Raw genomic sequence first — 527012 nt, forward strand, 5'->3', positions numbered from 1 at the left:
GTGATGGGGCTGCTTCTGTTAGAATGGTGAACAAGTTGCCCGACTGCTCCGCCAGTTCCTCCACTTCCAAGCCCAAGTTCGAAGCCACCCTTCTAAGCAGGGCTTTGTGCTCTTTAAAGTCCTCGCGGGGACTGACATGCAAGGGCCATGCTACTGCCTCATCTGACGATGACTGCACCACTGAGGGAGGGCCTGGGGCATTATCCCCTGTAGGGGACGGCTCCCTTGGAGTGGGCACCTGCTTCTCTACCCCAGCATTGGAGTCCGCACCGCACACGGAGTCTGGTACAGTTGTTGCAGGGGGTTGCTTCTCTGAAGCAGCAAGGGAGGAATGGTACGAGAAGGACATCAGCATCACCAGTATGCCCCACGCATTCCAATAGGACTGGCCACTGACCCTGCCACCATGCCGGCACTGTGGGAGCAGAGATGGACTCCGGTGCCCACAAGATTTGCTGCTGCCACGGCGAGGGGCTAAAGTCCCACTCTGACCTAGACGAGTCCCCTTCCAGTGACCAAGGCGGGACTGTAGATGCTTGCGTCTGGTGGCTGACCATAGGCGCCAGGGAATGGTGCCTCAAGTAAGGTGATCGGTCCCTCTCAGAGGACTGGTGGCGGGGGCATGAAGACCAGTGCCAGGAAGGTGAGATGTCCCATACCAGCAGAGACCTGCACCGGGACATCGGCTGGTGAAAGGACGATCGGTGCTGGGTGTACGGCGACCGATGCCTCACTGCAGGTCTACTGATTGATGCTCTTCAGCTCTCCCTGCACCTGGTGCAGAGAATTCAGCTCTGGCCCCCACAGTGAGATGAGCAGGTTAGCATCAGTGCTGCTGCACAGTGGCAGGGGAGACACTGACGCTCTAGACTAGGATGCCACCCCCAGACTGGTTTTTGAGGTAGAAAGAAGGCAATAGCAAATAGTGACAAATTCCCTACCCCTTGTGTCCAAATGCTGTCAGCGGGAGGGGGAAAATTATGTAGCTTCAGCATTGCAGTTCCCATCAGCTAGCTCTTGGGCCATGTTACTATAGCAACCTGGGCTGACCCAAATTCTGTTGCACCCCATAATATGGTCATGTCCTGGCTCTGACCAGCTCTGCTGCTGTTGGGAAGAACAAACAAGGGGAGAAAGGGGAACACTGGGAAGTAGCTATATTTTTTACTCTCACATGTTGGAAGACTCATCAAGTGTGCATGTGAGAATCGAGGCTCTCAATGCTACACATCGACATGCTCAGTGCCACATATCACTCAAAGGCTTTTCTACTTGACCAGGGGATCCCTTGTGTCACTGCTGGTCCCTTCCAGTGTTGTTGCTTCTACAGATTATTGTATTGTTCCTTTAAAAGCAGTTTCTAATCTTTAGACTTTTAGCTCACTCCCCACATCCACTATCACTGTTAGATGGATTTTTGGCAGTTCAAAGGAAAAGCTGATTGCACTCTACAATAGTAAGGTAAGGTCCAGGATAAACACAAAGGAAAAAGGGCAAACGTTTTGGCTTTTAGAAAGTCAAGGAAATTTATTTCCTGAGGTCATGAGACAGGAAGTTGATTCCTAGCCACAGTAAAGGAGGTCTCCTAATGAAGGCTGGAGTGCCTAGCAAGACATGCTCAAGGTATCTGATCACTGTCACCACTTCGGTAGTTGTGAAGCTTAGCAGATGAAAGTCACTTATGACGTTTCACACAAAAAGCTGTGTCTGAATCAGAGTGGAAAGCTTGGGGGGGGGGGGGGGGGGAAGGAAGAGAACTATCCATTTATAGTAGGTCCTAAGCCCAGTAACAACAGACAAGTAGAATGGGTTCTAGCACTCCACACAGCATTAGGAGACCTCGCAGGGCAATTTACTGGTGGTCCAGCCGCTGGGTCAGAATTCAAACAGGAAGTATTTGTGGCAGGTTAGTGTCAGGTCAGCTAGCTGGAGGAGATGTTTCTGCTTCCAGGTCATTATCGTTTGGGGCCCCAGGGAAGAGTCTTGGGGGCCACTTGAGCCCCAAAGCTGGGGAAATCTTCAGAACTGCTCATATCAGGGGCCTAGAGCAAAGAAGAGAGAATGGTCCAAGTTATATAGGCTGGCTGCAGTTCTATACAACACTCAAGAAGCTCAGAGACAACTGTAGCATTCAAGAAATATCACATGTGCAAACACGTAATGAGTGAGGAGGGGGAAGAGGACAACTGTTGCAAGGCCACATATGGAAGAGTGTGTTCTAGGATATCAAAGTTCTTGAAAGGTGCAGAGGTCAAGGACAGTACAGCAACAGGGTTTTAGTAGGACCCATGAAAACAGCAGGCAAGTCACTAAGATGGGTCACAAAAGGATCATGATCTGAATTAACCCAATCAGTTTAGAATATCAGGGAAGCAGATTCTGCAGGAAGGTCAGAAGGACATCTACTTCTTGGGGAGATTGACACCAAGTATAGTTTGTCCACTGTTTCCTCAATGGTGCCAGGTCTACCCTAATACTCAAATGCTATCCTCTATGTTCTACTCCTCATCGCTGTAGTACGCAGTAGTATTGAAGTATTCCTGCTAACAGGCAAGGCTTTTCTGCACAGTGGCAGGGGAGACACTAGCTGGGTCAGAGGTTCTTGACACCCCTTAATTTCTATGGTTCAGGCTAGCTTTAGAACAGAGACCTGCCAGGTCTTCAATGCACCTCGTGAGGACCAAGTGGCCAACAAGAAGGTATTTGGTTTAGACCTTTCAGAGAATGGTCAGAAGTCCCTAACCGAGTTCCACAGTAACCAAGTGCCAGCCACAGCGGCTTTGGAAGGCAATCTCAGCTCCAGGGGCTGTGGAGCGGAGATTTGCCAGGCTAGCTACTCCTTTCAGAGTCTCTACAGGAGGATTCTGTTGTTCTTAGAGGGGAGAGGTGACAGCAGTGGAGGAAAGCTGGGCAATTTAGAAACCCAACATACTAACTTCTAGGGGCCTAGCACATAGTGTGGGCAAGCTCTCCAGGTGATGAAACAGACTGATCATGACACTCCCCAATTGTCAGGAAAGGCCTACACATCCACTAAAAAGAGGGAAGAACATGATTCTGAAACAAAAACAGTTACCTACCTTTCATAACTGTTGTTCTTCGAGAGGTGTTGCTCATGTCCATTCCATTCTAGGTGTGTGTGCACCCACGTGCATAGTTGTCAAAAAATTTTGCCTTAGCGGTATTCGCAGGGTCAGCCGTGGTGCCCTCTGGAGTGCCACACTCATGCGGCAGTATATCAGGTGCTGCTGGCCCTGCGCCCTCTCAGTTCCTTCTTGCTGGGCAACTCTGACAGAAGGGTAGGCAGGCGGGTAGTGGAATGGACATAAGCAACACATCTCAAAGAACAGTTACGAAAGGCAGGTAATTTTTTCTTCAAATGCTTGCTCAGGTCAATTCCATTCTAGGTGACTCTCAAGCAGTACCCCTGGAGGTTGGCTTGGAGTTCACGGTTGTGTGGCTTGCAACACTGCTCTACCAAAGCCAGCATTGTCCCAGGCCTGCTGGGTAAGCACGTAATGGGATGTGAACATGTGGCTAGACGACCAGGTAGCAACCCTACAGATATTTTGGATCAGAACCTGGCCTAGGAAGGCTGAGGCTTGTGCCCTGGTTGAATGGGTGATCACAATTGCCAGCAGTGGCCCTTTCACCTGTTCATAGCAAAAATGAATATACAGGTGGTGATCCATGATGAAACTCTGGGTGGCCACAGGAAGGCCCTTGATCCTGTCTGCCACCATGACGAATAGCTGCATGGACTTACGGAATGGCTTAGTCATAGAATCAGACTTTAAGGTCAGAAGGGACCATTATGATCATCTAGTCTGACCTCCTGCACAACGCAGGCCACAGAATCTCACCCACCCACTCCTGTATCAAACCTGAGCCATTGAAGTCCTCAAATCATGGTTTAAAGACTTCAAGATGCAGAGAATCTTCCAGTAAGTGACCCATGCCCCACGCTGCAGAGGAAGGCGAAAAAACCCCAGGGCCTCTGCCAATCTGCCCTGGAGGAAAATTCCTTCCCAACCCCAAATATGGGCAAGACTCACCAGCCAGACACCCAGGAAAGAATTCTCTGTAGTAACTCAGATCCCACCCCATCTAACATCCCATCACAAGCCATTGGGCATATTTACCGCTAATAGTCAAAGAGCCTAATTTTGGCAATTAATTGATATCCCATCGTATCCCTTCCATAAACTTATCAAGCTTAGTCTTGAAGCCAGATATATCTTTTGCCCCCACTACTACCCCCTGGAAGGCTGTTCCAGAACTTCACTCCTCTGATGGTTAGAAACCTTCATCTAATTTCAAGTCTAAACTTCCTGATGGCCAGTTTATATCCATTTGTTCTTGTGTCCACATTGGTACTGAGCTTAAATAATTCCTCTCCCTCCTTGGTATTTATTCCTCTGATATATTTGTAGAGAGCAATCATATCTCCCCTCAGCCTTCTGTTGGTTAGGCTAAACAAGCCAAGCTCTTTGAGTCTCCTTTCATAAGACAGGTTTTCCATTCCTCGGATCATCCTAGTAGCCCTTCTCTGTACCTGTTCCAGTTTGAATTCATCCTTCTTAAACATGGGAGACCAGAACTGCACACAGTATTCCAGGTGAGGTCTCACCAGTGCCTTGTATAACGGTACTAACACCTCCTTATCTCTACTGGAAATACCTCGCCTGATGCATCCCAAGACCGCATTAGCTTTTTTCACGGCCATATCACATTGGCGGCTCAGTCACCCTGTGATCAACCAATACTCCAAGGTCCTTCTCCTCCTCTGTTACTTCCAACTGATGTGTCCCCAGCTTATAACAGTAATTCTTGTTATTAATCCCTAAATGCATAACCTTGCACTTTTCAGTATTAAATTTCATCCTATTACTATTAGTCCAGTTTACAAGGTCATCCAGATCTTCCTGTATGATATCCCGGTTCTTCTCTGTATTGGCAATACCTCCCAGCTTTGTGTCATCCGCAAACTTTATTAGCACATTCCCACTTTTTGTGCCAAGGTCAGTAATAAAAAGATTAAATAAGATTGGTCCCAAAACCAATCCCTGAGGAACTCCACTAGTAAACTCCCTCCAGCCTGATAGTTCACCTTTCAGTATAACCCATTGTAGTCTCCCCTTTAAGCAGTTCCTTATCCACCTTTCAATTTTCATATTGATCCCCATCTTTTCCAATTTAGCTAATAACTCCCCACGTGGAACTGTATCAAATGCCTTACTGAAATAGAGGTAAATTAGGTCCACTGCGTTTCCTTTGTCTAAAAAAATCTGTTACCTTCTCAAAGAAGGAGATCAAGTTGGTTTGGCACAATCTACCCTTTGTAAAACCATGTTATAATTTGTCCCAATTACCATCAACCTCAATGTCCTTAACTACTTTCTCCTTCAATTTTTTCCCCAAGACCTTGCATACTACAGATGTCAAACTAACAGGCCTGTAGTTGCCCGGATCACTTTCCCCCCCCTTTCTTAAAGATAGGAACTATGTTAGCAATTCTCCAGTCATACGGTACAACCCCTGAGTTTACAGATTCATTAAAAATTCTTGCTAATGGGCTTGCAATTTCATGTGCCAGCTCCTTTAATATTCTTGGATGAAGATTATCTGGGCCCCCGATTTAATCCCATTAAACTGTTCGAGTTTGGCTTCTACCTCGGATGTGGTAATATCTATTTGCATATCCTCATTCCCATTTGTCATCCTACCATTACCCCTAAGCTCCTCATTAAAGACTGAGGCAAAGTATGTGTTTAGATATTGGGCCATGCCTAGATTATCCTTAACCTCCACTCCATCCTCAGTGTTTAGCGGTCCCACTTCTTTCTTTGTTTTCTTCTTAATTATATGGCTATAAAACTTTTACTATTGGTTTTAATTCCCTTTGCAAGGTCCAACTCTATATGGCTTTTGGCCTTCTCACTTTATCCCTACATGTTCTGACCTCAATAAGGTAGCTTTCCTTGCTGATCACTCCCATCTTCCACTTCTTGTAGGCTGCTTTTCCTTAATCACCTCTCTGAGATGCTTGCTCATCCAGCTTGGTCTACAACTCCTGCCTACGAATTTTTTCCCCTTTCTTTAGATGCAGGCTTCTGATAGTTTCTGCAACTTTGATTTGAAGTAATTCTAGGCCTCCTCATCCCCAAGTTCTTCAGTCCAATCCACTTCCCTACCTAATTTCCTTAATTTTTTAAAGTTAGCCCTTTTGAAATCAAAAACCCTAGTCACAGATCTATTTTTGTTTATCCTTCCATTTAGTTTAAACTGAATTAGCTCATGATCACTCGAACCAAGGTTGTCCTCTACAACCATTTCTTCTAGGAGGTCCTCACTACTCACCAAAACCAAATCTAAAATGGCATCCCCTCTTGTTGGTTCAGCAACTACTTGGTGAAGGAATCCATGAGCTATCGCATCTAAGAAAATCTGAGCCCTATTATTACTAGCACTTGTTCTCCAGTCTATATCTGGGAAGTTAAAGTCTCCCATAATCACACAACTCCCATTAGTATTTACTTCATTAAAAACATTTAAAAGGTTTCTATCCATATCCAAATCAGATCCCGTTGGTCTATAGCACACCCCAAGCACTATCTCAGGGGAGGCTCTAGTAGCTTTCTTCCCCAATGTGATTTTTGCCCAGACAGACTGTCTTATCCATTCCATTCCTTATTTCTTTACATTCTACCTCATCATTGATAGAAATAAAGGCAAAGGTGGTGGAGTAGCATTGTATGTCTTTCCTAAACAGCACATACCCTTCAATACCTGTGCTCCAGTCATGACTACTATTCCACCATGTTTCTGTTATCCCTATAATATCCGGTTTCACTTCCTGCACCAGTAACTCTAGTTGCTCCATTTTGTTACCTAGGCTCCTCGCATTGGTGTACAAACATCTTAATTCTTGCTGTTTGGCTTTGCTCACATTCTTTACCTGATTAGGCCCAGACATTCTACCCCCAGTATCACCTATTAGAATGGTATCTACACTACCCTTCCTCCGTATGTCCATTCTCCTACCCACGGCTGTATCCTTTCTTACTTCGTTTTCTTCCCTCTCAATGTTAAAATCCGGCGTGGAGATTACCTGGACATCTCCTAACCATCTCCCCCCAATTTCTAGAAGTCTATTTCCCTCCCTACTCAGGTGAAGTCCATCCCAAGAGAACAGTCCTCTGTCCATGAATGCCTCCCAGTGGCCATACATCCCAAAGCCCTCCTTATAGCACCACTGCCTGAGCCATCTGTTGATCATCATAATCTTGTCACACCTTTGTTGCCCCTCTCTAGGAAGAGGCAGAATCCCACTGAAGATCACCTGAGCCTCGATTTCCTTAAGCATCTTCCCCAGCCTGGCATAGTCTCCCTTGATACGTTCCAGCGAGAATCTAGCCGTATCATTCGTTCCCACATGAAGGACAATCAGTGGATTCTTTCCCGCTCCTGTTAGGATCCTCTTCAGCCTCAGGTCATAGAATCATAGAATATCAGGGTTGGAAGGGACCTCAGGAGGTCATCTAGTCCAACCACCTCACCCTCCCTGATTGAACTAACCTCGTTATCTCCATACTGATTTATACCTGCCTCTGGAAATTTCCATTACTTGCGTCTGATGAAGTGGGCATTCACCCACAGAAGCTTATGCTCCAACACTTCTGTTAGTCTTAAAGGTGCCACAGGACCCTCTGTTGATCATTAATAAAGATATTAAACAAAACCAGCCCCAGGACCGACCCTTGGGGCACTCCGCTTGAAACCGGCTGCCAACTAGACATGGAGCCATTGATCACTACCGGTTGAGCCCGACGATCTAGCCAGCTTTCTATCCACCTTCCAGTCCATTCATCCAGCCCATACTTCAACTTGCCGGCAAGAATACTGTGGGAGACCGTATCAAAAGCTTTGCTAAAGTCAAGACTTATCACATCCACCGCTTTCCCCATATCCACAGAGCCAATTATCTCATCATAGAAGGCAATTAGGTTGGTCAGGCAAGACTTCCCCTTGGTGAATCCATGCTGACGGTTCCTAATCACTTTCCTCTCCTCTAAGTGCTTTAAAATGGTTTCCTTGAGGACCTGCTCCACGATTTTTCCATGGACTGAGGTGAGGCTGACTGGCCTGTAGTTCCCCGGATCCTCCTCCTTCCCTTTTTTAAAGATGGGCACTACATTAGCCTTTTTCCAGTCATCCGGGACCTTCCCCGATTGCCATAAGTTTTCAAAGAGTCCACATCCCGTATCTTAGCACCCGGCAGACAGCACACCCTTCTGTTCTCTGGATCAGCTCTGGTAACAGGCCTGTCTATTCTTCTCAGTAAGGAGTCTCCAATCACGTAGACCTGCCTTTTCCTGGTGACGGTGCGATTCTCTGGTCTATCCTCTGTTCCCTCTGGCTGCAAGTCCTCTCGATTCCTAGTCACCCTTGCAATCCTCTGCAACCCATCCCGTATCCTTTCCTTTCCCTTTCTATGTAAAAGGCTAGCGCCCTCCTGATGTCCAGAGAATGTAATCTATGGTCCTCATCTGATTTATGAGGTTTTGGAAAGAAGACTGGTAAGTATATGTCTTGGTTGGTATGAAATTGTAAAACTACTTTGGGCAGGATAGCTTGGTGCTGCCACAGCTGGACCTTGTAGAATACCATATAGGGTGGTTCTGAGATAAGCACCCTAATCTCAGAGACCCTACAGGCTGACTTTATTGCCACCAGGAGAATTGCAGGGTGTAGCCCAGAGATATACTGAGCACCTAATGGTCTGAAGTTACTTCCAGTCAGCATGGTTGCAAGTAACACAGGCGGTTGAGGAAGGAGTAGGAAAGTGGATCCTGAGAAGTAACTGCAGTGTCATCCTTGGGTGAACCCTCAAAATGAGTGCTTATGACCCCCCCCCCCAGTGTTTTGCTGGGCCAGGCTGAGTGGGCGAATGGGAGGTGGAGGGGAGACTATGACTGAACCCTCTGTCTCTCTTCTCCTAAAAGAGCCTTGCCGGGGAGGCCAAGGCGTAGGAGGTGGCTGGAATTGCTTTCTCGCCGTTTGCTCGCTAGGCCTGCATACGCCACAGAGAGTGGCTCGAGAATCCTCGAGTCCATGCAGCCTCACATCAGTTTGCTCTGAAAAGAGCCCATTGCCTTTGAAGGGAAGGTCCTGGATGGAGGACTGCATCTCCTAGGACAGACCCAAGGATTGAAGCCAGGAATTGGCCGCATCCCAGGCCATCTGGAGAGAGCCCCTCGCCACTGCGGTACCTTCCTCCAGGATGGTAGCAAACTCCTGAGGCAGGGAGTCAGAACTTCTTGAGGCAATCCCACAAGTTACAATTGTATCTCCCCAACAAAGTGGTGGTTTGATACTCTGAACTGAAAGCTGGCCATAGAATAAAAACTTTTCTTCTGGAAAGGTCCAGCCTCCAGGCATCTTTGTTTTTCTATGTGGAACTCACTTGCCCTTGCCTGTCCCTTTCATTGGCCGCAGATATGATTATGTCCCTGGGGGTGGATGGGTATACAAATATTTGAACGTATTAGCGGGGACACAATATTTCTTTTCTGCCCACTTGGAGGTGGGCAGGATAAAAGACGGGATTTGCCACAGGGCCTTGGCTATCTTCAAAATCCTCTCATGTACCAGCAGTGTGATCCGTGATGGGGCTGCTTCTGTTAGAATGGTGAACAAGTTGCCCGACTGCTCCGCCAGTTCCTCCACTTCCAAGCCCAAGTTCGAAGCCACCCTTCTAAGCAGGGCTTTGTGCTCTTTAAAGTCCTCGCGGGGACTGACATGCAAGGGCCATGCTACTGCCTCATCTGACGATGACTGCACCACTGAGGGAGGGCCTGGGGCATTATCCCCTGTAGGGGACGGCTCCCTTGGAGTGGGCACCTGCTTCTCTACCCCAGCATTGGAGTCCGCACCGCACACGGAGTCTGGTACAGTTGTTGCAGGGGGTTGCTTCTCTGAAGCAGCAAGGGAGGAATGGTACGAGAAGGACATCAGCATCACCAGTATGCCCCACGCATTCCAATAGGACTGGCCACTGACCCTGCCACCATGCCGGCACTGTGGGAGCAGAGATGGACTCCGGTGCCCACAAGATTTGCTGCTGCCACGGCGAGGGGCTAAAGTCCCACTCTGACCTAGACGAGTCCCCTTCCAGTGACCAAGGCGGGACTGTAGATGCTTGCGTCTGGTGGCTGACCATAGGCGCCAGGGAATGGTGCCTCAAGTAAGGTGATCGGTCCCTCTCAGAGGACTGGTGGCGGGGGCATGAAGACCAGTGCCAGGAAGGTGAGATGTCCCATACCAGCAGAGACCTGCACCGGGACATCGGCTGGTGAAAGGACGATCGGTGCTGGGTGTACGGCGACCGATGCCTCACTGCAGGTCTTCTGCGCCGGTGGAGACCAGGACCGCGGTGATGGCGACCTGGGCCATCTGACCGGAGATCTAGGTTGCCGAGTCAGGGGCCTCAGTAGTGGAACTTCGCCTCTGCTCCGGGGAGGGACGGTGTGCAACTGCCCTCTGAGGTGGTCTCATAGCTGGCTTGCCCTTAGCCACCTCCAATACGCCAGAAGGGCTCTCTGGTCCCTAGCTGCCTGGAGGGCCTCAAACGTTTAAGGTACAACCAGGTGCCAGGGTCCCTACTGCTCCCAGGAGTGGGATCCCTGGGTGGGGGGTTCCTGGGGGCTACAGCCTGAGAGATACCGCCTTGAGGCTCCGGAGTGGGCAGACAGCCCTGTCTCTCCTTGCTTGATGCCGGGGAGCCTCGCTTTTTCAGGTGATTCTTGGACACCGGCAAAGGGGAGCGGGGCCGGGCAGAACGCTCTTCACCGATGCCAAGGTGCTAGGCGTAGAGTTGGAGCAGGAAGGCTCTAACGCCGGACGAAGTGCAGCCTCCATAACTTCTTATGGAGTTATGGCCCTTAGACGAATTTCCCCACTTCTTTTGAGTTCTGGGTCAAAAGTTCTTGCAAATTTGATACTTGTCCTTTACGTGCGACTCTCCCAAGCACTTCAGGCAGCGGCTATGAGGGTCGCTAACACAGGCCTATTGCAGGCTGAACAAGGCTTGAAACCCTGGGACAGAACAAGGAGTAATGGTCTCAAGTTGCAGTGGGGGAGGTTTAGGTTGGATATTAGGAAAAACTTTTTCACTAGGAGGGTGGTGAAGCACTGGAATGGGTTACCTAGGGAGGTGGTGGAATCTCCTTCCTTAAAGGTTTTAAGGTCAGGCTTGACAAAGCCCTGGCTGGGATGATTTAGTTGGGGATTGGTCCTGCTTTGAGCAGGGGGCTGGACTAGATGACCTCCTGAGGTCCCTTCCAACCCTGATATTCTATGATTCTATGACCGGCCAGGGCAAAATCCCTGCTGAGACTAATTTACTAAAACTAACCCTTACAACTTAACACTTAATTACTAACTACTATAAACAACTATATACAAAGAAAACAGACAATAGGTGCTGGGAAAAACCCATTATCCACTTGCAAGGCAAAGGGAAGTTGCTCCGACCAACTGTCAGGGGCAGTAAGAAGGAACTGAGGTCGTAAGGCGGCGACTCCTCATATACCAGCACATGAGTGTGGCACTCCAGAGGGCACCACAGCCGGCCCTACAGATACAACTAAGGCAAAAAATTCCAATATCTGTGCACATGGACGCGCACACACCTAGCATGGAATCGACATGAGCAAGCACTCAAAGAAGAACAGGCATTGCTCCCTCAAAGGTCCCACAATGAACAGTGAGATGACCCTCCTGTTCACATCCTGGCCATGCAGAGTGCATGGCACAGGAACAGTCTCTAGGAAGAGGAACCTCTGGAGGTGCAATAGCAGAAGCAGCACTCACCTTCTCATTGTTGCCAGCTGCCCAGGGGGCATCTCTCACCACAAATCCCTTGGATGGGGCCTTGGACTCCTCATGCGCGGAGGGTTTCATGTACACCTGCATCGCCTCATTGTCCACCACATCAGCCAGCTGCAGACAGAGGGCAGCACAGGGAGAGAGGTTCTCTTTGTATGGTCATGTTCCTTGTTCCCTACTTGGTCAATGGAGTCTCCCCTCCCCCACAGTGTCAAACAGCAATTGCTGCCAATAGCAGCTGCCTAAGGGCTGGTCCACACTGGGGCGGGGGATCGATATAGGAAACAACTTCAGCTACGAGAATAGCGTAGCTGAAGTCGACGTTTCCTATATCGAACTAAAAGTACTTACTTCGGGTCCACGCGGCGCAGGCAGGCTCCCCCGTCGACAGCGCTTCCTCCTCTCGACGAGCAGGAGTTCCGCAGTCGACGGGGGAGCGCTTCTGGGATCGATCTATCGCGTCCAGATGAGACGCGATAAATCGATCCCAGAAGATCGATCTCTACCCGCCGAATTAGGCGGGTAGTGTGGACCAGCCCTAAGACTAGCTTGTTGCACCCCTTAGATAGGCAGATGACATCCATCTGACCGGCTGCTCTATTCACTCATTTAACCCCCCTCCCCTCACTTCAGTGGCACGGGGCAGTGGCCACATAGGCTGCCTTGACACTGCTTCACGAGCCAACACCTCCTCGGGGCTCTAACTTCTAGGGTCAGTTGCACAGAACAGCTGAAACTGCCATGAGCACAGTGCGAGAGAGACGGATGGGAGGAGGAAAACGCTAGCTTCCTCTGCCCACAAGCGGCAGGAGCCAGACAGAGCTGGACATTCAGTGATCATTATCATGCAGCAGTATGCCCGTATTAGAGATGTCCCATAAGTTTCCACAGCTGCTCGCTGAGCTCCCTGCGCACACACAGCAGGGACTTGTAGTTTTTAGGTCTATACTCTCCACTAACAAGGAAGTTAACTGGGCTGTTTATGCTTACAGACCAGAGCCATTCTTCTGGCCTTCACGTCCCTGCCTCCTCCACTACTCACATATTCCTCCTCCAAGTTCAGGATATGATCTATTGCTTCCTCCACGTTATCAGGGAGCCCGGTCACAGTCACACAGTTGGGGTCAGACGCGCCGCTCTGGGGGAAGCGGATATCCACCTGGAATGCAAGGCACAGCAGAGGGTTTTAGATGTGCACTGGCCCCTCTCAGCTGGCTCATCATTCTGGAGGTCCATGGCTAGGCTGCAGTGATGACCCCACAGGCGCTCACAGTCAAAGGGCTCCTTTGCACTGGACCATACCAAGCCCCGGTGGGGAGTGTTTGGTTTCCAATACGAGGGAGCGCTGAGCTGGAGCCCATACACAGCAGGAAGCCTCATTCCCAGCAGAATGGAGTCTGTTCAGCTTGGGAGCAGGGGGATCTGACCCTTCTCCAGCCACTGCTGCCATTCACTCAGCACCCCACAGCTTTGTAGTGTTGTGCAGCCCGGAGCCCAGCAGGGCTGAGCTGCCCTACCACCAGCACCTGCCCCGGGCAGAGTACCCACTTCTGCAGAGCGCTTAGATCGCTGGTAGCCAGAATGCTGGCGATTGCTCCCACTGCCTTTACAACCTGCCATGCTTTACCAGTCGCTATAATGGTGGGAGTTCTAACCACTACATCCTCAGCTATCGCCTCCTCTGTCAAACCACCGCTAGTGCCGCCTCGCGACACTGGACTGCTGGCAAAAAACAGAGGGTTCTAGTGAGCTTCCAGGAGTCGCCAGCAGCTCTCAGCTTGTTTTAGACACACTAAAGCCCCAGGGACAGAGTGGTGCTCAAGATGCCACAATTTCCTCTTCAAAGAGCTTTCCAGCCTTCCCAATTTCTGAGAGACAGAAGGGAAGTGCAGGTCTGCAGCCTGGCACAGACTCAGAGGTCTGAGCTCCCCCCAGGGCTATCAGTGGGTTGTTCATGGCAAAGCTAAAAGACAAATGCAGTGTCAATGATGTTCATTATTTCACTGCTGATCATTTCAAGAGACAGACACCACTAAGGCCTTTCTTCCAAGAGCCCAAACAATCCTAATCCAGCCTGAGACAGGTGTGTGGCCTGTTGCTTTGGGCACTGCTGGAAGGTAATCCAATATTACAGTGAAGCTGGCTAGAACAGAAGTGTCTCCCACGCACTGCGAGTGACCCAAAAACCCAAGCTGCCCCCTACTCAGCTCCCCCGGTCACAAACAGCTTCCATAAAGCAGCTGTGTTTTCAATAGGAAAATCTGAACCCACTGAAAGTGTTAAAGATGTCAGGGCACCACAAACACTGAATCCAACAGCAAATTCAATACAGAGCGTATGGGACTTTGGATTTTTGTTTATCAAAAGCTGCCAGATTCCCTAGTAGTCTCGCAGAGCTGAGTACCCAGGGCTCTGGGAATGTCAAACGCCCCTCAGAGAGGTGCCTAAATTATAGTACAGGTTCTTCATGGGCTCCAAGCAGGGGTACCAGGAGGCCATGGCCCCATCAATTTTAAAAGCCATAAGGGTGAGCGTGGTGGGGGAGAAAGAGGAGTGAGAGCAGGGGGTGAGGCCTCAGGGGAAGAGACAGTGTGAGATCAAGGCCTCGGGGATAGAGGTAGGCCTCAGTTCGGGCACCATTGGGCCCCCCTGACACTTTTAGGAAGCTTCTGCCACCCCGGCTCCATAATCAGTGACAGGGCAGCAGATAAAGCCGTTCCCTCTTACTGGGAGGAGCCATTCAGCTCAGGTCTGAAAGTGTGAAATGATCAGACCATTGTGATTGTGATGGACAGGTGCCACTGGCAGAGGCACCTGACGAACAGTTGTGGCTTAGCCCTGGGAACAGCACAGAGGGATCACACAGAAGCAGGTCTGCCAGATTAAATCCACCCAGGCCACAGACACTCAAGGATACATCTACACTGCAACTGACCACCTGCAGCTGGCCCACGTCAGCCGACCGGGGTTCAGGCTGCAGGGCTATACAATTGCAATGTAGCTGTTTGGGCTCAGGCTGGAGCCAGGGCCCACAAACCTGAGCATCTACCCTGCAGTTAAACAGCTCTGTAGCCCCAGCCAGCTGACGGGCCAGCCGCTGGTGTTCGACTGCAGTGCAGACACAGCCTAAGGGCTCAATGGAGTTCTCTCTCAGCCGGTGTATGGAACACTGAAGTCATGTGTCCCACCCTGGGAAGAGCTCCAGAAACCAACTGGGACTCAGAAACCCTGGGTCACCATTTCCAGAGATCCCATTTTGCTCAAGGTGGGGGGAGGGCACGGAAGGGAGAAGAGCAGGCTGCTTCAACCCATTCCCAGTTGTGGTGTCCAATCAACTCTGCTGCCTGGAGTCTATGAAGGAGCCACAGATCCATCTACACCCTGGCATGCAGCCCGGGCTCAGACTAGAGTAAGCACAGGAAGAGAGCAAGGCCTGTGCAGCTAGACAGACTGGGGCCTTGGCTCCCATCACCTGACTCCTGTGTGCAGCCATCTCCGTCCCAGTCAAGCCCACAGAGAGATTCCCTGTAACACATCAGCACTATCATCCCAGGTCAGGATTTGTGCAGAGGGCAGAAAGCATGGGCATTAAGAGCCCCAAAGTCCTGGGTTTGTAATAGTTCAAGTTACCCCAACCATTGTACAGCAGCCCCTGCAATGGATCCAGCATACTCTGTGCCCACCTTGAACTCATCCATGATTTTGCGGATGGCTTTGCCCCGTGCTCCAATGATGCGGGCATGAACACGATGGTCCAGCATCACATCCTCAGAGACCATCTGCTCCAGCTCGCCCACAATCTTCATGATGGCGTCTCGGGCTGCCTCGGTGTTCTTTTCATAGCCAGTTATGGTGATCTGATCCTGGGACTAGGAAAGCAGATTGGGGAGGAAGTTAGAATGGACCTCCTGGACAATGGACCAAACCCATCCTGGACCTCTTAGGGAGAAGTCTGACTGGAAGGCAATACTACAGGAGACTCTGGACTGGAAACCAAGTGTAGTGTCAGACTGGCCTGCCTGGGACAGGCTTGGGATGTTTTTTTATTTTGATCAGCATTTTGCAGTGAGCAGCTGCTGGAAATGTCATGTGTGCTCTACTCAGAGCCCAGAGCCTCTATTGTGCCCCAGAAGGCTTTATCCCCCTCCAGTCCTCACCTGGTTTTCATCATCCTTATCCGGAAACTGGATGTTGACCTCATGCTCCGTGCGGATCTGGGTGATCACTGCCCCCTTCCTTCCAATAATTTTAGGGTGGTATTTGGGGTCCACAGTGACAGTCAGCTTGAAGCTTCGCAAGGCCTGTAATGAGAAGGGAGACCCTCTCGAGCGCTATAGCAGAGTATACACCAAGGTTTGACCAATTAAATCCATTCCTGTCTACGTCAAACTTTTACCTCCATCTCTCAAGTATCCAGTCTGTAAGGGGACACCACACATTTAGGCAGATTCTGGGGGTGTTTTTGCTTTCCTGTGACATGCCCCAGGTTGTCCCACAGTGGCTGCTCTGGGTGGCACTACCTGAACATATTTGCATGATTGCAGAGCCAAAGTAGCTGTGTGCACGTCTGCCACTGGCCTGTGCTTCTGCTGAGCCTCTGCTCATTTACCCATAGCTCCCTGCTCATGACAGCTCCTCGTTGTTCTGTCCTGGGGACTGTAGAGAGGGAACACTACAGAGCAGAGGAGCCAAGGAGGATGACCAAACTACCACACTTCACGTGAAGGTAGAGAATGGGACTCAGAAGCATTCCTCACAGAGCGATGATTAAAAGCTATTGGGTCAAATCCTGGTTCCACTGAAGCCGATAGCAAAACTCCCCAGATTACTTCAACTGGCCAAGATTTCACCCGTTGTCTACACAGCAGATTGCACTTCCAGGTCAGATGGAGGAGTGCTGAGACAAGCCACTGGCCAAACCAGTTACTGTATGCCTGGTTTCACTGCAGAAAGATTGCCCCATTCCAAATGCCACGCCTATTTGTTTAAACTAGGATAAAAAACTGGACAGCCCGATCACTACCTTTTCATCAGCTCACACTGCACAGCTGGGCTATTTAGAATCCACTTGATCTTTTTAATTAAAGTTACATTTGAGTAACACACAAAGTGGAGTGGCCTCTTACCATCAGGTTAGTAGCTAACGGGGCTGTAACTGCCGTGGTTACAGTGCAACAACTTGGGTTACAGGAGCTTGTAACTCAGCCTTCAAGTTCACTTGAGGCAGAAGTAAACAAGCCTTTGTAACTCTAAATTCCTCATCCTAGGCCAAGGAAGCTGCCTTCAATAGTGCTGCAGAGCCCAATCCGTACGAGCTTCCACTTCTCTGCCAGCTAGGTGAATGTTGTTCTGGAGGCCACAGATCATTTTCACCTTACTGCCCAGGTTCAGAGGGCGGCGCCCAGCTGTCAGCAGCAGCAGAGGAGGGTCTGAAAGGCTGATCTCATGTGCCTACCCTAAAAGCTCAGATGTCAGGCCAAATACACACTATTTACAAGGGTGCATTCTGCCTCTATACATCCTCTGATATCCACTGGTCTACAATTTGAGAAGTCGTCTGCTTCAGAGATAAAATGTGCTATTTATTATGTATTTTGATGTGCTGAATTCAAATATGACCATTAAAACAACTGATTGGCTACTGTTTCTAAGATATTTAAGTTTTTACATTTTATGTCTATGTATATTTTTTGTAGATAGTAGAGTTTTAATCATAAATTGTAAACCTAGGTCTTTTCATGTGTTTATGGTTGCTTTACAGGATAATATTTCACCTGTCCTGTTTATGCAACACTTTAAAAATCAGCAAAAGGGTTATATAAATAAAATTTATTATGAAACAAAAGGCAAAAAACTATTACGTACATAGTTTAGTCCTATTCAGTGTCTACTCGGCGCTTCTTGGCTTGTCTCTTGTATTCATTAAATGGGGCATCTCTTGTCACTGTCCAGCAATAGTCTGCAAGCATTGATGGGCTCCATTTGCACTGATAGCGTTTCTCCATTGTTGCAATGTCCTGGTGAAATCGCTCGCCGTGCTCGTCGCTCACTGCTCCGCAGTTCGGTGGAAAAAAATCTAGATGAGAGTGCAAAAAATGCATCTTTAGTGACATGTTGCAACCAAGGCTTTTGTATGCCTTGAGGAGGTTTTCCACCAACAACCTGTAGTTGTCTGCCTTGTTGTTTCCGAGAAAATTTATTGCCACTAACTGGAAGGCTTTCCATGCCGTCTTTTCCTTGCCACGCAGTGCATGGTCAAATGCATCATCTCGAAGAAGTTCACGAATCTGCGGACCAACAAAGACACCTTCCTTTATCTTAGCTTCACTTAACCTTGGAAATTTTCCATGGAGGTACTTGAAAGCTGCTTGTGTTTTGTCAATGGCCTTGACAAAGTTCTTCATCAGACCCAGCTTGATGTGTAAGGGTGGTAACAAAATCTTCCTTGATTCAACAAGTGGTGGATGCTGAACACTTTTCCTCCCAGGCTCCAATCACTGTCGGAGTGGCCAATCTTTCTTGATGTAGTGGGAATCTCTTGCACGACTATCCCATTCGCAGACAAAACAGCAGTACTTTGTGTATCCAGTCTGCAGACCAAGCAAGAGAGCAACCACCTTCAAATCGCCACAAAGCTGCCACTGATGTTGGTCATAGTTCATGCACCTCAAAAGTTGTTTCATGTTGTCATAGGTTTCCTTCATATGGACTGCATGACCAACTGGAATTGATGGCAAAACATTGCCATTATGCAGTAAAACAGCTTTAAGACTCGTCTTTGATGAATCAATGAACAGTCTCCACTCATCTGGATCGTGAACGATGTTGAGGGCTGCCATCACACCATCGATGTTGTTGCAGGCTACAAGATCACCTTCCATGAAGAAGAATGGGACAAGATCCTTTTGACGGTCACGGAACATGGAAACCCTAACATCACCTGCCAGGAGATTCCACTGCTGTAGTCTGGAGCCCAACAGCTCTGCCTTACTCTTGGGTAGTTCCAAATCCCTGACAAGGTCATTCAGTTCACCTTGTGTTATGAGGTGTGGTTCAGAGGAGGAGGATGGGAGAAAATGTGGGTCCTGTGACATTGATGGTTCAGGACCAGAAGTTTCATCCTCTTCCTCTTCCTCGTCTGACTCAAGTGAGAATGATTCTGGTGCATCAGGAACCGGCAGTCCTTCTCTGTGGGGTACTGGGCGTATAGCTATGAAATGTTTGGATAATGCACAGTCCACTTTTTCTTCTTTGACACGCCTTTCCCAACTGGAGGCACCATGCAGAAGTAACAAGTGCTGGTATGATCTGTTGGCTCTCTCCAAATCATTGGCACTGCAAAAGGCATAGATTTCCTTTTCCTGTTCAACCACTGGCGAAGATTTGTTGCACAAGTGTTGCAGCATATGTGTGGGGCCCACCTCTTGTCCTGATCTCCAATTTTGCAGCCAAAATAAAGGTGATAGGCTTTCTTAACCATAGTGATTATACTGCGCTTTTGTGATGCAAAAGTCACTTCACCACAAACATAGCAGAAGTTATCTGCACTTTCCACACAAGTACGAGGCATCTCTGCTCACAATGGCTAAACAGAAATGTGTCCCTTTGCAAAATCAAACACTGACAAATAAGAGAGCACGACACTGTATGATTTCTAGAGCTGATATAGGGCAATCTGTTCAGCAGAGTGATGTAAGCTTCGTTATGATTGCATCATCCATGACTTCTAGGAATAACATGATGCAATTCATATCATGTATGACGCAATACCAGCTTCAGATTGCATTATTCATTGTTTTGCCTAAAAAGCAAGTACTGTCCAAACCCAGTCATAGATTTATTCATAGATCCAGTCAAAGATGTATTTTAGTCATTTCTGGTTTAAATTGAGATCCCTTCCCTTTATAACTCACTTATCCTGCGCCATTCCCAAGTCAAGGGTCGTATATACTGACCCATTAGCATATCTTGAAAACTAGAGCCAATCAACAATTTTAAGCATCATTTTCATTCTCAGTGACCCAGAATTAGTAAAGTTTGACTACAGTTATTTCAGAAGCATTTTGGCTGTAGAGCAGTGTATCACTGACTCCTTTACACAAAGCTAGAGAACACTTGGGGTAGGAGTTGGGGGGGGCTGGTTCTCCTAGGAGCAAGAGGGACAAGGGAGCAGGCTGTGGCACTAGGGCTTACCCGATCTTCTTGCTCAGCCTGCAGTTCCTTCACTCGCTCCAGCAGCCCGGCCTTCGCGCGGTCCAAGTTTGCAGCAAGCCCAGTGATACTGATGACATCAGACCGAAGCTCAGGGGCAGGGACTTGTATGTTCACCTAAATGACAAACACCTGTGGTTACTTTGGGCCAATAGACCCACACTTCAGCCAGTCCACACGCCACCGCTTCACTGCTGGGGGAAGAACCTGAGGTTGCAGCATCACTGCCACGGCCACCACCACCAAAGCAAACTTAATTCATCACTGTGTGACTAGTTCTTGACTGTGCAACTGGTATGTGGTAGCTCTTGCACCAAACTAGGGAGGTTTGGGAAAGGGAAAGGTTTGAGCAGCACAGCCCTGTAGCTACCAGTACACATAGGAATGGCCAGTCTGGGTCAAGACGCAAGTCCACCTAGTCCAGTATCCTGTCTGACAGTGGCTAGTACCAGTTACTTCAGAAGAGCCCTGCAATAGGCAGATGTGGAATAACCTGCCTCCAGGGCATCAGCCAGGAGGCTGCAGAAATCAAACACTGGTGCCAGTTTATTCCAGGTGAATTCTAACTGCATCTCATGGACTTTAATGCCAGAAGGGACCATCATGATCATCTAGTCTGACCTCCTGCACATTGCAGGCCACAGAACCTCACCCACCCACTCCTGTAATCAGGGTGGATTTGATTTAAAATCAAATTGATTTAAATCACGGTTTAAGTCACTAGTGAGGAAGACTCTTTAATCATGGATTTCTACATAAAAGTGCATTCTTGTTGGTTGTTATAACCTTAATACATATTCTTCACAACTCAGAGATAGATGTAGGTTTCATTTTTAGAAGGTACACACTATACATTTAAGTGATTTATTTTTAAAAACTTTTCAGATTAGTTTTACAGCTATATCAGAAAATGAATGATTGTTTGGTTATTCCAGTTACCAAAGGTAACTGAAGCAGATATTTATGAAGTCATTGGGAGGTGAACTATCGACAATTCAACAGGTTAATTATTAATATTTGAAGGATTTTCTTGCCATGCTGTATTAGGAGGAGAAAATCACCAGACATTTAAATTGTTTTATTTAATTAAAACAACGTTATGTATTCTGGATCTTTTTCTTCAACAGCAAACATATTTTAACAAAACAAGCATATGCATTTTTGAATTTAGTTAAACATTCAAGTTTTTTAAAATCAGGTCTGTTTTTGTTAAAATTGTTTTTAACTAAAATAGTTAAATTAAATGTTTTTTTTTTAAAAAGAAAACAAAAAAGTTAAATCGACTATGTCAGCCAGCTCAACATGAGAAACTTAAAATATTGGCTTCTGCAGCTAACTCAGTCATCTTCACCTTCATTTTCCTGTTTGTTCATAATCTGGAAAAGAAAAACAAGCTTTCCTGCTTTTTCAGGTCCCAAACGATTTCTCAATTTGGAATGAATTAGTCCAAAGGAAGAAAATATTCTTTCTACACCGGCAGAAGAAGCTACTGCTGTTAAAAGTGAGATCACTTCAGTCTCTGAATCCAAGTGCTTAAGTCACTGGTGTCTCTCTTTAAATCATCAGCAAACATATTTCTTGAATGGTTCACCCTTAGCTCTGAAGTTTATTACAGTTGGCATTATGGAGGGATGATTGCTGGATGTCCATGTTATAGCCAACTCCTCTTCTCCAGCAGTTAAGGTTTGACCCAGGTACCGAGTATTGAGAATATTTGCAAGAAAATGAGCTGGAGATAGTGCTTGTCCCATTCGTGTTTTTAATGCTTGTAATTTAACTCTACCATTGCAGATTTCTCTTTTTAAGATCTCACTCAGTTCCTTCCACATTTCAACAGCGTCAGCAATAAAACAGCTATTTCCCTGAATTTTGTTCAAGGCTACAGAAATAGGCTTCAGGGTACTCAGCATGTGTTCCAACATTTCTCTTAAGCCCAATGTTGAGAACTTTAGCTGGGACAGTGCCATCTATTTTTTCACGATTTTGTTCACAAACAAACAGTCATCAGATTAGGCCAGTTCTTGATATAGTGCTCAAAACAGTCCACTACTGTGTCCCATCGTACGTCTTGTGGAAGAGGTAGCTTGGTTCCTCCCACTTTCAGAGTAGCTGCTGCAAAGTGGTTATTACAGAAGTATTTTGCGATTTCAACAACAACATTAGCCTTTATTTCTGGAACACTGAAGTCTTTGGCTAGGAAGTGCATCAAATGAGTACTGCAACTGTATGTTTATTAGTTTGGGACTCTCCACTCTTAAATTTCTTCTCATCTTGAATACATTTGCAGCATTATCTGTGACCAAGCTGCATACTAGACATTTGAATTTTTTCCCCTAGTTTGTTACAGTTTTCACTGCTACTTTTTGTAAGTATTCTGCTGTCTGTGCATTTCCTGATGTATCAATTGTTTCTGAAAGGAAGACATTCCCTTCTTCTGTTGTCCCACAAGCACATACAACAGGATTATTGTGGACATTGCTCCATCCATCAAGCCTCCGGTTAATAATTTCACCCTCTAGACCTTTTGCACACTGCTCAATTTCTCTTTCATACTCTTTATCCAGCAATTTGTCTGCGACGTCTGCTCTGTTGGATGGACTGTATCCGGTCCTAATGACTGAACCATGTTAATGAAGTGTGGGTTCTCAATCATATGGAAAGGAGAGTTTGTTGCATAAACAAACCGGGCAATTTTCTCATCTATTACCTCTTTTTGTAATCTGCTGGTTCTTAACACAAACTTATCTATGGTTGTTTCTGGACGATGGAGATTCCCCCCCCTTTTTGCTACAGGTGATATACTGTGGCTATGTGACATACATGATGTGACTGAAACACTATCATTGGCAGATAACTCTGAAACTATAGAAAATGATGGTGATCTTGAAGGTGGATAGTCTTCAGAATCCTGTATGTTGAGGATGGATTCTCCTAAACAAAATAAGTCAATGAAGTTATTTAATTATTAATTATTATTACCACCATACTGCTCATTTAGTATTACTCATTGCATTCACCATTCACTCAGTGCTACTTTATAAGGTGAAATTGTAAAAGGAAGATCTGCCTATTTCAGTTATTTTTTAATCACAACTGCATCTAAAATGATAGTACCATAAAGTAACAACTATATTTTTTGCTCAAACATGAGAATTCAAGAATAGTCCAGAAGGAAGACAGGCAGTCCTAAAGAAAGAAGTATGAAATAAAAGAAGTTGACCAACCTGAAGATCCTGCATGTTCAGACATGTTTCTTTCATCATCTTCAATGCAGCTTCCTCCTGAGAAGGAGTACTTCTCATGATGTTGTTTCATTCAGGCAACCAGGCCTTGCATTTCTTTGTTGCACTGTCTGCATTTTGCACACATGCCTGTCTTACCCACAGGTAGAGGAACTTCATTAAAATATTCCCAAACTGGGTCTCTTTTACGGCCTGCTGCCATTATAGGTTTTCCCTTCTAGTGAGAGAATGGTATGGTAGATCTCAAACCAATGAAGGCTACACTCAGAAAGACCTCAAGACTTCTGGAATATGCTGCTCAAACAGTTTCACTTGTGTTTCTACTGCCCGTCCCTCCCTTCTCACATTTATCTCCAGACTTCTTCTCCTTTTGTCCAGATCTATTCTGCCCCCAACCATCTTCTATCCATTGAACTTTTTGAAACTTTGCACTTTTAGAGAGGTAAGGGATTGACTGTGTACACAAATTTGCAGAGGGACAATAGGGTTGTGGTCTGTTCTCACCTCTATATTATTTATTTATTTAAAAAACATTTTTTTGCTGTTAACAAGCATGTTATCTCTGGAGAGACAAATCCACAGTTTGAGAAGTGCAAAACTAAGCATCTCTCATGGTAACTTCTAGACTGAGCCCCATTGGGTAGATAGAAAAAGATTAAACCTAAATAATCTATACAGAAGCCTCTGGAACCCCATAAGATTGGGTCCCTAATCTGTGAACAATTGGAACTCATTTACAAAACTTTTATTATACATTACATGAATATATTGTCATACTACAGAATTAGAATTTATAATCCCTATTCCATGATGAGATCTCTTTGAACTATAATGTATCAGGTTTTTTCCTCAAAAAGCATTTTATCAAAAAAAAATCCGATTTAAATAAAAAACAAAAAACAAAAACACCAGATTTTTTATTTAAAAAACAAAAACAAAATCATTGATTTTTATCCACCCTGCCTCTGGCTGAGTTACTGAAGTCCTCAAATCATGGAAAGCAGGGGTGGGCAAACTTTTTGGCCCGAGGGCCACATGGGGGTTGCAAAACTGTATGGAGGGCCAGGGAGGGAAGGCTGTGCCTCCTCAAACAGCCTGGCCCCCACCCCCTTCCACTTCCCACCCCCTGACTAACCCCCTCAGAACCCCCGACCCATCCAACCCCCCCCCCTCCTTGTCCCCTAACCACCCTCTCCCGGGACCCCACACCCCACATCCAACCCCCCTGCTCCCAGTCCCCTGACTGCCCTGACACCTGACCGGCCCCCCGGACTCCCACGCTTATGCAACCCCCCTGTTCCCCGTCCCAACTGCCCCCCCAAACCTCCACCCCATCCAACCGCCCCCTGCTCCCCGACTGCCCTCTGGGACCCCCCCAGCCCCCTTACCATGCCGCTCAGAGCAGCATGTCTGGCAGCTGCGCCGCCTGGCCAAAACTAGACATGCTGCCGCGCCGCAGTGCTGCCCATGCGGCGGCATGGCTGCAGGGGAAGAGGGAACAGCAAGGGAGGGACCGGGGGCTAGCCTCCCTGGCCGGGAGCTCAAGGGACAGGCAGGGCAGGACCGTCCTGGAGGACAGATGTGGCCTGCTTGCCGTAGTTTGCCCACCTCTAGTTTAAAGACTTCAAGTTACAGAGAATCCACCATTTACACTAGTTTAAATCTGCAAGTGACCCATGCCCCAAGGCTGCAGAGAAAGGCGCCAAAAAAAAAAAAAACACAACAACAACAAAACAAAAAACCAACTAGAACACAAACAGGGTCTCTGCCAATCTGACCTGGGGGAAAATTCCATCTGGACCCCAAATATAGCAATCAGTTAGACTCTGAGCATGTGGGAAAGACCCACCAGGCAGATACTTGAGAAAGAATTCTCTGTAGTAACTCAGAGCCCTCCCCATCTAATGTCCTGTTTCTGGCCACTGGAGATTTTTGCTACTAGCAGTCTCTGATAGGCCATATGCCATTGTATGAAATCTCATCACTAGGGTCCTACTAAATTCATGGTCCATTTTGGTCAATTTCAGTGTCACTGGATTTGAAATAAATCATAAATTTCATTATTCCAGCTATTTAACATTTCACAGTGGTGTAATTATAGGGTCCTGACCTAAAAAGGAGTTGGGAGGGCACCCCACAAGGTTATTGTGTGGGGGTTGCGATACTGCTACCGTTACTTCTGCACTGCTTCTGGCGGCGGCACTGCCTTCAGAGCTCGGCAGCTAGAGAGCAGCGGTTGCTGGCCGGGAGCCCAGCTCTGAAGGCAGTGCCGCCACCAGCAGCTGCGCAGAAAGATGGCATAGTATGGCCAGGTTGGTCTGGCATGATCTACCTTTTGTAAATCCATGTTATATTTTATCCCAATCACCGTTCACCTGTATGTCCTAAACTACTTTCTCTTTCAAAATTTGTCACAGAAAGATGGTGACATTTCGGAGTGATTCTGTTCAGAACTTCAGTGCATAGCCCATTCCTCCCACTCCTGGGGGAAGGGGAGGACGGATCAAATACTAGACTCGTGTTCTTATTGCCGCTTCCTAGTGGCTGAATCAAACAAACACTACTTGTCCAGTACCTGCCATACCAGTGGCACACTAGTGACTGCTGGGGCCATGGATTTGGCCATATTCCTGGCACTCCCAAAAGGCCGCATTCACAGCAACAGGATCTCTGGGATCCAGGGAAGGGAGGGAGACAAAACCCAGCTTACTTCAAACTCGTCCATCATTTTGCGGATTCCACTTCCTTTCTGACCAATGATGTAACGGTGAAGGTCAAAGGGCACTTCCACCTCAGTGGTGACAGGAACCAGAGCCTACATGGGGGGAGGAAGAGCACAGAGTTTACCCAGCAGAAACACTCTGCAGAGTCAAGGGCCAGCTTTCATAGAATCACAGAATATCAGGGTTGGAAGGGACCTCGGGAGGTCATCTAGTCCAAACCCCTGCTCAGAGTAGGACCAATCCCCAACGAAATCATCCCAGCCAGGGCTTTGTCAAGCCTGACCGTAACAACCTCTAAGGAAGGAGATTCCACCACCTCCCTAGGTAACCCATTCTAGTGCTTCACCACCCTCCTATTGAAAAAGTTTTTCCTAATATCCAAGGTCAGTTTCTCCCAAAGCCTTTTGAATGACAGCCCTGCTGTGCTTTAGATTAGTCACACCTGTCCTGAAAGGAAGAAAGATCTGGCACTTCCTGAATCCTGCAAAGTTTAATACATTTGATCAAAAGATCATTAAGCCATTGATTAGGAAAGAGACCAGGGAGTCTTCATGGGTAGGTCAAGAAGAAAGCCTAACAGCAGCAGTGAAAGCTAGGAGAATGCACTGGATACTAAAGAACATACTCAGAGAATTAACAATGGTGCCTCCTCTGGAGTACAGTGTCTCATTTTCATAGCCTCACCTTAAAATATAGTGGAGTCTGAAAAGGCCCAGAAAGTCATTAGATTAAGGATGGAAACACTTAGGTCTGGTCTCCATTAGAGTTAGGATAACTCAAAGCAGCTTATGTCGACCTAACTGTGGAAGGAATACTTAAATTTTGCTCTCACCAATGTAATTGCCCCGCTATGCCAACTTAGCTCCAGCTCCATGAGTGTCAGAGTCAATATAGTTAGGTCAACGCATTGTCAGTGTAGACCCTGTAGTGCTTTTGTCAACAGTTACTGGCTTTCAGGAGCAGTCCCACAATGCCCCACACTGACAGTACAATTGATACAAGCACTGCTAGTGAGGACACACCGCTGACACAAGAAGCAAAGTGTAGACATGTAATTACTGTGGCAGCTGTATGCCAACCTAAGTTAGGTCGACTTAATTTTGCCGTCGAGACATGGCCTTAGCGATGATGAGAACTTGCCAAGGCTGGAACTAGTCAGCCTGGAAAAGGTTTGAAGTGACTTTATTGAGGAACGATACAGAAAACACGGATTGCTCTTGTATTATGGGGGAGGGTTGAAAGGACAAGTCTTATGCATAAGCAACTCCCACTACTGCTTGGAGCCTTTAACACCTATGGGGCTAGGTCAATTCACACCCACCCTGCAAGTCATTAAATGGCAGGAAGTTTAGATGCAATAAAGGGAACCCCTTTCCTTTAGGCTACATAATCTACCTATGCCCCAGGAGGACACCAACTTGAGCAGGGCCACCTGGTACCAGAGCCCAGAGAATTCAAAAGAGCCTCCTGCTGCAGGGCACAAGCAGATTACAAGAGCCTGGAGAGTCCTGCTGAGACCCAGCAGCACCACATACCTGCAGCGCCTCTTTGGCTGCCTCACATTTTTCTCTGCGGCCAGAAATGATGATAATGTCGCACTTCTTTGGGGAAGTGGGATCAGTTTCCTTAGCTTCTTTTCCTTCCCCACTCTCCTCTCCATTCTCTTGCATGGCTGGTTCTGTGGCAGGGGCTGAGATCATGGAAACAAACAGAATAAGAATCTTCTCAGCGAGTACAGAATTGAGTTTCTGTAAGTGGTATTACTCCCACAGAGATCGTACCAACCCTCCACCTTGCCCAGCAGGACCCCAAGGCACACAGGGAGGGCGACAGACATTCACCATAAAGAAAGTGAGATTTTAATAGCATTTCATTAGTACTAGAGGTTACCTACCATCAGTGCTAACTCTGCCTTGGCTCCATCCTGGATTGTAGAGAGTCCACTATTATGCCCTGCTCTGTACATAGGAGAACAGCCTCTCTCCAGCCCAAGAAAGAATTCCTCTTATTGCCCCTTCTGCATGGCACCCTCTGCTTACCCAGCAGCAGCAGATTATTGTAATAAGCATTATACATAGTCCAGCATTGCTGTCTGAGAACCCACATTCCCAGTTGCTTTTCTTTCAGTGCACAGACTCAGAATATTTCATATTAAAAGCAGCATATTCTACATCCGTCAGGACTGTTGTCTAGTTTCATGCTCTGTTCACCACCTCCAAGTGATCTCCCCCTCTCTCAGCCCTCCCCCACACCTTATTTAACATGTGCAGTTAAACTTAAGGCAGCCAGGAATCAATGAGCCTTGCTGTGTGTGGGGTATACATTAGAGACCAAACTTGGCAATATGTAGTGGAGCAAACAAGCCATTCTCCTTTCACTTGGGGGAGTGGGAGAGGGGTAAGGAGAGGTGGTTTGTTTAAAAGTTCTCCATTTCCAGAAGAGTTTAAAAAGGTAAAAGACTAAGTTTATAGAACCTCTACTGCTGTTTGTTGTACACCAAACAATAGCTCTCTCCTGCCATTGCAGTTAGGCTCCTTTAAGAACCAGGCCAAAGGAGACAGAAGCAAAAAGGACAGCAGTTCTAGTCCATATTGAGAACGAGATGCTGTCACGGTTGCCTGTTTTAGTATTAGGCTTGGAGGAAGGCTAAGGACTGCACAGCTCAAAGCAGCAGTGTCCACTGGCAAGGCTCCCTCCTGCCCACATCGCCCCTCTGCAGGGAGGGACTTAAACTGCATGACTTGGGTTCCCTCTGAAGCAGCAGCACAACCCCCAGCCATCTGGGTAGCTCAGAGCACCCCCGCAACACTGAAGTAGGGAACGGCCACTCTTACAGCCTCAGCTTCCAGTGAAGTAGAGTTCTCAAAGCATCATACCTGGGTTCTCCTCCCTGTCGGGGAATTTGATCTGAACACCATAGTCACGGGTGATCTGCTGAATTCGGGAACCTTTGGGGCCCATGATGGAGCGGTGAAACTTCTGGGGGATGGTGCACTCTATTGTCACCTGAGCTTCCTGCATGGTTGACAGAGAATGCAGGTGAATTAGTCAGGTGACACCTGTTGTCACGCACTCCCTCCCACTTGATCAAAATGCGATTCTCAAAGATTTGTCATCATAGCAAGTTCATAGTCACGTGTGTCATAGGCAGGAAGGGAGCAGGGTGGAGGCAAAAGGTTGGGACTAGGGCTGTCAAGCACACTTAATAGAATACCTTTTATTTAAATATTTTTGGATGTTTTCTAGATTTTCAAATATATTGATTACAGTTACAACACAGAATACAAAGTGTACAGTGCTCACTTTAGATTTATTTTTGTTTACAAGTGTTTGCACTGTAAAAAGACAAGAAATAGTATTTCAATTCACCTAATACAAGTACTGTAATGCAATCTCTAGTATGAAAGTTGAACTTACAAATATAGATGTATGTACAAAAATACTGCATTAAAAAAAAGTAAAATTTTAGAGCTTGCAAGTCCACTCAGTCCTACTTCTTGTTCAGCCAATCATTCAGACAAACAAGTTTGTTTACATTTACAGGAGATATTGCTGCCTGCTTCTTGTTTACAATGTTACCTGAAAGTGAGGACAGGTATTCTCATGGCCCTGTTGTAACCGGACTCGCAAGGTATTTATGTGCCAGATGCGCATGCATCAACTACCATTCCAGGGGGCATGCATCCATGTTGATGACGGGGTTTGCTTGAAAACCATCCAAAGCCGTGCGGACAGACGCATGTTCATTATCCGAATCAGATGCCACCAGCAGAAGATTGATTCTTTTTTGGTGGTTCAGGTTCTGTAGTTTCTGCATCGGAGCGTTGCTCTTTTAAGACTTCTGAAAGCATGCTCCATACCTAGTCCTGCTCAGATTTTGGAAGGCACTTCAGATTCTTAAATCTTGGGTCGAGTGCTGTAGCTATCTTTACAAATCTCACATTGGTACCTTCTTTGCAAATTTGGCAAATCTGCAGTGAAAGTGTCCTTAAAATGAAAATATGTGCAGGGTCATCATCCGAGACTGCTAGAACATGAAATATATGGCAGAATGAGGGTAAACAGATCAGGGGACATACAATTCTTCCCCAAGGAGTTCAGTCACAAATTTAATTAACTTTTTTTTTTTTTTTTTAAACAAGTGTCATCAGCATGGAAGCATGTCCGCTTAAATGGTGGCCGAAGCATGAAGGGGCATACAAACGTTTAGCATATCTGCCATGCAAATGGCTGTTCTTATTTACAATGTCACCAGAAACTGAGAAGAGGGCAGCATTATCTCCTGAAAATGTAAACAAACTTGTTTGTCTGAATGATTGGCTGAACAAGAATTCGGACTGAGTGGACTCATAGCTTCTGAAGTTTTACATTGTTTTGTTTTTGAGTGCAATTATGCAACAACAAAAAAAATAAAAAAAAATCACATTTGTAAGTTGCACTTTCAGGACAAAGATTGCACTACAGTACTTGTATGAGGTGAACTGAAAAATACTATTTCTTCTGTTTATCATTTTTACAGTGCAAATATTTGTAATCAATATACATACTTTGATTTCAATTACAACACAGAATACAAGATATATATGAAAAATGCAGAAAAACATCCAAAATATTTAATAAATTTCAGTTGGTAATCTTGTTTAACAGTGTGATTAAAACTGCAATTAGTCATGATTTTTTTTAGTTAATCGTGTGAGTTAACTGCGATTAATCGACAGCCCTAGTTGGGACAGAGCAACAATTATTCTGTCCAATACATTTCCAGAATCCCTTGTACCTCCGCATCCAAGAAACAAAAGACAGCCTGTCCTCCAAAAGCTACCCCACACCTGACTAAGGGCCACAGACCAGAACTCCATTCCCATGTGCATACCTCTCCTTCACGAGGCTCTTCAGGGGGAGGGAGGCTGGGGAACAGCTTGTTTTGAAGGCAAGGACAAGAGCACAGATACTTAACTGCTGGTGAGTTGTAAGAGCCAGCCTTGGGAGGATTGGCTCCAATTCTTGAGCCAGGAACCCCAAAGTTAGCACCCATTGCCTGAAGTGCTTTGTGCAACATCTCCCAGATCGGTATGTGTCAGAGTCGGGAGCAAGTGAAAGCTACTCTTTAATAAGACAGTGTTGAAAGTACAGCTCACTTCCCCCAGAAGACACAAAAGGGCTGAACAGAGCAAGCCAGAAAGATACCTAGAAGAGAATTAGGGACCCCTAACCACCACCCTTCTGCTCCTACAATGAGAGGGGAGGCAGGGACCTTGAGCGGAGAAGGACTCATAGGCATTAAGGAATTGAAGTGCACAGGAAACACAGCAGAGTCTTGGCCGAGAAGAAACTGCCAACCCAAACAGCTGGCTAAGGGAAGGCCAAAAGGGGATGTATATCTCCTCCCAGCCAGGCTGCTGGGGAGGCCAGGTACCTTTCCTAGGCTAGGATCTAATTAGGGGGTTACCCTGGAGATTCCTAGGTTTTGACCCAGGCTCAGAGTGTCAGATACACTATGGCAGGTCACATGGGCCCCAGGTTCCTCAGGTCAGAGACTGGGTCAAAACAGGACCCTCCACATTACATGGAGCAGGGGATTTTTTGGGGGAGGAGGGGTGGTACAGAAAAGGGACTTGTGATACATGCAAGAAATAGAGTGGCTGCTTCTTAATAAAACAAGCCTGCTGGGACACACACCAGGTCCTCAATGATCTCCAGGATGCGTTTCTTGGCTGCCTCCACACAGTCCTTTGCTCCCTTGAGGGTGACCTTGTCACTCTGGGTGCCAGAGCGGGGGAAACTGACCATCACACCACCGTATTCATCAGCAATCTCACGGAGAACCTGCCCTCTCCGGATTACAAAGTGTCGGTGGTGCTTGGGGTCCACCACCATGAAGTCCTCAACCACATTATCCTGCGGAGAGGAGACATTACACAGTGGTGTTTATTCATTGCACTCTACTTCTGGATTAAAAAAATGCCTTCCATAGCTCACAACATGGGACACTCCTCTACACTGCACACAACCCACTTCTCTAATGATAGACATGCATATCTTAATTCTTGAGCTCCTACCAGGGCCTCTCAAATAGACATGTCATCCATATCCAGGGCCAAGCAGTTCCTCCCAACTGACAGGTTAGCACCTGCTACCACCTATGCTGCAGAGAAACACACATGGGAAGTGTGGCTAGAAAGACGGAAGTGAATGGAGGAAGCCTCCCTCACCAGGTTCTTGATGAGTGCCTCCAACTCCTTCTGAGCCTCCTTGACAGCCCCCTCGGTCCCCATGATGGTAATCAGCTCCTGGTCTTTGTCTTCAGAGGTTGGGAAGATGATGCGGGCCCCCGTGTTATCACGCACCTTGCGGATATTGCCACCACCTTTGCCAATCAGGAATTTGTGATACTCTGGCTTGGCACGAAGGTCCACTGTGTAACTTTTAGTTTGCTAATAGAGGTCAGCCCCCCCCAGAGAACAAAGCACAAATGAGTACTCAAGAGTACATGCAAACACAATTATTTCACCACCAGAATATATGGAGAAACTTCTGGAATAAATTTGTGTACATGCACATTTGGCTAAGCATGACTAGTGTCACAGCCTAGAAATCCAATCTTTCAAAGTAAAAGCAAACTAGAAGCATTCTGGTATCTGCAAGATCAGAGATGTTACTTCATGTTCTCCAGGCATCAGAATGTTTGCACCCTGAGAACTTGCATTTGGGAGGATGTCACCTTACTGGATTGCGTTGTGGCATATCGGAAGTAAGAATGCAGCAGGATTAAAATAGTACTGAAAGCAGACGGGAGCAGGACCAAGTGAGCCAGAGAACTGCTCATTCACAAGATGGGCCAAACCCATAGCAGGATAAACCAGCGTCACGCCACTGGCCAGCTACGCAGGCTTACCGCAGCTGTGAGAGTCTGGCCCATAACATGCCATTTCCAGGAAAGTTTTGTTAATAAATAAAGTGGCCAGTCATGCATCTTAGAGTAACGTCCTGTCACTTGAGACCCTAATTACATCTGTAATTATATCAAGGGATGTGAAAAAAATAATGCCACTCATTTGGAATCTGCAGGCATGGGCTAAGGCCAGATAGGAGGGAGGAGTGAAGGAAAGCTGCCTCTCTCTGAGTTTAACTAACTCCAGTCACACACCAGTGTGTTTCAATTCCAAGTGGGGTGAGGGTGTGGGGGGTGGAAGAGGACAACATTTCTGCTCCTTCATCCTGACCCAAAGAGGCATTTGAGCAAAGGGCAAATCAAACAAAGGGGTTAAGCCACTTTGCTGGCAAAGCAGCTAGTTCTTTTACTAACTGGAAAACCACTAGGATTAGGGCCTCTTGTCCTAGGAGTGGTGGTACCAGTGTTCCGACTGCGTTTACAGTACGAGTATAGTGACCCAAAAGACAGGGCCCCCCTTATACGGTCCACCCCACCCAGCACCAATTTGTGGTAAGGCAAACAGAGGGGGATTGATCACACATTAAGAGGGAAGAGACTGGTTGGATCTGATCCTTCTACCTATTCGCAGGGCTCACCTTCTCCTCTGCCAGGTGCAGCAGCTGTTTCTTGGCCTTCTCCACATCCTGAGCAGGGCCTCTGATGGTGACGGTATCACTGCCAGAGCCCTCTGTGGGAAAGTGGATGTGGACCCCACCACACTCCTCCATGATTGAGCGAATGAAGCGACCTTTGGCACCGATGAGGGAGTTGTGGAGCTTTGAGGGGATGGAGACCTCAACCTCTGTGATGTCAGCCTAGGAGAAGAAGCCAGGGCATTAAGGTTGGATTGTATGGCAAGCTGTTGGGAGGAGACTGTTGAGGTAAGGGGGAAGCAGACCCAGGCAGTCTGTTCCTCTTCTGCGGATATCAGAATACTGAGATTATTGGGGATTTCAGTACTGGGAGATGACCACACAACCGCTTATTAAAAAGCAAATCTGAGCAGAGGATTTGGGATATCTGCCAAGCAGCAGCTGGATGTGCCAGCACATGCCAGTCTCCCAGCACAATAATGGGCACTGGGAAAAGTATTACCCCCCTCTCCCCCATGGCATGGTTACCATTAGGGCACAAAGAAGAGTTTTAGTAGATGATGCTTCTTTCAGAAGAGAAATGAATAATGTATATTCAAAAAGATTCTGGTCAGAAGTACTGGCTGGATTCATGAAAACCTCCACATGGAGACAAGTGGCTGCAATACATACCACTGGAAATTGTATCCTGGACTTGTCTTTCCTAGATGTTCTCAGGATTAGGCAGGTAGATTTTTTTGCCTACTTTGGTGACCTGACAAAGCTTGCTATGTTTTGAGGACTCCGTTCAATTTGGTGGTCCTCAATTATCTGGGGAGATTGGTCTCAAATTAAAGCAACCTCTGTATTAAACATTTTATTAAGCAGTTCAGTTGCTAGCACTGTTAACAGTCAGAATTTGAACAATGAAAGATTTTTTTTTTTTTTTTTTTTAAGTTTCCTTGAGTTCAGCTGTCTTTAATATAGGATTTTTAGCATCAGCTCTCAGGATTTGCAACCTAACAAGTTGGATACGGAGGCCTGACTAAAGAAACTGCCAAGACAATTAGGCATAAGACAAGAACCTCTTGGGAAAGGATCGTAAGTATCTTTTGCTGAGAAGCCGGGCTCTTTGATCTTAAGCATGCTAACATTCAAGTCATGAACTCAACACATAAGAGACTGGATTCTTTAAGTTTAACTACCTCCTGTATAATTAGTTTGCATCGTTTTTGTGTATTTAAGGTGATGTCATGTCACCTATGTTTTGTCAGGCCTCTGTGCTCCATTTATAACACCTTAAATTAACCAGTTCCTGTTACCAGCTCTTTTTGGATGGCGAGAATTCGGTGGCGAGCGGCTTCACAGTTTGCTCTCTTGCCAGTGATGATGATTGTCTCTGAGTTGCTGTTCTCTGCTGGGAGATCGATCTTGGTGTTGCTTTCCTCACGGATCTGCAATAAGAAACAAATACATGTTTGAGGTTGAGCATGGAGGAGGAAGCTCTGGAAGGTTAAGTTTTACTTCACCACCAAGCAGGTGGGATTGATGAGTGGAAGGTAGCTGAAGGCAGAGAGAACTAAGGAACTTTGTAGAACATTTGAGGGCCAGTAGCAACGTCACCTTTTTGATGTTGGCACCTCCTTTCCCAATGATGTTCTTGTGGAATTGTTTGAAGATGGGAACAGAAATAGAAAAGCTGTTTTCAACCTTACAAAAAGAGAAAGAATAGAATTAGTTAGCTGAGGAGATGAAGTCACACCAACAAACTTGGTCATGCCTCACCCTTTCTATTTCTGTTAGGATTCCTTAAAACATCTGGAAAAGAGCCTCTGTTTACCATTCTGCCTAGAAGTTGCCTGACTGCTGATGAGAGAAGGTCAGAAAAGTAAATTCACTCAAAACAGACTGAAGCTATGGGTTTGGGAGGTGATCCCCTTCTCACTCAGTTATCCTGGAGGCACTGGAAGAAGAGCTGTCCCTTCATTACTAAACATCAGCACAATGCAGGGGTCTCACCCATCTGCTGTACATTCTAAGGTTTCAGACAAAGCTCAAGTGTGATGTCAGCACAGAGTTATCCTCTGTCCCAAAACTAAAGACTGGGAGGTGGGGAAGACAACACAGGAAGCTCTCATACCAGGTCTGCCACCATCTTCTGCATGTACTTTGTGCATTTTTCCACCTCGTTCTTGGGTCCTCTAAGTTGGACAATGTCGCTCTTGTGTGCTGGGTCTGGGAAGTTGATGATAACCTGCAAGAGGTGGTCACTTAACGGCAGAATCACGTAACATGCAAAGGTGTGATTGGCATAGCACAGCACAATTCCTCTGTCCCAAGAATCAGTAACCCTTCAGTAGAAAGGGTCTTTGTGTTAAAGAACATTCTTGCTAAGGAGGGACAGAGTGACACACAGATTGCAAATTGCAGCTTGCTAGGAGAAGCCTTACCTCTGGGAATTTATCTCGGATTTCCCGGATCCGCTCACCCTTCTGCCCAATAATGGTTCGATGGAATCTCTGCTCAATAATTAGGTCCTTGGTACGTTCGTTTTCCTGAGAACATATAGATGACAATTATGTTTTCATCAGGATGAGTTCCATGCCCTTTATTTATTTCATTTTGCGGGATGGCAATTGATCAGGCAGTCACGTCTTTCAGATAACTCATCTTCTATGCCAGACTAGAGCTACTTTTCCCTAAAACTGAAAAGTGGACTCAAACACCCATAGACAAACAGTAAATTTACTCTGCTTCCAGCAAGAGTACAGTATGGTACACAAGTGCTGGTTGTGGGGAAAGGCCACCTTTGCTCTAATTCCAGAAGTAGTCATAAGAAATGGTATAGACACATTGCCAATGGGGTCTCTGTTAGTCAAAGTCAATTATGTGGTGCTTTCTTGCTCACCATACGTGAAGCAAGTTCCAGCAGCTCTTTCTTGGCCTGGTGGACACCTTGAGGGTCTCCTTCAATTCTGATCAGGTTGCTCTTCTCATTGTCTGGAGGAATACGCACAGACACCTTGTACTGATCTTTGATCCTGTTAACTGCAAGAGAAAGATTTTGCTGAAACACTCGTCCATTCTGTCACACCTACCAGTGCAGGACTGGAAGCTAGGAGGTGTCATTACAACAGTTCTCTTATATAGGGATTACCTGAACCCTAGGCCAGCCTCTCCAAGGGGGGGGGGGGGGGGAGGGAAGGAGAAGAGGGGGATTTTTAAAAAGAGGTGGTGAGGTAAAGCTTTTCCACCTGGGAGCTCAGCAAAAAGCAGGATTGTCTATTGCACAGTAGAAAAAACTCTCAGCAAGAACCTACAAGAACAGACAGCACAGCGTCTACAGATACAAGGAATGCAGTATCTGCCACTTTTATTCCTGGAACAACAACAACTTGAATCAGATGTTCCTTCTGCAGGCACAAATAGACATGAACTTAGAGTCTACTCTCCAGGACCATCTTCCCAGATAATTTTTTCTATTAGTTAAACCTTTCCTCTTAAGTTAACTCTCCACCCTGATCTGGAGGGAGGCCTCTCATCTTGGATGAAGAGGTTTCACACCCATCTAATCCTCCAGGACAACTTCAAGAGTTAAAATAAGTCTTGTAGCTTGCGCCTCATCTAATGTTCCTTGAGTGAACAGCCCTTTTGAGAAGCTGCTGATCAGTGTAAGGACAACATGTGATATTAATACGACCCGTGGAATTTCAGCCACTGTCTAATGAAGATTAAGGAGATGGATAAAATACAGCTGTAAGAGCATATTACATTGCCCATAAAAAGGCATCTCACTCACTATTGGCTCCATTCTTTCCAATGAGGTGTCGGTGGAACTTGTGGTCAACATTGATCTCCACATAATCCATCCGGTTTATCTGCAAAGAGCAGTGCAGGGTTAGGTAGACTGCAGAGCACTAGTTCTTGCATCTGTTGTCCATAATAATTGAATATCAATGCTAGCCCTTTGACAACTAACCACGAACACTCCTACTGCTGCTGAGTTGAACAGCATCATTAAGTTACTCTGGTCTGTACTAGTAGTGCCCAGTGTGTGAAACACTAAGCCCCCATGCAATCTCACCAGTCCTAAAGTGAAAGCCTTCTCTTGGGCAGCTACCACCACCTGGAAGAGTCTTCTTGTATTGCATCAACACCACTCCATCTCTTAGTAAGTAAGTCTTAAGGCAAATTACTGAGAGTCAGAGGATGCTTCATGATGAATGCTTTAATTTCAACTCATTGTATATGTCTAGACTGCCTGCTTTTTGTCACATCTGTCCCCCATCTGGGGGTATAATGTTTATAAAAGAGGATTTGCAAGCTGGCCCTTGTTTCTTCTTACTTTTACAATAGCTCAGAGCCTTACCCCACTGAAGCTACAACATGCCAACTCACCAGATCCTTGACCATGACCTCAATCTGTTCCTGAGCCACATTCACATCCTCTGTGGGTCCCTCAAGGGTGATTTTATCCTCCCCTTCAGTGAACTCGATATGAACCTTTAAACAAGACAAGGAATGCTGTAGAAGCTTCAAGACGCGCAACACAGATCAATGCTGCTGGCCATGACAAAGCCATCCATCTCTGCTGCTGAGGGCTGATTTGTTTCCCTCCCACTTGGGGAGCACCCAAGTTGCATGTTATCCTTTGCCTATTTTTATGAAGGGATGACCACCTATATCAAAGGCCACATGGTTAAGTGTCTAGAGCAGGTGCCCTGGGTTCTACTCCTGACTCCCAGAGTGACTTTGGGCACCTCACTCCACCTATGATCTCCATTTTACAGATTGGGGGTGGGGGTGGGGAAAATCAGCTTACTGACCCTTTGAAGCCCGTGAATGACAGCACCATACAGAGATGCAATTACTACATCTTGAGGTTGTTTAATAAGAATTGCACAAACTTTCATATGGAGAGTTCAGCCTGTCTTACTGATTATTTGAACCTATATAAAAAAGGAGATATTCTGAAGGGAAAAGTGGTATTACTGATCCCAACTGCAAGAGCATCTTGTAAAGAAGGATGCTCTCTTCTCCATTCCCGTCCATTTCTAGCGACAAGCCTATAGTATTTACCAGAAATCTAGACACCTTTAGAGAGGTTCGGAGAGAAAGGGCAGAGACCGTTTCTCTAAGGAAAGGCAGAGGAGTTGAGTGGAGTGGGTGAGGCTGCCATGAACTGTCTATACCTTTGGCATCTGCTGAGTGATTTTGGCCAGATTTTGTCCCTTCTTTCCAATGATGAAACGGTGAAGCCAAGAGGGGGCAGAGACTGAGGAGACGGTGAAGCTGTTAGCCTAGGGGAGAGGAAAGACTATGAACACGAATGACTATGAAGGCCCATCACAACATACCCACCATACAAGGGCTATTGCAGCTTGCATCTCAGCACCAGCCTTGTTAGTACAGAGTTCAAGTTAGCTATCCATATACAAGAGCACAATGGAGATGCTCATGGCCTCCAGATGCTTGGGGATCCATTCAAATCTATGCCTTTTAGCCAGAGTAGTGCAGAAAGTTGCTTATGGGGGCCCCCCCCAATCTAAAAGACATGGCTTGGCAACTTAAGCGGACATGTACTATTTATGCATTACCTTGGCATAGACTTCAGTCAATGCCTGCCCAAGTTTTTCAGGCTCGCCACGCAGTATCACCGTCTCAGAGCTGCTGTCAGTGGGTGGGATCTCGACTGAGACTCCAGTTTTCTCCAAGATCTCCTGCAGGGAATTCCCCTTGGGGCCAATGACATATTTGTGCTGGGACTTTTTCACCTCCACTGCAATGGTGGTAGTCTTTTTTTTCTGTGTGGGGAAGAGGTGTGAGGGCATCAATCACAAGTGGCAGGGAAAGAAAAGGGGGGAAGCCACCAGATACAGTAAAACTCTTTGCCCAGAAAGGAGCAGGATAAGGAAGAATGAACGAACCAGTTGTAGGGTAATCCAGGACAATTTTTTTTTTTTTTTTTTTTAAAGTTGGGCTCTTGCTGGGATCTATGATCAAATCTGGTGCTTATAAGGATTTTCAAATAAAGCATGCCATCTGCTATTAGATTGTAAACTCCCTGGGGCAAGGACAGCCATATGTGCATGCACACATGTATATCGTACCTACCTTGATTCCCAATTGTGTTCTCAAGGTGATACCCAGACTGCAATAAGTACGAGTTATATGATAGGGATTTCAGCAAAGGTAAAGTATTCAGACTCCGCCATGGGGGAGCAGTCCTGCGATTCATAGCTGGAATGTCAATAGCAGCTAATGGAAAGTTAACAGGAGAGACATGTACTCTGCAGCTATCATAACAAGCCAGCTAGTCTCCAAGCCCCATTTGTCCTGAAATTCCTCCTTCCCTCAGTTTTGGGTTTTGTTTTTTTAAAATTTAAATCAGATGCAATTCCTTGTGGCAGGCTGACCACATAAGAAATGTTAGAAGCTGAACATTCAATACCTCACCACACCACAAGACCCACTTTTCTCCAACAGCAGATGGGCAACACAGCTGACCAGATCCAACAGACATAAAACTTATGGGAAGGGTAACAAAAAGGGGTCAACAAGAGGAGTATATGGTGGGTAACATAACATAGGGAGGAAGAGGCAGTTATGAATGCGAGAGATTCTCTCTAGAGCACCCATACCTTCTCCTCGTAGATCTTCTTAATACGAGCTACAGCTTGGGCCAGCTGCTCCTTTTCACCTGTGAAGACTATCTCGGTCTTGTTGACGCTGGGTGGTGGAATGTTGATGCGTGTCCCTGTCTCCTGCATGATCTCACTCACCAGCTTGTTGAAAGGGCCAGCAATGAAGGGGTGGTACACTTTATCCACATCCAGTCTCTCCACTGCACGCTTATCCTTCACAAAGGCAAAACAAGACAGATTATTCACAGAGCTCCATGGGTATGTTCTAGGTAAAGTGTGCTGGAAAGTCCCCACTCTGGAGAGCAGAGTTCTCAAGTATGACTTCTTACCTCTCTACAAGAGTGCCCTATACCCCTGGATACAAGTATCCCTTGTGTTCATAATCCTTTTAAAATTCACCCCTTAAATCTTCAGCTCCTGTAAGAGCCTTACTACCTATATCATGACAACAGTCCCATCCATGAAACCCCTCCTCCTTTCACCTGGCACCTATAGCCTTTTTCACCCCAAGGATCTCATAACATTTTAAAATGGTAATACTCCCTATCCGTCTTTGTAGAAACGGAAAGGTGGAGGAACAGAGCCAGTGGCATGCAGGGCTTGAGGCCAGGGCTCCTGACTCCTAGAGCTGCACTTTGACCACTAAACACAACACTGTCTCTCCACTGAACTACAGTCCTTTTGTACAATGAGGCTGCACCATCTTGTGCGACAGCATGCATCTACCTGTTCCCAGGAGGCAGGGAAGATGAAGGTGCCACTCAGATACCTGCTCAGCGGAGATCAGCAGGATCTCGTGTCGGGCCTTCTCTATCCCTTCCTTGGTGCCGGTGATCTTGATCTGGTTGCTGGGGTCATCCGGGCGGGGGATCTGGATTTTGGTTGCAGTTTTGAGCTCCAGGTCCTGCAGCTTCTCGCCATTCTTGCCAATGACAAAGCGATGATGCTCCTTGGGAATGGCAACTGTCGCTGAAGCCTGCAACACAGGAACCAAACACTGGAATGAGTACTCATCTGTCATGGTCAGAAACAGAAGACCCAAGTTAGCTGCCTCTCAGGATGGCGTTACAGAACAAGACAAGTCCCCTTAGCCAGGGGCTATGTTCTGTCTCAGGAATAAGATACTGATTATTTCCCTCTATGGAGCCTGTATTACCAACAAAAATGAAAGATTAATTGCTTTCCTCACCCAAATAGCAGTATTTTGAGTTAATTTAGATCTTGTAAGAGATATGAGAAAGAAGCTCTGGACACTGAAGTCCCCTAGTCTCTGATGGCAAGGTCCCCTAGATACACCATGGGCAGGAGCAGCGCAAGCAACTTTGTACTGCAGCTACAGTTTAGAGAGCCTGCCTTGAGGGTGTGTGTTGATTCAGACTTTTGGCCTCTGTTGCTAAGGTTGCCAAGACCTTAGCATGTGGGCACTTGTTCACTAGGGACTCGATCAAGACCACTTATTTCACAGAGAGCAGACAGCTATTAGATGGTAACCTTTGCTCACTACTGAAGTGGTACGTTTGAACATGTGCTCTACTAGCAAAAGGTACTGTTCCTGGAGTCATCCCAGGACCGTAGAGGCTACTTTTTCAGAACCTACTCTCTGAATCTGCCATTAAGGGTTAGGTATGTGCTTGGGAATATTTCCTTTTCTTGTATATCCCATCACTTCAGTTTTAACCTTTTTGCTATCTTGGTGACTTATGATCCTATGGGATCTCTTGATGCCAGTTCATGTATATAGAGACTTTAAGAAGTTACACACACACACACACACACACACACACACGAAAAAGTCAAGGCAAACACAAAAATCCTTAGCGGTGTAGCCTATAGATACAACTTGGGCTTCAACTCTACTGCCTGCTACTTTTTTTTTTGGGGGGGGGGGGGGAAGCTGTTTAAAACAAGAATACAGGGATGAGGAAGGGGTGGAAAAAGACTCTGGGCAAGTGCAATGGGAAACCTTAGCCCAATGTCCCCAAATGTGCTATATTTGAGCAAAAAGTGCTCTCCTACAGCACTCCCAGATGTGCCCCCTTCTAGAGCTTGTATCATTGTTTACCATCTGATTGGGTGCGATGTGTGGGTGGAAAGGTACTGTTGTGGTGTGTACATTAGTGTTATCAATGGCAACTGCCTCTACTGGAAATGCACTTGAGAAACCTTAACGGCAAGTCAAAAGTGAGCTGAGAGATGTTAAAAAACATAGAAAGAAAGCCTTGATAATACTCTCTTGTCCTCAGACAGATTATAAAAATATGCAGCAGTGAGAGGAGAAAACAATTGCATCTATGGGGTTCTGGTACTCAAGTCCCACTTGTAAACTAGGTCATCAGAAACCCCTGATTGTATTACTATCTAGTAACTCCTCTCCTTCACCTCCCCCATTTATCTGTATGTATATACCACACTAACAGTTAACCATCTCCCAGGCAATACCAGCTTCTTGTGAGGGGTCTGCAGTCTCTCCAGGTACAATGTCTTGTTTGTATAGCAGATGTTGCAGGGATCTAGCTGGGGAGGAGTTTACACCATGGCCTGTAATTAGCTTTGAACCCTATTTCAAGCCTGGTCTCCATCCCAATTCATCATTTGTGCATTTTGAAAGAGGCAAGGCAAAACTAGATTAATCATCTAATTACAACCCTTCAGTTTATGAGCACCCACGCCCAAAGGCCTCCAAGCAGCAGGGCATCTTGTTGGAGGAGCAAAGACAAGTAGAAGAGAACAGTTAGATACACTCACCTGTGTCTGAAGCCGAGCGACAATCTCCTTCCGAGCTTTCATGACTGCTTCCAGCTTGCCAGAGACCATGATCGAAAGACCCTGGTCCTTTGCGAGAGAGAGCTCCAGGTGAGCGCCAGTCTTCTGCATGATGTCCAGGCAGATCTTGGCCTGCTCTCCTTCTCCAAACTGGTTCATGTCCTTGTATTTCCTTTCCTCCAGCGGTACATGAAACACCTGATCAACCCATATAACAGGTGAAGCGAGGGCAGATTATTCAGCGTGACACAGGCTGTTGAGTTATATGGACAAGCCCTACTGCTTAGGCTACGAGTTGGGTTTACTACACTGGATCTTCACCCTTCACTAAATTAAGATACTCATGCAGTAGGCTGAGCCATCAATTCTTGGCAGTTTTAATAAGCTGCTTTATTTATGCCACAGGAATCTGCTGCATGCCAGCATTACATGCTTTCAGAGGAAGATGCAAGAACCCCACAGCAAGCAGAAGTGGGATAGTCTGTTCCCAGAAAGGTCTCATTTTAACTCCCCGACCCCAGTTAGAGATGAATTTAAGCCCTGAAGCATGAGCTTTTATATCCTTTCAAAGTTTTAGTATTAGGTATTAGAACTCAGGATATTCTTGTCCATTCTCAGGATTACCAATACTATTTATCAAATGAGGGTGTACGGACAAGAATAAGACTCTTTTAGCTAACTCCTCTTCCACTGAACTCTCTATCACAGCAATGCTGGGCATACTCCTCTCTGCAAGTAGCGCCCTTCTGTTTAACCCTCTTGGCATATCACTTTCACCTGCAGTACTTCCTCTCCCTGTACCCTGGGTCACTGGAGAGGAGGAAACCACTCTCCACCCTCCCTCAGCATACTACCTAATGAGTTCTTAAGGGATGCTCATCTGTATTATTTTTGGAATGGGGAGGAGACAGACTGTTGCGGGGGGGGATGAGAAGTTTGGCTTCCACCAACCTGAGTGATGACAGAAGCCTTGATCGGTCGAATTTTGCTCCAGGCACCAGCCGGTTCCTGGGCAGGTTCCAAACATGCTGCTTTCTCAGGGAGTGGAGGAAAGGCATCCTTATAAGTTGGAGGGTCATTTTCCTCTTCAGAGTTTAAAGCTGCAACTGCAGTGAGGCAAACAATACAAAGTTTTAATTGCCAGCAATTCTCCCATTCATGCCCATTGCAGAGGTCTATTTAAGTAGGGTTGAGGGAAGCAGGTTGTGCACTATTGGGAATGATCATTAATAATTAGGTTTATTATGGCAGTGCCCAAGGACCAACCCAGAACAGGGCTCCATTGTGGTAGGTACTGTACAAAGAGAGAAGTAGACAAGTCCCTGCCCCAAAGAGATTACAATCTAAATAGACATGACAAACACAGGGTGGGGGAAAGAGCAAAACACACCAGCAGAGTGAATAAAGTGATGGCAACAAACTGCACATTAGTGCCACAATATGCATTTATTTAGGGTGGGTTCAGTTAAGAGGGGGATCAGCTATATGCAAAGAAAAGTAAAGAGGATGAGGCAGACAGGGCAAGGGATAGGAAGGTAGGAGGGGCAGGTGTGGAATCAAGCTGAAGTGAAGAGACTGAGGGATATGGAGGGTTGGAGCAAACAGAGCAGAGAAAGTCCAGCAAAATCCTGGATATTGGGCAAGGGGGAGCTCAGGTATGATCCACTAGGGAACTAGCAAGAGCTCTAAGTACACTGGACCAAGTTAAGATCTGTTGTGAAGTAGGGCAACTCTTCTCAAGTTAGAGTTGGCCCACTATGTTGGAAGGATGGGAGACAGAGTCCACCAGTAGCTTCTCCCACATAGCTGCAGCTATGAAAGAGAGAGTGTGGCAGGAAACAGCCCATGGTGCCTGACCCTGCTACTAAAAGAGCAAGTACTCTCACATCACAGTGTGTTGCTCTCCCAGATACACCCTATTCTACCACTGTTGTCACAATCTGTTTAAAAGGAGGATTCCTTATAGAGGCTGAGGGCCTGATTCTCTCAGGTCATTTACACCTGGGCAAAATAGATATGAAATACTACCATTCTACTCTAGGTGGGTAACCATAATCTGATGGCCCAACCATACTATGAATAAGGAGACCTCTTCTTTGGCTGCCCACAAGTACCCTGCAATTCTGAAGCACTTGTAGGTAGCAGGAGGGACCCCATCTGTGCAGCGAATATCAAGGGGGATTTCATAGGAACTTTGTGACCATCTTACCTTTCACCTGCTGCTGAGCCAGGCCACTGCGGTGTTCAGCGAAGCTCTCCTGGGTCAAAACTGCCACAGAGCTCATTGTCGATTTCCCACCTACACACAATCCGGGTATGCCACTGGGAGAGAGCAGGGTGCACTTCTTATCACCAGCATCACCATAACCAAGAACAGGGAGAGGTGGACTTCCCCATGGGCAGAATTTAAGAGACTAGTTTAAAACTTAATTTGGAGTGAAGGAGCCACTGTGTTTACCTGAGAGCTTCCATAAAAGTGAAAACACCTCCCCCATACCATGCCCAGGAAGGAAGCAGTGACTAAGATTCGTGTCAGTATCAAGGGGAAACCATTTCTCATTTGTACATATGTCATCTAGGGACAAATTGATGGTAAATCACACACACACACACACACACCTCATTAGTAGAGCCCTGCATGGATACAAAATTTGTATCCACATCCAATCTGCAAACATGGTCCGCGGATATAAAGCGAAGATCTGCAGATTTGCAGGGCTCTATTAATTAGCGACCACACTTCTGAATGGCAGGGAAATGCAAAATCCACTTCTAATAATTTTTTCTTATTTACCAATGGATTTGATTCTGCAGTGATCACAAAGGACAGTACAGATACTGAGGAAGCTTCAGTATCTTGCCTAGCCCCTGCCTCTAGAGTTTCTACTATGTGGACTCTTGTCCTCTTCCCACTGCTTTCTATGCTTGGAGTACTATCATTAGGAACAAACATTAGCAACAAATCTAGATTAAGCAATTAGCTAGGTTTTCTCTCAGATTCATCCTTGGCACTCCGAGTCCTCATCCCCTTTCATGATCAACTACAGCTCCACCTCACCTCTAGCTTGAGAAGCCAGAATTACTATGACCAACACTCATACAAGCTGTGTGAAACTTGCTTCATGAGCAAGATTGGAGTTAAGTCCCTCTCCCGACAAAGAGCCCTGAAAAACAGTTGCTTTAAAAGAGCAAAGCGGTCTATGGCAGCTCCCACTCTCAAGCTTTTCAGTCAATCCAGTAACAGAACGTATTGACCTTAACACAGACCAACATTCCACATTCTAAACTCAGTGCTCAGAGTTCAGAAGGGTGGGATGTCCACAGCCTATGCCTACAGAAGAGGGGAACACAAGTAGACTAGCACCCTCTAATCATCCTATCTACATTTATCATTAAGGTGCGGTTTTGTTGTTGTTTTTAAATTCAATGACCATACATTGACTCTGGATGGGATAAAACTGCAGAAAGGTGCTCTCTAAAGTACAGGTCCATCATGCAAGAAAGGTCCATAATGAGAAAAGATAGCTGTGGGCAGATGGTCACTGCAGAACACTGGTAATTTCTCTTTGCTGAGCAAGTGGCCCAGAAACAGGAAAGTCTGATCTATACAAACAGTAACTTACCAGCTAAATGGTCAGTAGCCAGAAAGTCCGTCCTGTTAGCTGCCTGTTTGTCAGCCTGCCAGCTTTTGCTTTATAGAAGGAAAAAATAGTTATTAACTGTGCTCCAAGACAAAAGAAAATATGACCCCCCCCCCCAATCCTGTAGAATTTCAAAAGTGTTGCCTTTACTGTATTTTTTGTTTCAAACTAAGTAAGCCTCTGTGCCATCTCAAACTTGCCCATCATCAAGGAAACTCCAACACTAATTCACAGATTGCTGCATCACCTCCATATTATTTAACCACAACCATAGGGAATCACCAGCACAAAGCTAAATCCCACAGGAAACTTTGTTCGGTTACCCTGCCTACAAAAGCCTATATAGTGTAAGGCTGGAATACAGCAGATTAGTAACAGATGTAGGATATGAATTCGAAGTTTCAGGGTTGAAAACCACAGTATCAACGGCAATCCATCTAGTTGGAGGAAACAACCTGAAAAACTGCCAATAAAATTGACAGTCAGAAGTTAGGAATGTAACTTGGTGAATCAATGCAGACTCTTCCTCAGAACCCAAGACAGAGAGACACAGCTGCATGCAGACAGGTGCTGGTTATAACACACACTAGACACTAAACACTAAACTTGAGTCTTTAAACATATTCTAAATCCCCCTGCCAGGTATACCCACCTTGTCAAGAGAGCTTCCCCAAGAACTTCAGAGATTTTGAAGTTAGCATATAAGCAACCCCAAAAGCTAACATCTAATCATCAGCTGGAGGCACAAGGCCTTTTACTCCAAGTATTGCAGTTTAGCTTTGAAGAGGCTTTCATTAAGTGTTCCACAAATGATGCTCATCTCCTAAATCCGTTCCCCACCTTCTCAATAAGCCAGTACCTCTCTCATTTCTTTGACTGCCCCAAAGCATGCTAGAAGTGTCACAAAAGTCAAGCCTCAGTCTTTGCTGCTAAGAGGTCACAATCTAAACGAGACATGACACAATAAGTGATGGTGATTGACTAAGGGGGGGCAGGGGAAGAGGAGGAAAGGATAAGAGTAGCAAGATCACCACAATGTAAGGGCCTGATCCAAAACTTGAAGATCTTTGGGAGTCTTTCCACTGTCTTCAGTTGGCCTTGGGATCAGGCTTAGACACATGATGGTTCCCTTAGTTTTTGGTTTTACAAAGAACGTTTACTCACCTTCTCATAACTGTTGTTCTTCGAGATGTGTTGTTCATGTCCATTCCAATCAGGTGTGTGCGCACGCACGTGTACAGTAGCCGGAAGATTTTTCCCCTAGCAGCATCCGTAGGGTCGGCCTGGGCGCCCTCTGGAGTCATGCCTTCCTGGCGCCCAATAAAGGGCCCTGCCGACCCGCCACCCCCTCAGGTTCCTTCTTGCCAGCTACTCCAACAGCAGGGTAGGAGGATGGGTATTGGAATGGACATGAACACCACATCTCGAAGAACAAGGGTTACGAGAAGGCGAAGAAAAAATGTTACACAAGTGCTTGTTCATGTCAATTCCAATTAGGTGACTCACAAGCCCAAGTTCAGGAAGCAGGGTCAGAGTTGTCCACTGATTGGAGCACTGCTCGTCCGAAGGCCGCATCGTCTCTGACCTGCTGGGTAATTGCATAGTGCGTGGCAAAAGTATGGATGGAGGACCACGTCACCGCTCTGCAGATATCCTGAGTGGGAACATGAGCCAGGAATGCTGTTGATGAAGCCTGCGTCCTGGTGGAGGGTGCAGTGATTGGAGGTGCAGGAACCCTGCCAGGTTGTAGAACTCACGAATACAGGACGCTATCCATGACAAGATGTGTTGTGACAATATCGGCGGACCTTTCATTCTGTCCGCCACTGCCACGAATAACTGGATCGACTTTCTGAATGACTTCGTTCTCTCCATGTAGAAGGTTAGTGCCCTGCGGACATCCAGTGAGTGAAGTCTGCTCCCTGCTACTGGAATGCGGCTTAGGGTAGAACACCGGGAGAAAGATGTACTGGAAGCGGGATCTCCAGCGCCTGGGTCCAACTGAGGTCGGAGAGCTGCCTCCATGAGAAGGCTTTTAAGCCACTGCTCCCTCTGTTTAAGAGTTCTTGGTCGGAATTCCCAACAGCTCTTGCAGCGATCTTTTTGGTGACCCTCGCCCAGACACCATAAACAGGAGGCGTGGGGGTCACTTTTAGGCAGTCGTGGCAAGTCTTGAAGCCCGGGAATTGCGGCATGTCCCAGTGACAAATAAGGGGGAGGAGAGGGGAAACTAACTATTAACAGCGAAAACCGAAATTACTGCTAAGCCGCTTGCCGAAGCAAGAGCAAGGGGAAGTTCCAGCTACCATCACTGGTGGTAAGAAGGAACGGAGTGGGTGGCAGGTCGGCAGGGCCCTTTATTGGGTCCCATGAAGGCGTGACTCCAGGGGGCGCCCAGGCCGACCCGATGGATGCTGCTAGGGGGAAAAAAAATCTTCCGGCTACTATACACATGCACGTGCACACACCTGATTGGAACGGAGATGAACAAGCATTCAAAGAACAAACATTAAAGTTACTTATATTATAGTTAGTTATTGTAGCCAGCAGGGAATAAACGGGGAAAAGGTTGAGGGAAGGTGAAGCTACCCATTCTGTTAAATTAGAGCACTGCCAGTAACATGTTCTGGAAGGAATATGCCAATATATTTGTATGTATGGCTAATACTCTAACCTAAGAGAGGAACTTTAATCTAGTTAATGGTAAGAATGGAGTCTTCATCCTTAGACGTTTTTAAGGCCCAGCTTGACAAAGCCCTGGCTGGGATGATTTAATTGGTGTTGGTCCTGCTTTGAACAGGGGGTTGGACTAGATGATCCCCTGAGGTCTCTTCCAACCCTAATATTCTAGGATTCTAATGACAGAGTCAGTGTGATAACATCAAGGTTTACAGCCCTAAGCAGGTTAAGCCATGATGGTACAGTCAAAGAAAGTGTGTTAACTAAGTCACACCCTTCCCAACCTATTTGTGCCAAGGACCAGAGTTTCAGCCAGAGGTATTGACATGATGGACATGAGTATGGCTGAAGAGGTCTTCACCCAACCATGACCTGCGAATAGCAGTAAGGATACAGAAGGAATTTTACTATCCTGGCCATAACCAGTCACGATCTACACAGAAGTTGCAGATTTCTGTACTGCCTAGAACCTGAATCCATTCATGTTGAAGACTGCAGTGCATTGGTGTCTGGCAGTGATTCAGATTTCCCAGAAGAACACAATTTCCTGCTAACCAGGAGTGGGCTTACTTTGCACATGCTCTGCTCCTCAATGGTTATGGTTAAGGACAAGGTGTTGGTGCACTGTGACCTAATTTAGTGCCCATCTGACAGGGACTTCGGAGCACAGCTGCTGGTTTCACTGAGTCCACACCAGCTGCAGTGATTCTCCTTGCAGTCAACACCAGAGCAATGTATTTAGGAACAGGAATCCCTGAGGTTTAGCAGTGTGAATTACTGCTCTATTATTGGTAGAGCAGACTGAGTGGACATTGTTAGTCTCCACAATTACCCAAGCTGTGAGATACATTGCAGTCCTCAGAGGGTCATGCCAGGCCAGAACTGAAGTGGCCATCAAGTCAGTACATTCAGATAATGGGCCACTTATTAAACCAAAGGGATGCCCCACTTTTTGGGGAAGTATGGCCATACTTTCTTTTCACCCAACAAGCCATGTGCTCATGTTTTAAATGGCTTTGTGCCACTGGAAATTTCAGAAGCCCACTGGATGAACTGCAGTTCCTAGGCAAAGGGGATCAACACTACTCTCAGAAGTTTTTATTAAAATTTTGTTCTGAAAAAGGATTTATAAACAAGAGGCAGACTCTTCTCTACATGGGAAATGTGTGTATGCAAGAACAAATACATACGAGACAACATGGCAAGCCACAATTTAGATTTTCAACAGGATCAGCATTTTTGGACAGCACTAGCAAATCATGTGCCATTTTAATCTATTTTTAATTAAAATGGTTCTCATTTGGGTAATCAAGTTAAATTACATCACATATATAATCAAATGCACAGAAAACAGAAAGGGTGGCTGGGGTCAGCTCCCTTCGACCCTGCAAAGCTCTGGTGTCCTGTCATTTGCCCCAAGGTGTGATTCCCTTCATGGACCTGCTTACCCATCTTCGGAATAGGGACTTCATCTGTATTTATTGCACGTACTCTACAAAACATGCTGAATAAAGTGCTTTCAGCTAGATGCACTCCTAAATATAACCAGCCTAGAGACTGATTAGTTAAGAACATTATGGCATATTTCTACTCCCTGGCCACTCCCATTTTATAACTACAGCCACCTTTTCCGCCTTAAAACTCAATTCTTGTCCATGGTCAATGGTTGTTTCCTGTACACCTGTCAGACCACAGCCCTGACAGCAACACCCACTAGAGAGTGGAGTCCCTAGTTCTGCATCCTTCTGACGTAGGGTGTCTACAAAGCAATTAAATACTTGCAGCTCATCAGGCTCAGGCTGCAGGGCTGTAAAACTGTGGTGCAGACATCCAGACTTGTGCTGGAGCCTGAGATCTGGGACCCTGCGAGGCTGTCCCAAACCCAGGCTCCAGCCCAAGTATCTACACCACAATTTTACAGCCCCGTAGCCCAAGCCCCACAAGCCTGAGTCAGCTGTCAGGATCAGCCATCAGGACCAGCCTTGGGTGTTTAATTGCTGTGTAGACATACCCTGATAGCCCCAACAGAGCAGTGTAGGCTCCACACTCTTCCTCCTGAGGTTGAAAATTAATTCACCTTTCCAGGATGGTCTATGAAAGTTCCCCTAAGACAATCTGAGATCCAACCAGTCTAATTAAAAACAAGCTATACTGACAAGAGGAGATTAAAATACAACAGTTTGGTCTTGCAGAGTGACATGGTAGACTGGTTATGCGGTCCAGACAGGTTAGTTAGTGAATGCAAGCTGCCCTTCTATTTTTGGAAGTGCACCTTCTCTCCCCATGCCCTCACCCTTGCCCTCCCAATTTCAGCCTCTGAGTGCCCACTTGGTCAGGCAGCCTCTCAAGACAGTCTCTGATTTCAGGTGTTTTATGCTGCCTCACAGATCCCATATAGCCTGTGCCCTTTTTGATGTTAAAGGTGGGACAGAATATACTGTCCCATCAGCATTTCGTAAATGCAATATCTGATCTGGCGGAAATTTCAGTCTGTTCTTCATGCGACAGAGTATCCTTGATCTCACCCCCCTCCCCCCCCATCTAGCTTTGGAATTATTTCAATTTCTTCTCACGAAACCTTACATTTCAAATACACCTTTGATCTTGCCTGCACCGTAGTCAGTTTAAGACAAGGTAGTCAATAGGTGGACGGTGGGCCAAATCTGGACAGCCAGATGCTTTGGAATGGACCCTGAAATTTTTTTAATTTACTAATCATTATTTTCTCTGGAGTCTGGACCTGGATTATACCTTGACCAAGAAATTTGGACCCTTGACAAAAAATAATTGACTACCCCTGGATGATTGGATACTGGTAACTGGTTTACATGTCACTTCCGTTAAGGCTGAAGCTGTTAAACTGACTCAAGCTTCGGCTGCCTTCAAAGTGACAAGATTTACTTTTTTTGTAGTTTCCTCTTACCAACATTTCTAGTAAATTGTTACTTGACAGATGAAAAGCAATCTATCCCGATCACACACAGATGGAGAGTAATTCAGACAAATTGTTATAATGCAAGCATATTCTAACAAAGGCATTCATAGCAGATTCTAAATAGGACTGGACATTTTGCTTAAGTGAAGCCTTATGCCTAAAGTAAAGTGAGAAGAAAGGCTAATTACCTATTAAAAAAAAAAAACTTCTTATCTGAAATCTGTACATGTGCACACCTGTGAGGGGGTGCAGGCTGTCTTCCAAACCATTCTGAAGTTTAGAAAGACTTTGGGAGTGCCCTGCAGAGCAAGCAGTGTCAGTGTAGAGCAGAACGTAATTTTCGCAAATGCCACCTCAGCACTGCCTGTACCAGTGACCATTCATAGCTTCAGAGAGGGGGAGGGGAAAGAGATGAGGGGGAGGTGCAACCTTAAAGGGCCAGTAAACCTATCAAATCCCTCCCTAGTTAACTGCATCTACAAGACTACTTTAGTCACAAAAGCTTGAGTTTTATACAGGCCACCCAGAAAGATTAAGAGTTGTTAAACACCAGATAATGCCCCTTACAATAACCTTGTCCTCTTCAATATGGTCAATTATAAGTTGATTAACAAACTTCATTTGTGTGTTAGTCTAACCAGTGTTTAAGTGCTCTGAAAAGCTACTGTACTAGTCCCAACTCCAATGAAGTTTAATCCATTTCTCCTTAATCACCAAACAAGTTTATAGATACATACATCCAAGATGCCTAGTCCTAAGGACAGTTATTTATACTTTTCTAGGCCTTGTGATATATGGCACAATAATAATGAGACTAAAGATTGGAGGTGGGGTGTGTGTGTGAGAAAGTGAATTGGGGGGTGGGTGGGGGAGAAGACTAGACAAACAGATATTCACTGGTTGTAGAGGAACCAGGGACATGGTAATACTGAAAAAGATCTAGAGTTGATAGCAGAGATCGAATTATATGACTTTGCAATGTGATACATCAACAAAGAAAAAAAGGCTAGGTCAGTTTTGAACTGCAGATGGAGAGGAAAAAAGTAACAATCCCTCTCTATATGAGAGCACCACACCAAGAATATTGTGTTCAGTTCTGTGTACCTAGATTACTAGGAAGATACTGACAAACTGGAGTCTCACTTTTAGCCTCACTACAGAAGAGCAACCCAAATGATTAGAAGGCGATAGGGATTAATTTGTGAGACATGTAACATTTACAGTATGGTTAAGAGATTACATCCATCTTCTACAAGTATTTGACACACACACCAAGGAAGGACAGGAATTCTTTAGGGAAGGTAACTAGGAGTAACAGGATAATATTAAGGGGAAAAGCTAGTAAGTTACTCTGATATTCATTCTAACAGTGATACCTACATGGAAATAACCTCTTAAAGGAAGTGGTTGCAATGAGTCACCTGAAACTCTAAAACTAAAGTCACTTGGGAGAGGGGGCAAGGAAAAAGACAAATACCAGAACCCCGCACTTGCAGTTATATGGACCAAATTACTGAAAGCCTAGTCACACATTAATATCTATTATTTAAATCAGCCTTGCAAAATTGTCACAGAGAAATCACTAGCTAAAGCACAAAAGCACCTCACTGCTCTTCACCATGAAACTAATGAAAAAGCTTATTTTATTTACTCTTTTTCCTTTCCCCTTAAAAAAAAAAAAAAAAAAAGTTACACCGTTCAGATAGCATTTTGCAAGGCTGATCTGGCATTGGACAAGATCCCAAGGCAGGCCATTTTGTTACAATTAAAGATTTCAGTTCACCAGGTCTAACCGGGTGTAAAGCCCCTCTAGTCAGCTTCTGGTGGTAGGTATTTGAACCACTGCCCTCCACCCTTTTTTCTTCACTAAAAGAGAGTCATCCAGAAAACCTTCTCATTAATAAAACCTAACCAGAATCTCTCTGCCATGCCTGACCGCTACTCAGTCTCACCTACACATTGCCATTCAGGGGAACCCTCCCCTTTCATATAGATCCCATCCAGGAACTCTGGCTCTTGTCTAGGCTAGGATAAGAGGCATAAGTGGTGGCTGATATCCTAGGAGTCCAATGCAGACAAGACACTGTATACTTTAACATTTGTTATACTACTATAAAGTGCAAGTTAGGCTCCCTCCTAGCGTTCAACACAGAGGGAACACATTAAAAGCAGTGTGCTTTCTCTACACTAGATTACAGGACATGTTAGCAGTACACCTTTAAATCCTAGTCTAGGCAAAGCCTAAATCTTCCCTCCTGCTAGACAGCCCCATCCCAGAAACCACAACATTTTATCCCACCTCCCTAAATTTCTGTAAAGCCATCCTCACCCAGTCCCGCCCAAACACTCCAGATAAAGTAATTTCAAATGATAAGATTGGGTCTATGAGTCAGCCACCCTCATTCTCAAGTAATTAAAAGCAGAACATTGATTTTGTAACCAGCCTCCCCCAATTCCTTACGCCGTGCTTTTATTTACGGTCATTATTTCATCCTCTCCAAATACATATAGAGAAATAAGATCAAGGCAGGTAATTAAACACAGCCCTACCCAAATATACCTACCCAGAAACCCACTAACCCACCTGATGGGACTTTCTTGGTGCACACTAAAACCTCCGATGTGCTGTGCAGATTAACAAACTATGGAGTGGTTTCTAGCAAAGAGGTCTAAAAGACCAAAGTAAGTCTGCAAAGATCCTGATGGTGGGGACAACTGAACTTTGTACGATTCTTACAAATATCAGCTATGAACAATGTCAGAAATGTCACAATCCCAGCTCCAAAAATGACTAGCTTGCAACAATCTTAAAAAGTAAAACAGTCAAAGGGACACAAAAAGTTAGCAGCGACACCACAATGAAGTTACACTTCGTCCTTCTTATTAAATGTTTGTTGAGCTGTTTTGGGGGTGGAATGGATGTTGGCTGGGCTGATTTAAGAAGGGAATTATCACGCAGCCCTGAAACCGAGGTGGAGGGGAGGGTGCTTGGCTGCTCTCTTGTGGCCACTGCCAGCGTCATCATCAAAATCCCACGTTAATTCAGCAATGTACCCCTCCCCCCCCCCGAGCAAAAGAGAAGAAAAAAAGAGACAAACGGTGAAAATGGAGCCAGGCGCCGCGAGCAGCAGGTCTGGGAACAGCCCCACGTGCAAGGCGCAGACCCAGCAAACGCACGAACAGCAGGTGGGCGCCCAGCTAACAACCCCGGCGGCAGGGGCCCAGCCAGGAGATACCCCCGCGGGCAGGCAGCGAGCCCGCTCTGTGCCAGGGCACAGCGTCCTGCCCTGCACGGGACGCAGGCAGCTGCAGCACAGAGCCCCCCCCCCCCCGGGGGTCACCAGCCCCCACCCCGCTCGGGACAAGGCCGGACAGAAAGTTCGTGCAAAGTTCGGCGGCGGCGCCGGCGCCGGGCGAGCCCGGGCCCATGCGCAGTAGTGACACGTAGGTCTCGCCCCCTCCCCCTCCCAGCGGCGGCACCCGGGGGCTACGGCAGCGAAGCTCTAAGCGGCGGCGCTGCGGGCAGGGAGGGGGCGCGGGGCTGCGGCGGGGGGAGCGGGGCAGGCAGCTCCCTCCTCTGCCGCCGCACCTCAGCCTCCACGTCGGCAAATTGGCTCCGCTGCCCGCGCCGCCCTCTCCAGCCAACTTGGTGCCGCGGGCTCGGCCCGGCACCTCGGCTGCAGCGGGCAAGGGGCGACGGGAGCCCCGAGCCCCGGCCCCCGCCCGGCATGCAACTTACTCCGGCCGGTGCCCTGCTAGCTCTCTCTGCTGGAGAAGCCCCGAAACGCTCCTGGGAAAGCTGCGAGGCACCTTCCCCAGTTGCTATATAGGGCGGGCGGCTGCCAATCCCAGCCACGCACGTCAGAGCCATGCCCCTTCCCTTCCAGGCCCGGCCTGGCCCCGCCACCGCAGCGCCGCCGGCAGGGCGCTGCCCCGGTCCGGTCCACAGGGGCAGCTGGGCCTCAGGGGGAAGGAGGAGCTGGGCCCCGCTGCGCGACCTTGGCTCCCAGCGCCTCCCGCTCTCGACGGAGGCGGTAGGTCCTCAGCTGCCCTGAAGTTCAGCATGATAACCTTCCTCTGCCTCCCTCCCCGTCTGCAGAGTAGGGGGAGGTGAGCTCAGCGGGAGTGACCTCCAATTAGCTGGGAGCCAGGAGCGTCCCCCCCTCAGAATTCCACTTCCCCACATTCTGACAGTCCAGTCAAGCGTCAGGGTTGACCTGTCCCTTTGGAAAGTACAGGTACATCAGCTACAGGATAAAAGTCATTTTGATTTCTGGACCAATGTCCACGTGGGGAGTTAAAGAGCTGTGCTGGTAAATTATACCACTATAGTTCATAGAGTATCAGGGTTGGAAGGGACCTCAGGAGGTCATCTAGTCCAACCCCCTGCTCAAAGCAGGACCAATCCCCAGATAGATTTTTGCCCCAAATCCCTAAATGGCCCCTCTCAAGGATTGAACTCACAACCCTGGGTTTAGTAAACCAATGCTCAAACCACTGAGCTATGCTTTCCCTGTGTAGACATGCCCTTAGTGTTAATTCACTAATGTTAGTAGAGTGTGCTGAAAAGCAAAGACATAAGGTCTAAGTACTATTTTAGCACCTATGTTTCCTATGGCTCACCTTTTACATACAGCGCTTTACACAATGTCATCTTTTGTTGCTTTGAACTCTCTCACCCTAAATAGCTAGCCTCTACTCAGTCACACATGTCTTTAAAGCATACTTCTGTAAAACTTCTCAACATTAATATAAACAAGGATATAAAAATACATTTGCTTGGTACAGAGATTAGACCTTCATCTGGGTGATGTTAGATTTTTTTCTATCTTGGGGTTTTGTCCTGCTGCCCATCATAGTAATATCTGAAGGTTTTCCATGTAAAATAGATTGCTATTGCCAAAGTCCCCACTCTAGGACTAGGTGTAATGGTTGAGGTGCTCTACTACAGTTTTGGAAGTTGTGGATTTGAGTCTTGCCTCATCTTACACTGAAAGGTCACTTCCAGTTCATCTAGCTACAAAATGGGTACCTGATCCTATTGGGTTAGGGCAGTCAAAGGTAGCCAGCTGTAATGCTAGCTTGTGTGTGGGTGGCTATGAAACTAAGGTGCCTTAACTGGGAGAGACAAGGGGTGTGTGTGGAATGTGAGATAATATCTTTTACTGGACCAACTTCTGTTGGTGAAAGAGACAAACTTTCAACCTACACGAAGCTCTTCTTCAGGTCTGCCTAAACCATGGCAGCGGTTGAGCCCTTGGCACAGAGGGACGTTGAAGTTCCTAGCAGACTTCATGGAGTTATTGGCTCTTCTCCTTTATCAGGTATAGAAAGCGCTATGGGGTAGAGGGTTTTTTGGAGTGGGGATGGGGGTAATCTGAAACATTATGTCTGAAATGTATAGTCTGTTTAATTTAGGCTGTAAAATCCTCAGAGAAAGAACTCAGTTGGTTCCCTACTTTTATAGAGTGACATGTATACAGACAGTATTTAATTAAATAGATTGAAAAGACCCATTAGGGAATCTAGTCCATCCCCTGGAAGCTAAAAGCAATAAACTTTAATATGCTTCAGCACCCAGTATATTGTATATCCACTGGTCCTCCCACGAACACATTTTCACTTCTGCTGTTGTATGTGGTAGAGGCAAGGTCCATGCAGCTGGCCTGACACAGCACAAGTCCCAGGCAAAACAGAGAAACCCCCCTCGCCATTTCAGATTCCCTTATAGTTTAAGGTGCAACCAAAAATCAAACATATGTAAAGTCTCTGACCCTATTCCTTTCATGCAACTAAACAGCATCTAAACACCACACCAATATTAAACAAGGCATTTCTAGTGTCTCCCTGGCCTGATTTCCAGGAAGCTGGACCCACATCCTTAACTTTTTAGACTCCTAGCTTCCACTGATTTAAATGGGAGTTACGAGCCTAAATGCCTTTGAGCATCAGAGCCTTATTTCCATCCATTTTCTCTGTGAAGTGATAAGTCCTTTTTAAGGCTCTGAGTGCAACTAGCTTCAGCTACACCCAATTAGCTCTTGTGCAGGTAGGTAGCCTAGCGTTGCCCAGGTTACCCTCAGCGCAGGGAGGCAATGCCAGATGAAATCCAAGTCTGGAAACCCCTACTGGGATTTATCTTCCTTTCCCCAAATCTCCATCTCATTGTCTGGGCTCACTAGGGCATTCCTTAGGGACATACTGTATCATATCAGTGATAGGGGTCCACATACATCTATCACATTGTAGTTATCCACATGAAGTTCTAGTCTCAGACATTACAGATTTGTGGATCTCCTGAACTGTATCCTTTGGAGGGAATCCTCGGGTGGCTTGGCTTTTTTAACCATATGGCTCCAACTACAGAACAGCAACACCCAGCATGAGATGGAGTGTGCCACCAGGCTTTGTGGCAGAGGAGGTTCTAGAAGGGCCCATCACTGCCTCTACTTCTAGAGTGGAGATTTCTGTTGTGGGGAAAACCTGTCACAGGCTATTCTCCTCAGAAGTATAAAAACTTCCATAGAGGGAAACAGCCTGTCGTCACCTGTTCCTCATATACACACACACACACACACACCCCCACCAAGTGGTGTGGAGATTTCCTGTGGGAGGATAAAGTGAAAAAGCTTCAGAGATGCTCTGAGGCCTGTCGTGACCTGCTTCCCTGTCCTCCCACTGCACCACCACCAGTGGGAGCAACCTGCCGTGGTCACTTCCCTTCCCTCCACAGAATTCTTGAAGGGTTGTTTAGGTCCTGCTCTTCTTACCATTCTTTGTCAGGGTGACCACATATTGAAAACAAGAAAACAGGCCATCTGTCATGGAGGCATGTATACGGTGGGTTTGGTAGGGCCCAGCCAGGAGAGCTTAGGCATCAGGGGAGAAGAGGGTGCCCGCTCATTATGACATGCAATGCCCCACCTCTCCCTTCCCTGATACCCTGTGGATTTGGCTGTGTAAAGATAGGGAGACTGGCTTGAGGACGAGTGAGAAGAAGAGCCAACAACTAGACATCATGGGAAAGATGTTAACATGTGACAAGTGGGGCAGTCCTTGATGAGTACATATGCTCCAGCAACCTATCGTCAGTTTCCCTGGCTCAGCTGCAGGCAGCGCCTGCATATGTCCAGTCTGAAGGAATGCACAGAAACTGGCACAAAACAATGATTTGAAACCCTCAGGGACACTGGGTCAGGCCCTAAAAACAGGACATGTCACGACATTCTGAGAATGGAGAAATGGGGAGAAAGAAGCCTCTCCGAGCCCTGTTCTCCTTAGGAACAGAGATTTCTAGGAAGGGAAAAACTTGGCTCCTCAACTTCTGGTGCAAAGATGCTGGTCTTTCAAGCCACATTCACCCTCGGACAACCTGGGATCTTTCCAAGGGCTTTTCAAGCGTTTTCTGGTATTGCAAGGGATGCATACTTTGTTTTGCAGCCAAGGACTGAATTCAACCCAAATGTGCTAAAAAAAGTGGTGAATATGAATGTATGATTCATTATATCTTAAGATTTCTAAAATGTAACTAGTAAGCACCCATCTTGTGCTCTGGGTGCTTATCCCAAACACTGAAATCACAAAATAATGCAAGAGAACTGGCCAGAAATATATCTACCTCAGTTGCATTAGAGAACAGAAAAAAAGATGGGCTTCACAGCTCGCTCAAAAGGTTAACAAATCTAGGCTCTACAGCACAGATTCTCAAAGGTATTTAGGCTCCTAACTTCCACTGATTTCAGTGGATGTTAGGATCTTAAATACCTTTGAGGATCTGGGCCCAGCAGACCAAGGAGGGAAGTGAGTTCCAAAACAGAGGACTAGTCATAAAGAACACCTTGCAAGTTCCCTCTCGTTTATATTGAGGGAGTTCCAGCTTTACCAGCTCTGCTGATCTCGATTTTGGCAGTACTAAGGCTGCGTTAGAAAGTACTTGTTTATTTCTTTTAGGCAGACTACTGTTTTAAAAGAAGGTGGAAGGAGATCTCAGAATGAAGGCCTTACACAAGTCAGAGAATACTGAAACTCTCCCACAAGCAAAGCAAGTTACTCTATGGAGCCAATAATTTGTTTTCATGGTATACACTCAGATACATTGTTTATCACTGGAAGAAAACCTTTGATAAGGTTGTGATAATATAGATCACCATGTGGGGGGAAAGAGAGAGAAAAAAGTAGTTTGCTGTAAAAAGTGACTCAGAGTGGCATAACAACATTCTATGCTTCCTATATCAATGACTTCCAGACCAAATTTGCATCATTTACAACTGGATAGGAAAAAAGTTCTCAACGGAGATCTGGAAGTGAAGCTGTGTTCCTTCCGATTCATGCATCATCACCAGTAATAAAGATTCCATTGGCCAAATTCTGCCGTAGGTTACACCTACGCAACCCTACGGTCTTCAGTTGTCCACTGTCTACACTTGAGTGTGGGGGCAGGTTTGAATCCCTAAATGGTGCTCCTGTTGAATGGAAAAGCACCCATACCTGAGCCTAATGTGAATAAATAGCCTGATCCTAACCAAGTAGTTTTATAAAGAAGTTCCCTTGCCATAGTAAGAAAGCTGACCAAAGAGACTGAGATCACGGTGAATTTGTGAGACTGTTTAACCTGACTGGGCTTCTCTATCAGCCTATAAGCAATGCAGTGTCCTTATAGTATCACTGAATGCTCCACAAAAAAGGCCAAGCAAAATAGGTTTGAAAAATGAAAGTAACTTATTGGTTTGGAAAGCGTTCTAAAGTGAGCAGGATAGATAAGAGCAATCCCCATCTGAAGAAAGAGGAACTGCAGCAAGTTGGGGAGTAGGTGGCCATGATTTACCTATGGTAAAGTGAGAGGAAGCATTGTGTAGTGGTGTGACTAAGTGGGGGATTTACTTAGTGTTTTGCATTAATATGGTGTGTGCCTCTTTGTGCGTGTTTAACGAGAGGGTGGGAGAAGGTGTTCATTGTTGCAGAGGGCCAGGTGTGACTACGCATAGCAGCCTAGACCCTGGACAACAGCCAGGACACTGTAGAATTTAGCAACCAGTGACCTGGAGTCCCACCCCATCTTGGGAGCAAGCCAGTTCTGGCCAGTGGGAGGACAAAGGGCTGAGGAGAAAGGGCCCCCATGATCTGACTAGCTGATTCTGGCCAGTGGGAACAAAGGACGGAAGAGAGGGCCCAGGTGATCTGTTTGCCCAGGACCGAAGACAAAGGATGGAGGAGAGGCTGTTGGGAAGGTGATATATATAGGATGGTCGGCTGGAAGGACATGGCTTCTGGACTGGGGACAACGGGCAGCCTGAGCCACCTGAACGCTGGACAGACCCAGATGGACAGGCTTGAGGGCCCTGAGAACTTTTTGTGCTATGTCCAGACGTACAGTAAACCCTTCTGTTTTATGTTGGCTGAGAGTCACTGCAATCTAGAGATCAGGGCTGCATTTCTCCCTCTGAGTGTGGAGGTCCTGGGGGTCCAAAGCGAATAGACTTCCTGAGGGGACTCATGGAGACAGACAGGTGTGCTGAAGGCTCAGAGAGGTGGGGTTCCAGGAGGCGGTGGAGCTCCGGGCTTAACCCCCAAGAGAGAAAGTGACTCCCGACAAGTGCTGTCACACACTGAAGGGGGTTCCTCCCAGGGAACGTACAGAACCGAGAGTGCACAGGTCCCGTGAGACCATGACAAGTGGTTAATGCAGAAGGCAGAGTCAGGAGACATGAACTCCATTTCCAACTCTGCTGCGACTTTCTGTGTTGGCTTGGGAAAGGCTCAACTTGTGTCTCAGTTTCACCAGCTATAAAAAGGAGAAGATAATCCTTATCTACCTCACAGATTGTGATTTAATAACAGGTTGTACAGCACTCTGTTCTTTGGATGGAAGATACCATAGAAGAACAAAGTTATTATATGTGGCTAGAGAGAGAAAGAGGAAAGTCAGCGGAGAGCCCATTCTAAATGGATTTACAAAGCAAGAGAAAGCAGCAGATGCTGTGTGTGAGATAGTCCTGCCATTTAACGCAAGAGAGCAATCTGGCTGCTGTTTTATATTAATTTGGATTTTAGACACTAAGGATTTGGGAACACCAAAGCAGAAACTACTATAGTTAAAATGGGGTGTAATTAAATACAAGTAAGGATTTCAGCACAGGGATGACTCTCTAGTAGCATTTTCTAGCAATATTCCAGAGGTGTTAATAGGCAGACTTATGAATCAAGGAGATATGGAAAAAGATTGCCATGCCTAAGGAAAACTCCAGGATTCTGGTCTGTATTAAGGGGAAATGCTTGTCAAACAGAAGGGACAAAGAAAGGAAGCATTCGTTTGTGGAAAGTTATATTGCTTCACTATAAGTTAAGAGCTGATTGAGTCAAGAATGGGAGAAGAAGCTTTCAGAAAATGAGTCACATGAAATCTAGATTTAAGTTTTATCTGGGTAGAAGTAATGGCATAGGGTAGCAGGAGGGGGGAAAAAGTCACAGGAATTCAAGAAAATTGAGGTTTATGCTATTCAAAACTTCCCACAATTTTTGCTGTTTTCTGCAGATTACATTTTCCCCTTTAATAAATAATGTTTTAGCTGTTCATCTTGCAAAGAGACCCTTCGTAATGGAGCTGCGGTATTGTTCTTCTTTATGTTAAGCCAACACTGCAGAAAAACCGTCTCCAGCCAATAATTAGCAGAAAGGTGTCTTTCAAAGCGAAGTTGGCAGCTTGCATTTTTAAGCAACAGTTCCCCAAGAAATGAGTATTGGGCTGATGTCACAGAGCAAAACATGGTCTTTCTGCTCAACATCCACCACTTATTTCTATTTCCTCAGTTTCTGGGATTGTTTATTCATTAAGAATATAAGAGCAGCCATACTGGGTCTGACCAAAGGTCCATCTAGCCTAGTATCCTGTCTCCTGACAGTGGGTGATGCCAGGTGCCATAGTGGGAATGAACAGAACAGGCAATCATCAAGTGATACTTTCAAATGGGATTTGTATCCCATCCTGCATTGGCTGGTAGACTGATGTTCTTGTCCATTCATCCTTGCAGTGTTTCTCGAATTCCCCTCTAGCAATTGTAATTTAGAATGAACATGTGGTACTTTTTGTATGCTGTTGCAAGAAGGTGCAGTAAATATCATGTAGCATGAGACTACTAGGGTCTCACAGCCTGTACTTTTTCTTCTGGAGGCTAAGTGTGATCTCTCTGCTATCTCCTGGCACAGATTGGGGAGTGAAAAACAGGATCCATATCTTAGCTTGGGGTCTCCCAATGTGCTGCCTGATACACATACTGTACAAGCACCCCTTGCTGATGCTTTACAGAGCAGATTTATCTAAGAGGACCAGTTTACAGCATTTTTAAAAGACCATAACCCACCCTCCCCTCACTGACTTGATTTAGGTAAGTAAGTATGAGCAACCACCGCAACAAACTGTGAAAGAGCAAAGAAAAATGCCAAGAGATTACAGAAAGACAACTCAGATGGACAAGGAGAAGGGAGCAAGGACAAAGAGTTAACTCCACAGTGGAAGGAACAATAGAAAGCTTCCCCTACAAAGGAGTGATTAGAGAGGTATTGAGGATTTAAATATGGAAATAGTGGAGAGAGAGAGAGAGATTTTTAATCTAGTTTAGAGACTAAGGCCTTGGCTACACTGGCACTGTACAGCGCTGCAACTTGCTGCGCTCAGGGGTATGAAAACGCCCCCCCCCCCCCGAGCGCAGCGCTGTAAAGCGCCAGTGTGATCAGAGCCTGCAGCGCTGCATGCTCACTCACAGCGCTGCAAGCTACTCCCCTCGGAGAGGTGGAGAGAGCTCTCGCAGCGCTGGCGGCGCGACTACACTCGCGCTTCACAGCGCTGCCGCGGCAGCGCTGTGAATTCCCAAGTGTAGCCAAGGCCTATGATGCCGGGTACTATAGAAAAATCTAATATGGTTCCTTTTAGCTCCTTAAAACACTAATAATATTTAGGGCTGTCAAGCGATTAAAAAAATTAATTGCGATTAATTGCGCAATTAAACTAATCGCGATTAATCACGCTGTTAATAACAGAATACCATTTATTTAAAATATTTTTTGGATGTTTACTACATTTTCAAATATTAATTTCAATTACAACACAGAATACAAAGTGTACAGTGCCCACTTTATAGTTATTTTTATTACAAATATTTGCACTGTAAAAAACAAAAAAATTGTATTTTCCAATTCATCTCATACAAGTACTGTAGTGCAATCTTTTTATCATGAAAGTTGAACTTACAAATGTAGAATTATGTACAAAAAACCTGCATTCAAAAATAAAACAATGTAAAATTTTAGAGCCTACAAGTCCACTCAGTCCTACTTCTTGGTCAGCCAATTACTCAGACAAACAAGGCTGGTTACAATTTGCAGCAGATAATGTTGCCTGCTTCTTGTTTACGTCACCTGAAAGTGAGAACAGGCGTTCACATGGCATTGTTGTAGCTGGCGTTGCAAGATATTTACGTGCCAAATGCGCTACAGATTCATATGTCCCTTCATGTTCAACCACCATTCCAGAGGACATGCTTACATGCTGATGATGGGTTCTGCTTGATAATGATCCAAAGCAGTGCAGACTGACACATGTTCATTTTCATCATTTGAGTCAGGTGCCACCAGCAGAAGGTTGATTTTCTTTTTTTGTGTTTCAGGTTCTGAGATTTCCGCATCAGAGTGTTGCTCTTTTAAGAATGGTAGCCGTATTAGTCTGTATCAGCAAAAACAACGAGGAGTCCTTGTCAAGTCCTTGCTCTTTTAAGACTTCTAAAAGCATGCTCCACACCTTGTCCCTCTCAGATTTTGGACGGCACTTCAGATTCTTAAATCGTGGGTCGAGTGCTCTAGCTATTTTTAGAAATCTCACATCAGTACCTTCTTTGTGTTTTTAAAACGAACATGTGCTGGGTCATCATCCGAGACTGCTATAACATGAAATATATGCAGAATGCGGGTAAAACAGAGCAGGAGACACACAATTCTCCCCTCATGGAGTATAGTCACAAATTTAATTGACACATAATTTTTTTAACGAGCATCATCAGCATGGAAGCATCTCGTCTGGAATGGTGGCCAAAGCATGAAAGGGGCACACGAATGTTTAGCATATCTGGCACATAAATACCTTGCAACGCCGGCTACAAAAGTGCCATGTGAACACCTGTTCTCACTTTCAGGTGACATTGTAAATAAGAAGCAGGCAGCAGTATCTCCCGTCAATGAAAACAAACTTGTTTGTCTTAGCAATTGGCAGAATAAGACATAGGACTGAGTGGACTTGTAGGCTCTAAAGTTTTACACTGTTTTGGTTTTGAGTGCAGTTATGTAACCAATAAATACATCAATAAATCTGCATTTGTAAGTTATACTTTCACGATAAAGAGATTGCACTTCAGTACTTGTATGAGGTGAATTGAAAAATACTATTTCTTTTGTTTATCAGTTTTACAGTGCATATATTTTTAATCAAAAATAATAATATAAAGTGAGCACTGTGCACTTTGTATTCTGTGTTGTAATTGAAATCAATATTGAAAATGTAGAAAAACATCCAAAAATATTTAATAAATTTCAACTGGTATTCTATTGTTATAAGTGCGATTAATCACGATTGATTTTTTTTAATCACAATTAATTTTTTTGAGTTAATTGCGTGAGTTAACTGCAATTAAGTGACAGCCCTAATAATATTGTATCCAGTGTTGCAACAAAATCTGAAGAGGTGGCAAGTCTCAAAAATATCTGATGTTTTTCTTAAAGCCCCAGCTCCTGGAGTCATGTGATTACATGAGAATCTCAGCTGCTTTTGTTGTTAAGTTTCTGGCTGTCTTGGTTATAGAGAAAAGCTTGAAAGTGTGAACTGTAAAAGCTCAAAAACCAGAAGGCAAATATAAGCACAATGTTGTCCTGCTCCATAAATAGGGCTCCTTGGTGCGATAGTAATACAAATAATAATAAATAACAAAAGAAGTCCCAATTTTTTTAATCATTATTTTTATGCCAATCATTATTTTGGGGGGCTCATGACTTTTGACCACTTGGGATTGGCAATATTGGGTCTGAAAAGACTAGAACAAGTGTCTAGTTACAATGCCAACTTTTTAAAGTAATGATGGGACCGTAGCTATTTAAGCATAGCCTTCCCTTCATCCTAACCATTGCTATCCATGGTGCATGTGTAATCCACACACCTCCTGGATGTGGTGTGGTGTTCTGTCCCATCTAGTGGCACCGAGACAGAGAGAGAGACAGAGAAAGAGAAAAATGAGTTTGCTTTACAGCCTTAACTAACAACCAGTTGGCTTTTAGCTCATGCAGTAGAGGCTCATGAAATAAGCTCCCAGAGATCCCAGGTTTGATCCCGCCCACTGACGACTGGGGTCTGTCGACGTTACACATGCACAAGGGGCTCACTATGTCCACATACAAGCACTAATTCCTAATCTCTACTAATACAAAAAAGGGTTTCTCCATGTGTTAGATGCAGTTATAGTATGGCAATCTAAACTGGCAGTAAAGAAACCAGACTGACTCTCTCTCCCAAAGTTGCAAGGCCCCTCTAAGCTAGCTGTGGTAGAAGAGAGAAAGCTTTGAGTACAGCTAGTCACACTATTTGTTACCAATAATATTTGTTATGGATTGAGGTTAGTGAATCATTCCTGATAGTCTTCAAATGTATGTATTCACCAAAGAATTTGGAATTTATGAATAATTTTTCAGCCTGTGTTACTAAATGTTCACTTTGACTAGTCATTATTTGTGGTCACACACGCAGCACTCTGTATAGTTTCTGCTCCTTGGTGGATAACTGAAACGTTTACTACACTATCCATTGTGGGTTTTCACACAACAGTAGAGTTCAAATTTTGTGAATCCTGGAAGTTTCACAACTTTTTTTAAAAATTAAATACTTGGTAGCTATTCCCATCCTTGTGACACAGCCCAATCAATGACACTCGACACTTTAATCATAAGAAAATATTTATGAATCAGGGTGGGTTTTTTTTGTTTTTTTACTATTTGGCCAGCTCTACTTTTAAGCAATGCACCAGTCCCTCCTCAGACTCAGAGATCCCCTGAAACACATGCCTCTCATTCTACATAGTAACTGCTGAACTCTTAGTTGTGAACCTATAAGCATATGTAACAATAGGCCTACCGTAATTTGTACTTTAAATTTAAACATGGTATTTTCACTCTGCCTGGCCAGTGATATCCCCTTTCTCTGTGGCTTTCCGTTCAATAGCTGTTAAACAGGTTTAAGTCCAACTTTATCTCTTACAAACAGAGATAAATACAAATCGGTACATACATGAGCAACTGATACAATTAGGGCCTGATCTGAATAGGTACAGAGCACCCCCAGTTCCCTTTGAGACTAGCAGGGCTGGCTCAAAAAGGGTGCCCAGCCTGCAATGCCCCCAGGGAGATGGTGAGCGAGAGAGACACACACAAAGAAAGTTCTCCTTTGCGCTCCATACAGGACTGCCACTGGGGCAAAGAGGAACACTGACAAATGCAGTTAAGTAGTTCCTGGCACCTTCCTCTGTCCAGGGGTGCTTTGCTGTCCCCAGTTAGGGCTTTCTCTGATCCCACCTCTGCAGCTGCTGCCTCTCTTAGACCATTTCCTTCATCTGACTCCATCCCTTCCCTGCTGTATTCTTTCACCTTCCTCTCCTCATGCCCCCACAGCCTGTCCTTGCCCTGCTGCTGCATCCTTCCCACATAGCCTCTCTTCTACCTAGAGCCTAAAATCAGGCTTGTCTTTGACTCCTTTTAGAAGATGCATAGAATATACAGGTTTAATTCTAAGCACATGGGAGTGCATGGATGGTTATGGAGGAGGGGCCTCAATTGTGAGGAATTGCAGGTGGCCTGGAAGTGCTTGAACCAGCTTGAGCTAGTGGATGTTGTGAATGCTCAGCACCTCTCAGACACAGGCTTTTAATCAGAAGTTTCATACAAACCACCACAAATTCTGTTGGAAAAGATGTGGAGAGACTGATATTAGCATAGGCCTCGCTCATGCAAGCTATTTACTCACACGCCAAACCTACTCTGCCATTTGCTGAAAGCTATGTGTTTGATGAAATCATGCCACTAGTCACATTAGTTCTATAAAAATAAGCTATTTCTACTTCACAAATGTTGTTTACTATGTGAATATTCAAGATGGAGCCAAGCATCATCTTTCCTTTAAGTGTTTGATTACTGTCATGTGTTTGAGATACCTGCGTTAATTTTGAGTGTGAAAGTACTATTACTGGGTAAAAAGAGAATTGCAGACAAACAATTATAAGTCTACTACTTCAAGAAGAATCTAAGGTTGGTTTACAGCAAGTCTCCCTCTAAGACAATAATGGCCAAAGAACTGACACAATTTCAACTCTTTCTTGTTAAGGTGTAGTGTTTAGTTACTGAGGAAATACCTTGCTAGATACATAGCTACCATGTAATATCAGAATTTAGCTCTTGTGCAAACAAGCCTAATTTCTGTTATTTTTGCATTCACTGATATTAAGTGCCGAAAGATGTGGATATGTGGTATACATATTGCTTCAGTATATGTATGCTTCATTCTGACAACCACCTGCAACACTTATAACATTCTTCCCTCTAAGGGAGAGCAGAGCATCACTGGAAAACAAGTCCAGACACTGGAATTCTTGCAATTGAGAGGACAAAAATCTGGTCCTATTTCCACTTTTCATGCATAGATAACATCTGTTTTACTTTACAGTAATTCAGCAGCACTCCATCAAGAGAGGTCCCTTCCACAATATGAAACAATCAAGTAGGTGGATTTACAGAAGTTTTATTTCTTGATTTCTTTCAGCTACCGAAGTGGTAGCCAAAATTCACCCAAGTACAATCTCTCCCCTGAAATTAACCCATAAACATCTTTCCCTCTCTCTCTTCCTCCCCTTGGATTTCTTCCAGCATTTCCTTTTTTTGGAGATCTCCCAGCATCTCTCTCTCTACATTCAGTAACCCTCTAAGCTGGACGTGGCTCCTTTCATCAGCCTTTGCTGTTGAATAAAGAGTGACAAATGACATGCTTCCACCAGGGGCAGAGCACACTGCCTCAGCAATGTAATCAGTGTCTATGTATACAGAGAGAGAGAGAACAAGGTCAGCCCTACATGCTGCTGCTATTAGAACACAAGACCTAGTCCAATGTTTCTCAAATGCGACCACAATGGCTGCATGTGGCCACCAGAGGCTTTTCTTGTAGCCACAGCCTCCTGGGTGGTGATTGGGGGGGGGGGGGAGGGAAGAGGGAGAAGAACAGTGGCCCCTCTCCCAGGGCCACCAGAAGTGATTGGGTCCTATCCCCATCTGGAGCCAGAAACACAGGAGGAGCAGGCAGCCGGTGTGAGTTCCCCACCTTCCTGGGGGCAGTGGGGCTCGGGCTTTCGGCTTCAGACCTGGGGTGGTGGGTGGCAAGCTCCAGCAATGGGGCTTTGGGCTCCAGCTGTGTGGTGGTGGGCTCTGTTCCCTAGCCCTAGGCTCACAACTCCCTCACCCACCCCCCCAAATCACCCTGGGCCTTGCTGCCTCCTCCAGCTCCCATCCAGCGCCCCTGGCCCCCGCTGCCTCCCTATCCACCTCCCCATCCGCGGCTTAATTTGTCCCCCAGCTTGCCAGGGCTGAGTAAATCTGCTGTGAAAAGTGATATTTGTATGTTTATTAATATCTCTTTTCACTGCCTCCCAGTTAGCTAGCAAGTCTGATTCTGTGAAAAATGCTATTAACAAACATATAAATATCACTTTTCACAGCAGCAGGCTTACTAGCGAGCAAGTCTTAAAAAAAGAAAAAGAAAAACACCACAAGACAAGAACATGCAAAGCATTTTATTTTTTGTTTCTATTCTGTTTATGTCCAGTAAAGAATAGAAACAACTGTATGTTATTGTTATTGAGTTTGCAAAAAAAAAACAAAAAAAAAACCCCACCAACCCTACATAAATAAATTACAATGATAGAGACATGTATATTTGCATATTTATTTGTTTTTCCTAAAGTTAGTAAAGTATTTTAGGAAAAATTGTCAGAGTGGCCACCAGCAAGAGTTGGTGGCCATGCTCTGAAGCCACCAAAAAAATTTGTTGTGAGAATTCCTGACCTAGTCCCTCCATCCCTGTTTGTGTGCCTTTCTGACATGCCTGTGCTGCTACCCCTGCAGAGTACAGCGCATTAACAACAGTCCTAGACTCTGTTTAAATAAATAAAATAAATAAATTAATGGAGATATCCCATCTCCTAGAACTGGAAGGGACCTTGAAAGGTCATCGAGTCCAGCCCCCTGCCTTCACTAGCAGGATCAAGTACTGATCTTGCCCCAGATCCCTAAGTGGCCCCCTCAAGGATTGAACTCACAACCCTAGGTTTAGCAGGCCAATGCTCAAACCACTGAGCTATCCCCCCCCCCTGTGTTTCTGCACAGGGTCTTCTTCCCTAATCCAACAGTTGCTGGAAGGCCAATTACATGAGCTCAGTTAAGTATCTCTTTGGTAAGAGCATTGCTAGGAAAATGATAATTACAACAGTAATTAGACAAGAGGAAAGGGAGAGACTAAAGATTAGGGCCATTTTGTTTTTTAAGAAGTTGAAGTTTTTAAGAAGAGACACGTTGATCTTCCTCTTACCTCATGTATCTCGTAGCAGGAACTAACTACTTATATTTCCCAATAATCAGATGAGCACACAATAAATTGTGATATATTTAAACCAAAAGTTTACCTGTGAACTCATTGCTGCAAGGCATTACTACATCTAATACTATTTTGAACTTCCACAGTAATTTTGATCAAAGGATGAACAATAGCTCTCTTCACATCTTGAAAATTTACCTGACATTTACTACAAGTCAGAAGACTGAATTTACTAGCCAAAGACAAGGGGGTTGCCACCAGCAATGTCCAGAGATGACCATCTGATAAGATACCCAACATCCTGCTACCTTCAGATACGCAGAATGATGTTGGCATTTCTATTATGCTGCTTAAGGCAATACCAGAATCTGTATAGCTGGAAAGAAACTTCACAGAAGGCCTGGGTTAAGTAAAAAGAGCAGCCTCTTCAGGTTTAATGTAGAGCACAAATTCTTGTTGTAGAAAAAACAAAACAAAACCCATCACAGACTGGCCACATTGTCTTCATGCAAATTAAATCCCTAAACACACAAAAAATCCTCCAACAACCCAGAACTTTCCAAAAGCATAGAAATTATCTAAGAAGGGAAGATTCTCTCTCTCTGGTACCATAGCAATAAATTTCTTTCACTGAAACAAAGCTCTTTAAATGCTGTCTCACTAGAGTCACAACATGTGAGCTGTGGGGCACTGACTCATAAGTGCAGTGAAGGGAAACAGGAAAAAAAAAATAGAGTAAGGGAGTTTTAATTTAAGATCCTTTGGGAAACATGTTAGTTTAACTTACAAAAGCAGCTTCAGAAGAAATAAACAAGCCTTCCTTTAAGGCAAAGAGGCTGCTAAATCAAACCTTTAACTCAAGTCTTCCCACTGTAGGTCCCAGTCCAGGATGAATTCCTAACCCACACTAAGCTTCTAAAACTAGGATAGAGAGCTGAACTGGAGAGAGCTCTGTAAAGCTAGAGCAAGCATAGAAGCTACGCTAAATTCCCAGGGTAGAGAAAGTTTTTAGGCTATACTTGTAAGCAAAAATAAACCTCTGAGCTATGAACCTCTAAAGTTTAATCAGACAAAGTTCCCAAGCCAAAATGCATTGCTCCTCAACCCTAGAGATCAATTTGATAAATCTCTTAACGCCGCCCTTTATAAATTCTGGCCAGTCAGTCCTCCCTATCTGACTCAAAATGGAGTCTCACAGCCAGTAATAAACAGTCTCTCCCAACATTAAAGAAAGTTTCACTAACATTGTACCTTAAAATACCTACTCTATTATTTCAAGGTAAGAACAGTTAGGAGGAGGAACAGAGATGCTACCTCTACAGCATACAACCTGCAATTGAATTCTACTTTCCCATCTCTTCTTGGGACTTGGTAAGGTATTTTAATATAAATAACACCCATCTAACTATTTCACAGCTCTAGTCCTGGGTCTATATGCGGTCTGTGACAGACTATTGGATAAATAGTTCTTAGCCAAACTAGGCTCACTACTTCCTGGCTAGATGCGTCTTCCTCAGCGGACTAAAAACTTTGCTGGGATTTAAGTTAATGACCCAGGCCACTGTTAAGATTGCTGGGGCTTTCTTATAGGGTTGCTACTAGGTGGGGTGTATCATGGCCATGGAGTCCTCTCCAGGGGGCCCTAAAAGGCCTATACTTCTTGACATGGTGCTTTCCCTGGACTTCAGTATCCATATTCACAGCTTGCATATGGATAAACTGAGGCCTGATCTAAGCAGTTTTTGTACCAGTATAACTGTTTTTGTTAGTGGTGTGACTTTTTTCTTCCAAAATAACTACTGGTATAAAGATGCCTTATACCAGTTTACCACATTCACATACCATAAGGGAAATAAGCTATACTGGTACAATTACATCCACACTGGGTGGAGGGTGGGTTACCACTTTTGTACTGTACCAGCATAACTACTTTAGATCACAGTATACATCGGTAGCAGAATGAGAGCTAGAACCCAAGTTCACAGACTTCCTGTTCTAACCCCTACCATAGTCTATTAAATAGTGTAATGAGTATCTCACTAGATACATGACTAAGAAGAATATCTGCAGTTCTGCTAGCTGAATTACTACTACTGCAATTACCATTCCTCATGCTTTGAGCATATACTTATCAGAAGTTGGGATCAAGGAGGAATTCCCTCTCCCTCTCATGATTAATATTACAATGGGGGCTAGAAGCCTCACCTATGATTAGGGTTGCCAACTTTCTAATCCCACAAAACTGAACACCCTAGACCTGCCCCTTCCCCCGAGGTCCTGCCTCCCACTCACTACATTTCCCCTCCCTCCGTGGCTTGCTGTCTCCCACCCTCACTCACTTTCACTGGGTTGCGGCAGGGGGTTGGGGTGCAGGAGGGGATGCAGGCTCTAACTGGGGATGCGGGCTCCGGGGTGGGGCCAGAAATGAGGGTGCAGGAGGGGGCTCCGGGCTGGGGTAGTGGTGTGGGAGGCGGTGCGGGTTCTGGCTGGGGGTGCAGGCTCTGGGGTGGGGCTGAGGATGAGGGGTTCAGGGTGCAGGAGGGGGCTGGGATACTGGGGGGGTGCGGGCTCCATCTGGGGGGTGCAGGCTCTGGGGTGGGGCCTGGGATGAGGGACTTGGGGTGCAGGAGGGGGCTCCAGGCTGGGGGGGTAGGGCAGAGGGGTTCTGCATGTGCGAGGGGGCTCTGAGCTGGGGTACGGGGGGGTGAGGGCTCCGGGATGCAGGAGGGGGCTCTGGGCTGGGGCAGCATGCAGAGCCCCATGGCCCCCCCACCTAGGAGCCGGACCTTCTGGCCGCTTCCGGGGGACAGCACGGTGCCAGGACAGGTAGGGTCTAACCGGCCTTAGCTCCACAGCACCACCGACCTGACTTTAATGGCCTGGTCGACAGTGCTGACTGGAGCCACCAGGGTCCCTTTTCAACCGGGTGTTCTGGTCGAAAACCAGACACCTGGTCATCCCAGCTATGATCTTGAGCTCTATTGTGTTAGAGACTATTTATATGCAGTTACAGACAGTCTCTCTTCCAAAGAGCTTACAATCTAGACAACGCAGACAGAGTGGGAGGAGATAGGAAACCTGCTGAGCAGTTTCGGTTACAGTCTACAGCTTTGGGGGCAAGTCACCTATCTCCAGCACCCAATGGGATCCAAACCCCAAATAATTCCATTTTACTCTGTATAAAGCTTATACAGGATAAACTCATAAATTATCCAGCCTCTATAACAGTGATAGAGAGATATGCACAGCTGTTTGCTCCCCTAGGTATTAATCACTTACTCTGGGTTAATAAAATCACTTTTGTTTAGGAATTAAGTATACAAAGTAGGATTTAAGTGGTTTCAAGTAATAACAGACAGAAGTAAGTTATCAACCAAAACAAAACACACAAGTCTAAGCCTAATACATTAAAGAAACTGAATACAGGTAAATTTCACCCGCAGAGATGTTCCAATAAGCTTCTTTCACAGGCTGGACTCCTTCTTAGTCTGGGCCCAATCTTTTCACCTGGTACAGTCCTTGTTAGTTCCAGCTCAAGTGGTAACTAGGGGATTTCTCATGACTCGAGCCCCCTTTGTTCTGTTCCACCCCTTTTTATGGCTTTGGCACAAGGCGGGAATCTTTTTTCTCTCTGGGTTCCCACCCCTCCTTCTAAATGGAAAAGCACCAGGTTTAAGATGGATTCCAGTAGCAGGTGACATGGTCACATTTCCTGTGAGACCGGAAGCCTCCATTCTTTCCAGCCTTACTCGCATGAGCACAGGAAGGCTTACAAGTAAACAGAGCCATTTACAATCAATTGTCCTGGTTAATGGGAGCCATCAAGATTCTAAACCACCATTAATGGCCCACACTTTGCGTAGTTACAATAGAACTTCAGAGTAATACTTCATATTTCTAGCTTCAGATACAAGAATGATACATTCATACAAATAGGATGAACACTCAGTAGATTATAAGCTTTGTAGTGATACCTTACAAGAGATTGCATAAAGCATATTCCAGTTACATTATATTCGCACTCATTAGCATATTTCCATAAGTCATATGGAGTGTAACGTCACAGTCACACTGCAGCTCAGTGACATAGCCAAGAATAGGGCCCATAACTTGACTCCCAGTCCAATATCCTGTTCATTAGACCACCTGCTTCTGCAAGGATAGTCTTACACACTTAGTTGTGCAATAGGGTTTTACTCCTACCTCTGAAAGGTCGCTCACAAGCCATGTTTTAAACTTAGTTCATAGACTTTAAGGACAGAAGGGACCATCATGATCATCTAGTCTGGCCTGCAGGCCACAGAACCTCGCTCACCCACTCCTAGATCCCTAACCTCTGGATGAGTTACTGAAGTCTTAAAATCATGATTTAAAGACTTCAAGTTACAGAGAATCCACCATTTACACTATTTTAAACCTGCAAGTTACTGGTGCCCCTCACTGCAGAGGAAGGCAAAAAAACCTCAGGGTCTCTGCCAATCTGACCTGGGGAGAAATTCCTTCCTGACCCCAAATATGGTGGTCAGTTGGACCCTGAGCATTTTGGCAAGGCCCATCAGACAGACATCAGGGAAAGAATTCTCTGTAGTAAGTCAGAGCCCTCATATTCTAGAGTCCCATCAGTGGCCACTGGAGAGGTTTGCTACTAGCAGTCACAGATTAGCTACATGCCATTGTAGGCAATCTCATCATATCATTCTCCCCCCCTGTAAATTTATCAAAATCAGTTTTGAAGCCAGTTAGGTTTTTACTCCCACCACTCCCCTTGAAAGGCTGTTCCAGCTCCTCTGATGGTTAAAAACTTTTGTCTAATTTCAAGCCTAAACTTGTTAATGGTCATTTTATAACCCTTTGTTCTTGTGTCCACATTAGTGCTTAACTTAACTCCTCTCCCTCCCTGGTATTTATCCCTCTGATGTGTTTATAGAGAGCAATCATATCACCTCCAGCCTTCATTTGGTTAGGCTAAATAAGTCAAGTTCCTTGAGTCTCCTCTCATAAGGTAGAACAGGAGAACGGCCATACTGGATCAGACCAAAGGTCCATCCAGCCCAGTATCCGGTCTACCGACAGTGGCCAATGCCAGGAGCCTCAGAGGGAGCGAACCTAACAGGTAATGATCAAGTGATCTCTCTCCTGCCATCCATCTCCACCCTCTGACAGACAGAGGCTAGGGACACCATTCCTTACCCATCCTGGCTAATAGCCATTAATGGACTTAACCTCCATGAATTTATCTAGTTCTCTTTTAAACCCTGTTATAGTCCTAGCCTTCACAACCTCCTCAGGCAAGGAGTTCCACAGGTTGACTGTGCACTGTGTGAAGAAGAACTTCCTTTTATTTCTTTTAAACCTGCTACCCGTTAATTTCATTTGGTGGCACCTAGTTCTTATATTATGGGAATAAGTAAGTGAATAAAGAAAAGTTATTTTCTCCACACCACTCATGATTTTATATACCTCTATCATATCCCCCCTTAGTCTCCTCTTTTCCAAGCTGAAAAGTCCTAGCCTCTTTAATCTCTCCTCATATGGGCCCCGTTCCAAACCCCTAATCATTTTAGTTGCCCTTTTCTGAACTTTTTCTAATGCCAGTATATCTTTTTTGAGATGAGGAGACCACATCTGTACACAGTATTCAAGATGTGGGCATACCATGGATTTATATAAGGGGAATAAGATATTCTCCGTCTTATTCTCTATCCCTTTTTTAAGGATTCCTAACATCCTGTTTGCTTTTTTGACTGCTGCTGCACACTGCGTGGACGTCTTCAGAGAACTATCCACGATGACTCCGAGATCGCTTTCCTGATTAGCTGTAGCTAAATTAGCCCCCCATCATACTGTATGTATAGTTGGGGTTATTTTTTCCAATGTACATTACTTTACATTTATCCACATTAAATTTCATTTGCCATTTTGTTGCCCAATCACTTAGTTTTGTGAGATCTGTTTGAAGTTCTTCACAGTCTGCTTTGATCTTAACTATCTTAAGCAGTTTAGTATCATCTGCAAACTTTGCCACCTCACTGTTTACCCTTTTCTCCAGATCATTTATGAATAAGTTGAATAGGATTGGTCCTAGGACTGACCCTTGGGGAACACCACTAGTTATCCCTCTCCATTCTGAAAATTTACCATTTCTTCCTACCCTTTGTTCCCTGTCTTTTAACCAGTTCTCAATCCTTGAAAGGATCTTCCCTCTTATCCCATGACAACTTAATTTACGTAAGAGTCTTTGGTGAGGGACCTTGTAAAAGGCTTTCTGGAAATCTAAGTACACTATGTCCACTGGATTCCCCTTGTCCACATGTTTGTTGACCCTTTCAAAGAACTCGAATAGATTAGTAAGACATGATTTCCCTTTACAGAAACCATGTTGACTTTTGCCCAACAATTTATGTTCTTCTGTGTCTGACAATTTTATTCTTTACTATTGTTTCAACTAATTTTGTAGGTTGTCCATTCCTCTGATCATCCTAGTAGCACTTCTCTGCACCTATTCCAGTTGAATTCATCTTTCTTAAGCATGGGAGACCAGAATTGCACACGGTATTCTAGATACGTCTCACGAGTGCCTTGTATAATGGTAATAATACTTCCCTATGTGACTGGAAGATAGCTAATGTAATGCCAATATTTAAAAAGGGCTCTAGAGGTGATCCCGGCAATTACAGAACAGTAAGTCTAACATCAGTACCCGGCAAATTAGTTGAAACAATAGTAAAGAATAAAAAATTGTCAGACACATAGAAGAACATAACATATTGGGCAAAAGTGTGACACTTCCCTTTAAGCAGTTCCTTATCCACCTTTAAGTTCTCATATTAATCCCCATCTTCTCCAATTTAACTAATAATTTCCTCATATGGAACTATGTCAAATACCTTACTGAAATCCAGGTAGATTAGATTTACTGCATTTCCTTTGTCTAAAAATAATAAATAAATAAATAAATAAATAGATAACTGATTTTTTTTAATCTATCTTCTCAAAGGAGATGATCAGGTTGGTATGGCATGATCTACTTTTTATGAAACTATGTTGTATTTTTATCCCAATAACTGTCTACCTCTATGTCCTTAAGTACTTTCTATTTCAAAATTTGTTCTTAAGACTTTATGTAAGGCCCCCGGTCATCGGCAGCCAGGATTGAACCTGGGACTTCTGAAGCTTAGTGTATGAGCCTCTACTGCATGAGCTAAAAGCCACATGCCTCTTAACCAAGACTGTAGCAGACACATCAATCTCTAGGTGGTCTAGGTGTCACTAGAGGTGGATAAAGTGCCACACCAAACAGGCCTGGGTTACACTTACAGGCCTATTAGTTTAATCTCAATTGTATGTAATTTCCCTGAACACTTTTTTCCCCTCTCTTAAAAATAGGTACTAGATAAACAATCCTCTAATCACAGGGTACAACCTGAGTTTAAAGTTTTGTTAAAAATCCTTGCTATTGGGCTTGCAATTTCATGTACCAGTTCCTTTAATATTCTTGAGTGGAGATTAACTGGGACTCCTGATTTAGTCCCATTCATCTGTTTTAAATCTGACTTCCATCTTGGATGTGATAATTTCTACTTCCATATCCTCATTTCCACTAGCCAGCCTGCCAGTACCCCAAAGCTCCTTGTTACTTTGCCTCCATTTTTAATAAAGGTATTCGTTTAGGTGTTGGGCCATCCCTAAATTATCCTCAATGCTTAGCGGTCCCCACTTCCTTTCTTAATTTTCTTTTTATTTATATGGTATATAACCTTTTACTATTGGTTTTAATTTCCCTTGCAAGGTCCAGCTCTGTTGCGCTTTTGAATGTTCACTTTTCCCCTTCACTTTCTGACCTCCAAGAGATATGGATCAGCAAGGAAACCTCCCATCTTCCATTCTTTGTAGGCTCTCTCTTAATCATTGATTTGAGATGCTTGCTCTTCCAGCTTGGTCTGCAACATTTACCTACACATTTTTTCCCCTTGTGTGGGATGCAGGCTTCGGATAGGCTTTGCAACTTTGACTTAAAAGTAATTCCAAGCCTCCTTCACATTCAGATCCTTGAGTTCTTCAGCCCAGTCTACTTTCCTAATTAATTCCCTGAATTTTTTTAAGTTTGCCCTTTTGAAATCAAGGACCCTAGTTGCAGATCTATTTTTGTTTATCTTTCCATTTAGTTTAAACTGAATTAGCTCATGATCACTTTAACCATGGTTGTCCCCTACAATCAATTCTTCTATGACATCCTCACTACTCACCAATACTGAATCTAAAATGGCATCACCGCTTGTAGATTCAGTGACTATTTGGTGAAGAAATCTATCAGTTATCACCTCAATAGGCGCCGACTCCATGGGTGCTCCAGCCCTGGAGCACCCATGGAAAAAAATTAGCAAGTGCTTAGCACACCCTGGCAGCCAGCTCCTCCCTTCCCCCAGCACCTCCCGCCCACCGGTGGCTCCACCAATCAACTCCCCCTCCCTCCCAGCGCCTACCAGCTGTTTCGTGGTGTGCAGGAGGCTCTGGGAGGAAGGGGGAGGAGTGGGGACAAGGTGCGCCCAGGGGAGGGGGCAGAACTGGACGGGAAGAGGCAGCGTGGGGGCAGGGACATGGGAGAAGGGATGAGGTGGTGTCAGGAAAAGGAGGAATGAGGCAGGTGTGGGCGGGATCTGGGGCAGAGTGGGGGGTTGAACACCCCCAGGCCCAGAGGAAGCCAGCATCTATGATCACATCCAGGAAAATGTAGGCTTTACTATTATTAGTAGCATTTGTCCTCCAATCTATATCTGGGAAGTTAAAGCCTCCCATAATCACACAATTCCCAGTAGGTTTTTATTGTATTAAATATATTAAAGAGGTCTCTATCCATATCTAGATTGGATCATGGGGGTCTGTAGCATACCTCAAGCACTATCACAGGGGAGCCTCTGGTAGCATTCTTCCCAAAGTAATTTTGTCCCAACACACAGTTATCCATTCCCATCACTTCTAAATTTCTTTACAGTCTACCTCATCATTAACATACAATGCTACTCCATCACCTTTACTTCCGTTTTTCCTGAACAGCACATACCCTTCAATGCCTATACTCCAGTCATGGCTACTATTCCACCATGTTTCTGTTATCCCTATAATATCTGGTTTCACCTTCCTGCACCAGTAGTTCTCGTTCCTCCATTTTGTTACCCAGGCTCCTTGCATTGATGTACAGACACCTTAGTTGTTTCTGCTTGGCTTCAGCCAGATTCCTCACCTGCTTAGGTATAGTCATTCTACTGCCAGTATTGCAGTCTGGCTTGATTGGTATTGGCACCATCTTTCCTCTTAAAGTCCATTCTCCTACCCACTGCTGTTCCTTTCTCCATTGCAATATTCTCTTTCTTGATTTTTTTCCTCCTGGTCAATATTCAAATTAGGCATGGAGATTACATGAGTATATCTCCCAACCGTCTCCCAAATTCCTAGTTTAAAGCTCTTTTAATCAGCTGTGCCAACCTCCATCACAAAGTCTATTTCCCTCACTACTCAGGTAGAGTCAATCCGATGAGAACAGTCCTCTGTCAGTGAATCCTCCCAGTAGTTGAACATCCCGAAGTCCTCCATTGCCCGAGCCATCTGTTGATCATCATAATCTTGTCTCACCTTTGTTCTCCTCCTCTAGGGACAGGTAGAATCCCATGGAAGATCATTTAAGCCTTCACTTCTTTAAGCATCTTCCCCAGCCTCGCACTGTCTCCACTGATGCGTTCTAGTGAGAATCTAGCGTATCATTTGTTCTCATGCAAAGGTCAATGAGTGAATTATTTCCTGCTCCCATTAGAATATTCTTCAGTCTCAGGTCCATATCCCACATTTTAGCTCCTTGCAGACAGCACACCCTTCTGTTCTCTGGATCAGCTCTGGTGCCAGGCCTGTCCTTCTTAGTAGGGTCACCAATCACATAGACCCACTTCGTCCGGGTATTGGTGTGATTTTCTGGCCCTCCTCCTGTTCTTTCTGGCTGCAAGTCCTCTGGTCTTTTGTTCTCTCTTGCAATCTTCTGAGAGTCAGTCTCTATCCTCCAGTGGCTCCCAACTCCGCCTAACTTCATTGACTATTCCCTTCTTCTTGTAGACTAGTTGCCCTTCTCTTCTTCCTTGCCCTCCCACTTTCTGTTACTGCCTGCTGTGCCCCTTCTTCATTTTCCAACTCAGAAAACCTGTTCCTGAGCTCTATTTCTCCTTCACTAGCCTTCTTTTAACAAAGATGTAAAACGGTTTTAAAATTGTTTTATGTGAATAGCTTCTGGATTAGATAAGCACATGGCGGAAGGTGCTAAATGATCTGTGTTGGTCACAGGGCTTTTGTCTGAGGGTGGGAGATTGTGGAGCAGATGGCAGATGTGCCTCAAGACAATAGTAATGGAAATGACAACTCTAATCCCAAATCAGAAGTTTAGCAACATAAGATCTTCACTCAACTTACTAAAACATAAGTAAGAAAACCCACAAGAAGCAACCTAACATGTACAGCATCAATCAAGCATGTTGAGTCGCTCATAGTATAAACCCCTGGGGACTTAGAATGTGTCTTTAACCTCTGGCTACAGTGCTATGTATCGCAAGTATTGACTCTGGTTGCATAAGAGAAAATGAAGATTTCCTGGACAGATGTCATGATATGCTTCTACAGGCACAACATTCTGAAGAATCAGAGCAGGCTGTGCAGCGGGGACAGAGGGACGGTGAAGAAATTTGGCAGCATGTGACCTCCAGAAGAAGAAAGAGGAGCGTCCATGTACCAGCAATAGAGATACAGGTGAGCAACCGTTTTCATGTTCACGATCCACATTAGTACCTGTGGAGAGGACTAGATGATACACCTGAGGGAAGGGAGCAGGAGAGTCCACCGATTGCAAGGCATGAGATGCACTGTCCTAGGGATGGGGGTTCCACGACCACCGCTCCCAAGAGAAGGAGGAGGGTGGTGGTGGTCGGGGACTCCCTCCTCAGGGGGACTAAGTCATCTATCTGTCGCCCTGACCGGGAAAACTGAGAGGTCTGCTGCTTGCCAGGAGCTAGAATTCACAATGTGACGGAGAGAATGCCGAGACTCATCAAGCCCTCGGAGCGCTACCCCTTCCTGCTTCTCCATGTGGGAACCAATGATACTGCCAAGAATGACCTTGAGCGGATCACTGCAGACTACGTGGCTCTGGGAAGAAGGATAAAAGAGTTTGAGGCGCAAGTGGTGTTCCTGTCCATCCTCCCCGTGCAAGGAAAAGGCCTGGGTAGAGACCATCAAATCGTGGAAATCAACGAATGGCTACGCAGGTGGTGTCGGAAAGAAGGCTTTGGATTCTTTGACCATGGGATGGTGTTCCAAGAAGGAGGAGTGCTAGGCAGAGACGGGCGCCACCTAACAAAGAGAGGGAAGAGCATCTTTGCAAGCAGGCTGGCTAACCTAGTGAGGAGGGCTTTAAACTAGGTTCACCGGGGAAGGAGACCAAAGCCCTGAGGTAAGTGGGGAAATGGGATACCGGGAGGAAGCACGAGCAGGAGAGCGCAAGAGGAGAGGACTCCTGTCTCATACTGAGAAAGCGGGACGATCAGCGAGTTATCTTAAGTGCCTGTACACAAATGCAAGAAGCCTGGGAAACAAGCAGGGAGAACTGGAAGTCCTGGCACAGTCAAAGAACTATGATGTGATTGGAATAACAGAGACTTGGTGGGATAACTCACGTGACTGGAGTACTGTCATGGATGGATATAAACTGTGCAGGAAGGACAGGCAGGGCAGAAAAGGTGGGGGAGTTGCACTGTATGTAAGAGAGCAGTATGACTGCTCAGAGCTCCGGTATGAAACTGCAGAAAAACCTGAGAGTCTCTGGATAAAGTTGAGAAGTGTGAGCAACAAGGGTGATGTCATGGTTGGAGTCTGCTATAGACCACCAGACCAGGGGGATGAGCTGGACGAAGCTTTCATCCGGCAACTAACAGAAGTTACTAGATCACAGGCCCTGATTCTCATGGGAGACTTCAATCACACTGATATCTGCTGGGAGAGCAATACAGCAGTGTACAGACAATCCAGGAAGTTTTTGGAAAGTGTAGGGGACAATTTCCTGGGGCAAGTGCTGGAGGAACCAACTAGGGGCAGAGCTCTTCTTGACCTGCTGCTCACGAACAGGGAAGAATTAGTAGGGGAAGCAAAAGTGGATGGGAACCTGGGAGGCAGTGACCATGAGATGGTCAAGTTCAGGATCCTGACACGAGGAAGAAAGGCGAGCAGCAGAATACGGACTCTGGACTTCAGAAAAGCAGACTTTGACTCCCTTAGGGAACTGATGGGTGGGATCCCCTGAGAGAATAACATGAGGGGCAAAGGAGTCCAGGAGAGCTGGCTGTATTTTAAAGAATCCCTATTGAGGTTGCAGAAACAAGCCATCCCAATGTGTAGAAAGAATAGTAAATATGGCAGGCGACCAGCTTGGCTTAACAATGAAATCCTTGCTGATCTTAAACACAAAAAAGAAGCTTACAAGAAGTGGAAGATTGGACAAATGAGCAGGGAAGAGTATAAAAATATTGCTCAGGCATGCAGGAGTGAAATCAGGAAGGCCAAATCACACTTGGAGATGCAGCTAGCAAGAGATGTTAAGAGTAACAAGAAGGGTTTCTTCAGGTATGTTAGCAACAAGAAGAAAGTCAAGGAAAGTGTGGGCCCCTTACTGAATGAGGGAGGCAACCTAGTGACCGAGGATGTGGAAAAAGCTAATGTACTCAATGCTTTTTTTGCCTCTGTCTTCACAAACAAGATCAGCTCCCAGACTGCTGTACTGGGCAGCACAGCATGGGGAGGAGGTGACCAGCCCTCTGTGGAGAAAGAAGTTGTTTGGGACTATTTAGAAAAGCTGGATGAGCACAAATCCATGGGGCCGGATGCACTGCAGCCGAGGGTGCTAAAGGAGTTGGCGGATGTGGTTGCAGAGCCATTGGCCATTATCTTTGAAAACTCATGGCAATTGGGGGAGGTCCCGGATGACTGGAAAAAGGCTAATGTAGTGCCCATCTTTTAAAAAGGGAAGGAGGAGGATCCGGGGAACTACAGGCCAGTCAGTCTCACCTCAGTCCCTGGAAAAATCATGGAGCAGGTCCTCAAGGAATCAATTTTGAAGCACTGAGAGGAGAGGAAAGTGATCAGGAACAGTGAGCATAGATTCACCAAGGGCAAGTCATGCCTGACTAACCTAATTGCCTTCTATGAGGAGATAACTGGCTCTGTGGATGAGGGGAAAGCAGTGGACGTGTTATTCCTTGACTTTAGCAAAGCTTTTGATACGGTCTCCCACAGTATTCTTGCCAGCAAGTTAAAGAAGTATGGGCTGGATGAATGGACTATAAGGTGGATAGAAAGCTGGCTAGATCATCAGGCTCAACGGGTAGTGATCAACGGCTCCATGTCTAGTTCGCAGCCGGTATCAAGCGGAATGCCCCAAGGGTCAGTCCTGGGGCCGGTTTTGTTCAATATCTTCATTAATGATCTGGAGGATGGCGTGGACTGCACTCACAGCAAGTTTGCAGATGACACTAAACTGGGAGGAGTGGTAGATACGCTGGAGGGTAGGGATAGGATACAGAAGGACCTAGACACATTAGAGGATTGGGCCAAAAGAAATCTGATGAGGTTCAACAAGGACAAGTGCAGAGTCCTGCACTTAGGACGGAAGAATCCCATGCACTGCTACAGACTAGGGACCAAATGGCTAAGCAGCAGTTCTGCAGAAAAGGACCTAGAGGTTACAGTGGACGAGAAGCTGGATATGAGTTGACAGTGTGCCCTTGTTACCAAGAAGGCTAACGGCATTTTGGGCTGTATAAGTAGGGGCATTGCCAGCAGATCGAGGGACGTGATCATTCCCCTCTATTCAGCATTGGTGAGGCCTCATCTGGAGTACTGTGTCCAGTTTTGGGCCCCAAACTACAAGAAGGATGTGGAACAATGGGAAAGAGTCCAGTGGAGGGCAACGAAAATGATTAGCGGGCTGGAACACATGACTTATGAGGAGAGGCTAAGGGAACTGGGATTGTTTAGTCTGCAGAAGAGAAGAATGTGGGGGGATTTAATAGCTGCTTTCAACTACCTGAAAGGGGGTTCCAAAGAGGATGGATCTAGACTGTTCTCAGTGGTACCAGATGACAGAACAAGGAGTAATGATCTCAAGTTGCAGTGGGGGAGGTTTAGGTTGGATATTAGGGAAAACTTTTTCACTAGGAGGGTGGTGAAGCACTGGAATGAGTTACCTAGGGAGATGGTGGAATCTCCTTCCTTAGAGGTTTTTAAGGTCAGGCTTGACAAAGCCCTGGCTGGTATGATTTAGTTGGGAATTGGTCCTGCTTTGAGCAGGGGGTTGGACCAGATGTCCCGATTTTATAGGGACAGTCCTGATTTTTGGGTCTTTTTCTTATATAGGCCCCTGTTACCCCCCACCCCCGTCCCGATTTTTCACACTTGTTGTCTGGTCACCCTAGTTGGACTAGATGACCTCCTGAGGTCCCTTCCAACCCTGATATTCTATGATTCTATACCCAAGCACTAAATAATAAATGCAGTGAGTTGGAGCGTCTGGCCCCTGTTCCCAAGGGACAGGTGTTGATATTACTAAAGCCACTAGCAGAAGTTTCCTTGTTGCTGTTTCAGCAGAAAGGAGATTGAACTACCCTTGCCATGTCTGATTCCCTCAAGGCTAGAGAGGGACAGGGGCAGGACATCTTGGGGGAAGTTTATGCTGCAGCTAGGTGCTGGGGGCTAGCAAACTTAGAGAATCTCTAAGGCTGCCATTGCTGCAGGGGATGGAAGAAGTTAAACTCCAAACCCCAGTGCAATAATTTTTCCAAGGGAATGCAAAGGCAGGCCCAATGGAGCTGGGAGCAAAGCCACCACCAAGTTAAATGAGGGAACACTGTCTCCTCACCCCAATTAGTGCCTAATCTCCCTTTGCAGATATAGCCTTAAACCCCAAGTATGGGAATACATCAGAATATCAGCTTTTTAAAATTTCATTTTAGCTCATGGTTTTTGAGAGCAGCAACAAAATCTGCCTCCAATGCTGCACAAACCCAATGGCAAATAAAAATCACCCCATATACATTTACAATTTCATGAATTTGGTGGTGTGGGGGAACCAGGCCATGACTCATATATTTTAAATACCTGGAGATAGCAACACTCCCCCTGCCACTGATCTACGGGGGGAGGATGAAGCTGCCACCCGGTTAAAAGTGGGTGGCAGGGGTGAGACTGCATCCACTCTGCACCCACAACTGGGTGGGAGGCTGGACGGTTGCACCCCGCAGCTGTAGCTGCATACGCCCCTCTCTTGAGCAGTGCACATAGTCCCGCCCCCAGCCCCCACCGGAAGGCGGCTGCCTCTCCCTCCGCCGCGCTCTATGGTAACGGGGGGCGAGGGGGAGTACCACTAGCACGTGGCCCACCAGCACCAATAGAAAAGGAACAAACCATAGAGCGAAGATGAGTGCTGGCTAGATATTGCGGGCTCCAAGCCCGTCTCTCTGCTGCCGTCAGCTTGTTGGAGGCAGCAGAGTCCTCCCAGCCCCCCCGGGTGGGGAGTCGGGTTCAGCTGTCCGGCCCCTCTTACCTGATGCGTCCCTGACCCCCCATTTTATCGCGCTGCCATAGCGAGTGTGAGCGGAGATCGGCATTACCTCTAATAGGCCTACAGCGAAGCCTATGCTGGGTACGAGGCCGAGGGGCCGGCCGCCATCTTGGTAAAGGAGAGGGATGTGCGTGACCTGCCAGCATAAGGGTGGCCCCTCCCCCACGCACCCTTGTCCTGTCAAATCGCCACAGGAACGGCGCGTGCGTCCGCGCAGTCAGTTAAGCGCATGCGCTTTTAGGGCTCCTGAGGCGCGCAGGCGCACATTTATCCTAAATCTGCCGCTCGTGCTTGCGTCCCTTCGCGTTGTTAGTCCCCGGCTCCGCCCTTGGGGTGGGGTCTGCAAAGGCGCGCGCGACTGTAACTAGAGAGCTTGAGTAGCGAGACTCGTAGCGAGTGCGCGAGCCTGAGGGACGGTTCGAAGAGCTTGGTTCCGCAATCGCCCTGTACAGCCCAGGCTGCCAGGTGAGGGGCGCGGCGGCGGCCCCCAGTCTCCAGGGGAGGAGAACTCCAGGGCGAGGAGTCTGGGCTCCGGAGCCAAACAGGGGCGCGTTTCTTCGCCCTTCCCCCATCCCCGGCTCCCAGCTTCCGCGGGGCTGGGCCCCACGGTGTCTAGTGGTGCTGCTTCTGCGCCCTGCTTTCGGGCCGTTGCCTGGCGATGCTGGGGGGAGAATCCCCGTGGCTGGGGGCGGGCGCCGCACTCCCTAGCTGTCGGGTATCCCCGGCCCGATGTCTCTCAGGGCTCCAGAGATGCAGTGCTGGGGATCGCCGGAGGGCTCCCTCGTCCCTTCTGCGTTGATAAGGTAGCCGGCAGGCCGAGTTCGCCTTTGCTTGGCACCACCCTCTCTGGTGTGCGAGCGGGAGGAGAGATGGCTGTACGGTAGGGGCAGATGTGGGTTTTTTCCCCCCTAGCGTTTCAAAATCGAAGGTTAACGCGCTTTTCAAATACTATGCACTTAACGCCCCCCCCCACACACACACACCTCCCCCCAGCTTTGGAGAAGCCTTGTGGCTTTCTGGCCGTAGCTGTAGCTACCGAAACGTACTCCTGCGAAAGGTAGTTCGGAAGAAGAATGTGTTTCAATTACACCACTGTGAATTTTCACTGTTTGAATGGATCACTGTCTGCAAAGTTACAGTGTACAGCTTTACACACACACAAGTTTACGCATTAACAATTAAATGTAACCATTAACAGCTTAGCCTTTAAAATTTAAATTACTTTAGTTCTTATTGTATTGTGGAACTAACAGACCTGCTCAAACTCTAGCTGAAGGGGGAAGTTCAGGTCCAGTGGCAATTCTGGGCAGGTTCACAGGCTGTTAGGGGTGGAATTTACTGGGCTGTGGAAGTGAGGGTTGTGAACCGGGTGGGACTAGGACTTAGTGTCAGGGATGGCGCAAAGGAAAGAAGATAGGGAGCTACAGCTGGAGACTGATGACTATAGGGGTGGAAATTAGAGTTGTGTAGAGAGCAGGGTTAAGGAGGTAGCAAAGAGCCTTGCAGCCTAAAATGCTCATTACACCAAGTAGAAGAAGATGGAGCAACTGTAAGGTTAGAGCTTTCTATGCCATGTGTGAAATTTTTATAGACCGAATCTAAAGTGTAAGAAAAGCAAGTTACTTACCTTCATCTCCATTTGAAATGAGATCTAACAGTGGCTTTGCTATTAAATCTATCATTGTTAACCTAGTTCAAACTGTGCTCAAACCTCCTCTTTGATCATTCAAGACAAATGTATACTGTCTTCCATAGGGTTTTAGAACAGCTGTAAGGGAAGATCTAGGATGCTCTCAAATTGGAAACTGCTTATGAATTCATGTGTTGCTGCATGCATGAGAGAACTTAATCACAGTATTAAAACATCTTTCATGCAGTATTCCCTGTTGTGAAAGATTTCTATGTTGTTTGCCTACAGCAGTGGCTCTCAACCTTTCCAGACTACTGTACCCCTTTCAGAAGTCTGATATGTCTTGCGTACCCCTGAGTGTCTTCTCACTTAAAAACTACTTGCTTATAAAATCAGACATAAAAAAAAGTGTCTCCGCACACTATTACTGAAAAATTGTTTACTTTCTCATATTTACCATACGATTATAAAATAAATCAATTGGAATATAAATATTGTACTTATATTTCAGTGTATAGTATATAGAACAGTATAAACAAATCATTGTAGGAAATTTTAGTTTGTACTGACTTCACTAGTGCTTTTTATGTAGTCTGTTGTAAAACTAAGCAAACATCTAGATGAGTTGATGTACTCCTTGGAAGATCTCTGCGTACTCCCAGGGGTACGCGTACCCCTGGTTGAGAACCACTGGCCAACAGGAAGCCTAAGTGGATAGATGGTTACACCAGAGAAGCATCGATTGGACCAGACAGTACAGTGTGTCTGATACAAAATAGTGTGATCTTATAACTATAACAGAAAATTCAAGGTGCTTTTGTTTCAAATCCCACCTCTGACATGGACTTGCAGTGTGATCCTGGGCGAATTACACAGTCCTCTTTCTGCCTCAGTTTCCTCCTCTGTACAGTGGAGGTAATGAAACCACTCACAAGGGTGTTGAGATTTGATCAGTTAATACTTGAAGTTCTTGAAGATCCGTATGGAAGGTAATTAATTGTCATAAGTAATTCAGTACCCTTGGACCTACTTGTACAGTATTTAAAGAGAAAGTTACTACTAGGGAGAGGTCTTTTAATTTACCTTTTGTGCAGTTGATATAATGGTAATTCTCCACATTTTTTGTTTAGATTTATAAAATAAGCACCTGTTTGCAATCTAAATTTCACAATGAATATCTCCAGGACTCTTTATCTTTAGCAATAAATATACAAATATGCATCAGCAAACATAAATACCCCATTCCACCAACCAGCCATAATAAAATTCCTCCAACCCACAGCCTGCCCTCCCAAACTGCACGGGTGGAAAGATGGACCTTTCAGTGTGCCTGGAAAGCCAATATGGTCCCTGGACCAACAGGGAAAAGATTTTCTAAAGTTGAGAACACCCTGCTAGTAACTCCCTCTCTCTTACTGAGAGTTTGTCAGTTGAGCACTGCCTCTGATCCTAGCTGCAGCAGTGTAGCTTGAGGAGTAGAAGTCTCTTGACTAACATCTCAAACAATATAGGACTTTAAACCAGCTCCTTGAATTCCACTTGGAAACTGATCGTTGACCATTGATCATTGACCATAGATTGCGAAGCACTGGTGTTATGTAATTCTAGCATGGAACTCCACCTAATAAACACAGTCATATTTTGCACTAGCTTTTGTTTCTTAGGCTTTGTCTACCCTGCACTTTCACTGTTAAAACTTTTGTTGCTCAGGGGTGTGGAAACCCTCCATCCCTCCTGAACAACAGAAGTTTTAATGACAAAAAGTGCCGGTGTGCACCATAGGCGGACGGTGACCTGGCCGTTGTGGAAGCCTAGACCTCGGCCCCTCCCCTTGGGCCTGAGGCTCCGCCCCTCACCCTCCCCGTCTGCACCTCCACTGCGGCCCCCAGCCCCAGTGTGCTGGGTGGCACAGCAACAGCGCCCCCAGCCCTGGTGCGCCGCGGCAGCAGCGGCCCCCAGCCCCGGGGCAACACAGCAGCCAGGGCAGAGGGCTGGGGGGAACTGCAGGAGGGGACCTGGCCTGGAGGCAGAGTGTGGGCTAGGCTGTTTGGGGAGGCACAGCTTCCCACAGCCTACGATTTCCATTGCACGTGGTGTGGACAGCGCTTCATCTGCGGGAGCCACTCTCCTGTTGATTAAGATACCACCCCTCGTTGTGTTTTATTTTATCGTCGGGCGAGCTCTCTCTTCCAGCGACAAATAGCGACTACGCTGTGTGCCTTACAACGGCACAGCTGTGGCGGCACAGCCGCGCCGTTATAAGGTGCGCGGTGTAGACCTACACTAAGCCCCTCAGGCTATTTCATTCACACATGCGCACACACACACAATGTGTAACAGTAATTCAGTCCTGAAGGCAGAGCTAACTGTGGCAGGTAAATTTGCACTCTTCTTGCTAGGCAGATAGCAAATTTGGATACATCTGCTTCCTGAAATCCCTGGTAATTACCAAAATAGAATATTTGCTAAGGAGTTGTAGTTGACACCTCTTGTTCTTGTGAAAATTACTATTGAACGTTTAGTAACCACAAGGGGTCAAGGCCTCTGGTTTTTATCTTGGTTAAGATGATATATTGTAGGCAGTCAGTAGTTCTCTACCTGTATAGCTGTTATTATGATGTACATTATGGAAGAGATGAGTTTTGAGGGACTTGAAGGAGGATTAGGTGGTGGTTTACGTTTTTTCTTTTTTTTTTCTTTTTCTTTTTCTTTTAAAGAGTGGCATAGGGGAAGGAATGCAAGTGGTTGGAGAACAAGCAGAGAATTGGGTGACCAAGGTTGGCATCAGTGATAGTGAAGGTGGGAGTCAGCCTGGTAGGGTGGGACTATAAATTATGCAGACCTTTCCTGAGTAAGGACAAGAAGTTAGTTTTTGGTGTGGTGGATAAAGGGGAGCTAAAGAAGAAACTGGGGGCAGAGCTGTGAGGCAAAAAGATTATTTTAGCAGCATTTTAAATGGTAGAATTAGGTTGTAGACATTGCGATTAGAGAGGTGGAAGTAATAGTTTCTCTAATTTTTCTACCCGGCACATTTCAAAGTTGTTGAATCTCTTCCTTTAATGATTATTTACAGGATACTTAGAAGTGTGGGGGAGGAGAGAAAGCTGTATGCTTTTTGTTTGAATTCTGAAAAGACAATTTCCTGTAAATTCTAATTTGGGCATGTATTTTTATTAATAGTTTCTTTTAGAGAAACAAGGTAGGTGAGGTAATATCTTTTACTAGTCTAACTTCTGTTGGTGTACGATAAAAGCTTTTGAGCTACACAGAACTCTTCTTTAGGTTTTGCTTCAGTTGGTTTTTGTAAAAGGTGTAGACTTTACAATTTTTCCAGATTTAAAAGCTTTTTTTTTTTTTTTTTTTTTTTCCATTTCATATAGTTTGAGTGGAATTTTCAGAAGCACGCACTGTTGGCTTAACTTTTCCTCCAATGAAGTAAATAGAATTGGAGTTAGGCATTCAGTGTTGGTCTTTGAATATGGAGTGAGATTTTAATAACAAAGGTAAAGATAAAAATATTGGTATTTGGCAGGAAATCATTTGGGGTGGTTCAGAAGCTGGGTGATACATACAAGTAGTTTAGAACGTTCTCTGTCTTGTTCACTGTCAAGACAATTGAAATTTGATTGCACAGTGGTGGTTGTAGTAGGTGTTTGGTCTTCATATTATCCTGTTTGTAATAAACTAAAAAACATTTTGTTCACAGAGTGGCTGACCTTCCATAAGGATGGCCAAGGTAAGAACAGCATTTGTATCTTCATTAATTACAAGATAAAAGCATAGTTTTTTATTAAGGTTTTTAGTTAGTGCAACCTTTCCTTCATGTGCAACGAATATAAAGTTTTAGAGTGAGGTCCACAGTCAAGTGTATGGAATATTTCAAATTTAGAAATGAATGAAAATAAACTTTGAACCATTTGGTAACAGGTGAAATTATGCAAAACACTGTATTTATGCAAGTTGTTTCCCTGTGGAGGTTATAAAGGGAAACCATGTAGTTTTTTTCCACTGAAGTAATGTCCCTCACTTGAGCAAACCCTTCACCCCAATTGTACTGTTTTGTATTTGAACTTCTCTTCTGCCACTGTGTGCCTAGTTTTGCAGTCAGCAACATTCAGGAAAAGGATGAGCACCAGTTTAGTTGGCTTTTGCCCCTAAAGCAAGGTGGGCGATTGACAGATCCTTTAAGCAAGATTATAAAAGCAACAATAGAGAATTTAAACCAAAAGATCATATTAATGTAACAATCACCATATAAGATTCAGATAATTTCTTGTTCCACACATTTTATGTCACAAGTAGAAATCAGAATGGCCCATATTAATCTATTGGCAATGACATAAATAGTGTAAAGTATATGAGTAATATGTTTGGAGAGGGTAACCAATATGTCTGAAAACTTTTTCTGCTATTCTTTAATGTTGGATGTGTTTATACATTTGTAAATTGAAAATGAAAGTTGAGTCCTTTCCAGAGCACCCTCTAGTTTTCCTTCTGATTTTAATGAACTGATCACAGATTAATTTGGGCTAGAAGGACACCTGTATTAAGTCAATTCCCTTGCTTTATTATAAGATCTCTAATATACTACCTCAAATAGATTATCATCAGGCCACGGGTAGTTTTTAATTTTTTTTAGTTGTATGTGTCAGAACTGACTAGAAATGTAGAGTTGCAATTTGACTTAGCATGTGTATAAGTCCCATCCACACAACCACTTTTAAAATGGTGTTAAACACCACACATTTTAAAAAGTAGTTAGCATGATTGTTACAGAAATCATAGTCTGCTGAGGATAATCTTGAATATAATTTACTGTAATTCCTGGAAGGATAGTTGGAATAAACTACACTAGTTGTGAAAACTTTCACTTAGCACAGTTAATCTATTCTGTGTTGTAAAATTGTCTTCAAAATTGTTTAACCATTATGGTAGCATGAACATAGCTGTAGTGCGTTTCTGCACATTATGTAGTAGTATTAGTGAGAGAAACACATCCCATGAATTTTCAGTTTCATTTAAACTCTTGGAGGAAAAACTTGCCATTTATTTTAATCTGGAAATGAAATAGATATAATAAAGTTGTTGCTATCTAATTTGTCAGTGAAAACTTTGATATGTAAGTGTTTTTTAGGTTTACATTGTGGAAGAGCAGCCAGTCATTTATGTATCTACATTTATAAAAATATAGTATACAAAAGGATTCCTATATTTTACTGCAGGCACCTTTGACAGTTAGTTAGAAAAACAATGCAAATAAAATCAGCAGTGAAGTCACAACCAAAAACAAATCATGAATCCCTTCCATTCCCTAAAGCCTGAGTGGAAAAAGCAGGCCTTGCAATGTGTGATGCAGACCAACAGGTTTGGGTTCTTTCAGACCAAAGGTTGGGGAGTACATTCCAAAGCTGAGGGCCTTTTACAGAGAACACTCCTGCCAGCTCCCTCTATTTTAAATCAAGGTGACTCAAACTTGAGTGCCTCTTCTGTAGAGAACAGTGTGAGCAACAAAGACTGAAGACTTCAAAGATTTTCCAGCTCTGTCTCTAATTTGTAATTACAAGCTTCAGAACTGTCCTCAGTTATTTCAACCTATAGCATATATAATCTTCTGATTATTTTATTTAGCAACCGCCTGCCCAATTTACCAATCCAGAAACTCCTGGCTATGTTGGATTTGCAAACCTTCCCAACCAGGTTCATCGGAAGTCTGTGAAAAAGGGCTTTGAGTTCACTCTCATGGTGGTTGGTAAGAGAATATATTTTATAGTCTCTTGTAATTAGAATTTAGAAAACGGGGGATTAGACTGAATGCAATGTAACTTCTCATATGAAGGAAGTCTTCATATCCTTTATATAACATCCAGCAGTTCTGTCCTGTATAGTTGTGTAGTTTGAAGTATACTTTAATTTAATTATCATCTTTAATGTGTTAATGAGCTAGCTGTTCCACATAAGTAGTAATACATCCAAACATTAATGTGTATGTGGTAGCTAATGCTGTAGATAAGATTGAGAAGGTCTTCTCACACCTTTTGTACTCATTACTTCCTCCTGTTTTGTCCTTTGGGACTTAAGCTTTCTGTGCTTAAGTGGATTTAAAAAAATTTTTGAGAAAAGTCTTATTTGCTGTTTTTTGAGTTGGGAAAACATTTTTTTCACATACACCTCTACCTCGATATAACGCTGTCCTCGGGAGTAAAAAAATCTTACCACGTTATAGGTGAACCCCGTTCTATCGAACTTGCTTTGATCCGCCTGAGTGCGCAGCCCCCCCTCCCCCCCGAGCACTGCTTTACCACGTTATATCAGAATTTGTGTTATATCGGGTCGTGTTATATTGGGGGTAGAGGTGTATCCCTATTTGAACCATTTATTGTGCTCAGATAATGCAAAAATGGGTGGAGTATGAAACTCAGCATGTGGCCAGTCAGTGAGTAGTAGTGACTACACCAATTTTCTTCAAGCATAGTGAGTTCAAGTTTTAAATGTTTAAAATTCCATCTTTGCACATTTAGTTTTCCATTATTTGTTGTAATTGTATTGTGCATGCCCAGCAGTGTATGGGAGCTGATACAATTTCACTTGGAAAAAATGTCTGTAGGCATAAAATGATTAACTGTAAAATTTATTATTTTTTTTAAAGTACATTTAAATGGGAACTTGACAGGCCATTAAATTGAGATAGATCACTTTAGTGGTACAAGCAGAAGAGGTCAAAAGAAACCCTAGAAACCCTTTCATACCAAACTGACCACCTCATGTGGCTGTGCAATTCAGCAGTCCTCAGACTGTCTCTTCACTCCCCACCAGGCTCCCAAGTCAAGGTTAACTCAGACACATTACGCTTATGTATCCCTGTTACTGTGGAAACCATAACTTCTGAATTTCCAGATTTTGAGCATACTAGTTCTCAACCATAAAATATGTTTTTACTGAAAAGTGACATTTCAGGATTCTATCCATCTATTCCAGACTACCAGTAAAATTGTGGTAAAAAACCTACCAGCCCAACAGCCTAATCCCAGATCTGAAAACAAAGCTGGGTTACATCTTTCACACATAGTTACTAGTAATAAAAACTCCCTTTTGTTAATTTCGTCTGCAGGAGTTGGCTTGTGAGTCATGCAACTATTTGATGGTAGAACCATTAGTGGTTGTTTATGTACCACCTGAGATGTAATCATTCTAGAGCTCAAGACTTATAAAAGACCTTCTTCTCGAACCCATAATTATTTCCTTGTTTTCTACCAGCAGAGCATCCACAGCATTACTTCTGTCCTGTTTTTGTAGCTTACAGTTGAATGCTAGGCAAGCTTTGCTTTTCACATTTTATTAGAATAATTCATGAGAGCCTGCTTGCATTACCAAGGGTGAGAATTTAAAAAAACTTTAAATCAGTTATACTGTCTATTGAAAGTCTGTTCCTTGCTAGTTAGGGTTTTCATCAGCTCTGTTGGCTTTGTTTTGGATAAAATCTTTACAGGATACATTTAAACAGCTTTTATATAAAATGTCAGTTTACTTTCTAAAACTTTATCTGCTAAGAAACCATCTAATTCTCAAATTATGGTTTTATTTTTAACTTTTTTGAAGTCTACTATTAACTGTTTAAATTTTTTGGATTACTGAAGAGAACTATAAACACATTTTCTCTGCTGCAGCTAAACTTAATTCCCAGAACTCTGTAACATCAGCTGAAAATACAACTATGTAAAATGGCTTTGGCATAGAGTCATGTATAAATTATTAAACAAAACAACCCAGTGTCTGCTCCATTCAAAAACAAATTCATGTATGCCAAATGGAAAAAAGACAACATTAGAAGTAGAGGAGAAAACACTTATTTGAAAGTTTCTGTGTGGTATAGCATTGCTAACTGTGTTACCTATCTGCCAATAGTTTTAAGGTATAAATAAAGATATTTGAGGAGAAAAATTAGAGAAATCAACAAAACTTCATTGAAATGCATTGTATTAGGAGAGTTTGGATGATACTTTGCGAAACTACAGGGGCAGTAGATGAGTTAAAAAGAAATTACCATATATACTCGTTCATTAGCCCGTTCATTTATAAACCGACCCTTCCAAGATGGTTAGGTAAAAATAGCAAAAACTGTGTGACCCTTTCATAAGCCGACCCTATATTTCAGGGGTTGGCAAACTTTGACTCCCAGCCCGTCAGGTTAAGCCGCTTCCCGCAGCTCCCATTGGCTGGGAACGGCAAACCGCGGACACTGGGAGCTGAGGGGCTCCGTGCCTTCAGACGCTCCAAGTAAACAAAACATCCCAACCTGCCAGTGGCTTACCCTGACGGGCCGGGAGCTATATTTTAAAAGCTGGCATCACAAGAAACACTCAAAAGTTTTGCTAGAATTATTTTAATGCAATCTAACAAAAAACCTCCTGTTATAATAACCTAACAAATATGTATTCACCTTCAAAATTACAGTCAATATTTATAATCAGTAAATGAATATTTAAAACAAGTAACTTAGAACAATACGAGACTTTAAAAAGTCTTAAAATCCTTCGAAGTCTGAATCAGTCTCCGATTCACCAAACAGTTCATTAAACTCGGCTTCAGTCACAGCTGCACCTGCATTGTAGATGTTGGCAGTGTTGTCTTCAGACTCAGATTCCTTCTCATCATCAGCCTCTGTTGTCATCATCAAATATGGCATCATCTTCTGACCCGTCGAGTGCATTGCTGATACAGCATTTCCTAAATGATTTTTCTACCATTTCCAAGGGAATGGACACCCACGCGTCCTTGATCCACTGGGCGACCAGATTGATTTCGGGCTTCATAAGATTCCCGCCTTTTGTCAACTTCACCATGCCTGAGCACATCCATTCAGACCACATTTTGCGTAGCCTGTCTTTAAAGGGTTTGTTCAGGCAGACATCAAGCGGTTGTAGAACTGAAGTTAAGCCTCCAGGTATTACACCAAAGTAGTTTTCATATTTTTGGCCACATTTTTCATCTCATCCGTCTTGTGTGCCCTGAACATGTCCCAAACGAGCATAGCAGGTTTCTTGAATAGTGTTCCTGGTCTCTTATTCCACACTTTTTCCAGCCAATCAATAGTCCCACTTTCATCCATCCATCCCTTTTCGTGTGCACATACGTTGACACCAGCAGGAAATTTCATGTTTTTAGGCAAGAGTTTTCTTTTAAAAATAACAGGAGGGAGCTTTGATCCATTTGCCAAACATGATAAAACCTCCGTAAAATGGATTTTTTTCATGGCTTTAATTAAAACTGTTTTTTCACCAACACTGGTTACTGTTCTGTTGCTCGGGAGATCGAATGTCATTGGTGTTTCATCCATATTTCCTATTTGTGACAATTCAAATGCATATTCCTTTTGATATTTCATAATAAACCTTTGGAAAGATTAGATTTTTTTCTTCCAGATCTCTAGGCAGCTTTTGCACTATCTTTGTTCGCTGACGAAGACAGAGACCATGACGGTTCATGAAGCGAGTACACCAACCAACCCGCTGATGTGACAAACATTGACGGCTTTACTGACTTGTATTTGTCATCTTTCGACATTTGCAGAGCACGCAGACGAATTCCAGTTCTAGTGACAATGTACCCATTTTGTCGACATTCAACAGCAGCCCAATTATTGAGATCTTTCTCTAGCTCAGGAAATGAAGCGCACCTCATTGGACATTTTTTCTTGCTTCTTGGCATGTCTTTTAGTGTGTTATTTTTTCGCCAGTCTCTTACTTGCTTCTCATTGATACAGAATTCACAAGCAGCGGTGCAATTATTGTTTGAATCTGCATATTCAACAACTTTAAGTTTGAACGCTGCATGATAAGACCTTTCTCTTTTGATTTCACCGTTGTTCATTTTAAATACTAGTATGAAAATAGATTATTATTATTGTAGTTATAGATTTTGTAGGACTTTATATAGGAATGCCACCTGCTTTTTCACTGTCAAATTATTATTGTTCACTGTTTATTTCAAAGCAGTCCTGGAGATTGGCATGTCTGTAGGGATAACAGGCTATTTCAATTTTATTAGAGATTCCTTCGATTCTGCACGTTATATTTTCATATTGGCTCGAGACTTATGAGGTCCATTGGTAGAAATGCATGAAGAGATCAAATTACACAGTAGCGGACTGACACCAGTGCTATAGTACTATCATTCATTGTATTTTTCTGATTGGCTTGTAAGGCATAGCATTTTGTGAAATGCACAGGTCAAATGTCATGCAGATCTGCGGCACTGCTCTTTTAGTATTCCTTTCAAGCCAATCTAGTCCACTAAACAAAGGCTTTGCAACTTTAAAAGGCTGCAGTATTGACATCAATAAATGGGTCAGCAAACTTTGGCTCCCGGCCTGTCAGGGTAAGCCACTGGCGGGACGTTTTGTTTACTTGGAGCATCTGCAGGCATGGAGCCCCTCAGCTCCCTGTGGCCACGGTTTGCCGTTCCCAGCCAATGGGAGCTGCAGGAAGTGGCACTTCCCACAGCTCCCATTGGCTGGGAACAGCGAACCGCGGCCAACCTCAGGGAGCTGAGGGGGGCTCCATGCCTGCAGACGCTCCAGGTAAACAAAACTACAATGTATTAGATATTCAATTCAATGATTCCATAGAGTTTAAAATCATCAAATTTTGGTGTAGACCTGTTTATAAGCTGACCCCCACTCTTCGATGCGTCTTTTTTTCACCAAAAATATTCGGCTTATGAACGAGTATATATGGTACTCAAAATTCTGATTATTTCAGCAATTTGGCCTGAATGTGGCTTTCTTCTGTTCAGATATGTATAGGTAAACAAGGATAGTCATTTAACTTTTTCTTCTGTTGTGGATCATATTGAATGTCTTTATTATTTTGACCTATAATCTTATTTTTTAAAGTCAAATTCCTTCATTTTCAGGAAACTGGGATGGGATAAATTTTCTTAAAAGCTGTGTATGCTGATATGGTTCTGAACCTAATTCTCCCTATTTCAATGACAGCTTCCATTATTGCTTGTCCAAATTATCCAGGTGTAGACAAATTGGCTGATTCATGAAAATGCAAGCTGACATTTATATTGTCATGGCTGCTTGGCCATGTTAAACCAAAAGGAAGCTTGTGTTAATTGACCAATTTAAGGTTTCCAACACTAAACTACGGCCTTGTCTAGGCTTGGGATTAGCCCCAAATTCATTAATTGGTGGTCAGTAGCCAATGTAGCTGCACTTACTCAAACTTTTAAAGTAGATAAGGAAAACTGTGGTTTGTTTTAGTGTGGAGCCTAGCCCAGTTTCAAGCAGTGGTAAACTCCATCAATAAAAATCATGGCTTTCCTGTTGCAGTGAAACTGTTCAGCCAGCAAGCTCCATTCCTGAATCAGTTGACTATAGGAACTGATTGTAATTTTTCAGTTTGAAAAATGGCCATTCTTCTAAAACATTTGACCAACTATTTAGCTGGTTGGGTTTTTAATTTTGTTATAGTTTTTAATTTTCATTTTGGTCTTCTTATTCAGTCATCACATCTGTGTTTGATCAGTGTCATTGGTCATATAGCCCGGGGGATTGACTGGCCCATCTTTCACTCATTTTTCATTTTTATTTATTGATTGATCAGTTCTGTTGACCAGTTTAATGAAGAACAGGTTCTTTGACAAATCAGTCGGATACATTGTCAAAGATCCTCCCCACCACTTCCCCCTTTGAAACAGTTTGGCTACATCAGAAGCTGAGCAGTTTGATAGAGGTCTGGGTCTTCATCAAAGCAAATGGCTATAGTGTCAAAGATCTTGGTCTTCAAATATGTAGCCATTCCTTTGTTGAAGATCTTTTTTTCTGATGCAACATAAATGCTCTGAACTAGCAAACCTATTAATCACACATTGTGTTAGCCTTCAATTACAGGAAACATTACTCAGTGCATATGCCAAAAGGTAGTGTTGTACGCCTCTCTGTAACAGTTTGAAAAGGCTTCTGCATACCATATCAGACAACATAAGTAGCAGGTATAATTGCATTCTCCATTGGCTAATCATGGCACAAAGATTCGATCGTGACGAATACCAGTAACTTTTTCTGGTCAGTGACACTTATTACATAATCCCAGATGTAAGAGTTTGGAGTACTATATACAAAATTTTCACTACAACTTTTAGCTTAAAAGCTACAGGAGACTGAAAAATCATAAGACTCAGACTATGAACTTAAGGTCAGTTAAAAATTAGAGCTCTAACAGATTTACATGTAAATCTTCAAATATCAAGCTTTACTTAGAGCTTATGTGCTAAAAATTTGGAATATATAAAATGAACTCCTGCTTTAAGTGCGTAATAGCGGCTTGACTATGTCATTAACACTCCATGTCAGTTTAATCCACTATTTGAAAGACTTGGTTACATTTAAGGGAAGAAAAATATCTATAATCAGATGTTGTATATCAGTTCTGAAATGTTAATTATTTAGAACATATTTATGATCAGCATATTTTCAAAATGAATCATAGGTGAATCTGGATTGGGAAAATCTACACTAATAAACAGCCTGTTCTTGACAGATCTCTACCCAGAAAGGATAATCCCAGGAGCAGCCGGTAAACATTTTTATTTCCTAATGTCTTTTCAGTGTGAATGAACATAACATAAGAACAGCCCTATACTGGGTCAGACCAAAGGTCCATCTAGCCTAGTATCCTGTTTTCCAACAGTGGCCAATGACAGGTGTCCCAGAGGTAATCATCAAGTGATCCATTCCCTATCGCCCATTCCCAGCTTCTGGCAAACAGAGGCTAGGGACACCATCCCTGCCCATTCTGGCTCATAGCCATTGATGGACCTATCCTCCATGAATTTATCTAGTTCTTTTTTTGAACCCTGTTATAGTCTTGGCCTTCACAATATCCTCTGGCAGAGTTCCACAGCGTGACTGTGTGTTGTGTGAAGAAATACTTCCTTTTGTTTGTTTTAAACCTGCTACCTATTTTCATTTGGTGACCCCTAGTTCTTGTGTTCTGAGAAGGAGTAAATAACACTTCCTTATTTACTTTCCACACCAGTCATGATTTTATAGACCTCAATCATATCCCCTCTTAGTCGTCTCTTTTCCAAATATGGTTGAATATTTCTGCTGTTGTAGCTGTGATAGGAATTTGTGACTGGAATACTCCAAACAGTATTCAAACTGTCTTGGCAGGAGAGCCCCAGTTGCTGCTTATTCACATTATGAGTGCTAGGGAGGCAGTACGCTTCACCCCAGGGAACGTGAGCCCCTTGCATCTGTTAATGAGCCCATATGGTCAAGTGAGGAATGATGCTGAATGGTGCCAAAGAGTCTGGCCAGTTCTCTTTGGAAAAAATGTCACCATGGCACAGGAAGAAGGGAGGACAGAAGTCTTGTTGAAAATAAAGTCAACTTGAACAAAGATGCAGAAAATTCTCATAAAACCTCCCTTGGAGAAATTCTAAGTATGGGCATCACTTGGCCTCTTGCCTTGATAGACATACTACTAATTTTATTTATTTTTTTCTGCACATGCTTCCACTGGGTATGCAGACTTTATCTGTCCTATATTCTTATTTGTCATAGACCTGCCACATTTCTGCCAAAGGAATTTGAAGCTATTAATGGATATTTTTTGTTTCCCTCTTCTGGGAATCTTGGTCCTATTTGCATTGCTGTTCCACTGCTTTCTTGTTGAGTGACTCATTTTCATTAGCTCAGCATGTCATATGGCATGTCTGTCACTTTCTTCCAACAATGGAAAAGGACCTTCCCTATAAAAATAAAAGTACTCCTAAAGCTACTGTGTCTGTTTCTTGTTCTATCTAAACTCATCCCCAGCCTCTCCTGCCTGGCTTTCTGCTACAGATTTAAAGAAACAGTATACATCCTCAGATGTCTTGAGAAAACACATCTATGGAAAATGTTGTCTGCTTCTGATGTCATGTGACCCCAAGAATAAGGTTATTAGTAGACTAAAGCCTCTTAAATAGTTCCACTTGCTGGTTATTCTTGATCTAGCCTCAGAATTAACTGTTTATGAGATTTCTTTTTAAGATCAAATTTGCTGTTTTATAGAAAAAATTGAAAGGACTGTGCAGATCGAAGCTTCAACAGTTGAAATCGAGGAAAGGGGTGTTAAGCTCCGTTTGACAGTTGTAGATACACCAGGATATGGTGATGCCATCAATTGTCGGGACTGGTATGTATGTAAAGGGTTTATTGACCTATAGAAAAGAGGATTTAAGTTTCTCTTTGGATTCTTTAAAGTTCATTCTCATATTCTTTTCTTGGAACTAAATCGCTGAAGTACAGGTACATTGCGCACATAGCATAATCACAGAAATGTAGGGCTGGAAGAGACCTTTGGAGGTCATCCAAGCCCATCCCCCTGTGTTGGGGCAGGACCAAGTATACCTAGACTATCTCTGACAAGTGTTTGTCTAACTTAAAAACCTCCGTTGTTGGGGATTCCACAATTTTCCCTGGGTAACCGATTCCAGTACTTAACTATATTTAGTGTTAAAGTTTTCCTTAATATCTAATCTAAATCTCCCGTGCTTCAGGTTAAGCCCATTACTACTTGTCCTAGCTTCAGTGAACATGGACAGCAATTGATCCGTGTCCTTTTTATAACACCCCTTAATATATTTGAAGATTATCAGCTCCCCCTTGTTTTTTCCCCCCCCAGCCTCCCCTCCAAGGCTAAACCTGCCCAGGTTTTTAACCTTTCCTCCTAGGTTTTCTAAACCTTTTCATTTTTGTTGCTCTCCTCTGCTCTCTCTCCAATTTGTCCATATCTGCCTTAAAGTGTGATGCCCAGAACTGAACACAGTACTCCAACTGAGGCCTCACCAGTGCCGAGTAGAATAGGACAATTACCTCCCGTGTCTGACATACTGCATTCCTGTTAACACGCACCCCTGAATAGTAGCGCTTTTTTGCAACTGCGTCACCTTGTTGGCTTATATGCAATTTGTGATCCACTCTCACCCCCATATTATTTTCAACAGAACTATTGTCTAGTTGGTTATTCCCTGTTTTGTATTTGTGTATTTGATTTTTCCTTTAAGTATAGTACTTTGCACTTGTCTTTATTGAATTTTAACTTGTTGATTTCAGACCAGTTCTCCAGTTTGTCACGGTTGTTCTGAATTCTAATCCTGTCCTCCAAAGGGTTTGTACCCCTCCCAGCTTGGTGTCATCTGCAAATTTTAAAAGCATGCTCTCCATTCCATTACCCAAGTCATTAATGAAAATATTGAATAGTACTGGACCTGGGGGTGACCCCTACAGGACCCCACTAGATACATCCTCCCAGTTTGGCAATGAATCGTTGGTACTGAGAGTGTTTTTTCAACCAGTTGTGCACCCCTTCCCTTTAGTAGTTCTATCTAAACCACATGGCAGTTAACATACCAGTAATGGCACTTTTAGGTACTATATTACAACATAAAACGCAGTTTGTTGTAACATACAATAACTGAATTATAGAAGTATTTATCTTTTTATTAATTTATGTATTTGAAGTGTTGAATCTGAAACGTGACTTCAGAAAGACAGGCTTGCTTTATTGCTTTGAAAGGGTCTCATTTAGGGGTGGGTTTTTAAAAATCCTTCTTTTTACAAATTGATTGTGTATGTTCCAGACTAACAGGATAAAGAGTATTTTAGCACTCTGATAAAATTACTGTTCTGTAGTGCCCAGTGTTTTGCACAGTCCTTGATAATCATAAACTAAATCAGCACTACTTTTTATTGTGTGTGGGTTTTATAGCTCTTTATAAAATTAACATACATGATGAGATTAAAGCAAGAATATTGAAGTTTTTATAAAACTACAATACTGGAAGAAAATCTTGTCGCCTTTAGGAGAAATCTGCATTTTACAGAGTAACTTAAATAACTTAATTACAAAATAAAAGCCGGTGAGTGACTAGGGTTTGGCTGCTGGTGACTTTCAAGGACCTGTTAAAGGAATTAACTTATTCAGATTTACTAAACGATAGTAAAAGTGCCCATCCATGATCTCTGCATGCCCGTGACAGACTTAAAGATACACTAATAAATAGATCTGTCACTTACTTTAGATCAAATAACCCAGTAACAAAATAAATATAGAAATTAATCAACCTTCCCTACACAATCCTTCATAAATAGGGTGAAATTCCTTTTATTCTATGTTCTGAGCTTTGTCACCTAATTCCAATTTTATTTTCATGCTTTTTAAGACGAATAAGGAATTTGCAAGGCTTTAAGTGAGCTATAGTGCAGCCCATTATGTACTCTTTCTAATTGAAAATGACTAAGATGGGAAGTGGGACTTGGATCATAAGATAGCAGCAAGCAGTTCAGCAGAACTTCATTAGAAAATGGTTCATACCATCTTTTTTTGGTACAAAATGTTCAAATTCCCCACTCTTACAGAAAGAGATGAACTACCATGCCTGCAGAGGTGCTGGAAATACAAAAGAAAAAGCCCACATCTTGATTTATCCTAACTCAGGCCTTGTCTACACTAAAGGGAAAAGTTGATCTAAGCTACACAATTTGAGTTACCCTAAGTTACGTCAATCTGAGTTATGTTACTTATGTATGTCTACACTACGAGAGTAGTTCGATTTTACTTAAATCGAATATGTGGAATCGATATTACAAAGTCGAACGTGTGTGTCCACACTAAGGACAGTAATTCGACTTTGTGAGTCCACACTAACGGGGCAAGCGTCGACATTGGAAGCGGTGCACTGTGGGCAGCTATCCCACAGTTCCCGCAGTCCCCGCTGCCTATTGGAATTCTGGGTCGAGCCCCCAATGCCTTCTGGGGAAAAAAATGTGTCGAGGGTGGTTTTGGGTAACTGTCGTCATACAACCGTCACTCCCGCCCTGCCTCCCTGAAAGCGCCGGCGGGAAATCAGTTTGCGCACTTTTCTGGTCAGTGACAGCGCGGACGCCACAGCACTGCGAGCATGGAGCCCGCTGCGACCATCGCTGCAGTTATGGCCGTTGTCAACACCTTGCAGCTTATCGTCCACCTTTCCCAGAGGCAGATGCTGAGAAATCAGGCGAGGAGGCTACGGCAGCGCGGTGAGGACCTGAAGTCTGAGAGTGGCACAGACCTGTCACAAAGCACGGGACCCCGCGCCGAGGACATCATGGTGGCAATGGGTCATGTTGATGTTGTGGAACGGCGATTCTGGGCCCGGGAAACAAGCACGGACTGGTGGGACCGCATAGTGCTGCAGGTCTGGGATGAATCACAGTGGCTGCAAAACTTTCAGATGCGTAAGGGAACTTTCCTGGAACTTTGTGAGTTGCTGTCCCCTGCCCTGAAGCGCAAGGACACCCGGATGCGCGCAGCCCTGACTGTCCAGAAGCGAGTGGCCATAGCCCTCTGGAAGCTTGCAACGCCGGACAGCTACCGGTCAATCGCGAACCACTTTGGCGTGGGCAAATCTACCGTGGGGGTTGTTGTGATGCAAGTAGCCAACGCAATCGTTGAGCTACTGCTTTCAAAGTTAGTGACCCTGGGAAACGTGGAGGTCATCATAGATGGCTTCGCCGCGATGGGATTCCCAAACTGCGGTGGAGCTATAGATGGAACTCACATCCCTATCCTGGGACCGGACCACCAGGCCAGCCAGTACATTAACCGAAAGGGCTACTTTTCAATGGTGCTGCAAGCACTGGTGGACCATAGGGGACGTTTTACAAACATCAACGTCGGATGGCCGGGCAAGGTTCATGACGCTCGTGTTTTCAGGAACTCTGGTCTGTTTAGACGGCTGCAGGAAGGTATTTACTTCCCGGACCACAAAATAACTGTTGGGGATGTGGAGATGCCTATAGTCATCCTCGGGGACCCAGCCTACCTGCTAATGCCCTGGCTCATGAAGCCCTATACAGGCGCCCTGGACAGTGAAAAAGAACTCTTCAACTACCAGCTGAGCAAGTGCAGAATGGTGGTGGAGTGTGCTTTTGGACGTCTCAAGGGGAGATGGAGAACCTTACTGACTCGCTCTGATCTCAGCGAAACCAATATCCCCATTGTTATTGCAGCTTGCTGTGTGCTCCACAATCTGTGAGAGCAAGGGGGAGACCTTTATGGCGGGGTGGGAGGTTGAGGCAAATAGCCTGGCTGCTGATTACGCCCAGCCAGACAGCCGTGCGATTAGAAGAGCCCAGCGGGACGCGCTGTGCATCCGGGAGGCTTTGAAAGCTAGGTTCCTGAGTGAGCAGGGTAACCTGTGACTATTAAGTTTGTTTACAGAGAAGCTGAACCTGCCCCCGTTTCTTTACCCAGTAAATGTTCACTATCTTTTCCAGTTACATACCCCGTTCCCCCCCCTTCCAACACACGTTTAAAAATAAAATCACTTGAAATTTGTTAATGAACACCGTTTTCTTTATTACTCTTTTCGCGGGAAAGTGTTGAACCTGGGACGCAGACTGTGGTGGGGAGCGGGTGTAGTGTAGTGATGCAAAGGACGCTTCTAAACTCCAGGAATGACAGGCTCCGCACTGGTGGACTGGTTGTTTCAACGGAGCCTGCCACCCCTCCTGTTCGGGACTCTGTGTGTGGGGGCTATGCGACTTTGTGGCAGGGGGAGCACGGTTACAGATCCCCTGCTGCGTGGCTCTGTGATCCAGGATAAGGACCGCTGCATAAGATCTCTAACTGCCCTCCCCCGCCACAAAGTCACATAGCCCCCCACCCACACACAGAACACGAAAACCACCTCCCAGACTGACCAGGGTAACTAGTGACTGCAATGTGTGTGTGCCCTGCTGCTGAACCTGCCCCCGCGTCTGTACCCTGGTAAAGGTGACTGTCCTGTCCAATTACCAACCCCCTTCCCTCCCTTCAAACAGACTCTACTCTAAAAGAACATGATGGAAACAGTAATTAACAGAAACGTATTTTTTATTAGCAACTACACATGAAACTGGGGGATGAAACTGGGACGGGGGCTTGGGTGAGGCGGGAAGGAAAGGACTTATCAAATTTTGGGGAATGAGAGCCTTCTGGTACTTGAGCAGTCTGCAGGGGTGGAGTGAGAGTTTTCACGGACTCTGCCGCCCCTCCTTCTTGGGACTTTGGGTGAGGGGGGTATGGGACTTTGTGGCGGGGGAGGGCGGTTAGAGAGAGACTGCAGCGGGGCTCTGTCCTCCTGCCTCCGATCCTGCAGAACATCCACAAGGCGCCGGAGCGTGTCCGTTTGCTCCCTCATTAGTCCAAGCAGCGTTTGAGTCGCCTGCTGGTCTTCCTGCCGCCACCTCTCCTCCCGTTCCATGTGTGATCGGTGCATTTGGGACAAGTTCTCCCTCCACTGGGTCTGCTGGACTGCCTGGGCTCGGGAGCATCCCATAAGTTCCGAGAACATGTCCTCCCGTGTCCTCTTCTTCCTACGCCTAATCTGCGCTAGCCTCTGGGAGTGTGATGCCAGGGTAGTTCGGGAGACAGTCGCAGCTGTGGGATGGGAAAAAGGGAGTGAATTCCTCGGAAAGATAAATTTTGTTGTGAACAAAGAACATAGTCTTTCTCTGTGAACAAGACCATGCACAGCACCTATCACATGCACACTCAGGACAAGGTCGAATTTTCGGCCTTCGCATTCCGTGCCTGGGGTCTTGCAGTGCAGATGAGACAAGCGGGACATGACAGCGGAATTTGGGTAACAGGCTGACATGGTAAGCCGTAGACTTGTGGCTGCTTAAAACTTTAATAATAGCACTGGCCTCCTTTCACGTTCAAAGCAATGCCAGTCCCTGCTGCCAGCAATCCGGCAAGCATGAACTCTGCCCCTGTCCCACCCCCTCGCGGCTGTCCGAGGGAAAGATCCCTGTATGCTGCTCCTCTCCCGCCTCCACCGCTTGGCTCTAAACCGCCGGTTACAGTTCTGTAAAGGAACAGGCAAGCAGTCCCAATACTAACATTCCCCTACCTAATTCAAAGCAGGTCACCATGAGCGACATCACTCTGATGAGGATTTCAGAGACGGAGAAAGAACGGATGCTTCGGGAAAGCCTGCAAAGAGCAGGGCCGTATGCTGCCATGCTCTGCAAGGCAATGATCCCCGAGTACTTGCTTGTCCTCTGGCGCGGAAACGTTTCCTACCACGGAGGACCCAATAAGGCCGCTCTCCCCAGGAACCTGATGCAAAGGCTTTCCAATTACCTCCAGGAGAGCTTTGTGGAGATGTCCCAGGAGGATTTCTGCTCTATTCCCGGACATATAGACCGGATTTTACTGTAGCTGCACTGGCAGGGACTAAACAGTAGAGCGCCTAGGGCAAAACAATCATGCTAAACCGGACATTGTTAGATTTTTTTTTTTCAGTAGTTGCACTGGCAAGGACTGAAACGTTAAGCGCCTAGGGCAAAGTAATCATGAAAAACCCATTGTTAATATTGTTAATATTCCTGTTCTGTTAAAAATAAATGTTTACATGTTTAAAACACTTACTGACTGATCCTTCCCCTGATTCTGTGTCCGGGTTAACGCCTGGGGACGGTTGGTAGGGGATCTCTGTAAGGGTGATGAAGAGATCCTGGCTGTCGGGGAAATCAGCGTTGTAAGCGCTGTCGACTGCCTCGTCCTCCTCATCTCCTTCCTCATCTTCCCCGTCCGCTAACATCTCCGAGGAAGCGGCCGTCGACAATATCCCATCCTCAGAGTCCACGGTCAGTGGTGGGGTAGTGGTGGCGGCCGCACCTAGGATGGAATGCAGTGCCTCGTAGAAACGGCATGTCTGGGGCTGGGATCCGGAGCGTCCGTTTGCCTCTTTGGTCTTCTGGTAGCCTTGTCTCAGCTCCTTGATTTTCACGCGGCACTGCGTTGCATCCCGGCTGTATCCTCTCTCTGCCATGGCTTTAGAGATCTTCTCGTAGATGTTTGCATTCCGTCTTTTCGATCGCAGCTCGGAAAGCACGGACTCATCGCCCCACACAGCGATGAGATCCAAGACTTCCCGATCAGTCCATGCTGGGGCCCTCTTTCTATTCTGAGATTTCACGGCCATCTCTGCTGGAGAGCTCTGCATCGTTGCCAGTGCTGCTGAGCTCGCCACGATGTCCAAACAGGAAATGAGATTCAAACTGCCCAGACAGGAAAAGGAATTCAAATTTTCCCGGGGCTTTTCCTGTGTGGCTGGTCAGAGCATCCGAGCTCGGACTGCTGTCCAGAGCGTCAACAGAGTGGTGCACTGTGGGATAGCTCCCGGAGCTATTACCGTCGATTTCCATCCACACCTAGCCTAATTCGACATGACCATGTCGAATTTAGCGCTACTCCCCTCGTTGGGGAGGAGTACAGAAGTCGAATTTAAGAGACCTCTATGTTGAACTAAATAGCTTCGTGGTGTGGACGGGTGCAGAGTTAATTCGATGTAACGGTGCTAAATCGACAAACTCCTAATGTAGACCAGGCCTTAGATCTACTTACCGCGGGGTCCACACTACGCGATGTCGATGGGAGACGCTCTCCCGTCGACTCCCCCTACTCTTCTCGATCCAGTGGAGTACAGGAGTCGACGGGAGAGCGATCTGTGGTCGACCGCCGATGCATCGATGGCCACTCGTGGATCCCCCGGTAAGTGTACACAAGCCCTCAGTCAAGCCTCATGCCTCCCAAGTTTCATATGCTAAGTGTAATCGTCTCCTATTCAGATTTTCAAAAATAAACAAAAAATCATCTCTAAAATTGTACTGGAGAGAAATGATAAGTAATTCCCTGGCAAACATTTTTAAGATACGGTTAAAGGCAAAGATAAACATTAAATACAAATATTTATTTTTGAGTTTTAAATATTTTTAAATTAAATAGTGTCAGATTTCTACATACAACTTTAACTGACCTATTGCTGGTCAAATATCTTATGGGTGAACTCAAGAAGGTTCAAATATAGTTTACTGCAGCCAATACATATTCTGGAGTGTGGCTGAGGTAGATTGGGGTTCTTTGACTTACAGTGGAGAGATGACCATAAGACACTATCTGGACTGTATGTAGAGGTAAGACTTGCGGACGTGTTGTTTCTTGCTGTTGATAGGTGAATGAAGTGAACAAAGGCTGATGTAGCTAGTCCATCCCTCAGCCACCGATATGGAATTAGAAGGAAGTTTGGTTGGGCGTATCCGTTCTCTTGCAAGAGCAGAGACAGTTTGGATAGGCAATATAAGCTATATGCAAGGGGGCAGACAATAATAGCAGCTGCAGTACTGCTTTCTTACCTCGGAGCATATATCATATCCATGTTAAAAGCAGGCATAACTGCTAGTGCAAATCTGTTGTGGGAATAAATGTAGTCTTAAATCTTGTATAAGTGACTTAAAGCTGAGCTTTATTTCTTACTATTACAAAAATTTAAGTAAATGTAAAAAAAGCTTTGGAAATAAATGTCAGTCCATAAATATAACTGGAATTTCTCAAAGCTCCTTCATAGGCACTAGCAATTACTCTCCATATGAACTTATGTTTATAGTTATATATGCCAACATTTTAGAATGTATAGCCACCGTATGGTTTTAGTATTTCTTCCATCTGTCTGCCTAGCTATAAACCAATAATACCAGATCTGTTCAGTGTGTGATATTTACAATTGATGAACATGTAACAGAGGAATTAAATCCTTCCCTTCCATAGTGAACAGAATCTGATATTTATGATCAAATGAACTGATTCATTATGACATAGATGTGATAAGCAATTGGATGCATTTTCTCAGCTCTGTTGCATGGCACTGCACCACCAAGGCTGACTTATTTTTTCCCCCCCAAACTGAGTTGGAACGTTTAAGTCAAGAGTATCTTGAACATCTGTTTAATATTAACACAAGAGGAAATCTCAGTAGAAAGTCACTAGAGGAATAAAATATAGTACTGATTTTTTTTTTACTACCCTTGTGCATTTTATTTTTATTTATATATATTTATATATATATATATATATTTATATATAAAATCATTAACACAGGAGTTTGACTTGCCTAACATCCAAGAGTATATACTGCTGTGGTCTCCAATCTTGTATCTTATTTTCACTGCCCCAGTACTTGCTTGATATTGAGGGGTAGTAGGTTGGTTGGTTAAAGGGTAACTTGGTGTGTTAGTTTTTCTTTGAAAAATTACTACAAAACCCCTCTTCAGAATATAGAGCGTGAGCATCCAAATGGTCAGCATAACTATATTAATCCACATGTTTCTTACAGTTTTAAGACCATCATTTCTTATATTGATGAGCAATTTGAGCGGTATCTGCATGATGAGAGTGGCTTGAACAGGCGGCATATTGTAGATAACCGGGTACACTGTTGTTTCTACTTCATTTCACCATTTGGTCATGGGTAGGTATCTATGCAATTTTTTTTTTTCTTTTTGGACAACTTTTGCTTTGTAAGCATTTGTGCTCACTAAGTTTTGAAAAACAAGACCGGTAGATCATATCGAAAGCGTTACATAGCACTATTAGAGGTGGTGAATTTACCCTTTTGGGGAGAAGTGGGGGATGTTTGGGATGACAATCTAGAATTGTTGAAAATGGAAACTTTAAGAATTGTGTTTGAAAAAAACCCCTCATCTTTGTGAGATTGTGTATATGTTCATCTTGGTGTAAAAATAAATTAGGCATTTAAATACCTGACACTCTTTAAAATTTCAACATTATTTTTAGTCTTAAACCTTTGGATGTTGAGTTTATGAAGGCCATACACAACAAAGTGAATATTGTACCTGTAATTGCAAAAGCTGATACACTTACTCTGAAGGAACGGGAAAGGCTGAAGAAAAGGGTAAGTTCTAATTTTGTTTGCATTAAAGTATATTAATGTTGGCTACTAAATAACACTAGTGTAGGCAAGCAGGGAGACTTCAGCCAAGAAAAGTGCTGTTCTCCCACATGATGCTGTACAGGCATGGTGTACCGTGGTTTAAAATTTGCCAGAAAACACCCACAGTCTTTGGCATCCTGAGGATTCTGATCCTTGTTTTGACTGGGGTATTATCCTTAAAAAAAAATTTCAGCAATGCTCTGATTGGCTATGCACACTAGTGTTAAATTATAAAATGAATTTTAAAATTTTGGGGCTGGCTGACTGAAGCAATGGATTAACATAAGAACATAAGTTTGTTTGCTAGTGCTAATGCTTATTTAAAGTAGGTGACTCCATTATCATTTAAACACTTAAACACATTTAAACGGTTAAAAATCACACACTTAACATATGTTATCACTTTCTTTATGTATTGACACTCTCTACCCCCACTGCTTGGTACCAGTTTATTCCACCCCTTCTTAGGCCTGGTCCACACTAACCCCCCACTTTGAACTAAGGTACGCAAATTCAGCTACGTTAATAACGTAGCTGAATTCGAAGTACCTTAGTTCGAACTTACCGCGGGTCCAGACACGGCAGGCAGGCTCCCCCGTCGATGCCGCGTACTCCTCTCGCCGAGCTGGAGTACAGGCGTCGACGGCGAGCACTTCCGGGATCGATTTATTGCGTCTAGACAAGACACAATAAATCGATCCCAGAAGATCGATTGCTTACGGCCGGACCAGGAAGTAAGTGTAGACCTGCCCTTAGACACAGTGTCAGATCCTTATAGCCAGTGATGAGCTCCCAAAATCCTAAGAACTGGTTCCCTACTGGGTCCTCGGTGGCACTTCGGCGGCGGGGGGGGTCTTCACTCGCTCTGGGTTTTCGGCGGCAGGTCCTTCACCCGGAGCAAGTGAAGGACCCACCACCGAAGACCCGGTAGGGAATCGCGCGGTGAGTACAGTACAAGCCCCACTTACCTGTCTCCCCCTCATCCCCCCCCCCCATCCGACCCCAACCCACGTCCTGCCCCCGACTGCCCCCCTCAGAACCCGCAAGTTTCTCCTCTTTTCCCCCCCCTCCCCCACCGGGGTAGCAGCAGCAGCTGTAGAAGCAGGGGAGCCCCGGCCCTTTAAATAGCCCCCGGAGCCCCGAGCTGCTGCTACCCTGGAGCCCTGGGGAAGCGGTGGGGCTCTGGCAGCTATTTAAAGGACCGGGGTGCAGAGGCAGCTGGAGTCAAGGGCCCTTTAAAGAGCCCCTGGAGCCCCCCGCTACCCCAGGGCTCTGGGGGCTATTTAAAAAGTCCGGGGCTCCCGCTGCTTCTACCGCCCTGGCCCTTTAAATAGCTGCCAGAGCCCCACTACTACTCCAGGGGGGAGGGGCCGGGGGAGCCTCCCCAGCTGGGAGCTCAGGCAGGCAGGGCAGGATGGTCCCGCGGGCCAGAGTTTGCCCACCTGCCTGCCCCTTTCTACACCGGCTTCTAAATTTAACAACCGGTTCTTGCGAACCGGCTCCAGCTCACCACTGCTTATAGCTTTAAAGAGCTTTTAAGTTTTACTCTTTAATTTTTAAATCAAGCAAGAGCTGATTATATCTGTTTGAGTTTTACAATGCGAAGTGTAATTAACTTGTTAAAGAGGCCCTGGTGACCCAACCACCACTCTTAAATTTAAAACTTCAACTCATTCTGTAAATCCTTTCAAAATTTAAGTAATATGTGTTGAGCAAAGAAGGTAACACTTAGGATATGCTGGCTACAACTAGCCTAAGGCTATATCTACACTACACAGCTTTTAGCAACATGGCTGTGTCAACACAGCCATGCTGCTAAAAGTCGCGCAATGTAGCTGCTGTTTGTTGGCTCTCCTGCCAACAAAAAACTTCTCTCTTCTCCTCACCCCCCCCACCCCCCCAGGTGGTGGTCACGTTGTTGGCCGGAGAGCGCTTCTGCTGACAACACGTTGTTCACACTGGCACTTGCCATGGCAAAAATTTTGTCCTTTGGGGGGGAATGAAGAGGGGTTTAAACACCTTTGAAAAACAAAAATTTTGTTGTTCAATTGCCAGTGTAGACATAGCCTTAGAGAGGGATATTAAATGGGGAAGGGGATATTGCACTTGCAGTAGTTTTAAACAAATTTTATGAACAAACGTTAGAGATTACTATTTTTATACTTACTTCATAATCTCAAAATGCTATTGTAGCAATGATAAACACACTAGTGAATTAATTGCAAAGGCTTATGCCTCACTATGCACAATTGCTACATTAATCAGTGATATCGTTTTTGGGGTAAATTTATGTGTATCTCTCTACAATGTAAACCTGAATTCTCCAAGAAAGAGACAGGAATTTTCCAAAACGCTAACATGGTGGAATTGGAAGGAACAGAATTGTCATTTGTCTCAAATTTGAGGGCAAGATTTATATATTGGTATGATAGGATTAAGTAATTTTTAGGGGAGTTTAGAACAACTCAGGATAGTTCAGTCAGTTTACAATCATTCTCTCCAACTATGGCCTTTATTTTAAAACAAAAATAAAAAAAATTAGGCAAGTAATTAGGATTTTTAAAAATCTAGATTTTCTTTGGACATGGTTCTTGTGCAATTAGTTTACCTTGCAAGTTAAAGGATTGATTTGTCATGTATATTACCTTCATTCCTGATATACTCTTTCAGATTCTGGATGAAATTGAACAACATGGCATCAAGATTTATCACCTGCCTGATGCAGAATCAGATGAGGATGAAGATTTTAAAGAACAGACCAAGCTCCTGAAGGTAAGAATAGTTTTTTAGATTAGAAGTAGTTGTGATGGATACAGTTCTTGAGCTAGAAGTGGTGTATCATGTTTTACCAGACTTTCCAAGGTGAATATATAATTTTAAAACAAGACCTGGATTCTGTTCCAGGCTCTGCCACTGACCTGCTGTCTGACCTCAGGTAAGTCACCGTAACTCTGTGCCCAAGTTTCCCCTTCTGAAAAAATGGGGATTATGATTCTTGCCATTCATTGTAAATTATTTTGAGAACTACAGATGAAAAGTACTACATAAAGCTTATTGCTTTTTTATGCAAAGTCTAGTGAAACTGAATTTATTATTGGTTATATTTTGTTTCTAGTTCATTCTTGGTGACTCTTGATTTTCAGGTCAGTATCCCATTTTGTGTAGTGGGATCCAATCAGTTGATTGAAGCCAAAGGTAAAAAAGTTAGAGGTCGTCTCTACCCATGGGGTGTAGTTGAAGTGGAGAACCCAGAACACAATGACTTCCTGAAGCTGAGAACCATGCTAATGTAAGACTATTACACTTCTATCAAAACTTAATCATGTGTTCAAACCTCTTGCTTAGGATACAAGAGGTAGTACTGTCGTCGAGGTTGAGCAGTACTCCCTGCATATTAGAAGTGTAATCAAAATATCTGCACAGAACTAAAACCTATAAAAAGTTAATAATGTTTTCTTGTGCTTTGTTGCTCAGCAGTCCTATTTGGGGGAGGGGGAGTTACCCCCATCAAAGGCTGAGCCTGGTTTAAGGTTTGCATTTCAGAGTCTAGGGCCTGTTATATATGGGAAGATTGCCCTGGCCTAGCTATATCTGTTAAAAAGACAATTTAAGTTAAACTGGTTCAGACCCCTGCGTGGACACTTATTTTGATATAAGTGTTTTTTGTTGAGCTTTAAACCTGTTCCCAGTCACCTAGAGTTGATACTGAAAAAAGTGTCCACACAGGAGTTTATACCACTTTAAATTCACACTTTAGGTCATACCACTGTCATTTCCCCATGTAGACAAGACATAATAAAGCTAATGTGGTAGCCCATTATGTTGCCATACACTTGACCATGTAAGTGAGTTTTTAGTTTGGCCTATCTATCCCATCATACAAGGAAACTAGAGAGAGAGAGAGAGAAGGTGGGTGAGGTAATAACTTTTATTGGACCAATTATTACCTCACCTATCTTGTCTCTCTAATGTCCTGGGACCAACATGGCTACAACAACACTGCATACATACAAAGAAACTTCAAGGCAGCAACTGGGCCTTCAGTACATACATTCTCAAAACCCTACAAAATAGACTTCTTGTTCTCTGTAGATATACAGCCCTTTGGTAGGAAAGGTCTCTAATAAACTTTTAACACGCTAATATGTAGTTATCCCTCCCTCAAAAGCAGTGATTCTCAAACTTTTGTACTGGTGACCCCGTTCACATAGCAAGTCTCTGAGTGCGACTCCCCCCCTCCCCCGCTTTATAAATTAAAAACACTTTTTATATATATTTAAATCATTATAAATGCTGGAGGCAAAGCAGGGTTTAGGGTGGAGGCTGACTGCTCGCGACCCCCCCACATAATAACCTCACGACCCCCTAAGGTCCCGACCCCCAGTTTGAGAATCCCCGCTCAAAAGGATATTCATAACTAAGAGCCCTTAACTATACAGACTTCTGGCCGTGCAAAGGAAATTCCCAGGTGAGAATGAAATTTTCTTTTCTCAGACCTTTCATGTCCAGCAGTCTGGTCTAACCATCATGGGTTAAATTAGTTGCTAAAGTCTCTCAGCTTTGGTGAAAGACTTCCTTGCAAACGTTTTAAATTTGAAGGGAATAAACAGTATTACTGAAGTACACGTCAGTGTACTAAAGCTTTGGAAGCTATCCGCTTGGGTTAGGGCTTCTGTGAGGGATAGATCTTAAGGTCAGCCCATGATCAAATTCCAACCCGGGTCTTTGGGACTGAAATGTTGGCATGCTGCATTCCCTGCAGCCAAGCAAATGGAGCCACATACTGAACTATTCTGGTAGCAGTAAGCCATCCTGCTCTGAAGAGAGAGCAACCAAAATCCTGATGGTATCACTAAACCTCATTTCCAGAAGGTGGAATTAGAAATGGAAAAAGTATCAATATCTATGTGTATAACTAAAAAACAACAACGTTCATTTAAATGTCACCTGACAGTTTCACAGAAGGGGAGCGTACAGCTGTCTTCACTAGAAACGCTGCAGTACTGCAGCTGTGCTGCTGTAGTGCTTCAGAGTAGACAGTCACTATACCACCAGGAGGGGTTCGCCCCTCAGTGTGGGTAACCCACCTCCCCGAGAAGTGGTAGCTAGGTTGAAGGAAGAATTACTCCATTGACTTAGCACTGTCTTCATGGGGGTTAGGTCAGTATAACTACATCGCTCAAGGCTGTGGATTTTTCACACCCCTGATAGATGTAGCATTGTCAACCTAACTTTTTAGTGTAGACCTGGCCTTCCTTCAGGAGAGGGAGAACATCCATAGTGGATTGCATAAGACAAGAAATGCTCACCGTTATCTTTCTCTCCGGAGGAGCTAAGGGGGGAAAGAGCAGTGGGGATGTGACCTGGTGTGCCTGGGGTAGCCCTCACTGAAAATGCCAAGGACATGGCAGGCTGCAAAAGGGAGAGCAGATATTCCCAAAACTGTGGTTAACGCTGAAGTTAAACTCACCAACCAGTCACAAAGTGTGCTTCTCCTGGCTCCTTTTAATGGGTTCATTGTACAGCTGATGACACTTGATGGGCCATCAAGCAGGCTTAGTGCTGAGGCCATTCTGTCTGGGGGTATCACTCAGAAACACTGCACAAGTTTTGAAATACAGATATACCATGCATATCTACAGCTCACAATACAAGGGTGATACAAACATATAAACAAGATTATCATACTTGGTAAATGATAACATTTTCGCAGCTATCTTACATGGCATATCTGGTCAGATTGATTGCAATTTTATAATATTGGTATCAATAATATCAGTGTTCCACGTATTCCATACAGCGTCACTGGGGCCTGGGAGACTTAACCTGTCTAATATTCAGGGCAGTAGTATCCCTTTCACAGGGCCCTGCATGGACCTTGCCAACTGATCTTTCCCCAGGAAGAGGAAGTAATTGTTTGAGGAAAGACAGTTCCCAATTCTTCCACACTGAAGTGTAGCTGTTGTACCTCTTTACCCCCATGTCTAGGGGGAGAAGGCAACGCTTGCTGCTGTTGCTCCACTCTCTACAAATGGCAAGGAACCTTCATGTTCTCTATACTAGTGTACTCGCATACCTTACTTTCAGTACTTGGACTGCTGGTTGTTGTGACCTACTACTGTTCAAGAAAAATAAACATTGTAAAAAATGAATGTAAATGTCATGGGGAGAGGAGGGGATATGTGGAGGTTCAGTGACGTGAGGGTTGTAAAAGAATGCGCTTGTATTTTTGCATTTTGGGTTCAAATGACCAGACTATCCCTATTCATACTATGTTTGAGTCACGCATCAAGAAAGTGCCTCAACAAGTTATGATTCGGCACAGGGCATGGTTTCACTATCAATTCCTTTTTTTCTTCTTCCAGTACCCATATGCAGGATCTTCAGGAGGTGACCCAGGACCTTCACTATGAAAACTTCCGCTCTGAGAGACTTAAAAGAGGCGGCAGGTTGTCAGTTCATGGTTACAATCTACCTCTGTCTTCTCTGAGTCCACCTTTCTGTCTGTCCTTCCCCTTCTCATGCTGACCTTTCAGTAGTAGGATCTGATGTACCATAGGATGTTCAGGAGCTGTAACCAAAAACTGGAAGCTGATGGATCAGTCTCTTCTAACACCTAAGATTTAAACATGAATAGAGGAAATGAATTGTTAGTAAATCTGGACAGACAATTGAGTTGATGAAATGAAAAGGATGTATCGAGTTCTACTTTTGCTTCTGGTTTCATTGGGATTTGTTGCCATCTCCCCCATCTTCTCCCCCCCCCCCCCCGCCCCCCGTACTCGGTATGAAACACACTCTGTCCATCCCCTACCATTGTCCTGTCACCAGCTATTTGACATAGCTAGCTGCCTCTTACATTTTTTTCTTCCAGGAAAAGTGATGGCAGAAACAGCCCCTTACTTACTAGATCTGCTTCCTGTGTATTCAGAATCCTATTTGCTGACTTCATTGACTAAAATAATTTTGTGCAGGTTTTATGTCTATTAATGCTGCATAGCCAACAAACTTCTGAGAGATTCTACTCTCTTAGAGTTTGCCTGCTGATATAGTATCTAAGAACCAGATAGCATCCTTGTGCATCAGTAGAGTTGAGAACCAGATAGCATCTTTGTGCATCAGTAGAGTTGATTAGTAACATCTAACTAAAAACTGGACAGTCTTGTTTGTGCAACTCTTTTGAAGGCATTGGTGTGCAGGTGTCACTAGTTTGGCCTGCAGAACTTTCTATGGTGATGGTCTATCAAGGCTGGTTCCCACTCTGGCACTTTGAGTGCAGAAGGTGGGGGCCCCGCAAGGATTTTAAAAATTAATACTTGCCACTCCAGGCTTGTTTTAAACTCCCAAGTTTACAACTTTTCTCTGACCGTGGCTTGGTAAACAGTGCCACCACCCCAATGCAAAACCCTTTTTGGAACCCTGGAAGACACACTTGGGAATTCCTTCCTGTGGGGTACCCTGAAACAAACACACACACACACACACACACACACACACACACACACACACCTGAGAAAGCAAACAAAGGAAAGTAGCTGTTGCCACTAGCTAATTAAACAATTCACCAACCTCTTCTGTTCTTAAAAATCCAATCCTGTTCTTAAAAAAAAAAAAAAAAAGGGTAAATTTTATTAAAACCAAAAAAGAAAGAAAATACATTTGGAACTTAGGCTTTTGCTACATTTTAAAAGAGCAATTCCAAAAATTAAGCATTCGAAATAGCTTTCTTGGGGGTTCAGCTTAAAGGTTACAAGCAAACAACAGCATCTGGGGTTAACACAGAGGAGTCCATTAGCCATAAGAAATAAACCTAATCGCGTTTTTCTAAACATTTCTGATCTACTTACACATTTGGGAGTTCCAAATAAGTAGTTCTAGGTATGATCTGATGATTTATGATCATACCTGGCTTAAAGCTTCTCATAGCATAACTGCTCCCTGTTCCCCTCTTTCCCGGAGAAAAAACAACAGACAGGGGAAGTTCTTTTCCCCATTTTAAAAAGTTCTAGCCTTCCCATTGGCTCTTTTGGTCAGGTGCCCACTCCCTTTCCTTTACCTGGGGGACTTTGTTAACCTTTTACAGGTAAAGCAAGCAGAGGACAGCCACCAAGAGGGACTTTATAGCTAACTGGCTGGCTGGGTGTCCATAAAAGGGAGCTCTTCTCCCCCCCCCCCCCTTTCATTTATCACATGGTCTTTGAGAAGGAAAGAACTGAATTTGTCTCTGAGGCAAGAGTAAAGGCTAGCATTCAGTGCGATGGGGAAAGAGGGATTCTTGTAAACTGAAAATAGTTGATCCAGGAGTCATTGTAAAGATACCTATGGAATGCCGTGGTCCTATTTTGTACAAAATCCCTTTTCAGAGTAGCACTTTACTACTCTGAAGGATCAGAAACAGCTGCAGTTGATATAAAGCTTGATATTCTATCCATTGTTCTCTGTTCAGAATGCATGTTACGCTGGGTATATGTAAACCACACTTCCCATTACTAAAAATTGAATTGTAGCTGGTTTACTGTCCTTGGGACTCAGTTGGGTACCAGTAGAGCCAGTGGATGTGAAATGAAGCTGTGGCAGCAGCCACTAATAAACTCTTAGGCTTCCTCACAAGCACCCCTTGCCCACTTGCAGGTAGGCTCTGCAACTCCCTCAGAACCTTGCTGGATTAAGCCTTTAATAAGGAATGATTGCCTTTAGTATGCTATCTTGCTAATCAAGAACTTGTAACACCTTATCTATGAGGAATTCCCAATAGTCTTTAGCACCACAGCTTTCTTTTTCCTCCAACAGCTGTTTGGCTCTCCATCCTGAAAGGGTTTCCATGTTCATTTCCTGAGAGGGGGGAATGGAAAAATGAGAATGAGTTCTGTTCTCTCCCTCTTTCCCTTATGTTCTTTTAAATTCTCCCGACCCATTCTCAAAGAAAGGGGATGGGGTGGTAGTAGTGAAAGAAAAACGGGATGGCAGATACTGTGAGATTGAGGCAAAAGATATTACATTGTTCTTGGAACTGTCTCCAGGGTTAGAAATCCATCTTGGCAGTCTACTTTTGAAAAGGAATTTAATGTTCTCACCAGATTCTACTATATGGACAGGTGGTTGGATTTGTTTGTTTTTTTTAAATCACAGGGTAAACCTGAGGTTCCACTACAAGCACTTTATCTTACCTCCTGCAAACTGCAGAGTTTTCCTGTATTGCAGAGTAGTTGACAGATGATGCCTACTTTAAATATGCTAGTTCCCTTTTCTCTGAGAGACTGGAGGGTGGGAGAAACAGAGCTAGATCCTTCACAGCAGGAGTGAAGGAGACAGGTAAAACTTCATTTTGATTAAAATTAATGTGTTTGTTTTGAGTTGGGGGAGGTCTGAGTTTCAAGTAGAAATTAATCAGGTATGCCTTGGCTTAAAAAAGTTGAAAACTGCTTTTGTACGTTTCAGCCACTAGAGGGTTACATGATCACACACCAGTAGGGCTGACATTCTTTCACAACCAGCAGTGGATTTTCCCTGGTGTTAAGACTGGAGAGAGAACCAGATGGATCAGGATAGAAATGGGTTTCAACCCCTCTATGGTAGCCTGGTAGTTCAGTTCTCCCTCCAGGCAAACCAGCAAGCTATTAGTCTCTGTTTTCAGCCACCTTGTTTTTTTGAAATTGTAACCCCTCTCTAGTCTTTAAAGGGATTATTTGTTGAACTGGATTCCTGTTATCTAGCAAGTGTGTTTCAACGGCTTGGTGTGTGTATATATAGCTTTAATATAGAACTGGTCTATCTGTGATTGTGTGCTGCTCAGAATCTCATGGAGATTGAAAGTGGAGTTAAAACTGCTGAGCTTTCTGCCTCGTAATCTTGAAAGAACAGGAAATAGGCAGTGTACACCAAGATTCTCTGATAGATTGATGAGGATAGTCAATATGTTTTGTGGTATCTTTCTAGATTACACTAAAGATGTTTTTGTCTCCTATCTAGCTATAAATTTAGGGACTGTATCTTACTTTGTATCAAGTATCAGGGGGTAGCCATGTTAGTCTGTATCTACAAAAACAGCAAGGAGTCTGGTGGCACCTTAAAGACTAACAGATTTATTTGGGCATAAGCTTTTGTGGGTAAAAACCTCACTTCTTCAGATGTTGCATCTGAAGAAGTGAGGTTTTTACCCACAAAAGCTTATGCCCAAATAAATCTGTTAGTCTTTAAGGTGCCACCAGACTCCTTGTTATCTTACTTTGAGTATTATGAAATGGTGGGTGTCAAATTACCATCTTCTTAGTAAACATCAGTTTGTTTACTTTATGCATGTGACAACACTTAATGTATGGTTAGATATGCATGCTTCGCTCTAGACTCATGCCCGCAACGCTATGCAATGATTGGAGAAGTGTATCGGCTGCCGCTGGATGTGGTGCGAAGAATGCCAGGAGCTGGGAGTCCTGGTGCCACAGGTGAAGAATACAGATCACACTATCATCACTCCGAGAGCTAGAACCATGCTGGAGAGGACCCTGAAGGATGCCATCCGCTGGCAATACGTGGAAAACCTGAAACGGAAGCCGGACCAGGGCAAGGCATTCCAGGTGACATGCAAGTGGGAGGCCAGCAAGCACTTCCTCCCCGCGGGCAGCTTCATGCAATTTGCCAACTGGAGGTTCATCCACAGGGCCCGGCTCAACTGCATCCCACTGAACGGAGCCATCCGCCATGGGAATCAGGACAAGCAATGCAGGAAGTGCCGCTATGCCAATGAGATGCTACCCCACGTCCTGTATAGTTACAAGCCCCATTCCAGAGCCTGGCAGCTGCAACACACTACACTAGCCAACTACATTTTAGGCTGTATAAGTAGGGGCATTGCCAGCAGATCGAGGGACGTGATCATTCCCCTCTATTCGGCATTGGTGAGGCCTCATCTGGAGTACTGTGTCCAGTTTTGGGCCCCACACCACAAGAAGGATGTGGAAAAATTGGAATGAGTCCAGCAGAGGGCAACAAAAATGATTAGGGAGCTGGAGCACATGACTTATGAGGAGAGGCTGAGGGAACTGGGATTGTTTAGTCTGCAGAAGAGAAGAATGAGGGGGGATTTGATAGCTGCTTTCAACTACCTGAAGGGGGGTTCCAAAGAGGATGGATCTAGACTGTTCTCAGTGGTACCAGATGACAGAAGAAGGAGTAATGATCTCAAGTTGCAGTGGGGAGGTTTAGGTTGGATATTAGGAAAAACTGTTTCACTAGGAGGGTGGTGAAGCACTGGAATGGGTTACCTAGGGAGGTGGTGGAATCTCCTTCCTTAGAGGTTTTTACGGTCAGGCTTGACGAAGCCCTGGCTGGGATGATTTAGTTGGGGATTGGTCCTGCTTTTGAGCAGGGGGTTGGACTAGATGACCTCCCTTCCAACCCTGATATTCTATGACACAACACCATATAAGATCGCCTGGTCAGAGCCATCCCACCACCCGTAGGGAAGGTTGCCATGAACTCCACCATCCCCAGAACCAACAGCCAACTGTGACCAGACATCGTCATCACCAATGAGGACCGGAAGAAGATCATCATGGTGGATGTCACAGTGCCCTTCGAGAACAGGACCCCGGCCTTCCGCAATGCCAGAGCTCAAAAGGTGGAGAAATACACCCCTCTGGCCAACACCGTGAGAGCTAAGACTTACCAGGTTCAGACAGATGCGCTGATCATCGGAGCCCTGGGCACATGGGACACCAGTAATGAGCGAGTGTGGAGAGAATGCAGAATCGGTCAGCGGTACGCTCTGCTGATGCGGCAACTCAGGTGTTGGACACCATCGGGTGATCGAGGGACATCTACATAGAACACATCACCAGACATCGGCAATACCAGGAGGGATGAGCTGGAGTGTTGATGAGAAGTGCAGTGGGGAAAGTATCAGAGGGGTAGCCGTGTTAGTCTGGATCTGTAAAAAGCAACAGAGTCCTGTGGCACCTTTAACACTAACAGATGTATTGGAGCATAAGCTTTCGTGGATGAATACCCACTTCTTAAAGGTGCCACAGGACTCTCTGTTGCTTTTTGCAGTGGGGAAAGTAACTGAAATACTTTCCTCATGGGATTGTATTTTCCAAATGGACAATCTACCCTAAATGCTCAATTACTGAGGGACAACCTACACTCATTCCTATATTTGCTTTCTGCAACCAACTCTCTGTATAACTTTTCATGAGTGATATACCCGAGTATTCAGATTCTAAATCTAAACTGAATTGTTAAATTTATTCACCTTAATTTGGTGATTATTATTGCTGATTATGCACTATATGTATCTTGGGACTTTTTAAAACAAACTATGTATTGTGGATAATCTAAGCACTATACCCAGATATACAGACACTCTTTTCTTAATCTGTGTACTATTAAAAAAATTAACATTTTTATTAATATTTTAATATTTAATATTAATAAAAAAATTTAAATTTGTATGGGTCTTTGACGCTGCAGTGGGGAGAGGAGAAAAAAGTGGCAGGGAAACCCTAACCCTAACAAAAACAACGAGGAGTCCTTGTGGCACCTTAGAGACTAACAAATTTATTTGGGCATAAGCTTTCATGTCACTTCTGAACTCATGCTCATAGTTTGCCCATCATCTTAAACTTCTGCTTTGCTTCAGTCACATAGATATATGAACCTTAGCACTTCTTCTGAAATGGGTCTACCTGTGCTACTCTGACATGGTTTTGGAAAATAAGGTGGTTGAACTTGTGAAGGACAGAGGAGAACACTGGAGCACTTGTAGCATCTCTAGTAAATTGTATTTAGGTGATGGTGAACAAATTTTGTTTGATATTAGTATACCTCTGTTGTGGTAATCAAATACGTGCATGGACACAACTTTATCTTTACTGCATCAATTACTGCACTTAGTACTATTTTTGAACAGTGTTTAAGTCCTGCATATAGAACAAGGATGACAGGTGTCTTAATTCACAGCAAGGAACTTTCTCCTGCATTCCTCACTTGTTCCTGTCTTAAGCTTCTTTGTTCATTTTTCTTTTTCTTGGAGGTGGATTGGGGGAATTGGTGTACTTGCTCTGAAAAAGGTTCATTCTTATGAAAAATGTTTTTCAGTTGATGTGGGGAAAGTGCCTAAATAAATCCTATGTGTATTTAAAGAAACTACATGTGAGAGATAAGAATGCAAGTCTGGTTCAGAATGAGAATCTTAGTTGCTTATTCATAAGATTAAGATTTTGTCACGGTTATTTTTAGTAAAAGTCAGGGACAGGTCACAGGCAATAAACAAAAATTCACGGAAGTCCTTGACTTTAGTAAAAAAAAAAAAAAACTGACAAAATGGAACTGATGCACGATGAGAGCCCAAGTCCTGCTGGGTGAGAAGGGAAGGCTCCCCCCGGTGGCGTGGGGCTGAAGCAGAAAATGTCACAGCGGTCTCTGGAAGTCATGGAATCTATGACTTCTGTGACCTTAGTGACATAATCTTAGCCTTACCTATGAACAGATATAAAGCTGCCACTTTGAGTAAATGAACCAGAAGGCACGCATGTTGTTGATGAATGTTTATGCCTCTCTTTTTTTTTAATCTTAGGAAAATTGAAGATGAGGAAGTGAATAAAGATCAGATTTTGCAGGAAAAAGAAGCTGAAGTAAGACTGCTTTCCTTATAGACAAGTTCTGTATTGTAAAAATGCCCACTTTTCATTCCTTAATTATTTTCTTTGGGGCTAAATATTTCATTGTGGTCTCAGTGCAGAAGCTTGGGGGGTTTTTTTTGTTTGTTTGTTTGTTTTTTTACAGTTATAACAAAATTTCAGTAGTGTGAGTGACAAGAGAATGAAAACTTTCTCTCAAGAATTGTCACAACTGCGTGCATGCGTGCTTGCTTGCTCACTCTGGTAAATCCAAAACTGATTTTTTTCAAAATTCCATCTTGGAGGGGACTGGATGGCTCAAGGTAGTGACTGTATATGGAACATTTAATCTCCTGGCTGCCGGCTCATATCTGTTTTGGATCAGAAAGTAGTTGCCATCTGCTGGTTGTTTAAGCCCTTTGTGAAATGAGCTTGGGCTCACTCCAATTCATAGTGAGCAGATGTGACCATATTACAAAATCCCTGCTACAACTGGCATCAGTCTGCACCTTCGGAGCATTCTGAGGCACCAAGTTATTGAATGGACAGTTGACAATTATTTTCTTGCCTCTAGATACGGTTCTGCTAAGCCAGGATTATCCACGTAGCAGGGCAGTGGGGAGAAGCTTGTGTTGTAATTATAGAATTTCAGCACTTTAATAGGGCACTTTTTGTGAACTTTAAATTCACATTGAAAAATTAAATTTCACACTTAGCATATGGTTGTTACTCAGTGAGGACCAGTGCTTTGACAAGTGTGAACAGCATTAAAAGCCAAACGGAGATTGCATACTGCAATTAAAATTTGCATTTGAACATGCAATCTGATAATCAGTCAAGTAACTTCCTTCCATTACTAGGGTGACCAGACGTCCCGATATTATCGGGACAGTCCCGATTTTTAACACATTTATCCTGCGTCCTGACCGCACATCGGTCGGGACGGCCTTTGTCCTGATATCGGGAGACCGCTCACCATCACCGCCAAAGTCCTGGGGCTGGCATGGCGGCGCTTCCTGGGGCAGCTCCTGGCGGCGTGCCTGCCCGCTGGCAGGAGCCTGCAGTGTTGGTGGCCCCAGGCACAGAGACGGAGGGGGTCTCCGCATGCTACACCAGCTCCCTCCTGCCCAATCAGAGCTGTGGGGGTGGGGCTTGCAGGCGCTGGCAGCGGGCAGAGAGCCCTCCACCACCCCACCCCATCCACCCGACCCGACCCTAGGAGCCAGAGGGACCTGTCGGATGCTTCCCGGGACCCGCCCCAGGTAAGCACCGCCGGGACTCTCCACCTCGTCCCCCAGCAGGTCCCTCTGGCTCTTAGGGTCGGGGCCCCGTGCATGGCACAGAGCGCCAGAGAGCGCCGCCCCAGGCTCCCACCATCCCAGGAAGCGCAGCAAGCCGGCACGGCTGCGGGCTGGGGGAGAAGCCCGCCCCGAAGCGGCAGCGCAGCGCCACTCAGGGAGCTGCCGCCACCTGGCTCCGGGCGGCTGGAGGGGGCCCCGGCACCACCCCGCAGACTGCGTAGCTCTGCTCCCCACTCACCGCACGGACAGCTCCCTGCAGCACGCGGGCTCTATTCAGTGCTGGGCGCCATGCACGCCAGCGGGGTAAATAGCTCCCCAGCCCCTGCCATGCTGCCCCCACGCAGCTGCGCCACCCGGGCCGCTGCCTGCCAGCAGCTGTGACCCAACAAGGACGTTTGTCTGGGGATTGCAGCCTGCAGCAGCCGGAGGCGGGGAGGGCACCGAGGGGTCTGTGGCAGACAGCAGGGACGGGTGGTGCCTCGATGTGGGGCAGTTTCCCATGTGCCCTTCCCAACTATCTCCCTCAGCGGGGGTGGGGGTGGTTATAAAGCCAGGCAGGAGAGTCAGTGGTCACTTTGGGTGAGTCTGCACCACAGTTTAAATGCAGGGTTAGTGGAACTTGAGTCAGCTGAGCTGTGTTAGGGAGCCCTGGGCTTAGGGTGACCAAAGGTCCCAATATTAGAGGCTTTGTCTTATAGAGGCAATTTATTCCCCTCTCCGACCCCCCGCCCCGGAAAAAAAAAAAGTGTCCCGATTTTTTACACTTGCTATCTGGTCCCCCTATCCATTACTAAACTTTCCCCCACCATCTCTAGAGATGAGCTTGTAGTCCTTCACAGCAGTAAAACATCTCGCTCCCCATAATTGCAGAAACCTTTCACTGTGTCCCTTTTAACGAGGACGAGACATCTTCTGAACCTCTTGCCTTCCACTGGTGCTCTTATCACTGGAGTAGGGATGATCTCTTGAGGAGGACTGTAGTTAACATGGGGGTGGCAGGCTTGTCAATGTGCGGAGTGGCTGGGATGGAGTAAGGTTGTTGGGGTCATTATGCTAACTTCATTTTTAAAAAATAAATTAAATTGCAGAAATCTGTTAATGCAGCATTAAGGGTGAAAACTTAAATGCACAAAAGCCAGGGCATTAAAAAAACAAAGTTCCTAGAGCAGTGTTGGCTCCATTACTTTAAATCTATCAAGACCATCATTCAGTAGCCTAAATAGAACTTAAGAAGACTACATACAGTAACTCCTCACTTAAAATTGTCCCAGTTAATTTTGTTTCGTTGTTACGTTGCTGATCAATTAGAGAACATGCTTGTTTAAAGTTGCGCAATGCTCCCTTAGAACTTTGTTTGGCAGCCACCTGCTTTGTTCACAGCTTGCAGAAAGAGCAGCCCGTTGGAGCTATCTGGTGGGGGCTAGGAACCAGGGTGGACTGGCAGCCCCCCTATCAGCTCCCCGCTCCTCTTAAGTTCCCTGTGCGCGGCACTTGCCCAGCAGAATATCAATTGCTGGGCAGTTCAGCTCTCCCTCCCCGCACTGCTGTGTGCTGCTCCTGACATTTGCCTTGGAGCTGCTTCTGGAGCCTCCTGCTTGCTGTGCAGGGGATGGGGGGGAAGAGGAGTGCTAATGTCAGTGTCCCCTTCCCCCTTGCTCCTGCCCACCGCTCCTTCCTTTACCCCATCTCCATTGGGCGGCGGGGGGGCGGAGGACATGACAGGACTCAGGACTGAGGGAGCTTGCTGGCAGCAGCTGCTGTCTGAACTTGCTGATCTACTTAAAAGGGCAGTGTACTTAGAGTGGGGTCAGCATACTTAAAGGGGCAATGCATTTTTCTCACACACACGGTGTATGTCTTTGTCTCTCTCTGCCATGCTGTCTCCCCTCCCTCCATTCGTGCTACCTTGTAGAGTGTAAGGCTACATTAACAACAATGTGTTAACCCTTGAGGGCTCAGCTGAGTGCTAGTTCATCATTTAGCAGTAAGGCATTCCCTGGGAAATATCCCACCCTCTGACTTCATCACCTCAACCAAGCTTCAGAATCATCATTGCTGTGTACAGTATTAAATTGTTTGTTTAAAACTTATACTCTGTGTGTGTGTGTGTGTATTTTATTTATATATACACCTCTACCTCGATATAACGCGACCCGATATAACACGAATTCGGATATAACGCGGTAAAGCAGCGCTCCGGGGGGGCGGGGCTATGCGCTCCGGTGGATCAAAGCAAGTTTGATATAACGCGGTTTCACCTATAACACGGTAAGATTTTTTTGGCTCCCGAGGACAGCGTTATATCGGGGTAGAGGTGTGTGTGTGTGTGTGTGTGTATGTATATATATATATATATATATATATATATATATATATATATATATATATATATATATATATATAAATAAAATGTGTGTGTCTTGTCTGACGGAAAAGTTTCCCTGGAACCTAACCCCCCCTTCCCCCCCCATTTACGTTAATTCTTATGGGGAAATTGGATTTGCTTATAGTCGCATTTTTCAGGAACATAACCACAACGTTAAGCGAGGAGTTACTGTATATACAATATGGTTGGGTTAATCTCAACAGTTGTTTCCTGACTTGTGCATTTAAAGAGACAATTCTATAATTCTAAATTGTTTGAATTTGTAGAACCCCAATCTAAGTTTTCTTAGTTTTAATATCCTATATGTTTGGATGGATGCATGCATTACCAGCACAACTGGGTTCCTGGCAGCAATCCCTATCTGCCACAGAAGAGGTTGTCTGAATTATTTTACTATAGCTGGAATGCTTCAAGTATTGCCTCTTTCTGTCAAGGATCAAGGGATGGGTGGAGGGGACATAAAAGTCAGCTTGCAGACTAGGGCTTTACTAATAACTTCAGTGACTGTAAATAGTTTAATTCAGCTCTCCAACACCACCACACACAATCCATTTTAATGTATTGCTGTAACTAAGAAAATAACACCAACAGGAAATAGAGGAAGTAGAAGCTTCTGCTGAGACACACTTGGGAAACTGGTGCCAAATTTCAAAAGCGATGCCTCTTACTTTAAGCAGTAAATTACTTACATATTTTTGTGAGTGAAGAAAAGCAATATATATATTTTTTTAATGTTTAACATCTGACATCAAAAAAGTATTAGTGAAGACCAAAATTAGTTGTCATTGAATAGGAAACAATCCGTTGTGGCAGTGAAGAGCCACTTGCTTAGGAGAGAGGGCTAAAAGGCTTTTTCTATACTATTTGTCTTTTCCAGCTTCGTCGCATGCAAGAGATGATTGCGAGAATGCAGGCTCAGATGCAAATACAGATGCAAGGTGGTGAGGGAGACAGCAGTGCAGTTCATGGACACCATGTATAAATTGGTAAGACCTTCAAATGATTATAATAATTGCAATAAGAAAAATAAATTGTCCTTAGTAGGTGTTTCAAGGCATTGGAAAACAATAACAGGTCAACTGATTGATTTAAGAGGCTGAGTCCATTTCATGTTACATTTTTTAATGTTCACACAGGTGTTTTTTAAAGTGAAGTAAATCAGTACCTTGAGGACAGAATAAGCATACTTAAACTTAACTTAATTGAATACTGATGCTCTGAATGAAAAAGGTATTATGAAAACTTGATTACATTTTTTAAAATGTAACTTTCGATTTCCAGAAAAATGTAGAGAACTATATTCAGTTCTTAATTTCTGTTGTTTGAGCTTTGTCTTGAGAACACTGTCATGTGCTACTGTTCTAATCGTGGAGATAGCTTCCATCTGGCAAACTGTTTTGACACTTAGACAATTAAAGAATGTTGACCATGAACTTAAAGGCTTTCTAGTATGTATTTTAAACAGCTATCTGAAAAGTTAGATTCAGACTTTGTCTACCATCCAAGTCCATTCTTCTGCGCTCTTAGGACAAAGTAAGAATTTTCATGGATAAATAGTTATTTGTTGTTGCAATGCTTTGATCAACTGGTGATTTAAGATGACTACAGGCTGCCCTCTCTGGACTTAAAATGACCAAATGATTTTATTGGCTTCAGTAAATTGATTTTACATCTATGCACAACCAGGAGACAGTATGCTGTCCTGTGATTTGGACTGTGCCATGGTGATCTGTGCATTTATGACCTTTAGACTAGGTTAATGTAATACACATCTACTCCTACTCCTCCCTGACTATGTAGACCATGGAAGTCCTTGGCCAGTCTGTTTGCCCCCACATCTTTCTGTCAAGTGCATATTTTTTCCCCATTGATGGTAATTCACATTAAGAGCTCTTAGATTTTGCTTAAATTTTTCCCTCCATCTTCTCTTTGGTCAGACACCACAACTATGTCCTTACAAGAGATGTTTAGCTGGTCTGTCTTCTGGCATCCTAATTACATGCCCTGCCCATTGGAGTCATCAGGATTTCACTACTACTATACTTGGTTCATCATAGACCTCCTGTAGTTCCCTATTAGATCTTCTTCTTTTGGCCTTACTAACCAAAAACTTCATCTCAACCCTGTATTTTTGAAGGTATTTATAAGCTGTCTTTCTTCCTTCTTAGTAAGTGCCTGCTTCTCACATATATATATAAAACAATAGCCCTTACAATGGCCTCAGATCTGACGCTTGGTCTTTCTCAGTTGTTGCGAGCTGAAAATTCCATGCAGAGAAATGTAACAGGCATTTCCTCTCTCTAATCATGCCTTCTATTTCCTCCCTCACCTAACTGTTGTTGGTAATTAATGCTCCTAGGCATTTAAACTATCAAACTTGTTTATCAATTGCCAAGTAAGCTTGTCCAAGATCCTCATTTTACAACCATATATTCGGTCTAAAGTCCCATTTTTCTTGCCACATCCTTCAAGTCTCCAATCCTCCTTTGTACCTTCTGTCTCTTGGATAGCTCAGGTCATCAGTGTATCCAAAAAGTTGGTCAGGCCATTTAAATTCACCCCCATTCTGAGAATTTCACAGTGATTGCACCACTATTTCAATAGCCACGTTAAAGAGTCCTGGGGATAGCGCATCTCCCCACCTTAGTCCAGTGTTGATGTCAAATGGGGAAGAGATTTCACTTGCTTTTCACAGTCTACTTTTTGAATTGCAAACTCAGTTGTACCATCCTAATAATTTTGTCAGGCATTCCAATTTCCTTCATTGCCGCTCAGAGTCTATTGGATGGATGAATGAGTATATATAAAACTTTTTAAAATGCTTTCTTAAAGTCTATTAACAGCTGGGCAGATTCCAATCTTTTCTCAAATTGTTGAGGAATAAATACGCTCCTACCGTTTTAAAAATCTCGCTGGTCCCAATATAGCAGCCCATTTGACAAGCGTCACGAGCTGCTGAGAGTACAATTGCCCTTATGCTCCTCTCACTATGCTTGCTCCTCATCAAATCCAAAGTTTTTTGTCCTTGTCTTCAAAGCCTTCCATGGATTTGGCTCAAATTAGCAGAGGGACCACTTTATCTCAGATAAGTGTGATCCTCCAGATCTTCTTTCTACTGAAACGTTGAATTACCAACCTCAGGATTGAGACTCATGAGTGCAGGAGACAACACTTTCTTGGCAAGTGGCCCATGGCTATGTAACTTGCTGCCAGCATAGGTTGGAGGAAAATGTTACAGCTCACTTAGATGTATCCATTCTACAATAACATTAAAAACAATTATTTGACTGAGAAATGGAGATGGAGGGAACAAAACTTCATGTCCTTGCTTTAATGCAGTCTCAGTGATGGGGGTAGTATGAATATCTGGATTCATGAATATTGAAATAGATGTAGTCAATTCTAGTAGTTGATTCAGGACACCATCTGGTTTTGACAATTCATGATACTTTCTTGCACAGGTCTATTGCTAATTAGCATCTGAAAGTTGAATGGGGATTGTTTGGAGGCTGTCCACCTGCGGTACGGGGCCCTCTCAATCACATGGACATCAGCTTTTATCTTCATGATGCTGATGAGGGTGGTAGCTGCTCCCTTGAGAAAGGGAGGCATGGTGGGTGATATGTTGTGTCACAGAAGTTTGGCTGCCTCAGGGCTCTTTTATCCTGAAATCCCAGTTGTCTGTATCTAGAACAGATATAGAGCTCTTGAATCTGGGACTTGAAGTGATCAAAACTATCATCTCTCTCCCTTAAAATTTATTTAATCTAGAGATGCACCAGAATACAGGTTTTTGTCACCTTCAGAAAGGGTATTAAAACGCTGAGGCAATGTCCTGGTTCCCATTCTGCTCGGTTATTTGGTTGACTATCATGGGTGTATTCTTCTCTTGTTTAAAAAAAAATAAAAAATGATGCTCTGTTCTCTGAAGTGGTCTGCATGATCATGAATGGAAGGGAAGGTAATATCTCAGGGTATGGGCCTCACTTCAAATGTTTGGGAATCCTCTAGAGAACATTCATAGTAGGGATGTAAAATGTTACACGGTAAGCATTAGTCTTACCGGTTGTCCCACCCTAACCATTAACTCCCAACCCCACGCCAGTCGGAGTGGCACAGGGCCCTTTCCCTTTAATCAGTTAACCAATTAAATGATATAATTTTAATCGTTTAAACAGTTAACTTTTTAAATATTTACATCCCTAATTCATAGTATGTTTAATTATGTTTTACTGTGCACTTCTTGCACTTTTTGCATGTATTCTGTTAAATGTACACAAACTGGGAAATACTAATAGGGCCAGTAGAAATGTTTAACTGCACACATCCTATATAAATACTAAGCATATTTTTATAGGGAATTATCCTTATAAATGATGATCTTTCACAGTGGAGGAAACTTAAGTACAATCACTGTAAGTTTTTGTAGAAATAATGGCATTTCAGAAATAATATCACTTGATTAGGCTTAAGCAAGGTTAAGATTATACATTCAGTTTTAAATTTCACATTTCCTTAGTTATGGGTTCTTAGGTATGCAACCTTAGCTTTGTGTTAACACTTTTTTATTTATGTTCTATTATTTTCAGTGTATCTTCTTCTGAAATTGGGAGCCACTACTCTATCTATCAATATGTTACATATGCTAATTTTGTGTCTTGTGTTGGTGTGTAACAATTTGTATAGTGTTCCAGAATGCCATAGAAAAGGGGTCTTCAGACTTTCATAGTGTAGACCATGCATCCCATGGACTGCCTCCCCTTCCAATCATATGGTCTACCTCCCCTCCCAGTGGTGATTAAATAAGAGCCCTGTGGTGACCACAGCAAGTGCTTACTTGGGAAATATTTAGTATGCTTTGAATTCAGTTTAGCACCTGGAAATAGATCCAGCACCATGTGACTAACCTGCTCTCTGCGTACACCCAGAAAATTCTCCCTGGACCACAGTTTGAGACACTGCTTTAGGAACTGTAGGGATTTGGGGGAGTAGGGAAGAAAAAGTTATGTCCTCAGTTTTGAGGTAGAAAGTCTGTCATATTAGCAAACTTCCCCCATGGGATGTCACACAATGCATTTAAGTAGTGATGTCATGACATTGTTAGGCATAAAGGAAATCCATTTTTTCAACATTGCCTGGATCTAAGGTTTTAAATCTTAATGTTAGTCTTTGTTGTGTTTATGAACCATTAGAAAAACAAACTTGCCTTATCCCCACAGGCAGTCTCCTGCTCCAGAATTCAGAAAAGGCGGGGGGGTTGGTGTGTCTGGCAAAGTGTGTTCTGATGAGGCTGATGGAAGGAATCTTAGACATCATGTAGACTGCACCTAATAGACCCACATGTGGAATACCGAAGAGGATCTTTGACTGTTAGCACTGAGTAATTGATACACAAACTACAGTTCAGTTTCTAAAATACAAGGTATAGTTACAAAACAGCTAACTGTTAAATATTCATATTTCTGCCTTCTTTGCAGATGACTTCATATGCAGATTAAGAGGAAACATTCCAGTGTTGGGATGCAATAGTCTCTCTCACTGGGAAGGATATCTTTTACCTCGCTTGTGACTTGGAAGTCACGTTAGTATGTTATGTGCAAATGCATGGTAATTTTTGTAATATGTACTTTGTAACAGATTGTATTCAGTCAATATTTTATACCTTATATAGAGAATGTGATCAGTTTTAGTTTCGTAATTTAGTATTATTTTATTGAGCTCATTTTCTGTAACCCAGTATATTAGGAATGCAAAATGGATGATACTGAGCCTTTCCTAACCTGACTTAGCAGTAGTCCAGTCTATTTGCATAGCTCACTAGCACCATTAGTCATACTACTTGTTACACCTAGAAATACGTGACTGTTGCTATAGGTTGTCCAGTGGTGTGATAGTTGACTAATTAGGGAGTCCAATGCCAAGTTAAGTTATTCTGTTTCCTATTTCTTGCATTGTTTAACTGTGTGCCTGTGAGACTCTTGGCCATTCCTCAGTTCTTGTCCAGTGCTGAATAGCCATTGCCTTGGCATCACAAGTGTCTAATTACAAAAGAGGTATGCTTTGTCTTAACTAGGAAAGAGGAGATAAGAGAGAATTCCTTGTTAAAGGGGGCACTTGCTGAATGACTTATCTTGTCTACTTCCCCCTCCAAAGCCAACAGTCAGATTTCATAACATGATGTGCTACTGCAAAATTAGTTACCAGTGCTGTTTACAACCTACCAGTGCTGTTTACAACCTACCAGTGCCAAAGAGATAATACAAAGGGCACCATCACAAAATGCTGAGATCTTTCTGGTCTCCTGCACAGCAGTGGCCTTGTTCATCTTCTTCTACATTTATATCAGAGATGAGGAATAACATAACTTAATCCTGCAGTTAAATTCCACAAATTGTAGCTTTAATGGTCACTAAATTACTAATTTAAAGGAGTCCTGCTACTGAGCAAATCAGATTTTGACCTACCTTAAAACTGCTGCAGTTTATAAATTGCTTTATATTCTGAGTATCTTTTTAATATCCAAAGTAAAACCCACCACAATAGTCTCTGTGTTGAACTCCTGTGCTGCCTCTAAAGCAGCTATCATTTCATAGAGCTGCTAGTCTTTCTACTCATCTCTTCTGATCTTCGTCCACAATTAAGGAAGCAAAAGCAGCAGCCTTACTGACATCTGCTATGTCAGAAACACAGTTGTAATGAGTCCTTTCTTGCTAAATGGATGAATACAAAATTAGTAGGGAAAGAAATGTAAATGTTTAAATTTTGCCTTTTCCATAGAGAAAAGATAGTAATAAGGCATTTCAGTATTGCCAGAGAAAAATGTCAAGCCATGTTCCTTAAATCTTTCAATATATTGAGCAGACTGGTTTACTGAAGAAGTGACCATAAATGGACCAGAAATAGTAATATAAGCTTCAGTGAAGGCATTAGAACGAATACTTTAAAATACCTTACTATCCCTTTTTTTTTTTTTCCCCAGCCCCAGTGTTTTTTGTTCGTATAGTGCAGCTAAGCACCTCTGTGCACTTTTAGGGTTCTCAAATGGTCTCAGTTACAATAGAATTCTTGGACATTGGACATAACACATTTTGAAGTGCTGCCAGGAAAAACTGTTGCATAACATTTCAGTGAATTTCATCTGAGGTCAGTACTGTGATCTAAACTTCAATAGTATTTATAACCAGTATTAGGAAAAAACTGTGAAAGCTTATATATATTGCAAGTGACAAATACATACTTAACCCTGGGTATACCTTTGTTGAGGGACTGCTCCCTTCCTGTAGTCCTTACTTAAGCCAACTTCTGTTTGGAATAAAAAGATACTATGCAGTTAGTGCAGATAGCATAGGTTGCGCTCTACCTGTGGAATTGACTTATGAGTAAAGCTACAATTTAGTCATGGAGGTTATGGTAGTCACGGATTCTGTGACTTAACCGGACCTCTGTTACTTCATCCGCTTCAGCTGAAGCCAGGGCTGGAGGCAGGACTGTACCCCTGCCCTGCAACTGGGGCTGGATGGCTGGAACCAGTACCCTGCAGCCCCTGCCCTGCGGCTTGGAGGGGGGGCTGGAGCCAGGCTGTGAGCCTCTGTCCAGGATCTGCGGCAGGCTCTGGAGCAGGAGATGTGCACTCCCCATGGCTGCGCCCCCTGCTGCGTCCCAGCCCTGCGGCTGCAGCGGGGACCATGCTGCAGAGGGGGCTGTGCACCCCCCTCGCAGCGTCCCAGGGCCGTGTGCCATCCCCCTCCCCCCTCTGCGGCTGTGGGTTGGCAGGGGCTGCAGCTGCGCACCCCTGTCCCATAGCTGTGGCCAGCTCCGGAGTGGGGGCTGCGTGCCCCCCATGACTGCACCCCCCTGTTGCACCACAGCCTCATGGCTTCTGCTGGGGCTGCAGTGGGGGACCATACTGCAGCCGGGGCTATGCGCCCCTGCCCGGCAGCTGCAGTGGGGGCCATGTGCCCCCCTCGCAGCTTCCCAGGGCTACAGCCGGGGCTTGGCGGGGGCTGCAGCCGGGGCTACACACCTCTGTCTCACAGCTGTGGCCAGCTTTGGAGCGGGGGCTGCATACCCCCTGTGCCTGTGCCCCTGTTGCAGCCACTGGAACCGGGGCTGTTCCCCCTGCAATGGCGGGAGGTCTCCCCCCTCCTTCATTCCTCCCCCCCAACTTAACCCTGACCCCAGTTATTTTTAGTGAAGTCACAGGCAGGTCATGGGCGCTGTGAATTTTTGTTTATTGCCCGTGACTTGTCTGTGATTTTTACTAAAAATAACCGTAACACAATCTTAGCCTTACTTATGAGAAATCTTGGGTTTTGGGGGTAATATGTATTCATTGAACAGCTAGCTTTTTCCAATAGAGCATTATGGCTAGCTATTGAGAAAGTTGTTTTAAATTATTGATTCTAGTGAGTTCCCACTTTTTTTCAACGGAAGTGTAAATTCTTGGGATTTGCTATCTTAATTAATGGAATGTATATGGTTGCTAATTGCTTCCACACATACATTCCTTGGGGGGAAAAGTCCTGTGTGCCTGACAGCTCTGAGGATCTCTTCTCTTCTCCACTTGGCTTTTGATGCTCCTGATTGCAACTGACATTCATTTATACAATGACTTGATGGGAAACATCAAAAATAAGCCATTCTTTCTCAAACCTCTTTTTTTACCTGAAGCTAACCCAGACTGGAGGAAGAGAGACTTGGAGTCAAAGGTAGATGTCATACTCTGGAGTCAAGCATTAACACTGGCCCACTGAGCTGGCCACAATGGTTTTATTTTCTTTATTAGAAGTAATTTTACAATTATTTTAGGAGTACTGGTACACTTGCAGTGCTTTATATTTGGCTACTAAAGGGGCTATTTCTTTGTATACAAACATCTTAAATTGCTGTATTTCAGATTCTGTATTGTCATTAGGCAAGACTATATTAATAAAAATATTAAAATATACAGTGGGTCTTTATTGAATTCCTTCTGTAGTCTAACCAGGAATCATTAAATAGCATGACGGGGTTGGTGTTCTAATTTCTCCTTCACAGTCCAGTTTGTTGGACTCATGTAAGTGAAGGGGGATATATTGATGGAACTGCACACAAATATGGGAATTAAATAAAACCTGCACAGCACTGAATTACAATCTATACAGTACACTTTTCATGCAGGTAATCCTGAGCTTGCAGAACTGTATGTATTACGTGATGCTCTTGCCCTTACAGCAACCACTTACAACTTCCCGTGGTCCCTATTGATAACTTAGTGCAGAATGCAGCAGCCCACTTACATTCAGGCAGAGTGAGTTACTGCAGGGTGCCCTGGGGCTGTTGACTCTCACCTAGGAATGTGTGTATTATTTTGGGACCTGGCTACCAATAGACTGCTTCTCTCTGTATGCAGTGATTGTGCAAATCAAAAGCACTAAAGCGAACTACACGATTGAAAAGTTATTGAGTTAGTGGCAGAGCATTTCATGTGAGTGATTCTTGATTTTTGGAACTGAAGAACATTCTCACTCACAGCTTGGTTTGAAAGAGCCCAAATTTCCACTTAGAAGGGGAGGCACTGTGTGCAGCTAAATGTCTACTGCACAATGGGAAAGGGGGGTGAGGTAATATCTTCTGTTGGTGAGGGGGACAAGCTTTTGAGCTACGCAGATCTCTTCTTCAGGTCTGGGAAAGATACTCACGTGTCACAGCTAAATAGAAGGTGAAACAGATTGCTTAGCATAAGTAGTAAACACATTTTAAGAGAAGAGCTCTGTGTAGCTGAAAAGCTTGTCTCTTTTACCAATAAAAGATATCTTACCCGCCTTTTCTCTAATATCCTGAGATCAACATAGCTACACCACTGCAAACAAAGAAAGATATGTAATTTTGTTGTGTGAAATGGAAACTCCACAGCATGAAGAAAGAGGATGTAACACTGACATGTATTTCCTGAGCAAATGCAAGAAACCTCATCCTCCAGCCACTGTGCCCCTCCCCCCCCCCCCCCCGCAGCAGCAGGATTTTGGGTATGGGAGGGGGTTCAAGGCTGAGGCAGGGGCTCCCTGGAAGCCGCCAGCATGTCCGGCTCCTAGCTGCGGAGCGGGCAGGGGCAGTGCGCGGAGTCTCCCTTGGCGAGGCACCTAGGGGCTGCAGGGGCAGGCCAGCCACTTCCAGGAGCAGCGTAGGGAGCCCGCCAGCCCCCCTCCTCCGCCCAACACCAGCAGGAGTCCTGGGCCACACACCGCCACCCATCCCCCCACCAGCAGCAGCAGTGCCCCCAGGCTGCACCTCCCCTCCCCCAGAGCACCCACGGTACTCCTGGGCTGCTGCCCCGCCCCCCAGAGCAACCAAGTTTCAGTCAGGGGTATATAGTAAAAGTCATGGACAGGTAACTAGGGTGACCAGATGTCCCGATTTTATAGGGACAGTCCCGATTTTTGGGTCTTTTTCTTATATAGGCTCCTATTACCCCCCACCCCCTGTCCCGATTTTTCACACTTCCTGTCTGGTCACCCTACAGGTAACGGGCCATGAATTTTTCTTTACTGCCTGTGACCTGTCCATGACTTTTTACTAAAAATACCTGTGACTAAAACACAGGGCCGGCTCTAGGTTTTTTGCTGCCCCAAGCAAAAAATGTTTTGGCTGCCCCCCAGCCCAGCCCTGGGCTCCCCCCCGCACCCTCCTGCCGCCCCAGTGCTGGGCTCTCCCCCCCCACCTGCACCCCCTGCTGCCCCAACCCTGGACTCTCCACCCCACCTGCCGCCCCAGCCCTGGGCTCCTCCCCACTAGTGCTGACTCCGCCCGCTCCCCCATCACCTCCAGCCGGTCTGGTGCTGGCAGGGTTGGGGTAAGCAGCAGGGCTCCCAGGCTGCGCCTCAGCCCAGGGTCCCTCCAGCCGGGGCTCCCACCTCCAGGACCAGCCGGGACCCGGGAAGGCAGAGCTGGGGGGACTGCCCGGCTGAGGAGCTGGGGCAGGGCAGCCCCAGAGGGAGCAGACCCCAGAGAGCGGGATGTGGGCCCCGCACGGCAGTGCCCCAGGCACCAGTCCCCTCTATGGCCCCGCTGCTGCTCCTGGTGGCCCTGCCGCAGTCCCTGAGTGGCTCGGGCCACTTTGCCCAGCCCCAGCTGTGGCGCTGGGGAGCAGCCGCCCTGCGGCACCTGCAGGCAGCTCCGTGCGCCCCCCGGGGCGGCCCCCAGCCCAAGTGTCCCGCTCGGAGCCCGCCCGGCCATAAGGTGCAGGTGCTGCTCCCTGACGCAAACCGCAGCGGCCCCAGGATGCCTCCCGTGTAGGACGCGCTGCTGCCATGGCCGGATCTAGGCTTTTGCCACCCCAAGCAAAAAAAAAAAAAGATGGCTGGAATGCTTCCCCTGAAAATGTGCCGCCCCAAGCACATGCTTGGTTTGCTGGTGCCTGGAGCCAGCTCTGCTAACACGTAACCTTAGCTATGACAGGGTACTTTTCCCAGACCAGAATATGATCTGTGTAGCTCAAAAACTTCCCTTTCACCAACAGAAGAATAAGATATTATCTTACGCACTTTGTCTCTATCATCCTGGGACCAACACAGCTACAACAGTACTGCACAGTGGAGCAGATTTCTGCTGCACTCTAGCTCTGCCCCTTTTTAGCTGCTGGTGCTGCTGGCTAACCAGGGATGGGAAGTGTTCTAGGGTGCACATGTTTTCTCTATTTCTTTATTTGCAGTGAAAGCAATTTGATCATTAGAAACATAGATAGCTGGGTTTGCGATGACCGGGAGAACAGCATGGTGACTTGCCTGTGTGGTGTGAAGGTTGTGGATCTCTCGAGACATCTAGGTATGCTTATGTGTAGTGCTGGGGAGGAGCCACTGATCGTGCTTCATGTAGGTACCAATGACATAGGGAAGGATAGGAGAGAGGTCCTGGAGGCCAAATTTAGGCTGCTAGGTAAGAGATTGAAGTCCAGGACCTCCATGGTAGCATTCTCTGAAATGCTTCCAGTTCCATGCACAGGACCAGTTAGATCAGCGGAACTGCAGAGTCTCAATGCGTGGATGAGATGACGGTGTAGGGAGGAGGAGTTTAGATTTATTAGGAACTGGGGAACCTTGGGAAAGGGGGAGCTAATACAGGAACAATGGGCTCCACCTAAACCAAAATGGAACCCAATTGCTGGCACTTAAAATTAAAAAGGTCGTAGAGCAGTTTTTAAACTAAGGGCTGGGGGTAAAGCCAACAGGTGCGGAGGAGCACATGGTTTGGACATCCCTTAGGGGAGGATCTATTAATAGAGATTCTCTATGTCCTAGTGAGGAGCAGAGGATGGAAAATGATAAATTACAGGCACAGTCTGATCAGAAATAGTCAAATAAAAAAGAGTTCTATTCAATTACATTGTGTAATGGCAGACAGCTAACAGGAGACCAGTTTTTAAAGTGCTTATATACCAATGCTAGAAGTATAAATAATAAAATGGGTGAACTAGAGTGCCTCGTATTAAATGAGGATATTGATATAATAGGCATCACAGAAACTTGGTGGAATGAGAATAAGCAGTGGGATACAGTAATACCAGGGTACAAAACATAGCAGAAGGACAGAACAGGTCGTGCTGGTGGAGAAGTGGCATTATATGTGATAGAAAGCGTAGAATCAAATGAAGCAAAAATCATAAATGAATCAAACTGTATCATAGAATCTCTATGGATAGTAATTCCATGCTCTAATAATAAGAATATAGCAGTAAGGATATATTACCGACCACCTGACCAGGATGGTGATAGTGACGGTGGCCTGGGCTACACTAGCGGGGGGGTTCGAACTAAGATACGCAACTTCAGCTATGCTATTCGTGTAGCTGAAGTCAAAGTATCTTAGTTCGACTTACCTGGCCTCCCCCGTCGACTCCGCTTACTCCTCCTGCCGAGGTGTACAGGCGTCAATTAAGACGCGATAAATCGATCCCCGATACATTGAACACTTCCCGCTGATCCAGCGGGTAGTATAGACGTACCCTGTGAAACCCTCAGGGAGATTAGAGGGGCTATTAAAATAAACTCATTAATGGGGGATTTCAATTATCTCCATATTGACTGGGTACATGTCACCTCAGGATGGGATGCAGAGATAAAGTTTCTTGACACCTTAAATGACTGCTTCTTGGAGCAGCTGGTCCTGGAACCCACCAGAGCAGAGGCAATTCTTGATTTAGTCCTAAGTGGAGCACAGGATCTGGTCCAAGAGGTGAATATAGCTGGACCGCTTGGTAATAGTGACCATAATATAATTAAATTTAATACCCCTGTGGCAGGAAAAACACCACAGTGGCCCAACACTGGCATTTAATTTCAGAAAGGGGAACTACCCAAAAATGAGGCGGTTAGTTAAACAGAAATTAAAGGGTACAGTGCCAAAAGTGAAATCTCTGCAAGCTGCATGGAAACTTTTTAAAGACACCATAATAGACAACTTAAATGTATACCCCAAATTAAAAAACATAGTAATAGAACCAGAAAAGAGCCACCTTAGCTAAACAGCAAAGTAAAAGAAGCAGTGAGAGGCAAAAAGGCATCCTTTAAAAAGTGGAAGTTAAATCCTAGTGAGGAAAATAGAAAGGAGCATAAACACTGGCAAATGAAGTGTAAAAATACAATTAGGAAGGCCAAAAAAGAATTTGAGGAACAGTTAGCCAAAGACTCAAAAAGTAATAGCAAATTTTTTAAGTACATCAGAAGCAGGAAGCCTGCTAAACAACCAGTGGGGCCACTGGACAATCGAGGTGCTAAAGAAGCACTCAAGGATGATAAGGCCATTGCGGAGAAACTAAATGAATTCTTTGCATCGGTCTTCACAGCTGAGGATGTGAGGGAGATTCCCAAACCTGAGCCATTCTTTTTAGGTGACAGATTTGAGGAACTGTCCCAGATTGAGGTATCATTAGAGGAGGTTTTGGAACAAATTGCTAAATTAAACAGCAATAAGTCACCAGGACCAGATGGTATTCACCCAAGAGTTCTGAAGGAACTCAAATGTCAAATTGCAGAACTACTAACTAGTCTGTAACCTATCATTTAAATCAGCTTCTGTACCAGATGACTGGAGGATAGCTAATGTGACGCCAATTTTTAAAAAGGGCTCCAGAGGTGATCCCGGCAATTACAGGCCTGTAAGTCTGACTTCAGTACCGCGCAAGCTGGTTGAAACTATAATAAAGAACAATATTTTCAGCCATATAGATGAACATAATTTGTTGAGGAAGAGTCAATATGGTTTTAGTAAAGGGAAATCATAGCTCACCAATCTACTAGAATTCTTTGAGGGGGTCAACAAGCACGTGGACCAAGGGATCCAGTGGATATAGTGTACTTAGATTTTCAGAAAGCGTTTGACAAGGTCCCTCACCAAAGGCTCTTACGCAAAGTAAGCTGCCACGGGATAAGAGAGAAGGTGCTCTCGTGGATTGGTAACTGGTTAAAAGATAGGAAACAAAGGATAGGTATAAATGGTCAGTTTTCAGAATGGAGAGAGGTAAATAGTGGTGTCCCCCAGGGGTCTATTCTGGGACCAGTTCTATTCAACATATTCATAAATGATCTGGACAAAGGGGTAAACAGTGAGGTGGAAAATTTGCAGATGATACAAAATTACTCAAGATAGTTAAGACCCAGGCAGACTGCGAAGAGCTACAAAAGGATCTCTCAAAACTGGATGACTGGGCAACAAAATGGCAGATGAAATTTAATGTTGATAAATGCAAAGTAATGCACATTGGAAAGCATAATCCCAACTATACATATAAAATGATGGGGTCTAAATTAGCTGTTACCACTCAAGAAAGAGATCTTGGAGTCATTGTGGATAGTTCTCTGAAAACATCCACTCAGTGTGCAGCGGCAGTCAAAAAAGCAAACAAAATGCTGGGAATAATTAAGAAAGGGATAGATAATAGGACAGAAAATATCATGTTGCCTCTATATAAATCCATGGTATGCCCACATCTTGAATACTGTGTGCAGATGTGGTCACCCCATCTCAAAAAAGATATATTGGAATTGGAAAAAGTTCAGAAAAGGGCAACAAAAATTATTAGAGGTATGGAACGGCTTCCATATGAGGAGAGATTAATAAGACTGGGACTTTTCAGCTTGGAAAAGAGATGGCTAAGGGGAGATATGATGGAGGTCTATAAAATCATGACTGGTGTAGAGAAAGTAGATAAGGAAGTGTTGTTTACTACTTCTCATAACACAAGAACTAGGGGTTACCAAATGAAATTAATAGGCAGCAGGTTTAAAACAAATAAAAGGAAGTATTTCTTCACACAACGCACAGTCAACCTGTGGAACTCCTTGCCAGAGGATGTTGTGTAGGCCAAGACCATAACAGGGTTCAAAAAAGAACTAGATAAATTCATGGAGGATAGGTCCATCAATGGCTATTAGCCAGGATGGGCGGGAATGGTGTCCCTAGCCTCTTGTTTGCTAGAAGCTGGGAATGAGCGACAGGGGATGGATCACTTGATAATCATCTGTTCTGTTCATTTCCTCTGGGGCACCTGGCACTGGCCACTGTCGGAAGACAGAATACTGGGCTAGATGGACCTTTGGTCTGACCCAGTATGGCCATTCTTATGTAAAATTAGCAGAAAAGATGGGTGATGGGAAAGAGGCAAAATACTTTGGAGCATGAAATCCATTTTAGAATATGCCTTTTCAGATGTCACTTTTCTTCTTGGAGGGCGCCAGAGAATAGAATGCTTTTAAAAAAAAAAGTATTAAGAGTTACAGAATGAAACTCATTTTGGTAGTTGCTGATCCCATAGACATCATCTGGGGGAGGTACTGTAATTTGTGGAACTGTTGGGGTCCACTAGGCATAGCTACCAGGTAACTCGGGAGAGCGGAAGACCAAAGTGTCGATGAAACTCTCTTGCTCTGGGTCTATCTGAACCCCCAAAACCCCATCTTGTGAACTCTCACCTACTTCTGTGTTCACTGCTTACAGGCTGAAGTAAAAATGTATTGGTCAGCTTTTCTAGCAGGCAGCTGCTGTAAACAGGCCTTGCAAGGCCAAAAGATAAGCAGACGAATGGGAACTATTCTAATTGTAACGGCTAGAGAAGGGAGGGGTGGGAGGTGTAAGAGGGAGTAACAGACAAAGGCTTACACAGAAACTGCTTGAAGTATAAAAGGTAAAAGTTATTTGTATTTGTTGCACTGGATTTGAGACATGCTGGTCTCCTAGTGCCATTTCAGAGCTCTGAAATAAACTTGGCTTGCTTTCTCCCCTCGGTGTCTTTATTGGTGCCAAGCACACCGGGCGACGGACCATTTGAAGTCCGCCTCGAGACCCTCAGGCGGTAACAGAACTAATAACTAAAATGTGCAGGGGTTTCAGGACAAACTTTTTGATGGCCTCAATGCGGCCACCAACTCTTGCTGGTGGCTGCTCTCACACTTTTTCCTAAAATACTTAACTAGCTTCAGGAAAAACAAATAAATATGCACATATACGTGTCCAAATCATTGTAATTTATTTATTGCTAGCTAGTAAGTCTGTTGTGAAAAGTGATATTAACAGGCATAGAAGTATTACTATATATAGTAATACTTAGTAATAGAAGTATAGTAATAGAAGTATTACTTCTATGCCTGTTAATATCACTTTTCACAACAGACTTACTAGCTAGCAATAAATAAATTACAATGATTTGGACACGTATATGTGCATATTTATTGGAATATCACTTCTGAAGTATCACTTTTCACAGCAGATTTACTAAGCCCTGTCAAGCCTGGGGACAAATTAAGCCCTGAATCGGGGGGTCGAGGGAGGCAGCGGGGGGCCAGGGGCAATAGAGTGGGGGGGAAGCAGTGGGGGACTGGAGCCTGAAGCCCTGTGGCCAGAGCCTGCTACCTCTCTGCCCAAAGTCTGAACCCCACCGCCCCTGGGAAGGTGGGGAACTCACCGACTGCCTGGTCCTCCAGCATTGTGCCCCAGGTGTCTCCACCGAGGGAGCAGGACCCAACCACTGCTGGCGGCCCCAGCAACCAACACCAAGACGGTGCATCCAGGAGCAACAGGGAGGGGCCGCTACTCCCCCCTTCCCCCCCAATAACAGCCCAGGAGGCTGTGGCTGCAAGAAAAGCCTGTGGTGAGAAATGCTGACTTAAAAATCCATTTCCAGTATATAGGAAGATGAGGTGAGAAAGCAATGAAGGACAGGTCAGATTTTCTTGTCTGGTGAGTGGATATGTCTTCCCTTTTCATAGCTTTTAATGGAAAGAGTATGAAAGAGTCTAAATGTCCTGATTTTCCAGTATAACATCCTTTGCATCAAGATGAAGCATGGAAGACGGACTGTATTTCACTCACTACAAGCCAGGTCCTGGAGGAGTGTGAAAGGAGAGCTGTTCCAGGCCCCAAGGTAACACATTTTTAATTTACTGTTAACAATGTAGCTGCAACAACCCTTTCTCCATTGCTATGGAGGTGGATTTGCCAGTACTGAGTGCTACTTAACATACTTTGTGCCTTTGTAGCATATTTCACTATGAGCAGATAATGCACTCTAGCCTTAACTTCGAGGCCATTTTATGTAGTTGCCCAAAGAGTGACACTGTGCAGGACCGGTTCACAAAGTGACCCCCCCCTCAGTTATCTTACTAAAATTGCTTGTTTCAAGTGTTCCCACGTGGTATGGCTAATGCAGTGGGTCACAACCTTTTCTGAGCAATGATTGCTTTTTCCAGTTGGGCCCTAATGAAAGGAGGAATGTTGCAGTGAGACCACTAGTGAGATGACAGCCAGCTCAAGTATCATTGGTGAATACTAGTACATGTCCCAGTGTCTGGGAACCGCTGATACAGCTGTTAGAGAAGTGCCATGGTCTATTAAGTCGGACACTGGACTGGAAGTCAGGACACCTGAGTTCTGTTTCTCCTGTCACTTGCCTTTGTGATCTTGGCAAGTTTCTACATCTTTGTGCCTCTTTCCTCTCCCACTCTTTGTCTTGTCTGAGCTCTTTGGGGCAGGGGCTTGTCTCATTGTTTATACAGGGCCTAGCACAGAGGGGGGCTGGAAGTTGGTAGTATCTAAAAGCTCCAACTGTAATAACGGAGGTTGCTTGCAGATATTTCTGGTCACTGAGACTTGTTAGCTCTCAGTGGAACAACAGCCATGAGCAAGAAGGGTGGCAATGAAGTTGCTGAGAACTGAAAGTAATTGGGCAAAGCTGACTTATTCAGAGCCAGTTTCTAAAAGTAGGCAAAGACCTTATAAACAGAGGTGGTCTAGGGACACAGGTCTCAAAATATTTTTTATACAGCTCCGTGGTGGAGCAGCAACTCTAATGAATTACAGAATTTTAGACACTAACATGCATTCAGGTCATATTTTATAATTCCAAATAACCCAAATATAACCCCAAAATAACCCAGATAATATATATAATTATTATAATAACCCAAATAATATATATAATTCCAAATAACCCAAATATAATTCCTATAAATAACTAGCTCCTAGACACAGTTCATGATAACACCATGAGGAATTTTACACTAATGCATTTCTGTGGGCAGCAGATCAAACTTCTCATCCACCTGTCAGAGCAAGATGGTTACTTTTTGCTCTTCAAATATGCTTAACCCATGAGAAGCTGTGTAAAGTGCTGGCTGAATCGCACCCCTCATCCCAGATGTACTAGATGCTGGTTCTATATGTAATTACATAATGTAGATGAATGTTTGGCTGTGCCTTTCTTTGCACTGTAACTGCTCCCCTTTTTCTTTCTATTTTTAACTCCATCTTCTCCTAGCTTCTTACCTTCTGTCTCTGTCTTCCCCTCTTCTAATATCTTTCCTCCAGTTAATTCTTTGGCCATTTCCCCTCTAAACTTTTTCCCTCTGTTCCCATTCAATCTTTTTTCTTTGTTCTCTTGGTGACCCATTTCCTGCTGTCCTTTGGGCCTCTTCCTTCCCCTCTTTAGTTTCTTCTCTACTCTGTTTTTAGATCTTTGCTCTTTCTTTGTGCCCTCCCTTTGCCCTACCCCCACTTCCAACAGTCATCTTCCACTCGTGCCTTGGCTTCATCCCCCATCTCTTGGCAGTATCCCATAGACTGTGACCACCCTGTGAGCAGCACTAGTGGGAGCTGCTTACTGTAGTGACTCCTTTTGTCTGACTAGCTCTTTGGCAAGAAGTCGCATCTGCTCACTGATCAGCAGGAAGTGAGCAAAGACATGCATAGAGTCTTTCTCCAGGTGTTTGGAGCACTGGGATGGAATGGGGAATTCAAACTCCAAGTCTGCATTATCTGTTCCTAAGCTACCAGCTCAGTCTAGGATAATCATGTTGGCCCAGTGGTGTTGGAGAAAGGCAACTCCTAACTGACCTGCAGGACAGCTGTGTGCAGGGCCGGCTCCAGGCACCAGCTTACCAAGCAGGTGCTTGGGGCGGCCACTTCGGAGAGGGGCGGCACGTCCAGCTGTTCGGCAGCAATTCGGCGGACGGTCCCTCACTCCTGCTCGGAGCGAAGGACCTCCCGCCGAATTGCCGCCACAGATCGCGATCACAATTGCGATCGTTTTGTTTGTTTGTTTGTTTGTTTTTGTTTGGCTGCTTGGGGCGGCCAAAACCCTGGAGACGGCCCTGGCTGTGTGTTGTGAAGTGAGGATAATGGAATGTCCTTTGGAGTTCCATTAAGTTAGGAGTAAGGAATTAAGTTATTGGATCCAGTCCCTGTAGTCTGCCTCTGCATTAACAAACCACACAATTCTGCACCTGTGGCACCAATCCTGGAAGTTGTGGTATAGACGAGGCTCCAATATTTTACCACCAGATTTTCCACAAAGGTTAGGAAACACTGGTGACATCTGAGTCCTGTCTACATTATTTTCCACCACTTCCTCCACTGGCGATGAAGCTTGCTAGTGTACACAAGGCCAGGCAGCACATCTACTCTAGAGAGCTACTGCATTGCTAACTGAACCAGTGGGATTGCCCTAGTGCCAATGGCAAGGGTGCAGTTCTATCCCACACAACACAGCTCTCTAGTCAAGTATTGTAGGTGTCTTCTCTTCTGGATACCTAGCCCATAGCTGTCCAGAGGGGCATATTGTGCCTCTTGTCTTTGGCTCTGCAGATACCCTCTGTGGAGCTGTTGCTTCTGAAGCCTTGTTTCCATGCTATGGCGGCACTCCATGGCTTTTCTGGGCTCTTCTCTGCACTTGTCTTGGTGCTCAAAAGCAGAGTGACTGTGTCCTCAAATTCTTGTTTCTTGAACTCCATCTCATAAATCCCTTTCAGTGTCACTCTGAAGGCCAAGATTCTCTCATTCTCTGCAAGCAGATTAGGCCAGTGCTCTGCCCCTAAGGGGGGTTGGAGGCTAGGCCGATCTATTCTGTGGTGGGCCATCTTTCTAGAATCTAGACTGTGTCCTTGGTGATGGTGGTGGTCTGAAAGGAGGAGAAAGAGGTAAAGAGGCCTACTGATACACTATCCACCAGCACATATCCAACAATATGACCCAAGCAACTTTTTTAGTTTTTTCCAATTACAAAGTCTTTATGGAAGTCATTTCATCTTGAGATTCAACATGGTAATGACCATGGACTCCCTTACATTTGATTTACTGTTGTCCCCTTGATAGAGGCGTGTGGGTGGGGGGCGGGGGCGAAACCGTGTAGAGAAGTACAAAGGGACTGACATTGGGTTACTTACTGCAGGAGCCTGGACAGAACCTCTCTGCTGAGGGTTTTCACGAGGGAAAGAAAGGCTCTATTAGAGTGAATGGCTGATGATCTCATGCAGATGACACAGGATCCACTCTGGAACTGCTTAGGCCTAGGGAGTTTCTGCAGTGGTATGGGGAAATGAACATTCCCTCTTAAATTAAGTGCCACGCTAGATCTTGGGCTTTAATGGAGATTTTCTCAGATTACCCCTGTGAACTGTGGGAGAGTAAAAGCTAAAATCAACTGTCCTGTTAGTTTGTTGCCCCAGACCTGCTGGCTGGCAGTAGGAGTCTCAGAAATAGCTGTATTTCAACCAGCACCACCCCCTTGCCTGTGATTGCTTTCAAGCAAATGGCAGGATGACTTAATATTGTCTGAAACTAACTCAGGGTTCTCAGATGGCTGAAGTGCTGGAATGTTGTTTGGTTCAATACCAATGGGGCAGGTTTTTCTCCCAGTTCTGGAGCAGCTGATGGCATCCTATCTTTCTTGGATTGCACCTTCTTTTTCTTGCACGATGTCCTGAAATGATACTCTGCTGAGCAGAACCGTTAGGCCTGCAGTCGTAAACCAAGGTATTCCAAACCATACAGCTCAGTAGGGGCCATAATCTCTTAATCACCCCAAATATGAACAAGTGCCCTGTCACCTGCCTTGTGCTAGCTTACAGCTTAGTTGTATGAAGGCTTCTTCTGAGACATGCCCCAAAATTGGCTGTCACACTGATCTAAAAGGAGTGGTTACTGGTGACAGGTGCATGCAAATGTGAGCTAAAGTTTGTGCAGCCCAATAACAGGTGACCTTGGGTCAGCAGAGTCCAGAAATTTTCAGGAGGGATACATAAGAGTTAGTTGGTGCAGTGTGGTGGAAAAGCTAATTGCACCAGTAGAGCTATTATGCCAGTATTTGATGTCTACCCTGGCACAGCACCAGTGTAAATTGACACAGGGGGAAGGAGAGGGAGACGGCAAGACTGGAGACAACACCGTGTTGTTAGCCTTGTTCAGAGCAAGTGCAGTCCAGTTGTGGTATGATTGCCTGCATCTGGTTCATAGCAATTTTGGATATCTAATGTGATGGGCATGCTGGGAAGTTCATACTTAGCATGCCAAAATTCTCTCATGCAGACAGTTTGCCAGCTGAGTTTCATTGCTTGAAGCATGCCAAACACTAAATTAATTTCTCCAACATGAAGGTGATTGCTGTACATCTGGCAAGTCAAGTGAGGTGTCACCTGTCTATTATGGGGAGAACACTATGCGTTTCACCAACTCCCTCTAGGCTAACAGAGGTGGTCCTACAGACACTTCATCTTGACAGCCTGCTCAGCTTTAAGGAACAGGTTCCATAAACCAGGAAGTATTGGGCATTGATCATTGTGAGAAAGATTATGGACCCCCTGGCAGGCAAGGAATGTAGGGAGTTGCTAGCTCAGCAGAACCTGTGGCTAACTCCAGAGTTGTCTGGAACTCAATATAGCTTCACAGAATAGACACAACCTACGTCTTTATGCTAAAGGAAACCCTACAGTCTCGCTGTCCTTCCGTGACAAGCCCAGCTCTGTGCACATCAACTGCAGTGATGCAAAACAGGTATGTAGGCTGAAGTATGGCCACACCCTAATAAAGACCAACCTGCCAGATACAAAGTTGTTCTCAACCACAGTGGTCACATTGAGGAAATTGATGGCAGAAGAAAAGGGCTCTGGAAGTATCTGACATGTGCAGCAAAAATATCTTGCTGGTAGTGGTACACAGTCCTTCTTGCCTCACCTTTTGCTAAAAAACCTGCTAGATCACCAGTGGAAAAATTACCTAATTTTGTAAGCTATAGCCAAAAATTCCTGGGAAAACTCCCACAGCAGTACGAGCAAGCAACTCAATCTTTCACAATGAGCTAATCTCTGTATCTGAGATATGAGTGAGTAGACACACCCTGAGAGCTAATGCAAAACACCCATTAAAACCTAGAATGGGAATATTCCTCACTGTCCCTTTGCCTTTATTAAAATACACTAGGGGAAGTGCAGGCAGTAAAATGCTGTGTCCAGTACATATTACTGTTGCTGATCAGAATTAGGATCTCCTCTGTCATCTTCAGTTAAATGTCTCCACTTTTAAGATGTGCTATCAGTTGCATAGGATCAAGCTTGTATAACTGGGTCAAAATCTGCCCTTAGTGATAAGTTCTGTACATCCAGATCTACACAAGTTTTACAGAGAGCTGAGTTTGGTTTGCTGACTACTACGCAGTTTGGTAAGTCTTCAGTTAGAAACAGGTAAGCTGGTAAAAAGCAACTTTTATAAATAAAAAAATAAAACTAGCTCACAGCAACTAATTTACCTGCTTCTGAATATAAAAACTGTATTGCAAGAGTTGATACCACAACTCTATAAAGACTACTGGATACATTCCATTTCCTTGATTTACACATCTGAAGGAAGTTATGTTCTCCAGCCCAAATAATTGGAATCATTCCTCTGGAATCCAACAATTAAAATTCTCATTTTAAAAGTATCTTGCATATACTGAATAACATTGATCCTTTCCCTCTTTTTCTCAAGTTCTTTTCGCATATTGCACATTATGGCAGAGTCCTTATAGATCTTTGTGTATATTTGTGCATACTTATCATGTATAATGACAATTTCAATCAGAAAAAAATTATGTAATCCCACTATCCATTCCAAAGTAACTAATACATACAATTAGAGAAGGTCAAAACAGAAAACATTGGTGACTATTCTTGAGAAAATGTGTCCTTTTTCTTATGTACAATTTTAAAATTAGTTATTTTCACCACCTATATGTACAATGTTCTTTACATGTTCAAAGTAAACCATGCAACCTCCCCTTTGAGGGAACTAAGTATTAGACCCACTTTACAGATGGGAAATTGAAGCAAGTCTTTGTCAGAACCAGGATTAAAACTCAGGACTTCCCGACTCCCAAATGTGTGTTTATTTCTCTAGTGCAGGCCATGATCAGTGGATAATCTCAGTATTTGACAGTTCTTCTTCAAGTGCTGTTCCTGTGGGTGCTCCACTCCAGATGATGTTGCGTCCTGGCGCCGTTGATCAGAGATCTTTGGTAGCAGTGCCTGGTTGGGCCGCGTGTGCGCAGCTGCTGTCTTGCAGTGTCGTTTGAGTCTGTGCAGTGCACGCACGGCCCGACCCCCTCAGTTCCTTCTCAACCGTCCTCAGCTGAAGACGGAGCTCGGGGCAGTGCTGTAGCCCTCTATTGACAGAAAAAAATAGATAAGATTAACTCAGTTTTACCTTCCCTTTAGATAAGTTAGTTAATAGTTAATAGTTTAAAAAAAAAATCTTTTTTTCCCGTTTTTCTTCAAGCTCGCTGCTCCCCGCAGAGCAAAAACCTTGATACGTATTTTTGGTCCACTGCAACCTCTCACTCTTTTACTTTAACATGCCAGGCTCTCCTGGTTTTAAAAAATGCAGCTCCTGCAATGAGACAATGCTGCACTCCGACGGACACTCACTCTGAGTGCGGTGCCTCGGAGAGACGCACATTCCAGCCAAGTGCGCCCACTTAAAAAATGTAAAGGCAAGGGCCCGACGTGTTTAATGATCCGTATGGAGAAATCTCTCCAGCCCGGATCAGAGAAGGACGTATCTAAACCTTCTCCCAAGTGCTCTCCCTCCCAATCAGAATCGACCAAGAGCATGGCTCCACCCTCTTAGGAGAAGAGGAAGCGAGCCTTGACCTCCCTACACAGGGAACTGACTAAAAAGAAGTGGTCCCCTGCGAGGTCACTATCAGCAGTGCCGATGGCCTCGACAGCCAGCACCTACAACTCTCCCGGCACCTCAGGCACCAGGCGCACCGCCCATAAGACGAAGGAGGCGAGACATGAAACTACTCATGTCTCCTCCTCAGCGCTGACGGCACTGACACCCTCGTTGGAACCGGCACTGGACACACAGCCACCTCCGGTGCTGACACGACCCTCGGTACTGGCACCAGCAAACCTCCCGGCTCCGGCAGACGGAACCTTAATGGGGCCACTGGCACCTACTAAAGTGAAATACAAGATGCCTAAACCATTGGAATCCAATCACAACCCACCGGCACCGCAACAATTCTTAACGCAGAGAGACATTTCTGTAGCACTGGTGCCAGAATCACCTTTACTCGGCACCAAGGGTTCTATTTTAACCCAACCAACTTCATCCATGGCATATTCAGTGTTCACCGATAGTGATAATGATGACCAAAACCAAGAGGAGCAAGTGTTCTCACCGCCAGATTCTCCTACACCCCCACATAAACACACCACTGGGGCTTTACTATACAAAGAACAAGCACAATGGCCATGGTATGACCCTCCATGGATGGGCCCCCACAAGCCATATCCAATGCAATGGCCACCATGGGACGCATGGGCAGCTTATAAGGCTCACCATGCCTGCACTTCCTCACACCCAGGGCACAACTTTGGTCCCAACCGGTATTCCCTGTGCAGCCTACATCCATGGACACAGAGGACCCATCAGAGGACCTGAGGAAGAGGCCGTATCTGAGACAGTGTTCCCAGAACACAACTCCTCCTAGTCTCCAGATCATAGAATATCAGGATTGGAAGGGACCTCAGGAGGTCATCTAGTCCAACCCCCTGCTCAAAGCAGGACCAATCCCCAACTAAATCATCCCAGCCAGGGCTTTGTCAAGCCTAACCTTAAAAACCTCTAAGGAAGGAGATTCCACCACCTCCCTAGGTAACCCATTCCAGTGCTTCACCACCCTCCTAGTGAAAAAGTTTTTCCTAATATAAAACCTAAACCTCCCCCACTGCAACTTGAGACCATTACTCCTTGTTCTGTCATCTGCTACCACTGAGAACAGTCTAGATCCATCCTCTTTGGAACTCCCTTTCAGGTAGTTGAAAGCAGCTAGCAAATCCCCCCTCATTCTTCTCTTCTGCAGACTAAACAATCCCAGTTCCCTCAGCCTCTCCTCATAAGTCATGTGCTCCAGCCCCCTAATCATTTTTGTTGCCCTCCGCAGGACTCTTTCCAATTTTTCCACATCCTTCTTGTAGTGTGGGGCCCAAAACTGGACACAGTACTCTAGATGAGGCCTCACCAATGTCGAATAGAGGGGAATGATCACGTCCCTCGATCGGCTGGCAATGCCCCTATTTATACAGCCCAAAATGCTGTTAGCCTTCTTGGTAACAAGGGCACACTGTTGACTCATATCCAGCTTCTCATCCACTCTAACCCCTAGGTCCTTTTCTGCAGAACTGCTTCCCAGCCATTTGGTCCCTAGTCTGTAACAGTGCATGGGATTCTTCCGTCCTAAGTGCAGGACTCTGCACTTGTCCTTGTTGAACCTCATCAGATTTCTTTTGGCCCAATCCTCTAATTTGTCTAGGTCCCTCTGTAGAATCATAGAATCATAGAATCATAGAATATCAGGGTTGGAAGGGACCTCAGGAGGTCATCTAGTCCAACCCCCTGCTCAAAGCAGGACCAATTCCCAACTAAATCATCCCAGCCAGGGCTTTGTCAAGCCGGGCCTTAAAAACCTCCAAGGAAGGAGACTCCACCACCTCCCTAGGTAACGCATTCCAGTGCTTCACCACCCTCCTAGTGAAATAGTGTTGCCTAATATCCAACCTAGACCTCCCCCACTGCAACTTGAGACCATTGCTCCTTGTTCTGTCATCTGCCACCATTGAGAACAGCCGAGTTCCATCCTCTTTGGAACCCCCCTTCAGGTAGTTGAAGGCTGCTATCAAATCCCCCCTCATTCTTCTCTTCTGGAGACTAAACAATCCCAGTTCCCTCAGCCTCTCCTCATAAGTCATGCGCTCCAGACCCCTAATCATTTTTGTTGCCCTCCGCTGGACTCTTTCCAATTTTTCCACATCCTTCTTGTAGTGTGGGGCCCAAAACTGGACACAGTACTCCAGATGAGGCCTCACCAATGTCGAATAAAGGGGAATGATCACATCCCTCGATCTGCTGGCAATGCCCCTACTTACACAGCCCAAAATGCCGTTAGCCTTCTTGGCAACAAGAGCACACTGTTGACTCATATCCAGCTTCTCGTCCACTGTGACCCCTAGGTCCTTTTCTGCAGAACTGCTACCCAGCCATTCGGTCCCTAGTCTGTAGCTGTGCATGGGATTCTTCCGTCCTAAGTGCAGGACTCTGCACTTGTCCTTGTTGAACCTCATCAGGTTACTTTTGGCCCAATCCTCTAATTTGTCTAGGTCCCTCTGTATCCGATCCCTACCCTCTAGTGTATCTACCACGCCTCCTAGTTTAGTGTCATCGGCAAACTTGCTGAGAGTGCAGTCCACACCATCCTCCAGATCATTAATAAAGATATTAAAGAAAACCGGCCCCAGGACCGACCCTTGGGGCACTCCACTTGAAACTGGCTGCCAACTAGACATGGAGCCATTGATCACTACCCATTCAGCCCGATGATCTAGCCAGCTTTCTATCCACCTTACAGTCCATTCATCCAGCCCATACTTCTTTAACTTGGCAGCAAGAATACTGTGGGAGACCGTATCAAAAGCTTTGCTAAAGTCAAGGAATAACACATCCACTGCTTTCCCCTCATCCACAGAGCCAGTTATCTCATCATAGAAGGCAATTAGGTTAGTCAGGCACGACTTCCCCTTGGTGAATCCATGCTGACTGTTCCTGATCACTTTCCTCTCCTCTAAGTGTTTCATAATTGATTCCTTGAGGACCTGCTCCATGATTTTTCCAGGGACTGAGGTGAGGCTGACTGGCCTGTAGTTCCCCGGATCCTCCTTCTTCCCTTTTTTAAAGATGGGCACTACATTAGCCTTTTTTCAGTCATCCGGGACCTCCCCCGATCGCCATGAGTTTTCAAAAATAATGGCTAATGGCTCTGCAATCTCATCCGCCAACTCCTTTAGCACCCTCGGATGCAGCGCATCCGGCCCCATGGACTTGTGCACGTCCAGTTTTTCTAAATAGTCCCGAACCACTTCTTTCTCCACAGAGGGCTGGTCACCTTCTCCCCATATTGTGCTGCCCAGTGCAGCAGTCTGGGAGCTGACCTTGTTTGTGAAGACAGAGGCAAAAAAATCATTGAGTACATTAGCTTTTTCCACATCCTCGGTCACTAGGTTGCCTCCCTCATTCAGTAAGGGGCCCACACTTTCCTTGACTTTCTTCTTGTTGCTAACATACCTGAAGAAACCCTTCTTGTTACTCTTAACATCTCTTGCTAGCTGCAACTCCAAGTGTGATTTGGCCTTCCTGATTTCACTCCTGCATGCCTGAGCAATATTTTTATACTCCTCCCTGGTCATTTGTCCAATCTTCCACTTCTTGTAAGCTTCTTTTTTGCGTTTAAGATCAGCAAGGATTTCACTGTTTAGCCAAGCTGGACGCCTGCTATATTTACTATTTTTTCTACACATCGGGATGGTTTGTTCCTGCAACCTCAATAAGGATTCTTTAAAATACAGCCAGCTCTCCTGGACCCCTTTGCCCTTCATGTTATTCTCCCAGGGGATCCTGCCCATCTGTTCCCTGAGGGAGTCAAAGTCTCCCTTTTCTGAAGTCCAGGGTCCGTATTCTGCTGCTCTCCTTTCTTCCTTGTGTCAGGATCCTGAACTCGACCATCTCATGGTCACTGCCTCCCAGGTTCCCATCCACTTTTGCTTCCCCTACTAATTCTTCCCTGTTTGTGAGCAGCAGGTCAAGAAAAGCTCTGCCCCTAGATGGTTCCTCCAGCACTTGCACCAGGAAATTGTCCCCTACACTTTCCAAAAACTTCCTGGATTGTCTGTGCACCGCTGTATTGCTCTCCCAGCAGATATCAGGGTGATTAAAGTCTCCCATGAGAACCAGGGCCTGCGATCTAGCAACTTCTGCTAGTTGCCAGAAGAAAGCCTCGTCCACCTCATCCCCCTGGTCTGGTGGTCTATAGCAGACTCCGACCACGACATCACCCTTGTTGCTCACACCTCTCAACTTTATCCAGAGACTATCAGGTTTTTCTGCAGTTTTATACCGGAGCTCTGAGCAGTCATACTCCTCTCTTACATACAACGCAACTCCCCCACCTTTTCTGCCCTGCCTGTCCTTCCTGAACAGTTTATATCCATCCATGATAGTACTCCAGTCATGTGAGTTATCCCACCAAGTCTCTGTTATTCCAATTGCATCATAGTTCCCTGACTGTGCCAGGACTTCCAGTTCTCCCTGCTTGTTTCCCAGGCTTCTTGCATTTGTGTATAGGCACTTAAGATAACTCATTGATCATCCCTCTTTCTCAGTATGAGACAGGAGTCCTCCCCTCTTGCGCTCTCCTGCTTGTGCGTCCTCCCAGGATCCCATTTCCCCACTTACCTCAGGGCTTTGGTCTCCTTCCCCCGGTGAACCTAGTTTAAAGCCCTCCTCACTAGGTTAGCCAGCCTGCTGGCGAAGATGCTCTTCCCTCTCTTCGTTAGGTGGAGCCCGTCCCTGCCCAGCACTCCTCCTTCTTGGAACACCATCCCATGGTCGAAGAATCCAAAGCCTTCTCTCCGACACCACCTGCGTAACCATTCATTGACTTCCACGATTCGACGGTCGCTACCCAGGCCTTTTCCTTGCACAGGGAGGATGGACGAGAACACCACTTGCGCCTCAAACTCCTTTATCCTTCTTCCCAGAGCCACGTAGTCTGCAGTGATCCGCTCAAGGTCATTCTTGGCAGTATCATTGGTGCCCACGTGGAGAAGCAGGAAGGGGTAGCGATCCGAGGGCTTGATGAGTCTCGGCAGTCTCTCCGTCACATCGTGTATCCTAGCTCCTGGCAAGCAGCAGACCTCTCGGTTTTCCCGGTCGGGGCGGCAGATAGATGACTCAGTCCCCCTGAGGAGGGAGTCCCCGACCACCACCACCCTCCTCCTCCTCTTGGGAGTGGTGGTCGTGGAACCCCCATCCCTAGGACAGTGCATCTTTTGCCTTCCAATCGGTGGAGTCTCCTTCTGCTCCCTTCCCTCAGATGGGTCATCTACTCCACTCTCCGCATTAGTACCTGTAGAGAGAACATGGAAACGATTACTCACCTGTATCTCCATTGCTGGTACATGGACGCTCCTCTTTCTCCTTCTGGAGGTCACATGCTGCCAAACTTCTTCATCATCCGTCTGTCCCTGCTGCGCCTGCTCTGAATCTTCAGAACATTGTGGCCGTAGAAGCATCTCCTGACGTCTGTCCAGGAAATCTTCATTTTCCCTTATGCAACGCAGAGTCGATACTCGTTTCTCCAGACCTCGAACCTTCTCTTCCAATATGGAGACCAGCTTGCACTTTGTACAGACAAAGTTGCTTCTGTCCTGTGGAAGAAAGACAAACATGGCACAACCTGTGCAGGTTACAACAGCTGATCGCTCACCTTCCATATCACCTTCCTCTTAAGAGCTTCCTCAGCTGTTGCAAGAACTACTCAGAGAAACCTGCAGATGAAAGCCTCAGTGAGCTCTCCCCAGGCGAACTCCCAGGCAAACTCCCTCTGTTAGCCTCTGCTGTTCGCCGCTCAGCTGGTTCGCTGCTGACTACCCTTATATACCAGTCAGGCCCACTCAAGGCCCACCAACACAGCCCCCCTAATGCAGCACTTAGCGTACCTCCTCTCAGACAGCTCCCAGGCAAACTCCCTCTGTTAGCCTCTGCTGTTCGCCGCTCAGCTGGTTCGCTGCTGACTGCCCTTATATACCAGTCAGGCCCACTCAAGGCCCACCAACACAGCCCCCCTAATGCAGCACTTAGTGTACTTCCTCTCGGACAGCTCCCAGGCAAACTCCCTCTGTTAGCCTCTGCTGTTCGCCGCTCAGCTGGTTCGCTGCTGACTGCCCTTATATACCAGTCAGGCCCACTCAAGGCCCACCAACACAGCCCCTCTATCCCTACCCTCCAGCATATCTACCATTCCTCCCAGTTTAGTGTCATCTGCAAACTTGCTGAGAGTGCAGTCCACGCCATCCTCCAGATCATTAATGAAGATATTGAACAAAACTGGCCCCAGGACCGACCCTTGGGGCACTCCGCTTGAAACCGGCTGACAACTAGACATGGAGCCATTGATCACTACCTGTTGAGCCCGACAATCTAGCCAGCTTTCTATCCACCTTACAGTCCATTCATCCAGCCCATACTTCTTTAACTTGCTGGCAACAATACCATAGGAGACAGTGTCAAAAGCTTTGCTAAAGTCAAGGAATAACACATCCACTGCTTTCCCCTCATCCACAGACCCAGTTATCTCCTCATAGAAGGCAATTAGGTTAGTCAGGCATGACTTGCCCTTGGTGAATCCATGCTGACTGTTCCTGATCACTTTCTTCTCCTCTAAGTGCTTCATAATTGATTCCTTGAGGACCTGCTCCATGATTTTTCCAGGGACTGAGGTGAGGCTGACTGGCCTGTAGTTCCCCGGATCCTCCTTCTTCCCTTTTTTAAAGGTGGGCACTACATTAGCCTTTTTCCAGTCATCCGGGACCTCCCCCGATCGCCATGAGTTTTCAAAGATAATGGCCAATGGCTCTGCAATCACATCCACCAACTCCTTTAGCACCCTCGGATGCAGCGCATCCGGCCCCATGGACTTGCGCTCGTCCAGTTTTTCTAAATAGTCCCGAACCACTTCTTTCTCCACAGAGGGCTGGTCACCTCCTCCCCATACTGTGCTGCCCAGTGCAGCAGTCTGGGAGCTGACCTTGTTCGTGAAGACAGAGGCAAAAAAAGCATTGAGTACATTAGCTTTTTCCACATCCTCTGTCACTAGGTTGCCTCCCTCATTCAGTAAGGGGCCCACACTTTCCTTGACTTTCTTCTTGTTGCTAACATACCTGAAGAAACTTTCTTGTTACTCTTAACATCCCTTGCTAGCTGCAACTCCAAGTGTGATTTGGCCTTCCTGATTTCACTCCTGCATGCCTGAGCAATATTTTTATACTTCTCCCTGGTCATTTGTCCAATCTTCCACTTCTTGTAAGCTTCTTTTCTGTGTTTAAGATCAGCAAGGATTTCACTGTTAAGCCAAGCTGGTCGCCTGCCATATTTGCTATTCTTTCTACACATCGGGATGGTTTGTTCCTGCAACCTCAATAAGGATTCTTTAAAATACAGCCAGCTGTCCTGGACTCCTTTCCCCGTCATGTTATTCTCCCAGGGGATCCTGCCCATCAGTTCCCTGAGGGAGTCAAAGTCTGCTTTTCTGAAGTCCAGGGTCTGTATTCTGCTGCTCTCCTTTCTTCCTTGTGTCAGGATCCTGAACTCGACCATCTCATGGTCACTGCCTCCCAGGTTCCCATCCACTTTTGCTTCCCCTACTAATTCTTCCCGGTTTGTGAGCAGCAGGTCTAGAAGAGCTCTGCCCCTAGTTGGTTCCTCCAGCACTTGGGATGTATTCATGGCCAGTAAAGCTACTGGAATGTAGTCAAGCAACATCCGTTCTTTATCTCTCTGTGTTATCCTCTGGAGAGTGATATCATTCATGGTCACCTGGTTGAAATAGGGGAATTTTATTAAGGAGACATTCAGAGGTGGCCATTCCTGCTGGGCTGTGTGCCTGTGGCTGAAAAGAAATCATCCCCACTGTTAGCCACGTGGTGGAGGGAGCGGTGAAGCGATCATCCCAGAGAATGGAGGGGGGGTTAGTTGGGTTTGTGCTGCATGTTAACCCGAAAACCACAGCCCCTCCTTTTAAATGGCCAACCCATTTTAAATGGTCAACCCAACTCTCCCTTTTTTTCCTCCTGCAGCTGCAAATGTTTCAACACTCCCCCTATCATCTCCATCCCAGAGGCTAGCACAGTTAAGAAAGTGAAAAAAACGCACTCGCGATGAAATGTTCTTTGAGCTCATGCAGTCCTCCCACACTGAAAGAGCCCAGCAGAATGCGTGGAGGCAGACAATGTCAGAGTCCAGGAAAGCACAAAATGAACGCGAGGATAGGAGGGATGCACGAGAGGATAGATGTCTGGAGCAAGAGGAGCAGTGGCGGCAGCGTGATGAGAGGAGGCGGGATGCAATGCTGAAGCTACTGGAGGATCAAACTGATATGCGCTGGCGTATGGTTGAGGTGCAGGAAAGGCAGCAGGAGCACAGACCGCCGCTGCAGCCATGTGTAACCAACCGCCCTCCTCCCCAAGTTCCATAGCCTCCTCACCCAGATGCCCAAGAACACGGGGGGGGGGGCGGGGGCGGCCTCCGGGCACCCAACCACTCCACCCCAGAGGACTGCCCAAGCAACAGAAGGCTGGCATTCAATAAGTTTTGAAGTGCAGTGTGGCCTTGTCCTTCCCTCCTCCCCTCCTCCATCACCCCACCCAGTACTTCCCTCCTCCACCACCCTTCCCGGGCTACCTTGGCAGTTATCCCCCTATTTGTGTGATGAATTAATAACGAATGCATGAATTTGAAACAACAATGACTTTATTCCCTCTGCAAGCGGTGATTGAGGGGGGAGGGGAGGGCGGTTGGCTTACAGGGAAGTAGAGTGAACCAAGGGGCAGGTTTTCATCAAGGAGAAACACACAGAACTTTCACACCGTAGCCTGGCCAGTCATGAAACTGGTTTTCAAAGCTTCTCTGATGCGCAGCGCGCCCTGCTGTGCTCTTCTAACCGCCCTGGTGTCGGGCTGTGCATAATCAGCGGCCAGACGATTTGCCTCAACCTCCCACCCCGCCATAAACGTCTCCCCCTTACTCTCACAGATATTGTGGAGCACACAGCAAGCAGTAATAACGATGGGAATATTGGTTTTGCTGAGGTCTAACTGAGTCAGTAAACTGCGCCAGCGCGCTTTTAAACGTCCAAATGCACATTCTACCACCATGCTGCACTTGCTCAGCCTATAGTTGAACAGCTCCTGACTACTGTCCAGGGTGCCTGTGTATGGCTTCATGAGCCATGGCATTAAGGGGTAGGCTGGGTCCCCAAAGATAACTATAGGCCAGGGGTTCTCAAACTGGGAGTGGGGACCCCTCAGGGGGACGCGAGGTTATTACGTGGGGGGGTCGCGAGCTGTCAGCCTCCACCCCAAACCCCGCTTTGCCTCCAGCATTTATAATGGTGTTAATTATATAAAAAGTGTTTTTAACTTATAAGGGGGGGGTCGCATTCAGAGGTTTGCTATGTGAAAGGGGTCACTGGTACAAAGTTTGAGAACTACTGCTATAGGCATTTCAACATCCCCAACGGTTATTTTCTGGTCTGGAAAGTAAGTCCCTTGCTGCAGCCGTTCAGACAGACCAGAGTTCCTGAAGATGCGAGCATCATGTATCTTTCCCGGCCATCCCATGTTGATGTTGGTGAAACGTCCCTTGTGATCCACCAGTGCTTGCAGCACCATTGAAAAGTATCCCTTTTGGTTTATGTACTGGCTGCCTTGGTGCTCCGGTCCCAAGATAGGGATATGTGTTCTGTCTATCGCCCCACCACAGTTAGGGAATCCCATTGCAGCAAAGCCATCCACTATGACCTGCACATTTCCCAGAGTCACTACCCTTGATAGCAGCAGCTCAGTGATTGCGTTGGCTACTTGGATCACAGCAGCCCCCACAGTAGATTTGCCTGCTCTAAATTGATTCCCAACTGACAATGCTGTCTGGCATTGCAAGCTTCCAGAGGGCTATCGCCACTCGCATGTGAACTGTGAGGGCTGCTCTCATCTTGGTATTCTTGCTCTTCAGGGCAGGGGAAAGCAAGTCACAAAGTTCCATGAAAGTGCTCTTACACATGTGAAAGTTTCGCAGCTACTGGGAATCATCCCAGACCTGCAACACTATGCGGTCCCACCAGTCTGTGCTTGTTTCCCGGGCCCAGAATCGGTGTTCCATGGCATGAACCTGCCCCATTACCACCATGATGTCCAAATTGCCAGGGCCCGTGCTTTGAGAGAAGTCTGTGTCCATGTCCTCATCACTCTCGTCACCGTGCCGCCGTCGCCTCCTCTCCTGCTTTTGCAGGTTCTGGTGCTGCATATATTGCAGGATAATGCGCAAGGTGTTTATAGTGCTCATAACTGCTGCGGTGATCTGAGCAGGCTCCATGCTTGCCGTGGTATGGCGTCTGAAGGAGAGCAGAGTGGCAGCGGAAGTGTGACAATGGTTTGCAGCCCTATTGCACCGTCTGCTGCCAGAGCAGGAGAGCAGAGTGGCAGCGGAAGCGGTCGTTTGATGACGATGGTTTGCAGCCCTATTGCACCGTTTGCTGCCAAAGCAGGAGAGCAGAGTGGAAACGGAAGTGTGACGATGGTTTGCAGCCCTACTGCACCGTCTGCTGCCAGCAGCACCCAGGACACAACAGCGGCGGCTGAGCTGAGTGGGCTGCACGCTTGCCATGGTATGGCGTTTGTACGGAAAAAAGGCGCGAAATGATTGTCTGCCATTGCTCTCACGGAGGGAGGGGCGACTGACAACATGTACCCAAAACCACCCATGACAATGTTTTTGCCCCATCAGGCAGTGGGAGCTCAACCCAGAATTCCAATGGGTGGCGGAGACTGCGGGAACTGTGGGATAGCTACCCACAGTGCAACGCTCCGAAAGTCGACGCTAGCCTCGGTACTGTGGATGCACTCCGCTGACTTAATGCGCTTAGTGGGGACACACACAATCGACTGTATAAAATTGCTTCCTAAAAAATCGACTTCTATAATTTTGACCTAATTTCGTAGTGTAGACATACCCCTAGTCTATACATAGTTACATAGTTTCATTAGTTCCTCTTAGAGGTTTTTCTTCAAAAAAAAAAAAAAAAAAAAGGGAAAAGAGAAGAAAGACTTTTTCTCTCCTTAACGCCCCCTTTGGGAACAGTTTCTACAGTTTACCATTACAATTAACTCCCACCCTTATCTCTCGAGAGGCAGGAGAGGCTTAACTGCAGTCATGCCGGGCTCAACAGGATTTAAAAAGTGTGACTCCTGCCGTGAACCGATGCAGGTCTCTGTCGGCCACACATCCTGCATTCGCTGTCTGGGAGAAACTCATATCTCCCAGAAATGCATACATTGTACCAACTTAACGACAAGGGCAAGACATGACAGGGATCTCCGCTTGAAAATGCTTCTGCTGGAGAAATCCCTCTAACCTCCGCAAGAGACGTCCTCCGGGGAGTCTCATAAACTGAGATCCCTGAGCAATGATAAGGCTCCGACTTCCAAAACTGTCAGGAAGCGAGCCTTGACCTCTCCAGCAAGGGTCTCTCAGAAAAAGAGAGCTTCCCCAGCGAGGTCTTTACCCTCAGTGCTCCACTCATCCAGAGTGAGCACTTACGAGGCACCGGGCTCCTCCAGCACCATCCCTCAGCGGACCCCTGCTGAGCCCCAACGCGCGGCACCGGAGTTGAGACGTCAAGTCTCCTCCACAGCACCGACTACCCCGGTGCAGAGCGCAGCACAGGCAGCGGCACCGCGATCAATGCTGTCACCACTGGCACCGACCCAAGACTTGCTGCCACCTAACAAGCCAAATCCAGCACCGGTCAGCGCTCCAACAGTCAACCGCAGCCCCAAGGTGGGACCAGCGCAACTCCTGCGTCCTGCTGACATAGCAGTTTCTTCGGCACTGCAATCACCACTGCTTGGCACTGAACACTCCCCGAGCTACATAGCACGGTACCATCCTTCATCTCCTGCACACTCTCCATGCATAGTAGTGAGAAAGGAGACGTGCAGGACAACTGCTTCCCCTTTCAACTTTCATCCCCATCACAGATGAGACCTACATGGAACGCTGTGAAGCCTAAGCCTCATCCCTCCGAGCATTCACAGCCCTGGTATGCACAGCACTGGCCTTACCCATTACCACCTTACCCCATGCAATGGCCACAATGGGGTCCTTGGTCCACATACCGGAACCCCTATTCTGGTCCCCCTTCCCCAGCAACAAGAGGTTCCAGAGTACACCCATCATTACCACACAGAGAAACCTCTGACCCCCCTAAGACAGAGATAGAAGAGGAAGAGATACTATCTCAGGCAGACCTGGATGATTCACCACCTGCCCCACACTCATCTTCTGCACCAGATGAAGCAGTGACACAGTCTACCCCTACGACACCAGATGACCTGAAACGGTTCCAAGAACTCTTCAAAAGAGTAGCAAACATCCAAGAAATTGCCTTACATGAGGTGCAGGAGAAACAATATAAGTTTTAAAAAATCTTACAACTGGCATCATTGACCAAGATTGCTCTCCCCATGGATGAGGCTATAATGGAGCCTGTGGAGGTAATGTGGCAAACATCGGCATCAGCACCACCCACCAACAAAAGGGCTGACAGAAAATACTTCGTTCCAGCCAAAGGCATGGAATTTTTGTTTTCACACACTCAAGCCTGTTCTCTGGTAGTAGAGGCTGCTAATCAGCACAGTAAAGAGCCTCATTTCCAGCCTCACTGCAAGATAAAGAACACAAGAGACTGGATCTCTTTGGGTGGAAAGTTTACTCGACAGCCAGCCTTCTGCTCAGAGTTGCCAACTATTCTGCTCTACTAGCAAATTACGACTACTCTAACTATAGTAAAATACAAGAGCTCGTGGAGGACCTCCCCGAGCATAAATGTCCTCAACTCAATGCCATTATCAACAAGGGTCAGTTAATAGCCCGCACAGCGCTGCAAGCCTCAATGGATGTAGCGGACACAGCTGCCCGAACAACCGCAACAGCTGTGGTTATGAGAAGAACATCATGGTTGCAGGCTTCAGGAATTCCAAAAGAACTACAGCTAAAAGTGGAGGACCTCCCCTTCAATAGGGATAAACTAGTCTTGTCTCAAACAGATGACGTCCTCCATACCATGAAGGCCTCCCGAGCGACGCTGCGTACACTAGGCATACACCCACCTCCTGACAAACCCTCGTTTTACACCATACCAGAGGTCACGAGACACCTCGTTTAACCGTCAACAACCATGATACTTCACTCAGAACAGACCCAACGGGCTCAGAGATGACGAGCTCCACAGAACCAGGCCTTGTCCACCCGTCCATCTACATCTAAGCCACAATTTTGAAGTCTTGGTCGAGGGTGTGCACGACCTCCCCACACCTCTAGCGCCAACAGATACCCCATCCCACAATTTTGATCACCGCCCATTTTACCATGCCTGGGCTGCGATAACCACAGATCAATGGGGTTTGGAGATCATACAATCTGGCTACACCATTCCTCTCACAGCCATCCTCCTTCCCCTCCCCCATCCCTCTTCAGGGACCCCTCTCACAAGCACCTTCTGCAACAGGAAGTAGACCACTTCCTACTGCTGGGTGCTGTAGAATCAGTACCACATCAATACTGAGGGAGGGGTTTTTATTCCAAATATTTCCTGACAGAGAAGAAAGGAGGGGGATGGAGACCAATCTTAGATCTCCGAAAACTCAACAGGTTTGTACTCAACCATAGGTTCAAAATGGTCACTCTGACCACAATAATCCCAGCGCTAGACAGGGGGGACTGGTTTGCAGTCCTCGACCTCCAAGATGCATACTTCCATATTACAATACATCCTGTCCACAGACAGTTCCTGAGGTTCACAGTAGGACCCAACCACTACCAATACAGGGTCCTTCCCTTTGGACTGTCCACTGCTCCCCGCGTATTCTCAAAAACGCTCGCCGTAGTAGCAGCACATTTACGACGCAAAGGAGTCATAATCTTCCCTATTTGGACGATTGCCTTCTCAAGGGTGCCAGCTGACAAGAAACGGCAGGCATGCTGAAGACCACAATAGACCTGTTTCACCAGCTAGGGCTGCAGATAAACGAAAAGAAATCCACCCTGGAACCAACCCAGTGATTGGAGTTTATCGGAGCCGACCTAGACTCCATATAAGCCGAGGCAATATTGCCAAACCACAGATTCACTACATTGACCAATCTTATTTCCATGGTGACCATCAGCCCACAAACTTCAATGAGGACATGCCTTCAGATTCTGGGACATATGGCAGCTACGACTTTCGTAGTAAAGTATGCCAGACTCCATATGTGCTGTCTGCAGCACTGGTTGAGCACGGTCTATGCACCCAGCAAACACTCTCTCAACAGACGTGTGACACTACCACCAACGGTTATCCTCTCCCTACAGTGGTGGACACAACCAGGGAATATATGCTCTGGGATTCCCTTTCAACAAGAACCCCCCATCAGTGACTATTACAACAGATGCCTCCCTGATAGGTTGGGGTGCCCACTTGGGTCACCACAATGTACAAGGCAAGTGGTCTGCGACGGAAACCCGACTACATATCAATCTCCTGGAACTCCGCGCGGTACACAATGCGTGCCGACACTTCCTCCCACTCATATGAGAAACCTCAATCTCTATTCTCACTGACAATGTGGCGTGCATGTTTTACATCAATCGCCAAGGAAGAGCCAGGTCTCACTCGCTATGCGTAGAAGCCATGAATTTATGGAATGTCTGCATCCGCAACAATATAAACATCACAGCATCATACCTACCAGGGTGCCAAAACACTACAGCTGACAACCTCAGCAGGCACTTATCACAGGAACACGAGTGGGAAATCCATGACAGTGTTCTCGATACAATATTCCAAAAATGGGGTCACCCAGTAATTGACCTTTTCGTCTCAGTAACAAATCACAAACGTCCACTATTTTGTTCCAGGGAAGGTCTGGCACCGGGATCATTAGGGGATGCCTTCCTCATCCTGTGGAACACATCACTCATGTATGCCTTCCTGCCGATACCACTGATCCCACAGGTCATCTGCAAGCTACGACTTGACAGAGCATACATCATTCTCATTGTCCCCACATGGCCCAGACAGACTTGGTTTCCGTACCTTCTCACGTCTAGCAGTCTGTGCCCCACAACCGCTGCCTTTCCGGATGGACCTCCTGTCCCAGAACAAGGGCCTGATGCTCCATCCAGACCCAGCGAAACTCCATCTCAAAGCGTGGCTCCTGTCTGGTTCCAACATGGGGAATTGAACTGTTCGGAGAAAGTAAAACAGGTATTACTAAATAGCCATCGCCTCACCACTAGAAATACTTACCGTCACAAGTGGAGAAGATTCTCCCTTTGGTATCAACAAAAACAGCTGGACATGACCAAGCTACCTCTATCTATGATCCTAGACTACCTACTAGAACTGAAGGAAACGGGGTTAGCCATAAGCTCTATTAAAGTACACCTCGTTGCCATTACGGCCCTCCACAAACAGATAGAAGGGGCTTCAATATTCGCTCACCCGATTACACTGCGCTTTCTAGCAGGTATACAGAACATGTACCCAGAAGTACGCCAACCTGCACCACCAGGGGATCTCAATCTTGTGCTCAAATGTCTCACAAGACCACCCTTTGAACCTCTAGCAACCTGCTTGCTCCTTCATATGTCAATGAAGGTCGTATTCCTAGTGGCAATCACATCTGCAAGACGTGTAAGCGAAATAGTAGCACGGATGGCTGAACCACCATACACTGTATTTACCAAACACAAAATCATGTTACGTCCTCACCCAAAATTCTTGCCCAAAGTGGCTACAAATTTTCATATTAACCAAACCATACACTTACCTGCCTTCTATCCCAAGCCACATAACGACTCTCAAGAAGCAACGTTGCACATGCTAGATGTCAGACGGGCTGTAACCTTCTACTTGGACAGAACTAAACCATTTCGCAAGTCACCAAGACTATTCGTCTCTACAGCAGAGCGCTCCAAGGGCTCTACAATATCGACCCAGAGACTCTCCAAAGGGTCTCTACCTGTATTCAAACTTGCTACCACCTGCATCACAAAGAACCCCCCGTGGGTATCAGATCCCACTCAACACGAGCCATGGCGACATCGATTGCATTCTTGAACAATGTCCCCTTAATAGATATTTGTAGAGCTGCAACCTGGACTTTGGAGCACACTTTTGCAAAGCATTACGCTATCACCCAAGGCCTTGTCTCAGATTCTATCGTTGGCCTTACAGTGCTCTCATCACACACTTATACATAACTCCTACCACCCTTGGAGGGGTACTGCTCTACAAGCACCTAGAGTGGAGCACCCACAGGGACACCACTCGAAGAAGAAGAAGTTACTCATCTTGTGCAGTAACGATGGTTCTTCGAGATGTGTGTCCCTGTGGGTGCTTGTAGTGGGGCGGCTGCCCCACTCCCACAGAACAGGGGTTGAAAGCAGCCCTGGAGAGGGCTGTGGCTGGAAAAAAGAGTTAAAAGCAGCCAAGCTAGGCTGAGAGGGGAATCAGTCACAGCTGTGGCCAGCTCAATCAGGGCCTAGCTGGCCCTTATAAGAGGGCTGGGGGCCAGGAGCTGGAGACACACTCTCTCTAGCCTCTTGAGAGAAAAGGACCGGGCTGCCTGGGAAGCTGAGGAGGGTACCTAGGGTGGAGCAGTGCTGGGGAAGGGCAGAGGGAGCTGGGGAGCTCCAGCCTAGCTAAGCCCCAGGCTGCAGGTCGAGTTAAGGGCCCACAAAAAGGGTACTAGGGCTGCAGAGGGGCAACCCAGGAATAGGCAGAGGCAGCTGGTCTGACCCCCCTTGCCGATGATGAGTGGTTTATAGACTGCAGTCTGCCCCAGTGAGCGGGGGCTAGATGGTGACTGGCAGTAGCCACTGAGGCAAGGTGGGGATAGGGGGGTTGGGGGATCCCCCGGGTGGGGAGACCCAGAGACTGTGGGAGTACTGCAGAGGGCAGAAACCTAAGAGAAGGGGCACTGGGGTCCAGGAGGGACACAGGGGCCAGTGGCAGGCGAGACATCAGCCGGCAGAGGGTGCTCCAGAGCTGGAAAAGAGCTAATTCCCTGGACAACCATCAGGAGGCGCTGCACCAGTGAATCTTCGCCCCGCCACAGTGCTCCACTACCCACCTCCTCCCCTCTACTTCAGAGTTCACACAGCTGAGCTCTGCGGTAGAGAAGGAACGGAGGGGATGGTCAGGGGAGCGCACACTACAGGAGGTGCCAGTGGCTGCACAAGACGACTCCTGTGTGCGCCTTTCCCCCGACCGAGTACTGCTGCGAGAAATCTCCAATCTCCGGCGCAGGGATGCACTGACACGTAGAGTGGAGCACCCACAGGGACACACATCTCGAAGAACCATCGTTACTGCACAAGGTGAGTAACTTCTTCATAAGTGTCCCCTTCCAACAAAGACTTCCCTCCATCATGATCACTACAGATGCCTCCCTACTGGGCTGGGGAGCACACTTCGACCACTACACAATACAAGGAAGGTGGTCAACATTGGAATCACACCTACACATAAACCTTCTAGAACTCAGGGCAGTACGGAATGCCTGCCTTCACTTCCTACTGCTCATAAGAAACAAATTAATCCGAATAATGACATACAATATCACATGCATGCTTTACATCAACAGACAAGACGTGGCCTGATCGCGTTCCCTATGCATGGAAGCGATGAAACTATGGAACTGGTGCATCCAGCATCGCATCGACATCTCCGCTTCATACCTACTGGGATATCAGAATACTACGGACAATACACTAAGCAGACGATATTCACAGGAACATGAATGGGAACTGAATTCGACGGTTGCAAAACAAATATTCCACCTATGGGGATTCCCGTCTATTGACCTATTTGCCACAACATGGAACCACAAATGCCCTCTCTTGCTCCAAAGCGGGGCACAGCTCTCCACTTTCTGGGAGACGCTTTCCTAATTCTATGGGACAAGACACTTATGTATGCATTCCCATTGATCTCACAAATACACAGGGTCCTACACAAGATCAGGGACAACAAAGCCAAGATAACAGGAGTACTTGTGGCACCTTAGAGACTAACAAATTTATTAGAGCATAAGCTTTCGTGGGCTACAACCCACTTCTTCGGATGCATATAGAGTGAACCATATATTGAGGAGATATATATACACACACATACAGAGAGCATGAACAGGTGGGAGTTGTCTTACCAACTCTGAGAGGCCAATTAAGTAAGAGGAAAAAAACTTTTGAAGTGATAATCAAGATGGCTCAGTACAGACAGTTTGATAAGAAGCAAGTGTGAAAATACTTACAAGGGGAGATAGATTCAATGTTTGTAATGGCTCAGCCATTCCCAATCCCTATTTAGCCCTGAGTTGATTGTGTCTAGTTTGCATATCAATTCCAGCTCAGCAGTCTCTCGTTGGAGTCTGTTTTTGAAGTTTTTCTGTTTTAAGATAGCCACCCGCAGGTCTGTCAAAGAATGTCCAGACAGGTTAAAGTGTTCTCCCACTGGTTTTTGAGTATTATGATTCCTGATGTCAGATTTGTGTCCATTAATTCTTTTGCGTAGAGACTGTCCGGTTTGGCCAATGTACATGGCAGAGGGGCATTGCTGGCACATGATGGCATATATCACATTGGTAGATGTGCAGGTGAACGAGCCACAGATGGTATGGCTGATGTGATTAGGCCCTATGATGGTGTCACTTGAATAGATATGTGGACAGAGTTGGCATCGGGCTTTGTTACAAGGATAGGTTCCTGGGTCAGTGTTTTTGTTCAGTGATGTGTGGTTGCTGGTGAGTATTTGCTTTAGGTTGGGGGGTTGTCTGTTGTAACAAAGCCCGATGCCAACTCTGTCCACATATCTATTCAAGTGACACCATCATAGGGCCTAATCACATCAGCCATACCATCTGTGGCTCGTTCACCTGCACATCTACCAATGTGATATATGCCATCACGTGCCAGCAATGCCCCTCTGCCATGTACATTGGCCAAACCGGACAGTCTCTATGCAAAAGAATTAATGGACACAAATCTGACATCAGGAATCATAATACTCAAAAACCAGTGGGAGAACACTTTAACCTGTCTGGACATTCTTTGACAGACCTGCGGGTGGCTATCTTAAAACAGAAAAACTTCAAAAACAGACTCCAACGAGAGACTGCTGAGCTGGAATTGATATGCAAACTAGACACAATCAACTCAGGGCTAAATAGGGATTGGGAATGGCTGAGCCATTACAAACATTGAATCTATCTCCCCTTGTAAGTATTTTCACACTTGCTTCTTATCAAACTGTCTGTACTGAGCCATCTTGATTATCACTTCAAAAGTTTTTTTCCTCTTACTTAATTGGCCTCTCAGAGTTGGTAAGACAACTCCCACCTGTTCATGCTCTCTGTATGTGTGTGTATATATATCTCCTCAATATATGGTTCACTCTATATGCATCCGAAGAAGTGGGTTGTAGCCCACGAAAGCTTATGCTCTAATAAATTTGTTAGTCTCTAAGGTGCCACAAGTACTCCTGTTATTTTTGCGGATACAGACTAACACGGCTGCTACTCTGAAACAAAGCCAAGATTATCTTAATCACCCCAGTATGGCCCAGGCAGACCTGGTACCCTTACATGCTGCGCATGTCAGTCTGTCCTCCACAAACTCTCCTGATGAGGTCGGACCTCCTATCCCAAGACAACAGTCAGATCCCCCATCCACAGCTGCAGAAGCTCCACCTGAAAGTGTGGCTCCTCCATGGTTCCAAGTAGACGAGTTAACCTGTTCAGAACAGGTCAAACACGTATTACTGAATAGCAGACAGGACTCCACGCGCAATACTTACCTTCAAAAGTGGAAACGTTTCTCCGTATGATGCCTGCATAAAGGGCTCACTCCTTACACCACACCCCTTCCTGTAGTGCTGGATTACCTGGTAGAGCTTAAGAATTCAGGACTATCATTCAGCTCTGTCAAAGTACATCTCATGGCAATTAATGCTTTTTACGACAGAATCGAAGGATTCTCGGCATTTACACATCCAACCACCAAACGCTTCCTCAAGGGGCTTCAGAACCTTTACCCCAAAGTACACCCTCCCACACCCACATGGGATCTGAACCTAGTCCTCCGGGGACTCATGAGGCCTCCCTTTGAACCCCTAGCTACCTCCTCTTTACTACACATGTCAATGAAGGTAGCATTCCTAGTTGCCATCACATCGGCTAGAAGGGTGAGTGAAATAAATGCATTGATGGCCAATCCTCCCTATACAATCTTCTTTAAGGATAAGGTCACAATGCAACCTCACCCTAAATTCCTCCCGAAGGTGGTGTCCAAATTTCACATCAACCAGCTGATACCCCACCCCACGTTCTACCCTAAGCCCCACAAAACCCCACAGAAGACCGCATTACACATCCTTGATGTCAGAAGAGCAATAGCCTTCTATTTAGACAGAACAAAACCATTTTGTAAATCCCCTAGACTATTCGTCTCCACAACCGAACAATCCAAGGGTGCCGCTATAGCCAAGCAATGACTTTCCAAATGGATATCGGATTGTATTCAATCATGCTACCAGGCCCAGAACATAGAACCCCCTGCCGGGGTCAGGTCCCACTCTATTTGAGCCATGTCAACATCTGTGGCATTCCTACACAATGTACCCATTCTGGACATTTGCAAAGCCTCCATATGGGCATCAGATCACACTTTTGTCAAGCACTATGCCATCACACAGGATGCCAGGGTGGATGCCATAGTAGGCCTTATGTCCTCTCCGCTGCTACGATGCACATAATTCCAAAGTCCCCCCAACCATAGTGGGTACTGCTCTACATTCACCTGGAGTGGAGCACCCACAGGGACAGCACTCGAAGAAGAAGAGAGGGTTACTCACCTTGTGCAGCAACAGGTTCTTTGAGATGTGTGTCCCTGTGGGTGCTCCACTACCCACTCTCCTCCCCTCTACTTTGGAGTTCAAGAACGAGGACTCTACAGTAGAGAAGTAACTGAGGGGGTTGGGCTGTGCACGCGCTGCACAGACTCAAACGACACCGTGAGATAGCAGCTGCGCACACGCGGCCCGACCAGGCACTGCTACCAAAGATCTCTGATCAATGGCACCGGGACGCACTGTCACCTGGAGTGGAGCACCCACAGGGACACACATCTCAAAGAACTTCAGTTACTGCACAAAGTGAGTAACCCTCTCTTTCTTTTTCAGTCATAAAATTTAAACTTTACATTGGGGCAGGAGATCTTGTTGTTGTTGTGTTTGTACAGCGCCTAGGGCAATGGGATCCTGGTCCATTAGAGGGGTTCCTAGATACAACTGCAGTTCTAATAATATAGTTTCATTTTAAGGCCAATAAGCACTGTAGATGTTGGAGCTGATGTTTTTTGGTCATGTAATTAGGGTCACTTACCACTAGGGGCCAATATATTACTGTGTTTCAAGATCCCTGACTCTAGTTTACTCATGCCTCTACATACAGGATATGTGTGGAACAATCTGCTTTTCTATTCTCAACTCTCTACTGGGCTTCAGAATAAGATGTACATATGGATCAGTAACCATCTTTGCTTTTGCATGCCTCATTGTATGTATGCCTTTCATTTTGCATTGTTGGGACAGAACTGCTACCTGCTGTAGGCTGAACCTTCCAGGCAATAGGAACCAGTTTGATCAAGTAAACTGTAAACTGATCAAACTAGGAGAAGTTGTAGAGCAAGTGTCTGCGTGTGTGTGTGCACATAGTAACACGTTGCATTTAATTTGTTTCTTTTAATTGTGTGACTTTCACTGATAACTGAAACTACAGACTTGTCTATAAAAAGTCAAGGTATGTGATGAAATCAAAGAACACTTTCTATAGTATCTGTTGTTTCTATCAGCAAGTTTACAGAATTTTTCCCCACATGCGTATGCACACACCAGTTTAACAGAATGGCAGACTAAGGAAAGGTTAAAGCCAGACACAAAGCCCAAGGCCAATGGGTTTTAAGCTTTTAATTAAAAGTGAACCATAACATGTTAAAAGTGGGTCGAGCAATTTTTATCTACACCATGTTTTTTTCAAATCTGTGTTAGAGCCGTGTTCGGATCCTGCTGGGGAAAGTCTCCAGAGCAGTGTCCTAAAGGGGAATATTTTGAAAGCCTTGTTCAGCATTGGTGTGCTGTAAGAATACTGAAACAACATGGTGGTAAAAACACCAGCGCCCAATCTGTAGGATAGCTTCCTCTAGGGTAGAAAAATGCTTATGAATTTCCCTAGTTGGGACTGGCAGGTTTTTGCTAACATTTTAGCACATCTGATGCCATTCCCATGTGGATAATGTGGATGTGATCAGTCAGTTTTGAAAGTAGTTTCCTTTAACATTGTTTTGGTAATGCTATTTAACTTTCTCAGTCCAGGTTCACTTGGCATTAGTGGGGTCAGCACTTTTATTGGAGTTTAGTGTTTGAAAGGAAAAGTCATCAAAGAATTTATACAGGAAAATTTGCTTTTGCTACTCATCATTCATACTGATCATTTGGATCAAAGCTCAGTTTGCCCAAAACAGTTCCTCTTTGCCTTTTGCTTATGACGGTCAGCGTAAGGATCAAATTAGAATTTATTTCCTTTGATGTTTTCACAGGCAGAAACAAACTTTGCACCATCTGGAGTACAACTAGGCTGCAAATAAAAAAAATGTGACTAATTGTGCAGTGCTAATTGAAACTTGATTGACTTCTCTTGGCTCTCTAGGTGATTTTGTTTGGCATACACATGGCTGCCTGAGGAAGTTCATATCTCCAGGGATTCAAATAGGCCTCGTCTACTCTGAGGTGGCTGCATCCAAATGGTGGAGGCTGTTCCAGTGGGTATACTTGTGAAGAGTTAGAGAGAACCCAGCAGTTCACAGAATTATCAATGCAACAGTCACCTCCCTCCACCTCTGGAATAGCCAGATCCACACACTACTTGAAGGATGTTATTCTCTAGGTGGAGTGCTGCTTTTGGGTCAGGACCATGATCACAGACTGGTGAGGCCAAATATATGTCTGTGTTCCTCAGACTTGGGGCATATGGCAATGACTGAAAAACTTCCAGATAAGGAAGGAGAATTTCTGTACCTCTGTAGTGGTCTACAACTGACACTGCAGCATTGGCCCATGAGGGAGAGAGTTCTCCTCATGGAAAAGAATGGTAGTTGCCTTGCAGAAAATGTCTATCCTGGGGATTATTCCTAGCCAATTGGTCATCAGATTGGGGTAGGACAGTGAGATGTAGCAGGCATATGACCAAAATGCTTGAGAATTACAGTTTGGGTGTTCTGCCTAAAGCCTTGTCTACACAGGGACATCCAGGAAAGTGGATTTGAAGAGGATAAATTAAACCACACTAAACTCTTGTGTGAACACCCTCATTCAGAATTAATTCTGAATGAGGGTGTTCACACAAATACAGATTAATTTTCCTGGGTGGCCATGTGTAGACAAGCCCTAAATTAGCAATGTGCAGTGCACACACTGAGATGGATGGTGGGGAACTGGGGACGGATTGTACAAATCATTGGCCTAAATGTTATCATTGTTTCTATTTTAAGCCATATCTTCTTCTTGTGGTGTGCTTCTGTGTGTGTAGTAAATCAGTTTTAATAGTTGTCTGTATGTGTCACTTGCATGGTGAGGGATTTTATGAAGTAGAGAGAATTTGAGATGTATTAATTGCTCAATACTCATTACCATTTGCAACTATGTTTCTATTTATATATACCTTTTAGTTTTCTGTGGCTTATTAATCATTTTTATTTGTTCTGGTGAGGTATTAGGAGGAGGGAGTTGCTGTTGAATTGATATTAAAGTATAGTATGATTATACTAAAAAGGCACTTTTAATCATCTACTTTGTTATACAAACTCAAGCATAGAGTGCAGTTGCAATATCAAACCAAGGTGCTATATTTAACTACAAGGGCAATACAGTTGAGTCAGAGGACCCTAGGTAGGCATGGTTAACCACAAGCTAGCAGGGTTTCTGTGGAATTGGAGCCACCTGATAACCTGGCTGCTTTCAATAAACCACAGAAAGGAATGTGAGTAAGTACTGCCTCTTAGGACATGGCTACACTTGCAGATGTAGAGCACTGTGAGTTAAACCAGCCTTTGGAGACCGCAGCAGGGAAAGCGTTGCAGTGTGTTCACATTGTCAGCTGCAAGCACACTGGCGTGGCCACATTTGTGGCACTTGCAGCGTCATTGGGAGCGTTGCATTATGGGCAGCTATTCCACAGAGCACCTCTTCCCATTCTGGCACTGTGGCTTGTGGGAAGGGTGTGGGGAGGTGTGGGGCTTTCTGGGTCCTGTCCCAATGCCCAGTGATGCATCGCTTTGCATCCCAGCAATCCCTGTGCTTCCGTCCACATTTGGTGCCATCTTTCAAAGTTTTTTGTACTGCGTGCTCTGTCTTCCCTTTCGGTCTGCGGGAATGGATCCCGAACTGCTGAGGAATATGCTGATGGGTCTCGCCAGCACGTCACGAATTGCTGTCGAGTTACTCCTTAAGCTACAAATTGACAGTGAGGAGTCCGACAATGATGTCGACTCACATAACGCATATGACACGAGATTGCTTGTGGCATTCACGGATATGCTCATCACAGTGGAACGCCACTTTTGGCTCGGGAAACAAGCACTGAGTGGTGGGATCACATCATCATGCAAGTCTGGGATGACGAGCAGTGGCTGCAGAACTTTCGGATGAGAAAAGCCACTTTCATGGGACTGTGTGAGGAGCTCGCCCTCACCCTGCGGCACAAGGACACAAGATTGAGAGCTGCCCTGCCGGTGGAGAAGCGGGTGTGACGTTGCACTCTATATGATTTTATGAAAGTATGCTGATGAGTGTGAACATAATGTAACTAAAATATGATTCATGCAAAAGGTCTCTTGTAAGGTATCGTTACAAAGCTTATAATCTACTGAGTGTGGTCATCATATTTGTATAAATGTATCACTCTTGTATCAGAAACTAGAAATATGAAATATAACTCTGAGGGCCTATTGTAATTATGCAAAGCGTGGGCCATTAATGGTGGTTTGGAATCTTGATGGCTCCCATCAACCAGGACAACTGACTGTAGATGGCTGTGTTTTACCTGTAAGTCTTCCTGTATACGTGTGTGCTGGCAAGTAGGTAATGAAGTCTTACAGTGACATGTGATCATGCCACCTGAACTGGAATCCATCTTTAACCTGGTGCTTTTCTATTGAGAAGGAGGGAGTGGGAACCCAGAGAGGGACAAAAGGATACCCCCCCTTATGCAAAAGATATATAAAGGGGTGGAACAGAACAAAGGGAGGAGAGGAGCCATCATGAAGAATCCCCTAGCTACCACCTGAGCTGGAACAAGAGCTGTACCAGGGGAAAGGATTGTGCCCAGACTATGAAGGCATCCAGTCTGTGAAAGAAACTTATTGAAACATCTCTGAGGGTGAAATTTTATCTGTATTCAGTTTTATTACTGTATTAGGCTTAGACTTGCATGTTTTATTTTATTTTACTTGGTAATTCACTTTGTTCTGTCTTTTACTACTTGGAACCACTTAAATCCTACTTTCTGTATTTAATAAAATCACTTTTTACTTATTAATTAACCCAGAATATGTATTAATACCTGGGGGGAGGGGGAACAGCTGTGCATATCTCTCTATGAGAGTTATAGAGGGCGAACAATTTATGAGTTTACCCTGTATAAGCTTTATACAGGGTAAAACCGATTTATTTGGGGTTTGGACCCCATTGGGAGTTGGGCATCTGAGTGTTAAAGACAGGAACACTTCTCAAGTTGCTTTCAGCTAAGTCTGCAGCTTTGGGACACATGGTTCAGACCATGGGTCTGTGTTGGAGCAGACTGGCGTGTCTGGCTCAACAAGACAGGGTGCTGGAGTCTCAAGCTGGCAGGGAAAGCGGGCCAGAAGTAGTCTTGGCATATCGGTTGGCAGTTTCCAAGGGGGTTTCTGTGATCCAACCCATCACAGCGGGTGGCTATTGCAATCTGGAAGCTGGCAACTCCAGACAGCTACTGATCGATCGCTAACCAGTTTGGAGGGGGAAAGTCAACCGTTGGAATCGTGTTGATGCAAGTTTGCACAGCCATTAATCGCATCCTGCTCAAAAGAACCATGACTCTGGGTAATGTGCATGACATTTTGGCTGGCTTTGCACAAATGGGTTTCCCTAACTGTGGCGGGGCGATAGATGGGACGCATATTCCAATTCTGGCACCAGCCCACCTATCATAGAATCATAGAATATCAGGGTTGGAAGGGACCTCAGGAGGTCATCTAGTCCAACCCCCTGCTCAAAGCAGGACCAATCCCCAACCAATCCTCATCTCAGCCAGGGCTTCATCAAGCTTTACCTTAAAAACCTCTAAGGAAGGAGATTCCACCACCTCCCTAGGTAACCCATTCCAGTGCTTCACCACCTTCCTAGTGAAAAAGTTTTTCCTAATATCCAACCTAAACCTCCCACACTGCAACTTGAGACCGTTACTCCTTGTTCTGTCAACTGGTACCACTGAGAACAGCCTAGCTCCATCCTCTTTGTAACCCCCCTTCAGGTAGTTGAAAGCAGCTATCAAACCCCCCCTCATTCTTCTCTTCTGCAGACTAAACAATCCCAGTTCCCTCAGCCTCTCCGCATAAGTCATTTGCCCCAGCCCCCTAATCATTTTTGTTACCCTCTGCTGGACTCTTTCCCATTTTTCCACATCCTTCTTGTAGTGGTGGGGCCCAAAACTGGACACAGTACTTCAGATGAGGCCTTACCAATGCCGAATAAAGGGGAATGATCACGTCCCTCGATCTGCTGGCAGTGCCCCTACTTATACAGCCCAAAATGCCATTAGCCTTCTTGGCAACAAGGGCACACTGTTGACTCATATCCAGCTTCTCATCCACTGTAACCCCTAGGTCCTTTTCTGCAGAACTGCTGCCTAGCTATTCAGTCCCTAGACTGTAGCAGTGCGTGGGATTCTTCCATCCTAAGTACAGGACTCTGCACTTGTCCTTGTTGAACCTCATCAGATTTCTTTTGGCCCAATCCTCTAATTTATATAGGTCCCTCTGTATCCTATCCCTACCCTCCAGCGTATCTACCATTCCTCCCAGTTTAGTGTTATCTGCAAACTTGGTGAGGGTGCAGTCCACGCCATCCTCCAGATCATTAATGAAGATATTGAACAAAACTGGCCCCAGGACTGACCTTTGGGGCACTCCGCTTGACACCGGCTGCCAACTAGACATTGAGCCATTGATCACTACCCGTTGAGCCAACGATCTAGCCAGCTTTCTATCCACCTTATTGTCCATTCATCCAGCCCATACTTCTTTAACTTGCTGGCAAAAATACTGTGGGAGATAGCATCAAAAGCTTTGCTAAAGTCAAGGAATAACACGTCCACTGCTTCCCCCTCATCCACAGAGCCAGTTATCTCATCATAGAAGGCAATGAGGTTAGTCAGGCATGGGTCCACAATCACATCTGCCAACTTCTTTAGCACCCTCGGATGCAGTGCATCCGGCTCCATGGATTTGTGCTCGTCCAGCTTTTCTAAATAGTCCTGAACCTCGTCTTTCTCCACTTCTTTCTCCACAGAGGGCTGGTCACCTCCTCCCCATGCTGTGCTGCCCAGTGCAGTAGTCTGGGAGCTGACCTTGTTCATGAAAAAAGCATTGAGTACATTAGCTTTTTCCACATCCTCTGTCACTAAGTTGCCTCCCTCATTCAGTAAGGGGCCCACACTTTCCTCGACCTTCTTGTTGCTAACATACCTGAAGAAACCCATCTTGTTACTCTTAACATCTCTTGCTAGCTGCAACTCCAAGTGTGATTTGGCCTTCCTGATTTCACTCCTGCATGCCTGACACGTAACCTCCGAGTACATAAATCGGAAGGGGTATTTCTCTATGGTTCTCCAGGCGCTTGTGGATCACCGTGGGCGTTTCATTGACATTAATGCAGGCTGGTCCGGAAAGGTGCATGACACACGCATCTTTTGGAACACAGGCCTGTTCAGGAAGCTGCAAGCCACGATGTTCTTCCCAGACCAGAAGATCACCGTAGGGGAAGTCAAAATGCCCATTGTCATCCTTGGAGACCCCGCTTACTCTTTAATGCTGTGGCTCATGAAACCCTACACAGGGAGCCTTGACAGCAGCAAGGAGTGGTTCAACGACAGGCTGAGTCGGTGCAGATGACTGTGGAGTGTGCTTTTGGCCATTTAAAGGGCCGCTGGAGCTCTCTGTATGAGAAGCTGGACCTGGCCGATGACAACATTCCCACTGTTACATCTGTGTGCTGTACCCTCCATAACATTTGTGAAAGAAAGGGTGAAAGATTCACTCAGGCATGGACCTCGGAGGTTCAACACCTGGAGGCTGAATTTGAACAGCCAGAGAGCAGGGCTATTAGAGGGGCCCAGCGCAGGGCTGCAAGGATTAGGGATGCCTTGAGGGAGCAATTTGAGGCTGAAAGCCACCAGTAATATTTGGTGCCCTGCATGGGAGTGAAGTGCAGTGGTTCCAATTTTAGTAGGAATCTGTGTTTGCTACGTATGATGCACTGACTTGCCGTGCCTGTTGCTTTCCTGGGCTACGGTATCTTTTACTTAATGCAATAATAAAGAATGTTTTTAAAGCCAAAAAATTCATTTATTGAAAAGAAAATTCATTTATTGAAAAGAAACACAACTGCTTGGGAAACAGAAAGGGCATGACACATCTATGCTCTGTGGGACGAGGGAAGCGGGTGGGGTAGGGAACAGGACAATCACAGATTTGCATATGTTCTGTTATCATACTCAGCCTTCCTGACTGGAGAGCCGTGCAATGAGTGCTGCACTTCAGGCTGGCTGAAATGCATGGTGATGGGGGTTGAGTGCAGTGGGTAAGGGTCGTAGTTTGCAGGGCTGGGTGGTGAAGCTACAGGTGCTGGAGGCAACTGGTGGCGATAAGAACCCGGATGTTGGGGAAAGTGGGTTGGCAGTGACATGGGGGCACAAGGGAAAGAGTTTTGGGACCAGGGCTGCAGGGGGGGGGCGGGGGCGGAAGTGCTCCGCCTGCATTGCTACAAGTGCCTGTATCGAGTCTGCTTGGCGCTCCATGATGCTTAGCAGCCGCTCCGTGCTTTGGTGCCGGCGATCTGCATTCTGCTGGCGGACCGTCCTTTCACTCTCCTGCCACTCCTGCACTTTTTGATTTTCATTAAGGGACTGCTGCATGACTTCATGCAGCATGTCCTCTTTGCTTCTTTGCGGACACTTCCTGATTCTTTGGAGTCTTTCGGTCATTGATAACAAGGATGGCTGGGATCTCAAGGTTGCATCTGTAAAGCCAAAATGCAACACTTAACAGAGGCAGCATTGTTCACAACAGACAGAGCAATGATTCGGCTGAACTTAAAGACAAGTACACAATAGCAGAAACTGCCTGTCCCAAGGCGAGCACACAGAACCCACAGGAGCCCCAAAATGGTGAGTGAGCACAGGGGCAAGGGGGACTGATTGTTTCACGGCGTACTGTCCTTTGGGGTTCTGTGGCTTGGGGAGAGCCGACATCCCCACATTTTCCACATATCCTGGAAGATATCTCGCTGCTGAGGGTGACCTGGGAAGCAAGGGAGGGTCTTCTACTACAGTGTGTCTTCCACCCTGGCCCATATGCAGCTTGCCTGTGTGCAGCAATGGTCTCCCCGCCCCTCACGGCACAGTGGCGTGGACATGTTAGCCTTACTGGGACAAGGAGCACAGTAGCTCTGCCAAGGAACCTGCGCAAGCGGATTGCCCAGCTTCTGCATGAGACCTTTGAAGAGATCACTGAGGCCGATTACAGCGATGTGAGAGAGCACATCAATGCCCTATTCCGCATCTAGGCATCCATGCAGCCCTAACCCTCCTCGCCCCAAGAGCCTGCACCGAACAACTTCCTTCCCAAAATAAAAGCCGCTTACTGGGCACCTCCTCTGCTGTTTGTTTTCCCCCAAGCACCGTCCGCTGCGACTGGCTACCTTTCTCCTGACTTGAAAACAGCTCCTGGCTGCATGCATCTAGGGATGCTGGGCTGTTCCCCTCCTCCTCAGCACCCTTGCTCCCGCTTTCCTCCTCCTCCTGCCTTGTTGAACTGGGCTCTGAAGTGTCCATGGTGGTCTTCGGAGTGGAGGTGGGGTTGCCCCCAAGTATTGCGTCCAGCTCTTTGTAGAAACGGCAGGTCGCGGGGGCAGCACCAGAGCAGTGGTTTGCCTTGAATGCTTTGTGGTAGGCATTCCGCAGCTCCTTCACTTTAACCCTGCACTTCAGTGCATCCCAGATGGCCCCTTTCCATCATGTCCCTTGATATCTTCCCGAAGGTATCGTAATTCCTACGGCTGGAGCGCAGCTGGAACTGGCCAGCTTACTCCCCCCAAACACTGATGAGGTCCAGCACCTCGCCATTGCTCCATACTGGGGATTGCCTGGCGCGTGGAGGCATGGTCACCTGGAAAGATTCACTGAGAGCACTCCACACCTTCCTGAGCAAACAGGAAGGGGATTTTCAAAATTCCCAGAGAATTTAAAGGGGGTGTCTGGCAGTTGGTCACCCGAGGGCAGGGCAATGGAGTTCAACGTGATGACCAGAGTGGCTAGAATAGGCATTGTGGGACACTTCTGGAGGCCAATCAGAGCACATTAATAGACCAGGGCATCCACACTGGCGCCGCAGCGCTCCAGCTGGGGCAAAGCAAGCATTATGCTTCTTGTGGAAGTGGATTACCAGGAGCGCTCCAGCTGCGGAGTCCGGGTGCTCTACGTGCCTTGCCAGTGTGTACGCGTCATGAGTTAGGGTGCCCAGGGCTGCTTTAATGCACTGTAACTCGTAAGTGTAGCCAAGCCCTTAGAAGAGTATTTATAACCCTTAGCAGTAACTCAGCTAGTGGCTTTATTTTGTTAACTATAGTTCAGTTTTATTTGCCGAAAGCCTTATGGAGATACAACCTGTGTGTCTGGATGAAAAAAAACTGTTGTTTTTTGCTTTAGTCTGATCGAAGGAAGCCCATTTGTTTTTTGCTTTATGTCCAGACTATGGCTAAAGACTTTTTCCTAATGCATGGCTAGGAGACCTCAAAAGGCAGGGTGTTTGTAAATAAACAGCATCTTGCTAGTACTAAAACACTACTCTGCTCATCATGGTATCATCGCATACCTGCAGCTGTCCAGTTGACTAATTAGACCTTGTCTGCACTAGCAAAACTCATACCGACATTTCTCCACTGGTGCAACTGTAGACAGAGCGTACCAGGCTCAGACTACATGGGTGGTAAAAATGCCTGAATCCTGTCTACACTACAGCTTGCACCAGTAGGGAATTACAGATCCAAGTTTTCCAAGCACAAGTGCACCTGTGCATTTTTAAAAGCATAACTCAAGTGGTGAACAAGTTGATAGTGAGTGTGTGTGCCTATTTACTCCAACTGGTTGGGTTTTTTTGTTTTGTTTTGTTTTTGTCTCTTTGAAGAAAATTGAGCTGAGTCTGTTTAGCTTGGGAGGGAAATGCCACAAAATAAAACTCATTCAATGCATCAAACTTTTCATCCTCTACTGTGGTTGCAAAGATGGTGGCATTTCTTCTCCAAAGCTCTCGTTCAAGGCAGCAGTACTGAAACAGGTATGCTGGCTTTAAAATCAAGGGCCAGGAGATGATCGCAAGTGTCTGGGTATTGTAAAATAACTCCTGCTAATGTGCATGGAAACACTTTCAGGGGGAGGAGGGCGGGGAGAGAATGGGGAGCAAAATACTTAAATTGAGGCAGTGTGCTGCAGAAGCTAAGGTAATAGTGAAGAGGATATGGTTAGGAGAAGGATAAGACCGGATAACACTGAACACAGCTTTAACATTAACTATCTGTAAAGTGTCTCCTGATTATCCCCCAGCCCTGCTTTCCACATCAGAAAAGTGATTTTGGCAAGAGACAGGCTGATATTAGGTGAATTTGTCTCAATTTAATAGCTCTGTGTCCAGCTAAACTCCACATGCCATCATGAACCTATAGTACGTGTTCGGGAGATCCAAGTTTTCTGCTTCAGTGGTGAGCAAAATGGCTAACAATAGGCAGAACTGAGAAACCCATGCACTGAGTATGTGGATGCAATTATAAACAGAATTTTATTTAGTGCCTTCTCATTACTAGACAGTTGGAGCTTAGGAAATTACACTAGTTTGTGTAAGCAGCAGGGTGTTGACACTTCTAAGGAATTTGCTTTTTAATGATTGTTTCATCTCTTTAATTGTTGCTGTGTTTTTCTTTTAAGGGAGTTTTTCAAGATGGACTCTACAAATTCACACTCATGGGTTGTGCCAACTGGCTGCAGCTGAGGCTGTGCACTTAAACTGCTGTACTGTAGCACTTCAGTGTAGACACACTCACTACAACGACAGGAGGGGTTCTCCCCTTACTGTAGTTAATCCATCTCCCAGGAAGCAGTAGCTAGGTCGACTAAAGAATTTTTCTGTCAGTCTAGCACTGTCTACAGCGGGGGTTAGGTTGGCTTAACCACATAGCTCCGGGGTGTTGATTTTTCACATTGCTGAGTGATGTACCTGGGTCGACTTAAAGTTTTAGTGTGGACCTGGCCTTAGATAGTGTAACTGTAACTCGCAGAGCCCATTGGAGTGCTCACATACTTCTCTCTTTAGCGTTCATGAACAGGCTATAAACAAAGGTGTGGTGTTCCAGCCACCTCAGTTCTTTCCCAGATCCCACTTGTGAACCAGTCGATTCTCACCAGCCCCAGGGAGTTTGGCAGATAATCAAGAAGATGACGACTTGACCCACCAGCTAAGACCCAAATCCCGGAGCTCCAACTGTGACAAGCTATTGCCTGGTGGACTAGCATGAGCCTCCAGGATCTCCAACTGTGCATTCTTTTCTGTAATGGGCCAATTCTGCAGAAGGATGTCTGTATGGTGCTTACACAGCTTCCTTTTCTGCTGCAACTCCTGTTGCAGAGAAGTTACATGAATTATTTGCATCAGTCTTCACTGCAGAGGATGTAGGGGATATCCTCACACCTGAGTCATGCTTTTTAGGTGACAAATCTGAGGAACTGTCCCAGATTGAGGTGCCATTAAAGGTGGGTTTTGGAACAAATTGATAAATTAAACAGTAATAAGTCACCAGGACCAGATGGTATTTGCCCAAGAGTTCTCAAGGAACTGAAGTATGAAGTTGCAGAACTAACAGCTATGGAATGTAACCTATTGCTTAAATCAGCCTCTGTACCAGACAACTGGAGGGTAGCTAATGTAAGGCCTATTTTTAAAAAAAGGCTCCAGGGGCAATCCTGGCAATTACAGGCCAGTAAACCTAACTTCAATACCAGGCAAATTGATTGACACTGTAATAAAGAACAAAATTATAAGACAGAGGTAAAATACCATATGTTGAAAGAGTCAACATGGCTTTTGTAAATGGAAATCATGCCTCACCAATCTCTGAGAATTCTCTGATGGAGTCAATGAGCATGTGGACAAAGGGGGATCCAGTGGATATAGTGTACTTGGACTTTTAAAAAGCCTTTGACAAGGTCCCTCACAAAGGCTCTCAAGCAAACTAAAAAGTCATGGGATAAGAGAGAAGGTCTCTCATGGATCAGTAACTGGTTAAAATATAGGAAACAAAGTGGATCAGTTTTCAGAATGATGAGAGGTAAATAGCAGGGTCCCCCAAGAACCTGTACTGGACCTGTGCTGTTCAACATATACATTATTTATCTGGAAAAGAGAGTGAACAGGTGGCAAAATTTGCAGACAATACAAAATTATTTGGGAGAGTTAAGTCCAATGCTGATTCCATAGTTACAAAGGGATCTCACAAAACTGGGTAATTTGATGACAAAATGGCAGATCATATTAAACGTTGATAAATGCAAAGTAATGCATATTGGGAAAACCTAATCCCAAGTATACATACAAAATGATGGGGTCTAAATTAGCTGTTACCACTCAAGCCAGAGATCTTGGAGTCATTGTGTATAACACCTTGATCACCTTGATCGATAGGTCCTTCAGCCCTCTCAGGGTTCCCTCCCCAATCTGAACTCTGAGGTACAGATGTGGGGACCCACACGAAAGACCCCCTAATCTTATATTCCACCAGTTTAGGTTAAAAACTTCCCCAAGGCACAAATTCCTTTCCTTGTCCTTGGACGGTATTGCTGCCACCACCAAGTGATTTAAACAAACATTCAGGGAGGGGCCACTTGGAGCCCTATCCCCCAAAATATCCCCCCAAGGCCCTTCACCCCCTTTCCTGGGGAGGCTTGAGAATAATATATCAACCAATAGGTTAACAAAGTGAGCACAGACCAAACCCTTTGGTTTTTAGGACACTAAAAATCAATCAGGTTCTTAAAAGAAGAACTTTATTATAAAGAAAAAAGTAAAAGAATCACACCTGCAAAATCAGGATGGAAGGTAACTTTACAGGGTAATAAAAGATTTAAAACACAGAGGACTCCCCTCTGGACTCAACTTCATCGTTACAAAAAACAGGAATAAAACTACCTCTTAGCATAGGGAAAATTTACAAGCTAAAACAAAAGATAATCTAATGCATTTCCTTGCTTTACTTACAGTTTTTGTAATCTTAGAAGCTCATTTCAGGTATGTTTTTAGGAGATGTTTTTTCCTGCCCTGGTCTCTCTCTCTGTCCGAGAGGGAAACAAACAAAGAGAGCACAAACAAACCCTCCCACCCACCGCAGATTTGAAAGTATCTTCTTTTCCCATTGGTCCTTTTGGTCAGGTGCCAACTAGGTTAATTGAACTGATTAACCCCTTACAGGTAAGGGGATTCTGTACCTCTGGCCAGGAGGGTGTAGCGAAGTGATGACTCACCGGCGCGGCGCCTCCTGCTGGTTGTCCTTGGAATTAGCTCGATTCCAGCCCGGAGTGCCCTCTGCAGGCCGGTGGCTCGCCTGCATCAGGCCCCGTGTCCCTCCCAGACCCTGGTGCCCTTTACCTTGGGGTTCTGCCCCAACAGTACCCCCTCACTCTGGGTCTCCCCTCCCAGGGGAACCCCCAACCCTCTAAACCCACCTTGCCTCAGTGGCTACTGCCAGTCACCATCTAGCCCCCGTTCACTGGGGCAGACTGCAGTCTGTCATAGCCACTCATCACCGGCAAGGAGGTTGGACCAGCTGCCTCTGCCTAACCCCGGGCTGCACCTCTGCAACCCCAGTACCTGTGTAGGCCTTCACCAAGGCCTGCAGCCTGGGGGTTTACCAGGCTGGAGCTCCCCAGCTCCCTTGCCCTATTCCCCAGCACTGCTCCAGTTTCAGGTACCGTATGTTCCCCAGCAGCGAGGCCCTCTCCCTCCAGGGATGGAGAGAGACTCCTTCAGCTCCTGGCCCCCAACCCTCTTATCAGGGCCAGCTGAGCCCTAATTGAGCTGGCCACATCTGTGGTCAGCTACTCAGGTGCTTTCACTCCTTTTCCCAGCCACAGCCCTTTCCAGGGCTGCTTTTACTATTGGCTCCCCAGGGCTGTTTTAACCCCTTCAGGGCCGCAGCAGGGTGACCACCCCGCTCCAGAGGGATTTTATGTTACTGAATACATAAGGGTTGTTACCCTTCCCTTTATATTTATGACAAGCCCTCATATAGTTTGGGCCAATCACAACACATCTTCCATTCTTCTCGTATCCTGGCCTTCCTTCTCCATGTGCGGCCATGCCTTTTTGCAATAAAATCTTCCCATCTCTTTGGAAGTCGGCTGAGTGGTCATTTTAGTTCCCGTGGGTACCACTCAGCAACAGCTGTAGTCCATCAATTATCAGTGAGCCTAATTCTATGCCCAGCCCATTGCATTTTACTGTATCTGCTTTCAACAATGACATCCTGCACTCCACTCTGCTGTCTGATCACTTCATTGGGGACTCAGTCATTGATTAAAATCCCCAGAATTCTTCTTTCCATCACCGTCTTCGTGACAGACAGTTGTTGCTCCTCTATCTTTGTCAGCGCCTATGTTTCACTGCTGTACAACATTGTCGGCAGTACTGTTGAGTTAAAGAGGTTGGCACCTGTTGCCTTGTTGATTTTTCCTTGGAGGACATCCTTGATAGAATTGAATGTGCACCAACCAGCTTTCTTTCTTCGCGAGAGTTCGCCTTCCTGATCATGGCGCATGTTAATTTCTTGGCCCAAATAGATGTATTGTTCAACTTCTTCTATTTGTTCTCCCTTGACTATTATTTGGGCTTTTGGCAAGGCATCAGACCGCATAAATTTCGTTTTAGAGTGGTTCATTTTCAGTCCGACTTGGCTGTTTTTTGTGTCAAGTTCTCACAGCATTTTCTGTAGTTTGATAGTGTTTTCGGCTATTTTGGTACTTTTCAAAGTCCTCCTTTAGTCGTCTTCTTATCAGCTTGCAGAGGAGGGAGCACTCGAGTTTGTCACTATCATTTTGCTTTATATTCCTCTGCTTCTCTAGCAAGTTCCTTGTTTCCTTCGAGATTCTTCCCTTCGCTCTTTTCAGTCTTTCTTTTTCAGCTAATTTCTCGCATTGCCTCAACTTATCAGCGAAGTTTTTATAGTCCTCGTCGTAGCTATCTATGAGACTCCAGTCTTCCTTGGAAATGTTCACTTTTAGGATTGTCTCGTTTAATATTTTTGGCTGCTGTCTCTGATTTGCCATTTATAGCGCTTTCTTCTCCACCTTTACATTGAAGTTGAGCCTCGCTCTGAGCAAGCTGAGTTGTGGTGTTGGACAGAGACCCCCGTCCTTTATTAGGATTAGAAAGTGCCTTGAGTAGAACCCTTTTCCCTTGAGTATATTGGGTAGATCCTCTATAGTGCCTATTTGTAGCAAGGAGAGAACCTCAGTCTCTAGTGAAAAGGATCCCTGAAATGGGAAGTGGGGAGTTGGAAGGAGGTAGGGTTTTGAGCCATCTATCTGAAGCTATTGCTTACCATTTGTAAAATTGGGACAGTCAGTCTTCAAAAGGGGTAAGGAAAGGAAGTAAAGAGACTGGGTTGCAACACTTAAGCATCGCATCAAATCTGAGGACGTATTTATAGTCCAGATGAAAACACTCTTCCTTGGCACTGGCAAGTGAAGAAGAATTTCTTGCATAAAATTGAGGTTCATGGAAGTGTCCTGGAGAGAGCCAATATGGCTGTCTTATCCACAGTGGAACTTACACTTCTGTCCAGAATTCTGTGGTTGGATTTGGGTGGTAAAATTTTTACTGATGGGGGATCCTCATACTCTCTCCTAATGGGCAGTCTTCCTTTATGCTGTGGAACCTGTTCCTGATTGAAGTCTGATTTGCAGATTGGATCTCTGTTCTGTCCCCAATGGTAAGTAAGATAGCAGAGGTCTAGGTTGTAATTCCAAGAAAGATGAGTGCTTTGCTCAGAGAACCAGAATAAGTCTTAGGTAGAAGAGGAATTGGAGATCTGTGAATATCAGCCATACATCTTCTCTCCTCTAAGGGAGAACTGTCCTTATGTATGACTGGAACTGATTCTATCTTCCATAAAGCATCTTTGTGTAAAAAAGCTGGAAGTGAGCTTTGAGAAGGATATGCATCCAAATCACTTATCTGTGGTGTGAAAGTTCAGAACTGGTGCTCAAAACAAAAGACAAAGCTTCTTTCTTAGAATGCAAACTGTCCTTCTGTCTAATCTTTAGATCTGAAGGACGTGGATCTGGAGCAATCAGATGTGATATATCTAAGGAATGCCTTCTGCCTCTTTTGATCATCTGTTCCTTGGCTGGATCAGGAACATATGGATCCAATGACACATGCCTTGTGGATTGGCTCTGGATACAAAGGCCAGCACCACTGAGGCTGGAACAATTTGTATAGTGGGGGTACTGAAAGCCATTGAACCAAACTGCAAACCATGTACATGATGAAACAACTTCAAGCCAGGGGGTACGGCAGCACCCCCAGCACTCCTAGTTCCAGCACCTATGCATTGAGGAGTGTCGGCTCTTAGGCATGCAATCCACAAATTTCAGATCCTTGTTTGGAGTCAGTTTTCTTGGAGTAATCCCTTGGATCCTTTAAGAATGTTGGATCCATCTGGCTTAGCTCTCAGTGCCTCCTTCAGCACTATTGCTTGTAGCCTGGTCTGCCTCTCTTTACAAGCCTTCTGAATGAAAAGTGAACATGTCAAACAACTTGATGGAGTTTACTTTTCCAAAACATGCCAAGCATCTTGTGTGTGCATCGGATGCTGGGAAAACCAAAGGGGGTGAGTCATGTCTCTTAGATTCTAGCTGCTTGATCTTGTTGAGATGAGTTCCTGTCTGCATCCTGTAAAACTTGCCCATACCGGTATTGCCCTGGCCTCTTCTTTTGTCATTCAGTGTTGCACGCATTCTAAAGCAATATGCATTTCCTCACCTTTTGGGGGCGAAGCCAGACTTTGAGGCACCTGCTCCCCTACTTGGTGTAAACTTTGCTTGTGCCAATCAGAAACGAACACAAACAGGTTTTGGGCCCCGTCCCCTATGACACTTCTATGATGTCATAGTTGGTACTTTATGGGCTGCCTGCCATGTGCAGGCAGGGAGAGGAGAAAGAAAAACGAATCCTGTGTATCCTGTGTACACCCGTAACCGAGCCTGATCACCTCGAAGCCTCTCTCTCAGCTCACGTGTTTCAAACAGAGTTTCTACGTTTGCCGGTCGTTATGCGTTGGTTTGTATTTGTAAGTATCAGTTATTACTAATTGCTGCATCTTTGTTTATAAATATTGTTAGTAGATATTTTAGTCATTGTGTATTTTAAGTTTCATTAACTCTATTAGCTAATCAAACGCTGCTCCCTTACCCCTTGTAATTATCCCCAATAAAACTTTAAATTGATTAATTTTAGTTGTGTGTGTGTGTGTGTGTCTGCAGTTTGCATCGTGACCCATACTCTCCTTGCATCCCTTACCAATATAGTCTATTGCCACGTGCAGCCTGGTAAATAACAGGCCTGCATTTTCTTTCGCCCCTGCGTGCCCGTGGCAATCCACATGGCGTCACGAACAGGATGCAAGGGAGTTGGGCCATGCCCGTGGCACGCTGCAGACCGCGCAGATGATGAAACTGAACAGTTCCAACATTTGCAGTTTCACCTTTTTACTAGCCAAAATTCGACTGATCCAAAAATAGAATGGATCTGTTCCCTTGGCTCGGGTAAAACTCTAAAAGGCTATACTGTACCATTAACCCTGGCAGATATGGGATGCCTCCTTCGGTGCCACCCAAGCTTTAGGTGTCAGCCAGCCGATTGTTCCCTACAGCCTCAGTGCACGGAGGCTGTGGAGAACCTCGGTGCTGCAGATCCCTCTCAGCTTTGGAGAGAGTGTAGCCGTATTGTTAGAAAATCCGGAGGTACCGTTTCCAAATTGATTCCCCCACCTCGGGTAATACCTGCTGATCCGGCACACAAATTATTATGCCAGATGATAAAAGAATTAAATTTAATTAAGAAAACCAAAAAATTGCGACCCGATGAATATAAATCTGAGGATGTTTCCACCGTCCTGTTTAGCATGATATGTAAGGCCCTCGATCTGTGCTCTGTCCTCCACGGGGGCACAATGTTTGCAGCTAAACAGGCAGCCCCAGGCTCTCCTAAAGATGATAATGAGGAGAAGACAGAAAAGGTAGAGCCCATCACTACCTCCCCCTCCCCAAGTCCCTCTCAGAAAATTTTGCCACCCCCATATGAAGCTCCTCTGTGTCCAGCTCTGCCAACAGCCCCAGAATTTACTGAATCTGAAACTGTAGCAGAAGCTTTGCCTATTGCGATAACTAAAACTAAAACAGATGCACAAACAGGCAACACCACGCAGGTTACTGAACTGCGAACACGTACTAAGGCCGAACTTAAAGAGTTTTTAAAGGAAACGCAACGAAAAGCCGATGAGGCACCAATGGTTTGGGTCGGGCGGCTAGCCTTAGAACACGGAGCAGAATGGGTGGACCGTGAGGAGGCTGGCATCTTAGCCAAAACGGCCAATTGGGCACGAGGCTTCCTGGGTCATGCTTTATTAAATAATCGCATTTGGCCACTTACCACCCCGGCAGCTGCCATTTTAGCAATGCAAGGCAGTTTTAAAGGATTGTATATCCCCCCGGGAGCCTTAGTTACTCCACATGATTTAATATGGGCAATCGCAGGAGCTTCCATAGCCCTGTGGGATCCACTACAAAACCCACTTAATTTAACTGTTCAACAGCAATTGGTGGCCACACCCTTTATACATGTTACTGATCCCACCCAAATTCCTGTCTCAGCAGAGGCAGTTGATTTAGCATTAGAAGCTGCCCCTGGAGCTGACACCGGTGCCATGCTGCACTTGCATGCGGCTGTTCGCAGATCCATCTTAACATTATTTGAAGTAGTTAGTAAAATTAAGTTGTCACTGCCGCCCCCGCCTGTTGTCCTCCCAGTTGATTCGCCACCAAAAGACCCTCCAAAGAGTCAGTTTAATCCCCAAAAATATCCTGAGCGAACTAAAGCTGAACGGGCACGATTTGGCTTCCTTCTTAACAAAGGAATCCCCAAAGAAGCCCTGCGTAAAATGTCAGACCAAGAGCAGCAAAATATAGCCGAACAGCTAGGCTGGAAAAATTGGGAGGACTATGTTAGGTCAAAAAACGAATAGGGGCCGGATGCTGCCCGGCCCAAATTAAAGATCCCAATGATGAACGCCCATACGCCACCCTGTTAGTTAACGGTGACACCCCCACCTCCTTTTTATTAGAAACTGGAGCTCATTTTTACCCCTGGTACTTATCGCACTCAACAAAAGTTACTCTCGCTGGCCTCACATTTCACCTACACCTAAGCCGCCTTGGTCCCCCGTGTTTAACACCGGCCAACTGGTTTGGCTTACAGAACCCCAAGCCTCTGGCCATCGAGAACCTATAAAAGCCACCATTCTCCGGGCCGGCAAGTACCCTAACACCTACTTAGTGGCTACAAGTACCCCCGGTGACAAGCTAGTTCATCATAACTGGCTCAGCAAATGTAGTTCTTAATAAACAAACTAATGCCCCTGAGCAGGGCTTGTATTATTCTGTTTTACAGGTTATGCTGCTCTCCCTCACAACATCTTTGCCCACGGAGCCCTTAGGAGAAGGTGGACTACAAACCTGGTTCGCCGCCTACTGGGTGCAGGAGGTCAGCGGAAACCAGTCCCTGTCAGCGCTGAGTCCAGAAGATTGTCTTGTTTGCTCCACTCAGCTCTCACCTAAATATCCATTACCCTTTCAATTTGTACCAATAGTTTATAATTTTTCTTCATTTAATATTTCTAGTGTGAATTGTTCTTCCCCCTATGTGCAGTGGGCTGCTTCTAGTGTTTGGAATAATTGTTCTTCACAATTTAATTCATATGTGTTTCCAGTTCTTAATGCTTCAGGTCGAAGTGATCATAGCTTTCCTTTAATTGAGAGTATTAGAGTTCCAGCATCTCATTGTTGGGTTTTTGTTGGTAATAGTTTAACCCCAGCCCCTACTTGGGTTGGTACTTATTCTAATTGTTCTATGTGGAGTTTCTCTTATGCTAATACTTCCCTAACTAAACCCACTCTTAATTTTACCTATCCCCCTCCCATTAATTGTTCTTATCGTCTTAATTATAATATTTTTTTTGGAACCTTCTATACCTCCATAACACATACGTATCTGTTTCATGCCCAGCATATGCATCATGCTGAGGCTGCATGTATCAATCGTGCATCCAGCTTTTATTCTGTAACCAATAATGGGTGGAGCCATACCACAGTTTCTTCCTTAAGACCCGGTCATTTTTGGATTTGCGGTAATGTTGCATTTGCTGTGCTTCCTCCCAATCCCCGGGGTATATGCACCATTGGCACCCTGTATCTACAGGGCGGAGGTATTTATACCTTGCCATCTAGCCACCGACACCATCGTAGTACCCACTCTTTTTGGACTCGTTTGCAAACAGCAGCTTCCTCCCTCGCCTCCTCTATTGTTAGTTTTAACCCTGTTGGTTATATGATGTTACGTGATCAAGTGCTGTTTCAATCCCTTGCTATTGAAATGCTTGCTAATACTACGGGCAAGGGCCTCTCCTTAATTAATCAGCAGTTAAATTCCCTTGTTCAGTATAGTATTCAAAATAGATTAATGATTCAATATTTGTTACAATCTTCCTCATTTTGTACTAAATTTGCTGAAGTATATCCCGACTTTGCTGATAAATGCTGCGTTTCTTTGCCTTCTATTTCTCCTAATTTGTCCTCAATTGTTAAAGACCTGCAAACGTTGAGCTCTACTGTCCGAGAGTCACGAGAGTCCTTCCAGTTTTGGTCATGGCTCGATTGGCTTGGCCTTGCGCCCTACAAATCCTATTTCCAATCCCTGTTTGTGTCCCTTCTAGTTGGGCTCGCTCTTCTCTGTCTCGGATGTGCCTTCATTAAAGCCTGCATTCACAAGTTTGTTGCCTCGGCCTACATCGCTTCCACCCCCGAAGCGCATCCCCTCGTAGGTGGGGATGAGGAGTCGGACTCGGAAGTTTAGGTTTTCGGCCTAACTATTTCGGCCAGGGCACGGGGGCATGTTGAGATGAGTTCCTGTCTGCATCCTGTAAAACTTGCCCATACCGGTATTGCCCTGGCCTCTTCTTTTGTCATTCAGTGTTGCACGCATTCTAAAGCAATATGCATTTCCTCACCTTTTGGGGGCGAAGCCAGACTTTGAGGCATCTGCTCCCCTACTTGGTGTAAACTTTGCTTGTGCCAATCAGAAACGAACACAAACAGGTTTTGGGCCACGTCCCCTATGACACTTCTATGATGTCATAGTTGGTACTTTATGGGCTGCCTGCCATGTGCAGGCAGGGAGAGGAGAAAGAAAAACGAATCCTGTGTATCCTGTGTACACCCGTAACCGAGCCTGATCACCTCGAAGCCTCTCTCTCAGCTCACGTGTTTCAAACAGAGTTTCTACGTTTGCCGGTCGTTATGCGTTGGTTTGTATTTGTAAGTATCAGTTATTACTAATTGCTGCATCTTTGTTTATAAATATTGTTAGTAGATATTTTAGTCATTGTGTATTTTAAGTTTCATTAACTCTATTAGCTAATCAAACGCTGCTCCCTTACCCCTTGTAATTATCCCCAATAAAACTTTAAATTGATTAATTTTAGTTGTGTGTGTGTGTGTGTGTCTGCAGTTTGCATCGTGACCCATACTCTCCTTGCATCCCTTACCAATATAGTCTATTGCCACGTGCAGCCTGGTAAATAACAGGCCTGCATTTTCTTTCGCCCCTGCGTGCCCGTGGCAATCCACAGATCTTTGGATCCACATTCCTGGAATCAAAGTTGATGGTATTGAACTATGTCTAAAAACCTAAGCTAAGCTATTTAGATAATTTTTTTTGTTCTTAGTGTAAACTCTGACTTAAAACTTTCCCAGTCTAAAAGGCACTGAAGAAAAGGATCCAGCTGAAGCATAATGGAGCAGTTCCTGAACAGTCAACTAGACACAGTAGGAAGGAACTGAGGTGACTGGAGTACTTCACCCTCAGAATGTTCACGAACGCTGAGGGGAGGGATGGAAGGAGTGTGTGAATGTTCCAGCGGCCCACTACTAGTTAAACTGCCACTGTCTAAGCTGCTCCTGGTGGCCGCATCCCATGAGCAGGAATATACAGAGGCCACTCGAAAAAGGTGATTTCTCAGTTCAATTCGAGTTGTGTATGGACACATTAATTATGTGTATCTCTTGTTTTGTGCTAGATTTTCTGGGAGATGGCAGTGGTGCATTTATTTCTGCTTAGGAACTGTCAAATACAATTTGTGGTTTTCCTTTTATTAGACCAATGATGGGGAGATAACTGAAGATTCTCCAGGCCAAAGGAGCCGTAATGTCTATTTTGTTTGGTACATGGTTTACATTAAACAAATCTTACATTGTATGTGTGGGTTTTCTATTTCTATAACTGGGAACTACAGCGGGTCTCCGGGAGACAATGCAAGGTTATTCTCAGCATTTCCTTTGTCTTTAACCCCCATTTGTTTCTCTTATTCCTATTACCTTTACTTCCTGGTTAAGGGTAGAACCTGGTTAGATCACCCTATCATATAGAAAAATGCTATTAGGCGAAGGGTGGGTGAAGTTTTTGTTGCTGGCCACTGTCTGAAGGAATAAGGCCCTGACCCCTCATGGGGCACCAAGTGGGTGGAGTTTGAAATCAACAAGGCTCCATCACAGCACCAAGGTCCCAAATTGTAGTATTCACCTTTTGAAACAAGCATATTAGTGTGCATGAAAAAGCTGAATAACACACACAACTTTTAATGTTATGTTTTGTTGGAAGCAAAACACGTATTTCAGGATTTTTGTTTACTGGCTGAATCTAGGATCTATTGGATATTTGAATAATAACCCCATGGTATATCTTTGCAAATAGGATTGCCAGTTTCTTGGATTCCTCAACTCCTGTGGGTTTCCTCTTCATCTACATTGCATTTGAACTAATTTCCCCCCTAATAGGCTACACCCTTCCCAGCAAGCCAACTGCCTTTTAATATTGGCAGGAAAGGCTAAACATTTTTAAAAGCAGCTTTAAGCCCTCACCCTGGAAAAGTACATACTGCTTATGCATATTTGAAAGTGATAGGGAAATGCATTAAATGGAGCCACCTAGGAGAAAAAATAGTCCTCCATACTGGAATAGGTGTTCTAGATACTCTTTCATTATCAGGAATATCTTTCTTGCTTATGTATCAATGAGTATGCCATACCTCCATCCTTTTGAGTGGCATTAGATTGGTTCTTAGGGTGTGAGATCTGTAAGGCCCTGAACCTGCTGTCTTATTCACGGGGCCAGACTCCAGTGTCCACATAAAGCCCTATTAACTTAAATCTTACTCTGTGTGCAAGGAAGGGTCTGTGCATGTGGATCAGATTGTAGGTTTGTGGTTAAGGCATATTTGTAATTTGACAAAGACACAAACATGTCAATGGGTGTTGCATAAACGTGTCTATTTAAAGCGGACTGTGAAATCTTAAGAGCTTCAGAGGGATAACTAACATTGCACTTAAGAAAGTGGGATTGAACAGATAGAGCAGGCTTATAGAAGCCAAACATACAGCTTGGATTCACACGCTTAACTTTTGTTTTAACTTTAACAAATTCTGTGTTTATTTCTACAGGGAGAGGGAACCAGGGCAACCAGAAGAAAGGCAGACTGTGGTAGGTAGCTAAGAGTGGCTACATCTTCTAAAGGGGCACTGAGGTTTAAACATCACTGCTTTGCCTGCTGTTGCTGGGTTGTAAGGCCCAGCTCCATGGCACTGCAGCAAGGCCGTGGCCACACAGTCCCTTTTCTGTAGCCTGCGTGGGGCCAGCACCACACAAACTAGGAGCGAAATGGGCAGGCTAGTGGGTGTGGTACCTAGCCTGGCATTAATCTCATTGCTCGCTCAGCTGTCCCACTAACTGTCCCCACACAGCTGGGCTCTAACTATTCCCCCAGCACAGAAGGAGGGTGGCAGCCACTCCAGCCAGGGCCTGGACTAAAACCTGCACCTCCTGCTGCCCCCGGCCTGTGCTCTGGCCAAGGGTTCTCGCCAGCAGCCCCTGGCTGTCCGCTGTGCTCGGCCCCGCCTACGTGGGCTTGTAAAGGGCCAATTGGCAAGTTCCGGCCTCCCAACTTGTGGGAAGCGCGGGTGTGGCTCCGCCCCGTCCCACTAGATCTCGGGGTCGGTGCTGGCCAATTAGGGCTGGGTCCGCTGGGACTGCGGCTGGGCTTGTGATGGCCGCCTGAGGAGCGAGTGCGCGAGAGCAAGGGCCGGGATCCAGGGCGGGCACGCGAGCCAGCGCGGACTGTTGGAAACGGCGGCGTGTGAGGCAGGCGCGCGGTAGGTTGCGGGGGGCTGTGCAGACAGTGGGGGTTGGGGTCCGGGAGCGCTGGGACGCTGCGGGGTGGGGAAGCCACCGCCCGCTCGGGGCGACTGAGCTCGGAGACCTGGCGGGGCTCTGGCCCTGAGTAGGGGCCACGCGGGTCTGTGCCCAACAGCCGGGCTGCTCCTCCCTCTCTTCGGCCCTTCCGGGGGTGGGGTGAGCTGGTTTCTCTTGCTCCCGCAGCCGAGGGGGGATGTGGGGCTCATAGGGCCATGGGGGCCGAGAGCGAGCCTCTGTCCCGCCCCCCCCCCGTGTGTGTGGGGGGGGGGGCGAGCTCTGTCCCGGAGCCCGAGGGGTGGTCCCTACGGGTCGAGTAGCGCTTGGGGACTCTGCCCGCCGTGACAGCTCCTGCGCTCCCGGGGGGCCGCACGGGAACCGGCCCTGCAGCTGCTTTCCTTGCCCACGGTGCCCCTTTCTTTTCCCCCATGGAACAGGTAGAGCCAGCAAGCCGAGGGTGTGCCGGAACAGATGGTGCCCACTGCCTTCTGTGCGTGGAGAAAGGTGCTCCTCTTATCTGTCCTGTAGTTACGGCCCACAAGCTGGGTGGGGGTGGGGAGAGCCAGAGACATGTTCATAAACAAGCTCTCCGTACCCGTGACAGTGGCAGCATCTCAGTTTTTCCTTGTCTGGCTGCTGAAAGTTAGGTATGCCATGATCTTCCCTGATCATGGGTGGGCAGCTAACACTAGCTGGTGCCAGCTCCTTTGGGATATGTCCTATGGAAATGTTCACTTGCTCTCTGACTAGTTTTTGAAACTTTAAAACACACACAGACACACACACCGCCAAAAAACAACAACCCCACACACAACAAAAAAGTTGAGTGCATTTCATTGTTATAGAAGCTTCTTTTATTACACTCTAAATTAGGGATGTCAAATATTAAATGGTTAACCGGTAAGGATTAGTCTTACTGTTAACCCGCCCTAACCATTAACCCCCCGGCTGGCCACCCCCGGCGTGGCCCCAGCCCCTCTCCCTTTAATCTGTTAACTAGTTAAACAATATAATTTTAATCGTTTAAATGGTTAGTTAACATTTTAAAGGATATTTACATCCCTACTCTAAACACTTCTAACTGGCTTTTAGGGTTAAGCTCTCAGCCAGTTAAAAGTAGTGGCAGCCCTTGTGTACAAAACGTCAGTCCTTTTTTTAATATAAATCATTACATTGTCACCTCTATATGCTCATTACTGTAATTCTGGTTCAGTATCTTGTTTCTTAAGTTTAATATACATGGTCTGTTTAGAAAAAAAGTTTGCAGTGTGTTCTGTAATCCTTGTGCATGAAGGGCATTATATATATGTAATTGCTTTGCCTACTGCTGAACTTCTGGAGGCTCCTATGGAGAGAAGGGTCACAGTTGTTTAAAGTGCGCAATTATGACATTATTCTGCACTGTAAGACAGAAAATGAAGAAATATTGATAGTCTGTTTGAAAGAGTAAGATGTATATGTGCTAGAGAATCAAGTTGTCATTTATAGTAGCTTATTTTCTTGCAAAACAATATTTTAAAATAAATTGCAATATGGAACATACTTCAAAAAGTTCCTGCCCATGTGTATCAAAATCATAGTGATGTTTTCATACTGACTTTGTGGGAAAAGTTTTGTGTGTTCCAAATGAACCAGCTGGGAGATGCAAAGCACTTTGTAACATGTTTTTCAGGAATTATGCTTGAAAATTCACCACAGGTTCCTTTAACCCACTGCAAAAAGGGTGGTTTTTTTGTTTGTTTGTTTTGCTTGTACATTTAAACCGTTTTGCAGTTGTGATGTTTTTATAATAGCTTTAAATTTCTTAGCTAGAAAAAATGTTATGGTTTAATAATTTAGTGGCTCAAAATTGGAAATTACATTCTGAATTAAATATAAAAATTAAAGGCAGATTGCAAGTTTTTTCTTATTTTAAAAACTGCTTCAGATTTTAAATCCTTACTTTTTTTTTTTTTTTAAACCAACGTTTTATTTTGAGTCCAGCAATTAAAAAAAAAAATCAGAAGCACTTCTCACTATGTATAGCTGGAAATCTGTTTCCAGGTAAAATTTTAAATTTTGTTTTCCAAGTATTGTACTTATACTGTGCTTATCACTATGGTATCTGAATGCTTTACAGCATTATCTAAACATCTAATTGAAAATGGTATTTCAGAGTTTACTGCTACTGCTGACCATCTTACTGCAAAATGTGTTTCTACATATCAAATTTGTAACTTGTTATGAGTTTAACACTTAACTGATAGTTTTTAAAGTTAAATATTGGTGTCTTTCCTAATAACTGATCACTTATTCGATTGTTGTACTGGAATCCCCACTTTAAATGTTGGTAGCAGTAGAGAGGACAGATTAGGGAAGGGGAGAAAAAAGGTAAAATAGAAGGGAACATAGGCAACTTCATGGCAACCACAGGGAAAGGTTTAATCGATTACATTCCGGTTAAGGCTAGAAGGGAGCATTAGATGATCTAGTATGACCTCCTGTATATCACAGGCCATTCAGTTGTACCTGGTTACTCCTGTGTTGAGTCCAAACTTCACTCCTCAGAAGACTGAATTGTTGTGTGCCATAGGCAGAAAACAGGAGAGACTGAGATGCTGTCAGTGCCGGGGGCCCCTGCAGTGTCAGGAAATTGATTAGATGGGATGTGACCCGGTGAGCCTAGCTGGTGATCCATGCTGGGGAGGAAGGTGACAAACTTCTCAAGGTCCCTGCCAATCTGACCTGAGGGAAAACTCCTTCATAACCTTAAATCTGTAAATCAGTTGAACCCTGAGCATGTGAGAGAGAGACACCAGTTAAGCATTTAAGAGAATATTCTTTATACCACCTCAGAACACGGTCCACCCTCTCCGGTGTCCCATGTTCAGCAGTGGTCAATGCCTGATGCCTCAGTGGAAGGTGAAAAAAATAAAATAAATAAATCCCAGAATATATCTGGCCAATTGTGCATCAGAGAAAAAATTCCTTCTTGACCCCTGGAGGCAACTGACTGAAACCCAGAAGTATGAAATTTGTTTATAATCATTGTCTTAAAGTGGAGCTGCAAGTGTTACGCGCATGCTGAGAGTGATGCAGAGCTACCTGTTCTCTCTGTGGCTCATGAAAGGAGGGAATGAACAGGGGGATTCTTAGACTCCAAGGCCAGAAGGTACCACCACAACCCTCCAGCCTGACCTCTTGCACCGACAGGCAATAGAATTTTTCCCAGAAGCTGGATTAAAGCACATCTTCTTGAAAGATATTTAATCTTGTTTTAAAGGCTCCAAGCAATGGTGAGTCCAGTACCTCCCTTTGTGAGGTACGTGTTCCAAAATTTAATCTCACTCACTGCTAGGAAACTGTCTTATATCAAGGTTGAGTTTGTATAACTTCAGCTTCCAGCCATTGGCTCTTGTTGTTATGCCTTTGTCTAGGAGATTGAAAAGCCCCTCACTATCAGATATCTTTTCCACGTGTGATTACCTAGACACAGCGATAAAGTCACATCTCAACTCTCTCTCCAATAAGCTGAATAGATTGAGCTCCTTAAGCATCATATTATAAGGTTTGTTTTTCAGCCCTATGATCATTTTTTGGCCCTTCTTTGAACTCCCTCCAGTATTTCCACGTGCTTCTTGTAGTGTGGGCACAGAATTGGATGCAGGATTCTAGTAGCTGTCTTACAAATGCTTTGTACATAGGCAAGCTCACTTCCCTAGTTCTACTTGATATTCCCCTTGATATATATCTGGTTATTGTGTTAGTCCTTTTGCCATAGCAATGCACTGAGAACTCATGTTGAAGTTGTTATCCATGATTCCTAAGTCCTTTTCTGACTCGCTGCTTTTCAAGACACTCCTATTCTGCAGGCATAGCCCATGTTCTTTGTTCTGGTGTGTATTATGTTGCAGTTGGCTGTATTAAAATGAATTTTGTTGGCAGAAATAATGCAGTTGGGGGGAGTGGGGCTTGCAGGAATAAAGCCCTAAAACAGGACTCATTCCCATGAGCCAGCCACATGTGCTCTTATTCCTCACCATTCTTCTCAGTGTCTTCATTGGGAGTGGGTCTGAGATGTTACCACCTCCAGTGTTATCGATTAGCGGATGATATTGCTGTACATATTTCTCATCGGAGGCAATGGGTTGTCATTACCTGATACAAGTAAGCATATGGTTTATCCTAGTAAACTTTGAGTGGAATGGGTAAGGGAGGGAGAGGGGGACTCTTTGAGGTAGCAACTTCAGGGTAGCAACTTCACCCCCTATCGAGGCACCTGCCCTCTGATCCTTAAAATGGCTTGCAATCTTTAGGTCCTATTGAAATTGTTATGAGGGGCTAAGCTAAGTGTGAATTACCTGATAATAACTAGTCAGGGATGCTGCCTGAATAGGGGCCAAGACAAGCTGTGGTTCATTTCCAGACTGGGGGTACTTTTTGGGGAAACTCAGATTATGTCATACTGGCACTTTGCATGCCTCATGGGCAGCTATGTTCGATTGTGACTCCAATTCAGGGTTTTAGTTCTAATATATAAAGTCCTTTATGGACTAAAGCCTAGGTGTCTTGCTGACCATATCTCCATCAGTGACTCCAAAGACTTCTGTGCTTAGAAGGGGCCCTATAACTGACTGAGAGCTTACCTAGGGATGAGTTCTTTAAAGCCTGGGCTGGGCATTTGGAAGGTCATAGAATCCTAGAATATCAGGGTTGGAAGGGACCTCAGGAGGTCATCTAGTCCAACCCCCTGCTGAAAGCAGGACCAATCCCCAACTAAATCATCCCAGCCAGGGCTTTGTCAGGTCTGACCTTAAAAACCTCTAAGGAAGGAGATTTCACCACCTCCCTAGGTAACCCATTCCAGTGCTTCACCACCCTCCTAGTGAAAAAGTTTTTCCTAATATCCAACCTAAACCTCCCCCACTGCAACTTGAGACCATTACTCCTTGTTCTGTCATCTGGTACCACTGAGAACAGTCTTGATCCATCCTTTTTGGAATCCCTTTCAGGTAATTGAAAGCAGCTATCAAATCCCCCGCCCCTTCTTCTCTTCTGTAGACTAAATAATCCCAGTTCCCTCAGCCTCTCCTCATAAGTCATGTGCTCCAGCCCCCTAATCATTTTTGTTGCCCTCCGCAGGACTCTTTCCAATTTTTCCACAGCCGCCTTGTAGTGTGGGGCCCAAAACTGGACACAGTACTCCAGATGAGGCCTCACCAATGCTGAATAGAGGGGAATGATCACGTCCCTCGATCTGTTGGCAATGCTCCTACTTATACAGCCCAAAATGCCATTAGCCTTCTTGGCAACAGTCAAGAGGCTGTTGACTCATATCCAGCTTCTTGTCCACTGTAACCCCTAGGTCCTTTTCTGCAGAACTGCTGCTTAGCCACTCAGTCCCTAGTGTGTAGCAGTGCATGGGATTCTTCCGTCCTAAGTGCAGGAGTCCGTACTTGTCCTTGTTGAACCTCATCAGATTACTTTTGGCCCAATCCTCTAATTTGTGTAGGTCCCTCTGTATCCTATCCCTATCCTCCAGCATATCTATCCTCCCAGTTCAGTGTCATCTGCAAACTTGGTGAGGGTGCAACCACGCCATCCTCCAGATCATTAATGAAGATATTGAACAAAACTGACCCTTGGAGCATTCCGCTTGATACCGGCTGCCAACTAGATATGGAGCCAGCTTTCTATCCACTTTATAGTCCATTCATCCAGCCCGTATTTCTTTAACTTGCCGGCAAGAATACTGTGGGTCTGGGCGGGATTGCACCAGCTGGGCAGCCAGCCCAGACGCGACTGGCCAGGGGCTGGGCGCAGCGTGCGCGCTGCTCTGTCCCCGCAGCAGGCCCGGGTTCGGGCCCGGGCGCCAGAGCCGCAGCCGTCGAGCGCCATGGCCGCTTCCTCCGGCCGCAGCAGTAGGAGCTGCTGCAGCGGCTGCTCCCGAGTCCTGCTGCCCAGGTGGGGAGAACAGCCGCTGCCTGGCCCTTTGGGCCGCCGCCTGCCCTGCGGGCCGCCCCCCTACTCTCCCTCCAGGTACCGCCCAACTGAGTCCTGCCTGCGCTCGGGGCCAGGCCGGACTCTCACTCACCCCGGCCCCGCGCTCCCCCTGCGTCTCCGGGGCCTCCCTCCAGCGCTTGTGGAGGGAGGAGGAATGGCGTGCTTGGGGAAGAGGTGGGGATTTGGGGAGGGAGCCAATGGGGGGCGGAGTTGGGGTGGGGGTGGGGGGTGGGCGCGAGCCCTTCCGGGTTCCGGAGCCTTTGCTTGTTTGTCCAGTGTCCCGACCTAACATTGGTCGGGACGTGGGATAAACAAGCAAATATCAGGACAGTCCCGATAAAATCGGGACGTCTGGTTACCCTACCTCCCCCATGCAGTAAGGGGCCCACACTTTCCTTGACCACCTTCTTGTTGCTAACGTACTTGTAGAAGCCCTTCTTGTTACTCCTAACATCCCTTGCTAGCTGCAACTCCAAGTGTGATTTGGCCTTCCTGATTTCTCTCCTGCATGCCTGAGCAATATTTTTATACTACTCCCTAGTCATTTGTCCAATCTTCCACTTCTTGTAAGCTTCTTTTTTGTGTTTAAGATCAGCAAGGATTTCACTGTTAAGCCAAGCTGGTCGCCTGCCATATTTACTATTCTTTCTACACATCAGGATGGTTTGTTCCTGCAACCTCAATAAGGATTCTTTAAAATACAGCCTGCTCTCCTGGACTCCTTTCCCCCTCATGTTGTTCTCCCAAGGGATCCTGCCCATCAGTTCCCCAAGGGAGTCAAAGTCTGCTTTTCTGAAGTCCAGGGTCTGTATTCTGTGCTTGACTGTGGAAATGTATCACCATGCATCAGGAGGAACCTGAGACTGATGTGTTGCAGAGCACCTGAAATGAGGAGTCATGGGTAATGACAAATGTATTACATTTGTATTTTGTGCCTAGATCCTATCATTAGATATTGAAAAATGTACCAGATACATGTTAGCTAGAGAGCTTTACATCCAAATCCAGAGATAGATACGATAAATTTGGGGGTAGGAGAAGAGAGACTACTTCCCCATCAGTGTTCAGAAGCAGCACCTATGTGAGAAGTCCAGCTCCCCTGCTACCAGCTGCTAGGAAGTGGATTTTTATCACAGTGCTGATCCCACATCCTGCCTGGGGCTAGTATTGTGCGCGTGTGCATGCGCGCCTTTAGCTCATAGCCATATTGTAAATTTGAATTTCTAACTGCTGGCAGAAATTAAGTTTTCTGTCTCATTAGTTGTTTCAGACCCTTCTGGGTTCTGCTAGATTAGAGGTTGTTGGAGGAGTCTCCACTGTTAAACCCCTTCTCCAGAGCCTCTTTGCTGCAAGATGAGATATCTCCACTACTCTACTCCTTCCTCAGTCTCCCTTGTTTGGGTCTTTTTCCTCTGAGAATAACTTAAGTGCTTGCTACTGCTGCTAATAACTTTCTCTTCAGGGTAGGGACCATGTCTAATGCTACATTTGTATAGTGTCTAATGTAGTAGGGGTGCTGTAATATGTTGCTTTTTGTAATAATTGCTTTCCCAAGTAGTAGCATGAAACTGACTAGATTCTTGACAGTTTCACAGTTGCCTGCAAGGTTCTGAATAGAAGTAGCGAAAACATCAGAGCATTAATTTAATTCAAATTTAAAGGGACACTGTCTCAGTTTAAAGCAGGGGTCTCAAACACGTGGCCCACGGGGCTCTTGCGTGTGGCCCGCCAAGCTCCCCGTGCCCCCCCGCCTACCCGCGGGATTGCCCCCTGTGTCGTTGCGAGCCCCGCGCTGCTCTCTGAAGCAGCTGGCAGCACGCCCCTTTGGGCCGGGGAGGGGGAAGGAGGCAGAGGGCTCCTGCATTGCCTCCTTCCAGGCATCGCCCCCCGCAGCTCCCATTGGCCGGGAACAGGGAACCGCGGCCAATGGGAGCTTCATGGGAGGTACCTAGAGGAGCGGCAAGAGCAGCACATGCACCGAACCCTGAGCCCCTCCCTCTCCCCCAGGGCTGCAGGGACACGGTTCCATCTGCTTCCTGGAACAGAGTGGCGCGGGGTCGGGGGCCAGGGCAGGCTCCAGCCCCGGTGCGCGCTGCTGCCACCCCGGAGCCGCTCTAGGTAAGTGGCGCCGGGCTGGAGCTCGCACTCTGAACCCCTCCTGCACCCCAACTCCCTGCCCTGAGCCCCCTGCCACATCCCGCACCCCCCCTGCACTCCCTGCCCGAGCCACCTGCTGCACCCTGCACCCCGACCCCCTGCCGCACCCCTCACCCTCTTGCACCCCACACACAAACTCCCTGCCCTGAGCCCCCGCTGCACCCTGCACACCACCTGCACCTCAACCCCCTGCCCTGAGCCCCCGCCACACCCTGCACCCTTTCTGCACCCCTTGGGGGCAGCGTTGGGGGTGGGGACTTCGGGGAAGGAGTTGGAATGGGGCAGGGAAGAGGTGGGGCAAGGGCGGGGCCTAATGGTAGGGGTGGAGTGGGGGCGGGGCCAGAGGCAGCGAGGGGGTGTGTGTCAGTGATGCGGCCCTCGGGTCAATGCACTAGTCCTCATGTGGCCCTCGTGGTCATTTGAGTTTGAGACCCCTGGTTTAAAGGGACATGTCATTTTGAAATCCAGTCACTTTAAAAAAGTTAATAGTTTCAGATGTTGCACTTCCCCCTGAGTCCCCCTGTCAATTTTTGGGGTTTTTAAAACCACACTTTATTATTTTAAAGATTTTTCTTTTTCCTCTTGCTGTGTGGAAATAACCATACAAGCAGGGGAAATAGTATATAGTGTGAAAATAAATACAAAATGGGGTGTGTGTGTGTGCATGCGCGCCTCGAGGTAGAGGTGTGTGTGTGTGTGTGTATGTGTATGTGTGTGTGTGTGTGTATGTATATATGTATATATGTGTATATATATATATATATATATATATATATATATGTGTATATATATATATATATATATATATATATATATATATATATATATATATATATATATATATATATATATATATATATACACCTCTACCTCGATATAATGCTGTCCTTGGAAGCCAAAAAATCTTACCGCGTTATAGGTAAAACTGCGTTATATCGAACTTACTTTGATCCACCGGAGTGCACAGCCCCGCCCCCCCGGAGCACTGCTTTACCGTGTTATATCTGAATTCGTGTTATATTGGGGTAGAGGTGTATACACACACACACAAAGTAAACTGTGGGGAAACATATTTTTCTCTAATCTTAGTGATAGTAATTTTAGGTAACTAGTAGGCAAATAATTTCAGCTTTTTTTTTTTGCCACTGTCCCTCTAATTCTTGTTGCTTGTCACACCTTTGAGCAGGAGAGGTACAGGAGCTGCCTGCCTACAGGCTCAGTAAGACAACAGTTGACCAATTTGCATTGAAGACTGTCTTTGCATAAGGTCTGACCACTTGTTTTTTAAATGAAAACTTTTTTTTTTGGTATGAATGTATGTCCCTTAACTCTATAGTGCAAGCTTCCCACTTGCCCAGAGTATGTGGACAAGTAGATTTTTTTTTCAAACTCTGTCTATAGTGAAGAGTGCATTAGAAATAAATGGATATGATTTTTTTTTTTTTTGAAGAAAAAGCATGTTTATTACAAAACAAATAAATTGAATGTCGGGCTTAATTTTTAATGTATGTTCTCTTATGTGGTAGCTGAATGGAGAGAGCTAAAAGTACGGTTTCTGTGTAGTTGAGGTTGTGCAGTTTCTATGTGAAATTGAGAAAATCAGCGCTGCAAGAGACAGCTAAAAAGTGTAGCGCTGCAAGAGACAGCTAAAAAGTGTAGCATTCTTCACAGTGGCTTGTAAGATGACATGTTATATGGGGAATCCTGCGGTACCCATTTATGATGCTGCCATTTAAAGGCACAGGCTGGATCCTTGGCCCCACTAAGTTTTTCTTTGTGCTGCTTTGGTGGTGTAAAGGAAACGTAAAGTTGGCACAAGTGGCCTGCTGAGGAATGCCTTTGTGTAGAGGAGTCCTGCTGTGATGTAGAGCTGGTGTAGCAGATAGCCAGATACCCCCACATTCATTGGAACCTCTAGTGCAGGGGATGTGGCTGAGGAAAAGGGAGCATGGCTAGTCCTTTGTGCTTAAACAATTCCTAGATGCTAAAACTGTCCCTTGGGCCCATTGTAGATGGTGCAATTTAGAGCAGACACAAAACTACTGTCTAAGTTACTTCTTTGCGACAGGACTGTCAATCCACAGATCTCCAAAAGTGATGCTAAGTCACCTTTTCCATGTCCCCTTCCCCAAACTGCAGTGGGCACAAAGTGGCTGGTCCTGATGATCTGGGCCAGAGTGCAAACAACAAACTTGAAGTTTTTTTTTTTTTTTTCTTTGATTCATGTCATCACTTGAAGTGTAGTTTTTCTTCTTCTTGCCATATTTTCAAGCAAAATGTTAGTGATGAGCACTTTGTATTGGGTGTACTAATTGAACAGCAACATTTTCAACCGGAACTGATATTTTTGCATACTTGACTTAATCTGGTTGGCATGCTGACTCCCTAATAATTTGGAACTGTTATCTGTTTCAGAATCCTACATCATGAGGCTTCCTAGCTGCTAGCACTGGTTGGAATAATTTAGACTCGGTGCTAGTCATTCCCTGTTCAAGTTTCTTCTCACTACTTGCTCCCATGTTCTCTGCCCATACTTTCCTGTTTCCTGTCCATATTTCTGATTGACTGTTTTTGGTTTGTTACTGCTTGTTTTTTGTCTCTGTTTTTGTTTTTGTTTTTCTTCCCCGGTAGTTGGCTTTTTCAAACTCATTTTGATCAATTTTATTTTTTTAAATATTGAAATTTGATTATTTTGGTAGTTGAACAAATAAGTACCTAGGACTCCATGTATAATTTTTTAATGTAGAATTATGCTTTCTGTTTGTAGAATCTTCATTTTGAAATGTCATTTAATGAAAAATATCTATTTTTTTTCTTAGGCATTATTCTCTATATTCTCCTTTAGGTATTTGGACATTGTTGCTGAATAATGGGGGAGATAGAAGGAACGTACAGAATACTGCAGACTCCTGGTTCTCGTTTGGGAGTCCAGAAGAATGCCGGAGTGAGTACGCTGGAGCCAGAGCAGAACCTTTCTACAGCAATGGCAATGACACCTGCCAAAATGCATGAGAGGGATCTACTGATCAAAATAAAACTGTTGGACAACACTGTGGAAGTACTTGCTGTTGAGGTAAGAAAGAGGTTCAGTCTGATTTCAGATAAGTTTAGTTTCAGGTAATGTAGAATTTACTGTATATACTGGTGTATAAACTGACAAAATTTCAAGGGAACTTCTGGAATGGACGTTCATATAAGACTCAAAACAAGGGAAGAGGGAAGCCTCTGGTCCTCCTTCAGATCATAGAGCAGGTTCCCAAACAGCTCACTCGTAAATAGACCTCATTTGCTCATCTAAGACCTGCAAGTGTGGATCTTATAAGGAGCATAGATGTTAGTATCAGAATTATGTATTTAAAATAACTTCTGTTTCACTGAACAAATATCACAGATAACTTATGAGAGTTGGTTAATACACAGGAATATACAGTAATTAAGAATGTTAATGTATTTTGCATTGCTGGAGCTTCAGGTATCCAGATGTTTTATAGGTATCCACTTTGTTTTATACTTTCATGTCTCTCTTGGAGATCTTGCAAAATTATTTTTCATTTCCTGATTAAAGACATAGTTCTCTCTTGATTTGGAGGTGGGGAAATCTTGAAATCTGTTTTCTTAAGTCCAACTTTTTGCACCTTCTTCAAATGAATTTGTGACATCAAACCACACAGCTTGGCAATTTTGAGTGTCCTTTCCATAGTGATCTGACAGTGCTCCCTGAAAGGTTAGCCTTGGCATCTAGGTCTTTATTGCTGGGTCAGAATTATGGTTGCTGAGTAGTTGAGGCAACCTTTAAAAATTAAAAATTGTGGGGTTGCTGTAGAAACAACTGACTATAATCTGTTTCTTCTCTTTACTTCTCCTTTTCTCCTCCCCTCTTCCACCCCTCCCCCACCCAAAAAGTAAACTGAAAATATTTCACAGATAATAGGGTTAGAAAATGCCTTTCTATTTCAGTTAAGATACACTCAACTTTCAGGTTATTCTGCATTAGTAAAATCCTGATTCTTTTAGAGCAAATGTACAAAGCTTTAAATTGCTGTGCAGACTTCAGCCAGTTTTACTAAAAAAAAAAAAAAAAGCAAGAAGAGTGACCTCACTTAAAAATGTAGAAATTGGTAGTTTTATTTTGCGTGATTGTCCGGATATTTTTACTCTTGGTGTACGTGTGCCTCATGTGTGCAAGATCTGCTTCTTTTGGCCAACGGTGTTTGTAAGGGCATTGGTGCAGCCCGAGATGTTCTTGCCCTCCCACCCCAGGCATAGAGAGCAGAGTGGACCAAATCATCCCTCATTTTCGTCTTCCTGCCTGTGGCAGCAAGACAGAACCCTTGCAGTGTCTGCCTGCTTTGTGCACCAGGGGTCAGCAACATGTCCGTGGTAATTTTTCAAAAAATTGAATTACATAAACGCCCCCCCCCCCCCGTCTGTCACTAAGTGTAGTAATTTTGTCAAGTGTCCATCGTGCAACATGGTGGTGCTGACCCCTGTGCTGCACCCTGAGCTAGGTGGTAGGTAAGGGTTAGGTGTGGGGTAGGTGGGTAGTTTGTCTTGTTGCTTATTGGCAGCATGCAGCAATTTTTTAAAACTTTAGTCAGGTTCTAGGTTTAAGGTTAGAATCTTTCTGCTTGTGTGAGGTTTCAGAGCCACTTAATGACAGGTACTCTTGGTGCCTGTGTTGTTTAGGAGAGGAACATATTCCTGAGCAATGTACCATATGTCGATCCTTCTCTAAGCAGACTGAAAAAGCTAGAGAAGCCGGCCTAAAATGTTTCTTCTGGAGTGGCTATGTAAGCCTCCTTGGACATAGAAAGGAAGGTCACAGCTAGAACTCAGTCTTGTGGTCAGTCCCTTTCTATGAGCACCCTGGGTAGGTGACATTCCATCCTAAGCTCCTGGACTGTGTTGACCAAGAGGCCTCCGTTATCTTCTGATGGGTAGGAAGGAGCACTGCTCCAGAGTTGTAGATCACCCTCTCCAGTGCCTACTTAGACTTATTTTCTCACCCCAGAGAAGAAAGGGGTTGGTGTCCTATTCTGGAGGTCCTCACATCTGAGCTGTGTTCAGCATCCCAGCAAACCCTGTGCTTCTGTCCGCATTTGGCACCATCTTTCAATGGTTTGTGTACTGCGCGCCCTACCTCTTTCAGGCTGCAGAATGGATCCTGAACTGCTGACCAGTATGCTGCTTGCTCTGCCCAACACGTCACAAGTGGCAGTGGAGTTATTCCTTAAACTAAAAAGTCAAGAGGAGTGCGACGTTGATCTCGCCACACGTAGTAGCTATGACATGAGATTGCTTGTGGCTTTCACAGAGGTGCTGACCACAGTGGAACTCTGCTTTTGGGCTCGGGAAACCAGCACTGAGTGATGGGGTCACATCGTGATGCACATCTGGGATGACGAGCAGTGGCTGCAGAACTTTCGCATGAGGAAAGCCACATTAATGGGACTGTGTGATGAGCTTGCCCCAGCCCTGCGGCACAAGGACACGAGAATGAGAGCTCCCCTGTCGTTGGAGAAGTGTGTGGCGATTGCACTGCTGTGGAAGTTGGATACTCCAGACTGCTACCAATCAGTTGCTAACCAGTTCAGAGTGGAAAAGTCGACCGTTGGACTCGTGTTGATGGAGGTGTGCAGGGCCATTAATCGCATCCTGCTGCAAAAGACCGTGACTCTGGACAACCTGCATGACATTGTGGATGGCTTTGCACAAATGGGCTTCCCTAACTGCTGAGGGGCGATAGATGGCACGTGCATTCCAATTCTGGCACCAGACCACCTAGCCACTGAGTATATTAATCGCAAGGGGTATTTCTCAATGGTTCTCCAGGCGCTTGTGGATCACTGTGGACGTTTCATGGACATTAACTCAGGCTGATCTGAAAGATGCGCGCGTTGTGCATCTTTCCAGAACCCTGGCCTGTTCAGGAACCTGCAAGCAGGGACTTTCTTCCTGGACCAGAAGATCACTGTAGGGGAAGTTGAAATGCCCATTGTGATCCTTGGAGACCCCGCCTACCCCTTAATGCTGTGGCTTATGAAGCTGTACATGGGGCAACTTGACAGCAGCAAGGAGCGGTTCAACAACAGGCTGAGCAAGTGCAGAATAACTGTTGAGTGTGAATTTGGCCGTTTAAAAGCCTGCTGGCGATGCCTATATGGGAAACTGGACACGCACAATGACAATATTCCTGTGCTTATAGCTGCGTGCTGTACGCTCCATTATATTTGTGAAGGGAAGAGTGAGCTTCACTCAGGGCTGGACCGCAGAGGATCAGCGCCTGGAGGTTGAGTTTGAACAGCCAGAGACCAGGCCTATTAGCGAGGCACAGCGTGGTGCCATAAAGATCAAGGATGCCTTGAGGCAGCAATTTGAAGCTGAAAGCCAGTAATATTTGTTGCTATGCTTGGGATTGCAGTGCTTGTAATGCTAGGAGGTGATGGTGCACATGATGCAAGAAGGGGCCTTAACATAATTGTATGTTGCTTTGCAGTGCTCTTTTTGCTTTCACTTAATAGAATAAAGATTGCTTTCAAACAAACACAATTCTTTTATTAAAAGACAACAACTGGAAGAGAGAGTCAAATGAAAAAATTCATCAGCAGGGATGGTGGAAGGGAAGGTATCAAGAGGAGGAGGGGTCCTGGAATGGCTACAGATTTCTGTATGTCCAGGGATCATACCCAGCCTTCTCCTTTGGAGTACAATGCAGCGGGTGCTGTACTTCAGCAGGGCCAAACTGTAGAGGGATGGGTGTTGAGTGCAGTGGGTAGTGGGAGTTCACACTGCTGGACTGTGAGGAGGGAGGAGTGGAATGCTGTGGGTAGAGAGTGGAGTCAGGAGGTTGATAAGTGTGTTGGCTGTGTGTGTGTGAGGGGGCGCATGGGAAAGAGTTTTGTGACAGAGGCTGCAGGGGAGGGCGGGCGCGGAGCTGCTCGGTTTGAAGAGCTAGTACCGCCTGGAGCGTGTCCACTTGGCGCTCCATAACGTTTAAGAGCCGCTCCATGGCTTCTTTCTGGTGTGCCGTGTTCTCCTTTTGGTCCCTCTTCTTGCTGTCCCGCCACTCCTTCAATTCCTGTTTCTCAGCGGTGGAGTGCATCATAACCTCATGGAGAAAGTCCTCCTTACTTCTTCGTAGCTGCTTTCTAATTCTGCGCAGCCGTTCTGCTGCCGATAAGGGAGGCTGGCCTCCCAAGGTCATCTCTGTGAAGTTTAAATGCAACGTTTTACAGAAGCAGTATTGTTTGCAACACAGACAACACTGATTCAGTGCTTTAAAACTCAGCCAGTACTCTGACACCTGTCACTAACTGGCTGACCTCAGACAAGCACACATGAGCCACAAGACCCCCAAAATGGTGAGTAGCCGCAAAGGCAGGATGAATCACTCTTCCTGGACCCTGCTGTACAGTGGGCACGTGGCTCTTGGGGAGAGCCAGCACAGTAGGGGGGGGCTTGATAATCATTCCTGTCCCCACACTTTCCACAAGATGTGATCATTATGGAAGATATCTCGCTGCTGGGGGTGAGCAGGGAATCAAGGGAGGGTCTTCTCTAAGCCTGTGGCTTCCATTCTGGCCCCTATGCGGGTCGCCTGTGCACAGCAATGGTCTCTCTTCCCTCCCTCCCCACCCCCCGTGATGGCACAGTGGTGCGTGAAAGTTACCGTTAATGGGGCAAGAAATAAAGCAGCTCTGCCAAGGAACCTGCCGCAGTGGATTGCCCAGTATATCCACGAGAGTTTCCCGGAGACTTCTGAGGGAGATTCCTGTGAAGTGAGTGAGTCTGTAGGCATGCAGTGGGAGACCAGCCTGATTTCTGCAACCCTCCTGCCCCCAACAGATCGCTTCAGCAATTCCCAAAATCAGATCCACTTACCAGGGGACTCCTGTTCGTCCAAGATTTCCTCCTCTTGGCTTGCTCCACTCTCGACTGGCATGTGAGCCAACGAAGTATCCACAGGGGCCTTTGCAGTGGAGGTGGGGTCGCCACCGAGTATCACATCCAGCTCTTTGTAGAACCGGCAGCTCATGGGCGCAGCACCGGAGCAGCCGTTTGCCTCCTGCCCCTTGTGGTAGGCGTTCTGCAGCTCCTTCACTTTTACCCAACACTGCAGTGTGTCCCGGACCCTTTCTATCATGCATCGTGAAATCTGTCCATAGATATCATAATTCCTATGGCTGGAGCGCAGCTGGGACTGCACAGCTTCCTCTCCCCAAATGCTGATGAGGTCCAGCAGCTCTGCATTGCTCCAAGCGGGGGATTGCCTGGTGTGTGGAGCAGGCATGGCCACCTGGAAAGATGCACTGAGACCACTGCACGCATCACTGAGCAAACAGGAAAGGGACTTTAAAATTTGCGAAGGAATGTATGGGGTGGGGATGATGGTTGGTCACCTGAGGACAGGGCAGTAAAGTACAAACCGATGACCAGAGAGGTGAGAACAGGCATTGTGGGACACCTCCCGGAGTTCAATTGCAGCGCTGTAGTTGCCACGGTGTCTACACTGGCATATAGCGCTGTAGCCCTGGTGCAGAAAGCTCTACTCCTCTTGTCAGGGTGGTTTTTTTATTTTATTTTTTATTTAAAGAGCGCTACAACTGCGCAGTTTCTGCATACTAAATGGCTTGGCAGTGTGTACACCTCGGGAGTTACAATGCAGAAAGTTGCTTTACTGCGCAGAAACTTGCCAGTGTAGACTGGGCCTAACTCATTATCCTCCTCAAAACTCTTCTCTGCTGTGATGCCTACCAAAAACTTGACAATTTTTAGGCTGCTAGTGTGTTGAGACTATCATGCTTATTAATATTTTCTCACTATCTGTCTGTATCCATCTGTTATCTCTTGTCTTACACTTAGATTGTAAGCTCCTTGGGGTGGGCACTGTCTTTTTGTTCAGTGTTTGTACAGCACCTAGCACAATGGAATCCTGGTCTGTGAGTGGGGCTCCTAGGCAGTACGGTAATAAAAATAATAAATAAAAGTAGAGTAGACTGTATGAATAGTGTCACAGCATAGCAGACATCCCATTGGACTGCTGTATTGAATACAAAGCTGCTCTTTCCTTCTTCTCTTTAAAAGTTAACTTGTCAGATGTCTGGAGAGGAGTAACAGCCACATACTGCTGATTGTGAAGAAGTATTTGAAATTCTCCAGCTTCTGGGGGTGGTGTAGGGCTATGAATAAGGAATGATATTAGCACCAGCCAGCTAGAGAAGACCGGTCAGACAAGCCGAGTGGCTGCTTTTGTAAAGCAGTCCTGAGAGCAGGGGAAGATCAGGCCTCTGAGCAGCTGTTCCAGGATCAGATGCTAATAGCATGTGAGACTTGCCCACTCGCTGTTTGTGCATGTGAGAAGTTTTCATAGAACTAAACAGGTGGAAATTACTAACGGTTCGTGTTTTTCACAAATGCAAAATAACACAAAATAAAGTGAAAAACGGCCATTAAAATGATGCCTGTGACTACTGTACCTTGGGACTGGGCCTGGCTCTGGGCATTGTGATTTGGTGTGCAAGCTTGCAGTGCTGTTCAGGTTTAGCCCTGTCATGATGATGCGTGGAGGGGTGGCTGAGCCAGATGTGAGTGAGTGGCTGGCACTGCAACCCTGCAGGCCAAGTTGCAATGCCTTGCGGACAGGAGCTGCTGCTGCAGGGTGAGTGCGGGGTGGGCTTGCTAAGCAGGGCCTCCCATCCTCTGGGTTCAGGACCTGATCCCTGGAGAGGGATGGATACAACAAAATGGACACCCCCCCCCCCAATAAAATAAAATAAGAATTTCATTGGGCTCTAGAAATTACTGAGTCTGGGACTGGAATGTTGAATTTGTAGCTACCTGCTTCAGATAAAAAGGCTTTTGCATGACTTATGGCTTGTTGATTCAAAAACTTTTCATGCTACTTGAATTATCTAGGGCCATGAGCTCTGTTATGGAGGACTGAATAGGAACACTGCACATAAAGGAAGAAAACTCATAATGAGTGGACATGCTCACGAGCTTGTCTTTAAACTCCCTAACAGTGGAGGGTGTGTGTGTCTGTGTGTGTGTATTGAGGGAGATGTGTGGGGAAGATAGTCTGCTCTGATCTATTCTTTCTAAGTGGGTGTTTGATTTCAATTACTGATAGACATGCAAACTTGTATATGCAAAAAGAGAGGTCTTAAGTGAACTAGTTATTTGTACTTCTGTCTGGACTTCACTTCTTACAGCTCTTTAAGGAGAGAAGGGGGAATAGAAGATTTGTGAGACCAATACAGCTGAGAACAAGAGTTGCTGATTTTCAGTCAGTCACTGGAAATTACATACACAGGAGCTTGTGAGCCTTTTGGAGCTTAAAACAGAAAGCAGGCCACAATTTCTAGGAATGGCTCATTCTGAGTTCTTAAGCATATCTTTATTATAGAGCGGAGCCTAGCTGTTCTGGCACTCTGCACAAGGCAGAGTTAAGGTTGTCTGTGTTTGACTTGGTGACTTAGGCCTGGTCTACACTACGATGTTAGGTCTAATTTAGCAGCGTTACCTCGATATAAGCCTGGACCTGTCCACATGACGAAGCCCTTTTTTTTTTTTTTTTGACTTAAAGGGCTCTTTAAATCGATTTCTTTACTCCACCTCCGACGAGGGGATTAGCGCTGAAATCGGCCTTGCCGGGTCGAATTTGGGGTACTGTGGACCCAATTCGAAGGTATTGGCCTTGGGGAGCTATCCCAGAGTGCTCCATTGTGACCGCTTTGGGACAGCGCTCTCAACTTAGATGCACTGGCCAAGTAGACAGGAAAAGGCCCGCGAACTTTTGAATCTCATTTCCTGTTTGGCAAGCGTGGCAAGGTGCAGGTGAGTGCAGATCTCATCAGCAGAGGTGACCATGATGGAGTCCCAGGATCGCAAAAGAGCTCCAGCATGGACCGAATGGGAGGTACGGGATCTGCTCGCCGTATGGGGAGACGAATCCGTGCTAGCTGTACTCTGTTCCAGTAAACGAAATGCCAAAACATTAGAAAGAGTCTCAAAGGGCATGAAGGACAGAGGCCATAACAGGGACGCACAGCAGTGCCGCATGAAAATTAAGGAGCTAAGGTAAGCCTACCAAAAAACCAGAGAGGCAAACGGCCGCTCCGGATCAGAGCCTCGAACATGCCGCTTCTATAATGAGCTGCATGCCATGCTAGGGGGTGCAGCCACCAGTACCCCAACCCTGTGCTTTGACTCCGTCAATGGAGAATCACGCAACACGGAAGCGGTTTTTGGGGACAAGGAAGATAGCTCACAGAAAGGAAGCGGAGAAACCGCTTTTCCCAACAGCCAAGATATGTTTTTCACCCTGGACCTGGAGCCAGTAACCCCTGAACCCACCCAAGGCGTGCTCCCGGACCCTGAAGGTGGAGAAGGGACCTCTGGTGAGTGTACCTTTGTAAATATTACACATGGTTTAAAAGCAAGCGTGTTTAATGATTAATGATTAATTTGCCCTGGCATTTGCGGCCAGTACAGCTACTGGAAAAGTCTGTTAACATGTATGGGGATGGAGTGGAAATCCTCCAGGGACATCTCCATAAAGCTCTCCTGGATGTACTCCCAAAGCCTTTGCAAAAGGTTTCTGGGGAGGGCGGCCTTATTCCGTCCGCCATGGTAGGACACTTTACCACGCCAGGCCAGTAGCACGTAGGCTGGAATCAGTGCATAACAAAGCATGCCAGCATATGGTCCCGGTGTTTGCTGGCATTCAAACAACATCCGTTCCTTATCTCTGTGTTATCCTCAGGAGAGTGATATCATTCATGGTCACCTGGTTGAAATAGGGTGCTTTTATTAAGGGGACATTCAGAGGTGCCCGTTCCTGCTCGGCTGTTTGGCTGTGGCTGAACAGAAATGTTCCCCACTGTTAGCCATGCGGTGGGGGGAGGGGTGAAGCAGTCATCCCAGAGAATTGGGTGTGTGTGGGGGGGTTATTTGGGTTTGTGCTGCACGCTAACCCGCACACCGCAGCCCCTCCTTTTAAATGGCCAACCCAACGGCCGCTTGGTATGGGAAATGAGGGCGCTGCTGTTTGAAACCATTCCCACATGTTATGAAGGTTAAAGAAGCCAAAAGACTGTGGCTTACCATGGCTGCCTGCAAGCCGAATTCTGTTGCCTGGCACTGCGTTAGTGATCTCTCACACCAAACCAGCAGGCCCTCAATATAAGAGGCAAAATGCGACCTTGTAACAAAAGCACATGTGCTGTGTAATGTGAACAGCAAGGTTTAATGTGAAAGAGTGTGCCCATTGTTCTCTAAAATGTCTTTTTAACTACCACTCTCCCTTTTCCCCCCACCAGCTGCAAATGTTTCTCCTTCGCAGAGGCTAGCGAAGATTAGAAGGCGAAAAAAACGCACTCTGGATGAAATGTTCTCTGAGCTCCTGCTGTCCTCCCACACTGACCGAGCACAGCAGAATGCGTGGAGGCAGACAATGTCAGAGTGCAGGAAAGCACAATATGAACGCGAGGAGAGGTGGCGGGCTGAAGATGATGGGTGGCGTCAGCTTGCAGACAGAAGGCAAGAGTCGATGCTCAGGCTGCTGGAAGATCAAACTCATATGCTCCAGCGTATGGTTGAGCTGCAGGAAAGGCAGCAGGAGCACAGACCACTGCTACAGCCCCTGTGTAACCAACAGCCCTCCTCCCCAAGTTCCATAGCCTCCTCACCCAGATGCCCAAGAACGCGGTGTGGGCCTCCGGCCACCCAGCCACTCCACCCCAGAGGATTGCCCAAGCAACAGAAGGCTGGCCTTCAATAAGTTTTAAAGTGCAAGGTGGCCTTGTCCTTCCCTCCTCCCCCACCCCTCCCGGGCTACCTTGGCAGTTATCCCCCTATTTGTGTGATGAATTAATAAAGAGTGCATGAATATGAAGTAACAGTGACTTTATTGCCTCTGCAAGTGGTGATTGAAGGGGGGGAGGGGAGGGTGGCTAGCTTATAGGGAAGTAGAGTGAACCAAGGGAGGGGGGCCTTCATCAAGGAGAAACAAACAGAACTTTCACACCGTAGCCTGGCCAGTCATGAAACTCGTTTTCAAAGCTTCTCTGATGCACACCGCGCCCTCCTGTACTCTTCTAACCGCCCTGGTGTCTGGCTGCGTGTAATCAGCGGCCAGGCGATTTATGGTGTGGTGGGAGGTTGAGGCAAATGTCTCACCCTTACTCTCACAGATATTGTGGCGCTCACAGCAAGCAGTAATAACAATGGGAATATTGGTTTCGCTGAGGTCTATCCGAGTCAGTAAACTGCGCCAGTGCACTTTTAAATGTCCAAATGCACATTCTACCACCATTCGGCACTTGCTCAGCCTATAGTTGAACAGCTCCTGACTACTGTCCAGGCTGCCTGTGTATGGCTTCATGAGCCATGGCATTAAGGGGTAGGCTGGGTCCCCAAGGATAACTATAGGCATTTCAACAACCCCAACGGTTATTTTCTGGTCTGGGAAGAAAGTCCCTTTCTGTAGCTTTTGAAACAGACCAGAGTTCCTGAAGATGCAAGCGTCGTGTACCTTTCCCGGCCATCCCACGTTGATGTTGGTGAAACGTCCCTTGTGATCCACCAGTGCTTGCAGCAGCATTGAAAAGTACCCCTTTCGGTTTATGTACTAGCTGGCTTGGTGCTCCGGTGCCAAGATAGGGATATGGGTTCCGTCTGTCGCCCCACCACAGTTAGGGAATCCCATTGCAGCAAAGCCATCCACTATGACCTGCACATTTCCCAGAGTCACTACCTTTGATATCAGCAGCTCTTTGATTGCGTTGGCTACTTGGATCACAGCAGCCCCCACAGTAGATTTGTCCACTCCAAATTGATTCCCGACTGACCGGTAGCTGTCTGGTGTTGCAAGCTTCCACAGGGCTATCGCCACTTGCTTCTCAACTGTGAGGGCTGCTCTCATCTTGGTATTCTGGCGCTTCAGGGCAGGGGAAAGCAAGTCACAAAGTTCCATGAAAGTGCCCTTATGCATGCGAAAGTTTCGCAGCCATTGGGAATCATCCCAGACCTGCAACACTATGCGGTCCCACCAGTCTGTGCTTGTTTCCCGGGCCCAGAATCGGCGTTCTACGGCATGAACCTGCCCCATTAACACCGTGATGTGCACATTACCGGGGCCCGTACTTTGTGAGAAGTCTGTCCATGTCTATGTCCTCATCACTCTCGTCACCGCACTGCCGTCGCCTCCTTGCCTGGTTTTGCTTTGGCAGGTTCTGGTTCTGCATATACTCCAGGATAATGCGCGTGGTGCTTATAATGCTCATAATTGCCGCTGTGATCTGAACGGGCTCCAAGATCCCAGTGCTATGACATCTGGGCTGAAAAAAGGTGCGAAAGGATTGTCTGCCGTTGCTCTGATGGAGGGAGGGGCGACTGATGACGTGGCTTACAGGGAATTAAAATCAACAAAGGGGGTGGCTTTGCATCAAGGAGAAACACAAACAACTGTCACACAGAATGGCCTCCTCAAGGATTGAACTCAAAACCCTGGGTTTAGCAGGCTGTTGATTTCACGGAGGGAGGAAGCAAATGAATACAAAACAAATCGGGTCTATTTCTTGTTTTGATCCACTCCATCTATCTTTTACGTCTTTAGGCTGGCAGCAGACGGTGCAGTTCGACTGCTAGCCATGGTCATCTCCTGGGTGCTCGGCAGAAGATGGGAATGACCTGGCTGAGTCACTCCCATGTCTGCCCAGGTGCCCCATACCGACCAAGGTTGGCTAAAAGAGCACCCAGGAATACAACGATGATGGCTACCAGTCGTAATGCACCGTCTGCTGCCAAAAGGCAATGAGCTGCTGCTGTGTAGCAATGCAGTCCCATATCTGCCAGCACCCAGGAGACGTACAGTGAGGTGAGCGGGCTCCATGCTTGCTGTGGTATGGCGTCTGCACAGGTAACCCAGGAAAAAAGGTGTGAAACGATTGTGTGCCGTTGCTTTCACGGAGGGAGGGAGAGAGGAGGGGCCTGATGACATGTACCCAGAATCACCCGCGACACTGTTTTTGCCCCATCAGGCATTGGGAATTCCAATGGGCGGCGGAGACTGCGGGAACTGTGGAATAGCTACCCACAGTGCAACGCTCCGGAAGTCAACGCTAGCCTCGGTACTGTGGACGCAGTCCGCCGACAATGTACTTAGAGCATTTTGTGTGGGGGGACACACAATCGACTGTATAAAAACGATTTCTAAAAAACTGACTTCTATAGATTTGACCTAATTTCGTAGTGTAGACATACCCTTAGTAGAACTGACTTGCTAAAGGACTTGAGGGTATGTATGACTTTATTCCTTATTTCTGTACTTTTTGGTTTTGAGTTTGCAAAAGGGACAATAATGCCAAACTGAAGTGGTTCTCACAGAGTATCTTATCTGAGTTTATTTCAGTTCCTCTCAAAGGAAATGATTTAATTTACTTTAAATAAAATTTGTACACATTTAATTCCTTACAGATTATAAATACAGTCCGGTCAATGTTCAGGTGAATAAGCAGGCAAAATTGTACTATGTTCAGTAGTTTTCAGATTTTTCTGTGGATTTGGAAGGCCTTGTTGCATATCAAGTAAAAGTCCATCATTCCTGAAGAAATACTCCCTGCAATTTTATATGTAATACTTATATATTTTAGTTGAGGAAAAGAAATTCCACTGGATCCTCTTGCTTCTTCAGCTGGTAGCATCATTCGTATTGGCAAATTGTCACTAAATTGAGGATTAGTTTGGGTTTCAGAAACCATACCCTCTAGCTGTTGGGGGTGTGTGTTGCATTCAGGCACAGTTGTGCAAGATTGGAAAAGGGTGCTAGTAGTACAAGCCAGAAAAATGATGTCCTGGAATGAAGGGCAAGATGACAAAACACTTGGTACCAAACTGGTGGATATTATTCAGTTAGGACAAGGCCTTGCTTTTGAAATAAAAGCTTGGCAAATGAAACCCCAGAAATTTCTGTCATTTGTTATCTTCTGTATTTATATTTTATCACCAAATTTTTTTTCTCTGTCAGATTTTGAAACAAATGTAGCTGCTTGTATCTGAAACTTGGCTTGAGTGCTCTTATCTCTGGATTGTGCTTGATCTCAGTCCTGAGCTTATTACTTTGTTCAGTTAACTCACTTTTTGATTGTACCTGAATTTAAATTCCCAGTTCAGTTGAAGTTAGGCTCTTTTCGCTAGCCTGCCTTTAGATTCCTGAAGAGTTGCTGTAGAGACCTTAAACACGTTGGAAACCAAGACATTTGAATCTGCAGCGTAATTTGAGCTCTTCAGTATGAGTGAGGTGAATAGTGGGGAAGCCACTTGAGATCAGATAGGTAGGAGCATGTCAAATAACTTTCATTTTACCTCATCCGATTTAAGATAATTGAATATACACAGCACAAAATATAAAGGCTGCATAAAGAGACAAGGCAGTACAATATACAACAGTGTAAACATTATCTCTTGTTATGTTGAAAATTATGTTCTCTGTATTTGAGCTTCTGCACTTGTTAATTTTATGACTTTGTGTGTACTTTTCCTAAATCTAATGGTGTAGTATAGTAACTCCTCACTTAATGTCATAGAATCATAGAATATTAGGGTTGGAAGAGACCTCAGGAGGTCATCTAGTCCAATCCCCTGCTCAAAGCAGGACCAACACCAACTGAATCATCCCAGCCAAGGCTTTGTCAAGCTGGGCCTTAAAAACCTCTAAGGATGGAGATTCCACCACCTCTCTAGGTAACCTATTCCAGTGCTTCACCATCCTCCTAGGGAAGTAGTGTTTCCTAATATCCAACCTAGACCTCCCCCACTGCAACCTGAGACTATTGCTTCTTGTTCTGTCATCTACCACCACTGAGAACAGCCTATCTCCATCTTCTTTGGAACCTCCCCTTCAAGTAGTTGAAGGCTGCTATCAAATCCCCCCTCATTCTTCTCTTCTGCAGACTAAACAACCCTAGTTCCCTCAGCCTCTCCGCGTAAGTCATGTGCTCCAACCCCTAATCATTTTTGTTGCCCAAGTATCAACCCTGCATTGCATCAGAGAAAATGAAGATTTTTCTGGATAGAAGTCAGGGTTTGGTTCTGGAAGCAAAACATGCTGAAGATTCAGAGAGTGCAGTATGGAGCGGGGAAGGATATAGGCAGCATGTGACCTCCAGAGGAAGAGAGGAGAACCTATGTACCTCCAATGCAGATGGCGGTGTAAAACTGTTTTCAGGGTCTCTGCACAGGCACTACCGTGGAGAAGGATTTGGAAGAGCCCTCTGAGGGAAGGTATCAGAAGGAGACCCCATCGACTGGAAGGCACGGGATGCGTTGTCCTAGGGTTGGAGGTTCTATGACCACCACTCCCAAGAGGAGGAGATGGGTGGTGGTGGTCAGGGACTCCCTCCTAAGGGGGACTGAGTCATCCATCTGCCGACCAGACCGGGAGACTTGAAGTGTGCTGCTTGCCTGGAGCTAGAATCCAGGATGTGATGGAGTGTTTGCCGAGACTGATCAAGACCTTGGACCACTACGCCTTCCTACTTCTCCACGTGGGCACCAATGATACTGCCAAGAATGACCTTGAGCGGATCACTGCAGACTATGTGGCTCTGGGAAGAAGGAAAAAGGAGTTTGAGGCGCAAGTAGTGTTCTTGTCCATCCTCCCTGTTGAAGGAAAAGGCCCAGGTAGGGACCGTCGAATTGTGGAGGTGAATATGTGGTTATACAGGTGGTGTCGGAGAGAGGGCTTTGGATTCTTTGACCATGGGATGATGTTCCGGGAAGGATTGCTAGGAAGAGATGGGATCCACCTAACGAAGAGAGGGAAGAGCATCTTTGCAAGCAGGCTTGCTAACCTAGTGAGGAGCACTTTAAACTAGGTTTGCCAGGGGATGGTGACCTAAGCCCAGAGGTAAGTGGGAGAGTGGGATACCAGGAGGAAACGCAAGGAGGAGGGTACAAGACGGGAAGCCTCTTGATTCCTACTGAGAAAGTAGGGCAATCGGCTATTTATCTTAGGTGCATGTACACGAACGCAAGAAGCCTGGGAAACAAGCAGGAAGAATTGGAAGTCCTGGCACAATCAAGGAGCTATGACGTGATTGGAATAACAGAAACTTGGTGGGGCAGTTCACATGACTGGAGCACTGTCATGGATGGGTATAAACCAGGGATTGGTAACCTGCGGCCCACCAGGGTAAGCACCTGGTGGGCCGGGCCGGTTTGTTTACCTGCCGCGTCCGCAGGTTTGGCCGATCGCAGCTCCCACTGGTAATTAATTAGGTGGAGATCGTGCATAATTTCTTTGTGCGTAGAATCTGACTTCAGTTTTTTCCACTGGTAACTTTTTTTTTTTTTTTTTTTTTTTTTTTTAATAGTAGCAAATTTGCATCTCTTGGTCTAGGTCAGGGATTGGCAACCTTTGGCACGCGGCTCGCCAGGGTAAGCACCCTGGCTGGCCGGGTCGGTTTGTTTACCTGCTGCGTCTGGAGGGCCGGCCGGCCGCGGTTCGCTGCTCCAGGCCAATGGGGGCTGCGGGAAGCAGTGCGGTCCGAGGAATGTGCTGGCCGCCACTTCCCGCCGCTCCCATTAGCCTGGAGCCGCAATCGGCCGAACCTGCGGACGCGGCAGGTAAACAAACCGGCCTGGCCCGCCAGGGTGCTTACCCTGGCGAACCGCATGCCAAAGGTTGCTGATCCCTGGTCTAGGTCTTACAGACTCAAGTTAACAGGGTGGATAAAAATCAATGATGTGGGTGGTTTTTTTTTTTTTTTTTTTTAATCTGATTTTTTTGATTTAAAAGAGAAATTGAGCAGTGTGCAAAAGGCCTAGAGGGTGAAATTGTTAACCTGAGTCTTGATGGGTAGAGCAATGTCCACAATGATCCTGTTGTATGTGCTTGTGTGACAACAGAAGAAGGGAATGTCTTCCTTACAGAAACAATTGATACATCAGGAAATGCACACACAGCAGAATACTTACAAGAAGTAGCAGTAAAAGCTATAACAAACTGTGACAAAAAAATTCAAATGTCTAGTACGCAGCTTGGTCACAGAAAATGCTGTAAATGTATCCAAGATGAGAAGAAATTATTTAGAAGATAGTGAAGAGAATCCCAAGCTAATAACATATGGTTTCAGTACTCATTTGATGCACCTCCTAGCCAAAGACTTCAGTGTTCCAGAAATAAAGGCTGATGTTGAAATTGCAAAATACTTCTGTAACAACCACTTTGCAGCAGCTGCTCTGAAAAAAGTGGGAGGAACCAAGCTACCTCTCCCACAAAACGTGCGATGGAACTCAATAGTGGACTGTTTTGAGCACTATGTCAATAATTGGCCTAATCTGATGACAGTTTGTGAACAAAATCATGAAAAAATAGATGGCACTGTCACAGCCAACGTTTTCAACATTGGGCTTAAGAGAAATGTTGGAACACATGCTGAGTACCCTGAAGCCTATTTCTGTAGCCTTGAGCAAAATGCAGAGAAATAGCTATTTTATTGCTGAAGCTGTTGAAATTTGGAAGGAACTGAGTGAGATCTTTAAAAAGAGAAATATGCAATGACAGAGTTAAATTGCAAGCATTAAAAAAAGAATGGGACAAGCACTATCTCCTCTTCTCCAGCAGTTATGACATGGACATCCAGCAAACATCCCTCCATAATGCCACCTATAATAAACTTCAGAGCTAAGGGTGAACCGTTCAAGAAATATTTCTTTGCTGATGATGTTTTAAAGAAAGTCACACCAATGAACTGGTGGAAGTCACTTAAGCACTTGGATTCAGAGACTGTTGAAGTGATAATCTCACTTTTAACAGTAGTAGCTTCTTCAGTCGGTGTAGAAAGAATATTTTCTTCTTTTGGACTAATTCGTTTCAAATTGAGAAATCGTTTGGGACCTGAAAAAGCAGAAAAGCTTGTTTTTCTTTTCCAGATTATGAACAAACAGGAAAATGAAGGTGAAGACGACGGAGTTAACTGCAGAAGCCAGTATTTTAAGTTTCTCATGTTGACCTGGCTGATGTCGTCGATTTTAATTTTTTTTTTAAATATTTCATTGAACTATTTTAGTTAAAAACAATTAACAAATACAAACCTGATTTTTTAAAAACTTCAATGTTTAACTAAATTCAAAAATTCATTTGCTTATTTTGTTAAAATATTATATGTTTGCTGTTGAAGAAAAAAAATCCAGAATATATAATGTTGTTTTAGTTTAATAAAACAATTTAAATGTCTGTATGGTGGTGTTCTCCTCCTAATACAGCATGGCAAGAAAATCCTCCAAATATTAATGATTAACCTGTTGAATTGTCGATAGTTCACCTCCCAATGACTTCATAAATATCTGCTTCAGTTACCTTTGGTAAATGAAATAACCAAACAATCATTCATTTTCTGATATAGCTGTAAAACTAATCTGAAAAGTTTTAACAAAATAAATCACTTAAAAATGTATAGCGTGTACCTTCTAAAAATGAAACCTACATCTATCTGAGTTGTGAAGAATATGTATTAAGGTTATAACAACCAACAAGAATGCACTTTTATGTAGAAATCCATGATTAAATCAAGTCTTCGTGACTAGTGATTTAAATCAAATCCACCCTGCAAGTTAAGAAAGAGGAAATCTCTTCTCGCCTTCAAATATTGTATTCCAATTCCGGGCTTTGTTACTCCTATGGTAAGCAATGACTCTTTCACCATCTGTAATATTATAAAATGTTAGAGTAAAACCATACCATTTGAGACCTCTGACCAACTCAAGAGGAAGTCCTCTTCCATGCTTGAGACTTAATTGTAACAGCTTTTAAAATATTCAACAAATCCAAGTAGATCTACCAATTCTATTTTACATCCGCCCGAAAATTGTTTTGTGCTATAATTGTTTCATTCTCCTCTCCCTTGTTATGATGCTTTTAGTAAGTAAATGAGCAATGTCTTCATTAAAGGGAAATAGCGTGCTTCTAAACTAAGTGAAGGCATTTATCAATGCTGAGTACATATTTATTCACTTCATTACGTTTAATTGTTTTGGGGGGTTTTTTGAGTTTGCCTGACAGTTATAGTTCTGTATATTTTCAATCCTTATGCTGGAAGAAGTACTTACATCTTGTCATGTTTCCTTGCTCTTAATAGTCAGGGATTGTTCTAGGTCCTTGCTGTGGGTTTCATAGAATCATAGAATATCAGGGTTGGAAGGGACCTCAGGAGGTCATCTAGTCCAACCCCCTGCTCAAAGTAGGGCCAATCCCCAGATCCCTAAATGGCCCTCAAGGATTGAACTCTCAACCCTGGGTTTAGCAGGCCAATGCTCAAACCACTGAGTTATCTCAGTTTGGCTGGTGTTGTAGGTGTTTTTGTTCCATAGACTCTGCAGTTATACATTGGGGAAAATAATTTTTTTCTGCTTTCTTTTCACTTTTTGACATTTCTGCCACTCACTTTGTTTTCATATAATTAACTTAAAGCTTTATGAGCTTACTGCAGACACTTTTTTTTATCTTTTCTCATTTTTGAGTACTGTAAGGCCAGAGCATATTCAACATACCGACTATGTCGTTTGATTTGGCTGTGTCCCTTTTGCACATTACAGGAAAAAACAGAAATAAAGTACTACTGTTGCCTACTGTACAATAGAATAATGAAGTAGAGCTGGATTCATGTTTTTCTCATTCTTTTGTGATGCATTATAACTTCATGGCTTGTATTTTTTGTTTGTTTGGCGTTGCATGAACTTCTTAAGACTCAAACTAAACCTCCAAAGTTGCATTAATACAGAGCAAAAACGTCCCTTCCCATGTTGAGGTGGGGGCAATTTCTTGATATGCAGTCTGGTGAATTTTTTGAAGCTCCCAGTATCCCATGCGGGGTAACAGGGATATTAATGGAGCTACAGAGGGAGCATGATTCTCTAATCACATAGCTGTCCTAAGATCCATGGAGAATTGTACAGATTTTAGGGCAGTGGCACACCTGAGGCAGAACAGCTCACTCAGGAGCTGTCTGTTACTGGCTTCCTGCCCACACCTATGAACCATCTCCAAGGGAGGTAGGTGTAGAGTGGGAGTTAATGCTGAAAGAGGAGAGAGTGTTAATATGTGTTGAAACTTTCTATGGAGATTCCATGGGTTTGCCAGGGAAGAATGGCATTTAGGGGGTTGTCTTGGCTCCAACCCCTATCCTTAGGTCTGGTAGCTCCAGCTCCAAAACCTGTGGAGATTGATCATGGGCTCTGGGGAATAAGGAGGAGGAATAATTCTTGTTGGACTCTGCTCCATCCCCTGACCTAACTGGTATATACGTGCTTTGTTCCTTTAGTGTCTCTTTCAGGGATGATTTGGCATGTATTTAATTTGCATTGTATAATGTTTGTTTAATATCCTTGTGTTGTAAGAGAAACTAAATGTCTTAATCTATAACCGTGGAAGAGCCTCAAACTACTGAATGCCTCACCTGAAACTAGGTGCAGTCTAAAAAAACAGAGAAGATGTGAGGGAGTTTGGAAAAAGATTGGAAATTTAAAATTGCTCAAACTGCCTTTAGTTGTGTTTCCAGTTCTGTTAAGGTTTCATTTCTTTATCAAAATAGATATTGCATTATTTCCAAGCTCCGTGGAATACACTGGTGTCTTTTATTGTTGATAGCTATTCTATTTTAGCTAGATATCTTAACTATGCTAAGATACAGTACTTCGTGCTGGCAAGAAGATGCCCCACACTTTTTCTTGACGTGTCATTTTGAAGTATCGAACAAAGCAGATGGTGTCTCTAACAATTAGTTTCACTAAATTTCTTGACTTGTTTAAAAGCATGTAATTTTCCCCTTTATTAAAGCTACTTGTACTTTAACATCTTATTTGAAAGGCTTATTTTAGGCATGTTTGTTTTTATATGGTTTTCATGTACCTTTAATTTAAAAGGCCTGGAATGAAATTGTGTATACTTAGATGTTCATTGTCATTTTAGGTCTGTGGTCTGCAGTCTGAACTATTGACTGTGACTCACCACATTCTTAAACCTTAAAATCGGGAACTGGTTTAGGACCTTCAGGGCAGCTTGCAGGGCCGTTCAGGAAGTCATCTGGAAGGTTGTACGCCAGTCAGTGATTTCCTGGTTTTTTTTAAAGAATTATTTTCAGCCTCTAGCCATTATATGATGATAAAAATATCAATAACATCAGTACATGCAAACAATAAAAACGGCATTGACGTTTAAACATCAGGAAAAATTGCCATAATGTATTACAGGGAAGTTGTGAAGAAAAAGATGTAAATACTAATACATATTATCAAGGAATCAAAATGCAAACTTGCTGCAATGGGAAATGTGTAAAGGGAACCCAAATAAGCTTACTTGGACATAACTGTTGAGAGGTGCTCCGTATTGTATATAATGAGTGTAGTTTGGGACAATGCCTGGCAAATCCTCAGTCTTTCTAAGAAGAGGCCCTCCTATAGGAGGAAACAGTCTAACTTTTGGTCTTTCTGGCAAAGAGACAAAGCTCTAAACATGAAGCTGCTTTTGTGCTCTCTTCCCTCCACCCCCCGCTCTCTCTTCCTTCATGTATTTAGGACTTCATTTCATAGTGGATTTTTCTGTGTGCTGTAAAAGTATTAACAGCTTAAATATGTGGGAAGTGGGAGGACAGACTGCTTATGAATCCTATTAAACAATATGCTAAAAATCTAAATGCTGTATTAGTAAGCTCAATGTTTTTCTTCTGTGACAAGGAAAAAATAATCAAAATTCCAGAAAGAATCATAGCCAGATGTTTGTCATTGATCCTGCTTGACTATCCTAAATATGGCAAATAAGCGGCCGTAGAAATTTTTTGTCTGACCTCAGAAGAAAAAGTTAGTAATTCACTATTTGAAATTTGAAGATATTATAGGGTTTAAAAAGAAAGTAATTCAAGCTTTCCAATCTACATATTATATAATTCTACTATACTTTTTGAAACCTGTTATTTTGTGTTTGGTGGCTTGACTTTCATTTTTCCCCTCAGTGCCACTGTTCAGTCTAAGGGCATGTCTACACTTCGAGAGTAGTTCGATTTTACTTAAATTGAATATGTGGAATCGATATTACAAAGTCGAACGTGTGTATCCACACTAAGGACAGTAATTCGACTTTGTGAGCCCACGCTAACGGGGCAAGCGTCGACATCGGAAGCAGTGCACTGTGGGCAGCTATCCCACAGTTCCCGCAGTCCCCGCTGCCCATTGGAATTCTGGGTCGAGCCCCCAGTGCCTTCTGGGGAAAAAAATGTGTCAAGGGTGGTTTTGGGTAACTGTCGTCATCCAACCGTCACTCCCGCCCTCCCTCCCTGAAAGCGCTGGCGGGCAATCGGTTTGCGCACTTTTCTGGTCAGTGACAGCGCGGACGCCACAGCACTGCGAGCATGGAGCCCGCTGCGACCATTGCTGCAGTTATGGCCGTTGTCAACACCTCGCACCTTATCCACCTTTTCCAGAGGCAGATGCTGAGAAATCAGGCGAGGCGGCTACGGCAGCGCGGTGAGGACCTGAAGTCTGAGAGTGGCACAGACCTGTCACAAAGCACGGGACCCCGCGCTGTGGACATCATGGTGGCAATGGGTCATGTTGATGTTGTGGAACGGCGATTCTGGGCCCGGGAAACAAGCACGGACTGGTGGGACTGCATAGTGCTGCAAGTCTGGGATGAATCACAGTGGCCGCAAAACTTTCGCATGCGGAAGGGAACTTTCCTAGAACTTTGTGAGTTGCTGTCCCCTGCCCTGAAGCGCAAGGACACCCGGATGCGAGCAGCCCTGAGTGTCCAGAAGCGAGTGGCCATAGCCCTCTGGAAGCTTGCAACGCCAGACAGCTTCCGGTCAGTCGCGAACCACTTTGGCGTGGGCAAATCTACCGTGGGGGTTGCTGTGATGCAAGTAGCGAACGCAATCGTTGAGGTACTGCTGTCAAAGGTTGTGACCCTGGGAAACGTGGAGGTCATCATAGATGGCTTCGCCGCGATGGGATTCCCAAACTGCGGTGGGGCTATAGATGGAACTCACATCCCTATCCTGGGACCGAACCACCAGGCCAGCCAGTACATTAACCGAAAGGGCTACTTTTCAATGGTGCTACAAGCACTGGTGGACCATAGGGGACGTTTTACAAACATCAACGTCGGATGGCCGGGCAAGGTTCATGACGCTCGTGTTTTCAGGAACTCTGGTCTGTTTAGACGGCTGCAGGAAGGTATGTACTTCCCGGACCACAAAATAACTGTTGGGGATGTGGAGATGCCTATAGTGATCCTCGGGGACCCAGCCTACCCGCTAATGCCCTGGCTCATGAAGCCCTATACAGGCGCCCTGGACAGTGAAAAAGAACTCTTCAACTACCGGCTGAGCAAGTGCAGAATGGTGGTGGAGTGTGCTTTTGGACGTCTCAAGGGGAGATGGAGAAGCTTACTGACTCGCTCTGATCTCAGTGAAACCAATATCCCCATTGTTATTGCAGCTTGCTGTGTGCTCCACAATCTGTGTGAGAGCAAGGGGGAGACCTTTATGGCGGGGTGGGAGGTTGAGGCAAATCGCCTGGCTGCTGATTACGCCCAGCCAGACAGCCGGGCGATTAGAAGAGCCCAGCGGGACGCGCTGTGCATCCGGGAGGCTTTGAAAGCTAGGTTCCTGAGTGAGCAGGGTAACCTGTGACTATTAAGTTTGTTTACAGAGAAGCTGAACCTACCCACGTTTCCTTACCCAGTGAATGTTCACTATCCTCTCCAGTCACATACCCCGTTCACCCCGTTCCACACACGTTTAAAAATAAAATCACTGGAAATTTGTTAATGAACACACTTTTCTTAATTACTGTTTTCGCGGTAAAGTGTTGAACCTGGGACGCAGACTGTGGTGGGGAGCGGGTGTAGTGTAGTGATGCAAAGGACGCTTCTAAACTCGAGGAATGACAGGCTCCTGCTCCTAGAGTGGTCCGCACTGGTGGACTGGTTGTTTCAACAGAGCCTGCCACCCCTCCTGTTCGGGACTCTGTGGGGGGGGGCTATGTGACTTTGTGGCAGGGGGAGGACGGTTACAGATCCCCCGCTGCGTGGCTCTGTGATCCAGGTTAAGGACCGCTGCATAAGATCTCTAACCGCCCTCCCCCGCCACAAAGTCAGATAGCCCCCCCCCCACAGAACATGAAAACCACCTCCCAGACTGACCAGGGTGCCTAGTGACTGCAATGTGTGTGTGACCTGCTGCTGAACCTGCCCCCGCGTCTGTACCCTGGTAAAGGTGACTGTCCTGTCCAATTACCAACCCCCTTCCCCCCCTTCAAACAGACTCTCCTCTAAAAGAACATGATGGAAACAGTAATTAACAGAAATGTATTTTTTTATTAGCAACTACACACTTAGGGGATGAAACTGGGACGGGGGCTTGGGTGAGGCGGGAAGGAAAGGACTTATAACATTTTGGGGAATGACAGCCTTCTGGTACTTGAGCGGTCTGCAGGGGTGGAGTGAGAGTTTTCACAGACTCTGCCGCCCCTCCTTCTTGGGACTTTGGGTGAGGGGGGTATGGGACTTTGTGGCGGGGGAGGGCAGTTACAGATAGACTGCAGCGGGGCTCTGTCCTCCTGCCTCCGGTCCTGCAGAACATCCACAAGGCGCCGGAGCGTGTCCGTTTGCTCCCTCATTAGTCCAAGCAGCGTTTGAGTCGCCTGCTGGTCTTCCTGCCGCCACCTCTCCTCCCGTTCAATGTGTGATCGATGGATTTGGGACATGTTCTCCCTCCACTGGGTCTGCTGGGCTGCCTCGGCTCGGGAGCAGCCCGTAAGTTCCGAGAACATGTCGTCCCGTGTCCTTTTCTTTCTACGCCTAATCTGCGCTAGCCTCTGGGAGTATGATGCCAGGGTAGGTCGGGAGACAGTCGCAGCTGTGGGATGGGAAAAAGGGAGTGAATTCCTCGGAAAGATAAATTTTGTTGTGAACAAAGAACAGTCTTTCTCTGTGAACAAGACCATGCACAGCACCTATCACGTGCGCACTCAGGACAAGGTCGAATTTTCGGCCTTCGCATTCAGTGCCTGGGGTCTTGCAGTGCAGATCTGATGAGCGGGGCAGGACAGCGGAATTTGGGTAGCAGTCTGACATGGTAAGCCGTAGACTTTTGTGGCTGCTTAAAACTTTAATAATAGCACTGGCCTCCTTTCACATTCAAAGCAATGCTCCTAGCGTTGGCCAGTTCCTGCTGCCAGCAATCCGGCAAGCATGAACTCTGCCCCTGTCCCACCCCCTCGCGGCTGTCCCAGGGAAAGATCCCTGTATGCTTCCCCTCTCCCGCCTCCACAGCGTGGCTGTAAACCGCCGGTTACAGTTCTGTAAAGGAACAGGCAAGCAGTCCCAATACTAACATTCCCCTACCTAATTCAAAGCAGGTCACCATGAGCGACATCACTCTGATGAGGATTTCAGAGACCGAGAAAGAACGGATGCTTCGTGAAAGCCTGCAAAGACCAGGGCCGTATGCCGCCATGCTCTGCAAGGCAGTGATCCCGGAGTACTTGCTGATAGCCTGGCGCGGAAACGTTTCCTACTATGGAGGACACAATAAGGCCCTCTCCCAAGGAACCTCATGCAAAGGCTTTCCAATTACCTCCAGGAGAGCTTCATGGAGATGTCCCATGAGGATTTCAGCTCTATCCCCGGACATATAGACCGAATTTTACTGTAGCTGCACTGGCAAGGACTAAACAGTAGAGCGCCTAGGGCAAACCAATCATGATAAACCGGACATTGTTAGATTTTTTTTTTTCAGTAGTTGCACTGCCAAGGACTGAAATGTTAAGCGCCTAGGGCAAACAAATCATGAAAAACACACTGTTAATATTAATGTTCTGTTCAAAATAAATGTTTACATGTTTAAAACACTTACCGACTGATCCTTCCCCTGATTCTGGGTCCGGGTTAACGCCTGGGGACGGTTGGTAGGGGATCTCTGTGAGGGTGATGAAGAGATCCTGGCTGTTGGGGAAATCAGCATTGTAAGCGCTGTCGACTGCCTCGTCCTCCTCATCTCCTTCCTCATCTTCCCCGTCCGCTAACATCTCCGAGGAACCGGCCGTCGACAATATCCCATCCTCAGAGTCCACGGTCAGTGGTGGGGTAGTGGTGGCGGCCGCACCTAGGATGGAATGCAGTGCCTCGTAGAAACGGCATGTCTGGGGTTGGGATCCGGAGTGTCCGTTTGCCTCTTTGGTCTTCTGGTAGCCTTGTCTCAGCTCCTTGATTTTCACGCGGCACTGCGTTGCATCCCGGCTGTATCCTCTCTGTCATGGCTTTTGAGATCTTCTCGTAGATCTTTGCGTTCCGTCTTTTCGATCGCAGCTCGGAAAGCACGGACTCATCGCCCCACACAGCGATCAGATCCAAGACTTCCCGATCAGTCCATGCTGGGGCCCTCTTTCTATTCTGAGATTGCATAGCCATCTCTGCTGGAGAGCTCTGCATCGTTGCCAGTGCTGCTGAGCTCGCCACGATGTCCAAACAGGAAATGAGATTCAAACTGCCCAGACAGGAAAAGGAATTCAAATTTTCCCGGGGCTTTTCCTGTGTGGCTGGTCAGAGCATCCGAGCTCGGACTGCTGTCCAGAGCGTCAACAGAGTGGTGCACTGTGGGATAGCTCCCGGAGCTATTACTGTCGATTTCCATCCACACCTAGCCTAATTCGACATGGCCATGTCGAATTTAGTGCTACTCCCCTTGTTGGGGAGGAGTACAGAAGTCGAATTTAAGAGACCTCTATGTCGAACTAAATAGCTTCGTTGTGTGGACGGGTGCAGAGTTAATTCGATGTAACGGTGCTAAATTCGACATAAACTCCTAGTGTAGACCAGGCCTAAGATTCCTGGGATCTAAACATATCCATAATAGTGGACCTTTGACGTAATATAATGTGGGAATGCTGTAGTTTTTGTAGTAGTTAATTTCTTTTATATCAGTCCAGGTAGATAGCAGCATAAAGTCTAATTCAGTCTCTTTTAAAATAGGAAACTTGCAAAGAAAAATAGCTGCTGTAAATTGTCACTAGTTACTCTTCTGATTGTATTAATCTATACAACTTCCTAATATATATGGGGAATGTGATTAATACTATCTTGAAAATGAGATTTCTTCTGCATCATGCTGAAGACAGTCATTCTGGGGCTTGTGTGAAATCTCTGCATGTGGTAGCTGCCCTTCATTCAGGATAAATGTAAGAAATGCAGGTAAGCTCCTTTTTGAAGTAAAATAGTTAAAACAATAGGAGCTACTTCCCAAAACACAGGCCACATACCAGGCTTGTCAGGAACTCGTGTGTGGGCAGAGGGGTTACACTGGGGCTGAATAGAAATGTCGAGGGCTGCATGTTGTTTTGGTGGAGCTGGCTGTGAGTGAGAGACAGCAGACACAGCCATAAACACTAGAGAACCAGACGGAAGGCAGCAGAAAGCCAAGATCAGGCATAGAAGCACATAGGAGAAAGCTTTTGGGGTCAGGTGCTGGCTGGAAAGAGGCTTGGGATATTAAGCAAGGAGGCTATTTCATGTTTGATTCTAGTGTGTTCAAGGAAACAGGACATTGTGTGCATTCTTTGTATATAAACAGTACTGCATCAAAGAAACACTTGACTCCATCCTCAGTTTCTCCTTCTCATGGAAATAACCTACAAGACCTCAAACATTAGCTTACCTCTTGGGTTGAGGGATAACAACATAAAAACTAACATGTAAAGCTAAACAGCTTGGCAGTGGCAGAGCCAGGAATGGAACCAGCTCTCCTGTGACTGTCCAGTGCCCTACCCACTACACCATGATGCCTCCCTAAACCCTTTGGGGTTTTCAAAGTAGTTTTTTCAGAAAAGGCTGCTCTCTTGGTAGGAGGGGAATGAAAATGCATTGTTAAAAATAAATCCAAGTTCACCAATCCATGGTATTTGTTTGTTCCATTGTTGTCAGTTGCATGCTTGAATGCATCCTAGATGATGATTCAAATGCTGGACTGTTGAAATATGTGACATTTCAAATAGCTGAAACTGTCAAGCCTGTAAGGTAACACCTCCATGAGTCTAAGGGTATGTCTACACTGCAATTAAAAACCCATGGCTGGTATGTGCCAGCTGACTCAGGCTCTCAGGGCTCAAGCTGCAGTGCTGTTTCATTGCAGTGTAGACTTTCGGGCTTGGGTTGGAGCCCAGGCTCTAGGACCCTGCGAGGTGTCTTCCTCACTGTTACCTTTTAGTATTGGTATTTTTTGGCACAGCAACAGTTACGTTCTTCACTATTGTAGTTGTATGTATTTGTGGATTTTGGAATCTCAGAGCAGCTATTTTTATGGTTTTTCAATAGCTGATACTGGTACAGTGATTTTGGGAGTTGCTCATTATAGTGCTACTGTGCTCAAAGTCACAAAATTGGAGGTTGAGGAAAAGGTGCTTAACCTGAAGAAGACACAGACATCCACATGTGACATCTTGAGAACATTTTTATTTAATAAATTTTAGGACCAGAAGAGACCATTGTGATCAACTAGACTAGAATCTCTGAGAAACTTGATATACTATTACAGTGGCAGTAATGAAGGTAGTGAGCTTTACAATCAAAAGGTTATTTCTCTAAATGAGTTCCTGCTCCACCTTCAGGAAGCTCTGTGGATCTGTTGAGTATTGACCTTCTTTAGGTCATAGAGGAGAGATTGTTGACTGGTTGCACCTTCTTCAGTATGACTTCTGCATTTTCATAAGTACAGATTAGTACACTTGCTGCATGGTACCTCTAGAGGCCTAGATACTGCAGTGCTAGAGTCCTTTTGAAACTCAGCGTATAGGGTCAAATAATGATCTCCTTTACTTAGATGTACCGGAAGCCAAAAGTACAGTACAATTTCATCCCAGTTTCTCTTTCGCATAACACACCCATCTCTTATAACCTCCCCATGTCAACAAATGAGTATCTGAAATTAGCAAAAGGTCCAAAATGCCTAGCCACTCTGGAAAAACATATTTGCTATACAGAGTTGATACCTCCAGCAGTGAAGTGGTTTAACACTAATAAGCCTTTAAGTGGTCACAAGTAGGTTTGATGCTAAAACCTCACTAAGATGAATGAGAGACTGAATTTGTAGCCAGACTGAAACAAATTACACAAGACAGCAGATTTGAGGAGTTAAGCTTTCTTGTAAAGAAAAGACTTAGACCAGTTCTACGCTTAAGAATTAAAAGGCCGTGTTGCTCAGGGCTGTGAAAAATTTTGCTCCCTGAGCCACTATAGTTAGGTTGACCCAATCCCTGTTGTAGACACAGAAGAATTCTTCTGTTGATTTACCAAACAAGCCTTGGAAAGGGGGATTAACTGTGTTGGATTAACCCCTTTATTGATCTAAGAAACATCTACAGTACCATAGCTGCTGTACGTACTCTTAAAACCTCTCTAATTTTTTAATAAAACATTCTGAAAAATACAGCACAGTTTATGGGTCTAATTCACAAATATCTGTTGAGTGCCATTACATAGCTCTTCTAGATTTGAGGAAACTGGAGTTAAAAAAGCACAGAGCATATTATTAAGTTGCAGTGACCTACCACTGAAATATTTAAAGACAAACCGTGTTAAAGCTAAAATAGTATAAATACAACACAAATCTGTAAAGACATTTTGAAACCGTTATTAGAATGATTTTGTATTTTAAACATTCACTAGTTTATTGCATTTCAGGAGTATAACTTTAATATTAAATGAGAATTTTAGAGTTACTACAACTTTCAGTGAAGTAATGTAGATTTTTTGTTTTGTTTTGTTACTAATGGGAATGTTTGTATTTAATCCATTTTAAATTGTGTAAGGAAACAAATAGAAGTTTTGGTTGGTGACTATTCATTTGAAAAATGTTATATCATACTTTGAGATCTATGGATGGAAGGCACTCTAGAAATGCAGAGTATCTTCCATCCCTGTGAGATAGATGGTATTAGTCCTGTTTTGCAGTCGAAGAAACTGAGGCCTATGGGGAAAAATGTGATGTGTCCCCGAAGTCACAGGTCGGAAAATGAAAATAGAATCCTGGCTTCTAGTTCTGCTTTAATAACTAGACTATGCTCCCTCTCCATTTTGCCAGAGTTTAATGTGGTTATGGGAGTATCCTGGCATACAGCTATGCATATGTATTTTATTTTAGCGGGCATATAATTTTATACTCCATGTAATGCATGCTAATTTAAATTTGCAACAGTGGCAATTCACTTATAAATGTTGTTAAAAAGGAATGCTTGGGAAAGATGACTGATGGAAAAACTGATTCTCTTTGCTTTTTTATTTAAGTTAAAACTATTTAAAGAAAAATTAAACTTTAATGTAGTGCTGGTCAGAGGTACCAGACCACAGCAGTGGAAGCTAAAGAGCTCTTTATTTTAGCCATAGAATAGATACAGTAGCACTGGCAATGCAGGTTTCAACACACTTTTTCATTGCTGAACTTCAAGGTTTTTTCCCCTTTTTTTGGAAGGCTCTCCTTCAGGAATGTGAGTCACTTAGTTCTTTTGGCCATTTAATATTCAATCCTTGGACTGTTGGCTGACACTTTTAAGGTACTATTTGTCATGTATTTGAGGACATCGGTACTTCAGGAAATGGACTTATATTACCAACTCACTTCACATAGAGCCACATAACAGCCACCTAATGGTAATGATTTTCAGTCACTGCTTACCTGGAACAAACTCACACTAATGACCAAGAAGCTGGAAGGTTCTTCAGCTTTTAACAGTACCATTTTAACAGTAACTTCTTTGCACTATGACCCCCTTCTAACAACAAAAATTACTACGCGACCCCAGGTGATGGTGGGGGAAACAAAGCCCAAGCCACGCCACGCCAGACTGGGGGGGGGGGGGGGGGAGTGGAAACACCCAAGCCCCACCACCCAGGGTGGGGGGGAGGCCAAAGCCCAAGGACTTCAGCTACAGGTGGGAGGCCTGTAACCTGAGCCCTGTGTGACAGGTTCGGTCACAGAGACCCCCTTGGTACTGTCACCTGGTGTGCTGAATTTATCTCTGAGTCCGTTTTCCCTGCCAGCTTGGTATTCCAGAACCCTACCTTGTTGAGCCAGATACGCTAGCCTGCTGTAACACAGACCCAGGTCTCGTCCACGCCCCCAAAGCTGCAGACTTTAACCAAAAACTGCTCAGCAGGTCACCTATCTCCAACACCCAGCTCCCAGTGGGATCCAAACCCCAAATAAATAGCTTTTACTCTGTATAAAGCTTATACAAGGTAAACTCATAAATTATCCACCCTCTATAACACTGATAGAGAGAGATGCACAGCTGTTTGCTCCCCCAGGTATTAATCACTTAGTCTGGGTTCATTAATAAACAAAAGTGATTTTATTAAGTATAAAAAGTAGGATTTAAGTGGTTTCAAGTAATAACAGACAGAACAAAGTAAGTCACCAAGCAAAATAAAGCAAAAACATGCAAGTCTAAGCCTAATACATTAAGAAACTGATGACAGGTAAAATCTCACCCTCAGAGATGTTCCAATAAGCTTCTTTCACAGATTAGACTCCTTCCCAGTCTGGGCCCAATCCTTTCCCCTGGTACAGTCCTTGTTAGTTCCAGCAGACATCTTAGCTGGAAAGCAGGGGTGTTCTCATGACTGGCAGCCCCCTTTATTCTGTTCCACCCCCTTTTATAGCTTTGGCACAAGGCGGGAATCTTTTGTCTATCTGGGTCCCCACCCCTCCTAAATGGAAAAGCACCAGGTTTAAGATAGATTCCAATATCAGGTGACATAATCACATGTCCTGTGAGACCCCAGCCTCCATTCTTCCTGGGCTGGCCTACACGTACACAGGAAGGTTTGTAAGTAAACAGAGCCATTTACAACAAATTGCCCTAGTCAATGGGAGCCATCAAGATTCTAAACCACCATTAATGGCCCACACTTTGCAAATTACAATAGGATCTCAGAGTTATACTTCAGATACAAGAATGATACATACATACATACATACAAATAGGAGGAATATATTGAGTAGGTTATAACCTTTGTTATGATACCTTACAAGAGACCTTTTGCATAAAGCATATTCGAGTTGCATCATATTCACACGCATAAGCATATTTCCATAAAACACTTGGAGTGCAACATCCAACCAGTGCTGAAGCCCTCGGGCTTTGGCCGTAAGCGGTGGGGCTCGGGCTTCAGCTTCAGCCCTGGGTCCCAGCAAGTCTAACGCTAGCCCTGACAACCCCATTAAAATGAGGATGTGACCCACTTTGAGAACCGCTGCTCTAATTCTTAGCGTAATGTGCTAAAATAAGTCAGTGTTATCAATACAAGTGAAAAGTATAGGTACTTACACTGGATGAGACAACGGCCAAAAAAAGGAAATTGCCCAGAAGTGAGGCTTTCACTGATCTTGAACACATCTGGTATTCTGGAATTTGTGTTGCATCTCAGTATTACAGATTACTGATCTCTCCTGTGGCTTCCCCACTGCAAGAAACTGTATTTGGAAGAGCAGAAGGGCACAGTCTGCACCACTGCCAAGTAGAACGGATGTCAAGGAAGGCCTTAGGGTATTTCTACATTGCAATAAAACAGTCATGGGTGGCCCATGTCCCCTGACTTGGGCTTGCAAGGCTCGGACTGCAGGCCTGTAAAATTGCAGTGTAAATTGTTTGGGCTCGGGCTGAAGCGTGGGCTTTCAGACCCACCTCCTCCAAGGAATCATGGTAATACATTTTTTTCCCCCATTTAAATCAGTTTTACATTTTGTTTTTCTTTATTTCACATTTTTCAATCTTAAATTGCTAAAGTAGATGTTTGGGTTCTTAATTCTTAGTAAAATTTCAAATTTTACATTTTTTTATTCTGAATTTTAGAGTTTTTTGTACAATTCAAAGAAGATACTCTACCCAGGAGCAGCATATGTACAATGGGATTTATACTTTATTTCATTATAAATTTTAATCTAAATTGCAGTAGCACAAAATTTCAAATTAATTAACCTGACAAATTAATGAATTAAAAAAATCAAGTGACTTTTAAATCAGTGATTTGGTTAATTATTTTGATTTTTCCTGAGGGTGTAGTTATGGGATGGTAGTTATGGGATGGTCTAAGTGTATTGGGAGCTCTGTATAGTTAGCTGACATTGTCAATAGGGGGATGATGTGTGTGCACAGAGGAATAAATGTTCAGCCCTTTTTTTTTATATGAAAGAGAAACTGGAAAAATGTACAGTAATACCCATTGAACCCAATCAAGATTCAGGGCTCCATTGTGCTAGGTGCCATTGAAATAAATAACTAAAGGGGAGCGCTCAAGCCCTAGTCATATAATGGGACTCAACATGTAGACACAACAGACAAAGGTAAGGAAGCTTGAGGGAGAAGGTTACAATAAGACAGCAAGTTCTGCATAATCAACAGAAGTCTTGGCTTGCTGTTTGCATTGCCATTGTTGATTGGTAATTTGAATGTCACAGCATTGGTAAATTTTAAGGAGGGATTTGGAGAAGGATAAAGAGGTGGCTTTGATTTGTAGATTTTTTTTTTTCCATGATAAGAGGGAGACAGTGGAGAAAGTGTGAAGATGTCTTTCAACTAGGGCTGTCAATTAATTGTAGTTAAGTCACGTGATTAACTCAAAAATTTAATTGCAATTAATCGCAGTTTTAATCACACTGGTAATAGACTATCCATTGAAATTCATTAAATATTTTTGGATCTTTCTACATTTTCAGATGTATTGATTTCAGTTACAACACAGAATACAAAGTGTACAGTGCTCACTTTATATTATTTTTATTACAAATATTTACTCTAGTATTTTTCAATTCACCTCATTCAAGTACTGTAGTGCAATCTCTTTATCATGAAAGTGCAACTTACAAATGTAGAATTCTTTGTTACATTGTTTTATTTTTGAGTTAAGTAATGCAAAACTTTAGAGCCTACAAGTCCATTTAGTCCTATTTCTTGTTCAGCCAATCGCTAAGACAAACAAGTTTGTTTACATTTATGGGAGATAATGCTGCCCACTTCTTATTTACAGTGTCACCTGAAAGTGAGAATAGGTGTTCACGTGGCACTTTTGTAGCCAGCGTTGCAAGGTATTTCCGTGCCAGTTATGCTAATGATTCGTATGTCCTCGGCGACCATTCCAGAGAACATGCTAACATACGAATCTTTAGCGCATCTGGCATGTAAATATCTTGCGACACTGGCTACAACAATGCCATGTGAATGCCTATTCTCACTTTCAGGTGACATTGTAAACAAGAAACGGGCAGCATTGTCTCCCACAAATGTAAACAAACTTGTTTGAGTGATTGGCTGAATAAGAAGTAGGACTGAGTGGACTTTGTTTTATTTTTGAGTGCAGTTATTTTTTTGTACATAATTCCACATTTGTAAGTTCAACTTTCATGATAAAGAGATTACACGACAGTACTTGTATTAGGTGAATTGAAATACTATTTCTTTTCTTTTTTACATTGCAAATATTTGTAATAAAAAATAAATATAAAATGAGGACTGTACAGTTTGTATTGTGTTGTAATTGAGATCAATATATTTGAAAATGTAGAAAACATCCCAAAATATTTAAATATAGTGTTCTATTATTGTTTAACAGCGCAATTAATCGTGATTAATTTTTTTAAATCGCTTGTCAGTCCTACATTCAACACACCAAAACATTAACAATAAGAGTGCCCAAAAGTTCCATGCTAGAATGTTTGCAGTAAGTGGCAAAACCTGCAGATGATACCTGCAGATAAATAACTTTGTAAGATCCCTCAGAATCCTAACTGAGAGCTTGTCTTCACTGCAATATTAGCTTTAGGTATAACTTGCCCCTAACAAGACTCCTGCTCACACACCAATCTCTTATCTCGTGTTAAGTGGTGCTTTTAAACTCGAGGTAGCTGGCCTTTTGGGAGGTGTAGATTGAAGCTCCAGTGCTGCTGATACTTGAGTTCCTAGTGTCCTGGGGATTCAGCTACAGCTTACAGCGGGGTAGGCAACCTATGGCATGTGTGCCAAACGTGGCACGTGAGCTGATTTTCAGTGGCACTCACTGCCCGGGTCCTGGCAGTAGCGTAGCTAGGGGGTGTGCAGGGGAAGCAGCTGCTTCCCCTCAGCACATTTTCCAAAAGCGGCCCCTTAGTTAGGGGTTACCATGGCGCCAGCGGGTGGGGCCCACGCTCTGCTCTGAAGCTTGGCCTGCCGGGCCGGCAGAGAGAGGGCAGTGGCAACAGCCAAGGTTACTGGGCATGCTCAGTTCGGGTGAGCATGCTCAGTACACCCAAAGTAGGGAATTGGGAGCAGGAGCTGTTTGTGTCGTTACACCGGCGCTGGGCTCCTGCAGGCAAGGGGGGGCGGCACGGCCGGAGGAGCCATGGGGGGGGGGGCCCCGCGTGGGCGGCATGGCACGGCCGGAGGAGCCATGGTGGGGGGGGCAGCATAGCAGCCTGCAGCGCGGCCGGAGGAGCCATGGGGGGTGGCACGGCATGGCTGGAGGAGCCATGGGGGGGGGCGCGGCCGGAGGAGCGAGGGGGGGCGCAGCATGGCAGCCCGCAGCGTGGCTGTAGGAGCTATGGGGGGGGGCTGCGGGGGCGGCACGGCCGGAGAAGCCGGGGGGGGGGGCGCGGCGCGGTGCAGCCGGAGGAGCCAGCCAAGGGGGGGGCGCGGAGTGGCCAGAGGAGGAGCCAAGGGGGTCGTGGCCAGAGGAGGAGCTAAGGGGGGGCGCCTTTTTAATGTTTGCTCTCCCTGCTCTTAGAACCTGGTTACGCCACTGGGTCCTGGCCACCGGTCCGGGGGCCTCGGCATTTTAATTTAATTTTAAATGAAGCTTCTTAAACATTTTAAAAATCTTATTTACTTTACATCAACAATAGTTTAGTTGTCTCTTTCTTTAAGTCTATAATATATCTTCTAAAAACATTAAAATATATTACTGACACGTGAAACCTTAAATTAGAGTGAATAAATGAAGACTCGGCACAACGCTTCTGAAAGGTTGCCAACCCCTGGATTATAGTTTGAGTTAGTGCACCTCACTAATTGCTAATCTAATCACTCTGTGTGGCTCAAATTGTGTTTTGCAGCGTGGCTGCTCCTTTGAGCTGTGCTAGCTCAAGCGGAGTAACTTGATGTAACTGTTGTAGTGAAGACAATCCCTGAATGTGTAGAATGGTGGCTGATGAAATTCTGTGTTGACTGATGCCATAATCTTGGTGATTCCCTAGGCCTTTATAATACAAATAATACACCGTTCTTCTCTATATAAATGGCATTGTGGGGTTCCATATTTGTTTTCAGTGACTCGATCAATTGTGAACATTTAAAATGCTTTTTTACCTCTTTGCAAGCCCGGAAACTCTACCTGAGATCTGAAAACCAAGTCTTATTCTTTCTGGCTCATGTGCTATTGCCAATAATAAAAATTCTGTAGGCTAAATTCTGTCCTTATTTACACCTGTGTGATCCTGTTGTCTTATTGGTTTGTATAGGTGTAACTGGGGCCACAATATGGTTGTGTAATTGGAATTTGGTTATCAAATCTGATGATGCATGAGCTAGAATAGGTTCAGACTCATGCTCCCATAGATGTATTGGCTCTGCAATGCAATGCTGGGGGTGGGGGAGTGGAAAAGAGGTGACAGAATTTACTTTTGTGATTAAGCAGGTAGGACCTATTTTATGATATGAGCCTATGACAGGAATCTGATCTGTGGAGGGGAAAGGTGCTGTTTTCAGGTGGACAGTTTTCTTACCATATTGCACTTCACAATTATTTGGTGTCTTTTTCAGTCATTGAGAGCATGATTCTAAAAAGGTTAGTTCTTAAAAAGCCAAACCGTACATATTCTTAGACTTAACTGATTAATGTGTGCTTTGCTAGATTTGTAAGATCTCGATACAATTTAGGACAGTTTGAAAATAACTTACTTATTGAGCATGCACAGTACAATATTTTCCTCACTAGATAAACTTTGTCTGACTTTTTGTGAGTTTAGGAGAAAAGTGTTCTCAGGAAAACGTGGGCTCCCCACAGTGCAGCACCAACTTATTACTTTGTTTTCTATCTTTTCCTTTTGTGGTGGTGTCCATAACAACTTTGTTTGCTATAGCCTTCCTGCTTTAACAGACAATGAAGAACTATAAGCTCTCACACACATGCAAAGCGTCCTCAAACTGAGAGAAGAGATGGAAAAACAGAATGTGCCTTAATGTTCTGAATGGAGAATGCTCTAAAATTGTAAATGTTTTAAGTGCTAACATACTACATGGACATATGCTCTATAAATATCTTAAATAAAATAGAATTTAAATATTAAAGTTAGTAGTAAAACAAACCCAAGTAAATAACAGATGCACTAATGAATTCTGGAATATATATTTTTTTGAACAGGGGTATTGGCGTTGAGGTTTGGAGGAGAGCGTTGGCCTGTACAGTAGTGGAAGCTTGAGCGTAGATGTCTAGGATACTCCCAAGGAAAAACTGCTTTAGTTAGTTATTATTTTGGGATAAAGTTCTGTCAAAACTTCAGCTGGAGCAGCTTCTTACAAGTGAAATTGCTTCAGAGAAAAGTAATTTTTCCATTTGAAAATGTGATTGACACTCATTTTGACATAATTTCATTGCACACAATGTGGATCTTAATATCACCAAAACTATGTCCTATTCATTTTTATTAACAAGTAATTGTAACTGAAACATATTTGCTTTTAAACATTTTTATTCTGTTTTTTGTTGTGAAATGCTTACTATGAGAGACTTTTTCTCATCATCTAATGGAAAACACAAATACTCTCATACTTATTTAATTGTTGTCAAACTGCATATGAAAATATGTAATTAAAAAGTAGCATCTTGAAGCGAGGTTGTGACAACCCTAAATAAGGTCCACAATGTGTCGTCAGATTTAGAGATAAATTTGACTGAAAGGGCATACAGAACAGGTTCTGGAATTTGTTTGCATTCAGAACTCCGATGAGTCATATGAGGGTCTATGTAGGCATTGCATTGAAGATGGCTGATATGTCCAAGCATAGAAATCCATCTGTGGAATGAAGGGGCCTCTCTATCAGTCCATTTTGTCAATATACCTTTTTTTTCTAAGCTAAGGATATAAGTTACACTCCTTACTTTGGGAGATGGTGTAGCGAGCAAAGTATACACAACATGGGAGATGATAATATATTAATCCAATTATCTGGTTTGCAAGTTATTTGAAACAAAATATTTACATCCCGATAATTCTAGTAACAGTAGTGAAAAAGGACCCCACCTGGTATTTACATTTGTGACGTAACTGAGTCTCAAATACCCAGTTGGAAATGTTGAGCTAATGTATGGTGTGTCACTCATCTCTGTACTTAAGGCCACTAAAACTCAATCTTCCTAAAACGTTCTGGCCAGATGTCAGGTATCATCTCATTTGAAATGTCTTTCAGATAAGCCCAACAGATCTCAACCAAGGAAAGGGCAAACATACAGAATTCTGAAAAGATTTGAAATGAGTGATTTGATTTGTCATGATTGCTTGATAACTCTAGTTAGTAGATGGTGGCTGAGAGTCCTAGGTTCTCCTTTAATTTACTTGCCAATAGAGGGTCAAATCCTGATGCCATTGAAGTCAAGGGAAATTTTGCCATTAACTTCAGTGGGAGCAGGATTATGCGCTAGGTATTTGAGTTATAGGTGAAAATAACTGAGCTCAGATTTTTCCATTAGTTATTGAAACTCATTAATCCTTTGTCTTTTATGACATAAACTAAAAATGTTCAATTCTTCACAAGGTCAAAATTGTAGCAAAATTTTTTTATCTAGTTTCATCAGGTGCAGTGGCTGCCAGTATATCTCTCGTATCTGTATTGTGACAAAGTTCCTCCTCTATCTTGGTGGGTCCTGCGCTTATTGGCGGATTTTCTTGCCTTAGAGATTCACCATGTGGGTTGGGGAACAGCCCAGAGACCTTCCCCTCTGGAAGAACCCACAGTCCAGGTCAATTGGGAGGTTTGGGGGGAACCCGGGCCCGCCCTCTACTCCGGGTTCCAGCCCAGTGCCCTGTGGACTGCAGCTGTCTATAGTGCCTCCTGTAACAGCTGCACGACAGCTACAACTCCCTGGGCTACTTCCCCATGGCCTCCTCCAAACACCTTCCTTATTCTCACCACAGGACCTTCCCTCCTGGTGTCTGATAACGCTTGTGCTCCTCAGTCCTCCAGCAGCACACCCTCACCCTCTCCCTCTCAGCTCCTTGCGCCTCTTGCTCCCAGCTCCTCACACTCGCACCACAAACTGAAGTGAGCTCCTTTTAAAACCCAGGTGCCCTGATTAGCCTGCCTTAATTGATTCTAGCAGCTTCTTCTTAATTGGCTCCAGGTGTCCTAATTAGCCTGCCTGCCTTAACTGGTTCTAGCAGGTTCCTGATTACTCTAGTGCAGCCCCTGCTCTGGTCACTCAGGGAACAGAAAACTACTCATCCAGTGACCAGTATATTTGCCCTCTACCAGACTCCTGTACCCCACTGCTCTGGGTCTGTCACAGTATATTAAAGGAAGCAGTATCATTTCCCAAATTCTAGGGCTGTCATAAGGTCTCGCAAGTTGCTTATTTTTATTCAGTATTTGATTAAGGCTGCTAGTTATAATTGGTATTTGAATATCAAAAAGTGGCTTAGTTATTTTATTCTGAGGTATTCACAACAGCATTTTCTAGGAGTCTAACAGACCAACTTTACCAGAAGGTTCCTCATATCATTAAAATAATTTTCTTTTAAGGGTAGCTGCTCCATCACAGTCCATTCTCACAACCCTTTTATGCTGCTGCTGCCCCCTTAGGCTTCTGTTAGGTTGCACAGGCAACAAGTGGCCATCACTAGGGTAATTTGTAGGGCTGTCATGCGAAAAAAAATGTAATCGCAATTAATCGCACTGTTAAACAGTAATAGAACACCATTTATTTAAATATTTTTGGATGTTTTCTACATTTTCAAATATATTGATTTCAATTACAACACAATACAAAGTGTACAGTGCTCACTTCATATTTATTTTTGATTACAAGCACAGTAAAAAAACAAAAGAAATAGTATTTTTCAATTCACCTAATACAAGTACTGTAGTGCAATCTCTTTATCATGAAAGTTGAACTTACAAATGTAGAATTATGTAGAAAAAAAACTGCATTCAAAAATAAAACAATGTAAAATTTTAGACCCTGCAAGTCCACTCAGTCCTACTTCTTGTTCAGCCAGTCACTCAGACTAACAAGTTTGTTTACATTTGCAGGAGATAATGCTGCCCTCTTCTTGTTTACAATGTCACCTGAAAGTGAGAACAGGCGTTCTGATGGCACTGTTGTAACCGGCGTCGCAAGATATTTACGTGTCAGATGCGCTAAAGATTCATATGTCCCTTCACGCTTCAACCACCATTCTAGGGGACATGCGTTCATACTGATGGGTTCTGCTTGATAACAATCCAAAGCAATGCAGACCGACGCATGTTCATTTTCGTTATCTGAGTCAGATGCCACCAGCAGAAGGTTGATTTTCTTTTTTGGTGGTTCGGGTTCTGTAGTTTACGCATCGGAGTGTTGCTCTTTTAAGACTTCTGAAAGCATGCTCCACGCTTTGTCCCTCTCAGATTTTGGAAGGCACTTCGGATTCTTAAACCTTGGATCAAGTGCTGTAGCTATCTTTAGAAATCTCACATTGGTACCTTCTTTGCGTTTTGTCAAATCTGCAGTGAAAGTGTTCTTAAAATGAACAACATGTGCTGGGTCATCATTCGAGACTGCTAGAACATGAAATATATGGCAGAATGCGGTAAAACACGGCAGGAGACATACAATTCTCCCCAAGGAGTTCAGTCACAAATTTAATTAATGCATTTTTTTTTAACTAGCATCATCAGCATGGAAGCCTGCCCTCTGCAATGATGGTCGAAGCATGAAGGGGCATACGAATGTTTAGCATATCTGGCATGTGAATACCTTGCAGTGCCGGCTACAAAAGTGCCATGCAAATGCCTGTTCTCACTTTCTAGTGACATTGTAAATAAGAAGAGGGCAGCTTTATCTCCTGTAAATGTAAACAAACTTGTTTATCTTAGCGATTGGCTGAACAAGAAGTAGGACTGAGTGGACTAATCTACATTTTAAATATTGTACTTTCATGACAAAGAGATTGCACTACATACTTGTATGTGGTGAATTAAATATTTTTATAATTTTTACAGTGCAAACATTTATAATAAAAAATAATATACACTTTGATTTTAATGACAACACAGAATACAATATATATGAAAATGGAGAAAATCATCCAAAATATGTAATAAGTTTCAATTGGTATTCTATTGTTTAACAGTGCGATTAAAACTGCGATTAATCACGATTAATTTTTTTGAGTTAATCGTGTGAGTTAACTGCGATTAAGCAACAGCCCTAATAATTTGTTAAGGTTACGGAGGTTAATCTCTTGGAGGGAGGTTTAAATGTTTTGTGTTTGTACTTTGTTTAGGTTAGAAACAGGTTGTTTTCTTTCAGACTCATCGGGGAAGAGAATACTTTTGAAAGTGAAAATATAGGTAGAATAATATTTAATAATAGGGGTCTGACAAATACACAACCCAAAATAATTGTAATCTGGCCCCAAAAGAGGTGGGAGAAACGTAACACTACTTTTCTGTTGCTTATCCCTTAGACCAGTGGTTCCCAGACTTGTTCCGCCGCTTGTGCGGGGAAAGCCCCTGGCGGGCTGGGCCGGTTTGTGTACCTGCCGCGTCTGCAGGTTCGGCCGATCGCGGCTCCCAGTGGCCGCGGTTCGCTGCTCTGGGCCAATGGGAGCTGCTGGAACTGAATATTCAGGTTCATACAAATTTTACTCTATGGTCCTGATTCTATTTCCTTTAGGAACATGAATTTTATTATTAAAAGTAAGTAATTGTGTCTACAGCTGAAGCACCATATCCTTTGATCTACCTGCCACTTTATTTTTCTTTTACAGAAATCTTTATGAACTTCTATAATAATTCTGTAATGCCAGTTGTAGTAGACTGTTGGCAGAGCATAGGGAATGTGACAATTTCAGAAATGGACGTGTGCCATAATGAGGAATTCCTATTGAAATGTTTGTGACCTTTAAAGAATCTAATATTCATTCATATACACAGTTTCCTACATTATAAAAATTCTAAGCACATTATAGAACATGTTTAAGAGAACTTGCCTGGTGCAGCTTTTATGCGGGCATAACTGATATTAAATTGACAATACAAAATCTAATTTTGAAATTTATAAACTCAAAAGACTTAGGAGTCTTGTCAAATGGTGGAGTTGTATCTTGGCAGATGAACTGTAAATGGGTAAATGCAACAAACAACTTGAGAAACTAAATCAAATTCTCCCAGGCAAAATTTCCCCACAGAACTTGAAACAAAGAATAATGAAATACTTTGTTAGATCCCAAGCTTTGTAACTCATTTTCATCAACACATTACTTAATACTACTCTTTGTAAATGCAACATTCTTTGATACATTTTATATTTAAAGGGGACACAGTCAACTTAAAGATCACATTGCTATCTGAATTTTTACTTAGTACTGTTGCTAGTAACTCCAGGACTACTGTAATTGAAATATTTTTCTCCATGTTTTTCATTTTTAGCAATTTGATAGTACTTTATATAATTTACAAATTTTTTTGTTTCCCTTTATAGTCAGTTAAGTTGGTCACTTTTCCCCTGTGAGTGAGTGTCTTTCACACAAGGTGCGGAGAGGGAGAGAAGTATTTGGGAAATAGGAAAAAAAGAAGATAATTTGTTTTTAAAAAAGACAGGGGAACTCAGGAAGCAGGTTTAGTACCTGAACATTTTCCACTGTTTTTGTTTTGAAATTGACTAGATTTCAGTATGATAGTGCCTTCTAAGCTTTGGAGAGGGATTCCTACAGTAGGGCAAACTTCAAAATGAAAACATTCAAACAGCATGATTCTTTACCTATAATCTTCTGTATTCTGCCTTACTATGATTAATAATTATATTTGAATTTAGCAGTTTTTAAATAGAAGTTAGCTTCCTGTTGCCTATTAAACTTACTGATCAAGATATTGAGAGAAGAGGTATAAGAAACCAGATAATTTAACAATTCTTCAAATTATTTACTTAGAAAAAATTGTTTATATGCAGAATGCACTGAATAAATAAAATTGACCGACATATTAAAATGGCAGTAAACATATGCTTTTGAAGAAGTTTTCCATTCTGATAAGGATAAGAACATAAGGACAGCCATACTGGATCAGACCAAAGGTAAATCTAGCCCAGTATCCTGTATTCCGACAGTGGCCAATGCCAAGTGCCCCAGAGGGAATGAACAGAACAGATAATCATCAAGTGATGCATTTCCTGTTGCTCATTTGTAGCTTCTGGCAAACAGAAGCTAGGGACACCATCCCTGCCCTTGCTGGCTAATAGGCATTGATGGACCTATCCTCCATTAATTTATCTAGTTCTTTTTTGAACCCTGTTATAGTCTTGGCCTTCACAACTTCCTCTGGCAAAGAGATCCACAGGTTGACTGTACGTTGTGTGAAGAAATACTTCCTTTTGTTTGTTTTTAACCAAAATCATATGAATATCCAGAGATTTGACTCATTCAAGTATACACAATCTTTTTTGAGCAATACAAATTCCTTTAGGGTACTCAACTGGAAAATCTCACTACCAAGCCTAAATTAACATACTTTATCAAGGGCATATTGGACGTTCTCCTTCACAGTACCAGAATTAGCTGCTGAAATCTAGACTGAAGGAGGAACTGATCATTATCACCGAATCTTGAACATAAATATTAATAAGCAGGGAAAAACTAGAATCGTTTTTGCTAGAAAACACCTTTTTATGGGGGGTCGGGGTTGTGGTTTGAGTTTCCATTTCTCGTTTAGTTTGTATTGCTGTGTTTTACACAGTGATAGCACAGTGCCAAAATTTGAACAAAGTGCTTCCTCAAAAATGTTCCACCTCATTCATTCATTCATACATACATTTCCCAGGGTAAAATACATTCCTGCCCCATCCAAAAATCCATTAGTTCCATACTCTTCCTCCTTATCTTGTTAAATAAAAATGTATGTATTCCATAGTTTCCTCACTCCCCAAATCATTCTCTAATTCTTCCCCCTCTCCCCAAGGTAAAAGTATTTCTTGTCCTGCCTTGCTTGTCCCTTGTCCTTCCATCTCATGTAGGTTCCTTTAGGTGGCTCCTCTACCTGGCTACCTTCCATCAGCATTGATGGTGACAGATGTTTTGTACTGTGGCCTCTGCTGGCAGCAGTGGTGGTAGGCAAGTAGTCCTAGTATCTGGTTTTGAGGTGGTTAGTTGGATGTGGGTGAGGTTTTCTCTGCTAGTGAGCTAGATACTCAACTGGAGAATAGATTCCATTTGGTTTTTGAGTGTGTAAGCTCTCCTAGTTGGTGCTCATGATAGACCTAGCTCAGTGAGAGAGATGGGTTTTCAGTGGCTACAGAACTTCTGCCCCATATGGCTTCAGCTTAGTCTTGTCTCTTTCCTTATCTCCTTTCCTTTTGTGTTGCTGGAGCTGTAAGTTTCCTCATGCCTATACCCACCATGTGGAGCATCCCCCATGCAATCTAGATGCATTGACTGATGGGGGAATTCACGAAAGGCAGCTAGCTGCTAGTCATGCAATAGTGGGAGCAGAGAGAGAGAGCTGAAAATTTGAACGAGTAGGTCCAACTTTAGCATTTTGGGTAGGTTATGAAATTTTTTGCTGCTTCCTCCCACTTAACATAATCAGTTTGTATCCATGGTTGTTGTCTCTGTGTGCAAAATTGATATAAAGATTGTGGGGAGAGTTAGCGAGCTGATTCTTTGGGATGTCGCAAATTAATTTTACACACACAGCTAATGTGAGAGAGATGGAGATCTTTAGACTCCAGCAGCTTCCTGACACAGAAGTGGAGCCCAGGTGTGTATACCTTAAGACCTTAGCAACCATGTTGTGTGTTTTTCCTGGATGTCCTTGCAAGAAAAAAAGCTAGAAATGAGAGCTGAGATTCTCCACCACAGAGCCCATATTCTAGCTCTGTCAGTGAGGGACTCGTGTGAGGGTCCTCCAGCTCATTAGTGGACCAGCAACCTGTGAATCTTTTCAGATATACATTAGAGGCCATATCTTTGGCCCCACTAAGTCCCATTGTATTGCTCTGGAAGTACAAGGGGGACTTAAAGCTGCCTCAGTTTGCGAGCTGAGGATTTCCTTGTTGAGGGTGAATTCTCATTCAGCATAGCCAACTTTGTGCCATTGCAAGCAATTATAAATTAGAGCAGCCTTAAGGTATTATAACTTATGACCAGGGGCTGAACTGGCCTCCAGCTGCTCTGCTTTAAAATGATCTCTCCTCTCCCCCTTCAGGTGCACTGAATTACAGGTCTAGCACACCTCAGGATCTGGACCTGCATCTCCAAGTTATACAGCAAAATTTGTGCTAATTTATTGAAATGCCCACTAGTAATTTTAACTGAGTTATGTGTGTTTGTACAGAGCCTAATGCTGGTTGGGGCTTTTAAATGCTACAGTAATATTAGTGATCAATAATACAAAAGTGTTTTGAAACATTTTTTCCCCACTGCTTTTAAAAGTTAATACATCTTGTTTCCACTTTGTAATAAACTCATTTGAATTATACTTAATCTTGTTATACTTCTTATTTTTACTCTTCCAGTCCAAGTGCTGTGGCCAGACGTTGCTGACAGAGGTTTATAAGCATTTGAATTTGGTTGAGTCCGACTACTTTGGAATTGAGTTCCAGAACATCCAGTCATATTGGGTATGTCATGGTTCCTCATTAATTCATTATAATAAAAAGGCTTGGATGAATGCTGCCACCTAACAGTCAAAAGAAGTTTGGAACTCCATGTAAGAGTATCCCAGTGAATGTATACTTGTGACTATAAGCTGGTTCACCTATCAATCAGGTCAAAGTACTACTTCACAAAATATCAGGGGGTAGCCGTGTTAGTCTGTATCCACAAAAACAACAAGGAGTCGGGTGGCACCTTAAAGACTAACAGATCTATTTGGGCATAAGCTTTCATGTGTAAAAAACCTCACTTCTTCAGATGCATGGAGTGAAAGTTACAGATGCAGGCATTATATAATGACAAGAGAAGGGCGTACCTCACAAGTGGAGAACCAGTGTTGACAGGGCCAATTCGATCAGGGTGGATGTAGTCCACTCCCAATAATAGATGAGGAGGTGTCAATTCCAGGAGAGGCAAAGCTGCTTTTGTAATGAGCCAGCCGCTCCCAGTCCCTATTCAAGCCCAAATTAAATTTGCAAAGTTTTTTTGGACACCAGGAATGGTAACGTACAAAAGCCAGTAGGTGAACACTTCAACCTCCCTGGACATTCTATAACAGATTTAAAAGTAACTATTCTTGAACAAAAAAACTTCAGAAACAGACTTCAAAGAGAAACAGCAGAACTAAAATTCAGCTTTGCCTCTCCTGATCGAATTGGCCCTGTCAACACTGGTTCTCCACTTGTGAGGTACTCCCTTCTCTTGTCATTATATGATGCCTGCATCTGTAACTTTCACTCCATGCATCTGAAGAAGTGAGGTTTTTTACCCACAAAAGCTTATGCCAAAATAGATCTGTTAGGGTACGTCCAGACTACCCGCCGTATCGGCGGGTAGCGATCGATTTATCGGGGATCGATATATCGCGTCTCGTTAAGACGCGATATATCGATCCCCGAACGCGCTCCCCGTCGACTCCGGAACTCCACTGGAGCGAGCAGCGGTAGCGGAGTCGACGGGGGAGCCACGGCCGTCAATCCCGTGCCATGAGGACAGGAGGTAAGTCGGAATAAGATATGTCGACTTCAGCTACGGTATTCCCGTAGCTGAAGTTGCGTATCTTACATCGACTCCCCCCCCAATGTAGACCAGGCCTTAGTCTTTAAGGTGCCACCGGACTCCTTGTTGTTTTCACAAAATATGTCACTTAAAAAGATACGTAGAAGAGAATCTGATTCATCTTGCTCCCCCTCCATCCCAAAATAAAAATAAATTATCCATTTACTGATGCTTCTACTCAATAAAGGTGTTTGATCACATTAATTAAATCTTGTGGGCTATCAGCCCAGATATTGCCAATTGCTTTTTCCCCCCTCTTCTTCCTTATTCTGCTTGTATTGTTTGAACTCAATCCTTTCCTTTCCCAAAATTTACATCAGAAGCATAAGAACTTTTTGAATAGCTTCTTTACCAACTTTATGTTTTTAAGAGAAGGAATTGACCACACACACTCTTCTTTATTATCTTTACACAGTATTGTAGCTTCAGTATATATATTCCAGACTGTGATAAATTTGATAGGTTTTTTGTTCTATTTATACTGCCCCCATATATTTAAAATTCAGACAAAAATTAATAAAAATTCAAAGATGTAATACCCTCCCTCTGTGAAAATTAAGTAGCTCAAAATGTAGAGTCCCCACACAACATTACGTAGGTGTAATTTGGCCTAGTTAATGTCTTTCATTGCTGCTGTTGATGTTTTTTCAGTGTTTATATTGGTGGTAGCTCTTTAAAAATATTAGTGCACATAGGTAGGAGCTTATGCTTTCTTTCGCTATAAAAGAGGAATAATTTTGTGGAAAACTCTGAAGTCACACTTTTTAGTCAAGCTTTGCATCATCACCATAGTTAAGTGAGCCAGGCCAAATGTGGAAGGGAAAGGGGAGGGCTGGCGCTTAGCCTCCATCATACATGTAAAGCTGAGAATCTGAAGGTATGAGTTGCCCAAATTCCGCACACTTTTTTTGATGTTTGTGTGCAATAGTGTGGTTTCAACATGGTTCCATGGCCAACTCCTTTCAGCATTGGGAGCACAGTGTGCTCCTTTTCTGGTGTGACTCCTTCCATACAATGACGAAGGAAACTTAGCACTATACTTATCACAATGTTTTTTGCAATATATCTTTGTTGTTGATATATACCTACTTCTTCTTCGAGTGCTGTCCCTGTGGGTGCTCCACTCCAGGTGACGGTGTGTCCCGGCGCCATTGATCGGAGATCTTTGATAGCAGTGCCTAGTTGGGACGCACGCACTCAGCTGCTGTCTTGCGGCGTCGTTAGGGTCTGCCTGAGCGTGCGCATCCCGCACCCCCCTCAATTCTTTCTCAACCATTCTCGTCTGAAGACGGGATTCGGGACAGTGCTAACCTCTTCCCTGGTCACTGAAGGGAATAAGTAGAAATAAATAGAAATAATTAGCTAGACATATCCTAGTTCTCTCCCTTCCTTTAGAATAGTTAGTTGGTTTAAAAAACAAAAAACAACAACTTTTCTCTCACGTTCATCTCCTGTTGAGACTTCCCACCCCGGGCAATCATACTTCCATGATGCTGGGGTCTCCGGGCTTTAAGAAATGCGGCTCCTTCAAGGAGCCTATGCCACAGGCTGATGGGCACTCACTCTGTGTGAAATGCCTCGGCGAGACACACGTCCCTGCCAAATGTCTCCACTGTACCAACCTGAAAACTAGAGCTTGTCGTGACAGAGACTTGCGGCTAAAAATGTTCCTGATGGAGAAAGTTCTGCAGCCGCCTATGGAGATGGGTAGTAAACCCTCTCCCTCACGCTCCCCTGCTAAGTCAGAACCGACTGGGAGCGCGGCTTCACCCTCTCAGGCGAAGAGGCAGGAAGCCCCAATGTCTCTGCGCAGAGACATTCAAAAGGGTAAAGGGTCTCCTGCAAGATCCTTACCCTCGGTGCTGACAGCGCCAAGACCAAGCGCCTCCGACCACCCCAGCACCTCAGCCGCGGCTCATGCGGGGTGCAAAGGCAGGGACCCGACTTCCCACAGCGGAAAGCTCTCCTCGGCGCTAGTCCTGCCGGCACTGATGGTGGACCTGGTGCCGGCAGCGCATTCCATCCTGGTGCCGACAAGAACGTCGGCACCTAGCCTGCCCCTTACCCCCGCAGCAGATGCAAACCTCTGCAGGGCTCCTACAAACGGCCCGCGGCTCCCGCTAAACTAAACAAAAGTTGCTGCGAGCTGCTGCTCACGATCTGCAGCACCGCAGCCCAGGGAGCAGCAACAATTTCTGCATCAGGATGATATCTCCGTTGCCCCTGAGCCTGACTCTCCGCTCCTCGACACAAAGCGCTCACTGTTTGAACAGCCGCTCTCGCCACCTGATCTGGCTACCTTCACTGACAGCGAGAATGACATGCAGCAGCAGGCAGAGTTCTCCCCGCCTGATTCTCCCCCCTCCACCAGAGCCATATCTGTCTCAAGGCATGGCACCTCACAAGAACCAGCCTCAGTTTCCCTACTTTGTCCCCCTGTGGGCGGGGCCCCACTTTTCCTATCCTATGTCTTGGCCTCAGTGGTACCCTTGGTTGGCTCCTGCCACCACTCCTCCTTGCGCCCCTTCCACCAAACCGCAAGCCCATTCTGTGCCTCTATCTCCAGCTCCTACAGCTAGAGCTCCTGAACCCCCTCTTGAAGATGTGGGCTATGAACGCTTCATGGATTTACTGGCTCCTGTCTCTCCATCAGCTGCAGATGACGCCCTCATGCCTCCACCTCCACAAAATGTGGACAACTTTAAGCAATTCCAGGAACTTTTCAAGACGGTGGCACTCAGCCAGGACATTCCTTTGGAGGAAGTCCAGGAGACACAACACAGACTCCTCAAAATCCTCCAAACCTCTGTGCCCTCAAAGATCACATTACCCATAAACGAAGCCCTCCTAGAACCAGCTGATACTCTCTGGCAGACCCCTGCCTTCATCCCACCAACATGCAAGAAGGCTGAATGTAAATATTATGTTCCCGCAAAGGATGTAGGTTTCTTATTTTCCCACCCACAACCCACCTCTCTTGTGGATGCAGCGACACATAGAACAAAACAGCCACAATACTGGCCCACTCCGCAAGACAAGGACCTCAGACGCCTTGACCTTTTGGGCCGCAAGGTTTATACCTCCTCCACTCTACAATTTAGAATTGCAAATTATTCCACCCTCCTCGCAAGCTATGACTACGACAGCTACAACAAGCTCTTTGATTTTGCCTCCCATATCCCGGTGGACAGGAGAGTGGACTTCAAGTCTGTCCTTGTCGAAGGTCAGTTGGTGTCCAGGATGGCACTACAAACATCCCTGGACATGGCGGACACAGCAGCCTGCACTACTGCAACTGCGGTGGTGATGAGCAGGTCTTCCTGGCTGTCTGCATCCGGTATCACCAAAGTCGAAGATCTTTCCTTTGACAAAGATAAACTTTTCTCTAAAAAACCGACGAAGTCCTTCACACTATGAAAGACTCTAGGGCCACCCTGCACACACTGAGCATATACCTGTCCCTCCCCAGGAGACAATGGTATCAACCTTATCAGAGGCCCCGCGCACAACAATATCACTGGCCCCAGCCCAGACCGTATGATATTGGGAGAAATCGCAACAGACCTCCTAGGCGCAGACAAAACCATGCGCAGCCAGATACTTTCCACCCATCGGGAAACAAACAGCAATTTTGAAGTGCCGGTCGGGGATCTGCGTGACCACCCCTTGACTCCGCCGCCTAATTGCCCATTTGGCCACCACCTCCACGTTTTTTCCACCATGTCTGGCAGCAGGTCACCAAGGACTGCTGGGTTCTGGAAATAGTTCAGTCAGGTTACTCCATCCCTTTCATATCCTGCCCGCCCACCCTTCCCCCATTTTCCACAGCTAGGTGCAGTGGAACCTGTACCAACGCAACTTCAGGGAAAAGGGTTCTACTCCCACTACTTTCTGACCCAAAAGAAAGGCGGGGGATGGCCTATACTATACCTACGCCGACTGAACAAATTTGTACGTGTACAGAAATTCAAGATGGTCACATTGGGCACAATAATACCCGCACTGGAACAAGGGGACTGGTTCATAGCCTTCGACCTACAAGATGCCTATTTTCACATATCCATTCATCCAGCACACAGATGCTTCCTACAATTCACACTCGGACACGACCACTTTCAATACAGAGTACTTCCATTCGGTCTCTCCACAGCACCGAGAGTATTCTCCAAGACCCTAGCTGTAGTCGTGGCCCACCTCCGCATACATGGGATTATACTTTCCCCCTACTTAGATGACTGCTTTATCAAAGGCTCATACGACAAGACATTAAAAGCGACGCATTTTACCATCTCCCTCTTCCACAGACTAGGCTTCCAAATAAACATCCAAAAATCCATCCTGATACCCACTCAGCAGATAGAGTTCCTCAGAGCTCATCTGGACTCAATTCGAACCAGAGCCTCGCTCCCACACAACAGATTCCTTGCTATTACACATCTCATACGCATGCTCTCTGTTCGCCCCAGAATACAAGCACGGACCTGCCTACAGCTTCTTGGTCACATGTCAGCCACCATCTTCGTGGTCAGATATGCCAGGCTGCACATGAGATGCCTTCAGGATTGGCTCAACTCCAACTACAAACCCAGCAGACACAGCTTCTGCATGACGCTAACTCCTCCAGCAAACGTATTGTCCTCCCTACACTGGTGGACAAAACCAGAGAACCTATGCACCAGGGCTTTGGAGCTGTGCTCCGGCTCCGCTCCAGCTCCAGGCAAAAACCTGCAGCTCCACTGCTCCGGAGCTGCTCCGCGCTCCAGCTCCAGGCTCTGCTCCAAAGCCCTGCTGTGCACGGGTGTCCCCTTCCATCCATACTCCCCAGTACTCATGCTCACCACGGACGCTTCCCTGATAGGTTGGGGAGTGCACCTAGGGGAACACATGGCACAGGGCCGCTGGTCCCTATCAGAGACGCGTCTGCACATAAATCTTCTAGAGCTCAGAGCGGTCAGGTATGCCTGCCTTCACTTTCTCCCCATCATAAAGAACAAATCCGTTTGGGTCCTGATGGACAATATAGCATATATGTTCTACATCAACAGGCAGGGGGGAGCACGATCGCACTCCCTAGGCACAGAAGCCATCCGGTTATGGAATTGGTGCATACAACCTCACATAGAAATCGCCACTTCCTACCTGCCTGGGTGTCACAACACTACCGCCGACACACTCAGCAGACACTTCTCCAAGGAACACGAATGGGAATTGCATCCCACGATACTCTGACAGCTCTTCTTTTACTGGGGTACCCTGTCGATAGACCTGTTTGCCACAACTCAGAACCGCAAATGCCATGTATTTTGCTCCAGAGCGGGACTCTGGACCGCATCCCTAGGGGATGCGTTCCTCATTCCATGGAACAAATCCCTCATGTATGCTTTTCCGCTGATCCCACTGATACACAGGGTTCTACGCAAGATCAGAGAGGACAAGGCCAGGGTCATACTTATTGCCCTAGCTTGGCCCAGACAGACATGGTACCCTTACCTTCTGCGCATGTTCATCCATCCTCCAACAGACTGTCTCCCCAACAGACGAGATCTGCTCTCCCAGGACAACAGTTCGCTTCTCCATCCGCAGCTCCAGAAACTCCATCTGACAGCATGGTTCCTTCATGGTTTCAAACCCACGAATCAGCCTGTTCGGAGCAGGTCCAGTATGTTGTCCTGCACAGTAGAAGAGACTCCACTCATAAGACTTACCTGCAAAAGTGGAAACGCTTCTCCGTATGGTGCTTCCACAGATGCTTGCTACCCCAGACTGCAACCCTCCCTGACATCTTAGACTACCTTTTGAAACTAAAACAGGACGGGCTCTCGCTCAGTTCTATCAGAGTACACCTCGCGGCCCTCACCACCTTCCATGACCCGCTGGACGGATATTCACTTTTTGCCCACCTCACCATAAAAAGCTTCCTCACGGGCCTGCAAAATCTCTACTCTGAGATTCATCCACCAGCAGCCTCCTGGAATCTCAACCTAGTTCTCCGAGGTCTCATGAAACCTCCTTTCGAGCCCCTGGATACCTCATCCCTGCTCCACGTGTCTATGAAAGTAGCTTTCTTGGTTGCCATAACATCAGCGAGAAGGGTCAGTGAAATAAGCGCCCTGATGGCCTACCCTCCCTACACGATTTTCTCCAAAGACAAGGTTACTATACAACCCCACCCCAAATTCCTCCCTAAGGTGGTGTCTACCTTCCACCTTAACTAGCCAATACACTTTACCTGCATTCTATCCCAAACCTCATAAGACTCCACAGGAAGCGGCATTACATACCCTTGATGTCCAACGGGCAATTGCATTCTATCTTGACAGAACTAAGCCATTTTGTAAATCCCCTAGGCGATTTGTCTCTACTACTGAGAGGTCAAAGGGTGATGCTATCTCTAAGCAATGACTCTCCAAGTGGATCTCTGACTGCATCAGATCCTGCTACCAGACTCTGAATGCTCAACCACCCGAGGGCATCAGAACTCATTCTACTCAGGTGATATCAACATCCGTTGCCTTCCTCCACAACATACATATTACCAACATATGCAAGGCGGCCACGTAGACATCTGACCACACATTCACCAAACATTATGCTATCACACAGGATACCATGGCAGACGCCATAGTAGGCCACACAGTACCGTCTACCGTTATTACTGCCGCAACTCCAAAATTTCACCAACCATAGTGGTACACATTCACATTCACCTGGAGTGGAGCACCCACAGGGACAGCACTCGAAGAAGAAGAGACGGTTACTCTCCTTGCAGTAACTGAGGTTCTTCAAGATGTGTGTCTCTGTGGGTGCTCCACTACCCACCCTCCTCCCCTTTACTTTGGAGTACTAATTAGACAATTCTACGGTAGAGAAGGACCTGAGGGGGGTGCGGGACGCCTAATGCCGCCACGAGACAGCAGCTGAGCGTGTGCGTCCCAACCAGGCACTGCTACCGAAGATCTCCGATCAACGGCGCTGGGACTCACCGTCACCTGGAGTGGAGCACCCACAGGGACATACATCTCGAAGAACCTCAGTTACTGCAAGGTGAGTAACCTTCTCTTTTTAAGTTTAAATCATAGCTAAGCATATTTGTTTAACTGGTGGAAGAAAATTGTTATGCTATTGCAGTGAAATAGGGAGAGAGAAATACATGCTCATTTAGTAAGTATTTCTTAGTTGATTTTTGTTTTGGTGTTTTACAACATTTATAAAAAGAACAGGAGTACTTGTGGCACCTTAGAGACTAACATTTATTTGAGCATAAGCTTTCGTGGGCTACAGCCCACTTCTTCGGATGCAACCCACGAAAACTTATGCTCAAATAAATTTATTAGACTCTAAGGTGCCACAAGTACTCCTGTTCTTTTTGCAGATACAGACTAACACGGCTGCTACTCTGAAACCTTACAACATTTATGTAGCATTAGAATATGGATATTAATTTTTAACTTTTGTCTCACTTCCAGATTTGGCTTGAACCTATGAAACCTATTATTAAACAAGTACGAAGTAAGTACATATTTAATTTTTTTAAAGAGTTCTTTCCTTTAATTTTTCAGGAATTTAATTTGGTTTGTTTTCATAGTTGTTACTTGATTTTTTTTTTTTTTTTTTTAGTCAGGTTTGCTGGTTTTGTACTTGTCATTACTATATATAGTTGATTAAACGTACATCTACAAACTCAAACCTTTCAAGATGGCTTCAAGCCCTCTAATAGTATCAAAAATTTCTAGAATATATGCCATTCATAGTTTTACTACCATGTTGAATTACTGCATGCTTTGTGGGCTATTTTGAACTAAATGTAGATGTTTCTTTTTCTAGAAAACTAACTTGCTGCTTCCTCAAAGACCTAAATCTTGTCCAATGAGTTGCTCGCTATTTGTCCATAAGGTCTCCGTTCTGTGAGATGTGAATGCCCACTCCCATTCACTTAAGTGGAGGCTGAGTGTGTTCAGCATCTCATATATGATTAAGCTCTAAGACAGCCAACAAATGGAAGACTTCTTTTCCTCCTTCTATCTAAACCCCAGTGTATGCTTTGCTTTGATACAGTTAATTTACAAAATGTGACGATCTTGTGTTGTGTTAGACCACAAAACGATAAAGGACTCAATTGCTTCCATTGTGGTAACACGTAGTAGCCATAAACCACACAACCTTGATCTTGTTTCTTATGGACTCTGCACTAGGGGATTACATTCTTAACATCTTTGAGATATCCTCTAAATGTGGCACGCCATCTCTACAGATAGTGTGTACACAAACTTGGGTCTGATACCAACTAATGTCTGGAATGCGGGAAATCTAAAGTCCTTAGTTGTGTTAACTTAAGCCATGACTAACGGAGCTGTTAAACCTGGATTCAGAAGGCAGCTATCTATTTAGTTATTTAGGGGATATTTGGAAAATATTTTTTGGAAGGGGGAGATAAAGGGTTTGTATTTGGACTTGTAAACCTGATTCTGGATGGAACTTGAAATTACCGAGAACCTGTCACTTTGCAATGATATACATCTGGGTAGATTGGATCAGATGCTGTTAGATTTAGGTTAAGAGTATCAGTCACATTGTTGGAGCTTTGTTTAGCTTAGGTTGTTTTGATGTGGAAAGAAACAGGAATGTTCTACACCCATTATGTAGGAGGAGGACAGTCTCTGGAGTGAAATTGTTTCCAGTCTTTGCCCAATAAAAGAGAGTTGCAGCACTGACATTCTCTGCTTTAGTTTTCATCAAAGGCCCAAAGAAAAGATGAAAATATATAGTGAGCCAATATCATTTGAAATCTAGCATGTGCAGCCTAATTCTTCAGCTATGTACAAGACATTCCTCTTCTAGAACAGGGTCAAATTGGGTACTCATTTGCTGCTTCTAAATGTAGGGGTTCATGGAATCACAAGTGCAGGAACGTGTGGTGGATTCCCACTCCTGCCAACAATTTTATTGACTATGCTATACAGGGCCTTTCTGTAATAATTTTTGGAGTTATTTTTTTCTGTTGCTGACAGTAGTCTGCAGAAGCTTATGTTAATGAAGGAGGTCTTTGGCAAATGACCCCAGAACACTGTAGAAAGTTAGTATTTGGAGGTTTCTTTAGAAATTCTTCAAACTAACCTGACCAACAAGAAATTGAGATGAATTGACTTTTTTAGCTTAAACCCATGGTGCAAGTTTTTAACTTTCATCCTCTTCAACCTTAGAAAAATAAATAAAAAGGCATAGTACTAACTATAGAGAGAGGTTCTCCTGAAGAGGCTATCTAAGTTCATTGTTCTGTAGAATCACCAATGGCAAGTTTCCATTTTAAAGGATCATCCCCTTATGCATGCCACATGGTAGCTTTTGTGTATTCATATGGTTTCTATCTTGGGAGAGGAGACTGTCACACTGTCTGGAGTGGCTTACGACTGAGTGTGCCAATCTCAGGGCAGATTGTCAAAAAGCAGGGCGGACAGCCCAAAATGGTTGTATGTTCTATAATTAGATTTCACCAACCCAGTGACAAATTTGAACTCCCAAAGTACTACAATAGGCTTATAATGGAGTCACAGACAGATTGAAATGTCCAAGGAGACTATCTTGCCACTGCAAACTGGACTATGTGATAAATGATCACTTACACCAAAAAACACAAAATATTCAGGTTGCTTCCCATTCCAAGAGACCAGTCACTTACCCCACATCAACTTGTACCTTAGATCTTGCACTTAAAAAAAAATGTTGGTAGCCAATCCTGTAATAAATTAGCTAAAAGTTTAACTAGGAAAAGGGAATAAGAGAGTTATTTAAAGAGGTTAAAGCATGTGTGTGTGTGTGTGTGTACACACATACACACACGTTTGTCTGAGTTTCAAAAGGTGACACAGTTGTAGTAATCTGTCAATTCAAAATATCTTTTAGGGCTAACCCATGCCAAACAGCATGGGGATTTCTTTGCTTACGTTTAGGAATCTTTGTCCCTCAGTGTCCAGACAACATGAAGGAGATTTTCTCCTCATCAAGGATTGTTAGCCACTCCAGAGTCCAAACTGATGGGATGAGTTCATGTGTAGGTCTCTCCTTCCTGGAGGGAGTTAGGAATGCAATCAGCAGTCTCTGTCCTTTGATGCTATACAACATGTCATTTGCCATCAGTGGACCATGTTGTGTGCTGAGCACTTTACCTTAATCAGTGCTGCTCCTCCTGTTTGTTGAGTTACACAATTACAGAGGTTTACAAGGCAAACACTCAATATAACTTTATACCATGGGCTATAGAGATTATACGTGAGATCAATACATGCAGCATCCTACAGGCATTTTATAAAATGCTAAACACAATCTTATCAACTTGACATCTAATATCTATTTTGACAATGCTAAGGCACAGGCAAGCAAGACTTGTTTCTAGCTATGCATTTGTAAGTGTTCAGTGAGGCCCAGGGCATTGGCATGAGCTGGCACCTGGTTTGCCAGCGTCACAGAGATACTTACAGGTATCAGCTGTGCAGTCATGCATCTAGCAAGTGCCTGTTCGTTCTGTTTGCATCATGTACCATACTTGAATAGATTGGGGAAACTTAGATTTATACTTATATCTGCTACCTAATCCTACTGATGGCTGGGTGCTACATGGTAAATAGATTCATCAAAATACTGTCTTTGCAGATCATGGCCTAGAACCTGGTGACATGCTAAACCAGGAGTGGCCAATCTGTGGCTCCAGAGCCACATGCGGCTCTTCAGAAGTTAATATGTGGCTCCTTGTATAGGCACCCACTCCAGGGCTGGAGTTACAGGCACCAACTTTCCAATGTGCCAGGGGGTGCTCACTGCTCAACCCCTGGCTCTGTCACAGGCCCTACCCCAGTCCACCCCTTCCTACCCCCTCCCCTGAGCCTGCTATGCCCTTGCCCCCCCGCCTCCTGCATGCCATGAAACAGCTGATTGGGAGGTGCGGGGAGGGAGGGGAAGGCGCTGATCAGTGGGGCTGCTGGTGGGTGGGAGGCGCTGGGAGCGGGGTGGGGGAGCTGATGCGGGGCTGCTGACATATTACTGTGGCTCTTTGGCAATGTACATTGGTAAATTCTGGCTCCTTCTCAGGCTCAGGTTGGCCACCCCTGTGTTAAACTATATGACCTGAGGCCATTATCTGCTGACCTAAAGTCTGTATTAAATTGAGTCTTTTTTTAGGTCAACTAGATTTTTAGGCCCTAAAAGACATTGGTGGTGGTGGTCTTTTGTCCCATGTTAAACCTGCAACTGCTGGAAAAGGGGGTTCAGTTTTTTAAAGCTGTTTTTTGGTAACTCCCAAGAGTATTTTTCTTAAGTTAGTACTGAATATTGGAACCCCTTTTCCACACTCTCCTACTTTTAAAATTGACTTGAGAAGCAAAACTTAAAGTAAAAGTGTGTGCATTCATGCAGAGAGCTTTGAAAGTATCTCTTGTCTGCATGAACAATTTATTTTAGCTATTCTTATGGCACAAGGACATTTTGAATGGAAGAATTCTAACAGAACTTATACTGCATGTGCAGCTGTTTGAGAATGAACTAACTGCTTTATTGGTTTTAAAATACATTAATTAGCAGGCAAGTATTGAGGCATGGACTAATGAAAACTGAAATGAAGGAATGTTTTTCATATTTTAAATCAACTAACTTTTTCCTTTGTGGAATTGTACAAAATATAGTTTTCCTTTTCAAGACTTTAAAAGGGTGTGGGAAGTAGTACGTTTAAATGCTTTCCATTTTATATTAAATGTTTTAAAACTAAAATGTGCTTCAATTTCAAGTATGCTTGAAATTCTGTGACCTGAACGCTAACAGATGTTTTAGATGTGCAGGTTTCTTGTTTTAAGTATTGCAGTTGAAAAAAATAAAATCTCATTCTCCATCAGTGAGGATTGCTCAAATCATCCAAGTTGCTCAGAACTCCAACAATAATATAAAGTCTTTCCCTGTACTTTCTCTTTTTTGGTTAATATTGATGTACTACTTGTTTTTTCAGTGTTTCCTTATATTTTAATTTCTCAGCAAGAAGGTGGTGAGTGGTAGGTGTTTAATGGGCTTTAAGTTAATACAGTTCAGACATGCTTACAGTTTTAGTGTATGGAGTTGATACAAATTTGTGAAGTAAATGATGCGTATGTAGTTTGGAGTCTTTGCTGACATGTTCTATGGCTGTAAAGACTTTTAAATATACTAAGAACATTACTAAAATTTACACTTGAACCAACCCTCTCTGTTCATCTATTTTGAATATACACCTCTACCCCGATATAATGCGGTCCGATATAACGCAAATTCGGATATAACGCGGTAAAGCAGTGCTCCGGGGGACGGGGCTGCTTTACCTCGTTATATCCGAATTCGTGTTACCGCAAGCGGTTCCTCTGCGCCCGCCCATTGCTTGCTGCGGCCCTCCCTGGGGCCCCCCCGACCCAGCTCACCTCCGCTCCGCCGCCTCCCACGAGCATGCCGCAGCTCTGCTTCTCCTCCCTCCCAGGTTTGCTGCGCCAATCAGCTGTTTGGCGCAGCAAGCCTGGGAGGGAGGAGAAGCGGGGCTGTGGCGCGCTCGTGGGAGGAGGCGGAGTGGAGGTGAGTTGGGGCAGGGGGGTCGCAGCAAGTAAGGGGGGGGGCGCAGAGGAAATGCTCCTCGCCCCAGCTCTCCTCCGCGCCGCCGCCGCCGCCTCCTCTTCCCACGAGCACGCCGCTCAGCTCCACTTCTCCTTCCTCCCAGGCTTGCCGTGCCAAACAGCTGATTGGCGCGGCAAGCCTGGGAGGGAGGGGGGAGAAGCGGAGCTGCGGCGCGCTCGTGGGAGGAGGCAGAATGGAGGTGAGCTGGGGCGGGGGGCCCCCAGGGAGGGCCGCAGCAAGTAACGGGGGGCACAGAGGAACCGCTCCCCGCTCCAGCTCATCTCCGCCTCCTCCCCTGAGCACGCCGCCGCCGCTCTGCTTCTCTCCCCCCCTCATCCTCCCTCCAGGCTTGCCAGGCCAAACAGCTGATTGGCGCGGCAAGCCTGGGAGGGAGGGAGAAGTGGAGCGGCGGTGGCGCGCTCAGGGAGGAGGCGGAGGTGAGCTGGGGTGGGGAGCAGTTCCTCTCCCTTCCCTGATATAACGCGGCCTCACCTATAACACGGTGAGATTTCATTAATGATCTGGAGGATGGCGTGGACTGCACTCTCAGCAAGTTTGCAGATGACACTAAACTGGGAGGAGTGGTAGATACGCTGGAGGGTAGGGATAGGATAGGATACAGAGGGACCTAGACAAATTAGAGGATTGGGCCAATAGAAACCTGATGAGGTTCAACAAGGACACTAAGTACGGAAGAATCCCATTCACTGTTACAGACTAGGGACTGAATGGCTAGGAAGCAGTTCTGCAGAAAAGGACCTAGGGGTTAGAGTGGATGAGAAGCTGGATATGAGTTGACAGTGTGCCCTTGTTGCCAAGAAGGTTAACGGCATTTTGGGCTGTATAAGTAGGGGCATTGCCAGCAGATCGAGGGACGTGATCATTCCCCTCTATTCGACATTGGTGAGGCCTCATCTGGAGTACTGTGTCCAGTTTTGGGCCCCACACTATAAGAAGGATGTGGAAAAATTGGAAAGAGTCCAATGGAGGGCAACAAAAATGATTAAGGGGCTGGAGCACATGACTTATGAGGAGAGGCTGAGGGAACTGGGATTGTTTAGTCTGCAGAAGAGAAGAATGAAGGGGGATTTGATAGCTGCTTTCAAAGAGGATGGATCTAGACTGTTCTCAGTGGTACCAGATGACAGAACAAGGAGTAATGGTCTCAAGTTGCAGTGGGGGAGGTTTAGGTTGGATATTAGGAAAAGCTTTTTCACTAGGAGGGTGGTGAAGCACTGGAATGGGTTACCTAGGGAGGTGGTGGAATCTCCTTCCTTAGAGGTTTTTAAGGTCAGGCTTGACAAAGCCCTGGCTGGTATGATTTAGTTGTGAATTGGTCCTGCTTTGAGCAGGGGGTTGGACTAGATGACCTCCTGAGGTCCCTTCCAACCCTGATATTCTATGATTCTATGAGATTTTTTTGGCTCCCAAGGACCGCGTTATATCAGGGTAGAGGTGTATATAAACTTTTGTATAGTGTTCATTAGGGAGTTTATTTTCAATGACTTTGATAAATGTGACTGCCATATTCTTTATCAAAGACTAGTTAATTTTTTTTTAAAGAACATACATGTTGCCCCTATTTATAATATGCTGTAGTCACTGAATTGGAGAAAAACTCTGACCTGCTAGCTTTATGGCAAATAACTAATAATCTGCCATTAGAAAAGGGCTTCCAAGTTCCTCCAGTCTAAATTGTAATAACCATAGATATATCCTGCCTGCAACGCACATGATCTACACATACATACCCAGAGTATGAGAGTGGTTCTGTATGTGCAGGGGGCTTTCATAGACCTGGGATGGGACTTTCAAAAGTGCTCAACATTAGCTTAACTTTACTCCCATTGATGAATTAGGCAATTTTCTTCAATGGAAGCAGAGTTAGGCCAACACTGAGTGCTTTTGAAAATCCCATTCATAACCTCCTTCAAGATGCTCCTGATTTACACAAATGGTCAGGTTTCAGAGGGGTGGTCAGGTTTCAGAGGGGTAGCCGTGTTAGTCTGTATCAGTAAAAACAACGAGGAGTCCTTGTGGAACCTTAGAGACTAACAATGTTATTTGGGCATAAGCTTTCGTGGGATATAATCACTTCATCAGATGCATGGAGTGGAAAATACAGTAAGCAGGTGTAAATATACAGCACACGAAAAGATGGGAGACCCACAAATTTGTTAGTCTCTAAGGTGCCACAAGGACTCCTACTTGTTTTTACAAATGATGAGGTAACTATATTCTACCTCAACAAGCAGAAAGGGATAGGATATTGACTTTTGTTTTTGAAGCCGTATATATATGTAGTTGGGCACTTTCCTGCAAGATGCTCCCAACAGCCGCTTGGCTGTCAGGAAAAGACACTGTCTGGTGTTGACCCTCACAAATAGTCAGTGGCTCAGGTGAGAGTGGAATGGATTCCCAATGGAGGACACCAAAAATAAATCTATTCCCCATTCTTCTGAACAGCCCACCTTGCAAAAACCTTATTGGTACTGGCAGCTTCTGTGTTCTCTGCAGTTTCTCCCCATTCTTTCTAATAGCAAAGGTCCTTACCAAGCTCAGGAGAGGCAAAGCTTCCATGATCTTAATAACTCTCTTGTAGTTGTAGCAGCTCTTGCTCTCTAATTGCTTGGGTGGAGTTGGTCTGAAAGTCTGGCCATATCTGATCCCACAGAACACTGTTTCCTCTCTGCTCCCAGCCAAGGATCTCTCTGTCAGCATGGCTGCTAAGAGGATAGGAACAGAGAGATTTGTCTAAACATGTGGAGGACTGGGAAATACATTGAGGGGCATATGATATTTATAAAAAGTACAGGTATCTGTGTGGTATTTGTCACGGAGTGTGGGGGCGTCAGGGCCCTGCTCCCCTCTTCCTGAGATTCACCGTGACTCTCAGCCAGCCAGTAAAACAGAAGGTTTATTAGATGACAGGAACATGGTCCCAAGCAGAGCGTGTAGGTACAACCAGAACCCCTCAATCAAGTCCTTCTGGGGGGTTTAGGGAGCTTAGACCCCAGCTTGGGGTTCCCTGCGTTGCACTAGCCAGCCCAAACTGAAAACAAAAACTCCTCCAGCAGCTCTCTCCCCGCTCCCCTCTGCTCCTCCTCTCCTTTGTTCAGTCTCCCGGGCAGAAGGTGTCACTTCTCCCAACCCCCCTCCTGGCTCAGGTTACAGCTCAGGGACCTTCCTTCAAGGGAAGTCCCCCATCCCCAATGTAACTCCCCTGCAACATTCCCAGGTCAAATCCGCCCCTCTCCCTGCTCCGTCTCATCATTACCCTGCCTGATTACATAGTTAAATCATAGAGTTATAGAATCATAGAAATGTAGGGCTAGAAGGGACCTCGACAAGTCATCAGTCCAGCCCCCTATGCTGAAGTAGGGCCAAGTAAACCTAGACCGTCCAGCAGATTTTAAAAACCTCCAGTGATGGGGATTCCATAATCTCCCTTGGTAACCAAATCCATAGTTTAACTACCTGTAGCGGGGCGGTCATCCTGCTCCGACCCTGAAGGGGTTAAAACAGCCCTGGGAAAGGGCTGCCCCAGGGAGCCAATCATGAGTGGGCTTGAGGCAGCCAATCAGGACCCGGCTGGGCCAGTATAAGAAGGGCTCCTGGGGAGAAGGCAGGCACTCTCTCTCTCTCTCTGGAGAGAGAAGTACCTAGCTGCCTGAAGGAGCAAGGATACCTGAGGCTGAGCAGTGCTGGGGAAGGGCAAAAGAGCTGGGGAGCTCCAGCCTGGCAACTCCCCAGGCTGAGGCCTTGGTTAAGGCCTAATTAGGTACTGGGGCTGCAGGAGTGCAGCCTGGCGATAGACAGAGGCAGCTGGTCCAACCCCCTTGCCGTTGATGAGTGGCCATTACGGACTGCAGTCTGCCCTTGAGAAAGGGGCTAGATGACGACTGGCAGAAGCCACTGAGGCAAGGTGCGTGTAGAGGGTTGGGGGTTCCCCTGGGAGGGGAGACCCAGTGTGTGGGGGTACTGCAGTGGGCAGAACCCCGAGGTAAAGGGCACCGGAGTCCAGGAGGGACACAGGGACTAGCGGCAGGTGAGACACCGGCCAGTAGGAGGCACTCCATATGCTGGAGAGCTAATTCCAGAGACGACCAGCAGGAGGCACTGCGCCGGTGAGTCGTTGCCTCACTACACTACCTTAGAAAGATTTTCCTAATATCTAACCTAAATCTCCCTTACTGCATGTTATGCCCATTACTGCTTATTCTATCTTCAGTGAACTTGAAGATCAGTTCATCACAGTCCTCTTTATAACAGCCCTTAAAATATTTGAAGATTATCAGGTCTCCCCTCAGTCTTCTCTTCTTGCCATTTGGTTTTTAATTTTTCCTCATAGATCAGGTTTTCTAAACCTTTTACCATTTTTGTTGCTCTCCTCTGGACTCTCTCTAGTTTGTCCACATCTTCCCTAAAGTGTGGCGCCCAGAATTGGATGCAATACTCTAGCTGAGGCCTCACCTCCCTTGTCTTGCGTACGAAACTCCTGTTAATATATCCTAGAATATTAGTCTTTTTTCACAACAGCATCACATTGAGTCATATTCAATTTGTGATCCATTATAACCCCTATATCCTTCTCAGCAGTATTACCATGTAGCCAGTTATTCCCCATTTTGTTGTTGTGCATTTGATTTTTACTTCTTAAGTGAAGTATTCTGTACTGATCTTATTGAGTTTCATCTTGTTGAAATCAGACCAATTCTCAAATTTGTCAAGGTTGTTTTGAATTATAATCCTGTCCTCCAAAATGTTTGTAATCCCTCCTAGTGTGGTGTCATCTGCAGATTTTATAAGCATACTCTTCACTCCATTATCCAAGTCATTAATGGAAATATTGAATAGTACCAGACCAGGACTGACCACAGTGGGATGTCCCTAGATAAGTCTGCTTAATCAGATAGCAAACCATTGATAACTACTCTTTGAGTGTGGTCATTCAACCAGTTGTACACCCATTTTATAGTAATTTCATCTAGACCACATTTCCTTAGTTTGAGTGTCATGTGGGGATTGTGTCAAAAGCTTTACTTAAAATAAAGATACATCACATCTACTGCTTCCTCCCTATCACTAAGCCAATAACTCTGTCAACGAGGGAAACTAGATTGGCATGATTTTGTTCTTGATAAATCCATGCTGGCTATTCCTTATAATCCTATTATCCTCATAGATGCTTACAAATTGATTGTTTAATAATTTGTTCCAGTATCTTTCCAGGTATTGAAGTTAGGATGACTGGTCTGTAATTCCCCAGATCCTTTTTTGCCGTTCTCTAGTCCTCCGGGACCTCACCCATCCTCCCTAAACTCTCAGAGATAATTGTTAATGATTCCAAGATTGCTTCATTTATATCTTGTGTACCTTAGGCTGGATTTCACCAGGCCTTGCCGACTTGAATGCATCTAATTTATCTAAATATTTAAGATGTTCTTTCCCTATTTTGACTTGTTCCCCCTTGCCATTAATATTAATTGTGTTGAGTATCTGGTCACCAATAAACTTTCTAGTAAAGACTGAAGCAATACAGACATTAAACACCTAATTAAAAACCTCAGCTACCTTCTTGTCATTCTCCTCCCCCTTTAAATAGAGGACCTACACTTTCCCTAGTGTTTTTCTTGCTCATAGTGTATTTAAGAGCATAAGAATGGGCATAGTGGGTCAGACCAATGGTCCATCTAGTGCAGTATCCTGTCTTCCAACAGTGGCCAATAGCCATTGTGTTGTGTGAAGAAATACTTGCGTTTGTTTGTTTTAAACCTGCTGCCTATTAATTTAATTTGGTGACCCCTAGTTCTTGTGTTATGAGAAGGAGTAAATAATACTTCCTTATTTATTTTCTCCACCCCAGTCATGATTTTATAGACCTCTGTCATATCCTCATTCTTAGTCGTCTCTTTTTCAGGCTGAAGAGTCCCAGTCTTATTAATCTCTCCTTAGAATCATAGAATATCAGGGTTGGAAGGGACCTCAGGAGGTCATCTAGTCCAACCCCCTGCTCAAAGCAGGACCAATCCCCAACAAAATCATCCCAGCCAGGGCTTTGTCAAGCCTGATCTTAAAAACCTCTAAGGAAGGAGATTCCACCACCTCCCTAGGTAAAGCATTCCAGTGCTTCACCACCCTCCTAGTGAAAAAGTTTTCCCTAATATCCAACCTAAACCTCCCCCACTGCAACTTGAGACTGTTACCCCCTAGCACTACACATAAGTCTATCTAGATGCTTCGAGAGATCCGCAACCTTCGCACCAGGCAGGCAAGTCACCATACTGTTCTCCCGGTCATCACAAACCCAGCTATCTATGTTTCTAATGATCGAATCTCCCATTACTAACACCTGCCTTTTCCTTGTGACTGGAGTTCCCTCCCCCGGAGTGGTAACCTCAGTGTGAGAGGATACCCCAACACCAACTGGAAGGAGGGTCCCAACTATGGGAAGGTTTCCCATTGCTCCCGTTGACTGGTCTACTTCCCTGGACCTTTCATCCTCCTCAACAGTGCAGGGGCTGTCTGACCGGAGGTGGGACAATTCTACAGTGTCCCGGAAAGCCTCATCAACATACCTCTGTGCCTCCCTTAGCTCCTCCAGTTCCGCCACCCTGGCCTCCAAAGCCCGTACGCGGTCTCTGAGGGCCAGGAGCTCCTTGCACCGAATGCACGCATACGCCACCTGCCCACAGGGCAGGTAATCATACATGCTGCACTCAGCGCAATAAACTGGGTAGCCCCCACTCTGCTGCTGGGCTTCTGCCTGCATTCTCTCCTACAGCTACCTATTCAATGAAAGGGTATTGTTTAAATCAAGAAGTTTTGAATATAGTTTAGTTTACAGGTTTTAAAGAACGGCAAGTGAACCTTGCCCCCTTCCCACTCCCCTTCCAAACTCCCTTGCGAAACTCCCTGTTAGCAGCCCTGTTCGCAAAACTCCCTGGTTGCTTGCTCGCTGCTTTATAAAGCCCTGGCCTTCTTGATAGCCCCGCCCACTGACTAAGGCTCAGCCAATTAACAGAGGCTTCTAGCTTTCAAACCTTACTTTGAAGCTCACAGCTTCCAACTGCCAGCCACAGCACACGGTCCTTCAAACAAACAGACAGACAGACAAACACAAGCTCAGCACACAGCAAGTAACCCACAAACACACACTACAGACAGCCACTTACCCCAAGGGTCCTGTATTTGCTCCTCCTTCACCTGGAGAACTCCCTTGCGAAACTCCCTGTTAGCAGCCCTGTTAGCAAAGCAGCAGCCCTGTGTAGTGCTGGGGAGGAGCCAGTGGTCGTGGTACATGTAGGTACCAATGACATAGGGAAGTGTAGGAGAGACGTCCTGGAGGCCAAATTTAGGCTGCTAGGGAAGAGACTGAAATCCAGAACCTCTATGGTGGCATTCTCAGAAATGCTCCCAGTTCCACGCGCAGGGCCAGGTAGGCAGGCAGAGCTTCAGAGTCTCAATGCGTGGATGAGACGATGGTGTAGAGAGGAAGGGTTTAGATTCATTAGGAACTGGGGAAACTTTTGGGATGGGGGAGCCTATACAGGAGAGATGGGCTCCAGCTAAACCAAAGTGGAACCAGACTGCTGGCACTTAACATTAAAAAGGTTGCAGAGCAGTTTTTAAACTAAGAGATGGGGGGAAAGCCGACTGCTGCAGAGGAGCACGTGTATCGTACAGAGACTTCTCTTAGAGGAGAGTCTATTGATAGAGATTCTCTAGGTTTTAGTCAGGAGGAGAGGATGGAAGAGGATAATCTAGGGGCCGGATCAGACGAGAAACATTCACCTAAAAAAGAACCGGACACATCAGAAAAGGACAGACAGTGACAGTTTTTTAAAGTGCTTGTATATAAATGCTAGAAATCTAAATAATAAGATGGGTGAACTAGAGTGCCTCGTGATAAAGGAGGATATTGATATAGGCATCACAGAAACCTGGTGGACTGAGGCCAACCAATGGGACACAATCATTCCGGCGTACAAAATATATCGGAAGGACAGAACAGGTCTGGGGGCGGGGAGTGGCAATATATGTGAAAGAAAATGTAGAATCAAATGAAGTAAAAATCTTAAGTGAATCCACATGTTCCATAGAATCTCTATGGATAGTAATTTCATGCTCTAATAAGAATATAACATTAGGGATCTATTCACTGGTCTACAATTTTTGAGAAGTCGTCTGCTTCAGAGATAAAATGTGCTATTTATTATGTATTTTGATGTGCTGAATTCAAATATGACCATTAAAACAATGGCTACTGTTTGGCTACTGTTTCTAAGATATTTAAGTTTTTACATTTTATGTCTATGTATATTGTGTAGATAGTAGAGTTTTAATCATAAATTGTAAACCTAGGTCTTTTCATGTGTTTATGGTTGCTTTACAGGATAATATTTCACCTGTCCTGTTTATGTAACACTTTAAAAATCAGCCAAAGGGTTATATAAATAAAATTTATTATGAAACAAAAGGCAAAAAACTATTATGTACATAGTTTAGTCCTATTCAGTGTCTACTCGGCGCTTCTTGGCTTGTCTCTTGTATTCATTAAATGGAGCATCTCTTGTCACTGTCCAGCAATAGTCTGCAAGCATTGATGAGCTCCATTTGCCCTGATAGCGTTTCTCCATTGTTGCAATGTCCTGGTGAAATCGCTCGCCGTGCTCGTCGCTCACTGCTCCGCAATTCGGTGGAAAAAAATCTAGATGAGAGTGCAAAAAATGTATCTTTAGTGACATGTTGCAACCAAGGCTTTTGTATGCCTTGAGGAGGTTTTCCACCAACAACCTGTAGTTGTCTGCCTTGTTGTTTCCGAGAAAATTTATTGCCACTAACTGGAAGGCTTTCCATGCCGTCTTTTCCTTGCCACGCAGTGCATGGTCAAATGGATCATCTCGAAGAAGTTCACGAATCTGAGGACCAACAAAGACACCTTCCTTTATCTTAGCTTCACTTAACCTTGGAAATTTTCCATGGAGGTACTTGAAAGCTGCTTGTGTTTTGTCAATGGCCTTGACAAAGTTCTTCATCAGACCCAGCTTGATGTGTAAGGGTGGTAACAAAATCTTCCTTGATTCAACAAGTGGTGGATGCTGAACACTTTTCCTCCCAGGCTCCAATGACTGTCGGAGTGGTCAATCTTTCTTGATGTAGTGGGAATCTCTTGCACGACTATCCCATTCGCAGACAAAACAGCAGTACTTTGTGTATCCAGTCTGCAGACCAAGCAAGAGAGCAACAACCTTCAAATCGCCACAAAGCTGCCACTGATGTTGGTCATAGTTCATGCACCTCAAAAGTTGTTTCATGTTGTCATAGGTTTCCTTCATATGGACTGCATGACCAACTGGAATTGATGGCAAAACATTGCCATTATGCAGTAAAACAGCTTTAAGACTTGACTTTGATGAATCAATGAACAGTCTCCACTCATCTGGATCATGAACGATGTTGAGGGCTGCCATCACACCATCGATGTTGCAGGCTACAAGATCACCTTCCATGAAGAAGAATGGGACAAGATCCTTTTGACGGTCACGGAACATGGAAACCCTAACATCATCTGCCAGGAGATTCCACTGCTGTAGTCTGGAGCCCAACAGCTCTGCCTTACTCTTGGGTAGTTCCAAATCCCTGACAAGGTCATTCAGTTCACCTTGTGTTATGAGGTGTGGTTCAGAGGAGGAGGATGGGAGAAAATGTGGGTCCTGTGACATTGATGGTTCAGGACCAGAAGTTTCATCCTCTTCCTCGTCTGACTCAAGTGAGAATGATTCTGGTGCATCAGGAACCGGCAGTCCTCCTCCGTGGGGTACTGGGCGTATAGCTGATGGAATGTTTGGATAATGCACAGTCCACTTTTTCTTCTTTGACACACCTTTCCCAACTGGAGGCACCATGCAGAAGTAACAATTGCTGGTATGATCCGTTGGCTCTCTCCAAATCATTGGCACTGCAAAAGGCATAGATTTCCTTTTCCTGTTCAACCACTGGCGAAGATTTGTTGCACAAGTGTTGCAGCATATGTGTGGGGCCCACCTCTTGTCCTGATCTCCAATTTGGCAGCCAAAATAAAGGTGATAGGCTTTCTTAACCATAGTGGTTATACTGCGCTTTTGTGATGCAAAAGTCACTTCACCACAAACATAGCAGAAGTTATCTGCACTGTTCACACAAGTACGAGGCATCTCTGCTCACTTTGAAACAGAAATGTGTCCCTTTGCAAAATCAAACACTGACAAATAAGAGAGCACGACACTGTATGATTTCTAGAGCTGATATAGGGCAATTTGTTCAGCAGAGTGATGTAAGCTTCATTATGATTGCATCATCCATGACTTCTAGGAATAACATGATGCAATTCATATCATGTATGACGCAATACCAGCTTCACATTGCATCATTCATTGTTTTGCCTAAAAAGCAAGTACTGTCCAAACCCAGTCATAGATTTATTCATAGATCCAGTCAAAGATGTATTTTAGTCATTTCTGGTTTAAATTGAGATCCCTTCCCTTTATAACTCACTTATCCTGCGCCATTCCCAAGTCAAGGGTCGTATATACTGACCCAATAGCATATCTTGAAAACTAGAGCCAATCAACAATTTTAAGCATCATTTTCGTTCTCAGTGACCCAGAGTTAGTAAAGTTTGACTACATTTATTTCAGAAGCATTTTGGCTGTAGAGCAGTGTTATCGACCACCTGACCAGGATAGTGATAGTGACGATGAAATGCTAAGGGAAATTAGAGAGGCTATCAAAATTAAGAACTCAATAATAGTGGGGGGATTTCAATTATCCCCATATTGACTGGGAACATGTCACCTCAGGACAAAATTCAGAGACAAAATTTCTCGATACTTTAAATGACTGCTTCTTGGAGCAGCTGGTACAGGAAGCCACAAGGGGAGAGACAACTCTCGATTTAGTCCTGAGTGGAGCGCAGGAGCTGGTCCAAGAGGTAACTATAACAGGACCACTTGGAAATAGCGACCATAATATAATAACATTTAACATCCCTGTGGTGGGAAGAATACCTCAACAGCCCAACACTGTGGCATTTAATTTCAGAAAGGGGAACTATGCAAAAATGAGGGGGTTAGTTAAACAGAAATTAAAAGGTACAGTGACTAAAGTGAAATCCCTCCAAGCTGCATGGATGCTTTTCAAAGACACCATAATAGAGGCCCAACTTAAATGTATACCCCAAATTAAAAAACACAGTAAAAGAACTAAAAAAGAACCACCGTGGCTTAACAACCATGTAAAAGAAGCAGTGAGAGATAAAAAGGCATCTTTTAAAAAGTGGAAGTCAAATCCTAGTGAGGTAAATAGAAAGGAACATAAACACTGCCTAATTAGGTGTAAAAATGTAATAAGAAAAGCCAAAGAGGAGTTTGAAGAACGGCTACCCAAAAACTCAAAAGGTAATAACAAAATGTCTTTTAAGTACATCAGAAGCAGGAAGCCTGCTAAACAACCAGTGGGGCCCCTGGACGATCGAGATACAAAAGGAGCGCTTAAAGACGATAAAGTAATTGCGGAGAAACTAAATGAATTCTTTGCTTCAGTCTTCACGGCTGAGATTCCCAAACCTGAGCTGGCTTTTGTAGGTGACAAATCGGAGGAATTGTCACAGATTGAGGTGTCACTAGAGGAGATTTTGGAATTAATTGATAAACTTAACAGTAACAAGTCACCGGGACTAGATGGCATTCACCCAAGAGTTCTGAAAGAACTCAAATTTGAAGTTGCGGAACTATTAACTATGGTTTGTAACCTGTCCTTTAAATCGGCTTCTGTACTCAGTGACTGGAAGATAGCTAATGTAATGCCAGTATTTAAAAAGGGCTCTAGAGGTGATCCCAGCAATTACAGACCGGTAAGTCTAACGTCGGTACCGGGCAAATTAGTTGAAACAATAGTAAAGAATAAAATTGTCAGACACATAGAAGAACATAAATTGTTGGGCAAAAGTCAACATGGTTTCTGTAAAGGGAAATCGTGTCTTACTAATCTATTAGAGTTCTTTGAAGGGGTCAACAAACATGTGGACAAGGGGGATGCAGTGGACATAGTGTACTTAAATTTCCAGAAAGCCTTTGACAAGGTCCCTCGCCAAAGGCTCTTACGTAAATTAAGTTGTCATGGGATAAGAGGGAAGGTCCTTTCATGGATTGAGAACTGGTTAAAAGACAGGGAACAAAGGGTAGGAAGAAATGGTAAGTTCTCAGAATGGAGAGGGGTAACAAGTGGTGTCCCCCTAGGGTCAGTCCTCGGACCAATCCTATTCAACTTAGGGCTGGTCCACACTAAGCCCCCAGTTCGAACTAAGATACGCAACTTCAGCTACGTGAATAACGTAGCTGAAATCGAAGTATCCTAGTTCGAACTTAAAGGTACTTACCGCGGGTCCACACGCGGCAGGCAGGCTCCCCTGTCGACTCCGCCTATTCCTCTCGCGGAGCAGGATTAGCGGCGTCGACGGCGAGCACTTTCGGGATAGATTTATCGCGTCTAGACAAGACACAATAAATCGATCCCAGAAGATCGATTGCTTGCCGCCGAACCAGCGGGTAAGTATAGACGTACCCTTATTCATAAATGATCTGGAGAAAGGGGTAAAAAGTGAGGTGGCAAAGTTTGCAGATACTAAACTGCTCAAGACAGTTAAGACCAAAGCAGACTGAAGAACTTCAAACAGATCTCACAAAACTAAGTGATTGGGCAACAAAATGGCAAATGAAATTTAATGTGGATAAATGTAAAGTAATGCATATTGGAAGAAATAACCCCAACTATACATACAATATAATGGGGGCTAATTTAGCTACAACAAATCAGAAAAAAGATCTTGGAGTCATCGTGGATAGTTCGCTGAAGACGTCCACGCAGTGTGCAGCGGCGGTCAAAAAAGGAAACAGGATGTTAGGAATCATTAAAAAGGGGATAGAAAATAAGAGGGAGAGTATCTTATTGCCCTTATATAAATCCATGGTACGCCCACATCTTGAATACTGCGTACAGATGTGGTCCCCTCATCTCAAAAAAGATATACTGGTATTAGAAAAGGTTCAGAGAAGGGCAACTAAAATGATTATGGGTTTGGAACGGGTCCCATATGAGGAGAGATTAGAGGCTAGGACTTTTCAGCTTGGAAAAGAGGAGACTAAGGGGGGATATGATAGAGGTATATAAAATCATGAGTGATGTAGAGAAAGTAAATAAGGAAAAGTTGTTTGCTTGTTCCCATAATACAAGAACTAGGGGCCACCAAATGAAATTAATGGGCAGCAGATTTAAAACAAAAGGAAGTTCTTCACACACCGCACAGTCAACTTGTGGAACTCCTTGCCTGAGGAGGTTGTGAAGGCTAGGACTATAACAGCGTTTAAAAGAGAACTGGATAAATTCATGGAGGTTAAGTCTGCTAATGGATATTAGCCAGGATGGGTAAGGAAGGGTGTCCCTAGCCTCTGTTTGTCAGAGGGTGGAGATGAGTTGCAGGAGAGAGATCACTTGATCATTGCCTGTTGGGTTCACTCCCTCTGGGGCACCTGGCATCGGTAGACAGGATACTGGGCTAGATGGACCTTTGGTCTAACCCAGTACGGCCATTCTTATGTTCTTATGTTCCTTTCCTTAGGATCACAACATTTATCATTTCAGGATCCCTTTCATCCAAATTGCCTTCCACCTTTAGATTCGCTACCAATTCCTCTCTGTTAGTCAGAATCTAGTCTAAAGTGGCTGTTCCCCTTGTGACTTTCTCCACTTTCTAAAACACAATGTTGTCCCCAATACATTCCAAGAACTTACTGTTTTCAGGTTAAGTGTGGCCTGACATTCTTGCCCAAATATATTGGGGTGGGGGGTTGGGATGTTGGGGTCATTCTAATTTTAGTTTTGCTGAAATATATTGTCACATGTTTTCAGAGGGTAGGTGTGTCTTCTTTTACAGGAAATCTGATGTTAATTTTTTCAGCCTAATGTAGTGGAAGTATCTCTTTCTAGAGAGACATCACCGAGAGCGTTAAAGTGTTCAAGAGTGTTGATCTGTTATCTTCTCTAAATAGGAACCTTAAATTATTTCACTCAGTGGGGTTTTATTCACATTCTCCTTTTTCCTCCAACTATCCCATGTCCTACTTCCTTTCTTCTGGTTGGGGCCGTAGTCACGATGAGAGTCCTACTTGTCTGATGCACTAAGGCTTTCAGAGTCCTAAGATCTTGAGTTCTGGGGCTGGGAGCTGCTCTTGGGGGTACTGTGACACGGCTCTTCAGTTTAATTTCTCCCATTATACACCAGAGAGATATTACTTACAATCCCAGATTAACGTGTGTGTGAAAGGAGGATAGGTTGTCAGCAAGTATAGTGGAATCAGATGTCCCAATATTATAGTGAAAACCGAACAAATCCTAGTTTCAGTATAATCATCCAGGATAATGGTAGTAAACTGGGATATTTGGCCACCCTTCCTCAACATTCACAGATCTTAGTCTGCTTATTGTCAGCTCTAGATCATTGTTTTTCTTCATCCTTTATAGTTTCTGAATTGCACTTGTTTGCCTTGTACCTACCAACATCCTCCAAACAAAAAGTAGATGTTAATGTGCATATATGTGCAGGGCCGGCTCTGGCTTTTTTGCCGCCCCAGGCAAAAAAGCCTCCGGCCGTGCCCCCCCCCCCCCCCCCAGCGCGGGGGGGGGGGGGGGGGAGGGCGGCCGGAGCCCGGGGGGGGGGCAGTGAGCCCCGGCCGGGGCTCCGCTCTCCCCGGCGGCCGGGGGGAGGGCGCCGGGGGGGAGGGCGGCCGGAGCCCTGGGAGGAGGGCGGAGTGCCCGGCCGGGGCTCCGCTCTCCCCGGCGGCCAGAGCGCCGGGGGGAGGGCGGAGTGCCCGGCCGGTGCTCCGCTCTCCCCAGCGGCCAGAGCGCCGGGGGGAGGGCGGCGAGCCCCGGCGCTCGGGGCTCCGCTCTCCCCGGCGGCCGGAGCCGGAGCGCTGCGCCGCCCCCCTCCAGGTGCCGCCCCAAGCACAAGCTTGGTGGGCTGGTGCCTGGAGCCGGCCCTGTGCATGCGTTAGTTTTGAAATGGCTGATGGCATGTACCGTAGTGGGCAGGGTATGGCTGTTCCCTGCATGACATATAGGGGAGAGAAATCTGGTATCAGGAAGTGGCGTTTTCTCTCCCACATGGCTTGCTCCTTCTTTGACATTGTCTGCTTTGATCTAGAAAGGAGGTGAGCAGAAGTTGGGGAAATTACAGTATCGGGAGGCCTAGTCTTATTTTTTTGAGGCTAGCTGCCTCAGTCAGCTCTAATGGAGCTGCAGCCAGACTAGCCACATGGGAGATCCAGAGGCCCTTCTTTTATTCCTCTGGCTCTGCTTATTTAAAGTAGACTGTCTCCAGCCTTTTGGGGCCTGAAAGTGGAAGGATGTGTGAGACAGGTTGGATCACAGAAACCCCCTTGGGAACAGTCACCTGATGTGCCTAGACTACCTCTGAGCCTGTTTTCCCTGCCAGCTTGGGACTTCAGGCCCTTGCCTGGTTTGAGCCAGACACGCTTGCCTGCTGCAAACACAGACCCAGGTCTGAACCACATCCCCCAAAAGCTGCAGGCTTAACTGAAAACAGCTTAAGAAGTGTTCCTGTCTCCAGCACTCAGCTACCCAACTCCCAATGGGGTCCAAACCCCAAATAAATCCATTTTGCCCTATATAAAGTTTATACAGGGTAAACTCATAAATTGTTCGCCCTCTATAACACTGATGGAGAGAGATGTGCAGCTGTTTGCTCCCCCTCCCCCCCAGGTATTAATACATACTCTGGGTTAATTAATAAGTAAAAAGTGATTTATTAAATACAAATAGTAGGATTTAAGTGGTTCTAAGCAGACAAAACAAAGTGAATTACCAAGCAAAATAAAATAAAATGCTCAAGTCTAAGCCTAATACAATAAGAAAGTGATTACAGATGAAATCTCACCCTCAGAGATGTTCCAGTAAGCTTCTTTTACAGACTAGCCTCCTTCTAGTCTGGGTCCAGCAATCACTCACCCCCCTGTAGTTACTGTCCTTTGTTCCAGTTTCTTTCAGGTATCCTTTGGGGGTGGAGAGGCTACCCCTTGAGCCAGCTGAAGACACAATGGAGGGGTCTCCCAGGAATTTATATAGTTTCTCTCTTGTGTGGAAACCCCTCTCTCCCCGTGTAGAATCCCAGCTACACGATGGAGTCTTGGAGTCACATGGGCAAATCACATGTCCATGCATGACTTAGTTCTCTATAGGGATGTTCCCAGGAAAGCTCAGATGTGGATTGGCATCTATCAAGGTCCATTGTTCGCCACATACTTCCATTTACTTGAATACCCCGTCACACTATGTTGATCAAATCTGCCTTAGGTGCAAACACTTTAAATACAAGCATAGAGCCAACGCTCGTAACTTCAGATATAAAAAGGATATATGCATACGAATAGGATGAATACATGTAGTAGAACATAACCTTTGCAAAGATATGTTACGTGGCATATCTAGCATAAAACATATTCCAGTTGTCATATTTACATTCATAAGCATATTTCTATAAAGCGTGTACATCTGGTAGGGATCTCAGTTTCTGTCCCTTGTTTGTGTGTGTAAGCCCTGTGGGGGTGAATATGTCTGGGTGGTGGCAATGGTCCTGGGCCCCTTCTTCGGTTAAGAACCTGTCAGGTTTCCTGCTGGCCTCTGCGCAAGTCATTGAAAACTGAAAATTTGGAGACAGCATAAAATGAAATTGTAAACAGAAACAAGGAACACTAGACCATTTGGACATGGGGAGTTGGCCATAAATTTAAATTTCCTGAAATTTATGCCATTACATTCTCATCTATAATACTACATTATGTAGTTTTTGGTATTGATAGCCCAGGGTGGTAAAATGACACATGGATTGCATTGCATTATATGAAAATGGTGTTCTGGTGATAAAGCATGAGAGTAACAATTAAGTAATTATGTCATTATTATCTCAGTGGAATTACTGTAATTCCTTGTAAGAGAGTATATATCTATATCTATTAATAAACGTACAATATACTTTTAAAATTAAAATTGGCTAGTGTTCCGATTGGCTGAAGAACATTAAGCCTTTTCTTTGATAATCAGAATGCTAGTATTTAGTAATGGTACAATAAGCAATTGTAATATTCTGATCCAGTGACGACATCTCTTAATTAGAGGTGACATAGTTCAATGATCTGAAATGCTAAATTCAAAGTTAACACAATATTACTGCTATTGCTAAGATTTTATCATCGTAGGTCATTACAGAACATTCTGTAATTCAAACTACCTGTTTTGTCTCCTTCATTTAAAATTCTATTGTTATAGGTCCTTTCCTCATTCTATATAGAGATTTGTTTGTAAAACTGTTTAATGTTTTTTCATAGGACCAAAGAATACAGTGCTTCGTCTAGCTGTAAAGTTTTTCCCTCCTGACCCTGGTCAGCTGCAAGAGGAATATACCAGGTAAAATATCTTTCAAAGTAATTAATGTTCGTTAGTGGTTAAAAATATGGAAATGAAGGGAAAACACAAATAAGCTCACCTAAGAGGGTATTTTCTCTGTTATACCAATACAGGTTAGCTTTTAGGGAAGGTGGGGGAGCATTTCTATTAGAAAGGTATTTCTGTTAGAAATGTGACTATCTTAATGATTCAGGTGGTAGATGATGCCTGTGGCGGTAAAAACTAGTGAAAGTTTGCATGAATAGATAACGGTGCAGGTCGGCTGGGGCAATTTCTGCCTACCAAACATGTCAATGTGTTACCATTGAAGGAGGCAGTTGTATAGAGGAAACGGTCACTCTTTATATTGTACATTTATAAATAGTTTCTAGAAGGATTAAGTGATAAATGTTTTAATAAATGGTTAATTGTCAAATAGTAAGAATCCAACAGGTTAGTAGATTACATCTATAACAGCTTCTGCTGATATGCTTATCATATTTAGCATGTTACTTATGTCAGATTTTAAAAAGTTAATAAATAATTGATATCTTAAGCATGTTACTATCTGTAAATGTACCCTGGTCCTGTCCCTTCATCACCAACAGATAATGTGATTGGAGAGATCTGCCTGTAACAGATCTTTCCCAGGTTGGTTGTAAACTTGTCCATCTGCCTCTCACCAGACCTTTCTTCTGCATCATAGCAGCTGTCTTCCTCCGTCCTGCAACTGGCTTCATCTCTCCTTCCCGATTACCCCCACCTCTCTACAGTTCTCACCACCTCTACCTTCTCCTCTTCCTCTCTTCACTTTGATCTTCTCTTCTCTCCTCTCCTCCTGCCAGCACAAATCTAGGTCCCCCATCTGTTTTCTCCTCATAACCGTAGGCCTGGTCTACACTACGGGGTTAGGTCGAATTTAGCTGCGTTAGGTTGATTTAAAAACAACTGCATCCACACAACCAACCCCGTTCCGTCGACCTAAAGAGCTCTTAAAATCTACTTCTGTACTCCTCCCCGACGAGGGGAGTAGCTAAAATCGACTTTGCTATGTCGAATTTGGGGTAGTGCGGACGCAAATCAACGGTATTGGCCTCTGGGAACTATCCCAGAGTGCTCCATTGTGACCGCTCTGGACAGCACTTTGAACTCCGATGCATTAGCCAGGTACACAGGAAAAGCCCCGGGAACTTTTGAATTTCATTTCCTGTTTGGTCAGCGTGGCGAGCTCAGCAGCACAGGTGACCATGCAGTCCCCTCCAGAATCGTAGAGCATAGAATGTTTCTACGCTCCCCATATCCTCTCCGTCCCTGAGGTTATCGCAGTTTAGAAGGCGAAAAAAATGCACTCATGATGACATGTTTTCCGAGCTCGTGCAGTCCTCCCGCAGTGATAGGGCACAGCTTAATGCATGGAGGCATTCAGTAGCAGAAGCCAGGAAAGAATTAAGTGAGCGCGAAGAGCGGAGGCAGGACGCGATGCTGAGGCTAATGGGGGAGCAAACGGACATGATGAAGCGTCTGTTGGAGCTGCAGGAAAGCCAACGAGCACAGACCCCTGCTGTATCTACTATATAACTGCCTACCCTCCTCCCCATGTTCCGTAGCCTCCTCACCCAGATGCCCAAGAATGCGGGGGGGGGGGGGGGAGGAGAGGCTCCAGGCACCCAGCCACTCCACTCCAGAGGATGGCCCAAGCAACAGAAGATTGTCATTCAAACACTTTGATTTTTAGTGTGGCTACAATAAGCAATGTGTCCTTGTCCTTCCCTCCTCCCTCACCCCACCCGGGTTACCTTGTCCGTTATCTTTTTTTTTTTTTTTAATTAATAAAGAAAGAATGCATGGTTTCAAAACAATAGTTACTTTATTTCGAAGCGGGGAGGGTGGTTGGCTTACAGGGAATTAAAATCAATAAAGGGGGTGGGTTTCCATCAAGGAGAAAAACACACACAACTGTCACACCAAAGCCTGGCCAGTCATGAAACTGGTTTTCAAAGCCTCTCTGATGCGCAGTGCGCCTTGCTGTGCTCTTCTAATGATTGCATTGGCTACTTGGATCACAGCAGCCCCCACTGTAGACTTGCCCACAACAGCAGTGGTGACGGTGAGCTGAGCAGGCTCCATGCTTGCCGTGGTATGGCGTCTGCATGGGTAACCCAGGAAAAAAAGCGTGAAACGATTATCTGCCGTTGCTTTCACGGAGGGAGGGGCAACTGATGACATGCACCCAAAACCACCTGCGACAGTGTTTTTGCCCTATCAGGCATTGAGAGCTTAACCCAGAATTCCAATGGGCGGCAGAGACTGCGGGAACTGTGGGATAGCTACCCACAGTGCACCGCTCCGTAAGTTGATGCTAGCCATGGTAGTGAGGATGCACTCCGCCGACTTAATGCTCTTAGTGTCGACATACACAATTGACTGTATAAAATCGATTTCTAAAAGTCGACTTCTATAAAATCGACCTAATTTTGTACTGTAGACATACCCTCAGGTGACTCAGGCTTGAAACCTGGGTTTCATATCAGACTTGAACCTCTCTCTAAGGTCTTGTATCCAGGCTAAATATTGCTGATTTTTTTTTTCTGCATAACATCTCTAAGGCACAGCCTTTTCTATTCATCCTCACAGCTAAAAGTCTCATCCAGGATCTCATCATGTCCTGTTTTGGTTACTGTAACATCCTTTCCTGTAGCCTTGACAAATGTGATCTTGCCCTGCTCGTATCTATTCAGAATGTTGCTTCAAAGAGCATTTTCCTAGCCCAACGCTTTGACCGTGTCACCCATTTCTTTGCATCCCTCCACTTGCTCTCCCTTCTCTAGTGCACTGAAAATAAGCTACTTGTTCTCCCTTTCCAGATTTATCCCTACCATGTCTGTCACTATCAAAATGTCAATTCCCACCTGCAGTCCCACTGGCATCATCAGCCAATGATGCCAGTCTTTGCAATATTGGAATCTTTTGAATAGCAGGGTCTGTCAGGGTCGTGCATGTGCTCTGTAATACCTTGGAGTCCTGTGCAAGGTCATAAAGGATGGAGTGGCCGGGACTCTCCCTCAGTTCACTCTTACCTGTGGCAGCAAGATGAAACCAACTACTTTATTGCAGCTTCAAATTCATTCCTTTTCACTAATTGGGTGAAGAAATTTCATTTTCATTTTTCTTCTTCTCCTTCCTCAAGTCTGGTATCTCTCTTCCCGCACAGTGGGATGAGGCACTTTGTGCCAACCTTCATGCCTTATGGCGGACTCCAAACCATTAGGGTTCAAACCCTGCCAGTCTTGTGACTCCCTCATTCCCCTCACTGATGGACAGAGTCATTGCATCTTCTGCCTGGGGGAGAGCCACATCTTGGACATGTGCTCAGTGTGCTGGTAATTTTCCTTGAGGGCCTGCAAGCGCAGGCTTCCTCCGGGTCCCAGAGCTGCTCAAGCTCCCACTCCGCCCCAGGCCCCGCCCTCACCCGACCCCCTCCCCCAAACTCCCACCCCTGTCTCGCCTCTTCCTGCTCTGCATCAGGCCCTGCCTCCACCCCACCCCTTCTCCCAAGCCCCGCTCCTCCTTCGTCCCGCTTCTTCCCGCCCAGTTCCACCCTCCCCCGAGCATTCCCTGTCCCTGCTCCATCCCCTCCCCCACAGTGCCTCCTGCATGCTGCGAAACAGCTGATCGCGGCAGGTGGGAGGCGCTGGGAGGGAGGGGGAGGAGTTGATCGGTGGGGCTGCAATTGGACGGGAGGTGCTGGAGCGGAGGGGGGGAGCTGGCTGCCGGTGGGTGCTAAGCACCCACTAATATTTTAGTTGACGCCTATGCCTGCAAATCCAGGCATGTTAGGCTCATATGACATCTGCTTGAGCAATCCATACAGGTCACTTCAGACCCAGAGGAAATTACACCAAAATGAAGCCAAAAGAGTCTGTGACAGCCAGCAATCCCTCAAGCAGACGACATACCCTGCGATAGGACGTTAAAGAAGAAATGTGTGAAGAGGATGGTGTTGAAGCCAGTACCAACAATGTCAGTCTCCCTTGGTGATAGAGTCAGCCACCCCATACCCTTCTTACAGAAGACTGACACCCAGAGGCAAAGTGGGATGGAGCAAAAACATAACTCCAAACACCATTCAGGATCATTCTGCAAGGAGGACATAAAACATCACTTTCTTCAAAAACACAGCCTTCAAATCCTCCACCAAGATGGGAGTGCACATGGAAAGGAGACTTGGTACTAGCACAAATGGTCAAGCTGATCAAGAGCCTGAGATATGCATTCATATAAGCACTGATGTCGCTTCCAGACATACTGTGCATCGAAGCGGTGACCGTCACTGGAACCAGTACAGAGGTCTCCTCAGTGCTGTTTCATCAGCACTGAGTAAAGTTGCTTCTCCCCTATCCTCAGAGCGTGACCCCAAGGATGGTACTGGATGGTACAGTTCTGCCTCAAGTGAGGCATGAGGTGTGACAGACCCAGACCAGTGGGGTACAGAAGTCTGGTAGAGGGCAAATATACTGGTCACTGGATGAGTAGTTTTCTGTTCCCTGAGTGACCAGAGCAGGGGCTGTACTAGAGTAATCAGGAACCTGCTAGAACCAGTTAAGGCAGGCAGGCTAATTAGGACACCTGGAGCCAATTAAGAAGCAGCTGCTAGAATCAATTAAGGCAGGCTAATCAGGGCACCTGGGTTTTAAAAGGAGCTCACTTCAGTTTGTGGTGCGAGTGTGAGGAGCTGGGAGCAAGAGGCGCAAGGAGCTGAGAGGGAGAGGGTGTGCTGCTGGAGGACTGAGGAGCACAAGCGTTATCAGACACCAGGAGGGAAGGTCCTGTGGTGAGAATAAGGAAGGTGTTTGGAGGAGGCCATGGGGAAGTAGCCCAGGGAGTTGTAGCTGTCGTGCAGCTGTTACAGGAGGCACTATAGACAGCTGCAGTCCACAGGGCCCTGGGTTGGAACCCGGAGTAGAGGGCGGGCCCGGGTTCCCCCCAAACCTCCCAATTGACCTGGACTGTGGGTTCTTCCAGAGGGGAAGGTCTCTGGGCTGTTCCCCAACCCACATGGTGAATCTCTGAGGCAAGAAAATCCGCCAATAAGCGCAGGACCCACCAAGATAGAGAAGGAACTTTGTCACAGAGGATATTGGCTAGTTAAGTACCATAGGTAGGGATTGCTCTAGACAAGACCAGGAAGTCCTGGTACAGATCAGGAGATCCTGATACATCCACAGAAAAACTTGTTTGTTGACACGGAAGAGGTTATGAGTATAGGCAGCAGAACACGGCCTGGACACTATGCAGGCATCAGTGCCACAGAATATTTGCCTCATCTGAAACACTGCACCTTTTTGTTCAGCTCCATTACAGTACACATTATAATGATCTGTGCATGCCATCCGTCTGTATGGTCATACTGTCTTCTCCTACTCAATGGTATCTAAGTTCCTCAAAGGTCTATTGAAGACCTGCCTACTGTGATTAGATGTTCAGCTTTGCAGGGAGGGGATAAGGGGGTTCCCTAGCTCGTGGTATTGTTATGTTAGATCGTGATTTCTACAGAGGACAGCTCGCTTACTTACCAGATCAGCGGTTGTCGGTCACCAGTATGATTAGATGTTTGGCTGTGAGTGAGTGTGTGTGTGTTCTCCCTGTGTGCTGCCCCAGCTCTGCGCAAACAGCCAGCACAGAAAACCTTGAGCAAACTGTCCAATAACCACAAAATCAGTTACGATACAAAGACACCAGGCCAGGTTTACTGTCAACAAAGCATGGTAATGGCACTTGGCAAACTCTACAAAAATACTGAAACATGTATGCCCGTAACGATAAACGCAGCTCAGAGAATGGCAGGACTTTCCATTCCCCCCTCGGCTGGACCAAAACACACACTCAAAAACACCTCTTCATACCCTCTGTGATGGGGCACGGCCAGATGGCTATAAGAAAGTCGTGGGAGACAGATATATTAGCCCCAGGCTAAACAAATCCCTGTTACCAGGGTAAGCAAATGGCAGTTGCTCCAGGTCAATTAAGACATCTGGGGCCAATTAAGATCCTTCCAGAAAGCAGTGAAGACAGCTAAGTTAATTGGGACACCTGAAGCCAATCAGGGCTGGCTGAAACTAGTTAAAAGCCTCCCAGTTAGTCTGGTGGGCGTGCGTGTCAGGAGCTGTAGGAGGAAGCCGTGCTGCTGGAAAAACTGAGCAGTACAAACCCTATCAGGCACAAGGAAGGAGGCCCTGAGGTAAGGATGAAGTAGATATTGAGGAAGTGGGGGCTGCTGTGGGGAAGTGGCCCAGGGAATTGTACTCGTCCTGTTTCCAAAAAGCCAGCTACCAATAGCTTCTACTATTAGGGCCCAGAGTAGAGGGCGGGCCCGGGCTCCCCCCTTCCCCGATTAATTCACTGAGACTGGGAGACAACAGAGACTGTGCGAGGGAGGGTTGCTTTTCCTCAACTCCCTTGCTGGCTTATGATGAAAATGGCTCAGTAGGCTGTGACCCTTGCCTCGAGAGAGAGAAGGGCTATGTGGGGGGGGTCACAGTGAGCCTCTGAGGCTAGCATAATCTGCCAGGAAGCGCAGTACCCACAGAGACAAGGTCAGAGCTTTGTCACACCTAATATAAACAAGTTACATACTGCACCTCTAACATAGTTACTGCCCCCTGACGTGCCTAGTTATCACCCATCTCCTTATACATGTTGATTCAATCAAAACATCTCTATTACACTGTCATCCTGACCTTATATTTTAAAAGGAGTCAGTGTGTTCCTGTTATCCTTGGGAAATGTTTTTGTACCATCCTTAATATAGGGATGTTCTGGTACCACTCTTCTGAAATGTGTTTGTGTAAGTACTCTGTGCCTAGCACTTTTTAAATGTGTGTGTTTCTGCAATATTTGGCCTGTTCTTGCCAAATTCTGTAAACTTGCAAACAGGCAGAGCCTGACGTTTGCTCACAGCCTAACTTTTGCTAACTTCGCTTTATATTAGCAAATCTTGCCCACTACTTTAGCTCAAGCCTCATACCAGGCCTTTAATACAAGGGCTTATATCTCAGGCTCTCTTCCTACTACACCTACCAGTCAGACTCTTGAGGTGCTGTCGATAGGTCGCCCAGGTTACGCATCCATAAAGGACTGTATGAATAACAATTGTCTTATAGACCTGGATCTTGGTGTTCTGCCTTAGTGTGTCAGAGTAATTTCCTAAAGGAAGCACTTGCGCACTAGATCCTGTGCTGGATCTCACTGTCGATTTTTGTGTTTTGAGAAAGTTGGCTACCAAGGTAGCAGAAGTCAGAGAACTTGCTGCTGCCTGGGACCTCAGTGTTGTCCTGTTGATACTCAAGGTGCTTCCCTGCGAGCCCCTTTCAGAGTGCTTCTTACTTCATCTCACTGAAGATTGTCTTTCTAGTTGCTGTCACTTCAGCCAGGAGAGAGAGTGAGCTCCAAGCACTTATAGGTGACCCTTCCTACACAGCATTTCATAGGCACAAGACAGTGCTGAAACTTCATCCCCAAGGTGTTCTGAGTTCTATTTGAATCAATTACTCCTGGGGGAATTCTGCACCAAAATATTAAAAATTCTGCGCACAATATTTTAAAATTCTGCAAAATTCTGCATGTTTTATTTGTCAAAATAAGGCAATATAACCACTCTGATTTCCATTATTTCGGTAATTTATTTAAACTACAGTACAATAGATGGAGAATAGGAGTGGGGAGCATTGGAGGAAATCCCCAAATCCCCTTGCCTAATCGTAATGTAGCTAGGTTTGGCCCTTTATTTTTGGTTATTAGTCAACGAATATATGCAGCCACATACTCAGTGTTACATCATAGACAACTGAAGAGCAAATGAGGGCTGGGGAATCAAACTCACAATTTACATTGGCTACTGATCATCTCCAGAAAGGTCAGTAGCAAACAGTTCATGGAGCACATTTTGATAGGAAATTTTTTTCAGTCCAAAAATTTAGACCAGTTCTAATCACGAAAGCCCCATAAGCATTTATAAGGCCATACTGTCCTTTACACCCCTCTGGCAATGTGAAGGAGCCTTAAAACTTTTACACCTGTTTTATACTCCTGGGAGAATTCAAAAAGACAATGGGAACAATTCACTTAGCAGGCAGGCTGCTACATTCTGCTCTGCCTGAAGGGACAGAGCCTGTCCCATGCCTACCTCCTCAGAAACACTCTGAAGCCCTGCCCCTCCACACAGAGAGCCGAGAGTCAGTGTCTCTCTCTCTCTCTCTCTCTCACATGACTGCCCCGCCCCCCTCCCCCGGCTTTGATTTACGTCTCTACCGAGCCAAGCTGCCTGTGTTGCCGAGAGGGGCGCATGACGGCTCTTGCAGCTTCCCTTTGCTTTCCTGTCAGAAGTCATTTTTCTGTGGGGAAGCAAAGGAATCTGGGGGGGATATGAATTCTGCACACGCACAGTGATGCAGAATTCCCCCAGGAGTAAAAATTAGTTAACTTGCCTGTGGATGTCTTCATGAAGTTCCACGCTACATCAGGAGAGAAGTTGCATACACTGGATATTTCCAGAGGTGTACATTACTTCATAAACAGAACCAAGCTGTTCAGACTGTCTTCTGGGTTATTTCTGGCTATAGTTGGGCAGTCCATAAGGCCAGTCCATCACATAGAATATCTAAGTGGATGACACAATGTATCTTACTGTATCTTACAATTGGCTGGTGCACCTCTCTCACTGAACATGAAGGCTTACTCCATCAGAGCTCAAGTGACATCCTCCCCGTTTTAGAAATTTGCCAATTTCTGAACTTGGTAAGGCAGCTCTTGTCTTAGCATTCTACACTGTACCTAGCTGACAGGGTAGATGCCAACTTCATGAGAGCAGTACTACAATCTCTGTTTGACAGAGGCAGCTGATACTTCTCATCCGACCATCCCGAAGGTGTACTGCTGGCCAGTCACCTACATTGGGATCCACACTGACACAAACTCAAAGAGTAAAGAACTGTTACTTATCCTACAGTAACTGCTTCTTTGAGATGTCAGTGTGAATTATGCAACCCACCCTCTATCCCAGGGGTGGGCAAACTTTCTGGCCTGAGGGCCACATCTGGGTATGGAAATTATATGGCGGGCCATGAATGCTCACGAAATTGGGGGTTGGGGTAAGGGAAGGGGTGAGGGCTCTGGCTGCGGATGGGGTCTCGGGTGAGGCAAGAAATGAAGAGTTCAGGGTGCGGGAGAAGGCTCCAGGCTGGGGCAGGGGGTTGGGATGTGGGAGGCAGTAAGGGCTTTAACTGGGGGTGTAGACTCTGGGTGGGGCTGGGGATTGAGGGGTTTTGGGTGTCGGCGGGTGCTCCAGGCTGGGACCCAGGGGTTCAGAGGGCGGGAGGCGAATCAAGGCTGGGAGCAGTTCAGTCATGGGACGAGGTCAGGGGTGCAGGCTCCGGGTGGTGCTTACCTCAAGCAGCTCCCAGAAGCAGCGGCATGTCCCCCCTCCGGTTCCTACGTGGAGGCGCCGGCCAGACAGCTCTGGCCACGGCTCCTGGACAATGGAAGCTGCAGAGCCGGCGCTTGGGGCGGGGGCAGTGTGCAGAGCCCCCTGGCTGCCCCTACGTGTAGGAGCCGGAGCGGGGACATGCAGCTGGTTCCAGGAGCAATGCAGAGCCACAGCACGTGTGGAGCAGGGCAAGCCCCCCACCCCACTCCCTGGCAGGAACTCGAGGGTCGGATTAAAAGGTCTGACGGGCTGGATGTGGCCTGTGGGCCGTAGTTTGCCCACCCCTGCTTTATCCCTGCTTTTGGTGACCTCAGCTAACATGCACTTTTAATTGCACAGGAACTGAGGAAGTGTGATGGCCATTCCACCCTTTATGCCTTCGTATAGAACAATGTTTCCCAAACTGTGTTCCACGGAACACTGGTGTTCCGCACGATGTGAATAGGTGTTCCATGAAAGAATCATAATTTAAAAATGAAAGTTATTTGTCTTTCGGTTTTACGTGTGTTGGAAATAAAGATGTTCCTGATGCGCAGTGCGTCGTGTGCAACAAAATACTAGCAAACAGTTCATTGGCTCCTGCTAAACTTCATAGGCATTTGGAAACCAAGCATGCTGAATACAAAGACAAAGATATACGTTTTTTCAAGAGGAAGCGTGAATCACTTGGAAATTGTAAACTTTCGATGATTAAAATTGCTAAAACAGACAACAAAAGTGCAACAGAGGCATCTTATCGAGTAAGTTACCGTATCGTGCTTGCCGGAGAAGCTCACACTATTGGAGAAAAGCTTATCAAGCCTTGCGCAAAAAATATTGTAACGTGCATGTTGAGCGAGCAGTCTGGTAAAAAAATTGATACTGTACAGTTGTCAAATAATACTGTTGCACGCCGTATTAAAGATCTTGCCGATGACATAGAAAAAGAGCTAGTTTGCCAACTGAAAATTTGCCATGAGTATTCATTGCAGCTAGATGAGTCCACTGACATTTCAGGACTTGCTGTGCTACTAGTATTTGTCCGATATAGATTTAATAATATTATTGAAGAGGACCTGCTCTTATGTGAATCTCTGCAAAGCAACACAACTGGAGAAGAAATATTCAACTGCATCAACAATTTTATCAGAAAGCATGAAATTAGTTGGGGAAAATGTATTGATGTATGTACTGATGGTGCTCGGGCAATGATCGGGAAGATAAAGGGAGCTGTTACGCGAATCATAAATGTGGCACCAGAAAGCACTAAGAGCCATTGTGTTCTACACAGACAAGCACTTGCAGTTAAAAAAAAATACCAGCATATCTGAAAATTGTGCTCGATGAAGCAGTACAAATTATCAATTTTGTCAAATCTCGACCACTTCAATCCAGGTTATTTAAAATTTTGTGTGAGGAAATGGGTAGTCAGCACAAACAGTTTCTTTTACATACGGAAGTGAGGTGGCTATCCAGAGGAAATGTGCTTGTGAGGCTTTTTGAGCTTCGTAGTGAACTACTGGTATTCTTCACTTCAGATAATTCAGGATGAAAATTTAATGACTGTCTGTCTGACAAATTCCTCATGGCTAATGAGACTTGCTATCTTGCAGATATTTTTGCAAAATTAAATTAAATTAATCTGTCGCTGCAAGGAAAGAATGTGACCATTTTTACTACAATGGATAAAATTTCGTCGTTAAAAAAGAAACTGGAATTCTGGGCATCTTCTGTAGAACAGAATAACTTAGACTGCTTCCCTACAGTACATGAATTTCTGACTGAAATAAATTCTACAGTCCATGAAGAATTTTCCAGCACCATTTTACAGCACTTACATGACTTGCAGGCCTCTTTATTAGAATATTTTCCTACAACTACTGATGATAATGCTTGGGTTCAAAATCCGTTTGTAATTACAGCCAAACCAGTCAGCTTTACTGCGCACGATTATGAAAGCCTAATTGACTTAATTTCTGACTCTGATTTGAAACAAAAGTTTAAGGATCTTCCGCTGAATAATTTTTGGAGCAGCCTAATAGACGAGTACCCTAATGTGGCTAAACGTGCAGTTCGAGTGCACCTTCCTTTTGCTACATCTTATTTGTGTGAGACGGGATTTTCATATTATACTGCAACAAAAACCAAATATAGGAATAGACTTGATGCTGCACCTGACATGAGGATTCAACTTTCCAGCATTATTCCTAATATTAAGCGAATTTGTGATAGAAAAACGCAGAAACACCAATCCCATTAAATCCAAATTTGTATTTCTGTTTATAAAAATAGATTTTCCTAGTAAAAATCTAATTTGTTTGGTGTTTGTGTATATATAAAAACTTTTTTTTTTAAGTAGAACACTGTTTTTAATTTTGACCCTTGCACTTGATTTTTGTACTACTTTATTCGCGCTTTCCAGTTAGAAATTGTTAGTTCAAGTTATTTTAAATTTGTATTTTTGCCTTGTTTTATAAAATAAAATATATTTGAGCATAAATAACATAATTTTTTATTTGAAAACCAAACGACTACAAAATAATATAAGTTTTCCGTGGCCAAAAAAGTTTGGGAAATGCTGGTATAGAAGCATGAGGAGCCACAGGGCACATGCTCAATCCTGACAGAACTGCTATTCAAAAGACGGTGATCTCTTGCACAGGAGATACACGTGCACCTACAATGGGCTCTACACTGACTACATCAAAGAACCTTAATTATTCTAATATAAATAATTGGTGTTTTCCCCAACTGTAAATTAAGAGTAATGTGTATCTTGCAGGTTTTGTGATTGATCAACAAGGAAACTGATAGTATGCTCATTTTAGAATTTTTTTGAAGTGGAAAGTCAGTTAGTCTGTTTCCATTCCAAGTAAAGCTTCTATACAAAGTCCCAAACCATCTGAACAGTGGTCTGAAGGATGGGCTAAGCAGTTAAATTAAAGACTCCGATGTTACTCCCATAGAATGAATAGCAAGTCAGTCTGTGGGTTTGATGGCTGAGGTTACAAAGGTTTATTATCGATTCTTAAAACAGAGATTGGGGGTAAAAATGCACTTATCTCCGGGTACTCACTGTTGGGCCAAGATGATTTGCCTACCACATAAGGGCAGGGATGGGGGAAGAAAGAACAGACAGACAAGTTATTAAAACACAAGTATTACACCAGCAGACTCACCCATTGCATTCAGTCCCATTTCTCCACAACTACTGGTAAATCGGCTTGCCCAAAGTTTTTTACTCACTGAACAGTCCATAGTTTCTTTAAATAGGCAAGCTCCAGCCAAAGTCTTAAGTCCAATATCCTCTTTCCCTGGTGCTGTATCTTCTCAGGCTGAGTTAGAAGTTTTATAGGACCCCAGACTCCTCCTATTCTCCGCATACTTTGCTAATAAGATATTAGTAGCCATGCACCTCCCCCACTGTGTAGGTAGGTGAAACCCTTTGAACCATGACCGAGATCTAATCCTGAGGTCGAAACAAACTTTCTAAAACCTGCTTTCTGATAAGCCAAGCTTTTCAAAGAGCTTGGCTTTTCCTTTCTTTGGTTCCCCTGTGACGGTTGACTCCATCACACTGTTAAATTGCTTTATGTGGCCAGATTGGTTAGGGATTTGACGTAGCTATGTTATGTACTTCTTTTTTAATTTTATGTGATTGTCACTGAGAAATGAAGAGTTCTGTTTTATGTACTTTTTGAAGAATATTTGTAGAAGCTGCTTATTGTGTAAGTAGTGTTGAGTTGTTTTCTTTAGCTCATCAAAAGATTATACTCTTCACTCTTCCCTTTTAGGTATCTGTTTGCATTACAAATCAAAAGAGACTTGGCAGAGGAACGACTAACCTGCAGTGACAACACAGCAGCTCTGATCATCTCTCACCTTCTGCAGTGTTAGTATGTTGGCTATCCTAGCATAAACTGATGTTGCCACTGTTAAACTGAACTAGATCATGTATTAGTGCACACAAAGCATTATCTGCATGTCAATAATTTAAAAAAACCAAAAAAACCTAAACAAACAAAAAACCCCTAAAACAAGTATTTTCTATTTCACAAGTCTAATATTGATAAATTTAATTGGTTAATCTTTAACCTTTTGCATACTGGATGATCACCATGTATTTAACACAATGAGGATTGGCCAATTTTCATGGGGTTGGGAAGGAGGCCACTTTTTGGAGTGTTGTGCTTAAAAGCAATATAGTTTTGGCTGCTGGAAGGTGGGGCTGAGTCAAGACTCTTATCTGTTGTAACTCTCACCTGGCTCTCCTCCCACTGCCAGTAATCTTGCTCATTTTCTGGCCTGCCCTTCTTATCTGCCTTAATTCCTCCCAATGCCAGTTTCCAAATCAACTTCAGGCTACAAGGCAGCGTACATATGGAGGGCAGGCAGGAAGTGGAGGGAATTAGAGCAGGAGTCTGGCAACACAAGAAAACAGGTCTGATAGTGAGAATATCGTCCTTCTGGGAAAGGACTTGTTGCTAGGAAGAGTTAGAGAGAAGGGAGAATTGGAAAGGCAGGTGGTGGGCTCCTGTTGGGGAGTGAGGGTGGAGGCTGAATGGACTTGGTTTCTGTTTAGGACCCTCAAGATGCTTGCCCTGAGGGCCCTAAGGCCAGATTTTCAAAGGCATTTAGGTGCCAAAATAGCATTGAAAATCTGGCCCTAAGGATTAAAAGAGACAAGCAAAGACATTTATTTACAAATCTTAAATATAAGACAAAGGGGGGATACATTCTTCCTTTCTCCCTGCCCACCCAAACCAAAAATGTTTAAGAAACACCCCTTCAGACACAATAATAAAATATGACTCCACTTATTGGAAGGCCAAACCTATCTTGCATAATGTCCAATGATTTGTGCTATGAAAACTTGCCAAAGATTTTCTAGCACGATCTTGTGTTTTTGAGAGAACTTCAAATCAACATGGAACAGCTGAGTAAGTATCAACATCTGTGGCCACGTTTCAGGAGTGAATCTTAGGATGCTAGAAAAGCAAAGGTGACAAAGGAATATAAATATTTTGGGCTTAATATATTTACAAGATGATCCTGTTTAAAACTTCTTGGTTTTATAGGTCAGCCTAATTTTAAACAAGATACTTTCATGGTATTTTTCATAACTATTTTTAAAAAAATTCTGATGTTTTTATAGCAATCTTTTTTGAAGCTTAAATTGAAATATGTTTATCATGATTCTACAAAACTTCTCTGAGCTTGTCTACACAGAAATTGCATTGGTTTAACTTAAATCAGTTTAAAACTAATTTTAATTAAAAGGTGCAAAGCCCTATGTGGATATTCATCAATTTAAACCTGGTTTAAATCTGTTTAGTTTGCACCTGTAAATTACAGGTGCAAGCTAAACACCAAGTTGCATTTAAACTGCTCTGCAGCTTTGTGTGTAGACCACACTTAAGTCCCAACCATGGCTTCCTAATTCACAGTATTGGAAGGAATTAGTCTGATATGACTTTTTAGAAATAAAGGTAACTCATTGATTGATAGTTTGTTCCTGTCTCTTATGGAAAAAACCCCATGTGAAAACTTGTAGTTGTGGGAATGCCAATAAATGTCATCGTAAAAACAAATAAGTTAAAGTACTATGTAAACGGTATTTTATAGAAAAGTTAGAATTGAGGATTATTAACTTTATTTTCTTTACTAAAGTATTGTTTCTTTAAATTCTGACATGTTCTATTACTTTTTATCATAGCGGAGATTGGGGATTTTGATGAATCTGGGGATCGTGATCACCTAAAAACAAACCAATACTTGCCAAACCAGGAAAGAGTACAAGGAAAGATACTGGAGTTTCACAGGAAGCACTTGTAAGTGCAGATTATTGGTGGGCTTTTTGAAAATGTTATAGTATTACAGCATATTGGTGAAACAGTGCAGGGAAATTAGAAAGATAATTGTTTGATCGAGTTCAAATATCATGGTGATGGGGGCAGTAAAAGAATCTAGATGCAGGAGCACTGAGTTAGGCCTCATCTACAGCTAAAAAACCCCCAGTTTTTAACCCCCCAAAATACTTATTTATGTGTTTAAAAAGTTCTAGCACAGTTTGATCTAATCGTAGTGTAAATAATGCCAAACTGACACGGAACACCTTTCCCCAGGAGACTGAAGTACAGGCCATTTACAATTTTACACATGCTTCTTTATATAGATGGCATAAGTTAAATGCTGTTGGTAGGTGAAAGCAAAACCACAATAATGGCATCAATGTATACGCTAAACCTTGCCAAATACAGTAGACTACAGCAACCTCATTAGTGGTCACTCATACAAGGTGCATTTTTTCTTTTAACTGCTATTCATTTTTGTTAGACAAATTAAGTCTCATTAGATCTAATGTTTTTAACTTTGCGGGAGGTAAGGAGAAATAAAGAGGGTGAAAACGTTCTGTTCACCTGCAATAACTTTACAATACAGTTTTAATACTGTATGCATTATCATGATGGCCTTCTTCGCTAAAGACCTTATGGTCTGAGTAGTAATGTTTTTAAACTAATTCCTTTTCTGTATTAATTTCTTTAAGTATTTTATAGTTTGTGTAAGACTGTCCCAGAATTTCCAGTTGCAGAATATAATTTCTTCTTCGAGTGCTTGTTCACGTCCATTCCACATTAGGTGTACGCGCGCCGCGTGCACGAACGTCGGAAACTTTTTCCCTCAGCGGCTCCCGTCAGGCCCGCAGGGTCTCCCTTCCCGCCAGAGCGGCGCCCCGCCCTAGCGTATATATATCCCTGCCGGCCCGACCCTCCCTCAGTTCCTTCTTACCGCCCGTGGCTACGTTGGAACAACTCTGTCTCTCGCCTGAGAGTGTCCCTTAGCATAGCCATTAGCAATAGTTATCAGTTCATAATATAGTTAAGTGTTTAGTGTTAAGTAGTTAATTAGTTCTTCACAAAGACCAAAAATATCTTGGTGATAGGGGTTTGGTCAACCCCGGCACCGGCCCTGGGCGGCGGGGCATGCCGCACGCCCAAGGCTTCAAGGCTTGTGCCGCATGCCGCAGGCCTATGCCAGTGAGCGACCCGCACGAGTCGTGTCTCCGTTGCCTTGGGGAAGCACACCAGAAGGAGCGCTGTAAAATTTGTAAGGCTTTCAAGCCCAGGACTAAGAAAGAGAGAGACTTTCGTCTTAAACAGCTCCTCATGGAGATGGCGTTACAGCCCTCCGCTTACGCGGCACCGTCGGCTTCGGTGCGGAGTGCCCCGGCATCGGTCCGCGACCCGACACCGGCGGTGCAGACTAAGCCTATGGTGCCGCCACGGCGAGATCACGCCCGGCACCGGTCTTCTTCGCCGGCCAAGTCCAAGAGCCAGCCCAAGGCCCGGGGTCGCTCCCCACACAAAAAGGTGGCACCAGCAAAGACCGCAAGTGCGGCCAAGGCCGTGATGGCCCCGATACAGGTCCCGGTACCAGTGGCTCCGGCGCCGAAAGGCCCGTCGAGCCCCGGGACAAGCGCGTCGAGTGAGGAGGAAGGGCTGGAGGAACTGTTGGAACAGTCCTCCACCCCGGACACATTTGAGGCAGCAAAGGACCTCATTGAATTGTCCTTCGACAACACACTCCGCGCTAAAGACATTCCGCCGCGACTGCCTTCCAAGGGCAAGCCGGCGATGATGCGCCCATCGCGGTCGCCATCTCGGCACCGTTCACGGCGCCGGTCCCGGTCGAGCTCCGCCTCGGTGGACTCCCAGCTTCCCGCCGCGCAACGGGCCACCAAACAGCCAGGCCCCGATGCGAGCGAGGCACCGTCCCAGCAGCCCGGCTCGAGCAGGCACCGGGACGCTTCGATGGCGAGGTTCCCCAGACCATCCTCCCGCAGCCGTTCCCGGTCCCGCGGTCAACGGTACCATTCCAGGTCCAGATCGGCACGGCGCTACTCACGGTCCCGGTCCCGACGGCACCGCTCCCCGACACCGGACCGGCACCGCCCCACGGCACCGCTGTGGCCCTCTAGGTCGCCGTCCCTAGCGTCGGAAGAGGGCTCGGGTTTTTCCAGATATGGCCGCAGAGGGCACGCCGCTACAGAGCACGAGGCCTCTTGGCAACCGCATTGGAGCCATCCTGGACAGTGGCCGTTCTGGACTCCGTGGGCCTATCATCAGCAAGGCCCTCCGTCCAGAACCTCGAGATTGGGCCCCTCAGGAGACCGGTCCCGCTCCCCACGGTGCCGTCCTGCCTCCCGTGCGGAGGCCACGGTCTCCAGACCACCTGACACAGAGAGGGCAGACTCGGCACCGAGCCCGGCACCGTCCCTGACTCAGGGCAGGGGACGCACCCCGGAGGGCCACCCCGCTGAGGAGGAGTTACAGGAGGACGAGGACGCTCAAAAGGCCATGACCTCCTCCTCCTCACCGGATGAAGCCGTGGCGGGCACAACAGTGTCCGGCCCTCCCCCTATTGACCACCGGGCGAACCAGGACCTGCTCCGAAGGGTAGCCCTCAACTTGGGGCTACAAGCGGAGGAGACGGTTGAGCAGGAGGACCCGATGGTGGACATTCTGAGCCCGGAAGGTCCCTCCAGGATCGCGCTCCCGCTCATAAAAACGGTCCAGTCAAACTATAAGACCGTATGGCAAACGCCAGCCTCCTCTGCGCCAACTGCAAAGGGCGTAGAAAGAAAGTACTTTGCCCCGTCCAAAGGGTTTGACTTTCTCTTCTCCCATCCGGCCCCATGTTCGCTGGTCGTCTCGGCGGTTAACGAACGGGAAAGGCATGGCCAGCAGGCCCCAGCCCCCAAGGCCAAGGAAGCAAGACGGCTAGACCTATTTGGCAGGAAAGTCTACTCGTCCGGAGGCCTCCAGTTGCGGATCGCAAACCAGCAAGCGATCCTGAATAGGCACAACTTTAACTCATGGGCATCAGTGTCCAAGTTCAAGGACGCCTTGCCTCAGGGCTCACAACCTGAGTTTGCGGCCATAGTGGACGGGGGGAAGGCGGTGGCCAAAACCTCTTTACAGGCCTCACTTGACTCTGCCGACGCAGCCGCTAGAACAATCGCGTCAGGCGTTGTAACTAGAAGCTCTGCATGGCTGCAGTCTTCGGGCCTTCCTCCGGAGGTACAAAACACCCTCCAGGACCTGCCGTTCGAGGGTTCGGGCTTGTTTTCAGAGCAAACAGACGCCAGACTACATAGCCTCAAGGACTCTCGGGCTACCCTCAAGTCCTTGGGGATGCACACCCCGGTGACACAGAGGAAGCCTTTTAAGCCCCAACCTCCGCAGAGGCAGTACCATCCTCGCCCTCGACAAGAGCCGTACCGCAGAAGGGGCAGGGATAACAGGCGTAGACGCAACAATATGCCTGACCAAGGCCAAACCCAAGGCCAAAACAAACCGCAGCCGGGAAACAAACCAGGGTTTTGAAGCTGCGATCGAGGACAGTGTACCCATCTCCGTTCCGGATCCACCCCTGTGTTTCGGGGACCGCCTGTCTCATTTCTACCGTGCTTGGTCCAGTATAACATCAGACCGTTGGGTCCTCCGCACGGTGGAGACAGGTTATACCCTCCAAATACTTGCTCAAACCACGTTTCCGTATGGTCTCCCTTGGTACCATCATTCCTTCCCTGGATCCGGGGGATTGGTACGCTGCCCTCGATATGAAAGACGCCTATTTTCACATCGCCGTCCGGCCCGCCCACCGGCGATTCCTGCGCTTCACTGTCAAGCAGCGCCATTTCCAATTTACGGTCCTGCCCTTCGGCCTGGCAACAGCCCCGCGCGTTTTTACAAAATGCATGTCAGTGGTAGCGGCTTTCCTTCGAAAAAGAAGGATGCGCGTCTTCCCGTACCTGGACGATTGGCTCCTAGCGGGCAGGTCGGAGGCGGAGGTTCGCACCCATGTGGCACTGGCGCTGCAATTATTCCGAGAACTCGGCCTGTTGGTCAATGTGCCCAAGTCTTCACTAGTCCCCACACAGAGGCTGGACTTCATAGGGGCAGTCCTGGACTCGGTGGCTGCACGGGCGAGTCTTCCTGTATCGCGATTCCTGGCTATCCAGGAGGCCATAACCTCCATTCAGCGATTCCCCACGACCACGGCCAGATGTTGCTTACAACTCTTGGGGCACATGGCAGCATGCACACACGTAGTCGGGCTCGCCCGTCTCAGACTCCGGCCTCTGCAGCTGTGGTTGGCCCAGGTGTATCGCCCCAACAGAGACCCATTGGACATGGTCGTCACGATCCCAGCTCGAGTATCGGGCGCCCTCTGTTGGTGGCTCGATCAGCAGCAGGTTTGCGCGGGGGTCCCGTTCGCCGCCCCACAACCAGCTCTGACGTTAGTGACAGACGCGTCGGACCTGGGTTGGGGGGCGCACCTAGGGGACCAGCGCACTCAGGGCTTGTGGTCCAGGGAGGAACGGTTGCTCCACATCAACCTGAAGGAGCTAAGGGCGGTTCGCCTCGCCTGCCAGACCTTTCACGCCACCATAAGAGGACACAGCGTGTCGGTTCTGATGGACAACACTACCGCTATGTTTTACATAAACAAGCAGGGCGGGTCCCGGTCCTCTCCCCTCTGTCACGAGGCTCTCCTCCTCTGGGACTTCTGCATAGCCCATTCAGTGCACCTTCGGGCGGCATATCTCCCCGGGGTCCAGAACGGGTTGGCGGACCGTCTCAGCCGGTCCTATCTCATGCACGAGTGGAGGCTGAGACGAGACGTCCTCCGTTCTATTTTCCTGAGGTGGGGGTTTCCCCAGGTGGACCTGTTTGCCAACAAGGACAACAGCCAGTGCCCGCAATTTTGCTCGTTCCAGAACCACAGTCCGGGCTCAATGGCGGACGCCTTTGCAATCCCGTGGGGCGGAAGCCTGAAGTACGCCTTCCCCCCGTTCCCACTCATTCACAGGGTCCTCCTAAAAACCCGCAGGGACAGGGCGACAGTCATTCTAATCGCCCCGGCGTGGCCACGCCAACACTGGTTCACAACTCTGTTGGAACTGTCCGTGACCACTCCGATAGCCCTCCCCCTCCATCACGACCTCATCACCCAAGATCGGGGTCGCCTACTCCACCCGAACCTGCCGTCGCTGCATTTCACGGCATGGCTTCTCTTTGGCTAAGTAATGTGGAGCACAGATGTTCCCACGAGGTCCAGCAAATCCTCCTTGGTAGTAGGAAACCCTCCACAAGGGCAACCTACCTTGCCAAGTGGAAGCGCTTCTCCCTGTGGTGTGAGCCTCAACACTCCCAGCCCTTGCAGGCCTCGATACCACTGATTCTGGACTACTTGCTGCACCTCAGGCGTCAAGGCCTCGCCCCCGCTTCTATTAAGGTGCATCTGGCCGCCATTTCGGCGTTCCACCCGCGGGAATCGGGCAGATCCGTGTTCTCCAACCCCATGGTAGTCCGTTTCCTCAAGGGACTGGAAAGGGTGTTCCCCTACTCGCGCCCTCCTATACCCCCGTGGAACCTCAATCTGGTCCTCACTAAGCTTATGGGGCCGCCCTTTGAACCCCTGGCCTCTTGCTCCCTCATGCACCTTTCATGGAAGGTCGCGTTCCTCGTGGCCATCACCTCGGCTAGGAGGGTATCGGAATTGAGGGCCCTCACCTCGGAGCCTCCTTATGCCGTCTTTTATAAAGATAAGGTGCAGCTTAGGCCTCACCCTAATTTCCTCCCAAAGGTGGTCACGAATTTTCACATGGGGCAGGACATTTGTTTACCGGTGTTCTTCCCCAAGCCCCATACGGACCCAAGCCATCGCAGCCTACATACCCTGGATGTTCGGCGGGCATTGGCTTTTTATCTGGACCGTACCAGACCTTTCCGTAAATCGACTCAGCTGTTTGTGGCTGTTGCGGAACGGATGAAGGGCCAGCCTATTTCGACGCAGCGCCTGTCGGCATGGATCGTGCGTTGCATAAGTACGTGCTACGAGCTCGCCAACATGCCTGCACCTCAGATCAGGGCTCACTCCACTAGGGCCCAGGCGTCCTCGACGGCCTTCTTGGCACAGGTCCCGCTCCAGGAGATCTGCAAGGCAGCCACCTGGTCGTCGGTGCATACCTTCACAGCCCACTACGCGATCCACCATCAAACCAGAGATGACGCGATGGTCGGCAGGGCGGTGCTTCAATCAGTTATTCCTTGACTCCTACCCTCCTCCAATGGTAAGCTTGTGAGTCACCTAATGTGGAATGGACGTGAACAAGCACTCGAAGAAGAAAAGACGGTTACTTACCTTCTGTAACTGTTGTTCTTCGAGATGTGTTGTTCACGTCCATTACACTTCCCACCCTCCTTCCCCTCTGTCGGAGTCACCGGCAAGAAGGAACTGAGGGAGGGTCGGGCCGGCAGGGATATATATACGCTAGGGCGGGGCGCCGCTCTGGTGGGAAGGGAGACCCTGCGGGCCCGACGGGAGCCGCTGAGGGAAAAAGTTTCCGACGTTCGTGCACGCGGCGCGCGTACACCTAATGTGGAATGGACGTGAACAACACATCTCGAAGAACAACAGTTACAGAAGGTAAGTAACCGTCTTTTCCACTTGCCACTGGTTACATAGGGCCTTGTTTATAATTCAGTAATTATAAATAAATTCCATAGTATGGATATTTTATACTCTGTGAAGTATAAAGAGAATAGAAAAGTTGAAAATCTGTGGGACAGACATGACCAAAAAATAGTACTGTAGAACCTCAGAGTTACAAAAACCTCAGGAATGGACTCTGAACAAAATATTATAGTTCTTTCAAAAGTTTGAAACTGAACATTGACTTAATACAGCTTTGAAACTTTACTATGCAGAAGAAAAATTCTGCTTTCCCTTTATTTTTTTAGTAGTTTACATTTAACACTGTACTGTACCGTATTTGTGCTTTTTTTCCATCTCTCCTGCTGCCTGATTTTCCAGTTCCAAATGAGGTGTGTGGTTGACTGGTCAGTTTGTAACTCTGGTGCTCATAACTCAGGTTCTACTGTACTGAGAAAGTTCAAGTATCAGAGGGGTAGCCGTGTTAGTCTGAATCTGTAAAAAGCAACAGAGGGTCCTGTGGCACCTTTAAGATTAACAGAAGTATTGGAGCATAAGCTTTCGTGGGTGAATGCCCACTTCATCAGACGCAAGTAATGGAAATTTCCAGAGGCAGGTATAAATCAGTATGGAGATAACGAGGTTAGTTCAATCAGGGAGGGTGAGGTGCTCTGCTAGCAGTTGAGGTGTGAACACTAAGGGAGGAGAAACAGACCTTGGGAGCCAGTCCTCGCCCACAGACAACCCGCCAACTTTAAGCATATTCTCACCAGCAACCATGCACCGCACCATAACAACTCTAACTCAGGAACCAACCCATGCAACAAACCTTGATGCCAACTCTGCCCACATATCTACACCATCACAGCACCTAACCAGATCAGCTACAACATCACCGGCTCATTCACCTGCACGTCCACCAATGTTATATATGCCATCATGTGCCAGCAATGCCCCTTTGTTATGTACATTGGCCAAACTGGGCAGTCACTACGCAAGAGGATAAATGGACACAAGTCAGATATCAGGAATGGCAATATACAAAAACCTGTTGGAGAACACTTCAACCTCCCTGGACACACAATAGCAGATGTAAAGGTAGCCATCTTACAGCAAAAAAACTTCAGGACCAGACTCCAAAGAGAAACTGCTGAGCTCCAGTTCATTTGCAAATTTGACACCATCAGATCAGGATTAAACAAAGACTGTGAATGGCTATCCAACTACAGAAGCAGTTTCTCCTCCCTTGGTGTTCACACCTCAACTGCTAGCAGAGCACCTCACCCTCCCTGATTGAACTAACCTCGTTATCTCCATACTGATTTATACCTGCCTCTGGAAATTTCCATTACTTGCGTCTGATGAAGTGGGCATTCACCCACGAAAGCTTATGCTCCAATACTTCTGTTAGTCTTAAAGGTGCCACAGGACCCTCCGTTGAGAAAGTACAGAGTACAGAAATCTGGTGCTACATATTATGGGATCTTTAAAAAAGTATTTTTGAAGTAAACAGCACATCCAATTGCAAATACATTTTTATCACAACTTTAAGATTAATGTAAATACAGAATAGTCAGGAACTGTAAAAATTAATGTTCTCTAGAAATAACTCACTCACATTGCACATACTGTATAATAAAGTATATATTTAACACTCTGATTCAGCACATCTTACCTGTGGTCTGTGTTTGCAAAATGAAGTACTTTGAGAAGCAAGTAGTGGGAAATGAGGGCATAGGGCATGAAAGGAGGTTCATAAGCAGCGTTCTCTTACAAAATCGTACATCGAATTTTAAACACATATTAAACTTTAACATTAAAGTTAGAGAACCACTGGTCTTAATAAGTTATCAAGAATATAATATACATGCAACATGAGTGAATTAACTTTACTCCGAGAACCACAACATTACCTGATGCTTTTTGGTTGGAACTTGGTCTGCTGAACCTTCTGAGCACAGGGCTGTTATGACCTTTGTTGATAAGAAAATTCAGTTTCTGTCACTGTTTTTAACCCCTATAATGCAGGTTTGAGAGAGGTGATATGTTAATGCATGAGAAAAAAGACTTTAGGGATCAAACTGGTTGTGAAATGGATTAGATTACCTAATAGGTCATTCTCATCTCTAATTTGATGATTCCATGCATATTGAGTGTCTGTTACTTTGGCTGCTGTTATCAGCTGTACAGATGTGCATTTAAACAATTTTGATATGAAAAATATAAATGAAACATTACTTCAGTATTTGCAGTCTTCATTAGGTATTCCTTGGAAATTCCAGGGAAATTCAGGGATTAGTGCGGATACTGATCTAACATCAATATGTTATTTAGGAGCTTGTCTATATGACAACAGCAATGTGGGGTGTGAATCTACCTTGCATTAGCCTGCAGCCAGACAGTCTGTGTGACCCCTGATGACTTGCATTAATAGTTTGTTAATGTGCTTTGATCTAGTCCTCTTTGAAATGGGACTAGATCAAAGTGCATTAATGAACTGTTAGTGCATGTTAGCAGGGTCCACATGGACAGTGATAGGCTAGTGTGGGATAGATTTGCACCCTAGCTTGGTGCAACTAATTGTGCAAGCAAGCTCTAAACTAAAACTGGAAAGCTTTTGAGGGCAGCAGCTATATGTAGGACTGCAATGCAGCCTGAAACATCAGTACAGCAGTCAATTGTTTATTTTGATATAAAGTTCCGTTTATTTTGTACTGTCACCACACTTCTGTTTTTCAATTTGCTGTAGACATTTCTACTGACAAAACTTACTTGCACTGTAGAAGTTGTTGGGATGACATTAGTGCAACCTATGTTAATTAAATGCCTTAATTTGATGGATTCACTTCCAGAATTATTTTCTGAAAGTTTCATCAAATAAGGTTGAGCTATTTTAAAGCATAGGAGTTTAAAAATAGTTCTTCTAGTAAGAAAACAATGTGCCTTTTATTGGAGAGCTCTAGCACCTTGGGCGAAGGTGATGGAATTTAGCAGGAATATAGTCCCTGGGTTGTAGATATATCTTTCATTGGGTTAATGAAAATTGGGCTAATGAAATTTAATTTAGCCAAATTGTAAGGATTTAATAAAATGTAATATGCGCATTCACACTGGATTACATTAAACAATAAAACATACCATTCCTTATCATTACATTGGTGCAGCACATGGTGTGTGTGCAGTACAAGTTGAAAACTGCTACTGATTCAGCACTGTCTCGAGATTTCATTGCATGTGTTTGGATAACAAATAGTGAAATTTTGGTTTTCATAGGTATGGTTATGGAATATGATTTGTGAAGGAGTATGTTGAAGGAAGCAGGGCTCTTAAGGAGTCCTACCTACTTCTGTATGATACATAAAGGTATATGTAGAATGAGAAAATGGTTTGTTTTTTATTCCTATCCTATCTCCTAGAACTGGAAGGGACCTTGAAAGGTCATCGAGTCCAGCCCCCTGCCTTCACTAGCAGGACCAAGTACTGATTTTGCCCCAGATCCCTAAGTGGCCCCTCAAGGACTGAACTCACAACCCTGGGTTTAGCAGGCCAATGGTCAAATTGATTGCACATGTTGCACAGAGCAAAGCATTCTACTGCTGTATAGCAAATAAATGAATATTATGGAATTTCTTTGCTGTATTTTTCTTTTTTTAAATGTAAGAAATTTTGTTTTAAAAAAGTCCCTACTTTTAAAAGAATGTTAATGTTGCAAAATGAAACAGTCAAATTAGGAAATGACAAAATTAAGGTTACTTGTGCAATTTTGGTTAGAAATTTTAAATCTCCATCCTTTCCTGGAAAACGTTTGTGTAATAGATGTAATCTGGAAGCATTTGCACATCTAAAAATAAGAGTGACAGCCTTCCATTTCCTTTCCCTTATCTCATTGGTGTTGGGGATCCTTCATCTTTTTAGTCTGATTTGTGAAGTTTCCACATTTTCCCGCAGTTTACACACATCTCATCATTTTCCTTTGAAGGAGTGAGACCTGAATAGACAACTGAACTCTGGTATCCTTTATGGCAGCACACAGCACTAGCCTTCTTTTCTGTTCTCTTGATTTCTCTTTTCACCTTTGTCCTTCATTTTTATTCCCCTCCTTTTTCCTCCTTCTCAGCTTCTCTTATTTTTAGTGTTTCAATATGAGAGGTGATTTGTTCTTCCGTGACACTGACTTTTGAATTAGCTTTTCTGGTGGCAACACTTCTGGTCTGACAAGGAAGAATGAACTGTTACTGACAGGATGGAGTGTCTCCAGGTTTCTTGGCTTTCCTCTACCGCTACATATTATTTCCTTTCTCAGTTTCAAGTCTCCTGCATTTGCAGCTTCTGCTCTGCCTTTACTTGCCTGGCCCTATTCTGAGTACTACATTTCTCTGCAGTATATCCAATAGGCAATTTCAGTTTGTCTTTATATAACTTAATATACCACAAGGCTCTATTCAGTATGTGGATGTGAAAGTCAGAGCATGTTGTGTACACCTACTTGGATAATGCTTAATTTCTTCAGGCTGATATTGTGTGATATTGTCCATGACTAGGACTGCTAAGTACTATGGTAATACAAATAATTAATACATGAGTTCACCCCAGCTGATAAAACCAGTAGAATAATACAATGCAACATGAAATCGAAGCAGTGATTCCAACAGCAGTTCTATATTAAAAGGAAAATAAATGTTTTCACTGTGATAGAATTTTAAAGCTTATATTGTGCTTCTTAAAATGAGTGATTAATTTTGTGTGTGTAAAATATGGCTTCTACATTTAATCTTTCAGATCTGTTTACTCGGTGCCAAAATAGTCTATTAATGGTACAGTTCTGTAGATGTGTACCTCTGCAAGATCCAAAGTTGACCACTTTATATTCTAGTATACCTAAAGACCCCAAATAGGGATTAGACTTCTCTTGTACTAGGCATTATACAAACAACACAAGGCCAGTTCCTGCCTCAGAGAGTTCACAATTTAGGATTTAAACAATACACAATAAGTGAATATATCAATTTTGTGGCTGGAGGGTGGGAAGAGAACAAGGTGACAGCAGAAGAGCCACAGTGGTCTTGGTCTCGAGTGGTCATCAGGCTAACCAGTACCTGACCCTTGTAACACAGTTATCTTGTGCTAAAGCCAGCCTCATCGAGGTATCTTTGGAAATAGGTTGTGAATATAGATCCTTGTGCAGAATCTGAAATTCTACTTTTCTCACCAATGCAATTTCTAAATATGCAATGCTTTTGCCTCTTCAAGCCATAAAATCTAAATTAATTGTAGGTTTAAAAAACTATATAAAGCGGAGGACACTTATCAGTATCTGGGTTAGAGTTTGATCTTCCCTATTACTGTATGGATGTTGTGATAATAAATATTGTTTACATATGGATCCAGCTGTAAGGAAACCTTGCATTGAGACCTTCTGTACTGAAGTCAGTTCTTGTTGGAAAATACCTTTAATTGGCAGGTTGTCATCCATTGACTTGGGGAAGCCTAAGTAGATTTATCTACTTAATGGATGAACAAAATTAGACCAGATTGTTTTCAGACCAGTCTGTGCAGATTAGTCTACAGCAAACATCTGAGGATAATTACTTTGAAACTGCTTCTCATTTATAAATGTTTTCTGTGCAGTATGAGCTGCTTGGCTTCATTCCTAGTATTCCCCACTTTAGAAAGTTCCTTCTATTGTAGGTGCAGGCAGTTTTTTAAAAATTCTATTCTTTCTGACAGGTATTATGCTCTTAACTTTATTAGATAAATTTGAATAGTTAACCTCTGGCGGTTTTTATATGTAATAAAATAGTACTCAAGTTACTCACCTGAGTTTGTGCCTAGAAGTTTTATTGGACATATTCCAAATTCTCCAGCCACCATGTTGTACCACATTTCTGTAATTTTATTTTTTACATAAAGCCCTAACATCCTCTTTCTGAGATTGTGGCATTACACCAGGAATGAGTTTGGCTCGTTGTGTTATACACTCTATGCTTGAAGTTGTGTAATGTGTGAATTTATGGCCAAAATTTATATTTCCAAACTTTTATCACTTATCCCACAGAGATGCAATTTAGGCCTTATCTGCTCACAAAAGTCATACTGTTGTAATTATACTTTGTATATAAAGTTTATTTGGATACATCATACTCAAATTTGATGAAAAACACAATATAGACTACATCTTTGAAAATATTGAACTCCATTTGAACCCCTGAAATTTTTGTAATTGGGGAAAAAATCTTTTCAGTCTTTGCCGTTGTGAAGATCAATATTTTTTCAAAGTTAATACAGAATAAAAGCAGGTTTCAGAGTGGTAGCCATGTTAGTCTATATCAGCAAAAACAACGAGGAGTACTAGTGGCACCTTAGAGACTAACAAATTTATTATGCTAATTTCCCCCTACTGTTATTCACACCTTCTTGTCAACTGTTTGAAATGGGCCACCCTGATTACCACTACAAAAGTGATTTTTTTCATCCTGTTGATAATTTAGCCCACTTTAATTGAATTGTCTCGACCCCCCCACTTGGTAAGGTAACTCTCATCTTTTCATGTACTGTTATATATATCTTCCTACTGTATTTTCCACTCCATGGATCTGATGAAGTGGGTTTTAGCCCACAAAAGCTTATGCCCAAATAAATTTGTTAGTCTCTAAGGTGCCACAAGTACTCGTTGTTCTTACAGAATAAAGCAGTAGAAACCATACTGAATGTTTTAACCACCTTGTACTCACCCAGAACCTGTGTGGCACAATGATTTTCCAGTATGTAACCACTTGTAAGAGTCAGAGAATCATGATTCCTGCAGTACTTTTTCATATTTAAAAGGATTGCATTCTGAATGTGTTCTGTGGTTGTACCGGTATTAATTTTAAAGATGGTCCATACATGCAGTTAAGAGGTCCCTATTTCCATAAATTCTACTTTAATTATTAATAATTCATCTGAACATGTTCAACAGAAAAACATTACTTTTTAGAAATAGAACAAAGATGTCTGGTCTTAATGGTAACTCTATAAACTGTTAGGAGTAGGCATCTAAAAAAAAAGGCTAGAAGAAGGAAAGGGTATTGCAGGAAAATATTCATTTATTTAATGCTCATGTTACACTTGGTACAGGATAGTATACAAAAATAGACAGAACATACCCTAAATAGCATATAGTCTATTCTAACTAATTGAATATCTATTATGGGGGGAGAGCTGTTCCCTGGGTAAATTTTTTTCTAAAAGCATGTTTTAACATGGCATACATAAATACAGCCTTTGTTGGGGCTAGTCAGTTCTAAGCAAAAATCTCTGAGTTCCTTTATTTTTCCCAGCTCGCTACCCTTCCTCCATCATCCAGTTTCCTTCCATTAAACTGTTGTATGAAAAATTCCATTTGTTGCCTTTTTTGTATGCAGTGCACTAATGTAGATGGCAAAAACAGCACTTGATCAGAAATAGTGCTATAGTAATCATTGTGGGATCTTTTAGTATAGTGTTATGTTGCCGAACCTCTAAATTTTGAGGTTGCCTTTGTCAGACAGTTACACCAAACTCCTATTATAATCAGACCCTTGTGTATTCTGCAGCACTGTGGGACTAAATTGTGTGGCAAGAACTCCTAAATTCCATGGCAATGTTCTTTTTATTCTGGCTTTGTGAAATATCCTTAATTCCTATCTCCATGAGGGTTGTCACCCTCAAACTCACAAACTATGATTTACAGTTGAAAACACTAATTTGATGTAAATTTGGCGGTCATTATTTTTAGCAAAGGTTACTCTTGAAGATCCTGTTCTTCACTGTTTTCTGGGCAGTCCACATCTATGGGTCTCAGCAGTTAAAATGTCCAGGTGGCCTTGCTCAATAGCTCCTTACCTCAGTATGTATCATGGAAATGGGGAGCTTGAAGCCAACTTCAGTATCTCATCTTCTCTGCTCCCGGGGTATTGTCTATCTATTGTGGTGGTCATCCTGGCAAGCTCAGGTGGACAGTCTACACTTCAGGTTCCACCCACTCCCTGGCAACAAGCTAGACTTGACATGTTTTCCTGAGGCCCTGCTGCTGTGCTCTATGGAAGGGTACGCTGAAATCCAATTGACTCCCCCGGTGGGGAAAGATGGAAAACGAGAAGGTGCAGGCATGTTTTGGCAGTACAGGAAGATGGGGGGCAATTCCATGGCAAAAAATGTGCTGAATTCTGTGACTGCAGCATCATGAAGTCTGATGGCAAGTCACACCTCTCTGAACTATTATTTCAGGCTCTCTGCAAACTCAGAAAGTTTGCAAACTCCATTGGTTTTCACCATTATCTAAGCAACTGTAAGGGGTATAAATGTGATATTTTTAACAAAGAGACCTAGGGTTTTGGATTACCGTTCTGTGGCAGTGGGTAAATTCTATGACCATAGAATCATAGAATGCATAGGGCCTGATTATATTAGGTTTTCCTAGATTTTTTTTATTTAAATGAAGTGCATATGCTTCGAATGTACTGTATACTTAATTTCATACAATGTTATCTGGATAATTCTAATCCCATTTTAGATTGTCCTGTATTGTTGCAACGTTTGCTATGTTTCTGTCATGCTGTTATGCAATATTCTCAATTTCCCCCTTGTTTTCTGGATATATCGATGTATTCCTGTTGTGGAAAATTGTCCACACTGTTGATTTTTGGATCAGACAGCCTGAGGCTCCTTTATTGATCAATCAAACATGCATGCATGGGGGAGTCAGCCAAGGCAGCCGAACCCCCCCGACAGATAAAATGCGAGAGATTATATAGGATAAAACCACAAAAATGACATATACTTCCTTAAAGTTTTACATCCATATAAGGAATAAAGCAAAACAAGTTTTCCTGTTTTTTCTTAGTTTTGCCCTTTGCGGTTTCTTGCTCTGTCACCTGACATCTATTAATCATAGTCTGTTACAAAGGTTAATTCTACTTTTATAATGTCTACAGTTAGTTCTGCTTTTATGATTTCTGTCTACCCTTCTCCTTTTACTCCCCCCCCTTTTCTCCTGCCTCCAGGCCACACATACAATTCACCTGACCCTACATACAGTTCACTTGACCAAAGTTTAGGCCTTAGACTATTTTCCCCCCACAATTCCCCCCTTTGGCGTTTCTCTAGCGCCACCTTTGGCCTCAACTTTAACATTCATGAGCCCATTGATTTCCTTCCTTTTTTTTTTTCTTTCCCTTTTCTCATCCCAACTTTTATCAAAAATTTTATTAACAATCATTAATGCCACTTGTTCCCTTGCCTAGCAAAAAATTATATGCACAGCAACAACAAAGGCATAAGCCCAAACCAAGCAACATCACTACAACTGTTAGCCCACTCAATATAACAATACGATGGGGTTTGCATATAATTTTGGTTACCGCACACAGCAAATCTCAACTAATACACAAAGAAGACAGCCTATAGGCTGTCTGAAAGGCATCTTTTTCTATCTGATATACATTTTTAAGGATATGAATTTGTCCCTATAAATCAGAAATTTTCTGGACCTCGGGTATCAATGAAAGCAGATTTTGGAAACGGTCTGGTACCAGGGTTGTCCAGTTAAAGGGCATTTTATACCTGAGAGTTGATTGCAAATTTTTATCCAAAGGCCAATAAATAACATGGCTGCCTGCAGTCATAGTGAGGTTAAAATGGGCGTTGTGTACAATATGGGCCTTAACAAATACACAGCTGTTATTAGCCTGGAAGATCATGACTCCTGTCAGGAGGGTTCCCAGTCCCTTACCTTCCCAACAAACATTGTTATGGACAGTGACAACTTTCCCTGGCTTGAGTTTACATATACATTGAAGCTGTGGGGGTTCTAATGGCCAGAGTGTCCATTGGTTTCCTAATCCAATCCAAATATTGGGTGTTATTTCAGGAGCACTGACTATGAATCGGCTAGGCATACCAGATGGCTTGATTTCCCAAATGTCTCAGTGAATAACCCAATCCCAGATGCATCCTCCCCATGGACCAGGCAGGATTCAGTATGTGGGAGCCCACATCCCTCTAACCGGTCCGTATGTTTGGAAGGAGCACTGTGAATATCCACACCTTCACCCGGAGAACCTCCAAGTATGCCTCCATGGCCATAGATCAGATGGTACTCCTGAAGTGTCTGTAAGGGCAGTGGGCCAGGCCTGGTGCTCAAGATCACTCCGAATGGCCGTTAGCTGGTCATTCAGAAAATCCAGGACTTTTGAACACGCCATGTCCCACTGCAATGCCTTCCCAGCATCAGTGATATTTAAGACCATCTCCGTCAGCAACTTCTGGGTCATAGAACTAAGGATGGAGATAACATGTTACTCACCAACTCTAGCCTGTACCTGGGTTAGCTGTGCCCCAGAAATAAGGCTAGTGGCCTTCTCTAGTTGCCCCAATTTCTCATCATGTTCTTGGTTCTTAAAAATATTCCAAACTGCTGCTGCACTATTGGCCCCATCCCATAGGGATCCGGTCAAGTCTCTCTTCTTTCTAGAGGAAATAACCCAAGCCCTCTGTTGTGCTAATCTAATGGCAGCCCCCCCCCCCCCCCCCTTGAACAATTTGGGTATATAGAGGTGATCTGGAAACTGGATAAGGGCAATGAAAATTTAACAGTCCCTAATGTAGTGTTAATCACAATCCATTGATATCCTAATACAGCTCTCTTTGGTATAGTACTGTATCACATCTGTTGGTTAAACACCTTTATGTACTTCTGGGAGGCATTGATATTAATGGCATAAGAAGGGGTGTATTGCAGTAAGATACAGGTCACATTATTAGTCACTGGAATAATTTCTATGCAGGTAAAATTTCCAGTGGCAAAACAAACTCTTTGGATATTTGTTTAATTGTTCACTAATTGGGTGACCAAATAACAATAAGGGCCTCTCTCATTTAACACAGTGCAAATTCCAGGAACAGCCATCATATCTACTTTGCTATAGAACCCATCAATTGCAATTACAAATTCTTGGGGTTCACTGGTAGTAATATCATATACTTTTATCTCCACTGATCCACTTGTTTTCCATTCAATTGTTCGCTTATATGGGACATCCTGAACCTTAAAAATAATTTATTTTTCTAAACAATATTTAAATAAATCACTAAAGTGTGAAGGCCTTGGCCATTGGTTTTATCAAATATATGGCATTGTCTGTATTTGGATGTGTTACAGGGGTAATAGTACAATGGAGGAGATGGCAGGGGCAGTGGCAACAAGGTGCCTTTGGTACTTGTCATTTAAAATCCAATTAGGGAGGGCAATACATGCTGAAGGACTTATCCAAAACACAGGGCGCAGCCTGTAGAATAAACCCCAAAATCCAATCAATACCACATTCCCAAGCATGGGTCCCACAAGTTTCTTCCTGCCAGTGTATAATTCTTCGTTTCTTCACCAGGGTCAGTTCTTAATGTCTTTTGTAGTCAGGAATCCCTGGACTTTGGTGGTTTCAATGGAGCGAGTGTTCCTTCTTATCTTTTCCTGAAACAGTCGTGATTCAGCATCATACAAGGGAGAGGTTACTAGCACTTCACCTTGTCCTTTTTTCCTGCTGTCCAGAAGGCATGGCAGAGCTAGAAGGAGAAATAGGCTTATCAGTCGAAGAGCCGTCCCGAGGTGGAGGGGTCTTTATACAGTGAGAAGCATGGGTCCAGGCAGGCAGTCCTTGGCACTTCACAGCGGTGTTGGTGGTTAACAGGACTTGGAAAGGGCCGTTCCAGCATGGAGCCAAAGCAGTCTTTCGTTGATGGACTTTACGTAGACGCAGTCTCCTGGTTTCAATGAATGGCAGGGCTGCTAGGGTCTTTGGATAGCACTTCTTTACCTGTGAGAAAAAAACTAACACATTTCATTAATGCCTGGCAGTATTTTGCAGATTTTTTTTTTTTACAGCTGCTTGGGCATATTCAAGCCCCCCCTTTTCTTGGTTGTCAGCCAAGTCTTAGCTGTAGCAGTGTCCTTGAATGGGGCCAGCGTCTTATCTTTGGACTGAGCTTGCTGGCTATTTTTTTTTCCAGTTAATTCGTTCTGTTCTTTTTTCTTCTCCCCTTCTTGGCTTTTTTTTTTTTTTTAACCTACAAAGGAAACTTCCACTCTTCACTCATACACCTTTTCTCAACAATGAACACATACACATTGCCATTATACAGTACATTAATCTTATTATTCAATGTATGCCACAAATACCCTTCCAGTAAAATAACTTTATTACAGAGCTTTGGAGCAACAAACCAGGACAAGCACACCCACTTTTGAGGAGTCTACTCGGTACAACCTCTGGTGTCCAATAGCTTTCCTCCCTCCCCAGCCCTCTGGCTAGAAATCTGAGGTAGCCAGAAGGATCCCATGTGCAATATAGGGAGTGGGTTAACCTTTCATGTCCTTGCTTCCAAAGACTGTTGGTATGCAAATTTTAACAACAATTTTTTTTCAATTAAAAGATCTGGCCAATGAAGTTTCTTTTTCTTACTTAAGCAAATGTATTATACTTTAGTATATTACATTTTCCTGATTTATCCAAACACTTTGTATTCCAAGTTGAATAAAACAAGTATCTGCTTTTTTTTTTAGTTAACCATTCTATTTAATTTTGAACTAGACTGTCCTATGAAAATATTAAACACAACAATTCTGGCCACAAGACAAACACCACAAGACAGGACACAGAACACAAAAATAATTCCTATTGTGCCAGTAAATGCATGATACGTTGAATGCTGTTCAGCTGGCATCTGTTTTCTCTGATGATCTGAAAGACAAAAGAACAGAAGTCTACCACTTCTGGGTAGTCAGTCATTGCTTAAAATATTTCCTTTATATACAAATATTCTTGTTGATTTCAGGCAAAACAGAGGAATTATCCCATATTTCCTTATAATTGTTTCATAGGCAGCCCAGGTTTCAGTGGCTTCTACATTATAAGTTAAGATAATTTGCATTAGTACAGATGCTTTCTGGCTTGCTTCTGGATCCAAAGCTATCCACAGCTTAAAGACTCTTACTTAAAAAGGGACACAATTAACTTTTAACTCCTGTTTTCAAACACACAGTGATCTGAAAAAAACAACATAACCTATTTTGGTAGGTTTGCATTTCTTTTACCTCTGCTCCAATATACACTGCACATGTTCTGGGGAAAATACACATCCTCTCCATCAATTTCTACACAAGGTGTAACTGGTTTTTTTTGTGCTTACAAAATCTCCATGCACCCACAGCAAAGTGACAGCTCGACCACACACAGCCAGGGGCACTGTCCTCCTCTCTCTTTACCAGATCTTTTATCTGCTATTTTGTTACCCAAAAACAAATTCAAATCTTTTATTCTCCTGGCTTTGACTACCCTGCTGCAGCCACAACCTTTGGTCTTTATTTAAAACATTTTAAATCTTGTAAAGCATTAAGTTACCTTAAGGATTAAATGCTAAATACCTTAAACAACACTAGTTTCCTGTGTCTGGCAAAAGTATTCTCAGTTTTGCAACTTTAAACAATACCAATTCATCTCAAACTTATAAAATACAGATTGTACACAGCAGGAGTGTTCTTCAGCAAATTCGACTAAATTATTCATAGTTGAATAATTCCACTTAAATAATCTCTTGCCTGGATTACTTACAGACATTCCTACCAAGTTTCACTGCTTGATTCCCTCCAGTAACTACAGAGTTAACTTTTCACTTTCTTTCTTTCAACTTCCTCAAACTGTGATTGCCTGCTTGTTTGGGCCCGATCCTTTTTTCTTTGCTGCATTATTTCTTTCCATGGGCACAGGCATTGTTTCACTACCAATTTAGCAAGGAGGGTGGGCTTTTTAACTAACCCCCTTTTATTTATTTATATACACACATACACACATTACATCTAGATGCATCTTATTTAATAATAACTTTAATTCTTTATGTCTGAACTTAATACAATCTTTTCTTGAGGCGATAATAACCCCTCAGCACTGGTGCAGTATAAAAAAGAATAATAACAGGGCTAGGGACAACAGGAGAGAAAGAAAGAACAACAGCATGAACAGCATGATAAAACGGGGGATTCACACTTATTGACCATAGGAATAATGACTTCTTGTCAAATTAAGGAGATAATAACAGATTGGATTCTTCTTTGGCCTGTTTTGATAGAGGGTACTGCTGCACCTTGGGAAGGGATCTTGTTGGGTTTAGGCCAATCTTAATGGCTTGGGCAGACCCAATGCACCCAACCTGGTTGGCATGATCGGCTCACAAGGCCCACAGGGAGGGAGAGACCTTAACCAGCAGTTCCTGTTGCAAGGAGGAAGGGCTGGGGTCAGTCTTCTCCTATAAACTGCCAGGACTTCATTGTGAGCGGGACCAGGCACGTCCAGATACACACCATCTGGGGTACAGCAGATTATACAATTTAATTTACACAACAAGTCTTTTCCCAAAAGGTTAACCGATAAACAAGGACTAAAGAGAAAAAATGACAATAACAGGTCTATAAAATCGTCAGGAGGTGTGGAGGGGATACTCCAAAGGGGCTTTGCCTCCTGAAGGGGTCTAGATGGATAGAGCAATATCTGCTGGCCAGCGGGGTTACGGAAAAGAGTCAATTTCCTTTTTATCTTTTTTTTTTTTTTTTAGTTGTGTTTTAAGCTTTTTCTTGTGAGTCCTTGGGACTCCCTACTTGAGATTTATGGCGCCGTTTTACTGTTTCCTTACACCAATAAAAATATGCATCAAACTGATCTTGTTGGCAAGAAGTGCGCCTCTGAGGTGCACAGTCCTGTCAAGGTCGAAGCTTTCTTCTAATGGAAATTACAAATTTGGATCATCTCTGGTATACCAATTACATTTACATTCCCGGAGTCTACCTGATCGTAGGGCTTTGGTCAGCTATCCCTAGGTTACCGACTGTGAGATCCAATCTTACAATTCCTAAGTTTCCGATCACATGACCTGGACCCACAATCCCTTTTTCCCACGATCCTCAGCTCCCCTGAACACTATCAGGCCACTCACACGGGTCATAGGGCTTGCTTTAGAGACATTCCTGGTCGTAATCCTCAAGGCCTCGCAGAAAGCTCTGGGCGTCTTCCTATGACCCTCACTCATTTCAGTCATTCACACTTGCACACAAACGCTGAGGTAAGGCCTACAACCGAGGCCTATCCTTATGGGAACCCCGACTCCCCGCCACTTACCCGTGGCTTTTCCCGGAACCAAAACATATAACATTTAACATTCACTGTGTGCCCCCTCTTTATACCGGCGAGGCGTGACCCAAACCCCAACATTCAGACATCCATACAAGAAAGGGTCTGGAAAGGCGCGGTCCCCGCAGACACCCCTTCCGGCAAAGAGCACCGGCCCATCTTCAGGAGAACGGTGTCGCTTGCCCTACTGCCTCCGGTACAGCGGGCGGTTTCCAGGGGCTCCCTCGCTCTCCAAGCGGGGAAGGGAGCCTAAGGCTCCAAGAGGGGAATCGGGGAAGGGAACTCGGTCGCAGGGCATACAGACCAAAAGGAGTCAGGGAAGGCACGGTCCCCGCACACCCCTCCCCCAGCAAAGGGCACCGGTCCGTCTTCGAGAGAGCGGAGACAGTCACCCTACTGCCTAGGAGTTCGTGGACGGTTTCCCAGGGCTTCCTCTTTCTCCGAGCGGGGAAGGGAGCCTAGGGCTCCAGGAGGGAAACAAGAGTAGGGGAACCTGCGACCCTCACTCATTCACAAACATACGGCCACACCCCCTAAACTGGCTTTTAGCCCCAATTACTGGCAGCTAGTTTTACGGCATTCACCACAAACCTACCGCTGGTGGGAACTTTCGCTGGCCAACCTAGCTCGGGGGGTTCCAACCCCGAACCTATGACAGAAAAAAAACAACCAGAACAAGACAAAACAAAAGGGTGTCAGGCATGTCTGTCAGCAAAAGGTTCAGATCCAGCGTGCAACTCACCCAACCCTGAGCCTACGGGCAGATCCTCCACCAGAAACCCACGATAGAGATTTCAAACGGTCTCTTACCTTTCAGATGGGCCCTGGGTTTGGTGGGAGATTGCCTGCGGTCCTCCGGTCTGGGGATGTCTTCTGTGGATCCTGGACGAGCCCCCAAATTGTTGTGGAAAATTGTCCACACTGTTGATTTTTGGATCAGACAGCCTGAGGCTCCTTTATTGATCAATCAAACATGCATGCATGGGGGAGTCAGCCAAGGCAGCCGAACCCCCCCGACATTCCTAAGCAAGAAATCAAACTGAACAGGATTCCTGTTTGGACAGTGATCTGTTGACCTCCTGGGTTTTGAATCAGATAACCTTCATACCAGTTTTCATTTGCTTCTCTGTATCGGTTTCCCCCAGATATATTTTGTTAGTCAAATTACAAAGGTAGCAGTAATACTTTCATGGAGTGAAATTGTCTGTAAATTAGGCAGAAAATTATTGCTTAGTTCTGGACATATAGATTAATTACTTTGGACCCTTTGGAAGTATTATAAAATCAGGTTGTTTTTAATATTCTCTATTTTTATGCTTCTATTCCTTATTGGAGGGGCCAAACTCCTGCTGAGTCAGATTTCCAGGTGCTTGAAATTGCTCGGAAACTGGAGATGTATGGCGTTAGATTTCACCTTGCATCTGACCGTGAGGGGTCGAAAATTAGCCTGGCTGTTTCACACATGGGCGTACTAGTATTCCAGGTAGGTTGGAGAATAATACCAGATACGTACATCTTCCTTTTGATTATAATTCCTTAAGTAACTGTCAGTCACTTTAATCTACAAATCTCTTCTGACTTTTTTTAATAGCTGACCTTATATCACAGAATCATAGGGTCAGAAGGGACCACAAGGGTCATCCTGTCTAACCCTCTGCCAAGATGCAGGATTTGTTATTGCTAAACCATCCAAGACAGATGGCTATCCAGCCTCCTTTTGAAAACTTCCAGTGAAGGAGCTTCTACAACCTCCCTTGGCAGTCTGTTCCATTGTTCAACTGTTCTTACAGTTAGGAAGTTTTCCCTGAGATTTAATCTACATCTGCTATACTGTAGTTTGAACCCATTGCCTCTTGTGCTGCCCTCTGTGGCAAGAGAGAACCACCTTTCTCCATCTTTTATTATGGCAGCTTTTCAAGTATTTGAAGACCGCTATCATGTCCCGCCTTAATCTCCTCTTTTTCCAAATTAAACATACCCAGTTCCTTCAGCATTTGCTCATATGGCCCTATGGGTGCTCCACTGTAGGTGTGTCTTCGTCCCTGTGCTGCTGATTAGAGAACTTTGGTAGCTGTGTCCGTTGGGCCCACACATGCATTGTCTCTCTTCATGCTGCACCACTGGCTAGACAGAGTGTGCGGGCTAACCATTTACAAACTTAACGACTTTATTGACAAACTGGCCAAGGGACATCGGCAATACTTTAAAGCCATCATAGAAGAGGGACAGTTAGTAGCAAAAACATCACTACAATCGGCCCTCGATGCCACCAACACGGCAGATAGGTCCATCTCCACAGCGATGGTGATGCAACGAGCATCATGGCTCCACTTATCAGGATTCCCGAAAGAGGTGCAGTCCATAGTGGAAAATCTTCCTTTTGAGGGTACGAAGCTCTTCGCCAAAAAGACCAATGCCTCCCTTCATACCCTGAAGGATTCCAGGGCTACCCTGAGGTTGCTGGGAATCTGTACACTGGGGTAAAAGAGGTGTTTTAGTCCCCAGTCTCAACACAGACCATATGTGGCTCAATATTAACCTCAGCACCATTAAGAACCACAGAGGAAGAAAGGGAAATTCCTGAAGTGCAAACTGTCTGGTCTGCAAACCTTGTCCCAACCACCTGCATATAAATACCCCTTTTGACGGGCAGATTGAGGCGCCGCGAGACCACTTTCCACAACTGACGCAACCATCCATGGCCAGATCCGGGGTGGGTGGCGACTGGGCTAGGGGGATCCCAGCCCACCCAACTCCACCAGGTCCCAGCCCAGGGCCCTGTCAGCGGTGAGTGTGTTCACCACCCAGTCAGCGGGGATCCTACCGCAACACGCTGACTTTACATGGGTGGGAGATACCACTCATTCCGCCTCCCTGGGCCACTTCCTACTGTGTTTCCTGAAGCTGTAGACTGTGTATTGTGGGGTCTCCGGGTTCCCTGGTGTGGGTAGCTCCCTGGAATTCTGACTCCTGCCAATCGGGTGTAGGTAGCACGTCTCTGGTGTAGTCCCTGGGATCTCTGGCTCTCGCAGTTAGGGGCTGTAGCAACTCCTGGCCTGGAGCCTCCACCAATCGTGATTCCTCCTCAGTGACTAGCCCAGACTGAGCTGAGCTGCTCATCTTTATAGTAGCACAGCAGTTGGCGCATGCTCAGCACGGTCCGAGGGGTGGAACTTCCTCCGCCCATAGTGTGGGATTAAACCTTTCTCTCCTAGTGCGGGGTATGCACACCCTGTCACAGCGCCATACAGGCAAAAGCCCTCCTACCTCAGCATAGGTTCCTATCCCTGGCTTCACTCCTAAACACCATTCAGTACAGTCCACAGATACTGCCCTGACTCTGCCTCCAACTCTTTGGACACATGGCAGCAGGCATTGTGGTGATACCACACGCCAAATTCCACATGTGATGCCTCCAATTATGGTTTAGTTCAGTTTACAGACCAAACAGGGACAGGCTGGACAAACCTGTCACTACCCACCAGGCTCAAAAATTCCTTAAACTGGTGGAAGGACCCAACCAATGTGTGCAAAAGGATCCCCTTCTCATACGTGTCACCATCATTCTTTCTTACCACCAACTCACCACTCATAGGGTGGGGAGCACATTTAAATGGCCTAATGACACAAGGCAAATGGTCACATACGGAGATGTCTCTACACTTCAATCTCCTCAAACTGAGAGCGGTCAGGAATGCCTGCACCTATTTTCTTCTGCTGATCGCAGGATCACATGCAAAGATCCTAACAGACAACATAGCCTGCATATATTACATCAAGCGTCGCCGGGGGCCAGGTCGTCCTCCCTATGCATGGAGGCTGTGAGACTATAGAACTCGTGCATCTCTCACAACATCACATTATCCCGTGGCTTACCTCCCGGGCACGCAGAACTTGATAGTGGACAACCTCAGTTGCAAATTCCCACAAAATAATGAGTGGGAGATGCACTCATCAGTACTCTACAACCTGTTCACACGATGGGGAACACCATCCATAGACTTGTTCGCCATTCACCAGAACAAGAAGTGTCGATGCTACTGCTCCAGGGTGGAGATGGGACAGCAGTCTCTGGGCGATGCTCTTCTTCTCCCCTGGGACAAGGACCTTCTTTCCACCTTTCCTTAGTTTCCTCTTCTGCTGAAGCTCCTGTTAAAAATAAACAGGGATGGAGCTCACGTCATCCTGATTGCTCCTACTTGGCTGAAGCAGACCTGGTATCCTTACCTGATACAGCTTGTGATGTGCCCGCTGATCTCTCTCCCGACCTATCTACACCTCCTTTCGCAGGCTCCTGCTTGGGTCCAGCACCTAGAAAGTTCATGCTCAAAGGAAGTAGAGGAGGTTCTATTTACACAGTAGAAAGTCCACCACACAACGTACTTACTGTCAGAAATGGTCCAGGTTTCAGATTTGGTTCATTTCCCAACAAATCTCTCCAACATCATTAACTCTTCCACATATTCTAGTCCTATGTTCTGACCCTTAAAAAGTCAGGATTATTCCTAAGCTCTCTTAGGGTCCATCTATCAGCTATTACAGCCTTTTATTGGTGCTGTCGCACCCAACCACTAAAAGATTCCTTAAGGGTGGTATCAACCTCTTCCCTTAACCTCGATTCCCTAAACCTGGTTCTGAAAGTGCTGACTAGGCCCCCTCTTTGAACCAATGGCCACCTGTTCGCTAACATACCTATCAGTGAAAACGGCCTTCCTAATAGCAATTATCTCAGCCAGAAGGGTAGGAGAGATAGCAGCTCTGATGGCATATCTCCCTTACACAGTATTCTTTCCAGACAAGGTTATACTCAGGCTACATCCAAAATTCATCCCTAGGGTAACCTCCCTGTTTCACATGAATCAATCAATTCACTTTCCAGTCTTCTACACCAAGCCTCACCAAGACAATAGGGAGGTTATACTACATACCCTAGATGTCAGGAGAGCCATGGCCTTCTACCTTGATAGGACAAAGGCCTTCAGGAAGTCCCCTAGACTTTTCACCTCTGTGGTGGAAAGATCCAAGGGCTCAGCAATATCAGCCCAAAGACTCTCTTAAGTGAGTCTTGAATTGCATCAGACAGTGCTACCAAATTCTTAACGTGATCTCCTCCCTCCCCACCCCCGAATCTGTTTACATTCCACAAGATTGATCTCCTCATCTGTCGCCTTCTTCAAGGATGTCCCATCACAGAGATCTGCAGAGTGGGGACATGGGCTTCAGTCCACACTTTCGCAGAACACTATGCGATCACTGGGGACTCCATCTCCGATGCCATCTTCGCCTTCACAGTACTGTCATCTGTAACTACTGCTCGGGAGTCACCTAAAGTGGAGCACCCATAGGAATGCTACTCAAAGAAGAAGTTACTCACCTTGTGCAGTAACAATGGTTCTTCAAGATGTGTCCCCCTATGGGTGCTCCACAACCTGCTCTCCTCCCCTCTAGTTCTGAGTTCTCGTTTATGACGCTGTGGTAGAGAAGGCACTGAGGACGATTAGCCTGTGTGCGCTGGCTAGCCTCGTGACACAGCACGAGGAGAGACAGTACATGTGCGGGCCCAATGGGCACTGCTACTTAAGTTCTCCGATCAGCAGTGCAGGGACTTAGACACACCTATGGTGGAGCACTCATAGGGGGACACATCTCGAAGAACCATCGTTACTGCACAAGATGAGTAACTTCTGCAGATATTGATGACACCTGGGAAACTCAACCCAGGTGAGCAGTTAAATTGGATTTTGTAGAGCTACCCTTGGGTAGAATGAACAACGGAAAGTTTACAAAAAAACAAAAATACCTATCTAAAACTTGTATATACCACAGAGTACCTGATATTGTCCTTCAATATCTGCTTGAAGACCCTATGTTTTCTATTAATCTATGAATGATATTGCAAAGCAGATAAAGACTGATCGAAGGAATAAATTGAAAATAGATTTGAATACAATGAATTGTGGGGGCAAGGAGGGACATTTGTTACTGTTCAAGATACAACTTGACTGTAAACATTTCTTGCTAGCCATAAATAATTTTGTTTTTCATTTAGGGTACCACAAAAATCAACACCTTCAACTGGTCTAAGGTCCGTAAATTAAGCTTCAAGAGAAAAAGGTTTCTTATCAAGCTACACCCAGAAGTCCATGTAAGTCTAGCCATACCTATAGCCATGGCACTGTTTGAAACAAGTCTTCTAAATGTTAGTAGAAATACTTAAGTCTATAATTTTGTAAAGCAAGTGGATTTTTTTAAAATGCCCTAAAGGATACTTTTTGGCTTCATCCTTCAGTTATTGTAGTAAAGGTCTCCCCCACCTCCTCAATGTCCCTACCTTGCTCTTCTAAGGCTTTCCACTTCCTATATCTGTCTTGGCCCTCATTAGACATAAGCATGTGTATTTTAAAATATCAAATAGTAACGACAGTTATGAGTAAATTGTTCAGTATGTAATTCCTGTGTATTTTCTTTTTAATAGGAATGTTGCTTATAGTACTGGTGTTTCATATGTAAATTTGCCTACAGCTAAAACTAGTATTTTGGGGCCATATGCTCCCTTTGCTGCATGGTGGGGAGAAAAACAAAAGTTCACAAAAGAGGTCTGTTTGGATTGGGTGACAAGGATGAGAGGCTATTAGGCAGGCCTACCACCAACTGTGAAGTGCTGGTCAATCCTGTTTATAGTGACGTGTTGTCAAATATGCAAGACTGAAGAAGGCATGGCCAGCCATAAGGGGTCGGAATTTCTGAGCAGACACTCTATACACCATGAGCCCAGAACTTTGGAGCTCAATTATGGGGCAAATTGCCACTTGGGAGCTAATGCTGCTTGTTTCAGCTTGCTGCTAGTTTCTTTCTGTGGCTTTAATGTACCTCTGGGTGTCATGTAGAATGCAGTTATGGCAGCTGTGTGAGTCATGCTGCCCATTGCTGGAGTTAAGGGTATGAGAGGTTCATAAAAGAGCAGGCACTCCTGCAGCAGATGTTTGGAGATCTGTAGGGTTTGGGGCCAGAATTTGCTTCAGATTCCTGGGCTCCACATGGTTGCCAGATTATAGACTGTGCATCTGCACCCCATTGCTAATCACATATGCAAGGGGAGAATGGGGCATGTTTATCCCAATTTTCAGCCCACTAAATTTTTGCAGTAAACTTTTTCCTTCTGTAGGTTTTTCATGGAAGGGAATGAACAGAAATATCCAAAACTGGAGACCTGGTAGTAATGGGAGACTTTAACTACCCAGACATCTGTTCGAAAAGTAGTATGGCAAAATACATTTCCAACAAGTTCTTGGAATGTACCAGGGACAACTTTGTGTTTTAGAAAGTGGAGGAAGTAACCAGGGAAACGGTCATTTGAGACTTGATTCTGACCAAGACGAAGGAATTAGTAGTAAATCTGAAAGTGGAAGAACGTATGGGTGAAAATGATCATGAAATAATAGATATCATGATCCTAAGAAAAGGGAGGAGTGAGAGCAGCAGAATAAGAACAATGGACTTCAAAAAAGCAGACTTTAACAAACTCAGAGAACTGGGAAGAAAATCTAAGTGATAAAGGAGTCCAGGATAGCTGGCAGTTTCTCAAGGAGACAATATTTAACGCACAACTGCAAACTATTTTGATGCAAAGGAAAGATAGGAAGACTACTAAGAAGCCAATATGGCTCTATCAGGAGCTCTTTAATGACCTGAAAGTCAAAAAGGACTCCTATAAAAAGTGGAAACATGGATAAATTGCTGAGGAGGAGTACCAAAGAATAACACGAACATGTAGGGACAAAATCAGAAAGACTAAGGCACAAAATGAGTTATACTTAGCAAGGAACATAAAAGGCAATAAGAAGAGGTTCTTTAAACATGTTAGAAGCAAGGGAAAGACTAAGGGAAGTGTAGGCCCTCTACTTAGTGGGGAAGGAGAGCTAATAACTGATGACATCAGTAAGGCTGAGTTGTTTAATACCTCTTTTGCTTCAGTCTTCACTAAAAAGTTTAATGGTAACCACATACTCAAAACAATATTAATGACAAGGGGGAAGGAGTGGAAGCCAAAATAGGGAAAGGTTAAACAATATTCTGATAAGTTAGATGTATGTGGCAGGGGGGAGGGATAGCTCAGTGGTTTGAGCATTGGCTTGCTAAACCCAGGGTTGTGAGTTCAATCCTTGAGGGGGCCACTTAGGAATCTGGGGCAAAATCAGTACTTGGTCCTGCTAGTGAAGGCAGGGCTGGACTCGATGACCTTTCAGGGTCCCTTCCAGTTCTATGAGATAGGTATATCTCTCTATATATTATTATATTATAAATTCATCCTAGGGTACTTAAAGAACTAGCTAAAGCAATTTTAAACTGTTAGCAATTACCTTTTGAGAACTCAGGGTGTGGTCCCAGAGGGCTGGAAAAGGGCTAACGTATCTATCTTAAAAAAGGGGAACAAAGACAACTCGGGAAATTATTGACCAGTCAGCCTAACTTCAATACATAGAAAGATACTGGAACAAATTATTAAACAATCAATTTGTAAGCACGTAGAAGATAATAGTTATAAGGAATAGCCAGCATGGATTTGTCAAGAACAAATCATGCCAAATCAACTTAATTTTCTTCTTTGATGAGGTTACTGGCGTAGGCACCACAGGAGGGAAGGAGCAGTAAATGTGGTATTATCTTGATTTTAGTAAGTGTTTAGACATAGTCCCACATGAACAAACTAAGGAAATATAGTCTAAATGAAATTACTGTAAAGTGGGTGCACAACTGGTTGAAAGACCGTACTCAAAAAGTAGTTATCAATGGTCGGCTGTAAAACTAAGAGGATGTATTTGGTGGTCAGTCCTGGGTCTAGTACTGTTCAGTATTTTTACTGATGACTTGGATAAGGGAGTGGACAGTATACTTACAAAATTTGTGGATGACACCCTGCTGGGAGAGGATGCAAACACTTTGGGGGACAGGATTAGAATTCAAACTGACCTTGACAAATTGGAGAGTTGGTCTGAATTCAACAAGATGAAATTCGGTAAGGATAAGTCAAAGTACTGTAGCCATGGCATCCAGCAAGTACTTCACTTAAGAAGAAAAAATCAAATGCACAACTACAAAATGGGGACTAACTGGCTAGATGGTAGTACTGCTGAAAAGGTTCTGGGGTTATCGTGCATCACAAATTGAATATGAGTGAACAATGTGATGCCGTTGCAAAAAAAAAAAAAAAAAAAAAAAAGGCTAATATTCTGGGATGTATTAAAAGGAGTGTTGTATGTAAGACATGGGAAGTCATTGTTCCACTCTACTTGGCACTGGTGAGGCCTCAGCTGGAGTACGGTGTCCAATTCTGGGCACCACACTTTAGGAAATATGTGGACAAACTGAAAAGAATCCAAAGGAAAGCACCGAAAATGATAAACATTTTAAAAAACCTGACGACCCAGATGCAGTTGCCCCTCTGGCCAGATCTTCTGTCATAGAATCACAGCCGGCTCCTGCACCCAAATCTGGCGGTTCTGCACCTCACAGTTTGGTTGCTCCGTGGTTAACTGCTGAGGAGCAGGAATGCTCGGCTCGAGTCCAGCAGGTCCTACAGGGTAGTAGAAAGCCCTCCACTAGAGCGATCTGTCTGGCCAAATGGAAACGATTCACGTGCTGGGCCTTGGCCCAAGAGGTTAGGCTTGAGCCGGCCTTGCTGCAGTTAATCCTGGACTACCTTATGTACCTGAAGGTCCAGGGTTTGTCCCTTTCATCAGTTAAGGTCCACTTGGCCGCTATATCAGCCTTTCACCCTCCATTCCAGGGCAGGTTGGTCTTCGCTCATAACATGACCGTCTACCCCGAAGTCCGGGACCCAGTCCCTCCGTGAGCCTGGAATCTGGTGCTCGCGTGGCTCATGAAAGCCCCCTTTGAGCCCTTGGTGTTCTGTTCCCTTCAAGGTTCAACTGCAGCCACATCTGGCTTTCCTGCCCAAGGTGGTTTTGCATTTTCACATGAGCCAGAACATATTCTTGCCAGTAGTCTTCCCAAAGCCTCATAAGTCTGAGGAGGAATGTAGGTTGCATTCCCTGGATATCAGAAGAGTGCTAGCCTTCTATATCGAAAGGACCAAGCCATTTAGCAAGTCAATGCGGTTGTTTGTCACGGTGGTAGATAGGATGAAAGGTCAGCCAGTGTCCACCCAGAGAATTTTATCTTGGCTCACCGCCTGTATCCGATTCTGTTATGATCAGGCAAAGGTGCCTCCACCAGAGATCGTAACTGTCCACTCAACTAGAGCACAAGCCTCAGCGGCGGCCTTCCTGGCCCATGTGCCAATTTCTGATATCTGCAGGGCCGCCACCTGGTCGTCCATCCATATGTTCACGTTTCACTATGTGCTTATCCAGCAAGCACGAGACAACGCTGGCTTTGGTAGAGCGGTGTTACAATCCGCACGTCTGTGAACTCCGAGCCCACCTCCAGGGATACTGCTTGTGAGTCACCTAGAATGGAATCAACATGAGCAAGCGCTTGAAGAAGAAAAAATGGTTACCTACCTTTCATTACTGTTGTTCTTCGAGATGTGTTGCTCATGTCCATTCCATTACCTGCCCTCCTGCCCCTCTGTCAGAGTTGCCGGCAAGAAGGAGCTGAGAGGGCATAGGGCCAGCGGCACCTGATATACCAACGCATGAGTGCGGCGCTCAAGGGGGCTGACCCTACGGATACTGCTAACGCAAAAGTCTCTGACAACTGTGCACGTGGGCGTGCACACACCTAGAATGGAATAGACATGAGCAACACATCTCGAAGAACAACAGTTATGAAAGGTAGGTAACCATTTTTTGCTGTCACTTGAGAGTTAAATCTAACATTTTTGTGGATAGATTTTGAGTACTTCTCAATGTATCTGAACAAAGAAGCAAAAATAATCCAAGTGTCAAACTGAAACAGATCAGTGGTTCATCTAGTCCATTATCCTGTCACTAACAGTGACCAATGCCAGATGCTTCAGAGGAATGTGAAAAAAAGCAAAATAATGCACCTAAGTTTGCAGTTCTGTTCCACATAGGGGGACTTTTTCATAACTCTTTTTCATGGTGAGCGTATATCCTGAAGCATGAAGATTGATGAACCTCATAATTTTTATCCTAACTAATATAACTTTAGATATTCATATAAATGCCAGTCCTTTTTTTTTTAATTTACTGAATTATATACCTAATTGGACTGCTGCAGGATATTAGTACGTGGGTTTAATTGTTGTGATCCTAGATGAATCATGCACTGGGTTGAAGAGCCAGTGTGTAGAGACTTCAGCCCAGAGCATTTAGTTTCTACAAGCATAGCAATTGTATATAAATGTTTTGAAAGACGGTAATTCTGAGTGTGCAAAGGACCTTCAGGGAGCTGATATGAAAGTAGGTTGTCCTGATTCAAACAATCAGTATGGATATCATGTTCTGCATAAACAAGCAGGAAGTAAGATGAGCATGTCTCCTGTGTTGGGGAACCCCATTAGTATGAGTGTGCAGTCCATTGTAAGACATTTCTTATTGTCACTCAGCAGAAAAGGAAAACAAGATTGCAGAAAGGCTGAGTTGCTTGGTGATGGACCATCACAAATAGTTTTTGGGTCTTCCAGTGGAGTTCACTGTGATTTGTGAGTCCCTCATCTGATCAGAAAGATTTACCTGCCTTCTGCTCCTGGCACTGAGAAATTTATGTACGTCATCTTCTGCAATACCTCTGGCCATAGGCAGCATTTCACAAACTCTTGATAGCTGAGCCTTCTCCAGGAAAACAAAACCAATCTTAAATCCTTTCAACCCTGTCACGGGGGAAACTTGTATTGTCACTGTTCCACACCTCTCTGTCCCACCGTGGTATTCATGCCTCCTCCCCCCAGGGATGTGTCCCTCATGTTTGAGAAATTAAGGGTGCTCTCCAAGCTCAGGAGAGACAAACTTTCAATACACCTTTTAGTAACAATGTTGATAGCATCAGCTACCTCAGACAGTTATGGTTCTCAGTTGATTTGAAGACTCTGAGTCTAGTTATGTAGAAGATCACTCAGAAACAGGGCATCTTCTTCGAGTGATTGCTCATGTGTATTCTACAATAAGTGCGTGTGCTCGCCCCGTGGTGCCAGAAGTTTTTCCCCTAGCAGTACCTGTAGGGGAGTGCCCCAGCGACCTTTAGAGTGGCGCCTCCATGGTGCGGTATAAGGGGCGGTGCGCACTCCCCCCACTCTCAGTTCCTTCTTGCCACCAGTGAAGGAGCTTCGGAACTGCTTTGCTCCAGCTTGTCTGCAGCTTTCCTCCAGAACTCTTGTTCGTTCAGTGTAGTAGTACCTGTAGTTGAAGTAGTTAGATTAGTTTAGTTTAGTGTGCCCGGGCCGGGGCATGCCCCGTGCCCCGCGTTTTAAGTTGTGAGACACTTGTAGGCAACCGATGCCAGTGAGTGATCCGCACATGGACTGTTTATGCTGTCTGGGCAAAACCCATCTCAGCGATCGCTGCAAGAGTCCTGCAGCGACCTGTCGGTGCCATCTACCAGTCGGCACTGCTCCCCATCCGCGGGGCACGCCAAGAAGGCTAAGGAGAGGCCTTCTCTGCCGCAGCACCGGAGCAAAACCAGGGGAGAGGCTAGACCCATGTTGGGCAGTCCCCATCGGCCTTCAGGCTTCCGACTCAGATCAGGCGGAGTAGCCCGGCCCATTCGGAGAAGGCTTCCCTGGATGTCTGGATGCCCTCCACGCCAGAGGCCCTGCAAGCAGCCCAGGACGTTATGTCCATGCCAGTACCAGGGGTACAACCAATGCTGGCTCCACGGTCCAGAGGCAAGCCACCGCTGGGATCTCCGCAGTCTCCCCCGGCTTGGGTACCATTCGCGGTCGAGGGAATGTTCCCGATGCCATTCGCTGCCCAGCGACCGTCCAATGCATAGTCCATGCCAGTCACCGTCGACCCCCACCACGTTGTCTGGCTGGGTTCTGACTGACTGGGGCTCCAGGCAGGACCGGTGCTACCATTAAGGCAAACTAGGTGGTTGCCTAGGGCGCCAAGATTTGGGGGCGCCAAAAAGCGGTGCCCCCAATTTTTTTTTTACAGCGTGCCTGGGCTGGGCTGCCGGCGGCGCGCTGACACATGCGGCTCAGACTCCCTCTCCCAGCTTAGCGGCCGCTCCATTCAATTATTGTCATTTCCGGCGGGGGCAGCGTGCTCGGGGAGGGGGCGTAGCAGAGGTGAGCTGGGATGGGGAGCCCTGCGGCAGCTCCCCCCCCCGACACCCCCCCCTGCGGCAGCATTCCTCCCCCCCCGGGGAGCCGTGCGGCAGCTCCCCACCCCAGCTCACCTCTGTTCCGCCTCCTCCCTGAGCACGCGGTCGTCGCTCCATTTCTCCTGCCTCCCAGGCTTGCGGTGCCAATCAGCTGTTTGGTGCCGCAAGCCTGGGAGGGGAGGAGAATTAGAGCGGGGGCGGCGTGCTCGGGGAGGAGGCGGAGCAGAGGTGAGCTGGGGTGGGGAGTTGCCGCACGGCTCCCCGGGGGGGGGGGAACCGGCGGCGGGGGGGTGCCTCGGGGGGGGGGGGCGGGGAGCTGCCGCAGGGCTGGGGGGGGGGAGGGGAGGCACAAGGTGGAAGTTTTGCCTAGGGCACGAAACTTCCTTGCACCGGCCCTGGCTTCAGGCACCGCTCCGCCTCGAGGAGCGGGCCCTGTCGAGACAGACGACACAGAAGGTCTTCTTCTCGGAGGGGCTATTGTAGCCAGTCGCGACACGAACGTCGATGCCATTCCCGTTCAGCGTCTCGCTCCAGGACCCCGTCACGGCACTGCTCCCGCAGTTTGGGCGTCGATCGCCGGCGCCTCGCCGGTGCAGATCTGCCCGCCGGAGCCAATTGTGGAGCAGCTGCTACAGGTGGTACCGTTCCTCCACATCGGGATCGCGGTCTCGTGGTCGGCACCGTTCCCGCCGCTGCCGCTCTTCCCGGTCCAGGGACAGCGGCAGGTTGTACGCCAGCCCGGCCTCCCTTCGTAATCGTAGATTGATGGGACAGGCCAGTCAGGCTGAACAGCCTGCTCCGCCAGTGCCACAGCAGGTGCAATGGCACTGGGCTCCGTGGCCGGCACAGTGGTACCAATGGGGCCTGTGGCCCCCAACACAGCCCACGATGGGGGCTCACTCAGTGGCCGGAGCCTCGGAACGGCTGTCGGCCTTCCTGTCCCAGCCCCCGAGAAAGGAATCGGTGGGACGTGCATCTTCTGCCTCCTCACCCTCCCCTGATGAGGTGATTACGGCCCCTCCATTCCGCAGGAGGACTCTAAAGCCCACCAGGAACTATTGAAAAGGGTGGCATCAAGCCTCAACCTTCAGGCCGAGGAGGTGGAGGAACCCTCAGACTCCCTCTTCAATGTCCTGTCCACCTTGGTACCGGGCAGGGTGGCCCTTCCATTCTATGAGGGGGTGGCAAAAATTTCAAATGCCTTGTGGCAAACCCTGGCTTCCTTGCCCCCCATCTCTAAGAGAGCAGAATGCAAGTACTTTGTGCCCGCCAAGGGGCATGAATATCTGTACACCCGCCCTGCCCCTAACTCCTGGTGGTCAAGTCGGTCAACCACAGGGAGTGGCAGGGCCAACCAGCCCTACTCCGAAAAATAAAGACTCAAGGAGGCTGGATTTATTTGGGAGAAAAGTTTATTCATCCTCGAGTTTCCAGTTACAGGTGGCGAACCATCAGGCTCTCCTGGGTTGGTATGAGTTCAATCTGTGGGGCATTCTGCCCAAATTCGAGGACTCCCTCCAGGAGAGTTCAAAGCTCTGGTGGAGGAGGGTACAGCGGTTGCCAGGGCAACCCTGCAGGCAGCGTTAGATGCGGCAGATACAGCTGCATAGTCCATGGCCTCTGCAGTGGCCATGAGGAGGGCGTCATGCCTCCTTCTATCTGGGCTGTCCAGTGAGGTACAGAACTCCTTGCAGGACCTCCCGTTTGATGGCAAGGCTCTGTTTGCTGAACAGACGGACGTGAAGCTGCACGGCCTGAAAGATTCCCACACTACGCTTAAGACACTTGGCCTCTATGTTCCGGCTCCAGCTAGACCTAAGTTTAAGTTGCAGTAGGCTCCTACCCAGGCCACCCACTCTAAATATGAGCCCCCTTATAAAAAGTCGCGGGACTATAAAAAACGCCTGCAGAGGCAGTCCCGGTCTGCTCCCTAGCCTGGGTCCTCCAAGGGCAAACAGGCGGGGAAACGGCAGATTTGACGGGACGCCCGGTGGCAACCTACCAGTTCACATTAGGGATCCACCCGCAGTAAAGCTTCCCTTCTCCAACCGGTTGTGTGCTTTTCTCCTGGAGTGGTCGCGGCTGACCTCAGACCAATGGGTCCTCAACACCATCTCCTGGGGCTACACCCTCCAATTTACCTCTACCCCTCCCGACCACCCTCCGCCCCCGTCTCTCCCGGGGGACCCTTCTCACGAGGCCCTGCTCAAGCAGGAGGTGGGGTGGTTCCTTAGGAGCTTAGGAGGAGTGGAAGTGGTGCCAGCAGAGTTCAAACGCAAGGGGTACTACTCCGGCTATTTCCTTATCCCGAAGGCCAAAGGGGGGCTCAGGCCCATTCTGGACCTGCGAGGCCTGAACCAGTACATGGTAAAGCTCAAATTTTGCATGGTCTCTCTGGCCTCCATCATCCCCTCCTCCAGGCCAGAGACAGGATGGACAAGGTCCTCATTCTGCCCGAGCCAGTGATCGCCTCCCTACAATGGGGGTCCTCCCCGGGGAACAATGTCCACGGGGTGCCATTCAGGGGCAGACCCCCATCGGTGGAGCTGGTGTCCGATGCTTTGGACCTGGGGTGGGGAGCCCATGTGGGGGACGTTCAGACCCAAGGTCTGTGGTCTGTGCAGGACCTTGCCCTTCATATAAACGTCAAGGAACTCAGGGGGGTGTGGCTGGCGTGCGTGGCCTTCCGCTCACACCTGGAGGGCAGAGTGGTCAGGGTTCTTACGGACAACATGGCCTTGATGTTTTACATCAACAGGCAAGGCGGGGCCTGCTCCTCTGCCAGGAAGCCCTCAGGCTGTGGGACTTCTGTATAGCCCACAACATTTGCCTACAGGCCTACCACCTACCGGGCGTCCGGAATTCTCGGGTGGATCGCCTCAGCCGAGACTTCTTCTCTCAGCACGAGTGGTCTCTACACCCAGAGGTGGTGCACAGACTTTTCCAAGAGTGGGGAACTCCCCAGGTGGACCTGTTCACGACTCGGCAGAACCACCGGTGTCCCCGGTTCTGCTCCAGGGGGGCCTAGGGAAGGCCTATCCTGGTCAGGTCAGCTTCTCTACGCTTTCCCCCCGTTCCCTCTGATCGGCAGGGTCCTGGAGAAAATAAAGATGGACTGGGCCCGGGTCCTCCTGATTGCACCGGCATGGCCCAGGCAACATGGGTACAAGACCCTCATGAGCGTGGTGGTCACCCCGTCGTGGCCATTGCCGTCCCACCTAGATCTGATCTCCCAGGACCAGGGCCACCGCCTCCACCCCAACCTAGCAGCACTCCACCTCATGGCGTGGCTGCTCAATGGTTAGGCCGGGAGGAAAGGACATGCTCGGAGGGGGGTTCAGCGCATCTTCTTGGAAAGCAGGCGTCGAGCCTACTTAGAATCATAGAATATCAGGGTTGGAAGGGACTTCAGGAGGTCATCTAGTCCAACCCCCTGCTGAAAGCAGGACCAGTCCCCAACTAAATCATCTCAGCCAGGGCTTTGTCAAGCCTGACCTTAAAAACCTCCTGGCAAAGTGCTCTCGGTTTCCCGATGGGCAGCTGAGCGGAGCATTTCCCCCGTTGCTGCCCCGATCCAGCTCATTTTAGACTATCTCCAGGGGTTGCTAGGGGCGTTCCCCTACAGGTACTGCTAGGGGGAAAACTTCCGCCACTGGTGTACGTGGCAAGCACGTACACCTATTGTGGAATAGACATGAGTAACACATCTCGAAGAACACCAGTTACGGAAAAGGTAACTGTCTTTTACTCCATCCCAGGAATTCTCTCTCATTCAGCATGGTTCCTGATGGTAGAGATCCTAAGATAAAGTATGTGATGGGTTTGGTCACAGAGACCCCCTTGGAACTGTCACCTGATGTGCTGAGACTACCTCTGAGCCCGTTTTCTCTGCCAGCTTGGGCCTCCAGAACCCTGCCTTGTTGAGCCAGACATGCCAGTCTGCTCCAACACAGACCCAGGGTCTGAACCATGCACCCCAAAGCTGCAGACTTAACTGAAAACAGCTTAAGAAGTGCTCCTGTCTCTAGAATCCAGACATGCAGTTCCCAATGGGATCCAAACCCCAAATAAATCTGTTTTACTCTGTATAAAGCTTATACAGGATAAACTCATAAATTGTCCGCCCTCTATAACACTGACAGAGAGAGATGCACAGCTGTTTGCTCCCCCAGGTATTAATTACTTACTCTGGGTTAATTAATAAGCAACAGTGATTTTATTAAATATAAAAAATAGGATTTAAGTGATTCCAAGTAATAACAGACAGAACAAAGTAAGTAACCAATCAAAATAAAACAAAACACGCAAGTCTAAGCCTAATACATTTAAGAAACTGAATACAGGTAAATCTCACTCTCAGAGATGTTCCAATAAGCTTCTTTCACAGACTAGACTCCTTCCTAGTCTGGGCCCAATCCTTTCCCCTGGTACAGTCCTTGTTCCAGCTCAGGTGGTAGCTAGGGGATTTTTCATGACTGCAGCCTCCTTTGTTCTGTTCCACCCGCTTGCATAGCTTTGGCACAAGGTGGGAATCTTTTGTCTATCTGGGTCCCCACCCCTCCTTCTAAATGGAAAAGCACCAGATTTAAGATGGATTCCAGTACCAGGTGACATGGTCACATGTCCTATGAGACCCCAAGCCTTCTTTCTTCCTGGCTTGACTTACAGGAAGGCTTGCAAGTAAACAGAGCCATTTACAACCAATTTTCCTAGTTGATGGGAGCCATCAAGATTCCAAACCACCATTAATGACCTACACTTTGCATAATGACAGTAGGACCTCAGTTATATTTAATATTTCTAGTTTCAGATACAAGAATGATACATTTATACAAATAGGATGACCACACTCAGTAGATTATTAGCTTTGTAATGATACCTTACAAGAGACCTTTTGCATGAAGCATATTCCAGTTACATTATATTCAAACTCATTAGCATATTTTCATGAAATCATATGGACTGCAACATCACAAAGTATTTCAGAGCAGGTGTCTCAAGACCCACCTGGCTTCTTGGAAGGAGTCAGAGAAGGACTTGTAACTTTAAGTGGAGAAGTTTTATGGTACAGTGTGAAAAGACTCACCTGTATCCTTTTAGATCCTTTTGTGAGCAATGCACTATAGTGATAGTATTAAAATACTTACGTTCTATTTTATATTTAATTACATTTCCTGTATAAACTTTTCTGTGATGCCTAGATAAAAAGCTGTTCGTCTTTGTGTAGCTGCAACTGTGTATTCGCCCCACCTTAAATCATGACTGTTAGATGCTCTGGAAATGCAGGATACTTATTTCCACGTAGCAATCCTCCTGAGCCACAGGAAGTTCCTCAGATTTATTGTGTCTGGCTGGCACTACCAGTACATTGTGCAACCTTTCGGCCTGTCTTCCACTCCCCAGATGTATATCAAGTGCATGATTTTGGTAGCAGCGTACCTCAGGAAGAGGGGAATTCATATCTTTCCATATTTAGATGATGGGTTATTGAAGGGCAAGTCCAGAGAGGGAGTCCTCTGTCATGTCCACGTCACACTACACCTACTCATTCATCTAGGTCTCATCCTAAACAGTGGAAAGTCAACACTGATTCCAACTCAAAGAATCAAGTTTATTAGGGCCCTGATAGACTCTACATGGTTTGAGACTGGTTCTGCCAACCAAATGACTACAAGCAATTTGCCACCTATGTCCAGAGTTTCAGTCTCAACCCTCACCCCCAGCCTGAGTATGCCTGAGGTTGCTAGACCATATGGCTTCATGTACACAGGTAGTCCAACATTCCAGATTGTGCCTATGTCCTCTTCAGATGTGCCTGAAGTCAGTCAATCATCTGAGTTATCATCCCTTGGACAGACAGGTCTGACTTCCTCTGCCAATACTGGACTCCTTATGGTAATGGACAGTTCAAGGCAATGTGTGCCAGAGTGTTCCCTTCGCTTGGTCCCCGCCAACCGGGAATGTTGTCACCGATGCCTGCTTAATAGGTTGAGGAGCACATCTAGGGTTGCTGAAAGTTCAAAGCCTGTGGTCAGAACAGGAAGTTTCCATGCATATAAATGTTCTGGAGCTTTGTGGCATCTACAATGCCCGTCAGGCCCTTTGAAATCACATTAGAGACTTGTCAGTGCACATCCTTACCGATTATACCACCGTGATATATTATGTGAACAGACAGGAGGGACCTGGCAATCTTCAGGGTGCTGTGTCAGGAGGTGATCAGGCTCTGACAGTTTTGCATTGGGGAAAACGTTACCCCCCTGGCCAATTCTCTTACCTGGGATCCGGAATCACCTGGTGGATCACCTCAGCAGAAATTTCTCTTTGAATCACGAATGGTCCCTGAAGCCCAGCATCCTGCAGTCCATTTTTTGAAGTTTGGGCATCCCAACAATCAAACTGCTTGTCATTAGAAATGACAAGAAATGTCAGATCTTTTAATCCCAGGGGTGGGGTCTCAGTCTGGGCTCCTTCACTGATGCTTTTCACCTGAGCTGGGAATTGGCACTGTTGTATGGTTTTCCTCCAATTCTGATCATCCTGCAGGTCATTCTCAAGCTGAAGTTGGACCATGCCAAGCTCATTCTCATTGCTTCAGCATGGCTGAGGCAATGTTGTTGGTTCTCCAACCTTCATGTTAATGGTTTGCCCTCTTGTATCTGTTCCTTTTCATCCCGACCTCTTGACTTAGCTTCATGTCGGGTTTTGCATTCAGCACTCAGCTCCCTGCATCTCACATCTTCACACACTGGACATCAAACGATGTTTAGCTTTGTCTCAATAGGAGAAAATAGGACTGAATCTCAATAGGACCAAACATATCCGCTCCTTACCTTGTTTGTTTATTTCATATGCAGACCAAATTAAGGATTAAGCAGTCTGTTCACAGGTGATCTCCGGGTGGATAACTTCCTGTATACTCTGCCTCAAAGGATACATGCTCATTCCACAAGACCCTAGGCAACATTGATGGTATTTCTAAGTGACATTCCTATATTGGACGTTTGTAGGGCTGCCACTTGGTCATCTGTGCATACTGTTATAAACCATTACTGCTGCATCCAGATCAGATTCAGACTTTCGGAAGGCAATCTTGTAGTCCTTGTTTAAATAGACTCCAACCTCTCTCCTACTATGAGTACTACTTATGAGTCACCTAAGTAGAAAACATGGTTGCATCTACTCAAAGAAGAAAAAATCATTACCTTCTTGTAACTGTTGTTTGAGATGTGATGCAGACGTGTATTCCACAACTCACCCTCCACCCCCACTGCATCAGAGTCTGTACTTCTGATGTTCGGTACAAAGCCACTGAGGGAGTTCGGGGTGGCGCTGCCCTTGGGACGGGGTTGGGCCGCAGGGCATGAGCGCCTCCCCTACAGGTACTGCTAGGCAAAGTTCTCTGGCTCCAGTGTGCTAGGCGTGCGCCGCCTAAATTGAATATACAGCTGCATTGCATCTTGAAGAACAACCGTTACAGATAGGTAATCGTTTTATGTGGGCTCTCAATTCAGATAAAAATAAAGTGATCCTGAAAGTCCTAGGGAAACAAATAGAAGAAATGGCAGAGGCGATATCATTAGCACTTTCAGTTGAGGAAGTTTGCCTGCCTTATGTGACTTAGGTTCACAACATAAGATGCTTATTAGATTCTCACCTGTTTCTGGATGTCCATATAGCAGTAGTGGCCAAGAGTGCTTATTTTGTCTTCTGTGCTTGGCCATGAGATTGTGACACTTTCCTTTTGAATGCAGATGAACTCATGATTAAGGCTACTATTTAGTCACGGGTATTTTTAGTAAAAGTCATGGACAGGTCCTGGGGAATAAACAAAATGTCACGACCAGTGTCTTGTCCATGACTTTTACTAAAAATACCCGTGACTAAATGTTAGGTGCTGGGGGAGGGGGGTGCTCCAGTGGACGCTGCTGCTCTGGGGTGGATGTTCCGGTGGTCGCTGCTGCTGCTGGGGTGGGGGCACCCTGGGGCCTGCTGCTAGGGTGGGGGAAGCCCGTGACCCTGCTGCTGCTGCTGAGGGGGGAAGCCAGTGATGAGCTGCTAAAATCTTAACAACCGGTTCCCTATAAAAAGTTCTGATTTAAGGGATGTGCCACAGTATGTATTTTTTGTACCAATAGGGTTACCATACTTCCGTATTTTCCCGGGAGGAATTTTTAAATTTTAAAATCTCCGCCCAGATGGCGATTTAAGAACCAAAAAGCCTGACATCTCTGGGAAAATATGGATGTATGTTAACCTTACCTAAAGTTCTTTTTAAGAAAGATGGGCCTGAACTAGAAATGAGCTCCGTTTCACATGTGTGGGTCCCCGCCACTCCCTGGGGGTGTGCTAGGGTGACCAGATGTCCCGATTTTATAGGGACAGTCTCGATTTTTGGGTCTTTTTCTTATATAGGCTCCTATTACCCCCCCACCCCCTGTCCCGATTTTTCACACTTGCTGTCTGGTCACCCTAGGGTGTGCACATGTGTGGGTCCCAGCTGCTCCCTGCCCCCCCTCATTGAAGCAGGTGTGCAGGGTTACTGCCCTGGGAACTGCAGGGCACCAGTGGACATGGGGCTGGCTGCAGACGGGCGTGGGGCAGGGCTAGCTGGAGGCAGGGGGTGCGCCAGGGGCTGGCTGTGGGCAGGGGGTGCGACGGGCTGGCTGTGGGCACGGGGTGCGACCAGGGGGCTGGCTGTGGGCAGGTGGTGCGACGGGCTGGCTGCGGGCAGAGGCTGGCTGTGGGCACGGGGTGCGACGGGCTGGCTGTGGGCAGGGGCTGGCTGTGGGCAGGGGCTGGCTGCGGGCAGGGGGTGCAACGGGGCTGGCTGTGGGCAGGGGCTGGCTGTGGGCAGGGGCTGGCTGGGGGTAGGGGGTGCGGAAGGGGCTGGCTGCGGGCAGGGGGTGCGACAGGGGCTGGCTGTGGGCAGGGTGGTGGGTACTCACACGGGGAGAGGGGCTGGGAGCAGCCCGAGCATCAGGACGCAGTCCAGGCCTAGCAGAGCAGCTGGGGACCCACCGGGTAGCAGCAGGAGCCCCACCGGGTAGCAGCAGGAGCCCCAGGGCCAGGTCCAAGGAGCAGCAGCAGCAACAGGGCCAGGAGGCAGCCCACATGGCTCCTGCAGCGCAGCGCCCCCGGCGGCCGGGAGGAGGAATTACAAGCTTCCCGGCCGGAGCCCATCAAAGCTTCCCTCGCAGGGAAGCCAGTTAACGAGCGGTTCTAAAACCGCTTCAAAATTTAACAACCGGTTCGTGCGAACTGGTGCAAACCGGCTCCAGCTCACCCCTGGGGGCAGCCCAGGCCCCTGCTGCTGCTGCTGCTGGAGGGAGGGCTGCTCAGGTGGCCCTGGGGTCAGCTGCACCAGCTGCTGCAGCTGCAGAGGTCATGGTGGTCCCGGAAAGTCACGGAATCCGTGACTTCCGTGACCTCCATGAAAGACTTGCAACCTTACTCATGATTATTCATGCCTTTGTCACTTCAAGATTGAATTACTATAATATGCTGTACATGGGACTATATTTTAAGATTACTTAAAAACTTCACTTGGTGCGGAATGCCTGCTTGTTAAGTAGTGCCTATCAGAGAGAGCGCATCATACCTGTGTCATCCAATCTGCACCAGCTTTTGGCTTGTTTCCAGGTGTAATTTATGGTGTTGGGTTTTAACTTACATTATCCCTATATAGTTGGCAGCTGTGGGTACCTCTGAAGCCACCTAACTCCTCATGTGATACTATGCCAATTGAGATAAGCTAAGACTCTTAAACTATGATCCCCCAGTGTTAAGTGGAAGGGGACTGGTATGAAGCGTCTTTTCAGTGAGATATCTTCTACTTTGCATTTGCTTTCCCACAAATTTGCATCATCGGTTACAAAAACCTAGACCTCTGTTTTTATCTTTGGCGGGGGTTTTTAGGTGCAGCCAAGTCTAGTGGTAATTCTTGAGTTCAAACTGTTAAATGAAAGAAGAAATCTAACAAACCCCAGGAAGTAAGCACTTTTAAGAAAATATATATTTAAAATAAGCCTTGTGATTAAATATCTTCATTATTTCTTTCAGCCAAATTACTAATTTAACAATCCACTTTTACTAATATGATCTATAGTTAACATAATTGTAAAGGTTTTTATCAAGTTTATTTTAAAGCACTTTTGCATTTTTCTAAAGCATGAATAAAAACATTTTAGGATGTTTCAGATTGCACATTTTAAAACTACATTCAAAACTTTACCAAATGCCCCGAGGGCTTAGTAAAATTAAGATTTTTATATGTGACTTGGCTCAGACCATGCGGAAACAAAAATATTGCAGCCCATTGCAGTTCAGTATCTGTGGTGGAGAGTACATGCTATTTTCTTGTCTTTCTTCAGTGTTCTTGTGTGTTCTACTTGATCGTCTGTTTTGCTCCTAGGGTCCATATCAGGATACGCTGGAGTTTCTGTTTGGCAGTAGGGATGAGTGTAAAAACTTCTGGAAAATCTGTGTGGAATATCACAGTTTCTTCAGGCTGTTTGATCAGCCGAAACCAAAGGCTAAAGCAGTCTTCTTCAGCAGAGGGTCTTCATTCAGATACAGGTATGGCATAGCATAACTCAGCATATTTATAAAACACAACTTTTTATAGTTAGGAAATTAAATCATGATGAAAAAGTGCTTTAACGTAATTCACTGAAGTTAAAAGTTTCAGAATCTGTTCCTGATGCATAACCATTCTTTGCTCCAAACCTGGACATTTTTATCTACTCCTTTCATGATGATTTTTATAATATTGGTACTTTGCTTGGGTTCACAGTGGACGAACACAGAAACAGCTGGTGGATTATGTTAAAGACAGTGGGATGAAGAAAACTCCCTATGAAAGGTAAAACCCATGATTTTTAAAAGGTAAAGTTGAGACTCTTGGAAGCCCCTATGTTGATATCCTAAATCTCACTTTTAATGAAATTGCTGCTTTGAGACATTTCTTTTTTTAATTATAAAATTATAAGGAACTGAGGCACAGAGAGGCTAAGTGACTTGCCCAAAGTCACACAGGAAATCTGTGGCAGAGCAGAGACTTGAAATTGTATTCTACCTTTGATTTATTTTTTGAATTTCTCTCTCTCAAGTGTGCACACACACACTAACTACTAGTAGGAAATGTTTCAAAGAGATATCATCCTTCCTTTCAGTCCATGTGGTTTTCTTGGGTGTGTATGGTTTACATGAGTTAGTTAGAAAATACATTCCAAAGGCAGTTTTCACAAAATGAGAAAAGGTCTACGGGACATTAATCTGGGTGATAAAAAGATGGAAAATTCCATAAAAAATGTATATTAATTATTTACACTTCTGATCAGCTTCCTGTCTTGAGCAGGGATTTTCTAATTAAAAACGGTTACGTGTGGATCAAATCACCAGCTTGTATAATTTATAAAAAGGGCTTTTTTTAATGGAAAATGGGTACTATTACATGCCACGTATTGTATACAGTTAACTGACAATGTACTTTGCATAAGTGTTGCACATGAATTTACTTGCTCTCTGTTTTGACACCATATTAATTTATGGATATCTGTGTGCTTTGATGAAGAGGAATTTTTTTTAAAAGAACAGACACCTTTATGCTGTCTCATTCTTCTATTCTCCCATGCCCTTGCAGTTGCTTTTGCGTTCTCCTTTGAAGACATGAATGGTCTGAATCTAATGTCTCTGTTTTCTGTAATTATCTTCCTTCTGTGTTTTGTAGTAATTCACAAATATTTCATGTGCTTGCTGTACCTTCCTTTAGTCATTGCTGAAAGGGGGATATAACATAGAATCATAGAATACCAGGGTTGGAAGGGACCTCAGGAGGTCATCTAGTCCAACCCCCTGCTCAAAGAAGGACCAATCCCCAACTAAATCTTCCCAGCCAGGGCTTTGTCAAGCCTGACCTTAAAAACCTCAAAGGAAGGAGATTCCACCACCTCCCTAGGTAACCCATTCCAGTGCTTTACCACCCTCCTAGTGAAACAGTTTTTCCTAATATCCAATCTAAACCTCCCCCACTGCAACTTGAGACCATTACTCCTCATTCTGTCATCTGGTACCACTGAGAACAGTCTAGATCCATCCTCTTTGGAACCCCCTTTCAGGTAGTTGAAAGCAGCTATCAAATCCCCCCTCATTCTTCTCTTCTGCAGACTAAACAATCCCAGTTCCCTCAGCCTCTCCTCATAAGTAATGTGCTCCAGCCCCCTAATCATTTTTGTTGCCCTCACTGGACTCTTTCCAATTTTTCCACATCCTTCTTGTAGTGTGGGGCCCAAAACTGGACACAGTACTCCAGATGAGGCCTCACCAATGTTGAATTAGAGGGGAATGATCACATCCCTCGATCTGCTGGCAGTGCCCCTACTTACACAGCCCAAAATGCAGTTAGCCTTCTTGGCAACAAGGGCACATGGTTGACTCATATCCAGCTTCTTGTCCATTGTAACCCCTAGGTCCTTTTCTGCAGAACTGCTGCCTAGCCATTAAGTCCCTAGTCTGTAGCAATGCATGGGATTCTTCCGTCCTAAGTGCAGAACTCTGCACTTGTCCTTGCTGAACCTCATCAGATTTCTTTTGCCCCAATCCTCTAATTTGTCTAGGTCCCTCTGTATCCTATCCCTACCCTCCAACGTATCTACCACTCCTCTCAGTTTAGTGTCATCTGCAAACTTGCTGAGGGTGCAGTCCACGCTATTCTCCAGATCATTAATGAAGATATTGAACAAAACCGGCCCCAGGACTGACCCTTGGGGCACTCCGCCTGATACCGGCTGCCAACTAGACACGGAGCCATTGATCACTACCCGTTGAGCCCGGCGATCTAGCCAGCTTTCTATCCACCTTATAGTCCATTCATCCAGCCCATACTTCTTTAACTTGCTGGTAAGAATACTGTGGGAGACCATATCAAAAGCTTTGCTAAAGTCCAGGAATAACACATCCACTGCTTTCCCCTCATCCACAAGGCCAGTTATCTCGTCATAGAAGGCAATTAGCTTACTCAGGCATGACTTGCCCTTGGTGAATCCATGCTCACTGTTCCTGACAACTTTCCTCTCCTCTAAGTGCTTCAGAATTGATTCCTTGAGGACCTGCTCCATGATTTTTCCAGGGACTGAGGTGAGGCTGACTGGCCTGTAGTTCCCCGGATCCTTCTCCTTCCCTTTTTTAAAGATGGGCACTACATTAGCCTTTTTCCAGTCATCCGGGACCTCCCCCGATCGCCATGAGTTTTCAAAGATAATGGCCAATGGCTCTGCAATCACATCCGCCAACTCCTTTAGCACCCTCAGATGCAGCGTGTCTGGCCCCATGGACTTGTGCTCGTCCAGCTTTTCTAAATAGTCCCGAATCACTTTTCTCCACAGAGGGCTGGTCATCTCCTCCCCATGCTGTGCTGCCCAGTGCAGTAGTCTGGGAGCTGACCTTGTTCGTGAAGACAGAGGCAAAAAAAGCACTGAGTACATTAGCTTTTTCCACATCCTCCCTCATTCAGTAAGGGGCCCACACTTTCCTTGACTTTCTTCTTGTTGCTAACATACCTGAAGAAACCCTTCTTGTTACTCTTAACATCTCTTGCTAGCTGCAACTCCAAGTGTGATTTGGCCTTCCTGATTTCACTCCTGTATGCCGGAGCAATATTTTTATACTTCTCCCTGGTCATTTGTCCAATCTTCCACTTCTTGTAAGCTTCTTTTTTGTGTTTAAGATCGGCAAGGATTTCACTGTTAAGCCAAGCTGGTTGCCTGCCATATTTACTATTCTTTCTACACATTGGGATGGTTTGTTCCTGTAACCTCAATAAGGATTCTTTAAAATACAGCCAGCTGTCCTGGACTCCTTTGCCCCTCATGTTATTCTCCCAGGGGTTCCTGCCCATCAGTTCCCTGAGGGAGTCAAAGTCTGCTTTTCTGAAGTCCAGGGTCCGTATTCTGCTGCTCTCCTTTCTTCCTTGTGTCAGGATCCTGAACTGGACCATCTCATGGTCACTGTCTCCCAGGTTCCCATCCACTTTTGCTTCCCCTACTAATTCTTCCCTGTTTGTGAGCAGCAGGTCAAGAAGAGCTCTGCCACTAGTTGGTTCCTCCAGCACTTGCACCAGGAAATTGTCCCCTATGCTTTCCAAAAACTTCCTGGATTGTCTGTGCACCGCTGTATTGCTCTCCCAGCAGATATCAGGGTGATTGAAGTCTCCCGTGAGATCCAGGGCCTGTGATCTAGTAACTTCTGTTAGTTGCCTGAAAGCCTCGTCCACCTCATCCCCCTGGTCTGGTGGTCTATACCAGACTACCACCATGACATCACCCTTGTTGCTCACACTTCTAAACTAAATCCAGAGACTCTCAGGTTTTTCTGCAGTTTCATACCGGAGCTCTGAACAGTCATACTGTTCTCTTACATACAATGCAACTCCCCCACCTTTTCTGCCCTGCCTGTCCTTCCTGAACAGTTTATATCCATCCATGACAGTACTCCAGTCACGTGAGTCATGTGCCAGGACTTCCAGTTCTCCCTGCTTGTTTCCCAGGCTTCTTGCATTTGTGTATAGGCACTTAAGATAACTTGCTGATCATCCCGCTTTCTCAGTATGAGACAGGAGTCCTCCCCTCTTGTGCTCTCCTGCTCGTGCTTCCTCCCGGTATCCCATTTCCCCCACTTACCTCAGGGCTTTGGTCTCCTTCCCCCGGTGAACCTAGTTTAAAGCCCTCCTCACTAGGTTAGCCAGCCTGCTTGCAAAGATGCTCTTCCCTCTCTTCGTTAGGTGGAGCCCTTCTCTGCCTAGCACTCCTCCGTCTTGGAACACCATCCCATGGTCAAAGAATCCAAAGCCTTCTCTCCAACACCACCTGCATAGCCATTTGTTGACTTCCACGATTTGACGGTCTCTACCTGGGCCTTTTCCTTCCACAGGGAGGATGGACGAGAACACCACTTGTGCCTCAAACTCCTTTATCCTTCTTCCCAGAGCCATGTAGTCTGCAGTGATCCACTCAGTATCATTGGTGCCCATGTGGAGAAGCAGGAAGGGGTAGTGATCCAAGGGCTTGATAAATCTCGGCAGTCTCTCCGTCACATTGTGAATCCTAGCTCCTGGCAAGGAGCAGACCTCTCGGTTTTCCTGTTTGGGGCGGCAGATAGATGACTCAGTCCCCCTGATTAGGGAGTCCCCGACCACCACCACCCACCTCCTTCTCTTGGGAGCAGTAGTCGTGGGACCCCCATCCCTAGGACAGTGTATCTCATGCCTTCCAATCGGTGGAGTCTCCTTCTGCTCCCTTCCCTCAGATGTATCATCTAGTCCACTCTCCGAATTAGTACCTGTGGAGAGAACATGAAAACGGTTGCTCACCTGTATCTGCATTGCTGGTACATGGACGCTCCTCTTTCTTCTTCTGGAGGTCACATGCTGCCAAATTTCTTCACCATCCTTCTGTCCCTGCTGCGCAGCCTGCTCTGATTCTTCAGAATGTTGTGCCCGTAGAAGCATATCCTGACATCTGTCCAGGAAATCTTCATTTTCTCTTATGCAACGATACTCCAGACCTCGAACCTTCTCTTCCAATATGGAGACCAGCTTGCACTTTGTAAAGACAAAGTCGCTTCCGTCCTGTGGAAGAAAGACAAACATGGCACATCCTGTGCAGGTAACAACAGCTGAACGCTCACCATCCATATTTCCTTCCTTCTAAGAGCTTCCTCAGCTGTTACAGTAACTACTCAGAGAAGCCTGCAAGATGAAAGCCTCAGGGCGCTCTCCCCAGGCAAACTCCCTCTGTTAGCCTCCGCTGTTTGCCACTCAGCTGGTCCGCTGCTGACTGCCTTTCTATAACAGTCAGGCCCACTCAAGGCCCACCTGGATCAAAGCACTCCCAATTCACACTTTTCAAACATCTTTTTACTCTTTTGCATGGGTGGGTAGAATGAGTGAGATTGGGTAGGGGGAGGAGAAAGGCTGATTGATTTCTTAGTTCCTCACAGCATACTCTCTCTTTCAGGAGGCACAGCAAAGCTAGAGTGTCTGCTCATACTTCAAACACAGATGTGCCAAAACAGGTTAGTCCTGCACCACTCTAAATATTATGTTCAGTAAGACTGACAGCCAGCTTTCCAATTTGGCAGTGTAGGGAAAGTTGATTACGTTGTCTTGTTGATCCAGAATCATTTTCACTGTTTGATCTTTATGCTGTGCATAATTTTTTTCCTGTGGTACTAATTTTAATGGGTACTGCAGGTAGGTTGAAGTGACTCACATGGCTCATCTTTCACACTTCACATAGTTTAAAAGAAATTTTCATACTTATTCCTTGAGATACTCAGTCTTGTTCATGTGTCTCAGGTCAAATGTCTCTGTCATACAAGCAAAAGGAGTTGTGCTGAAGCAAGCACTTCAGGACTTGACCCTAAATATTTTGTGAATTCCCTCCAATACCCTTGTATGTATTTCCTTGTTTGCTCTGTTAGCGGAGGGTTTTAAAATGATGGGATTAATTTGATAACTGATCATGAGAAGTTGTAAAAGGTGAGTTTTTATCTTTCTGGAGATTTTGGTCTTTTTCTGTATATAAAGCTGTATTTGCAGAAAATCTTTCTAGTACACACTTTTACTGAGTCAGATATCAGAGGTAGTATTTTTTCTATGTATGATAAATACACTTTTTTACCTATTCTATTTTTTTTCCACTTCAGAGTGTCTCATTTACTGAGGGCTTAGGTGCTCCTGGGTCCCATGCCTCAGTATCTGCCTCCTTCCATTCAGTTTATACATCATCCACTACCACTACTGACCTGCCCATCTGTACAGAGACGAATCATTCCTTCTTGGACCCCAGAGCACCGTATATGAGGAGTCCAACAGTAGAAAAGAGTATTGCAACACCAACTGAAGAAACTGGGAAGAAAGCGACACAGCAGCCTGGATCTCCCATACTCCAATCATTCCAAGGTGTTGGGTTTTGTAATGTTGTAGGAAACTGCAGCCCCACTTATACTGGTGTTGCGAGTAGTTGTGGTTTAGATCTAGAAATAGAGAAGGGTATCAAGGAGAGCAAGGTTATCTGTAAAAATGACAATGATGAGGATGACTTTACCACAGGTGTTTTTATTGCTGATAAAAAGCATCAGTATTGTGGTAGGGGTGACCCTCTTTTCACATTGACGAACTCCCAGCTGCAGGTTTCAGAAGAATTTATTGATGATGACCCAACAGAAATCTCCTTTTTTGCTGGGGGATCTGAAGCATTTTCATATGTGTACAGTGGCTTAGACCAAATGGGGTCTGATTTATCTAGGCATGCATCAGATTCAGCTAAACTAACTAAGGATGTTCTTCAGCAAAGTATGGTGTCTTCTCAGTCAAGCCCTGACAGATACTCCACAGAAGCAGTAGATATGAACATGGAAGATGAGTTTGAATTTGAAGAAGGGAGTGATTTCAATGGCAATGAGAGACCATCAGATACATCGGAATTGTTTGAGGTTAAAGCACAAGCAAGCAGAATGCAAAGCCTTTTGAGTCCTTCTGAAACCAGTTCACTCATAAACAACCGTTCTGAAAGCAGTTCCCTCAATAATTTGCCACTGAATGGTACATCATCCTTTCACACGTATAGCTCTGCTAATCATTCTGAAGCTAGTTCTATGGTTAACTTCCCAGCCTACTCGGTTCGCTCTGAATCCAGCTCAGCCTTTCAGTTCATTGACATCATTGACCAGTTGGAGCAGCTGAGCTATCCACTTACCACTACAGAAGACTCTACCAGTACAGATACAGACTCCTGGGATTCGGAAAGTGCAACTCCAATGGATGTAAACCACTTCTTCAGCAACCCCTTTGCTCAGGCAACTGGCGAGAACTTCACTTTTGATTTTCAGAATAATTTAAAGAATCTTGCCCAAGAAGATCAAACAGGAAAAACGCACATCAATAATTGATTGGTAGTTTGAGGTATCCAGCTATGCTGCTCGAACTAGGTTTCAATTCAGAGGTATAATTTAAATCATTTTTGAGGTGGAAAACTATTTTATTTCAGTGGCTGGATTTTAATTTGCATAATATAGTTGATTCCTGTTTCTCTCCTCCTCTTTATTTTCCCTTGAAGTATCCCAGCTTTGTTATTGCATTATATTGAAATGTGTGTCCAGAAAGTCTATAACCAGCTGTGATTTATGCAAAATGCCAAATTTAAAAAACTTCAGAAAGGCTAATATTGTCAGTTGGGCCAACCAGAATTAAGAAAAATTAGAGTCCTATTATACCTTACTTTCTCGGAAACATGTTTGTATGTCAGATTTAGTCTGGAGTGCACTTTCTCTGACATCAGCACGAGATGCTGCCGCTTGTAGGTCAGTTGTTAACAGACCACATCCAATACATAGGTTGTGATCCTGCAATGCAGTAAGAGTCTGTGCTGTTTCTTGAGACAAAGATGGACAATCTGTGAATCAACTGTGAAGATAATTCTTAAAATGTCAAGTTTATGCAACAAAAATCTGGCATACACCTCAAAGAACCAAAATCTTAGATGGCAATTTAGAAGAGGAGCATGTGTACAGGAGCAAATGCATGCTGAGCATCATCTGATCTACCCCTGAAGAAGATTGTTGAACAGTCCAGCAATGAACAAATTCCCTGCTGTTTTGCCGCTGTTTGGAGGGAGACACATAGATTATAAAGGCACTTAACTCCTTATTGAACTTTCTCATCTTCTTTGTCTTAATTTAATCAATTACACTGCCGAAAAATGGCTGGAACTTAATTTAATTAAGGCATATAAAACTTGCTTGGTCTGGGAGAAATGCTAAAAGATAAATCAGGCAATAGCTGTCTTTAATTTAAACTCTGCACTGTATTCAGCAGAATGCTATTGAAATAAGATGGCTCCTTTCAGGGAAATAAAGACTTGGTCTAAAGTTTAAAAAAGAAAAAGAAAAAAAGTGAATACCATCAGCCACTGTTTTATCTTCACTGCTTTCATAGGCATTTTTAGATAGGTGACTTTATGTAATATGATTCATAGTGAAGGTGTAATTGAAAAGGTGTAAATATAGATTTCAGTGATTATATCCATTGTACTGATTCATTAAATTAGTGATGGTGGAGGTTATCAAACTTACTTGCTCTCAGTCCACCTAATAGATATTCTTGGTAGGGGCTGGAATTCTGAGATGCAAAATTTTGAGGGCCTTGTGCAAGAAGCAAGTTTAAAATAAAAAATATCCCTGTAGCAGGTTTGGGGTCAAAAGCATCGCCTCTTGAGGCAATTTGGTTTACGTTCCGTGTGGTCCAGATTCTGAACCTGCCTTTCCTAAATGGGGTAACAGTGCAATATCACTTCATTGGATACCCTCTAAAATAAACAGGTGCATAAATTAGCATAATTAATTTGTTCATACTGTGTGCTTTCCATTAATGTTTATATGCTGTTTCCTGGGTAAGGGACTGATGTATTGAAAAGGAACCTTCATACTTGGTAGGCCACTTAAAAATCTCTTAAGGAATCCTGATGAAACATTACAAGGAAAGTTCTTTCAATGTGCAATAAAACTTAATGGGGTAATTGTCCCTCATTCACTTATTTTTTTCTTGTTTGTAGTCTATTCTAACTATTCCTTCTACAGACATGATCATTCCTTAAAGCAGGGCTGGCCAACCTGTGGCTCCAGAGCCACAAGCGGCTCTTCAGAAGTTAATATGTGGCTCCTTGTATAGGCATCGACTCCAGGGCTGGAATTACAGGCGCCAACTTTCCAATGTGCTGGGGGGTGCTCACTGCTCAACCCCTGGCTCTGTCACAGGCCCTACCCCCAGTCTACCCCTTCCTGCCCCCTCCTCTGAGCCTGTCATGCCCTTGCTCCAACCCCTGCCCCCCCCCCCCCAAGCCTCCTGCATGCCATGAAACTGCTGATGGGGTGGGAGGGGGAGGCGCTGATAGATGGGGCTGCTGGTGGGTGGGAGGCGCTGGGAGCGGGTTGGGGGAGCTTATGGGGGGCTGCTGACGTATTACTGTGGCTCTTTGGCAATGTACATTGGTAAATTCTGGCTCCTTCTCAGGCTCAGGTTGGCTACCCCTGCCTTAAAGCATTCAGTATGTGTACTCATTCCACGCATTGTGTTTGAGTGGAATCCCTATTGTTGCACTAGGAAGTGTCCGAAGTTTGCATTTGCTGACTGGCATTAGAAAATCAAAGCATACCTATAATACCATATGGTGAAGTATTAGCTGTGCCATTTTTCAAGTGTTTGTGGCTGTTCTGTTTCTTTAAATGGCAGTTCTCTCTCTCTGTCTCTCTCTCTCCCCCCTCTATATGGTAATCATTTTGCCTCTTGTTGACTTGATTTCTATTTGTGGAAATGTAAGAAATATGGAATATGGCATCGGTAAATAGGCAGCTGGAGGAGACAAACTTTTTGTTGTTTGGCTATCCCACCAAGCTGGTACTGGTCATGCTATAATTAGTTTATTTTTCCATTATGTAACTTGAAAAAGGCTTTAATTGGAGAACTCTCTTTTAGGGGGATGGAGAGTGGGAGGCAAGTCTTTGGATAGTAATATGGGCAGGGACAGTTTCTGATTCTTTTGAAAAACTCCAAGATATTAAAGGTTAAAAATTGCCTTTTGTCTATATGTAGGACTTTGTTACAAGGGCTTTCCTAAGGATTGACTGAGTCTAATGTGTTTTTAAGCCCCCTTTCCCCCCCCCCCCCCCACACACATACAGTTCTACTCCAAATTCTCTTTATAATCATATATGAAAGCTTACTAATATTTTTTTCTTGAGATGTAGTTAGTCTTAAAAAGGTAGTTGTAAACTTTTCTACCCCATCTGCACTTTGCAATCCTGTGTATCTTTTAATGGCAATTACAAACCCCAGGGCTTTTTTTAAAACCAAAAGGTAATGCTTTAATTTAAACTCATGCTTCATTCTTGAAAGATACCATAATGACTGGATTCCAGCTCTTGATTCTTTGGCTTCTAGCATGAGACAGGTAGGCAATTTTTGGCAAAAAATATTTAATCCATTCAAATAATATTTTTAGTGAAGCATAACAGCAGGTAAGTCATTTTTACTTCCACAGCATCTGACTCCATTTTCTTTCCGAAGACAGGGGTTGGGGATATTCTGATAAGGACATGCTGATCAAAACCACACAAGCAGAACTAAAAGGCAGCATCCAGCTGCTAAGATAGCACACTAGAGTGGGCAACAGGTATTTCTCCTTTTACATTCTCCTCCAGAAAGCTGGGATATGGGAGACAGAATGGGGAAACACTCTTCTAATGCTGACCTAAATACCGTAAGGGGGCTAGGTAACCAAAACTTAAGTGTTGGCTAGCAGACTGATGGAGGGACTTCAAACCCCTGTGCTATTGGTGGGGGGAGAGGGAGATGTTTCTCTTATGGTTTTTATAATGCCATCCATCATCCTAGTATCTGAATGCCTCCATGTAAAATCAATTAGCAGTACAAAGTCCCAAATTAATTTTATAATCTCTGGTTCTTTTCCCCTTTTTTTTTTTTTTTTTTTAAGAGTATACAAACTTGGCTTGGGGTAGGGTTGTGTGTTTGTTTAATTTTAGTTAATCTTGAGAGGTTTTGTGTGTTGTTTTTGGGGGCAGGTAGAAAGGGGATGTTAGTGTTGTAGTGTCTTGTTGTGACAGGCTTTGTCAAAGAAGAATGTTTTGTAGCATTTCCTACAGATGGTCAGACTTCAGATTCACTTAATCTTGCTGATCTATTCCCAGGGGGGAGAGAGCCTCTCAGAAGCATCCTCATGAGTGGTGCAAAGATACAGTCCTCTTCTAGAGAGATTATTGGATTCAGTGCCTTTCAGCAGTCGAGATGTCAGTTCTAGCATAGGCCACTGTTGCTACCTACCTAGCTCTTTTCCCTGGCAGCAGTCACAGCATCCTGCCACACCTACTCCTCTCCCCATGGAGGTGTCTCTGGTTGGACCAGCCCAGGACGAAAGTGAGAAGGCAGGCTCTCAGTTCTCCACTTAGGCTGTTTTACCTTGCTAGTACAGTTTGTGATGTGGTGCAATGTATATTTCAATACCTAAGCATAACATCCTATATTGAGAAAATGCTAGCAGACTTTCAATTTTGTTTTCAGTTTTTCACAACTTCAGTATTATTAAATAATAGTTGTCAATACTGAATATTTTTAATTTGAGGATAATTGTTTAAAGAAAGTTAATAGTGTGCCACTCAATTTTAAAAGAAGGTGCTGGATACTTACATAGAGAACTGTGTTTTTTGGAGTGGAAGGAGAACCTGAGTATGAAAATAAGTTATGGGCACCATGTTACACATGGATTGGGGTGCTGTGGGGCCGGGGGAGGAATTACATGGGAAACTTTAGAAGATGGTCCTTGTGGAGTCTCCTATGCAAGTTCCCCTGAACAGGGAGGATTTCAAAAAAGAATACAAGACTCATTTGTTCAGATTTGGGCAGTGGCAAGCCAAAGACTAGCAGCCTTTCCATGGTACTTCCTGGCAGCATCACTTCTGAGGATGATTTCTGACCTCATGAACGGAAGGCATGGAAGGGATTTAATGCTGGTCGGCCATCATTAACTACTGCGCAGGTTTCACCTCAAATAGGCCAATAGCCAAGAAGAACATGATCTGAAAAGCAGCTATTCACCTACACATATTCCGGTATACTATTCTACCCCACATTCCATATCCTCATACTTGCACAGCCTTCATTAAGTGAAGAGGGAGGATGCCATAGAAACACTGCTCTCCTTCCTCTGAGAGATTTGAGGCCATTCATCCCTTCTGCCTCTGAACTCCCCTACACGGCATGGGACCCTGCGTTAGCAACTGCTAAATGTTTAATCAGGTATTTGTGTATATATACAAATGCATTTATAGAATAGACATAAACAATAGTGATTCTTCACCACTGTAGCTATAGCCTACTAATGGATTTAGGTCTAGAGATAAGGTATTTGACTGGACTTCACAGTGCAACAGAAAGCCATTTAAAAATGCATTGCAGGGCTTAGAGTTCCATAAAATAATCTGTACCTATATTTCTCTGTATGTATATTTACACCCACTCATCACTTAAGAATATATTTTTCACCAAATGTCATAGAATCAGAATATCAGGGTTGGAAGAGACCTCAGGAGGTCATCTAGTCCAACCCCCTGCTCAAAGCAGTACCAATACCCAACTAAATCATCTGATCCCCAGCTAAATCATCCGAAGCGTGTCAAGCACCAAAAGAGAGCATTTTAGTCCTGGTATATATAGTTACTGGAGTCCATTTGATTTATAAAACACAGGTCACAGAACATTCTGTGAACAAACAGCCATCCAGTTAAGCCTTGGTAAAGTTTACTACATTCGTATGAGCATGTTGTGGTGTATACTTTGTAATTTTAAAATAATCATGAGTCATTAAAGTAACATTTTGTCTATTTCCCAGAAATACTCATATTTTATCATTCATATAGAGTAGGAAATATATTGATTTTCTATCACGTTTCACTTAAAAGCCCAGTAAGGTTACTGGATAAAACAAGTATTGAACTCCCTTATCCTGTGGTATTAGGTGGTGGTGGTGGTTTTTTGTTTAATTTTGTTTATTGCAAATCTTAATAAGATTGTGGGAAAACAGTAACCAAAAAAAATCCTGTTTATTATTATAATGTTGTTTTGGTGCAAACCTGTTGGTAAGTCATTCTTATTATTGTCATTTTGCAAAGGGTGCTCAGCCTTAATTATTAGATATTAATGGACCAAATAGGTATATAGTGCAATTCTCAGTGCAAACTCTCATAGTCGTCCTCTGCACTGTAGCCATTTTAACACTGAACTCATCACAAATGCTATGTGTATATGTATGAGTATACATATATACTAAATATATGGATATTGTGAGATTTTTACAGCTCCAAATGTATATCACAAAGTGCTTTTAATTCACTTACCTCTCTGTGGGTTATTAGAAGATTAATCCACTGAGTCAAGAATAACTTAATGGGTTTTGAATCTGGAGTGCTTCTCAAATAATTAAAACTAAGATGTGTAACCTGTGGAAAATTACCGTAAATTCTATGAAATCACAATATTCCACTATAGCTTCAATGTGCAGGGCTCTGACTTCAGTTTGTGGCAGAGTTTTAAACATTGATAAGAAAGTGCAAAGACCTATCTCCAGAATGTGCAGGTGTACTGTATGTTCAGCTCACAAAACTACTTGTGCCTTAGCCTGAAGTGATCCCCAGTTCAATAGGTGCTAATCTTTGCAGAAAAACATTACACTAACAGTGCAAAGGGGGCTGGAATTTCTTAATGCATCTTTTTGGAACTTGATTTTTTTTTTTTTTTAAACCCAGCAAACGTTTTTGTTGAATTATTTGTTTGGGGAGTTTTACAGCTTTGTTTTCTGTTGAAATTGCTGATTATAAACCTACAGATTTGTACTTATTCAGAACTTTTAAAATTGTTTATACAATAAAATGAGGAAACCTTTGATATGAATGACAAAACGGGCTTTTTAGCTTTTATTTTTCTTTACACTTGTGTTTCAAATAGATTAAATGTTGGTTCTCCTTGGCTAAGACTCCCAGGAGTTTTATCATCAGATTTCCCAGCTTAGTTTTCTTTTTGTAGGCATTTGGGAGGGTACCGTAGCCTAAGCAAATAGTGCTCAAATTACTGTTTTGTTTGAACCCCTTTATTATGGAGTACAGATGAGAAGAAAAGTTCAGATTTCATCCTAAAAGCACCATTTATGTCAGAGACATTTTCCTATTAGCTCTGGTTCAGCCTCTCTCAGGCAGTCTGCTCTATATCCTTATAACTAGCCATCAGTGATTGTAAGCATAATGCATGGTGATAAGTAGGTAATGTACTCATATTTTCTGTGTTACACGTTCTCTTCCAGAAGGCCATACTTATTATACAGCTAAATCTTGCGTGCCTTACTCATGCAAGATAGTCCCTTTGAAATCAGTGCATCTAGTTATATAAGTACGGTGAGCTGGATTTGCCTTTTTTTTTTTTTACAATTGGTTTTAGAACTTTCTGCAAAATAGAATTGCTTTCCATACTTGAACTGCTTAGATGTAAAAAAGCTGTTGCCTTGTTTTCTTAGTAGTCAAGGAGAATTAAGACTGATGTCTCTGATTCCGTACCAAAAGTGTGTGATCTAACAATAAGATACTAGACCCTTAGTCATATTATGTTATTACAATATCTGAATTTGAGCTGCTATTTTCATTGCAACATGTAGCTGTTTTGGAGATTCATAAGTTAAGCCCCAAAGCTGCAATTCACTGGATGCAAACACAGTAGTCATGCATGATCAAGTTGTATGATGGCAGCCTCACCTTAGACTAACCCAAGTCATGCTGAAGTAAATATTATACTATATCAATATAAAATTTTATAAAAGTTTTTAATATATGCTACCTATGATACCAAGATATTATGACAAATGCAATATGATCTTTAAAGATGCTTTGGTTACTCAAGTATATTTTTAGAAATATGAAAATCAATAAGTTCACATTCTGATCATAACCTGTAAAATTAAGAGTGAGAATTTTTAAAACAAATTGGGCCCTTCCAGTAAAGTTCTTAAGCAGGTGCAAAACTTTTACATGTGAGTAGTTCCATTAAGTTATAGCTGTGTTTAAAATGCTTTATTGGGTCAAAGCAATAGTGTGTGAAAAAAGAGTGGAAAATCTATGAATTAAAAATTGTAGAGGCAAAAGAAATTGCTGAGAGGTTTTTTTTTTTTTTTTATGCCTCTATAGCCCAAATATTTTTTTAATGATTTTAAAGAACAGTTTTGCAGAGAATAAGTTCAGATTTTGGTCTTTCTTTGTTTTAATTAAAAGCAGTATTTTGAAATATCCAGGATAAGGAACACTTTTTACATTAAAAAGGTCGTAGAGCAGTTTTTAAACTAAGGGCTGGGAGGAAGCCGACAAGTGCAGAGGAGCACGTGGTACGGACATCCCTTAGAGGAGGATCTATAAATGGAGATTCCCTATGTCTTAATAAGGAGGAGAGAACCAAAAAAGAGCCACCGTGGCTAAACAACAAAGTAAAAGAAGCAGTGAGAGGCAGAAAGGCATCCTTTAAAAAGTGGAAGTTAAATCCTAATGAGGAAAGTAGAAAGAAGCATAAACTCTGGCAAACGAAGTGTAAAAATATTATTAGGAAGGCCAAAAAAAGACTCAAAAAAATGTTGCTATTACTTTTTAAGTACATCAGAAGCAGGAAGCCTGCTAAACAACCAGTGGGGCCACTGGATGATCGAGATGCTAAAGGAGCACTCAAGGACGACAAGGCCATTGCGGAGAAACTAAATTAATTCTTTGCATCGGTCTTCACAGTTGAGGATGTGAGTGAGATTCCCAAACCCGAGCCATTCTTTTTAGGTGACAAATCTGAGTAACTGTCCCAGATTGAGGTGTCATTAGAGAAGGTTCTGGGACAAATTGATAAACTAAACAGTAAGTCACCAGGACCAGATGGTATTCACCCAAGAGATCTGAAGGAACTCAAATGTGATATTGCAGGACTACTAATGGTGGTCTGTAACCTATCATTTAAATAAGCTTCTGTGCCAAATGACAGGAGGATAGCTAATGTGACACCAATTTTTAAAAAGCGCTCTGGAGGAGACCCCAGCAGTTACAGGCCGGTAAGCCTGACTTCAGTACCAGGCAAACTGGTTGAAACTATAGTAAAGAAGGTTCTCTCATGGATTGGTAACTAGTTAAAAGATAAGAAACAAAGGGTAGGAATAAATGGTCAGTTTTCAGAATGGAGAGAGGTAAATAGTGGTATACCCCAGGAGTCTGTGCAGGGCCCAGTCCTATTTAACATATTCATAAATGATCTGGGAAAAGGGGTAAACAGTGAGGTGGCAAAATTCGCAGATGATACAAAACTACTCAAGATAGTTAAGTCCCAGGCAGACTGTGAAGAGCTACAAAAGGATCTCTCAAAACTAGGTGACTGGGCAACAAAATGGCAGATGAAATTCAATGTTGATAAATGCAAAGTAATGCACATTGGAAAACATAATCCCAACTATATATATAAAATGATGGGGTCTAAATTAGCTGTTACCACTCAAGAAAGAGATCTTGGAATCATTATGGATAGTTCTCTGAAAACATCCATTCAATGTGCAGCGGCAGTCAAAAAAGCAAATAGAATGTTGGGAATCAATAAGATAGAAAATATCATATTGCCGCTATATAAATCCGTGGTATGCCCACATCTTGAATACTGCATGCAGATGTGGTCGCCCCATCTCAAAAAAGATATATTGGACTTGGAAAAGGTTCAGAAAAGGGCAACAAAAATGATTAGGCGTATGGCACGGCTGCCGTATGAGGAGAGATTAATAAAACTGGGACTTTTCAGCTTGGAAAAGAGACGACTAAGGGGGGATATGATAGAGGTCTATAAAATCACGACTGGCCTGGAGAAAGTAAATAAGGAAGTGTTATTTATTCCTCCTCATAACACACAAACTAGGTGCCACCAAATGAAATTAATAGGCAGCAGGTTTAAAACAGACAAAAGAAAGTATTTTTTCACACAACGCACAGTCAACCTGTGGAACTCCTTGCCAGAGATGTTGTGAAGGCCAAGACTATAACAGGGTTCAAAAAAGAACTAGATAGCCATTGATGGACCTATCCTCTATGAATCTATTAGCCAGGATGGGCAGGAATGGTGTCCTTAGCCTCTGTTTGCCAGAAGCTGGGAATGGGCAACAGGGGATGGATCACTTGATTACCTGTTCTGTTCATTCCCTCTGGAGCACCTGGCATTGGCCACTGACCCAAGACAGGATATTGGTCTAGATGGACCTTTGGTCTGACCCAGTATTGCTGTTCTTATGTTCTTACATGATGTTGTGTAATGTGTATAAAAATGTGCTCTTAGCACAATGGTGTCACTGTTCAAATAATACTTTACTATTTAGGTATTCAGGGATTGATCCAAAGCCCATCTGAAGTCAGTGGGAGTCTTTCAGTGGTGTTTGGATCAGATCCTAATACATCTCTACCCCGATATAACGCGACCCCGATATAATATGAATTCGGATATAACACGGTAAAGCAGTGCTCCGGGGGGGCAGGGCTGCACACTCCGGTGGATCAAAGCAAGTTCGATATAACACGGTTTCACCTATAACGCGGTAAGATTTTTTGGCTCCCGAGGACAGCGTTATATCGGGGTAGAGGTGTAGTGCAAAGTGAAATTTTATTCCACACCCTATATTTCTTAAAAGAAATTCACATGTAAAATCACATTAAAAATGCTATTAGTGGAATGAAAAGAGGCAAAAATAAGCAATGAATAGTTAAAGGGAAAGCATAGTGCACCATATGTCCTCTGGTTGTTTAGATCAGTGTTTCTCAATGACCGGTTTGTGGACCGACGCCTGTCCCTCACATCTCTCTGAGACAGTTTAGGAAAGCAGCAAGCCGTTCCCTGGTATCAAAAGGGTTGAGAAACACTGGTTTAAACACAGTGGGGCACTGCCTTTTAATGGTGAATTGAAAAAGTTATTGTCTGCCAAAACAATTTCAGTGGTGTTCTTCGAGTGATTGCTCATGTGTATTCCACAATAGGTGTGCGTGCTTGCCACGTGCACCAGTGCCGGAAGTTTTTCCCCTAGGAGTACCCGTGGGAGGGGGGAGCGGTATACACCTGCCTGGCGCGGTATAAGGGGAGCTGCATGCTCCCCCCACCCTCAGTTCCTTCTTGCCGCCAGTGAAGGTGCGTTGGAACTGCTCAGCTCCAGCGTTGCTGCAGCTTGTCCCCAGAACTGTTCGTTCCTTCATTAGTACCTGTAGTCAGTTAGCTATTTCGGTTAGTTTAGTTAGTTAGTGAGCCCAGGCCGGGGCTCTTGTAGGTGTTCTTTGCCAAGGAGTGACCCGCACGCGGACTGTCTGCGCTGCTTGGGAGAAACCCATATCAGCGAAAGGTGCAAGATCTGCAAGTCGTTCAAGCCCTGGACCAAAAAAGAAAGGGACATTAGGCTCTGGGCCATCCTGATGGAGTCGGCACTGGCCTCGACCCTGGTACATCGTTCCGAACCGGTACCCGGCACTGCGGCGTTGGTACGCAGAGACTCTCCGGTACCGTTGACCAGTCAGCACCACTCCCCTTCCACGGGGCATGCCAAGAGGACCGGAAAGACTCCCTCTTCGCAACGGCACCGAGGGAAGTCTGGGACAGAGGCTAGGCCCATGTCGGGTAGCCCTCGATCCCCATTGGGCCCTAGGCCTCCGACTCACGTTGAGCAGAGTAGCCCGGCCCCTTCGGAGCAGGCCTCTCCAGATGTCTGGATGCCATCTAAGCCTGAAGCCCTCCAGGCGGCCAGGGACGTCATGTCCATGCCGGTGCCTGGAGTGCCGCCGATATTGGCCCCACGCTCCAGGGGCAAGGCGCCACCGGGATTGCCGCAGTCGCCACCAGCCTGGTACCGGTCGCGGTCGAGGGAACGTTCCCGACACCGCTCACTGCCCAGCGACCGTTCAGGGCTCAGTCCATGTGGATCGTCCTCGACGGCGGCCAGACTGTCTGGATGGGTGCCGTCCGACCGGGACTCCCGGCACCGCTCGTCTTCGCGGAGCGAATATCGATGGGACCGTGGGAGACGTCACCAACGGTCCTTGTCTCGAAGGAGATACCACAGTCAGTCGCGGCACGAGGAGTTCCTGCTCGGACTCCCGCTCCAAGTCTCTGCCAAGGCACCGTGGCCCTGGGCATTGATCGCCGGGGTCTCGCTGTCGCGGGTCTGCCCGTCGAGGCTGTTTGTGGAGCAGCTACTACCATCGGTGCCGTTCCTCCGCCTCGAGATTGCAGTCCCATGGCCAACGCAGATCCCGGCACCACCATTACTCCTGATCCAGAGGCAGCAGCGGGTCGTACGCCAGCCCGGCCTCCGCTTACAGCCACCTGTATACAGGCCAGGCTAGCTAGCCCAAACAGCCGGCCCCACCGGTGCCTCAGCAAGTGCAGTGGCACCGAGCGTCGTGGCCGGCCCAGTGGTACCAGTGGGCACGGTGGCCTCCGGTGCAGCTCCCGGTGGGGACTCGCTCGGTGGCCAGGGCGTCGGAAGCGCCGCTGGCCTCCATCCCTAGACCGCCAAGAAAGGAGTCGGTGGGACCCGTGTCACCAGCACTGTGCCCGGAGTCCGACCAGGTGGTGGATCCTCCGGTGCCGTCCGACACCCAAAGCACCACACCGGCCTCCTTGCCCCGTCTGGAGGAGCTGATTGCGACCCCACCCCCCTCCGTCCCGCAGGAGGACTACTGGGCCCACCAAGACCTCTCTAAAAAGGGTGGCAGCGAGGAGATGGAGGAGCCCTCGGACTCCCTGTTCAATATGCTGTTCCCCTCGGCACTGGGCAGGGTGGCCTTGCCAGTCCATGAAGGGGTAGCAAGAATTTCAAATGCCCTGTGGCAAACACCAGCCTCGTTGGCTCCCATCTCTAAGAAGGCAGAACGCAAGTACTTTGTACCCACTAAGGGGCACGAGTATTTGTATACCCACCCGCCCAACTCCTTGGTGGTCGAATTGGTCAACCACAGGGAACGGCAGGAGCAGCCAGCCCCGACCCCTAAGAACAAAGACTCTCGGAGGCTGGATACTTTCGGGAGAAAAGTTTATTCGTCGTCAAGCTTGCAGCTAAGAGTAGCAAACCATCAGGCTCTCCTGGGTCGCTACGAGTTTACTCTCTGGGGATCCCTCCCCAAGTTCGAGGACTCCCTCTGGGAGCATGATAAAAAGGAGTTTAAGGTGCTCGTGGAGGAAGGGGTAGCGGTCGCAAGGGCATCCCTGCAGGCTACCTCGGATGCAGCGGACACGGCCACACGGTCCATTGCCTCAGCGGTGTCCATGAGATGGGTGTCTTGGCTCCTGCTCTCTGGGCTATCCAGCGAAGCGCAGTCGTCAATGCAGGATCTCCCTTTCGACGGGAAGGCTCTGTTTGCTGAGGAAACACACAAGGTTGCATGGCATGAAAGACTCCCGCATGACCCTCCAGACCTTGGGCCTCTATATCCCTGCTCCAGCAAAACCCAAGTTCAAGCCGCAGAAGGCTCCCGCCCAGGCTGCCTTCCCGAAGTACGAAGCCGCCGAGAAGAAGCGCGGGACTATAGAAAACACCCGCAAAGGCAGACTCAGCCTGCCCCCCAGCCTGGGTCCTCTAAGGGCAAGCAGGTGGGTAAAAGGCGTTTTTGATGGAATGCTCGGGCTACCCCACCAGTTCTCAGCAGGGATCCACCCCCAATAAAGCTCCCTTTTTCTAATCGGTTGTGCGCTTTCCTCCCGGAATGGTCGCTGCTCACCTCAGACCGGTGGGTCCTCAACACCATCTCCCGAGGTTACACCCTTCAGTTTACCTCCTCCCCGCCCAACCACCCCCGCCCCGTCCCTCTTGGGGGACCCATCGCACGAGACTCTGCTCGAGCAGGAGTTTGGGCGGCTCCTGGAACTAGGAGCGATAGAGGCGGTGCCCAAGGAGTTCCTGGGCAAGGGGTATTACTCCCGGTATTTCCTTATCCCGAAGGCCAAAGGGGGGCTCAGGCCCATCATGGACCTGCGAGGCCTGAACCAGTACATGGTGAAACTCAAGTTCCGCATGGTTTCCCTGGCCTCCATCATTCCCTCCCTGGATCCCGGGGACTGGTACGCTGCCCTCATTCTACAGGACACGTACTTCCACATCCACATATTCGAAGGGCACAGGCACTTCCCTCCATTTTGTGGTGGGACAGAATCACTACCAATTCATGGTCCTCCCGTTTGGTCTGTCCACTGCCCCCAGGGTCTTTACAAAGTGCATGTGGGTGGTAGCGGCCTACCTTAGGTGCCGGGGGGTCCAGATATTCCCCTATCTGGATGACTGGCTGGTCAAGGGCACCTCCCGATCGCAGGTGAGGGATCATGTGGCACTCCTCCTGTCCACATGCACCACCCTGGGCCTGTTGGTAAACAACACCAAGTCCACGTTAGTCCCGGTCCAACGCATAGAGTTTATCGGGGTGCTCCTGGATGCAATGTCGGCAAGGGCCTCTCTCCCCCCCCAGACAGGTTTGAGACCCTGAAAGGGCTCATTGGCTCGTTGCAAGGTTCCCGGTGACGACAGTCAGGGCTTGCCTGCAGCTGCTAGGTCACATGTCGGCGTGCACATATGTGGTCCGCCATGCCAGACTCAGGATGAGGCCCCTCCAGCTCTGGCTGGCCTCGAAGGTCTCCCAGGCCACGGACAGAATGGACAAAGGTCCTCACCGTGCTGAACTCGGTGATCACCTCCCTGCGGTGGTGGAGCATGTTGCTTGGGGCGGACCAAGAGGTCCCATTCAGGTACAGGGCCCCATCGTTGGAGCTGGTGTCTGATGCATTGGACCTGGGCTGGGGGGCCCATGTGAGGAATTTTCAGACCCAAGGCCTGTGGTCTCTGCAAGACCTGACCCTTCATATAAACATCAAGGAACTCAGGGCGGTGCACCTGGCGTGTATGGCCTTCCGCTCGCACCTGAAGGGCAAGGTAGTCAGGGTCCTCATGGACATCATGGCCTCAATGTTCTATATCAACAGGCAAGGCGGGGCCCGATCCTCTGCCACAAAGCCCTCAGTCTGTGGGACTTCTGTATAGTCCACGACATCCACCTAAAAGCCTTTCACCTGCTGGGTGCCCGGAACGTGAGGGCGGATTGCTTGAGCAGAGACTTTTCCTCTCAGCACGAGTGGTCTCTACACCTGGAAGTGGCCCACCAGCTCTTCCGAAGGTGTGGAACTCTCCAGGTGGACCTGTTTGCGAACCGGCAGAACCGACGATGCCCCCGGTTCTGCTCCAGGGGGAGCCTAGGGAAGGGTGCTATCTCTGATGCCTTTATCCTATCCTGGTCAGGCCAGCTTCTCTACGCTTTTCTCCCGTTCCCTCTGATTGGCAGGGTCCTGGAGAAAATAAAGATAGATAAAGCCAGGGTCGTCCTCATTGCCCCGGCGTGGCCCAGGCAGCACTGGTACAAGACCCTCTCGGGCCTGGCGGTGGCTCCACCGTGGCTGTTTGCCGCTCCACCCGGACCTGCTCTCTCAGGACCAGAGCCGCCACCTCCACCCCAACCTGGCAGCTCTTTACCTCACGGCGTGGCTGTTCAGTGGCTAGGTGGCGAGGAAAGGACATGCTCAGAACAGGTTCAGCGCATCCTCCTCGAAAGTAGACTGCCCTCCACTCGCCGCTCCTACATGGCGAAGTGGTCTCGGTTTTCTAGGTGGTTGGCGGACCAAGGGGTGTCCCCAACAGCCGCCCCGATACAGCTTATCCTTGATTACCTCCTCCGCCCAGGGCCTGGCGCCCTCGTCAGGGTGCACCTGGCAGCCATATTGGCCTTCCATCCCCCGGTGCAAGGACACACTGTGTTCTCCCATGCTATGACCAGCCGGTTCCTTAAGGGTTTGGACCAGCTTTACCCATATTCTAAACCCCTGGTCCCACAATGGGACCTGAATCTGGTGCTGGCTCGGCTTATGGGGCCCCCGTATGGACCGTTGGCCACGTGTTCCTGGTCTCACCTCTCGTGGAAGGTGGCCTTCCTGGTTGCTATCACGTCGACCAGGCGGGTCTTGGAGCTCAGGGCCCTGATCTCCAAGCCACTGTATACGGCCTTTCATAAGGACAAGGTCCAGCTCCGCCCACACCCCGCGTTCCTCCCGAAGGTGGTCTCCGCCTACCAGATCTGTCAGGACATTTTTCTACCAGTTCTCCGCCCCAAGCCTCACGCGACTAGTGAGGAGCTCTGCCTCCACCTGCTCAATATGAGGCGGGCTCTGGCTTTCTACCTCCAGCGGACCAAGCCGTTCAGAAAGTCCTCGCAACTGTTCGTCGCGTCGGCTGAGCGCATGAGAGGCTAGCCGATTTCCAACTGGATCACTTTGAGCATCTGCTTCTGTTATGAGCTGGCGGGTGTCCCCCTACCGCCCATTCTGAGGGCGCACTCCACTTGGGTGCAGGCCTCGTTGGCTGCCTTCGTGGCCCACGTCCCTATACAGGACATTTGTAGGGCTGCCACGTGGTCTTTGGTTCACACGTTCACCTCGCACTATGCGATAGTCTCCCAAACCAGGGATGACACCAGGTTCGCCAGGGCAGTACTCCATCCCGAGAACTTGTGAACTCCTACCCACCTCCAGAAGGTATAGCTTGGAATCACCTATTGTGGAATACACATGAGCAATCACTTGAAGAAGAAAATGTGTTGCTCATGTCTATTCCGCATCCCGCCCTCCTTCCCCTCTGCCGGAGTTGTCTGGCAAGAAGGAACTGAGGGTGGGGGGAGCGCGCAGCTCCCCTTATACCGTGCCAGGTAGGCGCCACTCCAGGGGTCGCGGGGGGCACTCCTCTCCTCTTCTCCCCCGCACCCCCCCCCCCACGGGTACTGCTAGGGGGAAAACTTCCGGCACCGGTGCACATGGCGAGCATGCACACCTTTTGTGGAATAGACATGAGCAACACATCTCGAAGAACACCAGTTACAAAAAGGTAACTGTCTTTTGCTTCCTCTGCAGCATCTGATGATCTCATTAACACCTCAGCAATTAAAGAGCCTGAATTCACTGCCTTCCTTACATTACTTTAGGTGTTAGTAATCTCTTGAAGTGTAGAATGTTTTCAGAATGTAATGTACACATCCCGAATCTACAGATCCCAAATTATTTATTTTTATATCTATGTCAAGAAACACATTCAAATATATGGTTTTAAAATGTATTTATTTGTGATTTTAGTTTGGGATCTTTGAGTGGAGAGCTACTCTGAAAAATAACTGTAAAATGGCATCATAGGCTTTCCATCTACATTGTGTCTCAGTGACTCCGAATCAAATGAGCTCTGCTTGCATGTCAAAAGACTTTTAACTGTCAGATCCTAGCCTGAGTTTACAGTTCTGGAAGCCAAGCTGTGTTTTTTGGCTTGTGCAGCATTTGTAGGCCAGATATAATAATTCTGTAGCCCAGGTTCTACCCTCAGACCTGGACAACCTCATTCTTTTTAATGGGGATACCCATTTGTAACAAAGGGCAGAATTTGGCCCTAGTAACTAGAAGTTTCTTAACTCTGATGTGTGAGAAGAAATAGAACTGGGCTCACCCCCTTCAAAGCTGTAGAAACTTTACACAGCTGACTAGAGGGAAAAAATAATATAAATATATTTTTGTCACTAATGTGACAAATGGCTCTGAATGCACACAGAAAACTTATCTGTTGAGGGTGCTATTTTTGCACAGTCACTTTTAAGAGAAGAACCACACTTTAAGCAGCCTTTTGTGTATTGTATGTATTTTCAAATACTTTCTGTTCATCTTGCTTTTCCACACTATTGTGTGGGCATTGGAAGACATACATAATGTTTTCCTTCCTAACTACTGTGAATTTGATTTATTTTGTTTATTTCCTAGCTATAACATTAATTTTTTGTGGCTTAATATGTATGTGAATTTCTTTTAACAATTTATTACATCTCAATAAACACAGCCCTTGGCTCTAAATTCGGGGGATTTTAAGAGGTAATATCTCCTGATTGTTTTCCAGTTCAAACTATGAAATATGGATAGTACAGTAAAAATGAAAGCGGCAGTCTAGTTGATAGCACTAGAGGAAGACAAACTGGAGATTTATAGAAAGTGGCCGTCATTGTGCATCGTTGTCCGTTTCACTTTAGTCTTTAAACCTGACCAGTACAATAGTGACATCTCCCTGGTGTGGCCTCCGGTTGTTGTCCCTAATGCTGAGCCAGAAGCAGTTTTCTGTTGGTTTAACAAATTCATGCCTCAGACTTAGAACCATGCCCCTCTAGCATGCCTCCCAGACCCTTTTTTCCTCGCACTGCTGGTTGAATGAGCACTTGGTTCTTCATGTCATGTAACAACTTTTCAGATCTTTGCCTCCCATCCTCCTCCATACCCTCACTCCCCAAGTTTCAACTGGACAAAGGGATAAATTCCTAGTAGTTCAGGGAAGTAATAACTACTGGTACTCTGAGCATACTAGCTGGCCAAGATAACAAGGAGCCCTGTGGCTAGTAAGCTGCTCATTCTTCAACAAACTAGTCTGGATTTTAGAGAACAGAGAAGTACTTTAAAGACATTTAAGTGGGGGGGAAAACATACATTTTAAGAAGATAATTATGTTCATCTTTAATCTAGAGGGATATGAATCAAGTGTGTCCTTGAAGAAAACATTAAAGGTAAGATATAGTAATTACAACAACTGAGTTAAAAGCAAAGTGTTTTTTAAATGAGCAGATCCCAAAGAACCAAATCCTACTTATGACCAATGTTGTATACAGTCCTAAACTATTTTTCCCCGTGAACTTCAGTTTGGCTGCTCACATCCCTATTCAGTGAAGATAATCAACTTTTAGAAAATGGATTCCCAGTCCACGTGTAGAAAGTGTTTAAGGTATTTCAGTAATGGCTGTGTCTAAACAAAATCTTTGGCATGTTTGGATATATTTCAAAAAACTGTAGGTGAACAAGTTTTGATTTTGATGATTATATATTGGTCTGGGACATTAGCTTCTTAGATAAAGGCCATCGCTCTTCCTTATGGCCTTGTGAAAGGAGAGCTTATGAGCAAACAGCAATAAAATAATTAACATTTTACTAATATTGGTACAGCAGCTATAGGATAGAAATTTTCAAAAGCAATCCACATCTGACTAATTTTGTAAGGTTCAGGCAATGTTGAGGGCTTTGAATTTCCCACCCATAGCTATAATTTTATATACACACACCTATACTAGCCCTTTAGGACAATTTGTATACGTCTTTGAAACATGTATTACTGTTTTTAAAGGAGCAGTATTTTTAAAGGTACTGAGTTTTTGGTTTAGAGCATACAGCTCGTTGAGTCAAATTCGGCCTTCATACATGCAAAGTTTTATTGATTTCAGTGCGATTGCACAGGATGTGAGAGCATAATTTTATTTATTATATCTAAAGCAAGAGCAAATGGAGTTTTTTGCATGCTTGTACATGCATCCCAGTTTCATAATGCATCCCCCATTCCTGCTTTATATTAAAAGAAAAACTGCAATGAGTAATTGCTCATTCTTAGTGTCGTGTGTTCTGGCTTGATGTAGAAGATTAAAGAGGCTCTGTCAACTAGATATCAAAATCTGCCTTTCTTAAGTAAAGTAATTCTCTTGTAATATCCATGGATACTGATGCCTGCTTTTTAGGGTGGGAATACTTCAGTGGGCCATCATCTGCCCAGAACAGAAACCAGACAAACACTTTGAACTTATTGCCACCAACTTATAAATATTTAGCAGGTTTCTACCTTAAACAGCCACTGAAAATGGTGGGCACTTCCTAAACTACTACTTGGATCCTTCCATTATCCTTTCTCCACCAGAAGAGGCTGTGGAGCCACTCCACGACTTGCCAGAGGATTTCCCCATTGCTGCTCTAGTAGAAGTACATAATAAGTTTGTAATCGGTTTCTGACAGAACTGAAATTGAAATCTGCATTTGTAATGTATTTAAACACCGTTTGCTGACTGTAACAGGTGATATGTGCATTTGTATCAAACTTTTAAAGTCATATTTCAAATAAAAAAAGTTCCTAAAAAATTAGGGTGTTATGTGAGATTTTACTATCCTTTCTAGAAAAGAGAAGATTGGGGTCCTAAATAGGTTGCTACTGTCCCTTTAAAGAATTTGCCAGTAGTCTAATCCTACATATTATAAAACTGCAATTGTTGTAACATCTTCCATTAATAAGTCCTTACTTGTATCCCAGTGACACAAACATGATAGACACTGTTGCCCTACACCGCACCAATGCACAAGGACACAGAAGAGAACGGTCCCTGCCTAGAAGAGCTTATAGCCTAAGAAATATATTGCATTTAGACCTAGTTTATCCATTTTCTAAAAATCAGACTTGAAAGAAAATACCAGGTACCTACATTTTTGAATGTATATATTTTCAGACTTAATTAGTTGAATATGCCTCTGATTTTCATAATCTTACATTGATGTCAAGAAAAATAGTATTTGAAATCAGATAAAGAAGAACAAACGTCTATTTAGATGAATTTCCTGGGTTTCTCCCCATATTTTGAGCTGGTAACATGAGTCAATACTGGAACAACTCATTGAAATAGGCTGCAGGAAGTTATACCTCATTCTCCCCTTGTCTCTGAATATTATTGCTTCCATTGAAGTAGTTGAGACCACAATATTTGGAACAGTTGCAGCTGCTTGGTGCTAATTTCTGAGTACATAGGAAGTCTTTATGATTTCTATGGCACTTTTTTAATGTTAAAAAGGGTAATTATTTTCCATCTCATTTTAACTTCCTTCATTCATATATAAAGGCAAACTTCTAGTAAACTACTTTCCCTGCAGTATTTTCATATGTAAAAACAAAATGTTAGCTATTCATACTTTCCTGTGTGTTAGGTCTGGTAGACTAAAAGCAATTGAAATGAGAAAATACACCGGCAGAAACAATAGACACTTGATAATGATTTTGCTGAAGTGTGTTAATAGTTAACTTTACAGCCTTGATAATCTGAATCTCTTCCAGGTGACCGAGTGCAATGGCGTTTAGCTTCCTGCATTTGTCAATGTGAAAATACGCATTTGCTTCCTCATCATTGTCATGCTGCAGCCACGCAATTAAGTGGTTTTGCTCCTGAGCCAATCAAACAGCAACCATCTCTTGCCAAAAGTATATCAAAAAGCTCATAACTGGCTCTCCTTCAATCAGTTAATCTCTGCTTTTTATTTTTTGTTAAAAGATATTGGGTGTCTCATTTACAGTTGTGTTCCTGTGGGCTGATATTTTTGAATGCATATAGTGTAGGGTTTTTTTTTAATGATTTTAGTAATCTGACTACAGGAAGAGAATCTGTCTGAAAAGCTACTGCTGAATATAACAAAGGTCACAGTATGTGCTGAGATTACACAAAGTGGATTTTGGAGTGGGAGTGCCAGTGTGGAGAGGAGCATTAACTGGTGTCAACCTGGAATCTGTTTTATACTGACAACATGTAATCCCCTGAAAATAGGGGTTTATAATGGGAAAGAGAGATTCTCATATAGAGAACATTGTGTACGTTCAAGCTCGTTTCAGAAGAGCGATTGAGCTGTGTCTTTGGAGGAACGAGCACTTGCTGTACAGCCCATTGTTCCAGTAGCAGCTCTGAGGCAGTTTGGTCTAATGGACTGAACACAAGTCTCGGAGAAAGGAACTCCTGGGTTCTAATTCTTAACTATCACTGATTCGCCATGTGGCCTTGGGCAAGTTACTTAGCCCCGTTTACCATCTGTAAAACAAATAATAATACCTACATACCACAGTGGGGTGTTGCAAGCATAGATTAATGTTTGTAGAGCACTTTGGGGATGGAAAGCATTACATCTTTAACTGGAGTATTGTGTCCAGTTCTGGGTGCCACATTTCAGGAAAGATGTGAACAAATTGAAGAAAGTCCAGAGAAGAGAAACAAAAATGATTAAAGGTATAGAAAACATGACCTATGAGGGAATATTGAAAAAACTGGGTTTGTTTAATCTGGAAAAGAGAAGACTCAGAGGGGGCATGATAACAGTTTTCAAGAACATAAAAGGTTGTTACAAGGAAGAGGGAGAAGAATTGTTGTTCTTAACCTCTGAGGATAGGACAAGAAGCAATGGGCTTAAATTGCAGTAAAGGAGGTTTAGGTTGGACATTAGGAAAAACTTCCTAACTGTCAGGGTGATTAAGCACCGGAATAAATTGCCCAGGGAGGTTGTGGAATCTCCATAATTGGAGCTTTTTAAGAGCAGGTTAGACAAACACCTGTCAGGAATGGTCTAGATAATAGTCCTGCCATGAGTGCAGGGCACTGGACTAGATGACCTCTCAAGGTCCCTTCCAGTCCTATGATTCTATGATGAGTGCTTAGAACTGGTTCAAAGGTCTAGTCCTACAGAGTTTGACTCATCAGAGGGAGGGTTTAGGAAAACAACGTTTTACTTTGTCTGAAAAATTGTGGTCATGATGATTTGAATAACACATGTCCCTGTCTTTATTTTTTGCCCTCACAAAATAAATCTACTAGAGCAAAGCATCTTTGTCTAGTTATTTGCCCCCTGTACCATTCATACCCTTTGAATTACTGAAGAATGCTACAAGATTCTCTTCTACCTAGCTAAAAATTCTGTATGCTGCAGTGTTACAAGATCACTTTCATTTGTTGAAGCCAGTAAAACATTTAGCTCAAATATTTAACACATTTTGTAGATTTAGAGAGCCAAAGGGGGAATATAGTATGTGGTCCCTGTGTGTCTAGCAACATATTCCCCACCTCCAGAAACACAGATATTGAGATCAGATATTCCACAAATTCTGAATTCATGAAAGATTTTTCCATTCCTTCTTCCCCCACCTCCCTTTGCTCCCTACTTTCTAGACATTTGATTGCTTTCTGAAGGAATACTTACTACAATAACATGTCCTAGCTTCTCTCTGGGGCTAAAGAGAATTCTAATTTTAAAAAAGGAAAATGTAAAAATGTACTCTTCTGTAAAAGTAATCTGTAGTGATCACTATTTAACACAATAAGGGGGAACTGAGCCATTTTTAGTCCCTATCCAGTTGCTGTTCAATAGCTCAAACTATATCTAACTGCCAGCTAATAGCTCAATTGTATAGATTACTCAATTATTCCAAGAGATTTCAATCTGCTTGAAAATGTTTGTGTGCCAGTTTCTTTGGCATTTTTGAAGTAATATAAGATTACAGTTATTGGCTAATAATGTTTGCATTGCTGGTAGGCAAGTGGGCTTTTTTAGATGAACCATTGTCATAACATATCTTTTCTCATTTCCCAATCCATCTTCCCTTCCTTCTCCAATTCTAGGCCTTTCAATGGACCACCCTCAGCTCTCTTCCTTCACATTGAAGAGTCCACAGAGCTTGAACCCCACATTTCAGGTGAATTTGAACCCAGCTGGCCAGGGTTCATCTCCTCTTCTGAGTCCTGTCCTGAGCGATGCTGGCAGTGCCCGGGTAGAAGAGGAAGAGGAAGTAAAACACAAGGTAAGGCAATGGCATTACAGAGAACCTAAGCAATGAGTGAGGAGTGTGTATTGACTTAGCGTGGATTCTGATGCAGTTCTCTGTATATTCTTCGTTACTATTAACGATATTTTGTGCTAATACGAACTTAGTGTTTGCAAGTTCCTACAATGAAAATTCAGTGGGAGTATGTTGACCCTGGGGTCCCGGAGTCTCTTGCATTAGAACCTCATGCCAGGATAGTCCTCATTGCTGCTGTTGGAGTTGAGTGTGCATGTTGCTTAAATGTGTGTGTTGTTAAGCACAGCATAATCCTTGTCTATGCACAGTGTTGTTGTATTTAACATTGTCAACTGATTGGACAGTCCTTGTCTACACTAAGTGCTTAACGTCGTGTTAGTTAAAAATTTGTTCTAACCTGATTTAATTTCCCAGGGTGGACAGGGCCACCGAGCTAAAATCTGTTAACGTACAGGGCATGTGGCAAAAACTACTTAGGCTTTATTAGAAGGTGAGGTTAGAGTGAGGAACTTTCAGTTATTTTTGAAGGTTGGTGCGTGGATGGTTTTTGACACTGTATCAGCTAACAATTGCTTTGTTTTTTTAAATATTGAGCTGCACTCAGTTTTATGGCAGGCACATCATATATAAAAGGAAATAATAAAACAATCGTGACGTGTATGTGTGTGTGTGTATATATATATATAATATATATATAAACAAATATTATAGTGGCACTCAGTCTTTTTCCATTTCTGTCACATATACCTCATTTTTCAAAAGTGTAATATCTCAACAATTTGCATTCCCTTTGGATTGAAACTCATTTTAAAAAGTTTTTAAGCCTTGGGATGAATTTTTGTTGCTAATTGATTTTAAGCATGGTCAACTTCTGAGAGTTCTAAAGCTTCAGTTTCCTCTTGAAAATAATTTCTTAAAATGAAACTTACCCAGGATGAGACCTTAAGTTTCATGGTAAATTTTTACAGGCTATTTATGAATACTTGGAAGATGGAGACTTACAATGGGAATACGAATATGAATGTGTTGGTGCTGATGAGTGCTGCTGTAATTTTATAGAAATATCAGGGCATGAATGTGTAACTTAAGTTTTTATATGCTACGTATTGTCTTGTATTTTAAAATCGTAGTTCCATTTACTAAAATTAAATCATTGCACAAGTAAAGGTAAGTCTTCCCCAGCATTTCTCTAAATTACAAAACACTTAGTGAAAATGTTCAGTAGCCCTTAGTTTCTCATTGCTTTCATGTGGCACCATGTGCTTGCAGAACTGCAGTGTTAACTCTTTTTTGGCACTTGAATTGGATTTCTGGAAAAGGAAAGAGGCTCGGTGATGGGGAAAGAACAATAGGATTTGAGAGGGAAAATAGAAATAGCGCGGTAGTTGGCACCTGAAAGACAGTTTAAAAGATGTCATTACCATGCCTGCTCTACAGTGTAAAGGGCATTAGGTGAGGGTTGGTACGCTATCTAGAGTAATAAATACCTTTTTTGCTTCTTCTAAATATTTATTTTAAAAGACAACTGAAATGTTAAAGACTCTTCAAAGGGAGCATTCAGAGACGTATAAAGGTTAGAAAATAAACTCAAAAAGAAGATAAAGTGGAGCAACACCACCCCCCACCCCAAGCTAAATTTTAGCTTGGAAATGTTTGTAGTGGCAAGGAAGCCACACATCATCATCCTGCCATTGCTGCTGCAGGCACTGTGTGAGTTCTCCACATGCTGGTTCCACACCATATGCCCTTGTTCCATCTAGGATGGGTGCACCCCTCTCTACCTATTAGGGTACGCAGAATGGAGCAGATATGAACAGAATGAGATACTCAGTACTAATGCCAGGCAGTTACTACAGCTGCGCCTTATAAGGTAGAGGGGAGAGAAGAAGAGTGGAGGGTGGGTATGAGGAACGTTCTAGGAAGAGAACTCAGATTCTAAGTTCTTCAGGGCAGAGACCATCTTTTTGTTTTATGTTCGTACAGCACCTAACACGATGTTTGGAGCTACTACAATACAAATAATAGTAATAGAGTTAGAGGAGACAGAAGAAAGTTGGATAACTTTGATCTTGTCAATAATGAGGAGAGCCAGTCAGTGCATGAGGGAGGGCAAAAACAATAGTGAGGGCCTTAATTACCTGGCTTACAGGAAGAAACATGGGTCTGGTGCTTGTTTCACGGGACCAGAAATGGTGCTCAACAGAGTGCAGCTGCTCTGTGACTGCCAGCAGCAACTGTGAATTGTTTTTGTCAATGGCTTGCAGCAGGGCTGCTTGCAGGACATCGCTATGTTCCGTGCGGTGGACCCTACTTTGGCTCTGGAAATACTGCAGGAGAAACCGTGAGGTGTTTGAGATGCTCGCAGCAAGAGTGCACAACTGAGCAGGTGCCATAACCCCAGAAGCATGGAGTACGCGCGGTGGTTTTAAGGCGCCAAAACCACTGGGTTGTTTGCCATTGATACGAGGGAGGGAGGACAGTGCATTATGGGATGCCGGTGCAATATTCCCATTCTCCCTTGTGACAATGTATTGGTCTCATGAGGCATTGCACAAACTTCCCAAAGCACACTGCGGCAAGTTGCACTTTGGGATTGCTACCCACGATGCTTTGTGCATCGATGCAGGCGCTGCTAGTGACACACTCCATCAAGACAATGAGCATGGTGTGGCCACACACAATCGACTTAATTAATTTGGAGGCTCAAGGTCAAAATAGATCAAGTCAACTTAATTTTGTAGTGTAGACAAGCCCTAAAACAAAAGGAAAGAAGAGAATGAGTGTCACATTTATCATGCTAATAAGGTGCTTCCAAAGATCATTCACTTTTAAAATATTTTCCAGGAAAGAAGCCCCAATTTCCTTCCCCATCCGTTTCTTCCCCTGCAAAAAATTTAGCATGTTGTTTTTTTCCTCTCTCTGAACTTCCTTCCTCCTCAGTTGGATTCTGAATTGGCTGCTGCTCAGGTAAAGATAGTGGGTATATAGGCCAGCCTGTGGGTGTTATGTACATACATCAATCAACTGACTGCCCTCTTTGACAGATAGTGGCCTCTCTACCTGCCCTGTATGATTAAGCATAAAGCAGAGACTAAAAAAATAGCATCTCTTACATTTATTGCCCTGTCTAAAAGCCTGTTTGATTTATTTCTTCCACTTCTTGTGTCCCAGTTTGTGTTCAAATAATTGAAATCTCTCATTAATACCATTATGTTCCTTTTGCATAGCTTTTTAATTTTTGCTGACTTTTCTGTTGCTCCTTCTGATGAAGCATCTTATAGCAAGCTCCTCTGTAAACTTATTTCCTTTATTGCATTTAATCTCAAAATGAAATAATTCTACCTCATCCAGAGTGGTCTCACCGATCTCCTCATTTCACTGCTTCCTTCCTGTACATATAAGTTACTTATCCTGTCCTGCCCCTTCTCATCTGAACAATATATCTTTCAGTATTAACAATGTTGTTGCTCTCCAAGTACTGTCTCTTCCTCGCATTCATTTATCATCCTCCAATTTAGTGCTAGCATATAATAATTTTGGAAGGCACCTGCACTATCCCCCTCCATCTTTCCTCCTTCCCTGACATCTCCATCTCTATTCTTCCTTCACTTCTCCTGTCCAAACCACCCTCTTCTCCCCACATGCTCAGTTTTCCTTTCTTATGCACTTACCCAGGTTCTTCTGTCTTTCCATTGAGACCACAGCAGGCTTGAAAACCCTTCTAGTACGGCTGGGGGTGGAGTGGAGTGGGGAGAATTGCAAAGGAAAGAAAGGTGCCTGGAGGCCCAAAGAACCTCCCGTAGGTAGGTTGGGTGTCCAAGACAGGACCTGTAGCAGCCTGTAGATGAGGTAAGTGGCAGCTGCTGGGAGACCAGCATTGAGAGAAGCGGAGCAGAGCTGTCTGGTCAGCAGGGCTCGAGGGACCAGCTGTGCAGAAGCTCACAGCACAGCAGTATCATTGCTGCAGAGGTCATAGGCAGGCTGTTCCATCTGGTACTCCTTTTGTCACTGCCTTTGTCACCTACGCTGCATACATTGCTGACATCACACAACCATTCCTAGGAGCACCCTGTGTGTAGTTTGCATGTCCCTAAGTGGCTTTAAGCTCACAATTGTCACTCTGACTTTTTTTGCTTTGACAAATCCATGACCTAAAATTTACTCCTATAAGCTTACAGTCCTAATTGTGTTCAGTGGTATATTGAGCACTCACAGTAACTATGGCAGTGATGGTTAGAAGTGAACACCTCTAGCACAATTTTTACCTGTAATTTAAAGAGGGGAGTCATGAAGATGACTGGTTTGTACAAAATGGCATCTTGTTTCTCTTAGCAGAAATTATTCTAGCGATGTATAAAGAATTAGTAAGGCCACATTTGAAATGTGATGTATTGTTCAACCTGTTTATAAATAGAATATTTTTAGAAAGGAAAAAAAGTACAACAGAAGGGAGTCAGAATGTTACAGGAACTATGAGATCTCAGTTCTTCAGAAAGGTTAGAGAAGCTATGGTATACTGTGGAAAGACTATTTATGAGAGGGAGCCCCACTGAGGTTATACTGCCTTTTGAAGGGAATAGAAAATTGATAAAATAAGGCTCTTTAGGTTAATGTCAGGTAAAATTATGCAAGATGGTTATAGGTGTCTAAAGTAAAGCTCCCAAAGGACCAGTTTCTGATGCCTTATTCACATTGACTAGTTTCTTATTCCACAAGTGATCCCATTGAAGTTTAATGGGATGACTCCTGGAGGAAAGCACTACTGAACTGGAGTAAGGGTATTAGAAATTACAAGAACTTGGGAATTTCTTTACATCAGTAGGAGTCAAGACCTAAAATAAACCACTACCGGGAGCAACAAACACAAAACAACCTAAAAAGGAGCTAGACAGTATTTGGAAGAAATAATGTTGTGGGATGGGCCCATCGAAGAGTGTACCTAAGAATGACTTTCCGACAAGCCATTCAAATGTTTTGCACGAGTGCAGTATTAACACATCAAATCTGGTATGTTATATATACATAGAAGTCATCTGTGCAATTGTATTGGAAGGTGCTTCCAATCGTTGTCATAGGGCTCACTAATCCCAGTAGTAGTGCCAGCTGTTGTTTATCACTTCTGGGCTATAGCCAATAAAGCATTTACTTCTGTTGCACCCATATGGTCCTCTCTGTGCTCCTGGTGCCTGCCTGCAGTACAACAGGATAGTAGTGAGGCTATGTGATGTACAGTATAGGGTGGAATGCGTATGCTTTTCTGGTGCCATAATTTTAATAACTATGAGACTCTCTAGAGGTTCAGTGCCCCTTGATACTTTTATACCAGTAGAATTAATTGAAATGGGGTTACCTGAAATAATGCAACTGATTTTATTTTTTAGTAGAGGGAACCTTCCTTCTTTTACTTGGTATATATGTAAAAAAAAAGGGGGGAAATAATTTTAAAGCTGTAATACTGTTAAGAGGGACAAAAAGATAAATAGGTTCTCAGCTGATGTAAAGTGGCATAGCTCCATTATTTCAATGGAGCTGTACTAGTTTACATAAATTGAGGATCTTGGGCACACAGCAAAGTGAGTTAAGGACAAAGTGGTGTCTTAACTTGAAATGTGATCAGACCTTCAATATTATTTAAGAATTTTTTAATAATATATGTGTTTAAGCCAACTTGATTTTTGATTTGTTGCAACCACAGAAAATCTGTTTTCATCATTTCCTTTCTTCTGCTTCAGTGTCCATTCCCATTTCCCCCCCTTTTAAATAGCAGTTTGGGGTTTGGAAGAAACTGACTCCAAATATAGTGAAACAAAGTGATTGTTTCAGTGGTTTTTTGACACTGGACAAGTGGCATTGATAAAACTGAAGGTAACTCTTCTTAAGTAAGAATTCACTGCTTTTCCAAACTGGTATTGCTTAGGGCCTGGTGGGATTTCTTTGTTTTTCTTACAAACTCTTGCAACCCCAGTCAGCTGTACCTAGGCACCTTATCTGCTCAGCCTAGGGATATATTGTGTCTGCTTTCTTAGAACAAATGATATTAAAATTAAAAAGTCAGCCATCGGGAAAGGCCCAGGATCTAGCATCTGCATCTTAAACCTCTGTATCCATGTTGATAGAGCAGAGTACTACCATAGTCACCCCATGGCAATGAAGCAGCAAGCATTTTGATTGTTGTGGCTTCTTAGCTAATTAGTGTCACCTTTGAGTAAATGGAAGCAGAGTGATTCGGAAACTGCCAAAACACTGATGCTGTTGTATTAGAAACACAGGTCATACTTAAATTTATTACAGAATCATTTAAAATCTGTCAAAGCTGGAATAATACTTTCCCCACTCTTGTAAAGTGCTTTGAGATTTTGGAATGAAAAGTGCTATATACTTGTAAGGTGGTGTTGTGATCTAATTTAGTTTAGAGGTTTCTTTTAGACTCAAATAAAAAAGAATTTACAACAACTTCAATGTTTGTTTGAGAAATCCAACACTGATCTGACTACCAGTGCTTTGAAAATGAAACATTCCATTTTCACTGCAGGAGGCAGCAGTTTTGCCAAAGTAACATTGCTTGAATTCTCCCCAGAGAGATACAGTAACTGGTTGAAAGCGAGTTCATGATTAAAAATAAGAAATGTAATATATGTATGTTTGTTTAATTCTAATTGGTAGTTTTTCTTTTCTTTCAGCGATATCCAACAGAGAAGGTGTATTTCATAGCAAAGGAGATTCTTGCTACTGAACGGACATATGTGAAAGACCTAGAAGTCATTACAGTAGTAAGAGAGTTAAATTTCTTTAATGTTGTTCTGTGGCACCTTTAAGACTAACAGATGTATTGGAGCATAAGCTTTCGTGCGTCTGACGAAGTGGGTATTCACCCATGAAAGCTTATGCTCCAATACACCTGTTAGTCTTAAAGGTGCCACAGGACTCTCTGTTGCTTTTTACAGATCCAGACTAACACGGCTACCCCTCTGATACTTTAATGTTGTTGTTCCTCACAGTAGGTTTTTAACCATTAACTTGAAAAAATAGAAATTCTTCTTCGAGTGCTGTCCCTGTGGGTGCTCCACTTCAGGTGCCGGTGCGTCCTGGCACCGTCAATTGGAGATTTATGGTTGCAGTGTTTGTGCAGGTCGCATGTGCGCAGTAGGCATCTTGTGGTGCCGTTGGTGCTGCGTCTAGTGCACACACGACCCAAGCCATCCGGGTCCTTCTCAGCCGTCCAACTTATAAAAATAGCAGTTTAAGTAGTTAGTCTTTCTAATAGTTGTAGTTAGTGTTAGTGATGGTTTTAGTAAAACCAAAAAAAAAGTTTACGTTCTCAGTTTACACTCCCCATAGTTTCCCCACACCGGGGTCGGTTAACCGTTAAGATGCCTGGCTCCCCAGGCTTTAAGCAATGTGGCTCTTGCCACAAAGCAGTGCCTGTTTTGGACGGACACTCTTTGTATGTCCAATGTCTTGGGGAGGCGCATATCCCGCAAAAATGCACCCACTGCAGTAATCTGAAAGCGAGAGCCCGGCGTGACCGAGATCTCTGGTTGAAAATTATACTGATGGAGAAATCTCTCCAACCAGAGCCAGACCAACAGACCTCCTCTCTGGACACCCTCCTTGCAGGGACAGGAGACGTGTCTCCCTCTAAAAGACTGAGGAAGAGGGCACAGACGTCTCTGTAGAGAGCACCGCAGAAACATAAGGTGATCTCCTGCCAGGTTACTACCGACACATGCTCAAGTGAGCACCTATGACTCTCTGGGCACCGCTGAGTCCTGAGCGAAGGAGACAGAATCAAGGCACAGACAGCGACATGTCTTCTCCATGGCACCGAATTCACCCATAAGGGACTCTGTACCGAGCGTCTCCTCAGGCACCATGCCTCCACCCCCAGCACCAACATCGCAGTCGGCACTGGTTGAGAAAACCAAGTTGGCACTGACCGCGCCAACTAAACCAACACAACAACTGACGGCACCGGTGTTGGTACCGATAAGAGCGCCCTGACAGTACTGATATTAGAACCACCACAAAATCTACTGCAACAGAGTGACTTGGCTGTCTCGTCGGCACCGCAGTCCCCACTACTCAATACTGAGGGCTCTCCTGTAAGTTATAGCGGAGATCGCCATACTGTTCATGACGTGGTACACTCATCCAGTGAAGATGATGATGATGTGTAGGAACCATGCACTTTCTCGCCGCACCACTCATCACCGAAAGACCACCGACCACCCTGGAGCCAGATGGGGCCCAAAATACCCTTACAACCAGCCGGTTCAACCATGATATGGACCACTGTGGATGTGTCCACCGATGGCCTTCCCAATGCAATGGACACATTGGGAACCCTGAGCAATTTACCATGGCCCCCACTCCAGGACACCCATGGCTCATAGAGGCGAGCTGAAGTCTAATCCCACGTCTCCCACCCTGCAGCCAACGGAGGCTCAGGATGTTGGGGATAACACAGAAACAGGCACTGATCAGGAAGCGAATCTCATGCTCACAATTCTTCCTCCTCCCCGGATGAGGTAATCATGCCACTGCCGCCTACCTTGGTAGATGACTTCAAACAGTTCCAGGAACTGTTTAAACGGGTCAACCAAAGCGAGGACATCCCATTGGAGGAAGTGCAGACAAACCAACACAAGCTGTTACAAATGTTACTACCTTCATCTACTTCCAAAATTGCTCTGCCCATCAATGATGTGATTTTGGAAGCAGCAAAAACAGTCTGGCAGACACTGGCCTCAATTTCTCCAACATGCTAAAGGGCTAAAATAAAGTAGTATGTCCCTGCCAACGGGTGGACTTCCTCTTCTCGCTCCTGCCTCCCAACTCCTTGGTGGTCGATGCCGCTAATCAGTGTGGCAAACAACAACAGTTTAGATCGACCCCACAAGGTAAAGAACCACAAGAGGCTCGACCGCTTCGGGTGAAAAATTTACTCCTCAGCGACATTACAATTCCGAATTGCCGACTATTTGGCCTTGCTGGCTAAATAAAATTATGATAATTATGGGACACTTAGCTTGTTCTCAGAGGAGCTTCCCAAGCAGAAATAATCACAATTTCAGGCCATTGTAAATGAGGGTCAACTCATAGCTAAAACAGCCCTCCAAGCGTCTTTGGACATCATGGCCACGGCAGCCAGAACCATGGCCATGGCTGTCATCATGCACCAGGTATCCTGGTTACAATCCTCTGGCGTACCTAAAGAGCTCCAAACCAAGTTCAAGGACCTACCTTTCGACTGAGAGAAGCTATTTTTGGCCAAGACAGACGAGGTGCTCCACTCAGTGAAAGATTCTCGAGCCACTCTCTGCAATTTGGGGATCTACACTCCACCTGCAAAGAGAAGACGATTCCAGCCTTATAAGTGGAACAGGGATTCCTCTTTCAACTGACAGCAACAGCGGCAATACAATCAAAGACAATGCCAATGTTCGCAGCGATGGAGAACACCTCGATCTCAACCGTTGACTTCTCAAACAGTTCCACCCAAACAACAATTTTGAAGTTTTTGGCAAGGGTGTGGATGACTTCCCTCACCAGGCAGTGCTTACACCAAATCTGTCCCCATGCTTTGGTCACCAGCTTCACCCATTCTGCCACATCTAGCAGTCAATAACCATGGACCAATGGGTGTTGGATATCGTAGGATTGGGATATACCACTCCTTTACCTCCCAACCATCTACCCTCCCCCCTTCCCCATCCCTCTTCAGGGAACCTTCTCACAAGCACCTATTACGACAAGAAGTCAATCATTTTCTTCAACTAGGTGCCGTGGAATGAGTACCTTCACAATACAGGGGGAACGGGTTCTACTCCCACTACTTCTTGACCCAGAATAAGAACGGGGGATGGAGACACCTATCTTGGATCTCAAGAAGCTCAGCAAGTTTGTATGCACTCAAAAGTTCAAGATGATCACACTGAGCACGATACTTCCAGCACTGCAAAAGGGGGACTGGTTTTCAGCCTTTGACCTTCAAGATACTTATTTTCATATTACTATACACCCTGCTCACAGGAAATTTCTGCGATTCGCAGTAGGACACAAACACTTCCAGTACAGAGTACTACCATTTGGCATATCTACTGCACCAAGAGTTTTCTCCAAAACCCTAGCAGTAGTAGCGGCACATCTACGCAAACAGGGAATTATGATCTTCCTTTACCTGGACGATTGCCTTCTCAAAGGCCCAACTCACCAAGAAGCACAGGGCACAGTCCAGACGATGATAGCACTCTTCAGGGATCTAGGGCTACAGATAAACGAACGAAAATCCACTCTAATCCCTGTCCAGCACTGGACTTCATTGGGGCACATCTCAGTGCCATAGAAAGTCAAGGCATCCCTGCCCCGCACAGATTCGCAACTCTGACAAACCTTATCTCAGAGGTAAGAGTCAGCCCCCAAATAGTGGTTCGTACTGTCCTGCAACTTCTAGGACACATGGCAGCTTCAGCGTTCGTGGTACAACACGCAGGACTACATATGCCCTGCCTACAGGACTGGTTAAGCTCGGCATACATACCCAGCAAGCACAGCCTGCACAAATGACTTACAGTACCACCCCATATCCTGGACTCTCTACACTAGTGGACAAGACCAGAAAATGTATGCATGGGCATCCCGTTCCAACAGGAACCCCCATCAATAGTAATCATGACAGACGCCTCGCTGATAGGCATCAGCACATGGTTCCAGGCAAATGGTCTCTTGCGAAGACTCAGCTACACATCAATCTATTAGAGCTACGCGCGGTCCGCAATGCCAGCAGACGCTTTCTGCCTTGCATAAAGAACGAATCAATTCATATAATGACCGACAACATTGCTTGCATGTTTTACATCAGTTGCCACGGGGGTGCTCAATCTTACTCGCTATGCACCGAAGCCATGAAACTGTGGAACTAGCGCATACATCATAACACAAACCTTCCTGGCTGTCAGAACATGTCGGCAGACAAACTCAGCAGGTACGCCTCTTGAGAACACAAATGGGAAATGAATGACGGAGTCCTACTATCCATATTCTGCCGGTGGGGCACTCCCCTCATCGACCTGTTCGCATCTCCAAAAAAGCACAAATGCGCAATGTTCCGCTCGAGAGCGGGAATGGGACCACAATCACTGGGGGACTATCTTCCTCATCATATGGGATGCACAACTCATACGTGTTCCCACAGATTCCCCTAATATCATGCGTGGTACACAAGATATGCCTAGACAAGGCCAAGGTTATCCTCATAGTCCTGATGTGGTCCGGGCAAGCATGGTACCCTTTGGTGAACATGGCGATATGCGCCCCTCAAGCTCTCCCTTGCCGTCTGGACCTGCTGTCTCAGAACAACGGTTGCACTCTTCACCCAAATCTGGAGAAACTCCACCTACAAACATGGTTCCATTATGGCAAACTAGCTTGCTCGGAACAAGTCAAACACGTATTACTAAACAGCAGGAAAGTAACCATGCATAATACTTACCTTCAAAGCCGGAAGAGATTCTCCTCCTGGTGTCAAGAAAAACACATGCTGGCCTCCACAACACTGCTACCATTAGTGCTGGAATACCTACTGGAGCTGAAATGCTCGGGTTTAGTAGCAAGCTCAATCAAAGTCCACCTTGCAGCCATTACAGCATTCCATCATGAGATTGATGGGACCTCAGTCTTCACGCACCCCATCGCTTAACACTTCCTCGCGTCTCCAGAACATTTACCCAGAGGTTCGTCAACCTACTCCGGCCTGGGACCTCAGTCTGGTATTGAAAGACCTCACCAGAACACCATTTGAACCCCCAGCCACCTGTTCCCTCCTACACTTGGTCACTATTGTTTCCGCCAGATGGGTGAGTGAGAGAGGGGCTCTCATGGCTGATCCTCCCTACACAATATTCTTCAAAGACAAGGTCATGCTACGTCCGCACCCAAAATTTCTACCAAAGGTAACATCATCCTTTCATATGAACCAACCAATCCATCTTCCTACGTTCTATCCCAAGCCTCATGAGACTCCCAACAGAGACTGTCTTGCATACATTGGACGTCGGGGGGGGCATTAGTGTTTTACCTGGAAAGGACCAAACCTTTCTGGAAATCTCCTAGACTTTTCGTTTCTACTACCAAGCATTTGAAAGGCTGTGCAATATCCACTCAGACTGTCTAAATGGATCTCTACATGCATTCAACATTTGCTATCATATTCGGAATGCAGACCCTCTTACCCACATCAGAGTGCATTCCACATGCTCAATTTCAACCTCTATAGCATTCCTAAACAATGTTCCAATACTAGAGATTTGTAGGGTGGCCACTTGGGTCTCTGTCCGCACATTCACTGAGCACTATGCAATCACTCAAGACTCCAGGGCTGATGCCATAGTTGGCCTAACTGTACTTATCTCTACGACTCAAATGAACCTGAAGTCCCTCCTGCCTTCTGAGGGGCACTGCTTTACAGTCACCTGAAGTGGAGCACCCACAGGGACAGCACTCGAAGAAGAAGAGAGGGTTACTCACCTTGTGCAGTAACTGAGGTTCTTCAAGATGTCTCCCTGTGGGTGCTCCACTACCCACCCTCCTCCCCTCTACTTCGGAGTTCGCTGCTAGGACTCTGTGATAGAGAAGGAACTGGAGGGCTCGGGTTGTGCGCGCGCTAGACGCAGCACTAATGGCACCACAAGATGCCTACTGCGCACGCGCAACCTGTGCGGATACTGCCACCATAAATCTCCGATCGACTGCACCGGGACGCACCAATACCTGAAGTGGAGCATTCACAGGGACACACATCTTGAAGAACCTCAGTTACTGCACAAGGTAACTGTTCGGGAGTCACCTACAGTGGAGCACCCATAGGGACACTACCCGAAGACAAAGAAGAAGTTACTCACTTTGTGCAGTAACGATGATTCTTCAAGATGTTTGTCTCTATGGATGCTCCACGACCCACCCTACTCCCCTCTACTTTGGAGTTTTGCTAATAAATACTGCGGTAGAGAAGGAACTGAGAGGGAAATGCCTGTGCATGCTAGCTAGCCTCGTGGCAGGTGAGGCAATGCACATGTGCGGATGGGACGGACTGCTATTGAAATTCTCTGCTTGGCAATGCGGGGACGCATGCACACTTACAGTGGAGCACCCATAGGGGGGACACATCTCGAAGAACCATCGTTACTGCACAATGTGAGTAACTTCCTCCTCTTTCACCTGAGAAATTCTAAGCTGTACATAAGATAACTGAAATACTTGGCACCTCAAAGACATAAGGTATGTTCCCTTCCTCCCTGTGAAAACACTGGGAACTAAAGATATTTTGCTTTGTATTATATATTTTTTCTCAATGTCTCCAACTGCTGAAAAACTCCATTTACTGTTACAAGCTTTACAAAAGAACCATTACATTAGTGTTGAAATAAAAGCAATTATACAACACTGGTTGTGGGAAAGTTCCAGAATCACATAATTTATTATGGTTATAGAATGGTCTATCTGCATCTTGCCACTGGAACATGGAATATGCCTATGGCTGGGGCCAAATGACTTGCTTCAAATTTTTGAAGCTTGGTGAGGAGAGAAATTGCTTCTTTCTTTATATTCTCTAGATGATCTCTTCCTTAGACGTTTCCCTTTTCCTCCTGCTCTTTCTCTCCCCGTATCTTCAGGAGCTAAAATTCAGATTGTCTGTTATTAACATTTGACAAATGACCATTATTTATATTTTCTCCTGCAGTGGTTCCGCAGTGCAGTCATCAAGGAGAATGCCATGCCTGAAGGTCTGATGACACTGCTCTTCTCTAATATAGATCCAATCTATGAGTTTCACCGAAGTTTCCTGAAAGAGATGGAGCAGAGGGTAGCACTATGGTAAGAATTAATAGTGAGCTTTGTGCCTGAGTTCTTGGGGACTGTCTGCTGTATGCTCAAGCGAAGGCTGTAGATGATCCTCAAATCTGTACAATTTGGCACTTCTGAAACTGTGTAAAAGGAATAAATGAAGAGGTGTTTTTAAAAATATAAATTATAGAAGGGGAAAAACTACAGCAGGAATACTCTTAAAAGGCCACAATTTCATGCATTATTGTCCCCACAATCCCTCAGATTTGTACATGTAAATTATATAATAGCGTACCTAATCATAGAATCATAGAATATCAGGGTTGGAAGGGACCTCAGGAGGTCATCTAGTCCAACCCCCTGCTCAAAGCAGGACCAATTCCCAACTAAATCATCCCAGCCAGGGCTTTGTCAACCCGGGCCTTAAAAACCTCCAAGGAAGGAGATTCCACCACCTCCCTAGGTAAAGCATTCCAGTGCTTCACCACCCTCCTAGTGAAATAGTGTTTCCTAATATCCAACCCAGACCTCCCCCACTGCAACTTGAGACCATGCTCCTTGTTCTGTCAACTGCCACCACTGAGAACAGCCGAGCTCCATCCTCTTTGGAACCCCCCTTCAGGTAGTTGAAAGCAGCTATCAAATCCCCCCTCATTCTTCTCTTCTGGAGACTAAACAATCCCAGTTCCCTCAGCCTCTCCTCATAAGTCATGTGCTCCAGACCCCTAATCATTTTTGTTGCCCTCCGCTGGACTCTTTCCAATATTTCCACATCCTTCTTTTAGTGTGGGGCCCAAAACTGGACACAGTACTCCAGATGAGGCCTCACCAATATCGCATAAAGGGGAACGATCACGTCCCTCGATCTGCTGGCAATGCTCCTACTTATACAGCCCAAAATGCCATTAGCCTTCTTGGCAACAAGAGCACACTGATAACTCATATCCAGCTTCTCGTCCACTGTGACCCCTAGGTCCTTTTCTGCAGAACTGCTACCTAGCCATTCGGTCCCTAGTCTGTAGCAGTGCATAGGATTCTTCCGTCCTAAGTGCAGGACTCTGCACTTGTCCTTGTTGAACCTCATCAGGTTTCTTTTGGCCCAATCCTCCAATTTGTCTAGGTCCCTCTGTATCTGATCCCTACCCTCCAGCGTATCTACCACGCCTCCCAGTTTAGTGTCATCTGCAAACTTGCTGAGAGTGCAGTCCACACCATCCTCCAGATCATTAATAAAGATATTAAACAAAACCGGCCCCAGGACCGACCCTTGGGGCACTCCGCTTGAAACCGGCTGCCAACTAGACATGGAGCCATTGATCACTACCCGTTGAGCCCGACGATCTAGCCAGCTTTCTATCCACCTTACAGTCCATTCATCCAGCCCATACTTCTTTAACTTGGCAGCAAGAATACTGTGGGAGACCGTATCAAAAGCTTTGCTAAAGTCAAGGAATAACACATCCACTGCTTTCCCCTCATCCACAGAGCCAGTTATCTCCTCATAGAAGGCAATTAGGTTAGTCAGGCACGACTTCCCCTTGGTGAATCCATGCTGACTGTTCCTGATCACTTTCCTCTCCTCTAAGTGTTTCATAATTGATTCCTTGAGGACCTGCTCCATGATTTTTCCAGGGACTGAGGTGAGGCTGACTGGCCTGTAGTTCCCCGGATCCTCCTTCTTCCCTTTTTTAAAGATGGGCACTACATTAGCCTTTTTCCAGTCATCCGGGACCTCCCCCGATCGCCATGAGTTTTCAAAGATAATGGCCAATGGCTCCGCAATCACATCCGCCAACTCCTTTAGCACCCTCGGATGCAGCGCATCTGGCCCCATGGATTTGTGCTCATCCAGTTTTTCTAAATAGTCCTGAACCACTTCTTTCTCCACGGAGGGCTGGTCACCTCCTCCCCATACTGTGCTGCCCAGTCCAGCAGTCTGGGAGCTGACCTTGTTTGTGAAGACAGAAGCAAAAAAAGCATTGAGTACATTAGCTTTTTCCACATCCTCTGTCACTAGGTTGCCTCCCTCATTCAGTAAGGGGCCCACACTTTCCTTGACTTTCTTCTTGTTGCTAACATACCTGAAGAAACCTTCTTGTTACTCTTAACATCTCTTGCTAGCTGCAACTCCAAGTGCGATTTGGCCTTCCTGATTTCACTCTTGCATGCCTGAGCGATATTTTTATACTCCTCCCTGGTCATTTGTCCAATCTTCCACTTCTTGTAAGCTTCTTTTTTGCGTTTAAGGTCAGCAAGGATTTCACTGTTAAGCCAAGCTGGTCGCCTGCCATATTTACTATTCTTTCTACACGTCGGGATGGTTTGTTCCTGCAACCACAATAAGGATTCTTTAAAATACAGCCAGCTCTCCTGGACCCCTTTGCCCTTCATGTTATTCTCCCATGGGATCCTGCCCATCTGTTCCCTGAGGGAGTCAAAGTCTGCTTTTCTGAAGTCCAGGGTCCGTATTCTGCTGCTCTCCTTTCTTCCTTGTGTCAGGATCCTGAACTCGACCATCTCATGGTCACTGCCTCCCAGGTTCCCATCCACTTTTGCTTCCCCTACTAATTCTTCCCTGTTTGTGAGTAGCAGGTTAAGAAAAGCTCTGCCCCTAGTTGGTTCCTCCAGCACTTGCACCAGGAAATTGTCCCCTACACTTTCCAAAAACTTCCTGGATTGTCTGCACCGCTGTATTGCTCTCCCAGCAGATATCAGGGTGATTAAAGTCTCCCATGAGAACCAGGGCCTGTGATCTAGCAACTTCTGTTAGTTGCTGGAAGAACGCCTCGTCCACCTCATCCCCCTGGTCTGGTGGTCTATAGCAGACTCCGACCACGACATCACCCTTGTTGCTCACACTTCTCAACTTTATCCAGAGACTCTCAGGTTTTTCTGCAGTTTCATACCGGAGCTCTGAGCAGTCATACTCCTCTCTTACATACAATGCAACTCCCCCACCTTTTCTGCCCTGCCTGTCCTTCCTGAACAGTTTATATCCATCCATGACAGTACTCCAGTCATGTGAGTTATCCCACCAAGTCTCTGTTATTCCAATCGCATCATAGTTCCCTGACTGTGCCAGGACTTCCAGTTCTCCCTTCTTGTTTCCCAGGCTTCTTGCATTTGTGTATAGGCACTTAAGATAACTCATCGATCGTCCCTCTTTCTCAGTATGAGACAGGAGTCCTCCCCTCTTGCGCTCTCCTGCTCTTGCTTCCTCCCAGGATCCCATTTCCCCACTTACCTCAGGTCTTTGGTCTTCTTCCCCCGGTGAACCTAGTTTAAAGCCCTCCTCACTAGGTTAGCCAGCCTGCTTGCGAAGATGCTCTTCCCTCTCTTCGTTAGGTGGAGCCCGTCTCTGCCTAGCACTCCTCCTTCTTGGAACACCATCCCATGGTCGAAGAATCCAAAGCCTTCTCTCCGACACCACCTGCGTAGCCATTCGTTGACTTCCACGATTCGACGGTCTCTACCCAGGCCTTTTCCTTGCACAGGGAGGATGGACGAGAACACCACTTGCGCCTCAAACTCCTTTATCCTTCTTCCCAGAGCCACGTAGTCTGCAGTGATCCGCTCAAGGTCATTCTTGGCAGTATCATTGGTGCCCACGTGGAAAAGCAGGAAGGGGTAGCAATCCGAGGGCTTGATGAGTCTCAGCAGTCTCTCCGTCACATCGTGTATCCTAGCTCCTGGCAAGCAGCAGACCTCTCGGTTTTCCCGGTCGGGGCGGCAGATAGATGACTCAGTCCCCCTGAGGAGGGAGTCCCCGACCACCACCACCCTCCTCCTCCTCTTGGGAGTGGTGGTCGTGGTACCCTCATCCCTAGGACAGTGCATCTTTTGCCTTCCAATCGGTGGAGTCTCCTTCTGCTCCCTTCCTTCAGATATGTCATCTAGTCCACTCTCCGCATTAGTACCTGTAGAGAGAACATGGAAACGATTGCTCACCTGTATTTCCATTGCTGGTACATGGACGCTCCTCTTTCTTCTTCTGGAGGTCACATGCTGCCAAACTTCTTCACCATCCTTCTGTCCCTGCTGCGCCTGCTCTGAATCTTCAGAACATTGTGGCCGTAGAAGCATCTCCTGACATCTGTCCAGGAAATCTTCATTTTCCCTTATCCAACGCAGAGTCGATACTCGTTTCTCCAGACCTCGAACCTTCTCTTCCAATATGGAGACCAGCTTGCACTTTGTACAGACAAAGTCGCTTCTGTCCTGTGGAAGAAAGACAAACATGGCACAACCTATGCAGGTTACAACAGCTGATCGTTCACCTTCCATATCACCTTCCTCTTAAGAGCTTTCTCAGCTGTTCCAGTAACTAGTCAGAGAAACCCACAGATGAAAGCCTCAGTGCGCTCTCCACAGGCGAACTCCCAGGCAAACTCCCTCTGTTAGCCTCTGCTGTTCGCCACTCAGCTGGTTCACTGCTGACTGCCCTTATATACCAGTCAGGCCCACTCAAGGCCCACCTGGAACAAAGCACTCCCAATTCACACTTTTCAAACAAACAATCAAGCACACGGTCAAACTGACAAACTGTCCCAGCAACAGACACTCAGATACTCACCAACACAGCCCCCCTAATGCAGCACTTAGTGTACTTCCTCTGGGACAGCTCCCAGGCAAACTCCCTCTGTTAGCCTCTGCTGTTCGCCGCTCAGCTGGTTCGCTGCTGACTGCCCTTATATACCAGTCAGGCCCACTCAAGGCCCACTTGGAACAAAGCACTCCCAATTCACACTTTTCAAACAAACAATCAAGCACACGGTCAAACTGACAAACTGTCCCAGCAACAGACACTCAGATACTCACCAACACAGCCCCCCTAATGCAGCACTTAGCGTACCTCCTCTCGGACAGCTCCCAGGCAAACTCCCTCTGTTAGCCTCTGCTGTTCGCCCTTTTTGTGTAACTATACACAAAAATCAACCTTTTTGTGTATAGTTATGTACTCAGCATGCACAGATGTGTTTTTGCAGCAGAACCTATTGCTCCCTGTTCCAAAATTTTGACCTCATTTTCCTGGCCCTAGCAAAGAGAAGAAACACAAGGTCAAAAGGATAATAGTACATGTTCTTTGGGGTATTTTATTTGGTCAGGTTAAAGTAACTGGAAAACAAATGTTTCTATGAATAAAAGATGCATAAGCAAAGTTATTAATTTCTCACAGAACAGCTTTTCTGATTTTAGAGAAGGGATTCCAGGACCAATGACCTTCGTGTTATTTTCTTGTAGCCTGAGACATAACGTACTGGAATCTAACTAGCCATCTTAGGTCCAATGTGCTAAGTTCTGTTCATGGAATTTAATTGATTTAATGATTTTTTTTCTACCTCTTTATAGTAGCAAACAAAATTTTCTCTGTGTAGACCCTGGATTTCATGACTTGGTTGTTGTGCCTCAGCTTATGAAGATTCTGACAGAGAGGGCATAAGCCAAATAATTGTATATGGTTACAGCAGCCTAGTTCTGGAAGAACAGAAGTGAACAAATACAGTGTACAAAAACTAACAAAAATAATTCAAACTCAGGTGGTACCCTGTCAAGACTATTTTTACAAATCTCTGAACAGTTATACCAACCTCATCATGGAGTTGATTTCTGATTCTTTCCTCATGTGATTGTGGGGTGGTTGTGGTTGTGGTTGGTTGTTCTTTTTTGTGGCCACCATATTTGCTGTTCCCCATGATTTCGACTGAAGTAGGAAGCATGGGGAGATGGATTGAAAGGCAGAATACGTCTTGTCTCCTTTCGTTATCCAAAAGTCATCTTTAGTACACACAAAAAATTGTTTCAGAGTAGCAGCCGTGTTAATCTGTATCCACAAAAAGAACAGGAGTACTTGTGGCACCTTAGAGACTAACAAATTTATTTGAGCATAAGCTTTCGTGGGCTACAGCCTACTTCATCGGATGCATGTAGTGAAAAATACAGTAGGAATATATATATATATATATATATATATATATATACACACACACACACACACACACACACACACACACACACACACAGAGAACATGAAACAATGGGTGTTACTATACACACTATAAGGAGAGTGATCAGTTGAGGTGAGCTTTTAGCAGCAGGAGAGGGAAAAAAACTGTTTGTAGTGGTAATGAAAATGGCCCATTTCCAGCAATTGACAAGGAGATATGAGGAACTGTAGGGGGGGGAAATAAGCATGGGGAAATAGTTTTACTTTGTGTAATGGTCCATCCACTCCCAGTCTTTGTTCAAGCCTAATTTAACGGTGTCCAATTTGCAAATTAATTCCAATTCAGCAGTCTCTCGTTGGAGTCTGTTTTTGAAGTTTTTTTGTTGTAATATTGCGACTTTTAGGTCTGTAATCGAGTGGCCAGGGAGATTGAAGTGTTCTCCAACTGGTTTTTGAATGTTATAATTCTTGACGTCTGATTTGTGTCCATTTATTCTTTAACGTAGAGACTGTCTGGTTTGGCCAGTGTACATAGCAGAGGGGCATTGCTGGCACATAATGGCATATATCACGTTGGTAGATGTGCAGGTGAACGAGCCTCTGATAGTGTGGCTGATGTGATTAGGTCCTATGATGGTATCCCCTGAATAGATATGTGGACAGAGATGGCAACGGGCTTTGTTGCAAGGATAGGTTCCTGGGTTAGTGTTTTTCTTGTGTGGTGTGTGGTTGCTGGTGAGTATTTGCTTCAGGTTTGGAGGCTGTCTGTAAGCAAGGACTGGCCTGTCTCCCAAGATCTGTGAGAGTGATGGATCGTCCTTCAGGATAGGTTGTAGATCCTTGATGATGCACTGGAGAGGTTTTAGTTGGGGGCTGAAGGTGATGGCTAGTGGTGTTCTGTTACTTTCTTTGTTGGGCCTGTCCTGTAGTAGGTGACTTCTGGGTACTCATCTGGCTTTGTCAATCTATTTTTTCACTTCAGCAGGTGGGTATTGTAGTTGTAAGAATGCTTGATAGAGATCTTGTAGGTGTTTGTCTCTGTCTGAGGGGCTGGAGCAAATACGATTGTATCGTAGAGCTTGGCTGTAGACAATGGATCAAGTGGTGTGGTCTGGATGAAAGCTGGAAGCATGTAGGTAAGTATAGCGGTCAGTAGGTTTCTGGTATAGGGTGGTGTTTATGTGGCCATCGTTTATTAGTACTGTAGTGTCCAGGAAGTGGATCTCTTTTGTGGACTGGTCCAGGCTGAGGTTGATGGTGGGGTGGAAATTATTGAAATCATGATGGAATTCCTCAAGGGTTTCTTTTCCATGGGTCCAGATGATGAAGATATCAATGTAGCGCAAGTAGAGTAGGGGTGTTAGGGGACGAGAGCTGAGGAAGCGTTGTTCTAAAAAATTGTGTATCCAGGGCCCTTATCTTAGTACAGTTTCTCATTCCATTGTTTATTTCCATTGTTTGTGTTTATTTCAGGGAAGGACAATCCAGCTCTCATGTGAAAGGAGATTATCAACGGATTGGAGATGTCATGCTGAGGAACATGTGTATGCTGAAGGTAGAAGAATTGACTCTTGAAATTCTGAGATTTTCAGATCAGCATCACTTATTGACAGGGTAGTAGTTCCAATTGTAGCATTTTCACCCAACTCAGTGATCTGTACATTAATTGATTATGGTTTGTAAATCACTTTAAAACAAAATGTAACAGGAGACTATTTGTAGCAACTAACACTACTGCCATTGTATTTTATACCACCTACATCTAAGACTGATAAGAGCTGGCTGCTTAGAAGACTAAGCGTTTGTCTGCATGAGGAAATTAAACAGCACAGATATAAAGGAACAATTATTCCACTATAGCGATGCCAGTATAACTCTGCTTTTTTTAAAAAAAATGCTGGAGTAATTATTCTGGAATGAAATAATTTTTATTCGGGAATAGTGTTCACACACAGTTATACTAGCATAGTTGTAGCAAAATAATATAATAAAAGTATACTGGGTTCTTCAGTCATTGGAGTTATCCGTATCTGCCTTTTTGATCTATCTTCAGTTTGTTTTTATAACGTGAACTATAAGAGATGGTTAAAAATATCATGATTTTGGTGCAACCAATCTCTACCATAGTAACTAATTTCTACAGAATTTTTTATCCTCTGTCTCAGTGGACATCTGGTTTTGTTTGATTTTTGTGGTGTGTGGGGGTGGGGTGGGGTGGGGTGGGGGGGAGGTGTCTGTCCTGCTGTCTTTAAACTACCTTAACTTTGGGTTCCATTCCAGGTTCTGGAGAGGAGTGTACTATAGTGGGCACAAATCCTTTTGCTGGTCTCTTCCCTACCCCTGTCTCCTCGACCCTGTCTCCACCCCTCTGAGTTCTAGTCTCTCTCTTTCGGGCTTGCAGTCAGTCCCAAAGCTTACCCAGCTTAAACTGGTTTTTCATTTGCTTGCAAACTTTACACATGTCCACATTGCCAGTACTAGCTCCTTTCTCTTTGGTTGTCAAATATTATGTACACTCTTTGTAGATTGTAAACTGTAATTACTACTAAGCAGCAATAGCAACTGTATTATAACTTTTTAATTTTTTCTTTTCAGATTCATGTTACTGTTTTATATGGCATATACTCAAAAATTAGGAAACACCAGAACTAAGGCTGCCTCTGCAACCCTAATTCAGCCCCCTTGTGTTATATGCATTATGATAGCCATTTATTATGGGATCACATACTGTTTTTTCCACATGATGCCTGCCTCATTTAGGGTGACAAGATGTCCTGATTTTATAGGGACAGTCCCGATTTTTGGATCTTTTTCTTATATAGGCTCCTATTACCCCCCATCCCCATCCCGATTTTTCACACTTGCTGTCTGGTCACCCTAGCCTCATTCAGGGCACAGGATGGCTCTCTTAAGGAACAATTATTCAATATTTCCTTTTATCCTTGTTGTTTAATATGTGGCCCCAGACCATCCCGTGAGATGGAGTGTCATCCGCATTTTAGAAATTGGGAACTGAGGCACAGAGAAATAAATATGAAAAATATCTCTGAATTTTGGAATGTTCCATTTGAAATACCTTGGACCTGATTTTTCAGCATAATTAGCATCATATATCACTTTGTATAGAATCATAGCAGATTAGGGTTGGAAGAGACCTCAGGAGGTCATCTAGTCCAACTTCTTGCTCAAAGCAGGACCAACCCCAACTAAATCATCCCAGCCAGGGCTTTGTCAAGCCTGACCTTAAAAACCTCTAAGGATGGAGATTCCACCACCTCCCTAAGTAACCAATTCCAGTGCTTCACCACCCTCCTAGTGAAATAGTTTTTCCTAATATCCAACCTAGACTTCCCCCACTGCAACTTGAGACCATTGCTTCTTGTTCTGTCATCTGCCACCACTGAGAACAGCCTAGCTCCATCCTCTTTGGAACCCCCCTTCAGGTAGTTGAAGGCTCTTCCCCCTTTTCGTTAAGTGCATCCCATCTCTTCCTAGCAATCCTTCTTCCTGGAACAACATCCCATGGTCGAAGAATCCAAAGCCCTCTCTCTGACACCACCTGTGTAACCACGCATTTACCTCCACAATTCAATGGTCCCTACCTGGGCCTTTTCCTTCAACAGGGAGGATGGACAAGAACACGACTTGTGCCTCAGACTCCTTTATCCTTTTTCCCAGAGCCACGTAGTCTGCAGTGACCCACTCAAGGTCATTCTTGGCAGTATCATTGATGCCCATGTGGAGAAGTAGGAAGGGGTAAGTGGTCTGAGGGCTTGATTGGTCTCGGCAGACACTCTGTCACATGCTGAATTCTAGCTCCAGGCAAGCAGCACACTTCTCAAGTCTCCCGGTCTGGACGGGAGGCAGATGGATGACTCCGTTCCCCTTAGGAGGGAGTTCCTGACCACCACCACCTGTCGTCTCCTCTTGGGAGTGGTGGTCGTGGAACCCCCATTCCTAGGACAATACATCCCATGCCTTGTGGTCGATGGGGTCTTCTTCTGATCCCTTCCCTCAGATGACTCTTCCAAACCATTCTCCGCCGTAGTACCTGTGCAGAGAGCCTGAAAAAGGTTTCTTACCTCTATCTAGATTGGGGGTACATGGGTTCTCCTCTTTCTTCTTCTGGAGGTCGCATGCTGCCAATTTTCTTCCCTGTTCTGCACTGCCCTCTCTGATTCTTCAGTATGCTGTGCCTGCAGTACCAAACACTGACTTCTGTCGAGAAAGTCTTCATTTTCTCTGATGCAATGCAGGGTTGACACTTGGGTCTCTAGTCCTTTAATCTTCTCTTCCAATATGGAGACCAGCTTGCACTTCGTACAAACGAAGTTGATTCTACCCTCTGCGAGAAAGACAAACTATATGCTATATGTTCAAAGCACTGCTCCCATTGACTTCAGTTGCACCTGAGTGCTTAGCACTTCTGTACCCAGATCCCAGGGTCTCAAGTCAAGCACCCAGAAAATGAAGAACATGCCATTCATGATCACCTATGAATAGTTTGGTTTAAGTGACTTGCCCAGCTTCACATAGGAGCTCAGTGTCAGAGGCAGGGATAGAATCCAGTTCGCCAAGGCAGCCTTCAAATGCCTTAACCATGAGACTCTCCTTTTTCTCCCCCTACAATTCCATGCCTCATCTCTACATACCATACAAATTCTGCAACAAATGAAGCAGGGATCCTACAGACAACAGCCTCCTTTGCCATACAGTGCTGATGCATCACCAGAGCAGACCCAGCCTGTGCACCAAATGAGGCAAGTGTTCTGTGGAAAAAATAGTATGTGAACAGATAATTAAAGACTTTATCATAATGCATACACACAAGGGAGGCAAATTGCATAGGCTGAGTTTCAGGAATCTTGGGTTCTATTTCAGGCTCGGGAGGAGAGTGTTCTCTGTCTTCGGTCCCCCTCAAGTTTGACCCCTTCTGTCCCAGCCCCTGCAACCTGTCCCAGGTCTGATCTCTTCCACGCCCCTGGCTCCTTGTCCCAGTTTCCTCACCTTAGGCTTCTCATCACGGTCCCAGTTGTCTTGCCCACCACGTCTCTCCCTTTTGGGCTCACTGTCAGAGTCCCAATCTCACCCCCACCCCAACTCCCAGTCTGTTTCCTTGCCCAGGCAGTGCCAGTTCTCTCTTCCCAACTTCTCGTCTGATCTCTTTCCACTCTTCCCCACCCAACCTCTGCCCTCCAGTCATGTCCATGTCTCCCCACTACCACCATTGGCTCCCAGTCCCAGTATCTCTCCTTGGGCTCCTCGTCCAATCTTAGTCTCCCCAATCACCTCCCTGGCTCCTTATCCCAGTTTCTTTGCTCAGCCAATCCCAGTTCTCCCCCAGCTTCTTGTCTGATCTGTCTCCTTGGCCCCCAATACCTATTTTCCCCACCCCACCCCCCCTCTGGTTTCAAGTCCCAGTCCCTTTATACAGCCAATCTTAGTCTCGCCTTCGCTTTCCAGCTCCTTGTCTAATCTCAGAGTTCCTCCCGCAAACTGGCTCCCAGTTTCCTCCCACCCACTCCTGGTCTCTCCCACAATGTCTCCCAGCTCCCAGCTCCCACTCTCAATCTCCTTGCTCAACCAGTACCAGTCACAACTGTCTTCTTGTACCAATATACTCCTTTCCCTCCCTCCAGTCTGGCTCTTGTCCCCTTTGCATTTGAGTCAAATGGCTTCCTCCTCCACTCTGCCTGGGCGTCAGAAATAGCTAAACTGTTTTGATTGAAATTTTCCAGAAAAAAAAATTCAGCCTGAGGCAGACACCCAGCAGGAAAAATTTCAGCCCAAACAGTTAAAGTTTGGCAAAGTTATAAGCAACTGAAAACAGGGTCTTGGAGTGGGAAGTGTCGGGTAACCTTAATAATAGGCAGTGCTATCCACGCCACCTATGAAGTATAAGTAATGGCCCTCTCCAGAGAACAAAAGCCAGCCAACCATATATGAATATATTTATTAGAGATTTTTAATAGAGCAGTTACGATATATGGTATTGCAAATGTTTATTTTTACCAACAGTCAGGGCATATGCAGATTTTGTTTATATTATTCATGTTTCAGTATTGTAAATAAAACTGAAGATGAGGGACAAGGGGATGCTAGTGTTTCTTGATGTCCATTGGTCAAATCTAGACCATGTTAAGGGTTTCCCCCCAGTTTCTAGTCATTCTTGTGTCTCTTGTGATCCAACAGGAGTTTACCAGCTACTTGCAGAAACATGATGAGGTCCTGACAGAACTGGAGAAAGCAACTAAGTGCTTAAAGAAACTGGAAATGGTTTATAAGGAGTTTGAATTGCAGAAGGTTTGCTATCTGCCACTCAACACTTTCCTGCTCAAGCCCATCCAGAGGCTGATACACTACAAGCTGATCCTGGGGAGACTTTGCAAGCACTACACAGTAGATCACCAGGACTATGCCGACTGCAGGAGTGAGTGAGCAGTGAAGATGCTAGTCTGAATTCTGTTCTCTCCTTTATATCAGTTTTGCATTTCAGCATCTCTTAGTGGATCCAGAAGTATTGCAGCTCAGAACTAAATGCAAAACTCCTTTCTTTGACCTAGCTTTCCTCAAAAATTTTGTTATACACAGAACTCACCCTCTCTTTCTCTCTCTCATTTGGATGCACAAGCAAGCTCGCCACCTAGAAGCTATGCTGTTTCTCCTGCAGGCTGAGAGTGTTTCTATTTTTATGTATGTGGCAGTTGCTCACATAACTATAAAGATGGGAGCTATATAGGTATCTAGCTCTCTTGGCTGAGATTTGCAAAGCTGTCTATAGGATTTAGACACATCTTCTATTAAATTTAATCCCCTAGGTGGCCTTGAAAATCTCAGCCTAAATATGTATTTTTCTTATGAAGATATGTCTTGTAACTGTTCCGTCTGGGTTCTGTCATTTAGCTCAGGAGACATTCTTCAGAACTGTCAATAACAGGCAATCCGGTCCATCCTCCCTCTTCAATATTTCTGCTTCCATTGAAGAACTCTAGATTACCTGTCCAGTGTTTGAGTGTGACCAGCACCACTCAGACAAGTGCCTAGCAGTGAGTTTCCTTTGCAGAGGCTACCATGTTCTCAGGTGTGCTAGCTCTTTTTGCAGTTTTATTTGGCTTCCCTTCTGTGTTACAGACAGATAGAATCATAGAAGATTAGAGTTGGGAGAGACCTCAGGAGGTCATCTAATCCAATCCCCTGTTCAAAGCAGGACCAACACCAACTAAATCATCCCAGCCAAGGCTTTGTCAAGCCAGGCCTTAAAAACCTCTAAGGATGGAGATTCCACCACCTCCCTAGGTAACCCATTCCAGTGCTTCACCACCCTCCAAGTGAAATAGTTTTTCCTAATACCCAACCTAGACCTCCCCTACTGCAACTTGAGACCATTGCTTCTTGTTCTGTCATCTGCCACCACTGAGAACAGCCTAACTCCATCCTCTGTGGGAACCCCCCTTCAGGTAGTTTAAGGCTGCTATCAAATCCCCCCTCACTCTTCTCTTCTGCAGACTAAATAACCCTACTTCCCTCAGCCTCTCCTCATATGTGCCCCAGCCCCATAATCATTTTTGTTGCCCTCCGCTGGACTCTCTCCAATTTGTCCACATCCCTTCTGTAGTGGGGGACCAAAACTGGATGCAAGACTCCAGGTGTGGCCTCACCAGTGCCAAATAGAGGGGAATAATCACTTCCCTTGATCTGCTGGTAATCCTCCTACTAATACAGCCCAATATGCCGTTGGCCTTCTTGGCAACAAGGGCACACTGCTGACTCATATCTAGCTTCTCATCCACTGTAATCCCCAGGTCCTTTTCTGAAGAACTGCTGCTTAGCCAGTCGGTCCCCAGCCTGTAGCGGTGCATGGGATTCTTCCGTCCTAAGTGCAGGACTCTGCACTTGTCCTTGTTGAACCTCATCAGATTTCTTTTGGCCCAATCCTCCAATTTGTCTAGGTCACTCTGGACCCTATCCCTACCCTCCAGCATATCTACCTCTTCCCCCAGCTTAGTGTCATCTGCGAACTTGCTGAGGGTGCAATCCATTCCATCATCCAGATCATTAATAAAGATGTTGAACAAAACCGGCCCAGGACTGACCTCTGGGCACTCCACTTGATACCAGCTGCCAACTAGACATTGAGCCGTTGATCAATACCCGTTGAGCCCGACAATCTAGCCAGATTTCTATCCACCTTATAGTTCATTCATCCAATCCATACTTTTTTCACTTGCTGTCAAGAATACTGTGGGAGACCATATCAAAAGCTTTGCTAAAGTCAAGATATATCACATCCACCGCTTTCCCCATATCCACAGAGCCAGTTATCTCATAATAGAAGGCAATTAGGTTGGTCAGGCATGACTTGCCCTTCGTGAATCCATGTTGACTGTTCCTGATCACCTTCCTCCCCTTCAAGTGCTTCAAAATGGTTTTCTTGAGGACCTGCTCCGTGATTTTTCCAGGGACTGAGGTGAGGCTGACCAGTCTGTAGTTCCCCAGGTTCTCCTTCTTCCCTTTTTTAAAGATGGGCACTATATTTACCTTTTTTCCAATCATCCGGGACCTCCCCCGATCACCACGAGTTTTCAAAGATAATGGCCAATGGCTCTGTAATCGCATCAGCCAATTCCCTCAGCACCCTCAGATGCATTAGATCTGGACCCATGGACTTGTGCATGTCCAGCTTTTCTAAATAGTCCTTAACCTGGTCTTTCACCATTGAGGGCTGCTTGCCTTCTCCCCATACTGTGTTGCCCAGGACAGCAGTGGGGGAGCTGACCTTGTCTGTGAAGACCGAGGCAAAAAAAGCATTGAGTACTTCAGCTTTTTCCACATCATCTGTCACTAGGTTGCCTCCCCCATTCATTAAGGGTCCCACACTTTCCCTGACCTTTTTCTTGTTGCTAACATACCTGTAGAAACTCTTCTTGTTACTCTTCACATCCCTTGCTAGCTGCAACTGCGGTTGTGTTTTGGCCTTCCTGATTACACCCCTGTATGCTCGAGCAATATTTTTATACTCCTCCCTAGTCATCTGTCCAAGTTTCCACTTCTTGTAAACTTCCTTTTTGTGTTTAAGATCACAGATGATTTCACTGTTAAGCCAAGCTGGTCGCCTGCCATATTTGCTGTGCTTTTCTGAAGTCCAGGGTCCATATTTTGCTACTCTCCTTTCTTCCTTTTGTGAGGATCCTGAACTCAACCATCTCATGGTCACTGCTGCACAGGTTGCCACCCACTTCTACTTCCCCTACCAATTCTTCCCTGTTTGTAAGCAGCAGGTCAAGATGAGGACGGCCCCTGGTTGGTTCCTCCAGTAGTTGCGCCATCTCGCTGTGTACTACAGACAGATGCCATTTGAGCACCTTTAGAGCAGGGAATCTCTTTGTTCAGCTACTGCTGGTAGAGGTCAGAGTGTCTTTTCTCTGAGTGGTGCCCTGTTGGCATGGCACTGAAGAAATGCTTTTTTAGAGTGGCTCATACTTAGATCATCTCCCGTGTGATTAGAAGCAACCTTCTCCTGGGCCACTGAGCTCATGTTTCCAGGCAGTCCCCTGCTTTTGGCCACTCTCAGAGATACTCACCTTCCCACTACAGGGTACTTTGCAACACCATCTCTGAAGTACTTCTGTTTCAGTCCAGCACAGGTGAGCTGCCCATCAGAAGCAGCTGATTGCAGCATGGCAGATCAGCAAAAGGGACCACAAGCAGAAAAGAAGCTGGTACAAAGGGCATCCATCTCACCCCTCCCTCGCCTACTGTTCACTTACCCACCCAAGACAGTGATACCAGTGAGAGCAGATAGCTGAATCCCCATCAGCAGCAGGTTCAGGATGCAGTTGAGCGGCTGCCAGAATTGTAATAGGATTCACCACCTTTTCTTCATGTGAAGAATTGTCTTCAGTCCAACCCCCAAATTCCTGAAGGAAAGGAAGCCATAAATCATCTTATGAAAGCTTGTAGACTTTGATTCTGGTAGACATGGTCATCTGAGATCCAGTCCTAATACCTCTGATGTAACTTTGTCTCAAAAATCAGTGCTTCACCACAGTACTGTACAAAGTTTGACAGCTAGATTATGAAAGGCCAGTTCTCAAAGCCAAGGGATATTTGAATCAGGCTGGCGTTCTTTTTAACGATGGCAAGGCAGAAATTCATCTCCATGACTTCTGCAAGGGTGTGAATAAGATACAGACATGGTATGTGGAACCTGGGACATGAGGATTACAGCATCCCACAAATTGTCCCATTCAAACTCGTTGGCCTGGAATTGGGAGTGTTCACTAGTTTCCTGAAAGTGCAGTGTCTGCACTGGATGATGTAACAGACTCAAATAACGGAAAACTGGTGCTGCAACCATATATGATGGGATTTCTGAGGCCATCCAAATTACTGAAATTTCCCAACCTGTTTTTTTCTTCGTTGAATGAAAAGTCATCTTAACTATTCCAAGAAGTATCTTGCCACTTTACCTATAAAAATGGGTTTCCTTGTTTCTTTGACCCCTGCCAGGAGGGCATCTGAACTACAAACACTGCCTATTTTCCACTGGGAGAGGAGGTGCTGTGTTTTTCCATCTGGCTTCATGGCTAAAGGTCCACAGAGTTTTACTGTTTTTATCATCATTTTGCCATCACAAAAAAAAAAAAAAAAGAGAGACAAGTGCTTAATGAGCTGTCTACACTGAACTAAGAAACTTGGCTAGTCAGCAGCACTATTCCTCAAATGCTATTCAAACTGCAGGGAAAAGACCTCAAATTCCCATTGATAAATGGAGCCTGGTGTGCATCAGAGAATCATATATGGCAAAGAGCATCATATGACCTGTTAGACATCATGTACATTTTAGGAGGTCAGCATAAATAGAAGAAACCTGTGGAATCAATGTCTGGTTACTGGACATTGCTAATCAGACCTTATGGCCTCCATTGAAGACATTTTTGGGAGAAAGGGCCTGCATGCTGTGATTGAAAATTAAGATAACACACCTGAAATAAATTTCCCTTAACTATAAATATATTGTTAGGTTATGTGCATTTCACACACTGCCCCCCAGTCACTTCTCAGGCACAAAAGGATTATCAGAAGTGCCTTCCTGAAAGACCGAAATTACCAGCTAATTTATTCTCTTGGATAGCATGTCTGGTAATTCTTCCCTCTTTTGGGTAAACATATAGCTTTCAAATGCCCCTTTCACACAAGTAAACCGAAAGTCTTGGTTAGTCAATATTGAGTTTTAAAAAGTTAGAAGAGGAAAGGGAGAGGGAAAAAAAGTACTTCTGATATTATTGCCTGTGATTGACAGCTCTGGAGACTGGACTCTGTCCTTTCCCAGGGCAGACATACTGATTAGCAAATTTGCTATTGAAGAGAAAATAAATTAAAGTGAGAGAGAGAGAGAGAGAGCGCGTTTGTGTGTAATGTTTTTTTGTTTTGTTTTTTTTGGTTGGACCTACAAAAAGTATGGTTTGCTCATTCTGCTCGTTCTGCAGTCATTTAAACAGTGATGATATTAGTCCACAGAGAGAGATGTTTTGGCTTAAAATGCTGTAAATTCAAGCTGTGAAATTAATACAGTCTAGTAAATTCAATACCATTTAAAAATAATAGAAAATGCTAAATGGAAAAGCACAAAACTGGCAGGAAAATGTTTAAGTTTAAAGCATGAGTTCACTTGTGTTTTAAAATTAGGTTTTTTTTGTTTGTTTGTTTTTTAAACACTGTAGTTTGGGGCTTTATCAGTCTCCTGCCATACACTGGTACAATCGTCCCTGTATGAAAGCAACATCACCTTCAAAAGCACCACCCCAGAATAGGAGATTTTATTAACAGCTGTTAGTAGCAGAAATAAATAGATAGCTTTAATGAATACTGTTCTATTTGAATAGAAAAGTCCTTTTCTCCTCTGCCATTCCCCAATTTTTTTTTTCCTTTTCACTTTTGACAGTCTTTAATATTTTTAATCCAAGTTGGAAAATGAGTCCTTGCTTCCAACTGTGGAGGGAAAGATGTAATACTCATTCAGAAACTCTTGCTTGGTTAAATAAATATATAAATGTAGCAAAGAAGTTGCCATACCATATAGTGTCATATTTTCTAACTTTCAAACTAAAGTATTGGTTACATGGTAATTACTTTTGGATTTATAAATTGTAATTACCTGGTAATCTCCAGAAACATGTAATTACCATGAAGTTGCATGATATTCTCTGTGTGATTAAAAATAAATGCATACATAAATTTGAGCCCTTTTAACAGTGTTACAAAATAACTGATGATAGATTGATGGCTAGGACCTCTGGCTTTGTCTGCAGAGCCCTGATCTGTGTTGGTGTTGCTTTTCCTGCAGATGCACTGAAGGAGGTTACAGAGATGACATCTCAGCTCCAAAACAGCCTGATCCGCCTGGAGAATTTCCAGAAGCTGACAGAGCTACAACATGACTTGATTGGCATTGATAACCTCATAGCACCTGGCAGAGTAGGTAACTTTCTTTGCTTAACTTCTAAAGCCTTTATTGGCTTTGATTACTTAGGAACAACATTTATATAACATACTTATTTACCTGTCACAGACTTCAACTATGTATTTATCTTAAAGCCTGTAAGGGTTCTCATAGGATATGTGTCTGTATACCAGGTCACATTTCCCCCTTGTAATGGTACTGTAAGGAACAAAAACAAAAGTAGTGCAACTTAGATTGATATTCCATTGCCCTGCTCTGAGTACAACAGGTACTTGGTGAGCCGTTATGGTTGGCCCTTGGATAAGAGGATTATGTCACCAAACAATGACCACGCTGCTAGGTCCGCTGGGTCAGTCTCTGATTTATCTCTGCTTTAGAATGGCCTGAGAGAATATGGAGAATATAGCATTGATGAGAGGAGCATCAACAGAGTAGGTACCAGTGTTAGCATTAACCCTGAATATCTGTGACTTTGGGAGGATTTTTTAGATTCTAGATATATTATTTTTCTGATTCACATATTGGTAGTGTGGCACATCAGAGAACTAATGGACAGTTTAGCGTTCTATAGGGTTAATGGGGCATTAGTTCAGTAGCCAGTATGCTAAAGTCCAGCCTTTTATCAGAAATTGCCTTTTCTCACTTATTCCAAATGGTGTTTGCAGCAAGGAGAAAGTGGGGAAAAGGAAGAGACCTCAAAACTCTGTGCACTTGGAGAAAGGCAAAGCTTGATGTAACTTTCTTTTTCCCCACAGGAATTTATCCGGGAGGGTTGCTTGTACAAGCTCACTAAAAAAGGTTTACAACAGAGGATGTTCTTTCTGGTGAGTGCTTCCTTTGCTGTCTACACATCAAGTGTCCTCAAGGCATAGCCACAAACCAAGCTGTTTTCAGGGATTGAGTCCCAGTACAGAGATGATGGAGCTCAACATGCTAACCAAAAGTTCACTGAGTTTCTTCTCATGGTATATGGAGGACAGCAGTAATCCAGTCCATTTTCTGTTTACTTACACCCATTTATTTAATTTAAGTACATTTAAAAAGCCATGTTAATATCAAGCTCCATTAGAGAAACAAAGCAAATGTTTTTAATGGAAATGGACAAAATTGGTAGAGAAAGAAACTTTATTTTCATGCTTTTAAAAGGTATTACAAACAATGGCAAACTTAAACAAAACATCTGTGTGGAAAAGGTACCGAGTAATGTCTTTTTAAGCATACAGGTTATATTCCTCCTTCCTTTGTCAGTTCTCAGATATGTTGCTGTACACAAGCAAAGGAGTCACGGGTACCAATCAGTTCAAAATTCATGGACACCTCCCTCTGCATGGCATGCTGGTAAGTAGTTTCTTTCAAAGTGCACCACAGCATTGGTTAAATAAATAAATAAGCCACTGTGCACGGAGGCCTCTTGGTGCATTCACTTCATGCAGTTATGCTGAACTAAAGTCTCAGCTGCTGGTCAGGAGTGAGGTGCTTCCAGGCTGTTGAAAGCAGCCTCGCTGCCAGGGTTGTCAAAGACCATGGAGATGTGGACTGGACCTTTTTCATGCTTTAGTCTGTGTGTGATGCCAGCGGACAAAGCACTCATTCTTTTCACCTCACTAGCAAAGCAATCTGAAGACAAACCTTGTTTAACTCTTCACTTTTGCATGACTGTTTGAGACTGATCTGGGAATGCTGATCTGTGCTGTTGTTTTTCACAACTAGCCATATCAGCTCTTTTACCCCTTCTTCTAATGGAGCTATTCTTTCTTTGTTTGACTTACAGTTAATAGTGCTGGATCCTCCGGTGAGTAATAAGATGAACCTTAGTTGGAGTTGCTCCTTTCTGACCCCATTGACTATGGCATTTACACAGCCTACAGATGTGGCACTAGAACTATAACACATAGATTCCAGTGTAGAACCAAAATAGACTTTGAGTGCTTTTGAAGTAGCTGACTTTCATACTTGTTGCAACTCTGAAGTCATGGTGTTGTGAATGAGTTCCTATCTAACCAGAGAGAACAACTTGGGTACATACCATTGCACAGTGAGTGATGAGAGAAACCTTTTTTCTTCATGTTAGGTGGAAGAGAGTGAGAATGAATGGTCTGTCCCACACTGCTTCACAATCTATTCAGCTCAGAAAACAATAGTAGTGGCAGCAAGGTATGTATTTCTTCTTCCCAGCCACAAGCAGGTAAGAGCCCTTGGATTAAACATTTGGCTGCTGATTGCAGGGGCCAGAGGAGTGCTTCATGGGCCCTCGGGAAAGCATGGTTTTGACAATAGGTTTGAAATATTCAGCATTTAAAGACCTTTTATTAATGCCATGTTACAGAAAGGAGTATTTGATCTAACCAAACCATGCATTCTTAAAGGAACAGCAGCAGAAGTGACATTGCTAGTGCATTGTTTCCTGATGAGCTGGCTGAGCTTGCAGTGAAAGCCTTTAACCAATTGATTTAAAACAGGAAAAGGGGGAAAGATACAAGTGATGCTATTTGACGATCTAAACATGGAAATATTTTAGAGAGCCAAACAAAACCCAAACCCCAGTTAAAATGTAGAAAATGAAAATGGGATTAAGAAGTGCAGAATTCCTGGGCAGATGTAATGGAGGCATTGCACAAGCCAGGAAATGAGATGAGTTCAAGGATGGCTTGTAAAGTAAACAAAGTTCGTTTCAACTTAGCCCTTTTCTCTTTTAGAAAATTGAGTGTTAGCAGCTCCCTGCTGAACAACACAACAATAAATCAAGACCTTTCCCTCATATTACAGCTTTCAGATAGATAGTAAAAGACGTGACCTAGAAGGAATGGTACATAATCCAGAGAACTGATTTACAAAAGTGAACTTTTCTTCTGCACAATATTCAGTTCTCTGTAATTTGCTTTTTTTGTAAGTGATTAGAAAATAGAATATTTACATGACCTATAAGCTAAATCTTTCAGTCTTTATTTAGTTATTACTGAGGGAAGTCTCCAGTTAATTCAATGTGAGCTTTGCCTACATAAGGATTGCAGTTGGGATTGATACATTTGCAAGGCAAAACTTCACACTAAGGTGATAAATATATGCTGTAAAAAGGACAGGATGTACAAAGAGACTGGCTAAATTAGTGAGAACCTAAACTTTTCCATTTCCAGATTTGGAGCATATAAATTTGTTACCTCAATGTTACAGTAAGGTAAACCATTGTATTTCACTACAGAATTTGTAATATTTGTTGCTAAAAAGATGCTTTTAAAACTGGATTGGTTTATTGTTTGTTGGTTTACCGTCACTCAGGTTTATTGTTTTTCTTTATACTCAAGATGTAATCTCTCTATACTCCAAATGTAAAATTTAATTTACAATTTCTACAATCTCCTAGGAACATACCCCAGTAGTTCTTGTGCATCTAAAATTCCCATGGGATTCAGTTGAAGTTATGCATGCACGGGTGATGCAGAATTGGAGCCCTTAATCTAAAGATTACATATTCTTTATAGGTTTTTTTTATTCAGCTAATTTCATAGCTCCTAATGTTAGCAAAAGCTATTGCCAAACATTTGTGAAATCAAGTTTTTAATGGCTTACTAGTCACTTATTTTATATTTTGCATATTAGCAAAAGGACTAAACGAACCCTTTTCGAGTGCTAGCTTACCTGAAAATGTCAGTTTTGAAGTTCAGCCATTTTTTAGTCAACTGTGAGCCAAAAAACCAGCTTTGAAATATGCTTAAAATCAGAAGAGTATATAATTTTTTTCACCCCGTCATAACTTGGAAATGTTTGACAGGATTTTTCTAAAACTTAAAAAAGAACAAATGCTTTGTCTTGATACTAAAAGGAAAAATTTACGCTGTAGCAACTATTCCAGAAAATAAAAAATATGACCTATGAAGTTCTTACCCAGTAATCACAGTGTCATCCATATAATCTATAAATGGTTACCATATGTTCTGGAATAAATCTTCAACATCCTTCATTCTCTGTTTTACTCTGAAGATGAAAGCTAAAATAGACATCCTTTTTAAAAGGAGTGCCATCCTTCAAATGCTTCAGTATTATCATTTTCAGTGTCATTCTACCTACCCAGTCTAAGATGCCTTCCTTTAATATGATCTTCAGTCTGAAAATATTTCTTATCTCAAAAAAAGTAGATAAGTCATAAAGCCCATATAAAGAATGATGATATTCCTTGTAATTTCATCCCAAAATATGTATGGCACACAACCCTAGAACATGTTGTTAAAATTATACAGCAGTTGAGTCTGACAGGTCTGCTGTTCATTCTCTCACCTTTTCAGTAGATTGTGTATGATTCATAAGGAAGGCTTCATAAGGAATCACTTAGTAAAGTTTCAGAGTGGTAGCTGTGTTAGTCTGTATCAGCAAAAAGAACAAGGAGTACTTGTGGCACCGTAGAGACTAACAAATTTATTTGAGCATAAGCTTTCGTGGGCTAAAACACACTTCATATGTATATATATCTTCCTACTGTATTTTCCACTGCATGCATCCGATAAAGTGGGTTTTAGTCCACGAAAGCTTATGCTCAAATAAATTTGTTAGTCTCTAAGGTGCCACAAGTACTCCTTAGTAAAGTGGTCACCAACTAAAGAGTCAGCTTTTGCCAGCAGTTACCACACATAATTATCTGAGGTTACTAGGTTTTCCTTATAGTTAGTTACCACAAATGTCTCCTATTCTATGTGATATAGGTTGGAAAATGTTGGGTTTTTTTAAAGGGCTTCTGTTTTAAAAATTTGGGTACATCAGCTCCCTTGAGAGTAGTGTCATAGCTCAGGTCTGGAGGGAATTAGGTTCAGGGGAGATCAACTTAACTAGTTACCATTGCACAGGATGGGCCAATGAGCATTGCAACTGTTCTCTATACTTTTCAAACAAGCCCAGGTTGATTTCAGATGGCAGAAGGATGGGGAGGAGTGAAATTTTCTATGACTTTGCACACTTGAAGTTGTGGAACTTAAATCCCTGTCAGGAAAGCTGCTTCTGTTGCTATATGATAAACTGTGAACAAACATCATATTTTGGTAGCTCAAAATGCTGGGATATCAAAGTTCATCTTGATTCAAAAATCTAGCACTATGTCCCAGTCCAAAACCAGGATGCTTAGCCAGCAGCACTCTTTGTTTTGCAGTACCCGTCTGGAGATGGGGAAGTGGATGGAAGACCTAAACATGGCGATTGAAATGGCCAAAAAATCTAGTGAGAAATATGACACGTTTTTGGAAAGCTCCATGTGTAATCGCTCTAACAGTAAGTAGCATTTTCCTTCTTTATTGACATAATGCAAATGGTGCTGTGATCTCTGCATCTTCCAAATTCTCAGACAGGAAGGATAAGTGGTATATACTAATGGAGTGCTGTTTCCTTATTTTCCTTAGAGTAGACTCCCCTAGCTAGAGTGATGTTTCTGGTATTTTGAGACTCAGCAGATAGAAGTTTGTGCTGCAAAGCAATAATGTGTTTTGCATGGTCCATAATCCCCTTAACCATCTCTTATTTTGGAGAATATTCCTCTGTTTAACCACACAGTGCTTTTTCCAGTCCATAGAAGCTGGTATCTTTGATGGACAAGAAGTTCCTGACAGCCTCTCGTAGACTGAAAACTGTGTGTTTTTACCGTGGTCTGTGATGAAGCATGTGACATTCCTTTTTTCAGTGAATTTTCTCTGTTGCACAGTGAGAAGGGGCTCTTTCCAAGTCACATGCTTCTCTGGATGTGATATTGTAAAACATATGCTCAGCGTTTTAATACAAGCTGCATTTTTTATTTCTATGAGTCAGATATCCCAAACACAGTTGGATCGTGACAGCCAGAATGATCTGTTCAGTGTGACTTTCAGGAGCTATGTAACAAATTCATGCTGATGTCTGTTAGTGTTGGGTAGGTTCAAGAAAAAGTTGCAGACGTTCCGAGGAATCCCAGTTTCTGCCACAGGCTATGTATCACAGTTTTCTTAAACTGCCGCTGAATTCTCCTCCCCCAGGATCCTCTGATGAGGTCTCTCTAGAGCAGGAATCCGAAGATGACATACAGTCTTCTCGTAGCTCCCTGGACAGGCAGAGCCACCACCGTGCCAACACTACAATGCACGTGTGCTGGTACCGCAACACCAGTGTCTCCATGACTGACCACAGTGTGGCCGTCGAGGTACCCTATAGGGCACAGCTCTCACTTCTCAATGTCTGTCTCAACTCATTCACCACCTGATCTTCCTCCAGTATACGTTTGTTACCATCAGTCATTTCTGTGGTGATCAGAGAGAGAGAGAGTGAGTGAGTGAAAGGTTAATAAATGTTTGAACATGCATGTGTGTCTGTGTGTATACATGTACACATGTTGCTACCCCACCACAGTGTTCTTATTCAAGGGAGTGTTTTGAAGAAGAAAAATGTAAAAGGAAAACTAGGAAACTTCTAGGACAGAATTTTTAACTTGAGTTTCTTGAGATCCTCAGCCTCTCCAGAGGGAACTGGCTATTTTTCTCTTTCTGCCAATGGTGTTCTAGTTTAGGGCCAATCCTGAGCTACCACACCCTGGGATTGGGTGCTAATTAGCTACTGTACTTCGTTCATTGTCCCTGGACTTAGAAACTGCTTTACTCTCAATATTTTCATAAAGTTGAACTATTTCTCCTTCGAGAGGGCCTCTGCATATTCCCATTTGTGCGATGTACCCTCCCCTGAACCAGCCCTGCTGAGCTTTGGGAAGCAGGGAGTGCCATTTCCATTCAACATTTGTCTAAGGCCTGGTCTACACTACGAGTTTAGGTCGACTTTAGCAGCGTTAAATCGAATTAAGCCTGGACACGTTCACACGACGAAGCCCTTTCTTTCGACTTAAAGGGCCCTTTAAACCGGTTTCTTTACTCCACCTCCGACGAGGGGATTAGCGATAAAATCGGCCTTAGCGGGTTGGAATTGGGGTAGTGTGGACGGAATTCGACGTTATTGGCCTCCGGGAGCTATCCCACAGTGCTTCATTGTGACCGCTCTGGACAGCACTCTCAACTCAGATGCACTGACCAGGTAGACAGGAAAAGCCCCGCGAACGTTTGAATTTCATTTCCTGTTTGCTCAGCGTGGAGATCACAGGTGACCACGCAGAGCTCATTAGCACAGGTAACCATGATGGAGTCCCAGGATTGCAAAAGAGCTCCATCATGGACCGAACGGGAGGTACGGGATCTGCTCGCCATATGGGGAGATGAATCAGTGCTAGCTGAACTCCGTAGCAGTAAACGAAATGGCAAAATATTAGAAAAGGTCTCCAAGGCCATGAAGGACAGAGGCCATAACAGGGACGCACAGCAGTGCCGCGTGAAAATTAAGGAGCTAAGGCAAGCCTACCACAAAGACAGAGAGGCAAACGGAAGGTCCGGGGCAGAGCCGCAAACATGCCGCTTCTACGCGGAGCTGCATGCCATGCTAGGGGGTGCAGCCACCACTACCCCAACCATGTGCTATGACTCCCTCACTGGAGAAACACACAGGGAAGCGGGTTCGGGGTACGAGGAAGATGAGGATGAAGATAATGTAGATAGCTCACAGCAGCAAGGAAGCAGAGAAACCGGTTTCCCCAACAGCCAGGATATGTTTATCACCCTGGACCTGGAACCAGTAACCCCCGAACTCACCCAAGGCGTGCTCCCAGACCCTGAGGGCACACAGGGGACCTCTGGTGAGTGTACCTTTGTAAATATTACACATGGTTTAAAAGCAAGCGTGTTTAATGATTAATTTGCCCTGGCAATCGCGGCCAGTACAGCTACTGGAAAAGTCTGTTAACGTGTATGGGGATGGAGCGGAAATCCTCCAGGGACATCTCCAGAAAACTCTCCTTCATGTACTCCCAAAGCCTTTGCAAAAGGTTTCTGGGGAGGGCTGCCTTATCCCGTCCGCCATGGTAGGACACTTTACCACGCCAGGCCGGTAGCACGTAGTCTGGAATCATTGCATAACAAAGCATGGCAGCGTATGGTCCCGGTGTTTGCTGGCATGCAGACAACATCCATTCCTTATCGCTCTTTGTTATCCTCAGGAGAGTGATATCATTCACGGTCACCTGGTTGAAATGGGGCGATTTTATTAAGGGGACATTCAGAGGTGCCCCTTCCTGCTCTGCTGAACAGAAATGTTCCCCGCTGTTAGCCACGCGGTGGGGGGGAGGGGTGATCATCCCCAATAATTGGGTGTGGGGGGGGAGGGGGGTTAGTTGGGTTTGTGCTGCATGTTAACCCGGAAACCGCAGCCCCTCCTTTTACATTGCAAACCCATTTTAAATGGCCAACCCAACGGGTGCTTGGTATGGGAAATGAGGGCGCTACTGTTTGAAACCATTCCCACATGTTAAGAAGGTTAAAAAAGCCAAAAGACTGTGGCTTACCATGGCTGCCTGCAAGCCAAAATCTGTGGCCTGGCACTGCGTGAGTGATCTCTCACACCAAACCGGCAGGCCCTCAATATAAGAGGAAAAATGCGACCTTGTAATTAAAGCACATGTGCTGTGTAATGTGAACAGCAAACTTTAATGTGAGTGTACCCATTGTTCTCTAAAATGTGTCTTTTTTAACCACCTCTCCCTTCTCCTCCACCACCTGCAAATGTTTCTCCTTCACAGAGGCTAGTGAAAATTAGACGGAGAAAACGGCAGACTCGGGATGATATGTTCACGGAGCTCCAGATGTCCTCCCACGCTGAAAGAGCACAGCAGAATGCATGGAGGCAGTCAATGTCAGACTACAGAAAAGCACAGTATGAACGAGAGGAGAGGAGGCGGGCTGAATCGCGGGATGAACAGAGCAAGTGGCGGGCTGAAGATGATAGGTGGCGTCAGCTTGCAGACAGAAGGCAAGAGTCGATGCTCCGGCTGCTGGAGCATCAAACTGATATGCTCCAGCGTATGGTTGAGCTGCAGGAAAGGCAGCAGGAGCAGAGACCGCCGCTACAGCCCCTGTGTAACCAACAGCCCTCCTCCCCAAGTTCCATAGCCTCCTCACCCAGACGCCCAAGAACACGGTGGGGGGGCCTCCGGCCACCCGGTCACTCCACCCCAGATGATTGCCCGAGCATCAGAAGGCTGGCCTTCAATAAGAGTTAAAGTTTTAAACTGCAGTGTGTCCTTTTCCTTCCCTCCTCCCCCACCCATCCCGGGCTACCTTGGCAATTATCCCCCTAGTTGTGTGATGAAGTAATAAAGAATGCATGAATGTGAAGTAACAATGACTTTATTGCCTCTGCAAGTGGTGCTCGAAGCGGGGAGGGGAGGGTGGGGTGGTTGGTTTACAGGGAAGTAGAGTGAACCGGGTGGGGGGGAGGGGCGGAGGGTTCATCAAGGAGAAACAAACAGAAATTTCACACCGTAGCCTGGCCAGTCACAAAATTCGTTTTCAAAGCTTCTCTGATGCGCACCGCGCCCTGCTGTGCTCTTCTAACCGCCCTGGTGTCTGGCTGCGCGTAATCAGCGGATTTGCCTCAACCTCCCACCCCGCCATAAATGTCTCCCCCTTACTCTCACAGATATTGTGGAGTGCACAGCAAGCAGCAATAACAATGGGGATATTCTTTTCGCTGAGGTCTGAGCGAGTCAGTAAGCTGCGCCAACGCGCTTTTAAACGTCCAAATGCACATTCCACCACCATTCGGCACTTGCTCGGCCTGTAGTTGAACAGGTCCTGACTACTGTCCAGGCTGCCTGTGTACGGCTTCATGAGCCATGGCATTAAGGGGTAGGCTGGGTCCCCAAGGATCACGATAGGCATTTCAACATCCCCAATGGTTATTTTCTGGTCCGGGAAGAAAGTCCCTTCCTCCAGCTTTCGAAACAGAGCAGAGTGCCTGAAGACGCGAGCATCATGTACCTTTCCCGGCCATCCCACGTTGATGTTGGTGAAACGTCCCTTGTGATCCACCAGGGATTGCAGCAGCATTGAAAAGTACCCCTTGCGGTTTATGTACTCGGTGGCTTGGTGCTCCGGTGACAAGATAGGCATATGGGTTCCGTCTATCGCCCCACCACAGTTTGGGAATCCCATTGCAGCAAAGCCATCCACTATGGCCTGCACGTTTCCCAGAGTCCCTACCCTTGATATCACCAGGTCTTTCATTGCCCTGGCAACTTGGATCACAGCAGCCCCCACAGTAGATTTGCCCACTCCAAATTGATTCCCGACTGACCGGTAGCTGTCTGGCGTTGCAAGCTTCCACAGGGCTATCGCCACTCACTTCTCAACTGTGAGGGCTGCTCTCATCCTGGTATTGTGGCGCTTCAGGGCAGGGGAAAGCAAGTCACAAAGTTCCATGAAAGTGCCCTTACGCATGCGAAAGTTTTGCAGCCACTGGGAATCGTCCCACACCTGCAGCACGATGCGGTCCCACCAGTCTGTGCTTGTTTCCCGGGCCCAGAATCGGCGTTCCACGGCATGAACCTGCCCCAGTAACACCATGATTTGCACATTGCTGGGGCCTGTGCCTTGTGAGAGGTCTATGTCCATGTCAATTTTCTCATTACTCTCGTCGCCGCGCTGCAATCGCCTCCTCGGCTGGTCCTGGTTTTGCTTTGGCATGTCCTGGCTCTGCATATACTCCAGGACAATGCGCGTGGTGTTCATAGTGCTCATAATTGCCGCGGTGATCTGAGCGGGCTCCATGATCCCAGTGCTATGGCGTCTGGTCTGAAAAAAGGCGCGAAACTAGTATCTGACGGACGGAGGGAGGGAGGGGCGAGTGACGACATGGCGTACAGGTACAGGGAATTAAAATCAACAAAGGTGGCTGTGCGTCAGGGAGAAACACAAACAACTGTCACACAGAATGGCCCCCCCCAAAGATTGAACTCAAAACCCTGGGTTTAGCAGGCCGTTGATTTCACGGAGGGAGGGGGAAGCAAATGAATACAGAACAAATCTATTTTTTACACCTTAAGCTGGCAGACGACGGTGCAGCATGACTGATAGCCCTCGGCATCTTCTGGGTGCTTGGCAGAAAATACTGGGCGCTTGGCAGAAAATAGCATACTACGACTGATAGCCATCATCATCAAGACAGTTCGATAGGACTGAGCATATCTGCCCAGGTGCCCATGATTGACAGCCACTGCAGTACGATGACGATGGATACCAGTCGTAATATACCATCTTCTACCAAAAGGCAAGGGGCTGCTGCTGTATGCAATGCAGCCCCATGTCTGCCAGCCCCACGTCTGCCAGCACCCAGATTGCTGATGAAGGCTACCAGTCATACTGCACCATCTACTGCCAAAAGGCAATTAGCTGCTGCTGTGTAGCAATGCAGTACCACGTCTGCCGGCACCCAGAGGACATATGGTGATGGTGAGCTGAGCTGAGCGGGCTCCATGCTTGGCGTGGTATGTTGTCTGCACAGGTAACCCAGGTAAAAAGGCGCGAATCGATTGTCTGCCGTTGCTCTGACTGAGGGGGAGGTTCCTGACGACATGTACCCAGAACCCCCCGCGACACTGTTTTGCATCATTCAGGCATTGGGATCTCAACCCAGAATTCCAATGGGCAGCGGAGACTGCGGGAACTGTGGGATAGCTACCCACAGTGCAACGCTCCAGAAGTCGACGCTAGCCTCGGTACTGTGGACGCAGTCCGCCGACTTAATGCACTTAGAGCATTTTATGTGGGGACACACACAATCGGCTGTATACAACCGATTTCTATAAAACCCGCTTCTATAAATTCGACCTAATTTCGTAGTGTAGACATACCCTAAGTTTATCAAGCTGTTTATAGAGACTTGTTCTATATTAGCTGGTGTGCCAGTATTCAGTGTGTTAGAGCTCACTCTCCCTGTGTTTACACTATAAAAATCTGTAGGGCTGCCACCTGGATTTCTGTACACACACAGCATTACTCTTGACTTTGTATCTAGATTTGAGGCTTCCTTTGGGAGGCAGTTCTGCAATCCTTGTTTAGTTAAATCTCCCTGGCCCACCTTCCAGGAGGATCGTACTGCTTGCTAGATTCCCACAAGTGGGAATATGTAGTAGTTGCCTTGAAGGAGAAAACATGGTTACTTTAGTACCTTCGCATATTTCCACCTTCTTATCTTCCTGAGAGTTCTGTTCTCAAAGCACTCAGGTTTAATGGAAGGAAGTGCAGCTGGGCATTAAAATGGAGCACCTAGATTTTCATGGTTTACATAGCAAACTAATAAGCTCATTGTTGGAAGTTTTATAAACCTTTTACATTGGCGTGGAGACCATGAGTTTGTCATCTTGCCAGCAGGCAAACTGGATCCCGTTTGAAGGAACCTGGCCTTGCTTCCTTTGGCAAATTTATGAATGCCACCAGATCACTGTGATATCTGAAGTGCTGTGAACTTTATACCACTGACTCTAGGATTGCAGTATGAGTTCTCCCAGCACCTTTTTGCTTTGCTCTGTATTTCAGATTCTAATACAATGACTTTTTCACATTTCTTTGTCATTTAACAGATGCTTTTCTTACATCACTTTTTCTTTTTCTAAAGCTTTATTTTCTCTCTCTCTTGGCTCAGTTTTCTGTTTTCTTGCTGTTTCTCCAGAGCTTTCTCCTCACTATTTGCTGGGCCAGACCCATCGGCCCAACACAATCACCCATGTTTGCTGGTACCGGAACCAGAGCCTATCCCTCTCTGATTACTTATGCATGATGCAGGTAAAAACACCTCTAAAACACTGAGTTGAGTCCAAAGCAGAAAAAAATTCTAGTTCCTCTCACCTACGTTCCTCTCACCTACTTTCCTCTCCCCTGCACCATAAACATTGTGCAAGTGTGAGAATGCCTGACACATTCAGAATGGAAGTTGTGATGTTTGGTGATTGGTGCGGAAGTCCATTGATATCTTTGTCTCACCTTCCAAAAATAGCCCTGATATCCTTTCAGTTTATGCTACACCAACCTAAACTCTGGGCTTTCTTTTTCTTTTTCATTGGATATAAAACTAATATGCTGTAATTTCTTCCTGTAGTTTTAGCCACATCTGTTTCTCATCTCACTGTACCACTATTGTATTACTCAGGTTCCAATATACCAGTATATTAACTTAAATAATGCTTCCCTGCAACATGCTGTCCACTCCTAGCTCAGCTTTATGTAGTCGTATCCTGGTCCAGAACCCCAATGTCAATCAAGAATCCTTTTTTGCTTGTTTCTTCTCATGTTTTATTTTTGATCTCGCTCAAATAAACTGAATGCAGTGTCTTGGTGGATGTTGCCACTTAATTCTTAGCATGTTTCAGGAAGACAGGATGCGGACGGTGACAATGGTAGGGCTAGATTTTTGGGGAGCCCTTTTTCAAGATCATTCTCTTCTTAGTGAGGTGCTATGGATGGTAAATCATTGGTATAATAGAATTAGAAACCCATACAGTAACAATTGGTAAATAATCACATAATCAAGTTCAACCATCTTCTGTTGAGGTGAAAATGCCATGCATATTTAACTGTTTTGCAATGTGAAAGCAGACCATTTTGTGTAGGTGGCAAATTGACAATGCAAAAATGCACTAAGGCATTCCATCAGTAACTGGAACATCCTAGAAGTCTCTCAAAGCATAGGAAAAAGACTGTCTGTTAATTGTTCTGCATTGTCTAGAAGCAGCCACAATAGGGAACATCAGTCAGCATATGGAATAGTGCCAGCAGCAGCATTTGTCTTGTTCTTGGGGAGAGTGATCAGTGATCTCACATTGGTTTTCTTTTTCTTCATTGCTAGAATCAGCTTTCAGGGTACCTGCTGAGGAAATTCAAAAATAGTAATGGCTGGCAAAAGCTCTGGGTTGTCTTCACCAACTTCTGTTTGTTCTTCTACAAAACTCACCAGGTATGCTATAGTAGTGGAACAATATGGGGACAAGGGGAGAGATACTGGACGGAAGACACAGATATAACTCTTTACTGTCCTCTAGGTGCATTTTGCAACCATCTATCATCTGCACTGAATTTGGAGCCTAACTCCAAAGGCATGTAGCAAGAAAAATAGCCAGCAGCAATTAATGGAGTCAGGCTCCCTAAGGCTAAGGGCCTTTCTATCGCAGTTTTAATCAGAATATCCTGTTTTGTAAGTGGGAAGTGTGAGGGGTGGGAGTCTCTTGAAGTAGAGGCTAAAGGAGGTCAAGTTGATTAATGAACCTTTCACCTACACCTTTCCTCTTCCTTTGTGTTTAGATGCCAGTCCAATCTTCCCCACTCCTTTTAAAGTTCAGCACAACTAATGATTTGAAATAGGCCTCAGGAATTCCTGTGACAGTGGAGTGATTTGTGAATGTTGCCACAATGCTACCTGCTCCTTCAGTCCTCATTAGCCCAGTAAACCTCTTTCATGTTATATGGGCTTCTTGCCTTGAGGAAACAGTGTTATTGGGAACAAAATCTTTGTTTTGCTGTGGGAATAGTGCTCTGGATTTGAGAGAGACAGTGGGGGAAATCCAGGAGACAGTGAGAGGCAGGGGAATAGAGGCATGTAATTTTATTAAAATAATTAAGCAAGCTTGGGGAAAATTTCATCATAATTTACAACATACGGGTCTCAAAATAGATGGAAAGGCAGCTTCTCTTATCACCCCCTGCTAAGAGAAAATAAAGCCATTCTTGACTGTACAATATGAAAGATCAAACACATGCTCTGCGATTGCTGTCCATGTGCTGACTGGTAAAGGATGGCTTTCACCAAGAACTGCACTATTTGGCTATGTTCCAGGATGATTATCCATTGGCCAGTCTCCCACTACTTGGCTACACAGTCAGCACCCCAGTGGAGGCAGATGGCATTCAGAAGGATTATGTCTTCAAGTTGCAGTTCAAGTCCCATGTGTATTTCTTCAGGGCCGAGAGCAAGTACACCTTTGAGAGGTAAATTTATGCTTCCTGCATCCATCTCAGAGTCTAATATTTGCTTTAGCCACCAGTGGGTAGTCCAGAGTTGAGATTTTAGATCCCAGTCCTTGTTGCTGTGCACAATCCAAGTACCCCCATGGGGATCCCCTGGGTTCCTAGAAAGAGGGAATCCTTTCCCTCACCATCCCTGATGGCTGCAAAGCTCCTCTGTGGTTACTGCTTCAGACCTCTACTCCTTTCTGAGGGGAATAGTTGGTGGCATGTACCAGCTTCCAAGTTTCCCCCGGGGTGCCCAGGCCCTTCCCCCAAGCTCCCACCCCTGCCCTGCCTCTTCCCACCCCGGCTCCGCCCCCCCTCTACCCCTTCCCCAAGCCCCCAGTTCCACTCCGTCTCTTCCTGTCCAATTCCACCCCCAAGCGTGCCCCATCCTCGCTCCTCCCCCTCCCAGAGCCTCCTGCACGCCGTGAAATAGCTGATCTGCAGCGGGCGGGAGGCGCTGGGAGGGAGGGGGAGGAGTTGATTGGTGGGGCCACTGGCAGGCAGGAGGCTGCTGGGAGGGGGAGGGAGGGGAGCTTGGCTGCTGGTCGGTCCTGGAGCACCCACAGAGTTGGCGCCTATGGCTGGTGGTTCTGCCTAGTTGGAGATCCAACTTCCTTCTCTACTGTGACATACTAGAAATCCCAATGAATCTGGGTAATGTAGCATGTGTGGAGGTATATACCCTCTGTGTGGTGCCCATTACCTTGCCCACCATACCCAGTATATCCACACTGGGCCCAGGCAGCCTTTGACATACAGTTCATTGAGAGAGGTTATTATTTAGGTACAGCAGAAATCTTTTTGTTTTTCAAAGAGAGAGGGGGCCTGGTATACAGGTTAGAACACACGGCTGGGAGTTAGGAGTTCTGTGTTCTATTGCTGTCTTTGCAACTGTCTTGCCCCGTGACATTTTTTGAATGCTGTTTGTACTGCAATACATTCATACTCAAAACTTACATTTTAAATTATACTGTATGCAAGAGAACTAGGTGCAATTTTATACACCAGTCAATTGAACCAGAAAACTGAGTTTCTTCTAGAAAGCAGGAACATAATCTCTTGGGCCAATATTTGGGGAGGGATAGCTCAGTGGTTTGAGCATTGGCCTGCTAAACCCAGGGTTGAGTTCAATCCTTGAGGGGGCCACTTAAGGATCTGGGGCAAAAATCAGTACTTGGTCCTGCTAGTGAAGGCACGGGGCTGGACTCGATGACCTTTCGGGGTCCCTTCCAGTTCTATGAGATAGGTATATCTCCATATATTATTATTTTGTGTTCTCCCTATATTCCTTCTACCTCCTGTAAGGAAAGAGAAGTCTCCCCATCCCCACTTGAGAGCATCAAACTCTTGTCAGCAAGTCTCATATTGTATGGGTCACAGTGTTCTGGAATAGTTCCAACCCTGAGTCCCTATCTTTTTGACTTTTTCAGAAAGTAAGTTTAAGAAAAATCTCCAAGCCACATATAATTGATTTAGAGTTTTTCTCATAATTGCCGTGTTTTTCCCAGTAACAGGATTCCTAGAAGTAGTGATTTCCAGAATGATAGCGAGAGTGGGACATTTTTTACCCATTTTATAAGAGTTTCTTTCCATACTTTAAAGAGGTACAGTCTCAAATAGTTCTCAGTGGCCAAGGATGACCTCTTAAATGAAGAGAGCTGTCCTAATAAAAATACAGGAGAATCCAGTGAGCCTGAATACAAAACCAGGTGCATGGTGCTAACTTCCCAAAACAAGACTGCCCTTGGGCAGCATCACCCACAGTGGGTTCAGTCTTCTCTTCAGGCAGGGCCCAAGCCCAGTACAGTTTACTCCAGGGAACAGGAGAGAGAGACAATTTCTGTATAATTTTCATACTGCATTTTTCTAATACAATCTCTAGTGGACATTTTAGGTATTGCCTTGTGGCCTCCATTCCAATGTTGGTTATCTCCAGAGGTATCCTCCCAGGTTTCTCTGACCTTGGGTCTATCAAAAGATCATTTAGTAACTTGTTCATGGAAGATATTAATCCTTTTCACAGTCCTAAGACTCTTAGAATAGACTTGAGGGGCTTGAAAGTGTTAGATAGACATTTATCTAACAAACATGAGTCAGTGAAATGTCTCAACTGGAGAAAGGCAATTAAACTAGATCTAGGGCAGGGGTTCTCAGACTGGGGGTTATGAGGTTATTACATGGGGGGGTCACAAGCTGTCAGCCTCCACTCCCAAACCCTGCTTCACCTCCAGCATTTATAATACTGTTCAATATAAAAAAAGTGTTTTTAATTTATAAAGGGGGTCACACTCAAAGGCTTACTGTGTGAAAGGGGTCACCAGTATGAAAGTTTGAGAACGACTGATCTAGGGACTCCTTATGTGAGTCTGTGAATGATTATCCAAAGGGCCAAATATGTCTGCAAGTTATTTGGTGCCAGCTGCTCTCCATACCTTGAATATAAAGTTGGCTGTTTGATTGAAATATGGAGTGGTTCAAAATAAACTTCCATGGTGTTAGTGATGAGAAATCACTTGACTGTTTGCAGGTTGTCCTCCCATATAACTATTGGGGAAAGAGTCTGATAATCAGGGTAATTGCCTTATTGAAGGAAGAAAACATAAAACTTCCTCACTCCTGGAAACTGCTGGCTCCTGAAGAGAATTACACTCCCTCTAATGCAATGCAGTTGACAAGCCAATACCTGCTTCAAGCCCACAACTACATGACCCTCCCTCTTTTTTATATATATTTCTAGGTTGCAATAGGCTAGTTAGCATCCTTTGTGGAACTTTAACTTTCCAAATAGTGTTCAGATTCTGAGACATTTTAACACGTTACCCTCAGTTTGTTCATTAATGTAAGGACATTACACACACTGTGTGATGCTGATCAGATCCTTTCACCTCTCTTTGTACCCCGTTTTTCCCTCTGCAGTAAAATGGTGTTCAGACTGCCTACTTCACATGGGTTTGCAAGCCTTAGTGTTTTTACAGGGTATGTGTTTGTACTTTGACTTGGGGGGTGATTCCCAGCTTGAGGAGACATCCCGCGCTAGCTCTGATTGAGGTAGCTTACTAAAAATAGAATGTAGCCATGGCAGGGGGAGCAATGGGAAGGGCTAGCTGACCTGAGTACATATCTAGCAACTGTTGGGCATGTACTTGGGTTGGGTAGTGCCTCCTCTACTCATGCTACCATGGCTATGCCCTCTATTCAGCATGCTAGCTCAGGTCTCCTCAACCTGGGAATCACTCTCCCACCACCACCCCCCAGCTCAAAGTGAAGACATACCCAAAGCATTTGAAGATCCTTGGATGAAAGCGTGATATAGGAGTGCAAGCTATTTTTGTACTGTAGAAATTCTCCATAGATCAGCAGCCAATTCAATACATTTGAACCCAGAAATGTTTTGTAAGCAAAGGACGTGGCCTTGAATGTTGTAAATGTTCTGTTGTTCCTCTCTTGCCAGGTGGATGGAAGTGATTAAGAGAGCCACAAATTCTCCAGGGAGATCGAGCCTGTTGATTCCCATGGATGAAAACGATATTCACACAAACTGAAGGGGGCAGAGCTGGGTCTCTGCTGTAGACATCTGTAGTGCGGTGGGATGGAACAAGGAGTGGGGGGGTTGATAAAGCAGTAACATGAGATGCTTGTTTCCACCTGGTGTGGAAGTTAGATGGACAAGGGGAGTGATGAACTGGGGTCACATCAGGTTAGACTGGACTAGAAGATATAAAGTCTGCTACAGTCAAAGCTAACTGGAGAGGTAATGAACCTTAACAATGGCTGCAAAATTCCTATTCTGTGGGAATCCCATGGTTTGCTGCCTGCATGCCATTGCGTTCCAGTTATGGGTTCTGTATGGTATACATTGGCATGTCCTGATGGAGACAGATGGACATGTTCATTGTGATTGGGTGTGTCAATTGTGTTTCTTGGTCCATAACTGCGGATATCAGGCTTTCTGGCTCCCGGGAGTTCCCTTCTGACACTCAGTGTGGCTAAACCTCTGGACTGTCAGCTGCCATAGCTTCAACCTGCTGGCCACAAACTTCGTGGACTAACTGGGGATCTGCAGATGTATCCAGCCAGAAGGCCTGAATTCACTTTAATTTCAAACAGAAAATACAGCTGCTGTAAAATCATGGAGCTCTTCAGGAAATTGTCATGGCAACAACTTCACTTTTTTCGGGGGTGGGGGGAAATGGGGAGAACATGAAGCTTTTAGTTTTAGAGGTATCACATTTTACAGCTTGGAGCAGGAGACCTGTATGAAAGAACACACATGCTTTCCTTAGAGCTCAGAGCCTGCTCTGCTGCATGCTGAGGGGCCTACCAGATATATTTATTATACCTCCAGAGTCCTCTGCATCCCTCATGGAGTGGAGGGCTCCTCTTACAAACCCTTTAATCACCCTCCACTAGTGAGACATTATTTAAGGCAGGGATGGCCAAAGAACTAACCACAACATCCTCCAATGCAATATGTTGCTGCTCTTGAGTGATATTTTCAAAGGTGCCTAAGTGACATAGGAGTATAAGCCCCATTGAAAGTCACTGATACTTGTGTTCCTATGCTATTTAGGAGTGTTTGAAAATCCCAGCCCTTATCTCTCTGGAGGTGGCATCCATCTTCAGCTTTAACATGGTGTGACGATCACTTGCATCAAGGTGGAGCATTATATCCTGGCACCTGCTCTCTGTGGGGTTGTGCCACCATATTCAAGATAAAAATAGTTTCAGTCTGCCCCACTTCCTGCAGATTTGCTGTTTCCTTTGGATGCTGTGCAATGCAGCACTTGATTGGGCAAATTATGGATGCCCCTTATCTAAGGACTGGTAAAGTTGTAATAAGCTGAAAGTAATAAATGCTGCTTACAGGTAACATAGCTTAGAGGGGCTGATTTATATTTCAGGTGGAAAAGTATTTGTGTCAGGGAAGAAACAATAAGGTGTTAGAGAGAGATAAGAAAGTGCTGTGTGTTGCGAGGATGACAGAAACAAGAGGAAAGCAGAGACCCCTATGGAACATGGGAGATACAGGTGCTTGCATGTGCAACTGTTTCCCCAGAGAGAGAGAGAGACTCCTGGGTTTGTTGGTTCAAAGTCTTACGTGTGCTGGATGGGAAAGGACTAGGATCCCAGATGGGAGGATTCTAGGTAGAAGATTTCATGACCTTTCACTTGGCACCTTCATCCATAAAGAAGCAGAGACTGGACCAGTGCATCATAATGACCGTTGTCCATTGTAAGTTAAATGTACTTTTTTAATTTATTAGTGTCTTAAAATAAACTGTTGTAGATGTATAAATGTGTGTTTATTAGCCATTTCTGCTGTAACCTAGCTGAGGGTAAATGTCATGGTGGTGGAAGTAAACAGTTGCTCAGTGTAAAGCTCTGTCAGTGTGCCCGTGTTCACTCTAAAGCTTTCCTGCTCTTGGGAAGGTATGTGACGTCTGCATGCAAGCTGGGTAGTTAGGTCCTTTAGAGTCAGTGGTGGGACAGTCACCAGTTCTAGGCGAAATACCTTATTCTTGAGCTTTGCAGCGATCTCTATGGATCCCAGAGTAGTAAGCCTGTGTGATGGCATCTTCAAAGAATTACACGTGTGATTTTTCTCCTCTTCAGAGCTGATTAAACCCTCTTTTTCCTTAGCTCTGCAGCTTGAGGGAAGAGGCTTTGGACTCCGTAACAGGTGGTTGAGCTTCTACTGTCTTCATCTGTTTTCCTGGATGATGCTCTGCTTGACTCTTCTTCCCAAGAACAGTAATGCACACTATGAACATCCAGGGTCTGTTTGAAAGGAATGAGTGAAACCAGTTTAGAGTGGAGCTTCCCTTTTGAATGAGAAATCCCCAGCCGCCGTCCTTGGGATTTCAACTGCTTGTTAATCTCTTGCAGTGGGGATCTGCAGAGGCAATTTTCATGAAGGAGAAAAGAGTGTTACCTATCAGTAATTGAAGTTTTCTGAGTATGTCCACACTGACTCTCCTCCATAGCCTTTTGCTTAGACTTTGAGACAGAGAGGAGTTAAAGTCTGTTAGGAGCAAAGGCCCTTTTACAGCGATGGTTTAAAACATTGTTGTATAGCTCTAGTTATCTGCTATTTCTTTTACTTCTTTAAATGATTCCATGGCTTATGAGTGTGGCATGCAACTTCCTACAGTGCAGAGGCAGTATGTCTGAAAAACCCGCTACTGGTAAGTTAGATGCCTTTCTCAGCCTTGCCCCAAGTGAACATTTTCTCACATCATCTGGTATTACTGATCATCTGCTCCGGAGAGACAGGGACCTGGAATAGCAGGGAGGATTATGTTACATTGGCAGAGCTGTATAGAAAGAGCTTGCACAATACTTCTGTACAATGCCTGGCACTGACTCATTTTCTCAAGAGCCAGAGTTTACCACTCTGCAAGCAACAAGACTCAGTGAGTTCATATATTCCATACATGCTGACTGGGCCTTGTAGTGTCTCATTGATTTAGTACAAGAATGAGCAACTGGTGGCCCAGAGGCCACACCAGACCCACTGGATCATTTTATTTGGCTCACCACAGCCCAGCTTGGGGTAGGTGATCTGGCAGCGCCAGAGCCAGGAAGAGGGCGGGTGGCACATCCTGGGGCAAAGGCCCTGCGTGTGCACAGACGCATTTGTCACATGATGCTGTGGTGAGAGCCTACAGACCAGAGCAGGGTGTCGGGTGCAGCCCTCAGCAGACAGGAGCTGCTGCTGCTGCAGAGTGAGTGCAGGATGGACTTTCTCTCTAACTCACCCTGGTGCCTCCCACCCCCGCATCGCACTGCCTAGCCCACCAAAGTGTGTTAGAGGATTCTTTAGCCCTCTAGTACCTGAGAGTTGCCCATCTCTGATTTAGTCTCTTCACAGTTTTCTAGCCTTAAGCAACCCAGTGCGCTGCCATCTACCTTGTATATTAGAAGAGGAAAGTCCTGAAGAGTAAGTTATATGCATTGACAAGTATTGCATTACTGATTTCACCTGATCAAAAAGCAATACTGTTTGAAAAAGCTCTTGGGGAAAAAAAACTAGGGCTGTGGATTAATCAGTTGACTCATGCAATTAACTCAAAAAAATTAATCGTGATTAAAAAAATTAATTGTGATTCATCGCAGTTTTAATCACACTGTTAAACAATAGAATACCAAATGAAATTTATTAAATATTTTAGATGTTTTTCTACATTTTCAAATATTTTATTTCAATTTACAACACAGAATACAAAGTGTATAGTGCTCACTTTATATTATTTTTATTACAAATATTTGCACTGTAAAAATTAAACAAAAGTGGTATTTTTCAATTCACCTCATACAAGTACTGTAGTGCAATCTCTATCGTGAAAGTGCAATTTACAAATGTAGATTTTTTTTGTTACATTACTGCACTCAAACAAAACTGTGTAAAATTTTGAGCGAACAAATCCACTCAGTCTTACTTCTTCTTCAGCCAATCATGAAGATAAACACGTTTGTTTACATTTATGGGAGATACTGCTGCCCACTTCTTATTTACAATGTCACCTGAAAATGAGAACAGGTGTTTGCATGGTATTTTTTTTAGCCGGCATTGCTAGGTATTTACATGCCAGGTATGCTAAACATTCATATGCCGCTTCATGCTTTGGCCACTATTCCAGAGGATATGCTTCCATGCTGACGACGCTCGTTAAAAAAATAATGCATTAATTTGTGACTGCACTCTTTGGGGGAGAATTGTATGTCTCCTGCTCTTTTACCTGCATTCTGCCATATATTTCGTGTTGTGGCAATCTCGGATGATGACCAGCATATGTTGTTCGTTTTAAGAACACTTTCACTGCAGATTTGACAAAATGCAAGAAGGTACCAATGTGAGATTTCTAAAAGTAGCTACAGCACTCTACCCAAGTGCCTTCCAAAATCTGAGAGGGACGAGGTGTGGAGCATGTTTTCAGAAGTCTTAAAAGAGCAACAGTCTGATGTGGAAACTACAGAACCCGAACCACCAAAAAAAGAAAATCAGCCTTCTGCTGGTGGCATCTGACTCAGATGATGAAAATGAATGTGCATCAGTCTGCACTGCTTTAGATCGGTATCGAGCAGAACCTGTCATCAGCATAGATGCATGTCCTCTGGAATGGTGGGCGAAGCATGAAGGGATATATGAATCTTTACCGCATCTGTCACGTAAATATCTTGTGATGCCAGCTACAACAGTGCCATGCAAACACCTGTTCTCACTTTCAGGTGACATTGTAAACAAGGAGTGGGCAACATTATCTCTTGCAAATGTAAATAAACTTGTTGGTCTGAGCGATTTGCTGAACAAGAAGTAGAACTGAGTGGACTTGTAGGCTCTAAAGTTTTACATCGTTTTGTTTTTGAGTGCAGTTATTTTTTTGTATATAATTCTACATTTGTAAGTTCAACTTTCCTGATAAAGAGATTGCACTACAGCACCTCTACCCCAATATAACGCGACCCGATATAACACAAATTCGGATATAACGGGTAAAGCAGCGCTCTGGGGGGGCAGGGCTGCGCACTCCGGTGGATCAAAGCAAGTTCGATATAACGCAGTTTCACCTATAATGCAGTAAGATTTTTTTGGCTCCCGAGGACAGCGTTATATCGGGGTAGAGGTGTACTTGTATTAGGAGAATTGAAAAATACTATTTCTTTTGTTTTTAAGAGTGCAAATATTTGTAATAAAAATAAATATAAACCGAGCACTGTACACTTTGTATTCTGTGTTGTAATTTAAATCAATATATTTGAAAATGTATTTAACAGAGCGATTAATCGCGATTAATTTTTTTAATCACTTGACACCCTTTAAAAAACCATATTTGGAATCAGCCACTTTCTACCCCTATCCTGGTTGTCAGTTACAAAAAATGTGGTCTCTCAGGGACTGGGATGTGGGTGGCAACGGTTACACCAGTATTTTGGTGAGTACAGGGGTTCTAAGAGGATGTGTGTTTCTATGCCAAGAGCCTGTTGTGTAAAAGTTACGGTTCCAGATCATTATAAAAGGGAAAAAGTCATTGCTGGTGGGATTCAGGTAGGGAGGTGGGAAGCCTGCTTTTAATGGAGATCAAAGTAACCATAGCAGGCCAGGCCAGCCAACAAGCTGAGAGCAACATGAGAGCTATTAGTTTGTGTAACCTCCTGGCTTTTCATTTAGAGTTTTCCTTTCAGGGAGACTTGACACACGTTTGCTTTTAAATTTCCCATATTGTGGGGCACAGTGCTTAAATTCAACAGTAGGTAGCAGCTTTCAGCAGCTCTGGAAAAGTTATTAATTAAATACCTAATGGGGAATTCTGATGAATTTTCTACATAGAAAAATGACACCCTAAAGGATTTCTTTATCTATCTTGGCTACTTATATGGTCCCCATTACCACAGTATCTCAGTGCCTCAGAGTCTAATGTATTTACCCTCACAGCACTCCTGTTTGGCAGGGCAGTGCTCTTGTTCCCATTTTACAGACAGGGAACTGAGCCAGAGAGGTTAAGTGACTTGGCCAAGGCCGCACAGGGAGTCTCTGCAGTGAGTTGAATCTGCCTCCTGATTTCCAGGGTAGCTGCCTAATCATTGGACCATCCTTGTTATCTATGGCAAGAGGGTTTTGAGAGTTGATATTTGCTGACTTCTGCCCTGCATGCAGGGCAGGTCTGCAATGGCTCTGGTCTCAGCTGCTGGAGAGGCACAGCCTTCCCTAGAACTGGAGGCTTGCTGATCTCATGGAGCACCACCCTGGCATGAAGCGATCAGAAAGTGGATTAAATGTTCTCCCATCACTGGAGGAAAAAAGCAGAAGCCATTAAAGTGAATAGAGAAAAAATGATAGCAGAATTTGTTCCTTGGAGGAAGCACAGATCATAAATGGTGTGTATGCAATTAAAGGCCAGGCATGTGGACTGCAAAACAGAACTTACATTAATGAGAGCAAAACACAGGGGGGACAGGTACAGCCCTTTGTAACTTTCATAGGTGAAACTTTATCCCAAATTGCTTGATAAGAAGGAGGCTATGCAAAGGAAGGCAATAGGCATACAAGCTAATGGAAGAAAAGTGACAGCCCAACAGAAGAGTTGGAAAGACTGAAGAAAAGAATGTGTTCTATATACTTCTACACAGAGCAGGGGCAGTCCCTCTGTCAGAGTGAGTGAGACAGGAGTACACTGGAAGATTTCTTCAAGGAGTAAGTACTTATCTATCAGGATGCTGTTGGCTCTCACCTATTGGCAAACATCCAAGCTGATATTAGCATGATCTGTAATCCTGTAGACTCTTAAACATGTTACTAACATTTACTGGATTGAGTGATTGCTTAACACAGATGTCCTCTTGTTCCACTATAAACAAACGGTCTTCAACTCTGTATAGTTTAACTGTTTCAGTTCAGAAAACCATGACCAACTCAGTCCTGATTTGTTAGTCCCTATTGTATTTGCTTGTGTATTAGAATGAAACAATTTCTTTAGCTGCCCTTTGAAAGAAAATATAAATAAATTAAATAAATAAAAGTAAGAATACCTGCTTCTGTAGCCTCATTTTTTGCAGGATGTTAATTTCCTTAGCTGATTTAAATGTTCTTCACCTCCTAGCAGTCTAGATAATTTCATGTGTCTTCTGTTTGTTTCATGTTGTTCAGACCAGTGCAGCAGCATGTCTGCTTAAGTATTTTCAGCACATGCTGGATTACAAGGTCCCTCCCTTTGGCCCACCTTGTAGGCATGTTTGTTGTCTGTGCAATGCCACCCCACCTTCAGCTCCAAGGGGACAACTACTCTCACTGTGCCGCACGCAGCTGTGAGGAGAAAACACCCCATCATTTAGCTGTGAACATCTGTTAACGTTTCAAACTGGATCCAAAGGCAGAGGAAGTGTCAGAAAGAGAATGCGCTTTCCACCCTGCTAGTTTAGCTGGCTGTAAGCCTAGCTTTGAAATAGAGTAGGCCCTCTTTCTCAGAAACTACCTTCCTAGCTGTATCTCCATCACCACCCATACCGAGCTTCTGCTGTAGCCAGTATGCTGGACAATGTAACAGTATTCAAAGGTGTTGATGTTATTGGACTAAACATGCTGTCCTATTTTATTTCCATTTGCATCTGTTTTTTTTAAACTGGTTGTTGGACTGACCCAATTGACTATATCAATCACTGTCCCCTTACTGAGAACCAGATTCTGCTTTTATCTTGCTTAGAATTCAGTAAACTGTGACTCGAGTAGAAAATACTTAGCTCTTAATCCACTTCCACAGCAGCAGGGTGGAGCCTGATCCCAACCAGCTATAATTGTTTGCATGGTCCAGCACCATCTTACTCTTCCAGTATAGATATTTTTGACTTGCCAGAAACTATGACCGTGAGTGTGACTTTGAGCAAACAGTTCTCTCTCAATCATTTCTCCCTTAAGTAAAATAGTGTAGGCAAAGCTATCCTAGAGTAGTTTTCAATATGGGGCTTAAGCCTAAAAACTGCAGCTCAGACATCAGTCAGCAGAAACCGTAATGAATACTTCCAGGCAGCTCAGTGTTTCTTTGGAGCAGTACAGCAAGTTTGTTCTTAGTACTGTTGTTTGGCTGTATAAAGAACTATGGCAAAAAGCTTTCATTGTATTGTTTCTCTACAAGCAAGGATACTTGAGGTGCTCCAGATCCACCAGAACTTTCACTTTACATCAGAGGCCTGATCTCTCATCCTAGGACTGCATCTTTCCCCCAAATCACTCAACTATAGGGATTCCCAATTTCCTGTTGGGTGACAGACCACCACCACCAGCAAACTGCATAGGCTGGCAGATGAGTAGCCCCCTTGATGCTCTAACAGTTGTTGTTTTGTCTCCTTTCCTTCTGGTTATCTGGCTGTTTTATGCTACCCCTCCCTCCCCATACAGCTATATTCTGCTTAGGTAGTTGGTCTATTTGTGCAGCAAATTCTCTTGGGGGAATGCTACAGGAGAACAGAGTAAATGTTCTACCATCTACATTTTTAGGCAGAATTGCTGTTCCTGGGTTTGGCTATAAGAGGTGCATCTTTAGAACAGGAAGGGGGAAGATCTTAAGCTGACAGCTGCTTTAGAAACAGGGTAGACATCAGGCTCAGGCAGCTTTCTCTGCCACACAGTGACCCTCAATGATGTCCTAGAGCCTCATTTTTTAGCTGAAGTCATCTTATGTTGCAGCTGTGGGCCAATATTCCTGCAATTTAAAGATCACTGAAGCAACTTCAAGGGAATAGAGCAAGTATTTCCTTCCCTGAAAGGGTATCAGGAGAGAGCTTGGCCTGTAATTTTCAACTCCCCTCTGGCTCAGCAGTGCTGAGAGCAGGGAGAGTACACTCATATGTCAGCAGAAGTCCACTTGGTTTATAAAAGGTCTGTGATGGTTGTTGAAGCTCTAGAGTCTTTGCATTCTGTGTAATTGAAAGCTATAATAACCACTACTTTCAATGCTCTTTTAAAAACTCACACCACTGTTGCTTAGAATATTGGAGGAAATTTATGGGGATTGTTTCCTTAAAAATCATCTTTACTCATGACACTGAAGTGCATGTGAAGGATAATACAAGGTACCTTATTAACACAATGTGCTACCATCATGAACAGAATAAAGTTAAAAGCAGCAGGAGACTTTCCCTTTTGCCTGGCTGAGTGTTCCCTTTACTTGTCATTGTGCATAAATACAGGCTCCATGGCTACCTCTGTACATAAAATAAACTCTGCTCCACAACTGAGCTCTAGCAAGAGATGACAACAGCAGCTATTTTCTACAAGACAAGCAGTGTTAACACATTGAGCCTGTATTTATACATCATAGAGGAGCAGTAAAGATTGTTTGCAATTCACTTTAGCATAAGACTAAGTGATGGGGCTCATGTGTTCTCTTTGTAGAGAGACTCCAGGCCCAACATTCTGAAACCTGCACAGCTGAAGGTAGGAAGCACAATCCACATTTAACTGTTAATTAAGTGGTCTAACTTTTAGAGGTGCTGTAGGAGCTACCTGAAGTCACATCACTTATGTGAATACAAGATTTAGCTGCTTGGCTTTAGGCACCCAGCTTTCAAAATTTCAACCCTGTCTCTTTACAATCCTGGTTTTCTTCCAGATCCTCGGAGTATCCTGTATACAAATTATGACATAAAATGGAGAACTGAAATTCCTGACTAAACTAGCATTGTCAAGAAAGCAAAACTAGGTGAAGTTGCTCCACAGGAATACCTTGAATGACCAAAGTGTCTGCTTTACTGAAGGGCAGCTAATACGTTGATAATGAGAGATGCAGCTCATTATGTGGACTGTACTTCTGGCTGAGACTGTGTTGGCTTCAAGTTGTTTAGGGGACAGTTTTAAGAAATGGTTCATGAGAGTAAAGTAGGGGAGAAATTGATTTTGGTATCCCAAGCACAGCATTTGGGATATAGCCACCAAGGAGCAATGATATCAGCCATTTAATAGGTAAAGTAAAAGCTAAATTTTCTTCGATTGAGAATCATTTTAAAGAATTTCAGACTCACCTTTTAAACATCTTTGAGTGACAAAGGTCCCTTTTCTAATGCACTTTAATCTTAGTGTTTAGTCTGTCTCACCTTAGGAGCGTCATGGCATTCAGTCTGCCACAAGCCAACGCACCTGGTATGTCTGCTGGTTAGAAGCAGCAGGAAGCTTGAGAGAGTTTTAGACCAAATGGAGCTGCCTTGGCGCTGCTGCTCTATGGAAGTGAGACAAACTTTGCTCTAGTGTAGTAAAGCTAAGGCCTGTTCAAAGAGTGATATCCCCAAAACCGCTGGCAGAACAGTCAGCAAACCCATCCTGTGAAAGTGACAAAACAACGCAGCTACTCTTGAATGAAAAGTAGGGAGGACAGCAGCAAACTTACTTTCACTGCTACTAGTTAAAGCCTTTGTTCCACTAGTGCATGAAGGAGTTGAAAAAATCCTTGTGGGGCCAGAGTGCCACTCTGACTCCACTAGAATGCTGTAGTGTATGGAAAGCCTGGAGCCATCTGTACTCCTTGTGCATTACCACTCACCTACACTTCCTTGGGGAAGAGGAGAAGGCTGAACCCATCATACTTCCCTTTTGAAACATCTGAGTACAGGAGAACTTCCTTCTTGCTCCACCAGCCGGGATTTTACCTTTTAACAAGCTCGGAATCAAATAAAAATGGATACGTCCACAGGGAGAACAATTAAAAACTCCATTGAGAACAGTGTAAAAACAATTAGACCGCCCCTCCTTGGGCTCTGCAAAAGGTCTAAATTGTACTTGCATTGTGAACCCCACCCTTGGTTGTCATGGAAACATGTATAGATGAAGGCTCTGAAATGTCCTGGAGTCACAATGTTACATCCAACAGCAGATGACAGTGGTCTGGATTAGAGATGTAGTTCTTATGAAGTTGGGAAAATCCTCCCTCCCCCCTAAAGAGCAGCAACGACTGTACTGGTCAGCGGGCTGAAGTCAGGTGGTTCCGGCTGTGTGAAAACCTGGGGAGAAAGGGGGGAAAAGGACAGACAGGTGACACTGGCTGCACTCATCCATTTGAATGACACACTAGGGGGTTATAACCTCCCACATCCACCAGAGACTATGATGGACAATGATAGAAGAGGCACACTGCACACCCCTGAGTTTCATTTGATAGACTGACAAAGCAATGGCAGTTGTCTAGCTAGGCAAAAAATAAAAGCAAAGCCCTTGAAAAAGGTGATGATTAGATAACAGTACAGGAGGGCATTTTCTGCCATGTGGTTTGAGTAAGCAAGCAACTCAGAACATTACCCAACTGCAAGGGTAATGCTTAAGTGGGATAGGAGTGTCACAACTTAGCTCCAGGAAGTTCTCCTAGCCTCTAGAAAATTAATCAGTATTCAAAAGTGATGACATTTCTTGGTTCATATACAGGCCAGTCCCACCACATCTAGGCTGCTGCTAGAAAGAATCCCTTTGACTTCATCCTAGATCAGTGGTTCCCAAACTGGGGTTCGTGAAATATATCAGGGGGTTCGCAGAAAAAAATTCTGTAATGGCGGACAGAGCCATCCCTAGGGACGTGGGAGCCATCTGTGGGGGCTGGCAGCCCAAGCCCCGTAACCATGTCTTCCTGGCACAACAAGTTTAAGCTTTGTTGTAGTTGTGCGTTGTTTGCCTGGACTGCTCAAGACCCGAATGCTTGTGGGAGGAACTTTTTATTTGAGTTGGCTTCTTAAATACCGTCATGCTGTTTCACGTCTGGTACTCCTTGATGAAACATGTAGGAAGCTTAATCAAAGTGATATGAGCTACAAAAGTGAAATCTTGGAAGAGTGTTGCCATTTTCATAATGTAATAAGGTTTATAATGTAATGATAAATAATACTGTAATAATAACTAGTGTGTAATAAGCGTGTCATAAAAAAACCAAGTTATTTCCAAGATCACGGCTTCTATAATTTATGCTCAGGTAAGAGAGAAAATCCATGGAAATATTCGTTTTTAGGAGGGGGTTCATGAGATTTGATATTTTAGTGAAAGGGATTCACGAGCTGTTAAAGTTTGGGAACCACTGTCCTAGATAGTAGTAGTGCAGCCAGTTGGCTTGTCTGCCAGTTAAGACAGACTGAAAATTTTGTGACTTTGTAAAAGATATTTTCTGGCTCAGGTGTATAATGGGCTTGCTATAGGCGTCACTGGGTTAAATTCTATGGCTTGTGTTTTGCGGTTCAGGTTAGTTATCAATGCTGCCCAATATAATAATAGGTTTTAAGAACCTGAAACCCTATACTTTTTTGCTTCACCTTTACTTATAAACTTTAATGGATTTAATAGTAAAGGACATCAAGGGTTCTCTCTCTCTCTCTGTAAATTAGAATTAGTTTCAACTTCAATCTGTCAGCAAAAAGAAGGAACTAGCGCGCAATCACAAGAGACAGCTTAAGCTTTTATTTTCTCAGCCCTCAAAAACTGATATTACGATTCCCAAATTAAAAAACGCAAAAAAGAACCATGTCTATATATTAAAGGAAATGGCACAAGCAAAAAAAGAACCTGTCACATTAAAAACTATTCTTATTATTTAGTTCCTCTTACATTTCTCTCGAGACACACAGGTACCCTGGTGATTCATTATTCTGTGTCAGCAACTCCTGTCAGGCCTGACATACTCACTAGACTTATGTACAAAAAGTTATAAATATGTGCTAGAATTATGTTCTTCAAATGTGTTTGGCAAGCAATGCACAAGCCCAGTTTACCCTAGACAAAAGAATGGGTGTTTACTTGTCTGATCAGCCTGGTGGTCAGGCAGATACAATGCTAGTACATTAACATATAAGGTAAACAAAGCTAACAAGCCTGAAATAAAACAGCATGGCATCTACACCCTAACAGGAGAGAGAAACTTTGTCTGGGCTTACTTTTCAAAGAATACATTCAAAGGTTTATAGGACTATCAAAAGAAGAGAGACAACCCCATAGTTATTCTTTACCTAAAGAGTCAAAGAAACCAAGCATATGTTGGGTCGTTATTTAGGAGGATGCAGGGGGTTAGTTTCTTGGCTCAAAATATTAATGGAAAGCAAAATCAGCACTCAGTTTTTTGCCAACAGCAGAACCTCCAAAGTTATCACAGCTTCAAAACGACATGAAGGAAGTTACACCTCATCTGCTTACGGAGTTCTACTTAAAAATCTAGCAGAGTTTTAAGAAATGTGATGTGTAATTAAACATTTCTTTGTGTATAAGCAGATCAAAGGATAAAAATACTCAGCAATACAGCCAAAATACTACAAGCAGTTTTAAATCCTTGCAAATACAACAGAACATCCAAATGCATACAGAAGATCTTCGATTTCCACTGTTTGTTACTTTTGTCTTATTCCCCTTCAGCTGCCATGGTGTATGTAAAACCAAGACAAGGTGCATCCCCTTCCCTACATGCCTCTGAAACTGACATAGCTCAACTCTAATCTCCTCAGACCAACACGACTACAACTACACTCCATCCATAGCTCCACTGGTTAGTCCTAGCAAGCTGCAGTTAGCTTTCACGGCTCACGTGTTTGAGCGCCAACAGTTCTTGAAACCAGATTTTGAGAGGATGGTTATGCTCTGAAGTGTAAATGAATGATATGGTACACAGTCACACTAGCTGGGCTAGTAACAACCCATGACACATCATGCATCAGAGCAGAAAGTGGCTGAAAGTATCGCTTGATGCTCAAGACACCAGCCATACGCGCTCTGCACAGCTATATTCAGCATGACAATGCATCATAATGGAGAATGATTCAAAGTAGTGTCTTAGACATCTCAAGGTTTGCTTCAGTCAACACACACGCTTCTTGGATGTTTTGGCTCTTGAATGACAAATCCATAAGAACGGCCGTACCGGGTCAGACCAAAGGTCCATCTAGCCCAGTATCCTGTCTACCGACAGTGGCCAATGCCAGGTGCCCCAGAGGGAGTGGACCTAACAGGCAATGATCAAGTGATCTCTCTCCTGCCATCCATCTCCATCCTCTGACAAACAGAGGCTAGGGACACCATTCCTTACCCATCCTGGCTAATAGCCATTAATGGACTTAACCACCATGAATTTATCCAGTTCTCTTTTAAACGCTGTTATAGTCCTAGCCTTCACAACCTCCTCAGGTAAGGAGTTCCACAAGTTGACTGTGCGCTGCGTGAAGAAGAACTTCCTTGTATTTGTTTTAAACCTGCTGCCTATTAATTTCATTTGATGACCCCTAGGTCTTGTATTATGGGAATAAGTAAATAACTTTTCCTTACCCACTTTCTCCACATCACTCATGATTTTATATACCTCTATCATATCCCCCCTTAGTCTCCTCTTTTCCAAGCTGAAGAGTCCTAGCCTCTTTAATCTCTCCTCATATAGGACCCGTTCCAAACCCCTAATCATTTTAGTTGCCCTTTTCTGAACCTTTTCTAGTGCCAGTATATCTTTTTTTAGATGAGGAGACCACATCTGTACGCAGTATTCGAGATGTGGGCGTACCATCGATTTATATAAGGGCAATAATATATTCTCAGTCTTATTCTCTATCCCCTTTTTAATGATCCCTAACATCCTGTTTGCTTTTTTGACCGCCTCTGCACACTGCGTGGACATCTTCAGAGAATTATCCACGATGACTCCAAGATCTTTTTCCTGACTTGTTGTAGCTAAATTAGCCCCCATCATATTGTATGTATAGTTGGGGTTATTTTTTCCAATGTGCATTACTTTACATTTATCCACATTAAATTTCATTTGCCATTTTGTTGCCCAATCACTTAGTTTTGTGAGATCTTTTTGAAGTTCGTCACAGTCTGCTTTGGTCTTAACTATCTTGAGCAGTTTAGTATCATCTGCAAACTTTGCCACCTCACTGTTTACCCCTTTCTCCAGATCATTTATAAATAAGTTGAATAGGATTGGTCCAAGGACTGACCCTTGGGGAACACCATTAGTTACCCCTCTCCATTCTGAGAATTTACCATTAATTCCTACCCTTTGTTCCCAGTCTTTTAACCAGTTCTCAATCCATGAAAGGACCTTCCCTTTTATCCCATGACAGCTTAATTTACGTAAGAGCCTTTGGTGAGGGACCTTGTCAAAGGCTTTCTGGAAATTTAAGTACACTATGTCCACTGGATCCCCCTTGTCCACATGTTTGTTGACCCCTTCAAAAGAACTCTAATAGATTAGTATGACACGATTTCCCTTTACAGAAACCATGTTGACTATTACTCAACAGTTTATGTTTTTCTAGGTGTCTGACAATTTTATTCTTAAGTATTGTTTCGACTAATTTGCCTGGTACCGACGTTAGACTTACCGGTCTGTAATTGCCGGGATCACGTCTAGAGCCATTTTTAAATATTGGCGTTACATTAGCTAACTTCCAGTCATTGGGTACAGAAGCCGATTTAAAGGACAGGTTACAAACCTTAGTTAATAGTTCCGCAACTTCACATTTGAGTTCTTTCAGAACTCTTGGGTGAATGCCATCTGGTCCCGGTGACTTGTTAATGTTAAGTTTATCAATTAATTCCAAAACCTCCTCTAGTGACACTTCAATCTGTGACAGTTCCTCAGATTTGTCACCTACAAAAGCCGGCTCAGGTTTGGGAATCTCAGCCGTGAAGACTGAAGCAAAGAATCCATTTAGTTTCTCCGCAATGACTTTATCGTCTTTAAGTGCTCCTTTTGTATCTCGATCATCAAGGGGCCCCACTGGTTGTTTAGCAGGCTTCCTGCTTCTGATGTACTTAAAAAACATTTTGTTATTACCTTTGGAGTTTTTGGCTAGCTGTTCTTCAAACTCCTCTTTGGCTTTTCTTATTACATTCTTGCACTTAATTTGGCAGCGTTTATGCTCCTTTCTATTTTTCTATACTTTCTATACTTGCCCTGTGATTTTACCATAACACATCTGAACCACTGAATTTTCAACGCATGCCCCTAATCCCCATCCCACATGTCAGAGAGTGTTTTTACCTTTGTACCCGCTCCACCATGTGTGCTATCAGTTTGTCAGAAATGCCTGGGCAGGACTCCTCAGCCAAGCTAAAGGCATTCTCCAGCTCCTCCATAGCTCCCACATTCCCTCCAGTCTGCTTGTGCTTGTCTTTGAGCTGCAAGCCAGAAACACTGTGTTAACAGCTTGTGACATCTGAAAGCTTTCACCAAGTAGATCAGCGTAGAATGAATATTAAGGAGTCTTCTTTTTCAATGTGGTTTTGTTGGGGACCTAGGCAACTAACATGTAGGTTCCTACAAGCCTTGCACCCCAGGGCTTTCTCCTCTCTGCATAGGAATAAGGGCAGACCAAGCAGAGTGAGTTTTCACACACTTTCTGAACACACTCCTCCACGTGCTACTTAGCTTCCCACCTCACATAGTGAGACAGTCACAGCCAAGCCTTTAACAAAGCAAACACCCTGCCAAGTTTTCCCACACACAAATTAAGGTGCGCTGGACTGACAGCCCTGAGGTCCAAAGACCAGGAACCACATAGCAGTGCAAGCTTCTCTACACCACACTGCCAACCTGCCTCAGTGTGGCTACCTCTAGAGCGGAGGACAGTTCATTGGCCATGCTCACTCACTGATCTCTACAGAGGCTACTAGAGAGGTGCCACGTATGGTGATGGATTTTGTGAGGAACGGATACTGGATTGAGGCCACAGAACACTCCCCGTAACAACCTGGGTTTGTTTTGAACTAATTACCTAGAGGTGGAAGCGGGATTGCTGACAAGTTTCAGACCTTGAGCTAGCCGGTCCCTCAATCTAGTGTAATCCTGAAAAAGGGAGATTCCCCCATGCAGAGCATTGACATAAGGCCTGTGTGCCATTTAAATGCTCAAGAGTGGAGCATAGGCCTTGTCCTAGCTTCTGCATAGGGGGGAATTTTATCTTCCATGAGAACTCTGTTCTATCTTTCATTAGCTCATGCAAGTTGCATGGTGCAGACATTTATTTAAAGTACACAAAGAGCAGAACATTCAGCATTAGGAAACTCCAGGCCTAGCACCATTGCTATATCAAGACAGAACAGGACAACCTATTCGCTGCTTATGACATAACACAGATTTTCCAGGCCATGAATAGCTTGTCTGCTGTAGCCTCTTTCCCCCTTCATTTGGGTAACTTTCTCCAAGTCCAGCCTGCAAGAGTACCCTGCACAATCAGACTGAACTCTGTGCCTTTCCCATAGTATATTCCACTAAACAAAAAGCAAAGCTGAAAGCAGAAGCTCCTCTTCACACCGCAATATCTATGCCAACTAACCACCGTCTAGGTCAGTTAAAAATCTTAACTACCTTCATCTCGACTATGCTGATTAAGTGGCTTTAACTTGTCCTCATAGTTTCTTGCATGTAATCGTAGGATCAACCTAATTCTTTGAGTTCACGTTCCCCTCTCACAAAGACAGAAAGGAGGTCAAGGCAAATCTTAATGCTAATCTGGGGCTGGGACCATCTCTGTGCTCACAGTCCCCCTGCTGGAGGAAAACTAACTTTATTTAACAAGACACATCTGCCTTTCCTCAATGAGTGAACTGCCATTTCACACACAAAAAAAGCCTCAGCTGTCACAGCAACCCTCGTACTTCACTATTTATTTATACGCAGCAACCAAGGTTGGGGAATGACAGACAAGCAGCACTCAGTGCACTGAGAACTGCTGGACTGAAAGGTCATTCACAATCTCACCCAAGGATCTACTTTCACCTCCACTTGATGAAAGAACTCAAGTGCAGGGTCTCAGGGGAAGGACAGTGGGATGAGGCCTTTCCTTTGCTAAGCACATGCCAAAGTGGGTAGAAAACCCACAAGCTACTAACATCTAATGACCAACTGTTCAGCCAGACCTATATAGAGCTCTGTAGCTCAAAAGCTTGTTTTTTTCACCAACAGAAGTTGGTCCAATAAAGATATTACATCACCCACCTTGTTCAGTGGTCTGTGATGGGAGCTAGTTTGGTTTTTCAAGCTAAGGAAGGGAAAGTGCCTTAAATATTTTGTGCATTTTGTAAATGTGTTCTAAAAGTTACCCTATAAAACGCAAGCCAAATGGAAGAGCCTTCTGGAACTTAACAGGGTTGAAGACAGTGTGATTCTTCAAACCTATGAAATTTAATAGAGAACTTTCTATAGGCTAGTTAAAAAAACCCTTGAAAGGCTGTAGGTCATTAAATTGTATAGGTTTGCAGAATCACACTGACTCATCCCTGTTAGGTTCTAGAGGCCTTTTCCACCAGGGTAAGAAATAAAACAAGTTTTGAAAATGTGCACAATCTATTCAAACACACTTACCAGTGCCCCCAGCCCGAGGCTTTATCCCAGTCACATACGGATGGAAGCTGTGACAGGCAGGCTGCTTTTTGAGGCAAGTCTACTTGACACTGGCCTAGAGGCTTTGGGGACATTATTTTCAAGTGTGGGTGCCTGAAGAACCCTCTCCTACAGAAGCCAGTGGGAATTGCTGGTGCTCAGCACCTCTGAAAATCAGGCCACTTTCACTCAGATGCCTGCCTTCAGACACCTGAATCTGAAAGCACTTGCTGAAGGGTGTGACTCTCACTGGGATTTCACAGTGCTAAGATATTATGGGAGGCCATAGAAGCACAGGAGATATGTAGACCGGACCTTGACTCTCCTGTCTCACACCAGTTACATGCATAATGTTAATCAAATAGCAGCTCTAAAAGGCACCAACATTGCAGCAATTAGGACAAGTTTAGGTTTTCCAGTTACTTCAGGTCCTCTGCACCTCCCCCCACTCCATCGCTTGCATGGTGGCTAATTCCTTAGCACTTCCTCTGCTAATCACAGCCAGGCCCACCTATTAAAGAACCAGGACAAAACTTGGGACAGATGGAAGGAAGGTCTAGAACTCTCAGAAGTCCAATTCTAGATCTAACTTCTCTCACTGGAAAAATGCCGTTTTGGTGACCTGCTGTGGGCAGCAGCATGTAGCAGGGGAAGACAAAGTGGGTGCAGATGGCATTAGGCAGGGGATTTAAACAGAGTAACAAATAAATAAAGTTGCCCAGAGTTGGCAAACCCTGATTCCTGCTCTGCCCAAGCAGGACATGTCCTAGCCTCACACAGGTGAGGGGGCTGCTGAAATCAGGCATTCTCCTAGCACTAGTAATGTGAGGGAAGCTGTATTGGGAGAGGAACTTGAGGAAGGCCAGGCTACCAGGCAATCAGAGAGGATGATGCAGAGAGAAGGGCAGGCATTCTGTAACCTGGGCTCATGAGGCTCACATAGAAGAGGGAAGAGCTGAAAAAACAAGGGCAAGAAACTGTAGGCAGCACTGTACTCCTGCCCAGGGTAGGTTTAGGCAGGACAGGTATTTTGGGGACAGCTCTTTTAAGCAGTACGTACAGAGTTGGCTTTTCTGAACTAAGACAGAGATGTTTCACTACCCCCTGGCCCTGCCAGGCACCCTGCTCCTCTTCGCCCTCAAGAATCCCTGCCATTTACATGTTTCTCAAACAGCCACCCAGCTGCTTCCCCTTCACCTGCAGCCATCACTAACAAAGAAAATGGCCTTCTCACCTCCCCGAAGACTGGGTGGACAAGCGTGGAGAGACACTGTGATCGGGGCTGCCGCTTGATGGGCTCAGCAGACTGGAAAGCAAAACACGGAGAGATGATGAATACATGCAGCAGACATACCCATGGAAGGGTGCACCCCAGCCCACAAAGGTGCTTCAGTCTGCCACTTCCCCTGTGTCTGAAACACATCTCCTATCAGAGATCAAAATTAGCTACTCTTCTATACAACTGGAGGAATGAAACTGGTTGGGTAGAAAGGCTAGTGCTGACTCCTACTGGGGTGACTCCTACTCCCATCCTCAGAGAATGAGCATTAACTGTCAGCATCCTGGGGGCATGGAAGACGCAGCCCTATAATGCTGCCCACACCATGCTCAGGTGCCAGGCTGGAGGCAATATTAGAAAGTTAAGGCTAGAGAATGTCATACACGTGCACTGGAAAGGCGGCTTTCCCTGCTCCTAGGCTCCACTCATTTCCTGGTCACCCTGTTTTTTGATGACAAGGTCAGCAGACTGACCTTCTGAGAGCCATGGAGAGCTATTCCTTTGTGCAGTTTAAGGGAACTGGGTCGAATAGTTGGTGGGAACGTCCAGATTGGACCCTGGTCTCCATCTTCTGTATCTCCATCACTAGAAACAGAAGGAGGAGTTAGACATACAGCCTGCATAATATATCACACACACAGGACATGAACCTTTTCATTTCTGAGCCCTTATGCTCCCAGATGATGCATTACAGCCAGCCATAATTACCCTTTCACCCGAGGGCTCTGGGCATTTTGTGAGGGGGCAGAACAACAGCTGCCACTCTAGGTGCACTGGGGAAATTTAATTCAAGTAAGTCTAGAAAATCTGATTTGATCCAAACTGAAACACCTTCAGATTATCAGACTCTCTGGTCCATACAGCTCACTGCATAGAGCCAGGCTAACTACCATTTCAATTATTTTAATTCCCAGATCCCTGCATGAACCAAAGACATAAATCTGGCTCGACAGACCTATGGTAAAGATTCAAGAGTAACTAGCAATTCTAGATGCCCAGTTTGAGGCACTAATAGGGTTTGATTTTCATTAAGTTCTAACCACCCAATTCAGAAGAGTCAGGCCCCTTTAAAGGGTCTGAAATTGGCCATCCCAAAAAATAAAAATCCACTTGTCACTGTTAAGCATCTTGACCCCCTTATACCAGTTTGCCTACAGGTAGCAGGACCACATCCAGCTACTGCAATATGGTCTCAGAGCTACATACTCTGAACATAAGAACGGCCATACTGGGTCAGACCAAAGGTCCATCTAGCCCAGTATCCTATCTTCCGACAGTCGCCAATGCCAGATGCCCCAGAGGGAATGGGCAGAAAAGGTAATCATCAAGTGATCCATGCCCTGTCACCCATTCCCAGCTTCTGGCAAACAGAGGCTAGGGACACCAGCCCTGCCCATCCTGGCTAGTAGCCATTGGTGGACCTATCCTCCATGAAGGCTCCTCTGAAGCCAGGTAATGTATTTAGCTGAATGCCTGTTAGAGATAAAGAAGGTAGAAGACACTTCAAGGAGTGCTCTATGGGCTAGGTGGCACAGTAGGTTAACCCACTAGCCTTACACATTTTGGGACCTGGATCCAAGTCCTATAGTACTTAGCTCATAAAACATTTCTTGTCTCCAGCCAATACCGTTGGCTCCTCACCTACATTGATCCAAAACTGAGCAAAGGCTCCACAGTAGCATATGAGGAGGGACCAAATGCAAAGAAAACGTCAATACTATTTACTCAGACATCTATACTTTGCTCCCCTAACCAGGGCTTGAACATCTGTCAGATGTTCACTACCCAGAAGAAGATGGGGAACAGTCACACCAACCTGGCTCATGGACCCTCCCGCTCTCTTCCCAACTTAATTGGGACTCTGTACTCTGAAGTGGTAGTGAATAGGATTTGGGAGGATAGGCCACAGCAGGGTATGGAGACAAGCACCAAGGCAGGTGACATACGCACATGTCAGAATCACCAGAGCTGGAGTCCTCTCCATGGCCCTCTGACTTCCAGCGCTTGAATCGGTCAATCAGCTCCATGAGGAATGAGGTTTTCTTGGTATAGCGTGTGATGAACTTGTGCTTTAGCAACTCTTTAGCAGTTGGCCTCTGTGGCAAATCAGGAAACAGAGAGTGTGCTAAACCTAGCAGTAGCCAAGATCTGCAAGAGCCATGACTAACACCCAAAAGCTTTGTCTTTTATTTCTGCCATGCCTGCTTTTTCATTTTGCAATCTGCTGCTAATTTCTCTCCAAGAGCGTAGCACTAACACGCCTTTCTGCTGAGGATTTCTAGGCACCTTTGGACTCTGGAGTTCTATGTCCCAGACATTCCATTCTATCTGCAGTGAGAGGAAGGAAATGATACTTACAAATCTAGGGTCCTTGTTGAGACAGGCTTCTACAAATTCTTTGAAGGGCTTGCTGTGATGTCCCTCCAATGTTGGAGGGTTGTTTTTGGGGATCAGAAAAAGCACCCTCATAGGATGCAGGTCAGAATTCGGGGGCTCTCCCTTTGCAAGTTCAATGGCTGTGATTCCAAGGGACCAGATATCTGCCTGAGAGAGGAATGAGAAGAGTGACTTCAGAGGAGCGAGAAGTGTCATGCTATGCACTTGGCTGCTAGTAGAAGGTGCATGCAACATTCACTTCACTGAAGGGACCAGCATCACCTGAGGTCTATGGGGTATTTAGTCTCTACGGTCATTTAGTCACAGGCTTCCCCAGGAGATCCCAATCCCTCATATGATGAGCCCACTCTCTTGAGGCTCCAATCTTTATGTTCATCCTAATGTTAACATAAGCATGTAGTATTACCTAAGTAATGCAGCAATAAAGTGTAAGAGCCCTTCTTCTACCCCACCAACTCACCTTAAAGTCATAGGCAGACTGTTTGATCACCTCTGGTGCCATCCAGAAGGGAGTCCCAACAAACGTATTTCTCTTGATCTGGGTGTCCGTCAGCTGTCCAGCCACACCAAAGTCAGCCAGTTTCACATCCCCTTGTTCCGATAGCAGCACGTTGGCAGCTGTTCACACAAACAAGAGTAAGTCAAATGGTTCCTGAAACTCCTGTAATCAACAGGGAATCTAGTGGCTCAGGTTTTTGAGAGAGAACTCCAGCTTTGATTTCCAGATTCAGTATCTCAAGCAACTCGAAGCAGGTTCATGCATTCAGGGGAAGAAGGGGAACATTTATCTGGCAGCTCCATGACTAGTTTTGAAGGAATTTCTGGAGGCTGAAGGAGGGCCTACAGCACAGAGCCTCACAAAGAGTCACTGGAGACCCATCTTGAGACATCCTGGAAGGGCCTGATTTTCAGTGGGTGGGTGCACAGCACTGGTTGGATATTAAGCCCATCTCAAGTTGGGCCCCCAAACGTCACCAGCCACTGTGGGCAGTCCTGGCCTTAGAACTTATATTACTTCCACTCACTCAGTTCATCTAGGGAGTGTCACTCAGGATTCTGGGACGTCTCTTTCCAAAAGAGACCCTGTATGTTTGTTTGGTATGCAAGTGGTGTGAGGAAGCTCACATCTCTGCTGTCCCCCTCTGCAGCTGCTCTGTAGAAAGGACACACCAGGTGCCAGTAATAGCAACCTAGACATCTTGTGTACCAACATAGTTAGAAGGCGTACACACAGTGACACAATCACCTCAGTATCTTTGTCAAACTTCCCCTGTGCATGAAACACCTTCCCAGAACTGGCTCCCCAAGTCGCTATTTTCCTCATTCATGTCCCTTCCCACAACTTGCAAGTAGGTCAGTTCTTTTAATATTCAATGCTCTCACCCTCTCTGCACAGTCAGATACTCTTATTGAGATCACCATTTCCCTCCTGCCCCATGCCCCCACGACTGTTTGGGGAGGAATAGCTCAGTTTGGGGAGGGATAGCTCAGTGGGGGGAGCATTGGCCTGCTAAACCCAGGGTTATGAGTTCAATCCTTGAGGGTGCCACTTAGGGATCTGGGGCAAAATCAGTACTTGGTCCTGCTAGTGAAGGCAGGGGGCTGGACTCGATGACCTTTCAGGGTCCCTTCCAGTTCTATGAGATAGGTATAGCTCCATATATTTAATCTCAAGCATGATGCAATGGAGGGAAGTAGTCCAGCTAAGCTTTTTGGGGCAGGGACCTTGTCTCTGTACTGCATGGTGTCTAGTACACTTGGATGCTGTAAGATGAGAAGCAGGAGAAAATAATGGCAGCAGCCCTTCTGTTTCTAGCATTGTTGTGCTCTTGTCATGCAGGCTTCAGAGCTCTCAGTGGGGCAGCTCCAGTCACACATTCTGAAAAAGTTTCCAGCCACAACAGAGCCACAGACAAGTTGTGTCCATAATGATCAGCGCTCAGACTACTCAGGGTCTTACATACAGAAACAGAAGTTCCAACACTAACCAACAATAGTCAGCAGGCAGTTGAGCAATTCTGCTAACTCACCTCTCTCTGGCAACTCATCTCCCCTTGTTCCATGTCCTCACCCAAACCACAGGTGCCAGACTGGTGCTGCTGACACTCCACCCTACCCCAAGTCCTAGATATAGGCAGCAACTCATCCTCATCTGCAAGAATATGAGGTTTATGATCTCAGGAACAAACTACTGATAACAAATGTAGTGGATTACAAAGCAATTCTGGTTGCACCCTCCGTTTGCTTCTCTAGGTTTATCTAAGGGCTGGTGGGATCATCACTCATAAGCAAAGGGGCTATGTTCTCCAAGCCTGACCTTTGATGTCCCTGTGGATCTTCCTCTCAGAGTGCAGGTAATCTAAGCCCTTGAGGATTTCCCGCAGGATAGTGGCAATGTAGGTCTCTTCCAAGGGTCCTGGCTTTAACTAAACATGGAATAAAAGTGGGGAGAGGAGTGAATGAGAGCGAATTTGGAAGGAAGAAAGGAAGGAACATAGGCATTAAATAGAAGCGAAGAGGTGAGAGAATGACAGAGGGAAAAATAAGTAGGAGGAGGAGGACCAGCGAGGGGAGATGATCTGAAATTTCCTACACAACTTTTAGGACAGACATTTGCGCACCACTAGAGTGATTCCTAACATGTTCCACATTTCCTGACCTCAGTTTGTAATACAAAATCTCCTCCATAGCAGTGTCAGACACCTGCTGGCAGACATGCTAATCAGGAAGTCTACTGCTGTGTTTTATACCCCACACACACACCCCAATCAAATACAAGAACCAAAACCAAGGTTTGCCACACTTGTCTGCTTTAGGCTGGGAATACATTACACACATAGAAATATACAGATCCAATCTGTCCAAGGCTCTGGGCACATGCGTGCAAGCGGGCAGCATTTCAGCTGGTGCAACAGCAAGAGAGGCGCTTCTGACTATCTGGAGACAAGGTGAGATGATAAGACCCCATCCTAGCTGAGTATCAGAGGGGTAGCCGTGTTAGTCTGGATCTGTAAAAAGCAACAGAGAGTCCTGTGGCACCTTTAACACTAACAGATGCATTGGAGCATCCGACGAAATGGGCATTCACCCACGAAAGCTTATGCTCCAATACATCTGTTAGTCTTAAAGGTGCCACAGGACTCTCTGTTCCATCCTAGCTGAGTTCTCAGCCTTTCCAGTGTAGTAACTGAGGCCCTGACCCTGCAATGAACTCTGTGCAAATGCCCCCCTGAAGTCAGTGGGGTCCAACAGCATTGTTCTCATTGCAGGCTCGGCATCAGTTATCGCACTGGAAAGGCTGAGAACTCAAAGAATTCTCTGTTAAGGTGAGTGTCACAGTGTGACTGTTCCTTTAAGAGGGAGCATGGTCCAGTGCACCTCTGTCTGAATAGCTGCTGCCCAATTGGTTTAAGAGAAGGCAACTGGGCTTTACAAAGAGGCAAACAGGATGTGCTCGGGGGAAGACAGAGTGAAGATGCAAAGACTTAGAAGGCTCCTGGAAGCTGCAATAGAGTCTTAATATTTCAGGGCTATCCACTGCCCTCTCTCAACCCAGGCAGGTAAGGAGAGAAGCCTGAAAAGCTCTGTAAGAGACAGTCAGAGAGCAGACTCCAGGGGACAACAAGATTCCACCTAGGTAGGGCTGAGAAGGAAGTTATTGAGTCTGTGAGAACTTTATTTTGATTAGCACAGTTTATGATAATAAACCAGGGTATTAATGGAACTCCTGTATGGAGTTTGTAAGGAGTTCAAGAAAGGAAACTAAGGCAGAGTATGGTTGAGCCACACTTGCCCAGACAGGGGTCAGGCATGCCTTTTTACATAGAAGAACAAGCTTTGACACTGGAATTCCATCACCCCACCCACTCTTCACAGACAGATAGGCCAGGAACACCCCAAAGTTTAGATTCATTCTATTTAATCAATTGTGTATCACAGCTGGTATATAAACATCTGTTAAGTGTGACTGAGGACTGCCTGTGGAGTGTTTGAATCAGCCCATTTTAGTTAGGGCACACTAAAGGAGTTACCAACATGTGCAAGAAAAATGAGTTATCCCAGTCCTTCCATTGTCCCACTTATACGTGCATTAAATCAATGGAGGTGCAGGAGTGTGACACAGCAAAGTTGAGACCCATGTGTGTTCTGCATCTCTATTCTTTAGCATCTGGTGTAGCATGAATATAGTGTCATTCAAACAAGACACCACTGATTGTAGGTGACAGGTTATCTCAGGAACAGAGTAGCAGGGTGTGTTGTACAATGGTGCTTAGATAGGTGGGTACAGACTTCCCAGAGAGTCACAGAGCAAATGATTTCTCCATCCTGGCATAAAACAGGCTTTGTAGCCAGCATGCCTGCTCTGCGTTGTCTACTCCTTGGGCAAATGGCTCTGAATAAGGCTTAGTGGGGCTAATAAACACCAATTTTATGGTTGTTTCACAAACTAAGGTTCCATCCTCTGTTTGTGGACCACATGTGTCCATGTGTTAATAGATTAGGACTGACCAAGCTACTTACCAAATCCAGTGCTGAACCTCCACCCAAGTACTCCATGATTATCCACAGCTTGGTACTCTGCAAGTGAGGCAGGAAAACATGTTTGGGTGAGCACTGGGCAGTGTGTTAAGATTAAAACAAAAATCAAACCTCAATCAGGCCCTGCCCCACCAGCCATGAAACTTGTGCACAGCTCTTCACTCAGTAAACCAAACAGGCACTCAACCTCCACTGCCAGACTAGGACCAAGCAAGGCGAGCTTCCATTCATCCCTCATTGACACAGTACTGCTTCATGGAAATTAGACCCTGGGAGGGATCCCACCACGCACTTCCCTTCCAATCTTTATTTTTTTCTATGTGAATTTAGTGCTCAGTCTGGCATCTTGGAGACAGAAATCTATTCACAGGCAGCGGCCATGCAATCTTCCCCATGTGCCTCTATCGACATATCTCCAGCTGGTCCTAGAAACAACCCCTCTAAGGGAGGGAGGGTAGTTTTTCAGTCGTTGGCCTCGGTAATGAGACTGCCAACAGGGACGGCGGTTGAGCAGCATCCACAGTTTTTCACTAGACTATCAACTCATCTTAGATACGTCTCCAAACAGCCACCAGATAGCACTAATGGCAGCTGAGATAAAAAGCTCCTGACCCATTATTGCTCCCCCAACAGACCTAGTCTCCTACTCACCCCAACATTGTTTCCAAGTGTTACACTTGGTCTATTTCATTGTTCCCTCAATCTCCCCGTCCTCGTGCACCCTTTGTTTCACTGACTTGTTGTATTCTGTGCAAACCCTAGTGTGGGAGCTCTCTGGGGTAGGGAGTGTTTTCTCCGTCATGTCTGTACAGTGTCTAGCACAACAGGGCCCTGATCCTTAACAGTTCTTAGATGCTACCATCATATACGTCAATAGTAATAGCAATACCTCGCTGTTCATCCCTTACAGTATTACAGACTGGTTTAAGTGAGAAGCTGAGTGAGTCTGGCAGCCTCAAACCATTTAAACACCCAATCCTACTGGCAGCGTTCAGTGCGATTGACAGCCTTTGTTCAGACAGGTCAAGGTATTTGGTAGGTGTGCTGAGACCAGGGCTGGGCTGCCACTTCACACTGCCATGCAGGGGATTCATGCAGAGAAGAGTGGAGGCAGCCTGGGCTCCACTAGAAGTGGTGCTTTCTGAGACTGCCACGGTAGCCTCTACAAGGAACCCGAGTTAGGGTCTCAAACCCTGAGAATAACCTGGTTCTGCGCAACTCAGTATTCCTGAAGGTGCCTGTTGCTGTGTTATGAGCAACTCCCAGAAGGAAGGGAGTGGGGTTGGAAAAAAGATGGAGCACAGACTATCACGGAGCTGTAAAATCAAAGTCTCAGGCCTTCTGCTTGCTAAACACTGATACACAATGCCAGGGGCAAACCAGAGAGGAAAGCCAGACAGCACTTTATGAGTGTAAAGGCAACCGTCCTGCCCAGCCCCTGAGCTCCCGGCCAGGGAGCCTAGTCCCCGGCCCCTCCCCCGCTGTCCCCCATCCCCCGCAGCCACACGGGCCGCGCTCTGGCCCGCCGCTCCCGCTGGGCAGGGTGGGGAGCACAGCTGGCTCTGGCCGGGTGTTGTGGCTGCGAGCTCCTGCTGCTGGTAAGGGGGCGGGGAGCGGAGGGGTTGGTTAAGGGAGCGGGAGGTCTTGGGGGGCAGTCAGGGAGGAGAGGGCGGTTGGATGCAGTGGAGGTTCAGGGGGGGGGGCGGTCAGGGGATGGGGAACAGGGAGGGTTGGGAGTGGGAGTCCCAGGAGGCTTGTCAGGGGGCGGGGATGTGAACAGGGTTCGGGAGGACAATCAGGGGACAGGGAGCAGGGGGGTTGGATAGGGGGCGGGGGGTCCCGGGAGGGGCGGTCAGGGGACAAGGAGCAGGAGGGGTTGGATGGGTGTTCTGAGGGGGGCAGTCAGGGGGCAGGAAGTGGGAGCGGGAAGATAGGGGGTGGGGGCCAGGCTGTTTGGGGAGGCACAGCCTTCCCTACCCAGCCCTCCATACAGTTGCGCAACCCCGATGTGGCCCTCGGGCCAAAAAGTTTGCCCACCCCTGGTCTAGGAGAAGGTGGGTGGGGGCTGTGTGGGAGCTACCTCCTTTATAGGAAATCTATTTGGGGGCCTCTCTCTTTGATGAAGCATTCTCGTTCTAGCAGAGACCCCACTTCTTTGGGTGAATTGTGTATATGGAGATCACTACAGTGTGTTCTGCAACAGCCAAGATCCACAATAGGGCTGGTAAACGCAATGGAAATTGCCATTACACCCTTGCTGCAGTTACGATGTTCTTTGCTGACAGTGCAGCCCACTGCTGGACACCCATCCTGCAGCTGTTAGTCACAAGCCCCAGCCTGCTTCCTGCAGTTCTAGGATACCATCCCCATCCATAGACTTATGAGCTAGAGTACTAGGGAGGCTCTCTCCCGTGGCAGCTTTGACTACCTTCAGATAGGACCCATAGTAGCGGGTTATGTAGGGGCTGTCACACTGACTGAGCACAGTGATCTCCTGTTGGATGTCCTCAATTTCATCCTCCGCCTCCTCCAGGTCAATTATCTTGATGGCAACCACTTCCTTGGTGCGGTTGTCGATTCCTTTGTACACCTCGCCAAACGAGCCTTTACCAATCCTCTCCAGCTTGGTGAACAGCTCTTCTGGGTCCACCCTGGAGTGCTAACCGGAAGACAGAGACAAGGTGAAAGGGTCAAACCATAAGCCACCCACAGGACACTCTATTCTAAAACAGGGTCACTGTCACCACACTGACTCCCACTACACTTCTTTGAGAGAGCTCATCTTCATTGTAAAGCATCCTCAAGGTCCATAATAGACCTCCAGATATATGACAGGAGATCTTCCCGCACACAGGCTTACCATGGTACCACCCCATGCCAAGGTGAAATGAAGAACCATCTTAGACCAGTGGTCCCCAAACTGTGGGGCACGCCCCCTAGAGGGCGTGGGGAACGTTCCGGGGGTATGTGGCGGGGCCCAGCCAGTCCCAGGGGCAGGGAGGGAGTGCCACCCAGCCCCTCTCTGCCCCAGCCCCACCCCCAGCCGCAGCTGTGGCCCCAGCTCCCAGCCCACACTCAGCCTTGGCCCCCCGACCGCAGCCCAGCTGCGGCTCTACACCTGGCCGCAGCCCCAGCTACTGGCCCCCACTGTGGCCCAGCCGCGGTTCCACTCCCAGCCCCGCCCCCAGTCTCGGCTCTGCCCCCAGCCTGGGCCCCTGGCCAGGGCTCCGCTCCGAGCCTGGCCCCACACCGTGGTCCCAGCCTTGGCCCCCTTACACCTGTCCACACCCAAGCCACAGCCCTGCTCCCAGTCCCCAGGTAAGCATGGACAAGGACAAGGGGGGCGCAACCCTAAAAGTTTGGGGACCGCTACCTTATCCCTCCAAGTGCATAGAAATGGGTCTCTGAAAAAACTGTCAGCTCTTTGGGCGAGGGATTGCGTATCGCAAAGGACCTCTGTACAGTGCCTAGGACAATGGGGCCCTGACCTGACTGGCTTCTAGGTAGTACTAGAATAGAAGTGTTTCATAACAATGAGATTGTTTGCTGTATGCGTATAGAAATGTAGACCCTGGAATGTCAGATCCAGCCTTCTGTTCCTACAGCCTAGTAAGCATGTGGTAACTGAGTCGAATGGTATCCCTAGACCAGGGCAAATAGAAATCCAGTGGGATATCCCCCCACCCCAAGTCTGCAGTGGTTTTTGCAGGGAGATTAAGAAAGAGGGGAATGTTTTATCTCGCTTTTGCCCCTTTATTTTACTATCAGATTTCACCATAACACAAGGGCAGCTGCTCAGAAATACTGATTACACCACCCCAGTGGAGTGCACCATTCTTTAGCTGTTAGCAAGGTAAGCGCCACTCCGTTCTGAAGGACAGCAGCAAGGATCCCAAATACCTGAATACATCAAAAGAGACAAAATAGCTGATCTACTGCTGAGTGTTTCTTCTGGAACAGCCTTTTAAATGACTGGCATGTCCAGATGTGACAAATACATTCAGCCTCACTAGATAAGCACATTAACTGGGATGCTTCTAATATGATGATCCACAGAGTAATATTGGCATTTAAATGGTCATAATTGGGCCTCAGAGTTAATACTTCATTACTATGAATGTGGGTAGGTGGGAAGTCTGCATCACTCTTTGATGCCATTTCATTCGGCCCAGCTGCAGACTCAGAGGTATTGCATTGCTTTGCAGTGGTAAAAGGCTCTTTGTGATCAGAAGGGCTTTCTTAAAGACAAGTCTAGGTTCTGGAAAATCCTGCGTGACTTGTGGGAAATAACCAAGCAATTACGATGTATGGGTTTCCACACCCATGGCTTCTCAGAACAAGCACATGATACATACTCACCTACAAACACGTCAATGAGGGACCACTCCCTAGCTAAACCTTGAATTCAACTGAAATTTTATCTGAGGTCAGGACAGCTGCATTTTCCCATTTCCTCACTGGGTTCTTGCAGCTGGTCCTCAATGAGTGCCTCAGTTGATGTTTAATAATTAAACCAACTGGGCATATTAAGAAGCCTTTGGACCGGGCACAGCAGGTAAACAACCCTTCCCAACAATATTACATCTGCACACAGGGCAATAGAGGCCTAGACAAGGGCAACCAGCACACTCAGCTAGCTGAACAGGATTTTAATATGCCAAAAATCCTCATGCATCCATGGCAACACCCAAACAGTGCTACACTTTCAATAAATATATGCTGGAAATGGAGAAAGAGAGGAAGTGAAGCACTGAGCAGTAGAGATGAAAGGAACTAGAGATACAAGCAAGGACTGGAGTGCGGGGTGGAGGAAGGAAGATGATCTAAGCTAGAGAACATGGGTGATAGGATAGCATGGCCACAGTCTTGATGAATGGCCAGATGTGCTGTCTGCAACCACTGCACCTGCAGGATTCAGCTTACCCTTGCACCAGGAGGGATGGAGCAGACTATTAAGGATACTCGGTTCAGAAAGGGAAGGGAAGTACTATCCACATGACCCCCTGTGTAAACAGACATGCCCAGGCCCTCCTGTCTGAAGAGTGATCAGCATTCACAGAGGGAGAGGGCAACATCCATATTGAACACTGCACCTTGAAAGAAAGAACACTAGAAAGGGAAGGGGGAGGGGGGGAGAGAGACTCGGGAGTGTGATGTAGAGCCAGGATCAATAGCTTCCTGTTCATCAAGTCTGATTTAAACAGGAGGGGGCGGGGGGGAACCTGCAACTAACATGCGGTTGGCTGCCCTCATATTGCTCACTCTGCTGGTGTTTTCTACCCCTTCCCCATCCTGTGTCTGTCTGGCTGTTAGCTCATCAGGGCAGGGACCATCTACTACATGTTGTTCAGTACCTAGAACAACGGAGTCCCATTTTTGGTTGGCCCTTATGCAAATGATTAATAGTCATTAATGAAGTGAAACTGGAGCAGCCATTGCAGAAGGTTGTTTGGGGACTGACAAGGGTATGTTGTGGGCTCAGCAATCTGATCCAGATCTCAGTCTCATTGCTAACAGCACAGGGGAGCGATATTTAGTTCTGGTTTTGTCTTGTGTTTCATGAGCACTGCAGAGACTAAAGTGGGCAGCAGGGGGCTAAGCTTCTGTAACAAACACAACACAGTTTAGAGTATTGCTGTATTGGCAAAAGGTGTTGGGGAGACTGCACAACTCCTGTAGGCAGGAATTGTGTCCCATCAAATTACACTAAAGTCAGCACCTAGAATGGGAAACTCCAAAGTTCCCAGCTGCTTAAGTGCAGACCCGAGAACCACTCATACTTGTGGCAGACTACCCTTTGCCCAGGTCTGGGAATGGCACATGCCTGCCTCAAGCCTTCTTTGTTTGAGGAGAGGACGACCAAATGAGACCACCAGGAGCTGATGAAAAGTTTCTCACATGTATTTCTGAACAAGTCAGTACAAGTCCCGCAGCTGCAGCAAAGCCATGACCTAGTGAGTTTCTCTGCCAATGAGTGAAAATGCAAAGGCAGTTACTCCAGCAGTTACTCTGGACACTGACCTCCCACTGGAAACCAGGAGAGTCTGGCGTGCAGACTGAATGCAGGAGCAGATCGCTCATGCCTTCACCCTACCTATACAGAACAGAAACAGGAATAACATTTTGACCGATTCAGTCACAGAGATCCCCTTGGGACTGTCACCTGACATGTTGGAATTACCTCTGAGCCCGTTTTCCCTGCCAGCTTGGGACTCCAGAACCCTGCCTTGTTGAGCCAGACATGCTAGCCAGCCGCAACACAGACCCAGGTCTGGTCCACGCCCCCAAAGCTGCAGACTTTAACCAAAAACTGCTCAGCAGGTCACCTATCACCCAACATATCCCAATGGGATCCAAACCCCAAATAAATCCATTTTACTCTGTATAAAGCTTATACAGGGTAAACTCATAAACTGTTCGCCCTCTATAATACTGATAGAGAGATATGCACAGCTGTTTGCTCCCCCAGGTATTAATCACTTACTCTGGGTTTACTAATGAACAAAAGTGATTTTATTAAGTATAAAAAGTAGGATTTAAGTGGTTTCAAGTAATAACTGACAGAACAAAGTAAGTCACCAAGCAAAATAAAGCAAAAACACGCAAGTCTGAGCCTAATACATTAAGAAACTGAATACAGGTAAATCTCACCCTCAGAGATGTTCCAATAAGTTTCTTTCACAGACTAGACTCCTTCCTAGGCTGGGCCCAATCCTTTTACTGGTACAGTCCTTGTTAGTTCCAGCAGGCATCTTAGGTGAAAAGCAGGGGCTCTCTCATGACTGGGACCATCCTTTGTTCTCTTCCACCCACTTTTATAGCTTTGGCACAAGGCGGGAATCTTTTGTCTCTCTGGATTCCCACCCCTCCTTCTAAATGGAAAAACACCAGGTTTAAGATGGATTCCACCATTCTTCCTGGGCTGGCTTACAGGAACACAGGAAGGCTTGCAAGTAAACAGAGCCATTTACAACCAACTGTCCTAGTCAGTGGGAGCCATCAAGATTCTTAACCATCATCAATGGCCCACACTTTGCATAATTACAATAGAGTAATATTTTATATTTCTAGTTTTAGATACAAGAGTGGTACTTTTATACAAATAGGATGAACACACTCGGTAGATTATAACCTTTGTAATGATACCTTACAAGAAACCTTTTGCATAAAGTATATTCCAGTTACATCATATTTACCCTTGTAAGTATATTTCCATAAAACATTATGGAGTGCAACGTCACAAACATAACTTAAGTACTGATAGCTCAGACATATCAATTCTGAGATAAGCTAATACTACCCAGTAGGAAAGCTCTACTGATGTGCAGCTACTGCTACCTCACAACATATGACAGGAACAGTAAGACTCCATGCTCAGATTGCCTACAACAGAATTCTGTCCAGCCTATGGCACAGTAACATAAGTGAAACTCAGCGAGATTACACCAGGTTCATGAAATATCTCTTCAGATGTCCCCTGTGTAATACTGTTCCATGTCTGTACAGCGCCTAACACAACGGGATCCTGGTCCATGATCAGCAACAAGTAATAGTGAGAGAGAAAAACCCTATTTGAAATGCCACATTACAACTTGCTGAGCCTTTGCACAGATGCTCAAGTTGGCTTGCAGGCAAGCTTCATGCACATGCTCACACAGTGCTAAGGTGAAGTGGAGAAAAATCTCAACATCACCATTTTGAATGCCAATTGGTCTATATGCTGTTCTCAATGCTAAGAAATGAACTGTCCCATGCTTCACGCAGAGAGCAGCCACACACAGGTCAGTCTAACTTAACTATGGTGCATTCCAAGAGCCCACCTGGAATCCTTCACCACAAGGCAACACAATCGAAGTGAGCAAAGACAACTCAAATATAAACTCCTTGGCACCCATCAAGGCCTGCAGTTGCCAACCACATTGAAATCTGGGATGGAGGGAGACAATGCTCTATGCGATTCTGCTGGGGGAAAGGGGAGAGAAAGAACATTCCAACCTGACTGCTTGAGATAGGGGAGCACATTCCACTCAGATCTCAAGGGAGAGGAGGATAATTATATCATGGCAGCTCAGGGCAAAGAACAATTTATTGTGCCAGTTGGAGGGTGGGGGAGAAAGGCACTTTGTCGTGACAGCTGTGGAGGAACTTTCCACAGTGACTGAAGTAGGTACGTTTTAAACAAAGCAAATCACTGCAGACGTCAGGAATTAAGAAAAGCGGCATTTTAAGAGCCAACTTGGCAGCAATCCCAAGCATTTCACTGTGAGAAACCCAGGCTTGACAGCTCTATTGGGTCTTGCTGCTGAGGACAGAAGTTGTAGATGTGACACCTTTAAGCTCTGGGAGTGGGCTAGAGAAGGGAAAGACCCCACTTTGAACAGGCTCTAAGTACAGATGAGCATATTTGGCAGACACCGAAGCCAGCACTTTTCATATCCAACCAAGAGCCTCATACCAGACCAAGCCCTGCTTTGCTGCAGTTCACCTGGCCCTCTAAACAGAGCTGCCTACAGCATCACCTGCTGGAGTCATGCCCCAGGCTGATGTGAAGGAACCCAAAGGTTATATACAATGAGAGAAGTCAGGGTTCTCAATCTGGGGCAGACGCATATACAGGAGTTGAGGGGGCACAGCATCTCTGCCCTTTCCACGTTTCTATCCTGGGCCCTCTTCCCATTTAGCAAACAATGAGAATCACTGATTTAAGCCAGGAGTTAAGACTTCATCTATGCCACAACAATTTAGAAAGTAAACACTGCTGGTGCCACACCCTACAGCACAAGGACTAGTGGTTGCAGAACTCCAGTCTCCCCAGAGATTAACACCAGTGTATTGTACTTGTGTACAGTCCTTGGACTCAGGTACTCTCTAACCACGAAGGCAAATATTCAGAGTTTCCTCCTCCAGCTGTGACACAGAGAATCAAGTTTAAGGGAGTGCAGCAATACCTTGCGTAACGTATCAACCTTTCAGTTCTCTAATGGAAATCAGTACTTTTGCAGCATACCAGAGGTATTGTACGTGGAGATGTTTGAAAGCCACTTGTCAATATCACTTTAGTGCAATTTTTCTGTAGCCTGCTGATTCACAGAGGGAGGGTCTCACTGATTTCTACAGTCCAGCTAAATAGGGCAATTCCTATGACAAAAATACTTTGCATTTTTATAATCTTCTATCCAAGTGCTTTCCAGACACTAGTTCTCATAACAACTATCAGATAGTGACCTATTACTGAGGCACAATCTCTTAAGACTTTTACAAGGTCACACAGGAAGCCTGCAGCAGAAGTGGGAGTAAACCCAATCTGAGCTTCAGCCACAAGTTATTACTTGCATTACAATAGGGCCTGGAGGCCCCACCAGAGACTGGGGCCCATTATGGTGAGTCCTGTACAAATTCAGTGAGTGTCCTCCCTTGAAGAGATTACAATCTAAATAGACAGGACAGACAATGGACAGGAGGGGACAGAGGCACAGAGATGGGAGTTGACTTGTTCAGCATCACATAGCAGGTCAGAGACAGACCTGGGAATAGAACCTGAGTCCCAGCCCAGTGCCCTCTTTGCTGGACCACCCTGCCTCTCTCAAGTCTATCCTTAGTCTTCAGTCAGCTCATGACATCAACAAGCCAATCTCTGAACATGGGTGGACATTCTTTACTTGACAGATTCTTCCTGGCCCTCTACAGACGTATGTACAGCATTGGTTCTCAGTCTGGGGTTAGTGAGCAGCTCTGGGGATTGCTTTCTTGATGGCTAGGTGGAAAGGGGGTCCCGAACACTCTTTAATTTGTTAAGCACTGGAACAAATTGCCTAGGGAGATTGTAGAATCTCTGTCACTGGCGGCTTTAAAGAACAGGTCAGACACACACCTACCAGTAATGGTTTAGTTATTCAATAGTCCTGTCTTGAGTTTAGGGGACTGGACTTGATGACCTATTAACGTCCCTTCCAGTCCTACACTTCTACGATTCTGTTGTAACATGGGGTCATGGTATGGAAAAGGTTGAGAAACCCTGATGCAGACTATAATAATGAAAAGATTAGGCACAATTTATACTGACAACTTTGCACCCAATATTCACTGATACAATCTTGCCGCAACTAAATCCAGCCAAACAACCCCACCAGTATCCCTTGCTATTCGTGATCCAAGTCAAAATTATTCTTCTTGCTTCTGATTAACTTCCTTCAGCCTTAGTCCACTACCCCTTCATCTAGTGCAAGCTTCTTACATGTCCCTACACATTGATGCAGGAGCCTTCTCCTCCGTAGCGCCTGCATTTAACAGCCTCATCAATTCATCCACTGGATGCTTACATATACATATAAGACACATTTCACATAAGAACGGCCATACTGGGTCAGACAAATGGTCTAGCTAACCGATTATCCTGCCTATAACAGTAGCCATTGCCAGGTACCTTCAAAGGGAATGAATAGAACAGGGCAATTTCAAGTGATCCATCCCCTGTTGTCCACTCCCAGCTACTGACAGTTAGAGGCTTAGGGACACTCAGAGCATGGGGTTGTGTCCCTGACCATCTTGGCTAAAAGCCATTGATGAATGTATCCTCCATGATTGTATCTAATTATTTTTTAACCAAATTATACTTTTGACCTTTAGAATATCCTCTGGCAATGAGTTCCGCAGGCTGATGGTGTGTTGTGTGAAGAAGTATTTCCTTTTGTTTGTTTTAAACTAGATGCCTATTAATTTTATTGGATAAATCCTGGTTCTTGTGTTATGTGAAGGGGTAAATAACACTTCCTTATTCACTTTCTCCACATCATTTATTATTTTATAGATCTCTCTCATATCCCCCCTGAGTCATCTCTTTTCTAAGCTGAATAGTCTCAGTCTTTTTAATCTCTCCTCATACAGAAGCTGTTCCATACCCTTTATCATTCTTGTTGCCTTCCTCTGTACCTTTTCCAATTCTAATATGTTTTTTGATGACTAGAACTGCATGCAGTATTTAAGGTGTGGGCATACCATGGATTGATAGAGCGGCATTATACTTTCTGTCTTATTATCAATCCTTTTTCTAATGATTCCTAATATTGTTAGCTTTTTTGACTGCCACTGTACATTGAGCGGATGTTTTCAGAGAGCTATCCATGACTCCAAGATCTCTTTAAGTGGTGACAGCTAATTTAGAACCCATCATTTTGTATGTATAATTTAGTGTCAAACAGGGCAGCCCCTCATCCATCTCCAAAGTTACAGGCTCCATCTACTTAGTACAGGATGCCCACTGTGGATGTTACTGATGTACATACAGTCCATTATACTAGGAGGCAGTCATTCTATAACTCAGACTTTGTGTGTCTGTCCCATTTCTTATCCTGCTTCCCCTCAAATGCTGCGAGAAAAAAATACCCCCCACTTCCCTAAGGAGGGCACAGTTATATTTAGGGAGGTACTGTATCTATGCCAGTCTCACGCTTCCTGCCTCCATGCTCTTGCAGTGTCAAAGTCTGATATCGTCGGGCAATATGACAGCAATCACTTGGATAAGAAGAGCACAGCTGAGAACACACTTAGGGCATTTTGACCTTGGTAAATAACGGTACAGTTCTTCAAAGATTTTTGCTTTGCGGATTTTTATAATGTTTCACAAACAAATTCTTATCACCTACCTGGTTAGCAAAATCTCTCAGGTGAGCCATGGCCCAAGGATGCTAAGACATCCACTTCTGTAAAACCGGGTGGCTGGGGTCCTGTAGCACAGGGATGCAGTAGTGCTATCTCAGCCACCAAACAGCTGTGATGGGCAAGAATACAGCTGCTATACTCAGAACTCCTGGAGTCTAGCTTGCTCCCCAAAATGCTACCTCCTCCTTTATCCACTACTGCAGGGTGGTCTTCCCAACCCATTCCCAAAAGCATATCAGCACATCTCACATCAGCAAAACCACCATGGATGCTTCAAAGACACGAGAAACTTGGTTTCAACAGGCAGGAACAGTGCCAATGTCCTGAATGCCCCCTACCACCTCCACTTCCTATGCTGTTCTGCAAGAGCCCTGCACTGGCCCCCTCTCCCCAGTGCCCAGCCTTCCACCCTTCCCCTAACAGCCTGCCCAGCCTGGACCCATCTCCCCAGTGCCCAGCTGGCCCCCTCCCCCTCACAGCCTGCCCCGACACCCCTCCTCTCTCCAGGGCCCAGCCTGCCCCCTTTCCCCTCACAACCTGCCCCAACACCCCTCCTCTCTCCAGGGCCCAGCCTGCCTCCTTCCCCTCACAACCTGCCCCAACACCCCTCCCGCCTGCCCCCTTCCCCTCACAGCCTGCCCCGACACCCGTCCCCTCCCCAGCCTGCTCCCTTCCCCTCACACCCAGCCCCGACACCCCGACACCCCTCCCCCCTGCCCCTCACACCCTGCCCCGACACCCCTCCTCTCCCCAGGGCCCACCCTGCCCCCTTCCCCTCACAGCCTGCCCCAACACCCCTCCCCTCCCCAGCCTGCCCCCTTCCCCTCACACCCTGCCCCAACACCCCTCCTCTCCCCAGCCTGCCCGCTTCCCCTCACAGCCTGCCCCAACACCCCTTCTCTCCCCAGCCTGCCCCCTTCCCCTCACACCCAGCCCCAACACCCCTCCCCTCCCCAGGGCCCAGCCTGCCCCCCGCCCGCCCCGCCTTGCCCTGCCCGTGCCCAGCGCCCTGCGGCCAGGCGGGGCTGCCCCAGCCCAGGCTGCCGGCAGCCCCACCTGGCAGCGGCCCAGGGCCCCGCGCTCAGCACCCCCCGCACAGGGACTCCATGGCGAGCTCTCGTCCCGCGCGCAGCCCCGGGACACCGAACTCAGCAGCAGCGGCGAGGGGGGGACGCAACAACACCGAAGGGGCGGGCGCACCGCACAGCCTCCTGGGACGTGTAGTTCCCTCTCGGCCGCCCGCCAGGGCGGAGTCAGGCTACGGACTGCAATACCCGGCAGGCAACGGGGAGCGATGGGCTAGGGACGGGAGAGAATGAAGGCTTCTGGGTCGTGTAGTTCGTTGGCTCTTCTGCTCGGCGACAGTGCAGCGGCCTCCGGGGGAAGCGAGGACTACAGCGCCCAGCAGGCGGGGAGGCCTGCCCTTCTTGTTTCCCAGACTGAGTAATGCCCTCACACCTTGCCTGGTCCTAGAAGCAGAGGCAGACGCAGACACAGACACGCACACAGCTGATTCCCCGGCCCTTGGGTTCCGCCTGTCCCTGTTACCCTCCATGGGGCCCTCACGGGGAGGAGGAGAGACTCCCCCCAACTTCCCCCATGGGGCTCTTGCAGGGGGGAGGGGGATAGCTCAGTGGTTTGAGCATTGGCCTGCTAAACCCAGGGTTGTGAGTTCAATCCTTGAGGGGGCCATTTAGGGAACTGAGGTAAAAATCTGTCTGGGGATTGGTCCTGCTTTGAGCAGGGGGTTGGACTAGATGACCTCCTGAGGTCCCTTCCAACCCTGATATTCTATGATTTAACCCCCCCACCCCAAGGCACCTTTCCCTTAAGCTAGGGTTACCATATGTCTGGTTTTTCTGCAATCAAACCCCTGTCCCGGGGGGAATTGCCAAAAAGCCGAACATGTCCAGGAAAATGCTGGCCGGGCACTTCCCCTCCCGCGGCGGCTCTGCTTCTCCCCTGACTCTTCGGCTCTGTTTAAGAGCCACGGGCTTCGGGCAGCCCCCATGCCTCCGGACCCTGCGCCGCCGGAGCCCGGGAGGGGAAGTGCCCGGCCGGGGGCGCAGGGTCCAGAGGCATGGGGGCTGCCTGAAGCCCGAGCGCTACCGGCTTCACGGTTTGCCGGGCAGCCTCCAGACCCTGCGCCCCCGGCTGGGCGCTTCCCCTCCCGGGCTCCAGCTGCGCTGGGGAAGCGCTGGCCGGGGGCGCAGGGTCTGGGGGCTGCCCGGCAAACTGTGAAGCCGGTAGCGCTCGGGCAGCCCTTTTCGCGTGGCTGGGAGTGGGAGGGAGGAGGGGGCGGAGTTGGGGCGGGGCTGGGGCCCCGTGGAGGGTCCTCTTTTTTTATTTGTTAAATATGGTAACCCTACCTTAAGCTAGAACCATACTGGACAAAGTGAAGTCCCTCAATACAAATCCCATCCAAGGTGGAAAGAAAAATTATGTTCACTGCCCTCTGGTTTAGCATCTTCTGTGGACCTCTCAGCTTTCCTGCTCTTCTGTCCTCATGTTTTCCCCCTCCTGGCTAGAAATTCATGCAGGCCCCAAAAGTGTAATTCAGGCAAAATTGGATTGGGGTTAGAAAGAGGACAGATAGGGATCATTAAGAGCAATAAAAAGTAGGTGCGGAGGAAAGCTGTGGAGGAGAGGAGCATGGAAGCCTGTTGACCCAAAACAAGAATGTGTTTGGGGAGAACAGCTATACAGTTAGAGCATGAGGGAATGTCACCCAACCTGCTGCTCTGCCTGCTAACACCATCTTTCCCATGGAAGTTACTCATTGCTGTCCTTTGCCTTATTAAAAAAGTAAAATCTGGCACCTACAACAATTGCCTATGCCCACGCTGCTTATTTGCTCACACTGGCCTTCGGTGGGTCCCCTTGTCATTTCACACACACACACTTATACTCCCTTGGGGGAGAGAGCTTCACTTTTTAAAGTGAGCAACCTGAGGGGAAAATGGGGCTTGAGCCTTTTTATTGCTTTATTATGATAGATAAGAAAAGCTTAAAATCCTTTCTTTCAGAGCTTCTTTAAGTGTGTGGGGTGTTTTTCCCCTGCTTGGTTTGTACTCTAGGAGCTCAGGTCCTATCAAGGATGGAAGACTTTATGATGACTGAGTGCTAGTGTAAATGATGATCCCCAGGGAAGAAAGAAAGACTTTTTCCGTGGAGAGAGAATTTTTTTTTTAATCAGACTGTTTTAAAACACTTAGATGTTTAAAAAAACAAAACAAATAACTAATGACTAACACACATTTTGAATAAAGAAAGCCTTTGTTAAAGATTTAATAGTCTCACCATCCAAGGCAGGTGCTGAGAACTCACAGCAAACATTATTTAGACATTTGAGTGCTCCTCCAACAAAGTCAGGGGCAGGAGATATCATATTTTAAATGCCTATTTTTAAGAATAAAGAACCACCATAGTAAAAGATCAGTCCTTTATACATCCTAAAGAACCAAACGGAGAGCAAAGAAAGGAAGGAAGAAAGGAGAGCAGCAGAATACAGACCCTGGACTTCAGAAAAGCAGACTTTGACTCCCTCAGGGAACTGATGGGCAGTATTTGATGTATTTTAAAGAAGACTTACTGAGGTTGCAGGAACAAACCATCCCGATGTGTAGAAAGAATAGTAAATATGGCAGGCGACCAGCTTGGCTTAACAGTGAAATCCTTGCTGATCTTAAACACAAAAAAGAAGCTTACAAGAAGTGAAAGATTGGATAAATGACCAGGGAGTATAAAAATACTGCTCAGGTCATGTAGGAGTGAAATCAGGAAGGCCAAATCACATTTGGAGTTGTAGCTAGCAAGAGATGTTAAGAGTAACAAGAAGGGTTTCTTCAGGTATGTTAGCAACAAGAAGAAAGTCAAGGGAAGTGTGGGCCCCTTACTGAATGAAGGAGGCAACCTCGTGACAGAGGATGTGGAAAAAGCTAATGTACTCAATGCTTTTTTTGCCTGTCTTCACGAACAAGGTCAGCTCCCAGACTGCTGCACTGGGCAGCACAGCATGGGGAGGAGGTGACCAACCCTCTGTGGAGAAAGAAGTGGTTCAGGACTATTTCGAAAAGCTGGATGAGCACAAGTCCATGGGGCCGGATGCGCTGCATCTGAGGGTGCTAAAGGAGTTGGCGGATGTGATTGCAGAGCGATTGGCCATTATCTTTGAAAACTCATGGCGATCGGGGGAGGTCCCGGATGACTGGAAAAAGGCTAATGTAGTGCCCATCTTTAAAAAAGGGAAGGAGGAGGATCCAGGGAACTACAGGCCAGGCAGCCTCACCTCAGTCCCTGGAAAAATCATGGAGCAGGTCCTCAACGAATCAATTCTGAAGCACTTAGAGGAGAGGAAAGTGATGAGGAACAGTCAGCATGGATTCACCAAGGGCAAGTCATGCCTGACTAACCTAATTGCCTTCTATGATGAGATAACTGGCTCTGTGGATGAGGGGAAAGCAGTGGATGTATTATTCCTTGACTTTAGCAAAGCTTTTGATATGGTCTCCCACAGTATTCTTGCCAGCAAGTTAAAGAAGTATGGGCTGGATGAATGGACTATAAGGTGGATAGAAAGCTGGCTAGATCATCGGGCTCAACAGGTAGTGATCAATGGCTCCATGTCTAGTTGGCAGCCGGTATCAAGCGGAGTGCCCCAAGGGTTGGTCCTGGGGCCGGTTTTGTTCAATATCTTCATTAATGATGTGGAGGATGGAGTGTATTGCAACCTCAGCAAGTTTGCAGATGACACTAAACTGGGAGGAGTGGTAGATACGCTGGAGGGTAGGGATAGGATACAGAGGGACCTAAAAAAAGAACAGGAGTACTTGTGGCACCTTAGAGACTAACAAATTTATTAGAGCATAAGCTTTCGTGGGCTACAACCCACTTCTTCGGATGCATAGACAAATTAGAGGATTGGGCCAAAAGAAATCTGATGAGTTTCAACAAGGACAAGTGCAGAGTCCTGCACTTAGGACGGAAGAATCCCATGCACTGCTACAGACTAGGGACCGAGTGGCTAGGCAGCCGTTCTGCAGAAAAGGACCTAGGGGTTACAGTGGATGAGAAGCTGGATATGAGTCAACCGTGTGCCCTTGTTGCCAAGAAGGCCAAAAAGCATTTTGGGCTGTATAAGTAGGGGCATTGCCAGCAGATCGAGGGACGTGATCATTCCCCTCTATTCAACATTGGTGAGGCCTCATCTGGAGTACTGTGTCCAGTTTTGGGCCACACACTACAAGAAGGATGTGGAAAAGTTGGAAAGAGTCCAGCGGAGGGCAACAAAAATGATTAGGGGGCTGGAGCACATTACTTATGAGGAGAGGCTGAGGGAACTGGGATTGTTTAGTCTGCAGAAAAGAAGAATGAGGGGGGATTTGATAGCTGCTTTCAACTACCTGAAAGGGGGTTCCAAAAGGATGGATCTAGACTGTTCTCAGTGGTACCAGATGACAGAACAAGGAGTAATGGTCTCAAGTTGCAGTGGGGGAGGTTTAGGTTGGATATTAGGAAAAATCTTTTTCACTAGGAGGATGGTGAAGCACTGGAATGGCTTACCTAGGGAGGTGGTGGAATCTCCTTCCTTAGAGGTTTTTAAGGTCAGACTTGACAAAGCCCTGGCTGGGATGATTTAGTTGGGAATTGGTCCTGCTTTGAGCAGGGGGTTGGACTAGATGACCTCCTGAGGTCCCTTCCAACCCTGATATTCTATGAAACCCAGGCAGCAGGTCAATTTAAAAAACTGCTTTGCAGGTCACCTTTAACACTTGACTTGAAATCTTTTCCAGCTAACAAACCATGGTTCCCTGGCACACGTACACTCTCACTGTTTCCTGCACTCATGGCTTTTTGCACAAGGCTGATCCTCTGATCCTTAATTCATTGCCTCTACTGTGCCCCTCTTACTAAAAGCTGTAGCAAAAATGTCAAAGGAATGTAAAAAAACGTCTCTTGGCTGAGAGAGGAAGTGGGTTAGTGATCCCTTCCCACCCTATCACTTCTCTACACTTCGGTTAACACCTAAAAATGGTGCCTAAATATACCTAAATGAAAACAGTTGCCTTTGAAACTGGATGTGGCATTGGAAGTGGACACTCAAGCCCTTTTACTGAAACAGATCATCTTAGAATTTAAGTGAGCTACCTCTTGTGCACATCTATCAACTCCTCCAGTTTTAGTGTGGGTTAGAGTAACACCTGTGGAGCCGCCTTATGGCCCCAGGAAACCTGACAGCTGTGTCTCTTGTATGCCCTCCAGCTGGTCCTCTGATCTGAGGGAGCAAGAAACATACAAGCCACTCAAAGCTTTCTTTGATTAAAACCATAACAATAATAAAGCAAGCTTCCAGCCCTTTACCTTGTAAAGGCAGCCTTGAGAAAGTAAGCCAGGAATGAAAGGCAGACACAGCTGGGCTCCAGTACTGCTGCAGGAAGCTAAAAGGGATCAAAAGATTCCCTTTTTGCACATGCGCACACAAAGGTAACCCACATGTCAGTGAGTGTTATGTGTTCCCAATCCACAGCACCTCTCAGTTCTCCTGTTTGTCACTGCCATTCTGAGAACAGGTGTAGAAAGTTACAGCAGAGGTATCACATGGTGCAACAATGAAGATCTAGATTTTGCTGAGAACATAGCTATTCTAAGTGACAGCTCAACCAACATATAAAGACTGTCCAGCATCACACAAAGAGAGGGAGTTAATAATTAGTGATAAAAAACAAATCTAAATGAGAACTCCAGGAACTCCCAACTCAAGCATTACATTAGAAGGCAAAGGAAAGCAGAAAGTGTGCCTCTGATAACTAAGGCTCGGTCAGAAGAGCAAGGGAAATATGAGCTGCCTTTTGTGCCCCGCCCCAAGCTTGAAGGGGAAAATGGGGGAAGGATAATGTGGGTGCAACATTAGTGGACTCTATCAATTTCCCTGAGAGAGAATCACTTATGTATTGTAACCCTTCTGCCCCTCTGAGTTGGCAGCAACAAGGGCCGGGTTCAGTATCTAGGGGTTCCGTTTCAATAACGCAATGCAAAACCGGCTCGAGCCCCCACCCAGTGACCAGGGACAATTACATACCACCCCCCGGGTGCCTCTAGGAGGCAATACTTCCCCTCTCACAAGCACGGAGTCTGAATGTAGCAAAAGCCTTTTAATAAAGGAGGGAAACAATGCGGCATCATGTTGGGGATACACCACAAACAGGATTCATAACACAAACCATGAGCAAAAGACCCACCTCCAAGTAAGTTTGGCAGTGTCCTTTTCCCCTCAGGGTCTTAAGTCCAATCACCCCAAAGTCCAACAACCCCAAAGTCTCTGTCCCTGGTCAGTGCCGCCCCAGAGTTCAAAAGTTTATCTGCAAAGTTTTACCCCCCCCGAGCCTGGGCGGAAATGGGGGGGGGGGGGCACACGGGATGTTACGTGGTCCAAGGCCGACTGCCCCACCTCTCCGTGGAGTTCTGCTGCAGCCTTTACCATGAATGGCTCCGCTCTACCAGCCGCGCCGCGCCGCGCCTCCAGCTGTCCCCGCAAACTGCTCAGCCAGCCGCTCCACTCCACCAGCCGTCCCATGAACCGCTCCAGCTGCCCCCACAAATGGCTCAGCTCCGCTCTGCGCCGCTCGCTCGCTGTTCCATGGGCTGCTCCAACCGTCCCACAAACTGCTCAGCTCTGCCAGCTGCTTAGCAATATATCTTCAGGCTCCCCCACTGGTTAACACAGCACTCAGTGATCTCAGCTCAGCAATTTTAGCTCTTTTAGTGATTTCAGCTCTTAGTGATTTCAGCTTGTAGTAGGGGAGCCCCAGTGCTGGTGCACCATTGGCCCAAAGTGAATTCAGTTCAGCAACTTCTAGCTAGACTCCTAATGGAAGCAAACTTAGCTCTGCTATTCAACAGTGTGTGTGTGTGTGTGTGTGTGTGGGGGGGGGGGGGGGGGGGGGTAGTGCAACTAGTGTGCCAGGCCCCATACCATCAGGTACACATACCTGTCCCCAGCCTCTCAATTCACTGGGTTTTGTAACCCATGCCCCTTGTCTAGCGAGTGCTACTTAGTTACTGGTGAGTCCCTCTGTCATATAACAGTTCCACTGGCCTTGATTCACAGAATCAGGGTAACAACACTTTATTCTTCCTGCCCCAATAACAGAGAAACTGGGGATCCCACACCAGCCAAAGTAACCACTTTCAGTTGTTGTTGTCCCAGGCTAGGCGGGTGGGTGTGCCTATGCAAAGAAGATCAGCCCCTGAAGTTCTTTTCCACCCTCGCCATAATTCACCACCAGATGTCAGGGTAGAGCTTATCCTGACTCTGCTTACATATTATTAACCTCAGACTTTATTAAAATCTTTGCTTTGAAATTCTTTCTTGTTTCTCAATGTACTCACACACAGAGGGACAGAACAGCAAAATAATGTATGAAAAGTCAGCAGTACAGACAGTCCAACTGCCACAAACTGAAGAAAGTAAGTGCAGAGAAAACAGACCATAAAGCCAGTCAGTGTAGCATCCCCTGGAATGGAATTGCACAGCATCAACGCACCTGTTTTCCTTCCTCCAGGGATGCAGTGTATTGGGTACATATACCCCACATGCATGTCCATTTGTGAATTGCATTGAGTGGCTTATTCCGCACCTGGAATTGTCTATTGGCTGCAGGATGTGATAGTGTGGAGAGGAGGCTATTGACCGGGTCGTATCATGGCAGGGGCTAGATGTCATGTTCTGCTGGCCATACATGCAAAGCTGCTGCTTGAATAGTTGCCTCTGCACAGGGGCGGCTCTATGTTTTTTGCCGCCCCAAGCACGGCAGTCAGGCAGCCTTTGGCAGCATGCCTGTGGGCGGTCCGCGGTCACGCGGATTCGGCAGCATTTCTGCAGGTGATCTGCCGGTCCCGCGGCTTCGGCGTACCCGCCGCCGAAACCGCAGGACCAGCAGACCTCCCGCAGCCATGCCGCCGAAGGCCGCCTGACTGCCGCCCTCACAGCAACCGGCAGGCCGCCCCCGTCGGCTTGCCACCCCAGGCACGCGCTTGCTGCGCTGGTGCCTGGAGCCGCCCCTGCCTCTGCAGATAGTGGTCCTGCTCCCTCATCGCCCGGTTGTGGTCAATGTAATCCATGGCAATCATTTTCTATGTCTCCCACATGGCCCAAGCTACAGCCTGGTTCCACTGGTTTTATTTCAACATCTTCTTTTGCAGTCCCAGGACCTGATCCTACCTTCTGGACAAGTCCTTCTGCATCTCCTGCACCAGGTGGTCCCTGGCCTTGTTTCTTTTCCTCTGGAGATTCTGAACCACGTGGCTGACCATCAGTGCCCTCCTGGATGCATGCCTCACCTCCCGGTGGCTCTGAAAAGCAATGAAACAGCCCATTCCTTTTCTGTCCTGAGAGGTGAGGAGGGAGGAGGAGAGAATAAAAGTTCACAGCAAGGTAAAAGCTGAAGTTATTTTCTCCTTGGCCCGCATTCTCCTCTCTCCCTGTCCTTCTCTGGCTCATTTGATTGTGACCTGGCAGGTCATGCCTAGTGGTCAGAGTTGGGTGACAGAGTCAAGAGTCAGAGGCCAGGATTGGAGCCGAATTACCAGGAGTGAGGCAAGGCAGAGAATGTACAGGAGCTATCCCAGCCATGGTCAAACACTTAGCTGGTCTGCTGACTCTTCCCACAGTTCAGTCTGTGGAGCCAATCAGGCAGCCTGCTATAGGCTATAGGCTGCTTTGCTCCATAGGTTGCCCGGAGACAGGCTCTGCTGCAGGCCCTGATTCCTGACTCTTGGCTCTGGAACTGCAGCTTCCCAGGGTTCTTCCCCATTATGACAATGGCAAGTCCTTTATATTGATTGATTGACTGAGTTTTAATGGGCTTTTGTGGACTTGAAGGGGGGGGCAGGACAGGCAGTCTTACTAGTGATGCTTTTAACAGTACACCGCTACCTCGATATAACACGACCCAATATAACACGAATTCGGATATAACGCGGTAAAGCAGTGCTACGGGGGGGGGCGGGGCTGCGCACTCCAGTGGATCAAAGCAAGTTCAATATAACGTAGTTTCACCTATAACGCGGTACGATTTTTTGGCTCCCGAGGACAGCGTTATATCGAGGTAGAGGTGTATTTCAGGTTGTGGTGGTATTGGAAGATGGGAACGTGTTGGAGGTCCCTGAGTAGAAGAGAATGGCAGTTTCAGGCGTGTGCTAGAAAACCATCCACCTATGCCAGAGACCCTTTTTCATCACCTGGTGAATCATAGGCAAATTAAAGATTGGAGGGGACTAGTGAGGCACTGGGGGGCGCATAGGAAGTTTGTTCTACTTAGTAACCTAACAGATGGTTTGGAATTCCTGCTGCATGAAAAGTTCTCCTGCGTCATACCCAGGAGTGAACCAAAATCTGGGCCCACATAAAGAGGATGCCAAACTAGGATGCAGCAGCCAACCTGGATTTGCCTACCTGGATTTGCCATTGCACACACACACCTGTCACCCACAATCTGTAGTAACAAGAGACTTTGCAAGGGCCCTGGACTTCATACCAGCGCAGGTCATGCAGTGGACTTAATATCTGAGCTGTCTCTGAAAATACAGCACGTGGGCTTTAGCCTATAGCCCCAGGTGGGCCAGCTAGCCCCAGGTAGAAAGCACCACACAACTGGAGTGTGAGGGTTTTGTGAGTGGATGGGAGGGGGGCAAGGGGCACCACCACAGTAAAAGCCCTAGCTAACTGCAGTGAAGACAGACCCTTGCAGATGGAGTGCTAGGGCTTATCCCCATTGCAAACATTCCCTGTTGCCCACCATGGATGTCAGCGGCTCTGGCAGCTGAGCCATGGCCAAAATTGATTTAGCTGCAAGTGTAGATAAGGACATAGTGTGCTCAGCACAGCATGGGTCCAGATACTGGGGTCAAACCTGCAGAGCTGAACATGGTTTATCCTAATCTACATGTTAGCAGAGCAGACAACTGAGCACCAGTGACTGAGGACTGAGGTGCTGCTCACTGACTGGGAGTAAATAGACAACCCCTTCCAGACTGGGTCAGGATGGATGGGGAACATACTGGAGTCTGGGAGGGCCAGAGGACATTCACTGCTGGCTGTCCTACCTCTCATGGTGATCTCAAGCCTTTCTAACCCGCCTTTTCCCCTCACTGGATAAAGGAAAGCACATCGGATTCTGACCTTGCTCTGTTGTCCTGCACAGCTCCATAGTGCCACCACAGGCTCTGCACAAGTGGGAACAAGGAGGAATTTGCAACTGCTTGTGCTCAGAAGCAATTTTTTCATCCCACAAAACATTCTTCTCAGAATTACATAGCAACTAGTGTCCCCTGAGATCTAGCCATGGAGGACGTTCAGCCATTGGGAGTTATTTCTGAGCAAAAACCCCAACACAAACAATTATTTCCCAGTTGAAAAGGTTTATTTTTCCCTGCCCTCTACTCACAAATAACTCTAAAGTGCAGAACGGATTTTGCTCAGAATGCCTGAACAACTAACCTTCAGGCTGAGGTCATGCATGCAAAGTTTCTGCCTTAAAGGAACTTTCCCCAAAGGTGATCTGCTGATGAAAGGAGGGAATTCTAATGGAAATAGATCTGTAATCTTAACTAGAGCTTTCGTGGCAACTAGAGCTTTCGTGGCTGCACACAGCATATGCACACATTTGCAAAAACATTCCAGAAATGTGCATGCCAGATCCAGTCCAACCCTGCTCCCACTCCAGCAGCCCTAGATATGCTACTCTAGCAGCCCTAGATATGCTACTCTAGCCTAGTCTTGTCATGTTTTTAAATCAGGATAAAAGAAGTGTATAGCGCATTCAATGCTGCTTTTAGCATCCTTTAGCCCAGTGTGAAGGACATGGGTTTAAAGCACTTTGTTCTACTGGATTCTACTTGGAATAACATGGCAACCCCTAGGTTTATCTATGGTGGCAGTGTGACTGAAATTTACACGCTGAGGAAATGCTGTCCTTCCACCAGCCTCCTAATCTTATCGGTTTGACTGACACATCTCATAGGGTAGGATGGTCATCCAGTACCAGCGATCACCAGTAGTAGAGCAGCAATGTTGAAAAAGCTTGTATTATAATTAATAATTTCAAACAGGGTCTTGTTGAGCTGAGAGGGGACATAGGATTGGAAGCTACATAGGTGCCAATGGAGTTCAGGGGTGGCTGGAAATTATAGGCAGACACTAGCACTGGAGCAGATTCAAAAGGGAAATCACTGTCTCTTGTGAGAGGAGATGCTTTAGATCTGTTTCTCTTAAATCTTGTGTTTTCAGATTGGCAAGCCTTATTCAAAGTCAGAAATGTCCATATCCCCTCCTCACATTTATTATAAAAGTAAGAGTAAAAATGTCTCAGTGAGAACAACAATCTCTGTGTGTGTGTGTGTGTGTGTGTGTGTGTGTGTGTTGTGAGAGAGTGAAAGAGGACACTTGACCTTGAAGGGTACAGGGTGTGTGGGGAGTGGGGAAGCGAGATTTCCTTTGCTTTAGATTGTCATAAAATTTCCGCAGTCTTGTGACACTTCCCCCACTCTCCCCTGATTTCTTCTGTCCCACTGCTTGAGAAATGGCTGTAGACGACAGGTCTGGGCAGAATACTCTCCATCTGGTGGGCTCACCTGAGGGCTCAGAGGAAATCCAAAGTTTGCTGGGGAAAGTAATTCACACAGATTTGTTCCTGTGGATAGAGGCAACAACCCCATTCCTCATAGGAAGGGCCCACGGGATTCCTCCAAGGGGAGTGGTTCTCTACTATTTCCATACCAGGATCCCTGCCAACTAGTTGGGTCTCATAAGAACATAAGACCAGCCATACTGGGTCAGATCAATGGTCCATGCAGCCCAGTATCCTGTCTTCCGACAGTGGCCAATGCCAGGTGCTCCAGAGGGAATGAACAGAACAGGTAATCATCAAGTGATCCATCCCCTGTCTCCCATTCCCAGCTTCTGGCAAAGAGAGGCTAGAGACACCATCCCTGCCCATCCTGGTTAATAGCCATTTAGCAATATGGGAAGAGGGTTACGGGCCCAGTCCCTGTTCATGACCTCCAGGCTGAGAGCCTGGGTTCTACAGCTCCTTTGCTTGGCTCCTTCCCTCTCCTGGTGATTTTCAGGACTGGGATAAGATCCTACACCTTGCTGAGCTATGCAGTGGCATCTTCCATAACTCAGCAGAGATCTTCCTTCCCATACAGCAATGTGATGATCCAACAGAGGCTCTGGCAGTTGGCAGAGGCCAAATGTGGCTCTAGGATAATGGGAGAAAGTACTCCTTACACTGTCAGCTAACCCCAGTGGGGAAGGATCTGTCTCTGTCCTGAAATAAATAGGCACCACTCAGCAAAGTTTCACCAGTGTTGTATATATCCAAATGAGCATGCTCCTTACAAGGGCTGAGGAAGCTGGTAACTATCAGGAGGGAGACCTCTTACAAAATGGAATGAAGAAGTCATTTAACTATGTTCCACTACTGCCAGCTGGACTTTTCCCTTTCCACAATTTGACTCTCTCTTATGGTGCTGCTCAGAGAGGCAGTGAAATACTGTGGATTCTCCCCTGCTGACAACGTGCCACTGACACTCATTTTCCAGATACAACTAATGCCACTACAAGGATGTCTCGAGGGCTATGTCACAGGCAAATAAGTGGCCCTTTAAGGCAAGCTGGCTCAGCCTTGCCTGTGACCACCAGCTATCTCCAGCTGAGTGGGATAGTGACTTAATTATAATGAATGATCCCAGCTGTGGGGGGAGGGGAAATTAAGGAGAGGGCTACTTGAGCAGGCTGTGTGGGAAGAGCTGGAGGAAGGTAATTGGGGAAGAAATGTATGGGGAGCAGGTTAGGCTCTAGAGCAGGGGTCTCAAACTCAAATGACCACGAGGGCCACATGAGGACTAGTACATTGGCCGAGGGCCGCATTACTGACACCTCCCCCTGCCACCCTTGGCCCCGCCCCCACTCCACCCCTTCCATGAGGCCCTGCCCCCATTCCAACCCCTTCCCTGAAATCCCCACCCCAACTCTGCCCCCTTCCTGCCCCCAGGGAGGGCAGGAAGGGTGTGGGGCTCAGGGCAGGGAGTTGGGGTGTGGGGTGCAGGAGGGGTGTGGAGTACAGCAGGGGGTTGGGCTGCAGGAGGGGCTCGGGGGGTGGGCTCCGGCCCAACACGCACCAGGGGCAGGGCAGGCCACCTGCCTGCCTGTCCCCGCACCGCTCTGGGAAGTGGCCGGAACCTGGGGGAGGAGGGGCACAGGGGTCTGTGTATTGCTGTTGCTTCAGGCACCACCCCCAGCAGCTCCCGTTGGCCGGAAATGGGGAACTGCGGCCAATGGGAGCTGCTGGGGGCGCTGCCTGAAGCAAGAGCAACACACAGAGCCCTGTGCCCCGCCTTCCCCACGTTCTGGCCGCTTCCTGGAGCGGCAGGGGGCAGGGCAGGCAGGGAGCAGGGCAGGCAGGGAGCCTGCCCTTCCCCTGGTGCGCGTCGGGCTGGAGCCGCTCTAGGTAAACGCTGGGGGGGGGGGGGGCCGTGAGGAGCTTGCGGGCTGCAGAAAACAACCCCGCGGGCCGCATGCGGCCCCCGGGCCGCATGTTTGGGACCCCTGCTCCAGAGGGGACTGAGTTAGGGCCTGCAGGGAGATCCTGGGAGGGAAGTTGCTAGAGGCAGTTGGGGGTGGGGGAAACCTGCTGGAAAGCAGTAGCATAGGCGAAGCTCTGCAGGGGCTAAGAAGCAGAGGAGATCAGTGTATCCTGAATGATCATAGATACTTATTTGGATTTACAGTTGGCTCTTTTGTTGGCCCACAAGGAGATTGAACTTCTATGTGACCAGGCTGGAGTGCCAGGCCATGGGAGAGTGGGACAAAGACAGGTCATTGTATACCCAGGAACTGGCCAATAGGGCACTAGAGGCAAAGTCCCCTGCAATGCCATGATCTGATGCCAGGAGGTGCTATGGTGGTCTAAATGATGTAACTTATGAATAGGTTTTAGCCACTAAATACTGATAACACCCTGATACAAAATAAATATTAGTGTTGATTAGCTAAACACTGGAAATGGTTATGTGTAGCCAAGTCCTTAAATATACAGAGTAGTAACGTGGACTATAGGGATATGATTTCTAAAGCTTTCTAATGTGTTGTGAATTAATTAGTCTGTGTCGATCCTGCTGGTGTGCACTAGAGGTTTCCTAATGTAGCAATGCAGCAGTCCCCAAACTTTTGAAGGTGGTGCCCCCCTTGCTGTGCCTCCTGACCCCTATGGACCTGGGCTGGGAGCTGGGCAATGGGGGTATGGATGGGGTAAGGAGGCTGAGGCTGGAGCTGGAGGTAGGTCTGGGGCCAGAAGTGGGGCCACAGCCAGGGGCCGAGACTGGGGGTGGGAGCAGAGCCACAACTGGCCTGTGGTGGGAGCCGGCAACCGGGGCTGTGGCCCAGTGTGGCTCTGCTCCCAACCTTCCCCCCAACCTTGGCCCTGGGCCAATGGAGCTGCGCCAAGCAGGGCCGGTGCAAGGATATTTTGCGCCCTAGGCGAAACTTCCACCTTGCGCCCTCCCCCCAATTCCCTCCCCTCCCCCCGGAGCATCGCTTATTATAAACTTTCAAAAATGAATACTGCATAATGTGGCATTGTTCATTAGAATTAATACACGTTCGGCTTGAAAATTTATTAATTTCATTATTTAGTCTACATATTTGATAAAAATAAATGAATAACCTGACAGTGTTGCCATTGTTATTGTTTTCACTTTGCACAACATAGCATTGATCTTAAAATAAATCACATACATTATACACAATACACTGTCACTTCCGTCCTTCATTCTTTCATATCAAAATATACTACATTTTATTCTACCTTTATAATATCCAATTATTGTTGTTAATAAAATTTATAAAATTAGAGCCTTGCATGGTATCAAGTATCAGGGGGTAGCTGTGTTAGTCTGTATCCACAAAAACAACAAGGAGTCTGCCAGCAACTACACAACACACCACAGAAACACTAACCCAGGAACCAATCCCTGTAGCAAACCTCGTTGCCTACTCTGTCCCCAGATCTACTCTGGCGACACCATCAGAGGACCCAACCACATCAGCCACACCATCAAGGGCTCATTCACCTGCATGTCTACTAATGTGATATATGCCATCATGTGCCAGCAATGCCCCTCTGCCACGTACATTGGCCAAACCAGACAGTCCCTACGTAAAAGAATAAATGGACACAACAGACATCAGGAATGGTAACATACAAAAACCAGTAGGTGAACACTTCAATTTCCCTGGACATTCTATAATAGATTTAAAAGTCACTATTCTTGAATAAAAAAAACTTCAGAAACAGACTTCAAAGAGAAACAGCAGAACTAAAATTCATTTGCAAATTTAACACCATTAATTTGGGCTTGAATAGGGACTGGGAGTGGCTGGCTCATAACAGAAGCAGCTTTGCCTCTCCTGGAATTGACACCTCCTCATCTATTATTGGGAGTGGACTACATCCACCCTGATTGAATTGGCCCTGTCAACACTGGTTCTCCACTTGTAAGGTAACTCCCTTCTCGTCATGTGTCATTCCAGCATCTGTAACTTTCACTCCATGCATCTGAAGAAGTGAGGTTTTTTACCCAGGAAAGCTTGTGCCTAAATAAATCTGTTAGTCTTTAAGGTGCCACCGGACTCCTTGTTGTTTTTATAAAATTAGAATGGTGGATACTCTGTCATACTGGGGGATCGGGTTTGGTGGGGAAGGGAAGCAGACTGGGTTCGGTCACTGGGAGGATTGGGTTTGGCTGGGGAGGGGAAGGGTAGCAGACCGGGTTGAGTCAGTGGGGTATCGGGTTAGGTGGGGAAGGGAAGCAGACTGGGTTCGGTCAGTGGGGGTTCGGGTTTGGCTGGGGAGCGGAAGGGAAGCAGACCAGGTTCAGTCAGTGGGGTATCGGGTTAGATGGGGAAGGGAAGCAGACTGGGTTTGGTCAGTGGGGGTTCGGGTTTGGCTGGGGAGTGCAAGGGGAGCAGACCGGGTTTAGTCACTGGGAGGACTGGGTTTGTCTGGGGAGTGGAAGGGAAGCAGACCGGGTTTGGGTGTGGAGGGGGGAGAGGGCGCAATCTGGGTTTGGCCGGGGGGCGGTGGGCAGGGTAGGATTCAAAGAGCTGCAAGGTGAAATGGGCGCTCTCCTCTCCAGTCTCTGGCATGCAGCAGCGGGCCAAGTGCAATTGCAACAGGGCAATGGGAGCATGTCGCCTGCTTTACCTTCATGAGTCCGTCCTGTGCCCGAGCTGGGGAGTTGAATGCTGGGCTCTCGCTCCAGCAGGGGGGCGTGGGGCAGGCAGGACTGTGAGGCAGAGAGTGCCAAAGCAGGGTCTGGAGGGTAGAAAGCTGGGGCGCAGGGAGGTGGGTTAAAGCGGCTTAGCCGCCCCTCCACGCGAGAGAGCCCACAGAGCTGCCAGCCGCGGCCTCCCTCCCTACTCTCCCCAGGGAGCAGCAGAGCCTCCTCTGCCTGCAAATCCTGCAGCCCGCTCTCCGAGCATGCCATGCAAGCCGGTCCCGGCCGCACTGACAGCACAGCTCAGCCCCAGCAGGGGTCTTACACTTCCCGCCGCAAGCTGCTCCACTCTCCTTCTGGCTGCTGTGCAATCTACAAGACAAAGGAGCTATTACTGTGTAAATGTACCTATCTGTATCCAGGGCCAGCTCCAGGCACCAGCTGAGCAAGCAGGTGCTTGGGGCGGCCAAGTGGAAGGGGCGGCACGTCGGGCTCTTCAGCGGCAATTCGGCGGCGGGTCCCTCGGTCCCTCTCAGAGGGAAGGACCTGTCCCCGAATTGCCGCCGAAGAAAAACGCGATGCGGTGGAGCTGCCGCCGATCGCGATCGCGGCTTTTTGAGGGGGGGGGGGGGGCGGCAAAAACCCCGGAGCTGGCCCTGTCTGTATCCATTCACAATCAAAGGACTTCGCTGGCTTTCTAAATGGCCGGAGAGCAATTCACTGGGAGCGTGGTTCTTATCATATACGTCCTCCCTCCCTACAGTCTGCGATCTGCAGCCAGCGGCTTGATTGGCGGTGGCGCCCCCAAATCTTGGCACCCTAGGCGGCTGCCTAGTTTGCCTAGTGGTTGCACCGGCCCTGGCGCCAAGGCTGGGGATGAGGGTCAGGCGCAGGGCCGGGAGCTGGAGACATGGCTGGTGGGGGCTGGCCTGGGCTCTGCTGTGCCCCCACAGATGGTCCTCCCTGCCCCCAGCAGGGGGTTTGGCCCACACTTTGGGGCCCTCTGTAGTAATGTTTAAAACTTAACCCAGGCCAGACCAAAGTGATGCTGGGAAGAAGGGAGAGAGAGAGAGAGACCTTGAAAACTTGGCCAGGATGCTGTCCTCCCCCTTACTTATTCAGTGAGTGGTGAGATGCCCCCAGCTCCTGTTTGACTTGCTACCGAGCCTAGATGATCAAGCAGCATAAATAGGAATATATCCCTTCTTCCTGCAGCTCTCTAGGAAACTCTGCCCTTTCCTCTTCAATGAGGATCTGGCTGCAGTGATCCATGCAGACTGGGTTAATGTCTCTTACTGTGGTTGGGGCTGAATGTGGATGTGGGGCTGAGGCTCTGGCTCTTGCAGCCTGTGATAGCCCACCTCAATGGGACAGCCTGCCATGAGTGTATCACACTTGTTGCCTGCTCAAGGCCTTGGTGCTGATGTCAGTAACCACATCTCCATCCCTGACTGCCTCCCCAAGACAGCTGGGCTCCTCTGGGATAATGCAGATCCCTAAGTGCTAGATGAAGTGTGTGAGAGCTAGGGACCAAGCAGCCTCAGCTGAGGGTATCTGGCTGTGAAACACACTTCCAGAGGAGACTAGATCTATGCAGACATTCTTAGGTCATGGTGCTGGTCCCTCTTCTTTGACAGTGCTTTTCTACCCTAATCAGAGCTCTGCTCATTTTAAAACGTAGAACAAACCAAGCAATAACAAGTGGGGGGGAGCAGCAGATGCTATGAGTTCTGCTAGGGACCTTGCTGATCTGACTTACCTGGGAAATACTTAGGCCTGGTCTACACTACGAGTTTAGGTCGACTTTAGCAGCATTAAATCAAATTAAGCCTGGACACGTTCACACGACGAAGCCCTTTCTTTCGACTTAAAGGGCCCTTTAAACCGGTTTCTTTACTCCACCTCCGACGAGGGGATTAGCGATAAAATTGGCCTTAGCGGGTCGGAATTGGGGTAGTGTGGACGGAATTCGACGTTATTGGCCTCCGGGAGCTATCCCACAGTGCTTCATTGTGACCGCTCTGGACAGCACTCTCAACTCAGATGCACTGACCAGGTAGACAGGAAAAGCCCCGCGAACGTTTGAATTTCATTTCCTGTTTGCTCAGCGTGGAGAGCACAGGTGACCACGCAGAACTCATCAGCACAGGTAACCATGATGGAGTCCCAGGATCGCAAAAGAGCTCCAGCATGGACAGAACGGGAGGTACGGGATCTGCTCGCCATATGGGGAGATGAATCAGTGCTAGCTGAACTCCGTAGCAGTAAAAGAAATGGCAAAATATTAGAAAAGGTCTCCAAGGCGATGAAGGACAGAGGCCATAACAGGGACGCACAGCAGTGCCGCGTGAAAATTAAGGAGCTAAGGCAAGCCTACCACAAAGCCAGAGAAGCAAACGGAAGGTCCGGGGCAGAGCCACAAACATGCCGCTTCTATGCGGAGCTGCATGCCATTCTAGGGGGTGCAGCCACCACTACCCCAACCATGTGCTATGACTCCCTCACTGGAGAAACACACAGGGAAGCGGGTTCGGGGTACGAGGAAGATGAGGATGGAGATAATGTAGATAGCTCACAGCAGCAAGGAAGCAGAGAAACCGGTTTCCCCAACAGCCAGGATATGTTTATCACCCTGGACCTGGAACCAGTAACCCCCGAACTCACCCAAGGCGTGCTCCCAGACCCTGAGGGCACACAGGGGACCTCTGGTGAGTGTACCTTTGTAAATATTACACATGGTTTAAAAGCAAGCGTGTTTAATGATTAATGATTAATTTGCCCTGGCAATCGCGGCCAGTACAGCTACTGGAAAAGTCTGTTAACGTGTATGGGGATGGAGCGGAAATCCTCCAGGGACATCTCCAGAAAACTCTCCTTCATGTACTCCCAAAGCCTTTGCAAAAGGTTTCTGGGGAGGGCTGCCTTATCCCGTCCGCCATGGTAGGACACTTTACCACGCCAGGCCGGTAGCACGTAGTCTGGAATCATTGCATAACAAAGCATGGCAGCGTATGGTGGCATGCAGACAACATCCATTCCTTATCGCTCTTTGTTATCCTCAGGAGAGTGATATCATTCACGGTCACCTGGTTGAAATGGGGCGATTTTATTAAGGGGACATTCAGAGGTGCCCGTTCCTGCTCTGCTGAACAGAAATATTCTCCGCTGTTAGCCACGCGGTGGGGGGAAGGGGTGAAGTGATCATCCCAGAAAATTGGGTGTGGGGGGGGAGGGGAGTTAGTTGGGTATGTGCTGCATGTTAACCCGGAAACCGCAGCCCCTCCTTTTACATTGCAAACCCATTTTAAATGGCCAACCCAACGGGTGCTTGGTATGGGAAATGAGAGCGCTACTGTTTGAAACCATTCCCACATGTTAAGAAGGTTAAAAAAGCCAAAAGACTGAATCTTACCATGGCTGCCTGCAAGCCGAAATCTGTGGCCTGGCACTGCGTGAGTGATCTCTCACACCAAACCGGCAGGCCCTCAATATAAGAGGCAAAATGCGACCTTGTAACGAAAGCACATGTGCTGTGTAATGTGAACAGCAAAATTTAACGTGAAAGGGTGTACCCATTGTTCTCTAAAATGTGTCTTTTTTAACCACCTCTCCCTTCTCCTCCACCACCTGCAAATGTTTCTCCTTCACAGAGGCTAGTGAAGATTAGAAAGAGAAAACGGAGGACGCGGGATGATATGTTCACGGAACTCCAGATGTCCTCCCACGCTGACAGAGCACAGCAGAATGCGTGGAGGCAGTCAATGTCAGACTACAGAAAAGCACAATATGAACGAGAGGAGAGGTGGCGGGCTGAATCACGGGATGAACAGAGCAAGTGGCGGGCTGAAGATGATACGTGGCGTCAGCTTGCAGACAGAAGGCAAGAGTCGATGCTCCGGCTGCTGGAGCATCAAACTGATATGCTCCAGCATATGGTTGAGCTGCAGGAAAGGCAGCAGGAGCAGAGACCGCCGCTACAGCCTCTGTGTAACCAACAGCCCTCCTCCCCAAGTTCCATAGCCTCCTCACCCAGACGCCCAAGAACACGGTGGCGGGGCCTCCGGCCACCCAGTCACTCCACCCCAGATGATTGCCCGAGCATCAGAAGGCTGGCCTTCAATAAGAGTTAAAGTTTTAAACTGCAGTGTGTCCTTTTCCTTCCCTCCTCCCACACCCATCCCGGGCTACCTTGGCAATTATCCCCCTAGTTGTGTGATGAAGTAATAAAGAATGCATGAATGTGAAGTAACAATGACTTTATTGCCTCTGCAAGCGGTGCTCGAAGGGGGGAGGGGAGGGTGGGGTGGTTGCCTTACAGGGAAGTAGAGTGAACTGGGTGGGGGGGGCGGAGGGTTCATCAAGGAGTAACAAACAGAAGTTTCACACCGTAGCCTGGCCAGTCACAAAACTCATTTTCAAAGCTTCTCTGATACGCACCGCGCCCTGCTGTGCTCCTCTAACCGCCCTGGTGTCTGGCTGCATGTAATCAGCGGCCAGGCGATTTGCCTCAACCTCCCACCCCGCCATAAATGTCTCCTCCTTACTCTCACAGATATTGTGGAGCGCACAGCAAGCAGCAATAACAATGGGGATATTCTTTTCGCTGAGGTCTGAGCAAGTCAGTAAGTTGCGCCAGCGCGCTTTTAAACGTCCAAATGCACATTCCACCACCATTCGGCACTTGCTCAGCCTGTAGTTGAACAGGTCCTGACTCCTGTCCAGGCTGCCTGTGTACGGCTTCATGAGCCATGGCATTAAGGGGTAGGCTGGGTCCCCAAGGATCACGATAGGCATTTCAACATCCCCAACGGTTACTTTCTGGTCTGGGAAGAAAGTCCCTTCCTCCAGCTTTCGAAACAGAGCAGAGTGCCTGAAGACCCGAGCATCATGTACCTTTCCCGGCCATCCCACGTTGATGTTGGTGAAACATCCCTTGTGATCCACCAGGGCTTGCAGCAGCATTGAAAAGTACCCCTTGCAGTTTATGTACTCGGTGGCTTTGTGCTCCGGTGACAAGATAGGGATATGGGTTCCGTCTATGGCCCCACCACAGTTTGGGAATCCCATTGCAGCAAAGCCATCCACTATGGCCTGCACATTTCCCAGAGTCACTACCCTTGATATCACCAGGTCTTTCATTGCCCTGGCAACTTGGATCACAGCAGCCCCCACAGTAGATTTGCCCACTCCAAATTGATTCCCGACTGACCGCTAGCTGTCTGGCGTTGCAAGCTTCCACAGGGCTATCGCCACTCGCTTCTCAACTGTGAGGGCTGCTCTCATCCTGGTATTCTTGCGCTTCAGAGCAGGGGAAAGCAAGTCACAAAGTTCCATGAAAGTGCCCTTACGCATGCGAAAGTTTTGCAGCCACTGGGAATCGTCCCACACCTGCAGCACGATGCGGTCCCACCAGTCTGTGCTTGTTTCCCGGGCCCAGAATCGGCGTTCCACGCCATGAACCTGCCCCAGTAACACCATGATTTCCACATTGCTGGGGCCTGTGCCTTGTGAGAGGTCTATGTCCATGTCAATTTCCTCATCACTCTCGTCGCCGCGCTGCAATCGCCTCCTCGGCTGGTCCTGGTTTTGCTTTGGCAAGTCCTGGCTCTGCATATACTCCAGGACAATGTGCGTGGTGTTCATAGTGCTCATAATTGCCGCGGTGATCTGAGCGGGCTCCATGATCCCAGTGCTAGCTATGGCGCCTGGTCTGAAAGAAGGCGCGAAACTAGTATCTGACGGACCAGGGGAAGGAGGGAGGGAGGGAGGGGCGAGTGACGACATGGCATACAGGTACAGGGAATTAAAATCAACAAAGGTGGCTGTGCATCAGGGAGAAACACAAACAACTGTCACACAGAATGGCCCCCCCCAAAGATTGAACTCAAAACCCTGGGTTTAGCAGGCTGTTGATTTCACGGAGGGAGGGGGAAGCTAATGAATACAGAACAAATCTATTTTTTACATCTTAAGCTGGCAGCCGACGGTGCAGCATGACTGATAGCCACTGCAGTATGATGACGATGGATACCAGTCGTAATATACCATCTTCTACCAAAAGGCAAGGGGCTGTTGCTATGTAGCAATGCAGCCCCACGTCTGCCAGCCCCACGTCTGCCAGCACCCAGATCGCCCTCGGCCTCTTCTGGGTGCTTAGCAGAAAATACTGGGCGCTTGGCAGAAAATAGCATACTACGACTGATAGCCATCATCGCCAAGACAGTTCAATAGGACTGAGCATGTCTGCCCAGGTGCCCATGATCGACAGCCACTGCAGTACGATGACGATGGATACCAATCATAATATACCATCTTCTACCAAAAGGCAAGGGGCTGGTGCAATGCAGCCCTACAGCTGCCAGCCCCACGGCTACCAGTCATGCTGCACCATCTACCGCCAAAAGGCAGTTAGCTGCTGCTGCTGTGTAGCAATGCAGTCCCACATCTGCCGGCACCCAGATGACATATGGTGACGGTGAGCTGAGCTGAGCGGGCTCCATGCTTGCCGTGGTATGTTGTCTGCACAGGTAACCCAGATAAAAAGGCGCGAATCTATTGTCTGCCGTTGCTCTGATGGAGGGGGAGGGGCCTGACGACATGTACCCAGAACCCCCCGCGACACTGTTTTGCATCATTCGGGCATTGGGATCTCAACCCAGAATTCCAATGGGCAGCGGAGACTGAGGGAACTGTGGGATAGCTACCCATAGTGCAATGCTCCGGAAGTCGACGCTAGCCTCGGTACTGTGGACGTGGTCCGCCGACTAGAGCACTTAGAGCATTTTATGTGGGGATACACACAATCGGCTGTATACAACCGATTTCTATAAAACCGGCTTCTATAAATTCGACCTAATTTCGCAGTGTAGACATACCCTGAGATACTTTAAAGATGACACTAAAGAAAATCCTACAGCTGGTCTAGGTACCTAATGCAAGAGTTAGAATACCCTTTTTTTCTAAGGATACATAGGGCTTGTTGGCATTTATTGCCCTGAACCTACACGCCCTGATGCATGAGTTCCTTACACACTTGGGTAGCCCCACTGAACTCAGTGGAACTACTCATATGCCTAGAGCTACTCATGTGTAAAGTGTCTGCAGGATCGGGGCCATAAAGCTTAACCTTATTATAGTTAGGGCTGTTGTTTCATTGGCTTTTGCTTGAGTTAGTCATTCTGACTGGGCTGTCAAGATCCACTCTGTTTTTGGAGCCTGGAAAGTCTCCAGCAGCACTAGGGGCCTCCCCGACTGCCAGATCCCTCACAAAATGGACATATTTATCTGTGTTACAAATGCATATGTTAGCTCTACCACTTATAAAATCAGGTGTCATTCTGAAGAACCTTCACAAGAGGGCATTCAACTAGCACTTACTGTACAACTTCTCTGCTAGCATGATGTGCTCCTGTGTGGGCATGAGCAGAGGGCTGTGTTTGGGAGCCAGAGGCTAGGAGGATACTCTCCTCTGAGCAGGTTATTCCAAAATTGTCCATTATGGTCAGAATTTTCAGAAGGGCTCAGTAATGCCAGTTGGGGCTGGGTTTTCCAGAGATCTTAGCCCCTAGGATGTTGAGCCCTTTTGAGAACCTGTCCCTAATCTTGGGTGCTGAGCCCTTGCAAACCTGGCCTGCTGGGTTTCCTGGTACCTTCTTCCAGTACTGCTCACTAGTGAAGACAGGTAGCTGTGCAAGAGGAGCTATCAATCTACTCTGGGGTACCAATTGCTACATGTCTCTGTTCCCCAGTTCTATAATAAAATATCACCCCTCCATGAAATGGATCTTTATTACCCCCAGAACATTGCTAAGCAGAACTTATCTATGATTGCAAAAGACGCTTCCTTCTTTCCACTCCTAGCATGTCCTCTCTGAGCCTCCTGCAGCTGCAGACAGGCCTCTGAAAGGCCACTTAGCCTCAGTCCCAATGAAAAGGGGCAGCAAATGCTTTCATTTCCCAGTAGGGTGACCAGATAGCAAATATGAAAAATCAAGAGGGAGGGGGAGGGGGGAGTAATAGGCACCTATATAAGAAAAATCCCCAAATATTGGGACTGTCCCTATAAAATCGGGACATCTGGTCACCCTATTTCCCGGTCAGGCCAGGAGCCAGGGCTTCCTCTCCACCCCTTCCCACATGGGGTAATCGCAGTGGCTCTTCTCCTGTCTGAGTGGAGTGGAGACTGGGGAAATAAGCTCTATGCAACAGTTACAGCATCTAACACCAATGGGACTAGCTTCATTCCAAGGTGATTAGCTGCTTCTTATCGCTATGGAGGGTTTGTCTCCAGCCCTGCTGGTGCGGACTGTGACTCTGTCCCTGCTTCCTTTGGCCTGGTAGCATTAGCACTGGTACAAGACTAAATACAGCAAGTCTCAGACCTCAAACCTTTTATTCCCTACCTGACCCTTAAGAAATGGGCTGTTTCCCACGAGGATGGATGGTGCCTGGGAACTAGCCTTAAGGGCAGAGGGTCTCAAACTTTCTTTTGTTGTCCGTCCCCTTTTCAAAAGCAACGTTAATTGTTAATCACAGACCCCCAGCTGAGAAACCGATTGACAAAGATTTGTGTACTTCATATAAACATGTACTGTTAGTAATGCTTTAAGAAAAAGAGTAGAAGAGCACTTACAGATGGGTGTACCTCAGTGATTGTCAAACTTTTGTACTGGTGACCCCTTTCAAATAGCAAGCCTCCGAGTTTGACCCTCCCCTTGTAAATTAAAAACACTTTTTTATATATTTAAAACCATTATAAATGCTGGATGCAAAGTGGGGTTTGGGGTGGAGACTGCCAGCTCATGACTCCCATGTAATAACCTCATGACTCCCTGAGGAGTCCCAACTCCCAGTCTGAGAACCCCTGGGGTGTACCTGCTTCTTACTGCAGAGTCTGTCTATCCTTGGCATGATGGTTGACATTTTGCAGACCCAGTTTGAGAACCGCTGGTTTAAAGCAGGTCTGAATTTTTTTCTGTAAAATATGTGGCACATGCTGAATCCATGACACAGTGGTGGAAAGGTTTTATTGGAATGAGTCAGAGATGACCTGATTAAATCTCACGGCTTCTGTACTCCTTTGAGAGGAGACTCAAAGAGCTTGGCTTGTTTAGCCTAACCAAACGAAGGCTGAGGGGACAGATGATTCTTCTCTATAAACACATCAGAGGGATAACCACCAGGGAGGGAAAGGGGTTATTTAAATTAAGTGTTAATGTCGACACAAGAACAAATGGCTATAAACTGACCATCAAGAAGTTTAGACTTGAAATTAGATGAAGGTTTCTAACCATCAGGGGAGTTAAGTTCTGGAACAGCCTTCCAAGGGGAGCAGTGAGGGCAAAAAACCTAACTGGCTTCAAGACTGAGCCTGATAAATTTATGGAGGGAATGGTAAGATGGGACTGTCTACAAGGGCATGTCACTGACCTGTAACTGCTAGCAGCAAATATCTCCAGTGGCTGGTGACAGGACATTAGATGGGGAGGGCTCTCAGTTACTACTGTGAATTCTTTCCCAGGTGGTCTTGCCCACATGCTCAGGGTCTAACTGATCGCCATGTTTGGGGTTAGGAAGGAATTTCTCCCCAGGTCAGATTGGCAGAGCCCCTGGGTTTTTTTCACCTTCCTCTGGTGAATTCTCAGTAACTTGAAGTCTTTAAACCATGATTTGAGGACTTCAGTAACTCAGCTAGAGGTTAGGGGTCTGTTACAGGAGTGGGTGGGCAAGGTTCTGTGGCCTGCGATGTGCAGGAGGTCAGACTAGATCAGGGGTCGGCAACCTTTCAGAAGTGGTGTGCCGAGTCTTCATTTATTCACTCTAATTTAAGGTTTCGCGTGCCAGTTCGTACATTTTAACATTTTTAGAAGGTCTCTTTCTATAAGTCTATAATAAATAACTAAACTATTGTTTGTAAAGTAAATAAGGTTTTTAAAATGTTTAAGAAGCTTCATTTAAAATTAAATTAAAATGCAGAGCCCCCCGGACTGGTGGCCAGGACCCAGGAAGTGTGAGTGCCACTGAAAGTCAGCTTGCGTGCCACCTTTTCACAAGTGCCATAGGTTGCCTGCCCCTGGACTAGATGATCACAGTGGTCCCTTCAGACATTAATCTATGGGTCTACCAGCGAGCAATGTGGCCATACCAAAAGAAACCTTTATACCTCATCATGCCTATGTGGTGTTGTTACATTAATACAGCTGTTTTTACATTTAATATGGGGACTTTGCATTTAACATGGGGATTAATTTATATAGGAACTGCCAGAGTGGATCACAGCAGGGGTCAGAGTCTAGTCTCCTATCACCAACAGTGGCCAAAACCAGATGCTTCAGAGAAAGAAATAAGAAACCTTGCAGTGGGCAGTTATGGAATAGCCTGCCTATTAAAGGTAAAGATGTTGCAGCCTGTAAAGGGTTAACAGGTCTCTGCCTGTCTCATGGCTGCTTAGGGGTGGAGGTTAAAAGGAAGGGGAAGCTGGGTCAAGGGAAAACCTAAAGGAAGGCTGTCCTCACAGCTTCAGGTTAGTTAAAGCAGGGAAATCCTATGGGAATTATTGAAACAAGGGAGCATTTAATTTGCCTTCGGTTTGTAGATTGTACTCTGGCCAAAACAAGCCCTGAAGAAAAGGTCTTAAAAACAAATCCTTGGAGCTTAATTTCCCTTCCCTGGCTGGTGAGACTGCTTCCAAGGAAATCCCATCAGCAGCTGGTTTCAGCTCTGAGGCAGGAGGATTTAGATCCCTTCCAAGACTCCTGGCTATTTTTAATCCATTCTCGAATATCCAGGATTATAAATGGTCCTGTCCTTTTGTTGAACTGTGCTGAGCTGTTGGCATCACTGTGTGGCAATGAGTTCCACAAGCTGACTGTAGAATTTGTCAGGTGCTTTGGATTTGTCAGGTGCTCCTTCTGGATGAACAGTGCTCTGTAAAGAAGGGAGTTGCTTGGATGCAGATGTAAATTATGCTTGCCTTCTGTAACCTGCAGGTGGCAACAAGATATCAGGGTCCCTTCGGGCTGTTGGGGACTCTTATTCCACTTGCTGCCTCCCTGCACTCTTCAAAATTTGGGCTACCTTGTTATATTCTGACTGCCTTTCCTGTGTGTCACATTGTGCACATCTGCTGTCCCTAGTTCTGGGAGACCCAGGTAACTACCCATTGAGTGCTCTAGCAGGAACGCCAAGTTAGCCTTTCAGCAGCATGTGGTGCAGAGCAGAATGTTCTTGCTTTCAGAGTGGAATGTACATGCCAGTCATCTCTCCAGTCCTATCTGCTCTGCTCCTTCATGGTGAGAAGCAGGAATGCTGATCCAGTGGCTGGGGCACTAACCTGTGATTCAGATGTGGGGTTGGTTCCCTGTTCCACTAGATTTCCTGTGTGACACTGGGCCCCACCTGTACAATGGGGGGGGGGGGCAGCACTGCCTACCTCGGATGTGTGGTGAGGATAAGCATGGTAACAATGGAGGCACACAGATCCTGGGCTACCAGGTGCCATGCAAGTAGTGCAGACAGAAGCAAAAGAAAATGGTGACACAGCTGGATCAGCCCTAGAGGCAGAATTTCCCTATGTGAGAAAACTGCACCTACATATATTTGGAAATTGCTCACGTGGGTGCACTTGTCTCCTGTACAGACAGCCCTACAGGTCTGCATCTGAACTCTGTACAAGGTAAAACAGCCCCATCACTCATATGTGGACTTCCAGCACTCCTGGCCACAGCCCAGAGCTCAGCCCCAGAGGGCAGGGGGTTCCCTGGAGTCACCAGCCTGTCCCTTCAATCAGCGACATGGCACATTTCTGCTGCTTCCCTATCAGTTAACATTCATAAAAAAGTTAATCCTTGATGGGACTTTAAGTCCCTGCCCCAAAGAATTCTCTCTCCATGTGTCCAGTGCCTAGCACCAAGGGGGTCCTGATCCCTTTGGGGGAGCTGTAGGCACCCCATAATGCAACAAGAAACTGGGTGAGAGGAAGTGATTTGAGGTGACCACTAATTTAATTGACTGTAAAGCAAACGCAAAAGAACATCAGCTTGTGGTTGACCCTGCCTAGGTGCACAAGCTGGGTCAAGGGCACAAGGTGTCTTCTCTGTGCCCCTGCACAAAGCTACACTGGTACTGGGGAGTACACATGTGACTGTGCTGGGCTGATATTGGCATGGGGAAGATGTAGGCCTTGTATCTCCTTCTCCCAGGCAGCATGGCTGGCTGGATGTAGGGGCAAGAACCTGTTGGACACTTGCTGAAGTGGCAGCTTGGACAGCCGCTGTGTGGACAGCCCTACAATGAATTATGGCTGAATCAGGGGCTCCCCTTCAACCCAAATCTCCTCCTCACCTCCCAGCTGCAACCTAGTGCTTGGATTGCAACATTATTTCCAAAAGCAAACCTTGGTCTGTGAGCTTAAAACAACTAAAAAAGAAAGCTGTAGCAGCTTGATCTCTCTAGCAGTGCCAGCACATGCTGTAGGTGCGGCCCTGTTGGTGTCTGTACTGCACCAACTAGGTAGGCCACTGTTAATGTGGCTGCTGCCTCAGTTTCCCCTTGCTGGCTTAGCCCTCTGGCTATACCAAAACTCCACTGCTTCCAGCTGTTCCCATTCTGGCTCAGCTCCACCTGTGTTGGCAACATCAGACACCCTAGTGCAGACAGACAGGCAGCTGGTGTTCTATGTGCCGTTGCCCAACCCTGTTGAGACTAGGTCTAATCTACACAGTGCTTAAGATGCGGGTGGCCCACCTGCCCTAGGGCTTTAGAAGCAGCTCAGCCCATGGTAGCAACATGGGGAAACACTTGCCGAATTTTCCCAGTGTAGAAAGGGCCATAGAGTCCTGGGCCAGTAGTGAGGAGCAGAATCTCACAGGGAATGGTCATAAGCAGCCTGTGAACTCTAACTTAGCCCTGGGTTCGTGGGAGCTCTGAAAGATGGGCTATTTGGTAGGTTTAGCGCACGTTAATATCAATGGGAAAAGGGGATGGAAAAGAGAGATTTCCCTCTGAAGACTGCAAAGCCTCTTAGGTCATAAGAACGGCCATACTGGGTCAGACCAAAGGTCCATCCAGCCCAGTATCCTGTCTACCGATAGTGGCCAATGCCAGGTGCCTAACAGGTAATGATCAAGTGATCTCTCTCCTGCCATCTATCTCCACCCTCTGACAAACAGAGGCTAGGGACACCATTCCTTACCCATCCTGGCTAATACCCATTAATGGACTTAACCTTCATGAATTTATCTAGTTCTCTTTTAAACCCTGTTATAGTCCTAGCCTTCACGACCTCCTCAGGCAAGGAGTTCCACAGGTTGACTGTGCGCTGTGTGAAGAACTTAACCTGCTGCCCATTAATTTCATTTGGTGGCCCCTAGTTCTTATATTATGGGAACAAGTAAATAACTTTTCCTTATTTACTTTCTCCACACCACTCATTATTTTATATACCTCTATCATATCCCCCCTTAGCCTAGGTCTACACTACCCGCCTGAATCGGCGGGTAGAAATCGATCTCTCGGGGATCGAATTATCGCGTCTCGTCGGGACGTGACAATCGATCCCCGAATCGACGCTCTTACTCCACCAGCGGAGGTGGGAGTAAGCGCCGTCGACTGGGAGCCGCGGAGGTCGATTTTGCCGCCGTCCTCACAGGGGGGTAAATTGGCTCCGATACGTCCAATTCAGCTACACTATTCGCGTAGCTGAATTTGCGTATCTTAAATCGACCCCCCCTGTAGTGAAGACCTGCCCTCAGTCTCCTCTTTTCCAAGCTGAAAAGTCCTAGCCTTTTTAATCTCTCCTCATATGGGACCCGTTCCAAACCCCTAATCATTTTAGTTGCCCTTTTCTGAACTTTTTCTAATGCCAGTATATCTTTTTTGAGATGAGGAGACCACATCTGTACACAGTATTCAAGATGTGGGTGTACCATGGATTTGTATAAGGGGAATAAGATATTCTCCGTCTTATTCTCTATCCCTTTTTAAATTATTCATAACATCCTGTTTGCTTTTTTGACTGCCACTGCACACTGCGTGGACGTCTTCAGAGAACTATCCACGATGACTCCAAGATCGCTTTCCTGATTAGTTGTAGCTAAGCTGTAGGTCAGTTGGAGCTATTTAGGGCTCCATTACCACACTGCAGTGCTTTCTGAACTGTTCCTCCCCTGAGCCTGGCTGTACAACCTGGCTTCACTCTGCCTTTGTGGTGAAATAGCAGAATGGAACAAAAGCCTCTTATGCAGATCAAATCCTCTTACTTGAGTCTGTTTCTATGTGAGGGACAGGAGTGCTGGACTCTGCCGGCACCATCTCCCCCACGCCACCCTCTGTCTCAGGGCAGCCGTGGCTAGAGCTGCCATCTGAGATAAGGGCGCCAGTGCAGTTGATGCATGGTCTCTAACTCAGAGACCTTAAATTGTAAATAGAGAAGCAAAACAGAGGAAATAAAGCCTCTATGATGAGGTGCAGAGATCATGACTTGCTCAAGGCAACTGAACACAGCTCACCTAGATCCCAGGCCACACGCTGCTGTGCTCCTAGTTTGGGAGCTGGGGACAGGCCATGGGGTTGTGGGTAGCCACCTACCAGCTCCACTCTCTTACTGGAAGTTGGGTCAGGGCCACTAAACCAGCACCACACACACACTCCTTTCTTTTGGCAAACACTGGCTCGCCTCAGCCTGAAATCCTCCTCCATGTGCAGATGGGAATGGGTGTTAGAAACTGATCCTCCCCCAGCCTCTGCAGACATCACTGCTCCTTTGGAAGAGGGGGGCTACAGTCAGCTGCCCTGTGCCTGGAATCTCAGCTGAGTGTGGGGCAATGAGGTCTGCTTCCCTCCCTCCCATGTCCGTGCCATTCCTGCACAGCCCACTCTCTGGTGTGGATTATGCTCATTCGTCTGTTATTCTCTGACAAATACCCTACCAAAATAAAAGGTGCCAGCCATCTGCTTGAGGACCTGTGGCCAGCACCATAATGTACCCACCCCAGCAGCTGCTTTGAAGCCAATCCCAGATCAAGGCCTAACCAAAATGTGGAGCAAGGCACAAATGAGCAATGACCTTTTAAATGTGCCCTGGGGTTTCAGGGAAGTTCTTAGGAGTAAAATCGACCCAACTAGATAAAATAACAATCACTTGAGTCAAGGCTGCTCAGGACCTGCTGTCAGTAACACTTTTACCTGTCTCTCCACTCCAGGAGGCTATGGGAGGGACACGGCTACCCAGACAGCCACAAGAGAGCAGCAGGCTGGGAAATGTTGGAAAACGCACTCACTCAGTCCCGCTTGGGATGACTGTGTCACTGCAAATCTCACTGCTGCCTGGGCCCGTCCCTCCCTGTTTGGTTGGGGGGGGGGGGGGGGGGGGCGGGTAACTCTCCTGAGGCTGTTTCTCTCTCTTTGAAAATACAGCAAACAGACCTTCATCTCGCCCACCCGCTAGCAAAGCAGCTAGGCTGTCAGTATGATATCTGCACCTCCACTGGTCCTCTTTTGCTACTGCTGAGCTCACACAGCATGTACTTGGCTGTCTTGTGAGCTCCGTATTTCCCAGCCTGGACTTGGACCAGCAATGCTGGAGTCTTAAGCTGAAAGCTCTTTCATGAGCTGGGGTCCTGCCATGTTACAATTTGCTCTGGATGAGGTACACTAGCTTCCCCAAGTTGCTTTCAGGTGCCTATTCCCAACTGGGTAACTGTGGCAGAAGCAGCCTGTGCTGAATGCCTGGGAGTTGTGTAGACTTTGTGCTGTGTTGAACAGGGGCTGGAATATGTGGCGCTAATGCTGTCCCAGAGCTCTTTTCCAGCCAGTCTGTTAGAAAGCAACAGTGTTATGTAACAGGATCAGCGGCACTGCCCTGCACCAGGAAACTCTTCCTAGAGGGAATGTGTGGCAATGTCAAAAGCAGTGAGCTGTGTATGGATAGGTAACTGTATCTAATCAGATCCCCAGCTGAGCAGGCTTCACTAGATTGCCTCATATGAATCATGGAAGCTGGAGATGGAAAAGACCAGTGAGGTCATCCACTCAGTCTCCCTACCAATGCAGGCTTGCTCCCTCCAATAGATTTTCTGCAGTGTGTTGACCAGTATAAAACAAAAGTCCCCAATGATGGGGCTTCCATCACTTCCTGTGGGAGACTATTCTGCAGCCAGCGCCCCCCCCCCCCCCTTCACTCTCTGGAGCTTTCCCTGACATTCACCCTGCCGGTCTCAGGCTTTAATCCCATTAGTCCCAGTGCGCCACACTAAATTCCTCCCCCTCTTGGGTGATTATGTCATCCTTCAAATGTCTGTGCTCCCTTCCCCCTTACAGTGTGTCTACACTGCACAGTTAAACCAGATGATTGACACTTGGGTTAGCCTAGCCCGAGCATGAGTGACCCCACAGCAGAGCATTGTGGTAGTCTCACTGTTTCAGCATGTGGCTGTAGGTCTGGGGCTATAGCCCATGGTTCTGTGTGCTGAGACATGCTAGGATTCTTCCCCAGCCAGTTCTGTTCATTGTGGGAGAACTTCTGTCCTGGATGCAGGGGGGAGAGATGAGATTGCAGGAAGGAAATGGAGGCCTGTCAGCACTTGAGCGATCTGGCCTACCTCCTCGCTGCAAAGGGGGAGGGTTCCAGCATGAGCTAAAGCACAGCTTGGCTCTAATGCCTATCCCCAGCAGTGCAAGCAAGCGTGGGGTTCAAAGCACACAAGCATATGCATGAGGGTTTTGTGTGTGGATGGTAGGGATGTTTGGGCCAAACACATCTATGAGCCTGGGCTAGGACTAAGGTGTAGACATAACCTTTCCTCCTTTCTGCATGGGTAAGGATAAGAGCTAGGTAAGTCAGCCCCTCTGGCTTTTGTTCTCTAGCTCATCCAGTATTTCTCTCATTGTGGTAAGGGGGTGCCTGGAACTGAACATAATATTCCAGGGGCATCCCCTTCAGAACACAGAAGAGCTGTGATCTTTCTGCTTTGATACGATGCCTTGATGTATACAGCTGTCCTTTCATCCTGAGTTCTCCTTCAGCATTGATACTTTCTAGGATTTTCTCTCCTGTAGCACTGGCCTCAGGTGCCCAGCCTGAGCCATGTTGATTTCAATAGAATTCCTGGCATGAGTACAAACTCCCCAGTGTGACTTGGTGTTGGACAACTGGGGACGACTTGTGGGAGTAAGTGCTCGCTCACGTGAGTAGAGTTGCCCAGTTAGGTCCTCCATGTATGTCAAACTTTCCTGCAGTGGTGCTGATTTTGATCTTCCTTGTACAGGAGTGACTTGACTGACATCTTTGTGGCTACACTGACCCACACATGGGGTGAACAAGGGCATAAACAGTCAGATCCCTTCCTCTCATCTCACTGCCCCCACCTCAGGAAGCTGAGTCATACACTTAATGGAGAGAGAAGAGGTTTCAAAGGAAAAAGTGTTCTGAACTTCGATACTCAGACCTCAGTGGTTCAGGAGCCAAATTAGCCATCAGCATTACCCATGAGCCACAGTCATGTGAATTCATTATGTGGCAAACCCAGGACAAACAGCTACAAAGGGGGTAGTAATCAGTCCCAGGGGGTTAAAAAGGCCTCTCCCAAGCCACTGAAGAAAGAGAACCATGGGGAAATAAGGTTCAGCTGGGCAAGGGGTTACCAGGGAACTAATTAGGTTCAGCTGGCTCCAACTGCTTGGGACCTTTTTAAACCCTCCCCGGCGTGGAAGGGGGGGGGGGGAGAGAGAGTGAGAGAACCAGGGAAGCTGCCAGTAAGTTAGGAGCAGCAAGGCTCTGAACCCTTCCTGCAAGGAAGGCTGCACTCTGTCCCCAGAAGGGAAGATAGACAAGCACAAGGGGCTGACTGAGAAAAGGAATAGCCAAACCCTGTGCTACCTGCAAGGATTTGCCTTGCCCAAGCCTGTGTCTCCAAGGCTAAAAAGGACTGAGCCTGCTGAGGAGAAGAAGGTACTTTGCCACGCTTGGTGTCAGAAGTGGGATGGAGTGAGGCGTTGTGGCAAGCCATCTCAGGGCAAGGTAAATCGCACACGCACACACGCACACGCACACACACGCACACACACACACACAAAATGGAGGACGTAGTGAAGGCGTTGATTCAGGCCACTGCGGCCCAACAAGAGGCTACCAGAGTACAGATGACAGCCCAGCAAGAGTCAGTACGTGTCCAACAGGAGACAAACCAATTGCTGATGAACCAGGCGGCCCAAGATCGAGCCACCCTGAATGATGTAGTGAACCAGTTGAAAGCCCTGACCGCGCTGACGCATGGGCCCCAGGGGACCCGGCCGCTACGCGCAAGCAACTATTTACAGAAGATGACAACGGATGACGATATAGAGGCGTATCTCCTTGCATTCGAGAGGACGGCACTGCGGGAGGCTTGGCCCCAAGATCAGTGGGCAGGCCTCCTGGCTCCATTTCTGTGTGGGGAGGCTCAGAAGGCCTATTTCGATATGACCATAGAAGCAGCTATGGATTACCCCCAGCTGAAGGCGGAAATCCTGGCGAGGTCAGGGGTGACGCCGGCCATAAGGGCCCAGCGCTTCCACGAGTGGAAGTACCGGGACGACAAAGCGCCGAGGTCCCAGCTATTTGACTTGATCCACCTCGCCCGGAAGTGGCTCCGCCCTGAGACCCATGGGCCGGAGAAGGTGGTGGAAATCCTGGTGTTGGACAGGTACATGAGGGGGTTGCCACCAGGCGTACGAGGGTGGGTCCGCCAAAATGATCCCTCCTCGTATGATGAGCTAGTTGCCCTTGTAGAGAGACACTTAGCAGCCCAAGAACTTTCTCGGACCCCCGGGGAAGGAAGGCGCCAGAATCGGAGACCAGTCTCTGCACCGAGGCCCCGGTTTGCCCTAGCGCCAGGCCAGACAATGGAGGGGAGGAAGGAGGCAGAAGAGCAGCCCGTGGTCCCGGAGAGACTTGAGGACTGGGGGAGAAAGACTCGAGAGATAAAGCCCAGCAGCCCGAAAAATAGGGGGCTGCCCCGAGCGGGGTACCGATGTTATGCCTGTGGCGAAATGGGGCATATCGCTGCCCAATGCCCGAATCTAGGAGAGCCTATGCAATGCAAACTGGGAGATATAGGGGGACCATGTGATCTAATAAGTCTAGTCGGGGTTGCGATGGTCCCTCATAGATACACTAGGCCAGTTAAGATGAATGGTATAAAGACCACAGCCTTAGTAGACTCGGGAAGTGCAATCACGTTAGTCTCGGGGAAGCTGGTCGGACAAGACCAACTATCCCGGGCCAAACGCTCGGGAATATCCTGTGTGCATGGGGATGTCAACTATTATCCAACCATCCCCGTAAAAATAGAAGTTTTCGGAAGCCCCACTAGGTTGACGGTGGGAGTAGTTCCAAAACTCCCCTACCCTGTCCTTATCGGACGAGACTTCCCGGGGTTTGATAGCCTACTCCCTGGGGAGAAGGTAGAAGAAAATAATGACCCTGGGACCCAGGGCGTGGCCCAGATCGTTAACCCTCCCCCAACCTTCCATGAATTTAGCCAGGATTTGTTCTCCCCGCCGGGGAAGTCCAGGAAGACTAGGAGGGAACGGAGGGCGGATAAAAGGAGAGGGACAAGGGTCCTGACCCAGTGCCAGAAGTCTACGCTTGTAGGGGAAAGAAGGGGCTCGACTGACAGTGGGACTGGGTCGGCGATCAACAACCCTATCGCCGGACCTGGTTCCCCAGGGGCTTCCCCCGAGGGGGAGACGGAGGTAGACCCCCCCGAGTTTAGACAAATGGGGACCACACGCGGGAATTTTGGTCAGGATCAGGCCAATGATCCCATATACCACAATATTCTCAAAGAAGTAGTCGAGGTAAATGGGGTACCCGTGGAGGGGAGAGTTAAGGGCGCGGGGCCATATTATATGATTAAGAATGACCTGCTATACAGAGTAGTCCGGGTCCAAGAGCAAGTCATACAACAACTCTTGGTCCCACGGAAGCATCAAAGAGCCGTAATGGAGCTGGCCCACAGCCATCTGTTCGGGGGCCATCTAGGGGTAGATAAGACCCTGGATCGGATTCTACAGAGGTTTTTTTGGCCTGGCGTTTATGCAGCGGTCTGACGATATTGCACATCCTGTCCAGAATGCCAGATACATGGGCCCCGACCCCACTTAAGGGCCCCTCTGGTACCTCTGCCAATTATCGAGGTCCCATTTGAGCGTATAGCTATGGACATAGTAGGGCCATTGGAAAAGTCAGCCCGGGGCCATCAATACATTCTGGTAGTACTAGATTATGCCACCCGATACCCCGAGGCCATACCCCTACGGAATACCACGTCCAAGACCATAGCCAAAGAATTAGTCCAGATTTTTTCCAGAGTAGGAATACCTAAGGAGATCCTGACGGACCAAGGGACCCCCTTTGTGTCTAAGCTGATGAAGGACCTGTGTACAATGCTCCACATACAGACCCTTAGAACATCGGTCTACCATCCCCAGACCGATGGCCTGGTCGAACGCTTTAATAGGACATTGAAGAACCTGTTACGTAAAGTGATTAGTCGTGACGGGAAAGACTGGGACGCCCTGCTGCCTTACTTGCTGTTTGCCGTACGGGAGGTACCTCAGGCTTCCACTGGATTCTCCCCCTTCGAGCTGTTATACGGTCGCCACCCCAGGGGCATACTGGACCTGGCTAAAGAAGACTGGGAAGAACAGCCGAACCCTGGGAGAAACGTTGTTGAACATGTGTTGCAGATGAAAGACAGAATAGCCCAAGTCACCCCCCTTGTGCGCGAACACATGGAGAAGGCCCAAGGGGCACAACGGACAAACTACGATCGCCGAGCAACGACCCGGAAGTTCCAGGTGGGGGACCGGGTGATGGTGCTCATACCCACGGCCGAGAGCAAGCTCCTGGCCAGGTGGCAGGGGCCATACGAGGTAATAGAAGCGATAGGAGAAGTCGACTATAAGGTCCGACAGCCGGGCCGCCGGAAGCTGGAGCAGATCTACCATATAAATCTGCTGAAACCTTGGCACGATAGAGAAGCTCCGGTGGCTGCACTGGGGGTGCCATCCCCTAAAAGCAACCAGCCCGACCTGGTGGGGATATCCCCGGAGTTGACTCCGGAACAACGATCAGAAGTGATCAGCCTGATCAAACGCAACCAGGATGTGTTCTCCGAAAAGCCGGGCAGGACTACGGAGGTTCACCATCACATCCTCACGGAGCCTGGAGTGAAAGTGAACGTTAAGCCATACCGGATCCCAGAGGCCAAGAGAGAAGAGATTAGGACAGAGGTCAGGAAAATGCTGGCCTTAGGAGTCATTGAAGAATCTCATTGCCAATGGTCCAGCCCCGTGGTTTTAGTGCCTAAGCCAGACGGCAGTATGAGGTTCTGCAATGACTTCCGCAAACTCAATGAGGTGTCCCAATTTGATGCCTACCCTATACCCAGGATAGATGAGCTGATTGACAGATTGGGAAAGGCACGGTTTATGTCTACCCTTGACCTTACCAAGGGCTATTGGCAGATCCCCCTGGCCAAGGCCGACAAGGAGAAGACCGCCTTTGCAACGCCAGAAGGTCTATATCAGTACACTGTTCTCCCCTTTGGGTTGCATGGGGCCCCCGCTACTTTCCAACGGCTAATGGACAAACTGTTGCGACCCCATGGGAAGTACGCGGCAGCCTATCTCGATGACGTCATCATATATAGCCCCGACTGGGAGACTCATGTGGAGAAGGTGGAAGCGGTCCTGGACACCCTCAGGAAGGCAGGGCTGACTGCCAATCCCTCCAAATGTTCGATCGGGTTAGCTGAGGCTAAGTACCTTGGGTATATAGTGGGGAGGGGCGTGGTGAAGCCCCAGCTCAACAAGTTAGAAGCTATACAGAAGTGGCCCCGACCACTCCGGAAGAAACAGGTCAGAGCATTCCTGGGACTAGTGGGGTACTATAGGCGGTTCATTCCCCACTTCGCCACCAGGGCATGCCCATTAACGGACCTAACAAAAGCTCGGGGCCCTGACATAGTAAAATGGTCCGCTGCGGCCGAGGGCGCTTTTGCGGATCTGAGGACGGCCCTCTGCACAGACCCCGTACTAGTAGCCCCAGACTGGGGGAAGGAGTTTATCCTACAAACCGACGCCTCTGAAGTAGGGCTGGGAGCGGTGCTTTCCCAAATGGTCGGAGATGATGAACACCCCGTCCTCTTCCTCAGTAGGAAGCTCCTACCTAGGGAACGGAAATACGCCGTGGTGGAGAAGGAATGCCTGGCTGTGAAATGGGCCATAGAGAGCCTCCGCTACTATCTACTTGGACGGAGATTTACCCTTGTCACGGACCATGCCCCTTTGCAGTGGATGCACCAAAACAAGGACAAAAACGCGAGAGTAACAAGATGGTTCCTGTCGCTTCAACCCTTCCACTTCACAGTACGACATAGGTCTGGGACCCGACATGGCAATGCGGATGGCCTGTCGAGAGTGCACTGCTTTCCGACCCAAGTAGCCCAACCCCGTAGTGTTGAGCAGGGGGGGTGATATGTGGCAAACCCAGGACAAACAGCTACAAAGGGGGTAGTAATCAGTCCCAGGGGGTTAAAAAGGCCTCTCCCAAGCCACTGAAGAAAGAGAACCATGGGGAAATAAGGTTCAGCTGGGCAAGGGGTTACCAGGGAACTAATTAGGTTCAGCTGGCTCCAACTGCTTGGGACCTTTTTAAACCCTCCCCGGCGTGGAAGGGGGGGGAGAGAGAGTGAGAGAACCAGGGAAGCTGCCAGTAAGTTAGGAGCAGCAAGGCTCTGAACCCTTCCTGCAAGGAAGGCTGCACTCTGTCCCCAGAAGGGAAGATAGACAAGCACAAGGGGCTGACTGAGAAAAGGAATAGCCAAACCCTGTGCTACCTGCAAGGATTTGCCTTGCCCAAGCCTGTGTCTCCAAGGCTAAAAAGGACTGAGCCTGCTGAGGAGAAGAAGGTGCTTTGCCACAATTAGTTCATTTACTATAGTGCTATAGATTCATATTTACACAGAATGATATATATAAACTAATTTTTCCCATCATTCTCAGAGCAAAATGGCTGACCAAGTATTATTTTATCAATGACAAAATAACAGGAATATAGTTAACAACATAGTAAAAGCATCCAAATTGGTTAATAATTAAGTCACGCAGTGTTTTAATATCATGTGCTGTAAAGAGTCACAGGAGATGCATTAAAGAGCCACTTGCAGCTCTCAAGGCTCAGTCTGAGTCTCACTAGTTCAGAGGTCACTGAATGGTGAGTCTCCTTGGAAACAGATGACTGGAGCCCCAGATCTGAACTCCCCCAGTATTCAGGAGCAGTTAGGATCAAAGGTTTTTGGTTTGGCTCGGCTCATTCTGGAGGTTGGTGTAAATTGCTAACTTCTGATCCAGATTCAAACTTCCCCAGCTATGTGATAAACAACATGACTTCACTGGAACTGAAGTGATTTGCTGGATTGAGGTCAAGGATAAGGGATGGCATGGAAAGTGCAAATATGAGAGGAAGACATACAGTGGGTGTTTAGCAGGAGGGCAGGAAATGGGAGGGGATGCAGAGAGGCGAGGTGCAGGGCTATGAAGATGAGAAGCAGGAGTTTGATGCAAAAGGTTTGAAGTCACAAAAGAGATTTGAAGAGGGGTTACATGGGCAGAGTGGTGTGAAAGAAGCTCTTTGGACTAACTGCAGGGTGCTGAGGTGAGAAGCAGGAACTCTGCAGTCAAGGTGAATGAGAACAAAAGGCAGGCTTGGGAGAGGCTGGTAGATGGTGAGATCACTAACTTTGTTGAACAGGGGCAGAAAGAAGGGAAGAATGTTGAGTGGGGAGGAACCTTAAAGGAAGAGACCAACTCCCCCCACTTCCTTATGAAGGGAAGATCTGCCTCCAAGGTGGATATGGGTAGGGCTGGGCTTGTCACTCCCTGCACATGCTGCTCTCTAGCAATTTAAAGCTGAAACTATTATGTCTTGCCATGTGGATGTGTTGAGACAAGCTGCTGGGCAGCCACAGCTCAGCCATGTTGGCTGTAGTGTAGATGGATGAGAGAATACCAAAGAGTTTACACAAACACCAGTGCACTTGTAGTGAGGACAGCCCATTACTGGTAAAAAGGCTCAAGGGTGGAATCTATTCTAATCACTCACATAATCCAAGTGTGGAGCTACTCAGGGAGACAAAGGATCTAAGTATTCCAGACAATTAAAAGTGTAACTATTTACAGAAACCAAGGGCAAAACAAACAGCTAGAACCAATGGCAATTACCCTCCAGGGCACAGTTACCTATTGGATTCACAGATGGCGCTAGTCCCTGGACTCAATAGTAAAATGATGCCCAAATTAGTAAGAATTATCCAGTGAAGAAGAAAGCAAGGCAAATGGAGAGGGTAGCCTCAACCTGATCTCAGCTGGAAAAACTCATCTAAGTAGCCTTCAAATTAGGCAGGTATGTAGGTCAGTTTATGCATGGGAGGAGAATGTTTAATAGGAGTGCAGCCTCCTGAGGCCTTTTTCAGAGGCTTCAGGAAGAGGGCAGAGGATTACTGGAGAGAGTGTCTTGCTGCTTTGTCATTTAATTCTCCAAATGAACTAAAATATCAAATCACTGACTTTGTCCATGTGGTACCATCTTCTGAAACCAGTCACTGATATACCTTAGGGGTCTTGGCTTTGCGGGTGGAAAGGAGAGAGAGCCAAGAGCATGCAGAAGAACTGAATTTACTCTTCATATGGCTTTTAGCAGTATTTTGGGGGAGCTTCTCTGCTCTCACCTCCCCATATTGTCACAATATCGTAATCTCTTTCCTGCTGAGGGGAAAGGCTAGAGACTGCTACTTGTTCAGCTATGGACCTGATCAGAACCCCATTGATGTCAGTGGAAACCTTTCCCTACAGCTGCATCTGCTCAAATATTTGTGTACAAAGAGGCCTTCTGTTGGGAGCTAGGACAATCGACCTAAATGGGGCTAGCCATGTGTGCATGTGCAAGGCAGCTGCCATACCATCCCACACTGCAGCCAGTGCTGAACCCAAACTCCTCCTACAGTGTCTAAAGCCCATGTCTCTCACCACGAATAGTCACAACCATGTCCCAGTTCTCTGTCTGAAGGCACAAAGGAAATCTCAAAGCTGGGTCTGTCCCTTTTGGGTTTTGTTTTTTTTTTTGCTGCTTTATGATGAAGGCCTAACTGATACCTTAAAGATCAGAACTGTTAAAGCTGGTGTTCCCTGGTTTTGCTGGAGGTCTTTTAGCTGTGTATTGTGAGCTTTCATACATCTGATCTGAAAGGGCAGAGGTGCTGAATCTTTAGCAAAGGCCATCTTTCGCTCAAGTGCTCATTATGGGAAGTCAGGAGGTCTCCAAAAGCACATAAACTAAGTTTTAAGCATGACTAAAACTTCCATTCCTTCAATTGCCCAGTTTTCCCTTGCTCATCTCTTCTGATACCATAACTTCACTAGCTCTACAGGTCACCAGTCTGCCCTGGTGAAGAAGATCTGAATTTTGGAGGTAAAAACAAGCAGAAAGGGAGAACCCTTGCAGAACTACCTTATACACTTTTTAGAGGCACGAGAATAATATTTTCCCCCTTTTCAGCTTTGTTTAAAACAAAAACAACCACCCTGTTCAATCAGGTTAGGCTGACTATGATCATTTTCTCTATCAGACCCTGTAGTGAGGCAACAACTCACTGGCACGGCACCTCCTGCTGGTCATCCTGGGAATTAGCTCTCCAGCACCAGAGCACCCTCTGCTGGCTGATGTCCCGCTTGCCTCAGGCCCCTGTGTCCCTCCTGGACCCCAGTGCCCCTTACCTGAGGGTTCTGCCCTCTGCAGTACCCCCAGTCTCTGGGTCTTCCCTCCCAGGGGAACCCCCAACCCTCTATCCCCACCTTGCCTCAGTGGCTACTGCCAGTCATTATCTAGCCCCCGCTCACTGGGGCAGACTGCAGTCTGTAAACCACTCATCATCAGCAAGGGGGGTTGGATCAGCTGCCTTTCCTAACCCTGGGCTGCACCTCTGCAACCCCAATACCTGTTTTGGGCCTTTACCAAGGCCTTCAGCCTGGGAAGTTGCCAGGCTGGAGCTCCCCAGCTCCTCTACCCGTCCCCAGCCCTGCTCAGCCTCAGGTACCCTGCTCAGCTCCCAGTCCTTCTTTCTCCATCAAGAGAGAGACTCTTACTCAGCTGCTCACTCACAGCCCTTTTATAGGGCCAGCTGTGGCCTGATTGGGGCGTGGCCCCAGCTGTGGCTGCTTCCCCAATTAGTCTAGCCTTTTTCTCAGCTGCAGCCCTCTCCAGGGCTGCTTTTAAAACCTCTTAGCCAGAGAGCAGGGTGACTACCCCGCTACAGACCCTTACCAAGGTTTTTCAAAGGACAAACCTAGCAATGCTTTTCACATGCATTATGTGCTAAATAATTAATCCTTCTGTCCTGCAAGGGGAGTAGGCTTTTATCTGGACATATCACAAGGAGATCCCATTTGTCACTGGGGACATAAACCCTATTACTGGTGGTCTCTGACATATATGGATAGACTGGACACGCCTTCCCCCTCCCGCCCCGCCCCCCCGTGTCTCCCAACAGTAGTATTTGGGGCTCTCTGAGGTGATTCTGCCATACTGCCTCTCATCATGGGAGGTCCATGCCAAGATTAGGTAATTACAGAAGAGATGGCCCTGCTTTTGATGAGATCAACTAGAATTTTCTAAGACACAGTTTACCCCCAAACCTAATATTGGACCGATATCCAATGGAACTAGGCACCAAGTTCTCCAGAGGCACCTTTAAAAATCCAAACCTCAGCTCCTCATGCTGACTGCCAAACAATCATCCCATGTGGGAAAGCCAGCCCATGATTTAACTGTGGTCTCTGGCATACCTATAAGATTAGCAATGTAATGGATTCAAGTTCAAGGTCTGTCCTCTTTTTTAATGTGCTCCATGGTCCGGGCCCAGGGTATCTAAGAGATCAATTAAAGCTCTGGGATGAAGACTGTGGTTGACAACTTTGCTCCTCTGGCCCTGTGGAACTTTCTGCAATAAGGGTACATCTCGTCTGTGCAGGATCCAGAGCTTTCCCGAGGGCAGTCCAAGACTGTAGCATTAACATCCCCAGGAACTAAGGACCATCCCAAACCTCCCCACCTTCTGCTCCAAGTGCAAGGAGCAGAGTCAGCAGTGTGCCCTCGTTGCCAAGAAGGCCAACGGCATATTGGGCTGTATTAGTAGGAGCATTGCCAGCAGATCGAGGGCAGTGATTATTCCTCTCTAGGTCGGCTTCATTATGCCACTCCGGGGTGTGGATTTTTCACACCCCTGAGCAATGTACCTGTGTTGACCTAACTTTTTAGTATAGACCATGCCTCAAATACTAGTGATGAGGGTGGCATAAGAACCTATAGATAATTAGAATCTCAGCACTCCTGACCAAGACGAAGCTGTGGGACTTCAACTGGAATAAAAACACTTTCTTACCAGCCCATCTATCTGAATCTGATACACAATGGTTTCATATATACATTAAAGGGGATAGTCCTGTTTTTATTTTATAGCTTGCTTGACATAACTGTGTGTCCATTTTACAAAAGAAACTGCTTTCATGTGTCTATCTGAGTTCTGGGCTATCCACCTGAGGTGTTTCCTGTTAAAGGTCTGTGTGCTCTGTGATCCCTCTGAGAATTACCATGTAATAGTTTATCTAACACAATTGCCTCTGTCTTACAAGGGGAAGCTTCCCCGTTGTCTCCTAATATCAGACAGAGCACAGCAAGTTATTCCTGGACAGGTCTTGGAACAGTAGCATAAGCGTACAGCACACTTTCAGTAGGATTTTGATGTGGGCATTGAACCTTTTTGTCTTATTGAAATTATGGTAATTTTATCTTCCCACCCTTCCAACAAACCTGAACATGGCTAAACCATCTGTATTCTGCTATTATCAATAAACAAGTATGTTTTTCTTGGTTGGCTGGCAGCGAATATTATTAGTTAACTCTTCCATTTACATGACTGCATCACCATAGTATTTGAGCATCTCTCAAACAATGAATTTATCCTAAATAGGTGCTAAAGGGTCAGAACTTCTAGCCAAGTTATACAGCTGAGGCATAGCATGGCTAAATGACTTGCCCAGGGTCAGACCAGAAGTTTGGAAGAAGCAGGAATCAAACCAAGATCTCCAGTCCCAGTCCACTGGTTTAGTCACAAGCCCATCTTTACAATGATAAGGTCTCATCACAAGACTAATCAGGTTTTTTTAAGATGCTGCTTTTTTATTCCTTATGTGAAGGGGCATAATGATTGCAATGGCCTCTGGCTTCTTCAGTGTGTCTTTAATTGACAGCAAGGCAACCTGGGGTGAAACCAGCTCTGAAGAAGAGCAGGCTAGGTCAGCCATTCATCCAGTTTTAAGACCGATAGTCCTGTTTTTAAATGGTTTGTCCCCCGTCTGGTGCTGAAACAAAACTGGATGCAGTTTTGTCTGGTATCAGGGCAGAGGCACCAGAACTGGGAGGGCTAGCAGTCCATGGCTCCCCCACTTTTTAACATGGGTGTAGTTTGGGGGGTAGGGGGCTGCGTTGCCTCCCCAAACTACAAGTCTCGGGCAGGCGTGGAATGGTGCAGGCAGAGGCTGCACTTCATGGCGGGGGAGCTGATAAAGTGATAAGCTCCCCTGCTGCAAAGTATCAGGGGGTAGCCGTGTTAGTCTGTATCTACAAAAACAACAAGGAGTCTGGTGGCACCTTAAAGACTAACAGATTTATTTGGGCATAAGCTTTCGTGGGTAAAAACCTCACTTCTTCGAGGTTTTTACCCACGAAAGCTTATGCCCAAATAAATCTGTTAGTCTTTAAGGTGCCACCAGACTCCTTGTTGTTCCTGCTGCAAAGTGCAACCCTTACCTGCAGTGCCAGAGGTAACACCCCTGAGCGACATAATTATTCCAACCGAACCCCCCGTGTAGACAGCACTATGTCAACAGGAGAGCTTCTCCGATAGACGTAGCTACCGCCAATCGGGGAGGTGGATTAACAGCTGACGGGAGAGCTCTCACCCATCAGCATAGAGCGTCTTCATTAAAGTGCTACAGCAGTGCAGCTCCATCGGTGTTCTTCCCCCCGAGGTTCCGCTCCCTGGCCAGGCCAGAAGCTGGGCTGTGGTAAGACCCATCCAGGGAGCCTGGGCCGCTGTGGGAAGCCCCAGACCCTCCACCTGGCCATGAGCAGCCCCCGGCCCGTGTCCCCACCCGGAAGAGGAGGAGCAGGGGGCGGGGCCATGGAGGGGACAGGGCCACAGAGGGAGACAGGGCCTTGTGGGTCCCCCCCTCATCCTGGGCTGGGGATGCCATTTTGAAAACCGCCCCTGCTGTTGTGACCTAGCATGCATGAGGGACCCATTTTGAAGAACGTGCCAGGTAGGGTTACCACCTTTGAAATGCAAAAAAACTGGCAACCCCACCCCACAAAAGACAAGCCTGCCGCAACCCAAATCCCCAACCACAAGGCAACTCCGCAACCCTCCCCTCCCCCACAACAGCCACTTATAGTATCTAGAGAGAGAACACCTGTAGAAACGATTGGTGGGTAACATCTTAGGTCTCTTCATTCTCACGTGACTCAAACCCTCTCTCACACGTGCGGTACGCGTGCATGTTGGTGGGCAGACAGCTGCTGTATTTTCAACAGTTTTGCTCTGTTGTCGCTTAAACTGTGGAAGTGGGAACTCTGCAGCATCTTTAGCTGGACACAGAAACTTTTAACATTAGATGTGCCACGGTATTATGATAATAATGCAAATTTTTAGACCCAAGCAAAGAAAACAGCAGATTAAATTATTTTTCTATCAGCTGGCAAACCCACAAAAATCCCAGCCAGGCCAGTCAAATACCGGCCAGGTGGTAACTCTAGGGCCAGCCTGTTCCTGGTGGCATGACCTTGCACGTGTGCATGAGGCCATTTTGAAGAGTACCTACCCCACCCCTGTGACTTTGCATGTGCAGACCCATGCTATTCCTGGCAGTATGGAATGTCTGGTAATCTGGGGATGTGCAAGTGGGCACCCTAGACCAGGCCTTGTGCTGAAGTCCCACCAAAACTTTTATTTTTGGCATTTCAGCAGTGCCTAGGCCTTGTGCTGGTGCTCTATGTGGGATGGATTCCTCTCCTACAGCTCAGGAGAGACATTCCCAGTTCTCCAATTAAATCCAAATACACAACTGTACCTCTTGCAATAACTGTTTCATTTCTGCAAAAATACCTATTGGAATTTCCCACACTGTTGGGACGTGCAGTTGTCCCCAATCAAACTTAACGTGCTCTCCTGCGGAACAACAGCTCTATTTGAGGTATCCTCCTGCCCTCACAGACGTCTGCAATAGGGAAGTGCTCCTGAGGAACTACTAGACCACTTCAGGTGTCTGAGAGGCCTAGTCAGAATCCATAGCAGCTGCTAGAGTTCACTGCACGTGAGGCTCGATCTCACAGCCTGTTCCTCTATCTGTAAGTCAGTGGCTGTTGCATGAATGCTCTTTTACCCAGACTTACTAGTAAGGGAAATACAGCAAGGCAGTACGTTTCCACAACACTGACTCCTTCCTCTCTAACTGTCCGGTGGGGTCTGCCTGAGACAGGGTTTCATTCACCTCAGCAGCCCATGGCAATTTAAAGCTGACATACAGTGTCTAGCTTGAACACTGCTGGTGTTTTCCTAGCTCACTTGCTTGAGTTGTCAGATGTCCTGTTGCCACTGCCAGTTCTCTTGCATCTTTGGCTTTGGCTTGCAGCTTCTGGGAAGATATTCAATGGTTGGCATGACAGCCAGGGCTGGAATCAGTCTGATGGTAGCAGGAGGCTTGGAGGTTGGGAAGCCATGTATGCTGGGGAAGGAAGACAAAAGAGCTTCCTGTTCATCAGTGAGCAGAAGACTGGGAGGGGGTGAGACCTGCAGTGACGGTGATGATCCTTCTGTTAGAGCCTATAAGGGGGATGGGGTGTGCTGGACAGCTTGGAAAGGCATAGGCTATGGGTCTGTACTCAAGTGGGAGACAGAGCAGGAGCTCTGGGCCTCTCCATAAATAGGAGCTCTGGGAGAGGCAAGTCTATGGCAGTGGTGGATAAGGCTGGTTTGGGTAGGCCCATTAAATTTTAGGCATGAGTGGCTGTGGGAATGTCCCTGAGCTCAGGCTGAGGAGGCAGGCTGCAGAAATGTGTGATGGAAGTGATCCTGAGTACATCAGTTTGCACCTCGCTTAGGGTGAGCATTTGCTTCCTTTTGGGGCCAAGAGGTGGAGCTTCCAGTAGCGGGAGGAAGACCCTCTTCACCCAGTCCCCAGTGCATATGGGTGAGACTGCTCCTAAGACTGGCAGAGGTTTGGACCAGAGCAGCCAGGAGCCAGCTGAGAGCCGTCTAGCCTGCACCCTATTAAGTCTGAAGGTCACATGGACCTTAGGGACAGGACCGTGGCCCACAAGGCAAAGTTTGGCTGGTTGAGGTCTTTGTTTGTCTGGATTTCTCAGTGGACTCTGTTTACCCAGGAAGGAGGGGACTTGATGGTTTGGCTGGCTTGCTAGACCAAACCAGAAGGGGACTGTGGCTCAGAGGGGGGACAGACACAAGTTCACAATTAATGCCAGAAAGGCAGGTAGCTCTGTGATGGGACCTATTTAATTTGACCTCCCATTGCAGAAGGTTTCAAGACCACTCTTGACCCTACCAGGGTTGAATGCTGGCATAACTCCAACATTGTCTGGTGGGGAGACTGCTAACAGCATTTTTATTAAAACACTTAAAAGCTCTCTGCTCCTTTCTGGGGTAGGAAAACACTTCACCCCAAACGTCAGACTCGCACAGACCAGCCACTGCTCAGCATTTTCTTCTCTTTTTCCAGTTAGGGAAACCTTGGCTGGAGGGTTCATAGACCCAAGAGTAGGGGAGATGTTGAATTTAAGAGCAATCCCAGCAAATATGGTCTAATCTTACTCTTGCTTATGTTTATTTCATCAAGATTTGGCTTCTTGGTTTGGCCAGGAAGAAATGTTCTCTTTGCTCTGCCTCTCTCTGCCGTGTCTGGATTCAAACATTGCACAGGTAAGGCAATAAAAGTTACTACAGCTTCCTTTCTGAGCTCTTTTCTATCTTAACTGATAGAGGACTTTTTTAGAAGTGTAGAATTTGCAGAAAGCTAAACACACTGTTGTGATGTGTGTACAGCTGCTGCTCTGACAAGAAAATAAACCGTGAATCCCATTGCATCAATGAACTTTCTCGCTTCCTTAATTGAACCACTGAATAAATCCAAAATTATAACATCTGTGTTCGTAGGCACAAAAATAAGGCTCCATTGTAACAAAGGACCACATTCTTCCACTCTTACTCAATCAGAGTAGAACTTACTGCTGTGAATAGTTCCACTGAAATCCATGAAACAATATCAGAAGTAAGGTAATACTCAGTATGGTAAGGTAATACTGAATCAGGATAGCAGTATCTGGCCCCAAATTATTAAAATATTGGCTGGTGTAACCAACCTCACATGAGCCAACATCAGTGTTAGAAGCTGAGACCTACAGGCTAAAAGCATGAGCCCATACTACTTGAGCGAGAGGACTGAGGGCTTGTCTACACATGGAATTATTTCAGTATAGCCATTCCTGAATAACTTCATGTGTGGATGCTTATTCCAGAATACGAGTGCCTTCTTCCAGTTTAGTTTAAATCCACCCCTGAAAGTGGATTTAAACCAGTGGTTCCCAAACTTTAACAACCTGTGAACCCCTTTCACTAAAATGTCAAGTCTCGCGAATCCCCTCCTAAAAATGAATATTTCCAGGGATTTTCTCGTTTACCTGAGTATAAATTATAAAAGCAGTGAGCTTGGAAATATAAAATTTGTTTTTATGACTTGCTTATTACACACTATTTATTATTAAGTGTCCCTGGCCTCTGTTTGCCAGAAGCTGGGAATGAGCGAAAGGGGATGGATCACTTGATGATTACCTATTCTGTTCATTCCCTCTGGGGCACCTGGCACTGGCCACTGTTGGAAGACAGGATACTGGGCTAGATGGACCCTTGGTCTGACCCAGGGGGGCCATTCTTACATTCTTATTTATCATTACAGTATTTTTATTACATTATGAAAATGGCAACACTCTTCCAAGATCTCACTTTCATAGCTTCTATCACTTTGAATAAGCCTGTTATAAGACAAGGCTCCTATGTTTCATCAAGGAGTATCAGATGTGAAACTGCATGAAGGTATTTAAGAAGTCAACTCAAAGAGTTCCTCCTACACAAGCATTCAGGTCTTGAGCAGTCCAGACAAAGGACGCACACATTACAACAAAGCTTAAACTTGTTTGTCATAATAATTTTAAAAACAATACTAGCTGCCTATTTAATTTTAAAACAGCAAAAAATATCCACCTCCCTTTCTATTTTTTATAAGGAGTCTTGAAGTTTAAATCTCCTCAGTGTGATAGACATGCTTGCTTTGATCCTCTTAGCTCTTGGAAGTCCAGGGGCTCCGGGCTGCTGGCCCCGTGCTGCGCAGGATCCCTAGGGACAGCTCTGTCCGCCATTAGGGAATTTTTTCCCGAGAACCCCCTGTTACATTTTGTGAACCCCCAGGGGTTCTCGAACCCCAGGTTGGGAACCACTGATTTAAACTAAACCAGAAAAAGGCACTCTTATTCTGGAATAAGCATCTACACGTGGAATATTCAGGAATAGCTTAACTCTGAGTCCCTTGGATGGAAGCAGGAACAGATTCATAAAGCTCTTGGGTGGACCAACCACGAGAAGAGGACAAAGGCCCACACTCCTAGTGTGGGTTAGACTAGCACAGGCAAAACACAATGACTTTATCTCTGTGTGGATGGTAACCATTCCAGGAGCCATTTCTTCCATTCCTGGTTCTCCTTTTCTTTTCTGAGGTATCATTACTATATAAATGTTTTCTTTATACATTTCAAATGGCTAGAGCAGGCCTGTTTCCACTGAACAGACTGTTACAGTATATTATTTATGGAAAGTAAAAATATTTGAAAAAGAAGATATCTCTTCTTGTCTGTTCTCTTTGCCTGGTTTGTAAGATGTTTCATTACTCTGTAAAAATGTGTTTAAAACAAATTACAGGAAATGTTTGAAAAGAAATGCACCACAGACAATCACTCTCTCAACTAAATTACTGTTAGCCTAAAGATTGTTTATCAAATTATGTTCCTTATGCTGATAAGAACCCTTTCATGTCTACCTGTGGTTTGAATGTGACCCTGGCTAGAGGTTGGCAGTGACAAAACGTGACTACCACCTGACAGCTAGTCAATGGCCTTCGGGAAATGAGCAAGTACTCTCAGTCCACTTCCTAGTGAATATTTGTCCATTTTATTCAAACCTATTTGCCCTCAGTGGCAAGCAGGGAGGTAGGAATTCAGGATTTCATTGGGAGAATCATAGAATAGTAGGGCTCAAGAGACCTCAAGAGTTCAAGGACAGCCATGTGAGCTGAGCAAGGACCAAGTAACTGACTCTGTCCAAGCCAGAGGCAACAGCTTCTTCCTAAAAGTGGAGGGGCCATGAGGCTTTGCCTGCTCCATGGCCCCGCCCCTGCCCCTCCTCTTCTCTCTGAGTCCTCCCCTCCCCCCCCCCCCCCCCCCCCGGCCAAGCCAGAAGCTGGAGCCAGGTCAGAGAGCTCAGGCTCCTCCACTTGCCCAGGGTGGGGTGGGGCCCGAGAGCAGCCTCCGGCCTGTGTTCCTGCCCACCCCAGGCCCCTGCCCAGGGCAGGTGGAGGGTCCGTGGCTCCCCACATCTGGCCGCATGGCTCTTACCCTGACCCAGCTCCAGCTTACGGCCTGGGAGTGGGGCCTCGAGGGCCGAAGAGCTGCAGCTGGGCCATGGTAAGAGCCGCCGGGCAGCTGTGGGGAGCCATGGACCCTCCACCTACCTGAGGGGGTGGGGAGAGATCTGGGGGTGTGTGGGGACACGGGCTGAGGGCTGCTCTCACCCCCTCTCCCCAGGCAGGTGGAGGGTCTGCAGCTCCTCACAGCTGCCCAGGCTTCCTGGGCCGCTCTTACCCGGGCTGGGCTCCAGCTTCCGGCCTGGCTGGGCAGGCGGGGCCTCAGGGAGAGAGGAAGGGCAGTGGGCCGGCCCGTGGTGAAAAGTGGGAGGGCAGTGGCTGTGATGGGTTGGATCACAGAAACCCCCTTGGCAGCTGCCAACTGATGTGCCAAGACTACCTCTGCTCCTGTTTTCCCTGCCAGCTCAGGACTCCAGCACCCTGTCTTGCTGAGCCAGACACTCCCGTCTGCTCCAACAAAGACCCAGGGTCTGAATTACTTGCCCTAAAGCTGCAGGTTTACCTGAAAACAGCTCACAGAAGTATGCTTGTCTTTAGCACTCAGTTGCCCAACTCCCAATGGGGTCTAAACCCAAATAAATCTGTTTTACCCTGTATAAAGCTTATGCGGGGTAAACTCATAAATTGTTCGCCCTCTATAACACTGTTAGTGAGATATGCACAGTTGTTTGCTCCCCCAGGTATTAATACATACTCTGAGTTAATTAATAAGTAGAAAGTGATTTTATTAAATACAGAAAGTAGGATTTAAGTGGTTCCAAATAGTAACAGACAGAACGAAGTAAGTTACCAAGCAACATAAAATAAAATGCGCAAATCTATGTCTAATCAAACTGAATACAGATAATCTCACCCTTAGAGATGCTTCAGTAAGTTTTTTCCTCAGACTGGACACCTTCCAGGCCTGGGCACAATTCTTTCCCTTGGTACAGCTCTTGTTCCAGCTCAGGTGATAGCTAGGGGATTCTTCATGATGGCTCCTCTGTTCTCCTTTGTTCTGTTCCACCCCTTTATATATCTTTTGCATAAGGCGGGAACCCTTTGTCCCTCTGGGTTTCCACCCCCCCCTCACTGGAAAAGCAAAAGATGGATTCCAGTTCAGGTTACATGATCGCATGTCACTGCAAGTCTTCATTACCCACTTGCCAGCACACATATATACAGGAAGACTCACAGGTAAAACACAGCCATCTGCAGACTATGGTCCTGGTTAATGGGAGTCATCAAGATTCCAAACCACCATTAATGGCCCACACTTTGCATAATTACAATAGGCCCTCAGAGTTATATTTTATATTTCTAGTTTTAGATACAAGATACATTTATACAAATAGGATGATCACACTCAGTAGATTATAAGTTTTGTAATGATACCTTACAAGAGACCTTTTGCATGAAGCATATCCCAGTTACATTATATTCACTTATTATCATATTTTTATTAAACCATATAGACTGTACAACGTCACAGTGGCCCCTTGGTCCCCCCTGTTCTGGCACCCCTGGTCCAACCTGTTCTAAAACACCTCCAGTGACAGGGATTCCCACAACCTTCCTTGGTTCCCTATTCCAGAGCTTAACCACTGTGATAGAAAGATTTTCTTACTATCTAACCTAAATCTCTTGCTGCAGATTAAGCTCATTACTTCTTTTCCTACCTTCAGTGGACATGGAGAACAATTGATCACTGTCCTCTTTATAACAACCCTTCACATACTTGAAGACTTATCAGGTCCCCCCTTAGTTGTCTTTTCTCAAGCCCAAACCTGACATAAAGGGTAACAAGAAAACATTTTACAAATATATGAAAAGCAAGAAGAAGATCAAGAACAGGGTAGGCCCATTACTCAATGAGGAGAGAAAGACAATAACAGAAAATGCAGCAGTGGCCAAAGTGTGTTAAATGACTCTTTTGTTTCAGTTTTCACCAAAAACGTTAGCAGTGATTAGATGACGAACATAGCAAACATCAGCATAAATGGGGTAGCAGCTGAGGCTAAAATAGGAAAAGAGCAAATTAAGAATTACTTAGACAAGTTAGATGTCTTCAAGTTGGCAGGGCTGGATGAAATACATCCTAGCATGCTTAAGGAACTGGCTGAAGAGATCTCTGATCCATTAGTGATTATCTTTGAGAACTTTTTGGGGAAGGGAGAGATCTGAGAAGACTGAAAAAGAGCAAATATAGTACCTATCTATAAAAAGAGGAATAAGGACAACCCAGGGAATTACAGACCAATCAGATTAACTTCTATACCTGGAAAGATAATGGAGCAAATAAACAATCAACCTGTATGCACCTAGAAGGAAATAAGGTGATAAGTAACAGTCAGTATGGGTTTGTCAAGAACAAATCATGTCAAACCAATCCTCCTTTGACAGGATAACAAGCCTTGTGGAAAGGGGGAAAGCAGTAGATGTGATGTACCTCAACTTTAGTAAGGCTTTTAATACTGTGTCACATGACCCTTTCTTAAACAAACTGGAGAAATATAGCCTTGATGAACAACTGGTCGGAAAAGCATACTCAGAGTATTTATGAATAGTTCACAATCATGCTGAAAGAGCATAATAAGTGGGGTCTTGCACAGATCTGTGCTGGGTCTGGTTCTGTTCAATATCTTCGTAAATTATTTAATCAGTGGTTCTCAAACTTTTGTATTGGTGACTGGCGGGGCGCCTGCCCACCTCCCGGGTTTCCAATACGAACCCAGTAAACAGGGGTTAAAAGCAGCCCTGGAGAGGGCTGCAACTGGAAAAGCTGGGCTGATTAAGGAAGCAGCCACAGTTGTGACCAGCTCAATCGGGGCCCAGCTGGCCCTTATAAGAGGGCAGTGGGCCAGGAGCTAGGGACAGTTTCTCTCTGATTCTAGGGAGAGAGGGACCAGGCTGCCTGGGAGCTGAGGAGGGTACCTAGGGTGGAGCAGTGCTGGGGAAGGGCAGAGGGGGCTGGGGAGCTCCAGCCTAGCAAAGCCCCAGGCTGCAGGCTGAGTTAAGGGCCCACAAATTGGTACTGGGGCTGCAGAGGGACAGCCCAGGAATAGGCAGAGGCAGCTGGTCCAACCCCCCTTGCCGATGATTAGTGGTTTACCAACTGCAGTCTGCCCCAGTGAGCGGGGGCTAGATGATGACTGGCAGTACCCACTGAGGCAAGGTGGGGATAGAGGGTTGGGGGTTCCCCTGGGAGGGGAGACCCAGAATGTGGGTTACTGCCAGGGCAGAACCCTGACAGAGAGGGGAACCAGGGTCTGGGAGGGACATGGGGCCAGTGGCAGGCAAGACACTGGCCTGAGGAGAGCGCTCAGCGCTGGAAGAGCTAATTCCCAGGACGACCAGTGGGAGGTGCCACGCCGGTGAGTCATTGCCCCGCCACAGTGACCCCTTTCACACAGCAAGCCTCTGAGTGTGACCCCCCTTATAAATTAAAAACACTTTAAAAATATTTAACACTATTATAAATGCTGCAGACAAAGCGGGGCTTGGGGGTGGAGGCTGACAGCTCGCGACCCCCGCATGTTATAACCTCAGTTTGAGAACTACTCATTTAGATCATGGCATAGAGAATACACTTATTTGTGGATAATACCGAGCTAGGAGGGGTTGCAAGTGCTCTGGAGGTTAGTACACCTCTACCCCGATATAATGCCACCCGATATAACACGAATTCGGATATAACGCGGTAAAGCAGCGCTCTGGGGAGGCGGGGCTGCGCACTCCGGTGGATCAAAGCAAGTTCGATATAATGCGGTTTCACCTATAACGCGGTAAGATTTTTTGGCTCCCAAGGACAGCGTTATATCGAGGTAGAGGTGTATTAGAATTCAAAATGCTCTTTACAAACTGGAGAAATGTCTGAAATAAATAGGCAGAAATTCAATAAGGACAAATGCAAAGTACTACACTCAGGAAGGAATAATCAATTGCACAAATACAGAATGGAAAATGACTGCCTAGGAGGGAGTACTGCAGAAAAGGATCTGGGGGTTATAGTGGATCACAAACTAAATATGAGTCCACAATATAATAGTGTTGCAAAAAAGAGTGAACCTCATTCTGGGATGTATTAGCAGGAGTGTTGTTAGCAAGACATGAGAAGTAATTCTTCTACTCTAATCAGCACTGATAAAGCCTCAACTGGAGTATTACGTCCAGTTCTGGGTACCACACTTCAGGAAAGATGTGGACAAATTGGAGACAGTCCAAAGAAGAGCAGCAAAAATGATTTTGAAAACCTGACCTACGAGGAAAGACTGGAGAAGAGAAGACTGAGGGGAGGGGACATAAGTCTTCAAGAACGTTCAAGGTTGTTATAAAGAGGAGGGTGATACATTGTTCTCCTTAGTCATTGAGGACAGGACAAGAAGCAATGGGCTTAAATTGCAGCAAGAGAGATTTAGGTTTGACATTAGGAAAAACTTCCTAATTGTAAGGGTAGTCAAGCACTAAAACAAGTTACCTAGTGAGTCTGTGGAATCTCCATCACTGGATGTGTTTTAAGAACAGGTTAGACAAACCACTGTCAGGGATGGTCTAGATCAGGGGTTCCCAAACTTGGTTCATGGCTTGTTCAGTGTAAGCCCCTGGCGGGCCACGAGACACTTTGTTTACCTGAGCGTCCGCAAGTAGGGCTGTTCATAGCTCCCAGTGGCTGCGATTCGCCGTTCCTGGCCAATGGGAGCTGCAGGAAGTGGCGCAGACCAGGCCATCCCTTCCCGCAGCTACCATTGGCCAGGAATGGCGAACCGCGGCCACAGGGAGCTGCGAGTGGCCGTACCTGCGGACACTCAGCTAACCAAAGTGTCTTGTGGTCCGCCAGGGGCTTACCCTGAACAAGCCGTGAACCAAGTTTGGGAACCCCTGGTCTAGATAATACTTAGTCCTACCTCAGTGCAATGGCCTGGACTACATGACCTATCGAGGTCCCTTCCAGTCCTACATTTCTGTGATTCTATGAGGAAAAGTTTAAAAAAAACTGGGCAAAGTCGGGTTTTCTAAACCTTTGATCATTTTTTGTTGCTCTCCTCTGGACTCTCTCCAATTTATCCACATCTCTCCTAAAATGTGGTGCCCAGAATTGGACACTGTACTCCAGCTGAGGCCTCACTAGTGCCAAATAGAGCAGGAGAGTCACCTCCCATCTCTTACATATGACAATCCTGACAATACACCTCAGAATGACATTGGCCTTTCGCAACTGCATCACATTGTTGACTCATATTCAATTTGTGATCCACTATAACCCCCAAATCTTTTACTACCCCTATTTTGTAATTGGGCATTTGATTTTTTTTCCTTCCCCGGTGAAGTACTTAGTACTTGTCTCTATTCAATTTCATCTAATTTATTTCAGACCAATTCTCTAACTTGTCAAGGTCGTCCTAAATTCTAATACTGTCGAAAGTGCTTCCAACCCCTCCCAGCTTGGTGTACTTATAAACTTTGCAGATGACACTCCATTATCCAAGTCATTAATGAAAATACTTTATAGTACTGGGTCCAGGACAGACCCTGTGGGACCCTACTAGATACGCCCTCCCAGTTTGACAGCAAACCATCAATAACTACTCTTTGAGTGTGGTCTTGCAACCAGCTGTGCACCCAACTTATATTAATTTCATCTAGACCACATTCCCTAATTTGCTCATGAGAATGTTATGTGAAACTATGTGCAATGTTGTAGCCATGTTGGTCCCAGGATATTAGAGAGACAAGGTGGGTGAGGTAATATTTTTTTATTGGACTGACTTCTGTTGCTGTGAGAGAGACAAGCTTTTGAACATCACAGAGCTCTTCTTCAGATCTGTGAAACGGTGTCAAGCCTTACTAAAATCAAGATATCGCGTCTACTACCTCCCCCTCCCCCCCATCCACTAGGCCAGTTATCCTTTTAAAGAAGGAAATTGGGTTGATTTGGCATGACTTGTTCTTGACAAATCCATTCTGGCTATTCCTTATCACCCTATTATCTTCCAGGTGCTTACAAATTGATTTTTTAATAATTTGTTCCAGTATCTTTCCAGGTATTGAAGTTAGGCTGACTGGTCTATAATTCCCCAGGTCCTCTTCGTTCTTCTTTTTAAAGATAGGTACTATGTTTGCCTTTCTCCAGTCCTCTGGGTCCTCACCCATCCTCTGTGTATTCTCAAAGATTATTGCTCATGGTTCAGAAATTGCTTCAGCTAGTTTCATAAGTAGTAACTAGTAGGAAGAATTTCTTCAGGCCTTGCTGACTTGACTACATCCCACTTATCTAACTATTCTTTAACCTGTTCTCCAGGGCCAGCTCCAGGTTTTTTGCAGCCCCAAGCAAAAAAAAAAAGGGGGCCGGAGTGCCGCCGCCGAAGCAAAAAAAAAAAAAGTGCCACCCCAAGCACATGCTTGGAACGCTGGTGCCTAGAGCCGGTCCTGCTGTTCTCTCCCTATTTTGGCTTGTGTTCCTTCCCCCTTGTTGTTAATATTAATTATAGAAGCTGATGATAAACAGCACCTTGGGGAAGGGACTCAGCACCTTGATGGATCGGGTCCTGAATAAAGATGGAAAAATACCCTCTCTTCCTCAGGAGGCCCCTCCAGATTAAGGTGCAGGCACAATGATGGGGAAGTGTGGGAATTCTCCGTTGCTGTACCGGGTCTTTTGATAAACGGAACTGGTAACTCTGTGGCTCCTGGCATCAGCACTAATAACATGCGATAATTTGCCACAGACTTGTATGTATTTCAGTTCTGCAGGATGTATCCAGTGGTACTGTCTTCATTTTCTTCTCCTCCATCACCCTTTCTATGGTGAAAGGTGTGTGTCTGTCTATTGAAGTGGCATGCATTGCAATTTTCTCCCACAGGGAAAATTTGTTACCCTGTGTGGGTCCATGCCAGCTGTAGTTCTAAAGGGCAGTCTATGCTATATATGACTGAAGTGGGTAGCTACAAACCTTTCTATATAGCAGTAATTTGGGATCTAAACCTGCTGCAGTTTAGGGCATGAGCAAGCTCTAAAACATGAAGACCTTTGAAGTCTGCAGGAGCCCTTACTTTAGATGTAAGTTGTTTTGGGGCCGGAACAGTCTCTTTGTTCTGCATTTATACAGTGCAGCACAATGGGGTCCTGGGTCCATGACTGGGTGCTAGGTGCTATCGCAATACAAATAATAAATAAGAATTCTGTGTGGGCTTTTGATCAGGCCCTTGAAGAATGAAAGCAACAGTTCAGAAAACCTGAATATTTTGACAAAGCCCCATTAAACATTCACTTCCATTTACTGTGTCTTCTTGTCACTGACAATTAACAAAATACTTGTATGTGAAGCAAGCAGCCTCCTCTCCTGTCCAGTCCATTAACTTAGTGGTATCAGTCCAGAGTCTGTGACATCATAATTGCTTCCATAATGATAGGTGATGATTTCACAAACACTGGATTGAAGTATTGCTCAGTGAATCAGGCAGGAGGAGGCCGTTGCAAGAATGAGAGCATGTTTACAAACAGATGCCTTGGTAACCTTGTAGAAAGCTTCTAGTGTAAAGAAACTGAATAGGTCTTGACAGCACTGGCATTTCAGCCACCAGTGTAGCTACACTAGTGTAAACCCACAGGTGTCCT

The 527012-nt window shown here is 45.6% G+C and overlaps 4 protein-coding genes across 4 annotated transcripts; 2 read left to right on the plus strand and 2 right to left on the minus strand.

Annotated features, from left to right (window-relative positions):
- Positions 1–1739: 1739 nt before the first annotated feature.
- On the minus strand, positions 1740–86670 carry HDLBP (high density lipoprotein binding protein). The gene is made up of 28 exons (XM_065410232.1): positions 86587–86670; positions 46602–46669; positions 45188–45300; positions 43930–44084; positions 42961–43176; positions 40985–41191; positions 40213–40428; positions 39169–39375; positions 38764–38871; positions 37970–38074; positions 37371–37449; positions 36480–36619; positions 36022–36126; positions 35712–35825; positions 35195–35281; positions 34894–35025; positions 33596–33814; positions 32278–32499; positions 31745–31963; positions 28942–29080; positions 27601–27755; positions 26053–26157; positions 20083–20217; positions 16047–16190; positions 15573–15758; positions 12932–13048; positions 11875–12003; positions 1740–2042 (listed from the first exon to the last, which is right to left on the minus strand). Exons 3-28 carry the CDS (start codon positions 45261–45263, stop codon positions 1956–1958), a joined length of 3804 nt encoding a protein of 1267 aa, XP_065266304.1. The 5' UTR covers positions 45264–45300; positions 46602–46669; positions 86587–86670; the 3' UTR covers positions 1740–1955.
- Positions 86671–86899: 229 nt separating this feature from the next.
- On the plus strand, positions 86900–134931 carry SEPTIN2 (septin 2). The gene is made up of 13 exons (XM_065411253.1): positions 86900–87002; positions 91874–91903; positions 93796–93916; positions 100662–100748; positions 102233–102356; positions 111364–111498; positions 111825–111942; positions 114652–114753; positions 115125–115270; positions 118347–118430; positions 125555–125612; positions 130162–130270; positions 134762–134931. Exons 2-12 carry the CDS (start codon positions 91895–91897, stop codon positions 130264–130266), a joined length of 1089 nt encoding a protein of 362 aa, XP_065267325.1. The 5' UTR covers positions 86900–87002; positions 91874–91894; the 3' UTR covers positions 130267–130270; positions 134762–134931.
- Positions 134932–199539: 64608 nt separating this feature from the next.
- On the plus strand, positions 199540–429129 carry FARP2 (FERM, ARH/RhoGEF and pleckstrin domain protein 2). The gene is made up of 28 exons (XM_065411292.1): positions 199540–199660; positions 200138–200204; positions 210659–210912; positions 255622–255726; positions 264286–264328; positions 286876–286954; positions 300188–300285; positions 302110–302224; positions 325424–325571; positions 330138–330233; positions 347751–347914; positions 348132–348200; positions 353350–353407; positions 354041–354296; positions 378278–378456; positions 385137–385226; positions 392195–392328; positions 399716–399797; positions 404435–404672; positions 410589–410719; positions 411461–411529; positions 411954–412043; positions 412777–412859; positions 415840–415958; positions 416693–416856; positions 424428–424535; positions 425412–425563; positions 429039–429129. The coding sequence occupies exons 3-28, from the start codon at positions 210709–210711 to the stop codon at positions 429127–429129; spliced, it is 3165 nt and encodes a 1054-aa protein (XP_065267364.1). The 5' UTR covers positions 199540–199660; positions 200138–200204; positions 210659–210708.
- Positions 429130–439769: 10640 nt separating this feature from the next.
- Positions 439770–468395, minus strand: STK25 (serine/threonine kinase 25). Its single transcript, XM_065410264.1, has 12 exons — positions 468338–468395; positions 467266–467390; positions 458052–458282; positions 455606–455662; positions 453402–453510; positions 451545–451702; positions 451046–451231; positions 450638–450783; positions 449161–449272; positions 448643–448714; positions 445069–445205; positions 439770–440071 (listed from the first exon to the last, which is right to left on the minus strand). The coding sequence occupies exons 2-12, from the start codon at positions 467293–467295 to the stop codon at positions 440032–440034; spliced, it is 1278 nt and encodes a 425-aa protein (XP_065266336.1). The 5' UTR covers positions 467296–467390; positions 468338–468395; the 3' UTR covers positions 439770–440031.
- Between the last annotated feature and the right edge of the window lie 58617 nt (positions 468396–527012).

The sequence above is a fragment of the Emys orbicularis genome, chromosome 9, assembly GCF_028017835.1.
Source record: "Emys orbicularis isolate rEmyOrb1 chromosome 9, rEmyOrb1.hap1, whole genome shotgun sequence".
Taxonomy (NCBI): Eukaryota; Metazoa; Chordata; order Testudines; family Emydidae; genus Emys; species Emys orbicularis.

Coding starts and splice junctions, on each gene's coding strand:
- HDLBP (XM_065410232.1), bottom strand. CDS start 45,263: ATGAGCTCTGTGGCAGTTTTGACCCAGGAGAGCTTCGCTGAACACCGC. Junction 36,127..36,479: donor TGGAACTTGCTTCACGTATG/GTGAGCAAGAAA, acceptor ATATGTTCTCAG/GAAAACGAACGTACCAAGGA. Junction 27,756..28,941: donor CGACAGGGAGGAGAACCCAG/GTATGATGCTTT, acceptor CCATGATCTCAG/CCCCTGCCACAGAACCAGCC.
- SEPTIN2 (XM_065411253.1), top strand. Junction 102,357..111,363: donor GCCATCAATTGTCGGGACTG/GTATGTATGTAA, acceptor TGTTTCTTACAG/TTTTAAGACCATCATTTCTT. Junction 125,613..130,161: donor TGCAGGAAAAAGAAGCTGAA/GTAAGACTGCTT, acceptor TGTCTTTTCCAG/CTTCGTCGCATGCAAGAGAT.
- FARP2 (XM_065411292.1), top strand. CDS start 210,709: ATGGGGGAGATAGAAGGAACGTACAGAATACTGCAGACTCCTGGTTCT. Junction 330,234..347,750: donor AGCTACACCCAGAAGTCCAT/GTAAGTCTAGCC, acceptor TTTTGCTCCTAG/GGTCCATATCAGGATACGCT. Junction 412,860..415,839: donor ACAATAGTAGTGGCAGCAAG/GTATGTATTTCT, acceptor TTTGTTTTGCAG/TACCCGTCTGGAGATGGGGA.
- STK25 (XM_065410264.1), bottom strand. CDS start 467,295: ATGGCTCACCTGAGAGATTTTGCTAACCAG. Junction 453,511..455,605: donor GAGGTTCAGCACTGGATTTG/GTAAGTAGCTTG, acceptor TTCCATGTTTAG/TTAAAGCCAGGACCCTTGGA. Junction 448,715..449,160: donor CTCTCCATGGCTCTCAGAAG/GTCAGTCTGCTG, acceptor TTTGCTTTCCAG/TCTGCTGAGCCCATCAAGCG.